Source organism: Symphalangus syndactylus, chromosome 7 (genome assembly GCF_028878055.3).
Source record: "Symphalangus syndactylus isolate Jambi chromosome 7, NHGRI_mSymSyn1-v2.1_pri, whole genome shotgun sequence".
In the NCBI taxonomy this organism is placed as follows: domain Eukaryota; kingdom Metazoa; phylum Chordata; class Mammalia; order Primates; family Hylobatidae; genus Symphalangus; species Symphalangus syndactylus.
In genome coordinates, this window is record NC_072429.2 from 56,219,093 (window position 1) to 56,795,808 (window position 576,716).

At 39.0% G+C, this 576,716-nt stretch overlaps 3 protein-coding genes, 2 long non-coding RNA genes and 1 pseudogene across 56 annotated transcripts; 3 read left to right on the top strand and 3 right to left on the bottom strand.

Annotated features, from left to right (window-relative positions):
- The first annotated feature begins 16,104 nt into the window (after positions 1-16,104).
- Positions 16,105-238,853, top strand: ASPH (aspartate beta-hydroxylase). Of its 50 annotated transcripts, XM_055286254.2 has the most exons (27): positions 16,110-16,488; positions 56,453-56,602; positions 58,147-58,191; positions 59,601-59,669; positions 86,731-86,823; positions 89,272-89,346; positions 93,549-93,671; positions 95,799-95,831; positions 96,438-96,494; positions 97,034-97,081; positions 97,547-97,579; positions 102,059-102,100; positions 102,419-102,475; positions 107,236-107,280; positions 122,120-122,161; positions 157,105-157,190; positions 162,438-162,524; positions 171,936-172,086; positions 176,376-176,512; positions 183,309-183,407; positions 186,242-186,331; positions 191,141-191,278; positions 213,070-213,205; positions 221,394-221,485; positions 221,856-221,989; positions 229,767-229,847; positions 236,581-238,853. In XM_055286254.2, exons 1-27 carry the CDS (start codon positions 16,374-16,376, stop codon positions 236,729-236,731), a joined length of 2,409 nt encoding a protein of 802 aa, XP_055142229.1. In that variant the 5' UTR covers positions 16,110-16,373; the 3' UTR covers positions 236,732-238,853. The 50 variants fall into 50 exon arrangements, with proteins under 50 accessions (XP_055142231.1, XP_063499349.1, XP_055142272.1 ...); XM_055286256.2 differs by lacking the exon at positions 229,767-229,847 and having other exon boundaries at positions 16,105-16,488; positions 102,062-102,100; XM_063643279.1 differs by lacking the exon at positions 58,147-58,191 and having other exon boundaries at positions 16,105-16,488; positions 102,062-102,100.
- LOC134737211 (uncharacterized) lies at positions 154,029-159,559 on the bottom strand. Its single transcript, XR_010121879.1, has 3 exons — positions 159,396-159,559; positions 158,148-158,323; positions 154,029-156,406 (listed from the first exon to the last, which is right to left on the bottom strand). It is a non-coding gene; the product is annotated as an uncharacterized lncRNA (long non-coding RNA).
- CLVS1 (clavesin 1) lies at positions 238,428-449,203 on the bottom strand. 3 transcript variants are annotated; one of them, XM_055286305.2, is made up of 6 exons: positions 449,032-449,203; positions 436,875-437,480; positions 361,600-361,774; positions 285,174-285,284; positions 280,528-280,763; positions 238,428-240,615 (listed from the first exon to the last, which is right to left on the bottom strand). In XM_055286305.2, exons 2-6 carry the CDS (start codon positions 437,327-437,329, stop codon positions 240,528-240,530), a joined length of 1,065 nt encoding a protein of 354 aa, XP_055142280.1. In that variant the 5' UTR covers positions 437,330-437,480; positions 449,032-449,203; the 3' UTR covers positions 238,428-240,527. The 3 variants fall into 3 exon arrangements, with proteins under 3 accessions (XP_055142280.1, XP_063499356.1, XP_063499357.1); XM_063643286.1 differs by lacking the exon at positions 449,032-449,203 and having other exon boundaries at positions 240,215-240,615; positions 437,294-437,380; XM_063643287.1 differs by lacking the exons at positions 436,875-437,480; positions 449,032-449,203 and adding an exon at positions 365,779-365,837 and having other exon boundaries at positions 240,215-240,615.
- LOC129486418 (uncharacterized) lies at positions 435,924-437,419 on the top strand. The gene is made up of 2 exons (XR_008658969.1): positions 435,924-436,336; positions 436,564-437,419. It is a non-coding gene; the product is annotated as an uncharacterized lncRNA (long non-coding RNA).
- A 40,273-nt stretch (positions 449,204-489,476) lies between the features above and the next one.
- LOC129486419 (dihydrolipoyllysine-residue acetyltransferase component of pyruvate dehydrogenase complex, mitochondrial-like) lies at positions 489,477-491,948 on the top strand (annotated as a pseudogene).
- A 36,441-nt stretch (positions 491,949-528,389) lies between these two features.
- Positions 528,390-529,434, bottom strand: LOC129486420 (nucleophosmin-like). The gene has a single exon (XM_055286307.2). It carries the CDS (start codon positions 529,360-529,362, stop codon positions 528,502-528,504), a length of 861 nt encoding a protein of 286 aa, XP_055142282.1. The 5' UTR covers positions 529,363-529,434; the 3' UTR covers positions 528,390-528,501.
- Positions 529,435-576,716: the final 47,282 nt, after the last annotated feature.

Sequence of the window (576,716 nt, forward strand, 5' to 3'; positions counted from 1 at the left end):
TTTCAGGAATATCAGCTTGCTTATTCCTGGAATATTCAACTGTATTTATTAATAAAATTTGAATTTAAGTTACAAACCAGGGAGTCTCACAAATGGTTGAAACCATTAATTTTAAATCATGAATGTCAATGACCTACTTTATGAATAGATCATATGCAGTTTTTGCTAGTTCATTTTTCATGCTTGAGGTTATTGATGAAATTATGCTGTCTGAAATGCCTCCTCTCTGCCCTATGGTAATTCAAAGCTTCCCTTACCTAATTCACAGATTTATGAAGCACCTCAGCATGGTTATAAATATCTTAGAGAGGCCAATTGTTCAAACAGAAACAGAAAGGCTTTGATTCAGATCCCATCTTCCATTTACAATCGGTGTGACTTCTGAAACGTTGCTCACCCTCTCTGAGCATGTTTCTCTATCTTCCAGTGGGGCTAGTGACACCTAGTGAGGTGTTTGAAAATAGCCCAGAGTAAGTGCCTGTGGTGGTCATGGGAGTGCACCCCTCAGATTGCCTTTCAAGGCTTCTTGCCTCAAGAAGCTAAGTTGGTCAATGACCCTGGCTGCCACGCCTTCAGATTTGTCTTACCATTTACACCAAAGGCCATTGCTCCCAGCCCAAGACCAAGTATGGTGGCAGTAACAGACCTCAGCCATTTCTGCCCAGTACAGGACAGAGCTCTAATGATCACACTTTGCCAGAGTTTCCCATTGGCCTAGCTGAGGTTTTCTGTGAGCTGCTATGAACCAGCTATGGCTCCTCCTATCCAGTCATCTTTCCTTTTCTTTCTCCTTTTACAAGAATCAGGCTGTGTGACAGGCCAAAGATTCCCTCCCCTACTCCTGCTCCCTGCCCTTTCAGCCTTCTCAGGTGTTTCTCTTAATATACCTCTTACATATCTGATTCTGTCTTGTCATCTGCCTCTCTCCCATCCTAACTGACATGCTGCCTTTAATGAAGACCAGTAAGACCTTGGGCAGGGTCTGGTCTCTGGAGGTAGGGTTCTTCCGCATTCTAGCATTTCTTCTCATTAGAACATAGAGCACATGTCCTCCCTCCAAGGTGTCACTTGTAAGTAGCCAGTTCAACATTAGGCATGTTTGCACATTGCTGTTCCCATAACAGCTCTTGACCCTTGACCTCTGGAGTACACCCCATCATCTTTCCAGTATGGATTTTCCTGTGCTTTTCAGAATTCTTAATCCCACCTTTGTGCAGGGTCCATCACCATCCCTCCGCACAGCCATTTCAGCTCCCTGAATTTTCCAAGCTCTTGGAAATACATTTACAGCTGACCTCAGGAACTGGGTCCTAAGTTCCCTATGTTAGCTCTCAGGAAAATAAGAGCTCAACTGTGCAAGCCCCTGCAAAGTCTCCAGGTTTGAGTAAGAATCATCAGGATCGTGCGGAGGGGAAAGCTTGTGGACTAGCACCAGACTGCCAGGGGACAGATCCTGAAGCTGCCACTTATCAGATGTGTGGCCTTGACTATTAGATGTGTGACTTTGAACATTTTTGGTGCCTCAGTTTACTTGTTCATCAAATTTAGATAACAGTCACATCTATTTCATAGGAGTGAGGTGAGGATTATGACAGTAAACTCATGTAAAGCAAGCACTAGCACCAGACACATAATAAATACTCATTGCTCATTAATGTCTATTATTTATTTATTTATTTGAGACAGGTTCTTGTTCTGTTGCTGAGGCTGGAGTGCAGTGGTGCAATCTCAGTTCACTGCAGCCTCTACCCCCTGGGCTCAAGTGATTCTCCCACCTAAGCCTTCTAAGTAGCTAAGACTACAGGCGCACACCATGACACTTGGCTAATTTTTGTTTATTTTTTGTAGAGGCAGCATCTCCCTATGTTGCCCAGGCTGGTCTCAAACACCCGGGCTCAAGTGATCCTCCCACATCGGCCTTCCAGAGTGCTGGTATTACAGGTGTGAGCCACTGTGCCCGGTGTCATTAATATCTATTTCCATCTATTTATATACATATGTAGATTATATACATATGTAGATGTATATTTATATACATATTTATATACATAAAATAGAGGAATGAGAGCGCAACTGCAAGCCCTTGGAATGAACTCCAACTGTACATATGTACATAAATAAATGGATAACTAATCATAAAAAGGTTTTTTTTCAGTAATAAGTAAAAAATGCAAGGCTAGGCATGGTGGCTCACTCCTGTAATCCCAGCACTTTGGGAGGCCAAGGCAGGAAGATCACCAGAGATCAGGAGCTCCAGACCAGCCTGGCCAACATGGAGAAATTCCATCTCTGCTAAAAATACAAAAATTAGTTGAGTGTTGTAGCATGTGCCTGTAGTCCCAGCTACTCAGGAGGCTGAGGCAGGAGAATCCTTAAACCCAGGGGGCGGAGGTTGCTCTGAGCTGCGATCACGCTGCTGCACTCCAGCCTGGGCAACAGAGCAAGACTCTGTCTAAAAAGCATACAAACATATAGTAAAACTGCCTTTATGCATTTGATTTTTAAATAAGAATTTCTTTTTTTAGATAAAAAAATAGAGTTGGGAGATTGTATTTCCTGTTTCACAAATTGTCACCCATATTAGAAAGCATAGTGCCTGAACATGAGTAATCCACTGAAAACAAATTAGCCCTTGTAATATCCTCTCATACCAGTCAGAATGGCTATTATTAAAAAGTCAGAAAATAACAGATGTTGGTGAGGATGTAAATTATTACTCTCACAATTGGTGAAAATGTAAATTATTACAACTTCTATGGAAAATAGTATAGAGATTTCTCAAATAAGTAAAAATAGAACTATTATGCAATTCAGCAATCTCACTCGGGGGTATCTAACCAAAGGAAAAGAAATCATTATTTCAAAAAAAAACAAAAACACCTGCACTCTTGTGTTTATCACAGCACTACTCACAATAGCAAAGATACTCAGTCAACCTAAGTGTTCATCAATGGATGACTGGATAAAATGTGGTATATATACATAATAGAATACTATTCGGCCATCAAAAAGAATGAAATCATGTATTTTGCAATGACATGAATGGAACTGGAGGCCATTGTTTTAAGTGGAACAACTCAGAAACAGAAAGTCAAACACCACATGTTCTCACTTATAAGTGGGAGCTAAATAATGTATACACATGGACATATAATGTGGAAAGATAGACACTGGAAACTTGGGAAGATAGAAGGGTTCTTCGGGTTGAGAAATTACCTAACGGGTTCAATGTACATTATTCAAGTGATGGATACACTAAAGGCTCAGACTTAAACAATATACAATATATCCATATAACAAGACTGTACTTGTACCCCTGACATTTACACAAATTAAAAATCAAAAAAACAAATTAGCCCTCCTAAAACTATAATGGTTGAATGGAAGGAAGAACAGATTAAAGAAAAAGAAAAGGAGAAAATAGGAAGAGGAGAGAAGAGAAAGCTAAACAATGAGTAAGATAATATTCAGGACCATGGAGTAAAGATGAGGTGTCACTATAGAAGGAACAGTGGCCTGGCTATGAGTTTCTCAAGCTTTTTTAAAATTAGTGCCCTACTCATCCCCACAAGAAGCCTTTCAGATGTTTATTTTTTTCATAATTGTCCTTCATCCCATGAAAATGTAATACTGTAGATATACTACATATCTGTTTTTGTACTATGGTTCTTTGGAGGTGCTATGGTTTGAACATTTTTGTCCTCTCCAAAAATAAGGTTGAAACAGAATTGTCAATGTGATAGTATTAAGACTTGGTGGCCGGGTGCAGTGACTCACTCCTGTAATCCCAGCACTTTGGGAGGCCGAGGTGGGTGGATCACGAGGTCAAGAGATCGATACCATCCTGGCCAACATGGTGAAACCCTGTCTCTACTAAAAATACAAAAATTAACTGGGTGTGGTGGAGTGTGCCTGTAATCCCAGCTATTCAGGAGGCTGAGGCAGGAGCATCAGTTGAACCTGGGAGCCAGAGGTTGCAGTGGGCCGAGATCACACCACTGCACTCCAGCCTGAGTGACAGAGCGAGGATCCATCTCAAAAAAAAAAAAAAAAAAAGACTTGTGGCCTTTAAGAACCAATTGAATTATATGGGTGGAGCCCTCATGGATGGGATTAAGGTCCTCACAAAAGGGCTTGAGAGAATTGGTTCACTGTCTTTGGTTCTTCCCCTCTGGAGGATGCAGCAACAAGGCACCATCTTGGAAGCAGCGAGCAGCCCTCACTAGACACCTAACCTGCTGGCTCCTTGATCTTGGAATTCCCAGCTTCAGGAACTGTGAGCAATAAATCTCTATTATTTATAAATTACCCAGTTTGTGTCATTTTGTTATAGCAGCATAAACAGACTGAGATAGGAGGTAACTATTGTAAACTTTAATTTTTTTCCCCCAAGAAACAATTTTTACCTTAATGAGGTAATATCTCCGTTGCTGAACATGCACACTGTAAGGTGACTTGAGTTCTAGTTCTGTGTTAACTGACTTCGCAACCTTTTGTAAGTCACTGCCACTCTTTGGGATTCAATTTTTTCATTTGTAAAATGAAAAGGTTTAACAACATGGTCTTGAAGACTCATTTACAACACTGGAGTCCTAGGACTTTTGTATGGTATGCATGGAGTCACTGTGGCTTACTCCTCCTGTACGCCCTGTTCCCTCGTCTATGCCACCTTTGCAGGCAGAGGCAGAAGGTAGCACTGTGTATTGAGATCATTAGTTTGCAAAACAACATAAACACTTGAGAACAAAGTTCACCGGCATTTGCTATAGTACCTGGCAGGAAGCTAACACTCAATCAGTGTTTGTAGAAGGCACTATACAGTATATTCACAGGTTGAACTAGATGAAATTTTCGGTGTTAGATCTTTTTGACAGCAATTGTATAGCCTAACTCACGTACCATGGAATTACATGGTACCTGCCCTGTACTATAGCTCTGGGGTCCCCAACTCCTGGGGCTGCAGACGGGTACTGGTCTGTGGTCTGTTAGGAACCGGGCTGCACAGCAGGAGGTAAACTGTGAGCAAACTGGCATTACCGCCTGAGCCCCATCTCCTGTCAGATGAGCACAGGCATTAGATTCTCACAGGAGCTCAAACCCTATTGTGAACTGCACATGTGAGGGATCTAGGTTGCGTGTTCCTTATGAGAATTTAATGCCTGATGATCTGAGGTGGAACAGTTTCATCCTGAAACAATCCCCTTGCACCCCCACCCCATTCCACGGAACTGGTCCCTGGTGCCAAAAAGGTTGGGGAATGCTGCTATAGTTCACAGGGTGCTGTCTGATATGTCAAGGGTCAAGAAATGTTTAAGGAAAGAAGGGAAGTTTAAAGTAAAGGAGAAGGAAATATCAGAGAAGGAGTACTGTTACTTTTTATGTTTCATCAAAAACTTCTGGTAACTCTAGCTGATTGTTTTCCCCTAGATCCAGCAGGATAGTTATTGAACTTGGTTAAAATTAAGTATGTAGTGACATTGCCATAGAAAAATTAATGTCTTTATGTATCATTTTAGGTCATAAAATTAAGAAATAAACAATTGGTTACATTTTGTAAAGCATGTTATAGTTTCCAATAAACTCTTCTTATTAATTATCACATTGCAGTCTCCAGGAAAGTTTCATATTGTGCAAAAGGCAGTCAAGCTGAGTAAATCCACCACATCAGTAATAGAATCATGGTGTTATTAACCTCATTTATATTTTATGTAGAGCTCTTGAGCATTCTCTTCACACTGTAGTTGATAGTTTTCAAAGTTTGCTTGGATACAAGACAACTCATTTGCCACCCTCAGCCACTAACCTTATGAATAGACTAAGAAAATGCAAGAGATCATTTCCAATAGCAGTTACCAAGACTTAATATCATGGAATGTGAGGGGCAGAAGAAACCTTATCTTCTGGTGTGGATATTCTTAACCTGGGGCACAAGAGTCTCTAAAATTGTCTAGGAAACTTTATGGCTATGATAATGTTTCTCATGATGGTCCATGCTTTCATCAGATTATTAAAGACATGGGATCCGTGATGACAAGCCACTATTAGCATATGAGACAAGTGACACAGGAGAAGCCAAGTGAGTTTCTTGGGGTTCCATAGTACAGCTAGTTAGAGGCAGAATCAGAATCGTGGCACTCTTAGTTAAATGCTATTTCTCTCTCTCTCGGATATTCAGAAGCCATGACTTTCTAACCCCAATCAGGGAATAATTACAACAATGTGTAACATAGAATATGAAAGAGTCTTGCACATGCCTGCCTAGTTTATACTGGGGACACAGCATTTAATTGGATCAATTATCACTGCTTTAATTATACCATCTCAGAAGTAAAATATACAGAAAATGAGTCATTTTACAAGCAGAAAATTTATTGTGCACTACAATTTGAATAGAGCTGGTAATGCTACATGATTACAGATAAACACAAATATTCAGTTTCCTTGAAAATGGTTAGGCAGAGGAAACTATTCACGAATTAAGAAATTGGGAGCAAATCTAATTTATAAACTGGAACAAACTTAAATCATTTATTTAAAATCAGCAGTTATGATACTGAAAACTTTGTCAGAATCAGGTAAGGGTCAATGGCAAAATTTTGAAAAAGCGACAGTGCTAAAGTTTTAAGTGGGAATATAGGAACTGTTAACAGAATTATGTGAGATAAAGTTTACTCATTTATGTATGTCGGAATTTTCCCAAATTATCTGAATAGCCCTTTCCTTCATGATAGTTGTCTTATCAGCAAGAATATAACCTAAGGATAAATAATTCATTAGATGGCTAATTGTTTAAAAATAGGGAAACAGTTGTAGCTGGTTTTAAAAAAGTAGATTTTACACCCTTCATTCTGGTTCCTTCCTTAACTCAGATCTTCAGATGCTCACATCAAAACTAGCTCCCAAGAAAAAGTTCATGATTCTAAAAGATAAGTCTCTGACACTATGGTCATGTCTATGTGGCAAACTGCCAAAATCTTAAAAACTGCAAGAAACACATATGTGTGCACGCACACACATGCTCATTACCCTATTAGTAAATAAGCAAATGTCCAAACATTTTCTAGCATTGCAAAGTTCTGAAAACAGGGTTAAACAGAGCACGGATCCAAAGGAAAGGAAGTACCAGCTTCAAATGAAGCAGGGGCGCAGTAGGTACATTTTTCTGTTGGTTCCTGAGCAGCCAACAAAGTTCCTCAAAGTGTTGTAGGAAGCACAACTCCCCATTCTTCCAAAGCCTTCCAGATTACCCCTAATATAGAGAGAAGGAGATGGAGAAAAGAGAGGCCTTGGACCCCAAGATTCCTGAGCATGGGGAGAGCTCATCAGGGGTGACAGAGGTTGAGTTGGAGTGAAAGTGCCATGTCCCTGTAGCTCTGCCCCCTGTCCCTTTAGAAGGAACGTATTGACAGTGGCAGTGGCCCCAAGGATGCATAGGATAAAGCGAGGAACTCTGGAATCCTTCTTGACAGTTCTAATTACATTTGGACATTTGAGGGGGATGAGTTGGCAATAAGGAAGTAAGAAAATGTGGAAGAAAGCCTAGGAAGAGTCAGGGACAGTGCGGGGAAGCCAGCTATCAGTCACTGCCATGAGACTATTACCTCATAAGTTGGGGAAATGGCACTTCCATCTTTTGGTTATTGTTCCAGCTTTTGGCCATTCAGAAAACAGTTGGAGAGTGTTCAGAGCAACCACAGAATCATGGCTTTGGAGACTGGTAATCTTTTCGGTGCAGGGAATATTGCAGAGAAGGTATCACAAAGGATCATTACATTACCCACCACTGGCCCAAGGACCAGCTGACAATGTGGTAGGCCCTGTAAGACTGGGAGGGGAACAGAAGGAGTAACATGAGGTTGTCATGCTGGCCCCCTATTAACTTCAGTAGAGAAGGCAGCAGGTTCAAAAGCCAAAGAAGGGAACTGGAGCTGGCAAACAAGACATAGGGTTTATTAAGAGGACTTAATACAAGGGGTCCACTGGCAGTGCGCTGGGCAGGAGAACCGCAACTGCTTATAAAAAAGCAAGCAGTTTATATAGCATTTTCACTTAGTACCCTGCCCCTAGCAACCTCTACTTGACAACCTTCATTTAACCCAAAACAAAGGGCCTCCAGCCCCTCTACGGTCTGCCTTCCACAGAATGGGCTAAGGGTTTAGATGTTGCTCATAGATAAGAAATGAATTTTCAGGTTGGCCACTCCCAGATTCCTTAGTTTGGAACTCTGAACACACATTCTTTTTAGATCATAGGGTCATTCTCAAGGTATGCTTAAGTTATGTTACTGCTGTCAGGTACATCTGCCATATAGCAATTCTCTCTGTAACTATCTTAAATTCTGATTACTACCTGCAGATGGTAGCAACTGCAAGAACCCCTTCTCCACTCCTGCTAGAATAACTGAGAAGAGGTATGCCCAGTCTGGAGTGAGGGCTTCTGAAATTGTTGCTGTGCTTGCTTTGCAGAAAACAGTGGGTCAGAGAGAGATGGAATTCTGTCAGTACTGCGTCCTTTGCAGGCCTTGGACTGTTGCCTATTGGTAATGTCACCCCACCCCCTACTCCCATTTGTAAATTCCTTTGGCCAGTATCTCTGGCTTGCTGCCTTATTTATTACAGAATTGTTATCCTGCAGGATCAGAGCCAGAGGCAGGCCAAATTTTTGCCAGTCATGCTGAACATGCCATTTTTCTACCCCAGCAACTTGCATTTTCCCTGGGAGTCCTGAGAGTGGGGACAGGAGGAAGGAGGATTTTCTATTGATCGGTGGGGATTCTTCTCAAGAATTACAGGACTTTTAACCTACCTTTTAGCCTCAACCAAGGAAAATGTTTTAATTATGAGTCCACAGTATCTCCCAGGCCTTCATTGATGACAGGTCAGAGAAAAGTGGCCAGAGGGTAAGAGACCTACAGGTGACTCTGAATTCTCTCCTTTTCTTTGTGCCCAACATGTGTCAAATGAGGTTTCCATCAAGGGCAGTTTGAAGGAGAAAAGCCATTAGAAAAGAGCAGAAGGGGCAGGGGGCAGAGGCATCCCACACACCTTTCCTTCCTGCTTGGCGGCAAAGGATGATGAGGCGTGAGGAGCACACAGTAGTGCTTAGTGATGACCGCTCCTGCCCTACGACCGCCTGTGTTATGAGTCAGCCTGCATGCACAAGCAGGAATTAGACTTGAGTAAGCATCATTCAGTGAGATTTGCTGTTTTTAATATCTGCTTTTTCTGAGTAAGCAGAACCTTGAATTTGAGTCTAATCTGAGTCTAACCTTGAATTTGAGCAGACCTGAATTTGAGCCCAATAAGTCCACTTGGAGATCTTTAATACTTGAAATGATCCTTTTAACTCGAGACTTAACTTCCTTTTTTTAAGGATTAGATGAAATATAAACTGACAGTGTACAACAACTTATGTGAAATTTACCAAGTTCTTATTGCTCATGCACACATGTCCAACCAACTACAAATAAGATTGACCGTAATTCTGGCATTAGATCCAACCTCTCCTAACTTGGAAATAGAAAAAAACAAAAAGACCCAGTCAAACTTAGCTAATGGAACAAATCTTTTTTTTTTTTTTCGCTGTCTCCCCTCCGAGTTTTATGTCATTCGTAGATGATCTTCTCTGTCTCATGCTGTTCTGATTTGAAGTCACATCGATTTTGTGAAGCAATCATAATTGCAGAGAGTTGGCAGCCTGTTTAAAATTGGTCAGGTTTCACATTTTAAGTAGGTATTCCTTAAATGTAGTTCTCTGTCTACTTCAAGCTACCATATTCCCTAAGTGATTACTGCACAGATCCATACAATGTTCATTTTCTTCCTATGCTTGCTTTTTGATTTCTTACTTCAGCTATTCATGGCTGCCTGCATTTGTATGATGGGATAAATGATAAATGGGCTATCTCTACCTATTTTTAAGAAAATAATCCTTTTCAGTCGAGTACTACTTGTAAAAAAGTACTACTTGTTACCCTTCTGTTAACAAGACATAGACTTTATATGTCTTCTTCCTTGTTACTGTCAAACATAAGCTCTCACCTGCAGCTGCCCAGTGTTTTAATGGCTAACCATTTCATAACAACACATACAGTTCTCACCAAAACTACTGCAGCTTGAGAGGCCCTGCAGGGCTGAAGGGCTAAACTAAGATGGTGACGAGTGAAGAGTTTGGCGGCCCTCTGCGAGAAAGCACACCCCGGGCTGAGGAATAACAAGCTCAAAGAGTCCAAGGTGAAAATGTTTACATAATCCACTCTAGACACTGTCCTGCTCACCAAGGATATGGAGTTGAGAATGTCAACAGTTCTTATGGTCTGTAGCCTGAACATAGTTTCCTTAATACTATTTGTAACTTAGTTTATTTTCACATAAGCCCAAGTGCTATATTGAGGTGTTCATATTTTATTTCTATTTTCTCAAATTTGGAAAAGAGAATTTTAAAAAATCGATCTCTTGGGATACATCTAATCAGCCAAACCTTCTACACTTAGGTTTTTAGACAATTGCTTTTATATGCATATCTTTTGGTAGCTGCATTACTCAATTCTTCTTTTGTATTGCAGTCAGAAAAAGTAAGTGTAATATGTGTAGCTTAAAAAGTAGAAAAAACAGAATTTTGTATAATTTGTGAGACAGCTGTTTAGAAACAATTTCCACTAAATTTTACTTGATCAGTATGCTTTCTGGGGCTAGGAGAAGTAGCTTTAGTAAACATCTAGGATATTGATGCCTGTCTCTAACTCAAACGGATTTGCCAAAAGAGAAATGACTTTGTTATTTGATGAAGTCAGTATTATAGCAGCTTCACCAAGAATGACAAAATATTCTAGACCACTTGTTTATTTGCCACAATATGTCGTGAAATAATTTTGTGAAGTAATGGATATTGTACTTCTTAAAGTAAAGAAATACTGTAGAATTTCAAATATATTAGTAGTGGTCTTTAGGTTAATAAATATTGTTGTGATGATACACGGAGATCCTCTCTGTTTTTTATGCTTGCAAGCTCTTTGGCAAAGTCTCTCAGGATTTTTTTTTTTTTTTTTTTGGCATGGGCTGGTAATATTTGTCATGTGGTTATGAAATTGCAGAATAGAGTCAAGTCAGAATGGTGACAGTGCAAAAAGGGCCGTGTTAATACTAATTTTATGTAGTGTATGTGTGATTTCCTGTCAACTGTCAAAAATTTAGGTTGACTAATTGATCCAGTTTTGCATATTGTAATAACACTATTCATTTTAAGGCAAACCCTTCTGATTTACATATTTAGATTTGATGACATCAGAGGATTCTAGAAGCTAGTTTCAGGATACTTTTCTTTAGATAAGGGACCTGTATCCAATGGAAGAGGCTGGTTATTTTCATTAAAGACAAACAAATAATTACTTAGACACACACACACGCACACACACACACACACACTCTCACACAATCCTTGAAACAAATACAGTTTAAGTAAAATTATTACCTTGCAAACAATTGAATTCTTGAGATTTCTCCACATTTTTTCCTTTTTTCCTCTTACTTTCTAACTACTCCTAAATCACATTAATATGTCCTTTATATACTATGGAATTGCCATGACTGTAATTTGTTGTTATTCTCTAATGTTTGGCTTTTTCTCCATGCTTTCTGGCATTAAGTTTGAGACTTATGAAGAGTCAGTTAATTCCATCATTTCCCTGTGCTAGAAAACTCAAGACCTGGCAATAGCACTTACTTAAATGCTATTTGCTGGAAAGGAACTTTGACTCTAAGAAGTACCAATCTTGATAGGAAACTTAAAGAATTGAAAGGAAAAAGGAAATGATAGGTTTCTTAACTAATGTGACTTCAGATCATTTTACCATATCATAACACAATAGTACTAACTCAAATCCATTTTTGACTGGATTTAAAATCGCTTCTGCTCATATAAATTTATTCTATTTATTTATGATGTAGATATTAGTCAGGCTTATTTTTTCTAGGTAATCTGAAGTCAAGCTGTTTGGTGAAAATGACAGTTCATTTACGTGTTGAGATATGACTCATATGAGGATAATTGCTTTGAAAACACTGAGTACGGAATGCCTTCAAAGTCCTCCTATACTTACCAATATCCTTTCGTTGCAACAAATTTCACTAATATAATATGAAAAACATATAAATGGATCGTGACCAGTTGAAATTTATTGTTTTCCACTATGGTCCAATTTACTATGGCAAATAAAGATGAGGAAATACTCAGTTTCAGTTTGCAATAATAAAACTTCACATTAGGAAGATTGCATAAAAATGAGAGGCATTTTCTAGGAAGCAGGTTAAAGTGGAATTTTTAAAACGATGCTATAGTAGGTATAAGTAAGTCCAGAAATATTAATTTGGAAGGAATTTGACTGGAGGTTGTAAAGGGTCATCAGAATGGAAAAAAAAAAAAAAAAGTAGGGCAAATGGTGTCCTCCAGGTCTCACTTGCAAATCCCAGTGAAGGCAGTGGAAGGTTTATGGAAATACCTGAAAGACACATTTGGCCTAGTTCAAAAGCTCTATTAAATTAGTATTTTAATAAATTGTCCTAGATAAGTCTTGTCTTTATGGTCCTTTTAACATTATTTCACCCAGGGTTCTTCATAATTTGCTTGAAAATTACAGAAAAGAGGAAAAGCTAACAAGGGACATTTGACTTCTCCTTTAATTTAAAAGATACTAAAAGATACTTTGTCTCCCTCGTCTTCACACCCATGCTGAGAAAAGTCCTTTGTAAAGAAATATATGAATCCTAGGTAAGCTTTGCGTTTTTTGATGCCCATAATATGGGAAGTACAGACAGATATAAAATGTATAGTTCTGACACTTAGCTTGAGGGAATTCAGTCCCTGAAATGCAACTGTGTCTAGAACTGATGGCATCTGATTTAAGTTTTATTCGATAATACTGAGTGCATAAATGTTATCATAGTTGTTTCCTCAGGATACAAGAAAGCGCTAGGTAGCCTCTTACTTTCTGTGATTCATATTTACAAAAACCTCTATTTTGGCCTGATATTGCCCAAGACACACAGCAATGTACCTTGTCAGGGGTACCAGATTTAGTTTCTGGAAATGCAGGAGCAAAGCATCACTTAATGGCATTTTGGAGTTAGCTATAAAACAAATTTGATTTCCTTAAAAAGACAGGCTTTGATAAGCACTTACCACTGGGTTTCAGACCTATCTTTGCAGGTAGGATCAAGGAGGCTTCCTGGAGACATCCATTAACTTAAAAGGGAGCCAGGTGAGACTTTCTCCACTCAAAACTACATCTTATCCAGGAGGAATAATTTGGACTATAGACTCTGGAGCCAGTCCAACCAAGTTCACGTCCCTCTTCTATCACTTACTACCTTTGTGACTGTCCCAGCCACTCCAGCTGTGGCTGAAAGGCTCCAACGTACAGCTCAGACTGTGGCTTCAGAAGGTGGAAGCTCCAAGCCTTGGCAGCTTCCACGTGGTGTTAAGCCTACAGGTGCATGGAAGTCAAGAATTGAGGTTTGGGAACCTCTGCCTAGATTTCAGAAGATGTATGGAAACGCCTGGATGCCCAGGCAAAAGTTTGCTGCAGGGACGGGGCCCTCATGGAGAACCTCTGCTAGGGCAGTGCAGAAGGGAAATGTGGGGTCAGAGCCCCCACACAGAGTCCATACTGGGGCACTGCCTAGTGGAGTTGTGAGAAGACAGCCACCATCCTCTAGACCCCAGAATGGTAGATCCACTGACAGCTTGCACTGTGCACCTGGAAAAACCGCAGACATTCAATGTCAGGCCATGAAAGCAGCTGGGAGGGAGGCTGTACCCTGCAAAGCCACAGGGATGCAGCTGCCCAAAACCATGGGAACCCACCTCTTGCATCAGAGTGACCTGGATGTGAGACCTGGAGTCAAAGGAGATAATTTTGGAGCTTTAAAATTTGACTGCCCCACTCGAATTCAGACTTGCACGGGCCCTGTAACCCCTTTGTTTTGGCCAATTTCTCCTATTTGAAATGGCTGTATTTACCCAATACCTGTACCCTCATTGTATTCAAGAAGTAACTAGCTTGCTTTTGATTTTGCAGGCTCATAGGTAGAAGGGACTTGCCTTGTCTCAGATGAGACTTTGGATTGTGGACTTTTGGGTTAATGCTGAAATGAGTTAAGGCTTTGGGGGACTGTTGGGAAAACATGATTGGTTCTGAAATGTGAGGGCATGAAATTTGAAGGGACTGGGGCAGAATGATATAGTTTGACTGTGATCCCATTCAAGTCTCAACATCGAATTGTATCTCTCAGAATTCCCATGTGTTTTGGGAAGAACCCAGAAGGAGGTAATTGAATCATGGGGGCCGGTCTTTCCCGTGCTATTCTCGTGATAGTGAATTAATTCTCATGAAACCTAATGGGTTTATTGGGGGTTTCTGCTTTTACTTCTTCCTCATTTTCTCTTGCCACCTCCAAGTAAGAAGTGCCTTTCACCTCCTGCCATGATTCTGAGGCCTCCCCAGCCATGTGGAACTGTAAGTCCAATTAAACCCCTTTTTCTTTCCAGTCTGGGATATGTCTTTATCTGCAGTGTGAAAACGGACTAATACAGTGACCTTACTTTGTTTTATCTCTCTGAGCTTCCAGTATCACATTTCTTTAAAAAATTGATATGACTACAGGGTTTTGTGAGAATTTAAGAGTAAAAATATCTTGGGTGGTGGGGGGGACTAGAGCATTGTGTTTTGAAGCTTAGCTCACATTTTTATTTTATATGAAGCACCATCACTCAGATTTATTTCTTAATCCAGTTCTCCACCTCCTTCATTGAAATAATATAATAGAGGGTTATAAGGGGGCCCTGAATGGGAGAAAGAATATATGGAGGCAGAAGGAGAGGCCACAAGATAAAAGCTGAGAGAGCTACTTCAATAAAAACTCTGTGAACTCTCCCCCCCCCCCGCCGTCTCTTGATAGTAGCCTAACACTATTTGACAAAAGGTAAAGGAAGGCATTCTCTTTATTCTGCAACATGACCTTTGGGGGGTTTCTGTGCATCATCAGGGCAGGGTCAAACAGCATCCAACCATCCACAGGTGAAAAGGCATGGGGCCGGGGGGAGGCGGGAGTGCTTCCGAAGGTGGGGGTGGGTGGGTTTGTGGGGCTGGAGAGGAGGAATGAAACCAGATGCCACACTGCAACTGCTCTCTCTGGTCCCTGAGCCCTCCTGAGACACTCCCAGGGGTTGCTACGAAACATGATCAACGGCTGTGGGTTCAGCAATTGACAGAAATGTATCAAATCACTAAGCATTTCTTGCTTGTCTACTACACATTGGGCATGGTGTTAGCAACGGTGACACAAAGATGATAAAGATGTCGCTGATCTCAAGTCCTTGTCTGGTTCAACCACGTGCCAAGACATTTTAATACTCTGTTGGAAATTCTCAGGCAGCACAGGCCCAGGCGTTAGCAAAGCAGGCAGGCATTTCAGACAGAGGGTGCCATCCAGGGTAAGAAAATGAACTTTTTGTGTCACATTTTCATTTTCATTCCTTAACTAAGAGTCTCTGAAAATACTGATGGCACAAACGAACTAAATTCCTGCTTCAGCACCAAATGGATGAACTACTATGGTTTAAGCATTGAACTAGTCCTAATATCACCATTCCAGAAATGTCTTAGTATTAATCAGGACAAGAAATAGGGATCTCTTTCGCAAGAAGCGAGACTGCACCCCTTCCTTTCCTTGTATAGGGAAAGGGGACAAAATCCATAGGGAAAGGGGACAAAATCCACAGTGAAAGGCCTAGAGGCGGCGCACTCCGCCCAGGGGCGGCCCACGTGTCCACCTACCCCGCACCGCGCCCTGTCCCATCCCTATGGAGCGGGGTCTGCCAACGCTCGCGAGAGCCCTCTCGGCTTCCACGTTTGCCACGTTCCAAAGGACCGAGACAGACTGGAAAGCCGAAAGAGGCTCGCGTTTACAGGCAGCTGCGTAGCGCCCGAACAGCCCTAAGTGAGCAGGGGCGGGGAGCGCGGCAGGGTACCGCCGCCTCGTAAGGGCCCTTGCGATTGGGTCCCAGGCGCCGTCACTCAGCCTTCTGGGGGCGGGGCGAGGCCGGGAAGGGGCGTGGCCGTCGGGCGGCGAGCCGCGCGCTCTCGCCTCCGCAGGGAGTCACAGGTTCGTACACGCGAGGCCCGGCGCGCGCAGCCGGCACGCGGGTGAAAAGTCTTCCGAGGTGCTGCAGGCGGTGCTGAGGCACAGGCTCTGCTGCAGGAGCAGCGGCCCGAACCCGCTCCAGCGCCCGCCGCCGCAAGCGGCTCCCGCGTCGCGTGTGTACCTCCGCGCACTGAGGAAGTCCACCAGCCCTCATTAGCCCCCGCGGAGCGTGCGATGGCCCAGCGTAAGAATGCCAAGAGCAGCGGCAACAGCAGCAGCAGCGGCTCCGGCAGCGGTAGCACGAGTGCGGGCAGCAGCGGGGGCAGCAGCAGCCCCGGGGCCCGGAGAGGTCAGAGGCCCTGCGGGGCGGGGATCTGGGGCCTCGCCTCGGGGTAGGGAGCCGGCTGGCGCGGCTGACGCTGCGGGTGCATCTCCCCAGGTCCCACCGCGCGCCGCCTCCATCCCCCGCGACGCTGCTTCTTTAGGCGCGCGCGGCGGAGGCCGCACTCGGCGGGCCTGGCGGGCGGGCGAGGGGCCAGGCGGACCAGGGTCCGAGCCCTCGGGATGGTAGTCTTGGGTAGCCCCTTCCCAGCAGTTCCTTCACCTGCAGGGCGCAGCCCAGACAGAGGTTGCTGAGTGACTGTTTCTTGGCTTTCCGTGGAATTGAACATGAGAGTAAGAGAACAATTTATCCTTTGCCTTGCATGTTTTGGGGAGTTGAAAATGAGCCAAAGTCAGGGAAAGTGGGTTCCTGCCTAACCAGCAGCGTTTCAGAGCAACTCAGAGGAGGTGAAAGTGGGGGCGCTGGGGGGCAGGGGGAGGGAAGAAGTCGGGAGTGATTTGAATGCTCTCGGAAATTATTTTAAATATTTTTGCTTGTATGTAGCTTAATATGCGCTGCAGTTGCCTTTAAAATATCTTAGAATGTCATGAAATACTGAATGAGCGTCTCTATTTTTACCACTTTTACTTAAAATAAAAATCAATTGGAGATTAACTTTTCTCCTCGTCCATGTGCATATCCAGCAGAGAGAACAGATTTTTAAATCTGTTTCGTCTCATATTTCAGTGGTTCTCGGTTTCTTTTATACTTCCTTTGACTCATATTTAGGATATTGAAACTGCAATACACATGTGTATGGAATGTGAGCTGTAAACTTCACTTGAAGTGATTTAGATTCTTTGTTTGCTGAGATCTTCAGATCATGCGTTCATAATATACCAAGAAAATGAATCAGCTATAGTCAAAGAAGTATTTTCTTTATAGCACTTGTCACTATCTGAACTTGTCTTATTACTTTCATGTGTGTTGTCTTTGGCTCATTCTCTCTGTATCCCCAGCTCCTAGAATGTTCCTTTCCCATAATAGGTGCTCAATAAATATTTGAGTAGTGAATGAATGAATGAATTTAAATGGGGGAAGTAGTGCATTAAATCCATTGCACAAATTTACATTCTAAGGACTAATATTTGTATTCTAAATGTAAAGATGTACACATAGTTTGAAGTTCAATTCAAGCATATTAATTCACCTTTGACATAAGTAAAAGTTTGTGTTCCTTTTTCACTTGTTCTTAAATGTCACTTAAACCTGCAGAGGGATAGATTAATTGCCTCAACCGACTGAGGCTACTCTTTTTAACATCCCTAAATGAGAAGAACCCATTGTGCCTCTAAGGGCACTAAGCAGAGAAAGCTGATGAACAAGACTTTAATGTTAGTTGTTTTCAAAAGGTTTCTGTAGCTATTTGCCAGAGAAACATATCTTCGTTCCATTTCATTTTTGTGTTTATAAGGAGAGGGCTGATTGCATCTGAGGCAAGTCACTTTATATGGCCTCTTATAGGTGAGAACGAATACTGGGAAATGTGTCTCACGTTTCTATACCTACCCCATAACTATTTGAAGCATTTTAACAGGCAAGAGATAGGTTTAGGAAATGCAGTAACTTAAATTAACTTCTCCTGACTTTCATACTCAGGCATTTTAGAGCAAACTCTGTCCATATTTGACGATCTACAGCCTTTTAAGCATTTTACACGTTGATTCTCTAATAGTCGTGAAACAGACATAGTATGTAAAAGAATATGTAAAAGGGAAGAATGCCCGTGATACAGAAACAAAAGTTCATATTGGAGCCCTGCATGTGACGTAATGAGTATTCTTTATCCGCATATCCGCATCCTTTTTTTTTTTTTTTTTTTTCTCCAGTAGATACTGAGTTCTGACTGTGTGCCAGATAGAAGGCACTGGGTATGAAAACCATTTCCTTCCATCATCCTAAACAGTTAAAGTACAGTGTCGTGTATAATAGGCTGTACTCGAAAGATAAAGCCGGCTTTTCTTTTAATGCTGTTTATCTGGTCATTAAAGTACGGACGTTGTGCGAACCATTCCCTTCTACTGGGAAAATCAAAGACTTTTTAGCAGAGTCATACTGTGAGACCCATTTAGTTTCCTGCTGAAATCATACAGATGAGGAAATTAATGCCCAGAAAAGTTGTCGAGTTCATTGAAGGTTGTTTAGTTCATGGAAACTCGACGAATTACTGGAAGAACCGAGACTAAGAACCCAGGTTTTCTGTTACTCATTTTGCCATGCTTGAATTTTAGGTTCTCTAATATGTAATTGGAGTTGAACTAGATTATCAAGTTTTCTTCTGGCTGTCTCCATGAGTACTACATTTAATTATTGGAGAAAACTAAGCTTTTGTCCTATCACCAATTACATTTCCCCTGACAAAAATTATATTTGAAACAGTATTTGAAATTTTAGTTTGAGAAGAAGTATATGTGTTCAAATAGTATGTTTTTTGAGATGTCTTACATTGAGAGTCAGAAAATGGCGGCATTGGTCACATTAAACATTATTATTTCTTAAGTTTTTGTGTAAAAATATGGGGAAAAAAGAACCCAGTCATTTGAAACATGCATTTTAGGCAAAAGGTGATTTTTTTTTTTTTTTTCCTGGCCAAACTTTGTCTTGGTGGTCATTTTGCTGAAAAGTGATGTTTGGAAGCTGGAATTTGGGGAATTTATATCACAGATTTTTAAAGCAAGTGTCTACTTTTTATTTTCTTCAGCTTAAGCTGAAAAATGATAAAATGGTTTTCTACAGAGATCAATTTTACTTTTTTTTCAGTTTTACTCTTTATAATATAAAAGAAACATGAATAAATTAGACTTCTTACCTTTATTTTGCATATAGAACTGGACTTGCATGGCCAGTTGGGCCCAGGGGAAGCCTTTTTCAAATTTATTGATTTGAAAATAGTTTGGCAAAGAAGGATCATGATGTCCTTTTGGGCTTATTTTGTAGACACTGGTATGTGTAATGTTCTCTGTTTGTTTGTTTAGTTTTTCCCTTTTGAGTATCACCCCTTAATTCCCTGTATCTCCTAGCAGCTTTCCATCTCCCTGTTTATTTTGTCTGGGTGTCCTGCTACTACATTACCTTCTACCACTAGGTGTCACTGTAGAATACATCCCCCTTTTAGTTTGAAGCTTGGGGTTACGTAACAGCAGGTTTTAATTATTATTATTATTTAATCCGTCTGCATATACTCAAAACTATTGATAGATAAGCACTTAAAAACTCTTAGCTACTTTTTAACTCTCTCAAGGTGTCTCAGTAGATTGAGCAACTTTTTTGTTTAGGCTTAATTAGAATGAAATACATTCATGAACTGCCTGTAAAACATTAACAGCTTCATTGGATGAGTATTTGTCATTTAGAAACACACTTCTGAGTTTAGTTTAGCTTCTTTTTTTCTTTCTACTTTGAGTGTCTCTTAGATTACTAAGTAACTGAGGGATACAATACACTGCTGATTGCATTGTGGAGCCCTTGAATGAAGAGGCCCTAGCAAAATTTTCTTTCTTTAGCCAAAGACCATCAGAGCCAATTGCTTAATCCTCCATTAGTCATTCTGAGATGAAAAGATAGGAAGACCATAATTCTTCCACTGTAAGAACCATCAGCTGTTTTGTGTTCAGTTCAACAGCATTTTGTCCATCCTGACCAGATCATATGAAACCAAGCACTAAATAATGTTCTGAGGGAGTTTATGAACATGTTTTCCAGAGACCAGTTAACCTCCAGTGGTCTGTGGAAGTGAAAGTTCTATATTTTGGACTATATTTTAGTCTTGCTTTAAAATAATCTGTCTCATAGAGATTATTAGAAAATGAATGTATGACATTTTCATTTTCAGCCAATTATCAACAGAGGAACTTGGAGAAAGGCTCATAGGGTCTATCCGTCTTGTTGTTAGTTAATATCAGATACTTAGCCCCTGAGCTCTCTGGTTCCAATAGAAAAACCCTTTTCTCCAGAAGGCTAGTGCAGTTTGGGAGAAAGAATATGGTGACCTGGATCATATCTGCGTAAGAATCAGAACCAAGAATCGCTAAAAATCTCTGCTCCTAGCCTCCTTAAATGTAAAGAATTATGATCTATTTTCTTTTCAGAGTTTTGATATCACTAATACTGATTTCATATGCCTTTGTGTTTCTCAGTTTCCGTTAAAGTACGTCTAATTGTAGGGGTGAGTGCAAAACTTTGGAGACTATAAAAGTGTAGATGTCATCAGGGCATTGCATACTTTGACTTTTTTGATGATTTATACTTATTTTTTTATTTATTTTTATGTTCCGTAGCATCTTTGTGTTAAGTAAAATGTATATTCTTGAGATAGAGTTTATACTATGCTTTGTGGAGTACTTGATACATTTCTCTCAGCTTCTGGAGGTGTAAGTATCCATTTGCACATCAACTTTCAAGTTGGTGATTTGCCCTTAATGGCTCAGAAATCTGTAACATTATTTTATCTTACCCAGGCTCAGATATATTTACTCTTTTGAGGTAATTCCAGCCACTGTTTTAATATCATGAAAATATGCAGCTTAGTTTGTGGCTTAAATACTTCCATATCACCTCTAAATGGCTTGACTTCATTCTGTACCAAGGTACAAAAATGTTTTTCAAATGAACTTCTCTTTAATAAACCCTGTATGTACATATAACCTATCTACACCCCACCTAAATCTCCGGGGAAAAGCCTCAGCCATCTATCAGGAAATGTGGAGGTGCAAGGGCTGCTTGCTTCATTATCTGCTGCCAGTGTCTGCTCTGCACTGCACACGTGGGTGTGATGAGTTTCTCTGGTTCGGTCCTGCAGCTCTGGCCATTTTTATTAGAGGACTAAGGATTCAGGATGTTCTTTTCTTCCCTGTGTACCACTGTGGGAGTATAGTCTGGAGGCCAGTGCTTTAACTTTTTTTTAATTGTACTTTCTTCTGGTACTGCTGGGAGCCAAGATGGTATTTTCTTGTTAGTCATTATTTTTAAAATTTTAGTATTTGATTCCCCTGATATGAGGGATGCTTCAGGCTTTTGTTCTGCATTTGATCTTTGTTTTTCAGGGATGTGTCTTGGTTACCTTTGGCTGATGTGGTTATCTTTTAATGGCAAATCACCAAAGTAATTTAGTTCCTATCAAATTGGCCACAGCTGAGGACAAATTTGGTCTAGATAACCTATTAGACTCAAAGGAAATGTTGAGCTCCCTTGGTGAATAACTCTTTTTAAAAAGAAAATCATCTTTTGAAGGATCTGGGCTATTCGGCCCCCTGTAAGATCCAGGTCACTTGCCTAGTCATGTGACTGTCATCGTAGATAGCATGTGTGCTCCAGAGCGGAGAGTGTTGGTGAATTGACTTGGTTGAGGGTTTGGGGGGTGGGGGTGGTTGCTGTCCAGTTATAGTAAGGTTTCCAAGGGCAACCACTATCTCTGTACTTGGAGAAATGCCAGCACTTCTCTCCTACATGTGTGCCCACACGTTGAACCCAGTGACTCATCCTGCACTTAAGACCCCAAGGATCTGTCTTAAATTTAAAATAGGAGAATATCCTTTGATAATTTTATTTCACAACCAGCATTGTTGTAACTGCCTTTTCTCATATTTTACATAGGTTTGACAGCTATTTCTACCATTCCATAGTGCAGAGTCACTATTATTTTGTTGTTCTATCCTGTCTGTAACTTCTTTTTCTTATTTATTATTATTCTAATACACAGTTTTTGTCCCTGTCTTTCACAGGCTGCTTTCATTTTCAGTTTTCTTGGTATACTGGAAAGACTCTTTTGGTCTTAGTTTCACTTGTAAATTTTATTTAGGACAGTTAATTTTTTAATTTACATAAACCTCAAAATCTGTGTTGTAAATGTTTGTTGAAAGAATATCTAGCATTTAACTTTACTTTTCCATTCTTTGAATCAAGTCAATTTGTATAAGATGCTTGTCACTGAGTTTTTGTAAGTTGTTTCATGGATTTTCTTTTTGGCAGAGAGCTAGTTCTCTAACCTTTATAATAAAAATATTTCTATGTATTGCTCTTTAAAATTGTATGTATTTGAAATAGTACATATTTAAGCCTATAAATAATTGTAGAGAGTAATGCAGTGGATACCCATCTACCGACCATATAGGCAAAGAAATGAAACATTATCAGATTCCTAGATTTTCCTCTCCTGTGGTATTCCTTCCTAACCATTGTTAAACATTTTATGGTAGTCATTATCATAAATACAGGTATATATGCACAAAATAATATATAACGTGTTGCACATACACATTATGTATCCACACATGTAAACTATATCTATTGTTAAATCAATGTATTTGAAAACTGCTCAGGAAGTATATCTATATCCCTATGTGTAGAAATACACCTATACACACACACACACATATATGTATATATACTGTATAGCATGTATTAAAAGTTTTGTGAACAGGCTTCTACTTGGCATACTATTTTGACACCATTTGTTTGAAATTCCTCCAAACTCCAGTTCTTTATTTTCACGTATGTAGTTCTACACCATATGAATATGCCTTGCTTTTCATTTAGCCATCCTATCACAGGCCACTTTTTTCTTTCAAATAATGCTGCCCTGAACATGTATGTGCCTATCTCTCCCCATGGGTACATGTCTGAGTGTTTTTCTAGGGCATAATCTGGAATTGGAATTGTGGGTCATAGAAAGTACACACATTAGACTTTACTGGATATTGCCATTTTTTAACCCGGAAGTGGTTGTATCAACTTACAGTTCTGCCCCTAATGAATAAGAGCTTGTTCTGTGCCATCATCACATTATCAACATTTGGTGAAGTTTGATATTTGCCAGTTGAGTGGGTGTGAAGTAGTACTTGAGGGTTGAAACTTGCATTTTTCTAATTACTAGTGAAATTACTGGTAAGAGTAGCCTTGTGTTTCCTCCTTTGAATTGCCTGTTAGTACATCTTGCCTATTTTTCTGTTTTTGTTTTGTATTTGTAGTATTGATAAGGTAGAATTTTTTTTATATCCTGAACCTTTTGATTATTTGTGATAAAGGACTTCTCCTAGTCTGTGATTACTCATATTTTCATTTTTTATGGTATACGTTGTTGAACAGAATTTTAAGATTTTAATATATTAATAGAATTTTTCTATTTTATACTTTATGGTTCACACCTTTATACTTTTTGTAAGACACATAACACAGATGTCATGAATTATTCTTGTATTTTCCTCTAAAAGATCTGAAACGTTGCTTTTTTACATTTAGATCTCTGAACTACCTGGTGTAGCATTTTATTGTATATTTTGTTATTAGGGATCTAATTCAGTATTTTTTTTTTTTTTAAAAGGGCCAATGAAAATGTCCTGTACTGTTAGTTGATTTGTCATCTTTTTATCGTAGTCTGCAGCATCACCTCTTGTGTATGAATACGTCAGGCTCTATTTTGTTCCAGGCATATAGAAGCAACACCAAACTGAGTTGCTCACTATAGCTTTGTAATGAGTCCACCTATCTGATAGGGCATGTCCTTCTACCCTGCCTTTTTCACTATTGTGTTTGCTGCTTTGGGACATTTTCCTCATCCGTTTCTCTAGATTTTAGAATCTGCTTATCAAATATGTTCATGAAAAATATTTGAGAATTTTTACTGGCATTGTATTGAATCTATAGAATAATTTGGGACAAATACGGGTGTTTATAATACTGAATTTTCTTATACATGCACCTGGCCGGCTGGCCTGCTTTCTCTTCTTTCTTCTTTCTTTTTTCTTCTTTCTTCTTTTTTTTTTTTTTTTTTTGAGACAGGGCCTCGCTCTTTCACCCAGGCTGCAGTGCTGTGGCAGCCTTGACTTCCCAGGCTCCAGTGATCCTCTGACTTCAGCCTCTCCGGTAGCTGGGCCTACAGGCATGCACCACCATGCCTGGCTAATTTTCATATTTCTTGTACAGATGGGGTTTTGCCATATTGGCTTGTCTGCTCTCAAACTCCTGGTCTCAAGTGGTCTGCTCATCTCAACCTCCCAAAGTGCTGGGATTACAGGTGTGAGCCCTGCGCCTGGCCTATAATTTCTTAAGTATTTAAGTCTGACAATTTTTATAATCTTATTTGAAAGTCATTTACAACTTTTATTAGATTAAGTCTGGGTACTTTATATTTTAAAAAACATTTTCAATAGTATTTTTAAATTAACATTTTTTAATGAAACTTTAAAAATATGTATCCAAGTTGAAAGAGTTCTGTAATGACTCCACCACATAGATGCTACAGCAGTTAACATTTTGATAGATTTGCTTTAATAGATTTGCTTTGTCATATCTACCAGTCAATCTTATTCTTTCATGCCTTTCAAAGTAAGTTGCAAATATTAGTATATTTCACTTTCGTAAACATTTACGTGTGCCTATAGCTAACTAGAGCTTAGCATTTGTTTGTTTGTTTTTTTCCCTGTGAGGTAAAATTTTCACATAGTGAATTGCACAAATTTTAGTGTCTGATCTGAGGAGTTTTTAGATCCATTTCTACTTTTGTAAAACAACAACCTAATAGGATAGAGAGTATTTTCATCACCCTGTAAAGTTCTCTCAGGCCCTTTTCTTGCCCCCACCTCTGCCATCAGAGGCAGCCATTGTACTACATGTTTTGATCATAGATTAGTGTTTTCTATTCTAGAACTTCTTTTGCAAGTACTTTTTTTTGTAAAGTCTTCTTTCACTCAGCATAATATTTTTGAGTTCATTTATGTTGTATACACAGTCACTTGTTCCTTTTTATTGTCAAATAGTATTCCAGTGTCTGACTATAGCACAATTTTTTAAGCTTTTATTTTAGGTTCAGGGGTACATATGCAGGTTTGTTATATGGGTAAATTGCATGTCACGGGGGTTTGGTGTACAGATAATTTTGTCACACAGGTAATAAGCTTAATACCTGCTGAGTAGTTTTTTTGATCTTCACCTTCCTCCCACCCTCTACCCTCAAGTAGGCCCCAGTGTCTGTTGTTCCCTTCTTTGTGTCCATAGGTGGTCAATGTTTTGCTCCCACTTATATTAATAAGAACATGGTTCTCTGTTCCTGTGTTAGTTTGCTTAGGATAGTGGCCTCCAGCTCCATTCATACTGTATAGCACACTTTTTTAACCCAATCTTTTAATGGTGGACACTTGGGCTATTCCTAGTTTTGGGTTATTATGAATAAAATTCTATGAATATTATAGAAGCCTTTTTTGACATATGTTTTTATTTCTTTTGAGCAAGAGAGGGATTACTGGGCTATAGGGTAGGTGTATGTTTAGTTTTATTAAGAAACTGTTAAACTCTTTTGCAGAGTAGTTGTACAATATATTTTATACTCCCACTGACAATGTGTGGAATTGGTTGTTCTACATATGTACCAACATTTGGTGGTGTCAGTCTTTTTAATTTTAGCCATTCTGGTGGGTGTGCCGTGGCTTCTTACTGTAGTTTACATTTGCAATTCCCTGATGAATAATGATGTCAAGCACTTTTTCTTGTGCTTATTGGCTATACTCATTATCTTTAGTGAAGTTTCTCTTTTGCCCATTTCTAATTTTATTGTTTTTTGTTGCTGAGCTGTAATTCTTTATGTATTCTGGATAGAAGTTCTTTTCAGATATATATAGCACATATTTCTCCCAGTCTATAACTTACATTTTTTTTTTATTTTTAATGCTGATATTTATTTTTTCTTTTCTGTTTTTGCTTTCTGTGTTCTAAGAAACTGCACGTTCTCAAGTCTCAAAGCTATCTTCTTTTATTTTCTTCTAGAAGTTTTATAGTTTTAGTTTTTATGTTTGTCTATGAGCATTTTCACATTAATTTTGAGTTAGATTTATATTTTTCTATATGGAATTTCAGTTCTAGCACCATGTGTTGAAAAGACTTTGCTTTCATTATTGGATTACTTTTGGTGCCTTTGTCAAAAAGCAAATGACAGTGTAAGTATAAATCTGTTCCTGAGCCCCTCTGTTTTTTTGTTATCTGTTTGTTCTTATGCCTTTATCACAGAATCTTGATTACTCTAGCTATACAGTAAGTATTAAAACTAGGTAGTGTAAATCCTCCTACTTTGTTGTTCCTTTTAAAATAGCTCTAAATAGTATAGATACTTTGTGTATCCATATACATTTTAGAATCACCTTGTCAATTTCCACAGAATAAAGCATGCTAGGGTTTATGATTAGGATTGTGTTGACTCTGTAGACCAACTTTGAGAGCATTAATCACAGTGATATTGCACATTCTAATTTATGATAGTGGTATATGTCTTCATTTGTTAGGTTTTTAGTTTCCTTCTGCCTGTTTTTTTTTGTAGATTTTGCTATGGAGATCTTTTTACGCATTTTTTTGTTAAACAGTTTTCTAAATATTTTGTATTTTGTGATGCTATTAGAAATCGTATTTTTAAAATTTCATTTTCCCATTATTTGCTGCTAGTATGTAGACATAGAACTGTTACACGCACCTTATATCATGTAGCTTTGCTAAATTCATTTATTCTAGTAGTTTTTTTTAAAGAAAATAGATTATTTGGGATTTTCTATGTAAATATCATGAAGCCCATTAATAGAAACAGTCTTACTTCTTTTCCAGTCTTTTCTTGCCTTACTGCACTAATTAAGATTTCCAGTATCATGTTGAATACCAGTGATGAGAGTAGACATCCTGGCTTTGTTTCTGATTTTAGTGGCAAAGTATTTAGTATTTTACCATTAAATAAGTAAAATATTAACTCAGGATGTTTTGTAGATCCTTTTAATTGGATTGGGGAAATTTGTATTTCTAGGTTGAGAATTTTGTCAAATACTTTTTCTCACTCAAAGTCCCACTTGGTTGATTTGAATTGTCCTTTTTATATACTGCTTTATTTGCTAATATTTTGTCAGCAATTTTGCATCTGTGTTTATGTTAGATGTGGGTCTGTAATTTCCTTCCTTTTTCCCTCTCCTCCTCTCCTCTCCTCTCCCCCTGCTTCTCCTTCCCCCCTTACTTCCTTAAGAATTATGATTAGTATGGAATATTTTCTCTGCACCTATTGATATTATATATTTGGTTTTTCTCCTTCCATACTTCAGATGGCAGATGATAACAATAGATGCCCTAATTTAAAACCATCCTTACATTTCTGGGAAGACTCCAGCATGGTGGTTTTATATATTTTCAGTATTATTGGATTAGTTAATAGATCCATGAGTAAAACTGACCCAACATTTTCTTTCCTGGTTTTGTTATCAAGGTCATATTCTAGTTGCATAAATGAATTTAGGAAGATTTCTTCTTTTTCTGTTCTTTGGCATAGTTTGTATAGAAGTAGTTATTTGGGGGCTGGGCGTGGTGGGTCATGCCTGTAATCCCAGCACTTTGGGAGGCCAAGGTTGGTGGATCACGAGGTCAGGAGATCCAGACCATCCTGGCTAACACGGTGAAACCCTGTCTCTACTAAAAATACAAAAAAAATTAGCCTGGTGTGGTGACGGGCTCCTGTAGTCCCAGCTACTCAGGAGGCTGAGGCAGGAGAATGGCGTAAACCCGGGAGGCGGAGCTTGCAGTGAGCCAAGATTGCACCACTGCACTCCAGGCTGGGAGACAGAGCGAGACTGTCAAAAAAAAAAAAAAAAAAAGAAGTAGCTATTAGGTAAAACTCATTCAAACCTTTTTGTCATTTTACCCCCACACTGGGTGAGGTGTGGGTAGACATGAGGGGAAACTGCTTTGCTTTTTAAATGTTTACAGGACTATTTAAAATTTCTGTGTCTTCTTGAGTTAGGGTTGCTATGTTATATTTTCTCTTGGTAGGTACATTTGAGTAAGTTATATTTTCTAAAAGTTTTCTGTCTTTGAAGTTTCAAACTTACTGGCAAAAAGTTGTATGTGGTTTTAGTGCTTCTCGTAAACAGAAGATAGCTATTGTATGTCTAGTATTACCTTGTAATAAAATTCCATTTAAAATGACTAAATACTAAGTTTCTGTAAATCGTAGCTATTTCAGATACTAAGAATGTTTTGCTAAGTTTATTAAAGTAAAAATTCTTTATAAAATACATGGGATAGTCTAACATCTGTGAAAAGGTAAGCCATTTAATACTGGTGATTTGGTTTAATTGACTTGATATGCTGCTCATTTTCCTCCTTAAATGGTAATAACTAGCAATAGGTACATTGGTTTGTTAAAAATTGAACTTTCTTCATGACTAAAATATAGTGCTTATTTTCTTGAATCTTAAGATTTATTTGATTATTTGGTGGTTTCTAGCTGGTCAATCTGTTTAGTTGTAACCAGTAAATATATCTGGAGACCTAGGGAGCCTGGCATGGATCCAAACATAGCCCAATGTTTCAATCACTTATTTGCTTTGTAACATTATAGTGGTAGAACATTTTTAAAATGAAATTAACTTATATGAAGGTGGAAAACTCTTAAGCCCCTTGTATTTATTTTATAGTTTTTTTCTAGAAGTAGTGCAGTATTTGTGTTAATAAGTACCCAAGCTAATTTTTAGAATTATCTTGTTATCAGTGAGACATTTAAGATGACTGGGTAGGATAGAGTCATGTTGAGTAAGAGCACAGTTCACTAGCTTAAGTACTTTTACTGATTTGGAGTAAACTTGAAATAAACTATGTATGTTCAAGACCTTCCTGCTCAGCTGGTCCTTCACCAATGCCTTGTGGTCTTAGTGTGCTTTTAGTTTATGCTTATTCATATTTTCAATGCCAGCTATTTCACATCTTCAACTTCAGCCAATATCTTACTATTTATCTTTCAATTGTGGCAGATGGCTCCCTGCCATTTTGCAGAGAAACCGGAGAACATTCTTTAAGAGCTCCCTCATTTGTTGGATGGTTGGTAGGGATTGGCCTTTGAGTTGCCTGACAATGGGGGCCTACTGAGGTGAGGCTGGTTACAGTTCCCTGGTATAAGATCCTGTGGGTAGACAGGATCTGAAGCCGGTGCAGTTGAGAATCTTGTAGAGGGATTGCTCCAATTTGGATGCAAAAGTATCCAACAACTGAGTTTTGGGGATACATCTTATCATAGTTTGGTAAAGCCTCTTTTCTTTCCTTATACTAGAAGGGTGATGGCTGAGTGGAGATAAGCCAGCATCACAGTTAGAACGTATTAATCTTGGCAGTCACAGCTATTAGGGACCTTTGGGTCTCCACCCACCTAAGGGAAAGGCGAAGACTGGGGCAGGAATGCTGGGCCTCTCTGAGGAACTCCTAGTGGACTGGGACACCATTTTCTCATACATCTTGAGCCATTACTTCTGAGAATTCTCCTTCTGAATTCCTTCCTTTTGTTTTTCTCATGTAAAGAAAAACAAAACAAAACCCACAAAAACCTCCTTTTACTCTGACTACTCTACCCAGCCAAATATTACAACTGAGTAGTGCGGGTCCCTTTTTTTCTTGTTTCTGTCCAAAGTCAGCAGACACTACCTTAGTAGTAAATCCACCGAACTCTTCTTGTTCCTTTGCTTTATCTATCCCTTAAAGGATAGTCTTCCCAGGATTTTTGCTTGAGCATCTTCTAATCCCATGCTGCATGCTCTTCATAACTTTAACTGCAATCTACTGATAACTCCCAATTCTGTAGCACTGCTGAGCTACAGACTGAAATAACAGTAATGATAGAGAAAAAACATAGCTACCACTGAGTGCTAGCTACACATCACACATTGTATATTTCTTTCTGTTTTAGCATTTTATTCTCACAGTAATTATCTCAATTCTTTTTTCTTTTGTAGGTGAAGGACTAGTAGGTTAATTTGTCAAAGATCATGGAGCTATTAAAAATTGAAGCTGGAGGTCTCAGTTCTGACTCTAAGGCTACTTTAGTTGAATATTTTAGGTTCTCGTTAGTTGTTACTTAAATTACTCATAACTTGTTTTATTTCATCCTTCTGTCACAGTCATCTTTATAAAGTGGAAATTAGATCCTGTCCACTTCCTTTTTTAAAAACCTCAAGTAGTGTCCTCAAAGTACTCAAGATGTAGTTCAAATGCCTAAGTATAGAGGAGGCTCTTCATGATCCTCTCTTACACTGTCTGCCTCCTCCTCTTTATATTAATGCTTCAGACATATTAAATCACTCTGTAGCCTCAGTATCTGCACGTCGCTAGTTCTTCTTCTAGGACAGCTCACCACCTTACCTTTCCCTGTCTGACTCCTATATTTCCTTCCAGATTTAGTTCCCTCATCATTTCTTCCCTATTCTCCCTTCTCCTCCCATAGACTGCATTTGGTAACCCCTCCTCCCCTCCCTGACCCTGTACCGTTGTAATCATATGATTCCTTCAACAGATGAAAATGTGAGCAAATCATGATATTAGACAACAAAGCAGCATCAGGCTGAATGAGACCCAAGTATTAGCTCTGCCGCTTACCAGTTTTTGACCTTGAGTAAGTCATCAGACCTAAGCTCCTTTGTATTTTTCTCCGTCTTTAAAATGAAGATGATGATACTTACATCATAGTTATGAGGATTCACTATAAAGTGACTTGTAAATACAGTTATTGAATGTGGTGGTGGTGATATTACCATGAACAAAACAAATACTTTGTTTTGTACTGTAAAGATCTGTTGTCTTTCATTCCTGCTTGATTAAGAGGGGACCATCTATGTTACTGATAGATATCAGACTCAAACTCACATAAATAATTAGGTAATTTATTTCATTTAAAAAGAAAACTAAATGTAGGGCTGGTTCCAGTTGTGGTATGATCTGTGGCTCAAATGTCTTCAAGGACTCACATTCCTCCAGCTTCTCACTCTCATTCTCAGCAAAGGTATCATCCCAAGGCTGATTCCCTTGTGGGTTCTAGATGGCAGCCCACTGGCTGGGATTGCATACTTCCTTGTTCACATTCAGCAGAAGGAAAGGGGCCTCTCTTTCTGTTTTGCTGAGAGCAGACTCCTTGCTCCTTCTTAGTATGTATGAGCTTAGTCCTGCCTGTATGATCCAGGCTGTGGAGGGATTACCATGATGGTTTGAACCAAGGATTGGCGCTGCTGGGCATATAGTCACTGTTGCAACTACTCAAGGGTTGACATTGTTGGCCAATCTTTGTTGCAGCCACTAAACTTGGCTGTTGTAGCATGAAAGCAACCATAGACAAGCAGATCAGTATGACCATTTCCCGATAAAACTGTATTTAAGGCCACTGAAATTTGAATTTCATAGAATTTTCCCATGAAATTTTCTTCTTTGATTTATTTTCAACTCTTTTTAAAAAGTGAAACCATTCTTAGCACCTGATCCATACAAAAAACATGAAATATGCTATAGTTTGCTTCCCTGGTTTAGAGGAATTGCTGGGCTAGAAGAGTTACTGCTAATGTTTGATATAGGTGAGAGATATATATATATATATATATATATATATATATATATATATATATATGTATTTTATATCTTTAATGCCTGAATGGCTTCCTGGACATAGTAGATTCTCAGTATTTAATAGTTTATGAGTAATGATTATCACAGTAGGTACTCAGTCCGCAAAATGATACTCAATAAATGTTGGAATTGACAAATACAAATAAAGTCATATTTCCCTCTACTAGACCAAAAGGACATTGGGGTAAGAGTAACTGTTTTTGTGTCCTCTACACTGCCTTGAATGTGTAAGTACTCAAAAATTATGTTTGGCATGGGTAGATTTTTTTAGGTTTATGTTATGGGCAAGAGCACAAACAAAAAACATCCTGTTGATGTTTATAAGAGTTGGAGCTAAGGAAACAACAAAGTGATAAGAGTGTGTATACTTCATTGTAATAGAAAATTGTTTCAGTGGGTCAAGGTCATTAAGTAACAGGTCCTGTTTAAGCACCATGCCAGTAGTTTCCACACAGTAAGCGTTTGGAATCCTACCAATAGGAAGCTGTTGTGCAGCCATGAGAGCCATTCCCAATGCTTTGTCATCCGTAATTCATTGTCACTGGGAAGCAGGTTGGGCAGAAGCAGGCATTTTATTTGTTCTGCCTTTTTGTGAAATTAGAAAATGCTGCTTATTTTGCAAAATTTCAACTTTTCTCTCACTTTATTTTTAAACATGACTCAAGGATAGACTTAAAATTATTCATGTGAATGCTGAAGTATGGAGTAATTTGCCAAATTTTTCTTCCATTTTTTTTTTGGTTTTGGCTTTAAAATTCTTTGTAAGAATTTTGACAATTTCCTCCTTGACATGAGGTTATAATTTGTCAATTTTGATTAAAAAATATAAACAATGAGTTGTGCAAGGCTAATGTTTGTAAAAAAAAAAAAAAAAAGTTTGGAACTGATTTATACTTTAGAATGCTGTATCTTTAAAATTCCAAGATTATGGTTCTCCCCAAATGACTATTTGCATGTATATTGTCCCATGTATCCTTTATCCTGATGTAATACTTACCAAAGGGAGTTTTAATTGCCTTTTAATTTTTCTCTTCCACTGGACTATAAGCTAAATGGCCTCTCTTGTTCATTGCTGTAGCACAAAGTAGGCATTTAAAGAGTATTTATTGAATGGTTGAATATCTGAGTGCTTGGAGAAAACCATGGAAGCCATTAAAAATTTACCATTCTGAGATTTTTGTGTCTTAAAACCCACATTGGCCCACAGGCTGAAAGAACCTTGTTTTGCTGATCTGAATTTTATGTTGGCCAGAAATGTTCTATTTAAAGCAATACTTTTATCCAGAAAGGTATTAAAACTATTTAACCATTGCTATGTGAGAGATACTCATGGCCTGTTCAGGACAGCACCTGCACAACATACCTTGCTTCTGCCCAAACATGGCTTACCTATAACTTGCATGGAACTTGAAGACCAGCCTTTGTAGCTCACCAGATCTTTTTGGGGCCTTACTCCTGTCAACCTCAAGCCTCAGACTAGGTTATTCCAGAACACAGCCAAGAGACCAGTGTTTGAAACAGTGTTTGATGCCTTCCAGCACAGATAGTGGGGTACTTGGTGATTTTTGTTCTGGGTAACCTCAGCCTGGGGAAAGTAGGGGGTGTATTTGATGAAGTTGGAGCTGAAAGAGGGATGTGGAGGGGGTTTAGAGCATAAGTCATTGAGAGTACAGTGAAGGGGTCAGCTCTGAGCATGGTAGTGACACTGGCCATCACTTTGGTTCTGAATTGCCGTGTGGGTGAGAGGAGAGACACAGACAGGCAGCCAAGTCAGGGATGAAGCTGACAGTGCCAGCTGCACCTGCCCTGGCCATTTCTATACCCAGAGTGACCTTTCTTCTGCTGTTCTGTGGTTTTCTTTTAAAAATACTCCATTTAGGTTAGATTTACTTTTTCATTGATACAGAACAAAAATAACTTGTGTTTATATTTTAGATTTTTGTGGGGATAAGTTGTAAACTCTCCAGTGAGATTAATGAGCTCTGCTCAGTAGGAAGGGGACACAAGAGTAAAATCTCATGCTGGCCTCTGGAAACTCACAGTAGGATGGGCTACAGAGAGTAAGTATGTGTTGAATTGTTGAATGAATGAGATGTGCGTGATCAAGGAGGAGGGAAAAGAAGACTAAGATGAAGGAAGAGGCTGAGGCTCGTCAGAAGTCTCAAAATTACAACCCCAACCAATGCTTTTTGTATATAACCTTTGGGGAATTAAGAAAATTAGAAGAGGTTGCAAAGACACTCAAGAGGCAAATGTCCCATTTTTATTAAAGGAAAGAAAAATAGATTCAGAGCAAGTATAAATGAATGTTTCATGGCAATCCTAGGCAAATTCTTGAATTAAAAATTATTCGTAAGTGCTCAAAAAAGAAAACTGTGAACGCTTGGAGACACTACAGGTTTACCATGGAGGTTGCTTTAGAAAAAATTAAGCATTCCTGTAGGCTTTGTAGACTGATTGATTGGTCAGAATACAATCTTGTAATTTTTCCTAACTTCACCAAGGCATTTAACGCCGTCTCTGAAAATCTCCCTGTGCCTAAGATGGTAAACATTGGCCAGGTACAGTTTGAACCTGCTGACTGCAGAACTGTATCCAAAGAACACTGATTTAATGAGTTGATGTTAACCTCAAGAGAGTGCTGATTTAATGGGTTGATGTTAACCGCAAGAGAAGCCATTCCAATTAATGCTTATTAGCTGTTGTTTGGCACAAAGCTGTGAGGGAAATCTAGTATCCAGAAGTAAAAATTCTATACAAAGGGATGACTGACCCTGAAAGCGGGCTTGAAAGGGTTAACTCAGTTTTTGCAAAGCAAATTCACTGTAGAGAATGAGCTGAAAGAAGTTAGAAGTGGTAGGTATTAATGGTTTTTAAAAAGGCCTAGATTTTTGTTGTTGTTGTTTTTAAATGCCTGCAGTCTCAGAGGGAGTTGCCTGCATAACGTGGCTGACCAGAAAAGCCCCTTTGGTAGTTAGTGTTATTACCAGAGTGAGGGGTGCACATCCGACTCTGTGATGGTCACACTGCATCTGGAACGTGGCTTGAGTTGGGGGGTTGCAGGTTAGGAGGGACAGTGATGGAGGTTGACAGAGGAGCCTCCTCCGGACAGGCCGTTGGGTAAGGGTGTGTTAGCTCACTGTGAGGGAGGAGTGAAAACCCTCTCCATGGCTGGCCTGGAGGGGAGCCCTCCTCAGGGGCGTCACTATCCCCAAGTGTCTCAAGCAGCGGTCCCAGACCTTCTTGGCACCAGGGACCAGTTTCATGGAAGACAATTTTTCCATGGATGAGGCGGGGAAGTGGGGAAGGGGCAGATGGTTTTGGGATGAAACTGTTCCACCTCAGGTTATCAGCCATTAGATTCTCATAAGGAGCGTGCAACCTAGATATCCCTCGCCTGCACACTTCACGGTAGGGTGTGTGCTCCTGTGAGAATCTAATGCCCCCGCTGAGCTGATAGGAGGCGGAGCTTGGGCGGCAATGCTTGCCTGCTGCTTACCTTCTGCTGTGCAGCGGGTTCCTCACAGGCCATGGTCCGGAATCATTCCATGGCCTAGGGGTTGGGGACCTCTGGTCTAAAGGTTTCCACGTGGCAGAGGAGTTAGATTTATTCTTCCATTGTAATTTGATGTGAAACTTGCAGAATCCAGTTGGGAATGTGCACCAAGCAGTTAGAGATGTAATCTTGAGCAGCGCAAGTTCAGAGATAACCAGGCCTGTGCATGTTTGTGTCTTTCCATGATGTCAGACTTTTACTGATGCTATTTCAATCACAAAAGCCAGGAGCTACATGGAGTTCTGAAAGAAGCAGTTCTCCTTAGTATTTCCAGTTCACTTGCTAGTCAGAGCCACAGGCACACAAACTCATGCCACTCAACAAGACAGTCAGTATTGCAAACCGTACATAATAGAATACTTAATCAATATGTAAATGTTCCGGATTAAACACTCCACAGCAAAGTAACATTTAACATCAAAAGAAAGAGAATAAGAAAGAGTTAACAAACCAGTCTGGGGAGAGCAACCTGGACAGAAAAATAGCCCAGTCTGGACCAGGTGGTTTGTAGGTCTTGCAAGGAAGAGTCTCTGCTGTGGGCAGAGTCTTCAGCATCAGAGGCCTGGTGGTTGTCACAGGCGATTGCAAGATGGTGTCTTTGAACACGGCTGTTTTGAGCTGCTGAAGTTGTACTGTTTTTATGGCCACAGAGTCCTCTGGTGAGGACTGATGGTGGAAGAGTGTGCTGGGTTATACCCTTATCTTGTTGGATACAGTCTTTACTGATTAGACAAAACATCTGGTCCCTGTTGGCAAGACATCTTTTAAAATGTAAGATGGAGTCTTTTTCTAAGATAGAGCTACTTGTATCAACAGTGCCTGACACAGATGTGTAAGCAGAACTTGTGTATATGAGACATCAAGTGGAGTAAATGTTCCCTTTGGTTTTTATTGTTTGAGGCTGAATGGTGTAATTTCAGGCCTGGTTTAAGAGACTGACCCTTGACTTCTCTTTTTTAAAACCCAGTTTGTTTGTTTGTTTGTTTGTTTGTTAGTTAATTATATTTCTTCAACTGTTTGTTTTGGACCTTTTAAGCCTATGTAACAGCAAAAAGATTAGTTCATGAGTCTCTTCTACTATTCACTGGATTTGCCTCTGTCTTTTTGGCTTTCCTGGTTTCTTCTCTGTGAAAGTAAGCTACAGTCATCCTGGCAGCGTAACTCACCTCACCCCTTAGCCACGTTTGTCCTAAGAACAAATACATTCCCACAGAACCACAAGAGTATTCTCAAACCCAGGAAGTTTAGCACCGAAGCCATATGACCATCGAAGTGCAATCCATATTCAGGTTTCTGTAGTTATCTCCAGAGCCATCCCTAAAACCTGAAGCTTGTTGTTTTGTTGTTGTTTTCTTTTTTACTTATCCAGAATCCATTCATGAGTGAACCTGAGAAGCTTTTAACATTTCAGATTCTTAGTCCTTAACTCTGGAGATTGATTTTTTAGGCCTGGAAATGTTCCCCCCGCCCCTGCCCAACTTTTTAATTTGAAAAAATCAACTTCAAGACAGTTATGAAGTACAGTGAGTACATCTGTTCATCATTTAGGTTTACCACCTGTTAACATTTTGATGTGTTTGCATTCTCTGTGTCTCTAGACACATTTATACACCTTATTTTTTATTTATTTATTTTTGCTGGTGGACTATTTCTAAGTTAAATCAAGATGCTTTATTGTAAGTTCTTCAGTTTGTTTTCTCTAAGAACACCGATATGCTCTTGTATAAGACTATTACCCAATATAAAGTCCATATACAAATTTTTCTGATTTTTTTCTAATAATGTTCTTTAAACTGATCCCCCATCCATTCTTGAACTCTTGATATCTCTCTTAGAAATTTTTAAAGTTTTTATTATAAAATGGATTTTTTTCACAAAATCTCACAAGTAGGCTATGTGCCTTCCTCTATAATACTGCTTTTGAAAAATTTTTCTTACGATTTTCTAAGATTGATAGAGTAAAACTCACAGGTAAGAGAAACTTTGATTTTTTCTTCTCATTGCAACTGTCTGGTGATTAGAGTCAAGATTTTGTGAGTTAGAATAATGAATTTTTAGAATTAGAAGAGACATAAGATAATATACTTCATTTATTCATTGTTTTTCATTTTACTGAAGCCCATGAAACAAGGAACTTACCTAAAATCTTGGGCTAATTCCTAGCTCACAGAATTTTCCACATAGATTCTAGTATATAAGAATGTTAGATGAGGAAAGAATTTTTATTTCTGAAGGAGAGAGGAACAAAGAAAATTATACACACACACACACAGACACACACACACACGCGCGCGTGCGCGCGCATACATGTAAAGAAAGCAAATGTAGCCAAATGTTAATAATTGGTCAGCTCAGGTGTAAGGTACACAAGGGCTTCATTATACTAATCTTTTTGTTATATGTAGTTTAAAAGTTTCAAAATGAAACATCAGGGAAGTATAAAAATAAAACACAAACCACAAAATTAAGTATAAAACTAAGTATACATTTTTTAAGTATAAAATTAAATATCAAAACAAAAAATTGTTATTGAAAGAAGTTAAAGGATTCATAAAATAGTTGAGTTTTAGTGACTAACTCAGAACTTTTTTGTGCCTCATCATAGCTAATGAAAAGATTTCTCAAAATTATCAAAATTCCCTTGCTTTTACTCTCTGATATTCACCACTAATAGACATTCAGTTGGTATATGGCCCTGTTTTTGAAAGCTTCCTTTACTCTGGCACAAGGTTTAAGCCAGTAACAGGACTTCTGTCAGTGATTGAACATCGCAGATTCAGTGATCGTACAGGGTAAGTCCTGAAATAGATGTCATGTTTCAGAGTGTGAAGCTATACATATGTGTATACACACACACACACACACACACACACACACACCCCTGAGGCATCATCAAAATTAAAACTTTTACCCATCAGTAGATGCTATTAAGAAAATAAGCAGGAAAGCCACAGACTGGGAGAACATTTTTACATCTGTTAAAGGACAGGTGTCCAGGAAATACAAAGAACTCATATAATTCAGTTTTTAAAAATAGGCAAATATGCAAAAGATTTGAACAGATAGTTCACAAAAGAAATAAATGGCCAAGAAGCATATGAAAAATGCTCGACATCATTGGTTCTCAAGGGAATACAAGTTAAAACCACATGGAGATACCTCTGCACCCTTACTAAAATGGTTAAATTAAAAAGACAGACAACACCAAATGTTGGTAAGCCTGTGGAGCAATAGAACTCAAATTCTTGGTGAATACATAAAATGTTGAACAATTTTGGGGAAAGATCTGGGAGTTTCATTTAATACTAAATGTATATACGTCCTGTGGCCCAGCAGTTCCACTTTTACATATTTATCTAAGAGAAATGTAGGCATGTGTTCATAGTTGTCTTGTACAAGAATATGTCTAGCAGCTTTATTCATAATAGGTCAAAATGGGAAACGCCTAGGTTTCTACCAGTAGGAGATTAGATACACTCTGCTGTGCTCTGTATATCACATACATAGTCATTTATATATACTCATATGTCCATCCAATGTACTACTACCCAGCCACAAAAAGAAATGAGCTGCCACTACAGATAACACACAAGACTCTCAGGAACATAAAGCCGAGGGAGAGGAGCCTTGCACACACAAGCTTGTGCTGCCATGTTTATGAAATTCCAAGAGCAGCAAACTACAGTGAGAAAAAAAGCAGAACAGTGGGCCACCTCTGAGGCTGGGGATGGGGTGCAATGGAAATGGCCATGAGGGAATTTAAGCAGAAATATTAATGTTCTAGATCTTGATAGGGATCTGGGTTACATGTTGTATACACTTGTTAAATCTCAGGGAATGTATACTTAAAATTTATGCATTTCATTTTGTTTAAATTTCACATTAAATAACTATGAAGAAATGTGTAACTATAGTTTATGATACTCATGCCGAATTATTTAGTTGTGTGCTGATGTCTACAGTTTACTTTGCAATGCATTATACAAACAAGGTGATGATAGATGTAAAGGGATGAATAGCTATGCTACAAACAATATAATACCATGTTAATATTGTAGCGGAATCTAAGTGTTACGAATCCTTTCAGCTTTGTTGTGTTTTGGAAATTTTCATAGTAAAACATAGGGGAAATTCTTACGTTGTTTGTTTCCTGTGAAGTAGCCATTTTTGTGGGTCAGAAACTGACAATTTCCTGTGGTTGAGCCCAACATATGGAAGCACATTTTGTAGCCATTTTATTGAGGCATCTTTATCTGCCTGGATACTAACAGGAAATAGCTTCATTTTTCTCCATTCATTGTGCACAGTTGGGATAGATTAATCTGTTTGCTGTTGGTAGCAGAGGATCTTGACCATCTCTGGGACAGACCTTAACACCTCAGTCACTCTTTTTAAAAGTCTGTCTGGATTAGAGCTGATCTCATTTTCGGTGCTTATGTTCTTGTCTCCCCTTTGCAGCAGGGCAGGAGGGGAAGGAGTGAGTGTGCTCTCCTGTGGTTTGCCTTTGGGGCTGTGCTGGGGAGGAAAAGGGGGTGAGGCCCCTCTCAGTCTCCTAAGTTGATAAGATTGACTGGCATGGTTATTCACAAGTGACAGGTGCTCAAACACTGCCCATGTGAGTTCTTTGAAAGGCCTGGTATGGACCCTCCCTGTGACACATGACTTGATCCACTGTCAATCCCCTGGGCCTCCATCCTGGCAGAATACTTCATCCCCCCTTGCTCTTGGGAGCCCATTGTGTGTCAGTCAGCCCTTTTGAGTGAGGTGCTGGCAAAATGGTACAAACCCCGGTACTTCTCTGCTGCCCTCTTGGACTTGTGCGAAGCTGACATTTTGCCTGGAGCTTGGGCGCCCTTGTAGCTGTCACCTTTCTCTGTAGCCGTCATTCCCCAGTTCTCTCTGCTGTTCAACTAGGCATAGGGTGGGCCGTGGAGTCCATTGCTTGAGTGGACATCCACTGGGGAATGAGAAGTCAATCTCCCTGCAGGCACCCTTGGTCTCTGACAGGCATTCTCCTGCAGAGAACTCTTGATATCTCTCTTAGAAATTTTTTAAGTTTTTATTATAAAATGGAATTTTTTTTTTACAAAGTCTTGCAAGTAAACTGTGTGCCTTCCTCTATAATACTGCTTTTTAAAAAATTTTCTTAGGATTTTCTAAGGTTGATAGAGTGAAACTCACAGTTAAGAAAAACTTTTTGATTTTTTTTTCTCATTGCAACTGTCTGGTGATTTAATTTAAAGAGTCAAGATTTTGTGAATTAGAATAATGAATTTTTAGAATTAGAAGAGACATGAGATAATATACTTCATTTATTCATTATTTTTCATTTTACTGAGGCCCATGAAACAAGGAACTTACCTTGCAGTACCTGCAGTACTCCTCTCTCATTTGTCTTATGGCGAGGGATTTTTGGAATTTATAAATAAATATTTGTGCCTTACCAAGTAGATTGAAATATGAGATTCACTATTCTACAGAAGTGTGGTTATTTAGCTTTTGGCAAAGTTGTGAAATTTTTACTGATCTATATGTAGGAAAAGTCAGACTTCGTGCTGTTAGAGTGAAGGCTGCTGTTAGTGCATCACCTGTTCAGTTGATCATGGTTTCTGCAAGAAGTTAGGCAAACCATGCAGTCTGAAGGAATAGTTCTCACAAGACTGCCCTCACTTCAGGCACCAGCTATAATTTTGGGGTCCGTAGGGTCCTCTGGAGATCACAACTGATATGGCATGTCCCAACGCCCACTTGGTTAGGCTGTCCAGTGGCCAAAGCCCCCAGGCAAAGACGCTGTTATCAGGCAGAACATTCCTGGGATCTAGAGACCCCACTGAAGCAACCAAGGGCAAAGACCAGACTTCTCTTTGGGTAAAGTTAATTGTTTATGCAATTTTTAGTTGCAGCCATTGTTGGTTTTTATTACTGTTACTCACTTTTATTATTAATTTATTTAGTACGTGCTTGTTGGCCATCTGTGATATTGTGAAATATATATTTGGTGGTCTTCTTGTTTCCTGACATATATCTCCTGAAACCCTCGTGGTCTCCCAGAGTCTTAAGAGTGTCTTTCGCTAATAATTGACTGGCGGCTGACAGCCCCTAGATAGCTTCAGGATGGGTGCTGGTCACAGGAAAGACAAAGGCATCATTAGATGATTGGAACTTTCAGCCCCACCCCCAACCTCTGGGAGGAGAGAGGGGCTAAAAGTTAACTTGATCACTAGTGACCATTGATGTAATCAATCATTCCTATGTAATGAAGTGTCCATAAAAAACTAAAAAGATGGTTCCTGGAGCTTCCAGATAGCTGACAGAGATTAGTAGAGGAGGCAGTGTGCCCAAAGAGGGCATGACATGTGTTTAAGTTTAGCCTGAAGCTGCCTTCTTGCCTATTTCAAGTTCAGCCTAAAGGCTTTTCCATATATAGTAAATTGTATTGTAACTAAATGAATAAACAGACTATAACCTACCCTTGTATCAGTCACAGAATTTTAGTCAATCACAGGTGGACAACTGTTCAAACTGTATTCAAATATGGCAAACACTGAGCTGTAGCCAATCCAGCTGTTTCTGTGCCTTTTTCTGTCCATAAGTATTACCTGACCTTGTGGCAGCCCTGGAGTCTCTTAACTGCTTCTGGGGCCTGCCCAATTCAACAATTGTTCTTTGCTAAATTAAACTCTGTAAATTTAATTTGTCAGCCAGGGGTGGTGGCTCACACCTGTAATCCTAGCACTTTGGGAAGTGGAGGTGGGAGGACTGCTTAAAGCCAGGAGTTCAAGACCAGCCTGGGCAACAAAGCAAGACTCTGTCTTTACAAGACTTTTTTTTTTTTTTTAATTAGCTGCACATGGTGGTGCATGCCTGTGGTCCCAGCTACTCAGGAAGCTGAGGTGGGAGGATTGCATTCAAGGCTAGGAGTTCAAGGCTACAGTGAACTGTGATTGTACTACTGCACTCCAGCCCGGGAAACAGAGTGAGACTCTGTCTAAATTAAAATCAAATAAAATAATTTTAATTTGGCCAAAGTTTTTCTTTAAACACATGGAAACTGGGCACTTCTTCCCACATACCTTGCCCTATGCATCTCTTCCATCTGGCTGTTCATCTGCATCCTTTGTAATATCCTTTATAATCAACTAGTAAATGTGTTTCTCTGAGTTCTGTGAACCCCTTTAGCACATTAATCAAACTGGAGGAGGGAGTGGTGGGAACCCCGATTTATAGCCAGTTGGTCTGAAGTATAGGTGACAACCTACTACTTGTGACTGGCCTCAGAAGTAGAGACAGTCTTGTGAGACTGAGCCCTCAACCTGTGGGATCTGACACTATCTGCAAGTAGATAGTGTTAGAATTGAATTGAATTAGAGGACAGCCAGCCGGTGTCTACTGCAGAATTGATCGGCTGCAGAATTGATTGCTTACTTGCTGGTGAGGAGAAATCCCCACATGTTTTAGTGACCAGGGGCTGCAGGAATATTCTGTGTTGACTGTGGGGTGAGAGTACAGAAGGAGAAAATATAGCGTTTTCCCAATATCCTTATACTATCCCCAAGATGTATTATAATTCATAATTGTATCAACTATTTTTTTGACCTATGATTTTCTACTAACTCCACTGTAAGACGTGTTTTATAATTTACAGGATTCTTCTGTGTATGCTGTGCTAATGAATTTTTGTAATCCCTCTCTTCCCTCCCCCATTTGCCTCTGTAGGGCACTTTATTTTAAATGCTGGATTCTTTTGCTCTAGAAAGTGGGAACTGGTGGGGAGGAGGGCCATGGATCTTTTGCTGTCAAAATAGGTTAAAGTCAAAGAGTCTTCATGGGCCCAGCTGTAAACCAGTGGTAGTTGTCCATATTGGCAGTGTGTCCTTGTCTCCTTGCCTTGAAATTAAGAGTTAAAGCAGGATTAAGCTTTTTTGTTTCTTAGTTTTGAAAAAATAACCTTTTTTGTTCATTGTAATAACTTTTCTTTCACCACCTCAGAGTTTCTCAGTGGACATAGCTCATCTTCCTTTACACCTTTTGTTTTTCTCAGGCCAGTGAGAGACTGTCTTATTTTGAACACCGTGCTAATAATTATCACCCACCCATGTGGACAATTGACTAGCCCAGAGGAGTGTTTTTTTCTTCTATGAGACCATCTTCTCTATTGAGTGCTCTGTAGGGAGAAATAATTACGTTTGCAGAACCGACTCATTAGGCCTGGCTTGAGGAACTAGCCTGTGAGGTTAGCTACTATTTATATTGTTTTTATCTTCTTATCAATGGTGTTTGGGTCCATCACAAATTCGTATGACAGGCATGGGTGGACCCATATTTTGATTCACATTCTCTGCTGCAGTGAATCGGTATTAGCACAGAGGTATGGGCTAGGGCAGTAGCTCCTCAGCTGGGTATAAAGGATAGTAAAGGTTCCAAAAATACCTGGAGGCTGATATAAATGGGCATTGCTGATATTTCACTTTCGTTTACTAATACTGATGAAAATGCAAGCAGCTTTCTCAATTTTGTTTTCCTAAGTTCTAAAACTCATGGCGCCCCTTGTCATTCTTCCAGCCATGGTGCCCTTCTACACAGGGGCAGTCAAGAGAGCAGCATCTGGTGTTTGCCAGGACAGGTGGAGGAGACTACAGTGCCTGTCCTACCTGGCCCCACTCATGTACAGCCCATGTGACAGTCATTCAAGATCAATCAGGGAGGAATTCACCTGAGACAGAACTGTGAAAACTTGGTGAAGGGACCAATTTGAGTCTGAAATCAGAGTCTAGAAACCACTGGGCTGCTTTCTGAATTTCTCTCTCTTAGCTATTTGTAGTCCTTTCCTCTAGTGAATTAATTTTAGGATCATTAAATTCATGGAGATGGGGAAACCTGAAGTGACTTGACAGCCCAAACAACTAAGCAATAAGTTGCTCCCTTATTTCTAAAGTGTTAGCAGAAGAAGTTTGATTACTCATATCATATGAAGGATTTGGGAAGGAATGTATCCACTTATTTCACAAGTGATTATTTTATTGAGTTCCTACCAGATAGATCCAAGGGAAATGTACAGTAATGAACGTGGCAGATTCAGTTCCTTGTTGCGTGAAACTTACATTCTAGAGGTGGAAAGAGATTAAGAAATCAGTTGTTGTATAGTTGTCTGATTAGCAGTGTAATAACGTAGTAAAGTAGTGCATATTGCTGTGAGAGTGAGGGAAGTGAGGAAGGCTTTCTTGAGGAGGTGGTTTGTAAGCAGAGTGAGCTGGCAATAGCTGAGGTGTGGGGGTTGTATGTGATGGTGCAGCTTTGACATAGCTTTGGGAAGAGGGAAAAGTCTGGGCTGAGAGCCCGAGACAGGAAAGACCATGGTCAGGTATTTTGGGCAGGAGTCTAGGCAGCTAGGGCGGTGACGCAACACTAAGGCTGGAGCCGTGGGCTGGGGCCCCATCACATGGAGCCTTGTAGGCCACATGGAAGATGTATTTTATCTCAAAAGCAGTATTAAGACATTAAAGAGTTTTTAACAGGTCAGTGTTATAATCAGATTTAAAAAATATTTTGGCTGCTGTATGGAGTAGAAAAGTGTATGCTAAGTTATTGAAATTACCTAGGAGATGATAATAACTTGGATTTTGATGATCACAGTTGAAAGAACGTTGGAACTTGAGACAGAGTTTCTCACTTTTTAATGTCGTGGCACACGCAAATACTTTTAAAAACTATGCTGTGGTAAATGGACAAGGGTGACCCAGGTGCTGAGGAGAATTCATATCTTGGCCTCGTTGTAATCACCCATTTGCAACAGCCAAATGACATTGAAATCACCCATTTGCAACAGCCAGATGATAAACTCTTAATTTTGAGAGGTGAGTGTTTGGGACAAGAGTCAAGGATGAATTCTGGGGTTTTTGTCTAAGCAACTGGCTTCACAGAAGTGCTTCTGAGATTTAGGACACTGAACAGGAAAGGGGAAAGACCATGGTTTATTGTGTATATGCTGAATTTGAGGTTTTTTAAGTCATTCAAATAGGATATTGAGTAGATACATGGTTGTGGAGCTCAAAGGAGAGAAAAAGGTAAGTCATGTAGATGATAGCTGAAGTGAACTAGAGAGGTGGCATAGGAACAAGTATTACAGAATTTTTACACTTAAAAATCAACTAGATGAGAGTGAGCTAGCAAAGGAGACTGAAAACTAGGAAGTTTAGAGAGGTGTTAGGAGTGCCACAAGATTCTGAAGTCATGAGAGTCGAAGGAAGAGTGTGTGGAAGGAGGAGGGAGAGTTCTGCTGAGAGGGTCAAGTCAGATGAGGATTGAAAGTTTTCCGTTGGGTTTAATGACATGGAAATCATTGATGTGACATTAGAGCCACTATGCTGGAGCCGTGTGCAGAAACCAGATGGAAGCCTACAGGTTGTAAGGAGTGAGTGGGAGGTTAGAAAATGAAAACAGAGAAACAGCGGCTCTGTGGAGAATTTCATCTGTGATGGGAAGAGCAAGATGACATGGGGGCTAGCAGCAGGGTGGAGGGAAACCTGGCAAAGGCAGTGAGGCTGGGGGAGAAGGGGCGTGAAGAGACAGTGCAGAGTGCGAGGTAGCTGAGGAGAAACTCGGAATGGATGCGGGCTAGGGCAGGTTTGTGTGCTGGGCATTGGGCACTCAGGATAGCTTCCTGCTGAGGGTTCTGTTTTCTCTGTGAAGTATGAGGCTATGGCAGTTTGAGTATGAGGAGGTAGGATACATTGGGGGCAGAGAAGTTTGACATAGTCATCATAAAGAATGGCGAGGTGAGTTTGTAGAGAATATGGGAGGGTGGCAGGCAGCACCAAGGCCCAGCTGAGGCTGGCTCTCCTGTGTTCAGTTCCTGATCTTGATTCCGTGAGCCCAGCTGCCCTTGCCTCCGTGACGGGGGATACTTATGTTCATCCAGGGAGGCAGTCACTGCAGTCCACGCAGTGAACTGATAGAGGAGCAACAAAAGCTCTTGAGTCGCTGGAGTGATGTAAATGGTCAACTGTGGAGTCTAAGATGGCCACTGATGGATATGAAGGCAGGAGGAGAAGAGGGGATACGCAGGAAGCAGAAATAAGAGAACTACAGGATCCAAAAAGAAAATGTTGAGGAAACAAAGTGGAGATATAGGAAGTTGTGATCAAAGAGTGAATGTTCCCATTCTGTGCATCGTGTGGTGAGAGAACCTAAACCCTTGCATGTGGAGGTGGCATTCCCCAGTGGTGGTGGCCGTGGGAGTCTGTCTAAGCAGGTTTGACTTGTGTCTGCAGAGTTGCATTTTGTTATTTGGTAATACTGGTTGTTTAATGTTAGGTCAAAAATGTTATAATTCTCTCCTGTTGACTTTGGGTACTATGTGTAGATGAAAAAAATTTTGTTTTTGTTTTAAAGAATCATATTTTCAGTATCTCATGACACTCTACAGTCATTATGATGGAGCCAAAAAAGCAGAGCTTTCTCAGCAGGGTTATGGAATCTGTTAGAATGGCCGGTTGTGCCATCCAACAAGAAAAAAGGTGTGAAGAGGAATGTGAATGTGGTTGCGTTTATGATGAGGTCCATGGTAAGAATGTAAGAATGAGTGTTGGATATAAAACGGAGGCGAACAAGGTCTCTGGGGATGAAGAAATGAAGCTAAAAGCACCTGTCTAGCTGGACACAGGGATAGACATTGAAATCACGTGGTTACAGCTGGACTGGAGGTGTAGAAGACTTCCCTGAGCATGGGGTGGGAGTGGGAAAGTCACTGGAGGTGGTGGATGACAGCGATGAGGCACAGTGGAGGGTCGGATAATTAGATGTCATAGACCACAGAGGAGCAGGGAGCAGGGTTTTGTTGTTGATGTCATCACTTTCTTTTTTTCTTTTTTTTTTCCTTCTAGTGGGTAAGGAAATGATGGTCTGGAAATTGGTAAAAGCAAGAACTACTTCTCTTCCTTGAGACCCTGAGAATTAGGGACTGCTGGTATAGTATTCTTTGTGTGTGGTCCCTAGACCAGCAACATCAGATCATCTGGGACTTAGAAATGCCAATTCCAGGGTCCCACTCCAGACCTACAAAATCAGAAAGTCTGGGGGTGAAGTCGGCATCATGTCTTAAAAAGCCCTGTTTGACTCTGATGTGCTCAGAGTTTGAGAACCATTGCTGTAATAGCTGATCCGTGGTGAGGGGAGGGAAGTATTCAGTGCTGACTCATGAGAAGGCCGATGGATTTTCACCTGGAAGGTTTTTGGAAGGAGGTAGAACCCTCCACTCAGTGGACATATATCCTGGCTCCCCTGGTTGCGAGTGGCATTAAGCTGATACTAATATTCTCAGAACACATGTTGGAAGTTTGGTCTTTGCTTAGAGTTGGAGTTGCTATTAGTACCAGTAGCTATTACAAGGAATAGTTAACTTAGTGTCATTTTAGTTGCGTTTGCTAAAGTTTTAAAAACATGATTTACTATATGCAAATTAAGTTTATTTTTAAACTTTTCATAAACATTCTCCATCATAAAATTGAATTGTCATTATAAGAGGCAGTTTTTCAGAATTCAGAATTTATTGTTCTTTAAAAAGTGTTGTGATAGATTAAATGATATTTCAGAGGGTTTTCTCCTAATCTCCGTATCTAAAATATCAGGTATGTCACTGTCATTATGAACTGAAGAGGAAAGACATTTTTATCAAAATAACTATTCAATTATTGCAAAAGACAAAAGAAGATTAACTAGAGGACTTGTGAAAGTGCTTGATAAAGATTTGTCAAGGAGGAATAATTGGAGCTGTGTTGAAGAAGTCTTGGGGTAAGGTATAACCACATTTTAATTGCTGTGATTCCTACAGTTTGACGTTTAGCCGTAGACATTCTGTAATTTGCAGTGGAGCTGATCTTGCACAGGCCGGTAAAGAGAGGAGAAGAAACCCTACCAGCTCCAGCAGTTGCAGGGGCAGATGGGATTGTGAAATGAGCTCTAAATTGGGGGTAAGGTTATTTGTGCACTAGTCACAATTGAATCGATGAAAGTTTGTTTCACTGATGACTCCAACAAATATTTGCATGCCTAGTTTGTGTGAAGACCCATTTTATAAGCAAGGAAATTCAGGCCTAGAAGTTTGATGACTTCCCCCAAATCAAATTTAATGGAGAAGCCGTGAAGCAAATCCAGGTGTCTAAGTATGAAAGCATACCAAGCTGCCTGCTGGATCAGTGTAGGGGTTTGGTTTCTAGTGGTTTCACCCATGGGGGTATCGTGTTGCTGTCATTCTCCCTCCAAAAACAACACAATGAAAGGAAGCTTCCAGAATATTTGTCTTAATAAATTTGTATGGTGACGAAATGGTGGGTCACCTTAACCCCTGTCAACAAGTGATTCATTATCATTTAACAATTTAGCAAGCACTAAGTTTAGTGGGACAGATCTTTGAAGAAAATAATGGGGGAAATGACGCTTGGCCAGAGGGCACCTGAGACCATTTTGTTTAGTTGGCCGTGATGCCTACCTGCTTCACTCTGTCCTAAACCTGGACCATCAAATGTTGGTACCATAGGTTGCAGACTATGGTACCAACCTCTTAAGGATTAGTCTTACCATGCATTCAATAGTTTCACTGGACAGGAACTGATCTTCCCTTTGAGATTAGACATACCGTATTTACAAAGTGACATATCAAGAGTATATTGTTTGCTTTTGATAAAAACTGCTCCTAAAAAAGGCATCTTAGGAAAGAATCCCTTCTATAATTTAGTGTTTTGTTCCTTTTTGGAACTAGTAAATATCAATAGTAATAAGGTTAATAATACTAGAATAACACCTCATTTATTTGTTATTATAAAAAGATAGATAAAATATTGCTAATAATTTAATATTCTAGTTAAGTAACATTTAGCTTTGAATATATATGTTTGAATGTATACACACACACACTCAGATGGATTTAGTTTTTATGGCCCCTTTTGAAAAATTGACCTAGTGGTGTATTTTTTTTAAAAATGTGCATATCCTTTTAACGAGAATTTCATTTTTTCTTCCACAAGAATATATTGGCAATATATTCTTGCCTTAAGCCACTGGAAATTACTAGTAGTATTCAAAGCTTTTAAATGTTTAATTTGCTTGTGAAGCTTTAAATTTGAGTGAAAAAATTAGTCTTATAAACAACTTAGAAAGGTTGCTGCCTGCTCTAGATACTATTTGTGCTAAATTAATTTAGTATACTAATCAGAACTCTAATGAATTCTGTGAACTGCTAATGTTAGATCAGTGAATAAATGGCTGATTTTATTTCCCAGAAGAGAATGTTTGGAGATGAGGTTGGGGAGAAGTCGAAAAAAAAAAATCAGAATGTGGTTGTGTAATCTTTTCCTAGTTCCCTTTCAAGATGATCTTTCCCAGGTCATTATTCTTACTCCTGAAGATTTCTTTCTTTCCCTCTCCTCACCTCCCAGCCTTCCTTCTATTTCTTTCCTTTCCACCAGTCCTCTCTCCCTCCTTTTCTAGTGAAACATTTTATGTTGGTGCTTTATTTTTGCTGTTGGAGGAATTATTCCTGGCATGGTGTCTGTGAATAAAAATTCTAGAGCATTAATTAATTTCTTACTATGTATGGTTTTGTTTCATTCAAACAATCTAATGGTCTTTCCTTGTAGCCATTTTATTAGATTCTGAAGGGCCAAATCAAGCTGTTTCTGGGCTTGGGGCCATATTTTATAGCAAGACTTGTTTGAGTTTTCAATGAATTGGTGCTTAAGCTAAAGCCATTAAAGCCTGCTTCCAAGAAAACAAAACTGGCAGCACAGTTTGTTCTATTTCTTTTTTTTTTTCAGCATGCTTGATTTTTTAGGGGTTGGAGTTAGCTAGGATCAACTGGGAAAAGAATCCTGTAAGTGGGAGAAAGGCTGTCATGTTGTTAGGGAGTGCACTTCAGCCTAAGTGGTGATTAGCAGCATTTAGCCTCTAAAAATAACTGGTGAGCAGGGTTTGTAGTCAGGTCCAATTTCAGTTCTAGAGGCCCTTACAGTGCAGGGATTGGCCAGTCTCAAGCTCTGGTAGGCAAGTGCATGCAGTGTGCCTAAAACCTGCCAGCAGTACTTTTGAGTTTTTTTGTTTTTTGTTTTACTTTAGCATTTATTATTCATGGATTGAAGAAATCAAAATGGCTGAAGATAAAGGTATATTTTTGTTATTTAGGCTAAAATGGCTTTAGATCTAGCTGACAACTTTTCACTTTATTTTCAGTGGTGCTCTGTTAAAATATTTTTGGCTAAGTGCTTTGACTGCACCGTCTACGTTTTCTATTTTGAACTCCCAGAGATACTGACTTTTCATAGTAGCTGAATATTTCATGGAATAATCTGTCTTTAATCCGAATGTTTTGGTGTCTTAATTTAGATGATCTTTTAGTATGTTGAACTACTGGAGGCTGCATTTTACAAACTTCAAAAAATGTACAAGCTCTCTTCTTATTCTTATGAGTTAATTACAATGAATTTAAGGAATCATTTGTATTTAGATTTTATATAAAATTGTAGGAGATATAAATTCAGTCTCATATTAATGAACAGACTTACCTGGTTCAAGCAAGGACTTACCATTTATGGAAAGTGACCTACTTTTATGTGAAGCAGACAATAAATGCAAAGAAAAAACACAAGGGTTTTATTTTGGTTTTAAATTGACTCTTTAACTTTGAAGTATTCTTTAACTACGTATTGAATTTAATGTTTTGTGTATATTTGCTTTTGCTTTACTTTGTAAATTAAGATAGTCGTTCCATTAATTGAAAGACTGCATTCACTCATGTTGAAGATTTATAAAAGAAAAGAATAGATGTATGAAAACTGCTTCTAACTCTCAGCTGTCTAATCAGCAACTGAAAGGATTCTTCGATTAGGATAGAGAATATAAGCATGTCCTATGTGAATACTGTTTGAATAATTGGTGAGAATGGGTCACTTGACTCGTCTGATATGTAGCCATGAAGAAGAATATGAGATATGTATCTGAATTTTAGTTCTTTTGGAAGACATTTCTCCCCTCTTGTGGATTAAGTAATCTATGTAGTTAGGAAAAATCAGCTGTTACATCTGACGCACTTTTAACAGTTTTTGATTCCCAAAGGGTGACATTTTATAGCATGGAAAAATAATCAGTTTGATGAGTTGCTTGACAGTTTTTGTGTTTTTCAAAAAACTTTAAATGTATAGAGTTTATGTGTAAATATGAAATTCCCAGCATAATGCTAACTAAAACTTATAAATGATCTATAATTCAGTTAGTAGTAGGCCAGTGAAGTAGCTGATGACTGTTCAAGTGCTGGCGTTCATCTTCTTGTCTTCCTTTCCTCGACCAAATAAATAAAACTACACGTTGCCCTTCCCCTGGCTTTTGTTTTGGAGAGTCTTCATTTTGGACTGTTGCTTGCCATAGTAATTTCTGTGTTTGGTGGTATGTGGGAACATTTTCTGATTTGGAGGTCATGTACTTTTGATGGAATAACATGGGAAAAAATGAATCGCATAGTTCTTGCGGTATTCTTAAACCCCAGTAAAAATCCATTTTGACTGATCCCAGAACTACAGGTTGAACATGAAGCCAGAAAATGAAATGAAAACTTAGATTTATTCTGATCTTAGAAAATAGGGACATCTACTAGATGTTCTTCCCAAATATCTTTGGAACAAGATACTGGTTTCAGATTTGCTTAGGGAGTTGTAAACCCTCTTAAGGGTTTGTCTTACCATGCGTTCATCAGTTTCATTGGACAGAAACTGATCTGCCCTTTGGGACTAGGCGCAGCATATTTACCAAATGACGTATCAAGAGTATATTGTTTGCTGTCGGTAAAAACTGCCCCTAAAAAAAGGTGTCTTAAAAAAGAATCCCTTCCATAACTTAGTATTTTGTTCCTTTGTGGAACTAGTAAATATCAACAGTAATAAGATTAATAATACTAGAGTAACAGCTCATTTATTTGATATTAAAAAGGGATATATAAAATATTGCTGATAATGTATTCTAGTTAAGAAACATTTAGCTTTTAAAGTGATAAATCTCTTTACTAAAAACTACTTTGAATGAAAATCTTCCTAAGATTTATTATACATTTCTTCTATGTTTTAATGGCAGAATCAGTGTGAAACCAGTTACTGTCTTATACTGAAGATTATTTGAAGGACTGTCAGGGATTCTGCCTGAAAGTTTCAATCATAAATGACTTCCCACCACTCAGCTTTTCTGAGTTCCTGGGCCTGCTCTTGCTGAGAGATCTGTGCACTCTATAGGCTTTTCCTCTGTCACCACTCTGTTGCTTTGACTCATCTGGGTTAGATTGTATCTGAAATCTATTCTAGAGTTTTGTGCAAATAGAGCTAGAAAACTTAATTGAAGTTGTTAGAATCACATCTAAAATAAAAATGTAAACAAATTCTAGGTAAAGGTGTATTTTTTACTGTGTTTGGCTGTCTCTTTCCCATCTCAATCCCTTGCTGTTTTGGTGCATGCATTCATTTCGTTTTTTAGAAAAAATATTTTGTCTACTTTTCCCTTATATTTAGTGTTACAGTCAATAACTTAGATGAGTATCACTGAGTTAACTTGGATAAATGATAATTTCCTTTTCAGAATCTCAGAAATTTTTCTCCTCCATTTCCCTTTAAGAGAGATAGAAATGGGCCGGGCGCGGTGGCTCACGCTTGTAATCCCAGCACTTTGGGAGGCCGAGGCGGGCGGATCACGAGGTCAGGAGATCGAGACCACGGTGAAACCCCGTCTCTACTAAAAATACAAAAAAATTAGCCGGGCGTAGTGGCGGGCGCCTGTAGTCCCAGCTACTCGGAGAGGCTGAGGCAGGAGAATGGCGTGAACCCGGGAGGCGGAGCTTGCAGTGAGCCGAGAGGGCGCCACTGCACTCCAGCCTGGGCGACAGAGCGAGACTCCGTCTCAAAAAAAAAAAAAAAAAGAGAGATAGAAATGGAGAAATGATTAAAATTTGAATTCAAGCTATTACTTTGTTTTATTAGCTATTTCATTATAGACTTTTTAATTTTTTTTTTAAGAAAGGGTCTTGCTTTGTTGCCCAGACTGGAGTATAATGGTTCAATCATAGCTCACTACAGTATAGGCTTATTTTAAATAGTATCATCTTGGGTATCTGTTTGGCCACATACTCATTATGAAAACTTAATTATTGGGTAAAATTATCTGATATTCATGTACTGAATAAAAGTGTTAGATGAATGAAAAGATGAACTATATTTGTTTAGCCTTGCTGTTTTCCAGTTAATGAGGAAAAATACAAGAGACTGGTATCAGCTACAGAATGTTCAAGAGGACATAAGACAAGAACCCAGTTTTACTGAAGTTTTAGCATTTCTTTTACAAAAAAAAATTCAATTTGATTCTTAGAGGCAATAAGTAGCAAAGGCAGGAAATTCTTAGTCATTAGCTACTATAATTCCATATTTGGAGTATGTGGATATTTTGGAAGGTAGTATTTTTGTTAAACTTAGTGTTGTACACAAATGGATTTGTATGCATATGTCTGTATGTTACATAGAAATAAGCGTTCTTTTTTGGATACAGTGTTAGAAAATAAGTCTTTCTGTTTATAAAAATGTAGTGAATTAGACATACAAAACTGTTACTGAATCTGTGGTGCTGCCTGACCTCACAGAAGCTTACTCGCTTTCATAAATCTTTTTTTCTTCAAATTTTAGTAGTGGTTTAATGTGTATTTTTCTTTTTATATGCTTACAACACATAAAAATTTTGAAAACCACCATTTCCCTCTACCAACATTGCAGACATTCTCACCCAATCTTCTCCTCCCATGGCTGTGTTTCAGGTAATGATACCTATTTGAAGTTGATTTAATCTGCAACTATGGGATCTATGCCCAGCAAGTATTTTTATTTAATACATAAATTATGTTTTTATATAGCCAGCTTTTATATAGATCACATTAGAAACAAAGTTGATGGCCATTTGTCATTTGGTAAGCATACTTTTATGAATTTACCATATTATTTACAACTCTGGTTCTGATGGATCCATTAATATTTAAAGAATGTCAGAAAAAGGAATTACTTGACGTTTTAAGAATTACCCAGCATTTTGAGAGGCCGAGGTGGGCGGATCACTTGAGGTCAGGAGTTCAAGACCAGCCTGGCCAATATGGTGAAACCCTGTCTCTACTAAAAATACAAAAATTAGCCGGGCATGGTGGCAGGTGCCTGTAATCCCAGTTACTCAAGAGGCTGAGGCAGGAGAATCCCTTGAACCTGGGAGGCGGAGGTTGCAGTGAGCCGAGATCATGCTAGTGCACTACAGCCTGGGTAACAGAGGGAGACTGTGTCTCAAAAAAAAAAAAATTAGTCTTATTTAGTCATCAGAACTCTATATAATTTGATGTAGGCATGTAGATAAATGTATGTATATGTTTGAGTGTACATATATATACTCAGATGGATTTAGTTTTTATGGCCCCTTTTGAAAAACTGATCTAGTGGTCTATTTTTAAAAAATGTGTATATCCTTTTAACACAAAGAATTTCAGTTTTTCTTCCAGAGGAATATATTGGCAATATATTCTTGACTTGAGCTGCTGAAAATTACTAATAGTGTTCTGTAATTATAACTGAATTTACAAGTCAAAGGGCAAGTTCTAGATTAGGGCTAGTGGGGTTTTTTGAAATCGTGTAATTTGGCCCACTGATTAGAGATTAAAGAATTCAGAGCTGTAGAGATGAGAGTATATTCTTAGTTCTACCCAACTTGTACTGGTGACTTTGGGAGAATCATTTCATGTTTCACTTATAAAACAGATAATTATTCCTGTCCTTATTCCTGTTGGTTCTCACCCAGGAACTGCCCCCAAAAGGAACATGTGGAAATGTCTGGGGGTGTTTTTTTTGTCATAAGCCTTGGCAGCTCCTTGCCTTTGAGTCCAGGGGAAACCAGGGATGCCAGAAATCTTGCAATGTGAGGAACAGGTGCACAGGATGAAACATTGTCCTGCATAAACATCCAGAAATGCCCTCTGTAGAAAGAGTGGCAGGACACTGTGAGGATCACCGGCAGCAATGCACATGAAAGCACTTTGATGGCGACTCCACCTGCTGCACAAATAGGAGACACCGCCCTGGCCTTCCATCATCTGTTTGATAAACTTTTCCTCTTCTCAGAAAGCATTTTGGGATATTATTTATCCTTTTTATTTATTAATATTGATATATGTATTCCTTTTTATGGCAAATTTGAATATTGTCTATCTTTTTAAGGGCAGTATTGACAATTTTCTGTTAATATCAAATGATTTTTGTTTATTTTTGGCTGTAAGAAGAATATTTACAAAAGAATATAAGGTATATTAAGCATATCAAATGCGATAAATGACACTTCAGGTGGACAGCAGTTTACAAAGCTGTTTCCTGCAGTGAGACCAATTGGGAATGAGCCTTTTCCTGTTTCCTTAGGCCTCAATGGATCTTGTAAAGGAGTAGGAACGGATTGTGCTGTTTCACCTTTCTGTCCTTTTCTCTCTGGCTAAGAATATGGAATGGTTTATGGGGAGATATTTTCTTCTGTGTGTTAACAGAGTTTTTAAGATTCTGCAGAAATGAAATGGGACAGAGAAAAGGATTTGGCTACATTTTTATGTGATTTCATTAAGTTGTTGATGTGCACTGCCTTTGGAAAGAGGTAATATTCAGGTCATTTTGATGAGTAACTTGGATGGAATATACATATTATACTAAATCTTTAAAAAAAATTCAGGAGTTTATTTCCCGCACTACTTCAAAGTTAGTGTTGCATCTAAACAATCTTTTCTGTTTTCAAAAATATTTTGTGTGATGTGTTTTGAGAATTTAACTGGAAACTATTTTTGAAATGATCTATCATTGCACATAATCCCAAATTATTGGAGAAATAATTGTGAGAAGAGGTGTTCAGTAAAGTGTTTTCTTCTTATGACATCTTACATTTATTTCTAAACAGAGACAAAGCATGGAGGACACAAGAATGGGAGGAAAGGAGGACTCTCGGGAACTTCATTCTTCACGTGGTTTATGGTGATTGCATTGCTGGGCGTCTGGACGTCTGTAGCTGTCGTTTGGTTTGATCTTGTTGACTATGAGGAAGTTCTAGGTAAGAATTTTGATATCCTTATGTGAATTTGTAAGGGAGTAAGTGACATCTCTTAGGAGTCTTGAATATTTGTTACCATCTTTTTGGTACTGGTAATTTCTATAGCCTTTCAGTGGTTCTCAATAGAGTGAGGCTGAAAGGGAATATGAAGAGGGTTACCTTGGAGTACTGTCTTTTGAACTTCTTTGAACATGACCTGTAGGTTTTTGAAAAAAGGCTTTATATTGTATGTCTGTCACACAGGGAGAAGTTTTATCCAACAGTACCTATTCTCACTATATGCAGTACTTTTTGATTTCTATTCAATTTTGTTATATTATAAATTTTAAAAATACTTGATCATGAGCCATTACATTTATTTAAGGACTTGCTAATGGATCATAACCACACAATATGCAAAACCCTTCCTTAGAGAGGGTTTTCAAAGTACACCCTTCTCTGTCTCTGTTGGGATGGGATGAGTTCATGTGCACACATATAGGTACTGGATGGGTGTGCTGAGATAGGCGTTTGTAGATATGATTGTGTGTGTGTAGGTGTGATTTGTGTGCTGTTCTGAGGAAGTTGCTGTGGTCCTTCTGATAGTGTCCTTTCTCCACCTTTTTCTTTTTCTGTAATCACTGAAGTTTTTCATGATTTTTTACATTAATGATTCTTTGTTATTTTTGGAGTCACATTCTCCTTCACTTCCCCAAAAATCTTTTTTTAGGCTGAAATAAAATTCAATATTATATATATTTGAATGTGTACAATTCAGTTTTTTTTTTTTTACTATATTCATCATTTTATATACCCATCAGCATTATCTAATTCCAGATTATTTTTGTTACCCCCTTCCCCTAAATACCCAAACTCTTCCTCTTTCCCTCTCCTGGGAAACACTAATCTACTTTCTGTGTCTGTGCTTTTGTTTATTCTGGACATTTCATGTAATGGAACCATACATTATATGGCCTTTTGTATCTGTCTTTTTGCACTTAGCATAATGTTTTTAAAGTTCAGTACTTCATTTTATGGCTGCATAATATTCCATCATATGGACACACCACATTTTGCTTATCTGTTTATCAGTGATGGACATTCAGGTTGTTTCCACTTTTTGGCTATTGTGAATAATGGCCGTCCTGTTTAGTAATCCAATGAAAAATGTGGACCTGTCACTGGAAAAAATGCACACTTGTGTCTATGTACAATGTTGCATGGGTGATCTCCCCTTGCATTGGACCTCCTGTGCTTCTGCTTTACTTGTCAAATTATAGACATCTTTTTGGGGAGAAAGGGCAAACAAATTTTTGGCTGTAGGAATAACAAAGTATGCTTATCTGTTATCTGTCTTTCACTGAAGTTTTTCATTTTCATTACTTTAAAAAAAGTGTCTCTGGATAGATTGACAGACCAACTGAGGGAGAATTTTAGTTTGTAGATCTATGCTTTGACTGACTTACAGTGATATGTTGTTAGGGAATGTATCTTAAAAGAGGACACTTTAAATATTTGTACCTTTAAGCACAAATAACAATTTTCATGTTTTTACATGCATGCAGCCAAAGCAAAGGACTTCCGTTATAACTTATCAGAGGTGCTTCAAGGTAGGCTATTGGAGTTGCATTTCAAGTCTACGTGTGTTAGTCTCTAATGGCTCATCCTTTTTCTACTAATTTAGTTATTATCTACATCAGAATATAAGTGATAGGACCAATTTCTTGTTGTGGGTTTGTCAGAAAGGATAGTATTTTCTATCTTTTACTGTTTCTTGAATTCTGTACTCTGCATAGCTTTGATTAGGACTTTTTGTTTTCTTAGCAGTTGAAATAACATCCTTATCTCTTCTTTCATCATTATCATTTTAAATGTGTATGTGTTTGCTAAGTCAGACTTCTATATAGCAAGTTAACCATTTTCCTAAGTAGAGCAAGGGCTCTGGGGAGATAAAGATTGAGCAGAGCTAATCTGAGCCAAAATTTCTGCCTGTTCTGTAATTTTTCAATGTACTTTGTGTTAAAGAAATGATAACGATTGCCAACTGTTTTTTTTTTTTTTTTTAGTACTAATGCTATATTTGAGAATGCTGTTTAAAAAATTGCTGTACATTAACATTATTATGTTTCTCCACAGTCATTGTCCAGTAATGAATTAGAATCATGCAGATTTTAGGATACCTTTTTAGGGAGTTGAATGTATTTGACTTTTTGAAATGCTAAACAAAATAACGGTGTTCCTTATGATAAAGCACTAAAGCCTAAAAACATTTTCTGTTCTTCAGGAGGAAAGGTTTTGGTAGTATTCTCTTCTCAGCATATCTGTTTTAAGCCCTTTTTTTCTTAGTATAGATGGCCTGTGCTAATTAAGTTAAGTAGAATAATCATAAGTTTTCTTTTATAATTTCTGAAGCCTCCAGTTTTATATACTTTATTTCCAGAATGGTCTTTTATTTTTAAAGATTAATTCATGATATTTCTGTTATAATTCATGATTGTAAAATATAAAATTAATGATTTTTTAAATTTTTAGTACTTAGATTCTATGTTAATCTTTTTACATTTGGTCTTTATTTGAGGCTTGGTTGTTTCTTTTGGTTCGGATATTGATAGTGTGATGAAATTTCATGCTTTAGAAACATTAAATTTCAAGTAACTTAGGAATGCATCAGTATTATTTCATATATGCTAAAAACTTTACCAAAAATATTTTTAGCAGTATAATAAAAATTATTCTGAACTAATTAGCTCAGGATGTTGTTCAATCTTTAAAGAAAATGCTATGTCAGTTTTATTTCATAGAATTTGTTAGCTGAACATTTCCTGACTCCCTTAACTGAATTGCTCACTATTTTTAGGTAAGATATTCATTTGACACTGCTTTGCAGGATTAAAAGAGCAAAGAATTGTATTAATTGGTAACATTTATGACTGAGTTGCAGGACTTCGCTAAGTTGTAATACCTTATTAAATTTCTTTTCTTTTTTGTTCCCATATCCATCATTTCTCCCCTGTTGTAGGAAAACTAGGAATCTATGATGCTGATGGTGATGGAGATTTTGATGTGGATGATGCCAAAGTTTTATTAGGCAAGTAAACATTTTATGTTTTTTGTTAGTGGTGATAAAATGCTGGAAACAAATATTTTTGCTTTAATAATATCTATCTCAATAGTATATATCTTACAGATTTTTCTCCCTTAAATCATATATTTCGTTACTGTTAAAATTTTTAAATGGCTTATTTTTCCACACTCTTTCATGTCAATTTACTTTTATCAATGAATAAGTATATATCTCTTACACATATATCTTTTGATAAGTATAATAATTTCATGTGTATTTTCAGATTTAAAGTACTTCTTATTCTGAACTTAGAATTTAAATACATAATATCCTAGTCTGTTTTTAGATACGGTAATTATAGCCATTTTTCATTAACATTACACATTCACTTCCATTTCAAAATGTAAATTTCTACAGGCTTACATAAATTAATTATGAAATAAAAGTGATAATAAGCATCTTAAAATGTCCCACGCATATTTTAATGGTAGCATTAAAATATGAACTCATGGTCTTTTGACCCAGTGTCTTTATTTTGGAAGTCTTGGACCCTTCTCTTTCATTATCAGAATTACTTGTCTTTATCAGAGATGTTTCTTGTAATAAATAACAATGTGGTATTCCCTTATTTGTTTTAAAGTGCTGTCTTGCTGGAAAGAATGGTGTTAATTTTAATATGCCAATTTTATATAATCTGGCCTGGTGAGACTTCCTTTGCTTTTATATGTAGCATAATATATGTTAAAACTTTTTATATCAGAGTCTTTAGAAAAATAATGGATATGGCATGATATTATACACTAAGCTGATAAAATAATGACCCAAATAAATTCTTCTTAGTTACACTGTTTTGTGTATATTTATTAGACACGAAAACATGGCAGGATGTCACATCTGTAACCAATGAAACTGCTTTTAGTAGATTAATACCATGTCCTTATGAAATAAAGTTCTAAATATGAAAATAGAGTTTTAGTTGTGATTAAAGGTAATAAACCTTCCTAATGTTGACCTTTGTTAGTGTTTTTTTTGTTTTGTTTTATTACTGCCCATTGGGAATTAGTGTTTGCTGCATAGAAACTTACTATGAAATTTCTTTTCTTGTCTTAACTTTAATGAAATTTTCAATGTAGTCCTGTCATCATGTATCTAAATTTGAGTTTCTCTAAATATATTAAATTCTCAGATGACTATAATCCTAGGCATGTAAAAGAAACAAAATTATATAGAACTTATCAGAATGATGTTAATTTGCTTGCCTATAAATGGTTTATTACTTCATTATATTACTTTAAATGACAAATTCTGAATAGCAAAGCTTCTTATTTTAAAGGTAAAATAAAATGTGGGCCAAGTTCCCTCATTTTTAGAAATAATATTACTCTCATCTACTGTATTTTATTGATTTTTGTTTGTTTTTGCTTAAAACCAGCTATGTGGTCTGTCAGGAAATGTCAACCATTAGAAATTAAAATGTGGTATTTCTTTGATAAAACACACTGATTTCTATAGCAAACTATTACCTTAACTTGATTTTTAGTGTATTTGAGATTTCAAAAGGTCATCCCCTTTAAGGTTTTCAACCTACCATTAAGAAGCTAATTAATTGTAACTGAATATTGCTGTTTGCACGTATAGTGTGAGGAACTCATAAATTGTGCCATTTATGAGAATTATACACTTGGAGGTGGAACTAAATTTGGTGAATATCAAGGTTTATTTTGGTAACTTTACTAATAAATGCATAAAGACAGATCAGATAAAGCTACATAAATACTTTTTTACTCTTCCTGTACTAGTTTGCAGTTGGCTTGTGGCTTCAGTACAGATGAAACAAACCAAAGGTGAAATGTTAGGCTTACTTATCACTTCTAATCTTATTTCATAGTGTTTGAGTTCTCTGCCTGAAATGCAACCTTAACTTGAATTGAGTTTTATGACTAAAGTTCTTTTCTGGTTTGTGAGATTATTGTAGTTTAATGGTGCCTCTGTTACTGGAAGGTTACTGCAAAGACAGCCTGGTGAAATTGTTGGTAGTACAGAGGCTTTAATCGGTTATTTGTGGTCAGGTAGAGGTTATGGGGGGAGCACTACAGTGAGCATATACCCAAAATGAAGCCAGACTTCCAAGGTACATTCTCACTGGAGAGGGAGCTTAACGATAAAGTTTAAACTTTAAGGGTTTAGGTTTTAGATTAAGGCCCAGGAAATCCAAGGGGAGGGAGGAAGTTAGGAAATCAGAGATTAGAGGAGCTGTTGGCATCGCAGGTATAGTAATAATTGAGATATGTTAAACTTTCATAGATTTTACATTTATTTCATAAGTTTTTTTTTCTAGATTCTTAAATCTGCATATATCGAAATCTTATAAATTTGGGGAATTGTACACATTTACATGGTACATTTCACTCAATTTTAGGATTTGGCTTTTCTTGTGAAATAGAATTAAATATATGTGAGTAAATCAAGACCCCTAACCATCATTAATTTTATTATTTGATTATTTCTGGCCAAGGCCCTTCTGATTCTTTGAAAGTGTACTAAGCCCATTTTTCTTCATTTACACAGCTTCTTATTTTTGTGGCCAAATTAACTAAAATATAGGTATCTTTGGTTGTAGTTCAGATTATTGAAAACTACCTTGTTTGAAAATATTTTCTTTAAAAACTTATTTTCCAAATAAAATAAACAGGAAAATGACCCGAGAACTAAATGACGCAAGGACTAAATCCTTAGAGTGACACCACCTAAGGATCATGTGGTTGTCCTTTTGTCCTATGGCTAGCACCGAGCTGGCATCCTATCAGGTATGGCTGGAAAGCAAAAGGGAAGCCAGTCAGCACTTGCTACCTCCTGGAAAAACATTTGTAGACTGATAGATGAATGAGTGAGCTGATGGGAGGAGAAGACCAGACCTTGCCAAGCCAAAGGCATTCCCTTTGGTTGAGCCCTGTTCTTAGAGGTTCAGAAGGAATCACATGCCGAGAATATACATTTTTCTCTTTGGACTAGTACTTTTGTCTTGAGAACCACAGGAAGGCTGCTTGGCTGGGTAAACAGTTTTGTTCAAATGCTTTTGCATATTTGTTGTGTATGTTCACCTGTCATACTGAAGGATGGAAAAAGTTTTATATCTTATATATAAAACTTGGAAGTACTTATAATATATTGGCAAATGGAGAAAAATAAAGATGTTTATACTAAATATGCAGCTATAGTGTTTTAAGGCAGGAAGAAGAAACAGTGTTATTCCCACAGGGACTTAGTTGGGATTATAGATCTTTGTTCACAGCATTTGTCTACTGCTAAATTCAGTGAAAACATTCTAGGCTTGTCAAAAAGTAATTTAAATACCAACTGCAATTTGCGTTTTTCCTACCAAAAACATGAACAATGACATAATATAGTTCTTTTGAGTAAAGCAGAGAAAATTCACTGTAATCTTTAAAACTTTTAAATTAGTTGTCGTCTTATCTTTTATCTGCCTATCTTGATTGCTGGTAGTTATACTACATGGAGAAATTGTGTGTTGCCAAAGCCTTAAATGACTGAATTAGGTGGTTACAACCAGAAAAGCTCAGTGGTCATGGATGTTCACATTTCTTACAGTCAGAACACCCCACCCTATTATTCCTCCTCAGAATTATGGGCTTGGTATACAGCTTGGTAGTACTGGCAGATTCTGATACCTACTGGAGCTAAGAAACCTTTGCTACCCAGAGCCAGTTCTTCACAGGAAAAAAACAAATGATGAAAACAATATATACTTTGATTTATTTCTATCCTAAGGGCCTGTTTGGGGTCCAATACTTAGTTGTAAGGGGTCTTAGCAATAGAAGCTAATTTCACAGGCCCATGGGGAGAAGAATTTGGAATGTTCCTATTGCAAGTGACCAGCTAAGGCCTTGATCACATTTCATATCGGTAGGCAAAGTGAATTATTATTAATAGCTGACTCTTGTCATTGGCCAGAATTACAGGACCATGAGTCAGTTGCCAGAGTTTTATAGAACTACCACATTTAATAGTGTTAAAATTTAAGTGTTAAAATTATCTGAGTTACATAATTTCGGTGTATTTTTGCCCATCCATGGATGCTATAAATGGTAATACTGCAAATTATATTAACTCCAGAATTTCCTAAGTTAACTCCAAGTCTTAAGTGGGGTGGTGGTGGGGGGAGGGGAGAAGTTTGAGGAAATAAGCCTTTCTAGTTTGAATGAACAAATGAATGAATGTGTGTATAATCAACTCTCGATAAAATCTGGTTGGTAAATGAGCAAATCTGGAGGTTGTCAGAGTATATATCTTTTTTTCCCTGATACTGCTTTTACTCACTTTTCCTTTTACTGTCAACTGATTTTCTATTACTGTCTATTGATTTTTGACGATAAAATTTTGTCTTTCAACTCAACACTTTAATGAGAGAAAGATAAACCTGGGTAGGGGATGGTAGGAGTGGTGAGGATTGGTCAAATTGTGGCCTTCTTTTGACATTTGATTGAGAGTTGATTGTAAGGTGTGCATTTTAATGGACTTCTTTATTTTCCAAATACCGTTTCTGTAAACCTCTCTGACCTTGATGCACGTCGCTTTTGAGATCACCCTTCCTCCACTTCTTTTTTCCACCTAACTGCTCTCCTTATTTTCTCTCTCTCTTCCTTTATTCTTATGTAGGCCTGACCAAAGATGGCAGTAATGAAAATATTGATTCTCTTGAGGAAGTCCTTAATATTTTAGCAGAGGAAAGTTCAGATTGGTTTTATGGTTTCCTCTCATTTCTCTATGATATAATGACTCCTTTTGAAATGCTAGAAGAAGAAGAAGAAGAAAGCGAAACCGCAGATGGTGTTGATGGTACGTCACAGAATGAAGGGGTTCAGGGAAAGACTTGTGTCATATTGGATTTACATAACCAGTAACCTTGATTCAGGGACTGAAGTCATTGGCTAATGAACACCTGAAGCAGCCTCCTTTTTCTTTTCTTTCCTTGGCTTATGCAGGGCTTAATGTGCAGTGGGGCGGTTGTGATCTTACCGTGCAAGTCAACCATGTGATCTTGCCCAGTACAGCTACTAGCTAGTCCCTTGCTCGCTCAGTTCCCCCAACTTCTATTGAAGAAAATGGTACTCCTCATTCTTGTAGTCAACTGCAAAGTACACTGAAAATGATGTTCTTGGTGGTATAATTGGTTTCTGTATCGTTTAGTTTCAACTCATGTATTCACTGAGCTAAATTTGAACACTTAACAGCAAATTGTGTTGTGGTTAACCCTTGATGCTTGTCTTTCTAACACACTATTAATTATGATGATTCTAATGGATTTCATTATAAAAATATTTCTGGCATGATTTTTAAGTTAAGTGCTTCTCTGTTCTTTAACATGACTGATGTATAAAATGATGGTTCTTTACTAAGCTGATATTTTTTATTGTAATTTGTTTAGGTTTGTCAGATAGGTTCATACAAATTTCTATGTAAAATTCTGTGTTAATGGTGCTTTTAAAATAATTTAAAAATAACTCCATGTTTTTGCCTTAGAGTAAGTTAACTTACTGTTTTCAGATAGTAGCATGACATATTTCTGTCTATGAAAGCAAAATTTATTTTAAATTTTATTTCCAAATATACATCCAGAGAAAGTAATTTGTATTTTTTTTAAAGTAGGCATATTACACAAGAGGGAACATGTGAATATGTATCTTAATGTTGTACATATTAAAATTATTCATTCTAAATAAGTCTTTTTCCATTTTTTCCTTCATTAACTTATTAATTGGATATTGATTTTGGCTTAGATATAATGTGATTTTTAGAATTATAAACTTATTGAAGTGGTAATTCCATTTAGGGCAGTAAACTTTTCCCATTAGAAAACCTTAAAAACATATTTGAATCAATTTCTTTAAAAATGAGTTTGCTTCAATAGTAACAAAAACAGTTGTAGCAGCTATATACAAAATGCATTTCTTAAAATGAGATTTCATCAGTTTCCCCTCAAGCAAAGCTCTTCTAGGGATAAGGAAGATAAGGAAAGGGATGTTACTTTTTGAAGGAGTGATGTTCCATGGTTTTAAATCTCCTCCAGCTTCTCTAAGATTTTGCTTAGTGTTAGTCAGAGAGCTAAAAATTTGAAAATGCTTGCACTTCTTCACATTTTATTTAACTATAATTTCTACTTTTCAAATATTTCTTGTCTTCTATATCTAATCAAATTACTTTCAATAAGTGTATCATTCATCCATTTATTCTGAGGGGACTATGAAAAATTTAAATTGTTAGAAATTACTCTTGTAGGCTGTCATAATAGCCTGAAAGTAGCAGCCTCAAGTCAGCACGGGACATCCATCCCCTCTGCCCACTATTTACCTGTGTCAGCGAATACTGTCCAATTTGCTAATCTTATTAAAAAGCAAACATTCTGTAGCTACTTTTGGATGTGGATATACACACTGGACAATAATGTCTTAAAGTTTAAGTGACTATTAAAGTTCTAGTTTGTCTTGCCCACACTAATGGGCAAATATATTTTATTCTGTTAATGCAGAAGATAGTCTGTTAAAGCTTCTGTTTTCAAATATTGAAGGACTTCAGTTAAGCTGTCACTTAGTAGTATGTTCTGCAACAAATGAGTATCATTCAGTAATGTTCCTTCTGAAAATTTATTCAGTCTTTGTATTTATTGTGTCTTCTGCTTTTATACTTGGGTACTATGAAATATCAAAGTTTATTAGGTTTAAATTCTAAAGGAATCTTCAGCCCCACTCAATGAAATTCACCCAGCCAAATTTCCGGGATATACTTTTTAAAGCAATTTTATTTGTTAACGTGTCGTTATTACTAACACTAGAAGATATTCGATTAATTGATAAGAAGTAAATAATTAAATTTTGTGTTAAAAATGTTTGAAATTATTAATTTTTTATCAGGCTTTATTTGCCATACTAATGCATATTTTATGTACAGAAATTAATTATGCTTTATTTTTGTAAGTGAAAAACAAGAATGTGGGATAAAAATTTGCTACTTATTTTGTACCACCTCTCATTAGTTCCTCTGAAAGCCTCTGATGAAGGTGACACCCAGGTAGCTGACGAACCCCTGACTTCTGTGACTTCCGTCAACTTGTGCCTAAGGCTTGTGTGTGTGTGTGAGATAAAATAAAGGTATTTGCAGAACTGCGCTATAAAGTATCTCGAAGCTGATCAAAATTACTTCACCTTAGTTTGATTTATTATGTATTGTTAAAATTCTTAATTTTCTAAGCGTGTATTTTCTAACTTTGTTTCATAATATAAGTCTTTTCCTACCTCATGTCTTTTAAACTTAAGAACTAAATTAAGGCAAAATCGTATCCTGTTAATTTGAATATTTATATAGTTATGGAATTTTAAGTTATACTCTATTTACTTTACCTTTTCAGTTTTGAGCAACCAAAGAAACTCTGTGGAACAGGCTCCGTGTTGAGATATAGTGTTGTCTCCTCAGAGTCACTGTTCTGGCTTCTTCGGATGCGCTGACATTTGTCCGATTGCAAAGGTGCTGGGTTCTCCGGAGTTTGGCACGAAAACAAGACAGCAGCACTCTGGGGATTCTTTTCAGTCCTTTAGCTTCCTTCAGCCTGCCTTGCTTTGAGACATGAGTGGTGGGTATAAGTCAGTTGGGGAAGTGTCTTCTGGGTGCCAATTTTACCCAGTCCTGAGGCCTGGCTGTCAGCCTGCTGCCCTGGGGATCCTGCAGACGCCTCGGTGCTGAGGACATATGGAATAGTGGGCTGTCATGCTTTTTCATCTTGTCCTTGATTCTTTCTTTATTCTAGAAATTACCTCCCTGTCTTATAGAGCTGTATCCAGAGATAAAAGAAGGACTATTTTCTGTTTGAATTGTTTTTATTTAGTTAGATAGAACAGATTGTTTGTCTACCCTGATGTTTGTGACTTCGGAGAATTATCAAAAAATTAGATCTAGCACAGCCAGTTATTCTTAATTTGGTCACCTGGCAGTTTACTTTTTGGGAATTGATGCTCCATGACCCTTTCTAAATAATCCGCTGGGCTAGCTCCTTAAGTCTATAAAACATGCAAGAAATTTTCTGTGATTTGGCTGTGGAATCTTTGATCACAATGCATATTTGGAATACAAAGAAACTCAGTGACCCAGACTTTATTTTCATAAGTTAAATGATGGAACCAGTATGCAGAATTCACTGCCTTTGTTACTTGTTGAGATGACCCTGTAATACTTAGGAGTTAGATATTAAGTAGTTTGTGGACCCCTTGAAACTAGGAACCAGATCTTCGGTTTTATTTGAATTCCCCTTCAATGCTAAGCCCTGCATGTGATATTCATTAATATCATATGAATAATGTCATATGCTGGTGTGGGTCCTGATGGGTGAGGAGTTACTCCTTGCATAATAAAATACTGAGTTTTTTTTTTAAAAAAAAAACTGGTTTAAATAAGTGGTAAAATTATTGGACATATTTTTTGCAATAGAAATGACATTTTGAGTTTCTATAACAAACTAACCTATGCTAACAAAAGTCTTCAGGTAACCTTTCCAATCTCCAATTTGTATTTGAATCTGCATTTTACCTTTTTTTCTCTGTCTCTGGATGTAATCCCTTTCTGCTTAGTTAGTCTTTCAGTTTTCTTATGTTCTGATCCTCCGTTCCCCACTTATTGTAGAGGGTCGGTGGGTTTGTAGCTTTTTCTTCTTCTTTTTTTAATCTGTACTGTATTATTATATCTATTTAAAAATAAAAAAGAAATTGGTGTAGTGTCCTGACATGCATTTTACCAAGAGTAGACATCCATTCTAGAGGAACAGTCTGCCTCGCTAACAGGATGGTTACTCAGACATTTAGGGCCTCTTTTTGCTATATGTAGTCAACGTTGAAATGATTATGATGTTCCAGTATGGGACAGAGGAAGATGAGAAGGCTCAAAGTAACTCACAGGTCTCACCAGAAATGGTGAGAGTGGCTGAAATGACCTGAGTATGAAGTGATATCCAGACAAATTCTAGAGCTGTCTGAAAGTCTGAAGTAGCTGCTTGTGTATCGGTAATGCAGCCAGTCTTCTAAAATCACGTCTGTTGCATGTGGTGTAACCACAGATCTATCCATTGGCTTAATGGTTCAAACACTTTAATTTCATAGAGAACATTTGATTTTGAAAATGTGGAATAGTGGCCTGAGGCAGTTGCCAAAATAGCATAAATTTCCTTTAGGAACTCTCTTATGTTCTAAGGGAAGAATGTAAGACCTTTTTTCTAATTTCTGTATAAGAATTCCGAATTAGTTGCCAGAGCTATTAACTATCATCACTTTAAATACTTACATCAAAGGAAGTATAAAAGGACGAAAAGAAAGTAAATAGCATGGCAGTTGTTTTTCAGCATGTATTTTAAGCACATCCTAATGCTGCTTTGATTATTTCTTAAATTAGAATATATTCTATTAATTAAAAACAACTTTTGTCTGAATGGATTAAGAAATACCGAGATGTTTCCATTTTTGCTCGAATTGATAGAATTTTCTTCATATTACTTGGAAACTGTTTTTGAAGAGCCTTTGTGTTGTCATGAATTTTATTGATTAGTGGAATGTTCCCTTTTATTCCCCAGACATTAGCTATGGTAGTAAAGACAGAAAAGGAGAAAAGTAGGGCATGCTTGTGGCATTTTGGCACTGTAGGGAGAATCTACATCAACCATAGTTACAAATGATAAGAATTTAATTCTGTCAAGAATTAGGAAGAATAGAAGGGTGGGCCTTTCATACCTGCCTTGTGGTTTTCCCTTAAGTCCACTTCTCTAATGCCCACAAACTAATATTTTTTCCCCTCTACGTGCTGTCACTAATCTTGGATTACCACTCACCCCTTTCTCCGTTACTGTATTTCCCATTGTTGCTGGGGAAAAAAAAAATCGGCTATAAAGTTACCTGTACTGAGCCTCTGTCGGGGGCATGCTGCTCCAGCAGTTTCCCTTGTTAGCAGTCATTCTAAACTTTTCCACAACCTTCCTTCTTCCAGGGTGATTTTATTCCTCTGTAGAGATGATTTTGCTTTCTGCTTTCCTAAGATAATCTAGTGTGGCTTCATTCCATTATTTTCTTCTCTCTTCCCTTTACAACATTACTATCTCAGGATTTTTTTGAGCTATTGTTTCTTCTCTCCTTCACTCATCGTTTTTTCAGACACTGCGTCCTCTGGTTTCCAAAGCTAGCCCTTTCCCTTGAGCCTGTACCTCCTCCTGACCTCATCACCTCTCTCCTGTTATGAACTTAGCTTCTTTTTCTTACAGACGTGCCTGCGCTTCCTCGACCTTCAAAACAAAACCCGGATAAAATTCTTCAAACTTTTTCCTTTTCTGTCCCCCTCAGAATCTAGGGAAATTCCATATATGATCAGTTTTCTTCTAAGGAAATGAGGAAGGCTGATGTGAGCACCGTAGATTTTTGGTCACCTTTCCTTCCACCTATGTTTTCTCATCATTGTGGCATGACTGCCTTCTCTACTGCTTGTAAAACTGTATTCTGAAGAACCTTAGAGGATATTTAGTAACTAACATAATAAAATAGTGCCCTCATCCTAAACCTTTGTTCATGCATTCCTTCCTAACACTGATCATTTCACTTTAAAAAAAACAACAACAGATTTCCTTTTTTAAAAAATTTAATTTCATTTTATTTTAAGTTCCGGGATACAAAAAAAAAAATTTTTTTTTCTTTACTCTCCTTTTGTTTCATTGTTACTTAGGGACTCCTTTGTTAACTGTTTTTGGTGGTATACTTTTTTCATGTCTATATGCTTTTCTTCAGAAACAGAATGTAATAATTGTTTAAATTATTAGCTTGGTCCTTGTTATGTCAAAAATATTGAAAAATTATTGGCTATATTTTTAAGTTCAGAAAAGCATAAGATGATCCTTTGGAGTTTTATATCGTGCATTGCACTTTGTTCATGTGTTCATTTGTATCACTGTAAGGATTTATACCCAAACCAAAAAAGTTCAAAATAAAGCACAGCACTGTTTATTTTTATATGTTTCACTAATCTGATGCTAATCTAATATTTTGATTTATTCATGACAAAAGTTAACTCTAGTCTTTTCATCCATATAGCTCTTTTTATGTAGATCATAACAGTGGGGGTAGGGAGAGGGCAGTCTGGGTTTCCTCACTCTACTTTTTAATAGGAAAATCTGGATCTGCTGTGGGAGAACATGCAGGAGTCAGGAGGGGAACACAGTGGTACTAGAAGTATATTTTAATGTTTTATGCTAATGTGTTTTACACGTTAGATACTACTCATTTAAAAGTGGGTATTACAAGAATAGTTTTGATATTTTATTCTGAAATAAACTTTAGTGGAGAGTGACTGGAAATAGCACTCATTATTACTGGGTGATACACTGTTTTGACAGAGGTTAGGAAAGAAGTTTTGTCTGGGAAAAATAATTTTTAAACATATGGGAATAAGTACTGGTTATGGTTATCTATGTATTTCATGTAAGTGGACAAATATAACCACAGTCACTTGTTTCCATTTTTACGTTGTCAATGGTAAGAGATACTAATACATTTTTGAAGAATATTGGTATTTCAATGAAAATAAATTACCATTCTCAAATGGATGACCTCAATTGATAGATACAAATTGCTATCAATAGTGAAAGGGGAGGTTTGAACAATATAATAGTACAAACATCTCATACTGAAAGTAGAAGTTTTGAGAAACATACAAAGTGGGTTTTACAATTTACAGCTGGAAAAATGTCAGATGGCTTTGGGGACTTTCTTGTGACCACACCTTAGACCTTCGTTCTTTAGTGACAGGCTAAAGGCCACTCTTCCTGAGGAGATGAACACTAAACATTGCACCTCCAACCCTAATGTGCCTAAGAAATGGATTGGCAACTTGGAATGGAACTTTACAGTTTGCCAATACATAGCATAAACCAGCCTTTATGTGACTGAGAGAGAGAATTGGGAAGATCAGTTCATTGGGATGCTAAGTACAGCCTGGTTGGAATAAGAGAGGTATATTGTTAGACACTCAAAAATAAATCTATTATTAGAACTTTCATTTGCCAAGAGAGGAAATAGAAAGCTATTGCAAAGTTTTTAGAGTGAAAATGTAAAACGTATGTACATAATACTGTCATTCTTACTTGCTCGTATAATTTGTTAAAAGACATGCGAACTGGTGGAAGAGCAGTGATTGTTCAAACAGTAAAGATGAACTCTATCAAAATATGCTATCCTTTTTTTGGATGGCAAATGTGATTGAGTAGTGAAGTAAGGTCCTTGGTCCTTCACTCTAGTACTTTTAATTGATCATCTGTGACCCAAGTGGAAGTCTACCACTGAGAAGAAAATGCCATTTCCAGTGGCAATTAAGTATTTCTAATGCCAACAATTCTTAAAGATCTAAGCCAAATTGTGAAGTTGGCTAAATCATAAGCCGATTATAATACATTTATCTGTTAAAGACAGTGAAAGGAAAGCTTTAAAGTGACAAATAAGAGAGATATTGGAGTATTTTTTAATGATGAATTTAAGTAACAACATGTTTTATAGTGGCATTGATTTTACCTATTTAATAGACACTTATTTTTGAATTCCCTTAAATTTTCTGTTTATAACCTATTTTCATCTTATAAATATCAACAGAAGGACCCAGTGGGTTATCCAAGAGAAAAACTAAGGCTAAAGGTATTTTCATTTTTTCAGATTAGCCTTGAGTGAATCAAGTTTAATGTTTGAAAATGCATGACATTTTCTGGGAATGTTAATATTGCTACTAATGCTAAACATTATGGCTTTTGGGTCTTGCTTGGGTGCAACTTAGGTTATAAGTAGTTTTATCAAGATTTCATCAAAGAATTTTCTGCTTCAAGCCTATAATTTTAAGTCATTATCTTTTCATGTTATCAAAGCTTTGTAACAGTACTTAAATTAAGAATGTATATATTATACAAATATCATGTAATATTTGTTATGATGTATATATTAAATTTACATGTACACATCTTACCTTGTTCCCTAAAACCTTTCTTACTTTGATTTTTTTGAATTACTTTTGGGAAAAAAAGAGGAAGTCTTCAGTAATTGTTTTTATTTCTCCAAAAGCTCTCATGACACTCTGTCTTAGAGCACAGTGAAAGCTAGTGTGATTCAAATGTGTAGTTTTCAGTAAAATGAAAACTTAGATGTATAATGTAGAACTCTACATTACATTGACATAGAATTTGCTGTGTTTGATATTTTAATTCATTAAAAATTATTGGCTGGGCGCGGTGGCTCACCCCTGTAATCCCAGCACTTTGGGAAGCCGAGGCGGGTGGATCACGAGGTCAGGAATTCGAGACCAGCCTGACCAATATGGTGAAACCCCGTCTCAACTGAAAATGCAAAAATTGGCTGGACTTGGTGGCGGGCACCTGTAATCCCAGCTACTCAGGAGGCTGAGGCAGGAGAATCGCTTGAACCCGGGAGGCAGAGGTTGCAGTGAGCTGAGATTGCACCCTTGCACTCCAGCCTGGGCAACTGAGTGAGACTCTGTCTCAAAAAATAATAATAATAAATAAGTTATTAAACCTGTCAGCCATTTGTAGACTAACAGCTTAATATTACAGCCTGACTTTATATGCCAGTGGTTATTCTTGTTCATATGTTAGTAGTCATATTCTTTGTGGGTAGAGGCATGGGGGATTTGCATGTTTTTCTTTATAAGCCTGTGATATTCTTGTGATCATTTCACGGGCTTGGCATATTGTTTGTAGTTTGTTTTTTTGGTGAAATATGAACAGATGAGATTTACTATGTGATTCACAGGGTTTTGTGATTTATATTTTAAGATCAGGAACTTTTAATGGTTTAACCTCCTATTCCTTCTGAATAATTTCTGGGGATGAAAACAATTTTCACCATCTTATTTTTATATAAATGATGAAACAAATGGACAATAAAATATTTTACTTCTTGATCTAGAGAAGCAAATTAAGCATTAAAGACTGAATTTTTTAAAAGCAGTTTTCAGCATAAGACATGATAGCATTGCACATGCATTTTACACTTTTGCAATGCCAGTATCTATGTTACTATCCAAACAGCATTGAAGTAGAATGAAGACTCAGCATGATCCTGAATGAATGCTATTCTGTATTCTTAAAAGACTTTAATAAGGTTTTTAAGGAAGAACTGAAGAATCTCCTGGTTGATCACCAGGAAATTCAATTAATGGAGAAACCCTATGTGGTGTTTTTGTTTGTTAATCAAGATGTTATTAGACAGCCTAGAAAGATACAGTACTTTTAGTGAGCACTGCAAATCTAATGCTCATTTGGAATACCATTTGTGCTATGTAAGTTTTACGTGATTTTGATGGGCAAAAACATCTTTCACATTTTATTATATTAAAGAAATATTTCACTTTCTTTGTTTCTGCTTAAATGTGGCATTGTTTCTGCTTAAATGTGGCATTGTAAACACCTTACCTTTTGACTTCCTCATGAGAGTACAAACAGATGAAATTCAGAGCTTTTGCTAACTGCTTTATTACCACGTAAAGCAAGTTGAAAGCAATACCTTCCATGAGATTTGGAATTAGCTGCGTGTTTCATTTAATTGCACTCTCAACCCTATGAACTAGAAGACGTGTGTTAGCTTGAGTGGCTCTACATGAATTAACAGGGAAGCATACTTAAAGGAATACTGATTTCATGATGAATATAAGCAGAAAGGGAATTCTAATTTTTCCTTTTAAATACTACAGATAATGATTTTAAAATGTCATGTACGTGACAATTTTTTGCCTAGTTAACTAAGAAAGTGAAATCATATTTAATGTTATTTACATATATTTGTCTTCAAAGAAGGATGTGTATTTTAAGGACATGTTTTTTGTTTGGGCGAAACATTTTAAATTATCTTTGTATATATTCTTACAAATTACGAAAAATTTGTTCTTACGTTGCCAGTGTTCCTTTAATTATAGTTACGAAGTGTGAGTTAATACTTTGTGTAAAGTACTGCCTTCGTGGTGCACTCAATTTTATAATATTGCATGTTAATGTTTTAAGACAAGTCATACCATATTTCAAGATGGAAAATATGACAAGCTTCTAGCATTTTTTAATAGTTGATATTTTATAGAGATTTGCATCTATTTTTAGCCACCATAAAGACTAGTGAATTAAAGTAACTTTCTGAGTGTGCATTTCCTGTGTGTGGAGAGATAAAAAGAGAATACCTTTTCACTAACTTCCTGTTCTGTGATTAAGAGATCCTGTCAATAAACATTTTTTCCTTTAATTGGAAAATCTGAAAGTTAAAGAACTCACTAAAGAAGAGCTCAAGAAGGAGAAAGAGAAACCTGAGTCAAGGAAGGAGAGTAAGAATGAAGAGAGAAAAAAGGGGAAGAAAGAGGATGTCCGAAAGGATAAGAAAATTGCTGATGCAGATCTGTCCAGGAAGGAGTCTCCTAAGGGTAAAAAGGAAAGAGAAAAAGAGAAAGTGGACATAGAAAAAAGTGCTAAAACCAAAGAAAATAGGAAAAAATCAACAAATATAAAGGATGTTTCTAGTAAAATGGCATCCAGAGACAAAGATGACAGAAAGGAAAGTAGGAGTTCTACCAGATATGCACACTTAACAAAGGGAAATACACAGAAAAGAAACTAAAGCTCTGGCATCATCATCCCAGAACACGGTCGTGTTCCAGATTGCAATTTGTGACAAAAAAGCATGGAAAATGTAATGTAGCTCTGATTGGTGAGGGTATGTAAATTAGCCATTGAATGGATCATTGGCGCTCAGCAAGTAAATTACCTGAAATTTAAATATACCGTCTCATGCTTCTAAATGTAACAACATTTTAAAAATGTCATAGAATATGATGTAATAACTTCTATGTATTGATCATGTATTCAGACAAATGTATATGTATTGTGAATTTTTATGGATTAGTATATCGAATACTTTCATTGATGTTAAATAAGAATATTAAGATTTTAAATGTTATTTCTATGCATAATGCCTTGTAACTTTTTCAAGTGTGCTAAATACTCAGGGAGATGGATTTGCTCGTTGTTTTCTTCCCTCCTTCCCCTTCCTGCTTCCCTGTTTTTCTCTTTCTTGGGCACCTCCCCAGGCTCATGTGCCACCACCTTCCCTCCTCTCCAGCCCTCCCAGCCCTCCCGCAACCTTTCAGGGGGCTGTTCCTCAGGCTTTTCATGGGTTCTCCTTCCCCTTTTCCCTCTTATCTCCCCTTTTTTAGTCTCCCTCCCCAAGTCTTATACTCTCTCCTTTCCTTCACTCCTCACCTCACTGCTGCCCCTCACTCCTGCATGCTTCTCACTCGTGACCTCCCTACAACAACCCCAGCCTTCTCCCATCATCCAGCACATACTTAATGCTTACCATGTGCCACATACACTGCTTGGAGAACTCTGGCCATAGCCATGAATAAAGGGGAGAATTGTATTTAGAAGAACAATTTCAGAACACTTTTATTTATGATACCTTTATAGTCTTAGAATAACTATAGAAAGGTTTTAATTATTTCAGATTAGGATGTACTTTCATTTTATATCACACTTTTTTTCCATTGTTTTGGTTGAATGGCATACATTTTTCATATTTGATTGTGTCATTATTGTTTACCATTTCTAAGGAATTGCAAATATAATCTCTTAACTAGAGATCAGAATTTAGCACCTCAGAAAACATTTAATAAAGTGAAGTTTTAGTGAGAAATTAATTTTACAAGTGGTTTGTACTATTCTGTGCCTCAAATATGAAATATCTAATCGTGACTACTGTGAAATGCAGTTGACAATGATAAAATCTCTGTGGTAGCATTTTTGATTCTCTTAATGTTAACCTTATTAACAACAGAATCAAAAATGCTACCACAAAGATTTTATTTTCAAATAAGGTTGTTAATAACAGAATCAAAAATGCTACCACAAAGATTTCATTTTTAAAACATATTTATTTACTTTTTTATGAAGATCTTAAAAACGAGATTTTTGACCTAAAGATATTTCAACTCAGAATTGAGTATGTTTAAGTGTAAATATTTCTAAATGTATTGTGCACCTTTTTCTTAGGTTAACGCCTTTTACTGTTTAAAGTTATACTTTACGACATTTAGTTGACAGAAATTTCAACTTAATAGAATTATACAACAGAGAACTCCTAGAGAATATCTGATATCTTAATATAATCCTGTTATTTTATTGCTTAAAAATTAAGTCTTGAAGATATTGTAATGTGATAACTTGGAGTTTTATGTTTTGATTAGTCAGGATTTTGCCATTTTTATACATTACAAGAACATAGTAAACCAAAAAGGGAATTTTACGGCTGCTTTGTTTGGCAGATACAGGGCACTAACTTCAGATGACTAGATCCCAAGTCTAGACCTGGAATCAGAGTTCTTTTTCCTCTTAGCTCACTTCCTAAGTCTTAACTGTGCTGGTTTCTGCCTGACTTACTCTATTTGGAGATGCTACCACTTGATAACCAAGATGGCCCTCAGCAGGTTCCAGACCAGTCTTTCTAGTTTACCAACCCCAGTGCAGATGGCTCTGGGAGAGAGAATTCCAGTTGGCCTAATTAGGCCTGGTGAACATCTGGGACCATTTTTGTAGTTGAGGATGGTGATTCTTCCCAGGCGCAAACCTGTGCACAAAGCTTTGGAATGAGAGTTGAGTGGGTCCCACTCAAACTTCATCAAACGTAGGGCTACTGGGACAAGAAAGTGAGGCTTTGAGAACTGGACAAAACAAGAAGCAGAACATGTCCCCCAGGCATATGAAAGTTACACGATTCTCAAACCATATCCCCGTGTTAGATCTTTTCTCCTGAGATAAATGGAATGTTTTTTTTAAAACTTACGTACAATATTTTAAGTGCTGTCTTCGCTAAAGATTTTTTGTTCTCTCTGGAAGAAGGGCAAACAATTATAAATGAATTTGTTGAGAGCATTCTGGTAATTTTTACCTTAGTTTTTAAGTTCAATGGCTATGGGGCAGAAAATACATAAATACTAAATTCTAAACAAATGAGTGAAAATATTTTGGAATAACCTAATCATCAAAAGCACATAAGAATTGTCTATTGCTATTTAGTAAAGTACTTTGAAATGTTTTGGCTATCTCATTGATTTTTCCTTTGACTGTTAGCTCAAGAATTGAAACACCTCAACTAAAACATTTAAAGATCCTTTTAAAAGCACTTGTAGACTAGAACTTGATTTTTTCCCTTCTCTCTTCTTTTCCCCTTTTCTTCTCTTTTCTTTCTTTTTGTAAATGTTTCAACTAACTTTTATTGAAGTTGAAGTCACACTTTATCCAACTGCATTAACATTTAACCTTCAACTAAAAACAAGCTTTCAGTCATGATTAGTGGATTAAAATCATGCATTGCTCTCAGTTTTACACTTTTTATTCAGTAGGTTGTTATTTCTGTATTGTTTGCTTCATATTGTTTTCTGAGTATAATTAAAACCAGAAAGATTACCTTTTTAAATAAGCCAGCTACAACAGGGACAAAAAATTCACAATACTAAGTAGTTGGGAGTCAGAAGCTGTTTTCGGGAAGACCTGAAAAGGGAAAATTAAGTACTAAAAATGTAAGTTTATTTTCCCATATCCCTAACAACATTTGATTTAAATTATATTGTGACATGATACTTACAAATCTTTTAAATGACATTATTGGCATATTTTTCTTAAACTTTGTAAGAAAAAGATAACATTTCACATTTTAGTAGCACAATCATTGTTAAGCGATAACAATCATTGTTAAGAGATAGTCAATTTTGTGAAAATATTTGAGTGCCAATCAGTTTTTCCAGGATGATCTTCTATCCTTTAATATTTAGATACTTCCTTTTGAAGCACTTACATCGTCATCGAATTTTTTGTCATTTGTTGTGTCATCTAATTTCTGTTTCATTTTCTAATGGTTTTGTATGTGAATGAATTTGAGTTATTCCTAACATCATTGGTAGTCACTGTTTTGAATTTTTTTTTTTAAACAAGACTTTCAATTTTACTTTATAGGTAATTTGCACTGTATATAGATGATCCTCTCAAAATTTCACAGTGAGAGACTGATGAAGAAATTGATATAAATCAATCAGTATGAACACCGAATTAATCCAGAGGACTACTTAAGTAAATTCTGTAGGTGGTTGCTTTATTGAGAATGTTTTGTATTACGACCTGCTTAGCTATGCAAGTTTGTAACTTCAGAGGTCCTCATAATGATACTTGGATAATAAAGATTCCCCATAGACACTTCCATTGAAAAAGAAAGGAAGTAAACAAGTATCATTTTTAATTTGAAATGTTTTAAGTTAACTGTAATGTTATTGTCCATGAAATGGATCTGGTGACTTAGGCTCTATCTCCTGACATTGATTTCTTTCTCCCGTGTCCTCAATTTCTTCTCCTGTTAATGCCCACTGGTAATAATTCTCAAAATCGATTGCTCAGAATATTCCATTGTAAAATGCATCTTGGAAATGGTTGTTTTCCTCATTTGTAAATTGAAGACAATGCCTGTTCCTCAAGGTGGTTGTGAGAACCAGTCAGTGTTGCGTATGTGTAAACAGTCAGCACATGGTTGGGCGTTCAGTTTCTCTGTATCATTGGTAGAATAAGAATAGTAATACTCGACCAAAACGTCTCAGTCAGGGGTTAAAAACTTGGCAGCACTGAAACTGTGCTTCCTATTCCTACTTTGGTCAACAGATTGCAAAACAAATATTTAAGTCCTTTATCCTTTGTAATGAATGTGTCTTTGTGAAATGAGTATAGTGGAGCCTGATTTATTCTACTGATATCATTGAGGGGGCAAATGCAAATAATTATAAATGTTGCACATGAGTGAAGCCGTAAGAATGCTTAATTTTTAAAAGAATATTGTGACAACATGCAAATGCAAGATATAAAGGCTAGAAAAAAGTTACAAAATAAACTATAGCCTTAAGTATATGGTACAATCGAGAAGCCCAATAACCAGCCCAATTGTGAAAAACTTATGTTTGTTTTGTATTCAGAGCACATTTTTCCATAGATGAGATTTTATGGTCTTTAGATTTTTTTTTTACTCTGGTCCACAAAAATTGATTTAATTCTAATATCCAGTTCTGCAACTCTCATTGTAACTATGTTTCTATGGAAAATGCATTTATCATTCTGCCTTGGGATATTAGGAATACATTTAGTTTTACTTCTGAATGTTCTCCGGAATTTCTTTGGTTACATCCATGGTGTTAAATTCATTCAGATACCTTACATGGACAAAAATCATGGATTGGCTCACATAATTGTAAAGCCCAGGAGTAGTTTTGGCTTTTTTCTTTTGTTATGCTGGATCTAGGTGCTCGAACAATGTTCTCAACCTCCATCTGTCTATGGACCCTCAGGAATGTTGGCTTTCTTCTCAGGCAGAGTCTCGTGTGCTCATCTTCAACCCTACTCCTTATGGGGTGGGAGATAAGAAAGCTGTGATTGGTGACACCCTGGGATATGTGAGTGCCCACTTTTAAACTGTTGGGTAAAGAAAAATTGGATTCCCCTAAGAAAGTTAGTGTGTTTTTACCAGAAGGAGGAGGAATTGGTGCGCTGAAAGCAGGAAGATGATGGAGTTTGTTTCCCCTTTTTCTACCCATCCCATTCCTACTTCTCCCCCTGCCCAAATACAGAGAGGTGAATGGGATGGGCCAAAATAGGTATTTCAAAATTAGAAGCTGTGGAGCTAAACATTGGGTACTCATGGGCATAAAGATGGAAACAGGAGACACTAGAACTTCTAGAGAGGGGAGAGAGGGAGGGAGACAAGGGTTGAAAAACTAACTGTTGGATACTATGCTCATTACCTGAGTGATGGAATCATTCATATTCTAAATTTCAATATCACACAATATACCCATGCAGCAAACTTGCGCGTGCTCCTTGAATCTAAATAGAAGTTGAAGTTATATTTAAAAATTAAAAAAAAAAACGCTAGGGAGAAGAGAGAGATCTCATTCCAAACAATTATTGGTCAACAATAGTTTTAGACCATTGAAACAATATAAGAGAATGTTGACCTGATAATAAATATTGCCATTTAGATGTCAGGTGATAAAGTTTATTTTGTTGTTAAGCTCTCTCCATTTTGCCCTATTCAGCTTAAAAGGAAAGTTTTTGTGTTTAGGAAACTAAAGGATGGGTGATATGTAGCAGACCCATAAGGTTATTTTCATGAAAAACCTAGCTTGGGCTAATCTGGAAGATTCCTCAATAACAGTCTTTAGTGTCTTATCCTTTCTTCTCCATTTGCCTAAGAATATAATTGTATAAGCTAGATGTTTATTCCTTGGCTATCATTTTTACCTAGGAATCAATTTCTGCAAGAGCTCTGTAAGCCCTACAAAGCAGAAAGTCATCCATTTCTTTTTTCTTTGTTCTCATTTATTGCCTTATTTGATTTTACTTTGTGTATCTATTTATTGCTCCATGTTAAGTCAGGTATGCATACATCATAGAAGTCTGCCTCTCGTTTCCATCTTCTTTGCCTTATGTATCACTTCTCTTGTGTCCTATTAGAGGAAGATGATCTATGCTTAAAGCTGTTGGGTTATTTTTGATAATTATGTAGCACCAACATGCTGGGTCTATAGTTCCCATTTATTGATTCAGCTAATCTTTCTGAGTATCTACAGCATGCTGGGGAGTGGGCAAGGCATGGGGGATACAAGAGATTGAGGTGGCTGCAATCCCTCCAGTGAAATGCTCTAAAATAAGCAAGGGGCTGAGAGAGAAAGTAAGGAGACTGGAACGATTGTCAGTACAGCCCACTAGTCCCCTCCGCCTAGAATGTGCTCCTGAACGTGCCCCTGCCCTGTGTGGTGGGCTGCCTTTGTCTCTCTCACGGGACCCAGCCCAGTCATCACCTCTGCACTCAGACATCCCTGACCCTCCCAAGTGGCTGCACCCCGCACACTCCAGTTATCGCACTCATCACCTTGCCTCATTCCTGGACTTTGCTGCCAGACTACGATTCATCTCAAGCACCTATCCTAGTAACTGACATTAATAGGCATTCAGTGTTTGTTTATTGAATGGTGAATATACAAAACAAATTATCTAAAAATATTTCGGTGTATATATACCATCAAAGAATATTAGGAAGAAGAAAACTGTGTGTGTGTTTTTAAAGAACCCAAAAGATTGTTCCGTAATTGCAGTGTTTTAACTACCTTGGAAGTTGCCTGTGACTGGCAGGGAGGAGGTATAAAGATTTTTTTAGAGAATTAAATGAAATGGTACATTTTTGGAAAAATACTTATTTAAATTATCTCATTTAATTCTTAAAGCCCTTCTTAGGGGTCCTGTTTTGTCCCCTTTTTGCGTTTGTGGAAACCAAAAAGTGTAGCTGTGGTTAACACAGATAGAATTCAAATGGAATTCAAAGGCATCCTCTTGTCCCAGGTGCCTGAACTTACACACCATCCTGAGTTGCATGTCCTTGAACTGTATTTTTCATGATGTTAAAGTGAGTCCACTCTCACCAGTCTTTGTTGAGTCCCTTCATTGGTGCTGTAACCAGGCTCTTGGGAACCTTATTGGCAGTGTTTAATTCTTTTGTAATTTATGTCTGTTTGAAATCTGTCTGTCCAGCTTGGGTTACATGAAGATGCTTTGAATCTGGAATGGCTCTTACTGCATATCATGGGGCATCTTTGAATACCTGGTAGTCTCAGAATTTTGATAAATTCCGAGACTGCTGTTGGTATACTGAGGAAGATCTGTATTCACTGATTATACAAGCCAGGAGCAACAGCGAGGATTAGCATGGTTACCTAGTATGCATGCCTTTCTGGTGTATTGATTTTCCAGAATATTTCTCAAATTTAATATACCTATGAGCCTTAATCTTGGGATAAATTGATTTATACTGCTAGGCTCCTTGCAATTGAAGCAGTACCACTTCTGAGCACTCACCCTGAGCACAGATAACCATAGCTGGAGTAAACTGGATTAGTAAGGACACGTTTTCTTTCATCTATGCACCTTTGAATTAGTAAACCAAAGATTAAAACACTAATTTTAACAAACTTTTTAACTTTTTAATGGGTTAGGTATATGAAATTCTATGAAACAAAATAAGTTTATAATTGTTTCCCAGGTTTTGTTGAGGGAGTGGCTTGCTTATAACTCTTAGGAGAAGTAAATCCTTTGTGTTCCCTCAAGTCACAATTTGTGTTACAGTTGTCTACAGTATTCGGTACAGTACGTGCTGTACAGTTTTGTAGCCTGGGAACAATAGGATATTGCATACAGTCTAGGTGTGTGGCAGGCTATACCTTCTAAGTTTGCCTGGGCACGCTGCAGTGTTCCCACAGTGGTAAAATTTCCTAATGGCACATTTCAAAATGTATTTCCACATGTTCCTCAGAATGTATCGCTGTTGTTAAGCAACACATGACTGAACTTGCAGTTCCCTACCCGAAACACATGTGTAACTTACATAGCCACATCCCTGATTCCCTTCAGGTCTGTTCACATGTTATCAGTGAGTCCTTTTGCCAAAGTAGTATGAATAGTCCCCACCCCTACTTTTCCCTAATGTGCTCCCTGTTCCTGTCTTCCCCGTACCATCTGTCCCCATCCAATATACTCTAAATAGTTCATGTTTCTAATTTTTTAAATTGCTCTCTCCCCCGGAAGGTAGGTGTATTGTTTTCATTTACTATAGAATAATGCCTTGAATTAATAGGTGCTAAGTATTTGTTGAACGATTGAATGCAACATTACAACTACTACATATTTATGGAAAGAAATGTATTGATTCTTTCTCATTATGGGCAGCAATGAATAAAGTAAGCTAATCCTGGGTTTGGGTATTTGTGTCATTTATCATATTTGCTATGAGTGGTTGATTTAAAATGCTGATTTGCTTTTCTAGCTTCATCTAATTTTAATTAAAATTGGAGGGGCAATTATATAGTGATTCAATGCAAATGTTTTTTAATTTCCATATTTATCTGATGAACCTAAAGAACTAAAACCAAGGTACGTTTTAAGGGAATTAATGTGTTTTCCAAATCATGTTGTGGCCATTGCTGTGGACTGGCAGTATCTGTTCACCACACGTAATGACTGGAAGGCAGCTGTGGACGCCCTGTTCCTTTTGCCAGCACAGGAATGGAAGTGGGTCCCAGTCCTGATGATTAACACTGAAAAGGAAGACTGCTGGCAGCTTCTGGAAAAGATTTCCTCAAGCCTGAGAAAGAAGCAGAGCAAGAGATGCTCCTTTTGCTTCTGGACATCGGCTTGTCTGAAAAAGAAGCTTGCAGCTGGGGAGCTCTGATTGCCAGCCTGAGGGTGAAGCTTGACCTGCGATGCAGTCAGCCGCCTCCGCACTTCTTGTTTAGTTAGATGATAAATTTCCTTCCTGCTCAACCATTGTAAGCTGGCAGTTTGGTAACTGCAGCCCCAGGAACATCAAAACCGACACAGCTCATGTCATAACCTAATTTTGAATATTTATTTCCTTGCTACATCGTTGCCACTTGTACCTCATAATAAATCCATTTTGAAAACCTTTCCTATGACTGAATTGAGCTTATATGCATTTACTTTTCTTGATTCATTTTCTCTTGCTTTTTCCCTCCAATTTTAGAACTAAAATGAGTTTGGGTGGCAAAAAGTTTTTTGGAAACACTGAAATAAAATCTTGTAGGGCAAATTCTTCCATATGGGTTGTTAAAGCAATTATAGTCTAGAATGTGTTTTTGTTAAGTTTCAAAAAGTTTATAGAGGTCTAGAGGAGGAGATATAGTAATATGATCTCAGCTTCTTTGAAGTTTACAATTTTTTTTGGTACTGATTTCATCTCTGGAAATAGCTATGACCAGGTATTAACGATTTTATAATACACCTTCCACTTTGGACAGGGTAAAAAAATCAATATTTTTTTGCTCTGTGCTTTTGCTTTCTCTTGTTTTTCCTATGTTTTGCAATTTCAATTTTAGAGACAAATAAGTTCAAGTTGGTTAGAGAAAGCTGACCCTCAGGGGCATTGTATGTCGGAATGTTGGTATACTAGTAGTATTCGAACACGTAGCATTATGATTTTTTTTTTTCAAATGAAACTTCAAAACTCATTAAGAATGGGGTTTTCAGGCAGTTTAAATCTTTATCGTTTGGTGAGAAAACATTTCATTGCTTATATAACACATGGAACACAGTTTGAGAGCCTTCTAAAGTGGGGTCAGTGAAGGATGACCCTGTAGTTTTTCATTCAGATAGTTTTGAGAGTGAAATAATTTCAGGACAGCAGACATAAACTGGGAGTGTCTCAGGGAAACTAGACTCATGGCACTGAAATGGTGGATGCTGGAGCAGAAATACGGATCTCTGGTACATAGGAGTAGAGAAGTACTAATGTGAGTCCCCTTCCCTCTTCTACTCAGCTACTGGAGTGCACCTAAGAAGCCCTGGCCCTGCAGGGAATCCCCACAGCCATTTAGACTTAGCAGAATAGTCACACCACTGGGTGTATTCAGCCCTTCAGCAAGTGTTCATTGAGCAACTGCTATGTGCCAAGTGTTAGCTGAGGTGCTGAGAGTGCAAAGATAAATTACTTGATTCTTGAGATTCTTAAGCTTTTTCCCATTCATTCAGCAGAACTTGGCAATGAATCATTCCATACCTGTTACATTAACAGTTGAGGGATGTAAAAATGATTATTTAAATGGTAAAAGGGAGGGCGGCCCTAAATTTGATTTTGAAATGTGATGTCTTTTACTAGGCGTTCATCTCTACCCCCTCCTCCCTGAACTTGAACTACAGTTAGGACCTGTGCATAATCCCTTTGCAGTCTGTCTTACAGTTAGAGGTAACTTATGTATAGAACACAACTGTATGTGTTGGTGTCAGGTGTACTAGTGGTGAGTTTTGTGTGGAAATAGTGTTGCAAATGGTAACTAGAGGAAATGTAAGTGATGTGGCAGGGTCCTGTGTATCTGTCTCTGTTTCTTTTAAGATTTGGGAAGAGGAATGTGGGAGTATGTTTTTGTCAATAAAAGAAACATGAAGAGACATAGGAAAAATAATAAGAAGAATAATACATTGAAATGAGAATTTTCCAGACCACATTAGTGTGCATACATGACTGCACAGAGCTGCTTAAGATTAGAACACTGCCCTTCACATCACCTTGACCTTCCTGCCGCAGGCTGTCCATGCACAGTGACTACTCTTGGTAGGAGATTCTTAATGAGGTCAGGAGGACTCCAGGATCAGCAAACAGAATCTTTGAACTCTTGAATTTAGCTGTTTTCTAAATACTTGGATTTAATTGAGGACCTATTTTAATGTTCCACATACAAAATATCAAATAACTTCAAATAACTAACTTAATATAGTAGATTTTAGACTGGCCTTGACTTTAAAATCAGTTTCATGTTAACATACCCTGCTGTCTTATTTTTCTTAGGACTTGTAAAAGGGAGAAGAACTTTTAAATTTTCATGTATTTTAGCTGTTATAGAATAATATGATTGATTACTTGTAGGGGTTTCCTTTAGAAGATAATAGTTATGTATGATTTCTTTTTCTTTTTAACTGTTTTTCAGGTAGAATAAATAATTATATAAGTGAAAACATTGAGTGTACCTGAATAACAGAAAGTTCAAGTGCATCTTAGTTGCCTCATTGCTGAATTCAAACTGCAGGGCTTAGGAATTAATCGCTTATGAACACAAAAAGAGCTTGAACTCATATTGAACTTTTGGCAGGTTTAGACATGACCATTTTAGAGATTCATGAACATTTAAACGATGATTTTGTTTTAATTTGAAGTGAAAAGTTAACTAAGACAGAAATATATTCAAGGCTCATGTGAAGTTGAAGAGCAAACTATTTTCCTACCTCACTTTTTAGGCATACAATTTTAGAAACTATTAATTACCTGCACTATTAACTGTTTGAAAATATTATTTTTCCTGATTTAATGTGACAGAAAACCCCACAAAAACTCAAGTTAACTTTGTGAATAAAAAAATGCAGGACTTAAAGAGAGATCTACTTCAGAGCCAGCAGTCCCGCCAGAAGAGGCTGAGCCACACGCTGAGCCCGAGGAGCTGGTTCCTGTGGAGGCAGGTAAGCTTGTCCTCATCCTCGAGTCTCGCCCAGGTGTGCCAGAGCCTGACAGGTATCCCCATTTACAGAATCAGATTTTACCTGGAATTTGTTTCACATCCTTTACAGAATGATTAACTACTTTTTTTCTCTTCTGAAATTATGTAGTATTTTTCTAGTAGAAATTGGCACAGGATAATATTAATTTTTAAGATCAGCTCTAAGGCAGACAGTTGTTCTTTGTCCAAAACCACACATTTAGGAACATCATGAACTGCATGTTGTTTCTTGATTCCAATTCCAGCACTACTGTACTATATTACCTTGAAAGTAAAAATACACACAATTCTACACTAGTGTTATCATTTGTCACGTGATTTAATAGAGTAGATCTAGTGGTTTCTCAGTCTTTTTTGTATGAGGGTCTCCTGTTTATTTTAAAAGACTTCCCACACCTCCCTGTGGTCATCTATGGAGCCTGTTTTGTGTCTACATGGGTTCATAAATCAAGCATCTCTGTAGTTATCCCAAAGCCTATGACTATAGGCAGGAAAATCGTGAAATTTTTTAATAAGTTAGTAAATTTAATACAGTCTCTAAGTCTCTGGTTTTCTTATGCCACCTATTGGAAATTAAAGGAATGACACTACATATTTACTGAAAACTTAAGGACTGAATCCAAATGGTACTTTGGCTGATTTTTTAACTGTGTGCTGAGGAATAATATTTGATATTTTTTTCCTTTAAGGCCAACATGTTGCTCTGAATTTTGTTATTTGTTGAATTTTTAATCCTAGGACAATGTATTCTCTCTCATTCCTGTAGAATTGCTATGATCATACCATAGCTCCAGAACAGACAATAACTTTTAAAAAGTTTTATAGTGTGTGTTTGGATTTAACACCTCAAATTTTACTTTGTACTGAAATAAAACCGCTCTTGACCCCCACATTTCTTTTTTCTGCCACCTAATCCCTCTCCCCTCTACAATAGCCACGATTTTGAAAGAAGAATCCACAATTACTTTTTTACCTTATTTTTCATGCTTTTTTTTAACCCATTACACTCCGGCTACTGCATCTTCCAATCCCCTCCAGCGGAGAGGAGGAGTATTTGCAAAATTATGGAAAGCTGAAATGGTATGGAGTCCTCACTAAGTTCAAAGCCAGTGCTGGTAGCAGATGATTCTGGAGCAGTGTGTGAGGACTCAGTTGTGGAGGTATTATATTCTGCTCCTAGGAACTGAGACTTTCACCAGTTTGGGCAAAGATAGCCATTAAAAAGTGAGCAGAGTGCACCACCCTCCACTTCTAGTAACTCAAATTATGTTCTCTTTGGATGGTGATTTCAGCAGTTATGAAGCTGGGAATCCAGTTAGGAAGCTGTATTAGGCTTTGTGAGAGAGGATGGCGATTGGCAGACTGTATAATAGCACAAGACTACATATATAAATTGCTTGTGAAATATAAACATTTATTAAAAATAGGCATTTTTATGCTTTGGAAATGATTTTGTAGTGTGATTGGCATAGTAGATATTACGTTTAAACTCTTTTTCTTCCTGAAGTCTAAATTAACTTACTCTGTTTTTTGTCATGGAAGATTAGCTCTTTGACACAACTGATGTCACTGCCATTATCTCACATGACAGCATTTATGATACTAAGTGTAGTGCTACTTTTATTCACTGAACATAGATTATATTTATTAGAGAACTTATAACAGTATCAATATAGTTATAGCTTCTTGTACATTGTGTGATGTTGCAGTTAAATCTGATAATCTGATAAGCACCACAGTGTTTTTGGAATGTCATCATTTATGTTCACTTTTGTAATTCAATTTATTTGAATTTATGGATCTCAATGTCAGATGTGGTTCTCCAAAGCTGAAAGGATTGTCAGTTACAATGTAAGGTTTTCTACTGACACTTCCTGACAAACCTGAGTGAGAGCAGTCAGCTACCTCTGAGTACTCAGTCCTCCCACCTGCAGGAGTGCCCTTTCTCCTCTCAGGGAAGATAGGTAATGGTTGACCAGATACTTCAATCCGTATTGACCTTGTCTTCCACATTTCTGTCTTTATTTCCACCTATTTCCCTTTATGAAAGCTTTATTCTTCCCACTTTATTTTATCATTATTGTGAATTTTATTAATTAGAAACAAGTCATTTTGCTTTTAATAAGGTTCTTTTTTAAAATACAGATCTGAGCCTGAGTTTTCTTTCTTTAAAAATCTTACTGAAAGTCTTTTAATGCTTAAGTCTGTTGACAGAATAAAACAAATTTTACATATCTACCATGTTTGCCAACACAGAACAAAAAAATATAAGCTGACAGAGAAGGAATGCATAGTTGCTTAGTCAAATATGTTCATTTTAATGTGTATGCACCAATGTCATATTTGAGTGTTAGGAGTCCATGTTAATGTTTGAGCTTTTCTACTTAGCTATGTTTTGCGATTATTTTAGACCCCCAGAATATCGAAGATGAAGCAAAAGAACAAATTCAGTCCCTTCTCCATGAAATGGTACACGCAGAACATGGTATGAATTAAAATCTGCTCTTTGTTTTGAGTTACTAAAATAACAGTTATGTAAAATGACTTGGACATTTGTTTTAAAATTTAAAGGTTAATTGGGTGTTTGTGTTTTTTAAAAAGTTTTTGAATTCAAACTTAGAGAACAGATGTTATTTTTGAAATAGCACTAAACTTACTTTATTCCACTTCACCGTGGAGGAACTCACTGCATACATCTAAGAGAGAACTGGTGGGAATAAATGAGAATGAACAGATTGAAAACAGTGATCCATCAGGAACAGAAGGGGAGGGCGGAGAGGAGGAAAGTGGAACACAGGCCCACGGTCGGGCTCATCCAGGTGTTGTCCTCCACCTCGATTTTGCTTCATGGTTGGCTGGTCACCACAACAAAAACGAAGACACTTTTAATTACATAGGTTGCACTAAGCAGACAGAAAAAAAAAGTGAGAATAGAAAACATTTTCCCAGTACTTAAATTTAAAAATTTTTCATGGGGAGCTCTGTGTAGAGGATACTAAGTAATAATCCAGGAACTAACGTTTTAAGGTTTTATAAGGCTGCTTCTTGAGGCATCCCTTGATAAAAACAGAGATCGTGATCTCAAAACGTTAACTCATGAAGGGATTGTGGAGTGGGCAGGATGCTCTGGAATCCTGATTCTCCTGATGATTTGGTGTGATCCAAGGGTGGCCTAAAGCAAAATAAAATTACGTTTCTTAAAAACAAACAATGCCCTATAGTTTAAACTGTTTTTTGCCAGTGGATACTAGGGGTGTAGAAGCCTGTACGCTTTTATTTCTAGCTTCTTTGCAGCCTAGAAAGCCACTCATTGGCCGGTATGAGCAAGTGCAGGCTTCCCCTTCCTCAAGCCTTCCTTCCCCACTGCACCCCAACTTTAACAGAAGGAAAATCCAGTCTAAATGAATAAGTGACTTAAATATAATGGTGTAAGTGCTGTCATGGTAATAAAACACGGGATGCTCTTTAGGTCTTACTCAGAAGGGGGATCAGAAGAGGCTGGTGTAGACCTTCGCCAGGCCAGTGCTGGTGATGAGTGTTTTAAGCAGAAGGCATATCCCAGAGACAGGAGAGGACCTGAAAGTAGTTCAGAATGGCTGGCACATGGAATATGTAGGTGGAGAGTCATGAGAAAAAGGGTATTTTTTACTTGATTCTAAGAGTAACTGAAGTCGTTGGGGAAGGTATTTAGGAGTGTTGTGCCTTCTGTCTGTAGCATGAAAAATGCATGGGGGGGATGCAAGAGTGCAGCTGGGAGATGAGATGGAGGTTGTGCAGGTAACAGTGATTCAGGATGGTAGCAAACTTGCCTCAGCCAAAGGAGGGGGTGGAGAGAAATAGACCCCTAAGATGTTTAGGCGGTGGGGGGTGGGCAGGCAGCCAAAAGAGGGAAGTAGTCAAGTCTAGCACCGTGTCCTGGCCACAGCCTCCTTCTTGGACTTGTTCTTTTCTTTAATAACATTTAGAAAATCACATTTATGGCCCATGGCTATAAATATTCTTTGTATGTTGATGACTTTTAAATACATAGCTGCAGCCCTGATTGCTCATCTAAACTCCAGGTTTACCTAACTGCATGCTTGGCATCTCCATTTGGATGTCTTATGGGTGTTTCAGACTTAAAGCATGCCTGCCACAGAACTGATGATTCTTCCCACACCCCATAGCCCCTCCTCACCCCAGTTCTCCCCAGATTGCTTATGCTAGTCTTTTATATTTTAGTTAATGGTCCTCCTACCCTCTTAGTTGCTTAACTTGAAAACTCGAGAGTTTTCTTTGATTTTTCTTCTTCCCTCACATCTAATCCATCAGCAAATCCTGTCAGCATTGCCCCAGCACTGATTTTGGCTCTCTAGGGCCTCAGTGTGACCGTGGCTTCTTGCCATGACGGTTGCAGTAGCACAGTAGCATCCAGCTGGGTCTCCCTGTTTCCATACTTGCTCCTCTATAACCTGTGCTTAATGTGGCCCAGCCAGTTGTGCCTTGTCTGATCCCAGCCTCTTTTTCCCCTTCAGTGACTTTTCTCTAGCCCAGCTGACCTCTCTTTTCCTTGTAATTGCCAAGCCTATCACTGCTTTGGCACCCCTGCACTTGGTATATCTTTTGCTGCGGTGTGTTGCCCAGCCCTACCCAATCATGTCTCTCAGACTGAACATAACCTCCCTGCCCTCATCATGGTGCATTCACAACTGGATTCAGGTCCTGCATCTGCCATTGATTAGCCATGTGGCTTTAGCACAGTTTTTCAAGTTCTTCATCTTTCAAAGTAGGATACCAGTACCTACCTCACAGGGAGGATATAACAGCTGCAGAGGGCTTGGCCACTCCTAGAGTCTCATGACCCCTTAGGAAATTTTTCATGATAGGCTGTCACTGAGCAGTGGAGACTCAAAGATAGTGTTCAATGTTAGACTGGTTTCGCTACAGAAAACAGGAATACTTCCACTGAACAACCGCATATGAAAGCTAAATCCTGCTAGTGTAAAAATCATCAGATTTCACTGGATAGAATGAAAGCAGAATAAAGAAAGAGGAATATGATAAAAATAAAAAGAGAAGTAAAATTTGTAACAGAAATTCAAATTGGTGATTTGTTGAATAGCAGAAAATCTGAAATGAGGAAAAACAGTATTGCAAGCTATGAGGAGAAGACAGAAAACAAATAGCATCAACATAAATAGGCCTGCCTGATTCACTAACACCCGAGGGTATTGCCTTGCCACACTAAAGGGAGAGTAACTAAGGAAGGCTTCTTGCAGTCTGGGCTGGGGTTGTGGGGCAGGGGGATTCAGTAGCAGTACAAATGACAATGTTGTTATTACTGTAATAATGATGATAACGACACCTAAATACTTAGAGCCAGGCATTTTTCTAAGTGTTTTAATCTTCACAACAATGTTACAAATAGATATTATTCCCATTTTATGGGAGGGAAATCTGTGGCACAGGGTAGTTAAGTAATTTGCCCACAGTCACCCAGCTGGTATGGAAGAGGCTGAATCTACAGCCATGCATTCCAGACCCCATACTCCTCCTAATCCCTGAGCTGCACTGCAAAGCCAAGTCCTGCCCATTCACTTTCTTTAGAGTATTATACACAGGAGATACTCTGCTGGAAGCCAGGTCAAGTTACATTGGGATGCAATACCCAGTCTTAACCATGTTGCAGTGGAATAATGTAACATGTCCAACCTCTACACAAAAGAAGCAGAGCAGTTCAATATATCATAGAAGTTAATCACAGAAGAGAAAGTGGGCATCTTTGCATAACTTAAAGCCTAATAGGAACATTTGAATGCATAGTGTGATTCGGGTAAACCTGTGACCTAGCATATAATTTATTTTTATTTATTTTTTATTTTATTTAATTAATTAATTAATTAATTTATTTTGAGACAGAGTCTCACTGTGTCACCCAGGCTGAAGTGCAGTGGCACCATCTTGGCTAACTGCAACTTCTGCCTCTCAGGTTCAAGCGATTCTCCTGCCTCAGCCTCCCAAGTAGCTGGGACTATAGGCACGTGCCACCATGCCTGACTAATTTTCGTATTTTTAGTAGAGATGGGGTTTTACCATGTTGGCCAGGCTGGTCTTGAACTCCTGACCTCAAGTGATCTGCCTGCCTCAGCCTCCCAAAGTGCTGGAATTACAGGTGTGAGCTGCCATGCCCGGCCCTAGCATATAATTTAGATAGGTGGCTAGTCACTCTTTGCTATAGAATATTTGAATAGTCATTTAAAGTTGTTACCTGGAATTCTGTGTCAATTCCGAGGAAAAGGCCATAGAAGCCTTTTCTCTGACCTGAGGATAATTGAAGAGGCAAATATATTAGTAATAATTATGAATTCATTTATTCATTCATCAAATATTTATTGAGTGCTTCCTATAGCTAGACATGGCCCTAGGTGACTGAGAATATATAATGAATAAAATATATAAGCTTCCTGTCCTGATGTACAACATCCTAATGAGAGGAAACCTGTCCCCCACCACATATACTTAGGCAGATTAGCACTTGGCCAGAGGAAGAAAATAGCTGTGGAGTGGACAATGGTGTCTTCAGCGGCCGAAAGGAGGGGCAAGGGAAGCCCCAGCAGCAGGAGCAGGTGTGTGGCGGCCCTTCACAAGGGGCTTTCGTGTCTCAGTTGTATGTTGCCAGTCTCACTTTGTTCATTGTCATAATTAAAGGAGAAGACTTGCAACAAGAAGATGGACCCACAGGAGAACCACAACAAGAGGATGATGAGTTTCTTATGGCGACTGATGTAGATGATAGATTTGAGACCCTGGAACCTGAAGTATCTCATGAAGGTAGAACACTTTTTTTTTTTTAAGTTTCAGGATAAAATATAATCAATGACTTATAATTACTGAAGTTTTTCTTAAACCCCTTTAAAACTAATATTTAACTTTTGCTTAGATTTTTAAAAGTTGAAGCTTAAAGCTTCAATTAAAGTGAATTTTGTCTTAAAATAGATATCTTGATTTTGGTTCAAAGCACTTTTCAAGGAAACTGAGAATATACAAATTTCTTATAAATAGTAAGTCAAATACTTCAGGAAACTAGTTTTACTATATTCTTCTGCTTAGGGTGCTATTTGTTAAATAAAATTCAAACAACCAATGAAATATTGGACTTGATAATCTATCACAGGCTCATGTTCTTACATGAACTCTGTAATTACAGTGAGGAAAACACAATTCTTAGCTTCTCTACCAGGCGTTAGCAAACATTTTTTTATAAATAGCCAGAGAGTAAATATTTCAGGTTTCCCAGATCATACAGACTCTGTTCAGCTACTCAACTCTGCCATCAGAGCATAAAAGCAGCCTTCGATAGTTCTTAAGTGGGTCAGTGTGGCTGTTTTTTATACAACTTATTTATAAAACCCTACCCAACATGGCTGGTAAGTGCAGCGGCTTGAACACAGTTCACTCCAGCCTTGACCTCCCAGGCTCAAGCAATCCTCTCACCTCAGCCTCTCAAGTAGCTGGACCCACAGGCATATGCTACCATGCCCTGCCAATTTTTAAATTTTTTATAGTGGCAAGGTCTCCTTACATTGCCCAAGCTGGTCTCAAACTCCTGGCCTCAAGCAATTTTCCTGCCTCAGCTTCCCAAAGTGTTGGGATTACAGGCATGAGCCATTGTGTGTCCAGTTAGTAAACATTTTTTAAAAGCATAAAAATAATGAAAAGTAGTTTATCTACTTTTCACAATACTAAATATTGGAAAATTACTTTAGAAGCAGGTAGCTTCTACTTTATGAGTACATGTATTTCCAAAAACATACCCATGCCTATTGTTTAGAATAGGAAATGTACTTTCCCATAAAAATATGGGATGGTTTGGTTTTCAAAAGAATTGTATATAATGCATAATTTTCTGTGAAAAATACAAGCACACCATCCTTTTGAACATCTATATGATTGATTTTTGCTGCATTACACATTGAAAATAGGCACTTATAGACTAGCTTCAGAACTTTATGCCTTTAGTAATCATTTATGTCATGATTTCTTTGGGACAGTGTTTCTAATTTCTGGGTAGGGATACTGATAAAATGATTTCCACATATCCTGGTTGCTTCTTCTCTCCAGTCTTAGGCCTAAATGGCTCAGTAAGATTGACAGTTGCTCAGAATTTTTCTATTTACATGCCGCTTATACAACAAATTTCAGTTAAGATGTTCAAATAAACAGAAGCATGAGGAATTTGATATTCTTAAAGTTAGGAGTCACAGATTGGGAGTAGGAAGAAACACTTCTAAGAAGTTCACAAATTGCAGAAACCTTACTTTCTGATCTAATCTTTAATTAGGACATAGATGCAGTTTGAACTTAAAAGTTGGTTGTTAAAAGTCTTCAGAAAATAAAAATATTTATTCTTTATATATGCATTAAATAAAATTAACAAGGTCATAAGTGTGGTGACACGATGGCAGCTCTTTTGCTATCTGGGGTGTATGGGTTAAGTATTCAACACATTTACCCTTCAGCTCCCTAAGGGTATAAAGCCTCTTCCACTGTTTTTCTGTGTTGCCATCCATAGTTGCTGTACTTTCGCTCTAGGAAATGGTAGGACAGGTCCAGGAAATAGCACATCTAGTGGGTTGTGAAGTGGATTAGAAATGAACAGCTTTCCTGGTCTGGCCTGTGTCACTGTGTCACTCTAAGTTGTCTTCTGTCTTTAGTCCAGGGGGTGGTGGTTGTCAGCCTTGTGGGGATGAGTGGATTGAGAAGGACAATGTGGGAGACATCCCACAGTGTAGTTCTAGTGAAATATAAAGGTGTTAAGCAGACTTTTAATTGATAGTCCCATTTTTTAATTTTTTAAATAAAATTAATGATAAGCATAGTTTCAGAGTACATATACAGGATATATACATACCATTTTATAAAAGCAGCAAATATCAATCTAATATATATTTTTTTCAGAAACCGAGGATAGTTACCATGTGGAAGAGACAGGTGAGATTTTAATTTAATTCTGTTCTTTCTTAATTAGAGTGAGTCTTCCTTTAAAAGGGCATTATAAAGTACATAATATCTATTATTAATGATATATTTAAATTAATATATGCAAGATATGCAATTAATAATTTTATATCTTATAATTTATGATATTTCTTTGTGAATATACTTTTTTGTGTTTTGATGCCTATTTCCTGAGGATAAATTATCAGTAGGATTACTAGTTCAAAAGATACAATTGAATTGCATGTTTTGTACCTTTCAATTACAAAGTCAACGAAAGGTCTAAATCATGTTTTGTCACATGCCAGCACCCTTAAAGGGCATGGCCACAGGAGGCGGACGCATCATCTGTCAGCACTTCACTGTTTTGCGGTTTGAGTGTGAACCAATTGATGGCAGGCCCCCCTTATTCATCTTTGCATTTGGCATTTAACACACTTAATACCTATTTGTTTCAGGAGTGAACATGTTTGAATATCATTATGACTTGATTTTGCATTTCTATCATAACTAGAAATAGTGTCTTTCTGTTTTCGAATATTACATGTATTCCTTATTTGAGACGTAGTTGTAATTTCCTAATTATTCCCTACTTTACAGTTTCACCAGACTATAATCAGGATATGGAAGAGATGACGTCTGAGCAGGAAAATCCAGGTTTGTAAATGTTAAAGTTATTGATACGTGTTTTCTGATTGAGGCAGTGGCCAAGGCATTTTATTCCAGGGTTAACAATTGTGATTCAACACAGAGGTCCCTGTGTGGTATTTATAATCACTTTCGATTGGTCAGATATTTATAGAAGTGTCTGAATATAGTTTAATACTACATGGAGGGATGAGTGAAAAAGGAGACATATGGAGGGGTGAGAGAAAAAGGAGACGTATTTTTCAAACCATCTTTGAGACTTTGGTCTTTGTAGGTAGGGTGCTGGAAACAATATTTGAAAATTGAAGGGGGCAGTATGATGTAATATAAAGTCAGGCTGGCTATAAATCCCAGTTCTTCTCTTTCCTATCTTTGTGACTTAGGCATCAAATTGTGGAACGTTATTCAGCTTAAATTTTATTAAATGATAATGAAAACATCTATCTGGCAAAGTTGTGAAGATAATTAATTTATGAATCTCCTAGAATGCTGTCTGGCAACGTGTTTGGTTTTTTCCTGTTTGGCAAAGGTGTGTTTTTGTTTTTTAGATTCCAGTGAACCAGTAGTAGAAGATGAAAGATTGCACCATGATACAGGTATTAGATGAGCATTTTCGTTAGATTTAACATATCACCATAGATTTTTCAATCACATGCTGTGTTTACATGGTGATTTTTCTTTTAAAGGCATCAAAGAAGTAATTTTGACATCTAATGCATGACATTTTGTTTTATAACAAAGTTAGACTGTTATAAGAATATCAGGCTTTCATATTTCACCTCATCGACTAACTGTTCCATAACAAAACAGGATGTCAAATTTTAATACCGTTTTTGTGTATCAAATTCCTCTGTGCCAATTTGAGAAATTTTAATGAAAATAATTTACATGCCTTTTAATTGCTTTTGGGCAGAGGCATTTATTATTGACTGTGCAGACATTAATATTTGAAGGAGTAGAGTTCTGTGTTTATGATTAAGTAGTTTTTTGTTTTAACTGAACAATTTTATAGAATGACTCAGTTAATACTTATTTTGCTTTTATTCTCTTTTTTTTTTCAGATGACGTAACATACCAAGTCTATGAGGAGCAAGGTTTGCAAATACTTTCTTTTTTTTTTGAGATGGGAGTTTCGCTCTTATTGCCCAGGCTGCAGTGCAGTGGCACAATTTTGGCCCACTACAACCTCTGCCTCCTGGGTTCAAGTGATTCTCCTGCCTCAGCCTCCTGAGTAGCTGGGATTACAGGCATGTGCCACCACGCCCAGCTAATTTTGTATTTTTAGTATTTTAGGGCTTATCTCGAACTCCTGACCTCAGGTGATCCTCCCGCCTTGGCCTCCCAAAGTGCTAGGATTACAGGCATGAGTCACCGTGCCAGGCCTGCAAATGCTTTCTTACCTTAAGCCACCTACTTGTTTTAAAATATACCTATAGTTTGACTATAAGATGTGGAACATTATGCTTTAAACTATAAACATTGCAACTTAAAACATCCAGCTGAATGGTAGTGTTCAAAGAATTCACTTGGGGAGACTGTTTACCCATTCCACTGCTTCTGCCATTGCCTAAATAATTTCTTAAACTCTTTACAAGTTGCCTTAGGAGGCAGTTATAGTCATTCAAGAAAACCCATCTCAGTACTTTATAGTTGTCTCTCTTTTGACTAAAATATGCATGAACAACTACTTTAGCCAGAGTTAAATTGCTCTAGCTGCTTCTACAGATGAATCCCACTCTCAAAGATGACTGATTTGTCACCCTGGGGAAGGTTAAGAAGCACTGCGTTCCAGGCTGAAAGGCAGTATGGAGAGAACAGTTGTGGCAAATTGGCGACATCAGCAGCATCTGATTCAGTTGAGGCCTGTACCTCCCTCCTCTTGTGTCCAAGCATTGCATGAACTATTGTGTTGAACTCCATGAAGTAGATTTTATTTTCCCTGCTTCCCAGAGGAAAGAAATAAGGTTCTGACATTATAAATAAGCTGCCCAAGAATGTATGACTAAGAAGTAATAGAACCAGTAATATATCCTTTTTATTCCATTATCCTCAAAGATGATTAAGTAGAAAGAGAGAAGTCAGTTGGGTATAACTTTATGTGTAAAGAAAGAAAGATGAAGAAATACATCATAATTGGGTTGGTGGATATGGAGGACTTTCTATGTTCTAGATGGTTTTAGGGCTTGGAATTCAAATATGAGTAACATAGGGTCCCTACTTTCAAGGAGTTTACAGTGTCATGATAGTGAATCACAATTGAAGAAAATTAGGAGTGTTTATAAGTATGAGTCATATTTATATGATGATTTAAGATTTGAGACCCTACCAAGTTCATCATCTATAGTGGCTATTTCTGATGGGAGATGAATGACACCATGGGAAAAATCCTAGGTTGTGTCTTTAAGATACTGATAATTTTTATGAAAAGTTAAAGAATTTGGACCTGATGTGTTCACAGGAAGATTTGGGGCCGAGGGAAGGTTGGGGAATAATTTGGTCTTGAGATTGCACTTAGATTTTCTTTCCAATCTTGAATTTGAAGGAGAAAATAGGAATTTATAAATACAAGTTGCATGTAATGATGGGATTTGAGATATTTTCCTCATTTCTACTGATCATTATAATGTTTTAAAAATATAAAGAACATGTTTGGAATGCAATTTGAAGACTAAATCTAGAGGAATTTAAAATCAAACTCGTAAGAAGTATAAAATTAGATACCACGCAAAAAGAATGTTACATGTTTTCATAGGGCAGAGTATCATAATAAATGTAATTTAAAATGTTAACCAGGGCAGTAAATATAACCCAAGGGATTGACATGATTTGATAAGCTACTTTGGATTTCTTTGCTATATAGAACATAAACTGTTTCAAACAAATAGATCTAATTGAACAGAGTATTATTCACTATATGCTAAAACAATACCTTTGTGAAAATTCAGGAGTCAGAGTAGAGAAACCAAGTAACTAACATGTAAGTGAAGCTGTAGGTAGGGTGAAAACAAAACCACATTTCAATGGGAGAATAGAATATATTCTGTATGAAACTCCCAAACCGCAGATCATACACTTTGAAAGAACTATAGCAGGAACCAGCTTCTACATCAAAGATAACCTAGAAATCATCATGCCTACATTGGACAAACCTGGGAAGTGACAGTATGGCCTTGCCATGTAATTGTCTTATTTATTCATACACTGTTTAGTGTCTTCTATCCGAAACATAGGACACTGGAGCAGTTCTAGTGAAGAACACACATGGTTCCTGTTCTCATGGATCTTATATTTTAGCAGGGGAGTAGAAATTAAACAAGCAATTTCAATGTAGTTTTCATTTCCAGTTGTGATAAGTGCTGGAAGAACAAGTACAGTGGTAACAGAATATATAATAAAGAGACCTTACCTAGTTTGTGGATGAGGCAGGGCCTTCCTGAAGTTTGAGCTGAAGGTGAGAACAATTGACAAGGCAAGGGGAAGGTGACTGGAGAGTCATATGAGGTATCTGACATGAACTTGCAAGAGTAAGGCTGAGGTGGTGAAATAGGCTGGGTTCAGAGGATGCCTGTGAACAAGGTCAAGGACATTCATCTTCGCCTTTGAGCACTGCCAAGTCAGATCTGCATTTTGAAAAGATTGATCAGTCTGGCATGCAACAAACTGGAGAGACAAGAGTCAACACAGGGAGAACAGTTAAGTTAGCTGTAATCATCCAAATTGGGTCTTTCCCTGCATCACATCTCTCTCTGTCTGAAGGAACCAAAGGAGATGAGTTTCAAGAAAGGGATGTTCAGTGGTGCCCTGTGCTACTGAGAACCATGTGAGATAAGTGCTGAAAACCTGCCCTGATCTGGCGCTGCAGTGGCCTCAATGAGTGGCTTTAGCTGGAACTGTTTCAGTGGATGGATAGGACAGAGATGATAATTTAAACCAGGGTGGTGGTGCCAATGATGGAGGAGGGAAGTGGGCAAAGTTGAGAAATGCTTAGAAGGTAAAATTGGCAGGTCTTGATGCATGGGTGTAGCTGGGGAGAGACAACAAGGTGCCAAGAGCCATATACACGCTTCTGCTTCTGCAGCCTGGTGACAGGGGGTGCTCTTTTCCTAACGTGGGAGAGACTGGAGACAAGGACGGGGCAGGGGCTTGTGAGTCCAGTTCTTTACGTGGTGATAGTGAGATTTCTTTGAGGCATCCAGGAGGAGGGATCAAATGAGCCGTTTGGTGGTGTTTGACTCTCAGAAGAGAAGTCTACTTCATGATTGTGAGTGTGGGAACCATCAGAGTAGTTATGTGGTCATCAGGACCAAGCTCTGAGATCCGTTAAGGAGAGCAGATTGAGGGAGACATGAGGTGGTTCTACGTCTGGACTTTGAAGAAAACCAGCATTTAAGTACGGCTAAGAAAGAGATGAAGTGAAAAAGAAGATTGAGAGGGAGAAACTAAAGACCAAAGGGGAGAGTATGGTCACCCTGAAGTCCAGGGGCAATGGTGTTTGGAGAAGAATGGTGTCGCTAAAAATATAACGAGGGCTGGTGAGTGTCCATCAGATCAAATGAGGCACTGGAGGGGGTCTCAGCAGGAGCCTCTTCAGGGATGGGGTCAGGGTCTGAAGACAGGTGGGAGTGAGTTGAGGGGAGAGGAGGAGATGAGCCATGAGATGTAAATGACTCTGAAGAAATTAGATTGTTGAATGGAAGAAAGAGAGGGTGATGAGAAGCAAGCTTAAGAAAGAGTGGTATTGCTTTTTTAAGTCCTTAGAAGCTTGAGCATGTTTAAATGCTGACACTGCTCAGGGCAACAGGATAAGCACACATTCACTGCTCCTTCATCTTTCACATGCCCCAAAAGGACAAAACGACCTATTAAACATTGTTCCCTGCTGTACCCCAATATTGAGAATGTCTGAAAGATAGTAGGTGCTCAATAATTTTTCTTTATTAAATGAATAAGAAAGAATAAACTTACAACCATGCTGGGAAAAAGAAGGATGTTTTCTTGTAGTGTGCCAGAAAGTTGGAGGTGTTTTGGAAGATCAGGTTGACGGAGGAAGCTATGAGCCACTGCGCCCTGGAGAGGCCTGTGTGGAGATGAGACTTCCTTGCAGCAGAGCAGAGAAGAAGCACTGAGCCTCGTGCCAGCAAATGAGGGAGGCAAGGGCAGCACGCCCTGATTAGGGTAGAGAACCCTTCATTCTCAGGGGCTGGCGGCAGAGGCGTTTGGCCCCAGGTTAGAGGTCTGAGAATTGTTTCCTAAACAAAGCAGGGAATCCGCCCATGAACACCAGGATTCAGTTGATTCCCAGGGTACAGCTTTGGCTAATTCAAAACCTCCAGCACAGACATGAAGAAAATTTTAAAGAGGTAGTAAGTGGCTGCCCTGGAATTAGAATCCAGGCCTGTTTTACCCTAGACCAAACTCTTCACCCTACTCTCTAGTCGGCTGTTTCTGAGTGGCTGAACCTTGCAGGTTCAAAGATGCATAAGGCATTGTCTCCGCCCTTGAAGCATGTTGTCAGTTTTTGTGTTACAATGAAAGTTACGGGATTTTGTTTCTTTTTTTTTTTTTTTTTTCAGCAGTATATGAACCTCCAGAAAATGAAGGGATAGAAATCACAGGTAAGTTTTTTCTGTAAGCGGATGTTTTCTGCAGGTCAGCTTTCCCTGTATTTTGTTAAAACTTTTACTTGTGGAACAAAGAATCAGTGTAGAAAAAATGCAAGACGTTTTCAAGTCAGTAAGAAAATAATTGAGTATCAAAATTAAAGTTAATATTCTAGTATAAATACTCTCCAGAAGACCCAGTTTAAAAAGAGTCAAATTTAGCAATCTGAGTGGACGCAAGTTAATTTAGGAATCTGAGTGAAGGCGAGTGAATGTAAGATGTGTCGCTGGTCAGCAACATTTAATGGATTCTGATTTTATTATTTATTTTAGAAGTAACTGCTCCCCCTGAGGATAATCCTGTAGAAGATTCACAGGTAATTGTAGAAGGTAAGTTAAATTTACAGAAGTGGTTTTACCTTCCGTATGAGAATTATGTTTGTTTATTCAATTATTTATTGACTATTTCCTACTTGCTGCCTATACAGTGCTTAGGAGCTAGGAGTACAAGAGCGAAGAAAAGAGAGAGTCCTCTTTTCACTGGGGCTGGCATTCCAGTGGCCAAACAGATAATAAATAAAGGAATGAAGCTGATGAGAAGTACAATGATAGTGATAAAAATAGGCTACTGTAACAGCAAACAATTGATGAGGGCGTGGAGGGCTACCCTGAGTAGCAGCAGGTTACCACCCCTGAGGGGTGATCTGGTGATAAGGGCATAGCTATGGGCAGAGACGGGTTGAAAGATGGGGCTTTATGTCGTGACTCACCTGGGAAAACAAAACAATTTTTTTTTTTTTTTTCTGGTGTCGGAGAACTGAAGGGATGGTTTCTGAAAAACAAAAATAATTGCATGTATTAAACAGTGGCACTTCAATAGAACTTAGATTTCTGGGGACAGTTGTGGGGTGGGGAGGGGGGGAGGGATAGCATTAGGAGATATACCTAATGCTAAATGACGAGTTAATGGGTGCAGCACACCAACATGGCACATGGATACATATGTAACAAACCTGCACATTGTGCACATGTACCCTAAAACTTAAAGTATAATAATAATAAAATAAAAATAAAATTTTAAAAAAATCTAAAAAAAGAACTTAGATTTAAATATAGTTCTTAGTTAGCAGTTTACAGAGTTGTTTCACATATATTATTTCAGTTGCTCCTCGTAGTAGACACTGAGAAACAGGGAGCGCAGAGATCTTTGTACTTATTTTGCAAATGAAGACCTGAAGCTGGAGTGAGGTCAGGTGACTGGCTAGCCCTAGGTTTCATAGCTGTAAGTGACCAAGGAGATATTCGACCCAGGACTAGGATCTGTGGGTGACTCTGTGTGGGGGTGTGAAGGTGTGAGGGAATAGGGGTGTCTGCTTTAACAACCATAAGTTGCCAGGGGGAGCATGTAACAGGGAGAATTTTGCTCTTACAATTACTCTTTTTTGTTTTGTTTTGTTTTTTTGAGACGGAGTCTCGCTCTGTCGCCCAGGCTGGAGTACAGTGGCGCAATTTCGGCTCACTGCAAGCTCCGCCTCCCGGGTTCACGCCATTCTCCTGCCTCAGCCTCTCCGAGTAGCTGGGACTACAGGCGCCCGCCACAACGCCTGGCTAATTTTTTGTATCTTTAGTAGAGACGGGGTTTCACCGTGGTCTCGATTCCTGACCTCGTGATCTGCCCGCCTCGGCCTCCCAAAGTGCTGGGATAACAAGCGTGAGCCACCGCGCCCGGCCAATTACTCTTAAAATTTATTTAGGAGTAGCTAATTGTTAACCTTTCAGTTAAATGTTACTGCTTTTGAGCTTGGTTAGGCAGAATGGAAAATGGAATGGTGCAGTTGACTGAAATGGGGGGAGATAGGTATAAGGGAATGGGGGAGGCTAAAATTGCTCTCTGTGTCCGCTTAGCTGCGGCAAGAGACCTCTGTACAGGCACTGTGGGCCCTTGTGTAAAGGTAGGATCCATCTCTGTGTGGCAAGGCTGGATTGAGTTGGGATTTTTTCCCACCTTGTGTTACTCAGTTCTCTGTGAGGGATATTAATGTTCTGAAGAATATTACTGAGTCTGTATGTTTATTTGGTGAGAATCAGAAGATAGAAACCCATAGTCTCTGGGCAGAACTTTCTCCAACCTACCCCACATACTGTTTATAGAAAAGAACTACACAATTTCATCCTACCTTTCTTGGTTTAGAAGTAGTTTTTTCCTAAGACTTTTCAGTATTTTGATATGTCGATAGAGGACGTAGCAGAGGCTGCTAAGGGAGTTTCCTGTCCTGGGCAGTGAGGCACCCGGCTATGCACCTGCCGCCCATCCTGCAGCTTCTGTGCTGCGCTCCTGTAGTGCCTGAGTGGACAGTGAGGGGAGCTCATCTCTCGCAGCAACCAACCTCATTTTCCCTGTCTCCTCTTGTCTTGGCCATTTGTATCAATATATGCTTGGATTCCCAGACCAGAAACATGGAACTCGTTTTTGAGTCCTCTCTCCCTCTGTCTCTATAACTAATCCCAAGACCTGTTAATAGACTCCCTAAACATTTCTCAAATCCATTTTTTTCTCCATAGCTCTTGTACAGCCCCTTGTCTGGCTTAGCCCTTTCTCATCTTCCTAGATAATAGCAGTAGTCTGCTAGCTAGACATCTTGACTCTGTTCTTGTCCCCTTCAAATCCATCTTTCACATGCTGTTAGGATGATCTGTCCAAAAGTATAGCTCTCATTGTATCAGCCCTGTGTTTAAACCCTTCTGTTATTCTCCATCTGTCTCAGTAAAGTTACTTTCAGTTGCAGATAATGGAAAATGAAACTCAAACTGGCTTAAGCAATAAAGAGATAGGTACAGATCAGTCAGGGCCTTGCAAGGCCTACTAAGGCTTTTTGGATTATATTCTAGGCACGGTGTGAATTACGAAAATTCTTAAACAAGATATAGCATAATCTGATTTCTGTTTTAGATGTGAAAGTGAATTACTTTCACTAGATTGAATGGAGCAAGAATGGAAGCAGAGCAAAACACCCTGTTAGGAAAATATTGTGTACTAATCCAGGGAAGTGATCGTGGTAGCCTAAAATAAGATCATGGCAGTGGGAATGGAGGGGAAAGTGTTGAACTTGAGATATGTTTTAGAATTAAAATTAATTGACCTTCCTGATGGTTGTGAAGCAAAGATGAGGAATAAAGGGGGCTTTGTTTTGGTTTCAGTAACTATTAGATGATGGGGCCATTTATAGAGAAGAAAACTATTAATAGAATGTATTAGGTTGGTGCAAAAGTAATAGCAAAACCCACAATTACTTTTGCACCAACCTTATAGAAGAAACTGGTTTAGGGGAGAAAATAAAAGGCCCCAGATCAGACATTTTAACCCTGGGAGTTATGTGAGCTATCCAAGTGAAAGTATCAAGTGGGGGGTTGGATATGCCAACCTGAGCTAGTTGGGTGAGTTTTAAGATGAATATAAACATTTGGGAGCCATTGTCGTGGAGATGGTATTAAATCCCTGGAAACTGATGTGATCATTTTGGAAGCAAATGGAGAGACGATAGAGAGGCATGCCCAGAACTGAGCTCTAAGAATCCAATATTGTGAGGCTGGGTGGAAGGTGAACAGCCATTGTGTGAGGAGGAAAGCCAGTGGAGAAGAGAAGTAGAGAAGGGAAAATGGGAATATGTTGCATGTTGTTGTTGAGTGGCCCAGGAATTTCAGGACTGAGAAGTATCAGTTGCATTTGGCCACATAGAGATTGTGAGTGATCTTACCAAAAGCCATATGAGTAAATGAGGGGAAGAGAAAGCCATGCAGAAGGAAGTGGGTTCAAAAAGACCTGGAATAAGGAAAAGTAGGCTATAAAATATGTAACCCAGATGTAACCCAGATTGTGCTGATAGAATTAATTCACTGTTTACCTTTTAGAAATCATGTTATTACATCATATACCAGAAGAAATTTCATATAAGTTTGTTGAATGTATATTTTTTGTAATAAATTTAGATGAAAATTTAACTTGCAATAATAAGGCTTTCTTAGTATAACATCAGTGATGGAAATAACGAAAGCAGCAACTAATACTTTATGATGTATAATATTTTGACCCTAGAATAACAAAAGTAAAAGAAATTCTGAGAAAAATATTGGCAAAGTTGATAAAGTGTTAATATGTCTCCAAATAATTAAGAACAAAATAAACAGGCAAACCTATTAAAAGCCAGTCACAACATAGCTATTCAATAGTCACTTTACTGCTGTTATAAGAAGAAAATATTGCCAGACACTAACAGTGGTTAGTGGGAACGGGTGTGATTTTCGTTGCCGTTTTCAATTACTTTTATGTGAAATATTTCCAAATATTCTGTTTTGAGCATGTATCATTTTTATAATTAGAAGCAAATTAATGCAAGAAGAAAAATTATTAAAATAGCTTCATAAATGTTTTGTGTTTTAGAAAATGCTGTTAAAAAAATATTTCTTTTGGCCAAAGATTGTTAACAATTCTTAAGGACCAAAAAGAATGTTGATATAATCTTATCTCTAGGTCAAGGTAACGTTAAATAGGTTGCTAGGTTTGAAGATACTAATATGCGATGTAATTTCATACAGCAAATCAGATCACTATGTCTTTAAATCTCTGGGTGGGGACATCTACCATCTCCTTAATTGTAACTGGGTTGAAGCAACCAAGGAAAAAGACAGAATATTAAACATTCACATCCACATCTTTGACTAGTCTTAGAATATATTATCTGGAATATTAGTTTTCTAAAACAACTTCATGAAGGACAGTGTTTGATGTTAAAGAAGAAACAAGATACTTTAAGTGTCTTTCCACAGCTCTTTTATCAAATCTGTTGCAAAATTGTGGTGAAAGCATAGGTTTTAGTACATAGCTCCTTGGCTAGGCAGTGGAGTTTGAGGTTAGTCAGGCAGGTACTATAAAACCTACTGTGCTGAACCGTTGAGAAATACACAACATTTTGCTAAGTTGTAGCTGATCGTTCTTTGTTGTGAGGGTATAAAAGCCTAGTGTTTTTATTATAATTTCAATTGAATTTTTTCAAAGTCTATGAAAAGTATCATCATTACTTAAATCTGGCAATGCATATTTTAAACACTGATCAGCAGTATGTAACAGATTATAACTTTATTATTTATTTTAGAAGTAAGCATTTTTCCTGTGGAAGAACAACAGGAAGTACCACCAGGTATGACATTTTGTATGTTGTATTTTCCTCTTTTGTTATTCTTATAAATCCTGTTAATATTACCAATGGCTTTATAATGAATCTATGAAGGATAAAAATTTTGAGAGAGATTAACTGTACCTGAATTTAAAATTTTTCTATGGTTTGATCAGTTCAAAGTAATGGAAAATACACGTCAGATTCAGTGCAGTACATATCTGCTGAGCTAGAATTTGAGGAGCATTAATGATCATATGATTTTGCCATTAGAGTGGAAGTTAGAGTTTTTTTGTTTTCCTCTTTGATTGACAGGCTATTTGATGGAGGATGTGGAATCAGAATTGCCTTAGGATGAAAGTTGAATAGTGTATAAATTGTGACATTACTCCTCTTCCTCCCCATTCACCATCTCTCCTGAGAGCATCTTTAGTGCTTTGTAACAGTCCAGGCTGCCCAGTGCTTGTCAGTGCCCCAGGGTGTTTCCTTTTAGTTCACTGCATTACACACTTTTCCCTGTTTTTTCCTACTTTCCTCCACCTGACCCCTCTTGTCACCAGTTAATATAAAGAATGGGAACAGCATTTCCACCAAAGCCCGTGCTTTCAAATGCATTTTAGAGATGACATAAACTATATCTGCAACCAGAAGTGAATTTATAAACCTCCTGTTCTCATAGTGGGAAAGAATGTTCTATCAGAGAGGATTTGGAAGATCCTACCTCTTTCCCAAGTGTATTTCTTCTCATTTCTGCATTTTATTTTTGTGTCATATTTATTTGTTCAACCTTTACTTATATTTTCTACATTTTAACATGAATTTTGTAGCAGTGATGGGCATTCCTATTACTGATTTTGGTAGAAATAATTGTGCCTGCCAAAATTTATTAAATACTAAATTTCAATTTTCTTTCTTTAATAATAAAAAAAGGATAAAATAATCAAAGAATATATTTAGTTATATATGGGATGCCTTAGGTTTTGATAGTTGTCCTGCCATGTACATTAATAATAATTATCTGCAGAAACAAGTATTTGATTAGGAGAATGGAATTGTTGGTATTATAATATGAATGAGAAAAGCAGTCCATGGAGAGAAATTGACCTTTTACATGATGACTACCAGGCAGTGTGTATTTGTGTTTAAAATACTTGGACAGGGCAAGGGCAGCTGATATTTATGTCCTTCTGCTGGTTTCCTTTTCATTTTTGAATAATGCTTCACATAGTACCCTGTTTCTATCAAAGAGGCAGGACCAGTTACAGAATTAGCATTTTGATGACTATTCCATGCCTTAACAGAAAATTATTTTATATTCCTAAAAATACTGTTTCTATAACATTAATATATTTCTAGTTATAGTTCATATTTTTAAATATTGATCTAATTTTTGTGAAGATAATATTTTTCAGACCAAAAATTTCTATACTTTTAACATTTTATGACTCAACCCAATAGTTTATTTGGAATGTAAATATGAAACACCAAGTGTCTGAGGTGATGGAATAAGGTGATTTTTTTAGATTTTTAAGAACCAAGGCACATACAAATGAAGATTTGATTAATATGCATAATTCCCGACCTATAATAAGCTCCCAATAAGTGGTGGCTATGACTATCATTTAGTAATTAATTAGCCTGATCTTAGAGGTAGATCAAGATATACCTCTGTGATGGATGTGAGGGCCATCTGGCTGTGACATCTGTCACCCCATTGATCGCCAGGATTGATTCAACTGATCTGGCTGGCCAGGCAGGTGTCCCCTTCCTCCCTCTCCACTCCATGCACATCCCTCCCAAAGCTGCATGCTCAGTTGAAGAGGTCGACCATCCCTGATAGAGGAGGACCGGTCTTCGGTCAAGGGTATATGAGTAGCTGTGCTCCCCTGCTGGAACCTCCAAACAAGATCAAGAAAAGCTACATTCTGGCCGGGCGCGGTGGCTCACGCTTGTAATCCAGCACTTTGGGAGGCGGGCAGATCACGAGGTCAGGAGATCGAGACCACGGTGAAACCCCGTCTCTACTAAAAATACAAAAAATTAGCCGGGCGTGTTGGCGGGCGCCTGTAGTCCCAGCTACTTGGAGAGGCTGAGGCAGGAGAATGGCGTGAACCCGGGAGGCGGAGCTTGATTTTTCTGATATTACAGAACCGAGATTGCGCCACTGCACTCCAGCCTGGGCGACAGAGCAAGACTCCATCTCAAAAAAAAAAAAAAAAAAAAGAAAAGCTACATTCTGAAAGACCTCATGGAGAAGTTGTAACCTGTAACTTGGTATCATAAAAATTTGAATGATCCACTGCATTGTTGTAGTTTGACCCTGTCAGAAGAGGATGTAAGGCTGAGAGTCAGCAGTACAGTCATGTGTCACTTAATGACAGGGATACAGACTGAGAATGTGTCAGGTGATTTTGTCCACGTATGAACATCATAGAGTAGCCTACTACATATCTAGGCTATATGGTACAGCATATTGCTTCTAGACTACAAACCTGTACAGCAAATTACTGTACTGAATACTGTAGGCAGTTATAGTGCAAGGGTAAATATTCGTGTATGAAAACATACCTAAACATAGACAAAGTATGGTAAAAATATGGTATACAAGATTAAATAAAAAGATATACCTGTATAAGGTACTTCATGAGTAGAGCTTACAGGACTGGAATTTGCTCTAAGTGAATCAGCAAGTGAGTGGTGAGTGAATGTGAAAGCCTAGGACATTACTGTACCCTACTGTAGATTTTATAAACACTGTACACTTGGGCTACACTAAATTTATTAAAAGTTTTCTTTAATAATTAACCTTGGTTTACTGTAATTTTTTTAAATTTGTAAACCTAATTTTTAAAAACGTTTTGATGATTTTGTAATAAAAATTAGTTTAAAACACAAACATATCATATAGCCATACAAAAATATTTTTATATCCTTATTTTATAAGCATTTTTATTTTCAATTTTTTTAACTTTTTAAACTTTTTTGTAAAAAACTAAGACACAGACATGTTAGCTTAGGCCTGCAGGATCATCAGTATCACTGTCTTCCACTGCCACGTCTTGTCCCACTGAAAGGTCTTCATGTGTAATAACAGGCATAGAGTTGTCATCTCCTATGATAACAATGACTTCTTCTGGATACCTCCTGAAGGACCTGCCTGAGGCTGTTTTACAGTTAGCTTTTTTTTTAACAAGTAAGAATATAGTCTAAAAGAACCATAAAAGTATAGGAGTGTAAAACCATTAACAGTCCTTTATTATCATTGTCATATATTATGTATTGTGCATAATTGTGTGTGCTGTGCTTTAATACAGCTGGCAGTGCAGTAGATTTGTTTACACCAGCATCACCACACACATGAGTAATGTGTTGTGCTGGGACGTTATGAAAGCTAAGATGCATCTAGACAATAGAATTTTCATTATCAAATGGGACCACCATCATATATTTGATCTATCCAAAACATTGCTACGTGACACGTGACTGTATTTTTAACCATTGCACTTGGTTTTCGTATTTTCTATAAGTCTTAAGTCTTACTCTTAGTCCTACTGCATATTACAATTTTTTTATTATTCACTTGTGCAATCTTCATAAATCTATATTTGTGGTATTTTTGCACAGTCTAATTTTGCATCTGATTGCAGGAACACTAATTATAGGGTCTACCTCCTTGCCATTTTTCAATCTTTAAAATTCTTTTATTCAGTGGAAGACTCAAACTGAGGACTTCTGCAAAGTGCTGGATATTAGTTCACTTTTTCTTTTCCCTTGGAACCTAATTGATGATTGATTTACCTTCCCTGATTATCCTAATACTAAGTTATACAGTCTTAATATAGCTTATCAAAATTCATAATAATGTAGCTATCAATGTGCTAATCCCAAGGGGCATTATCACCATTGCCTCCATCTAAAGTAGGGAACAGTGAATTTCATGTTTATTAAGCATTATGTTGGTGCTCTTCTAAGCACGTTCTGTGGATTGACCTTTAATAGTTCTAAGACCCCAAGAGATAGATATGCCATTATCTCCATTTACAGATGAGAACACTGAGGCACAGCAAGGCCAAGTAACCTTCCCCAGGTCACAGAGCTGACAAGTGGTAGAAATAGGATTGATCCTTGCATTCTGGCTCCAGAGCCCACACTGTCAGCTGCCATTTTTCAAAGGATTTTAAATAAATGAAGACCTGACAGCTGAGAGATTTGAGAGCTGTTTTGGTGTGGTAAAATCAGATGTGTTACATATTCTTCAGCATCTTTCTCTTAATCTGCATTAGTTCATCACATAGGCCTCAGGAATGTTGAAGGTTGAGTTATGATGTATAGTAGAAAAGTAAGTTGTCCAATAGTTTGCATTCTGCCTTCTTTCTTGCATATTTATAAATTTATAAGTGCTGTGCAGGTGGATTCTTGGCGATCATGTGGAAGCTTAAGCTTAAGATTTGATTTTTCTGATATTACAGGCCAATCACTTTGGATATTAGATTTTTAAGATTGATTTTGGAATTTCTCATCCATTAGCAGGTTTTCACTTTTCTCCTTAAACTCATATTTTTACTTGAAATCATACAGCATATTTGTAGCAATATGACAGCATAAATATACACAACACAAATGGAATGACTTATGAAGGAATTACTCGTGAAAGCTCTTTGGAGTAAAATTACCTCTCAAACAATACTTTAGGTCATATGACTGAGTCTTTTAACTATTTTTCTGTTATACCCTGCCAGAACAGAATTTTAAAAGTTAGTTTATGTTTTGTGTAATCATGTTCTTCAGAATGGAGGTACGTGAGCATCATGGTTTCTGGGTAATTCTGCTGCTCATCTCTTTGAAAATGGAGATACCACTTGCAGCTTATCCCACTGCTCAGTAGTCTAGCACTGGTAATGGTTTCACTCCATTGCATCCATCCAGAACTTTCACTCAGGCCTCCCCATTACCCAGCATTTTTTAACATTGATCAATAAGGCCTATAACCAGTTTTAGGCTAGCAACACCAGAGGTCTGGGGCAAGGGTGGAAATTGACTTTATATTCTTAGTAGCTAATATTCCGTGAGTGCTTTATATATATATATTGTTGTTATTGATCATCTATTCAAAAAATATATATTGAGCAACTGTTGTGGTATAGGCTCTGTGCTGGCCAGTGAAGATACATGATTGACAATGTTGTGCTGGCTTGGTTCACAGTGCTGTGGGTACATGGTGGAGTAAAATAAGTACAATTAATTTCTCAGAGCTGTGCACAGCAACACACAGAAGGAGAGATAACTCACCCAGCTTCAGAGGGGTGGGACAGAGAATGAGGTTAGCCTCCCAGATGTCCTTGTGCTAGTTTTAGCTGTTTTGAGGTGTTGATAAAAGCTCCAGGAGCTGGCAGGAGGAGAGCAGAGGAAGCTAGAGCTTACAAAGCACAAAGGCCATGATAGCATGCCAGACGGGTGAAAGAGGACAAGGGAAATGTAAGCAAGTGTCTCTTCTCAGAGGATCTTATATACTATGTTTAAAAGTGTTGTTCTGCTGGGCACAGTGGTTCACGCCTGTAATGTCAGTACTTTGGGGTACCAAGGTGGGAGGATTGCTTGAGCTCAGGAGTTTGAGACCAGCCTGGGCAACACAGTGAGACCCCATCTCTAAAAAAAAAAAAAAAAATAGCCAGGCTTGGTGTCACGTGCCTGTAGTCCCAGCTACTCAGAAGGCTGAGGTAGAAGGATTCCTTGAGTCCAGGAGGTCAAAGCTGCAGTAGGCTATGATTGCACCACTGCACTCTAGCCTGGGTGACAGAGTGAGACCCTGTCTCAAAAAAAAAAAAAAAAAAAAGTTTGGCTCTTTGCCTAAAAATGACAAGAAGCCACTGAAAAAATCCAAGCAGAGGAGTCACATGATTGAATCTCAATTTGAAAAGTTAATCCAGCAAGGAGGTAGAGACTAGTAAGAAGCAGCTACCATAGGCTAAGCCAAAAATGGTGGGAGCTTGGCTGCAGTAGAATGAATGGAAAGGTGCCTGATTTCATGGAAACTGGAGCTGGAAATAATTTGATGGGAGAGGGAGAGGAGTCCAGGTTCCTACATTTCTGGCTTGAGTCCTTGTGAATGAATGGCAGAATGTTAATGGAGATAGAGAAGGCAGGAGGAAATGGAGAGTAGCAGAAGAGATGATGGTCCTGGTTTTGGAGATGTTGGATTTGCACCATAACCACTTCTGAATGGGGTCTTCAGACATTTATTGGAATTGTTCAAAATTGCAGTAGAACTTTTAGTTTATTTGCCTTTTTATAAATACTCATTGTTATACTTTGAACAACTTTCCATTTTCCCAAGGTACTTCTGAAGTGTATCTTCCTCTCAAATCAAAGTCCAGAAAATTGTTGAATGCCAAGAGAATTTAAAACTCATTTAAAAAAACTTTTTCTGTCGGAGTATAATTTATACATGTGGAAGTGCTCAAATGTTGAATTTTTCCATGCATATATACTCATACCCATTACTCAGATCAAGATAAAAAGATGTAAAGCTTTTAGCACTCCAGAAATGTCTCCCTCTTCCTACCTCAGTCATACCCCAATCAGAGGTAACCACTCTTGTGAACTGCATCATCGTAGATTAGTTTTGTCTGCTCTTGAATTTAAGATCCATAAACACACACATTTGTTTTTGCAGCTTGTTTCTGTTCTACATCTTGTCTGTGGTTTCATCCACCTTGTTAAGTGTAGTCATTTGCTCTTATTCATAACTATTTCCTACAGTTTTTAATCCATCCTACTGTTAATGGACACAGTAAGTTTTTTTTTTTTTTTCTCAATCGTTGACTATGAAGAAAGCTGCTATGAATATTTTTGTAATGTCTTTTTGAGGAAATAGAAGCATTCATTTATATTGGGTATATAAAGGTATATACAAAATGTCTAGTTGTTCCCAAACGATTCCACTTACATAAAAAGTTTTGGTTGCACATGTGTAGATAGATAGATAGATAGAAATTGTTAGGAAAGGAGGAAGGAAGAAAGGAAATACTGGGGATCCAGCTTTAAAAATTATATCAAGATTTTGTAGGGCCTTTCTGTGCACCACCTTCTTTTCTAGTTTAATTATAACACAAATCCAATGCTGTGATAGTAACACAAATCCAATGCTGTGATAGTAACACAAATCAGATACTAAAGTTAAGAATGAAAAAAATTGTAAAAAGTTGGATAGGAATGAATTTTACTTCTTTTAAAATACATACTTTTATTGTCAACCATTTATGTTATCCATATGTTTTAAATTTATTTTAATTTTTAAAGCAATATATTTTAAATGCAGCTTATAGTGTCCAGTTGATCCTTGAAACTGCTTCTTGTGTTTATTTTTCAAATACCATACTAGATTTCTGTTTCTTTTTAATAGAGTGAAAATATTGAAGAAAGAAATTTAATGCTGTGTTTCTTAAAAGGTTGAGATTGTTCAGTTCAGTTTTAATTCTCAAGTGCTCTAAAGAACCTGAGATTTTCATCAGCAGCTTTGCAAGTCATCCCCAGGGGCTTATTTCGGTAGTTGATTATTCTGTTACCAAGTTGTCCTTAAAAACAAACACCAAAAAAAAAAAAAAATTACCTTGTTGGTGTGTTTTTTAAAAAGCAGAATGAAAATGAAGCAGTTTCACAGTCTGTGTCTGGTTGGTCCTTTAATTTAGATTTCCCCTTATTTTTGCAGATACTTAAAGCTTCAAAAAGACTGCCCCTACCACCACAGGAGGACCAGCCTAACCATACGCTCCAAAAGATGGCTGTGATAGATCTTGTGAAGCAATTACTGAGCAGATCAAGATCTTTGGGAAGGAACACTAAAGATGTTTTGAATGAATCATAATCCACTGGCATTTTAGTGTATTTTTTTTTTCTTTTTAGAAACACATGTTTCTAAAAATGTCATGTTAACATTCCTGCATGTCCCTTTTGATAGCATTAGTGGATCCGTTGGATTTCTTTTTTCTTTTTGTGAGACAGCTTTTAGTCTTACCTGAATTTATGTGTGTTTCTCAGACAGTGGTTAATAATTATATTGGTGATGTAGCAGCAATTGTGTTGGCAGGGTTTTCATATATTATTAGTAATTAGCACTAACTGTTGGACTGACTTGTGTAAACTGTGTTAAACATGATTTAAAAGCTATTAAGAGTACTTTTTGTTAGCACTCTTAAAAACGCTGACAGAGATCATCAGCATTAGCTGTGAAGATTTGAGTTGTATATACCCGCACTGATATTCTTATCAAAAATTCCTACATTGGCTTCAAGTGTTCAGATTAACACTTTTGACATTTTTGTAGCTTTTAGCTGATTAATTAGAAAAAATTTAATATTTCAGTGAAAGTTTTAAATTATCATTTATTTATTTTTTTAAATGAGAGGGGAAAGCTGAAATTCCTTGTTAAGACACAAGGAAAAAGAATGGCCCTACTATTATCATGCAAAAATGCTTTGTTGGCACCTCAGATTAATCATATAATAGCGATAGTCTCTTCAGCATTTGTTTAAATTTTAGAAAACCTGTATAAATTACTAGTGCATAACTTAAAGATTATTCTGCCTTTGGCTAATTGAGTAATTCCCCTGCAGCACTAGAGACCCCTCAGTGCTCTTACTAGATGAACTCAGTAACGCCTTGAGCTGGGTTGATTGAGGATGTGTGAAAAGCTCACGGAGCCCGATGCCTGCTGCTATTTCACAGCAATGAGCCTTTTTCTTTCTACACTGAAGATTTTCTTCTTTATTTAATGTGGTTTATTTTGGGCTCAGAAATAATTGCTGTATTGAAAATAATCCTTTGTCAGAAAAGAAGGTAGCTACCACATCATTTTGAAAGGACCATGAGCAATTATAAGCAAAGCCATAAGAAGTGGTTTGATCGATATATTAGGGGTAGCTCTTGATTTTGTTAACATTAAGATAAGGTGACTTTTTCCCCCTGCTTTTAGGGTTAAAATCAAAGAGATTTCTATATTTTTATCACTATAGATCATAGTTATTATGCAATGTAGTGAGTCCTGCATGGGTACTCAATGTGTAATGAAACCTGAAATAATAAGATAATAAGAAAAGCAATAATTTTCTAAAGCTGTGATATCGGTGATATAGAGGTGATACTTAAATTACAATAAAGCTCTTCATTTTGTGAATTATAGAATGCTACTTTTTATAAAGCCATATTTTTTTAGGGAAACTAAGGAGTGACATAGAACTGATGAATTGAGTAAAATAAGTTTTACTGGATTTTTGTAGAACTCTGGACATTGAGGATTCATTATGCTGTGGTTAACTTTAAATATTTTTGAATTCCAAATATCTGAATTAATGAGCCTTGTCTTTACAAATATGTGCCATTGTGCAACATCAGTGGATTTTCTAAAAATAATGTAAATGTCTTCTATTAAATGTTGAGTGCAATAAAATACAGAAGAATTCTCTATATTGTCATTATTTTTGAAGTATAAGGTATTTTTAATTTGTTACGTAATAAAATCAGTTCATTTTATCCTTACTAGTATTTTAGAAGATTATAGCATTTTTGATAACTAAAATCACAAAGGAATACCTTCAGCCAGTTAACGTATTTCTAACAGATAATGCTTATTTTACATTTACTATCATGCTACATTGCCAGGAAGCAAGATTAAAATTAAATAGCCCCTGCATCCATCCTTTGTAGATTTTGTCCTGCACCTGGAAGTTTTGATTATTCCCTGGACCGCTTGCTTCACCTTTTTTCCCCAAATTTTTAATTTTTATGAGTATATAGAAGATGTATAAATTTGACTATATATTTCGATACAGACATAGAAAATGTACAATAAATTATTGTTGGCTCTAGTAACCCTGTTGTGCTATCAAATACTAGATCTTATTCATTGTATATAACTATATTTTTGTACCCATTAACCATCTTCACCTCCTGCTCCCCTCTCCCCCCACTACCCTTCCCAGCTTCTGGTAACCATCCTTCTACCCTCTACCTCCGTGAGTTCGATTGTTTTAATTTTTAGCACCCACAAATTAGTGAGAACCTGTGATGTTTGTCTTTCTGTGCCTGGCTTATTTCACCTAACATAATGACCTCCAGTTCCATCCATGTTGTTTCAAATGACAGGATCTCATTCTTTTTTATGGCTGAATAGTACCGCATTATATATGTACCACATTTTCTTCATTCATCCGTTGACAGACCCTTAAGTTGATTCCAAAGCTTAGCTATTGTAAATAGTGCTGCATTGAACATGGGAGTGCGGACATTTCTTCAATATACTAATTTCTTTTCTTTTGGATATATACCTAACAGTGGGATTGCTGAGAGAAAACAATGGGAAAATTGTCCAGGACATTGGTCTAGGCAATGATTTCTTGAGTAATACCCCAAAAGCACAGGCAACCAAAGCAAAAATGGAAAAATGGGATCACATTAAGTTACAAAGCTTCTGCACAGCAAAGGAAACAACAAAGTGAAGTGATAACCCACAGAATGCATCAAAATATTTGCAAACTACCAATCTGTCAAGGGATTAATAACGAGAATATATAAGGAGCTCAGACAACTCCATAGGGAAAAATCTAATAACCTGATTTTTAAAATGGGCAAGAGATCTGAATTCCCAAAAGAAGACATAAAAATGGCAAAACAGGTATACGAAAAGGTGCTCAACATCCTTGGATCATCAGAAATGCAAATCAAAACTACACTGAGATATTATCTTACCTGAATTAAAATGACTTTTATCAAAAGACGGCAGTAATGAATGCTGGTGAGCATGTGGAGAAAGTGGAACCCTCATGCAGTGTTAGTGGAGTGTAAATTAGTACAACCACTAGGAGGTTCCTCAAAAGACTGAAAATAGAACTACTGCCCCACCTTATACATCACTGCTTAATGGGAGGATATTAATTTCATCGTGAGTGGATGGAAGGGCAGAAATGGATATGGAAAGTTCTCTTTTCTCTTGCATTTCCAGTCTTCATTCTCTGGACAGAAAAGGAGAACTAAATAAGGAAGAAGCCCCTGGGCTTCTAGAACAGGTTGTTTTCAGCTCCAGCATGTACAGAAGAAACAAAAATAAACACTAATGATAAGCGGACCCACTTTTATCGAATGTACCCACTCTGCTGAGTACTGTGCGCACATGTCAGGGAACTGAGTTTTCTCAGCAGATAAGTATACTTCCGCCTGCAAGTGAGCAAAGCCAAGGTCAGAGAGGTGGGGTGCCTGCTGGCCCGAGGTGACACACCAGTATCCAGAGCAACTCTCGGGCAGCTGGTGCGAGGTGGAAGCCATTGGAGGGAGGCCAAAGAGCGGGCAGGAAGATGGTTGGGCAACTAACTAGTAATAGGTGATGGTGATACAGCATGAGCTAAGGAAGTGCTAGTAGAGAAGGAGACTGGAAAGCTGTGACGTGAGGACTGGTCAGTCTGGGCGCTCAGAGAGAGAGCAGTCTCGTCCTGGTGCAGGGAGAGAACAGATGCCAGTGTGGTAATGCACTCACAGGGATGAACAGGCCTAGGTGGAAATTCACTTTGAATGTATGTTGAGTCCAGCAAGAACTGCTCAGCTGGGAGGTTAGCGCAGTGGCTGGAACACAAGTACAGTATATCTGTTTTTTGTTTGTTTGTTTATTTTTGAGACGGAATCTCAGAGTCTCGCTCTGTCGCCAGGCTGGAGTGCAGTGGTGTGATCTCTGCTCACTGCAAGCTCTGCCTCCTGGATTCAAGCAATTCTCCTGCCTCAGCCTCCCGAGTAGCTGGGACTACAGGCACATGCCACCACACCCAACTAATTTTTGTATTTTTAGTAGAGACAGAGTTTCACCGTGTTGGCCAGGATGGTCTCGATCTCTTGATCTTGTGATCTGCCCGCCTCGGCCTCTCAAACTGCAGGGATTACAGGCATGAGCCACTGTGCCTGGCCAAGTACAGTATATCTGAATTCACCAAAGTGATTTGCTTTAGCAGTTGCATGGCAATATTTAAAGATCAATATCCCATTCTTTTTAGTAAGGTGTTTATTGTTCTGACAAAATATTTAAAGGAGAAAAAAGTAACGTTAAGACAGGTAAAGAGTAGTGTAACATCTTTTTTTTCTGAATACGAATATTTAAACACTATGAGTTACATGTGAGCTTGTACTTTTGTAATTTTCAAGGATGGGCTGAGCATATAGCTCCCTTTAGTTAATGAATTCCCCATTAGTGGGATATAGAGTGTGATTAAACTAGTATTTTATGGAATATAGTCTCTGAAATTGGTTTTGTTTGTTTTGTAACCCTAGACAAGATTCCTTAGCCTCTCTATGCCTCATTTGCCTTATTTGTAAAATTATAACTACCTCCTATGAATGATGAGAAGTTTAAATGGGATAGTCTGTGTTAAGTGCTTAGAACAATGCCTGTATATAATACGTGCTCAAGTCATTTTCCTCTTTGGCACAGTGAGGTTCATATGAGGTCTCCCAGAGAAGCATAGGTACAGAGAATAAAGCAAAGTAGCACTTCATTATTATCTTTGCAGAATGCTAGTGGGGTAAGCTGAATCTCACAGAAAGCTCCTTTACCTAAGCTAAATTTAAGCAATAAAACTCGTAGAGCCTGTATTTTCTCCATATCCGAAATGAGTCTCAGAACTCAGCTTCTTGATGTGAGGTGAAGGACAGAAGAGGACAAGAATGAGAATAAGAGAGCTTTTGGCCTGGGGCCTGGAATGATCTGGTCCAGGCTTTAGGTCAGACTGCCAGCCCCCTTTTAGATACGGCATGGGAAGTTGAAGAAGGATGGTGGCCCTTGTTTCTGGGCATATGTCCAACCACACTCACCCTCCACGTTCCTGGGAGGATGTGAGTCCAAAGGACATGGAGAGACCTGGCCAGGGCCCTCCCTCATTGGGATCAGCGCCTTCCACTTCTATTTGGAATGTGACCAGTTCAAACCACTCCTCCTTCCTTATTTCCCTCCCAAGAGTGGGAAGATCTGTGGAGAGCCCTAAACTCCCCTTCATGACCAGCACCCACCTGTTCTATCTAGTCCAGTTAGAAACTTGCATTTTACGCTTGATTTTTCTATTCACATTAGCCTTATGCAATGACTGGGGGATGTGGAGGGTTGCAGTGTTCCTGCAGGTACTGGTGATCCCACTAGAAAAGCTCCTTCAGGACTGGAATTTTTTATGCTTTTCTTTATTGCTGTATCTCCGATGACTACAAGGGTACCAGGCAGACATTAGTAGGTGCTCAGTTAATATTTGCTGAATGAATGGTATTGAATAGTCTTGTTCAGCTACCTAACTTTATAATAAGGAGGCTATAATTAAAAAGATTGGAAATTCTAGAACATTCTACCAAGACCTACAAGTCCTTAAAAAAAAAAAAAAAGTCCTGCATTATTCTTGCAGCACTGCACAGGAGGTATGTGCTGTCAACCCTATAAAATCAACTCTTTGCAAAAGTCAAGACTGGCACTTCTCTTTGAAGAAAGGTACACAGTGGTTCAGTGGAAAAAAAAACGTATGCTTTGGAATTATGTAAACTGCTGGCCTTGATAGCTTTGGGGACTCTAATTTCTCAGCCATCTCTTTTCTCCTATGCACAAAGAGGGAGGTAAGACCTTCTCCACAGGGTGTGAGAAGACAAGAGAATTCATAAATTATGTGCTTAGCACTTAGCCTGGCACACTAGATTTCAAAGTTAGTTCCCCTTTCTTCCTCTTATGTAGAGTCTCAAAGGAGCAAGAACACTTGACTTATAAAAATCCCTTCCCTGCATTAAAACCAGCCTCAGATTTACTTTTCATCTCCCCAAATTGAAATGTTTTATATGAATGAATGTGGGAAACTCCAGACCAACAAATTGAGTGATCCGTGTCAGTCTTCACTTGACCGCATCCCTGATCTCACCGACATCCTCTTGTAGCTTCTGTGGGAGAGGACAGAGTCTGGTTTTTTATCAATCTCCCAGACTCTGCCTTGTTCCCACTCCAACCCATGTGCATACACCTGTGTTCCTAGAAATACACAAAGAACAGATAAGTTCCTACTAGGGCTGTAATCAAGTGATTACCTTGAAAATTAACTAGATCCTAATTTACCTTACACAGTAGTCCTGATGTGGAGTTACAGGTGCAGAAATGAGGTTAAAAACACATGGTCAGCTTATATGCTGTTGTTTTCCATGTGAGGGGTGGATGTTCTCTGGCTAGTCTAGGCTCTTGGTGGGTGTCACTGTCCTAGGTAATTCTATTGGTGGGAGAGACACTGACTGTGATTTACTTAGTGCATCTGACACAGGTGGGGTCTTGGGTTCATCTCTGGCTTCTCACCTGGGCTTCAGCACAAGCTCCCCCAGTGGATCATCTATGTATATGGAAGTCCTTAGAGTAGCAGACTAATATTCCAAGCAGTGTGACCTGCTGCATTCCTTTAAAGCACATGATGTCAATTATTCAAGTAGTTTTCCGGTTTTAAGAGACAATAACAATATTGAACAAGGTTTAATGATGGCTTCTCCCCACCCACATGTCTTTGTACCTTAGAGACACTTGGAGTTGATGTACACCACCCACTCCAACTCTCTTATCTTATAGACAAGGAGTACTTAGCCTGGTGCCTAGTCAGTGCTTGGTGACTTTTAGTATAAGTAATTGAAATATGCCCAAATCTTGATCTTTTCTAATGAACTTCATGTGTAATGAATTCAGGATTTAGGAAAATTGAATCGTATGCTTAGATATATTTTTCTTTGATTATACTTATTGAATTCATTTAAAAATTGTCCTATATTTTGAGATACTGAATGATGACTTGCATAGTACTTACTATGTTTTGTCTTTAATTTTCAGAAACAAATAGAAAAGCAGACGATCCAGAACAAAAAGCAAAAGGTGAGATTGTCAAATAAACAGCCTTTAAAATATACATGGGGAAAAGAATAACATGATTTTATTTTCCATCCAAGAATAACATGATTTTATTTTATGTCACTAATTAAAAGAATTTGCTCCTGGGCTTGTTATTTCAATGATTTTATCAACGAACCCTTATTAATATTTTACATAAACATTAAGAGCCAAAGCACAGAAAGAGATTGCCCAGCTTCTAATTCTAGTTTTGACATTTGCACTCATGCGTCCTTGGGAAAAATACTTAACTTTTGTGCCTCAGTTTTTTCTTCTGTAATGTAGGAATAGTAAGAGTACCAACTTCTGAAGGCTGTGTTTCCATGATAGTAATAAAATTAAAATATACGTAAAGTGCTTAAAGCAATAGCTAACAGAGAAAGCACTTAGGATATATTAAATATCATTTATTGTTGATATGTCAACAACTGTACTAGGTATAGGAATCCAGAGATTCCTGGAACATGATATCTTTTTCAAAGAACTCTGAATTGTTGGAAAGACATGCAGAGTTATAGCTATGCAGAAAGAATTATTGCTGCCTGCCAAAAGTTTATTACAAAATTTATTACAAAGAGTTAAAAAATTATATGGATGATCATAGAATAGTGGCTATTTTTAGTATCAGTTGAATGATATGATCTTTAATAATTGAATATTATTACAATTTCAGGAATGCTTTTAATTTAATTTGTAGTGATGAAAGCAGTATGTACATATGTATCTTGTACATACAGTGCATAAGATCTTACTTAGTGTGCAAATGATACTTGGTGAGCATGTGGAGTTGCTGGCCTCCGGCTGTAATTTCACAGCCCACAAGTTGAGAAGTAGACCTCTAATTCATGAAAACTTTTTTCTAACTAGTTGTTTTTAATTTTTGTCAAAGTAGTACAAGGATATAGTTTAAAAAGTTGAGGTTTATAATGAATAGCAGCAGTTCTCTTCCCTACTACTTCATATCCCCAAGTCTCACTCCTAACTTTCTTTTAGCTGTTTCTTTCTTTCTTTTTTTTTTTTTTTTTTTTTGAGATGGCATCTCACTCTGTCACCCAGGCTGGAGTGCAGTCGCATGATCTCTCCTCACTGCAACCTCCTCCTCCCCGGTTCAAGCAATTCTCCTGCCTCAGCCTCCCAAGTAGCTGGGATTACAGATGCACACCACCACGCCAACTAATTTTTGTATTTTTTTAGCAGAAACAGGGTTTCACCATGTTGGCCAGGCTGGTCTCAAACTCCTGACCTTGTAATCCTCCCGCCTCGGCCTCCCAAAGTGCTGGGATTACAGGCATGAACCACCGCACCTGGCCTTAGCTGTTTCTTTCTAGTACTTAGTTATGCGTTTCTAAATAATTTGTATAATTCTGCAGTTTTCTCCTTAATATCAGAAACTGTTTTATAGATCACTGAGATTAGCTCGATCCTCATACTCTCACAAGCTCTCCGCTGCCTTACTTCCTGGATCTTCCAGTATATTTAGGACATAACTATAATAGACAGCAATACCTGCTATTGAGAAAACACAAGGAAACAAGGGGCAAATCAGCAGCTTTTGATAGAGTTGATCACTTCCTGTCCTTCAAACACTCCCTTCACATGGCTTGCTGGGTATGACATTCTCTTGGTCTTTCTCTTGCTCTCTACTGTTTGCTTTTCTCAGGCTCTTTGGATGGATGTTTCTCGTCTCCTTAACCATTAATCACTGGAGTGCCCCAGACTTAGTCCTCGGAGCATTTCCCCATATACACGCACTCCCTTAATGATCTCATCCAATCTCATGCCTTTAAATGCCTCTGTATGCCACAGATTGCCAAATTGATCCACAGCCTGGGTCTTTTGCCTGCACTCTAGACTGGTGTGTCCAGCTGTCTACATGGTGTCTGCCTGATAACTTCAATGTGTTGGATGAATAATAATCACTTCAAACTTAACAAGTCTAAAACCGACTCCTGATCTTTCCCCCTCAAAACACACTTCATCCCCTTAAATATTTGTGTGCCAACTACATGCCAGGAATTGTTCTAGACAAGTGGTTGCAGGTGAGAGCAAGACAGACGAGGTTCCTGTTTCCCGGAGCTCACATCCCAGTAGGGAGACCAGCAGTACACACACAGACTGAAATTGCGGTAAGAGGTCTGAGGAAACAAAGCAGGAGAGCATGCCGTAGGCAGAAGGGGTGGTGAGTCAAGGAAGAAGGTGTCCCAGGAGGTTAGGGAATCCTAAGCACTCTGAGCAGAGGAACAGTTTGTACAAAAGTCCTGACACAGGAGAGAAGGGCCCAAGAAGCTGGAGCACTTGAACAAGCCTAGAGTGTATAAGATACAGTTAGAGAAAGTCAAAGACTAGACCACGGTGGGAGTCTGGACATTTTCTTCATGCTGTGGACACCGTACCCAGCCCATGCATATCTCTGTACCAAACAGAGCCCTTTCTCATTTACACGTTGACTGGTTTGCTTCTGGGAGGTCCACTGTAATGCATTCTTACAAAGGGAGGGACAGGGAGTCCGAATGGTGGGCATGGCTTGTTGCAGATAAACAGGAACACTTGCAAACCAGCCCCAAATCCGCTGCTCACAGGGTGCTTGCAATTGTGAGCTCCTCACATCTCTGCCCCTCATGCTCCAGACCTCCCATTCCAGCCTTAGCAGCCTGTACCTTCCCCTGCACTGCTGGGTATCCTCGGTGCACAGGTCTGACCTCCAGGGACTCTGATCCTAAAGGGGGTTTGCCAGGGGAATGTAGGGGCTGGGACCTTTGGAACCTGCAAAGAAAATCATTGCAACAGCTTCTGTTAACTGGTTTGTCACTCTCCCCCCATTTAAAATTAGCACTTTAGATCAGTACCAACCAAAATATGCTTGTAACTAAAGTATTTTATTAAGGAGGAAATGCAGGAATAGACAGAGTTAAAAGAAATAATGAATCAGTATTATCACAGATTTATTAAAAATCCATTGGAGCAAATTGTGAGCTGTGGAAATTCCATGTATTTTTTACTTGAATCGATTCATATGATACTGTTATCTGATAGGGAAAAGGGAAAGGGAAACATTACGTAAACATTACATATCCGGAATATGTAATAAAAAAATGGAATGGCCTTCACTCATCAGACGTTAGTTTCATAATAACAGAAAATGAAATTTTTTAAGGCAAAATAGGCCCTCATTTGCAGACATCTGTTACTTGAGTCAAATCAGATTATTTTTATGTTTTAGATAAAATTGCGATATCAGTTTCTCCCCACTGGATGTCATCTTTTCCCACATATTCCATAGCCCACGGTCACAAAATGTGTGAACTACAAAATAATCCAATACAAAAATGACTTGTTAAATGTCAAATTCAAACAGTCATTTGTGTTCATCCATTTATTGAGTACATAGTGAGTACTTATGATGTCCAGGCTCTGTTTTAGGCACTGGGCCCAAAACAGTCAATAAAACAGTTGCAGCTCTCATTGTACTTGCATTTTAGTGTGTATAGGGCAGAGAGTGGGGCTGGATATGTAGTTTTAAAAAATTAAAACATAACAGGCAGTGTGAAGTGTAACAAGGAATATAAGACAGGAAAGGAAAACAGAATGAGCAGGAGGTATTGCTGTGTAATAGGCCTCTTGGATGGTGACATTTAAGCAGAGATTTGAAGAGGCAAGGGCATGAGCTGCACCGCCGTCTGGGAGAAGAGTTCCGAGAATTGGGGAGCATTCTCATAGTCCTTAGGGCATGTGTGCTTAGCATGTTTGAGGCTTAACAAGGAGGCGATTGCTGGTAAAGAATGTATGAGAGGAGAGTGTAGGAGTGCATGAGACCAGAGTGGTCAAGGGTTCAAATCACATAGGCTTTTGAAGACAAAAGTAAGAACTTGTGTATTACCTCCAGTGCGATGGCCATTGGGAGATTCTGGGCAGAAGATGGATATGATTGCATTATGTTTTCAAAGGCTCATTCTGGCCATAGGAGCGCAAGACTGGAAGCAGGGAAACCAATTAGGAGACTATTGCAGTGGTCCAGGCAAGACATGATGATGACCAGGATTACGATGTAGAGTAGAAGTGGTGAGTGCTGGTTAGATTCTACATATATTTGGATATAAAGTTAGTAGGGTTTGATAATGGGTGGAATAATGGAGTGAGAGAGGTCAACTATGGATCTGTGGCCAGGCACAGTGGCTAATGCCTATAATCTCAGCACTTTGGAAGGCCAAGGGGGAGGATCACTTGAGGCCAAGAGTTTGAGACCAGCCTGGGCCACATAGTGAGATACTGTCTCAACAAACAACAGCAACAAAAACCCAACACTTAGCCAGGCATGGTAGCATGCGCCTGTAGTCCCAGCTACTCGGGAGTCTGAGGTAGGAGGATCAATGCTGCAGTGAGCTATGATCATGCCACTGCACTCCAGTCTGGGCAACAGAGCAAGATCCCAACTCAAGGGAAAAGAATTCACTCTAACTTTTAAAAGCTGTACTTTGACAAATTCACTGAACACAAAAGTGTGCAATATGTTCTTGATTTAGTATATTATCAAAGGTCAGTTATCAGTTGGGATTTGTGAGCCTTTAAAGAAATTTGAAGAGCAAAGGAAATGTGTTTTTGCTTGTGTGTATCCATGTGTGCACGTGGGTGAGTGCGTGTTAGATAAAACTATTTGTATTGTGGACTTTTCCTGAATTTTTTTATTTAGACTTATACTTAATATCTTATTAAATTATTCATTACAATTAAGAATATGTTTAAACAGTATTTACATGTCTTTAAAACACTTAAAGATTTCCTGGGTATTATTTGTTATTTTTTTTTAAAGTCATAATCAGTGCCCTAACAAAACACCAGATGGCGCTAGAAAACAAATCACATTTACACTAACAGAAATCACATCTGCACAGCAAATTAAAGGTGGAGATGGCTGTATTACAACCAGTAAATCAGCTTGGTGCAACTAGTACTTCATATGGATAGTTCTTAGTTTTCTGTGATCATAAAGAAAATATAACAGACATAGCTGATAATCAAGTGTCATTCAGTTTTCTTATTTAAAAAATCTTCAATGAAGTTTTCCTTGTGATTCTTATAACTGTATATAACATATTTGAACAAAGTTCTCTATTGCTTTGATGATAAAAAATAAACTTCTTAGTGCAGCACATGACGCATCTCAGGATATAGCCCCTACTTATGGCCTCCCTGTGTTCAAAATGCTTTTCCTAATCACTCCACTTCCCTTTTATCACTCCCATTTCTTAAAACTGAGCTTAGATGTTCTGTCTTTCAGGAAGCCTTCTCTGACTGCACTCCCATCTCCTACCCCAGACCAGAAAGTGTGTTTCTCTTTTTGTTCCCAAGATGCCTTGTGCTTACAGATTTTTTATCAGCACATATTTTGAATTTTCCTTTTAATTTCTAGACAAAAAGCTTATTAAGAGGAGGAACCATGACCAACCCTTATCCCCTTATATTAATCAGAGTTTACAGAGTTCTCCAGAGAAACAAAACCAATAGGATGTGTGTATGTGTATAGATATAGAAATAGATAGAAATAGAGATTTATTTTAAGGAATTGGCTCACGTGATTGTAGAGACTGGCAAGTCCAAAATCCGCAGAGAAGAGTTGATGTTGCAGCTTGAGTCTGGAGGCAGAATTTTCCTTGGAAGGAGATAAGACTTTTTCTTAAGGCCTTCATCTGATTGGATCAGGCCTACTCACATTATGGAGAGTAATCTGCTTTACTCAAAGTCTACTGATTTAAATGTTAATCTCACCAAAAATACCTTCTCAGCAACATCCAGACATGTTCGACCAAATATCTGGGTACCGTGGCTTAGCCAAGTTGACAAATATAATTAACCATCACACTATTCTAGTGGCGCTTAACCATAGATAGTAGGTGCTGAATAAATAGTTGTGGTATGAAGAAAATGTGACTAACCCCCTTCCCTTTCATTCTTGCCCCTTCATCTGATAGTGATATTATAAGATGCAAATAGCCTGAATGGTGGGCAGGAAGAGTTATAAACAGAAAAGTCAAACTATGAATTAACTTTAAGTGTCTACAAATATACTTGCTACGTTTCAAGTTATTTTCAGATGGGTTCTTGTTTAAGCCTTACCCATCAATCTTATGAGTTAAGCATTTTTCAGCTACCATTTCTTCTTTTTTTTATCTTCTTTCTCACTCCCCTACTTCTGTGACTATAATTAAATGTATATTGGACTGCTTGAAAATGTCCCACAGGTCTATGAAACTTTGTTTATTTTTAGTCTGGGCATGATGGCTCATGCCTGTTATCCCAGCAATTTGGGAGGCCGAAGTGGGTGGATTACCTGAGGTCAGGAGTTCAAGACCAGCCTGGCCAACATGGTGAAACCCCTTCTCTACTAAAAATACAAAAATTAGCCAGGTGGTGGTGTGTGCCTGTTATCCCAGCTACTTGGGAGGCTGAGGTGGGAGGATCACTTGAGCCCCAAAGGCAGAGGTTGCCATGAGCTGAAATCACACCACTGCCCTCAAGCCTCGGTGACAGAGCAAGACTTCGGCTCAAAAAAAATAAACTTTGTTTATTTCTTAATCATTTTTCCCCATTGGATTGTGTACTTTCTATTATTCTATCTTCAAGTTCAGTGATTCTTTCTTCTGCCATTTCAAAACTGTGTTGAGCTCATCTAGTAAAGTTTTCATTTTAGCTACTGTTCTTTCCAACTCTAGATCTCAAACTGCTTCTTTTTTGTAGTTTCCATTTCACTTTTAAGATTCCATGTCTGTTTACTCATTAATACTATGTTTTTCTTTAATTCTTTGTACTTATTTATAATCGACAATTTGAAGTATTTTTCTAATAAACCCAATATTTGGGCACAATGGCAGGCAGCTGCAGTTGGCTCCTTTTTTTTTTTCTGAGACTGGGTCAGGTGATTCCTATTTTTTTTTTTTTTTTGCATATCTAGTAGTTTTTGATTGAAAACTGGATTGTGTATATAATTTGTTATATCAACTTTGGAATTTGTTTTGTTCTTTCTGAGGACTGTTGGTGTGTGGTAGACAGTTAACTGAGCTGGACTCAAATTGAAAAATCTGACTCTCCAACAGTGTAAAGCAGCTAATATCTCTGCTCAGGATTTTTGGCTTTTAATTGCTGTGTTTAAAGTCTGGTCAGAAAGGGTGGCGGTGTCTTGTGCCTTCAGAGTTTACTTGTTTGCCAAAGATTTGAGTAGAATTCATACTCAGATTTTGAGACTTGCTTCTGGAATTTCCCCTTGCTTCTGGGATTCACTATCTAAATTTCAGTTGCCTGGCCAACCCCAAGTTCTGCCCTCTTACACCTCAAGCCAGTAGGACTTTTATCTCCTGTATTGGGAAACGCACTCAAGCAAAACATAACGACTTGTACATTTCATCAGAAGCTGCTCTTTCCAGGGGTAGATTTTTATAGTAGTCAGCCTCGAAGGCAGCCCCCAGTGATTCTTGCCTCCTGGTATTCATGCTTTTGTGTAGTTCTCTGTCTATTGAATAAAGCTGACCTGTGTGGCCAAAAGAATATTGCAGAAATGACAGAGTGTGACTTCCAAGGCTAACTCATAAAAGATATTGCAGTTTTTACCAAAATCCCTTTTAATCGCTCACTCTGGAGGAAACGAGCTCCTACATTATGAGAGTATACAAGAAGTTGTGTCCATATAGCAAAAAACTTGTGAAATACAATAAATGTTTATGGCTGTTGCAAGGTGCTGAAGTTGGGTATGATTTGTTTTTGAAGTCATTATAGCTAATCCATCCCCCTCAAATTTCTGCTAGCTTTTTCACCAGACTCCCTGGGGATACCCATGAAGGTGGAAAGTAAGTCAGTCAGGGATGCTTTGGCTTGTGAGCTTGAGAAGTATGAAGTGTGGTCCTTTCCTCTAAAAATTTATCCACTCATCTTATTGAGATGAGAACTGTAGTGCCTGGCTGCAAAGACACCTGTCATGAAGTTGCAATCGTTCAGTCTCTGAGGGTCTATTCCACTGATGCACATGGGCTTGATCAAGCCATCACTGCCTTGAACTTAATTACTGCATGGTTAGCCTGGTTAGATCTGTCTTTGTCTTTTTGCTGCCCACTGGAGATGCTTTAGCCTTGTCTTTAGCAGTCCTGAAACACTAGGTATTTTTCGTTGACAACAGCCTGCCTAGATATTGCAGCACAGGCTGGTGGTTCAGTTCCACCTAACCACTATGCCTAGTAATTTTTCCATGTTGTAGAAGAGCCATGTAGCAATAGCACAATTAAACCAACTCAAGGAAAAGTTTTGAAAAAACTGTCTCCTGTCCACCCTTGCAGCTGTGAAAAGAGATTATGAGATAACTGCTCTTAAAGATTTATTATAGTCATTACATTCAACAGCTACAGTAGTTTTAGTGGTTCTTAAAATACACCAGCAGTTATTGTCTGATTACTTCCACAGATAAGTTAATTATAACAAGATTTCTGATTCTCATGCAAGCCTGATTTAGAGAGAAGTTTAATTATGGCAATTTTAGTGATTGAAATAAGCTCAGCATATATCACCAGTCTTAGCAAGTATAGTAGAGGTTTTTAGCTGTGTTGAAATACACATTCTGTTTGTTTTTATTTTTCATTTCATGATTTCTAACCATAGTGTAGTACATGTGATAATTTAGGACACCTGTACTAAATTCAGAGTGCATCTTCAGTCAAACACACCACAGGACAACAATAGCAAATTCTTCATTATCATTAAAATCCCATTCTAATGCTGCCCATGGAGCACTCCACATTTTACAAAGCTAATTTGTGTAATGATTGTGACAATGTGAGCAGGAAAGTAAAATACGTTTCCTAGGAAAAAAAAAAAATCAGGTATTGGTATGTTTTAAAATGATTGTTAAGATTGTAATTTTTTTAATGATGGAAGATGTGACACTCCTTCGAATCAGGCAATCCACTCCATTGTTTATGAACACATTGTCTATTTGTATACTGAGGCAAATTAAAGATTAACTTTAACCACATATGCCTAAATTAACTTGAAATAAAGCTTTCAAAAAATGTGCCATAAAAGGACAGTGCTGTGAGTAGTTGAATATATTCATTTATTTAAACAAGACTTCAAATTGGTGAGTACTTTGGTCTGAAAAATGCATTACTGAAAATTACCTTAGTCTGAGCGCTGTAGACCTCTTCCCCATAGCACTTTTCATTCTGCTAATATAATGTTAGGTCCAGTGGCATTTGGAACAGTAGTTCCTGCCATATTTTTATATTTTTCACTTAAAAATCAAATACATATTGACAATAGGAAAATATTAGTAATGGTGAAAATAAATCAAATTCTGTTTTAATTTGAGTGATTTTATTACATCCTGCCTGGGAAGCCAGTCTACTGCCTTTCCTTAACACTATGAATGTCAGTCATGCCTTTCCTCTTTGCTGCAGTGTTCTTTCTTCTTCCTCTTTATCCAGTGGGATCCATCCCACAGTCCTTTGCTGCTACCATGCCTGGTCAGCAGTGACAGAGAGGTGGGTGAGCGTGGAACGAAGATTAGGCATCTCCCACAGGCAGTGTCTGGAGGCCACGCAGGAGGCAGCAGGCAAATCTATCTCAGAAATATGGAGAAACCCAGCCTCACAGGGATTCTGGAACAGACCACAAGTAAAGCTGCCAGCAGAGGATGTTTGTTGACAGAAAGCAGGATTTCCACGTGGAGGGGTAGCATTGGATCCTCAGAAGTACTGGGATAGCACAGAAAGCCCCGTCGCTAGCCCTGCCACGTCATTATGAGCTGGTCCACGATGAAGGTAGCAGGGCATGAGCTCCGTGCCAGGAGAGCAGCCGCACTGGTGCTGTATCACCTGCCATAATGCTTTTATCTAACCTTCCCCTTTCCTCCTCGCCCTCCATCTAGAACACCTGAAGCTAATATATGGATAATTAACTGCTATTGAAACCAGTGATGCACCCAGACAAAACTAGGTTCTCCTTAGGCACCACTGTGTACTGTAGCATTTCCCACCCCCACCTGCCTTCTAGTCTCACCCAGCTCTGTGTCACTGCTGGACAGGCACAGTGAGAGCAAAGGACTGCAGAATGGATCCCAGTGGATGGAGACGAAGAAGAAAGTGCGGTAGAATCACATGGGGGAGAGTTCAGACAGTGCCCTGGGTCCCACCCTCAACTATTCTGATTTCATCACTCTAGGTGCAATAATTCTCATGTGTAGTCATGGTTGAGAAGTGTTAGTTAAGATACGCCACTGACCTAGTCAGTCTGGTCTGTGTATCAGGCCCATCTTAACTAAAAATTTTTATTGGTATCATCTGATTCAGAAATCATTTTTTGACAGTATTTGAATCCCATTTGAAGGGGTTTTTAAATAAAATATAAAGCCAACAAAAGGATTGTTTGAGAAAAGCTGAACCTGTAGTATGAAAAAAATATTGTTAAGTTTATTAAACAGCTATTTTAAAGATAACCGTATGAGCCACAAATGGTAAGCAAACCTAGCTGTACTGAGGAGCTGAGGAAACCTTGCAGTGCTTCCTTCCCATGGTGTGGACAGAATACTGAGCTTGGTAGTCGAGGCAGCTGTTACTGCCTGAATCTTTGCGGAGACCCTTTTCATCTCATGACCCATGTTCTGTCTCATCGGCAGACTCTCACCTCACTCAGCTCCATTCCTTTAGCAAACCTGAAAATTTTAATCAGGACTAAAAGACTAATTTTAACAAATTCTCAGTTGCCCTCTATACATACTCAAACTTCAGATATGAAAGAACAAGATTTTTATCAATGATATTTTCAAAGGTCTGGCTTTTTCTGATGCCATCAGTTCCCACTGCATTGATGCCAGCAAGTGCTAGAAGAAAGGTGAGCCTTTCCCATTGCTGCAAATGTGTTGCCTGAGAAAGACAGCAACTGCCTCTGGCCTAGGACTGGAGAGACCCACTTGACCATTGGCTCAAGTCCCCCATCCTCCTCCCTGCTCCTGCTGTCCTCATTCTCCACCCTAATTTCAGCAGCTGAGGGTAGACACTATCCTCTTTGAGATTTTTGCTGCTTAACTATTTGAGGCAACTAATTAAATCCTCATCATGTATGTGGGGACATGTCATTTACTGAACAAATATTGCTGCATAGGATGAAGATGTTTGAGGAAAAACATAACCCTAATAATAAATGGCAGATGCATTCCACTTCATTGGTTCACTTTCTGCAAAGGGACTTAGCTGTGCTTTGTACTCAGAAGGTACTCAGCATTTCCTGGGTCATTGCCATAGACTGATTCACGGGTCTCTCATGCCAGAAAGAGTGTTTTTTTTTTTTTTTTCTTTAACTCTTATTATTAAAGTAATAAGAAAACATTACTGAGGGCATAACAGTACTTCTTTCATGGTTCCCCTCCTAAATTATTTACTACTAGATATGTTAACCACTTAAGGTGAATATATAGCAATTTATGTTGTGAATTCTAAACTCATTTCAAATTATAAATACATTTGTTGAGTTGGTCATGGTAGAATAAGAGAACACTGATTTTTGCCTGAGTTCATTTTTAAAAGTCAGCATGTATGGATGAACGGAGTAGGAGAAAGAATTATATATATTCCGAAACACTTTCATTTACAGAGGACTCATTTGCGTCTGGTGAAAGCCAGGCGGCTTGCACCATGTCCTAGGACTTCAGCCATCCCTTGACGTGTTGACCCTTCTTAAAGAATGGAAGGGAGAACTGAATAAAGAAGATAACAGCTTCTAGCTAAGAGGGATGATGCATTAATTTGCCAAATATATAGGCTCCTTTTGTGTGCTGTGCTCTGCGGAGCACTCTGAAAACAAAGCAAGTAACTACAATGTAAAGAGGTAGAGACTATGAACAAAATGCTGTGGGAACACCAAGGAGGAAATGACACACTACTGGCAGGAGATGGAAAGCAACTGGAGTCTTCATGGAGCGATGACTTTTGAGCTGGTCCTCAAGTAGTGGGTGAGGGTTACATCCATGCAAGAGCCCTGTGAACTCAGATATTGAAGTATGTCTAATGACAAGGATGATAAGTTGATATGGAAAAAATATCACAGGTGTTCTGCTCATAACAAGCCCAGCAGTACTCCAAGAGCAGTACTTACTTGGGGATCATGGGCTATGCTCTCTATACAGAAGATTAGATTAGAGTCTTGTCTTAAAAACCCTTGATACCACAACTTTTTGGGAAAATTATCATAATTCATTTTTTTCTAATATCCCATGACTTTTACTCTTTTGCTACTTTGATTCATCAGTACGTTGATGATATCTTCTCCTCTTTGTCCCATTCCTGCTTCATGACAATTTAATGAAATTAAAGTAATGGATTTAATTAGCACCTACATCTATGATTATATGCATATATTATTTATCTGAAGCCTTTGTGGTGGGCCAGCTACCACAATTAAAATATCAACTTGATTCAAGTTGTGTGAAGCACACTTTAAACTTGAAATAAAAGTGAATAAAATCTATTTATACAGTGTGATGCCTTTAATTGATACCCTTTACATAAAAGCCAAGGTTTGATAAAGTTGTGTTTCAGGTAATAACCTTGATTTTTATGCTTCATTGAAATTTGGCTCCTCTCCCTCAAGGATCACTGACTTCCTTGTGCATTTATATCATCATATTAGTGATGTTATTACTAATGTCATTCAGCTAGTCATAGGGTGGAAGTGGCATTAATTGCAAATTATAGCTTCAACATAAAACCAATGAACTTGGGTGAGCATTTAATTTCTGGGCCTTGTCACTTTGATTCATACTGCGTCTTTGCTTTTTAACTGCTGCTGTGAGCATACATGTGCATTCTCTGCAGTATATTTTTTCATGGCACTTCCAGACAGTCCTAAGAGTCAAGCAGTATAGGACCCAGCAGGGTATGTGTTGTTGCGCCATTAATTGCATACCTCTGCGCCTTCTGAGGAGGCCAGAGGCAGATTGTCTTTACCCCCTGAGAAGTACGATAATAGCTTGACAATGCTCTTACTGGAGTATTTCTCTGTGATTATGAAATACAAGTGAAGAGACTTGTTAGAAAGAAAGAAAAATGAGGAATATTTTTAAATTGCCTTTTAGATTAATAGTATCAAACACACTTGGTACATTGGTACTAGCGTCATAGAAATACCCAAGAGGTTTCCATTCTTGGTCAGTATGAGTTTGGGGTTTGATCTGGTTTGTTTTAAGATTAAAGTGTGTGGCTGAATGTGGCATTGGAGGTCAAGGCTCTTATGAGCCCTGTTCTTTTGCCTGCTTCGGCTTTTGAGTAGCCATTACTGTCATTTTATCAGTGAGCATTTTCCTTATAGGCATATGAATTCCTCTTACTAGTGTGAAATCACTTATTTAATTCTAGAAAATTCTTTCAGTACGGTAAAAAGGGTTCTTGACTAGGAGTTTTAATCAGCTTTACCAATTCTTATTTGCTATTTCATCTTGAACGAGTCTCCTGGCCTCTGAGCCTTTTTTCCCATGTGTAAAACATGGAGATAATTCTACCTGCACTCCTGCATTTTTCGTGCAGGTCAGATGGCCATTTGGCTTTGTCGCTGGTGTCATGCTATACAGATATGAGCAACTGTTATCATTACCTTCCCTCCAATCATTACTTTGTATAAAATGCATGTTATCCCTAAGTCTAAAGGCAATAGAAGAGTAATCTGATATTGCTTGTGCATGTTCCTTTTCTAAGAGGCTCTTAATGACTGTGATAAACTTTATCCACATGACATTCCAATGTCTTTAAGTGCAAGAGAAGGGTGGTTATTCTTCAGGGATGTTTTTCTAGGAAGTGTGTATATGTGAAAATGAACATCTACAAGTTGAATAAGGTATGAGAATATTGGAAAGCTATTTGAGGAATGCTTTTAGTGGCATCTCATTAAAGAGTAAGTTATGCTTTCCTTCTACCTTGGGTGTTACAGCTTTATTAACACTGAGTTTGAAAACAGCTAACAAAAAAAGCTAAATGCTTAAGGGATTTATTATAAAATTCAATAGTGCCATTAATTTCCATGTATGCTTTAAATTGCTGGGAAAAAAATAATATATTCAGCAAAGAAGCAAGTTCTTGCTTCCTCCCCTGAGTCTGCTTGATTATGCAATTGGTCTCTCATTCTTTAATTAAACTTGTCCAAAGATAGGATCCGCTAAAGTGTTTACTGTATAAATAGTTTTCATTCCCAGGGTGCAAGTTTAAAACCATGGTAAAAAGAGTTTGCCATCTGTTAACAACCAAAACATGTGGTGTGCTGTTGCATAAAAATAAACTGCACATTATTCATAAAAGGGATCAAGACATGTATCACATCTTTGGGGCTGACCATAATCTGTGATGTTTTGGAATGTCACCTCCTTCTAAGTGACAGTATGCTCAGTAGTGCATTATGTTAAAAAACATGACCATCTATAAATGTAATAAAAATAATTCATGTATTTTTATTCAAGTGAAATTGATTTATCTGAATGTCAGTGTTACTGATAAGAAATTATAATTTTTAATTTTTTCTTTGATATTTTCAAATCTAAATTTTCCTGAGTTTTATTTCCAAGTCTTTTTTTCCTCCCTAAAATTTAACCATTTAATTTAGCCAGGAATTTAACCATTTCTCTCTCTTTCTGTACTACCATTGCCTCGGCCCTGTGACATCTCAGGCTTGTATATCACATCCAGGGAGTCTTCTTGCCTCTAGTTTTTGCCCTTCTGCGTATATGTACCTACCACAAGAGAAAGTTCTTGAACGACAGGATTCATACACTCACTCATTGAAGCCATCAGAAATACCACATTGTCTGTGGAGCAAAGTCAAAATTCATCAGAATTTTGTTCAAGGCACCCCATAATCTGGCTGTAAGCCACCTGTTTAGCCTTGGCCCTAACTATCCATGTCCCTGTACTTTATAGAATTCCACAATATTTTTCACAAATCCCCGAACATACCTTTTTCACATTTATACATACATACTTTCCCCTTTCTTTGAAATATTTTTCGCTGTCTACCTCATTCCAAATTAGATCTGTGCCTCAAGAGTCAGTTCTAATGTTCCGTCATTCCTTAATTCTTTCCTTGTTTTTCCAATTAGTGGTAATCCTTTGCTTCTTTCTGTTCCCAGAGCATTTTCTAATTCTTACTTTGCATGATCATTTTCAGTCTTTTATTCTAGTCATTAATTTACTTCCCCCCCTACCACTTTCTAATGTGTGAAGTACTTGGGGATAAGGATTGTCTTGTTTATCTTTGTGTCCCCACACTAGTTAGCATAATACCTGTGAGGCATTCAATAAATACATGTCAAAATGGTTTGAAAATGGTCACACATCGTGTTCTGGAGAATCCAATAAGCAAACTAATGCAATGGAAAAATTTAGACAAACAGGTCAGAGCAGACTGTCATATTCCAGATAGGAATTTTTTTTCTATGTAGCAGTAGTTATGGATGTCCTAAAATGATTTTGGCCCTTTTCTATTCAGTATTTCTTAATGGACAAGAGTGGACATTAATAGACATTAATATCTCACAAGATTCTGCAGGAAGTTCTGATTTGTTTCACACAAAACGAATTACTGTCTTTGGACCTTGTTTAGGTCCCATTTCAAATTAACAAAATGTATAAATTTTTAAGACAATCAGGGAAATGTAAACACTGATTATTCAGTGAAAGTATCCAACTATGATATTCAGAAATTATTGTGAATTTCTTTTGTCTTTTTTTTTTTTTTTTTTGAGACGAGTCTCACTCAGTCACCCAAGCTGGAGTACAGTGGTGCGATCTCGGCTCACTGCAATCTCCACCTCTGAGGCTCACGCGATTCTCCTGCCTCAGCCTCCCAAGCAGCTGGGATTATAGGCACCGACCACCACACCTGGCTAATTTTTGCATTTTCAGTAGAGATGGGGTTTCACCACGTTGGCCAGACTGGTCTCAAAATCCTGACCCCAAGTGATCTGCCCGCCTTTGCCTCCCAAAGTGCTGGGATTACAGGCATGAGCCACTGCACCCAGCCGTGAATTTCTTTTTAGATATGGTAACAGTATTGTGGTTATGTTTTTGTATGTTTATTATAACAATTTCACTGGAGTATAGTTAATATACAATAGACTTCACCTAAAGCATACAGTTTGATAAATTTTGACATGTATGAAACTGTAAAACCCTCACCACAATCAAGATAATGACCATATCCAGTGCTCCCAAGTTTCCTGGTGCTGCTCTGTGACTTCTCCTGGATGTTCTTTCTCTGTGCCCCTCCCCAACCCCCGGCAGCCACTGATCCGCTTAAGGTCCCTACGCATTAGTTTACATTTCCCAGATTCAGTGGCTGGAACCTCCAGTAAAACGCCGAGAAGTTATGCATGGACATCTTTGTCTTTTTCTTGATCTTGGGGGCAGGAGAGGGTAGTTCAGTCTGTTACCATTTAGTATTGTTAGCTTTAGATTTTTCATAGATGCTCATTATCAGATTGAGAAAGTTTCCTTCTGTGTCTACACTGCTTAAAGTTTTTTTTCAGGAATTGGTTTTAGAGTTAGTCAAAGGCTGTTTTATTGTCTAAGGAAATGATCATTTTTTTTTCATTTTTGTGTATAATATAAATTGCACTGACTGATTCTATATGTTAAAACAACTATACACTAATACATTTCTGAGGTAAAACTCATCATGCATTATTCCTTATATATCTCGTTGGATTTGATTTGCTAACATTTTGATGAGAAGTTTTTTACATCTGTGTTCATGAGGGATACCAGTTAGTAGTTTTCTTTTCATGTAGTATCTTTTTCTGATTTTGGTTTCATAATAATGCAGACCCCACAGAAGGAGTTGGGAAACAACCCCTTCTCTTTAAGAATTTATGTATTATTTCTTTGTTACATATTTGGTAGAATTCACTAGTGAAGATGACTGGGCCTAGTATTTTGTGTTTGGAAAGTTTTTAACTATAAGCTTTATTTATTTGACTGATACAAGATATTCAGTTTATTTGTTTATTCTTGAGTAACCTTGGGTAGTTTGTGTCTTTCAAGAATTGGGTTCATTTCATCTAATTTTTTGAGTTAATTGACATAACATTGTTTATAATATTTATTATTTGTTTAATAATTATAGAATCTGTAATGATATCACCTGACTCATTCGTGGTGTTGGCTATTTATGTTTATTTGTGTCTTCTCTCTCTTTTTCTTGATCGGTCTGGTGGAGTATCAATTTTAGTTATCTTCTCTCAAAATCAGCTTTATTTTTATTATCTTCCTCTGGTATTTTCTTGCTTTCTAAGTTATCAATATGTACCTTGATCTTTATTATTTCCTTTCTTCCACTTATTTTAGGCTTAATTTGCTATTCCTTTTTGAGGTCTTTTTTTTTTCTCTCTCTCTCTCTCTCTCTTTTTGAGATGGAGTCTCACTCTGTTGCCCAGGCTGGAGTGCACTGGCGCAATATTGGCTCACTGCAACCTCCATCTCCCAGGTTCAAGCAATTCTCTGCTTCAGCCTCCTGAGTAGCTGGGATTACAGGCACCCGCCACCACACCTGGCTAATTTTTGTATTTTTAGTAGAGACGAGGTTTCACCATGTTGGCCAGGCTGGTCTTGAACTCCTGACCTCGTGATCCACCTGCCTCAGCCTCCCACTTGCAAAGGTGTGTATTTTGCTATTGTTGCAGGGAGTCTAGAAATGTCATTTAGGTCAAGTTGCTTCATACCACTGTTCAAATCTTCTATATCCTTGCTGATGTTCTCTCTACTTGTCCTATTAATTACTGAGGGAGGGCTACCAAAGCCTCCGATGGAATTGTGGATTTTTCTATTCTCTTTAAAGTTCTGTCAGGTTTTGTTTCATGGATTTTAAAGTTCTGTAACTAGGGGAATAAACATTTAGATTATTATGTTCTCTTAATGAATTGACTTCTTTATCATTGTGAAATAATCCCCTTTATCATTGAGAATATTCTTTGGTCTGAAATCTGCTTTGATATTCACACAGGCAGACACTTCAGCTCTTTTTTATTGTCCTTTTTATTATAATGATATGCCATTTTCTACTCATTTGCTTTTAACATATTTGTGTCTTTATATTTGAAGTGTATTTATTGAAGTTACCACATAGCTGGCTCTTACTTTTTTATCCAAGCTGAAATTCTTTGGCATTTAATTGGGAGTATTTATATTTAATGCGATTATTGCTATGATTAGATTTAGATCTATCATCTTGCTGTATGTTTTCTATTTTTCATATTTCTTCTTTGTTCCAATTTTTCTCTTTCACCTTCTTGGCTAAATTTATTCTTAGGTTTTTTTTGTAGCTATTGTAAACAGGATTACTTTCTTGATTTCTTTCCAGCTTGTTTGCTGTGGTGTATAGAAATGCTACTGATTTTTGCATATTGATTTTGTATCCTGTAACTTTACTGAATTTGTTTATCAAGTCTAAAAGTTTTCTGGTAGAGTCTTTAGATTTTTTTCTATATAAGATCATGTTATCTGCAAACAGGACAATTTGACTTCCTCTTTTCCAATTTGGGTGCCTTTAATTCTTTTTCTTGCCCTTTTGCTCTGGCTTGGACCTCCAATACTATGTTAAACAAGAGCAGTGAAAGTAAACACCTTTTTCTTATTTCAGTTCCTAGAGGAAAGGCTGTCTGCTTTTCCCCACTCACTGTGATGTTAGCTGTGGGTTTGTCATACATGGACTTTATTATGTTGAGGTATGTTTCTTTTATGCCTAATTTGTTCAGAAGGGCGTTGTATTTTATCAGATGCCTTTTCTGCAGCTATTGAGATGATCATATGGTTTTTGTCCTATCGATGTATTTTTTTTTATTTTCATATGTTGAACCATCCTTGCATCCATGGGATAAATCACACTTGATCATGGCCTGTTATTTTTTAGATGTGTTATTGGATTCACTTTGCTAATATTTTATTAGGGATTTTCATATCAGGAATATCAGCATGTATTTTTTTGTTGTTCTTATTGTTGTTGTGTCTTGTTTGACTTTAGTATCAGGGTAATGCTGTCCCAGAAGAATGAGCTAGGAAGAATTCCCTCCTCTTCAATTTTTTGGAATAGTTTAAGAATTGGTGTTAGTTCTTTAAAAGTTTGATGAAATTCAACAGTAATTCTATCTGGTCCTAGGCTTTTCTTTGTTGGGAGATTTCTGATTCAGTCTCATTACTTGTTATTGGTCTGTTCAGGGTTTCTATTTCTTCCTAGTTCAATCTTGGTGGTTGTATGTGTTTAGGAATTTATCCATTTCCTCTAGGCTTTTCAATTTGTTAGTGTATGATTGTTCATAATAGTCTCTGATAATCCTTCACAGTTCTGTGGCATCAGTTAAAATGTCTCATTTTTATTTCTGATTTTATTTATTTGGGTCTTCTCTCCTTTTTTTCTTAGTCATTCTAGCTAGTAGTTTATCAGTTTTGTTTCTCTTTTCTTTTTTTTGACTTTTTTTTGATACACTTTAAGTTCTAGGTTACATGTGCACAACGTGCAGATTTGTTACATATGTATACATGTGCCATGTTGCTGTGCTGCACCCATTAACTCGTCATTTACATTAGGTATATTTCCTAATGCTATCCCTCCTCACTCCCCCCACCCCACAACAGGCCCCAGTGTGTGATGTTCCCCTTCCTGTGTCCATGTGTTCTCATTGTTCAATTCCCATCTATGAGTGAGAACATGCGGTGTTTGGTTTTTTGTCCTTGAAAAACCAACTTTTCATTTCGTTGATCTTTTGTAATTTTTTTTAGTCCCTATTTTGTTTAGTTTTTCTCTTATCTTTATTGTTTGTTTCTTTCTGCTAGTTTTAGGTTTTGCTTTTTCTTGATTTTCTACTTCTTTGAGGTGTGTCATTAGGTTGTTTATTTGAAATCTTTCTACGTTTTTGTTGTAGGTGTTTAGTGCTATAAACTTCCTTCTTAGCACTACTGTATCTCATGGGTTTTGGTATGTCATGTTTCTATTTCATTTGCTTCGAGTAGTTTTTTTAAAAATTTCCTTCTTAATTTTTTCATTGCCTCAGTGGTCATTCAGGAGCATGTTGTTTAATTTTCATATATTTGTAAAATTTCCAAAGTTTCTCTCCTTACTGCATTTTTAGTTTTATTTCATTGTGTTCTGGAAGATACCTGATATGATTTCAATTTTTTAAAATTTGTCAAGACATATTCTGTGGCCTAACATATGGTCTACCTGGAGAATGTTCCACATGCTGACAAGAAGAGTGTGTACTCCGTAGCTGTTGAATATCATGCTGTGTAAATGTCTGTTAAGTCCATTTGGTCTAAAAGTGCAGTTTAAATCCAGTGTTTATTTTGTTGGTTTTCTGTCTAGCCGATCTGTCCAATACTCAGAGTGGGGTGTTGAACTTGCCAGCTATTATTGTATTAGAGTCTGTCTCTTCCTTTAGAGATAATAATATTTGCTTTATATATCTGGATGCATATATATGTGGAATTATGTCCTCTTGAAGAATTGATCCCTTTATCATTATATAATGACCTTCTTTGTCTCTTTTTTTATAGTTTTTCATGTGAAGTTTGTTTTATCTGATAATAAAATAGCTACTCCTGCTCACTTTTGGTTTCTATTTGCCTGCATATCTTTTTCTGTCTTTCCATTTGCCTGCATATCTTTTTCTGTCTTTTTACTTTAAGTTTATATGTGTTTCAGGTGAAATGAGTTTCTTGTAGGCAGCATATAGTTGTGGTATGTGTTTTTGTCAGTTTATCCAGATTATATCTTTTAAGTAAGAATTTAATTGGTTTACATTCAAGGTTACTATTGATAGGTGAGAACTTATTCCTGTCATTTTGTTAACTGCTTTCTTTTCTTTTTGTTGTTGTTGTTGTTGTATATCTTTTGCTCCTTTATCCTCTATTGTTTATCATGCAGTTTGGTAGTTTTCTGTGGTGGTAACATTCGACTCTTGTTTTCTCATTTGTCTGTCTGCTCTACTAGTGAGTTTTATACTTTGTTTATACTTTGGTGTGTTTTCATGATGGCAGATATTGTCCTTTTCCTTCCAGATATAGGACCCTCTTAGCATTTCTTGTAGGGCTGGCTTGGTGGTGATGAATTCTGTCAGTTTTTGCTTAAGGGAGACTTTATTTCTCCTTCATTTTTGAAGGGTAGCTTTGCTGGATCTGGTGTCTTAGCTGGCAATTTTTTTTTCTTTCAGCTCTTTGAAAATGTCATTTTATTCTCTTCTGGCCTGAAAGGTTTCTGCTGAGAAATATGCTGTTATTCTAATGGGAATTCCGTTTTAGATAACTTGATTCTTTTGCTGTTTTTATAATTTTCTCTTTGTCTTTCGCTTTTGACAGTTTTACTATAATGTAACTTGGAGAAGATCATTTTGTTTGAATTTATTTGGGGATCTTTGAGCTTCCCATATTTGGATGTCTGTATTTCTTGCAAGCTTTGAGAAGTTTGAAAGCTATTATTTCATTAAATAAGTTTTCTTTGCCTTTGTTCATATCCATAAATTAGGACATTTGGTTATTTGGTTGATTTATGGTGTCACATATATTATGTAATCTTTTCTTTTCATTCCTTTCTTTTCTTGAGACAGGGTCTTGCCATGTTGCCCACACTGATCTTGAACTCCTGAGCTCAAGCGATGCATATGCCTCAGCCTCCCAAAGGGCTGGGATTACAGATAGCCACCATGCCTGGCCCCTTCATTCTTTTTTTTTTTTTTCTTGACTGGATTATTTCAAGTGATCTATCCTCTGGTTCTGAAATTTTTCCTTCTGTTCAATCTAGTCTATTGTTGAGGGTGATGGTCTTGATTTTATTTTTGATTTCACTCATTGAATTCTTTAGTTCCAGGTTGAGTTCTTTTAAATGATATCTATCTATTGAATTTTTCTTTCAGATCATAAATTATTTTCTTAATTTTTTTATATTATTTATCTCTGTTCTCTTATATCTCACTGAGTTTCTTTAGTATTATTATTCTGATTCTTTTTCTGATATTTCATAATTTCCTTTTCATCAGAAGCTGTTGCTGGAAAATTGTTTTCCCTTGGAAGTGTCATGTCTTCTTCCTTTTTTTATCTCCATTTGTCCTTACTTTTGATATCTGTGCATTTGGTATAACAGTCACTTCTTCCAATTTTATGAATTGTCTTTCATAGGAAAGACTTTTTTCCTGTAGAAGTATCTATAATGCTGGTTGTGTAGGGCACTTTGTCTTTGATTCTGGGCTGGTGCAGCAGTGTAGTCTCAGTATGATTTCCTTGGCTGTGTTCAGCATCAGTGGTGTCTGTGATTTCCTCAGTGGTCTAGGCTGTGAATTTTAGTGGAGGCTGTGGTGAGGCTCTGCTGGGGACTGGGATGCCAGGTGGGCTGGTCCTTGGGCATGCTGGTCTGTGGGCCCCTAGGCAGTGTACATGGGCACTGATGGTAGTGGGTCCAGGAGAGCAGACCTTTGGGCCTTCAGAAGGCTTACTTGGCTGCCAGCAGTGGCTGCAGTGGGCAGGCAGGTCCTCAGGCACCTAGGCAGCATGTGTGGTATTGGCTGTGGCAGTAGCAGTGGCAGGCCAACCCTCAGGCTCTCAAGTGACATGTGCAGGTACCTAGGTCCCCAGGTATGGTGTACAAGTGGTTGCTTGCAGTGGAGGTGGCAGGCTGGCTGGGCCCATCCTCAGGCCCCTGGAAGGCATGCACAGGTGCCAGCGGTGGCAGATGGGGTGGGTCAATCCCTAGGCCCCTGGAACATGTGTGTAAGCATTGGTGGTGGCAGGCCAGGTGAACCATCTCCAGGTTCCCAGACAACATGCACAGGGAGTAGCAGGAGTGGTGCCAGGTAGGACAGGCTTGTTCTCACACTGCCTGACAGTGCACATGAGTGCAGGCTGCATTGAGGGGTGGGGCAGGGGGCAATCCTTACACATCCAGATGGCACACTGGGGCATCAGTGACAGTGGGGGTGGGTGGGGTGGATCTATCTTCAGACCCGCAGATAGAATGCATGGGTGCCTGCAGTGACAGGCTGAGTGGGCCGATTCCCAGGCTTCCAGATGATATGCTTAGGTGCCAACAGCTATAGCAGTAAACCAGGTGGCCCTGTTTTTAGGCCCCTGAATGGCAGGTGCCAGTGGCAGCGGATGGGGCAGGCTTATTACTGGGCTTCCTGATGGTGCATCCAGGCCATTCTTATTTTTATTTCCCTATGTGTGACATGTCTATTCTCTCTGTCTGCTTTTATGATCCTTATTTTATCACTGGTTTGAGAAATGTGATCCCTATCTCTTAGAGATCACTGACCTTTATTACCTGATATACAGTTTCTTGCAAGCCATCGTTTCATAGATAATATGGAAATATTTAGAAATTTTACCAAGTTCACTCTCAACCTTAGTATTTGAAGATAATGTCCTCTTTATTGTTATTTTTCACTACCTCTGTTTCAGAAAGGCAATGGCTTTGTTTTTCAATATATCAAATAATAGATTTACGGCTCTGTTACTGATCTATAATCTCATTTGTCTGTAATGAGAAACCTCCCATTGAAATGTGTATTTTCTCTGTCGGGTAATACATCAGAAATAGTTTGTCACTTCATCATCCTGCTATTGCTCAAGTAAACTTAACTATTTCTTACTCCCCAGAAACCAGGATCCTCACAGTTGAGTTATTTGTTGAAAGTTTGTGGTCATCCTGTCATGCCTACCACCTCTACCATAAAGCAAGATTAATCAATTTTGTAATGTAAGGTTTTCATTCTCATAGCACATGGAGAAACTCTAAAGATACTCTTGGGGTTTCTCTCATTGTGATTTTCAAGTTGTATTTAAAGATATCCACTCTGTTTTGGTGAAATCTCAGATGATATCTAAAAAATATGAATTCCATGTAATTTATTTCTTAAAAGTTACAATAATGAAAACCAGTCAATATCAGTGCTGAACAAACATCGGTCAAACATATAGATCCTGTTGACATCTAAACAATCAAATGAAAAATAGGATAGTATCAGACATAGGCTTAAAAATACTGAAATTATTCATTCCTATAATATATACAATAATACCCCCTTGTTCATACGGGATACATTCCAAGACTCCTTGGTGGATGCCTAAAACTATGAATAGTACCAAACCTATATATACTATATTTTTTCCTATACATACATACTATGACAAAACTTAATCTATAAATTAGTCACAGTAGGAGATTAACAACAATTGCTGATAATAAAATAGAAACATTATAACAATATACTGTAATAAAAGTTATGTGAATGTGGTCTCCCTCTCAAAATACCTTATTGTATTCTATTGTATTCAGCTATTTTGGGACTATTGCAGACCGTGTGTAACTGACACTGTGAAAAGCAAAACCGTGGATAAAAGGGGATTCCTGTACTAATCTTTACATATAGCTGAGATGTTGCAGAGCAAAATCACCTGTGGCAATTTTTTTGGTATTGGGGTTTGGGAACATCTGTTTTGTATCAGGTCCTTCAGGAGACACTGATGCAAGCTGGGCTTAGAAATTATTATTTCATTTGACATCACTGGGAAATGAGTATTTCATAGACACAATTATTTAAAGATGATGTTAGAAAACTTTAAGCATCATTTAAGCAAAATTAATAAATTCGGGTGATATTTTCTAAAGTACTTTTAAATCATTTCCCCATTTAAAAAATGTGTTGTGCAAATAATTTAACATTCCCTGGTGACTGGAGACTATAATTCTGATTTTAATGAACATCAGTTACTATATCATGCAGTGATGCTTTTGGGGGCTATTGAAGTGTTTGGCACCATTTATGTCTACACAGTTTAACCCATGTTGCAGTGCTATTTGAGCTGGGTTTATTTCAGGTTTATTTCTGGTTTCTGACTTTCTTACTTTCAGTCTGTCAGCTTGTATCTGCTGCTGAGTATATACCTGCTTCAAACAACCCTCACTCCATCTTGTTAGTTTGTTACCTATAATAATTTAAGGGCTAGAGAAACAGAACACCAAGATTATTAGAATTTTATCTAAAATAACATTTGAGGAAGGTGGCTATTCTCTCATGGAACAGTGTGTGTGAGGATAAAATTCAGTGTCTGGCACTGCTGTTGGTGAGGCTGTGGACTGCTTTGGCACTGAAGGGTTTTCTGTTATGTCTAGAAAACACATCACTTAGCATCTCTAAAATTTCTAATTTAACATATGGGGTCACATCTGTTAAAGGATTATTACTCTAGAAGGAGAGTGATGTATAATTTATAAAAATAACCCTATGGGAAGACAGCCAACTACATGTAATAAACCGGAATACTTGCTGTCTCCATTGAATGCTCCCGGCAGAATCTCACGTTATTTCAGTAGAGGGAGCAGATGAAAACAATTGCCCTTTATATACTATTTACTGGGTTGTATAAGTTAGCATCTCTCAGTGAAAAATATTTGTTAACTGTTTGGTTTAAGCTTTGAATATTGATCTCCTGCTGGTATATAGTTGATATTTAATTCTGAAAAAAATAGAAGTCCATTATTCTTAGCTGTAGGAGGCAAGAAAGGGTGTGCCATCCTTGGTAAGAGTGTCTTTCAGGAGTTGCCCAAATTTACTTCTTCTTCTGGTAATACCTATAGAGTAGATAGTGTTAGAGAAAAAAGCCTCAGAAGGGGCCATTTTGGGATGAAACACATTAGCTTTTCTTTCTCACATGGTGATAATACAAACAAAGGCTCCTGCCAGAAGCACCTCCATGGCTGTCTGCATATTGGGTTTCTCAACAGCAAATAGCATGTCTCTCTCTCAATATGAGAGCAGATTTATTTCAGACCCCAGTGTGAGGCATCACAGTAGGGAATACCTTGCACAATTCCCACTTTTAAATGAAAGAGAAAATAACTGAGGGCTCCTACCCACGTCCCCCGCCTGTAGGAACACTCATGGATTCAGGTTTGCTTTTCCTATGATTAGCAGATAATGTTTCATCAAAAATCCTAACATGGGATTCTTGAATTCTTGAATGTTTTCTTCTTTTTTACCCTTTGCCTTAATGTATAGATTTACCTCACTGTCAGACAAATGTAGAGTGATGTTTCTTTTATTGAAATCTATCAGTGATTTTAAAAAGAAAAGCAGAATTAACTTCCAATCCTAATAAAGGAAGATTAAAATAAGCAGGGGTCCTATCTTGGGTTGACTGTTAATTGCTATGAATAATATTGCAGTAAGGTTGCTTTATATGATAACTTTGAAGCTTCACACCACATCTCAAGTCAGATACAGAGCACCTTTTTCTTTAATATCTTATTTTGGTCTTACTTTTCCTTCCCTTAAATTGTTTTGCTTTTTAGATTATTTTTCATCAAATTCTACCTTTGGATAACCATAGCCAAAAGCAGTATTTAATATTTTATGTGATTCTGCTTAAAAACACATACTAGAGTTTGGGAAGCAGGGGAAGTTTAGCATGACCTCAAAGCTCTTTAATCCTTTGTTGACTCGAAATCCAAACTGAATACAGGTATAGTGTGATAAAGTTATTAGTTGCCCAAAATCTCTGCCAGGGAAGTGTTTGATCATAGAGAAAATCTGATCGTTTTAAAAAAATTAACTGCTTAAACATTTATTAAAAAGAGTCAGGCACATTTCCCATTTAATTAAGAACAGAATTTTAAAGTAACTAAAAATAAGAGACTGTAGATGAAAGTCATAATTAACATTTATATGATGTTTTATGCGCCATGACTTTCCTTTACAGTAGTAGGAAGGAGGTCAGATATTCTCCCCATTTCGTGGATGAAAAAGCAAAGGCTCAACGAAATTAAGCCAGCTGCCTCAGAAGTAGCGGAACTGAGGCTCACAGACTGGCCTTCAAGCTTGTGCTTTGTGGTCCTTCTACCAAGCCAGGATGTGTCTGTGTAATGTCTAAATGCTACGTCTTGAGACACAAAATGAAGGAAAATTACTATGGTTATTTAACTGCCTTTATCCTTACAGACAAGTAATACAAAGTTCAACTACTTCTTTTACACAAATAATACTTCTACTAATACTTAATTCCACTGTGTCATCACCCTTAAAACTCTTAGGAACACCCTAGTTTCTTGACTTCTGGGCCAGATGCCAAAGATATAGCAAAATGGTTAAGAATACAGACATTGGAGTCTACTGGATACAACCCCAAGCTTCAGTCTCGGTGCCTACTGTTTACAATTTGTGCAGCTTGGGTGAGTCACACATGTCTAGAAGGCTTAAGTGCTCAATAAATGTCAGCTATTATTATCAGCACAGAATTGGCTAAGGCATTAAGCAGTGACTCAGAACATAACAGCAAGTTGCTTTGGGAAGTTTTTGTTATTCTAAAATTAGCGGGATCTTGCAATCCAAGAATTTACTGTTAGTAGTGCCTTGTATTCTGCCATGTGTGTCCCCATTTGCTCAATATACTGAAAAACCTACCTGGAATAAGATGTGGAATAAATGTTAGTGTTCCCTACAAGATCTTCAATGGGGATTATGGTGCAAGTATCTTGCTGGTTTTTTTGTTTTTTTGTTTTTTTGTCTTTCTCTTCGGGCCCCTCCATTATTGTCCATTATAACTTTTTGGATTTGAACTCTTTATAAAGCAAGCAACTCTCAGGTAATTTTCTGTATTGGTTGCCTATAATTTTCTCATTTTTTAAAAGACAGCTCATATGCCCAATTACAAATTCACATAGCCATATCCCCTTCTAGAATGTCTTGCTTCGTTCATGCCTGCATGCATTCATGCCTTTAGAAACATGAAAATTTGTTGAGGATTTCCTATAAGACAGGCCATGTGCCAAATGCTGTTTGTAAATTATAAGTAACACAGTTCAGAAATTAACAATCCAGCAAGGGAGGAAGGTGGGAGTGAGGGGGGAGAGTTTGAGCAAGCACTGTGTATATACCGCCAGCATGAACACAGCCTGAAGAGTTTACTATTTCTAGAAATAGTAATGAATATAGTAGTAATAGTAATAGAATGTTATATGACCATAGGAGAGATTATTTTCCACCTGAAGATGCCCTAGACTTGATAGAAGAAATGACATTTAAACTAGGTCTCAAAAGTTAAAATATAGAATATTCTCTGGTAGAAATAAAGGAAAGGGTTTTCCAGGAAGATAAAACACCATGAGAAAAACCACAAAAGTGTCAATGTTCATGCCATATTCGAGAGTCTATATAAAGGACATTAATAGAAGAGGAAAATGGAGATTGGGACCAATTTGTGAAAGGCAAAAGCTGGTTCAAGGAAATGCAACTGTGCAAGAGCTCAAGATGCACATTATTTTCCTTGAATAAGTATAGCATTTCAGATGGGCTAGGGGGATAAATTCGTACACACACACACACACACACACACAGTTAAATTAAGGTCCGTATCTAATCAGCCATACAAAATTGTATCAGAAGCAAAATGGCAGCCCAGGGCAGGAGCAGATGCTACGTCCATTTGCATGGCTTCCCTGGCCATCTAGAGTCCTTCACTGGTGCAGATGGGAGCCACAGTTTTCCACTCTCTGTCTTGCATGTTTTCAAAAGCCCAGTTCTTGCTATGCCACTGCCCTTTTGTAGTCAGTGTGTATACCCTCTCTCGAAAAAACTATACTCCCAGAGCACGCACTCTGGACTCTACTGGCTCTTGAAGCAGGCTCAGCATCAATAAAGTTCCTTCCTCAGATGTGTGGAGAAAGCAAGTCAGTGTCTGGGATCCCTGAGCAATATCTACACCTTCAACTTTCCAAAATTCTAGAAAGCTCAGATTCTTATTATAAGAAAATTTATATGTTATGGCACCAAACCTTAGCATCCAAGCAGGAGAGGAATTTTAGCCTTTCACATTAAAAACAAAACAAACAAAAAAACAACCTAATAATAAAGGTTCAAGTTCCTGATTGTGACTGAGTTACAAAATAAATACTCTTTCCTCTGCCCAGAATGCTACCTCTCCCTGGGTATACAGAAGTTTTTAGTTTCTCCAAGAATGCTCACCTCCCAAATAGGTTAGTACCACTCCTCAGTCATCCTTATAATTGCACACATTCCTCTAACTACTAATTATTCATTTATGTCTTCCCCAAAAGACTATAACCTCCTTAAGAAAGATCCTGTTGAATTCTGAGAACCTTACACAATTTTTGGAAAACGGGCACTTTAACAAATTCTTGAGTGAATAAACAAGCTGGTGAACAAGATGGGCCCTAATCCACAGTCCTAGGTCTCCCTCCACTGTGGGCAGAGTGACATGCTGAGGAACGGCCAGTGTTTTGATGTAGTTCAAGAGTAGGGTGCTTGGAAGGCTGGTGGCTGGTAAGAAAGAGGGCAGTCTGGAGTAGAAAAGGTAGCTGGGATGTTAAATACAAAAAATATTCCAGTGTCATCGAGGGCCTAGCTAGGTCTAGATTCGCATGTTGGGTTTTTTCCTTTTATTGTGCAGGTAAGTGTGTCTTAAAACATGGGTGAGTGAATTACCTCCCAACAGATTTTTGGAGAGTTTAAAACTAAATTTAATTTCATTTTTGAAAAGGATGCTGATTTTATTCCCAAGTGTTTCTCATACTATTATACCTACACAGTAAGAGTCTTCACTGAGAATCATGGAGCTTATCTTTGCCTTGTAACTTTTTTTGTTAAAAGTCAGGTTCATTAAGACGGAATTTACATACAGTAAAATTTGCCTTTTATAGTGTGCATTCTATGAATTTTGGCTTATGCATATACATCTACGTACAGTTTATCCACCACAACTAACATATAGAACTTTGCAACCCCCAAAATTATTTTGTGCGCTTATAGTCATCCCCTTTTCCCACCACAGCCTCTGAAGCCACTTACCTGTTTTCTGTCACTACAGTTTTCAGCTTTCCAGAATGCTATCTAAATGGAATTAGTCAGTAGCCTTTTGGACTAGGCCACTTTCACTTAACATAATGCATTTAAAATTCATCCATATTGTTGCAGGTACTGGTGTTATTGCTGAGTAGTATTTCATTGTATGGACATACCACAGATTGTTTTCATTCACCAGTTGATGGACACTGGATTTTCTCTACTTTGGGGCTGTTGTTAAAAACCCCGTGGTGAATATTTGCATACAAGTCTTTGTGTATGTCTTCATGATTTATGTTTTCATTTTTCTTGGGTCCGTAATTAGGAGCAGGATTGCTAGGAGGGCATCCCAGTGAATTTAATTTCTATTTTTTATGTTCTGGGGATCTATGGGTGTATTTTCAGCAATGTAATGACATGAATAAACAGTGTTTCAAAAAGAACCTGAGAACAAGGTGGAACACGGGAACAGACTGGAGTCAGGGAGATCAGTTAGGAAATTGTTGCTTTTCAAAATATACCTTGTAGCAGAAATTGCTGTTTTCTTCACTGTCTTCAATGAAATGGGTATAGGACATAGAGTAATATGAAGAGTCGGTGTCTGTTTTTATTGATGATCAACTTCTCCCCATGGACTGTAGTATAAAAACATCTTCCACGAACTAAGTGGAAATGAAAAGGAATCAATGTAATTTTTATAATCTACAAATGCATTACTAGTGTTTTCCTCCTTCAGCTATCCTTTTATTTTCCTTCTTTTCCATTTTATTTGCTTTTAATATTTCAACCACAGCATGGCAAGGGAAGTAAGGATTTGAAATGTAAGTGCTCCTTTTTCTTTTCTTCTTTGTGCTTTTGAAAAAGGGCCAAACACTTGTAATGGCAGTGATTTAAAAACAAAACAAAACAAAACTTTAATTTATATATAGCATCGATAGCTTTCTCCGAAACCATTTCGAAAGATCCAAATTCAACAAAATTAGTAATTCTTTCTAGTACCTTATAGGTGTACTTTAAAAGACTATGAACATAATTTAAATACTGAAAATTAGAAGCACAGGCCTTTTGAGTTCGAAGAGACCTTAAGAGAAGCAGCCCACGTCACCCATTTGTAGGTGAGAAAGCTGAGGCCCAGAGTGCTGGAGAGTTCACTAGGGTCCCGTCACCAACCTGAATGAGGACTCATTTTTTCTACAGGTAGAACATGTGCCTCCCCAGAATGAGAAGAAACAGTGAGTCTGTGGTTTTTAGCAGTTGGGAAAATTGCCTCAGGCTTTCTGTATACTTAAAAATAAAAATAGGATAAAATTTGAATTTCAAAGACAGGTACAATAGTTGGAAGCTATCAAATATGAAGATGTATGAAAAGATATAACATGGTGACATGCTGTGAGATTTTTAACATTTTGTCTATTTTAGTGCTGTTTTTGAAATATTGTAACACTAAGATACAGCATTGCTCATTAACAAGCATATAATTTTGCTGTTGACTGTTTTAGATGTCCTAAACTGCCAATTTTTAGTTTCTTTTAAATAAATATTATTTTAACTTGAATGTTATAACACAAGAGACATGTTGGGGAAAATCAGTGATGCCCACAGTGAAACTGTCTACTCAGGTGCACACCAGGCTTTCCTGGAGGTCTCACTGTCGTTCTGTTGATAGACACTTCTACAAAAGCAAAATGGACAATTGGGAGACATAAGTCTGTGCTGAGATGACAAGGCATGAGCTCCTACCACCATCAATCTGTGTCACAGAGAAATGTCTATTCATTTTCCATATCAGCATATATGGTAACATATAATGGCATGCAGTTTAAAGCTCATTATTCACTATTTTTTCAGTCTCTGCCTTAGACACATATAGCTTTCAACATTATAGGATTAGGGTTTCTGGGAGGAGAGAGAAGGAAAGCCGAATAAATATAATAGAAGATCATAGCAAACAAATGCATAAGTAATTAAAAGGTGATCAGAGTGTCAGCTTTATTACTTGATGAAAGTTGAAAGATGGGGTTTGGATAATCAGGAATAACAGATTTCTTAACACTGAGCCCCAGAATTGGACATACCCACTGCTCCAGACAGCATGGAACAGCTTTAGTTCTTCCACGTGAGAGCCTCTCTCGCAGTTCCGCTCAGCACGAATGTTCTCAGAAGGTCAGCTCAGCTCAGCTCAGTGTGCATGCTCTTGAGAGGTAGGGAAGGAGTGAAACTGAACTTCAAGTTCATTCTACCAACTCACCAAGTGGATTAAGGCATACCACCTCCCCTGTAGGGAGAGGTAGGAGACAAAGGGTTTTGGAGAATCTTCCCTCTTCTTGGGGAACAAGAAATAAGTATCCCCTTCTTTCCATGTGGGTGAGAGAGGGGAGGGGTCAAGGTAACTAACCCTTTTGGAACCTCAGTGGTCTTCTCCATGTAGTTAAATTCCCTGTATTCAGGAAGTTGAGAAAATAAAAGGTATCTATGTATAGTGCGTGGCCCGGCGACTGGCGCAGAGTGAGTGCTAAAAAGACAGTAGTGATTCCATTCCATCTTCCTTAGGATGATTCCAGGTGCTTCTCTTTGCCCTTATTTTGGTTGCCTTTTATAACCAAGTTTCTGATTTGGACAATTAGGTGTCGTTCTCTGCAATAAAGTCAATATGAAAAAGAATAGATGTGTGAGGAATAGCAAATTCTATTTTTTATTTACTGAGTTTGAGGTATGTGTCAATAGGTGCTTGGATTTATAATTTTTGTGATGCAGGAGAAAATGAACTAGTTGGTTTGTAGTTCAGCTGGAAATTAAGTAGTTAAAGCTGCTAAAGAGACTGAAGACTGACCCTGAAGAATAGAACATCCCAAGGAGCAGCAGGGAGAAGGAGTTACAGAGGCAATAAAGAGAAATTCAAGAGGCTAGAGAATGAGGAAGAACACTGGGAGAGTGGGCTACATAAAAGTCACGGAAAGGGATCATCTAGGAAGGAGGAGGGCATCATCTGTGTCAAATGCTGCCAAAGGGCCAGGTAAAATAGGAAGAAACAGAACAGATAGATTTGCAGAAAGCCATAGCCATTATTATAATAGCTCTCAGGTACTGAGCACTTACTGTATGCCAAGCACTGTGTTAAATGCTTCATATACTATCTTGATTTAACCCTCAAAAGCACCCCTAATATTATAGAGGAGGTAAGTGAAACCCAGAAAAGTTTAGTGCCAGCTTGGCTTAGGTCACAGAGCTTGGAGGTGACAGAGCTGGGACTCAGACCCCTGCCATTGATGCTTAACCACGCAGCCCTCCCTCCTCTGGAAGACTTGCTTCTGCCCATGTGGTGGGTGAGGAAGCCAAAGTGCTGACAGGAAAGGTGACAAAGAGGTGACCCCCAGGGGAGAGGAGGGAGTGTGCCAAGTAGAGGAGGGTAGGCTGAGGTTTGTCTTGGTTTGTTTGTTTGCTGTAAGATGGCAGAAACTTTGGTATTATTTAACGCACTATTAAATTCCCATCAGGGGGCACACGAGAGATCCTGAGAGGAGACATTCAGAAGGCACAGGACAGGTGTGTGTGTTGGCGGGGAGGGGACCTTAGAAAGAAGAGCCCCTTTTCCTTTGTGACAAGATAGGGAAGAAGCTATTAACGTCTGTAGGTTTATTGTCAGAAAATTGATGAAGTTCTCTTCTGATTGTTTTAATTCCTCTCTATCCCTCCCGCTTTGCCCCCTTCCCTGCCACCACTCCTCTTCTCCAGAACATTCTGCTTACCCTTCAAGCTTCCACTCTTGTCACTTGGGGCTTCCGAGAAGTGCTCTGCATCCATCCATTCTGGAGGCACTGCCAGTTGTGCACCAGCAGGACTGGCCCTCTCACCTGCTGGGTGTGCCTTGCCTTCGGGAGGAGGGCTCCTGTTTGCTGGGTGCTGGGGTTGTGCACAGAGCCAAAAACTGTTTGCTAAGTAAGCAATGGATTCATGCTTACATAAATAGATTCAGCCTGCATTTAAGACATGGTACCACCCTGCAAGAGTTAGGACTAAGATAAGTGCATGAAGGATTATAACAAAACCCCTAGTGGGGAAGGACCACAAAACAGAGATATGCAGGGTGGAGTGGACTTAAAGAGGCACACAGTGGAGCAGGGAACTGAGTACTGTGTGGGTGATTTCAGGAGAAACTTTATAAGGAGCATGGTTTTGAACTTATTGTTGAAGGGTAGGCACATTTTTCACAGAAGAAGATAAAGAACAGGCTTTTTATTTAAATGAGGTAGCATAAGAAATGGCACAGATTAGGCACAGTGGCTCATGCCTATAACCCCAGCACCTTGGGAGGCCAAGGCAGGAGGATCGCTTGAGGCCAGGAGCTCAAGACCAGCCTGGGTGACATAGTGAGACTGTTTCTACAGAAAAAAAAAAAAAAGAAAGAAAAAAAGAAAGAAAGTAAGAGAAAGAAAGAAAAAAGAAAAAGAAAGATAAAGAAAGAAAAAGAAAAGAGAAAGATTGATTTAAGAAAGAAAGAAAGAAGGAGAAGAAATGGCACAAAAAGCTTATTTGGGGAACATGGGGCAGTCTGTTTTGGCTGAAGTATGGAACATAGCTGGGGTGGTCAGTCCAGGATGCTCTGGAAGGGCCTTGAATGCTAAACAAAGAAATTCTGTTTTATTTGACTTCCTTGAGAGGAGCGTTCCATTTTCATCTTTATCTGTATCAGAAAAAGTTGTGGACATATTCAAAAAAACTATTTTAAACAATCTTTTGGACATAGCTAAGAAGTAGATTATGAGAGTTTAGAAGTCATACCCACCATTTACATCCCAGAAACCAAGCCAGTATCCTGGAGAGTTTCAGTATGCCATCCACCCACTCTCCCAAGAACACATTGTAGCAGATAGGTAAGGGCTGCATTGCCTTCCTTGGCAGTCACTGGCTTCATCACACCATCTAGGGGAGGAAATGGAAGGCGAGCCTGCAGTGTGCCTTCTCCTGCAGGTCTTTCGTGGAGACCAACATCAGGTTTCCTACTACTTGTAAATTGTTATGCTTAATAACTATTTCTAGCCAAAAAAAGTTAAAAATAAAAATCTCTTTTTTCTTTCAGTTAAGAAAAAGAAGCCTAAACTTTTAAATAAATTTGATAAGACTATTAAGGCTGAACTTGATGCTGCAGAAAAACTCCGTAAAAGGGTAGGTTGATATTTTTTGTGCAATGGTTTTGTTGTTAAATAAACTCAGGCATTACTCTTGATTTGTTAAAAAAAATAGGAAGTGTAAAAGAAACAACAGTTGAATAGAGTGGATTTTCCCCCAGGCACATGAACATTCCGCATGAAATGAATCAGATGGAAGAGAATTGCTACCACATGGCCAAAGAGAAATAGAACTTTCCTTCAGGCCAGCTGATGTGAGTGTCAGCCTACCTCCATCACATTCTAGTTACGTAGCTTTGGGGAAATCACTTGGCTATTCTGGGCGTTAGTTTTCTTACAGACATGATAATGATAAATATTCTTTCTACCTCCGAATTGAGGTTTTTTAAAGATCAATTTAAAGATCAAATGAGAATTTTTTTTTTTTTTTTTTTTGGACAGAGCCTCTGCCCAGGCTGAAGTGCAGTGGCACAGTCTCGGCTAACTGGAACCTCTGCTTCCTGAGTTTAAGCAGTTCTCCTCCTGAGTAGCTGGGATTACAGGTGCTCACCACCATGCCTGGCTAATTTTTGTATTTTTAGTAGAGACAGGGTTTCACCATGTTGCCCAGGCTGGTCTTGAACTCTTGACCTCAAGTGATCCACCCATCTCAACCTCCAAAAGTGCTGGGATTACACGTATGAGCCATAAATGAGATTAAAATAATAATAATAATAATAACACTGTCAAGTATCATAGAAGTGGAAGTTTTTAATTTTATAGCTCCTTGATGCAAAAGGAAAAACTAGGTCAGTCCATTACTCAGAATAGTAACTGGTAGATGAAATGACATTCTTCTTACTTAGGGTTAACCTCAGGCACCTGCAGTTTTCAGGGTAATTTATTTATGTTTTAATTTATCAATATATTTGAAATAGTACTTGCATTTCTTTATAGATATTACAATTTTGAAAACAATAAATTGAAACTGGATTTAAGTTATTTGTTCCCTTACCTTGGTCATATCATCTAATTATCAGGTGCAAAAATATTTATTATAATGTATTTAATGATATCTTCAATTAATCATCTCCTTGTCTTTGGCGGAAATTATTTCTCTGCACTTGAATGTAGACTGTAATGTTCATTAGTTTTCCTGTTATTACAGGCTTTTTAATCAGTAGACATTGGCTGCAATAAAAAAGGAACAAGTGGACTTTAAGTAAACAAACAACAATAAAAACACTCGTTAGGAACTAAAATGGGACAAGAATGTATGTCCGCATGTTTATTGAAAGTGTACCAACAAGCATAAAGGCTTTTGGAACTGGCGTTAGGTGAGGCTTCAAAGCCAAGTTTTGCCAATAAAAACATAGTAACTCCAAAGAATATTGCAGCAAAGTCATCGTTCACTTCCCTTAAATCTAACCACGTGGAATGATTCCTACTTTCTGATGGTAAACAAGAAAGTTAACTGTCTTGTTAAACTTTATGAAGTGAAGCCATCTACTGTTTGTGGTCAGTTTGTATTTCTTAATAGAACTGAAGCAATCATCTTTTTCTGCCACCTCCTTCGGCAACCTCCACTTTCTCTGTACTAAATGTCGTATATAAAAATGGGAGTGCCTATTGCACAGGTGACTTTCAGTGTAAAAAACATATGAGCAGCTTTAGAGAAAGATTTTAATGTAATTATATGCATGATAAAGGAGGGCTCAGTTATGGGGTATTCTGCAGTGTTGCTCCTTTGGAGAAGTTATATTTTTCTCAAGGAGCATCTTGAATTTATACCAGGGAAATAAAAGAGGAAGAAGTAGCCCCACATACAGTTCTTGCTTCTGAAACAACAGGAAGCTATGTTATTGACTGACTCATCAACATAACTCAGTCTTTTAGGGTTGTTTTTATGGCTAATATTTTCAGAGGATGCACCTTAGTGCACTGGACCAGCCAAGTCCAACTAACACCCACTCCACACAGAGCCAGTGCAGCCTCAGTGCATGCCTTAGGCTCAAGGACTATGTTACATGAAAGTATGTGTTCGCTTTTTATCCCCCCAGAAAAGTATAGATCAGATTATATTCCAATCCTCTATTTTAAAAAATAATAAAATTTATTATTTAAAATGCTTTCCTACCTCTGGAAAAAGGGTTTGAAATGATATACTGAAATATATTTGCTTACTTGTTGGAATCATTTATTACAGCATTGTAAGTGATTTTTAAAGAGGTGGGGAGGGAGTAAAGAAAATGTAATCAAATACCTGAAAGTTCACACCACCGGCTCTAAACCATGCTAGGAACGAAGTTAACAATTCCTCGAGGAACAACATGGAAAACAGAATCAGAAGATAAGATTAATATTGTTCATCAGAAGAGCTGTTCTGCTCCAAGTCCAGAGAGAAACATTTGGCTGTAGATCTTCATAAAAGGTATACTGATGGATGCAAAACTTCCTACTTCCCCCCTGACATATACCATTGGATTATTCTACCATGCAGCTGCAGGAATGTATCTTATTATCCTTCCGCACAGCCCATTGGCCTCATGTCAACACAGTGTGGACTACATGCATGTCTCTCCCATGAACTGTCTTGGTCCTAGGACAACGTTATAAGCTATGTTGAGGAACAGATCATTTTCAGCAGTTCTTCAAACACTGTGTGTCTTGCAGCTGAGTTTTTAAATAAGAATTGAGCAATAGTGTTAGGAGCTATACAAGAACTCAGGGAAGGGAAATTCTTTCAGACTAAAAGCAAACACATTTACTTTGCCAGCCAACTGAAGTGAAAGCAAGACTGATGGCCCCTCAGGAAAGTCACAGAGCCTCTGTCTTGCAGGGATTCAAAGGATGCTGCAGACAGAGCCAAAATATCCCATTATTTTAACAGCTTGACAGTGTCAAGCAGGAATATCACACCTTATCAAATTTGTTATGAACATTGTTATTCTTATGTTTTAAGTCTGATATTAGTACATTTAGCACAATTATCATTGAAATAGCTTTGACATTTGCAATTTAAGTTGCATGGGGTGCCTACTAGGCTGAAAATAGACCCCCAAAAGATATGTGTCTGGAACCTGTAAATGTTATGTTATTTGGGAAAAGGATCTTTGCAGATGTGATTAAGGACATTGAGATAGAGAGATTATCCTGGATTATCCAGTTGGGCCTTAAATGCAATCATGTTTCCTCATAAGAGAGGGACAGAGAGAAATTTGATGCAGACAAAATAAAAAGTAACACACACAGAGGAGAAAGAAAGCAGTATGAAGACAGAATTGGATATTGGAGTGATCCATCCACAAATCAAGAAATACTGGGAATAGACAAGGACAAATATTCCAGTAAAACCTCTGGAGAGAGCACAGCCCTGCCACCATCTTGATTTCATCCCAGAGAAACTAATTCTGGAAATCTGTTCTGCAAAACTGCAAGAGAGCAAAGTTCTCTTGTTTTAAGCCATCAAGTTTGTGTTAGTTTGTTACAGATGCCATCGAAGAGTAACACAGATTTCAATACTGGGCCTGCAGGTACACAGAAGTCAAGAATTGAGGTTTGGGAACCTCTGCCTAGATTTCAGAGGATGTGTATTGAATTGCCTGGATGTCCAAGCAAAAGTTTGCTGTACGGGTCGAGCCCTCATGGAGAACCTCTGCTAGGGCAGTGTAGAAGGGAAATGTGGGGTTGGATCCCCCACATAGAGTCCCCACTGGGGCACTGCCTAGTGGAGTTGTGAGAAGAGGGCCACCATCCTGCAGGCCCCAGAATGGTAGATCCACCAACAGCTTGTACTGTGTGCCTGTAAAAGCCACAGATACCTAAGACAGGCCCATGAAAGCAGCTGGGAGGGGGACTGTACCCTGCAAAGCCACAGGGGTGGAGCTGCCCAAGACCATGAGAGCCCACCACTTGTATCAGCGTGACCCGGATGTGAGACATGAAGTCAAAGGAGATGATTTCAGAGCTTTAAAATTTAATGACTGCCACACTGGATTTCAGACTTGCATGGAACTTGAAGCCCCTTTGTTTTGGCCAATTTCTCCCATTTTGAATGGGAGCATTTATCCAAAACCTGTACCCCCATTGTATCTTAGAAGTAACTGATTTGCTTTTGATTTTACAGGCTTCTAAGTGAATGGGACTTGCCTTGTCTCAGATGAGACTTTGGACTTTGACTTTGGGTTTATGCTGGAATGAGTTAAGCTTTTGGGGGACTGTTGTAAAGGCATGGTTGTGTTTTGAAATGTGAGGACATGAGAATTGGGAGGGATCGGGGTGGAATGATATGGTTTCACTGTGTCTCCACCCAAATCCCATCTCAAATTGTAATCCCCATGTGCCTAGAGAGAGACCTGGTGGAAGGTGATTGGATCAAGGGGGCAGTTTCCCCTATGCTGTTCTCATGATAGTGAGTAAGTTCTCATGAGATCTGATGGTTTTATAACGGGCTCTACCCCCTTCGCTCCTCACTCTTCTCTCTCTTGCCACCATGTGAGGAAGGTCCTTGATTCCTCTTTGCCTTCTGCCACGATCGCAAGTTTCCTCAGGCCTCCCCAGCCATGTGGAACTGTGATTCAATTAAACCTCTTTCCTTTATAAATTATCCAGTCTCAGGTATTTTTTATAGCAGTGTGAAAACAGACTAATACAATATTTTAGAACATAGATAGAACCTGTACTTATATTGAAGGAAAATTCAATTTCTTTAGCAAAACCACATATTACATCATTTATCAGGTGTCTGTCTTTTTTTGTGTGTGTGTGAGATTGGGCATCCTTGCCATTTTCTTTTTTTTGTCATTTTATTTATTTATTTATGTTTTTATTATTATACTTTATGTTCTATGGTACGTGTGCACAATGTACAGGTTTGTTACATATGTATACAGTATACATGTGCCATGTTGGTGTGGTGCACCCGTTAACTCATCATTTACATTAGGTATATCTCCTAATGCTAGCCCTCCCCCCTGCCCCCACCCCACAACAGGCCCCGGTGTGTGATGTTCCCCACCCTGTGTCCAAGTGTTCTCATTGTTCAGTTCCCACCTATGAGTGAGAACATGTGGTGTTTGGTTTTCTGTCCTTCAGTCTTTTTAAAAATTAAGTAAATATGTGTTCATTACTAGTTTTCTGTTTGCCTTAATATAGCTGTTTTTAAAATCTTAGATAAAACGATCTTTACACTCAGGATGGAATCTAGGAAATTCTGACAAAACCACTTGCTGAATATTAAAATAACAATATTGATTGATTATGCATTTTAATTTATTTTATTTTTGTAATTTTGTCTTTCTAACAGGGAAAAATTGAGGAAGCAGTGAATGCATTTAAAGAACTAGTACGCAAATACCCTCAGAGTCCACGAGCAAGATATGGGAAGGCACAGGTATTCTGAGACCCTTCTCCTTAGGACACTTTTTTGATGTTCATGTGTTTTGTGTAATTGAATTTTTTACTCCTCACTATTTTCCCTTTCTAATGTCTATACAGAATCAGTTTCTCATGTATATGCATAAGCAAGAAATACAATTATCACTATTGCATACTGCTGAATTTAGTAACATTTTTTTTTCTGCTCCCCCTCCATATGACTTCTCTCTGGCTTTGAAAAGAAAATAAAGAGTAACATTTTTGTCATTGATTTACCATCCCTTCATGTCCCATTCCATCTAATCCCACCATACAATGTTCACTTGAGGCTCCTCAGAGCTTTCAGACTCTCAGTTTTATAACTGGAGGTTGCAAGTATGCTTAGGAAAGACCTTTCTAAAATATGAAGTGGAACATTCTTCGATGTCTCTATAGTTTTTTCCAACAGACTCATTTCTTAGCAGCTACCTTTATCCTCATCTCCCACCATCTCCTTTCTTATCTGGCTTTCTGTAGTTTCCAACTTATTTCATGAAGCATGTCCCCATTCACCTGTAACTGCATAAACACACTGTATGTCAGTGTTTTAGGCCCTGGGAATGTCTGTTTTGTATTCTTTTATGAGATGGTTAGTCAGGTGCAGGTACAAGAGGTCTCACAGGACAGGATTAGGAAAAAGCAAAGTTTATTATGCTCACAAGTCCTAGAGACAGGAGGCCCAGCATGCCACACAGGGCTACATGGGAAAGACTCAAGGTGATCAGGGGATGGTACGCAAGAGCGAGGGGAAGGTTTGGCCGTAGCCTTTATTGAGGTTTCCATGGAAAAGGCAAAGTAGGGCAGGGTGAACAGTTTAGGACTGGCTGGTTTGAATAATTTCAGCCTACAGGGGTGGTACCTGGCCCTGAGATGATTAAAGTAGAGGAGGCGTGGCTCTGGATTGGTTAGTTTGCATATCAAAAGCTTTCTCCTGGCTGAGCACTGGCCATCTCAGAATTGTCTAGCTCAGGGCAGTCTCTCCCCAGCCAGAGAAGTTTTTTAAGATGTCAAAACATCATAATATACAGATAATTTAAAAATAATTACAATACAATACAATGAACATTCTTGTGGATTCCAGTGGAAGATTTTTTTACTTATTAACGAATATTTGGTGAAAGCCCACTGTGTGCTAGGCCCTGTTCTAAGCATTAGAGATACAGCCATCAGTAGAACATTTTTTAAAAGCCCTGGTGCTTACAGAGTTTCCATTGTAAAGGGGAAGACAATGCATAAGACAAGTAAGTCCAATGTGTATGCTTTCTAGGGCTAAGTGCTAAGCAGAGGATAAAGAAAACAGAGAACAGCCAATAGACATGTGAGGGGGTTGACGTGGTATGAAAGGTGGCAGGGAAAGGTCTCATCAAGGAGGTGACATTTGAGCAATGCCCTGAAAGTCTTTATAAATAAATATGTACTTAAAGAACGTTATACAGTATTAAGAATAAATATGTTAGATCATCTTACCTAATAAGACATGCTGTAAAGAAAATAAGAAAATGTAATGGAATAAAGAGCATACCTATTAAGATATTTTTGGCTGCAGGTAACATGACTGAAAGAACGGGGCAGACAGCGCTTTGGACAAGTTGGGCAGGAAAGGTCTCTCTAGGGAGGCAACATGTGGCTGAGATGTGAGGAGGTTACATTACTAGAAGGAGCTATCCAGGCAAGAGAAAGCAGCAAGTCAAAGGCTTTGAGGCAGGAAAACAATCTTGGGATAAGCCTGAGGAAAGAAAGAAGGGCATGCTGGGGGCAGGGAAGCAAGGATCAAGGAGGCTGCGGCCTTGCAGATTTTATTCTACATGTTCTGAGAAGCCATGGGAGGGTTTGTTTGTTTTTTAGGGTTTTGTTTATTTGTTTGTTTTTATACTTTAAGTTCTGGGATACATGTGCAGAACATGGAGGTTTGTTACATAGGTATACACATGCCATGGTGGTTTGCTGCACCCATCAACCCATCACCTATATTAGCTATTTCTCCTAATGCTATCCCTCCCCTAGCCCCCCACCCCTGACAGGCAGGCCCCGTGTGTGATGTTGCCCTCCCTGTGTCCATGTGTTCTCATTGTTCAACTCCCACTTATGAGTGAGAACATGTGGTATTTGGTTTTCTGTTCCTGTGTTAGTTTGCTGAGAATGATGGTTTCCAGCTTCATCCATGTCCCTGCAAAAGACATGAACTCATCCTTTTTTATGGCTGCATAGTATTCCATGGTGTATATATGCCACATTTTCTTTATCCAGGCTATCATTGGTGGGCATTTGGGTTGGTTACAAGTCTTTGCTATTGTAAATAGTGCCACAATAAACATACATGTGCATGTGTCTTTATAGTAGAATGATTTATAATCCTTTGGGTATATACCCAGTAATGGGATTGCTGGGTCAAATAGTATTTCTGGTTCTAGATCCTTGAGGAATTACCACACTGTCTTCCACAGTGGTCGAACTAATTTACACTCCCACCAACAGTGTAAAAGCATTCCTATTTTTCCACATCCTCTCTATAATCTGTTGTTTCCTGACTTTTTAATGATTGCCATTCTAACTGGTGTGAGATGGTATCTCATTTTGGTTTTGATTTGCATTTCTCTAATGACCAGTGATGATGAGCTTTATTTCATGTTTGTTGGCCACATAAATGTCTTCTTTTGAGAAGTGTCTGTTCATATCCTTCACCCACTTTTTGATGGGGTTGTTTGTTTTTTTCTTGTAAATTTGTTTGAGTTCATTGTAGATTCTGGATATTAGCTCTTTCTCAGAGAGGGAGATTGCAAAAATTTTCTTCCATTCTGTAGGTTGCCTGTTCACTTTGATGATAGTTTCTTTTGCTGTGCAGAAGTTCTTTAGTTTAATTCGATCCTATTTGTCAATTTTGGCTTTTGTTACCATTGCTTTTGGTGTCTTAGTCATGAAGTCTTTGCCCATGCCTATGTCCTGAATGGTATTGCCTAGGTTTTCTTCTCGGGTTTTTATGGTTTTAGGTCTTACATTTAAGTCTTTAATTTTTGTATAAGGTATAAGGAAAGGGCCCAGTTTCAGTTTTCTGCATATGGCTAGCCAGTTTTCCCAACACCATTTATTAAATAGAGAATCCTTTCCCCATTGCTTGTTTTTGTCAGGTTTGTTAAAGATCAGATGGTTGTAGATGTGTGGTGTTATTTCTGAGGCCTCTGTTCTGTTCCATTGGTCTATATATCTGTTTTGGTACCAGTACAATGTTGTTTTGGTTACTGTAGCCTTGTAGTATAGTTTGAAGTCAGGTAGTGTGATGCCTCCAAGCTTTGTTCTTTTTGCTTAGGATTGTCTTGGCTATATGGCTCTTGTTTGGTTCCACATGAAATTTAAAGTAGTTTTTTTCTAATGCTGTGAAGAAAGTCAATTGTAGCTTGATGGGGATAGCATTTAATCTATAAATTACTTTGGGCAGTATGGCCATTTTCACGATATTGATTCTTCCTATCCAGGAGCATGGAATGTTTTTCCATTTGTTTGTGTCCTCTCTTATTTCCTTGAGCAGTGGTTTGTAGTTCTCCTTGAAGAGGTCCTTCACATCCCTTGTAAGTTGTATTCCTAGGTGTTTAATTCTCTTTGTAGCAATTGTGAATGGGAGTTCACTCATGATTTGGCTCTCTGTTTGTCTATTATTGGTGTATAGCAATGCTTGTGATTTTTGCACATTGATTTTGTATCCTGAGACTTTGCTGAAGTTGCTTATCAGCTTAAGGAGTTTTAGGGGTGAGATGATGGGGTTCTCTAAATATACAATCATGTCATCTGCAAACAGAGACAATTTGACTTCCTTTCTTTCTATTCGAATACGCTTTATTTCTTTCTCTTGCCTGATTACCCTGGCCAGAACTTCCAATACTATGTCGAATAGGAGTGGTGAGAGAGGGCATCCTTGTGTCAACAGTCTGGTTGTTTTTTGTAAAGTTTGCTTTGATTACTGAGTGGAAAATGGATTATGGAGGCAAAAGTAGATACAAAAAGAATAGAAGGCTATTGCAAGTGTACACAAGAGATGCTGGTGGCTTGGACTGCGGTCACGGCCATGGAGATGAGGGAAGTGGGCAGGTGGTGGAGCTGAAAGGACTTGAGGAGGGATTAGATGTAAAAATGTCAGAGGCAGAGGACTCAAGGCTGACCCCTGAGTTTTTGGTTCAGCCAGCTGAGTAGAGGATAATACCAGTTACTGACCAGGAAGAGCAAGTCTGCAGTGATGCAGAAATCAAGAGTTCAAGAGTTTGCTGTTGGTCTTATTAAGTGTGTGATGCCTATGAGACATTCAGGTGGACAAGTCAAGTAGACCATTGGATTCACAGAGCCTGGAACTTGGAGGAAAAGACAGGGCAGGATATCAAAATGTGCCAGGAGGTAAAGCTCCAAGAGCTCTGCCTAGAGGTCAAGATTGTCAACCCTGCTGGGAAATGGTAGATTCAGAGTGCAGAAATTTTCCAGACAGAGGAGATGCTGAGAGCACCCCTCTGGAGAAGGTCCATGCAGACATTTGTGCAGGACACACACAGGAACTCACTCAGCTGTAGATAAAACAAGTGAATTTTGTTCTGAACTGAAGGTGGTGATCACTTGAGATCCAGATGCTCAGTATCTTCTTATATCTCCATTAAAAAGTAATCAATATATTTTTTATTAATTTGATTTTAATTAAATTTGTGAAAAATTGATTCAAATAAGTTCCTCTTGTCCATGGTACAGACCAACTTTAGCAGACAGCAACTGTATGATTTTTATAAATTAATTTGGTCAGTAATTCTCTAAAATTGCTAAATCATTTTGCTATTAAGAGTGTGTTTGTTACCAAAAAGATCATGCCTATTCAAATAAGTAGTGTTTTTTGTCACTAGTATTAAGTCGTTTCATTAAGAGAAGCATATGAACTAGAGAGAAAAATGGTTTATGCAAATGCTAATTTAATTATGGCAAAAATGTTTTATACTTTAGAAGTTTTCCTCATATGTAATATTAATTGTGAGTACCAAAGTCTAAGTAAATGAAGTGCTCTTGAAACAGTGTGATTGTTATATTTACAGTCAGCCCTCCGAATCCTCGTGTTCCATATCCGTGGATTCAACCAACCACAGATTGAAAATATTCAGAAAAAAAAATAACAATGCAACGATTAAAATAATACAAATAAAAATGATACAATATAACAACTATTTACATAGAAGTTACATTGTATTGGGTATAATAAGTAATCTAGTGATGATTTAAATTATACAGGAGGATACGCATAGGTAATATGCAAATACTATACCATTTTATATCAGGAACCTGAGCATCTGCAGACTGAGCTATTGCAGTGCGGCAGTGATGGCGGTGGTCTTGGAACTAATCTCCAGTATTTAACTAAGGATGACTGTATATCCTTATTTCACAGTAGAAAATTGAGATTTTGGCTTCAAGCAATATCTTTTATCTCTAAGCTATTATGCTTCAATGTGTTATTGCTATTAATATTAATGTGGCATACAGCAAAATTTAGGCATGGTAAATTAAATTTTAATAGAGTAATTTAAAGGAAACTTCAAATTCATAGTAGTTTTAAAAATAAAAATTCAACAGAAGATGGGTTTTATAGGAAGAAATTATGACTTTTTCATTCTTTGTTAGCAGATTAAACAATTACTTTGGAATATTCCAACAAATTTTTAAAATTTAGCAACATTAAGTCATATATAAACTATAGTATCTCTCATTTCTAAAGTAGCACTGATATTGTCTTTTTCTTCATATCACCAAAATTAATTTTGATCAAGTTCCCTGAACATTGGACACAAAATATTAAAATATAAACTCAATTCACTTTATTATCTTTCACAAACCATTAATGCCTTTGAGGCAAAAAATGACACCTCATAGGAAGATTGGTTGGGTGAATTAGTTAGAGTCAACAAAAGTCTTTGAGATGTTAAAATCCTGTAACAAATATTCAGTTTCAGCTTAGCTTGTTTTATCTACAGATGCTAAACTGATAAAAATCAATCTGTAGACTTTTCAGTGCAAGTGCCTATCAGTTTTATTCAAGAGATTATAAAGAATTATGTGCCATTTTAGTAGTGATATTTTTCTAATTCTGCATGTTGTAAATGTTAATACTTCATTAAAACAAAGGGCCCTGGGGCACCAGAGAGGGGACAAGGCATACAGATTAAACTATCTCTCTCCCTTTTCAGATTGAGTTTAAAGATGTTTATTCCAATCTCAATAAAGAAAGGACTGTCTTGGTAGGCGTTTGTCCTCCCACTAATGCTACAGAGACCTCCAGTTCCGGGATCTTTTTGGGCACTCTGTAGGTTCAAAATGAAGAGAGTGAACCACAGATGGTTTACAATTTACAATGGTTTTTCTTAACAATTTTCCAACTTTGTAATGGTGTGAAAGTGATACACATTGAGTAGAAACTGTACTTCAGTATAGTATCCAATAAATTACATGAGATATTCAACATTTTATTATAAAATAGGCTGTATGCTAGGTAATTTTGCACAAATGTAGGCTGAGTAAGTTTTCTGAGCACATTTAATGTAGGCTCTGCTAAGCTGTGATGTTCAGCAGGTTATCTGTATTAAATACATTTTTGACTTACAACGTTTTCAGCTTACGATGAGGTGTAACCCCATCGAAAGTCAGTGAACATCTGTAGACGGTTTTGAAAGGACTCTCAGGTCTGGAACTCTGTGTTTCTGCAAAGTTGTCTATCAACATTCATATTCTGGGGAGTTAACTCACTATAACAAAACTCACAAGGAGCTGATACCTATACAGAAGAGCCAGTATATGAATATATGATAGAAGGCCATGCCAGCATCATGATCAGTGTGGGTCATTGACACTGGACTTTGTCTCCTGGTAGGTAAGACTATTCTGGAGACCATTTACAGACTTCCAAAGATAGTGAATGGTCTGGAGCATATCTCCATTTAGCAAGGGTGAATTTCCTTTTCTAATCTAGAGATTTTTATCCTGCCAAGTTTTCTTTCTCATAAATCTGTCCACTTCTATCACTACTGCTTTAATTCTAGTTCTCATCATCTTGGGTAACTTATCCTAATCAGTTCATATTATCAAGTTATTTCATTGATGTGTTATTTTGTGAAAAAGAATCCCATAGTTGTCTTATTTTGTCAATTTGTGCTGATTCTTAGGTTTGTTTGTTTGTTTTTTACTTTGGGATATGGGAGGGATGGGTCATTTTCTTACTGTGCCCTCAAATTATGGAGCGATATTTTATTTTGGTTCTGCATAGATCTATATATTAACTACAGCACACATTTTAACAACATAAACATGTTTAAATATTCTGAGAAAAAAATATATATGCTACTTTTAGCGTCTAGCCAGAATCATTTTTCCTCAAATAATCGTCTTCAGATTGTAGCCTCCTAAATCTGATGAGATATTGATGACATTTTACACATTCTCCTCTCTCTTCCTGCCTCCAGTATTTTACTCCCCATTCTCAGTTTCCAGCTAAGAATGTTGATTCTTATTTCATTAAGAAAATAGAAATATCCAGACAATTTCCACATGATGCTGCTACTATGCTAACAGCCATCCTCTACCTGCGCCCATATGCTCTGCCTTCCCTCCTGTTAGCACAGATGGACTATTCTGGTCCCTGTTCCTCTCTCACCTGCTGAAGGACATCCCTGTAATTTTTGTGTCTCCTTCCGTATCATCAGATTTTCCCTCTCTACTGAGTCTCCTGCATCTCCTTGGAAACATGCTGTACTATTTCCCATCCTTAAAGAACCCCCCTTATCTGCACATTACCCTCTGCCACCTGGCTCATTTTTCTGCTCTCCTTTACAGTGAAACTCTTCGAAAGAGTTATCTCCACCTCCTTCCATCTCATGTTCTCTTGAACCTGCCGTACTCTGGTGCTCCCTCCTTTTTGCTGCTCCTCCCTTGTTATCCTGATCTCTAATGACCTTTCAACATTGGAGTTCTTTAGGATTCAGTTCTTGGACTGCTTCTTTTCTCTGTCTACACTCTCAAATGCTTCTAGCTTCCTAGCTTTACATACCGTCTTCATCCTTGATGATTCCCACACTTAACGTCTCTTACTCTGACCTCCCTCCTGAACTTCAGACTCATATATGTCCCTTCTTGGTCAATAACTCCATTTGGATATCTTATAGGCATTTTAGGTTTAATATATCCAAAACAGATCTCCTGATTCTATACTGCCCCCAAACCTGCTTCTGCCCTTTCTTGCCATTCTCAAGGAATGACAGTTCATCCAGTAATCACTGAAGCCCAAACCTTGTTCATTCTTGGTTTTTCTCTCTCCCCTTTTCTCACACCCTACATTTAGACCATCAGCAAATCTGTTGGCTCTGACTTTCAAAATGTATCTATAATCTGACCACTTATTACCACTTCCATTACTGCTACCTTAGTCCAAGCCATAACAATCCCACACCTGGATTCCTGCTGGATTGTTCTGCCTCTCCCAGCTTCTCAGTCTGTTCTCCATACAGCTGCCACCATGATCCCTTCAACACATACATCAGATCATTTCAAAAGCCCCTATTGTCTTCCCATCTCACTTCATGTACTAGAATTGTCAGTATCTTGCCAGGCCCTACTTTACCTGATGGCCTCCATTGGTCTTCCCTTTCCTCCCTTCCACTGCACTGGCCTTTCCTCAATTCCTCACTCCTACCTCCAAGCCTTTGCTCTTGCTCTTTTCCCTGCCTAGAATGCTACTCCCCAAGGTATCTTCATAATTTGCTCCTTCTCTTCTTTCAGGCCCTCCCCAATCATCCTGATTAAATTAGCAACTTCTTACCATTCCCACCCAGCACTCCTAAGCCTGCCTTGTTTTTATCCACAGCACTTATGGCTGCTAGACATATGGTACCTTTATTTGTTTATTATATTTGCCACCTTTCCAAAATGGATGCAAAGTGGAAGCAAAAAGGGCTTTGTCTGTTTTGTTCAATATGCCTGCCACATTTGTAGAAGAGTGCCTCTTTCCCAGAAAACAGTTGTTAAATGAATGAATGCACACACGAATAAATTAATGAAAGAACGGGAACTTGGGCTGGAGACCTGCCTATATAATGTTAGTGTGAAATAGGATGTACATCTCCATCAGCCCCAGCACGTATTAGTCCTGCCTTTATGACATTCTTTCTTGTCTTTAGTAACAAACTTTTCTTTGTATTATTAAAATAGTGTGTTGATTTTCTATCTTTTGTTAGTTTTTTTTATGTCTTGATAAGGAGAAAAGGCTAATGTGTCTTACATTTCTTTTAAAGCGTGTCCAAAAGTTAACTTTTTATGAATATTTTGGGTAATTACAAACACAGCTAGTCATGGGACATTTATCCAGTCTGGGGACTTCTTCTAGTGTGAGGATGATTTGGCTGAGAAGAGGAGAAGCAATGAGGTGCTACGTGGAGCCATCAAGACCTACCAAGAGGTGGCCAGCCTACCTGACGTCCCTGCAGACCTGCTGAAGCTGAGTTTGAAGCGTCGCTCAGACAGGCAACAATTTCTAGGTAAGATGCAATCAAAGGTAATTCAGTAGGAAATGGCATACTTTTTGTCTTGAAGAAGCTGAAGACTGTATTCTTCTCTTAGAAGAATTACGTGGGAGGAAACCTGAGTTTTACAACTGATTTCAAGTAATATATCTGTCCTAGGCTCACCATCTCTAAACTGAAATTGTAATCCCAACCTTAATAGAGGCATGCCTCACAGATACTGTGCATTTGGTTCCAGACCATCAGAATAAAGAGAGCTACACAAATTTTTTGATTTCCCAGGGTATCTAAAAGTTGTATTTATACTATGTCTTAGTGTCTTAAGTGTGAAATAACATTATGGCTTAAAAAACGATGTCCAAACCCTAATTTAAAAATATGTTATTGCTAAAAAATGCTAATGATAATCTGAGCCTTTAGTGAGTTATAATCCTTTTGCTGAAGGAGGGTCTTGTCTCAATGTTAATAGCCAGTGACTGATCAGGGTGGTAGTTGCTGAAGGTTGGGGTGACTAGGCAATTTCTTAAAATAAGGCAACAATGAAGTTTGCTGCATTGATTGACTCTTCCTTTCAGGAAAGATTTATCTGTAGTTTGCAATGCTGTTTGACAGTATTTGGCCCACAGAACTTTTTTTCAAAATTGAAGTCAGTCCTCTCAAACCCTGCCACTGCTTTATCAACAAAGTTTATGGAATATTCTAAATCCTTTGTTGCCATTTCAACAATGTTCACTGCATCTTCACCAGGAGTACATTCCATCTCAAGAAACCACTTTCTTTGCTCATCTGTAACAAGCAACTACTCATCTATTAAAGTTTGATCATGAGATTGCAGCAAATCAGTCACATCTTCAGGATCCACTTCTAATTCTAGTTATCTTGCTATTTCCACATCTGTAGTTACTTCCTCCACTGAAGTCTTGAACCCCTCAAAGTCATTAATGAGGGTTGGAAGCAACTTCCTCCCCAAACTCCTGTTAGTTTTTATATTTTGACATTTAAATAAAATGTATTTATTAAAGAATAGAACTTAAAAGTCTAAATTACTCCTTGATCCATGAAATGCAGAATGGATGTTGTGTTAGCAAGCATGAGAACACCATTCACCTCCTTATACATCTCCATCAGAGTTCTTGGTGACTAGGTGCTTATCAGTGAGCAGTAATATTTTGAAAGGAATCTTTTTTTTTAAGGACTCAGCAGTGGGCTTAAAATATTCAACAAACCATGCTAGATGTCCTATCATCCAGACTTTGTTTTTCCATTTATAGAGCACAAGTAGAGTAGATTTAGCATAATTTTTAAGAGCCCCAGGTTTTTCAAAATCGTTAAGTGAGCACTGGCTTCAACTTAAAGTCTCCAGCTGCATTAGCTCCTAACAACACAGTAGGTGTATCCTCAAAACTTTGAAAGCAGGCATTGACTTCTCCTCTCTCACTGTGAAAGTCCTAGATGACACCTTCTTCCAATAGACAGTGATTTTGTCTACATAGAAAATCTGCTTTTTAGTGTAGATCACTTCATCAGTGATCTTAGCTGTTTAGTGTAGATCACTTCATCAATGATCTTAGCTAGATCTTTTGGAAACTTGCTACAGCTTCTACATTAGCACTTGCTACTTCATCTTACACTTTCATCTTATAGAGATGTTTTCTTCCCTTAAATTTCATGAACAAATCTCTGCTAGCTCTCTTCTCCCTCTTTCTTCCCATTTTATGATAGCTTATATAATTTGCCTAAGGAATCATAGCTAATAGATTAATAGGTCTGGAATAAAAAACTCTTCCTGTGATACCAAATTATTTTCTCCCTTAACTATAGCAAAATGATTCATGGAGGTTGAAATTATCTGTGGAAATTTTGTATAAATGAATAATAGCTGTTTCTGGTACTCTAAAAAGAATTTTACTGGTAAGATTTGACCCTATATAAAGGAAAATGCTAGAAAAAAATCATGAAGTAAATTTGCAAATACTTTGAAAAGAACATCATATCATATATCATCAGATTTAGGAGGCTACAATCTAAAGAGTATCATTTGAGGAAAACTGATACCAGCTAGATGCTAAAAGTAGCATACCTAATATAGAACATCATATACCATCCTCTGGACTGACCCAGGTTCCCAGTACCGAAGGCAGGTAAGACTAGCTGTTAGCTAACTTCACGATAACTAGGCTTACGATTCTCTCCCCATAACAGATCATTAGTCAACATGGAGGGAAGGAGCTAAGCCATGAGTCACTGCCAAGGGAGGTGCTCAGCTGGCCAGATAGTTACATGGACAGATTATTAATGTCACTTAGGGGAGGCTCCTATAGATTAGAGTCAAGGCCCAATGGACCCTCCTATCAGTTTTGTGAGGATTAGAATGAAGAGGAGTTGTATCACTTTTGTAGATGAACAAAATAGGACTAAAGTCCATGTGATGATTAAAAATGACAAGAAATGGTCAGTTAGGCTAATATTCATAGGGACCAGTGCAGCAGAAGAAAAACATGCAGCACAAATTCAGCACAGAAAAGACAGGGCCGGGACTCCATAGAGGCAATGCGGGCACTCACCAGGGACGCAGAATCAGCACTACTGGCCGGGCGCAGTGGCTCACGCCTGTAATCCCAACACTTTGGGAATCTGAGACGGGCAGATCACCTGAGGTCAGGAGTTCCAGACCTGCCTGGCCAACATGGTGAAACCCGGTCTCTACTGAAAATACAAAAATTAGCCGGGCATAGTGGCGGGCACCTGTAATCCCAGCTACTTAGGAGGCTGAGTCAGGAGAATCACTTGAACCCAGAAGGCAGAGTTTGCACTGAGCTGAGATCGTGCCACTGCACTCCAGCCTGGGTGACAGAGCCAAGACTCCATCTCAAAGAAAAAAAAAAAAAGAATCAGCATTACTGAGTTTTCCTCTCGCCTCAGTCTCCACTATGGCTCTGCTTAGCACTGTTTAGTGATTCTGTCACTAAAGTGTTAACATTTTCTTCATCATGAATGTTTTACATTAATATTGATTTTTTAAAAGGATGCATTAAACTAGCCTTCACATCAAAATTATAAACTTTTTTGGCATCCTCTGAAACCTAACTCTGAGTGCCTCTCTGGCCTCACCCTGTCCTCAGCCCTGGGAAGGTGACTGACTCTTCCACAGCAATCCATCAGCATTTGAATGTAGTCCTCTCAGAATGTCCTTGAGAATGAAGCAAGTTCACTCGAGGAGGCTCTGAGGCAAATGGAGACAGAAGATTTTAGTGAAAATGACAAGGTGGTGAAGTTGGTCACAACACAACAGGGTTCCCAGATGCAGAGTGGAAGGGACAGGGAGCAGATGGCTGCAGGAGGTGTTTGTGTCCATGCTTTTGTTGTGGATAATAGGAGAATTCTGGAAGAAAGTGTGAGCCTAGGTGGGCAGATAGGGGGAAGGAAAGGTATAGAAAAGGAAGCCCAGATTTGTTAGTGAAGAAATAACTAGGGTTCTGGTTGGAATATGACTGGCTGGTAATGGGGCATAGGCCGTCGGATGAGTTGGTGATGCTTTATGGCAGATGGTTTAGTAGTGGAATATACAGCTGCTTTAGCGTACTGACACTCCTATCACTCTCCTAGATTGTGGGCAACTAAGCCCTTTAGGTAATTCATGGCTTTTTTCATTGATGCTAGTCCTCTTTTTGCACATGTTCTTTTATATAGATAATTGAAGCTGGGTTTTTTCACGATTCATGCATGCAAAGTACGCCTTTGTCCACGAGAGGGCCCCATAATACTGGATGATGTATCATTTGCTCCATGACTGGGTCATTACCTAGAGATGAGTACACTTGTCATTCACAGGGGATGTGTCAGCAGTTAGGTACCATCCTACGTACTTTGGTGCCTTTTCAAATTTCATACAGGGTGCTAGACCCTGAAGTTAGTTAAGACTTTTTATTGCTTATCCCCTATTTATAAAGTTAATAAACCAAAAAGATTTCAGCAGAACTTTTTTTTAAATGAGGAATTGTTAACTAAGTTTTTCTTGAGAAGGAATTTAACATAAAATGGTAAACATTGCTGAATTTAAAAAATGAAAATGTCTTTAGAATGTTTATAATCAATACCATATTCAGTATCTACTTATGGCAGTTATTAATGCCATTGAAACTACTTTATGAAATCCTACTAGGTACTTAGTAAACCACTAACAAAGCCAGATTTGAGCTGGTTCTCAGGCTCTGGTGAATAGTCTCTCATGACTTACATTCTCAATACAAAAGTGTACATAATCTGTTTTTATTTCTATTTTTTTTTAATTCCCACCTACTCAGGTCATATGAGAGGTTCCCTGCTTACCCTGCAGAGATTAGTTCAACTATTTCCCAATGATACTTCCTTAAAAAATGACCTTGGCGTGGGATACCTCTTGATAGGAGATAATGACAATGCAAAGAAAGTTTACGAAGAGGTAAGCATCAATCTTGTATTAACTACATCAAATTAATTCTAAGGCTATTTGCAAATTACATTTATTATACCCAGTCTCTCTTTATTTTAAATTAAGTTAAAAAGCATGTAAGTATTATTATAGTTAACATATTCTAAACTATGTTTTAACATTGCTTTTTTTCCTAGATCAGAAGATTTGTAAATCTTAGTTAACACTTAGTACCTTAAAGCCTTCAACTTATAATTGTGATTCTTTTAAAACTTCATATTTATCTTTCCATACATAGTCTTTCTAAAATTGTTCTTCATGACAGGAAGAAGAATTTGAGTTCCTGTGAATGTTACACACACACACACACACACACATACACTCTTTCCTTTTTTTTTTTTTTTTTTTGTCAGAAGTATGGTCTAGAGAGAGGCTATAGAACAGGGACCTTTCAAGCATGTGACATAAATTACTCACTTTTCAGCAGGGCATTGACTCTTCAAATCTTCTGGCAAGGATGCCTTTCAAAGGATTTCTACTTCATAACAGATGTTGATAGATAACCTCTAAGTCACAAGTAACTAGAAAATCTAGAGAAATGTGACTTCTTTAGGCAGTGGAGGAATTCATTTAGTACAGAATGAACAGGATGCCCAATGAATTTTGAAGATGGAGAAAGTTAATCCCTCTGTAAAAGAAAGATGAACATGTTTACTTGTTATTCTTTAATTTAGGCCCTTTGATCAATGGTTTTCAAGCTGGTGAAGTCTACATCAAGATGCTACCACTCAGTGATAGTCAGTATGATTTCTGCTACAGTTTTGTTTTGTTTTTGTTTTTGACACGCAGTCTCACTCTGTTGCCTGGCTGGAGTGTAATGACATGATCATAGCTCACCTCAGCATCCATGTCCTGGACTCAAGCAATCCTCTTGCTTCAGCCTCTTAAGTAGCTGGGACTACAAGCACATGCCACCATGCCCAGCTAAATTTTAAAAAATTCTTAAGTGATGGTGAGGTCTTCCTTTGTTACCCAGGCTGGACTCAAATTCCTGGCCACAAGTGATCCTCCTGCCTCAGGCCTCCCAGATAGCTGGGATTACAGGCACAAGTCATCTCACTCTACTCCTTTTACAGTATTTTTTAAATGCCGTCAAGAAGATCAATTTCATACTCTGGCAGGGACTGGGTCTATTCTCAGAGCGGTACCATCCTCTGTGTATTGCTATTATTGTGTAATGAAAATCATTGAATTTTGAAGCAGTTGTCTTTTTACCTTTCTCATAATTTTTATATTTTCTGAGAGAGCAGAAATAAGACCTTTGCTTTTATAACATCACTAATAGCTACACAGGGTGGATTGGACCTTTAATGTTGACAGTGTGTGCCATTTACTAAAGACCTATTCCAGGTCATAAATTAATTCCATGTGGAACATTGCATTTGTTAATGGCCAACACATAACACTCAATGCCCTGTCTTACAGAGTATGGTTAAGAGAAGCATCATATACCTCAGTGAATCAGGGTCTGTGAATGTAAGAATTGTGAAGCTATAACAAACACATCCATTATTTTGTCACTGTCAGAGGCCACAAAAATTGAACTTGTAGAAATCCTTCCTTCCTTCCTTCCTTCCTTCCTTCCTTCCTTCCTTCCTTCCTTCCTTCCTTCCTTCCCTCCCTCCCTCCCTCCCTCCCTCTTTCCTTCCCTCCCTCCCTCTTTCCCTCCCTCCCTCCCTCCTTCCCTCCCTCCCTCTCTCCCTTCCTTCCTTCCTTTGTTCCTTCCTTCTTCCCTTCCTTCTCTTACTCCTCATTACCTTCCTTCCTTGTAGAATTCTTCCCTATTTTCTTCCTTCTGTCCCTCTACCCCTCCCTCTCTCGCTTCCTACCTTCCTGCACCCCTTTCTCCTTCTTTCTTTCCATCTAAAAAACATTCTCAAGTGTTGACTGGGTGCAAGCACGTTTGAGGTTAGGGCAGAATCTGACAGCACACTGGTTTCTCTAATACACTGTGGATTTGTCCTTCCTCACCTTTTTAAAACCTCCCTTCAGGATATTCATCCCTTTACCTGACGCTAAATCTCAGATATGTAAAACATTTTACTTCATCCCGAAAAATAAAATTTACCTGCTGTTGTTTATACATTTTATATCATAATCTCATCTGAATATGCATAATAGGATGCAGAAAGTCCAAAATGTAAGGATATTATACAGTTGAGTGAGTTTTTTTTTTCTAAAGCATGAATAGACTGAAAATATGTGTGGGGGTTGCCTTTTTTCCGGTCCTCTCACTTTTAAGTTAATAAGCTATTATCTAATGGAGTCTCTTTCATTAACCAAGGTTTTTCTTGATATGTTTATGTTAAAGGTCATTTTTAGAAAACAGACATTGTAATTTTATATTTTTCTTCATGTTAATTTTTACTTTTGAGTACATTTATAAAAATCATTGATATTTTTATTTTTCCAGTTTTTTGCTGCTTTTAGTTGCAACAAAGAAACTGGCTTTAAAATGGTGTGACATCATTTGCTCCAGTCTGTAGCTTTTTGCAGCCCCTCCTGGGATTCTCTTGCAAGTTGACAACATTAGCAGCTGCCCAGGCGCTACAGTGGGGAGTTTCATGCCACTCCTGACTCACCCACCACTGCTCACGTATACCCATTCACTCAGTCAACACACATCTATTAAAACCCATACACACTAGTTAGAGAAACAGTAGTTCATGAAACACATGCAGAATGTGCCCGCATGAAGTTTATAATCTGGTACCAAATCACGAATTTGTGTTCATTTTAACTTCTGATTAACTTTCAAATCCCTTCCCTTTGTAACCAAAGCACCTGTCATCTCTTGCCTGAGCAGGGACAGGTTTATCCCGTCCTGGCTTGCTCTCCCCTGACCTTCACCAACACTAAAACACAACACTAATCATCTCCCTCGGCTTTAAATCTTCTGTGGTTCTCATTTCCTGCAGGAGTGGTCTTCAAACATGCTTGATGGTGGCCCTTCCAGACAAAAATGTTCAAGCAAATGCCTGAGATATGTTTATGTACTTATATGTTATGTGTACATGTGTGTACCCACATGTTATGTATATATATATGCACTAATACACATGTGCATTACAAAAGGTACATACCACCAAAACAGTTTTTAAGATGATGTCAAATATAAAATTCTATTTAACTGCCAGAAAATCTTTTAACTCTTGCTGAAAAATTAATATTTATGATTTTATGATTATATAACTTTTTAAAATCCCAGGAATGTATCATGCAAAGAGTTTGTACTAGGGATAGAAATGTCAGCTGTATGAGGTTGTGGTTGTTTTTGTCTGTGCTTTGTGTTTGTGTATGGATGTGTGTGTTTTATAGAGAGAGAAAGAAAGAGAGAGACAATCTCTCTAATATTACAGTTGGCCCTTGAACAACACAGGGGTTAGGGATGCTAACCTCCTGGGCAGTTGAAAATCCGTGTGTACATTTTGACTCCCCAAAAACTTAACTACTAATAGTCTACTGTTGACCAGAAGCCACCGGGTAGCATAAACAGTCAATTAATGCATATTTTGTATATGTACTATATGTTATATTCTTATAATGAGGTAAGCTAGAGAAAAGAACATGTTATTTTAAAAAGCATAAGGAAACTAAAAGAATATAATTGGATTATTTGTAACACAAAGGATAAATGTCTGAGGGGCTGGATACCCCATCTCCCATGATGTAATTAGTATGCATAGCATGCCTGTATCAAAACATGTCTTGTACCCCATAAATACATACACCTAGTATGTACCTACAAAAAGTAAAAAATTAGAAAAAGAAACTTTAAAAACCATAAGGAAGAGAAAATATATTTGCTATCCATTAAGAGGAAGTGGATGATTAAAGTTTGCATCCTCACTACTTTCACGTTAACTATGCCGAGGAAGAGGAGGAGGATGAGGGGGAGTTGGTCTTGTCTCAGGGGCAGCAGAGGCGGAAGATAATCCATGCAGTTCAAACCCATGTTGTTCAAAGGGCAACTGTAGCCTCAATCTGGGTTTTTTAGAAATCTCATAAAACCACTTGTCATTTTCTGAGGGTTTGTTGATTACAACTAGATAATACAACCTGCATGTCCATTACACATCCGCATATAAGCTGCAGTGAGCATGGTGCCTAAGTACAAAGAAGCAAGCAGGGAGGGCAGCACTGTCAGCTGCCCCGGGGCCTCAGCCTGGACCCTCGCCTCCTGACAGTGTTTTTCCTGAATGAGACACATGGCTGTCCACCATGCAGATCACAGTAGAGCCACAGAGCTTGTTTCACACTATTTGAGAGACAGATACAAGTAGAAGTGTATGCAATTTTTTTCTACTCCGCAGGAGATTACCTTGCACTTGATACTAAACAGGACCCTTTGTGATTTAATTTGACTTCTGCCTTTTCTCCAATCTCTTCTCCTGTCACCTTTTGTTCATAATTTAACAACATTCTCTTTTGCTCTTCCTGGCCCACTATCCCTTTCTACTCACTTTCTAATATACCTTGAATGCATTTTCCTCCACCATCCCACACTTCCTTTTCCTGGTGAACTCCTATTTATCCCTAAATACCTTTCAGACCTTGGCCCATCCACACTCACCCTAGAGTGAGCCAGGTGCCCCTCTTGTATAACCGCTGCATGCTTTGTGCCTATCTATAGCTACATTTACCATCTTGCATTGTCTACTTCTAAATCTGTCTACTTCTAAATCTGTCTCCCTCACTTGAGTGACAGCCCCCTGAGAAAAGAGTATATCTCATTTATCTTTCTATGCCCAGGGCCTGTAAGAGTTCTGTGTGTTCTAAGATGTCTAGTAAATCAATGAATTTGTTAATTACTTGAGATAATGGCTGTGTGCCGGCAGTAGGCAGAAATGTCATCTGTGTAGCTGCAATAATTATAATAATCCCTCTATGGTTATGCTGGCAGAATCATCATCTGTGTCAATTTAGTTCAATGCCAGAGGTATTTATTGAGCTCCTGCTCAATGTCTAGCTTGGGAACAGTACTGTGGACGCTGCAGAGAAGCAGGATCTGGGCTTTCGGAGGTCTAGTTAGGGAGGAAAGCCCGCATGTACTCATCTGAGCATTTAGTACAGGTTTCTCAGGCACCTGAATGCTATGCTATGCATAGCAGGCAGTGGGGATGAGCAATGAGCAAAACAGACAAAATCCCTGTAGAGCTGGCATCTTAGTGGGAGAAATAAAAGTATACTAGATCAGATGGTGATAAGTGCTATGAAGAAAAGTGAGTCAAGGTAAAGAAGTTGGAGAGTGACTAGGGATGGAGGGGGTTCTGTTTTAGTAATGGGGGTGATGGTCAGGGGTAGGCTTCATGGAGGTAAGGGAGCTTGCTGTGGGGATGTCTGGTGGAAGAGTCTGAGCCAGAGGGGTACTGTGAATGCAAAGACCCTGAGGCAGGGGTATCTTTGGCGTGCTATGGAGCAGCAGGAAGTCCGACATGCCTCAGAGGCTTGGCTGGGAGGGGCAGGGGCAGGAGAGGAGGCCAGAGCAATGGAGAGGCCCAGCCAAGGGAGGCCTTGGGGGTGGTTCCAGGAACTCTATCTTGCACTCACTCTGAGTGCGATGCGGCATAGGAGGGTTGAGATCTGACCTAGGATTTAGCAAGCGGAGAATGGACTACACAGGGGCAGGGCCAGGCGTGCAGAGGATCTGCAGTGAGGAGGCTCCTGTGAGAAGATACAGAGAGATGATGAGACACCTCTCTTGGGTCAGGGTAGCAGTGGTGAAGGAAGTGACACATGGTATGTTTCTGAATATATTTTGAAGGTAATGTTGGCCAGATTTGCTAATCGATGAGGTGCAGGACAAGATGCAAGCTGAAAATGCTACAGCATCTGCAGTGTGTGTTGTGTGGGCCCCCTGAGGGCCTGGTGTCCCCTGCGTGTACACTTGATCCTTCTGTGTAACCCCATTGTAGCCCTACTGTAGCTGTGACTTCCCTTTTTCTACTCAGGCTCAAGGATGGAGAGAAGAGATGGGAGATGCATCTTTCCCTACATGCACCAACTCAAATCTTCTCCATCCTTCTCTTTTGTTCCATAAATTAGTTTGTCTAAGTAGCTTTTCAAGTTGAATGTTGTTGTTCTGGCTTCTCACTATTAATATTTAATTTAGAGGCACTTTGCATAATTTATCTTTAAATCATAATGAATGCATATAATAATAAACAAAGATGTGATTTATATGAAATATTTACCTGGGTTTTATCACGGAATATTGGATTTGCTCACCACTTTATCTTCAGGGCTTAAAATGGTCTGGGCACTCAAGAAGTTTTCTGTTGAATGAACGGATTGTGATGTATTACAAATGCAAATCTAAATTTTCTCTTAATTAAGGCAATGTATAAAGCTTGTATATGAAGTGATGTCTAAAACCATTCAGAATTGTCTTCAAGTATAGCAAATTTAAAGCCATTTTCCCTTGATCACTAAAAAATATTGAAGTCATATCAATTGGGAGATATTTTGCTGATTTGCGTTGTTAAAGTGATGCTTTAACGGTTATTGCCTTTTCATTCATTTCTTCATTCTTGAAGAACCATTGTGTAAATGTGAAAAGCATATTGAGTTGAGAGGAAATGGAGCCATTTAAGCTTAATGATATTGCCATGAGACAAAGTACTGTGGTGTTTTCAGCTGTAACATCATAATCCAATCCAAGTACAACAAAGCTAATTAAAACTGGTTTTGACAGTCATTTGTAGAATCTTTTAAGCAATCACCTATATTTTCTTTGAGTTATGTTCTCTGTTTTTTTTGAGTTTAGGTGCTGAGTGTGACACCTAATGATGGCTTTGCTAAAGTCCATTATGGCTTCATCCTGAAGGCACAGAACAAAATTGCTGAGAGCATCCCATATTTAAAGGTAATGCTCACTGCTTCTCCTCTCCTTTCATCTTTTGAGTCCTTCGAGTTATTGGGACACACTTGCTTATTCCTTGTAGATTGATTGCATGTACTGCTGAGTATTTTCATCCTCAGGATGTCCACCCTCAGACCATGACATTCATAAGCAGCGTGGGCCTCTTCTGTAACCAACAGTGTCAGATGTCAGAATACCAACCACTTGAGCAGAGATGATTTGGAAAATATTTTATTTAAAAATTTATAAAACTGAAGTTGTTATTAGTTTTTAAATAAATGGCAAAGGCAGACAAAATTAGTGATACTTTAAATATTTTTAAATACAGACAATGGGCCAGGTGTGGTGACTCATGCCTGTAATCCCAGCACTTTGGGTGGCCAAGGTGGGTGAGTCACCTGAGGTCAGGAGTTTGAGACCAGCCTGGCCAACATGGTGAATCCCTGTCTCTACTAAAAATACAAAAATGAGCCTGGTGTGGTGGTGTGCACCTGTAATCCCAGCTACTCGGGAGGCTGAGGCATGAGAATCACTTGAACCCAGGAGACGTTGGAGAAGTCTGGAGAACCCAGGAGAACCCTGGAGAAGTTGCACTCCAGCCTGGGCAACAGAGTGAAACTGTGTCTCAAAAAAAAAAAAAAAAAAATATATATATATATATATATATATATATATATATGTATATGTATATGTATATACACACATATATTAAATATAGATAATGCATTATATGTTCCTTTTACAAGTTAATTATATATTTATTGTACTCAGAATAGTACTCTTAACTACCCACACAAAGTGAGGTAACAAATACCAGCTGAAAAGGTCATTGCTCAAAATATTCAAATTAAAATATGCCTTTTTTCTCGTATCTAATTAAATCCTCATCAATTCAGCAGAATCACAGGTGGTGTAGACCAGGGCTGCCCAGTAGAATTTTCTGCTGTGGGCCAGGTGCAGTGGCTCCCACCTGTAAGCCCAACACTTTTGGAGGCCAAGGTGGGAGAATCACTTGAAGATAAGAGTTTGAGACCAGCTTAGGCAACCTAGTGAGATCCCATCTCTACAGAAAATTCTAAAAATTAACCAGATGTGGTGGCACGTGCCTGTGGTCCCAGCTACTCAGGCCCAGGAGGTCGAGGCTGCATTGAGCGGTGAATGCATTACTGCCCTCCAGCCTGAGCGACAGAGTGAGACCCTGTCTCTAAAAAATATATATAATATTAAAAAAAAAAAACAAAGCAAGACCCTGTCTCTATTAAAAGAAAAGAATTTTCTACTGTGATGGAAATGTTTTTTATCTGTGTTCTCCAGTATGATGGCCACTGGCCACATGTGGCCATTGAGCACCTGAAATGTGGCCACTGGGACTGAGGAAGTGAATTTTTCATTTTATTTTATTTTAGCAGTAATGTGTGGCTAGCAGCTACCATATTGGACATAGCTGATTAGATAGCTGTAGGCTTTTTTTTTTAAGTAGCAATATATTCCACTTTTATGATCTCTTTCTTTCACATGACTTAAATCAGAGATCCCAAATAGTAACCCACTGATTGCAAATAACTTGCATGTTTTATTTGGCTGGCATAGTTCTATTAAAAACCATTTTAATTGCTTGCCTTATTTGAGAATCTGAGCATTTTTATATAATTATGCAAACTTCTAGTTTCTCTTGAAACATCATATCTGGCTCACTTCCCTGCACACAGACAAGCAGTGTTCCCCCCTTGGGATGGGGCTGTCCCTGGACCCCTGTCAAGCACTTCACATTTCCTGCCAGGGCCCTGTGGGCATGTGGGTTTCTGTGATTTAAAGTGTCTCCTTACACTTCCTTTGACATAGGATGGCTTACTGGTACTCTGCCTGCTTCAGAGATGGGGAAAACAAGAGCTGGGCTGGTCAGTTATCAAGCAAGGACACTTGAGTGTTGGTCAATTAGAAGCCCCCGCCACAGCTCCCTTCCTGTCCTGAGTGATGCCTTTCCCATTCTGTCATGCAGCTTGCTCATTTCCAACATTATGTAAATACAGTTTCTTCCAGTGAAAGATAATAAGCTTCTTGTGAAGAGGCCTCAAGGATGCAGATTTTTAGAAAGAAGTCCTTGACATTTAGATATTTTTAACTTTTGTCCTTCTGCTTTTCTAAACGCTTTCTGTTGCTTTAATATTTTCTCTTTTCTCTTTGTGGGGAGGGGAATGGGGTTCATCAATCTCAATTTCAGTCTTTATGTGAGAAATCAGAGAATTAGGTAAATGTTTTAGAATAGGGATTTGTTTAATAAAAATTACATTTTTAAAGATTCAAATTGGCTTCAATTCTCCTGTATGTTTTGTAAAAAAAAAAAAAAAAAAAAAAATCATTAAAAGGTAAAGACACATTTGTTTTGAATGGAAAGAAATAATACTTGCAGTTGGACTGCCATCACTTCAAACATGAGCAGTTAAACATTTTGGTTCAGGAATAAAAAGCCTCTGGATGACATATGGTCAGATTTGGAGAGCAAAATAAATGTAAGAGCTATCCAGCCAGAGAAATTCTTCAAAATAGTGAAATATGATTGCTCCCACACAGAAGGTACACAAAATATCATACTAATTTTGTGGGCCATTCCACTATGAATTAATGATGAATGCATTGTTAAATTTAGCTTTATAACCTCCTTTTGTTTTGGCATTGCAAATGTTGACCACTAACCTCATTCCCAAATTTTAATATGGAGATGTATTTTTCTGGTTTTTAGGTTTTCTTACGATGTGCCATAAGAAAAGCTACGTAAATCAATTAATGGAATCTGGTATTTAATTATTTTACCCATACTAACACTGTCCTTTCTACAGGAAGGAATAGAATCCGGAGATCCTGGCACTGATGATGGGAGATTTTATTTCCACCTGGGGGATGCCATGCAGAGGGTTGGGAACAAAGAGGTAATGGGTGTGTGAATTTCTGATTCTCTCTAACAGAGGATGGAGTTGGAAGAATAATTATTTCTAGGAAAAGTTAGAATTCAAAAAATATTTTGAGTGTGAACTTTCGAAAGCAGTGATATAAACTATTTAGTTACTTAAACTATCTTTGGAACAACCCAACAACTCCAGCTTAACCCTTTAAAGAATTTTTGGGATTTGGCTTTTATAGTTTCTTTCAAGAAATCAGCTAAGTAATCACAAAAGCAATCTCTAAGTTGGTACATGTCTGTGTATGTTTTTGTCTGTGTGTATCTGTGTGTGTATGTCTGTGTGTGTACAAAGAGATAGAAATTGCCTTGGAAAAGTACTTTTTAAATTTTGAAATGAAGGAATGTCACTGAAATAATTTAAATTTTTAGAAATATTTTAACAGTTTGACTAGATTCATTTCTGTTTTATTTTGGAATTTTAAAAGTAGTTCTTTTTAGAATGAGGTCTTTATCAGCTGATTCCAAATCACACAGATCCTAATGGTTAGTTGTGTAACTTATCCTCTGAAATATTTAATATCAAGTTTAAGACAAACATTGTGGTGATAGTAATGATAGGGATTGACACAAAAAATGTAGTAGCTAAACAAGTTCCATGTTTCCTTTGTAATGGTTATCTTTTTCTGAGTACAGTGTCTGCGTCTATAACCATAACATTGTCTCATTAATCATGACATCGCATACTATACATTTCAAAACTCTGTCACAGTCTACCATGATTTACGATTTATGCAGCCCTGCTGGATGGCAAAGCCCTCCTTTCCTGTCCTGCTTCATTGCAGGGGTGAGAGCTGGGCTGTCCTTAGAGTCAGTGGATAAAAGGGTAAAGTGAGACACTGAATCTTTGTAACCATTGCATTCCATGTATGTAATAAAGTGACATCTAAGGATAATACAGCTTCAGGTTTCTAAAATTAATAAGAACATAGAATCATCTGGGGAACTGAGGGTTCAGAGAAGTGAAGGGGTTTCTGATAACGTAATTGTCTGCTAGGAACATGAACCAATCTGGAGGTACTAGAAGTTCAGATAATTGACACTTTTTAATTTATACATGTCTATTTATCTGTACCTTTCCCCCTCTAACCTACCAGTTACATACCTGAAATGGAATGAGATATTAGAATTAAAGAGAAAGATGGGAGAAGAAATTGCTGATTAGTAATCCTTTTTGCATCCCATTTTTCTTTTAGATGTAATCACTCAGAACTCCTTTGAATGAGAGGGATAAGAAAAATTTTGCTGCAACATCTAACACTGGATTAATGTTCATGTCTGACTACTGTAAATGTAATCATCACTAATTAATTTATCTTTGAACATTTCAGAGTCCAGGGCAAAGACAGATAAAAGAAGCCTATGATTTATCTCACATCTTAGATGAAAACAGCCGTTACTTCAAGGGCAAAAAGTTCATTACTATACACTTGTTAAGGGCTTGGGATTTCAACGTATGGGACTGTTCTACCAACTTAATTATCATGAATATGCAAAGAACAGCACAGTTCTTGAACTTAAAAAGTTCACAAGGATTCATTCTTACAGGAGAACAGAAACAAACCTGTAGAAACTCCATGTTAGCATATTCCCAATATTAGGTGTTGAGTCTGACTTGGCTGTCATGCTCTGAGTTTGCATATCAGGAAGTAAACACCTTTCACGTTTTTATGCCTAGAGCACTGCTCCAACTCTGAAAGAGGATGGATCTGTGAAAAGCAAAGCCACAGCCTCTGCGCTGCAGAGATCGACAAGAAAATGGGTTGTGAGGAAAATCTTTCTAACTGGTCCGTTTAGTATGGTCGGGAAGATGGGGGACAAACCATGAGAGTGCAGCAATTCAGATAGCAGTTCTCGGTATACCCATAACTTCCAAATCCACGTTCTAGCTAGGTTTAGTCTCCTTCTCCAAGTCCCCATTCTCATGTCTACTGCCTGCTCAGTGTCCCACACGATGGCACAGAGACAACTTACTTGTCTTTCTCTAAACCGTTTTTCCTCCTGGGTTCCTTCTCTCATTCGATGACATTCCCATCTTCCCAGGATCAAGATTTGAGTGAGCTTGAGCTCCTCCCTCTCTTCCTCACTGCAGTCTAGTCAGGGCCAGCTGTGGAGATCTGGCTTTCTCGTGTTTTTGGCATCCCCCTCACCCTCCCTCTTGCTCAGTCAGTGCTAACTCCAGTCTTTGTCACCTGCCTCCTCAATGATAGCTATAAGAACCCGGATGTTGTTTCTTACTTTGGTCTCAGTTTCTTTCAAGCCACCCTATGCTCAAAAAGCCTACCATGCAAAATAACATAACGTTCTGTTTGCACGCGATAGCATTTACAATCCTTAGGCAAGTTGCAGCCAGCTCGTCTCACCGGAAGTGTGTCTCTTAGCCTCACTGGACAGCGGGCTCCAGGCAGAACATACCCCAGCTGGGGCCACTTATGACAGCCCATTCCACAGATGTGACCTGGGCTTTTCTGGGATCCAGTCATCTGACATACTTTTTCTTTCTGTCTCTCTCTCTCTCTCTTTCTCTCGTGTGTGTTTGTGTGTGTGTGCACGTACATGTGCATAAAAACCATACATAGCAATGATTGGAAGAAAGTAGAGACAACATTGATATAAAACACATTTAACTTCTTAAATGTGGCCCAGGGGCTCTTACTGCCCCTGTGTCCCAGGGCCTCCTACTGTCTATTTTAATATTCCTAATTACATATGTAAAATTGCTGATTAGACAGGAAATAGTAGAGAAATTTTCAGAGGATTCTAACTTGATCTTTGATTTGATAGCAATTTTTATTGTGAAGTAGTTCAGATGTTTTTTTAAAAAGCAATCTAGCTAATTCATTGGGTCCCCTGTGTCACATATGATTAAAGGTGATTTTTAAAAATTGCTAATATATCACTTTCACAATTTTGTTTCTCCTGAAATTTAAATGACAGGAGAGCGAAAAATTAAGAGTCCTACTTGATGCAGGATTACTTACTTTGAGTGTCAGAAAAGACCTTATAGATACTTTAAACATGCTATTGTAACTTGCCCAGACATCTAGCATGTTGAGGGCTAATTAAAGGCCAGGACTAAAATCTAAGACTTCCAACTCTTGAACTACAGCTATAATGTTTGCTGTTTTTATTTTTCTACAATAACTTCTTTTCTCACTATTCGAGCAATACACTTAATCCTTAAAATGAATTGTGATGACTCAAAAATGGACTGTCAGATTTTTGAAAAAACAATCTGTTGTCCTTAATATTATTGTTCACTTTTGCCCTGAAAAGCATAGGAAATAAAATCCTAAATTTAAGTTGGACAAAAATAACCACAATAGTCAAATTAATTTCAAAGATACATGCTATTTTTTTAAAAAGATTAGATAACAATTAGCCATTTTAACTTTCTGGTTTTTAAAGGAATTCTGGCTACAACTTACATGTATTGTAAGGAAAATATTTAAGAATGATTTGTATATGCATTCTTAATTTCAGATATTAATAAAAAGATAACTAAATAAGAAAATCATTTTTCATTGTGTTTGCTAAATGATATAAACAGGAGGAGAGTAGAATAAGTTGCCAGGAGCCCCAAATGCTAGTTCAGAAGATTTAGCCTTTATAGACCATAGTTTCAACATTTGTAAAATGGAGATATTTGAGGTTATTGGAAAAATCAAATGAGATAACACATTCAAAGAAAGTAGTCAATGTAAAGTGTTACTGAAAATATGAGGTGGTATTGCTATCCCCCTTCAGTCTCCTAATGAGGGGAAATTTGAAAAGTTAACATTTTTTACATCTAAAGTGTATCTGGTGATTTACAAAGAAGATACTCAAGTTACTATGAAATGCTTATTTTTATTTATCAAAAATACATTTGAATTATCTCTGTAAAAGTAATCATTAGATCAGGTTTGCAATAGTGGAGGGGATCATATTAAGTGTACCATTAGAAAGCCTTCCATTCAAAATACAATGGAACATGCATGATGCAGGGACTGGACAGGGCTCCTTGGAGAGCATATGGTGAGGACATCATTTAAAGGAGCCATAAAGAGCATCATACTCCGTAGCCAGCTGTCCCTGAAAAGGCTAGTCTTGGAGGCAAGTAGTATCATGTTGCAGCCAGCCTAAAGCCACACATGTTATCCCTTATGGCAGAAAAATATATATATTATGGACAAAAATTCCTTCTTTAAATATCTAAAATGGACTATCACTGTATTTATTGCCCACTCAGAATAATTTTTCCCTTCTGTCTACTTAATTTAAAGGAAGGTTTACACTCTGACGCCTTGGGGTGACCTTCTTAGATGTGGACATGGAAAGCATATTTGAAAAGAAGCTGCTTTTTATTTTAGCATTCTGATTCAGTAAATGCAAATATCTTTGAAGACATTATTAAAATCATAATCTTTTTCTAATGGAAATAGAAAACAGAAAAGGCCCTTTGGTGTCTTATTTATGGATTCAACAAATAAGTGCTAGACTCCCTGCTAGACACTTGAGGGAGACCAAAATGTGTAGGGCATGAATCCACTATCCAGAGAGACTGCAGCCTAAGGGGGAAAAGAAAATGTACATGTTTATTATACAAATAGGTAATAATCAGAAACCCAGTGAAATAACAATATTTTCACCAGATTTCAACAGACTTGGGTATCTAGCAGCAAGCTCTTTATTTAAATGTGTCAAAGTAATACCTTATTTTTAATGTCTTCAATTTTAAAATTAATAAAAATGCTCTGTTGAAGGAACAGTTTGGAGCACACTCTTTCTGTTCCTTCAGGCATATAAGTGGTATGAGCTTGGGCACAAGAGAGGACACTTTGCATCTGTCTGGCAACGCTCACTCTACAATGTGAATGGACTGAAAGCACAGCCTTGGTGGACCCCAAAAGAAACGGGCTACACGGAGTTAGTAAAGGTGAGTGTAACGTAGACATCATCTTCACCAGATCTTTGTCTATTTCCTACTCAAAATCGGAGAATGTTTATCATAAAAAGGAATGTCAGGGAAGAGATAGATTTTATTTCTAGTGACATTTGTAAAATATAATGGGAAAAGAATTGTCATCTCATTAACCAAAAGTTTCATTTAGATGATAAAGGGAATTTGTGCGGAACTTAGGAGTTCTCAACCTTTTTGGCCTTAGGACCCTCTTATACTCTTAAAAATTATTGACTACGCCAAGGAAGGTGGTTTACATCTACCAATATAATCATTAGACATTAAAAGTGAAGGAAAATTGTATATATATTTATGAATTATTTAAAAATAATAATCTGTCGGTATATAATAACCTGTCGGTATATAATAATATACATGTGGGTATAAATAACTTTTTAAAAAATAATTATATTTTCAAAACAGAAAATATAGTGAGAAGATTGGAATTGTTTTGTATTTTTACAAATCTTTTTAGGGTCTGGATTAATAGACAACAGGAGAATCTTCACATGTACTTCACACATGTACCTATTAGAGCTGTCATGTCCTACCTCATGTAGCTTCTGGAAAACTCTACCGTATGCCCAGAAAAGAATGAAAAGAGCACATAATATCTTTGTGTTATTAAGAAAGTAGTTTTGATCTTGCAGACCCCCTCAAAGGGTCTAGGGAACTCTCAGATGTCTTTGGACCACACTCTGAGAACCACTGGCCCTGTAGCTATGGAGAGAAAACGCAGTTATAAATATTTTTAGAAAATGCTGTGGCAGAAAATGTTGTGGCATTTGGAGAAACTAAGTGATTCTAAATAGCTATAAAAATAATTGGAAGGTTTTATATTAGTAGGTTAATCCTGAACTTTAACACTCTCTACTTGGTGACTTTGGTAGGGGCTGGTCAGAAGTTTAGTGTTGCTTTGGTAAGCTGCTTCTTCTTAGACACAGTCATACAATGGGACTTACAGTTAATTAACTCATAGTTTCAATCACGTTGTTTTTTACTCACAACGTAAAAACTTCACGTATCTTACAGTTTAGGTGGCTTCAGGGTTTTGACCTCAGACTCTAATTGCTATTTGTACATGGTTTATATAAGAAAATATATTCTGATGTTCAAACAATTTATTCTACACGTGCAAGAAGCAGGGAGGAAGAGCAAGAGTGACAAAATATTGTTAATGTTGGAATCTGGCTGATGGATATATGGAGGTTTGTCACACTGTTCTTTCTTCCTCTAGGTATATGTTTAAATTTTTCATAATTTTTCCTTTAAGTAACATCTAAAATAAACTGTATCTATAAGACTTACAAGACTTCGTGGATTAATTTGGTCTACTTGGGGAAAAGAGGTTTTCATGTACTTAGATTATGTCTTACTTGACTGTGTTTATTCTGTATGCCATTATAAAAGCACACTTTATAATCTTCATAATCCAATTGTAAAATAGGCTGCCATTGGTTAGCCTTTGAATATTTTATAGCTCAGGGAACCATGGCATGGTGACAATTAATACTGATTGATTTTTTAAAGTTCCATATCCAGATTAGAAATAGCACAGGAACAACATCTTCCTTGATAGGTCGGCTACGTTTAACACTGTGGGGTTTTTTTGTTTTGTTTTGTTTTGTTTCTGTCAAATTTCACCCTCCCTCAGATTGGATCCCATCGAACTCTTCTGATTCTGCTTTACTGTCTTTTTTTCATGGTCTCTTTGTGACTTCATTTCTCTACTATACCTTTTGGGATCCTTTCAAGTTCAAGACACGGAAATGAAATTCAGATATGGCTTAAACAACAAGAAATGTTATTGATTGACATAGCTGGAAGCCTAGCAGTAGGGCAGACTTCGGGGCGGTATAATCAAGGGAAGATGTTCTTGGCTCTGCACTTCCTCCTTGGTCAGCTTTGTCCTTGTGCTGGCTGACTGCAGGATGGCTGCCAGCAGCCACTGGAAGAGAGGGGGAAAGAGTGACATTGCTGAGCTACCACCCCAGCCATAAATGGCCTTCTGGAAACCTCCTGGCAGACCCTTTTCTATTGGTGGGAACCATGTCTCATGGGCACTCACAGTTACAAGGGAGTCTGAAACACCAGGTGGCTGGCAACAGACTGAGGCAGCCAGCTTCCAGGAAGAGAGAGGGTTTAGCTCTCTATCATCTAAGGACCAGTAATCTTTCCTTTTAGTCTTATTGAGCCAATTTAAGTCAGATTTCCACTCTAGATGAATTACTGGAAGGGGGCTATTAGATTATTCTCAAACCAACAGATCAACCCCTAGAGCCAGGAAAGGGTTAATTTCCTCTAAATCAAATAAATGGTTCATCTGGAGGAAGGTGGATGCTTAAAGTCAGGGTTTTGTTAAGAAGAAAGAAGCGTGATTGATGGTTTGAAGGCAGTCTACTATGGGCTGATATGGACCCAAACATTGTTCTTTGCTCTCTTTTCTCTTTTTCTTGACATTCATTTTCTAAGAAATCTCCTCCACTGTGGTTTAACTGCTGTGAAAATTCTACCAAAGCTATGTTCCCCAAATGGACTTCTCACTCTTTCTATTCTATGTTCAGCTCTATTAAAACATTAATATTCGATGTGAACATTAACTCGCCCCTTGGTTAATATTCTTCTCCAGCTTTCCAGTTTTGGTCAGTGTCTTAGTCCATTTAGGCTGCTGTAATAAAATGCCATAAACTCAGTGGCTTATAAACAATAGAAATTTACTTTGAGGAAGTCCAAGACCAAGGTGTTAGCAGATCACTGTCTGGTGAAGGCCTGCTTCCTGGTTTGTAGATGGTGCTTTCTTGCTCTGTCTTCACATGATGGAAAAGAGAAGGCAGCTCTCTGAGGCTTTTTTATAAGGACAATAATCTTACTCGCCTAAATCACCTCCCAAAGGCCCCACTTCCTAACACCATCACATTAGTGGTTAGATTTCAACATATGAATTTGGGTGACACAAACATTCAGACCACAGCAGTCAGTGATTCAGCCTTTATCTGTTACCACTGCCCTTTACCATCCTCATTTCAGCCAAAATTCTTCCAACAGACCTTCCCGTATGGTAGCCCTCTTTCCTGGAGGACTCCTTCTTTACCTCTTTCTGTTTTCCTTCTCTCCTATATCCTTCACAGCCAATTCCTTTTTATCCTTCAGATGTTAGAGAAATTGTCACTTCTTCTAGGAATATCAGTCCTTTGCATAAAGCCAAAAGCACTTTATACTTTCTTTTTAAATAGCACACTATGTTCTAAAGTCTCTTAGTTCTCTGAGATTGTGTCTTCTAAGACGACAGGGACCATGTCTCTAATACATGATGGGTTCTCAAAAATTAGGTTCATTGTATGACCTTCTATAAGCTTTCTTTTCTCTAGTTTTTTCATAAATATGTTAGAAGCCCCAGGGATATAAAAATCTTACTACTAAGCATTTCTTACATATAATAAGCTGCAACAATTGGTATCCTTGGTTTTTCCTGAATGTGAGGAAAATTCTCCCTTACTGCACTGCACCAGGAGAGGAAGGCCTAGAGAGAAAGGAAATTATCTCTACCTGCTATTTTAGGAGCAGGGGAAAAAGGTATTCATTTTCTTGAAATTGTTACTGCTTAAGAGAGAAGGATATTTAGAATGTTCTCAGTTCCTGATGAAACCTCAAGCATTTAATTGCTTATAAAACATTGTGTAATGAGGCAGAACATCAGAATGGCAGAGGGAATGTCTTCATAAATCTACCCCTCCACAAAAGCACCGAGAAAAATTGTTAAAATCAACTTCTTTAGAACTCTGTACATTGGCAAAGACATAAAACAATTAGAGGAATATTTCTTGAAGGAAAAACTGCTGAACCTCAATAAGAATAGCAGGGTTTGTGGGGTAGTAACTTTAACTGCTCCCAACCATTCTTCCCCAGTTCCAGAGTAGCCTTGAAAACTGGCAATCTCACAACACTGGAGCAGTAAAAACCACGGCTTTCCAGGCACTAGTGGGGCCACATCATGTTTTTAGTACCTCACATATTTCCATATGCAGAGCATTGTCACTATTTTAAACCACTCTCTTGCTACCTGGAAAGCTGCATTCTCAGGACATTGTTGTTATTTGTCCTCACTTGTAATAAAAGCTCTATTCCCAGGCTATTAGTCAAAACAATTATTGGCAGGTATTTTTTTTTAACATTACAAGTGCCCAGAGCAACTACAGGTAAGGCTACAGGCAATAGAGATTTTACAAAATTAATCCAGAAAGTCAGTAAACAAACAAATAGCAACAATGATAACAAAAATGAACAACAACAAATTCTATGAGAAGGACCGAACTGATTTCCAGAATTGCCACATTATATTATTTAAAAACTGTCCAGTTTCAACAAAAATTATATGACACACAAAGAAATAGGAAAGTATATACATGCACAGAAAAGCATGCAGTCAACAGAAACTGCCTGTGAAGGGCCCTGATGCTGAACTTACTAAACAAAGGCTTCAAGTCAGCTATCGTCAGTATATTTTAATAACTAAAGAAAACTATGTCTAAAGACTTAAAAGAAATTATTACAATGACGTCTCACCAAATAGATAATTCCAATGAAGATACAGAAATTATAAAAAAAGAACTAAATGGATAATCTGGAGTCACAAAGTACTTAAGTTAAAAAACTCACTAGAGGGGCTCAACACCAGATTTAAGCTGGTAAAAGAAATAATCAACAAATTTGGAAATAGGTTCTTTAAGATTATCCATGCTGAGGAACAGAAGAAAAAGAGAATGAAAAAAAAACCTATGGAGCATGATCAAGTGTACCAGCATACGCACAACGGAATCCTCCGGAGAAGAAAAAGAGGTAGCAGAAGGACTATTTGAAAAAATAATGGCCAGAAATCTCCCAGATTAGATAAAAAGCATCAATCTACACATCTGAGAAGCTCAATGAATTATAAGGAGGATAAACTCAGAAACATACCTAGACAATCTCAAATTGACAATCAAATAAAATGAGATTCTTGAAAGCACACAGAGAAAGAGGACTTATTGCATAAAAGGAACCTTCCTTTTAAGATGAACAGCCAACTTGTCATCAGAAACCATAGAGGAGAGAAGGCAATGAATGACATTCAAATACTGAAAGGAAAAGACTGCCAACCAAGAATTCTACATCTAGCAAAATTAAGACATTTCCAGACATATAAAAACTGGGAGAATTTAATGCTAGACAATATTTCTTGCTCTACAATAAATATTAAAGGCAGTTTTTTAGATTGACATAAAAAGACACCAGATGGTAATACAAATCCACATGAAGAAAAAAAAAAGAGCATCACTAAAGATAACTACATGGGTAAACATAAAAGAAATAATATATGTATTTTTATTAGTTTTTTCTTCTATCTTATTCCAAAGCCAATGCATAAAGCAATAAATGTAATATGTATTGTTTGTGGACTTATAACATAGAAAGATGTAATTTGTATGATAATGGCGCAAAGGAGGAAGGGGAAAAGATTTATGTTGGAGCAAAATTTCTGTATGCCCTTGAAATTATGTTAGCAATAAACTGAAATAGGTTGTTTTAATTAAAGGTATTAATTCTAGTGCCCAGGGCAACCACTAAGAAAATAACTCCAAAAAGTAGGGTAAAATTAACAACAAGTAATTAAATGGCACACTAGTAAATATCTATTTGTTGTAAAGGAAGGCAGTAATGGAGGAACAGAGGAACAACAACAACGACAAAAAGGAAAAGACATTAAAAATGAATAACAAGATGGCAGACTTTATCCGCAATTACATTAAATGTAAGGACATGGAATACTCCAATCAAAAAGTACAGATTAACAAAATACATTTTTAAAAAGTGATCCAATTCAGGTGCACATGAAACATTAACCAGGACAGACTATATGCTAGGCCATAAAACAAGCCCCAACAAATTTAAAAGCACAGACATCATACAAAGCATGTTCACTGACCACAAAGGAATGAAATTAGGAACCATAACTAAAAGCTCTCCTTGTCCTCAAAATCTGTTTGCTTGCCAGTACCCCACTACTGTCCTCAAAGTTACTGACTTCTGCTTATATATCTTGTCTCCTTCTCCTTTTTGATATCAAGTATTTTATTAAAATTCTTATTTCCTTGGGCTTTTTTCCCTCAGCCCTGCCTGTCTTAAACTCTGCTTTATTTAAGAAGAAAAGCAAGATCAGAGTATGAATCATAGAGTTCTCAGTGCATGGAATCTCAGTATGTGTGGCATCTCATGGTTACATCTCCATGCTGTGTGACTGTACTTTGAGAACTATCTTTATTTGCAGGAATGTTAATTTATGACTTAAAAAAAAAGTAATGTCAAGATGACCACTTGACAATAATGGCTGTGACATTCAGAGAGTTGCTGTGTGCAGAAACCCAGAGTTCATTGACCGTTTAGTTGACAGACTCTGGAACATCAAGATAGTCCTCTATTGTAATTTTTCAAATTACAGAATTGAATATTATGGGTCATGGAACATCACCCAAGTATTGACATCTTAAAGTGGAAACCCTCTAGATCTGGTAGCTGCAACATTGGGCCAAAATACTTTTAGAATAATTACCCAGATTCTGGCCCTTGAGTGACTGTTAACTACCATGAATAGGGCATTTCCCTTTTTTTTTAGACGGAGTCTCACTCTGTTGCCCAGGCTGGAGTGCAGTGGCACAATCTCAGCTCACTGCAAGCTCCACCTCACGGGTTCACACCATTCTCCTGCTTTAGCCTCCCAAGTAGCTGGGACTACAGGTGCCCACCAGCACGCCCTGATAATTTTTTGTATTTTTTAGTAGAGACGGGTTTCACCTTGTTAACCAGGATGGTCTCGATCTCCTGACCTTGTGATCCTCCCGCCCCGGCCTCCCAAAGTGCTGGGATTACAGGCATGAGCCACCACGCCTGGCCTCACATCTCCCTTTCTTAATTTTTTTTTCAATTCTTATTTTTAAAATTATAAAGATGGGGTTTCACCATGATGCCCAGGCTGGTTTAGAACTCCTGAGCTCAAGCAATCCACCCACCTCCGCCTCCCAAAGTGCTGGGATTACCGGCATGAGCCACTGCGCCTGGCCTGATAGCACATTTTCATTCAGCTTACTTCTTGCTCTATATTACAGTGAGAGGTAGCGTGCAGTTTTCCTGAAGGCAGGGGACAGTGTTCAGTAAAATGCATCATGTGTGTTTTCCCCTTTGGTTGAATTTCTGTATGCCCTTGAAATTACGTTAGCATTAAACTGAAATAGTCCGTTCTTGCATTGCTATAAAGCAATACCTGAGACTGGTATTAGTCCATTCTTGCATTGCTATAAAGAAATACCTGAGCCTGGGTAGTTTATAAAGAAAAAAGGTTTAATTGGCTCACAGTTCTGCAGGCTGTATAGGAAGCATGGTGGCATCTGCTTCTGGGGAGGCCACAGGAAACTTTCAATCACAGGAAGGTTACATGGCAGCAGAAGCAGGAGCAAGAGAGCTGGGGCTGGTGAGGTGTTACACACATGTAAACAACCAGATCTCCAAGAACTCATTCACTATCACGAGGACAGTACCAAGAGTGATGGTGCTGAACCGTTCATGAGAAATCGCCCCCATGGTCAAATCTCCTCCCACCAGGCCCCACCTCTAACACTCAGGATTACAACTGAACATGAGATTATGAGATTTGGATGGGGACACACATCCAAACAATATCACCCCTCGTTGTGTAAATATAAGTTGGCAGCTCTAGCACTAGGAGTGTGGAGAGGCTATTCAACTCAAGGAAAACATTAGTGAAAAATATTCCAGTAGAGCTTTCTCTTTTCAGCTTATTTTCCTTAAAATTGAGTAGGTTGTTGCCCAAATCACAACTATCAAAGCGCCAAGTGCCTTGGGCTTATTCAACGTAGAAATTGAAACAAAAATGGATTAAGGTCTTTGCTAGGGTAAAAATAGAAAAGATCTCCTACAGTTAGAGAAAAGCCATTAAAGCTTAAGAGTTTTGCTCCTCCCTTTTCGGGATTAACTATTTGATCCACACTAATTTAGATGTAAACACACATTCATAGAAAACACTATAGTAACAGTGAAAATAAACAACCAATAGCAACTGAAAACTGTTAGAGTAGGTAGCTCGTCAGGCATAAGCAGCACAGGAGAGGGACGGACACACACACACACACACACACACACACACACACACACCCCAGAAGTATGAGGTGACCATCACATGGTCAGGCGACTGTTAACTTTTCTCTAAAGTAATAATTGGTCACAGCTGGCACCAGGGAAATGCAGTCTCCTAATAGACAGAAAACACCTGAAACTGATCAGCAGCTTCCCAGTAAAGTCTCAGGAGTGGGGAGAAGTAACACAAGATCCTGGAAGTATAACCCCAAGCCGAGAGGTCAAACAGGGCATTTGATCTCTCAGCCTGCTTGGCCCTCATACAGTTGTGATTTCCTTCCTTCCTTCCTTTCTTTACTGCTCTAAAGCTTTTTACAAACTTTCGCTCCTGCTCTGAAACTTGCCTCAGTCTCTCCTGTTTTATGCCCCTCAGTCGAATTCTTTCTTCTGAGGAGGAAAGAATTGAGGTTGCTGCAGACCCGTACAGACAACTACCACTGATAAAAACTATAATTTTAAATATATATGTTTTGAAATGGAGTCTCACTCTGTCGCCCAGTCTGGGGTGCAGTGGCATGATCTTGGTTCACTGCAACCTCTGCCCTCCGGGTTCAAGCGATTCTCATGCCTCGACCTCCCAAGTGGCTGGAATTACAGGCGCCTGCCACCATGCCTGGCTAATTTTTGTATTTTTAGTAGAGACGGGTTTCACCATGTTGGCCAAGGTGGTCTCAAACTCCCGACCTCAGGTGATCCATCTACCTTGTCCTCCTAAAGTGCTGGAATTACAGGCATGAGCCACCACACCTGGCCTAAAATATATTTTTTGTATTTGTTTCTCCTGCTATCTAACTCTGCATTCATCACTGAGAAAAAGGAAAGCTCCTGCATTCTTTTCCCTGTTTTTCGGCGCAGCTGCTTGGATATAAACACATCCAAACAGCATCACAAATAAGTTTTGTGATCCAAAACAGCATCATATATAAGTTTGCCTTTCTTCATATCGCAGTTTTATTACAGTTGGAACAGTGCCCAGTAATACCTTGCCAGTGATGTGACATAGTGTATTGGAATGACTGATTAGAATAGCACTCTGTCACTTTCCTTCAGACTGTGGCTTTTATTAAGAAATCTATTGTGTATGAATGACTTCGCCTAGACAAAAATAAGACTTACACAGCACTAAATTAGTGGTTCAGCATTTCTTTCTTTGTAATTAAATATTTGAATGTTTTCACTGGACTGCTTTTGAAGTGAAATAATTTGAGAAAGAAGCAAAAATATCAGATTTATAGTGGAATTAAGCTGTAAATTAAGAGGATTAATAATTTATATAATTTACTTTTATGTAAAAGAATATAGTATCAAGAAGTACTGAAAGCAATTTCTTAAGATTAACATAATAGCTTAGTCTTATCTTTCTAAGTCAAACTTTAAACTGTTTGGGTTTCGATGACACTTTCACTGAAGATGTCAACAAAGCAACAATTGGGGTGTGGAGTTTGATAATTACATGATTTAAAGGTAAACTTTTTAAAAGGGCTCCATAATTAGAAACAGATTTGTTTTGCTGTCAGCTCTGACACTTTGGGCAAGTCCTTTTACTCATCTGAGCCTGTTTTTTTTGTTTGTTTTTTTTGTTTTTTTATCTCTAAATTCAAAATAATTACCTCAGCTCCTCTTCTCCCATGAGGTTTTGGTAAGGCTTAAAACACAAAACAAAATGAAGCCTTCCAACGTGGATGTTCCTGTGTGCATTTAGATGTGAGCCCTTAATAAGAGTCCACACAGCTGAGGCTATAGGGTGGCCTATGATGCCAATTATGGCAGCAGAGCAAAGGAACACAGTGTTTTATATTCTTTGAGTTATTTCATACAAAGAGGCTTTTTTTTCTGAAAGCAAAATCAGTGAGTTTTTATTATTTGTCAATGTGGGAGAAAAAAAAAAGAGACCTACAAATTGGCTTTCTCTCTGACCCTCTTTGGGAGCTCACAGCACAGCGTCTGATATTTCAGAATAATTGCAAACTATACCTCTAGGTTGGTACTCCATTTGGGGTTCTAAAATGTTTAATTCAGTAGGTCATGATTTGTCTCAATATGCCACACAGATAGATGTCTTAAATATGCATATGCCCTTTGGGAAGCTGAGGCAGGAGGGTCACTTGAGGCCAGAAGTTAGAACCAGCCTGGGCAACATAGAAAGACCTGTTGCTACAAAATAATAATAATAATAATAATAATAATAAATTATCCAGACATGGTGGTGTGCACCTGTAGTCCCAACTACTTGGGGTGCTGAAGCAGGAAGATCGCTTGAGCCCAGAGGTTCGAAGCTGGAGTGAATTATGATTGTGCCACTGCACTCCAGCCTGGGTAACAGATCAAGACCCTGTCTCTTAGAAAAAATGTGCATATGCACATACACATTATAGGCAATTTGTGTATCTCTTTGTCAAGCAATTTGTTGCTTAGGTACACATGAAGTTTCAGCTGTCTGAGATTAGCGACTATGGGGCTGCTACTCTAGCATCACCCACTCAGGGTATCCCTTGGTGCACTGTTTCCAGCTGGTAGGTGGGACATGAGGTCAGCTCCCCATCTTCCCTTTACCTTCTCTGACTGATAGGGCGGACTAGCCTCCCTGCCTCTCTGCGCCAATATATGAGGAATACGGGTCTCCTCTGCCGTCTGAGTCCTTGAAGCCCTCAGGCTGGTTGTTTGTCCTGGCAACCTGGATTATCTTTTCTCCTTCCTCTCAGGTGAAGCAATCCTTTTTCTCTCACTCACTAGAACGAGCAAAAGTCATTTCTCCAAGACTCTCATGTCGCCCCAGTGCTAGCTAGGTGCCTCATGTTATCCTTTTCCTTCAGCAAGGATGATGAGAGACTGAATTCACAGTCAGTAGCCAGACTATATGTAAAAATAGAATTTTGACCCACAGCCTGCAGTCACCTGCCCAGGAAACCAATCCCTTATCTATGATAAACAGCCCAGGAAACCAGCATGCTATAAATCAGACTTGCAGGAAGCCAGACTTCTGTATCTGGTAACAATCCAGGGAGCTACACAATCAATTCTGTAACAATCAGAATAGCCCCAAATAGCCAGGATTTGATTAATAACTAAAGGCTTCCCTGAATTTTGTCTACGGTTCCAACTTAAGACCAACCAGAGAGAGCCAAATATGCACCCTCCTCCAATCACATAGGATGTCCTGCTTCTAGTTAGCCACCTCTAGCTTCCTTAGGCCAACAGCCCCCACTCAGAGCATGCCTGAAGCCTTCTCTTCCTATTATAAAGCTTTCCTACTCCTCTGCCTGCCTTTAGAGTGTCTGCCAAAACACAAGTGACAGTGGCTGACTCCCTTGCTGTAGCAAGCTTAGAATAAATAGCCTTTGCGTTTCTCACTTCATTGGCTTTTATTTCCACAATAAGAAATGTCACCTGTTGTCTGGGCATGGTGGCTCATGCCTGTAGTCACAGCACTTTGGGAGGCCGAGGCAGGCAGATCATGAGGTCAGGTGATCGAGACCATCCTGTCTAACATGGTGAAACCCCGTCTCTACTAAAAATACAAAAAATTAGCCAGGCATGGTGGCACGCACCTGTAATCCCAGCTCCTTGGGAGGCTGAGGCAGGAGAATCGCTTGAATCTGGGAGGCAGAGGTTGCAGCGAGCCAAGATCATGCCACTACACTCCAGCCTGGGTGACAGAGTGAGATTCTGTCTCAAAAAGAAAAAAAAAAAAGTCACCTGTTTTCTTTTATCTGTATATTCAAACTTGAAAAACAAGGAGATCTAATCAAAATGCATTAGGACCAGTGAGAGATTACACTTTAATGCTACTAATTTCCTTAGTGGTGTTGTTAGAAGTATTGCAAAGAGAATTTGCTGCAATAGCATTACAGTCCCATGGTGTTTGATGTAATAACCTCATCTCAGCACCCAAGGGCATCCCCACCATCCTGGGATATTGTTTCTAAGGCAGATTACACTGCTACTCGTCTTGTCATGTTTAGAGTATAGGCATGTTTTGGCTAAAATTTAAGCAAGCTGATTTTATCTCTTAAAACTAAGATACATAATTCCTCAAATAATAACTAATGACAAGCATATTCTTAACCAATTAGATAAAATTTAGTACACAGTATACTAATGCACCATTGTTATCAATTCATTCTAAGTCCAATTTAATACACAGACTTTGCCAAGAATAGCCTTTCACAGCATCCCTTTTCTCAATTTAGAGTCAGAAACTTTCAAGGAATGTATAAAACTCTGAGACTTTTCTCAATTTCCAGTGTCTGTTTTCTCGATGCCTCTTTTTCTTAACAGCTAGTCACAAACAGTTACTTACCTAATCTTGCTTATGTTACACTGAACCCTAAGAGTTGTTTTGTTCACATGTTAAAAACAGCTCTTCCTGCGTTTCCTCAAAAGTATGTTTTATTTTGCTCATGTGAATTTATCTTTTCCTATATTGATGTGAATATATTCTTGATCCCCTTTCATCTGCTGTTTGCTTTTGTAGCTAGAGTGTTTTCAAACTTGAATCTACATAAGGGCTATGGGCTGAATGAACTGTTGCTCCCCACAATTCCTACTCTGAAATTCTACTCCCCATGACCTCAGAATGTGACTGTATTAAGAGACTGTGTTTGGGCCTTTAAAGAGATAGTGAAGTTAAAAAGAGGCCATTAGAGTGGACCCTAGTCCAATTTGATTGGTGTCCTTATAAGAAGAGGAACTTTGGAAACAGAGACACCCAGGATGCATGCCCACCAAGAAAATGCCACATGTGGACAGTGAGAAGTTGGCCTTCTGTAAGGCCAGGAGAGAGGCCTTGAAAGAAACCAAACTTGCTGACCTTGATCTTGAACTTCTAGCCTCTAGAACTGTGAGAACAGAAATTTCTGTTGTTTAAACCACCCAGTGGTACTTTGTTATGGCTGCCCTTGCAAATTACCATTAGTGACTTTCCTTTGTAAATCCCCTTACTGAAATGTGTACTAACTGCCTCAGCAAAAACATTTCTCAGAATGGTCCTATTTTCCCACAAAGAAGAAAATATGTAAAGCTCAAACCAATTATGATTGATTAGAACAAAATTAAAATGGTTTAGGTCAAGCTTCAAGTATCACTTGTATCATCATCTGAGCGTGTCATGGGATTGAGGATATACTAACCAAGTGATGCAAGGAAAGTGTATAGGCCAAGAGGCAAAAAGAAATTAGGTCAACAAGAAATCAATATATGGATTAGCAGAGTTTGATTCAAAATATAAAATATGCTGATAATTTTTTTTTACTTTCTATTGCATATCTCTAGCATGTGGAATATCGTTACTTTGAGTTTGATGATCTCTTAAAAATGAATTTGAAAGACTAGTAAAGGGTTTTGCTGGCTAACAGGATTTTCTTTCTAAGCATCACTAGATGGTTGGATTACATATTACAAGATTTGACTAGTCTAGGAGAAAAGGAGATAAAAGTAAAAAAAAAAATTCAATTATTAGAGATATATAGAAAATATGAGTGGGCTGGGCATGGTGGCCCATGCCTGTAATCCCAGCACTTTGGGAGGCCAAGGCGGGCTGATCACCTGAGGTTGGGAGTTCAAGACCAGCCTGACCAATATGGAGAAACCCCATCTCTATTAAAAATACAAAATTAGCTGGACGTGGTGGCGCATGCCTGTAATCCCAGCTACTCGGGAGGCTGAGGCAGGAGAATTGCTTGAACCCGGGAGGCAGAGGTTGTGGTGAGCCGAGATCACGCCATTGCACTCTAGCCTGGGCAACAAGAGCAAAACTCTGTCTCAAAAAAATAAAATAAAAGAGTCAAGAAGGATTAAGCAAACTGAGCACATGCATTTAATAGCACCCCCCACCTGAAACCTCACTTAAATGACAATACAAGAATAAAATGGCACAAATGGTATTTTTTAAAGGAAGACAGTAGCAGATGAACAGTGTCAGCATGTAATTTTGAAAGTGGAAAACAAAAGTAGATGATTTGGTGGATCTAAGACAGCAGAAACTGTAGTAATTACAGAGAAGCTTCCAAAGAAGAAATTCAAGGCACCTGGTACTACAGCAACTCAAGAAACGGCATGGCCTCAAAGAATAGACTTATCTATGCTGACATTTTAGGGTCCCCAATTAAGCAAACAAACTGGCTTGACAATGCACCCAACATGGAGGCCTGTCAGACATAGGCCCTGCCCTTTCACAAGATGTCCAATTGTTCTCTCAATTTTATAGGACTTACAGCCAAGGATCACCAAACATTAAGGAGATTTTTAACATGAAAGATGAACAAAACAAAAAGAATGATGTAGCTTGGGGGAAATCGAGAAAATGTAGGGAACAAAATAAAAACAAAATAATATCTCTAATATACTCAGAGCAATAAGAGAAGATGTGTGTCTGTAAAATAAGTATGGGATACTATAAAAAGGAACAATTGAAGACCCAGAAAGGGCTCTCAGAAATTAAAAAGTGTGATTTGCAGAAATAAGAATTTAAAGCAATATTAGAAGCTAAGTTAAGGAAATCTCCCAGAAGGAAAAACAAAAAGGCAAAGATGGAAGATAGAAAACATAGGATGATTAGAGGCTCAATTTAACATAGTTGACATTCAGCTAAAAAGAGTTCCAGGGAGAATAGGCAAAAAAAAAAAAAAGAGAAGAAATGAATAATATTAGAAGATAGTTCACAATAGAAAAAATGTGAGTTTTCAGGTTGAAGGGTGCCACTGAGTATCCTGACTTTACATTAAGGCATATTGCCATGAAATTTCAAGAAACAGGAAAGAAAGAGAAGGTCTTAAAATCCTCCTCATCATCATAGCTATACTTGCATATAGTGCAAGCACTTTTCACGCATTTAATTCTCAAAGGGACTCTTGAAAAAAGCTTTATAAACTAAGGCACAGAGATAAGTAATTTGCCCCAAATCACACGGCAAATAAGTGGCAGAGTCAGATCTCCAAACATGCAGTCCAGCTCCAAATTTTATACCCCTAAACACTATGCTATCCTGACTCTTATAAAGCTTCTAGAGAAGGAAGGATAGGAAGAGGGAGAATCTAAAAGTCATCAGGTTTCCAACAGCAACACTAAAAGTTATAATGTAATGGACTAATCCTTTCAAAATTATAAAAAGACATTCCTCTTGGCAATAATTTTGTGGATATGACATGAAAAGCACAGACAACAAAAGCAAAAATAAACAAGTGGGACTACAGCAAACTAAAAAGTTTCTGCACAGCAAAAAAAACAACAAAATGAAAAGCAATCTATGAACAGGAGAAAGTATTTGCAAACCATGTATCTGATAAGGGGTTAATAACCAAAATATGTAAGGAACTAATGCAACTCAATAGCAAAATAACTGAATAACCCAATTTAAAAATTGGCAAAGGACCTAAGTAGACATTTTTTCAAAGACCTACAAATGGCCAACAGGTATATGAAAATGTGCTCAACATCACTATTCATCAGAGAAATGCGAATCAAAAGGACAATGAGATATCACCTGTTAGGATGGCTATTATGAAAAAAATGAGGTAACAAATGTTGATGAGGATGCAGAGAAAAGGGAGCACATGTACACTGTTGGTGGAAATGCAAATTGGTGCCATAATGGAAAACCATGTGGAGGTTCCTCAAAAAATTAAAAATAGAATTATTATACAATTCAGCAGTCCTACTCTAATTATATATCTAATGGAAGTAAAATCAGTAATTCAAAGAGGTATCTGCACCCCCGTGTTTATTACAGCATTATTTACTATAGCTAAGATAGGGAAACAACCTAAATGTCTATCAACAGGCAAATGAAGAAAAACTGTAGTATATAAACACAATGGGATATTATTCAGCCTTTAAAAAGAAGGATATCCTGCCACATGCAACAACATGAATGAATGTGGAGGACATTATGCTAAGTGAAGTAAGCCAGATATAGAAAGACAAACACTGTGTGATATCACTTATATGTGGCATCTAAAAAAGTCAAACTCATAGAAGCAGAGAATAGAGCAGTGGTTGCCTGGGGGTGGGGAGTGGGAGAAATGGGGACATGCTGGTCAAAGGGTACAAACTTTCAGTTATAAGATGTATATCAATTCATTGATATACATTGCCCTTTGCCTTGTTCGCTTTGAATATATTCAATCTCTGTCTACTATATGTTTTTAAAATAAAAATAGTATCACACTAGATAACAAGGAAAAATTTATAAAACAAAATTATTTACTAACTAAATTTACAACCTAAATACCTAACTATACATACTCAAACCTTCAATCAGGTATAAGAGCTTGAGACACTTTCAGAATTCAATTTTACCTGTGGTGTGTCCTTCCTCAGGAACAACTAGAATCAGTAATTATGGAGCACAGTACCAGGCAGAGGCCAAGGGGAGTTCCATGGCCATCATTGTCTAGCAAATTCAGACAGTAACTGATCCAGATCAGAGCATGGCAAATGGCTGTGGGAGGGTTATCTTCAGAAAAAGAGAAAAAGCAAGAAAGTAATCAATTTATAATGTTTTTGGCAAAAGGTTGAATAAAAGCATCAAGGGATTTAATAGCACTCTTTCAGAGTTAGTGAAGAAATAGTATGAAGTGCATTACAAAATAAAGCCAATGAAAAGGGGACAGAAAAAAATGCTGCATGTGACATGAAGTGTAATCATTACAACTCAAGTCAAGTATGAATGATACCTGATTGTCATAATATTATAAAACCTGAATGTGAATTTGCACTGATATGAAAAATTCGTGAAATTAACTGTATTTCAAGGATGGAGAAGGAAGACATTAAATTGTTTAATTGTTAACCTTCTATAATAGATGAGTGATAATGCCTCAAATTAATAAATCAAGAATAGCAATATAACATGCTATTTAGATATAAGCAGGTTAACAACAGAAGAAATATTTTAAATAATTAGCCAGGAGTTAGACTGAGGATTGGGGAAGAGTTGGAGAAGAGACTGCAATTCTCATTATAAGACCTGTAATAATATTTGACTTTAAAAAATGTGTATTTTTTAATTGAACAAAAACATTAGTAAGAAAAATAGTTAAATAAAAATGAGTTAGGCTTTAGTTTGCTTCTCAAGAGAAAGACTTTCTGCAGGAAGTCAATTTTAAGAGAAGATTTTACAAATAGGACTTAATTTGATGTTACAGAGAAAAGTACAGCATCCAGGTGGCATGAGCAGGCTGTCTGGAGAGATGAGGAAACTGCTCCTAACTGGATGCAGGTCTGGGATTCAGGAAAGCTGGGGCATGATGTGGGATTCATGAGGTCAGAACTGGGAAGTCCATTTATAGATGCCTAGAGTGAAAAATATAGCTAAGGTGTAACTCGTGAGGCACATGCTGAGATGGCTTTATGAAGCCATGTGCCACTGTAGAAAGAATCAAACCTGTACTTTCTAAAGTCTCTTTTGCCACAAGAAGAAATGGGAATTAGAAACAGGTGTCTTTCAGGCAACCAAGTGAAATACCAATGCGATTAGTTTCTCTTTCAGTTTTATGAAATAGATGAGTTTAGAGTCAAGGAAGTAATATTTCAGAAGAGGCTTTTAAAAATGTAGGCATTGCCTGCTGTTTGTGAGCCTTCAAGTTTTCTGTTGGAATTTCCTAAAAACTGAATTATTTGCCATTGAAGACAAGTGGGTGGTATTAGTGTAGAGAAAATTCATATTCTCTCTCCCTCTCCCTCTCTCCTGCACACTCATACAGTGATATGATCTGAATGTTTGTGTCCCCCCCAAATTCATCTATTGAAATTTAACTCCCAAGGTGATAGTATTAAGAGGTAGGGCTTTGGGTGATGATTACACCTTAAGGGCAAAGCCTTCATGAATGAGATTAGTGCCCTTATAAAAGAGTCCCCAGAGAGTTTGTTTGTCCCATCCACCATTTGTTGAGGCAGCTAGAAGGTACCATCTATGAACCAGAAAGCGGCCCTCACCAGAATTGAATCTGCCAACATCTTGAGTTTGGACTTCTCATACTCCAGAACTGTGGGAAATAAATTTCTGTTATTTATAATCTACCCAGTTTATGGTATTTTTTTTGTCCTGAACAGACACACACACATGCCAAGTGTAATTAGGTTTGATCTTTAATTTCCTCTAACCATGTGAATATTATATTACGTGATTCCTTGGTTTGTGCTTAAAAACAGCATTCTTAGGTCCCATCCCAGATTTCCCCCCAGTGCTCCTAAAAGACCCTGGTTTTTCTTTCCAAAGTTGGAAAACACCTTCAAGCACATGTCATCAGGTTTAACTGGTGGAATCTTTTGGTTCCCTCGGTTTTCCCTACTTGTCAAAGATGTTGAACTGTCTTGGAGGCATGCCCTTTGCAGGGCACTCACCGGGGAGCATATTGATCTCTAAGCACCTTGCAAGTGCTCCTGACCAGCACCCACAGTCACAGGTACCCAGTAAATCTCTGAGACTGGGAGGCTGAGGTACCTCACAACTGCTCTTTTGCTCGAGGGGAGCAGGGCCTCTTGAGTCCACTGCAGCCTGAAATCGCTGTGCCTAAATGTGACCTTCTCTAATAATTGAGGAGGAGATAGTACAGAGGGGTTTTGGCACCACCTGTGCTGACCACCAGACTGTGGGATTTAGGCTCATTAACCACACAAGGAGTCATTTCATCTTTCCTAAACTGAAGAAATTTCAGCTAGATTAACAGTATGGTTCCTTCCCAATGTAAAATTCTGTAAGAAAGTATTGAACTCAAAAGAGAAAATAAGTGACTGTTTTATAATCAAAATAGACTAGATAGTACTGAGTTAGTAGTACTAGTTAGGACTGAGCATGTCTGGTGGCATATTAGGGCATGTGTTCAGAGAGACCCTTCTGCAACCAGTTTGCCCCTTTTGAGCACGAGTCTGTCATCCAGCACATGTATGCCACATATAACAAGGAAAAGCCAAAACATTTTTAAAAAAATTATTACTATTCACAAAAAGTACCTTGGCAACACTTCCCAGGGGAGGCTGTGGGTGAAGGGGCAGGAAGGGCAACGTTTCATATATAAAAGATAGTCTATTCTTAAGTAAAAAATGTTAAATTATATTGAGTGATGCAATCACTTTAACATTTTTCCCTAGGGCTTTGTGCCCTATTTTAGTAACAAAAGATCAGCTGTTTCCAACCAAGCCCCTAAATCAGCTTTAAAGAAATAAAAGAATCTTTTAAAATACCAGGAGAGAATAAAGGAATAGGTTGTCCTTATAAGGCACCAATAACCTCATTTGAAAAGTAATTTTATGTGTTAGAGGAGCAATTCTCCCCTTGTCTGTGTGACAATTTAACAAGAATCTAACAGATTTATCTAGCAACTTGAACAAGTGACAATATCCAGAGTGAGTGTTGGCAATTGAGGTGCATTTGGGAAGATATGAACATACAGCGAAATCCTAGGGTGCATTTTTTTCTTTTCCATGGTCTTGGGGTTTTTTACAAAATGATTGTATGCTCTGGATCTGTGGATCTGACGAAGTAAGGGCTTTTGAATGTTTCTTTATTGAAATGCGATCTTTGCCCTGTTCTTCATGAACTGCCCACTTGGGATGAAGTAATACGGAACCTAGTTGGTGGACAGAGCCCCAAACATGGATAAATGACCAGGACCACGCCAAGCTGGGCAGTGGCAGTAGCAGGCGTAGATGTGGTCAAACTATGCCCCCAGTTGGCAAACAAGATGAACTCCCTTTGGCTCAAAAGTTAAAAGCAGAACCAAGAGGCCATGCCAAGGTGAGGAGGCAGTCACGCTCACTGTGTCCTTGGAAAGTGTTTCAGAATCTGTTTTTCGGCAACCAAGTCAAAGAACAGTTTTTGAAAACGACTACAACTGGAAATTCCTCCATCTGACCACCAACAAGACCACCTAGCACCAACCAGCCAACCAACCACCTGGAATCAGCCAATTAACCACCAGAGGCTGGTGATCTGGGGCTTAAAGGCCATCCAGCCAACATTCTTCCTTGCTCCCAACACTCCTCACCTGCCCTGCCCTGCAGTTTTGGCCTTTATCATCTCCTTCTCCCCGACCCTTCCTGGGAGTGCGCTTTCCAAAGTGGCATCTCCCCAGTCTGCAGATTGCTTTTGAAAAATAAAGTTCTCCTTTGGCCTCCACACATCTCATTGGTCTTCCGTGAACAATATTAACACAAATTAATTCATACACGTCATAAAAGTATAAAATCAACCAAAATCTCTTTGTTGCCCTAGAATATTTTAATAACTAGTGTTTTCACATGATATAAAAAGTATTCCCTTGTTTGGCTGGGGCTGGCACCATGTTTCCACACAAATCTCTGTCTATATCACAGCCCTCTGGCTCTGCACCATCCTGATTCTACATCGCCTTCTTATGTGGAATCATGAGTTTATAAAGCAGGACTTGGTAAAAAGACACTCTACACATTATCTCGTGCTTTGCTGTAACAAATAATTAATCATTTTGCTTGACCAATTCAAAAGAGAGAACGATGATTTACAAAGAAACTCAATCCATCTTCAGAATATGCTACTGGTTTTCCATTTTTCTATCAAAATCTGTTTTTTGGTTTGTAACTTATTAGTTCTAGTCCCATGCTCTTGAGTCACTGAAAATAGATCTGCCCCTGATTCTTGTTGGAATCAGCTAACATGTTCCTCCCTGTCCATGAATCCTTATACTCAACTATTTCATCCATTTCTCATAGAACATAGAAATGATTGAAATTATTAACATTTCAAAATTCTGATGTATCTGTACAGCTTTGTCTCTGTCCTGAAGTAGGAAAGCTGTTTTTATGCTTGTCTCCTGATGGAAATCCATCTTCGTTTGCTGCTCAGATCCTCACCTTTGCCTTCTCCCCTACCCACCCTACCGTCCCCCACCTCCACTCCTAATCAACACCCAGTGTGATGGTGCAGACTGCCCAGAGGATCTTCCACAGGCTCTACCGTCACCTGCCCCGCCACTCCTCATCTCTACTGGTCATAAGCTCCCTTTCTGGCAGGGGCTAAGGCTCCCTCATAAATGAGAAGTCAAGGAAATATTTTTGTTTGGCTGAATTCTAAACACTAGTGCATTTATTTGTTTTAGTTTGCTGTTAATTTTATATATCAAATCCTCCAATGGATACTTTTCTGGTACTGTTGAATGTTTAACTAATATTGACCGTCTTTAATGGCATCTTTGTAAGGAACTCTGTTGAAAGGTGAAATTAAGTCTGTGATTTCTGTTCCAGTTTAGAGGCTGGAGTGTCACATGGAACTTACTACAGTGTACTGATGTAATCTGATCAACAAGATCAGCGCTCTTCTTAGGTTGTGGTTTCAAAAAAAAGTCTTTAGGCAAAACTTAAATTGTGGAGAGGGTTATTCTCTGAAGTTTCTAGGAATTATTGAAATTGTTATGTTGCAAAACATAATCATGAGATTTGGGGGTTTTATACCTGTGACAAGAAGTACCAGAGGAAATTGAAATATAAGCAGTCTAGATAAGGCAAAAAATTAGTTCCTTTCTGAAACAAACCTCGAAAAAACAAGAGTCATTTTGAGGTGCTCCACCAAGCCCGTTTTCAGTCCAGTAAAGCCAGAATCTTCTCTCTAGTCCTTAGAAAGAAACTGGAAGTTAATCCGAGATGAAGGCCTTGCAGTGATGGATAAAGCCAAAGGTCTCTTCCTGCCTGAGGATGAAAACCTGAGGGAAAAAGGGGACTGGAGCCAGTTCACGCTGTGGCAGCAAGGTGAGTTTCTGACTTCTAGGTGGTTCTCTGAAGCCCAAACCTGATGGGAAGTGGGTACTGACAAGAGTCTTCTGGTGATACTTCCCAGAGCTGGGATTCCCAGGCTTAAACGAGGGGCCCAAAAAAACCTAGATTTTTGAAATCCATTCATTGTTTTTGAAAACTGCATCTGAGCCCTTATTTTTATGTGTCCAGGTATATTGCTGTGTGTATATATCCACGTGTGTATTTGGATAAATATTTATGAATAGTGTTCTGATTTTTCCAGTCTTTCCTGTTGAATGATGTGTTACTGACAATAACCCTACTGTGTAGGCATAACTGAAAAGTCTAGCAGGTGTTATCAGTGTATCAGGAAGTTATGTCCCTGAGCATCATTTGCTCCTATAAAATGGAGGTGACGTTGCATGGCAAAATGATATCAACACGGATGATGGTAAAAATGGTAACACACCAACTGGTAAAAATGGTAACACACCAGAGTGACAAGACAATAATAACTGCTGTCTCAGCTCTTCAGGAATAGGAAGTGGTTCATATTGAACTTCATATTTTTTTAGCTTAACCCAGGTACAGACACACATGTGGAGCTCCAGCGTGTGTGTGTGTGTGTGTGTGTGTGTGTGTTTTCAGTGGATTGATATATTCATCTATCTTTAAAATGAGGAGCATTTAAGACCAATTTTCTCCTTGAGAAGTGGAGTTAGCCTGGGTTAACAATAACTATACGAAAGTAAATTTATTTTGAAGACTAAACAGCACGTGCTGCATATCTTCAGCTACAGAAAACAAATTCAGATTGTAATATGCATCTAATTTACACTACAGCACAAATAAGGACAGTGGAGTGGTTTATCTCAATTATGCTTTCAGAATGGTTTCTATGTAAGAATAAGAGGAACTACTTTAGTAATGTTTTCAGGGATACTTCCATCAAAAGAGAGAGAACCATGAAAAATAGTGACTATCCACTTTTTGCCAAGAAGATTTTTTTAAATGGAGCTATACAATCCATATGTGGGCAATATGCTAATTTACCTCTGACATGTCACTAAGATGAGTCCGTTCTATTGGCACTTATGTGTTCACCTCGTACTTTGATTCCATTAACATCCTTATGCATCATAGAACCTACTGGGCCTCCTAGAGCAATGCTTCAGAATAGCAGGCATCCTAGCACTAATTTCTAGAAACTGTAGTTTCTGCCAAAAAAAAAAAAAAGGATTTGATAAAATTAATATTCAAAGTATTATAGGACATAAAAAGCATTAAGCAAGAAAGAAAATAAATTATGGAGTCAATAATTTTGTTGGAGGTAACATTTTGTCTTCTACATTTTCACATAGGTGGAATATACCTGATTTTCCGTGAACTACTCAACTTCTTAGAATGTATTTTACTTTCTTAGTATCTTTGTTAAATTCTTATTCCCATCGAATGGAATTTACATGTTCTTTCTTTCTCTTTCTTACATGTGATAGAGTTGTATCTACCCTGTTGTTTAAAAAGCTCGTAAAATTATTTCTCACTTATATGATTATGATCATATTTTCTAATTCCTGAATTTATATTTTCTCTTCCTTCTCCTGTTTTTTTTGTTTTGTTTTATTTTTCTTTTAAATATTTTGATTGGAATTCCTTAGTAAATTTATTTTCGTTCTTTTTTATTAATAATAGCATTTAAAGCTATGCACTGACCTACAGTTACAGGTTTGGATGTATTCCCTACGCTGTAATATATGGTATTTTTACCTGAGTTATTTTCAAAAAAAGACTGCATTTCTGTGCTGTTTTCCACATTGACTTAAAATGATCTATATGTATATATGTCTGTGTGTGATTGAGCATGTGTTTTCCAATCTGTTGTAGTTGCTTCAACATTGATTGATTGATTGACGGGATCTTTTCTTCTTGCCCAGGTTGGCATGCAATGGTGCAATCTTGGCTCACTACAGCTCCAACTCCTGGGCTCAAGCAATTCTCCTCCCAAGTAACTAGGACTACATGTGTGCATCTACATACTCGGCTAATTTTTAAATGTTTTTATAGAGATAGGGTCTCACTATATTGCCCAGGCTGGTCTTGAACTCCTTGGCTTCAAGTGACCCTCTTACCTTGGCCTCCCAAAATGCTGAGATTACAGGTGTAAGCCACTGCACTCAGCCTGCTTCAAATTTTAAAACTGAATTTCTAGTTTTATTTTATTGTCATAAAGGGATAAAATTCACATAATTTCCCTTTTAGGAAGATTTTTTAAAGTTCTTTATGGTCTTTGGTTTGTGATTCCATGCTTCTAGTGGGGGAATCCAGTAACTATTTTCTGGAAACAAATTCATAGTACAAAGAATAAGTTTGGGGCTTGGTGTGCTGGCTCATGCCTGTAATCCCAGCACTTTGGGAGGCCAAGGCAGGCAGATCATTTGAGGTCAGGAGTTCAAGACCAGCTTGACCAACATGGTGAAACCCCTTCTCTACCAAAAAGACAAAAAATTAGCTGGGCATGGTGGCACATGCCTGTAATTCCAGCTACTCGGGAGGCTGAGGTAGGAGAATCACTTGAACCCAGGAGGCAGAGATTGCAGTGAGCCGAGATCATGCCACTGCACTCCAGCCTAGGCAACAGAGCAAGACTGTCAAAAAAAAAAAAGAAAGAAAGAAAAAGAAAATAATAAGTTTGATGGCAAGTACTATCGTAGCTTATGCAGAAGCAGGATGGCATCCATCTCAGGTGCTGTGGTTCAGAAATAGAAGAGAGGAATTCTGGAGTGGAAGGGACAGGGGTGGACATGGTAGAGAAGGAGGTGAGAGACCAGTTTGCTTAGTGACACTGAGAGCTCAGATTCAGAAAAAGGTGATGAATATCTGGCTCAGTAAAGACTTAGCTGTTTTCTAGTTAGCAAATCATGCTGCTGGGTAGTGGAATGCCTAAGGCTGAGGCTGGAAGTTTTTGTGAAGTAAAATTATGGTAGGTCTCTACTATCGACTGAACTGTGACCCCCGCAAAATTCATATGTTGAAGCCCTAACCCCCAGTGTGACTGTATTTGGTGATAGTGCCTTTACGGAGATAGTTAAGATTAAATGAGGTCATAAGGATGAGGTCCTGACCCAATATAACTGATGCCCTGATAAGAAGCAGAAGAGACACTACATGTGTTAGTCTGTTCTCACACTACTATGAAGAAACACTAGGTAATTTATATCAAAAAGAGGTTTAATTGACACGCAGTTCCACGTGACTGGGGAGGCCTCAGGAAACTTACACTCATGGTGGAAGGCACCTCTTCACAGGACAGCAGGAGAGAGAATGAGTACCAAGTGAAGGGGGAAGCCTCTTATAAAACCATCAGATCTCGTGAAAACTAACTCACTATCATGAGAACAGGATGGGGTAAACCACCCCCATGGTTCAGTTATCTCCACCTGGTCCCTCCTATGACACCTGGGGGTTATGGGAACTGTAATTCAAGATGAGATTTGGGTGGGGACGCAGCCAAACCATATCACTAGGGATGAGAAAAGGATGTGTGAGGACACAAGAAGAAGGTGGCCACCAAAGGCCGGGCGCGGTGGCTCACGCTTGTAATCCCAGCACGTTGGGAGGCCGAGGCGGGCGGATCACGAGGTCAGGAGATCGAGACCACGGTGAAACCCCGTCTCTACTAAAAATACAAAAAAATTAGCCGGGCGTGGTGGCGGGCGCCTGTAGTCCCAGCTACTTGGAGAGGCTGAGGCAGGAGAATGGCGTGAACCCGGGAGGCGGAGCTTGCAGTGAGCCGAGATTGCGCCACTGCACTCCAGCCTGGGCGACAGAGCGAGACTCCATCTCAAAAAAAAAAAAAAAAAAAAAAAAAAAAAAAAAGAAGGTGGCCACCTAAGAGCCAAGAAGAGAGGCCTCAGGAGAAGCCAAACCTGGCCACACCTTAATTTTGGACTTTCAGCCTCCAGAACTGTGAGAAAATACACTTCTGTTGTTTAAGCCTCTCAGTCTGTGGTATTTGCTTGCGGCAGCCCTAGCGAACTGATACAGTCTCCAAGTAGTTTCGTTAGGACTCAACTATGTTCCTTTTTAAAGAACTGGCTTTTTAGAGTTGAAGGAAAAAAAACAGAATCAGTAAATATAAATAATGATTTTGTTCCCCAAAAATATGTTTTTAAATTGTTATGTGAATATTATGGAACATCTATTTTGCTCATATTTTAATAAGTGCCACCAACAGTGATTAAAATATGCCACACATGGGCAGTCATTTTTTTCTTCCAGAGCCCATGGGAAAGGTGCTAACTGACCCCAACGGCCTTTCTGAATAAGCTGAGGCTGAACCTCTAAGTCCTTCTCAACATGGTGTTCTAGGTGGCTGCTAGCAACTGATCAGAATTGTCATTGCAAGATGGAACCTGTTGTTGCCCCAGAAGTAGAGCCTTGAAATTTATAAAAGATACAACCCAGGATACCAGCTCCATGAATAGCCCTCACAAAGTGTATTCATGTATAAAAAGTGATATATTTAAATGATTCTTTCAGATTTGCATTGGCTGTTGGATCTCTTTCTAGAGCTATTTTCCCAAAGAGATAAAGTTTATTACTTCTTGAGAGTTACTTTAACGTTGGTGAGAAATAATCAAACAACAACAAAGCCGCAGTGAGTTGCAGATGCTGGGCATTCCTCTTCAGGCTGAGTTAACTGGTTTGCTCCTGCACAGCTGCCTTCCAACTTACAATGCAACGAAATGAGAAATTATGCTTTAAGGAATAGGCTTTGGAAACCAACAATCCTAAGTTAGAGTCCTGGATGCACTGCTTGTTAGCTGTGTGATGTGTGCATGTCCCTGAATCTCTGAGCGTCAAATCCCTCATCTGAAAAATGGCAAATAGTGCCTCAAGTATGGGGTTGTTACTAGGATCAGTGAGCACTAGATGAAAAACTTGGCACAGTTATCCAATATATGATAGTAATATTATATTTTTATGGTCTAACAATAGCACATGATGTAGTAACATTAATGGAGAGGTGGTCTCTGGTCTGGTTAAGAGCATGATCACTGGGTCCAGTCTGGCTGAATTGAAATTCCTGCTCTGCTGTTTACTATGTGACCCCTCTGTGGCTCAATTGCCTTTCTATAAAATACAACACTAATCGAGCCTCTATTATGGCATGTTGTAGACATCAAATTAGGCACTCTCATCGTGCAGAGTGGTTCCTGGCCTGTGATGAGCATCAAGGAACTGTTGTTGCATTCCTTAGACCCTCATGATCAGGTGTGAATAGTTAAAATGACCAGTGACAGTGCATGAATGCCCAGAGTCTACTGCACAGAGAATCTGCGTTTACAGACCAGAAAGATAAATGTGTCTAAAGAGCTAGAGGTGTTCTCTAATCCCTTGAAAATCTCAGGGACACAACCCATTTGGTTACCCATTCATCACCTGTCATTTAGGTAAGGCACGTCTGTTCTCCAGGTAGCACATGCTCAGCCACCTGGTGCTTGTGAGAACTCCAGGCCACCTCTGGTTGCTCCCCAAGCCACCAGTTTCACTTATCTGCTGCCTGGATGGCACAGAGCTCAGAATCGGGGACTCCTGCCAAGCAGCCCCAGGCCCTGCATACCAGAAGCCTTGGAAAGCCTGGGCTTAAAAATGCTTTACGATGACTCATAGGTTTATGTAATATTCACCCAAACTGACATTTATTGTTCATTTGGGGAACTCCATTAATAACTAAAAATAGCAATTAACATTTTATTCAATTAAGAGCCAAAAAGGTTACTTAGAAAAAGCTAAGTTGTTTTCTAAAACATTGAGCTACATTTGATTGGGGTGAATACCTTTTAGTTGCATTTTTTGTAACTCTTATTTTATTCTCAGTGTATGATTGTCTTAGGACGCAATTAACATTAATTAAATAAAATTAAACTCAGCTTTAGATGTAGCAGTCTCTTTTAGGAATCTTGAATAGGGAATTAAAATATCTCTGACTTTTAAAAATCCCATTGTTTTACTCCCCCGTGAGAGCAGATGATACTGTGTACATTCTGAGCACATCTTCCCTAATAAGCAGGAGCTTTATAGAGTGTAAAGAAATTTGCATAGTTCAGGATACTTAAATGACATGTCCCAGAATCTGTGCTCTTGACAGTCATGCGTAGAATATGTCCCCTCTCAAAGACGCCTTCTTCATTTAAATCCTATTCTTTATCATCATATAAAGGATGATCTGGATATTGAAAAAGACATTAAATTCCAATAAAAATAGTGTTTTGGCAACTAATATAGTCCTAGAAATGCATTTCTAGGTTAGAAATATAATATAAGCTATTTTCCTTCTTTAGGGGCTGTATTAGTTTCCTGTGGCTGGTGTAACAAATTACCACAAAACTTACTAGCTTAAAACACAGACACATTTATTATCTTATGGTTCTAGAGGTCAGAAGTCTACAATAGATCACACTGGGCTAAAATACAAGTGTCACCAGGGTTGTATTCCCTCTGGAGGCTCCAGCTCCTAGAGGCTGCCCACATTCCCTGGCTTGTGGCCCCCTTCCATCTTCAGAGCCAGCAGTGGCCAGTCAGGTCTTTCTCATGCTGTGTCACTCTGACACTTACTCATCTGCCTCCTCCTCCCACATTTAAGGATGCTATGATTACCTTGGGCCCATCCGGGTAATCTTGGATAATCTCCCTATTTTAAGGTGAGCTGATAAGAAATCTCAGTGCCACTTACAGCCTTAATTCCCCCTTGCATGAAAGGTAACATACTCACAGGTTATGGGATGAGGGTATGGACATCTTTTGGGAAGTGACTATTATTTTGCCTGTCACAGGGGATAAAATAAGTACAGTTGGCCTTTGAACAACATGAGTTTGAACTTCATGAGTCCACTTATGTAAGAATTTTTGTCAATATATTGGAAAATTTTTTGAAATTTGCGACAATTTGAAAAAAACTTGCAGATGAACCTTATAGCCTGGAAATATTTTTAAAAATTTAGAAAAATTGGGTATGTCATGAATGCATGAAATATATATAGGTACTAATCTATTTTATCATTTACTATATATATACACAAATCTATTATGAAGAAATAAAATTTATCAACATATGCATGGAAGCACTTACAGACCATGCATAGGACCATTCATAGTCAAGAGAAATGTAAACAAACATGAAGATGAAGTGTTAAATCATAAATCCATTAAATTCACTGTAGTACAGATTATACTACTGTAATAATTTCATAGCCACCTCCTGTTGCTATTCGGCAAGCTCAAGTGTTTTGAGTATCCACTTAAAATGCCATGTGATACTGTCATCTCCATGTGAACAGTTCCTGTCTCTGGTAAATTGCATATCACGGTAAAAAGTGGTCTCTTACGGTTCTTGGGTATTTTTCCTTGTGTTTAATGCAATGCTGCAAACCTCGAATAGCACCATGGGACCTATACAAAGAGCAACTAGTGATGCTGGAAATGCTGCCAAGAAGCAGAGAAAAGTCATGACCCTACAAGAAAAAGTTGAATTGCTTGATATGTACTGTAGATTAAGGTCTGTACCTGGAGTTGCAGGCCATTTCAGACATTCAATTCATCTTGTAAACAGATGATGTAAACTTATGGTATCGATAAAATATAGTACAGTACTGTAAAAGTATTTTCTCTTCCTTATTATTTTTTAATACCATTTTCTTTTTTTCATCTTACTTTATTGTAAGACTATAGTATATAATACATATAACATACAAAATATGTTAATCAACTGTTTGTGATATAGAGTAAGGCTTCCAGTCAACAGTAGGCTATTAGTTGTTAGGTTTTTGGGGAGTCAAAAGTTATATACAGATTTTCGGCTGCATGGAGGATCAAAGCCGCTAACCCCTGTGTTGTTTAAGGTCAACTGCCTTTAACCTGCGTCGTGTTCGTTAGACATTCTTAGTCAAATAGTCCAACACCGAGTGGAGAATTTGGATCCCTGCTCTGCCAGTCACCACCTATTGGAGCAAGACACGTCTTCTGTATTGGTTAATTTTTATTTTTTTCCAATAAGCCTTTTGCATTCCTACTTCATCTTCTCATGTTTACTCAATCTTCTGATTCCTGCAATGAGGATGACATATAGCTCCCACCTCATCTAAATGGGATAAGTTTAAGCTTTACTGTGATTTGTTTCCAACAATTATGTTATTTGTTCTAGGAAGAAGAAATGAAAATGCCTGCAAGGGAGCTCCTAAAACCTGTACCTTACTAGAAAAGTTCCCCGAGACAACAGGATGCAGAAGAGGACAGGTACCAAGAGTGTCGTGCTGGAGAGAATACAATTAATTGTTAGGAATAAGGGCGTGTTGACCTTTACAAAGAAATGGCTGTTTCCTTTGGCCCAATGAATGCCTCTTTTTACATGCGCTTTTTACTGAAACATAATTTTATGTGGTTGACGTCAGAATTGAGGGTGGAAAATGTTCAGTGTTTATCGCTTTGTGGAAAATGTGAGTGCTTATTTTTAGTTCCTTCACAAAGAAATAAGACTTGAATATAAATATTAAATCTTACAAAGGCTCTAATCCAAATTGACAGTAATTTTGTACTGTCACCTTAACTTAGCAGTTCCTCCTCACCCTGATAAACAGCTGAACGGAGTGTCATGTTTTCTATGCAGATCAAATATTCCATCATGCATCCAGGGACTCACGTGTGGCCGCACACAGGGCCTACAAACTGCAGGCTCCGAATGCACCTGGGCTTGGTGATTCCCAAGGAAGGCTGCAAGATTCGATGTGCCAACGAGACCAAGTATGTGTCCTCTGTTATCCGTCATATCCGTCACCTCTGAGGATGAGAGTTTGTTACAACAGAGCTGTGTTCCTTTGGATTACTTACCTTCTTTTGTAGCTGAAGTAGACTGGAGCAAAGTGATATTAATCCAAACTCTTGAGTCTATATCCCTTCTTGGTGCTTTCTATTAGCCTGGAGACATTGCCCAGCTCTAGGGCTGCCCTCCTCCATTATTTCTCGGCAGAGTATTTATCTAGTTGAGGAGCTGCCTTGTTTCTCTCTCCGGGTAGACAGATGTGCATTCAGAGTCAGCCAACATGCATTGAGCTCTGCAGATGTTATGCATTGTGCTTCCTGCTTTGCAACTTGACTTATTCATAAATACAAGAAGTCCCCCTAACTGAAGAACTCACCCCATGATATTTATACGTTTTGATCTCGAGGAGATGGTATGGTGCAATGGAAGCTGGCTGCCTTTTTCAAATCCCAGCTCTGCCACCTAACCTGTGTAACCTTGGCTAGTTACTTAATCCCTTCAAACATCAGCCTTCTTGCTTATAAAACTGGCAGTGATAACATCTACTTTGCAGGGTTGTTGTATGGATTAACTGGAATAATGCCTACAAGGTGCTCAGTCCGTGTTCTGGTATCAGTAGGGACGTGATGAATGTTAGATCTCCTCTCCCTCCCTTGCATGTTACTTTCCTAATCACGACAGGTTTATTCATGATCTTTTGAACAAACCATACTTGCTCTGGCTTCTGTACCTATGATGCTGATAATCCCTGTCCCTAGAATGCCCATCTTTTCACCTGTCCAAAATAAACCTATTACTGAGATCCAATTTAGTTTTATAAAAATAGAACCTCTCAGAGTATATATCCTCAGTAATCCTGTTCCCTATCTTCTATTACTCTTTATTCATTAATATATGTTACCTTTATCTCCATAGCAAGCTGTATGTAAGCTCCTGGAGATCAGAAACCAAGTTATTGTTGTCTTACACATTTCTTATTGTCCTTAGTAGAGATCTGAGTGGAGGATGAGTGTTCAGGGGTCTGCAGAATTGTCTATTTGGTTATTGGCAGATAACTGCCCTGGGCAGCCCATGGTGCTGTGGGAAATTCAGAGATGACTCAGAAGGGGCCGTCCTCTGCTGGGTGTGTCTGCTCAGGAAGATAACACAAGACTGAAGGCCATAGGGGTCATAAAAGAGGTACTACAGATGGCCTCTCCACAGATAAGCTAAAAATACGGCTCCATGAGTAGGAGCCCCACCTGCTCACAGACACTCAACTTGCAGAGTGGCAGTTTTTAAAGACAAGAAGCATTCGGACATTGAAAGCTAAAGAGGGGTATTCTGGAACAGTATCCATTAAAGGCACAGAGGCCAAAAATCATGGCCACATATGAAGAATATTGAATAATAGTTCAGCAGCCAGCAGTGTATGGTACATGAAGAATAAGGTTGCAAAGTAAAAGAGTCTTTTAGAAACTAAATCATAGGAGGCTCTGAATCCCAAACTAATGGGATCAGACCTTTGTTAGGAAGTTACTGTGGAACCCACGGGTGAATCCTGTGGGGACAGTGGGAAGAACAATTGGCAGGCTGTCACAGCGGCCCACCCAAAAGATAAACAGAGCTGGAATTGGGATGCTGGAAAGAAATGGAGACTAGAGAGCAGATGCAAGAGCTATCAGGTGACTCTTGAATGTGTGGTACAGGAATGGGGCATCCAAGATGCTGCTGCAATTACAGTCTTTGGACAGTGGAGGGTGGCAATGCTTGAGCAAACCTTGGGAATTTGGGAGGCATGAGACAAGTTCAAGGAAAGGAAAATGAATTTATTGCTTGTACGTATTTTATTTAGTTGCTATTGGAACACACTTGTAGAACCATCCAGGAGGTGGCTGGAAATAGAGACCTGGCACTCAGGGGAGAAGGTAAGTCTAGAGATAAAGATTTGAGAGTCAGACTTAGCAGGAACTTCTAGAGGAACTTGAGACAATCGAAGGATGACAGAAATGGAAAGGTTCCATGAAAACATCTGTATTTAGAAGACAGAAGGAGGAAGGGGAACCAAGAAGGAAATGGGGCAAGAAAGGCAAAATCGGGTAGACCAGGAGGAGGAATCAGGGATCACTGGACAGGTGGGAGTTTCTTCAGGCATGGAATGAATCTTGTCTTACCTTGGGAACTCGGTTTGGGTCTTCAGGGTCTCTCTGCCAAAGTGAAAAGGAGCAGGGACACATTGCGGGATGCAAGGAATTCAGAGAGGAGGTGGGAGAATGCTGGAGCAGGCAGAGATTGACAAGGTAACTCCTTGGAGATCGCATGAGAGCATGTGGCAGGGAGATGGAGAAGGGCACCCAGCCTCAGGCCTCAGTGCTCCTTAGGCTTTTATGGCTTATTTGTTCTCTCACCAGCTCACTCGCTCTCTTCCTCACCTCCTACCTCCTATTTTATCTCTCTCCCTCCCTCCCTCCTTTCCTTCCTCCTCCCTCCCTTCTTTCCTTTCTGCCTGCCTGCCTGCCTGCCTCCCTCTCTCCCTTCCTCCTTCCCTCCCTGTCCTCCCGCCTCCTGCCTCCCTGCCTCCCTGCCTTCCTGCCTTCCTGCCTTCCTCCTTCTCTTCTGTATTCTGCTTGTAGATACTTGGAACTAAATCACTAGAGAAAAATCCACTTAGGGCCAGGCAAGGTGGTTCAGGCCTATAATCCCAGAACTTTGGGAGCCCAAGGCAGGAGGATTGCTTGAGGCCGGGAGTTCAAGACCAGCCTGAGCAACACTGTAAGACCCTGTCTCCACAAAAACAAGTTTTTTTGTTTTTTGTTTTGTTTTGTTTTGTTTTGTTTTTGTTTTTGAGACAGAGTCTTGCTCTGTTGCCCAGGCTGGAGTATAATGGGGCGATCTCAGCTCACTGCAAGCTCTGCCTCCTGGGTTCATGCTATTCTCCTGCCTCAGCCTCCTGAGTAGCTGGGACTACAGGCGCCTGCCACCACACCTGGCTAATTTTTTGTATTTTTAGTAGAGACGGGTTTCACCATGTTAGCCAGATGGTCTCGATCTCCTGACCTTGTGATCTGCCTGCCTGGGCCTCCCCACATCCTGGGATTACAGGCGTGAGCCACCATGCCCAGCCACAAAAACAACTTTTTAAAAAATTGCCCAGGAGTTCAAGGCTGCAGTAAGCTGTGATTATACCACTGCACTCTAGCCCAGGTGACAGAGCAAGACCCTGTCTAAAATTAAAAAAAAAAAAAAAATCTACTTAGGCGTAGGCAGGGAGAGGAAGAGAGATGGAAATAAGCCTAGTCTTCAGTGGCCTGAGGCAGAAAGAGAAAGCCAAGATTGGAAGAATGGGTGTGGCAGTCAAGAATGGGAGCAGGTGGATGGTGCTAGGAGGCTTAGCACAAAGTCACAGAGGTCTCAAGATGCATGTTGGGCATGGTGGCATGGACCTATAGTCACAGCCACTCCAGTGGCTGAGGCAAGAGGATCACTAGAGCCCAGGAGTTTGAGGCTGCAGTGAGCCATGACTGCGCCACTGCACTCCAGCAAACATAGTGAGACCTCATCTCTTTAAAAAAACAAAAAAACAAATGCAGGAGTGATGCTGGGAGACCTGCCCCAGGAGCACATTTGTAGGTGCATTCCCCACCCCAGGCTCCCAGCAAACACCTTGTGTCCATACTTGATAAAGAAAACACCCGCCAACCCCTCCCCTGAAGCTTAAAACATTATTAGGTTAACCATCTTCACCTAGCAGAGGCAGAGGAGGGTTGGTGAGGGAGGCTCACCAGCTCACTCGCTCTCTCCCTCACCTCCTACCTCCTATTTTATCTCTCTCCCTCCCTCCCTCCCTTCTTTCCTTCCTCCTCCCTCCCTTCTTTCCTTTCTGCCTGCCTGCCTGCCTGCCTCCCACTCTCCCTCCCTCCTTCCCTCCCTGTCCTCCCGCCTCCTGCCTCCCTGCCCCATTGTACTCCAGCCTGGGCAACAGAGCGAGACTCTGTCTCAAAAACAAAAACAAAACAAAACAAAACAAAACAAAAAACAAAAAAACTTGTTTTTGTGGAGACAGGGTCTTACAGTGTTGCTCAGGCTGGTCTTGAACTCCTGGCCTCAAGCAATCCTCCTGCCTTGGGCTCCCAAAGTTCTGGGATTATAGGCCTGAACCACCTTGCCTGGCCCTAAGTGGATTTTTCTCTAGTGATTTAGTTCCAAGTATCTACAAGCAGAATACAGAAGAGAAGGAGGAAGGCAGGAAGGCAGGAAGGCAGGGAGGCAGGGAGGCAGGGAACTCTCTTCACCTAGCAGAGAGTTGCTGAGCACAGGGGCCCTTCTGCCTCATCATGACTGCTGGTCAGCAGCCCTTCTCCACGTTCTTTCTGTACCAGCTTTACGTTCTGTTACATTCTCATCCTTAATATTTCTTAACTCAAGGGTGGTTGAGTTGGGCATAGCACTTCATTACAAAATAGTGCTTTTCATAAGAGAAATGGGTCAATTAAAGTGCTGTGCAATGCTTCCAGTGAAAAGAGCTAGAAATCTGATAGTACACAGTTTATAAACTCTGAGGACAGAAAGAGTCTAGTGTGAAATCTGGAAGTTCTGTGCTATGATTGTAGAAATACTTTTGGCATGGAAAGAAAAACACACACACCAAGAAATCAGCTTTCTTGTGCTAGCCAAAGGCAGCAATTTTTCAGAATGTCTCAACTTCTAAAAGAGGAGATTACCTGTAGCAATTTGTACATTGTTGTTCTCAGGTATTAATAATCAATTGAGATTTCCGCCAGTGTGTATACTGTTTAAATATTCCATCCCTGCAAAGCATAGCGTAGCTCTCTGAGGATGAACTGGCAGGTATGCAGCCCTTACCACTGTAAATGAAGCGATCATTTCAAATTAATAAATGCCTTCTGATTAGAAAACTGATACACGTTCCTCACGCATAATTTGTATAACACAGAGAAGCTCAATAAAAAATGTATTGTTTTATCCCAATACCCAGAGCTATTGCCGGGTGCTTCTCAATGTCTATATATGTGTATTGATGATAATGATGATAGTAATAATATATGTTTTTCCAAAATTATATCTGTGTCAAACGCAGTTCTAAGCACTCTACATACATTAACTCATTCATGCTTATGGCAATCGTGTATAATTAGGATTATTAAAATTCCTGTTTTACAGTGGAGGAAACTGAGGTATAAAGATAAGTAACTTGCCTGAGGTTGACATTTATATATGTTTCCTAAGGCTGCCATAACAAATTATCACAAACTGAATGACTTACAACAGAAATGTATTCTTTCGTGGTTCTGGAGGCCAAAGTATAAGATTAGGGTGTTGGCAGGGTTGTTACTTCTGGAGGCTGTAAGGGAGAATCTGTTCCCCTGTCCTAGCTTCTGGCTGCTGGCAGCCCTTGGTGTTCTTTGGTTTATAGACACATCACTTCAGTCCCTGCCTCTGTGTTCACATTGCTTTCTCCCTGAGTCTTCTCCTCTTTTCTTTTATAAGAACGTTTATCATTGGATTTAGGGCCTACCCTAATCCAGGTTGATCTCATCTCAAAATCCTTAACTTAATTCAATCTGCAAAGATCTTTTTTCCAAATCAGGTGATAGTCACAGGTTCCCGATGGATCTATCTTTTTTAGTGGGGAAGGGGGGCGGGGCAGCTTATGGGGACATTCAGCCCACTGCAATATTGGTAGTGGGTTCAGTCCCAGGCATTCTGGCTTGAAAGTTTGTGTTCTAGACATGATCCCATAGCCTTGCTTGGGCTTTTTGGATTTTGTTGTAGTTTATAAAATTAGGATCATGCTGTACTTATAAGATGATCACTTCAAATGCTGGTTTTTGTTTCCAGACAAGTAGAGAAAGCAGCTGGGAGTTTCGCTTTCTGGGCCTTCTGTTCATGTCACCTCAGGGGGACCATGCTTTGTGGTCTGTAAAATAAGCTGGTTAGAGCCAGGTGTGGTGGCTCACGCCTGTAATCCCAGTACTTTGGGAGGCCGAGGCAGGCGGATCACTTGAGGTCAGGAGTTCAAGACCAGCCTGACCAACATGGTGAAACCCAGTCTCTACTAAAAATACAAAAAACTAGCCGGGCGTGGTGGCTAATGCCTGTAATCCCAGCTACTCAGGAGGCTGAGGCAGGAGAATCACTTGAATCATGGAGGCAGAGGTTGCAGTGAGCTGAGATCACACCATTGAATTCCAGCCTGGATGACAAGAGTGAAACTTCGTCTCAAAAAAAAAGATAAGCTCATTAGCAATTTTGATCCAGAGCTGAGTAAACTTGAGTCAGGGGATAAACGTGTCCCCACCGAGTGGGAATTAATTGTTATACTCAGGAAGTGGCTGAGTTGTGTGAGCTTTGAATGATCCCAGAGAGAAATTCCTTCTTCTGAATCTCCAAGGGCATTCCACAATGTGCTGGAACTGTGCTAAGAGAAGGAACCATAACCTTGGAGCTCTCCTGCAGATTCAGCATTATTGCCTGCAAATTACTAGCCTGAAATGTTGAACAAGATTGATAGGTTGTCAGGAAAGCACACATCTACATTAACATCACTTAGCGAGACTGAAAAAATGAATTGGCAATCAGTCATTTAATCCTATATAATTCTATATTGCTGTAAAAATAATGGCCTTCCTCTATAGACCTCAAGTATTTTATAACATATATTTTCATTCATTTCTCAAGGTTCCAATTAGGAAGATTGTGTGAAAGTCATGTTAAAATATTAACAGTAAGAGAGACAATTTTTTTAATGCATCATGAATTCCTCATAGACAATATTTGTTTAGTTTTCATAAAGTGTCCAAGGAGATAATTTTAAGACTTACTGTCTTAACATTTTTGAATCACATGTGGAAGCTGCAATTTACCAAATCATTTAGAGCCAAATATTTTCATCCCTCCTTTCTCCTTTTTTTACTGTTCTCCCTGAAATCATAAATCTTCTGTTCCACAAGATATTCTCCCATCTTCATCTGCATTGCAGTGTGACCTTATCCACAGGTCATTGCTGAAGCCTGCCCATCTAGGATAAAAAGGACAGTTTTTAGCCAGTTAGGATGTTTTATTATTGAATAGTAACATTTTTTCCTCTTCTTTCATTTGAGCAACTTGGTGAGTTAAACACATCCATACCATGTCTTGACCCCTGCTCTGTGACCCAGTGGTGTGTCTGTGGCTGTTCCTACACATGAGTACATAGAAAGTGCACACATACATTTCTCTATCTCCACAGGGAATGGCAGTTCCGATATGGAAATTGGATTATGTTCCAAACATTTGTTTGTTGAACTGATTGGTGAAAAGTTGGGATCCATTTTTCTCTGGCAATAGTAAATGATGTGTGGCAGTTTCTAGGTCAGCTCCCAGAAGCTTTTTAACTAATAATCTTTATTATTAGGGTTCTAGAACCAGTGAGTATTTATAGTAATGTTTCTGTAGGAAAAAATGCATCCTGAGCTTTTATTTCAGATTTTAGTGTTATGTATCTTCATAAAAACATATTAAGAACGTTGAAGTCACATGACTTGGGTTCAAATCCTGGCTTTCCCTCTTGTAAAGAGTAACTCTATACAACTTGCATAACCTCATAAAGCCTCAATATCCCCATCTGCATATTAGGAAGAGTAAAAGTATGTCTTTGTATGGTTTTGAGTATTAAAGCAATCCATATGAATGCACTCAGAACTGTATTTACAAAGTGTTGTGTGGTAAATGTACTCAGTATATTTGAACTTTTATTATCCTCCTGTCTGATTGCTGCAGAAATGGAGACTTCCGTCCTTACATTCCAGGGAGTGAGATCAAGCACTCTCATAACACTGGAGGTGGTGCTTACAGCCTGGAGTGAGTACTCTGACAGCGATGGGGGAAGGAACTTTAAGGAGTTAGGAAGGAGGAGTGAAACAGGAGCTGGTCATGTGGGCCAGGGCAGGTGAAGGAATGGTACAGATAGGGGCGTGATTTGATAGGCCTGGAGCTGGGAGGGACCCTGGGGAAGGGAGGTGTGACAAGAAAGCAGCAGAGACCCTCCCCCCTACTCACATCTCCCCTTTTTCTCTCTGTGCCCCTACCCTGGAACTGGAGAGGTAGGGGAAAGGAGGAAGGCATCCCATCTCTACAGCCCTGTTGTCAGAGGCTTTGAACCAGAGCAACTCCATCTTGAATAGGGGCTGGGTAAGATGAGGCTGAGACCTACTGGGCTGCATTCCCAGATGGTTAAGGCACTCTAAGTCACAGGATGAGATAGGAGGTCAGCAAAAGATACAGGTCATACAGACCTTGCTGATACAACAGGTTGCAGTAAAGAAGCCAGCTAAACCCCATCAAAACCAAAGATGACCACGAGAGTGACCTCTGGTCGTCCTCACTGCTACACTCCCACCAGCGCCTGGACAGTTTACAGATGCCATGGCAATGTCAGGAAGTTATCCTATGTGGTCTAAAAATGGGAGGCATGAATAATCCATTCTTTGTTTAGCAGATAATCAAGAAATAACCATAAAAATGGACAACCAGCAGCCTATGGAGTAGCCATTGGAGTATCCATTCTTTTATTCCTTTACATTCTTAATAAACTTGCTTTCACTTTATTCCATGGACTCGCCCTGAATTCTTTCTTGTTCGAGATCCGAGAACCCTCTTTTGGACTCTGGATCAGGACCCCTTTCCGGTAACACTATGACTTTTTCTTTCTCTTTTCCCCTTCTTTTTCCTCCTCCTTCATTGCCTTCATCTGAGTTACCCTTAAATACTGGTGACCTGGAACTAAGAGGTGGAAGGCAGAAGTTGTTTGTGTGTGTTAGAACGGGAGAGAGAGAAGAGGAAGGGTGACAATGCAGTTTTACGTTTTGCTTCCAGTGTGTGCCATGCCAGGGCTTTCAATGGAGTCTGAACTGGGGAATTTCAGTAGATCAGAATGAGTAAGATCTATGTCAAATATCCTTATTCCTGAGCTCTTTGACCCTTTTCTGTTTTCAACTCTGCCTGTTTCATGCCTTGCAGGCCACCTCAATATATCATCTACAGACACTAAGAATGTCTCTTAGGACCATGGTCTTAAGTTAATGTGTTCGGCTGTAATGACTTTCTGCTTCTGCCATAGAATCACAGTGTCACTGCAGACATCTGAAACTGTTGCCATGTGATTCCTTTGTGTGAAAATCACAGTCATGTCCTTTGCCTATCTCAGAACATTTTAGCAAAGATAGCTAAGATATTATCTATAAAATTTGTAGGTAGAAGACTCTATAAGCACATAGTATCATTACTTGGCCTTATTAATATCAATGGTAATTCTGTGACCAAATTGTAGTTACCAAATATGCACTGCCACCATTTTATCATTATCATGATTTATAATTATAATAATTTGAGAAGTTGACAGATTATGGAATACTGTTTTATCTTGGGACGAGATATTCTTATATCTTTTGACAACCTGGAGAGAGGCTTTCTTTTCTTAGTGGTAAGAAATTCTAACAGAAGGCCAGGAGCAGTGGCTCATGCCTGTAATCCCAACTCTTTGAGAGGCCAAGGCAGGAGAATTGTTTGAGCCCAGGAGTTGGAGAGCAGCCTGGGCAACATGGGGAAACCGCATCTCTACAAAAAAATCCAAAAATTGGCCAGGCGCGGTGGCTCACGCCTGTAATCCCAGCACTTTGGGAGGCCGAGGCGGGCGGATCACGAGGTCAGGAGATCGAGACTACGGTGAAACCCCGTCTCTACTAAAAATACAAAAAATTAGGTGGGCGTGGTGGCGGGCGCCTGTAGTCCCAGCTACTCGGGAGGCTGAGGCAGGAGAATGGCGTGAACCTGGGAAGCGGAGCTTGCAGTGAGCCGAGATCGTGCCACTGCACTCCAGCCTGGGCGACAGAGCAAGACTCCGTCTCAAAAAAAAAAAAAAAAAAAATCCAAAAATTAGCTGGATGTGGTGGCACACACCTGTAGTCCTAGGTACCCGAGAGGCTGACGTGGGAAGATCACCTGAGCCTGGGAGGCAGAGGCTGCAGTGAGCTGTGATGGTGCCACCACACTTCAGCCTGGGTGATGGAGCAAATCCTGTCTTGAAAAAAATAAAGGGTTAGGTGAGTGGAGAGAAAGAGAGAGAGGAAAGGAAGGAGGAAGTTCCAACAGTGAGCCAAGCTTCCAGGGATGGAGAGCAGTGCCCACCCCCAATGCTGCTTCTCTGGGTCCTTAGACAAGGGCTGTAGCAGTACTTCCAGGCAGGCCTCTGTCACAGGCCACTCTGAAGATTGTTTCTCCAAGGGGCTGATTCTATGTTGTAATTCGAGTGTAACTTAATCTTATTTGATGGAGCTTTGCTCACGAAGCAAGTGGCCTGAAAACTAGTTCTTTGCATTCTAATGAGAGTCTTTGGTTTTCATTCAGAAGTGATTTGACATCTTTATGCTCCTCTCCCTTTGTTGTGGAAAAAAAAAACATTCATCCTTTCCCAAGCATGTGATACATCTGGAATTTAACCTGGAGTCACTTAAGTCTGGACATGGCTTGTAGGAGGTTTTATTGTTTTTCCATTTTCCCCTTTTAGGTGAATCGTGTCTGCAGTTTTAGTCATTCTATCTCTAATAACTGATTGAAAGACACCATTTTTTTAAGAATTCAGAAGAAATCTACATTAAAAAATCTATATTATGGTATCAACTATCTTTGATATTTTCTGGGGAAATGTATGAAAGAAAGTGGAAGGGCAAATAAGTCCAACGGCACTCACTTTCCTCATAGAGTTTTATGACCCTAAAATAGGCCAATTACAAGCCCTTTGGCATACCTCCCCAAATTTCTCATTTATAAAATTGGTTAATTAATGGTTTACACTAATCTGTATTGTACTTAATGTATCTGGAAAGCTGCAAGCCTGTGGTTCTTAAGTTCTACTTTTATATGCACTGATGTTCCATGAGTGACCAGCGTGTTCTGGTGCTAATAACTTTTCCCAGTTCTCAGGGAATTTAATTTAATGAATGGAATGCTTAAAGCCTTTTTCCCAGAAAACAATTCTAGATCTTTGGCTTTGTTATACCTATCATAATCTAGTGAAAGATGTCATTTTGTGTGGGCTAGAATTTTCTATTCAGTTATTTTAATTACTTCTAGTGTTTTAAGTAGTTTCCAGGTTCTCTGCCACCCAAAAAACTTTGAAAATCACTTGTCATTGCTGTACAAAGTACATTTCACAGATGCTCTGAAGATGTTTTTATATCTCATCTCCCTTGGAAGTTTTTAGTTGTCTCAAAGGAAGGCAGATTTCATAAAGTGTGATACCAAGGTCATTTTTGGTAACATACCACTTCCCAACATTTCACCTCTGTCTTTTATCTTTTCCCTATTTTTCTTTATATTTTCATTTTTGTGTCATTAATTGAATATCTACTATGTGCCAATCATATGCTAATCCTCACATCAATTATGCTGAGGAAGATACAAAGAATCAATTATGCTAAGTAGCTCACCTTAGGTCCCATAAGTGATAAATGCCAAGGTCAAGAGGCTTCCCCTCAAAGACCATAAATTTCCATCTTGCTGTATTGCTTCTCTCTTTCTCCTCTACCACGTGTTCTCCTTTGCCTTTCCCTTTTTTCTCTATTTAATTGTAGTAAAATACACAGAACAAAATTTACCATATTATCCATTTTTAGGTGTGCAGTTTAGTGACATTAAGTACTTCTATATTGTATAACCATCAACACGATCTATCCTCAGAACTCTTTCTAACTTGCAAAACTGAAACTATACCCATTAAATAACTCCCATTCCCCTCTTCCCACCGGCCACTGGCAACCACTCTTCTCCTTTCTCTCTCTATGAATTTAACTACTAGTCTAGGACCTCAGATGTGTAGAATCAGCTAGTAATTATCTTTTTGTGTCTGGCTTATTTTACTTGACATAATGTCCTCAGAGTTCATACATGTTGTAGCATGTGTCAAAATTTCCTTCCCTTTTAAGGCTGAATTAATATTCCATTGTATGTGTATACTACATTTTGTTTGTCTGTTCATTCACTGATAGACACATGGGTGGCTCTCACCTTCTAGCTGTTGTGCTGTGAACAAAGGTGCACTGCCTTTCATTTTGAGTACACTTCCTCCCTCATCTTCTACATAAATTATAGGCTTGTTTGCGGTACCCACTGACGTTGCTTAATCCCGGTGACAACACTTGAGACTTAGAAAATGCCCGCCTAACTGTGGAAGCTATGGACTGTTTCACTGATTTTTCTTGTCAGTGTATTTCCCCCCCTTGGTTTTGCCTTTCTTCTCAAGTTGGGTTTTGCATGGTAATGAATGCATGTTCTGTCATTTTCTCCTAAGTCCATGGATTTCTGTCTTTTGCTACCCTTGATGGAACTCCAATGGAACTCTAAAAACTTTCAGAGGAGTTGTAAAGGAGCCAATCAACATGTGTGTGTTGAATGCAAGAGATGAGGCAAGGTGTATTAGTCTGTTTTCATGCAGCTGATAAAGACATACCTGAGACTGAGAAGAAAAAGAAGTTTAATTGCACTTACAGTTCCACATGGCCGGGGAGGACTCAGAATCATGGTGGGAGGCAAAGGCACTTCTTTTTTTTTTTGAGATGGAGTCTTGCTCTGTCACTCAATCTGGAGCACAGTGGCATGATCTCAGCTCACTGCAACCTCTGCCTCCCGGGTTCAAGCAATTTCCTGCCTCAGCCTCCTGAGTAGCTGGGATTACAGGCATGCGCTACCACACCTGGCTAATTTTTGTATTTTTAGTAGAGATGGGGGTTTCACCATGTTGGCCAGGCTGGCCTCGAACTCCTGACCTTGTGATCCACCCTCCTCAGCCTCCCAAAGTGCTGAGATTACAGGCGTGAGCCACCATGTCCAGCTGAAAGGCACTTCTTACATGGTGGCGGCAAGAGAAAATAAGGAAGATGCAAAAGCGGAAACCCCTGATGAAACCATCAGATCTCATGATACTTCTTCACTGTGATGAGGACAGTATGGGAGAAGCTGCCCCCATGATTCAAATTATCTCTCATCGGGTCCTTCTCACAACACATGGGAATTATGGGAGTAAAATTCAAGATGAGATTTGGGTGGGGACACATCCAAACCATATCACAAAGTGTGTGAGATAGCACACTGGGTGGAGGTGGGAGGGTGGATAGTAGAAGTAGAGGTTCACTTCCCAACTTCAGTGAACTTTCAATCTGCAGATACTCAGTACTTTATCTATTAGTTTACGTGACTTGGAAATTTTATTATCAGACTTATTCAGTATGTCAGTTATTTTCCACTGGAATGATTTCTGCACCTGCTCCCACCCTGGACATTTGGCAATGACTAGAGACGTTTCTGGTTGTCACAACTATGGCAAAAACTGCAATTACTTTTGCACCAACCTAATAGTATAGGGAATGCTACTGCCATACAGTGGGTGGAGGTCAGGGATGCTGCTAAATATCTTATAGTGCATGGAACAGCCCCTACTACAGAGAATGATCTGGCCTAGATGTCAGTAGTACCAAGGTTGTGAAGCCCTGCAATATATGTCATATTGCTCAGTTTATATTAGTTAATCACCTGATATGGAACATAAAAATTCACCACTAGTTTTCCCACAGAAAACCTCTTTATGATAATATAGTAACTTGAAATCAAGCTAGCATTTCCCATGCTATAATTGTCATTATTTGCTAACCCAGGATGTAAAATTTTGAAGGCTTAAGTGGCATTTTAGTATCTAAGGAAAAATTTCTAGCAAAAATTTTATTTTAAAAACATAACTTGGTATTTAACATATTGGCAGTTAATATCTATTTTTAAAATAAGGAACCACCGGTGTCCCTCATAAACTCTCTTTGGATTTGAAAAGCATTGTGTTACTGCCTCCTGTATGTTTCTCTCTTAATAGACTAACACTATATTTAGATCTTAGTCCCTATACAGATATCTTACGAGGTAATGTTGGAAGCTCTATAGAGTGTTTTGCAGCATTGATTTAAAATATTCCATGGATAACCCACTTGCATAGAAGATGATACTAAAAATATAAACAAAATTTATTCCCAATCTGCCCATTTTCTTCAGCCGGAATACTAGCTAGGAAACTCCTGATTTAGTTTTCTGCTTTATGGGTACTGTGTTTAAGTAGATTCCTTTCTTCCATAAAATGAAACTTGAACAAGTGGAGTGAGCTGAAAAGACAATTGATTGGAAGTGTCTTGAGAGGCATAGAGATGCCTGAGACCCAGTCACTGCCCGTATGTCTAAACCAGAATAATTGCAAGACATGTAATAATATACAGAATAATTGCAAGGCATGTAATGAGACCAATATGTCTTCATCACAAATCCTCTGTTGTTTGTACATCTCCAGCGCTGAGCAATGAAAACTGATGTTCATAGCAAGATTTCTGAAATTCTTTCCTAATCATCAAGGGAAGAATAAACTTGGGCTTGATGTTCTAGTTATTTGGTTATGTCCCAAAGGTTGTTACCAAAGGTAGTTCTCGCACATGGACAGGAATTGATCCTCAGTCATCTGAACCACACAGAACTATATTCAGGAATCCTTGTCTTTCTGTTGCAGGACCTGGGAGGAAGGCAAGGTGCTCATCTTTGATGACTCCTTTGAGCACGAGGTATGGCAGGATGCCTCATCTTTCCGGCTGATATTCATCGTGGATGTGTGGCATCCGGAACTGACACCACAGCAGAGACGCAGCCTTCCAGCAATTTAGCATGAATTCCTGCAAGCTTGGGAAACTCTGGAGAGAGGCTGCCTTTCTGGTTCCATCTCCTTGGGTGTGAAGATAGAATTTCGAACACCAAGACTCAATTCCCTTGACTTGCAGCCTGAGTAATTCTAAGCCTCCTCCTAGGGTTGGAAGACACTAAAGGGAATATTTGCCTCGCTGCAATTCATTTAGGAAACACCCTGCTGTGTGTCATCTCATGACAGCACTGGTCTTCTGCCAGTATTTAAGGTGAACATTTGATAGCTTCTACCTTACCAGCCAAAGATATTTTTTCCACATAGAATAGGTCTAATTCAATGTATAATGAGAACATATGTAGAAACTGTGAATGGATTGCTTTAGTTTGTAATTTTTCTATGCAGTTATATTTTTCTAGTGTAGCTAGACTATTTTGTCATCATGCACCACTACATTTTTGTTGATTTTAATGACAAGCTGTATAAATGCTTTACTTCTAGCTATTTAATGGTAGCATTACTGGGGAACTCAGACTTCCCTCTTAATTCTTCTTAGTAAAAGACACTCATGAAAAAAGCAGTTTTATTTTCCTAACACAAAAAAAGAAAGAGGTCATTATGTCAGTGTCTATGAACTGTACCCATCCCAACTCTCGAGTCATTTGGTTTCTTTATCTTGATTGAGATCCTCTTCTCACTATGCTAGTTGTGGAGATATTGACAAAATCCTATTTCTTTCAAAGAGGAACTTTTCACACTGAAAAAAGAGCATGGAATTATTTTATATTGTTATAAAAATCCCAGATGCAAATTCTTTAATGCCAATTATTAGAGTTTCTGGGGAAAAAGTATCGTTCATGGAAATAAAAATATGTTCTTTCAGGGTTAGGTGGGTAGGTGGCTGCTAGGGTGTCTGGCTCCTGGCTGCTTTGCCATCCATGAGGCAAGGGCTGGGAACACAGTGTCTTTGCCTATGGTAGATCCATGTGAATGTCAGGAAGCCAGCTTTGCAGTCTTGGAGATGATTTCTGCTACAATTCTGTAGAAATATTAAGGATGGCAGAGTAAAAGGTTACGAAGAATGCCAGGATCTTTTTCTTGGGTGTAGGAGGTCCAGATTGCTTTCCTTTTTGATGAAAGAGTTTGGAAGACTGTCCCATCTCTCTGGCTTGAGAAATCTCTGCCATTTTAAACATCACTGTGAAATAGCAATTATTATCACCTACATTTAGTTTTAACATTACCCACAACATAGAAATAACAGGTAAAAATCGTCCCAAAGATGATCAAGTCATTAATCTAGTAAAGTATTCATGCATCAGATTTTCTATGTTTTGAATCAAAGCTAACTGAAATATTAGATATAAGAATGTAATGATATTCATGCACTGAATTCTAAGCCAATATGAACAAAAATGCTGCATGAATGGCACATAGGTCACCAAAGTTCATTCACAGGTAGAAAAAACTTGTGCTTTCTTTTCCATCTAAAAACAAAAGGAGACTTTCTTTATCTCATTTAACGAACAGCTCTTTGAAATTGAAATTGACCCTTTTTGCTTGACCTTAAGGACATTAGCTTCCAGTAGATGAGTTTGCAAAATACTTTTCCTATTCTTTTGTTTTGCTGGTATTGAAAACATCCCACTAAATCAGATGAAGAGGCATGGGAGGAAAAATATCCAAATTAATTACTAAAATCGAGAAGAGAAGGCAAACTCTTCAAAAGTAAAAAGGTATTTGTGTCCTTCAGTATTTATTGAACAGAGGAAATAACTGACAAGGGCAATACAATTCAATGCTCATGTAGTAACATTTGTGTCACTTGTTGAATTTGGTTCTCACATGTATATTGCATACACATAAATTCGAACTATAAGTCGTCATTGTTGAGCCATCATCTTACATTCAGGTAATGAAATTATGGAAGAGAGTAAAAACTAGCTCTTAACTTAGTGAATATAATATGGTATTTAAAATCAGGTCACTACAGTAGGGTTGCCATATACAGTAGTATTGCCAATTGAAAAGCTAGAAATGGTATTACTGTTGCAAAGTGTTATCAATAATTGACTCCAATAGCATTGTAAATACTTGTATCCCACAACTATTTTAAGCCCCAGCAATAAAATGGATTTTCTAATTCACTTTAATTCTTTATTTCTCTTACCTATGTCTTCGTACATAAGAAAAGTGTTTCCATCACTGCATTGGTAGAATTATTTCAATGTTATTATTTTTGTGATTTCAAATGTCTACACAAAAATGAATTAGTTTAATTTACATTGTGATACAGTTGTTTGAGAAATATTTTTAATTCTGTTTCAACTTTATTTCTCCAAGGGTATAATATAAAAATTACTTCTATTATTGTTCTCTACCAATCGGGAAAAAAATTAAAACATTAGATCCATTGAGAAAGAGATGTAATAAATAATTAAGATTAGTAATAATATTATGAGGGGTGATTAAGGCCAGTTGAATAATCTCTTTCCCTTGAATTATTTAGCTAACAAATTAACTCTCCCAAATATTTAAAATGTAAAATCATATTTTACTGCCCATTATTAACTAAAATATTTTTGTTTGACTTTGAACACCAACTGGTAATACTAATAAATACCCATGTCATGCAGATGGCTGGGCAAATAAGAGATATCTAAAAATATGCACTGGTCTTGGAAAACATGGCACGAGTAAGGATATCATATCGTATGATGTCCGTTTACTTTATATCTGATTTCTTTTGAATGAGTAGTTGGGGACTCCATTTCTAAGGAGAATAGGTAAATAAAATGACCTTTCACATTTCATCCTGCATTTCTAGTCTTCTCTTATTTCAATACTTGCATATTTAGCCATCCATGTCGGTCATGCTCCATGATTGAATATTTACCCTCTCAGCAACGACCATGTTCTTTCTCCACATCTTAATGGTTGCAGGAGGGTTGGAGGGGCAAGGGGTAAATGGTTTGACAGCACTTTTCTTTGCTGTAGTGACCCAGTTGAGGCAACTGGAATGGATTCATTAATCACTGACATGTGTTTTCATGAGACATCTCCTCTCCAGACACACGCTGCACTAATGGGCTTTTGAGCTGCCTGTGGGAACTCACATTGCTCAGATGAAATAATTGTATTTCATGTGCATTTGTCTTCCTTTAAAGTCAGCTCATAACAGTCAGCTAGTGGCCTAACAAGAGATGTGACATCAAAATAATTTTTTGCAGGATATCAAAATAAGCAAACTGCAAATACCCAGACCTATGAGAACATGCTCTTAGGCTGAACAATTCGATGCTGGTGATGAGGTCAAAGGAAATAATTCAGTAAGAATGGAAATTACTGGAGATACTATTGTCTCAGGGCTTTGTACTACATGAAACTTGACAGTGGTGTCTGCACAGTTTATCTCCGATATATTTACTTCGAAATGCACTTAATTTTCAAAAACTGGAGAGGGTCCCTGTGTGATACCTCAGAAAAATTCTTGTCCTAATGCAGTGTGTGCATCAAATTTAGTCTTTATTTTTTCAATTTACTACCATAAATATGAAAGGAGGGAGAATCTTTTTTACATAAACGCCTTGCATCATCCTCCAGTCCCCTCACTGGGGGAAAAAAAAAAGCCTCTGTCAAGTCTTTGTCCAACTTTGGCTGCTCAAACCGATGGCTGGTGACAGTCACTGCAGGGGTTCAGGAGTGGAGGACCTTGTGTCAAGCAGAACACACGTGTCTGTGTGGGTCAGTTGTGCATGTGCTTCCTGGGTGGCTGATACCACTGAAGGCCAGAGTGCAGGAGCATTGGGGTGACTCAGGGTTCAGTCCAGAGCCAGGAGTGGCTGAGTGTTCTCATTCTCTCCCTTCTCCTCATGTTTCAGGGTCCCAGCTTCTACCACAGACTGAGATCTAACAAGAGGGGAGGGAAAAAGACAGAATTACAGACAATTCATGGTGACAATTTTGGAACCTTTGAAGACATCCGGATTTTATATTTCTCTTTTTAATAGACACTCAAAAATTAAGTAGGTGCAGTGGCACATGCCAGTAGTCCCAGCTACTCAGGAGGCTGAGGTGGGAGGATCACTTGAGCCCAGGAGTTTGAGGCTGCAGTGAGCCATATTGTGCCACTGCACTCCAGCCTGGGTGACAGAGGTAGACCCTGTCTCCAAAATAAAAATAAGAAAGAAAGACACTTAAAGTAACTACACAATGTATTCCCGCTCGTATCTCTGTTTTTCTTACTTTTGCTTGCTAAACCATATTTTTATGGCAAAAAAAAGCATTTTGGAGTGTTGGAATATTCTTTGCAGTGATCACTTCTCTTGGTAAAAGGGACATATGTATTCTAGCCACACTCTGCCCCAGCATCTAAATATCCTGTGTACCTTGAGATATATAAAGTTTGTTGAATTTTTAATGTTTTAGTGTACCTTTAAAACCTTTTGTCTCGCAGAGTCATTGCAAACTACCACGCATGATGTTAAGATGATGAATCAGATGGTAAAGTTAGACTCTGTCCGTTACTGGCTGGGAAGCTTGGGGGAGTTCCTGAAACTCTCTGGACCTTGATTCTCTCACCAGTGTACTAGAAGTATTACCTGCTTCCCACAGTTGTTGATAAAGACTACAACTAATAAGATGCATAGAGCATTTGGCATGAAATTATAGTTAAAACTTATGAAGCACTCTTATGACCCACCACTATTGCAATACTAGTAATGATCATTAGTTTTTGATGTGTCCTTTTATATTGGAGTAATAATGATGTTTTTCTAAGTTTATAATATGAATTAAACCAAATTATTTTCCAGCTTACAGAGAAAATGTTATAAAAAGAGCTATGCAGTAGATATTTAATAAATGCTCACAACTAAAAACAAATTATTATGAAAATGGTTAAATTGTTCAAATAAGTAAAACTTACATATATGTGCAGTAAACTGTTAACTTGGTAGACCTGGGGTGCCCAAACCCTACATATTACAAGTTTTCAAGGCTGACCTTTGGCTCCTCTGAGCCCTTAGAATAGCCTACCTGATAAGAAGATCTTTGTATATCTGAGACCATAGTTCATGCCAACAGTGTGATTTATAGTGCATGCTTGCTTTTGTTTGTCTGGGCTTTATGTCACACTGTATCAGTTCGACCCTTTTAAGGCAGTAAGAGTGTCAGAGGTGTTTGAACCAGAGCAACTCTATCTTAAACAGGGGCTGGGTAAAATAAGGCTAAGACCTGCTGAGATGCATTCCCAGAAGGTTAAGGCATTTTTAGTCAGAGAATGAGATAGGAGGTTAGCAAAAGATACAGATCATAAAGGACTTGCTGCCAAAACAGGTTGTAGTAAAAAAGCCAGATAAAACCCACCAAAACCAAGATGGTGATGAGCGTGATTTCCAGTCATCTTCACTGCTACACTCCCACCAGCACCATGACAGTTTACAGATGCCATAGCAACATTAGGAAGTTAACCTATATGGTCTAAAAAGGAGAGGCATGAATAATCCACCCCTTGCTTAACATATAATCAAGAAATAACCATAAGAATGGGCAACCAGCAGCCCTCAGGCTGCTCTTTCTATGGTGTAGCCATTCTTTTATTCCTTTACTTTCTTAATAAACTTGTTTTCACTTTACTCTATGGACTTGCCCTGAATTCTTTCTTGTGTGAGATCCAAGAAACCTCTCTTGGGGTCTGAATTGGGACCACTTTCCGGTAACATCTTTCTGATGAACCATGAAGGGACGATACTGAGGAAACCCCTGACCCAAAGAGTAACTTTGGGTAAGTAAGTGGTGGGGTCTGGTAATAAGAAGGAATGGGGGAAAGCTGAGGACTGAGCAGTTAAGGTCAGTCACAAAGGTACTGCATGCCCATGAGACTGACCACCCCCCCAATTAGAAACCTGGACACCAGGGCACAGATGAACCTCCTTGGTTGACAACACTTTGCAGATGTTGTCACACATCATTGCTAAGAGAATTAAGTTCTGTTCATGTGATTTTACTGCAAGGACAACTGGAAGCTTACAGCTGGTCCTTCCTGGACTCCTGCCTATGCATGGCTTTCCATTCCTGATTGCAACCTCTATCCTTTTCTGTAACAAACCACAACTGTCAGTCTAACAACCTTTCTGTGTCCTGTGGGTCTTTCTAGTAAGTTAGGAAGACATTATCAAAATTATCAAATACAGAAAAGGGTGGTCTTGAGGACCCCCTCAACACAACATACTAAAATACTATGTTTGTGTATGGTATTGTGCTAAGAAGTTCTTGACCTATATTAGCTTATTTCATTTTCACAACCCATAGTTGTATATTAACATGTATTTACATTGACATATATTAACATTTCATTTTCACAACCCTTAGTTTTTATAGACGGAAAAAACTAAGGGACTGAAAAGTCAAATGATCTATAAAAGGCAACACAAATAGAAAGTGGAGACGTTGACAGGTTTATTACCAACACACAGCTCCCGGGTATACCAAAGGCCACAGAGGTGTTTAGCTAAAACATCAAGTGTTCCTTCCACCTCACCATAAAAATCACTATTGTTTTGCCTAAGATTCCTGTCTCCTTTCAAGATATGTATGTACTTTAGAAAGGATAAAATTAAGAAATCAAGAAGCAAATCGGTACAAGTGTCTCAAAAAAATTTATTTCTACTGTAACTATCAATCCATTCAAATAGTCCAACCTTATATACCAGGCTGAACCTTTGAAAGTGAAATGGACTCGTGGACTCATTTACTGCTGGAATGGGGCAGAGAAAGGAAGACCTAGGTTGTAGTTTAGCCCCAGTCCCCTAACATATTTCTAGTGCATTTTTCTCTTTGTTTTACTTTAATTCCCAGTGTGCATGTGGGGAAGAGAGAAGTGTAGGTTTGTACGAGGAACAGGAAAGCAGAAGATCCAGAGGCGTTAAAACAAACAGCAAGCATGAAGACAACCAGGGGAGCACAACCAGAGACACAGGCCAACCTCCCTCCAGCACCTTGGACAGCTACCTGCCTGCTTTGACCTATGGACCCTGTGGAAATGGAGAATATTGATGGCCATCTACTTTCACAGACCTTAAGCTCCATTTACCTTCTGTCATATGACTTAACTTTATTTCACAACATGGCATGTGAACCACAGCCACAGAGTTAGAAGGAAACAGTGACTCATCTAGACCAACCTGATAGGAAATCTTCAGTAAGGAGTTGTGCAGCCTCTTCTTGAACATAACTAACTTGAGAAACCTGCTCCTCCATGCCCCTAAAGAGCCAACTCAGCTAGAAAATTCTTCCTTACATTGAACTCAGATCTGCCCTTTCTAAACTTCTATGTACAATTTCTGGTTCTTTCTCCTGGAGCCACCAGAGTAGACGCAAGTACCTTTTAGCCCTCCCACACCCGCCCAGCCAAGGCTAGTCAGATTCCTCTTGTGTCAAGGTTTCTAAAACTGGCCACCTTAGCACTCTCTGTATCTCTTCATCAACTGGCTGGGTTGCCCACATACTCTTGGTGTGACCTCAGAATAAAATAATTGCTTCACTTTCTTGATTTTTGGTTTGTTTTTTGCTCTGTTTGCTTCTGTTGAGGTAATTTAGAATTGCATTAGCCTTTCTGGCACTGATACAACACAACCGAAGGGAAATCTGGCTGTATTTACACATGCTGCCATGCTGCTATTAACAATTTCTCTCCCATCTCAAAGGTACATGGTTGGGTATTAAATTTCATTTTCTTGAATTTGCCTCATGTTTCCAATCTATCTCCATCCTTTTGGATCTTGAAATTTGTTACCCATCCAAATGATTATCTGGGATTTTTGTGTTTTGGATCTGTTTCAAAACTTTCCCTTTCCCTGTTTTGGAAGCCACTATGAAAAGAAAATCAAATTCTCAAATAATGAGTTTTTAAAGAATCACTTATTCACACACTCATGCTAAGAAATATTTGTGAACATCTGCCGTATGCAATGGACTATGAGCAATGTGCCAAAACCTTTATTCTTTTGTGGAAACACTGCTTCAGTTATCCAGCCATAGACCCACAAACAGACTTAAAATCACTGTGACAGGCACCCCCATTACCCAGTCAGAGGAGAGGCAGTTTTGGGGAGGGAAGGTGTTAGACATGAAAGGAAAGGAATGAAGAAAAAAATTATCTTTCACACATTATTCATAGTTCTTGTTCAGGTAGCCAACTTTCACTTCCCCCTCCACATGAGTCAAACTGGGATCTACATGATTTCTTCTAATAGATGTACTGGCAGCACAGACCCAGAGTGCAGGCTCTCTTACCTCTGCCAATAAACTGTGTGCCATGGTTGAATGGTGAGTAGCAATAGGACAACTCTGAGATAGTGAGGCTGAGGAACCAAACATAACTTTTTATTTTCCTGGTTTACATTTTCTCTGAGTGAGAAGATGACCATATAGTCTTTTTACTTTCAGCATGACATAATTCTAGTTACCTGGTCACACAATAAACATTTGATATAAGTAGCACACTATGTTATGAAGTATTTTAAATTCACTGGAAAAAAATAGAAAGTAAATGTTGCTTTCCAAAACCTCTAGAAAAAAAGAAATAAAGCCAAGAGATACAACCTTTTAATCTTGCCCTCAGTACATTCAGCTGATTCAAAATGCTCTCAGGGAAGACCAATCAACTGCTCACTGACAAACATGTCTCCACCACTTCTGAACAGAGTGCTTAGGAATTCTGCACTGAGTATATTAACTATCGAGAAGCCACTTGCTCTGAGGCTTTGTTGTCCAGATCACGCTTGGTGGTAATCTCTTCATTCAGTGGCTTTGTCTTCTCACAAGAAGCTTAACATGTCTGCTAAAACAAACATTTCTCTTGGGTTCTCTTTCCAGCACTGAAAGCCAGCTTAACCCCAAGGGCAGGCAGAGGAGTGATTTGAGTTATTTCAGCCACCATTATCTCAGTGGTGTAGTAGGCAACTCTAACAAGGCTTCATTCTAGCCTAGATAGCCACTTTTTGTTTCCCTGCTATTCTCTCTCTCTCTCTCTCTCTCTCTCTATCTCCACCCTCTTTTACTCTACCCTCCCTTACTTCACCATCTCCCCTTCTCTCTTTCCCCTTTCTTCCTCAAAATTGGAACTTTCCCCACTTCATTAAGGATCTATGGCTGTGGTTTAATTGTTTACTGATTCTAGTGGTGATCAATGCTCATGAAGAACGAGATGAAAATGGAAAATGTTGGCCATGATTCAGTCCATTCTGCACAGACCTACAACTGGACTGAGAGTTCTGCCCTCAGGTCTACTTTTATGTTCAAAAATTTACTTAGCTACCTTATCTCAGTAGCTAACACTCACCTTTTCTTCTTCTTACTGATGCCCTGTGTTGCCTTCTTGAGCTATGTGGACTCCAACAAAGGGACAGGAATGCTGCTCTCCAACTCCAGGCATTCACCAAGAGTCACAGAGCACCCCAGCTGCAAGGAACCTCAGGAGTGATTCAGTCAAACCTGCATTTGAATCAGGTTCTACCCATCTGTTTTCCAGGACCAACATCATCATTCCATAAGGAACTATTACACAGTACCAGCTTTCTTTCTTAAAGTCAACAAAAAACTTGGTTTTATGGAATAACACAGAATTGCCTAATATCTTAGCCTATGTAAAGACTTCTAAACAGGAAGAAATAAGTTTTTAAAAAGGTATCTTCAAATAATTCTAAGTAATTCTGCTCAGTTTTTTCCCCCAAATAACTTTAAGTATCAAGGAAATTCCCCTGAGAAGCTCCAGCCAGGGCTTGAAGAATGATAGCTCCATCACTTGCTTTGTGATCTTGGGTGAATTCGGCCTCCTCATGTGTAAAAATGAAGATAGGGATAGTGGCCACATCATGGGTGCTGGGGATGATGAGGATTAGATAAATTAAGGTGTGGAAAGTGTTTAGTTCAGTGTCAGCTTGGTATACACATTTGTTCTTTTTAGCTCTTATTATTCTTCCCTATTTGCAGATAAGAAAATTGAGGTCCAGGAATACGGATTGATATTCATTTACAAATTTAGCCACAAAGCATGAGTTGAACTCAAAATTTCCATGGCCCCACTAAAAGACTCACAAGAGAGAATTGTGTGTACTGACACATTATGTAATGTGATTAATAAATGAAAAACTAACATTTCAAAATGGATGAAGTCTAGTATTTTAAAAAATCAAAATAATTGATTAAATAATTTCACATAAAAGCTAACCTCATTACCTTACTTAATATCTTTAAATTTTTAGAAGTAACGCAGGAATTTCCATCTGCTTAACAATTATTTATGTAGCTTCAGTGCAATATAGTTATGGTTGTTTTCAGCTGTGTAAAGCTACGACGTTTCTTTCCACTATAATGCATTCAATAGTGACCTTGATAAGGAGTCTTAAGGAATATTTGTAGGACATGTATTCTTCTGTTCAGCTACCAACCTCTTCATAATCAGAATCATCCTAGCAGGCAAAATGATTGTGCTCACTGGGAACAATTAATGTTTACTGAACCCGATAAATAATTTATTTAAGAGAAGCCTGAGCAGCAAATCTTTTCCCTGTCAGAGCAAACAAAATAATAAATAAACCTCTCTCTGCTTTGACAATGCAATTTTCTACAATTTACTGAACTGGAAATATAAGAAAACCAGTCCAAAAAAATAAATACTCTATTACTTTTGAAGCAAACTATTTTTAGAGTGAGCCAAACATTCAATTCCCAGCTCTTGCCCATATGTACTATAACTCATGTATCATGTATTTCTACTGAAATGTGGTGGGCTTGGACATTGACTGCCCATCTTGTAACAAAGAAGAAAGAGCCCCCCAAAAAAACAGGTGCACCTTCAGAAAGGATGGAAGTGGGTGGCTTTCATGAAGAGCTGCACTGTCCAGTACAGAGCCCTGACCACAAGAGGCTACTGAGGACTTGAACTTGGGCAAGGTTGAATGGAGATGGACTTAAAAGGTAATGTACACACCACATTTTAATGACTTAGTACCAAAAAATGTAAACTATCTCATTAATATTTATTTAACTCACACAGTGAAATTATAATATTTTGGATACATTAGGTTAAAGAAGACATTAAAATTAATTTCACCTGTTTCTCTGTATTTTTGTAACATGTCTATTAGACAACTCAAAATTACATATGTGGCTCACGTTTTTCCATTGGATAGCATTGGTCTGGAGCTTCATTTATTCCATTATCCTTTTGGCTGAACCTAGAATAATCTAGTAATCCTTACTTAGAAATCTATAGTCATGTTAAAGAGTTTTGGTGACAACATCAGTGTCTGTCATCACTAGCACTTGCTGTTCTAAACTCTTTCCATATATTAGCTCATTTAGTTCTCAAACTGACCTCACAAAGCCTTCCTCCTGCCCCCATGATAGGAGAGCCATGTCCTTAGTATCACTGTTGTTATTTAAATTCTAACTGGAAAGAAACTTTAGGTTAGACTCCATTCATCTGTTATCATTTAGATAAAAGTGAAATTGTACTTGTAATTTTATCTCAAAATAAATTAATATGAATAAAGCTCAAGGAAGTAACAATCGTCTGTGCTTTTTCCATTTGTATGTGTTCATGCTATTTTGTTTAGCCGAAATATTATTTCTCCTGCTTTTTTGATAAGGCTAACTCCGCCTAGTTTTAAGGACACCTGAAGAACAGTTAGCATTCTTAGCCCTTTAATATTAGTTTCCCTCTTCTGTGAGGTTACAGCATCCAGGGAAATTGCTATTGCAACATGTAGTGTAATATAAAGTTCGCATTTAATCTCTCTTAATAAATTATGCATTTTTTATTAGAAAAGCTTCAGGAAGTAATATAAACTACTTAAAAATAAGTTCATTTTGAAGATGTTATAGCAAAATTAACATTAACTTTATGACTACAGATGATTGTGGCTGCTCATGATGAGGGTCCTCTGAGAGGTAGATAAACTAAGAGCGCTGGGCTATGGTTTGGCACCTCTTCTTGTCACTCATGTCACTAACTTGCTGTGCCACTATGAAGCAGCTCACACAGCTACTCTGATCCCATGTAAAACAATGATCTTGAACAAGATCACATTTTTTAGCCACAAGTTTCTGTGCATACTACTAGAGTGGACTACAATCAGCAATTATTCTTGAAAATAATTAGATTTTATTTTTCAAAATTCTATAATTCACACTTTAAGTTAATTTGTTCAAATAGTCTAAGCACTTCTCTACCTCAACATTTGCTTTAATTTCGTTCTAGAAAAGCCTAGAAAGTCTAAAAATTACAGAAGTTTGGCCTTTCCTAAAGTTAGGATGTGCGCAATACATTTAGGCTTCATGAGTCAAAATGATTTCTTTCTGTTTTTTTTTTTTTTTTTTGGAGATGGAGTCTGATTCTGTCGCCCAGGCTGGAGTGCAGTGGTGCAATCTTGGCTCACTGCAACCTCTGCCTTCCGGGTTCAAGAGATTCTCCTGCTTCAGCCTCAAGTATAGTAGCTGGAATTACAGGCACCCGCCACCACGCCCGGCTAATTTTGTATTTTTAGTAGAGACGGGGTTTCACCATGTTGGCCAGGCTGGTCCTGAACTCCTGACCTCAAGTGATCCACCCACCTCAGCCTCCCAAAGTGATGAGATTCCAGGCGTGAGCCACAGAGCCTGGCCCGATTTACCTTTTATAAATGTTTTTCACTTCCATAAATTTCTTTCTTTCTTCTTTCTTTCTTCTTTCTTTCTTTCTTTCTTTCTTTCTTTCTTTCTTTCTTTCTTTCTTTCTTTCTTTCTTCTTTTCTTTCTTTCTTTCTTTCTTCTTTCTTTCTTTCTTTCTTTCTTTCTCTTCTTTCTTTCTTTCTTTCTTTCTTTCTTTCTTTCTCTCTTCTTTCTTTCTTCTTTCTTTCTTTCTTCTTTCTTTCTTTCTTTCTTTCTTTCTTTCTTTCTTTCTTTCTTTTCTTTTTGAGACGGAGTTTTGCTTTTGTTGCCCAGGATGGAGGGCAATGGCACAATCTTGGCTCACTGCAACCTCTGCCTCTCAGGTTCAAAGCATCAAAGCATTCTCCTGCCTCAGCCAACTGAATAGCTGGGACTACAGGAGCACACCACCACATCCAGGTAATTTTTTATTTTTAGTAGAGACGGGGTTTCACCATGTTAGCCAGGCTAGTCTTGAACTCTCGATCTCAACTGATCCACCCACCTTGGCCTCCCAAAGTGCTGGGATTACAGGTGTAAGTCACTGTGCCCAGCCTGACTTCCATAAATTTCTAAACGTTAAATTGAGAGCTGCCAGGTGCTACTTAATAGTTATTTGCCTGTGTCCTTGTTAAAAACGTTTTAGTTTCTTTAAAGTATTGTATTGCTACAAGTAGTCTGCCCTCAGGTTGCAATTTCCTGCTGCAGAGAGTAGCTCCCACCAAGCTCTTTTAAGTGTGAATTGTAATCACCAAGCATATTCCAGATGTGCACCACAATTCTAAGCAGCACTCAGTAACTCTTGTTTGACATATCTGAAATCAGTCTGATACCATTTTGGAGAAGACGATTTCAATATACACTTTATTTGAATATTTTAAGAAATATCTACAGGAGTGTTGCATATCTCCACAGCTGTTCTTCATCATCATCACCAACAACCACTTGTTGAACACTTACTACATGCCAGGTTCTGCACTAAGTATTTAGCCTGCATTATCTTTATTTAATCTTCACAACAATCTTCATCTGTCATGGTTGTAGTGTAAAAAATAAAAACAAACAAATAAATAAATAAATAAATAAACTTCACAATAATCTAAGCTGGGTATTGTTAATTCCATTTTGCAGATCAGGAAACTAAGCCTCCAAGAAGGTAATGAATATGTGCACGATTCCACAGTAAGTTGTGGAACTAGAACGGGAACCCAAATCTGATTCTACAGTCCACATTCTTAAGCGCTATCTCTTGTGCTATACTGTACAAAAAATATCTATAACTCGGTAACAAACCAAAGGACATGAACATGCATATTCATATTAGTAAATGTTGATATTGAAGTTCTCATAGAACCATTTCTGTCATTGATGTTAATGAATCCAATAGTTTACATTAATCGGCTGTTAATTTATAAAAAGTTTGTATTAGGCGCAGCAAATGAAATAAAAAATAGGTCATTACTGAGAAAATAGTGTTCTAAGAATGTATAGGTTATAGAATCATACTTTATCCCTAATCATCAGCAGGGTATTATTTAATAGTACTTCAAGATCCTGTCTTCTAAATGTACTGCATTCACCCAAATATCTGGCAGCATCCATAAAGAACTGCAATCCATCAACACTGAACATTGATGAGAGTAGAGAAAGGGAGTGGATTAGACTTAACTGAGAACACAGTTCAGCTGCCAGAAGACACACCCATCCTGGAACTTGCAGATGGGGAGGAAGGAATGGGAGAAGGGAGCCAGGCAAGGCCACCATGGAAACTGGCAGCCGCAGCTGGACACTCTGCTTAATTTACCTACAAAAGGGCTTATTGCTCTTTATGAAACTATGCATTCCCGCCATATTAGCTCACTCCTCTCCGTTTTTCATCTGTAAAATGAAGATAAATGATTGCCATATTCTCCACAGGGCTATGAAAGATAAAAGATACAATAAAGTGCTTGGAGCTCTTTGAAGGAGAAATTATTTAAATCAGAAGTGTTTATCATTTTATAACACTTCCTAGAGTATGATATTTCTGAGCATAAACTACTGATACTCTGCCATATCTGATAACAGAGATAGCCATATTTACCCACTTGAAGAAAATCAAGGAAAAGACAAAAGACTGAGAAAATAGATATGGAGCAGTGGATTATTAACATTATAAAGTTATTCTTAATTTTACTGAGCAATTCAACAAAAAAAATTCCATTAAACAGAGTCGCTCTCATAGCTTGAAGTGTGAGAGCATTCAAGGTCGTAACTAGTGTGTGTTGTGCCCAAATCCTTCATAGGAACCCCAGGTATCAGCATGAGATGTATTGAAGCCTTAGAGATTCAAAATTCGATGCATATAGGTTTATTGACTTTTGAGGAGTGGAATGCGCTACTGCATACATTTTTGGTGTGGGTTCAGGTGTTCTGAGATGGTCAGAAGGAGTGTTAAATCAATGCATTTCAATCATGTGGATATATCTGGAAGGTTTTTTTCTGCTACCAATCATAACAGAAAATGACTACAAGTTCTTACACCACCTGCTTTGAACAGTCATCTTCCATTAGAATTAGACTGGCACAAAGAGCTGCCAGTCAGTTTCATAGCATCCCTAATTATCATACTCCCTCTGAAACTGGGGTGCACACGCTCAGTGCAGTTACTTTAGTAGAACAAAATATGGTGTTCTGAAGCAGGTAGAGAAATGCCAGAAGTTGTCAATGGCTGACGAAATGTTGATGACTCATTCCCTCTGCAGGATGAGTTTGAAAAGGATGGCTAGTGTTACTGGTAAAAAGTAGGTTTCATAGTTACGTTTTTTGAGTCAAATGACAGTGTATTAGTGGATCTTCTTCGGCATTACCAGAGTAGCCTAAATATAAATTTTCTTCTTGAATATCTGTATCCTCCCCACTAGGGATGGGGTTTGGGAAACAGTGCAGTGCACGAAAATTGTGATGGAGGAACTTGCTTTTCAACTGTCTTAAAGACAGGATGGAATTTGGGCTGCCAGGAATGAGAACATATATCCAAAATAGTAGTTTAAGCAAAAGTAAATCCCCAAAAAAGATTATAAACCACTGAAGAATGAATGAGTGAATACACAAATAGTGTGAGAACACGATGTAGGAGACAGCATTTTACTTAGAATAAAAATAACTGAATTTAAAATATTTTGCCACCTACTAGCTCTGTGATCTGAGGTAAGTTATTTAGCTGCTCTGTGCCTCAGCCACTTCATCTATAAAATGCGGATGATAACCTATCTATTCTTATTAGTTTAAATATATTTTTTAAATCTATATTTTTTATTTAAATTCTCAAAACTTGAATGGCTCCGTTTTCAAGAACCCTCAGAACAAGTCCAGGGAACATCCATAATGCAGTCTGACATGTGGGAAACAACTACACTCTAGGGCCTTGCCACTCAAACTGTGGTCCCTGGGCCCTCAGCATGGGCAGAGCCTGGGAGCTGGTTAGAAATGCAGATTCTCAGACCCAGCCCAGACCTACTAAATCAGAATCTGTATTTTAACAAGATCTTGGTGCTTTGTATGCTCATTAAAATTTTCAAAGCTTTCCTCTAGAGCTAGCAACAACTCACACAGAGGGAGGAAACAGTCCAAGTGAATTGGAATAGTATCTTAATCAAATCAACAAATATTTCTCAATCCCTTATTAGCACCAGGCATTAGTTTAGGTGCTGGGCCACAGGACTGCACTAATCAGATAAGCCTCAGCATACACAGTTGATGGGGGCTGATAGAGACAATGAACACATAGGCAAATGGGAAATTTTGGGAAGGGTAAGTGCAAATGAATCAGGGTGGCAGGGAAAGGGGTCATGATACTTTAGTGAGGATGCATCTCCACCAAAAGGAGTCTCCAGCAATGTGATGCACCTGTAGCAGGACCAGCTATTCCTCCTCATTCTTTCACCTGGAGCAAGAATTCAATGCTTCCTTTCTACTGTTGATCCACAGTTACCTCCTGAATTCCTCCATTTTCAACACTACAATTCATTATTCAACTGCAAAGATGTATTCTATCTACAGTTTAAGGTACGTGAAGGATTATTGAAATTCAGCTTGAATCATTGTTTTACATTCGTTCAAATTAAAGGTTAATTTCAAAATAACGTAAAAGTCAGATTTTACAGTAATACATCCAGGTCAGTAGCCTGAACTATGATTTTAGTCAAACACCAAATACTAACTAGATGAGTTCTTGTAAGAATAATTCTACTAACATTGTCCCTCTTTGCTCATTAATTCCTTGGTTTATTCTTCATTCGTAGAATCTGTACTGGACATTTATTTTTGGCCTGCCTCTGAGCAAGGCATGAGAAAAAAAACTAAGCAAAAAGCTAACATGCTACCTGCCCCATTGAGTACCTCTTTCAAAGCTGAGCTCCTTGTCTGTGTTCTTGTTCCCATTCCCTCTGACCCCATTGGAGGCATCGATCCCCCATTTACTTTATTTATTTATTTATTTTAATTATACTTTAAGTTGTAGGGTACATGTGCACAACGTGCAGGTTTGTTACATATGTATACATGTGCCATGTTGGTGTGCTGCACCCGTTAACTCGTCATTTACATTAGGTATACCTCCTAATGCTATCCCTCCCCTCTGCCCCCACCCTATGACAGGCCCCGGTGTGTGATGTTCCCCACCCTGTGTCCAAGTGTTCTCATTGTTCAATTCCCACCTATAAGTGAGAACATGTGGTGTTTGGCTTTCTGTCCTTGCGATAGTTTGCTCAGAATGATGGTTTCTAGCTTCATCCATGTCCCTACAAAGGACATGAACTCATCCTTTTTTACGGCTGCATAGTATTCCATGGTGTATATGTGCCACATTTTCTTAATCCAATCTATTATTGGTGGACATTTGAATTGGTTCTAAGTCTTTGTTATTGTGAATTGTGCTGCAATAAATATATGTGTGCATGTGTCTTTATAGCAGCATGATTTATAATACTTTGGGTATATGCCCAGTAAGGGATGGCTGGGTCAAATGGTATTTCTAGTTCTAGATCATCAAAGAATTGCCACACTATCTTCCACAATGGTTGAACTAGTTCACAGTCCCACCAACAGTGTAAAAGCGTTCCTATTTCTCCACATCCTTTCCAGCACCTGTTGTTTCCTGACTTTTTAATGATCACCATTCTAACTGGTGTGAGATGGTATCTCACTGTGGTTTTGATTTGCGTTTCTCTGATGGCCAGTGATGACGAGCATTTTTTCATGTGTCTGTTGACTGCATAAATGTCTTCTTTTGAGAAGTGTCTGTTCACATCCTTTGCCCACTTTTTGATGGGTTTTCTTTTATTTTTTCTTGTAAATTTGTTTAAGTTCTTTGTAGATTCTGGATATTAGCCCTTTGTCAGATGGGTAGATTGAAAACATTTTCTCCCATTCTGTAGGTTGCCTGTTCACTCTGATGGTAGTTTCTTTTGCTGTGCAGAAGCTCTTCAGTTTAATTAGATCCCATTTATCAATTTTGGCTTTTGTTGCCATTGCTTTTGGTGTTTTAGTCATGAAGTCCTTGCCCATGCCTGTGGCCTGAAGGGCATTGCTTAGCTTTTCTTCTAGGGTTTTTATCGTTTTAGGTCTAACATTTAAGTCTTTAATCCATCTTGAATTAATTTTTGTGTAAGGTGTAAGGAAGGGATCCAGTTTCAGCTTTCTACTTATGGCTAGCCAGTTTTCCCAGCACCATTTATTAAATAGGGAATCCTTTCCCCATTGCTTGTTTTTGCCAGGTTTGTCAAAGATCAGGTGGTTGTAGATGTGTGGTATTATTTCCAAGGGCTATGTTCTGTTCCATTGGTCTATATCTCTGTTTTGGTACCAGTACCATGCTGCTTTGGTTACTGTAGCCTTGTAGTATAGTTTGAAGTCAGGTAGCGTGATGCCTCCAGCTTTGTTCTTTTGGCTTAGGATTGACTTGGCAATGCAGGCTCTTTCTTGGTTCAATATGAACTTTAAAGTAGTTTTTTCCAATTCTGTGAAGAAAGTCATTGGTAGCTTGATGGGGATGGCATTGAATCTATAAATTACCTTGGGCAGTATGGCCATTTTCTTTTTTTTTTTTTTTTTTTGACACTTTACCAAAAAAGATTTACTTTGTTAAATAAGCAATGAAAAGATGATCATCAACACCACTGTCATAATACAATGCAAATTTAAAAAGCACAATAGCATACTGTTATATACCTATTAGAACAATTACATTAAAAAAATGGACCATACTAGTTTTAGGCAAAGATATGGAGCAACTGGAACTCTCAAAGACTGCTGGTGGGAATGTAAAATGGTACAATTTTGGAAAATAGTTTAGCAGTTTCTTAAAGAGCTGAACATACTCCTATCATATGACCCAGCCATTCCAACCTTGGATATTTACCCAAGATCAAAGAAAGCACATATCCATAAAAGACTTGTAAATAAATGTTCATAGAAGCTTGATTTGTAACAGTTCAACCAGAAAACAACCTAAATGTCCAGTAACAAATAAATGGATGAATAAACTGTGGTCGATCCATTCAACAAAATATTAATAATAAAAAGGAATGAATTATTGATACAACGCAACATGGATGGATCTCAAATGACTTATACTGAATGAAATAAGCCAGACCAAAAGAGTACATTTATATAAAATTCCAGAAAATACAATCTATAGTGACAGAAGGCTAGTTAGTCAGTGGTTGCCTGGTATGATAGTTTGCTAGGGCTGCTCTAAGAAAGTACCACAGACTGATGGTTTAAACAATAGATATTTTCTCTCAGTTTCAGAGGCTAGAAGTCTGAAATCAGGTGTTGGCGGGTTGATTTCATTCTGAGATTTCTTTCGTTGGCTTGCAGATGGCTGCCTTCTCTTTGTACGTCACGCGATCTTCTCTATGTGTAAATATACCCTGGTATCTCTTTGTGTGTCTTAATTTTCTTTTCTTATAGGAACACCAGTCAGATCAGATTAGGGTTCATCCTAACAGCCTTGTTGTAGCTTAATCACCTCTTTGAAGGCCTATCTCCAAACACAGTCATGTTTTGAGGTGCTAGGGATTAGGACTTCAACATATAAAATGGGAGGGGAGGGGATGCGCAGTGCACAATTTAGCCCATACCACCTAGTGATGGCAGGTAGGGAGAGGGATTACATAGGGACAGAAGAAAATTTAGGGGACTGATGGAGATGTTGATTTTCTTGGTTGTAGATGATAAATTCCTAGGGGCATAGATATGCCAAAAATACTGAAATTGTACATATTAAAATGCATGCAGTTTTTTAATGTGTAAATTATATCTCAATAAAGCTGTCAAAACATGTTAGAAGAGCTGTGGATTGAGTTCTTATAAAATCCCTGCAATAGGACAACTATAAATCATATCAGTACCATTTTAGAGTAACAGGATATATTTCAAGCCACATTCCAGATAACAGCTGTTTTTCAGTAACTTTTGTGGACAAATGTTTGCTAGTAGAAAATATAAAAATGCTCTTCTGTAATTAGAGATCTCATAATCTGATTGTGAAGACATTGCATGATGTATATTAAAGAGAAATGAACTGTTTTGTTATAACTGGTTCAAAATACTTATTTTTTGTCCAATCAGTAAAACCAATCCCTAGAGCAATTTTCGGAAGAGACACATTCATAGGACAGGGCTCTGGCACCCACGGCTCTGAGGTATAATGTCCAAACATGCAGGAAACGCCATTTAAATTTGAATTAAATTCCAAAAACATATAGCTTCCTAAAGCAGCTCACTCAGTCCAATCTGGGCACATGTTAAATTTTCACAACAGACAGACCGAGATGGGGTCACTTTAGATGGTATGGTCTTCATGGAGAGAGAACTTGCTAGACAGAACATGCAAAGATAGTTCCACATGGCTGAGGAGGCCTCACAATCACGGCGGAAGGTGGAAGAGCAGCAAAGTTACCTCTTATGTGGCAGCAGGCAAGAGGGCCATTTTCATGATATTGATTCTTCCTACCCATGAGCATGGAATGTTCTTCCATTTGTCTGTGTCTTCTTTTATTTCATTGAGCAGTGGTTTGTAGTTCTCCTTGAAGAGGTCTTCACATCCCTTGTAAGTTGGATTCTTAGGTATTTTATTCTCTTTTAAGCAATTGTGAATGGGAGTTCACTCATGATTTGGCTCTCTGTTTGTCTGTTATTGGTGTATAAGAATTCTTGTGATTTTTGCATGTTGACTTTGTATCCTGAGACTTGCTGAAGTTGCTTATCAGCTTAAGGAGATTTTGGGCTGAGACGATGGGGTTTTCTAAATATACAATCATGTCATGTGCAAACAGGGACAATTTGACTTCCTGTTTTCCCAATTGAATACCCTCTATTTCTTTCTCTTGCCTGATTGCTCTGGCCAGAACTTCCAACACTATGTTGAATGGGAGTGGTGAGAGAGGGCATCCCTGTCTTGTGCCAGTTTTCAAAGGGAATGCTTTCAGTTTTTGCCCATTCAGTATGATATTGGCTGTGGGTTTGTCATGAATACCTCTTATTTTGAGATACGTCCCATCAATACCAAATTTATTGAGAGTTTTTAGCATGAAGGGCTGTTGAATTTTGTCAAAGACCTTTTCTGCATCTATTGAGATAATCATATGGTTTTTGTCTCTGGTTCTGTTTATATGATGGATTATGTTTATTGATTTGCATGTGTTGAACCAGCCTTGCATCCCAGGGATGAAGCCCTCTTAATCATGGTGGCTACGATTTTAATGTGTTGATGGATTCGGTTTGCCAGTATTTTATTGAGGATTTTTGCATCAATGTTCATCAAAGATATTGGTCTAAAATTCTCATTTTTTGTTGTGTCTCTGCCAGGCTTTGGTATCAGGATGATGTTGGCCTCATAAAATGAGTAGGGAGGATTCCCTCTTTTTCTATTGATTGGAATAGTTTCAGAAGGAATGGTACCAGCTCCTCTTTGTACCTCTGGTAGAATTCGGCTGTGAATCCATCTGGTCCTGGACTATTTTTGGTTGGTAGGCTATTAATTATTGCATCAATTTCAGAACTTATTATTGGTCTATTCAGGGATTCAACTTCTTCCTGGTTTAGTCTTGGGAGGGTGTATGTGTCCAGAAATTTATCCATTTCTTATAGATTTTCTAGTTTAATTGTGTAGAGGTGTTTATAGTATTCTCTGATGGTAATTTGTATTTCTGTGGGATTGGTGGTGATATCCCCTTTATCATTTTTTATTGTGTCTTTTTGATTCTTCTCTCTTTTCTTCTTTATTAGTGTTGCTAGCGGTCTATCAATTTTGTTGATCTTTTCAAAAAACCAGCTCCTGGATTCACTGATTTTTTGAAGGGTCTTTTGTGTCTGTATTTCCTTCAGTTCTGCTCTGATCTTAGTTATTTCTTGCCTTCTGCTAGCTTTTGAATGTGTTTGCTCTTGCTTCTCTAGTTCTTTTAATTGTGATGTTAGGGTGTCAATTTTAAATCTTTCCTCCTTTCTCTTGTGGGCATTTAGTGCTATAAATTTCCCTCTACACACTGCTTTGAATGTGTCCCAGTGATTCTGGTATGTTGTGTCTTTGTTCTCATTGGTTTCAAAGAACATGTTTATTTCTGCCTTCATTTCATTATATACCCAGTAGTCAATCAGGAGCAGGTTGTTCAGTTTCCATGTAGTTGAGCGGTTTTGAGTGAGTTTCTTAATCTTGAGTTCTAGTTTGATTGCACTGTGGTCTGAGAGACAGTTTGTTATAATTTCTGTTATTTTACATTTGCTGAGGAGTGCTTTACTTCCAACTATGTGGTCAATTTTGGAATAAGTGTGACGTGGTGCTAAGAAGAATGTATATTCTGTTGATTTGAGGTGCAGAGTTCTGTAGATGTCTATTAGGTCTGCTTGGTGCAGAGGTGAGTTCAATTCCTGTATATCCTTGTTAACTTTCTGTCTTGTTGATCTGTCTAATGTTGACAGTGGGGTGTTAAAATCTCCCATTATTATTCTGTGGAAGTCTGAGTCTCTTTGTAGGTCTCTAAGGACTTGCTTTATGAATCTGGGTGCTCCTGTATTGGGTGCATATATATTTAGGATGGTTAGCTCTTGTTGAATTGATCCCTTCACCATTATGTAATGGCCTTCTTTGTCTCTTTTGATCTTTGTTGGTTTAAAGTCTGTTTTATCTGAGACTAGGATTGCAACCCCTGCCTTTTTTTGTTTTCCATTTGCTTGGTAGATCTTCCTCCATCCCTTTATTTTGAGCCTTTGTGTGTCTCTGCACGTGAGATGGGTTTCCTGAATACAGCACACTGATGGGTCTTGACCCTTTATCCAATTTGCCAGTCTGTGTCTTTTAATTGGAGCATTTAGCCCATTTACATTTAAGGTTAATATTGTTATGTGTGAATTTGATCCTGTCATTATGATGTCAGCTGGTTATTTTGCTCGTTAGTTGATGCAGTTTCTTCCTGGCATCGATGGTCTTTACAATTTGGCATGTTTTTGCAGTGGCTGGTGCCGGTTGTTCCTTTCCATGTTTAGTGCTTCCTTCAGGAGCTCTTATAAGGCAGGCCTGGTGGTGACAAAATCTCTCAGCATTTGTTTGTCTGTAAAGGATTTTATTTCTCCTTCACTTATGAAGCTTAGTTTGGCTGGATATGAAATTCTGGGTTGAAAACTCTTTTCTTTAAGAATGTTGAATATTGGCCCCCACTCTCTTCTGGCTTGTAGAGTTTCTGCCGAGAGATCCGCTGTTAGTCTGATGGGCTTCCCTTTGTGGGTAACCCAACCTTTCTCTCTGGCTGCCCTTAACATTTTTTCCTTCATTTCAACTTTGGTGAATCTGACAATTATGTGTCTTGGAGTTGCTCTTCTCGAGGAGTATCTTTGTCGTGTTCTCTGTATTTCCTGAATTTGAATGTTGGCCTGCTTTGCTAGATTGGGGAAAACCACCCCATCAAAAAGTGGGCAAAGGATATGAACAAACACCTCTCAAAAGAAAACATTTATGCAGCCAAAAAACACATGAAAAAATGCTCATCATCACTGGCCATCAGAGAAATGCAAATCAAAACCACAATGAGATACCATCTCACACCAGTTAGAATGGCGATAATTAAAAAGTCAGGAAACAACAGGTGCTGGAGAGGATGTGGAGAAATAGGAACACTTTTACACTGTTGGTGGGACTGTAAACTAGTTCAACCATTGTGGAAGTTGGTGTGGCGATTCCTCAGGGATCTAGAACTAGAAATACCATTTGACCCAGCAGTCTCATTACTGGGTATATACCCAAAGGATTATAAATAATGCTGCTGTAAAGACACATGCACACATATGTTTATTGCGGCACTATTCACAATAGCAAAGACTTGGAACCAACCCAAATGTCCAACAATGATAGACTGGATTAAGAAAATGTGGCACATATACACCATGGAGTGCTATGCAGCCATAAAAAATGATGAGTTCATGTCCTTTGTAGGGACATGGATGAAACTGGAAACCATCATTCTCAGTAAACTATCGCAAGGACAAAAAACCAAACACCACATGTTCTCACTCATAGATGGGAACTGAACAATGAGAACACATGGACACAGGAAGGGGAACATCACACACCGGGGACTGTTGTGGGGTGGGGGGAGAGGGGAGGGACAGCATTAGGAGATATACCTAATGCTAAATGACGAGTTAATGGGTGCAGCACACCAACATGGCGCATGTATATATATGTAACAAACCTGCACATTATGCACATGTAAGATAAAACTTAAAGTATAATAATAATAAAATAAAAAAAGACTTGCCCTGCTTCACTGGGAAAATAGAATCCTTGGGAACTTCTCAGCTTTGGGGTGCCACATGCACAGGTGCCTGATTACTGTAAAGAGAGCTTCTTGCTCTTAGAAAAGCAACAACTTCCTCCACTCAGGCTCGGGGTCCTAACCCATCTCACCTGCTTGGTGTTACTAATTGTTCCCTCTCCTACACCTTCCAATTCTCCCTCTTTACTGGATCTTTGCTATCAGCATTGAAATATCCTAGTGTTCCCATTTTCAATAAAAGAAGAAGAAGACGAAGAGGAAGACAAAGTCAGAAAATAGAAGAAAATAGAAGAACAACAAAAAAGCCTTCTGGATCCTCACATGCCTCTCCAGATACAAATATCTTCCCCATCTTCACAGCCAAACCTCACAAGATAATTGCTTATAGTCTCTCTCCCTCTGCTCACATCCTACCTACTTCTGAGCCCGCTGCATCTTCATAACCACCCATGTGACCCCAACACAGCTCTTGTGAAGGCTTCCTATGACTTTCAAGTCATTATGTCCAATGGATACCTTTAAATCTTTGCCTTACTTGGCTTCTCAGAAGCAGTAAATAGAGTTGATTAATCCACCTTTCCTGAAATCCTCTCTGTTCCTTTGGCTTCTGCAACACCACATCTAGTTTACTTCCTACCATTCTCCATGTTGGAGAATGGTGTCTTGCACTGTATGACATTCAAATACCGAACTTCCTCTCATCTCAAACCTAGGCACTCATTCTTCTTTTCTTTCTACAAGCTCTTTCTGAGAGTTCTCCTCCATTCCCATGGCTTGCATTTGCTTCTTTATGCCTTTGAGTTCCTAATTTTTCCCATTCCAGAATTTTCTCCTGAGCTTTAGAAGCAGGTATCCAACAGCCTACAAGACTACTCTAACCAGATACCACAAAAGCCCTCTCACTAATCATGTCCAACACTGAATTCACAATCATCTCCCCAGTCAGCACCGCTTCCGGAGTTCTTTATCTTGGGAAAAGGGTCTGCTTTCCATTCAGCAGCATCTCATCTTTTACGTATGCAAAAGACCTCTGGTCATTCCTGAAGCATCTTACCTTCATCCCAATATCCACTTGATCATCAGATTTTGTTTATTCTATTCACTAAACATTTTTTAGTCCATCTTCTTCTCTGTGCCTCCATGCTCAGCACTCCAATCCAGGCTACAATGATCTCCTACATGCACCATTACTGTAGCCTCATACAGCCTTCTTTTACTATTCTTTCCACCTCCAATTTGTTCTCACAACAGAGTGAAAATTTTAATAAACTTATCTATTCATTGCACTCATCTGCAAAAACTTTTCTGGAACTGTCCATTGCTTACAGGACAAAGTCCAATATTCATATCTGCCCTATGCAGCTCTGCACGGTGGGCCCCTGTGCCTCACCCTGGTCATTTTCCCCCTCGCTTTCTGCTCTCCAATGTTTCTGGTCTTTTTTTTTTTTTTTTTTAAATTCCGTGAACTTCAGATGTCATCAATTGTAGGACATGTCCTCATTTCAGGGATTTTTAGTGTGATGAAAAATGCATCTTATAATTAATTGGTAAAACACAGTAGTTCCTGACACTGGCCCTTCGAAATGCAGGGTGTTTGCTCCCAATCCCACTCCCACGCCTCCCTTTATGCTTGGGGTACTTTTCTCATATTACAGTTTTCAGCTTCTATGTGACTTCCTCAGGAAAGTGCTTCCAGAATCCCACCCAAGACTAGGTTAGGATCCTCCTTACACACCTGTATCCTCATGGCACACTTTAACTTTTCAAAGCACTTATGGTGACCATGAAACAGCTGTTTGTATGGGTTATGTGTTTAAAGTCTGTCCCCCTTCATAGACCACAGACTCAGAGACATGCCAGGGGCAGTGTCCGCCGGGTTAACCACTCTATCTTCAGCAGATAACACCTGCACTGACTTCCTTTAATCCTCACAGCACAATAATCAGGTAGATCTATTATTATCTCCTTTATAGAGGGGAAAAGTAGGTCACAGAAAGGTAGCTACTCAGGTCACACAGCTATTAATTTGAATGCAAAAAATCTGATTACTGATTCTGTTCTCTTAACTGCCCTCTATCCTACTTGTGTATAATGTATACTTAATGATTATTGAATGAATGAATAAAATTTTCAAAAAGTATTTTTAATGTTAATTGTTAATGGAAATTCAAAAACTGGGAGAAATAATGAGACTAAGGAGTTGGTTATTGATAACCTTAGAGACAATTTCAAATTCTAATGAAACATTGATTACAAAGACCACGTCTTATTCCTTTATGGATGGTTGACGATATCTTCCTCATTACTCTACAAAATAGTGTTCCTCGCAGCATTTACTGTTACGCGATTTTTCCTTTCTTTCTTCTCTCTTTCCTTTGTTGTTTCCCTCCTCTCTCTTTTTTGTTTCCCTCCTTCTCCCCCCATGTCTTTTTTACCTTCTTTCCTTCCCTCCCCTCTCCAGAAACTATGTCATGAGCACTATTATATACTAGGGAATAAGTGAGGCACAGTGGTAAATAAAACAGCATCATCCCCACCCTTGGAAAACATATGATCTTCAGAAAGGAGATATAATACATAGGTAAACCAATAAACACATAATTATAGAATTGTGGTCCCTATTAAGACAGAAACAGAATTCAGTGATAGAGACTAGCAGATGGGAAGAGAGGGACATGGGGAGGGGGATGAGCTCCCTTGAGAGGAGTGGAGGTATAAACTGCACCCAATGAATGAGGAGCTAGCTTGAGCAAGGAGAGGAGCAGGCTGGCGCAGGGCTGTCCTGGAGCAAGCACAAGCCCTGGGATGCAGAAGGAGTGGATGGAAGCCAGTGTGATGGGGGCTGTGTGTGCCCAGGAGGGGCCCGTGGGAGGCCAGGGGAAGGCTTTGGAGGGAGTTAGGTGGAGGAGAAGCATCATTATGATTTCAAAAATTACACTCAAGACCACAGGGATAACAGTTTAGATTTGAGGGCTGGAGCAAAAGGAGTAACACTAATAAAGACCCAACAAAAATGTAATTGTCCTCCAGGCCAGGGGGCAGGCTCAGACTGGGAGGGGACTGGCAAGTGGGGAATGAAGGGTTCCTGTAACCGCAAAGCCCTCTTGGCAGACCAGGAGGAAGGGAGGCGGGGTGCTGTGCTGCTAATTCCTCCCTCTTCTTGGCTTTGCTTTCTGTGCCCCGCTCCCAAGGTGCCTGGCCACGCTCTGGGTGCAGGGCTCCAAGTGTACAAAGCCTTGTATTGACCCTATGCAAAAACTAAGGCAAAGAAGAGGGAAAGAGGCAGTATAAGTGTGACTTCTAATCAGGAACTCAAGGCCCCTCCTTTCAAGCCACCATGCATAATCATTGCTTCTCTGCTAGGGAGTTTGGATTTTTCATTTTTAGTGAGAAAACTTTTATTTGGAAAGAAATCAAAACCGTGACAAAATGGCAAGCCTTCTACACAACCCTGGGAAGGAAGGAAAGGTAATAGCCATCACGCTGTTTTTCTGTGGTGCTCTGCAGTTGACTTTCTCACTCTGCTGCCTTCTGACCCTAACAGCAAGCCCGGAGCTCTTGCACATGTTACATCCACTCTGTAGTCAAGGAAGTTGAGACTCAGCAAGGTTACATGACCTGCCCAAGGTATTATAAATAAAATAACCAGTGTAAGAAAATGACCAGATAGGAAAATGAAGACACACAGAAAGGAAAAGACCAGTGTAATCATGGCCTCAAAGTCACAAGGCTGAAACAAGCCAGCAAGATCAGGATGCTAGGCTGTGTACGTGGAGCCCTGGAGGCCTATCATGAACAGCCGCAGAGCACAGTGAGGGCGCTTGCTGGTGCTGATCACCATGACAACAGGAACCCTGAGAGGTGCGTTCTAAGTGGGGCTATGAAGGAGTTTCCAATGAAATGCTCGAAGCTCCACAATGCTCATTTATGGGCTTGACATAAAACTCTAATACCACCATTTGAACATCTTAAGCTCAGCTGATGCCTACAACAAAGTTTGCCTAAACCTAAAAAGAACTTCAACCACGGTATGCAAGCTGCACAGTGTTTTTAAGAAAATATTGCACAGAGACTTCTACCATATATTATATGTCAAACATTTGTTTTCATTCATATGATCATTACGGCTCCTAAGAGAGATTCATTGCTGGCTAGATGTTAGGCACAAACAGCATCAGCTTAATTGGAATTGGGCAGAATGGTTGTTTACCAACAGCAATATGTCACAAGAAATAAATACTCCTTGTCATTCTTGCCTAGGCTATATGTTCCTTTCCAAGTAATTGCATCTGAGCATGGTGCTTCAGCAAACAGGCCTGTTTTTCAGAACATAACACAGTGAGTAATCAAACAGTTCATTTCTGAAACCACACCAGGCAGTTTGCTCACATCCGTTCATTTCCCTCTAATTCAACTCTATTTCTTTTGTTTGCCAGTAGCTTAGAGCTCTTTATCTAATAATTTTTCACATCATTCTTTAAGAGAAAACATGCCCCTGTACACATTTTAACTAGCCCCATTCATTCTCTTATTAACTAAATTCATTATACAGATTTTCTTTCACTCCAGTGTTACATAGCTGTATAGGACGTACTTGTAAGGAGATGGTCCTTTCATTTATGCCACAGAAAAGAAAGCTGTATGTAAGCAGGACACCCATCTCGAACAGATGTACAAGTAACGATGAGGCTATGCGGCTATTTTTCTTCATTCTTTAAGAAATGTTAACAAATTCCTATTGGCATCTGTGGAACACTCCAGTATCCAATAACTAGCATAAAACACTGGGAATTTATGGCTTACCTTAGAAGTATTTGCTTCTAGAAGTGATGATACATCTCAGGCATTAGCTGCTTGAGTAGCAGTGAGACCCCAAAACTAAGAAGTTCAATCACATTTAAGTTGGACATCAGACAAAGGCAATTTAGAGGACAGTGGAGACTGCGGATCATTCATTAAGAAATGATGCATTATATAGTGTTGTTGAATGGAACAGCCATATGGAACATCTGTTCCTGAGCCACACAGTAAAATGGACCCCTTGCCCTGGCTGCTCAGAAGACAACGGCCCTCCTGTTCCCACACTGCCACCCTTTATTCTTTTCACGTGGATGGTATTTCATGATGATGTATTACCTCTGCCGGAAATGAGTAGTTATCCAGCAAATGCACAAATTCACCCTATAGAAAGAGGACTACATGCTCAAAGATCACCAAGGGCACAGCTAATTCTATTGACAGCTGAAAACAGTTAAGCCAGCTTTTACCACCCAGGCAGGGGCCAAGTGGGGAAACATGGCCTAAAATTTCCTTCTGGCTCAGAAATTTGAATTTAATCCGGGCATTCTCAGCCTGCCACCCACCCCCAAAATCAGATGGCTCACCATGTCATTATGACATCTCACTTCTTCCATGCGGGATCTAGGAGGGGTATTTACAGAACATACGGATGAAGGTATTTGGCCATAAGAATCAGAAGTAGGTCTTCTATGGCATATGTCATGCCAATTTAGGAAGTCAGTGCAGAATTAATAACTAAAATGTTATGTTTGTGATCTGCGCGGATGGTGTAATATTGTCACTTTTTGCATGGAGGTGCTTTGCTGACACTGGTCTTTTGATTCCATGAAACACAGGAGCCTGTGATCTCAGCCCAGAGAAAACGCTCAGTAAATATTTGTTGAGTGGACATGGCCAGGGTAGGCTGGCCATTGCTCTCTCCTGGGATTCTGCCCACATTAGAAGACCTCTGCATGATTCTTCCAGGTCGCTCTACCTCTGCTTTTCCTCAGACTGTTTGGCCTGGGTGGCTGTGCTGCTGTGTCACAGGCAGAGGGCAGCACCTCGTGGGGTGGTGTTATCGCTCCATTCAGCTCACTGGCCACAAAAGGGAAGCTAAAATGTACTTTTCTGCCCCTGGTAGTTTCTGGAATTCCAAGAAGCGGTGGCTCCACTGTCATCAGACTGTGAGTTTCTCTTTCAGTGCTGAGACATAAATGTTTATTTGGTAAGTCCATGAGCTGAATGAGGTGGAAATAGCACATAGTAACTACCTTTTTTTTTTTTTTTTTAGTCCTTTTACTTATATGGCTGGGATATCAGACTGAGCTCAGTTTGAAATGCAGATGATTCTGCAAACACTAGGGAGGGGCCTCCAGGATAAAAATTGTCAGTCAAGATTCATCTTAGTTAGGTTTCCATGAACTTAAATTGCTCCTAACTTTCCATTTCAATCACTGGAGTAGCATTTTCTATACTCTAGTCTCTGAGACACAAGTGTGCAGCGAGATGCTAACAGCTGTTCTACCCAGAAAGAATCCTAGGACAAGATAGGTTTGGCGATGCAGCTTTTTTCCTTGTAGACCTTCTCAGTACCTTAGCTATGATAATGAGAGAAAACAAACAAACAAACAAACAAACATTTTTTAAAATCTTAGTACCTTAGCTATGATAATGAGAGAAAAAAAACTAACAACATTTTTTTAAATCTTAGTGCCACCGTGAAAAGGACACATCTATGCACCATATGTTTATATTTTTTAAACTAAAATATTAACTATGTAAGGAACATCTGCTACGTGCAAGACACTATGCTTTTGGAAAAGCAAACAGCACAGAAAAATCCCCAAGACTCAAAGTTCGGGGCCTTGAGCTTTCATCCCAGCCATTTCACATAAACAGTAATGAGCAAAAGGTTTGTTTTACATTGTTGTTAATATTCCAAAGAACTTTATAGAAATTTCACATTTACCCTCTCTGAGACTAAAATTTAAATTAAATCTAAAATATGTTTGTGTTTATTAAAATTCAGTATCTGAGGATAATTCTGTGAATTAACACTGATTACACTGAATTTGTGATTATTTAACAAATGCAATGTTTTTGGTAGCCAGCATCTTTCACTGCACACACATTCCCTGTGGGGGACAGAAGAGGTCCTTAGTGGTGGAAAGTCTGACGATCCCTAGATGACATCTAAACTTTCAAAAGCCGCTAATAAGAAGAATAATAAAATGTATTTTATATAAAGTTTTTGTGGAGAATGTTTACCCTGCAAACAGAGGCTTCTGCAGTGTGGTACAGCCAAGATGAACCCATTCAAGCTTAATGAGAGGACAGCCTAAAATCCCCACTTTCTCCCCCTGCTGGCCGTGGCAGGAACTACCTGCCTTTCCTGTATGGTGGGGATATAGTTTCGATACGGTCCATACCTCTTCTTCGGGAAACCACTGCCCCTTCCTATAATAATCCTGTTTCGTCCAGGGTTTGTACCCGTGCCTGTCCACCAGAACGAGCACACTTCTCATTCCTGGAAATCAAACGCACCCTCTCCCTGGCCGTGGTGATGGGTTCAGAGGCAGCACAAAGCCTGGCTTTTCAGAGTCCCCCCTTTTATTTTTGCCAAGAAATACCAGGAAAGATGCTCTTTGTTTCCTTGAGATCATTAAGTCCATTGTTAATAGCCGCTGTCAGGACTGGCTAAGAATAAATGAAACAAATGAAAGGACGTGTCTGAGAGCAATTGTGATCTCTAACCTGCTGCAAGGGCACCCATCATCACTTATCCTTCTGCGTGTTGCATCTAATGAGCACTGTCCCCAGAACTCTCTACCTTTGGATCAATCTGCATTTAGATGGATTTAATTTCAGGGAATGGCTCAAGTTTCTTACCCTCAATCAAAATCACAGGACAAAATGTACATGAGGTTTATCACCAGTAATCTTTTAAAAATTATATATATATGTACATGTATATCTGTGTGTATACATACAGATACATATATTTGAAGACCTCTCAAAATGGCTCACCCTTCACCAGTAGTTACATCAAGATAATGTTTCTGTGTGTGCACACGTGCCTTTTAAATAATATCTATAGGCCAGGTGCGGTGGCTCACACCTGTAATCCCAGCAGTTTAGGAGGCCAAGGCGGGTGGATCACCTGAGATCAGGAGTTCGAGACCAGCTTGGCCAACATGGTGAAACTCCATCTCTACTAAAAATACAAAAAATTAGCTGGGCGTGGTGGTGGGCACCTGTAATCCCAGCTACTCGGGAGGCTGAGGCAGCAGAATCACTTGAACCTGGGAGGTGGAGGTTGCAGTGAGCCGAGATCGTGCCACTGCACTCCAGCCTGGGCAACAAGAGCAAAGCTCCATCTCAAAAAAATAATAATAAAATAACAATAATATCTATAGCCATTTTAATTACTTTATCAGCAATAAGGGCAAGAACCAGAAAGTAATTGCTTTATATGGCCTAACAATTAAAGGTCACAAACTCTACATGCTGATTAAAAAATAATGCAGAAATTTCCTGGCAGAAATTTACAGACTACGCCCCTGAATAAGCCTGTGTGTAGCAGGACTGTTGGTTTCCAACCCTAAGCCATTCTTTCTTCCTTTTTCTCCAACAAAAGCTCCTTTCATTTAGGCATTGTGATCTCCTGTGAGAGTCAGAAATCAGCCCCTGACTGAGCAGTCTCCAGTTGCGCTGGACACAGTGGAGAGAACCTGGTTCTTGTGGCCATTACTGAGCCCCTAGAATAACACTCCTGCAGTCACCTGTCTTCAAGATGTCTCCTGTGAAATAATGCATTTTCCTCATTGTTTAAAGCAGTTCATTTGGGTTTTCTTCTTTCTTGCAGTGAAAATAATCATAACTAATACAAAGTTTATTTACTATTCTTTGTTGGACAGTTTTAATGTTGAGTTACCTATTCTCCAAGCCTAAAACATATTCAAGGAGTAAATTAGATAGGAGAAAATGAGGTGCTTCACACATACACTCCTAAGAACAGAAAACAGCTGATGATGTGGGAGCAAAGAAGTGGACTTCTGAAAAATAAAGTAAGAAACAGGAATAAGGCCAGGCATGGTGGCTCACGCCTGTAATCCCAGCACTTTGGGAGACTGTGGCAGGTGGATCACAAGAGTCAAGAGATCAAGACCATCCTGGCCAACATGGTGAAACCCTGTCTCTATTAAAAATACAAAAAAATTAGCTGGGCATGGTGGTGCATGCCTGTAGTCCCAGCTACTTGGGAGGCTGAGGCAGGAGGATCAGTTGAACCCGGGAGGCAGAGATTGCAGTGAGCCGAGATCATACCACTGCACTCCAGCCTGGCAACAGAGTGAGACTCTGTCTCAAAGAACAATAACAACAACAAGAAAAAACAGGAATAAAAAGTTAAAAATACAGAACTCAGGGTCATTTGGTACCAGAGCAGAGAATGTCACACACCTCAAAAGCCCACCATGGCATTATTGTATTAAATAGCAGAATAATATTGAAATAATTCATTTAGAGGAATTTCCAGCTAAACCAATCATTATTTTGTTTTCTCTACATAAGGGTTGAGCTACAATTATCCAAAGGAAAAAAACAAGAGCTCATTAGAACCACTCGTTCACTGAGAGTCCCGGGAGTCTTGGCTTTTACTCTACATGGATACCAGAAAGCATGGGTCGAGAGAGCTTTGGAACACAGTGGCCATCTGTGCCCAAAAGCCACATTACAGAAAGTGATTGGGTCCCAAGGTCGGTGCACAAAGCCCACTTGAATCCAAATGGACCTGAAGCATGTAGGGAACTACAGGGGTCGAGTAACGGGGTTACGAAAATAGATGATGTGAACCTACTGGAGATTACAGTGCTGTTCAGAGGGCAGACCTATGTCATCTCACTCAGAATAAGGAGGTGCTTTCTAACAAGGCCACACCACAGGGAACACGCTGCCCAGAAAGCTGCCTGCCTGTCTCTGGACAGTGCAAGCGGAGGCCGGCTGGTGGTCTGTGCTGGAGAACAGACCTCTCTATCAGGTGAGAGACTGGAAGAGATGACCTGTAAGGTCTCTTCCAATTCTGTTCCCAATTTTCCCACATCCATGTGGGTTCTGAGGGGTCAAAAAGACAATGAATAGTGGCTGCTCTGTTCCTCATCAGTGAGGTGCCTGACACGAGATACACGCCAACAGCAGGGCTGATCCCTCCTCTCCAGTCTCTGTCCATCCCGCCACTGCCTGAAATCTCCAGGCAAGAGTTCAAGGAAGTCATCACAAAGGGCAGCAGCAGTGGGCAGGACATCCTTGTGGCCATGGTGGGGAAAATGAAATGTGTGCACACTTGCCAGCTTCTCCTGCTAGCTAGTCTTGAATTTTGGCTCCCATATGTAATGAAATGCAGTACTCCTCCAAACCCTGGGTCAGCCAAACCTTCCACATGGAGGCTTCTCTGAGAGTCTTCCTGGGCAAAATTAGTGATTCTTCCTCAGAACGCTGTAGCAGCCTCTTGCTCCTCCTTTGTAATTCTACATTATAGTTATTTGGGGGCACGTTTTCTCTTTCCTACCAGGATGTAAGATTCTACAAGCAGGAACCATGAGAGCCTTGTTAGCCTTGTTAAAGACAGGGGGAGAGGGGAGGAATTGGCTCTTTCTATCTGAGAGCCAACTAATCAGTTTTGAAGCAATTAGACAAGTGTACCAAGGATGGGTTTTGGAGATAATATTCATTCAACATTAATATTAATTCATTCACATATAGACATACTTTGTTTTACTGTGCTTCACTTTATTGCCTTTTGCAGATATTGTACTTTGTACACCTTGAAGGCTTGTGGTAATGTTGCATTCAGCAAGTCTATTGGCACCATTTTTCCAACAACATGACTCACTTTGTGTCTCTGTGTTACATTTTGGTTATTCTCACAATATTTCAAACTTTTTTTTTTTGGAGACAGAGTCTCGCTTTGTTGCCCAGGCTGGGGTGCAGTCAGTGGCGCGATCTTGACTCATTGCTACAACCTCCACCTCCCAGGTTTAAGCGATTCTCCTACCTCAGCCTCCTGAGTAGCTAGGACTATAGGCACCCACCGCAACACCTGGCTAATTCTTTTTTTTGTATTTTTTTAGTAGAGACGGGGTTTCACCATGTTGCCCAGGATGATCTTGAAGTCCTGAGCTCAGACAATTCTCCTGCCTTGGTCTCCCAAAGTGGTAGGATTACAGGCCTGAGCCACTGCACCCAGCCCAAACTTATTATTATTATTATATCTGCTATGGTGATCTGTGATAAAAAAAATGTGTGATGTTACTATTGTAATTGTTTTGGGGGTACCGTGAAACGTGCTCATATAAGACAATACACTTAATTGATAAATGGTGTGTGTTTTCTGACTGCTTCACAGATAAAATGTTCTCTCATTTCTCTCCTTCTCCTTGGGCCTCACTATTCCTTGAGACACAGCAGTATTGCAACTAGGTTAATTAATAACCTTACAATGGCTTCTAAGTGTTTAAGTGAAAGGAAGAGTTGCACGTCTCTCATTTTAAACCAAAAGCTAGACATGATTAAGCTTGGGGAGGAAGGCACACTGAAAGCTCAGAAAGTCTGAAAGCTAGGCCTCTTGCATGAAACAGTTAACCCAGCTGTGAATGCAAAGGAGCATTAAAAGTGCTACTTCAGTGAACACACAAATGCTAAGAAAGTGCAACAACCTTATTGCTGATATGGAGAAAGTTTTAGAGGTCTGAATAGATGATCAAACCAGCCGCAACATTCCCTTAAGCCAAAGCCTGATTCAGAGCAAGATCCTAACTCTCTTCAATTTCATGAAGGTTGAGAGAGGTGAGGAAGCTGTAGAAGAAAAACTGGAAGCTGGCAGAGGTTGATTCACGAGGCTTAAGGAAAGAAACTGTCTCCACAACATAAAAGTGCAAAGTAAGGCAGCAAGTGATGATACAGAAGCTGAAGCAAGCTATCCAGAAGATCTAGGAAAGATCATTGATGAAGGTGGTACACTAAACAACAGACTTTCAATGACAAAACAGCCTTCTATTGGAAAAATAGACTTCTTCCATCTAGGACTTTCATAGCTAGAAAGGAGAGTCAAAGCCTGGATTCAAAGCCTCAAAGGACAGGCTGACTTTCTTGTTAGGGGCTAATGCAGCTGGTGACTTTAGGTTGAAGCCAATGCTCATTTACCATTCTAAACATCCTAGGACCCTTAAGAATTATGTTAAATCTACTCTCCCTGTGCACTATAAATAGAACAATGAAGCTTGAATGACAGTATATCTGTTTATAGCACGGTTTACAGAGTATGTTAAGTCTACTGACGAGACTTACTGCTCAGAAAAAAAGATCCCTTTCAAAATATTAGTGCTTATTGAGAGTGCTCTTGGTTACCCAAGAGCTCTGGTGGATATGTACAAGGAGATGAAGGTTGTTTTCATGTCCAGCACAACATCCATTCTGCAGTCCATGACTTTCACATCTTATTACTTAAGAAATACATTTCAGCTCAGGAGGCTGAGGCATGAGAATTGCTTGAACATGTGAGGCAGAGGTTGCAGTGAGATGAGATCATGCCATTGCGCTCCAGCCTGGGTGACAGAGCAAGACTCCAGTCTCAAAAATAAATAAATAAATAAACAAACAAAAAGAACATTTCATAAGACTATAGCTACTGTAGATAGTGATTTGTCTGATGGATCTGGACAAAGTAAATTGAAAACTTCCTGGAAAGGATTCACCATTCTGGATGCCATTCTAGAACATTCAAGATTCATGGGAGGAGGTCGAAATATCCACATTAACAGGACTTTGGAAGAAGTTGAGCCCAACCCTCATGAATGTTACTCCTCCTTTCCCATAGCCAAACAACTATAGGATAGAGCCAGTTTTCCTCTGATTTGGCATTAGTTCTGGCTCTCATCTTCCCAACTAAGTCTCTGCATCAGCCTTCTAGTGGCTTTTAGTTTCTGATGCACAAGCCATTTCCTTGCTAATCCCATGATCCTTATAAAACCCAGATCTTATTATGTCATTTCTCTGCTTAACTATGCATGTTGAGGAAATAAAGATAAAAACAAAATGACATAGCGTTTTCCCATCACGGGATTATCATTAAAATTAAAGTCTGCTCATATCAAGCATTTTTCCAGGGTATGGAGAAGAAGGTTCTCATACACAGCTGGGAGTATCAATTGGTGTCATTTGGAGGTCTTTTAAACAGTGTGAACTAAAACTTTAAAGGCACATACCCACCAACTACAGGGTTCTGAGTCTACTCAGAGGAACCTTCCTAAGAAAATGAAGGAGGTATACCAAAGACATTTACTGAACCTTATTTAGAAAAGGAAAACCTCAAAAACCCAAATGCAAAGCAATGAGGAGATGGCTAAACTGGTATATCCATGTTCTAAAGTAGCACGCAGTATTAAACACATGGTCTATGAGGGGTCTTCACAAAGTTCATGGAAAATGTATATTATAAAAAATTACACATGGAGTTCAAAAAATTTTTGTACCAAAATAAACTTGTGCTAACTTGTTATAGCATGTCTGAACAGAATCTAGTTTGAGGCACTAAGAAGATAAGACATCAGAAACATTAGGTTTGACAAGAACCTCTATCAGAGCAACATGAGTTCTGCTAAAATTGAAGCAAGAACAAACATCAAATTTATGGTGAAGGTTGAGTAAAAACATTGTGACATCACTGATGCTTTACAAAAAGCTAATGGGGACAATACCCCAAAGAGATCAGCAGTTTGCAATTGGATAACTCATTTTAAGAAGGGACAAGACAATGTCGATGGTGAAGCCCTCAGTTGTAGACATCAATTCATGTCAATTTTACATCAATTTGCCAGGAAAAAATCTGTCTTGTTCATGCCCTAATTTATCTTGTTCATGGACCAACCACTAACAGCACGAACAATAGCCGACACCACAGACACCTCAACTGGTTCAGCTTACACAATTCTGACTGAAAAATTAAAGTTGAGCAAACTTTCCACGTGGGTGCCAAAACCGTTGCGCTCAAATCAGGAACAGACAAGAGCAGAGCTTTCAATGGAAATTTTAAACACGTGGGATCAAGATTCTGAAGCATTTCTTTGAAGAATTGTAATAGAAGATGAAACGGTTTTACCAGTGCAATCCTGAAATCAAAGCACAGGCAAAGCAATGATTACCAAGAGGTAGCAGTGCTCTAATCAAAGCAAAAGTGGGCCAATCAAGAGCACAGATCTTGGCAACAGTTTTTTGGGCTGGTCCAAGCATTTTGCTTGTTGACTTTCTGAAGGGCTAAAGAACAACAATATCTGCTTATCATGACAGTGTTTTGAGAAAGTTAACCAAAGCTTCAGCTGAAAAATTCCTGGGAAATCTTTCCCAGAGAGTCCTTCTGCACCATGACAATGTTCCTGCTCGTTTCTCTCATCAAACATGGGCAATTTTATGAGAGTTTCAATAGGAAATTATTAGGCAACTACCTTTCAGTCCTGATTTGGCTCCTTCTGACTTCTTTCTGTTTTCTAATCTTAGTAATATTTCAAGGGTATCCATTTTTATTCATCTCATGTAGAAAAGACCACATTGACATGGCTAAGTTCCTAGGACTCTCAGTTATTTAGGGATAAACTAAATGGTTGGTATTATCACTCACAAAAATGTCTTGAACTTGATGGAACTTAGGCTGAAAATTAAGGTGTTTGTGTATATACTTTATATATATACACATATATGAACTGATGTTCTTGAGCCATATGTTTATATTTTGAATTATCTTTTAATCTTATTTTTCCACAAATATTTGCAAGTCTCTTCATATGTCTAAATATACTGACGTGGAAAAACGTTTTATAACAATATACTATGGGCTGAAGTCTTCCTCATCCCCAAGTTCATATGTTGAAGTACCTCAGAATATGACTATATTTGGATATAGGACTTTTAAAGAAGCAATTAAGGTAAAACGAGGTTCTATGGGTGGGCCATAATTCAATACAACTGGTGTCCTTATAAGATAAGGAGGTTAGGACAGAGGCAGACACACACAGAAGGAAAACCATGTAAGGACGCATGGAGAAGGCAGCCATGTGCAAGCCACAGAGAGAGGCCTCAGGAGAAACCAACCTTGCCAACACCTTGATCTTGCCCTTCCAACCTCCAGAATTGTAAGAAAATAAATTTCTGTTGTTTAAACCACCCAATCTGTAGTAATTTATTACAGCAGCCCTAGAAATTACACAATATTAGATGTTTTTTATGGGTGTGTATAGATGCATGTGATGTATGGAAAACAGAATTATAAGGGCCCATCTCTACAGTGGTTACCATTAGGGAGGAAATGGGATTGAGACTGAGATTGCGAATAGTGGCTGAAGGGGATTTTAGTCTTAAAAATCAGGTTTCACATCGTATGTTCTCACCGATATGTGAGCTAAGCTATGAGGATGCAAAGGTATAAGAATACAATGGACTTTGGGGACTTGGGGGGAAGAGTAGGAGGGGGGCGAGGGATAAAAGACAACATATATGGTGCAGTGTATACTGCTTGGGTGATGTGTGCACCAGGATCTCACAAATCACCACTAAAGAGCTCACCCATGTAACTGAATGCCACCTGTACCCCAATAATTTATGGAAAAATAAAATAAAATTTTAAAAATCAGGTTTTAATTTTTATAATGAGAAAATACTCACTTATCAATTTTTTAATCCCTCTTTTATGGCACTTCATTGACTATAGTATGCAATGGTCTTCACTACCTGGATCCAACTGTTTTTGGAGCTTTATTTCATGTCCAATCCCATCTCCCACCCTTGCACGCCTTTTTACCACACCAGATTATTCCATCACTCTAATGCCTACATGCCTCAGTCTGTCCCCTCTGCTTGGATTGCTATATGCCATTTCTTCTCTGGAGGCCTGGAGCCGGTCTCCAGAGCTCAGACTGAATGTCACCTGCTTTATAAATATGCTGCAGAAGTCTTACTTGGAAGATTCCCTGAGGCATACTTCTCTGTTCTTTTGACATCTTATTCTCATTTGTACCTCTTGTCCCTAATCAGCGCTGCAGCCAAGTAAATGCTCAATAAATGGCTCCAAATAAATGAATGATAGGAACATTTTCTAGCAGGTTGTTTTTCCATCTAGTGTATCTCAAAGGTCCAACATTGTATTCTGTGTGTATTAACAAACTCCCTAAAGACCAGGGCTATAAATGTGGCATGAGTGAGGCCCTAACCTTTAACTATTCCTTTGATACAATGGGGACAACTATAGTCCTGGGCCAGCCAAGCCCCATTTGTTTTCAGTTTTAGTGAAATCAGCTGAGAATGCATTGCAATTTATTTTATTCAAGTTGTGGGCCCATAAAGGCCGTTAATTAATAATTCACAATAGGTCCAAATAAGAGCGAACACATTCAAAAGCTAGCAGAAGGCAAGAAATAACTAAAATCAGAGCAGAACTGAAGGAAATAGAGACACAAAAAACCCTTCAAAAAATTAATGAATCCAGGAGGTGGTTTTTTGAAAAGATCAACAAAATTGATAGACCGCTAGCAAGACTAATAAAGAAGAAAAGAGAGACGAATCAAATAGATACAATAAAAAATGATAAAGGGGATATCACCACCGATCCCACAGAAATACAATCTACCATCAGAGAATACTACAAACACCTCTACGCAAATAAACCAGAAAATCTAGAAGAAATGGATAAATTCCTCGACAAATACACCCTCCCAAGGCTAGACCAGGAAGAAGTTGAATCTCTGAATAGACCAATAACAGGCTCTGAAATTGTGGCAATAATCAACGGCTTACCAACCAAAAAGAGTCCAGGACCTGATGGATTCACAGCCGAATTCTACCAGAGGTACAAGGAGGAACTGGTACCATTCCTTCTGAAACTATTCCAATTGATAGAAAAAGAGGGACTCCTCCCTAACACATTTTATGAGGCCAGCATCATCCTGATACCAAAGCCCGGCAGAGACACAACCAAAAAAGAGAATTTCAGACCAATATCCTTGATGAACATTGATGCAAAAATCTCAATAAAATACTGGCAAACCGAATCCAGCAGCACATCAAAAAGCTTATCCACCATGATCAAGTGGGCTTCATCCCTGGGATGCAAGGCTGGTTCAACATATGCAAATCAATAAATGTAATCCAGCATATAAACAGAACCAAAGACAAAAACCACATGATTATCTCAATAGATGCAGAAAAGGCCTTTGACAAAATTCAACAACACTTCATGCTGAAAACTCTCAATAAATTAGGTATTGATGGGACGTATCTCAAAATCATAAGAGCTATCTATGACAAACCCACAGCCAATATCATACTGAATGGGCAAAAACTGAAAGCATTCCCTTTGAAAACTGGCACAAGACAGGGATGCCCTCTCTCGCCACTCCTATTCAACATAGTGCTGGAAGTTCTGGCCAGGGCAATCAGGCAGAAGAAGGAAATAAAGGGTATTCAATTAGGAAAAGAGGAAGTCAAATTGTCCCTGTTTGCAGATGATATGATTGTATATCTAGAAAACCCCATTGTCTCAGCCCAAAATCTCCTTAAGCTGATAAGCAACTTCAGCAAAGTCTCAGGATACAAAATCAATGTACAAAAATCACAAGCATTCCTGTACACCAATAGCAGACAAACAGAGAGCCAAATCATGAGTGAACTCCCATTCACAATTGCTTCAAAGAGAATAAAATACCTAGGAATCCAACTTACAAGGGATGTGAAGGACCTCTTCAAGGAGAACTACAAACCACCGCTCAATGAAATAAAAGAGGATACAAACAAATGGAAGAACATTCCATGCTCATGGGTTGGAAGAATCAATATCGTGAAAATGGCCATACTGCCCAAGGTAATTTATAGATTCAATGCCATCCCCATCAAGCTACCAATGACTTTCTTCACAGAATTGGAAAAAACTACTTTAAAGTTCATATTGAGCCAAAAAAGAGCCCGCATTGCCAAGTCAATCCTCAGCCAAAAGAACAAAGCTGGAGGCATCACGCTACCTGACTTCAAACTATACTACAAGGCTACAGTAACCAAAACAGCATGGTACTGGTACCACAACAGAGACATAGATCAATGGATCAGAACAGAGCCCTCAGAAATAATGCTGCATATCTACAACTATCTGATCTCTAACAAAAACCTGACAAAAACAAGCAACGGGAAAAGGATTCCCTATTTAATAAATGGTGCTGGGAAAACAGGCTAGCCATATGTAGAAAGCTGAAATTGGATCCCTTCCTTACACCTTATACAAAAATTAATTCAAGATGGATTAAAGACTTAAATGTTAGACCTAAAACCATAAAAACCCTAGAAGAAAACCTAGGCAATACCATTCAGGACATAGGGATGGGCAAGGACTTCGTGTCTAAAACACCAAAAGCAATGGCAACAAAAGCCAAAATTGACAAATGGGATCTAATTAAACTAAAGAGCTTCTGCACAGCAAAAGAAACTACCATCAGAGTGAACAGGCAACCTACAAAATGGGAAAAATTTTCACAACCTACTCATCTGACAAAGGGCTAATATCCAGAATCTACAATGAACTCAGACAAATTTACAAGAAAAAAACAAACAACCCCATCAAAAAGTGGGCAAAGGACATGAACAGACACTTCTCAAAAGAAGATATTTATGCAGCCAAAAAACACAAGAAAAAAATGCTCTTCATCACTGGCCATCAGAGAAATGCAAATCAAAACCACAATGCGATACCATTTCACACCAGTTAGAATGGCCATCATTAAAAAGTCAGGAAACAACAGGTGCTGGAGAGGATGTGGAGAAATAGGAACACTTTGACACTGTTGGTGGGACTGTAAACTAGTTCAACCATTGTGGAAGTCAGTGTGGCGATTCCTCCGGGTTCTAGAACTAGAAATACCATTTGACCCAGCCATCCCATTACTGGGTATATACTCAAAGGAATATAAATCATGCTGCTATAAAGACACATGCACACGTATGTTTATTGCGGCACTATTCACAATAGCAAAGAGTTGGAACCAACCCAAATGTCCAACAACGATAGACTGGATTAAGAAAATGTGGCACATATACACCATGGAATACTATGCAGCCATAAAAAATGATGAGTTCATGTCCTTTGTAGGGACATGGATGAAACTGGAAACCATCATTCTCAGTAAACTATTGCAAGGACAAAAAACCAAACACTGCATGTTCTCACTCATAGGTGGGAATTGAACAATGAGAACACATGGACACAGGAAGGGGAACATCACACTCCGGGGACTGTTGTGGGGTGGGGGAAGGGGAGAGGGACAGCATTAGGAGATATATCTAATGTAAATGACGAGTTAATGGGTGCAGCACACCAACGTGGCACATGGATACATATGTAATAAACCTGCACATTGTGCACATGTACCCTAAAACTTAAAAGTATAATAAAAAAAAAAATTCCATTGACCTCTGACTGGGGGGACTCTGATAACCCAGGCCTTACCTTTTCATCAGCTTGGGTGAGCATTCTCTCTCCAGATTCGAGGACGTATGCTTCACGTGCATTGCATTATAGGATGTGTGAGTATAGTCATTTTCATCGCTGTAGTCAGGACCGAGTAACGTCCGGGCCCAAGTTCCCATGTCATAAGGAGGAAGAGTTCCTCCAAATTCGGAGGGCAAAAATTCAGGGTGTATTAGCTGGTGAAGGCTGTTTAAATTGTTTCCATGCAGGAAAATCTGTAAAGAGAAAAAAAAAGTAATTAGCAATACAAAATCCAAAACATACCACCAAGGATTTCATCTGATACACAATTTAGCAATGACAAATTGGATGCACTGCTGGTGATCACAGTGTTTAAAGAGGCATTGATTTTGTGACTGTAGCTTAGTCTTCATGAAATGTTAATTTATTGCTTAGAAAAGGGGCTGAATTAATAGTCGTTAAAAATGAAGTTTATGAACAGATTGAGCATTACTTAGCTGTGGGCCAAATTTACACATACAGTCAGCTCCGAATTATCGCTGCTGGTAAAAGGAGTGATGGTGTAGACCACCTGAAACCCCAGCTATTGCTGGATCTCCAGACTGCTCTCCTCTCCCATCTGTGTGCTCTCACCCAGTCCTCCAGATCCTTCCCCCATTCCCTGGCCTAGACAAAGTTACAGCTTCTTCCTAATTCGTCCCGGTGATAACTGCCTATTCTGCTTCTTTCCAACCACCCTCCAATTAATTCTTCAGTATCTGCTGACTGCTGACTTCTGTTTTTTTGTTTGTTTGTTTGTTTGTTTGTTTTTCTGATATGTTCATTTACGTCTTGTTTCCCCACAGGGGGAAAATATCTAGAGAAAAAGTTGGTGTTTTCTTACTCCTTTAAAATGCTTCTTAGCTCCTAGGGTGATGTGGGCACAAGGTAGAAGAAAATCAATTCTTATTTAATGGAATCAAAAACCACAGCCTGAGAAGTTACCGTGAGATATTTTTGCTGCAATTTTCCATTTTTGTGTGGATTGGGGACTAAAGTCCAAACAAGTTTGCATCTTCTGAACACACAATACATAGTGACAAAAATTGGTCAAGCAGGAGAGAAGGCACACCTCCAAGTTACAATTATTTCCAGGCAAGTCCACAAAGTGGATGAGCCATGAATAGATAATTAGTGTTGACTGCAATTTCGGAGTTGACTATGAAAGGTGACTTACAGTGCATCCATGTACTGATGTCAGTTCCCACACTTCTTCATGTTGCAGGCATGAAGTAATTATGTGTAACACATAAGGTGCACCCAAGTATAAGATCATCAGGTATACACACATGCATGCACATATACATACAGTATAACTATGATGAAATATAAATGTGGGCCAGGTGCAGTGGCTCGTGCCTGTAATCGCACCACTTTGAGAGGCAGAGGCGGGCAGATCACCTGTCAGGAGTTCGAGACCAGCCTGGCCAACATGTTGAAACCCTGTCTCTACTAAAAATACAAAATTAGCTGGGCATGGTGGCCCACGCCTGTAATCCCAGCTCAGGAGGCTGGAGAAGGAGAACTGCTTGAACCCAGGAGGCGGAGGTTGCAGTGAGCTGAGATCACGCCACCGCACTCCAGCCTGGACAACAGAACAAGACTCCATCTCGGGAAAAAAGAAAAAAAAAAAAAAATATATATATATATATATATATATATTCTGTCGCCCAGGCTGGAGTGCAGTGGCGCAATCTCGGCTCACTGCAAGCTCTGCCTCCCGGGTTCATACCATTCTCCTGTGTCAGCCTCCTCAGTAGCTGGGATTACAGGCGCCCGCCACCACACCCAGCTAATTTTTTTGTATTTTTTTTTTTTTTTTTTTTTTTTTTTTTTTAAGACGGAGTCTCATTCTGTCGCCCAGGCTGGAGTGCAGTGGCACAATCTCGGCTCACTGCAAGCTCCGCCTCCCGGGTTCATGCTATTCTCCTGCCTCAGCCTCTCCGAGTAGCTGGGACTACAGGCGCCTGCCACCACGCCCAGCTAATTTTTTGTATTTTTAGTAGAGACAGGGTTTCACCGTGGTCTCGATCTCCTGACTTCGTGATCCGCCTGCCTCGGCCTCCCAAAGTGCTGGGATTACAAGCGTGAGCCACCGCTCCCGGCCATTTTTTTGTATTTTTTAGTACAGACGGGGTTTCACCATGTTAGCCAGGATGGTCTCGATCTCCTGACCTCGTGATCCACATGCCTCAGCCTCCCAAAGTGCTGGGATTACAGGCGTGAGCCACCACACCCGGCCTATATGTGATTTTTAAAATACGTACACAGAAGACCTCAATAATAAACACTTGCTACCTTGTTCTATTGTATTGATTTTAACTCATGATGTAATGACATCATTTAAAGATGAAGGGGACAAGAAGTGCTAATTCTTCAGAAGACTACTGGAGAACTTCAGAAAGTATATCAAAATATCGAAATTTCTGATATTGCAGTTGAATATGACTGAATTTTAATAAGAATTATTTCTTTTGAAGAAAGTCACTTTTCTGGCTTTTATAAAACTTTTCAGAGGGTGCTGTATATGAAACATGCTGGAGCGAAATATCAGCCCTGGTGTTTAGAGAAAACATTTGTACCCCTCCACCCAACGTGGCCAGTTTTTGAAGGACAAAGAGTGCTATTAAAGGTGACCTTCCCTTCTGGGGGTCTTGTGGAATGGAGGAATGCAGAAGGAGGAGGCTGGCCCCTCTACCTGTTAGAATCTATCCTGTGCCCAAAGCTCCAAAAATGCCCGCCTATGGCATGGCAGCAAGTGTCCACTATGAGAGGAATTCTCTCTGGCTCCAACCTGAATAGAAGAATAAGTTGCTGGAAAGCCTGAAGCCGTGTTGAGAACAGTCCTGGAACACTTCTCTGTTCTTAGCACTGTCCTGAGCCCCAGATGGGTTTTAAAACATTTCTGCCTCCTGATCCCAGTGAGTTCTAATTCCTGGTTTCAAACTTGTTTGAGAACAGGGAAATTACCCCTGCCCTACCCCATTGCAATGCTCTCTAAAGGACCTGGAAGCATCTGAGATCTAGGAGTTAGAAACCCTGCAGAGTGTGGGAGGTGGCGGGGAATCCCTCACATTATCAGTCCCTCCTGAATACTCAGAGCTCTTCCCTAGTGTCAGGTACCCTGGGTGTCAGGAGAAGGTGTTGTAGGATTACCCTAGCCAGGTTCCCATGAGGAGTGGTGTTCCTGACCCAGGAGGTAGCTGAAAATAGAAAGTCTCAAAGATAAGACTGTAGCATTATTCATAATAGCCAAGATATGGATACAACCTAAGTGTCCATTAACAGATAAATGGATATATACCCAGTGGAATACTATGCAGCCTTAGAGGAGAATGAAATCCTGTCATTCAACAACGTGGATGAACCTAAAGAACATTATGTTAACAAAAATAAGCCAGACACAGAAAAACAAATACTGTATGATCACACTTATATGTGGAATCTAAATGAATTGAAATCATAGAAGTATAGAATAGAAGGGTGGTTGCCAGGAGCTGAGAGTAGGGGAAATGGAGAGATGTTGGACAAAGAGGACAAAGTTTCACTTATATAGGATGAGAATAGATTTTGGAGACCTAATGTACAGTATGGACACTGTAATAAGTAATAATATTGTATTGTTTATTTGATATTGGCTGAGAGAGTAGATCTTAAGTGTTCTCACCACACACACACACACACACACACACACACAAATCGTAACTATAGGAGGTAATAGATGTGTTAATAGCTTGATTGTGGCAATCATTTCACAATGCATAGGTATATAAAAACATCACACTGAACACCTTAAATATACCCAATATTTTGTTGTCAATTATACCTTAATAACATTGGGAAAAAAAGAAAAGAGAGCTAAATGGTAAAGATAAATAGAAGTCACCAAGTCTCATGATTTACCAACTGCATAATGATGCATGTTTTCGTTAGCTGTCTCATTAGATTTCCCCAACAACTCTGTGATGTGGGTGTTAGTTTCCCCAATTTATAAATGAGAAAATTGAGATTCAGAGTGGTTAAGGAATGTTCAGTTACTCAGCTCATCAAAATGCCATGAAAAAGCCCAACTCTGATTGATGGAAAAAGCTGGCTTCCCAAGTGTTATCAATAGATATAATTAAGACTGTAAAAGCCTTCCTCATAAGAGCAGTGTTATTTCCAAAGAAGAATGCTTTTCCAGCTTTACACATGATGGAGTTAGCAGTTATCACCCAAAACTATGGGAGGGAAGAAAAATTGTAATCATTCTTCATAGCACTAACACATTTGCAGAACAAAATGCTAGCTACTAAAATATTTTATGAACAGGAAAGCTGCTGGACCCAGTATCTCCCATAAGAATTTACAGTAACATGAGCATCTGGTATTTGCATGCCTTCAAAGTTTCTTTTGGTTTGTCACTGGGACTCCGAAAATAACCCAGTTCTACTGAATTATTAATTAAACCCAGGCCATTTGCAAACTCCAGCTGAGGCTCAAATGCTTAGGGGCTGTGGAAAAACCACAGTGAAAGATAAAGAGAGAAAGAGAGAAAAAGGGGGGAAAGGAGAGAGGAGGGGAGAGAGAAAAGAGAAGCACCATAACTGTTCCAGGAATTTACATGATGCGTTTGTTTTCATTACCCGTTTCCTGGTCTTGTCTTTAAGAAATGGCTTGATGAGTGTGTAGAGGGCATGAATGTACCAGGGCTGGTTGACAAAGTGGACTCCTCCAAAGCGAGCAGGAAAGCTGTCCTGGGGCAGAAAGAGAGAAATGCACACCAATTAGTAAGCACGCCTTGTTAGACTGGACCAGCAGGACCAATGCCCCAAAGAACAACCTGTTTTTCCTGCCTGGTAGAAGCTCTAGCTTCAGGATGAGGAGAGGAAGAAAACACACTCACTTCCTAGTTGTTAAGGATGTCTCTATTCCCCTTGTCTCCCTTCTCTCCCTTTGATTCCATGCATAACTTTAAAATTGTGCATGGGTTCCAGGCCTGTCTTTTTCAAATCACAATTACATGACCTTCTACTTGGCACAGAAGCTCATGCAGCCTGGGGAGTGAGGGGAATCTGAACTCTTCATTGCATTAGGTAACGAAGGCTTCCAGGCTCTCAGCACAAGATCTCTCTCTTTATCCTCATTTCCACTCTCCCGCTCCCACCCTCTCCACCGGCTTAATCATGACAGTAACTGAACTTTCTGGGTGAGTGAGTGCTGGCTGTGTAGGAAGTAGTTGCAAAACGATTTCGAAGGCTCTTAGGAGATGGAGCTCTGTGGAATCAACCAAATTCTAACAAGGTTATAACAACTTTTTCACAGATTGCAGTACTAGCTCCAGTGCACCCTGGGGCACATAGTAGATCCCAGGGAAAAATACTTGTTGATTAATGGGCTAGCTGATTCCCCTAGTTGAGGGAATATGAGCACCCTTTTCTGCAGATAAACCTATTTTGTAAATAATAGGAAGTAAGAGCATTTAAGAAAAATGATTCCAAATTTAGAATCCAGATCAGGGCATCAGAATCCAGATCAGCTTATGTTTTAGATGCTAGGAAGCTGCTCTCAGTGCTAATTAGATCTACCGAACAAGGGACCATGGCCAGAAAGTCTGACCTAGTCTTATAAGACCAGGTCCTGAGCTCTCCCAATGAATGGCTTCAGCAGATTGGGTTCATCTCAGTTAATAGAGTTAAAAAAGAAGGAACATCTAAATGCCGTATGAATTGTCAAGTTTGCTATCAATTTCATTGCCACAAACATCTTTGTAAAATGTTAGCAAGATGAGATGAAAGCCGAGGGAGTCTGGCTGGCGGAGGAAACGGTTCAGCAGCTAGCTGCTCCCTGCGGATGTATGAGATGCCTCACCTGGGTCTTTTTTAGTAACAAGGAAAAAAGGTTATTAACTTTTTTTCAGGACCCTTTGAGTCTACAGGATCCCCAGATATCTTCCATGCCAAGACCTAGTTTCCAGTGTGAGTGCATGGAACTGCTCTTAAGGGTTGACATTTGAAAAACTTTAAAAATAATTTTTTCCTCTACCTAGACATTTTAGAGTAGAAAGGCATTAAATATTTTGAAGGCTAAACTGGACAATATCAGTAAAAGGCGTTTGCTTTCAGAATATGTATATATGTTTTGTTTCTTTTATTTTCAAAAACTTAACAGAACAAGTGTAGGGCTAGAGAGATCATTTATACTAACTTGCTATTCCAAAACTAATTGGAGAAATGTAAAGGTTCTTAATAAAGTTATCTTTTTTCCTCCAGGTATAGTTTAGGATCTAAAAGTTTTTTGGTTCCTTAAAAAAAGAGACCATTCCCGAAAGTGTTTCTTTTATAATAAGTGCTATTCACTATCATCACTTCTTTTGGCTCCTTTGAACTTCTTAATTAGAAGTAGAATTCATTATTTCACATACTAAATGTGGTTCTGAGGGGTGATAGAAGAAGAATAAGAATCAAGCATTTATTTATAAAACCAGGGCTTCACTATCTTTTTTGGTGGGACCAATAAGAGGTTTATTTCTATTGATGGTGTGTTATATAGTTCTAGGTTACTAAAGTGGAACTCTAAATAATACTTGACTGTAGGCAAAGTTGCAAAATATTAACCTTTTAAAATATCTAGACATTCTTAGTTTTAGTTTATGAAGCCTCAATAATCAAAGACATCAAAAAATATCTTCTGATTGTGTCAGGGGAGGTTGAAAGAAAAATTATAGTGCTGAGACTCTGTAATTACTCTCTATATTATCCCTGGTTGATGATTCTGCCAGATTGAAGGCATGGGCTTTTATTGACCTGACTCAAGTCATCCAGTGAATATGTGCAGACAAACACATGTGAACCCTGTGTCTAGAAGTTCTGAGCTTGCACCAGAATAGAAACAGAATCACTTTTTTTCAGGTACCTCCTATACAATTCACACGAAAGGCCCTCCTGTCTGATAAAGGCAATGTGTAGATGTTCTGGGTCTTCTTGAATGAGCCCAGCCATTCTATTCTCTGTTCTTTCTCGCTCCCTCTCTCTCTCTCTCTCTCTCTGTGTGTGTGTGTGTGTGTGTGTGTGTGTGTGTGTGTGTGTGTTTTGTACAGAGGGGAAGGTGAGGGAAAGGAAAATCAGCAAACACACCCCTCTCATGGTCAACACATCATTATTGGTTGCCTCTTGCCTGATCCACCAACTGCAGACAAAAGGGAAGTTGTCAGTCACACAAAAGTCTCCCAGAACCCCAAGAGGCCTACCACCCTCCTGGAAGAGCATTTCTTAAGGGCTAGAGCAGATGTATGTCAAGATCATAGGCCTTGGTTTAATGACAGTGTAACACTTTGTCTTTCAGTGTTCTTGGAGACTAAAGAGCATGCACCAACATACTCTAAGTTCAAGAAAATGGCATTAATCCTGTACGTTTATACATTTGTCAATAAAATATAACATCATTTCAAATTTTAAACATATTCGAATCATAAAAATGTCTCTGCCCCCCTGTTTAAGTTAATTTTGTTTCCTTATTATAAACTATACACATTCTACAAAAGTAAAAAATTGATAAAAACATTATTTGAAAAATTACAAAATATGAGAAGATAAGAGAAAAGAAAAGAAAAAGCCCCTATAATCTTACTGCCAAAGACACACTCTTACTATTTTCTATTATTCAAGATGGGTTATGTAATGTTATAGTAACAACCCCTGCTTTTTTTTTTTATCATTTTAAACAGTAAAGATTGATTCTTTGTTCACATTAAATGTCTTGCTTGATTTTTGTCTTTCCTGATTAATTTCCTGCTCACACTAAATGTCCTGCCCTGCTTGATTTGCCTGCAGCCAGAGATGCAGCCTCCTCCATCTGGAACAGTGCTGCTTGACACAGCCCAGGGAAACCACATGGAAGAATCATACCTTAGCTCTTAAAGCTGGCTCCTAAAGTGACATTCTTCATCTGCCACATTTTAAAGGTCAAACTCATGCCCGACTTCCAGGGGATCAGAAAGTAAAATCTACCATGATTCCAGTAAGAAAAGGACCAAAAGTATTGGTGAATAGCAGTAATAATTATCCAAACTCTGCCAAACCTTCACTTCTCTTTTTTTTTCTGTCCTTTTTAAATGTGATCGTTTTTTAATTGAATGTAATAAATATTTTTGATGGCCTATAGTATGTCTCACTTAATGCATTGAAAAATACAAATATAGAGTCTTCAGGGCAGTGGGGACAACTGAAAACAGCAATTATATAATGATATGCTTAGTGTATTCAATTCTTGCCTTAACAATTAGTTCATGTCTTGCACCTGTTCAATTCAGCACATATTTATGAGTGTCTACTACATGACAAACAGTGGGCATATTCTTTAAAGTGTACTTTAGTGACCAGGGCCCTCTGTGATTTTTATCCCCTTTCTTGCCTTCTCTAACCAGCTCTACTCACATCCTACACTGCTGAGGTTAGTAGCTTTCATTTTATGGCGGTATCATTTTATAGTGATTTCATTTTATGTAAAGTTGCAACCTCTCAAAAAAATGAAGGCTGTAAACCTTAGATAAGCATAAGCTTTTTTTGCTTTTTTAAAACTTATTATTTGATTCAAAGTTCCATTTAATTCATAGTCTCAAATGCCACAGCAAAGGAAGAGTTGTGGTAAGTTTATCCTCAATTAAGTGGTGCAGCCCAACTTTACTCAATTTTTAGACTCCATTTAAGGCTGCTTCATTCTCTTCTTCTAATGTTTTATGTTTTTAAATTTAAAATACATCACTCTCCCTGTACAGCCTCTGAGATGAGAGCATGATGCCATGGTCTAGCAAAAACGTGTCCTCTTGAGGGGTCTCACAGGCACTCTTATGCTGTAACAATGGAGTTCTGCATGTACAGTGGTAACTGAAGGTCCCAAATGTATTTCAAGATTTTCTCATAAAATATGATTATTAATTTCCTCCTTGTGCAAAGATGAAGTAGTCATACATTCCCCTATTTCTTTGGCTAAGTACAGCTAAGACCTGGATAGTGTGTATAAAATAAACATATGAAGACTTCAAAGGTGGAGAGAAGAAGACAAATCAGCTAGGGACTCTGAGATCAAGGAAGGACACAATAGAGAGTTCCCCAGAATTCCTTTTATTTAGCTCTATATATCAAAGACTTGGGACAGAAGAAGGCAGTATCTGGAAAAACCAACTGGTGCAGACAACAAATAAATAAATAAAAAGCAACTAAAAAAAGGCTGCTCTTTAATGAAATGACTAGGTAACAGGCAGTCTAGCAAAATAGATAATATTTAGATAATAGCTGCTCTATGGCAGTCAAACATCACAGGAAAAAACTGTTGTCCCTTCCTAACCATGCTAGCAAAGTCTGAGTGGGCAGCCTGATCTTCACCCTAGCAAGGCTGTAACAAGATGCATAACATCCCTGCCAGAATAATGTTATAGAAGGCCAAGTAGAGAGCCAGAAATTTTATTCTTCCTAGCCAATAATGAGACTCTATTTCACACTGGCAGTGTCAGTGGAGACCATGTGGGTAAACTAGACTTCCTCCCCCACCTGTCAGTAATGAGAATCCCTTCCCTTTCTCCACTGATGGTGTTGGAAGGGTACTAATAGACAGTCAAAGCTTTAATCATTGTCCAGTGTTAATGAAGCCACTACCACCACAGTGTCAGTAGAGACCATGTGGGGAGCCAGAACTCCCACTCCTGCCCAGCAGTAATGAGGAGGCCCTCCCTACGTGGGTGTCAACAGAGGCTGAGTGAGGAACATGGACTTCTACCTCTACTTGGTAATGATGAGGCAGCACACCCCACTTTCACTGCCAGAGTGGTGTCAAAAAAAAAAGCCAGCTAAAACAAAAGGTTTACATTAGATCCAGAGTTTCAGGACATAATACAGAAATGTCCAGATTTTAAAAAAATAACTCTTTATACCAAGAATCAGAAAGATCTCAAACTAAATAAAAAATGACAGTCAATAGAGGACAACACCAGATGGCAGGGGTGTTAGCATTGTCTGACAAAGATTTTAATTTAGCCATCACGAACAATGTTTCAACAGCAATTATGAACATGCATGATGCAGATGAAAAAGTAGTTTCAGAAAAGAAATAGAAATTGATAGCAAATAAATATAAAATAGAAAAAAGAACCTTATGGATTTTTTTTGAGAGAGAGAGGGTCTCACTATGTTGCCCAGGCTGGTCTCAGACTCCTGGCCTCAAGTGATCCTTTTACCTCAGCCTCCCAAAGTCCTGGGATTACAGGCATGAGCCACTGTGCCTGGCTCATTTGGAAATTTCAAACTGAAAAATAACCAAAAGAGTCTAATAAAAAGCTTAGCAGATGGGCTGAACATCAGAAAAGAAGTGACAGAAGAAAGAATCAGTGAACTGAAAGATAGAAACTGGTAAAATTAAAAATAGAAAAATAATAAAATCAATGAAACAAAGAGCTGATTCATTGAAAAGATCAATAAAATAAACAAACCATTAGAAAGTTTGACAAGGGAACAAAAAAAGATGTCACAAATTACCAACATTAGGAATGAAATAGGGCATACTACTATAGACCCTGCAGACACCAAAAGGATATGCAGGGAATACTATAAAGAACTCTACATGCGTATATTTAACAACTTAGAGGAAACAGATCAATTTCTCATAAAATATAAACTACTTCTCCAATATGAAAGGTAGTTTGAATAGCCCTACAACTGTTAAGAAAATTAAATGTGTGATTTGTAAAGCTACCAAGAATAAATGTTCCGGCTCAAATGATTTAATAGGAGATTCTACTGAACTTTTACAGAAGAATTAACACTAATTTTACAGAGTCTCTTTCAGAAAATAGAAGTGAAGGTAACACTTTCCAGTTGGTTTATGAAGCTAGTATTACCTTTGTCTTAGTCTGTTTTGCTAGAAATACCTGAGATCAAACAAATTATAAAAAAAAAAGGAGGTTTATTTAGCTGATGGTTCTGCAAGCTACATAATAAACATAGTGCCAGCATCTGCTTCTAGTGAGGGCTTCAGGGAGCTTCCACTCATGGCTGAAGGTGAAGGGGAACAGGTGTGTAGAGATCACATGGCAGGAAGTGAGAGTGAGAGAGGAGGGAGGTGCCAGGCTCTTTATAAAAATCAGATCTCCCAGGAACTAGAGTGAGAAGTCATTACCGTGAGGACCAAGCAGTTCATGAAGGATCCACCCCCATGACCCACTAGGCTCTGCCTCCAACAATTTGGAGTGGACAAATTTCCAAACTATATCAATCCTTATGTACCCAAACAAGATAAAAACAGAATGAAACAATAAAATTATACATCAATATCATTCATGAATACAGATGTAAGAACTCTTAATGAAATATTAGCATGTAGAATTCAGCAATATATAAAAAGAATTATACACTATGATCAAATTGAGTTTATTCCAGAGATGCAAGCCTAGCTTATAGTATAGAAATCAATGTAATTGTATTAATCATGTTTTCTAGTTTCTATTTTAATACTTTGACATCCGAGGTCTTCTGGACCAGGGAGGAGCTGCCCCAACTAGTTGATTCCTAGAGATAACAAATGACTAGCCTGGGAGCTCCCCTTTCTTATGCAAACTGACCAATCTAGCACCCATACTTCCAACCACCTCCTTTGGGCTCCTATCCTCTGGGCTGATATTGCCTTACCCTAATCACCCCAGGGTCAGTTGCTAGACAACTGGCAACAACATCTACCCCCAAGAGTCCACCAAAATGATTCAGACTAGCCAGTCAATCCTAAACTTGCTAAGACTTCATTCCCAGCCTTACCCATTCTTTCCTATGAAAATCACAATAAAGGCTCTTGCCCAAGTTCTCTACTCACTCCGCTGCCTCCTAACTAACCTCGGGGCTTTCCCATGTGACTCCATTCTGTAGTATGGAATGCTCCCTGTTTCTAGGGATCTGTGAGTGTAACAAACTTATCATAGCAGTCACTCCATGTCTGCCTGTCTTACTGTATCTGATTAAAACAAATCCCTGGTACTTTCACAATAGTAATTCACCATATTAAGAAGCCTAAGAAGAAAAATCACGTGATCATATCTACTGATACATAAAAAGACTTTGGCAAAATTCAACACTGATTCATGTTAAAAATGCTCAGAAAAATAGAATAGGAGAGGAACTTTCTAAACATGATTTTAAAACATCTGCCAAAAACCTGTATCTAAGGTTATACTTTATGGTGAAAAACTGAATGTTTTTCCCCTAACAACAGGAACAAGACAAAGTATCTGATCTCATCGTTCTTATTCAACATATGCTGGAAGTTCCAGCTACAGCAATAAGACAAGAAAAGAAACCAAAATGCTTACAGATTAAAAAGGAAAAAATATAGCTGCTTGATTTACAGATAGCATGATTGTCTATATTAAAAAATCCCAAGGAATCTATAAAAGTACCTTTCCTATAGCTAATTAATGAGTTTATCAATGTTGCAGGATTTAAGATAAATATTAAAAAATTATATTTCTCTATATCAACAATAAATATGAAGACACCAAAATTAAAAATACATTACTATATATAATTGCTCAAAATATTAAACACTTAAGTGTAAATCTAACAAAACATATTTAGAATTTGTATGCTGAAAATTACACATTTCTGATGAAAGAAGTAAAAAAGGTCTACCTAAATGGAAGACATATGTTTGTAGATTTTAAGATAATATATATGTTAATTCCCCTCAAATTGGTAAACAGGTTTAATGCAACATCCATCAAAATCCAAGTAAGAATTTTATTTTTGCAGATATTGATAAAATTATTTAAAAATTTTTATGGAAAAGCATAGGCCCTGGAATAGTTAAAATAATTTTGAAAAAGAATAAAGTGGAAGGAATTATTCTACCAAATTTCAAGATTTATCATGTAGTTATAGTAATCAAGACTGGGTGGTAATTGTGGAGGAAAAGGTAAGGGAACAGAATAGAGAACCAAAGAATAGAACCACACAAATGCTCAAGTGGTTTTTGACTAAGGTATAAAAGCATTCCAGTGGCGTAAAGATAGCTTTTCAACAAATGGTGCTGGAGCAATAGGACATCTATACAGAAAACAAAAAACAAACAAGCAAAAAAATACCTGACTTAACCTTCACACCTCATACAAAATTGATTCAAAAATTAACTCATGAATTTAAATGTAATAAAACCATAAAACTTTTAGAAAGAAAGAAACATAGGAAATAATCTTCAAGATCTAGGACTGGCAAGAGGTTCTTAGACTTGCCTCCAAAAGCATGATCCATAAAACAAGTAAAAAGACAATAAGTTGGTTACTGCAAAAATTAAAAACTTGCTCTGTGAAAGCTCATGTGAAGTAGATGAAAGCAGAAACTGTAGACTGAGATAACAAATTTGCAAATTACATTCCAACAAAGGACAAGTATCTAGAATATATAATAAGCTCTCAAATATAACATTATTGAAACAAGAAATCCAATATGAGCAAAAGCATGCCAGAAAATTTTACCAAAGAAAATGGAAGATGTCAAATAAGTACATGAGAAGATATTTCACATCATTAACCATTAGTGAAAGGCAAGTTAAAACCACAATGAGATATCACACTACAAATCCATCAGAATGGCTTAAAAAAATAGTGACACCTCTGGCCGGGCACAGTGGCTTATGCCTTATAATCCTAGCACTTTGGGAGGCCAAGGTGGATGGATCACGATGTCAGGAGTTCAAGACCAGCCTGGCCAATATGGTGAAACCCCATCTGTATTAAAAATACAAAAACTACTCAGAGGTGGTGGCGCACACCTGTAATCCCCGCTACTCAGGAGGCTGAGGCGGGAGAATCACTTGAACCCGGGAGGCGGAGGTTGTGGTGAGCCAAGATCGTGCCACTGCACTCCAGCCTGGACGACAGAGCAAGACTCTGTCTCAAAAAAAAGTGACACCTCCAAATGCTGGTAAGGATGTGGACAAGCTGGATTGCTCATACAATGATGGAAGTGTAATATGGTATAGCCACTCTGGAAGACAATATGGCAGTTTTCTAAAAAACAAAACATGCAATGACCATATGACCCAGCAATTGTACTCCTGCGCATTTATTTCAGAGAAATAAAAACCTATGTTTACACAAAAACTGGTACAAAGATGTTCACAGCAGCTCTATTTGTAATAAAAAGTGGAAACAACTCACATGTCCTTCAGTAAAAGAATGGTTAAGCAAACTGGTACAGACAGATCATAGAACACTGCTCGGCAATAAAAAAGAACAAACTCTTGATATCTACAAAAACCTGAGTGAATCTCTGGAGAATTTTGCTGAGTGAAAAGGGAAATCCCCCCAAAATTACATATTCTATGATTCCATTTATATGACACTATTGAAATGATGAAATCATTATTGAAATGATGAAATTATAGAAACATAACAGATTAGTGATTGCCAGGGGCTGAGTAGGGGGGGTTGAGGGAAGTGAGTGTGGCTATAAAAGGGTAACGTGGGCCATCCTTGCGGTGATGGAATTCTCTGTACCTTGATATACAAAAGAAGGATGGTCTTTTCTGCCTTTCATGGGATGTTAAAAGAGAAACCAAAAAGTGCCATGATAAATTGCAAGGCACAAGATACATTTCAGTACATTCTGTCTCAGAATCTCTTGATTTTCTTTAGGAGTCTCAGTGTTAAGTGATTCTTGCAATTCATTAGAAATGCACTTCATTTTTTAATGGGCACTTCGTTTGACCTTCATTTTCACACTGGCACTATGCAAGCATCACTCACCTGTCTTATTTTGTGTTCAATCAGAATTTAGGAGCAACATAATATAGGCAAAAATATTCCCTCTCTCTCTTCAACAATCAGATACAGATGTCACCAGTGGCTGTTGGCTCAGTTTCTGCTGGATAATGAAGGACTTACTAGTGCCATTTTCTAAGATTTGTAATGCTTGCAAGCTAACATACCTCACAACAAGGTTCAAAACATACCTGAACTAAATATCACCTTGCCTTGGGAAGCTTCTTTCACACTGGCTGCCCTTTATAACTCTCATCTGTCCTTATCTCTTCTTATTGCTCTTATGTGAAAACTAAAATGAGACCCCTCCAAGTTGCAAATACAACGAACTCCCTCCATCTATTAAGATTCCTCTGAAAAACAAATGTGGAGAAGAAAAGGGGAGAAGATGATACAGGAGCTGACTTTGAAATCTTCTGTCTCCTTCCCTTTAGTGTAAGGGAGGACCGTCTTTCAGGGCTTGAGCAGAGGCAGTCCTTCAGTCACATACCTGCATGCATGCAGATCTGCAGGTGGTATAAGCACACAGCATGAAGTTAGGCTTTATCTATTCAGTTCATGCATGTCCTACCAATGACATCCATTTCCCACATCGAAGCAGACAGGTTAAAAACATTTTCAGCGGCATAAGTGGGTTTCATTGATGCGAAAGAGTCTTCTAAGAATGCTATATTTTATGGTGATGGGTTTCTCTTATATCATGTGACAGTCATTAGTGAGGAAGTCACATATCCACCTATTTGCAAGAAAATGGAGAGCTCATGCAATAGCAGTTACACACCAAATGCTCCTTTTGTCATATTAACACAAGAGAGCAAACATAAGAGAGAAGAGAATGCGCTCATTAGAAAAGAAACTGGGCAACCACTCCATATCTTAATAGGCAATGGATTTTCTTAGAATATATGTTCCTAGAAGGCACTGTTGATGTCCAAGAAGCTGTACCAACCCAGTGTTCCCTTGAGGTTAGGAGGGGTCTAGGTTTTTTCTGCAGGTCCGTATCAGAGCATACTAGAAGATAAAGTTTTCTAAGCAGATCTTAGAACATTTCTAACTCTCTGGCAATTGTCCTAACCATATTAAGCAAAACTGGCATCTGCAAAACTAGCCCAGATCAGCAGATCAAGCACAGAAGCTTTCCTAGCTGCAACCTAAACAATATTCCCTAATTGTCCCTTTTATATTCAACAATTCAAATAAGATCATGGTGTCTCTTGGAGAAGCAAGAATGATGGAAGGAACATGGAAGTCATTCGAAGCAAACATCTTTGGCAAATGGTAAATTTGAACCACACAAATATCTTTAGTCTGTAAGGAAGTTTGCAATAAACAAGTATAATAATATTTTAAAGTCTTAACAGATATAACTTAAGAGAAAACCTTAAAGGCAGTTTAGATAATTTAATAGCTAAGAATTACTGGACACTTAGCATACATCAGGAACTGTGCTAAGCACTTTTATATGTGTTGTCTCATGTAACGCTCTTGATAATATTATAGAGGTTCTATTATTATATTAGCTATATTCAATAATTCAACAAGCAGTTATTGAGCTCTTGTTTTGAGTAAAATGCAGGAGGTGCAGGGATATACAAGACACATTCCTTGTCTTCAATTAGTTCATCTGCCAGTGAGAGAGATGGAGAAAGACAATGCTTTATTTGAGGGAAAGAGAAGATGCAGAGTTTAGATTCTGTTATTTATGGTAGTTCCTTAGGGAAGAGCTAATAAATTGCTTAGGTAACCAGACGTGAAGACAAAGGGAAGGCTGAATGTCCTGCAGAGGGCAGATAAAAAAGCCTTATGTGAAAGAGCTAGCAAAAGATCGGTGGTGAAGAAATATATCTGACTATGTTTGAGAGTCTTTAAGAGTTGGTCTGCTACCGGGAGTCCCTACATTTTTCTTAGTCCCATTTTTTTCTAATCATAAATTTATAGATAATCTCTATTAAAAAAACACAAAAGAAGGGAGGGGTGAAAGGAGAAAGGGAAGTGATAGATGAAAAATTATCTCATGGTACAAACCTGTCAAATTTCTGCCAAGGCAACAGACAATGTGACTACATATTTAAAGAACATACTGATTACAGTTATCTGTCTCATTCCTGGTAGGAAATCCTTTAGCATGAAGAAACTAAGATAATCTCAATTGCTTCTTTTACTTTCTGCTTAATAGAGCTCAAGTGGGAGAATTTTATCCTTTCCTTGTTTTGGCAATCCTATTGCTGCCCAGGTGAGATGAGTGAGGAGGTAAACCACTACTAGAGCTGGGAGGAGAGAAGGTGTGAAATGCAAATCCACCCAGCCTGCATTCTCAGTCAGCAGAACTGAGTTCAAGCAATGGAAACTTAATTCCATAAAAATCACTTCCAGCTTCTCTAACCACAGTGACCTTAAAAAGGGTTTATGTTTGACTATTAAATACCAAATACATTATGGTTAGTACAAAATACTTCATCTTCATTCAAGTTTCCCTGAGGCCCCTTAAGTGGTTAACAGATGATGATTACCCATTATTTAAAAGCCAGTTCATGGAGAAACTCAGATCACTTGAATCACTGATTTGCAGAGGAAATCGATGCCAGAAGTGACAGTATGCTTCATATGATGCAACCTGCCAGTTAGTGCTTACACTCATAAGATCATGGTGTCTCTTGGAGAAGGAAGCATGATGGAAGGAACACGGAAGTCATTCAAAGCAACACCTTTGGCAAGTGGTAAATTTGAACCGCACAAATATCTTTAGTGTGTAACGAAGTTTGCAATAAGCAAGTATAAAACATTTTAAAGTCTTAACAGATACAATTTAAGAGAAAACCTTAAAAGCAGTATAGATAATTTAATAGCTAAGAATTACTGGTCACTTAGTATGCATCAGGAACTATGTTAAGCACTTTTATACGTATTTTCTCATGCAACACTCTTGACAATATTATAAAGGTTGCAATATTATATTATCTATATTATCCCCATTTTACAGATGAGGAAACATAACGTTACTTAGAATGATTAAAAACTTATCCAAATACCATGTCATGTCAGTCAGAATGGCAATTATTAAAAATTCAAGAAACAGCAGATGCTGGCAAGGTTGTAGAGAAATAGGAACGCTTTTACCCGGTTGGTGGGAATGTAAATTAGTTCAACCATTGTGGAAAACAGTGTGGCGATTTCTCAAAGATTTAGAACCAGAAATATCATTTGACTCAGTAATCCCATTACTGGGTATATACCCAAAGGAATATATATATCATTCCATTATAAAGATACATGCACATGTATGTTCACTGCAGCACTATTCACAATAGCAAAGACATGGAATCAACCCAAATGCCCATCAATGATAGAATGGATAAAGAAAATGTGGTACATATACACAATGAATATTATGCAGCCCTAGAAAGGAATGAGATCATGTCCTTTGCAGGGACATGGATGGAGGTGGAAGTCATTATCCTCAACAAACTAAGCCAGGAATGGGAAACCAAACACCACATGTTCTCACTTATAAGTGGGAGCTGAACAATGAGAACACATAGACGCAGGGAGGGAACCAACATACACTGATGCCTGTTGGGGGAGGTTGGGGGTGCGAGCAGAGAGCATCAGGAAAAATAGCTAATGCATGCTGGGCTTAATAACTAGGTGATGGGTTGATAGGTGCAGCAAACCACTATGGCACACATGTACCCATGTAACAAACCTGCACATCATGCACATGTAATGTACCCCAGAACTTAAAATTAAACAAAATTAAATTAAATTTAAAACTTGTCCAAGTTCACACATCAATTCAGAGGCCGAGTGGAATTTGAATCCAGGCCTGTCAGATCTTACAGTTCAAGGTCTTATTGCCTTTACTATATTTCTGTACTATTGGCTTATTTAAATTCTACACATCAGTAACATTTGAACTGTTGACCATCTTCATGTGGGACTTTAAGGATGCATATGCTTACTAATTCAAACAAAGCAATAAATGTTTCATAAACTCACATCTCAAATCCAATTTAAAATCCCTATTCTTGTTTCAGCTGCACGTGTTTGAGTTGACTTTGACAAGAGAACGATGATTTGAAAATGTTGTAATTTAAAGAAAGTTAAAGTTGTTATTGGAACAGAATGAACAAGTATTCTTGGTAAGCACTCTGAAACTATAAAAAATGAACTCGCATATCTCCATATTGGTCCTGCCTTATTAGGAAGCATTGTACTTATTATAAATTGCCTTATTCTGTAGGAGATTTTAGTCAGCTATAAATTTTCTTCTATTTTCATACATTTCCTCCCCTAATTGCTAAGTATACATTGCTTCTTCATACTAAATACTATCAATAACCTATCTGCAAAATAAACAGTAGGGAGGATTCTTTTAAGACAGAGTTAGACAACATCATTAAATTTGTTTGTGGTTTCTTCTGAAGGTAGCTTCAAGAGATTACCTGAAAACTTTATTTGTGTAATAAAATAACCCTTGTTCACAGTACAGTTCCACCCCTCACCTTTCCAGTGACTTTTTCATCCCATTCAATTTCCTAAGAGAATCATTTACAAATGAAGGGCTTACAAGTTGTCACCACACCCAGATAGCTTAGCCATGCTCCTGGGAAGAGCGAACAAGTGTTGGTGAATTGCATGACCTTATAGCAAAGGAAAAGGAGCAGTACCACAAAGGAATTTAATGATTTTGTCTAAACTTAGCTTGATAGACTCCTCCCTACTGTTTATTTATAAACTATTGTCTGTTCTTTGGGCTCATTCATTTCCCCTGAAAATCATTTACTACCCCTACATTTTCCTTACCTCCCTTCCCCTTGTGAAGAGGGTATTTAAACCTCAAGCATCTGGCCTTTCTTTGAGTCTCATATTTTATATGGCCCCTGTGCTTACGCATGTTAGTAAATTTGTATGCCTTTTCTCCTATTAATCTATCTATTGTCAGTTCATTCCAGCCAACCTTTAAAGAGGGCAGAAGGGAAGCTTTTCATGCACCCCTACAGGAGTTATCAGCTTGTAGATGATATATAATGCCCTAAGTTTGGTAATGTCTCCCAGGAAATTAGTGGAGATAGAGAAGAAAGGAGATCTGAGGACTGAGCCCTTGGTCTTGCCAGTGTTTTAAGGGCAGAAATATGAGAAGAATCCAGGACAGATGCCTGAGGGGTGGTGACTGATGGAGGAACAAATGTGGTGTACTAGAGGCCAAGAAAAGGGAGCATTTTCAGAGTATCTCAGGATTTTTGCAATGGACATGGTGATCAATGGTGTCGAATGCTCCTGAGAGGCTGAATAAGATGCAGGCTGAGAAGTGTCCTTAGAATATGGCCATGTGATGGTCGTTGGCATTGACAAGAGCAGTTGCAGTGATGTAGTTGGAGCAAAAGCCTGACCAGAATGTGCTAAAGAGAGAATACAAGATGGCAAGTGCAGCTAAATATTTTGAGAACTTTTACACTGAAAGGGAAGGTAGAAACTCAAGAGGCATGTGGTGTTCAGAGAGAAGTGGTTCTTGTTTTGTTTTGCTTTAAGATGAGATACATTGCAGTGCATTTGTGAGCTGGTGGGAATGACCCAGTAGAGAGGAAATAAATGATTATGCAAGTGAGAGGGCTGACTTTTTTCAAGGATAAGGTCCTTGAATAAGGAAGTGGACTGGGCTCTAGTACAGGCTATTTTGTAGGCTGTTTAAATTATGAGCTGACATTATATGAGAAAGCAGGCTGCAAAATGTGTAGATAATTACACACTTGTGAAAACGTAAAAATATTTGAAACCTTGAAAATACACTAAAATATTAATAGTGTTTATTTGTGGGAGTTACAAATAGGGTGACTTTATATTCTAATTTTTTTTCTACAGTTGACAATTGTTTCTCTTACAATCCGGGGAAAAATGAATTCAAGAATTTATGAAACTTGCCAATCCTGAGTAATTATTAGTGGTTTTGATCTCCTTCTTAAAAATTGACTGTAAAATGACAATAATAAAAATAAAATTTCTGCCTTTATTTTATATTCCTTACATCTTTATCTGTACAAGACAGTAGTCCTCAGTTATTTCACAGTGTTGCTCTGAATTGCAAATGATAAACGCTTTATGGTGGTGCATCAGAAAGTACATGCACATGTGAAGCATTTTTTTTTTACTATCACAATCATTTCACTATTAACAAATGTGCTACCCCTTTTAAGCCACCTAAATCTTAGGACCATTAAAATGAACTTAATAGAAGAGTCATGCTCTAGTAACTGCCTACCTTGTAATAGAAGTTCAAATGTTTACGGAATTGAATTGAATTGTGCCTAAGAATGAAAATATTCAAGAAATCACACTGACTATGGCCTTAAGGAGATTTTTTAAAGACAAAATTCTAACTCACTACAAATGGCTAAAATCTTTTAAGAATGCAAGTCTCCAAAGAGGAGGAAACATAAGTGCTTCCTAAAATTAAAGTAAAAAAAAATAGCTCCTGAGGGCTGACTCCTTATTTTCTGCTGCTTTTGATTGTTTTTCCCTTTCAGGGCCTGGGGCCTCACTCTGCTGCACAATTGCTAAACCTAGGATCCATATTTCAAGTCTCTGTCTCTTCTGCTTCCCACCAACCTTCTCATGGGGGTATTTCATATTAATTAATTTTTTTTTTTTTTTGAGACAGAATCTCGCTCTTTTGCCCAGGCCGGAGTGCAGTGGCGCTATCTTGGCTCACTGCAAGCTCCGCCTCCCAGGTTCATGCCATTTTCCTGCCTCAGCCTCCCAAGTAGCTGGGACTATAGGTGCCCGCCACCGCGCCTGGCTAATTTTTTGTATTTTTTTAGTAGAGACGGGGTTTCACCGTGTTAGCCAGGATGGTCTCGATCTCCTGAACTCGTGATCCGCCCGCCTTGGCCTCCCAAAGTGCTGGGATTACAGGTGTGAGCCACCGTGCCCGGCCGGTGTTTCGTATTAAGGCATGAGCTCTGATTTTTTTATCTTGCCCAAATTCCTACCTAAGGGGTCTAGGGTGTCATGCCCTACAAACCATACATTCTCATCAGATAGGTTTTATTTGACCCTATATATTATGACTTACTTTTCAGTCTGACTCTGGCATAACATTGTGACACAAGGAAAAAATATTTAGACTCAAAATATATTTCCTTGCCATATCTTGATATTGCCCTGCAAAGTCTCCTGAGGGAAAAATCCACATTCTATAGAGAATCCCCTCTTTGTTTTCCTTCCTTTCTCTCTAGACCCAGGAGATAATCAACTAAGAGCCAGGCACCATTTACAACCTGTGCTCTCTGTGAAGTCTGCTATCTGAGAGATTCTTCTGCATAATAAAACTTGGTCCCCACAATCCTTTATCTTAGCCTGAACATTCTTTCCATTAATCCCAGGTCTTCAGATAAACTCAACCAACTGCCAACCAGAAAATGTTCAAATTTATTTATAGCCTGGAAGCCCGCCTCTTTGAGTTGTCTCGCTTTTCTGAGCCAAATCAATGTATTTCTTAAATGTATTTGATTGATGTCTCATGCCTCCTACCTAAACCATAGAAAACCAAGCTATATCCCGACCACCTTGGGTACATGTTCTTAGGACCTCCTGAGGGTTGTGTCACAGGCTATGGCCACTCATATTTGGCTCAGAATAAATCTCTTCAAATATTTTACAGAGTTTGACTCTGCGTTGACAGTTGATGCTCACTGTTTATTCTCAAGCCATGCTCATTCCCTTTACTATCTTTTAAATGCTTTTTCTTTACATGCAACTTTAGATGTGGCCTTCTAAATTCTGTGTCTGAATTTCGATACCAGTTTCATTACTGGTTTCTTTATCTCCCTGTACTTCCCAAGAAATGTTGCTAAAATTTGGGTCTGGGGACCTTGATGAAAACCCTCCAGTGACTTCCCATCACTTTAAGTAAAACTTGTAATTCCCTGGAAGAGACTAAAACCCTGATAATCTGACTTCTGTTGACCTCAGCTTCGTGTCCTGCAGCCACACAGTAGCCCTCCAGGATCCTACCAGACTTCTCCCAATTCTGACTGCTTCGTGCCTCTCACTTTGCCTGTAAGCCCCCTCTTCTAGCCCATCTACAACTTTTTTTTTTTAAATGAATGATATGTTTTATTTATTTTTTGAGACAGTGTCTTGCTCTGTCACCTAGGCTGGAGTGCAGTGGCACAATCTTGGCTCACAGCAACCTCCACCTCCTGGGTTCAAGCAATTCTTCTGCCTCGGCCTCCCAAGTAGCCAGGACTACAGGTGCCAGCCACCACACCTGGCTAATTTTTGTATTTTGGGTAGAGATGGGATTTCACTATGTGGGCCAGGCTCATCCCATTTCCAACTTCTACTTGCCCTTCAAACCTGGTCAGGGGCCACATCCTCCCAGCTTGCCCACCTGACTCGAAGCCCATGGAGTCAGATGCTCCTGGTATGCTTGCTCCAGGGCACCGTGTAAGCATCTCCATTAGAGGAGTTATTGAAGATAATTATAATTATCTATTTAGTTCTCTTGAGAAAGAAATAAACAGAATCTCAGGACTCCCAAACTCACCATGCCAAAGGGAAAGTTAAGCTGGGGCACTGAGTCATGCAAACAAACAACAACAAAAACTGACTTCCTTTTGTTCACAAACAGGTAGCTGTAATTTCACGTTTACTTTATTGTATGTAAAATGTAGATTTACTGAGAGCCTGAGAAAATGTATAATTGACTTCTCCACCTACTCTTTTCATGTGTAAAATACAAATTCACTGAACACTAATAACAACCCTTACAAGAATGCAACCACTGGTCTGGCCCAATGGCTCAAGCCTGTAATCCCAGCACTTTGGGAGACCAAAGTGGGTGGATCACTTGGACCCAGGAGTTTGAGACCAGCCTGGGCAACATGGTGAAACACCTTCTCTACAAAAAATACAAAAATTAGCCAGGTGTGGTGGCGGATGCCTATAGTCGTAGTTACTCAAGAGGCTGAAGTGAGAGGATCACCTGAACCTGGGAGGTTGAGGCTGTGGGGAACTGTGATTGTGCCACTGCACTCCAGCCTGGGTGACAGAGTGAGCACTGGCCTAATTGCCTACCCTCCTCCCCATTTTTCTTTTCCTCCTTCCCCTCCTACTCGCTCTTTACTCTTTAAATTTTGAAGTCCTCAAAACTCTCTTTGGAAAAAGCACAGGACACAGATCCTACTGTGGCTTGTGTTTCTTTTTCCTCAACCTACATCCTCAACCTGGGCAGAATAAACCCCTGAATTGATTGAGATCTGCCTCAGTCACTTTTTGGTTTATACTCTGTTGTCTCAAACTACTGAGTCAAGAATAAGATTTTTGTTATATCTATTTATATAACAGATATTTATATTAGTTTGCTGGCGTTATCGTAAGAAAGTACCACAGACTCGATGGTTTAAACAAGGGAAATTTCTCTTTCCACAGTTGTGGAGGCTGGAAGTTCAAGACCAAGGCAGAGGCAGGGCCGGTTTCTTCCGAGGCCTCTCTCCTTTGCTTGCAGATGGCCATCTGTTTCCAGCATCTTCACATGAACTTCCCTCTGTACATGTCTGTGGCCTAATCTCCTCTTGTTATAAGGACACCAATCATGTTGAAGTAGGGTCCATCCTAATGACTTCGTTTTACTTTAATTACGTCTTTAAAGACCCTATCTCCACATACAGTCACATTCTAAGGTACTGAAGGTTAGGGCTTCAACAAGTGAATTTGGGGAGTAACAATTCATCCCATAACAGTGTTAAGTGAATGATGATTTCATGGGATCCAGCAAAGATTTTACCCTTTGATACTAGGTGAGGTCTAGTCCAAGAATTTAGTTCTAATGCTAATTCAAATCATTTGAAAGAGATCTCACACGTCCTCATTCTAATTTGGTTGTCTCATACTTTATATAGCTGTTTTCATCCATTCTAAGTCATATTTTTTTATAACATAGATGAGCATTGTGCATTGAAAACAAAACCTACAAGGCTCAGCTGAAAGATATGCATTGGCCAAACCCAGAGCTGAAAGCACAGTGGAAACCAAATACTTGTCTTTGAAGATAGACAGCATGTGACAAAAAGATATTGGTGAAACATTTTCTACATTTCACTAAAAAGGATGTCCTGGCAATGAATACAGAACCTGGCACACAGTAGGTACTCAATAATTATTTAAGTGAAGAAACAAATTAACCATGTGGGAAAACACAGAAATTTTCTGGCATGGATAGTTTGAATTTACCGTCACTTTATGTAACATATATATTGAGTGCCTGCTCTAGCCAGGTAGACTCCTAAAATTTCAGGACCTGGGGATACATCAAAGAACAAAAAAGATTAAAAAGTCCCTGCCTTCATGGAGCTTATACTCTAGTTTGAAGAGAGAGATAATAAACAAATTTAAAAGTAGAATAAAAAAGAATGAAAGAAAAAAAGAAAATGCCAGAACACGCTACCCTGGAAAATGAACAAGGTAGAAGGCTAGAGGTTGGGGAAGGGATTTGAATTTTAAAAGCTGGCTAGGTAGCAGGTAGCTATGTGAGAAGTCAGCCATGCCGCCATGATTGAAGAAAGAAGAGACTAAACTAGTACTTCCCATAGTAAGTGCTGCACAGTATTGATGCTGAAGGGTTTCCACATACAAAAAATAATTCCAGGTTAAACACTTCATACACGGCCTCCTCTTGGGAGACAAAGGGATATGTCTGTATACTTAATTAATGCCTTTGAGAAAGTCTCTTACACAAGAAATCTGTTGAACGTTGTTTAATACATTGTTTCCCAAATGTTCCCCACCATGAGACCCGTTTTTGGAAGGTTATCTATTAGCCAAAAAGAAAGAAAGAAAAAAAAGTTCTAGAAACTCCACATGAGGAAGTTTTGGACTTACTGACTTCTCTACATAAGTGAGAAAAGAATGTATTTCAGGTATCAGATCTATCAGAATTGAGATGGTGATGCGACAGTTTAAATATTGTTGAATACTATTTTAAGCAAATCTATTATGAAAGTCATACAGTTCTAGGGAGCAAGCATACGAGTTTAGTAGTTATTTTGTCTCCTTTTTAAAATTAGAACTGCATTTTAGTCATTTGAAATCTCTATTATTCATATTTCACCCAGCTTGCCATCATCTTCATGTCCTGAAAGAGAAGCCCACTGATTTCTTGCTAGAAGAAAATAAGAACAGAAGAACTGAACCTCCTGAGGAGTCAGTCTGTATTCCACTCAAAGTGTCCTTGATCTGAGATCCTGCAAAACAAGTGCACTGTCCATTAGAGTTTCAATGGCACCCATATTTGTCTGAGATTAGGGCAGAGCATAATACATTGGCACACACTGAGCCCTAATTTGATATTGTCCTGAGAGCAGGACCTGGCAGTAGCAGAGCACATAAAGACAGCTTGTAAATCACTGGAACCTGGGACCCCAGAGAAGAGCCAGCCTGGGTTCCTCTGATCCTAAGCAAGGCCTCTCATGGAGTTGGGAGTCATTTCACACGTGCAGAAAATATTGCTTTTCACTGCCTAGATTTGAGTTTGCTGATTTGCTGGAAGGGAAAAGATGCCTTGGACATGGAAGACAAGTAAGTGCCCTTGGGGGGAATTTTATTTCCCTCTCCTTTCTGAAAAATTATCTCATATACCTCTTTCTGCTCCATTGTCCTCCATGCTGGATGGGCCCAGAGTGCTTTGTAACCACTTACTCCACTATCTAAAGAAAATGCTTGCTAAATCATACAACTACCACACGGTTCCATAAAATTTAAACTTTGGCTTAAGCAACTCTAGAGAACTGATGCATCTGTAATCTATGATTCATAAAGGTGTCTGCAAAAGATTTTTGATAGGTATGTAGACTTTGCAACAGTCTTGACACACTTATTTGTGTATTTCATTACTCTGAGTGTTGTTTTAAGGGCACAACTTAAAAAAGCGCATTGGCTTCCTAGTAAATGTAAATCAGTACAAGTATTTGAGTAATTTTTGTTATGAAAAGGGAAGCTTACATTGATAGTTAAAAACAAAGGAAAGCAAATAGGATAGAAATGGTTCCAGAGAAAACAATAGCTCATGCTAAAATTCTACTGTTTGTGCTTTTAACTTAGCTACAAGAAGCTTTGGGAATTTAAGGGCCAAAAGAGAGAAAATTATTACTAATCAAATCAGATATTTTTGACTAAAGAAAATTTGCCACCGTTATTATATTACACCTTAGGAAAAGTGGCTTTCCTGCTTTTTATTAGTAACACAAATTCTTACAAGTATTTTATATCACCAAAAGCCACTATATTTGTTGAGAATTATACCATTAAGCTATTCTATTTCAGATTAGAGGCTTTAAGTATTAGCTATGATCTTTAAGACATGCTTTTGGATATAATGATTCCAAACATACACATGGCTATGGTTTGAATGTGTCTCCCAAAGTTCATGTGTTAGAAACTTAATCCCCAATACAATGACATCAAGAGGTGAGAACTTTAAGAGGTGATTAGATCTGGAGGACTCTGCCATCATGAATGAATTAATGCCAATATTGCAGGAGTGGGCTCATGATAAAAAGATAAATTTTACAATTTTAACCCTTTCCTTTCTCTTGCAGGCATTTTTTTTTTTTTTTTTTTTAAAGGAGTCTCGCTCTGTTACCTAGGCTAGAGTGCAGTGGCACAATCTCAGCTCACAGCAACTTCTACCTCCCAGGTTCAAGCGATTCTCCTGCCTCAGCCTCCCATGTAGCTGAGATTACAGGCATGAGCCACCATGCCCAGCTAATTTTTGTATCTTTAGTAGAGACAGGGTTTCACATGTTGGCCAGGCTGGTCTCGAACTCCTGACCTCGTGATCCACCTACCTCAGCCTCCCAAAGTGCTGGGATTACAGGCATGAGCCGTGCACCCAGCTGCAGGCAGGCTTTTTGCCCTTCCACCATGGAATGACACATCAAGAAGATCCTTGCCAGATGCCAGCACCCTTATATTGGACTTCTCAACCTCTGGAAATGTAAACCAAATAAATTTCTATTGTGTATAAATTACCCAGTCTGAGGTATTCTGCTATAACAACACAAACTAAGCCACACATACACATACTTACATGTGTATATACTTAATATATGTATGTATGTGTGTGTGAGTGACCCTTGAACAACACGGGTTTTAATTGTGGGGTTCTTTTATACACAGATTCTTTTTAACTAGTTGTGGATCAATATCTGTGGGATGCAAAACCCGCTTATGGGGAAGGCCAACTTTTCTTGTACAAAGGTTCTGCAGGGCCCACTGTGGGATTTGAGTATGCACAGATTTAGGTATATGTGGAGGTCCTGGAACCAATCCCTGGCATATAATGGGGGCTGACTATATTTCTCTGCAGGATAACATCACCTGGGAGCACTTCAATCTGCTATAAGGGGAGGAATGTGCCTTTTTCTATCAGCACAATTCAAATCTGCTATCCTAACCACATGCCCTCCATGAAGCACTTTCTTAAGAAATGAGAAATCCAATACTTAAAGGGAACAGTTCTCAGAAGGTACACATTTCCTAGGCTCTTATTCTGGAGGTTGTAATGCCATCATCCTTTCTTACTTAGTTTCGTGTTATCATTTTATTATTAGCTGTTGTATTGTGATTGAATATTTGCTCAAGATAAAAGTTTTATTTTGCTCTTTCTCTCCTTTCTTTACACACACACTCACACACAAACATTTCACAGACTTCAGCACACAATTGACACATGTCAATATTTTTTATATTTTCCTTCTTAGTTATCAATGGGCATCCTAAATTAGGCTAAATGCATTCAAATTTACAAAAGAAAATAATGCAAAAGCAGCCTTCTAAGCAGTGCACTCAGTTGTGACTTATGGGGTGTTATCTTAGGGATGACTACAAATCTCCACCTCTTCTGAAACTGGCAAATGCATCATGAAACGTTCATCCCTTTGCCATACAGCTTTATCTCCTGTTAAAATAAAGACAGCACTATCAGGGTAACACTCCAATTGTTTTAATTTAATTACTTCCTAGGAGCAGATTTGGAGTGTGTTTTGGGTTTTGTGTTATTGGTGCATATTGTGTGTGTGTGTGTCTGTGTGCCAGGGGTGGAGGAAGGAACATTGATGAATGTTTGTAGGGCTCTCCTGAGAAGGAGGCCTGCAATGGAAGGCACAAAGGTGCCAACTGCTAGTTTTTCCTGCTTCACAATTTCAACTAGCTCCATCCTAACAGTGTTACCAAAAAGGGTATATTTATGGAAATCTTTGAGAATGTGACATCACATTGCAGGCACAAACATTTTTGTTGCTACTTATAAGTGGTTTGGGGCAAATAACTTGACCTCTCTGAGCCCAGTTTCCTCCTGGTAGGATTCTGCAGGTGACTGTGAGGATTCAGTGGATGAATGTATAAAATCCACAGCACCCCCAAAATGGAGAGCAAGACTCCTTACCAGCCCTGGCAGAGTCTCCCCACTTCCCAATCTTATTGCATTTGTCATAAGGACAAATATTCATATTCCAATACTGCAATATTGATCATCTTTCCCTATACAACTTCTGTTTACTCTTTCCCCTCCCCATCCTCTCATTTTCTAAAGGGGAGAGAGTCTCTTGCTTATCGGGTTGGGTCCAGGCTTATTTTGCTGCACAGACTTGGGATAATGACTGAATGAGGGAATAAAGGAAGCCAGCAAGGCTAACTCAGTCTGCCACCGAGAAAAAGGGAAGGGGGAGATACCTGGAAAGCAGGCACTGGAGGGTATGGGGAGAGATATGGGAACTGGAGAGTGATAGGCTGCAAAGTGGAAAGGGGTATAAGAAGTTGAGAGGACAAAGATGATTGATTTTATGACGTGTTGCTGTTGAGTGAGTTACATATCCTTTAAAGTTCTTTAAGAGATGCAAACAAAACTCTAATCGACTTTTAAATGAGTTTTAGTGGTAGGATTGTACTTGAAATGTTTTGTGAACACCGTACTCCATGGGTACCTAAAGTGTATTTGCATTATGAGTTGTCTGGTTTACATAATTAGCAGTTTAAATGATACTATTTTGCTCTCTCATTGTTTCAAATGTATGTGTGCTGCCTTTTTAGCTAGTCAAAAAGCTGCTAACGACTGCCTTTTAATTTATGTATTCACATGACAAATACTAAGGGCCTGTGTACCAGGCTCTGTGTAAAACTCTATCCTGCCCATGAGGAGCTCACAGCCTATGGAAAAAAGGCAGCAAACTCAACATCCTTCACCCCATGTCGTCAATGTAGTGATAAAAATGAAGACACAGGATAAGCACAGAAGAGGGTTTCTGTCTTCAAACACCTAGCACAGAGCCCGGCATATGACACGTCCTCAAACACCAGGCAAATCCAGTAGTAGATGGTACTAGGACTGCAGACCAAAAGCAGGGATTCAGCAATACCAGTTGGCAGGGGCCCAATCCTCCACTGAATACTGTCAGAAAATGGGGGTCAGGAGAAAAGGTGATTCAACCTATGGCTTTCTACTGACAACTAAACCAACTCCCATCAATTGTCATACATAAATGGCATGAGGACACACTATGAGGTGACAGTGCTGGGATGGGGCAGAGACACAGAAACATCTGACACAAGCTATCTATTTGGGAAAATAAGACAAATACAGGATGCACTTAGCAAATATTATAAGCCCATATGCATTGATGCACACAATCGTGAGCTAGAAGTAACAAGGTACTGCAGGAATTGTCTGTTAGGTAAGCCTTTCCCACATCAAAGAATTTGTGCAACAGAAGTAAATACTCAAAATAATGACTTGAGTATATTAAGGTAAAGCTATGGACCACCCAGTGGAAGGCACATGAGCACAGGAATGAGGAATTGGTGCTCACTGGCCACATCTGGTCAGTTTCCCCTGAAAGGGATTAGAATAGGGGTGGAGTGTGAGATGGAAGCATGCCAGGCTTCTTCACTTATATTCCTTGTGGTCTCTTCTGATTGGAGCCAGGTTCTAACTCTGGATAAACTTGTAGGCCACAGGCATAATCTCCATCCCTGTAAGAGTGTAATCACAGCTCTAAAGGGTGAGATACATCAGATGATGGTATTCTAGTCTTAATACTCTAACTTTATGCAAAATGGTGCTGTATCTGATCTTACAGCAATCAAGCACAGAAATGAGACATAGTCCCTGTAGTCTGAGCTTTCTTCAAGAAAGAACAGCATGTGACATGTGGAACTGTCTACTCTCCCTCACTTTTATGCCCCAGACACTATTCAGTCAATATTTGTAGAGCTAATGAATAAGTGAGTGGCATAAGAGTGATAAACGACCACACCAGAAAAGTCCACTGCTTATTCTAATTACAAAAACTGTTAAACTAAGCCTTTAAGATAATTTTCCCAATTGGGATATAGCTAAATGGGGCTAGGGGAGGGGAGTACTGGGGGTGACTGCTAATGGTCACAGGGTTTCTTACTGGGTTGGTGAAACATTCTGGAATTAGACAGTGGTAATGGTTGCAATACTCTGTGAATACACTAAAAGCCATTGAATTGTGCACTTTAAATGGGTGAATTTTGTGGTATGTGAATTATGTCTTAATAAAACTTATTTTTTTTTTAAATCACTGTTGAGATACATATCGATGAGATACATTAGAACTTGAGAATCCAAAATACACGTCCTTGTGCATAGTATAATGAATTAGTTTTATTCTTGAAAATAAGGGGATTAATATCCTACCCAATGAAAATAATAATCTTAGAATAGAGAAAAACATTATTCTTTTGAAATGCAAAGTACCTAAAACAGAAGACCTGAATGCAAATGAGCATGGGCTTATTAACCTAGAGCTTAAAATATTTTGTTTGTGTATCAGAGGATTGGTAGATGGGCTACTAGTTCATTTGGTCTTTCATCCAACATTTATTGATAAATTTGAGTAGTAGTACAGGTTGAGTATTCCTTAGCCAAAATGCTTGGGACCAGAAGTGTTGCAGACTTCAAATCTTTTCAAATTTTGTAATATTTACATTACATACTGGTTCAGCATTCCTAATCTGGAAATCCAAAATCCTAAATGCTCCAATGAGCATATACTTTGAGCATCATGTCAGTGCTCTCTTCTTAATATCTATGTGGATAAAGAACTCATAGCAAGGAGAAAGAGATAATTTTATTTGCATTGCATAAAAGGTAGGGATGTAATCTTCAAGATTCATTATTATAATCTTCTATGTACATTTCCTTTTTGTGAATAGTCCCAACTTCAGAAAACCCATATTTTGACAGAATAACTAGAATGCACATCAAGTTCTTAGCTACCTTTATCTAATAAGACCCATTGTACCTGGGAATATTGGAGATAAAAAGACAGAGTAACTGTGTAGTCTCCGTTGAGCAGGATACAATTTGGTGGGGGAAAGACATCAGAAAAAAAGAACTAAAGCACTGTTATACATGCTCTGTGATATTTGTGTACTAGTAAATTTAGAAGAAAAGTATAAGTTTATAAGTAATAAAGGCAAGTCTGCATATACCACTTAGTTAATAAAGCTTCTACTGTTATATGGCAATAAATTATCTGCAAATTATAACTTATTTATAGAAGTTAGTCTAAGCTAGTTTGACATCTATGTGTTTGTGTTTATGGTTCTTTGCTGCTGAACATGTAGAACAAAGTAGGAATTAGTCTTTCATTGTAGTGCTCTGTGCTGAAGAGTAGCCATTTATCAAGGAAAATTCTATGCTTTTCTCACAACCCTCAGCACCCTGAAGGCTTTGCTCCATGAAAAGTGTAAGACCTTTGTGAAATCCAAGCATTCACTGAGAGGCATTAATGAAGCAAACAATGGCAGACAACTTGAGAACACAGATGAATGATTATAGTGGACAACTTTGGGAAAAAATACAGGAGCTAATGAGTGAACTTGCTAATGAGTCTTCCTCATTACAGTAGAGTTCAACAGGTTTATCTGTGTATTGTGCAATGTCACAGGTGGCCCTGTACTGTATGTGTGTGTGCATGTTTGTGTGCGTGTGCAAGGGAGGAGAGATGAGGATAGAGGTTATAAATTGTGTTCTGAAGCCTTAAATAATAATATCATAAAATGTTGATATATATTTCCATGTCTCTGCAAATTACTATTTCTAAATTAGATACCTTTGCCACATACAGAAAATTATTATTCCCATATTTGTAAATTAACCATTTTCATCCTTTAGTATTGCTCAAGTTACATTTCCACCTTAGTTCAGTCAATTCATACCTGAGAGACACTAGGGTGTATGTGTGTGTGCATTGGTGGCCAATAAGTAGACTTTATAATATACCAAGAATCTGCATAAAATCTATGTGGGCAGTACCCATATGCCCATTTTGTAGAATTTGGAGCACAGATATAACATTTTCAATTTTTCCATACAGGTTTATACTTGTACACTTATTTTTTGACACATCCTTGGTGAGATTTAGGGCGCTCTTCATTACCAGGCATTCTCTTATTGAATAAACGTTTTTAAGCACAATTATATAACACTGCCAAGATTACACTTTGAAAGATATTTTATAACTAGGTGAGAAAAGGAAAGCAGGTGTCCCCTGTAGAAAGAAATCCCTATATAATATTTCTATGCTTGGCCTGTCCTAGAAAAGAGGTGAAAGTCATACTGATTTGTTTTGAGTAAGCTAATGAGCATCATTAGTTGGAAGTGTTCTGTAAATTAAATAATTCTCTACATGGCCTGGCTTAAGGAATGCTTTAATTTTTAGTGCCACTAAACTCTGCTAATGTTAAAGCAGTGGGAACTTCATATGAATATCAGGATTACGTGAGGCATTAAAGAAATAAGTACCTAGTTCTGATGCCACAGACTGGGAAAGAGCCCGGGGTTGAGGTGGGGGCAGTTGACTAGTAGGGAAGTGACCTCCGCAGGAAGAGTCAGAGGAGGAGGGGTGGGACAGTGCAAGGTGCATTGGGCTCATTCTGACAATGCTTTGAGATGCACTTTGATCCTTGCAGCTTCCCATTAAGAACAATCAGTGGACCCTGAAGGCTGATAGCAGTCTATTCATCTTCCAAAAGACTCCCTCCTGGTCACTCAGCTCTCTGTAGGAGGGATTTCCCACCCAGAGCACAGTCCACCAGGGATGGGGCTATCTCTCTTCTCCTTTTCTAGGTGCCTGCTGTTGTTTCACTAACTCAAGAGGGTAGACCAAGGAACACAGCTGATCAGCAGGTTTCCCCTGCTTTTACTCTTTCGGTTAGTCTTCCAGAGCACAGACAGATGATCCTGGGGTTTAAAGAGTTTGTTCAGTTAAGAAGTTTCCCTATATGATTATTTCAGGTAGTACTTTTATTTCATCACTTGTTTTCCTCCGTATTCTAGGTAACCCTGTTCAAATACTATATGGTTCCTCACTGGAACTTCTACGGTTTGTGTTTTCAGGTGGAAAGCTAAGCACTAGGTATACATTAGGCCTTAAAAGAAAACAGTTGAAGCGATTGGACAAAATGATGGAGACTAATAGGAGGAAAGCTTAATTAAGGATAATTCTTTATCAAGGCAAATAACATTGATTCGCTTTCTCTTCTTCGTGCACGGACTATGATCTTTAATTATTTATTTGTTTGTCCCGTTTTCCTCTCCTCTGGATCCCATTCCCCATGATGGAGACATCACACATGCTTCATGTGCTGCAGACCCAGCACTCAACTCAATATCAGGAACTAGAGGGGACTTGGTAAATAGTCACTAAATGACTGAGTTCACGTTACGTTAGCAGATGTGTCATCTCCAATTTCACACATGTATGTATATGTCCATTGACATTGGGTCAGACTATTCAGAGATCCTTTAAGTTTTTTTTCTTGCTTCTAATTAGAAAGTTGAATGTAATCCACCCTACTTTTGAGGGCCTTTAAAGCTGGCGAAAAAATATTCTTCAAAAAAAAAAAAATCAACCTGGCAAAAGGAATCACACTCAGAACTGAGGTAGAATCATCCAGTTCATACTATTTCCCAAGGAAGAAAATCCTCTTTGATTATTTGAACACAGTTTCCTGACTAAAGCCCAATATTTTCAGATGTGGGTCTGATGTTTCAATTCATGTGTTCACAGCAGGAAGTAGTGCTGTAAGATTCTCATGCCATGAAGGAGTCTGCTTTAGCTGGATCTTTCCGTTTCACTCCAGAATGAAGGTTCCTAGCATGACCACAGAGGGATGAAGTAGCAATTGGCTCTCTCTTCACATTTCACTACAAACATTGGTTTCCAACATGAAAAGGCAGCAACAGCATGTCATTGTTTTGTTTCCAGAGAAGGAGACGGAAATTGATTGAGGGGCTGTGAAGTTGGTCCTTTAACGAAGTGGAACACATACAGCAACCTGTTCGGCTGGACACCACATCCAGCAGAGTTGAGCCTGCCTGCTGTGCACTTAGGAATGGTATAGCTGGGTTAATCATAAGTTGAAAGAGGTTAGTCCCTTTCATAGTGTTAAGGCATTATAGTTAGCTTAGATTGGAAACACCCTGAGTTCAGCTCAGGAGTGATAGGGATTGCTTTCATCAGAATCAGCCAGCTATGTGCTACCCCGTAGGTGGAGGATGGCTCTATTGCTGGAGAAACACCCAACACATGTACCACCCTCTGAGAGGACCTGAGTGGACTTATAGCTCTAGTGTATCATTGCTTTATTTTTGTCTTTATTCAGCAGAGCATTGCTTTATATACTCCTCACCAGGCCCACTTTGCTGCACCATGGCAATCATCGTTTGCTGAGTGACGCTTGTGGTGGTACAGCTGTGCATTTACAGCCCCTCAGTCCATGGTCTGAGCAGTGGCATCCAGCTGGAGTACTCTGAGGGGTTCGGTTCTAGGCATCTACTTTCAATGTTTCAAAGAGTCTGCCTCAGAATGGAACTTCTATCCCAACCAAAGCACCAACCACCTCCAATGCACCTCAAAAGCAAAAACAACCCTACATTTGATGCTAGTTTTAAATGTCTGTTTCTCTCAACTTGCATACTCTGTTGCATATTTTTTTGTTGTTTTTGATTTTTGTTTGTTTCTTTGTTTGTTTTTTGAGATGGAGTTTCATTCTTGTTGCCCAGGCTGGAATGCAGTGGCGCGATCTCGGCTCACTGCAACCTCTGCCTCCTGGGTTCAAGTGATTCTCCTGCCTCAGCCTCCCGAGGGTAGCTGGGATTACAGGTGCCTGCCACCATACCTGGCTAATTGTTGTATTTTCAGTAGAGATGGGGTTTCACCATGTTGGCCAGGCTGGTCTCAAACTCCTGACTTCAGGTGATCCGCCCGCCTCAGCCTACCAAAGTGCTGGAATTACAGGGGTGACCACCGTGCCTGGCTGCATATATTTTTGAGTATTCAATATAAACATAAATTAATGATTAATAGACATCATTCCTAAAATAATGACTTTTTTTCTATTTTTGAGATGGAATCTTGCTCTGTTGCCCAGGCTGAAGTGCAGTGGTGCAATCTCGGCTCACTGCAACCTCTGCTTCCCAGGTTCAAGCGATTCTTCTGCCTCAGCCTCCCGAGTAGCTTGGACTACAGGCAGGAGCAAGTATGCCTGGCTAACTTTTGTATTTTTGGTACAGACGGGGTTTCACCATATTGGCCAGGCAGTCTGGTCTCGAACTCCTGACCTCATGATCTGCCTGCCTCAGCCTCCCAAAGTGCTGGGATTACAGGCGTGAGCCACTGCACCCGGCTGACAGTGTTTTTTTAAAAGCTTGTTTTTCAACCTTTATTGGGTATTTACCATATGTCAGACCCTCTGTCACATGCTTTTTGTAGCAACCCTATGAAAGGCAATATATTATCAGTTCTGTTGTATGAGTGAGAAAATTGAGTCACAGAGAGGTTAACTAACTTACCCTAAGACCTACAACCTTTGGAGTCAGAATCTGAATGCAGGCAGTCTGACTCAGGAATTCCTATGTTGAGTATGAGTTCCATGAAATAAAAGGGAGGAAAGTTATTGAAAGATATTAGATAATAATAATCAGTTTTAAAGGTTCCAGACTTGTATAAATAACAGGTAGGTTACTTGCTCTTTTCCATCAAGCCAGTATTCACAAGCTTATTTAATAATGCTAATAGGTGAACAGCAAATATCAAGGGGTTAGGAAATTATTCTTAGAAACTCTAGTTTAGAAGTCAGTCTTGGACCCTTTGGATATCATGTCTTTGACAGGCAGTTTGCAGACATGCAGTTAAGTTTAACAGGAGCAGTGCAGAAGCATCTGGAATCAGGACGCTATGCCAGGAAAGCCTGAGAGCCTACAGAGACCTAAAGACAGAAAAAGAGAATAACTAAGGCATTGAGCTCCTAGAGTCAGCTGCTTTCAGAGGCAGGTTTCCCTGAGGAGGTTTCCAAAGCATTATGTTAAACTGTATTAACGTAAAAAGGTAAAGGAGAAGACTGGTTTCCAGTTCAGCTCTGGAGTTCCCTTGGCTGGTGAAACAAGTACAGGTCCCCTGCCATCAGCCTTCAGCATGTCAGCAGTTTTTTGCATTGCTTATTCAAATGCATCTTCAACTCTCTTGGAAAAAATTCCCCGTTTTCCCTCATTATTTTCTTTCTTATTTTCACCACAACACCTTTTAAATAATTTTTTTTTTTTTTTTTTTTTTTTTTTTTTTTTTTTTTTGTGAGACGGAGTCTTGCTCTGTCACCCAGGCTGGAGTGCAGTGGCGTGATCTCGGCTCACTGCAACCTTCACCTCCTGGGTTCAAGTGATTGATTCTCTTGTCTCAGCCTCCTGAGTAGCTGGGATTACAGGCACCTGCCACCATGCCTGGCTAATTTTTGTATTTTTAGTAGAGGTGGGGTTTCACCATGTTGGTCAGGCTGGTCTTGAATTCCTGACCTCATGATCCATTCGCCTCCGCCTCCTACAGTGCTGGGATTACAGGCATGAGCCACCATGCCCAGCCAATAAATGATTTTTATTTGTGGCCTTGTTTGTGCCTTCATTTGTTCCTTTTAAAGTTCACTGATTTATTCATTAATTCATCCAACACCTCTCCTATCTCATCCCATATTTATTGGCCACTCTGTACCAGACAGTGTACTTGGTTCTAAGGCCAAACATGGACAATGTGTTCCTGGCATGCTTCTTCCCCAGCCCTTGGGTCCTTACACTGTTGGCACTGATGCAGCCTCCATCCAGGGCAGGCATATGTGGCATTCTCTGCAATAGCATTACTTACTTGTGTTCAATCAACTCTCACTCATTCCTTCACTCAGCTGCTCTCTTGTTGATGTTAGGGAGAGTAAGTTGAGTGACCTAATCCCAAGCTACCTGATCATCTTGTAAGCTTCAAAGAGTGGTGACTACAATTTATCAAGCTTTTTCATGAGTCTCATTTCATTTGCTCCTCAAAACAACAATATATTGAGTGGGAAAAAAATCTAATTTCAGAATAATGTATATATTGCGGATATTATTTGGTAAAAATGAAATTCCACCATATTTATTTATCTATGTTTGTATGAGTATGGAGAAAGGGTAGAAGAATATACATTAGTAATAGAATGTGTATTGCCTATAGCAGAAGAGTGGTAATGGACGGGGTAAGGGAGAAAATTGTCTTTGCTTTTATTCAGCTTTGTCAGGTAACAGGTGTTAGCACCTGATTCACTGGGTAAAATAAGCATGCATTATTTCTGCAATTTAAGTAATAACAAATAGTTGGGTTTTTTTGAGTTGGGGTCTCATTATGTTGCCCAGGCTGGTCACAAACTCCTGGGCTCAAGTGATCCTCCTGCCTCAGCCTCCTCAGCAAGGATTACAATTGCACACCAACATGCCTGGCTCCAATATAAATTTTACATTAAAAAATTAATAATCCCATGAGGTTGAGACCAGCAATTCCTCATTTTTATGGTTGAAGAAATTGAGCCTGGGGGAAAGCCAGGATCTGCTCAGGTGACAGGGGCAGTAGCAGGCAGAGCCGGGCTCCCTTCCAGATCTTCGGGTTGAGAGCGAGATTTCTGCCCCTGGCAGCTGTATCCTTTCTGTAGAACAAGCACATTGCAACTTGTTAGGATTTAGGGCAGTGTACCAAAGCAACATGAAACGCTCTAGTACCAGGGGATAAGACATTTTGACTAAAAGGACTGACTGTAGACCAGTTGGCTCTGAGAGTGATGACAGCCACCAGGTGGAAGACACCAAGGTCTTTATAACCCTTTCAAGGTTTCTCCTTCTGAATCCAGATCCCCTGAGAGCTCTTGGCTATCATCAGATGGCTCTCAGGCCATAGCACCCAGCTCTGGCACAAGGAAGTAGGTTAAGGGTGACTCTTATTTGTAGGTATGGATAATTTTGCGTTGTGAGTACCTAGTTGGGAGATGCCATAAGATATTTTCTGACCTGATTCTCTGTTTTGAATAGCTTTTTATATTTTATGCTAGTAAAAATTAATTTATATACTGAGGGGTCTTTACTTCCTCTGTGGAAGGCTCTTTGAAAAGAGGAGTGATTTCATAGTGGTGACATCCCACAGTGGTCAAAGAAATTCAGTGCACCCGTAGTTGGGCAGGTAAGCAGCCAGAAAACTTTGGCACTTGAAGCAGTCCTGCCAGAACACCAGAAAGTCCAACAGGTGGAGCAAAATTAAACTTTTACGTGGTTCAATTTCTGCTTTGTATCACATTCAAAGAAACAAACGTCTGGGAGAAAAAATATAGCATAGATTCAGATGTATTCCGTGTTTCTCAAATACAGTGCTGTATTTAGTGCTTTTCACAAGTGGCCCGAGTGGAGGATGCAGATGCTTTGTTAATGTTAAGCTGAATTTCTGAATTTTACGTTTAGAGATCACTGTCTTTCTCCTCCTCATTCCATGCCCTGCAGCAACTCCCCAACAAGGTTTCTCTTCTCTCTCCAGCCCATGGTCTCCCCTTGACACTCATCCTGCCTGTCTTGCCCATCTCTTTTGTCATTCTCTGTCTCCTTATGCCAAGTATGCCCTCAGATCATTTTCTCCTTCTCCATCCCTCTGTCACCACTGCTGTCAATTACCTCCCTTGCTACACAGTGAGAAGTGGCTTCCACTGGGCTTGCTATTCTCTTAAGAATCAGCCTCACGCTGCCTTGGCCAAATCCCCCTTCTACCCTCTCAAACTCTCTAGAATTCTGGCTGATGGAACTTTTCATCTCACAAAACTAAATTTCATCTTTAAAGCCCAAGGTATAGAACCATAATCTGGTAGATTACAGTAAATAATCAAAGAAAAGTGGAACTGCTTCAGCTGGCAACTGCATCAAGGAAGGTTTCCATGGTTGCTCAAGTTACCCATTTTCTATTCTTGCATCACTAGGCGGAAGCTCTGTCCATTGATTGCACATGTTTTGTCCAAGCAGGCCTGGGGGAAGCTACTTGCCTGAGGGGTCAGTGAAGGTTTGTTCCTGCATAGATGGGCTCATAATCCTATTAACTCTCAGCACCTCCTGGGTGTTTCTCTTGCTCTTTTTGATGGAGCTAATGCCCATTATGCAGAGATGTGAGACTCAATAGGGTGTTTTACATCAATGTTTCATATTTTGCAAGATAGCAAAAATAGAGAAGAATGAAGGCCTTGAACACAGTGACAGATCATCTTGGGATGAACCTATACAAAATTCATTATTTTCCCCACCTGTTTCTAGTATTTATTCTAGGCATGGGAATATGTATGTATGTCTATATTTATGTATGTATGTAAGTAGGTATGTATGTATGTATGTATCTATCTATCTATCTTGTTCAACTAATGCTTTTTAGGAAACCATTGTTGAAATCTAGGGAAAAAATGGTAATAGAAAAAATCACTACTGCAAATACATGTATAATTCTCAAATTCCATAAATTAAGCAAAACAGGAAGATTGTTATTTATTTTCTTCTTTTACAAGTCCCATAACCTTGTCATGCAAGCACATGTCTCCACATCTGCAGGTGGCTAAGATTCCTCTTAGCTCTAATCCAAGTGTTGTCTGGGAACCCCCAGGCAGCCCACACACAGCAGGAGAGCATCAATGCACGTATGCTTTGGATGAGTGTTACAGAGGATTCACCAGGTTTTGTTTTGTGCTGGTCAGGTTCTAGTGAAGGGGTCTCCAAACTTTTTGGTAGTGTGTATTCATGCATAAATTAATGGATGGATAAAAATCAATGAAGATAGGAAATAAAATTTTTCTTCCTATCCATCAGTGGATCATCTTGTGCACCACTTGAGATCACTAGTCTGCTCCCTTGTTAATTACACACGTGTAATTAACTTCATCTCTTCAATGAAGAGGGTGGGTGGCCAATCACTGGAAACATTGTACATGTCTGAAAGCAAACAGCATGGAGTATTTACTGGCACCTGTGGAAGATGCTGCTCTAAGGCCCCTGGAATACTATGGTTCTGCTAACATTCTGGAAGCTCTGTGATCCCATGAGCAGTTGCCCAGGCATTTTTGATGATGAGGAGGGGAGAATCTACGGAACAGTTGATTATTTTGATGTGTTTGAATAAAGTTTTTTACCTTAAGATGGCTTAGCCATAACCATTTGAAAGACAATTGAGAATGTCCTTGTGTCATTTTTTCTTCCTACAGATTTTACCCCATTTTACTAGATAATATCCCACCACAAATTGATTACTGCAAAATTAAGACATTGGGATGGTGATAGCAGTGTAGCCCTAGATGCTGTGACCTCCAGGGCGGGTGCCCCAGCTTCTAGCATGGGGCTATGCTGGGTGACCACCTGGGCCACCACTCAGAGGCTGCACCCTTTGCTCCTGCCCTCAGGAAAGTGTTAGGCAGAAATGAAAAACAAAAAGTGGGTCCAATGTGAAGTAACAAAGCCTGTGAGAGTAGAGAAGAACAGAGAGAAGTGTTTTGAGGGGAAAAGGTCTCAGAATACAGATGAGGCAAGAGCCAGTGAGCATAATTAAGCCAAAAGCCTTGGGCTTTCACCCAGAGCAGCATTTGCAATTGCTCAGTTTTTTGGACTGCAAAACCTCGGTTAACTATTCCCATTTCCCAACCCCAAATGGCTCCTAACTACTGCCTCTCTGTGGCTTACAATGAAGTAAGGAGAATAAGTTAAACTTTATGAATCTATAAAATATGTTAATAAATTGCCTGATAAGTAGGCGGATTGTCCCTGGCTGGAAAACCTAGAGCAGAGGCAGGTGCTGTGAGGATGAGAAGCACATTTGACATCTCATCTGTCCAAACAGGCCTGGGGGAAGCTACCTGACTGGGAGGATCAGGGAGGGTCTGTGCCTGCACAGATGGGCTCATTTTAGTCATATTAACTCTCAACACCTTGAGGGTATTTCTCTTTCTCTTCATCTGTGGACTTCAGCTTTCCTCAGGTGATTATAGGTTGGTAACAGTAAAGACAAAAGTAAGAAGAGCTGGTCCCTTATACCAGTCTGGGAGACTGGTCTACTCGCAGTCCCAGCCAAAACAGAGGGCATTTCTCAGACTCTTGGAGAAACAACTCAGAGACCTGGCAGGTCACAATACATCTTTGCTTATCAAAGATACCTCATTCTGTCCCCACTTCGTGCCATTAAAAAATCTCAGCTCAATGTAAGTAGAAAAAAAGAATGGAAAATATGAAAAAAAAACATTTTTGGAAAATTTCAAGTGAAGCTGCAGTGCCCTTTTTTTGTCTTTTTCATCTTTAATAACCTATTTATTGTTGAAAATCACCTGGCATATCCAACCTCAGCCACGGAGCCTTTCTTAATTCTAGTCACACCAACTCTCACATTATGCATTCCATTCTCAGAGTTTCATAGCAACTTGGGAATGCCTTTATTATCATATGCTCAGTTTTCTTTGTAATTATTTTTTCATATATCTATCTTTCTTAAAAGGGTGTGAGCCACTTTGGGGCAGGAAGCCAGATTTATTTTTCCCTGCCCTCATTTAATTTTATTTCATGTTGTTTTTATTACCATTGGTGGGCACACACCACACTCACATCACAATGTCTGTTGATTGTCTAGGTCCTCCAGGCTAATTTATTAATCGGTTGTCTGAAACTAGAAATGAAGTCCCCTGTAAGTTCAGTGCCCAGAATAGTAATCACTTTTCTGGAATCATCAGTAACTCCCTGCAAATGTATATTTGGGATTAAGGAGGCACCTTGTGCATTAGCCATTGTAGGGTAAACGCCTCTGGTAGTACCTTGATTATAGGTTGAACATATCCTTAGAATGTACCTTGAACACATCCTTAGAACGGCTCTGCATGGCAGACACACCTGAATGTTAGTCCGAGCTAGAGAATCTGGGAGTAGACAACCCACAGATTTGTTCCTTGTCTATGAGGAACACCTGAGCCCCCAGTCCATCCCATGAAACACAAGCCATACACGGGATTGAAGGCTTGAGTTTTGGGTTACATGAAGGTTGCCAGATGGAGGTTGTTAAGGGGAGGGTGTTAAGGGAAAATGCTATATAAACTGCATGCTGTTTGTAATCAGTTGCAGTTTTTCTGCCCGGCCTGCCACCACTGGACTGTAGGTAAGGGGATGATCGCGTCCATCCCACTGCCGCTGGATCATTTCTGTAATTAATGCGATTCTCCTGTCCAGCCCGCCATCTCTGGACTCTTTCCCCTGTATGTAAGCCTTGAATAAAACCCCATGTCTCATTAGCTGGCTCTGGGTCTCTTCTTTGGCCTCTTGAATCTGGTACCTTTCCTGCTGAAGTTAATAGGGGTTCAGGACAACAGCCATGAATAACCAAAAACAACTGTATTGCAATACTAATGGAATATAATATATCCTTTGTATTTTGTGAATATTACTGTAGCATATGAGTTGCCCATAAAATAAATCTTCTACCAGGGCTTTCAAACAGAACTCAAATGGGATTGGGATATAGATCTTGGGCTGGGCTCCACCCTCTCAGTACTAAGTGAAATGCTACTTCTCCAGACTTGCTCATTTCAAAGGCCTCAACAAAATAACAAGTTGTTTACCACAGCACTTAGGGATCATTCATACATAGATTAACTCAAAATATTAAATCCAAAAATGCACCAAAGCTTCTAAACATAAGTCAGGAAGGCAAAAATTGAAGAGGAAATAAGCATACGTTATTAGTGTGGGGGAAAAACTAGTATAATCAAAGGAGAACAAAGATTTGCAATTTAGTGACCTCTATGGTGATTCTGATAGGAAGGTTTAGGAAAAGCTAACGAATTTAGAGCTTCTTAATACCAATTCTTGACTCATTAGCTGACATTCAAGGCCCTCTAAAAAAGTAACTCAAACCCAGGTCTTAGCCTAATTTCTCACTACCTCCCCTTATGTGTAGTTTAGTCTTAGCTAAACTGGCTCCTGTTGTTCCTGGAACACGTGTGTCTGCTGGGACTGTTGTTACATCACCAGTGGAGGTGCAATGGCAGAGGAGCGGGAGGCTGCCCCATCTCTGGTTGTTGCAAGATGAACTGCCAGCATACCTGAGAGCACGTGGGCTGCGCACAAGTAAGGAATATTCATGAATACCATGGAATGCCTCCCAGCCCCATGCCTACCAGTAATCCCTTCTTATAGCCACAGTAGATACCTATACAGAGCTTCTGTCATAATTCAACCTATTTTCTGAGGTCTGAGGGAAAGCCTGAGTCAAATCCTCCTCCTCCCAAAGTCTCCACTGAGACCCCCACAGCATGTGGTCATTTGTTATTTTCAAACCTTCACAGTATTTTGTTTTTGTCTTTTCTTTGATTTGGTCCTGTCCCTGTGTTTCTGTGGTTGTCAGTACATATCTCATAGTATGTGTGCTCTTTTTTAACATGTAACATTTTTATTAGAAATAATGAAAAACGTTATGTCTTAATTACTGGTATATATATTCACATCCTCCACCAAATCATCACTTTCTGTAAGGATGGAACTTTGCCTTTCCCATCACTTTATCCCCGGGACCTAGTGTGGTGTGAATGCTGAGGAAGTATTTGCTACTGGGTGTTAAGATGATCACTGCTAGGAAGAGGCCAGGCCTCCATCCACTGGCCAGCCCTGGCCTTCACCCTGTCTCGGTGAAGACTTCCCTGCCCCTTGGGCGTTTTTCCTGGTTTCCAGCACGGAGTACTTGGCCCACCTCCACGCTCACAGTATGTTATAGGAAGGGATGAGGGTGACCCTCAGATACCCAAAATGCCCAAGGTGGGTTGTGGTGGGCATTGGATTTGTGTCTTCTGATCCAAATGCCCAGGCCACTCCCAGACTCTGAAGCACCACATGGGGCGACGTCTCTGCTGCATGACAGCCCTGAACTAGGGACCGAAAAGAGAAGGAAGGTGCCCCACCATGGGAGGGCTCAGGATGAAAGGCCAGCGCCCATCCAGTAAAGGAGGTTTGCCAGGGCTCCCACTCCTGTGACCTGTGACCACAAATGTGACAGGGCTATCCCTCTTTAGAAGTACCCACAGAGGAAATGCTATCAGTGCCTGAGGTAAAAATGACTACAATATTACTAGTCCTGGAGAGCTGCTGCCTCGGCATAGGGTTTTTGAAGTTTTCTTCCTGTGTGTTTAATTTCTTTCTCTATCTTATCCCCCTTCTCTCTCTCTGCCCCTGCAGTCTTTTCTCTATCTTCTCTCTCTCCTTCTCTCTATCCCACCCACCCTCTGTCTCCATTGCTCAGAAAGGGGAGGAGACATAGAGCCTTGCTTCTGTGTGAATTTCTCTAGCTCTCAGGGGCTTACCTGTCACTTCACAGCACAGGGGCGGGGTGGGCGGAGGCTGCCTTGCAGACAGGAGGAATTCAGTGCTTTTCTCAAAGCCAAGCAACAACCTCTGGAACCTGAAAAACAACTTTTTTATTTTTTCTTTTTCCTTATGTCCTTTATGTTTATTTCTCCTACACACATTCTTGGAAGCATATATTTCTATAGTTAATCTACAAAAACTTAATGATTATTTGCTCTCCAGAACGACTTGTAGGATTTGGATCCAACAGCCTAGAATGCAGATATAGATCCCCCACATGTGGAAGCTTTAAAAAGCACTACATTTGTCCATCTGACAAATAGGAGGAGAGCACAAGGGCAGGAGGAGAACAAGGTTCTCGGTGCCCACAAATGTCAGTTTTAATAATGAAATCTGGCTGGATGTGGTGGCTCACACCTGTAATCCCAGCACTTTGGGAGGCCGAGGCAGGCAGATCACTTGAGGTCGGGGGTTCGAGACCAGCCTGGCCAACATGGTGAAATCCCCTAGTACTAAAAATACAAAAATTAGCTGGGTGTGGTGGTGCATGCCTGTAGTCCCAGCTACACGGGAGGCTGAGGCAGGAGAATTGCTTGAATCCAGGAGGCGGAGGCTGCAGTGAGCCAAGATTACGCTACTGCACTCCAGATGGGGCGACAGAGCAAGACTCTGTCTCAAAAAAAAAAAGGAAAAAGAAAAAGAAAGAAAGAAAGCAATCTATGGAGTGGAGAGTGGGGCGGGTATGCAGAGAATAGAAGTAGAGCGAAGAAGGCTGTTCTGATGGAGGCCAAATGGCTTCTGACGCAAGAAATTGCATAATGGGCTTCGGATAATCAACTCTATTTCTATTCACAGCAGATGAATTTGTATTATGTAGAATTATGCAAAGAAGGTGGATCTACTGGATGTTACAACTTATTTTTAAACCTCAATAGTTAAAGCAGTGTGGTATCTCTACATGAATAGACACAAGTATATATGGCATATGATGGAGATGGAAAGTATAATCAGAAGGGGGAAAATAAATGTTTCCATAAATTGTGTTGGAACAACTAGGCAGTCTTCTAGGAAAAAAATAACAAAAACAAAGACAAAACACCTCACACTGTACAGTATGATAAACTGCAAATGGATAAAGAATTTAAGTGTAAAATGAAGCTATATAATTTTATGAGAAAATACAGAAGCTATATAAGACTGATAAATACTACAACAAAATATCCTTTTACCGAGCGAAACAAAGCAAAAAAAAAAAAAAAAAGAAAACCCAAGAAACAAAAAAAAAACCTCTGCAAGTAAAGCCAAGACAAATGAAAGAAAATTGAGAAACATTTGCAATTCATAGCACAAAAAGTGAATCTCCTTAATATAAATTAAGAGAAACATAATAAAAAGATGGGAAGGGATATTAGTAAAAAATTAGCAAAACAAAAAATATAAATTCCACTTAAACATGAAAAATGATCCATCTCAATCATAATTAGAGAAATGCAAAATAAAATTTCACTGTGACATTTTTCATCTATCAGGTTGTCAAAAATCTAAGAGTGTAAGGAAACATTCTATTGGGTAAGTAGACATTCTCATACATGATTGGCAGTAGTCGATACTTTAGAGCACCCCCCCCATGGACTTACCCAAATTGCAAATGGATAATTTTAATTTACACAAAAATCCCTCTTCTGGGAACTTATCCTGTAGATAATTGTACATGTGCAAAATGATGTTATGAACAAACGTTCATTGCTGCATTGGTTGTAGTAGCAAAAGAGTGGAATTAGACTAAATATCCATTTATAAAGGACTGTGTTTAACAAACTGTGATGCATTTATTTAATGGGATACTATGCACATGCAAAAGAAATAAGGAGGGAGTTCTCTATGGGCTGATAGGGAAAGATTTCCATTCTCTGAAATACTATGCTGAAATCCTTAGGACATACTGTTGTTTAAATAATAAGGCAAAGTGTACAGCACTATATATAATATGAAATCTTGTATAAAAAAGAGGAGAAATAACAATATATACTTCTGTTTATGTAACACAAAAAAACAAAGACAAAGAAACTAATAAAAAGTTACCCTCGTGGAAAAGAAGGATGGAAATGAAGTAGAAACATTTTGCTGACTACCTCTTTATATCGTTCTGATTTATATGCCTTGTGAATGGATTACCTATTCAAAAATGTTTATATATTATATCTGTCAGTCATATTGAAATATGCCTGATTTTAATAGTCTCACCAAATTGTCCTTTTTAAGACAATCAAAACAAAACTCAAAATGGTATTTTATAAATTACCCTGTCTCTTTTTTTTTTCTGTTCCCTTTAGGGCTTTTAAGTCTGATATATTTCTTCCTTTGACTTGGAGAAGAAGATTAATAACCATGATGATGAGTGGCCTGAGGATTTGGGGTGTTCTGTCAACAATATGGAGACCATCATTTCCCCATAAACTCTGGGTATCTATCTTTGAGATGCCAACTTTTCTTAATGCACTGAATGTTTTACTCTATGGATCACTGTTCTCAACCTGCTAACAACACTCAAGTAGATCAACAGCTGTCGTGTTTCAGCTCAAGAGTGACTGAAGGTAAAAGGTAATGTGTCTCCCCAAGATGAATAGCTTGGGGAGTTCCAGGTATTTTAACCCTGGCCTTGACTATAAATTGCTCTTACAGGCTAGAGCTTACTTTCTTCACTTTAAACAGTGGTTTATAAATTGTTTGATTTAATACTGCTTCCATGTAAAATATAAAAACTCCTAAATACAACTAAGTAGATAAAATCAAGTCTAATTTGCTAGAGGCACACAAAACCTAGTGCCCTGGCCTGGTGGGTTGATTTCCAGGTCTGGAGAAAAGAAGTAGATCAGATTCTAATATCATGTAGTAAAGACTTGGGGCAGGTGAGGTGGGCAGCTGGGGGAAGGAGGAAGCTTCCACTTGCCTGTCTTTTCAATCGAATCTCTTTTAACTGTTTTTCTAAAGGCTTTTGCACTTGCTGTTTCCCCTGTCTTGAAGTTCCATCCTGGTTCTTTGCATGTCTGCCTTCCTCATGTCATTTAGGGCTAAGCTCAAATTTTACCTCTTGAGATGTACTTCTATTGCTCCCTTACATCCTCTTGTTTTGTCTTCTTGCTAGCACTAATCTCTGAAATGGTCTCATTCATTCATTTGCTTACTTGTTTATCATTTATTGTCCCTTTTCTCCCTACCGCCCAATGGACCATAAACTCCAGAAGAGCAGGGCCCTGTCTGTCCTGCCCCCCACCTGTTTGAAGTGCCTGGACCACTGTCTGACTTTTGTAAATACTAGTAAGACCTTTGTAAATACTAGTATAAATAAGTGGAAGATTAGGGCTCAGATCTGATGGGTTTTGTACACAAAACTTAGCAAATGAAAAACACTTAACAAATCCTCATCCAGTGAATAAGTACATTTAAGTCGTCTCTCCATTGGACATGAACATTGTCTTTTGAAACACTTGAACTGGCAAAGAAAAGGCTCTGGCTTGGCTCTTACTTCTTGATGATCACCCTTTTCTACCACACTTAATACAATTATTGAGATCCCTGAAATTCAGAATTAAAAAAGAATTCTCTCATATATATAGTACTTGTTTAAAAGCTTCAATATGCATTATAAGGCATATTTAACTTAAAAGGCTTATTTAATTACCAGATGACTTATTTATTGAACATTCAATTTCTTTCTTGGGAATCAATGGAACTTGTACTAAACTGAATCTATTTTTCCTCCAATAATTGATTCAAAAATCAATTGCACAAAATTTGTTGTCATCCACAATGAAATGTTTCTTTACGTGCTTTATTCTAATTTCAAATGTCATTTTTATAAGTGTGAAAATAGGTTTTATAATTGTATAAACAACTAGAGTTTATTGATGTGTTTATTTAGCAAATCCTAACCACAAGATTACATTTACAATATTAATAGTCTGTTAGGCATAATTACATTTGAAAATACTAATATCTGTGCTTTTTAATGAGGCTTAACATCCCTTTTTAGAAATAACATTTTCTTTCTTGAACACATGTCCTCTTCTGATGAGGCGAAATTACAGATGATGGACCAGGCTTTGAAAGGATGAATAAATATCTACTGTGTGTTTAGGTATGTTCTAGCCATGGTGCTGAGTATTCTTACATATGTTAGGCATCAACCAAATGTTCTCTGCCCAGCACTCAGCCTATGAGGAATTCCCCTTGTGGGATTATTATGTGCAATGCAATGTACATCATGAGATGGTCTCTTAGGTAGCTAAATCCCTTTGATCTGTGTCTAAGATAAATGTTATCCTATTAAAATGATCACTAATTACAATGAAGTTCAGTATACCTAGTAAAATCCTTAAAACTACAGAATCTTGTCCTTCAGAGAATTTTTGATTAGACAATTTTACCTAGAAAGAATTTTATGTTGGCTGGGCACAGTGACTCACACCTGTAATCCCGGCGCTTTGGGAGGCTGAGGTTGGCGGATTGCCTGAGCCCAGGAGTTTGAGACCAGCCTGGGCAACAAGGTGAAACCCCATCTCTACTAAAAATACAAAAAATTAGCCGGGAGAGGTGGCGTGCACCTGTAGTCCCAGCTACTCGGGAGGCTGAGGCAGGAGAATTGCTTGAACCCTGGAGGAGGAGGTTGCAGTGAGCCAAGACTGTGCCACTGCACTCCAGCCTGGGTGACAGAACAAGACTCCGTCTCCAAAAATAAATAAATAAATAAATAAATAAATAAATAAATAAATAAAAATAAAAATAAAAATAATTTTATGTCAAACCTCCTGGGATCACGTGAATTAATCAGAAATTAGCTTACATTTTCTTCCTTCCATTCCTAGGATTATACATTAAATATTTTTGCCTTGGAATTTTATGATAATGATTATAGCTTAAAAATCACTTTTTAGATTAAAGGAACTGGAACACAACTGATTGCTAGCCTATGTAGTGAATTAGTTTAAAAAGAAGAGCTTTCTTGAAGCACAGAGGAAGGAAAGTAATGGGCCATGAACTTATTTTTATCACTATTTCTTTTCTTCTCTAAATTCACTGATCTGTTGTGACAGGCATTGTTTTGTAGAATGGTTTGGAGTTTATGTGAGGAATGTATTGAATGGTTGAAATATCTAAACTGGGAGAAGTAATGGAAATTGAAGAGAAATTACTGCTTTTAGCTCAGACGCAACTGAGCAATGAGTTACAATTTGGCCTCCATCTTACTTACAAACAGGACATAGTTAGGAGTTTAATGCTGTAGAGTGTTTGGCTGATAAAATGGACTCTCATACATTGCAGAGGGAAGTGTGAATTATTTAGGTGGACCTTATCTGCAAGGCAATTTGTTAATACATGTCAGGCACCTTAAAGTATTTTTATAGACTTTGACTCAAGAATTTGAAGTACACAAAAATTAGTATATGCAAAGAAATTCCTATATAGCAGTCATTCTTAAATTGTGGTCTGCCATCTGCAGAGATCCCTGAGACCACTTTAGGGGTACCACAAGGTCAAAACTATCTTCATAATGATATTGAGTTATTTGCCATTTTCACTGTGTGGTCATTTGCACCAGTGGTGCAATATAAATTAAGACAGTAGCATCTGACTATGCTAGAACTCATGTTCCACAGTGCCGTGCCCCAGGAGAAAAAAAAAAAAAAAAAATTAGTTCCACTTATCAGTGTACTTGATAGAGTAGTAAAAAACAGTAACATTATTAAATTTTGACCCTTGACTACACATCTTTATTTATTATGTTTTGTAGAGGGGCCCTATTATGTTACTTAGGCAGGTCTCGAACTTCTGAGCTCAAGTGATCCTCCTGCCTTGGCCTCTCAAAGTGCTGAGATTACAGGTGTGAGCTGCTGCACCTGGCCAGAATACACATATTTTTAATATTCTGTTGAAGAAATGGGAAGTACACATGAAGCACTTCTCCTCTACACTAAGTATGAATGTTGTCTTGCGGAAATGCTGTTGTGTAATTGCTTGAGTTGGGAGCTGAACTAGCTGCTTTTTACACTTAAACACCATTTCAATGTGAAAGAATGACTAAATGGCAAACTAAGGATAATCAGACTTGGGTTTGTGGCAGATGTTTTCTCCAATGAACAAACTGACCCTGTTACTTTAAGAAAAACAAGTAATGGAGTTTTTAAATGAGCTAATGGACATACGACTCTATGAATCAGAGGAGTTAGGACTAGAGACAAGACTAGAATAGTGCCTAACAGAATTATTTTAAATGAATTAGTGCGTATATTCACTACCCCCCAGAGAGTTCTTCATAACATTCAAACATACCCAGCAGTTCATTGTTGGTGACTCAAGCAGCAGTTATTTCCCCTGAGCCCACACTGAGCAGAGCCACAGTTGGTTCTGGTGGCCAGCCCTCAGTCAGTGGTAACTGGTTGCTGTCAGCCACTCAGTCCCTCCCATCCTCTTTGCCAGATCTGGGGATTGAGCTTGACATTGAATCTCCTCCTCTGTAAACCATGGTTTTCATCTTGAGGCTCTTGTGGAACGCTGAGCCCAGCATTTTCTGACAGGTCTCTGAAGGGATGAGCACCAAATTCCCGAACTTCTCATACCTAAGGTGCAGTAAGCGCTTTCACTCTTCCATCCTCATACAATATGCAACTGGCCTGGACAAATTCCCTCCCTGCAAATCCACCAGCCATTTCCCTGTCTTTAATTTATTCCTAAAAACCTGGTCTTTTATCTACCTTCAAGTTTCCAATGTTTCCTCCTTGGCAGCTTTAAGGGGCTTTGCCTCTTGTCACTCGGTAGTCACTGTTTTGAAAAACTGTTTTCTACAATCTTTCCAGCAATGTTAGCTCTTACAATGTGAGATAATTGTACTGGATCTTTCACTTATTCATTATAGACAAAGATTTTTCTTTTGAAAAAAATTTCCCATGGGTATTGAAATGAAAATATGATCAAGAGGTGTGTGTGTCAAATATAATTTATTCTTTGAACAAACATTTATTCAGCTTTCACTAATGAATCTTTGGGGTAGATAAAAATAAAAACATAAGGTCTTTGCCCTCAAGAAACATACAATCCCATGAGGCTGCGAGAAAAGTAAATGAATAGACTCACAGAATACTCTGGATGGTGTTGAGATGGAAATGTGAACTCTGGCTGCAGAGGGCTTGGAAAGAAGCTCCAAGCTGACCAATTGGCAAGGGATGCTTTTCTAGAGGAGCCTGACCTTCAAGGTCCCCCAAAATATGGCCCTAAGTCACCCATCCATGTTTATCCACCAGCAGCTCCATAAGAATCCCCACTCCAGGCAGGGTTCTGCTCACACTTACAAACTCACTCTGCTTATTCCCATTCTATGGGTCTTGCTTTGATTATTCTCTATGTCTGGAATTCTCTCCAACACCCTCTGTAGCCAAATAGCTCCTACTGTTCAATGCCCACTTCATTTCCTGAAGCCTTCTTGACCACACAGCCAACTCTTCTGCTTTCTCGAAGCAGCGTTTCCCATTTGCTTGGGAAGCATTAGGTAGAAATCCTTTGTACATGTTTTCGTGGAATCCTGTGCCAAGCTCTGTTTTAGTACTTACAAATCCAACGCTGAAGTCTTCCACTTGGAATATTTAATGTTTACAATGTGCAAAACTGAACTTCTGATCTCCCTGGGTCCATCCCAGTCATTTTTACCTGAAGTCTTCACTCTTGTCCCCATCCTTTTCCGGTCTCCTAAGTAGTAGCCCCACTAAAATTCTAAATGCATCTTCAGCTCCTCTCGTTTTCAAACATCACACATCCAGTTCCAGTGGCTCAAATTTTAAATATATCCAGAATTTGTTGTCTTCCCACCACTTTCACTGTTTCCATCCCAATCTCAGCCACTAGAATAATCTCAAAACTAGCTCATTGCAATGGTTTCCTAACTGGTTTCCCTGCATCTCCTCTTGTACCTCAGACTATTCTTCACAAGCAGCCAGAGTAATCTGTTTAAAACATAAATTGGATTGCATCACCCTTCTGCCCAGAGCCCTCCAACTGTTTCCACTTTACTAAAACTGAATTCTTCCCAAGGCTGACAGGGCCTCCCACTCTCTGACCCATCCCATACCACTATTCCCAGTCACTTAACTTTAGAACTAGAGATTCGTTGCTATTCTGTGAATACTCTATGCATGATTCCATCCCAAGGCATTGCCCTGACTGTTTCTTCTATCTGGAACATTTTTCCCTCAATAGCTGTGTGGCCAACAACCTCCCGTCTTCCAAGTCTTGACTCCAGTGTCACCTCAATAAGGCCAACCACAATGACCCTACTTTAAATTGCAACCCACTGTTATTCACACCCTAGTAGTTTCAATTACCCTAACCTGTTTTTTAATAGTACTTATCATGTTTTAGCATCATATATGCACATGCCTGCACGCACACACGTGTGCACACACACTCAAACTACATTGTTTTTTTGTCTGCCTCTCCCCAATGTATGTATGCACAATGTATGCTTTATCTAGGCAGATATTTTGGTCTTTTTTATTCATAGCTGTATTCATAGCACTGCTAGGATAGATTCTGTGATAGTTTTCAACAAGAATTTGCTGAATAAATAATAAGTTATAGATTAAGTTGCATCACTCCCTTAGTAGACTACAAATTCCTTGAGCACATGGATTCTGAATAATTCAACATTATATACTCACCATCTAGCCCAGTACCTGGAATATTGTTAGCACACAATAATTGTTAACAAATGAGTCACTCTATCCACTGAACTAATGTCTATAACATTCATTTTAATATTTAATTATCTGTTTTTAATATCTCATTGAATCATGTGTGTACGTTAACCAGTTGGTGAAACTTGGTTTATTGTGATCACGGGCCACAGCTCTCACTTGTTTTGTATGTGAACTTGGTTGATTACTTAACATATGTCCTGCCATATTTTCTGAGTTGAATAGAATATACAATAACTGGTATTGGGGATTGTGGGTGAGGGGTATAAGGATCCCTAGGAGGATATGCCATAGAGCATTATTTCCAGGAATAGAGACAAACAAGTTCTGTGAGAACTCTAGCTTCCAACATCTTTTTTTTGTTTTTTTTTTGTTTTGCTTGACATGCCTTTTTATTTGCCAATAATTTTTCCCCCAATTTATATTCCAGAGGCCCTAGAACAACTCCATTTGCCCTTAGGGTCTCTTGCTTTTTATGGCTGCTAAGAATTTTAGAATTGTGTCAGTATTTTTATTAATTTATGTATGCTTAATTAAAACATGGCATAAATCTCAACATACATACATCTTATAGGCCCTTGCCTATAAGAAATTTACTCTACTTGAAGAGGCAGAAACTTAAATCAACAATGCAGAGCAGTAAGTTGAATTCTAGCATGAAAATATGTACATTATGTTATGAGAATATATAAGAGGGGAGCTTAAGCCAGATCTAGTGTATTTACATATTTTTTGAAATTACCAGCACTTGAACTGTGTCTTGAAGTACAATTAGGAGGTGAAAAGTAGGGATAAAACAGAAGGAGCTTCCAGCTTTGTTCTTTTTGCTTAGGATTGTTGTGGTTGGCTATTTGGGTTCTCTTTTGGTTCCACATGAATTTTAAAATAGGGTTGTTTTTTTTTATTTTTGCAACCTACTCATCTGACAAAGGGCTAATATCCAGAATCTACAATGAACTCAAACAAATTTACAAGAAAAAAACAAACAACCCCATCAAAAAGTGGGTGAAGGACATGAACAGATACTTCTCAAAAGAAGACATTTATGCAGCCAAAAAACACATGAAAAAGTGCTCATCATCACTGGCCATCAGAGAAATGCAAATCAAAACCACAATGAGATACCATCTCACACCAGTTAGAATGGCCATCATTAAAAAGTCAGGAAACAACAGGTGCTGGAGAGGATGTGGAGAAATAGGAACACTTTGACACTGTTGGTGGGACTGTAAACTAGTTCAACCATTGTGGAAGTCAGTGTGGTGATTCCTCAGGGATCTAGAACTAGAAATACCATTTGACCCAGCCATCCCATCACTGGGTATATACCCAAAGGACTATAAATCATGCTGCTATAAAGACACATGCACACGTATGTTTATTGTGGCACTATTCACAATAGCAAAGACTTGGAACCAACCCAAATGTCCAACAATGATAGACTGGATTAAGAAAATGTGGCACATATACACCATGGAATACTATGCAGCCATAAAAATGATGAGTTCATGTCCTTTGTAGGGACATGGATGAAACTGGAAAACATCATTCTCAGCAAACTATCGCAAGGACAAAAAACCAAACACCGCATGTTCTCACTCATAGGTGGGAATCGAACAATGAGAACTCATGGACACAGGAAGGGGAACATCACACTCCGGGGACTGTTGTGGGGTGGGGGGAGGAGGGAGGGACAGCATTAGGAGATATGCCTAATGCTAAATGACAGGTTAATGGGTGCAGCAAACCAACATGGCACACAGATACATATGCAGCAAACCAACATGGCACACAGATACATATGTAACAAACCTGCACATTGTGCACATGTACCCTAAAACCTAAAGTATAATAAAAAAAAATAAAAAATAAAATAAATAAAAATAAAAATAAAAAAGTGTAATAAAAAAATACATATACACATACAAAAATGTTTTCTTATAATTAAAGAAACGTAAGTTAAAAAAATAAAAAATAAAATAAAATAAAATAGTTTTTTCTAAATCTGTGAAGAATGGCAATGGTCGTTTCATGGGAATAGTATTGAATCCATAAATTGCCTTGGGCACTATGGCCATTTTCACAATATTGATTCTTTCTATCCATAAGCATGGAAGGTTTTTCCATTTGTTTGTGTCGCTTCTGATTTCTTTGTGCAGTGGTTTGTAGTTCACTTTGAAGAAGTCCTTCATTTCCCTATTTAAAGATTTTAAAATAAGGTGGTGGTGATTAACTGAACAAATGTGGAATAGAAGGAAACTTCTTCAAAATGATACAGGACATCTATGAAAAACCCACAACTAACCTCACACTTAATTATGAAAGACTGAAGGCTTTTTACATAAAATCAGGAGCAAGACAAGAATGTCTATTCTCACTAGCTCTATTCAACATTGTTCTAGCCAGGGCATTTAAGCAAGAAAAAATAAACAAGTAAAATGTATCCAGATTGGAAAAGAAAAAGTAAAATTATTTGTTTTCAGTTGACACAATCTAGTATGTATAAAATCCTCAGGAATCCAATTTTAAAAATGATTAGTACTAATAAGTCAGTTCAGCAAGGTTTCAGGATATAAAAATCAAGTGTATTTCAATACACTAGCAATGAAGAATCCAAAAATAAAATTAACAAATTGATTTTATCTAAAATATCAAAAAGATACCAAAACCTGGCAGAGAGAAAACAAAAAAAGAAAACTTCAGGCCAATATCCTTGATAAATATCATTGCAAAAATCCTCAACAAAATACTGGCAAACTGAATCCCACAGCCCATCAAAAAGCTTATCTACCACAATCAAGTAGGCTTCATCCCTGGATGGAAGATTGGTTCAACATATGCAAATCAATAAATGTGATTCATCACATAAACAGAACTAAAGACAAAAACCACATGATTATCTCAATCGACGCAGAAAAGGCCTATGATAAAATTCAACATCGTTTCATGTTAACAACTCTCAATAAACTAGGTATTGAAGAAACATCCCTCAAAATAATAAGAGCCATATATGACAAAGCCACAGCCAGTATCATACTGAATGGGCAAAAGCTGGAAGCATACCCCTTAAAAGTCGGCACAAGACAAGGATGCACTCTCTCATCACTCGTCGTCAACATTGAATTGAAAGGTCAGGGCAGGGTAATCAGGCAAGAGAAAGAAATAAAGCATATTCAAATAGGAGGAGAAGTAGCCAAACTATCTTTGTTTGAAGATGACATAATCCTGTATGTAGAAAACCCCATCATCTCAGTCCAGAAGCTTCTTCAGCTGATAAGCAACTTCACCAAAATCTCGGGATACAAAATCAGTGTGCAAAAATCACTAACATTCCTATACACCAACAACAGGCAAGCTGAGAGCCACATCATGAATGAACTCCATTCACAATTGCCACAAAAAGAATGAAATGCGAAGAATACAGCTAACAAGGGAAGTGAAGGACCTCTTCAAGGGCACGTACAAATCACTGCTCAAAGAAATCTGAGTTTACTCAAACAAATGGAAAAACGTTCCATGCTCATGGATAGAAAGAATTAATATTGTGAAAATGGCCATACTGCCCAAAGCAATTTATAGATTCAATACTATACCCATGAAACTACCATTGACATTCTTCACAGAATTAGAAAAAATTATTTTAAAATTCATATAGAAGCAAAAAGGGCCCAAATAGCCAAGACAATCCTAAGCAAAAAGAGCAAAGCTGGAGGCATCATGCCACCCAACTTCAAACTATACTGCAAGGCTGCAGTAACTAAAACAACATTGTAATGGTACAAGAACAGAGAAACATAGAGCAATGGAACAGAATAGACATCCCAGAAATATGACTGCACACCTACAACCATCTGATCTTTGAAAAACTTGACAAAGACAAGCAATGGGGAAAGGATTCCCTATTTAATAAATGGTGCTGGGAGAACTGGCTAGCCATGTACAGAAAATGGAAACTGAACCTGTTCCTTACACTATATACAAAAATCAACTCAAGATGCACTGAAGACTTAAATGTAAAACCGAAAACTGTAAAAACCCTAGAAGAAAATATAGGCAATACCATTCAGGACAAAAGCACAGGCAAAGATTTCATGATGAAAACGCCAGATGCAATTGCAACAAAAGCAAAAGTTGACAAATGGGATCTAATTAAAAAGCTTCTGCACAGTAAAAGAAATTATCATCCGAGTAAACAGACAACCTACAGAATGGGATAAAATTTTTGTAATCTATCCATCTGACAAAGGTCCAGCATTTACAAGGAACTTAAACAAATTTGTAAGAAAAAAGAAAACAACCCCATTAAAAAGTCAGCAAAGGACACGCACAGAGACTTCTCAAAAGAAGACAAACATGTGGTCAACAAACACATGAAAAACAGCTTAACATCACTGATCATTAGAGAAGTGCAAATCAAAACCACAATGAGATACCAGAATGGCTATTATTAAAAAGTCAAGAAACAACAGAAGCTGGCAAGGTTGTGGAGAAAAAGGAACACTTTTACACGGTTAGTGGGAGTGTAAATTAGTTCAACCATTGTGGAAGAGAGTTTAGAGATTCCTCAAAGACCTACAGGCAGAAACACCATTTGATCCAGTAATTCTTTTACTGGGTATATACCCAAAGGAATGTAAATCATTGTATTATAAAGATACATTCATGTGCATGTTCACTACAGCACTATTCACAATAGCAAAGACATGGAATCAACCTAAATGCCCACCAACGATAGACTGGATAAAGAAAATGTAGTACATATGCACCACGGAATATTATGCAGCCATAAAAGGGAATGAGATCATGTCCTTCACAGGGACATGGATGGAGCTGGAAGCCATTATCCTCAGCAAACTAACACAAGAACAGAAAACAATATACCACATGTTCTCATTTTTAGGTGGGAGCTGAATAATGAGAACATATGAATACAAGGGGGGAACAACACACTGGGGCCTGCTGGAGGGTTAGTTAGGGGAGGAGAGAGAGCATTTGGAAGAATAGTTAATAGATGCTGGGTTTAATACCCAGGTGATGAGATGATCTGTGCAGCAAACCAACATGGCCCACGTTTCTCTATGTAACAAGTCTACACATCCTGCACATGTACCCCTGAACTAAAAATAAAAGTTGAAAATAAAAAATCAAAAACAATAAAATATCTACAAATAAATTTAACAAAAGAAATGCAAGACTTAGGCTGGGCGTGGTGGCTCATGTCTGCAATCCCAGCACTTTGGGAGGCTGAGGCAGGTGGATCACATGAGTTCAGGAGTTAACGACCAGCCTGAGCAATATGGTGAAACCCTGTCTCTACCAAAAATACAAAAATTTACCAGGCATTGTGGTGCACACCTGTGGTTACAGCTACTTGGGAGGCTGAGGTGGAAGGATTGCTGGAACCTGGGAAGTCAAGGCTGCAGTGAGCCATGATCACACCACTACACTCCACCCTGGGTGACAAAGCAAGACTCTGTCTCAGAAAAAAAAAAGTAAGACTTATAAAATAAACAGTATAAAACATTATTAAATGAAATTAAAGATCTAAATAAATGGAAAGACTTAATATTAAGATGGCAGTACTCCCCAAGTAGGTCTAGAGAGTCAATGCAGTCTCTATCAAAATCCAAGCTCCTTTTTTGTGCAAAAAATTGACAAGCTAATCCTTAAATTCATATGAAAATGCAAGGGGCTGGAGAGCCCAAACCATCTTGAAATATAAAAATAAAGCTGGGTGACTCACATTTTCTGATTTGAAACTTATTGCAAAGCTATAATAATCAAGACAGTGTTGTACTAACACACAACAGACATACAGACTGATGGGATAGAATTGAGGGACCAGAAATAAACATTTATGGTCGATTGATTTCCAACAAAGGAAACAATACTATTCAATGAGAAATGAATAGTCTTCAAAAAATGATGACAGGAGAAGTGGATATCTTCATGCAAAAGAATAAAGTTGGAGCCCTACTTTACACCATACACAAAAGTCAACTCAAAATAGATTATAGATCTAAATGTAAAACTCTTAGAAAAAACAAAGGAGTCAATCATCTTGACTTTGGGGTAGGCAATGGTTTCTTGGATATGACACCAATAAGCACTAGCAACAACAAAATAGATAAATTGAACTTCATCAAAATCAAAACCTTTATGCCTTAAGAGATTCTGTTAATAAAGTAAAAAGACAACTACAGAATGAGAGAAAATATTTTATCTTACCAGGTAATTATATGTAGACATGTTTCTCTTATAACTCCCAAATTAAAAAAATTAAAAGTTGGCACAAGATTTGAACAAATGATTCTCCAAAAAAGATATTAAAATGGCCAAGAAGCACATGAAAAGATCTTCAATATCATTAGTCATTAGGAAAGTGCAAAGCAAAACCACAATGAGATACTGTTTCATATCAACAAATATGGCTGTAATTTAAAAACACAACAAGAACAAAAATGGACAATAATCAGGGCTGGCAAAGATGTAGAGAAATTGGAGCTCTCACACATTGTTGGTGGAAATATAAAATGGCACAGTCACTTTGGAAAATGGTTTGACAGTTTCTCAAAACGTTAAATATAGAGTTATCATATGATCCAGCAATTTTATTCCTAGATATATAACCAAGTGAAATGAAAACAAATATCTATACAAAAATATGTACAGGGATGTACATAACAGGATTATTCATGATAGCCTGCAGTGGAAACAACCAAAATAGCCATTAGCTGACAAGTGAATAAAAAAGTTTGGTATAGATACGCAATGAAATATTCGGCAATGAAAAGGAATGGTGTTGTGGCACATGCTATAACTTGGAATCACCTCGAAAACATTACGCTGAGAGAAAGAAGCCAGTTACAAAGGACTGCATATTGTATGATTCCATTTATGTGAAATGTCCAGAATCAGCATATCTATGGAAACAGAGAGTAGACTAGTGGTTGCCTGTATCTCTGTAAAAGTGGAGAGTAATAAATAGAGAATGATTGTTAGTGGGTACGAGGTGTTTTTGGGGGTAACGAAAATGTTCTAAATTAAATTGTGATAATGGTTACACAACTCTGAATATATCAAAAAGCACTAACTATGCACTTTACATGAGTGTCTTATACAGCGTATGAATGATATCTCAATAAAGTTGTTTAATCCAAAGTAAATTAAATTTTAAAAATAAAACCTTGTGACCAACAGAAAGATGAAAGTAAAATACACCAAAAGATGAACTATGGTTCTCTCTGTGCTGAGGAATTATGGTTGATTTTTATTTTTTTCTTCATACTTTTTGGAATTTTGCAAAATGCTGCAACAATTTTTTATTACTTTTTATTTTTTAAACTTACAATTTAAAATATTTATTCAAATTACAGTAAAAGGAAATGGTATATATTAAAGGACAGATTTGATTTTTAGAAAGAGGAATATGAAAACTCGTGAATGAATTAAAGCAAACCTAGTCAAGGCAGAAAGAAAAGTTAGGAAACTGTTTTGTCCTCTGGGAAACAACTAATGAAGTCCCAAATCAAAGCAGTGGCTCTAGGGATAAAGTGAAAAGGATGGATATTTTTAAAATATTAAGTAAAATCACCAATTATGTACATAAAAAAGAATAAATTCATGAATTCAGTCAGAGTTTCCATTTGGGATAAGTGGGTGAACAGTGGAACCTATCAATACCTTAGAAATAACTGACAAGTGTGGGAAAATATATATATTACTTCTAAATCAATTTTTATTTAAGGAGACAACAGTCTTTAAGCACAGGTTGAGAGTCAAAGTATCTTACCTTCACAACCCACTCCTGAAGTTTGTGATGATGTTTCTAGTTGTGTCACTAACTAGCTTTGTAATGTTGGGCAAAACACTTTGATTCTTCACTGAGAATCTGTATAAGAAGGTGCTCTAAAACAGTGAGTGTAAAAGAGTAGTCCCTGGGCCAACCACATCAGCATCATCACATGGGAATTTGATAAAATTGCAGATTCTTAGACACCACCCCAACACTACAGAATCAGAAACTCTGTGTGTGGGCCCAGCAATCTTTTTCTTTTAATATTTATTTTTTATTCATTTGTTATGAATTGACAATAATTGTGTATATTTATGGGGTATGATGTTATTTTTGATCTATGTATAAATTATAGAAAGATTCAATCAAGCTAATTAACATATCCATTACCTCAATGATTTATCATTTTTTTGTGTGTGTGATGAGAATGTTAAAAGCCTATTAACAATTTTGAAATATACGATACATTATTGTTAACTGTGGTCACCACGCAGCGCAAGAGATCACTAAAACTTATTCCTCCAGTCTAGCTGAAACTTTGTACCCTTTGGTCAACATTTCCCCTTTCTCCATTCCTCCCCCTCTCCCCTAGCCTCTGGTAACCACCTTTCTAGTTTCTGCATCTATGAAATTGCGTTTTTGAGTTTCCACATGTGACTTCATACGATATTTATCTTTCTGTCCCTGGCTTATTTCCTTTAGATAATGTCCTTCAGTTCCATCCATGTTGTCATTAATGACATTTCTTTCTTTTTAAAGGCTGCATAGTATTCCATTTGTGTCTATATACCAAATTTATCAGAGGCTAGGATCTAAAATATATAAGGAACTCAAGCAACTCCATAGCAAGAAAACAATTGGTAAAAAATGGGGCAAAGGATTTAACAGACATTTCTCAAAAGAAGAGATATGAATGGCCAACAGATATATGACAAAGTGCTCAACAACTCTATTCATTAGGAAAATGCAAATTAAAACCAGAATGAGATATTACCTCATACCTGTTAGAATGTCTATTATCAAAATGATGAATGATAAGTGTTGGTGAGGACGTGGAGAAAAGGAAACACTTGTACATTGTTGGTGGGAATGTAAATTGGTACAGCCATTATGGAAAAGAGTATGACAGTTCCTCAAAAAAACTAAAAAGAGAGCCCTGCATACTAGCTGCCTGGACATAAACTCAGTGCTGCTGGCAAGGCATGGCAGGAGTGAAACTGACCTTGCTGGCTGCATGGGAGCTGGGTGAGGCCTGTCACCGCTGGCTTTCCCCACCTTCCCTGATGACCTGTATGACGCAGTAGAGGCAGCCATAATTTTCCCTGGGACATAACTCTGATAACCTGAGAACCCCCGTCAATCCCCCACAGTGGCTGCAGCAAGCCCCACTCCAGGAGAGTCTGAGTTCAGACCCACCTAACCCTGCCCTGACCTGATGGTTTTTCTCTACCTGCTCTGGTAGCCAAAGATAAAAGACATAAACTCAGGAGCTCTATGGCCCAGCCTATCACCTAAGAAACCTGAATACTTATCCTGGCCAACATAAGGCAAGCTTACATCCCCCTTCTACTACCACAACTGGTGCTCTCTTGAAATTGCCACCTCCTGGGCCAACCAACTCAAGCAACTGATAACAGAACAATCCTGCTCCAAAAAGGGAGAAAACAACCACCAATTCCATTGCCTGCAACATCCTGGCTAACCAGAGGTTCTGAGTCTGAGCAGGTGACAACTTCCCTGCTAGCATAACCATCATTTGAGAAAACCAGTGCACTAAACAAAACTATAACCAAGGACTTCCACAGAGTCCACTGCACTCCCCTGCCACCTCCACTGGAGCAGGTGCTGGTATTCATGGCTGGGAGTCCTGAAGATGGATCACATCACAAGACTCTTTGCAGACATTCTCCAGCACCAGTCCAGACTCTAGTAGCCCCAGTTGGTGGCTAGACCCAGAAGGGAAATAACAATGATTGTGGTCTGGCTCTCAGGAAGCCCCATCCCTAGGGGAAATGGAAGAGCACAACATCAAGGGATCACCCCATGGGAAAAAAAGAATATGGACAGCAGCCCTTGAGTTCCAGATCTTTTCACTGAAACAGTCTACCCAAATGAGAAGGAACCAGAAAAGTAATTCTGGTAATATTACACAACAAGGTTCAATAACACTACCAAAATACCAGACTAGCTCTCCGGCAGTGTTTACAAACCAAGAAGAAATCTTTTAATTTCCAGGTAAAGAATTCAGAAGGTTGATTATTAAGCTACTCAAGAAGGTACCAGAGAAAGGTGAAAACCAACTTAAAGAGATTTTTTAAAAATACAGGATATGAATGAAAAAATCTTCAAAGAAATATATATCATAAAGAAAAGACAATCACAACTTCTAGAAATGAAAGACATACTTAGAGAAATACAAAATACACCTGAAAGTTTCAACAATAGAATTCGGCCGGGTGTGGTGGCTCACGCCTGTAATCCCAGCACTTTGGGAGGCCAAGGTGGGCAGATCACCTGAGGCCAGGAGTTGGAGATCAGCCTGACCAACATGGAGAAACCTGTCTCCACTAAATATACAAAATTAGCCAGGTGTGGTGGCACCTGCCTGTAATCCCAGCTACTCAGGAGGCTGAGGCAGGAGAATCGCTTGAACTCGGGAGGTGGAGGTTGCAGTGAGCCGAGATAGCACCATTGCACTCCAGCCTGGGCAACAAGAGCAAAACTCTTTCTCAAAAAATAAAAATAAAAGAAAAAGAATTAAACAATGATTTAAAATATATCTTTTTTTTTTTTTGACACAGAGTCTTGCTCTGCCCAGGCTGGAGTGCAGTGGTGCAATCTCGTCTCTCAGGTTCAAGCCATTCTCCTGCCTCAGGCTCCTGAGTAGCTGGGATTACAGGCGTGTGGCACCAAGCCCAGCTAGTTTTCTTGTATTTTTAGAGGAGATGGGATTTCACCATGTTGGCAAGGCTGGTCTCGAACTCCTGACCTCTAGTGATCCACCTACCTCAGCTTCCCAAAGTGCTGGGATTACAGGCTTGAGCCACCGTGCCAGGCTATCATTCTAATTATAAGTGAGGGATAAGATTTTAAGAGGTAAAAGGGTAGGGGGATTGGCAATACTACAGGCTGAGGTACCAGTGGGAATGCAGAAATGGGACTTTGTAATTTTATAATTTATAGCTGATTTGTAATCAGAAAATCAGATAACTGGAGCAGGGAAGAGGGCACCATTAGTCAGCACTGACCAGCAAACTTAGATGAGTAGAGTAGGCCAACTTAGAATTTTTTTTTTTTTTTTCTGAAATGGGGTCTCACTTTCTCAGCCAGGCTGGAGTGCAGTGGTGCAATCATAGCTCACTGCAGCCTCTAACTCCTTGTCTCAGGAGATCCTCCTGCTTCAGCCTCTTGAGTAGCTGGGACTATAGACCTGCACCACCATGCCCAACTAATTTTTAAAATTTTTTATGTAAAGATGGAGTCTCGCCATCTTGCCCAGGCTAGGACAGCTCTCAAATACTGAATATTAGATTTATGCTCAAAGTTGATTATTTTCCCTATGTATGTATTATACTTGGGTTAATGGAGTTATTATATAAACTTAAAGAAATGCAAGCATTATAGAACAAAACCACAAGAACAATCAAGAAATTGAACTTTGTACCAAAGTACTCAATGATAACATGCTCTGACCCAAGAAAAGAATTGCAGAATGTTTCATGTTTTAGCTCTATCAAGATGTCATTTCTTTTATAGCTTCTGAGCTATAAAACTGGGCCTTCTCTAGAGATTCTCTTTTAGAACAAACTTTCCCCTTCCAAAGTCTTGAAATCCACTTTAATGCTGCCCTATACTCTTTTTATTAAAGGAATATCTTAATTAAATCCTCATTCAGTTAGTGAAAAAACTCATTCATAATTTCTTCCAAATCCTTAATGAGTCTACAGATTAGGGCATTAAGGATTACTCCTCTCAACAAATGACATTTCAGTTGAGCTGGCATTAGCTTAATCTTCCTGGTTATTTCACATTGTTAATACTATCCATTAAACATCTTTAAATTACTAAAATCCAGTCTATTATTAAAGTAGAAAAAAATCATTTTTATGACTATGTACTTTAGAATTCTCAGTAGTGAAGGTATTTTCCAAACCCTTCAGTCCAGCTTTTGAGCCCTGCAACAACTACCCCTGTGTCTGGCTTACCCATCTTATTTTTCCTTTTCTTCCAGGTGGTCCCAAGGAAACATCAAGTTAATCTTCATCCTGTCCTGGGAGTACAACCAGCTGGTTCCTCCACCTATACTGCTAAAAATTCTGCCACGTGGTAAGCTGAACAAATAGTTGCTGAATTGAAGTAAGTCTCATCTTTCTATCCTCTGCAAATTCACATTACTCATACTTATCAAAGATTGGCTGACATTTCTCTCAGAATGAGTTCAATGAATAACTAACTCTGGCATCACTGTCCTTCTTAATAGGTCCTCAGCATTGATTTTATCCATCTTCTAAAGTGCATTTCAGGATGCATTATCCAATAACCAGTATTAGGACAAATCAAAATATATAGAGAAATAGTTAACTTAGATTTCTTCCTCACATCTCTTCAAATATAAATTCCAGATAGACTAAAATGTTAAAATACAAAAAAAACTAAGTCTAGAAGAAAACACTAGTGAGTTTTATATAACATTTGGGATAAAGACTTGCTATAGCAAAGGCAGTTTAACAGACTTAAAGCTTAACAGACTTAAAGCTTAACTGCTTTAAAAAAGAACAGCAAAAATAAACACTTGTAAATTTAAGTTATGAAAAATATTTGTGACGAGATAAAATGTTAATTTCCTTGAGTAACAAAAATATCTTACAAATTAGTAACAGAACAAGAGTTTTAAAACCCCAGTCAAAAAATGGCTAAAGTACATTAACAGGCAATACACAGAAAAGAGGATACAAACGTTTAATAGACATATGGCAAATTGTCCCACCTCACTAGTAATCAAAGTAAACTGAAACAAAAAGATGCTATGCAGTATAGGCATTGTGGAGAGGTTACAAGTAACAAAAACTTGTGTTTGGTACCCAGTGTTGGTTTGGGTTCAGGAAGCAGACTCTCTCATACATTGCTGGTGAATATTAAAAAGCCATTCTGCAGAGCATTTTCAAGACGTTCTTCACCTCTGGAAGTTTATCCTAAGGAGTTAATTCCTGTGGCCAAAAATTTAGCTAAAGAATTATTCATGTCATCATTTCACACAATACTGAAAGCACTGGGAACAATCTAAACATTCAACGGTTGGGAATTGGTTAATACTTGATCATATAACTAAACAATGTTGTAGTCGTAAACAATGAAGTAAAATATTTAAAGGGCTAGAAAGGTGTTCACTGTAAAGTGAAAAGAGCAGATGCCCAGGTTTAAAATGTTTATTTCTGAGTAGGATTGGGTATAATTTGCACTTTCTCATTTTTATTTATCAGAATTAGCAATATTTAAAGGAAAAAGTATTTTTACAGTGAGCATGTGTAAGGAACTCCTAAGAGTAGGACTTTTGGAGCTGAAGTTGAGTTTAGACAATATTATGGATTTCAACCTCTAGGCATTTACAGCATGTATTATTCTTCCATTTTGGGAAATCTAAAAGGCAAACCTTCAAAGGGCTCTTTCTTGGTCACATGGAAACTATTTTTATTATAAAACGACTTTTCTACTCTGATAAACCCTCAAAAATTAGTATTAATAATTTCTGGAGCTTCCAAGATATACAAATGACCAAAGGTTTATCTCTTAAGCTGTACATTTTTATACCATATTATAGCTATTTTAGTTTAACATCTCTCTAATATTTTATGCACTTCCATGACGGCTTCAGTAATGCTTGTTGAATATGACTGAGACTCTTCCAGCTAGCTCAAGATCATGGCTGTGCATGTCATATCTGATTCTGTGATACGCCAGTGCTCTCAGGGCTACTAAGATACGTGACTGTAAATGGCCTCCGTCATAGTGCTTTCTAGCTTCAATTGTAAAATTTTATGTTATTTGTGTTTCTTCCCTGGCTGTCAGCTGTTATTTCTCTCTTTTTTTTTTTTTTTTTTCTTTTTTGAGATGGAGTCGCCCAGGCTGGAGTGCGGGGGCGTGATCTCTGCTCACTGCAACCTCCACCTTCTAGGTTCAAGCAAGAGCCTCCTGCCTCAGCCTCCCGAGTAGCTGGGACTACAGGCATGTGCCACCACATCCAGCTAATTTTTTTTGTATTTTTAGAAGAGACTAGATTTCACCGTGTTAGCCAGGATGGTCTCCATCTCCTGACCTTGTGACCCACCCGCCTTGGCCTCCCAAAGTGCTGGGATTACAGGCGTGAGCCACCGCGCTTTGCCCTGTTATTTCTTGATATTGTCTATATGCTAATGTGGGTTAGCCTCTCAACCCAAATTCTTCATTGAGACTTTAGTATGTGGTGAGGTTGGAAACTACATGACCAAATCAACAAGAATTATGTGTAAAATTAGAATAAACAGTCTCTAAGGGAAGTTTGAGGGGTTTTCTTAAGAATAAAGTGTGTACATTATGTTAAGTGCCAGGCACAGAAAATAAAACACCGTATGTTCTCACTCATATGCAGAAGCTTAAAATATTGATCTTGTGGCACTATTCACAATAGCAAAGACTTGGAACCAACCCAAATGTCCATCAATGATAGACTGGATTAAGAAAATGTGGCACATATACACCATGGAATACTATGCAGCCATTTAAAAGGATGAGTTCATGTACTTTGTAGGGACATGGATGAAGCTGGAAACCATCATTCTCAGCAAACTATCGCAAAGACAAAAAACCAAACACCGCACGTTCTCACTCATAGGTGCGAATTGAACAATGAGAACACTTGCACGCAGGAAGGGGAACATCACACACCAGGGCCTGTTGTGGGGTGGGGGGAGGGGGGAGGGACAGCATTAGGAGATTTACCTAATGTAAATGACGAGTTAACGGATGCAGTACACCAACATGGCACATGTATACATATGTAACAAACCTGCATGTTGTGCAAATGTACCCTAGAACTTAAAGTATAATAAAATTTTTTTTTTTAATGTTGATCTCATAGAAGGAAAAAGTAGAACAGAGGATATCAGAGGCTGGGAAGGGTTAGAGGGAAACAGGGGAATGGGAGAAATTTGTTCAAGGGTACAAAATTTATTGCCAGATAGGAGGAATAAGTTCTAGTGTTCTATAGCACTGTTAAGATCACTATAGCTAACAATAATATATATTTTCAAATAGCTGGAAGAGAGGATATTGAATGTTCCCAACACAAAGAAATGACAAATGTTTGAGATAATGATACGCTAATTAGCCTGATCTCATCTCTGTACATTGTACGGATTGAGACATCACTATGTACCCCATAAATATTTATAATTACTATGTGTCAAGTTAAAAAATAAATAATAAAAAGGATATAACAAAAAAAGAATGAAGTGTGCAGGCTTAATGCAGCCATTTTGTGACACTTATTTGATGCTGCATATCCTATATTTTAGGAGATACAATTGCTGTATAATTAAGTTCCACAAAGACAATGTGCTACTGCATTTCTTAGGCTCAAAATTTTCAAGAATAATTTATTTAATAAATTCCAAATATAGACATTAAGAGTTTCAGATCTTTTATAAAAATGTTACAAACAGATATGATACCAAGGCGTTGTCATACTGACCACTTATGTCACGGTGTTCCTGTCTGAATCAACCAAAAAAAAATGATTGATTCAGATAAGAACACCATGACATAACTGGTCAGTCACTTCTTTTTGCATAAACTAGACTGCAGCAAAGCTGATCTATGGTTTTGAAGGTCAAGATAGTGACTACCATTGGGGTCAATCACTGGTATATAGTATCCCTGGGTCACAGTTACTATTTTTGCTTGATCTGCATTTGGTTTACTAGATGCTTTTACTTTCTGAAAAGTCACTGAGCTACACACTTATGATTTGGGTAGTTCTCTCAATGTACCTTACTCATCAAAGGAGTCTTTATAGAAAAATTAAGTCCTTTGAAATATAAAAATCCAGCAATCCCCCTCCTTGGTATCTACCCACAGGAAAAGAAGTCATTATACAGAAAAGATACTTACACATTCATGTTTATAGCAGCACAATTTGCAATTGCAAAAATATGGAATCAGCCCAAATGTCCTTCAGTCAACAAGTGGGTAAAGAAAATATGTATACCATGGAATACTCAACCATAGAAAGGAACAAACTAATGGCATTAGCAGCAACCTGGATAGAATTAAAGACCATTATTCTAAGTGAACTAACTCAGGAATGGAAAACCAAACATCGTATGCTCTCACTCATAAGTGTGAGCTAAGCTATCAGGATGCAAAGGTGTAAGAATGATACAGTGAAATTTGGGGACTCAGGGGGAAGGTTAGGAGGGGGTTGTATGATAAAAGACTACACATTGGGTACAGTGTACACTGCTCGGGTGATGGGTGCAGCAAAATCTCAGAAATCACCACTAAAGAACTTATTCATGTAACCAAACACCACTTGTTCCCCAAAAACCTATTGAAATTAAAAAAAAAAAAAAAAGGAACTGTAGAGTGGAATTTTGTCTTTGGACTATAAAGGGTCAACAAATCTTGTTTTTTTGTTTTTGTTTTTGTTTTTGAGATGGAGTCTTGCTCAGCTGCCCAGCCTGGAGTGCAGTGGCATGATCTTGGCTCACTGCAACCACCATCTCCTGGGTTCAAGCAATTCTCCCATCTCAGCTTCCAGAGTACCTGGGATTACAGGCACCCTCCATCATGCCCGGCTAATTTTTGTATTTTAGTAGAGATGGAGTTTCACCATGTCGGCCAGGCTGATCTTGAACTCCTGACCTCAGGTGATCTGCCCACTTCGGCCTCTGAAAGTGCTAGGATTATAGGCATGAGCCACCGCGCCCGGTCTTATTAGTTTCTTAGCAACAAATGTTCTTCTTTGGTGAATTTGGACTATATGTTACCACTTATTTATTCAAACAAAGTACACTTTCTCCCATGGTGGAACACAACAAAAAGTCCAAGGTCTTTAGTTGGCCTCAAAGGTAATTAAAATTTTATTGGAAATTGATGTTTGATTGTTTCAATCAATCTTTTTCATATTCTTATTTTGAAGTGATGATTTGTTGCTCTCCTGCTCCACTTAATGGAAGGGATGTAGGGAGGATCAAATAAAATAATGTTTGTGAAAGTATTTTAAGTGCCAGACTAATAGGTACCATCACTGCTATCATCATCGTGATCATCATTACCATCATCAGCAGCAACCTTGTATTTACCCTAGACTAGAAAAAATGAGCTTGAGATATTTGTCATTCCCTATGGTTATTTTGCTTATTTCTTATATCTGAACACTAGACTTACATCATGAACACTAGACTGCCTCCTGAGCTAGAAATTCCCACATCAGAGAGGGCCAATATGTGGCAGGATTGCCTGAGTACCATCCACACTGAAGGAAAATCATGAATCAATCACAGTACTCTTTTTTAGCTGAGCATGGCATTTGCGTCATAATTCTTCTCAATACTGCATTTTAATTGTTTAAATTTGATATGTGAGAGCCAACCTATTTCCCATCCTGACCTAGGCTCTAAGGCTATTTCTGTAGAGGTAAAATTACAGATTCACAGCATTAGAAGATGAGAAGGGTTGTAAAGATTTATGAAGTCCAGCCAGGTGCAGTGGCTCACGCCTGTAATCCCAGCACTTTGGGAGGCTGAGGCAGGTGGATCACGAGGTCAGGAGATCGAGACCATCCTGGCTAACACAGTGAAACCCTGACTCTACTAAAAATACAAAAAATTAGCCGGGCGTGGTGGCAGGTGCCTGTAGTCCCAGCTACTCAGGAGGCTGAGGCAGGAGAATGGCGTGAACCCGGGAGGCGGAGCTTGCAGTGAGCTGAGATCGCGCCACTGCACTCCAGCCTGGGCGACAGAGCAAGACTCCATCTCAAAACAACAACAACAACAACAACAACAACAACAACAAGATTTATGAAGTCCAGGGTTTATCAAGTGTGGTCCTTCAGCCACCTGCAGCATCATCTGGGAATTTGTTGAAAATGCAAATTCTTACCCTCACACCTCAAACTACTGAATCAGACACTCCAGAGTTAGTATTCTAGAATCAAGATTTTAACAAGTTCTCCAGTGATTCTGGAAGTTATAAAGTATGAGAACCTCTGCTGCAGTCCAATCCCCTCAGTTCTTGCTCATAAAGAATCTCAGGTCTCCAGGTGTCAAGCAATTTTACCAAGCCTATCCATGGAATTAGTTGCCTCACAGAAACAATAACCAACTTTCCAATTCCCGGGTGATGTATGGACAGTAAGTTAAAAAATGCAAGAAAAAAGTCCCTCAAATTTCTACCTCCTTAAGTTTCTAATTGCAAATGCTTGTCATTGCCTGGCATCTTTTGGGGACTACCCCCCAACATTTTAGTCTTTATAGTTCAGGTGTAGAACCTTGGGTGGGCTCAAGATCTCATTTAGCCAGAGCACCCCTCAATCCCCTCACTCCTGCCAAGAACGCAGACAACACAGACACTAGAAGTCACGTATACCTGAAACTTTCAGTCTTCACTGTTAACTTATGAAAAAATCCTGACTGAAAATAAAGTCAGTACAGAGAAAAGTGAGACTGAGAGATGGACAGAAAAAAGTGATAGTTTTCATGACGTTGTCTCAACTTCAACTCTGGTCTAGCTCAGCCTGGAAGATACAGTGAATTGTTCTGTTATGTAAATGCCCTCCTCTCCTCTTTGTTTTCACTAATTCTTTTGCAAGGGCATTATTTTTAACACCTGTAGTTTAATCACCAGAGAGTGTGTGCTGTGGAGGGCAAGGTTCTCCACAGAGTTTCTTTCCAACAAGGTCCCTTCAAGAACACCAAATGCTGCTTTAACTCTGATGCTAGCTCCCCTAGAACACTGACAGGACTAGAAACTTGTAATAGTCTCTATTTCTGCTAATATATTACATAGTGTATTCAGAACAGAGTCCCTGGACAGCCATACCACACTTCATTTTATAATAATGAGAGGCAGAGATCTCTTCTTTGGTGCACTAAGAAATATTAACCTGGAACTAAACAATTCACAGAGGCCAGTCCTTTGTCAAGATAAATCTCCCCCAGCTGTTTGAAGACCTTAATATATTCTTCTCGTGAAAATCTTGCCCGATGGAAAGTATGATGGAATACTTCTTCCACCACCATGCTCCTCCTCCCTCTCCTCCGGTTTCCTCCATGCCCCCACCACCTGTGGTTTGTGGACACATTTCTTAGCAGAGTTATCTTCCTTTCTCCACCTCCCCTCAACCAAGAGCTCTCTAGATGACACCCCCACCGCTGCACTGCCATGGTTTCTCTCCAAAGCCCCAGTTCCTTAGTTTCTGTCCTGATTCTTCTCACAGCTTCCTGTCCCGATCTCCCCATTCTCCTGCTTCTCATCTAACTTGTTGCTCCTTGCCTGGTGCTTGTGCATTCCAGAAAAATTAAATTAATTCTATTTCTCTCTCCTACTGAGCTGTCTGTCTTTGTCCATGTTCTCCCCACTGTCTGTAAGCACTTCTTGTATCTTCACTTACTATTCCACGCTCACCTGCTAAGTATCAGCTGAGGCCTGGCCTTGCCCAGGATGCCATTCCTAGCTCCACATGGCTAGACTAGATTCCTCCTCTGAGATTTTATTAGCTTAGTACATATCTCTTTTTCCAAATATTTCAAAGAAATCATTTCTTTGTAAGTCCACCTCTGCTTTGAACTATGACCTTCCTGAGAAGAGGAACTGCATCTGTTTATCTTTGTGACTGGCTGGAAGTAACAGCTTAGTGACTGCTTCCTAAATGGATGAATCAGAGGGCTGGTGAGGTTTATAATGCATGGGAGTCTGAAAACACCATTTATCAAAAGTACACCAAAGATAAACTCATTTAAATGGAACTATTTAAAATGGGCCATACTGAGCCTGCCATCAGAATCACCAGAGTGTCATTAGCCCTAATTATCTTCCTGAGTTTAATTGATACTTAATAAGGTAGAGCATTAGAGGAGATATTTATTCCTCTAATATTCATATCATAACATAATGCACTCTTGCAAATTGAAGATTACAGTTTTGTGACCTGAGGAGGTAAAACATAGTTTGCCTAGAGGAAAAGTGTCCTTCAAGGCATCATCAGAGTGTTTAGAAAACATGAATTAAAAAATTTCTTGACAAAATGCAAATATCCTTTTCCTTCCATCTGTTCTATCTAATATCTTTAATACACGAAAACTGTAAAAATTAATAAAAGATGCTATAAATGTTACTGCTGAAGAGAGTCCTACAGGATGAAAGAGGTGCATTTCAGCCTCATTAATCACCACACTGCAAAGGCATTGGGAAAGGATTCATCCCTCAATTGTCAGGTGATAATTAAAATGATCACACCACATGAACAGAAAAAAAAAGTGCCTCAAGGGTCACTGCGTGGGCAGGTGACACCAATCTCGCCCTAAGTCGTTACCTATAGTGAGCAGAAATAAGGAACTCTCTTGTTTAGGGCCAGTGAACAGGCTGGTAAGGTCTAATTTTCAGAGATCCAAATTACAGCGCTGGGGCAATGGAGAGTGATTTCATTTAAATGAGTGCACTAGTGCCACATGGGCCCACAGACAATGGCTGGCCTCTTCATTCTTTCAACAACACTCTAACATTGAGTAGCCACTGGCTGTCTGCCAGGCACGTTGCATGTACTATTTGATTTTCACCATAAACCTCTGAGGAGGGTACTGACACCACATTTCACAAATGAGAAAACTGAGACCCAGAAAGTGAATGATTTGCCTGAGGTCTTTGAGGGGCAGAGCCAAGACTGAAGCCCAGACAGTGGGCTCTACTCTCACCCACACCAAAATGTGGTTTGTACCAGCAACATCAGCATCTCCTGGAAGTGTGTGTGAAGTGTAAATTCTTGGACTCTGCTCTAGATCTATGGAATCAGAAACTCTGGGAGTGGGGTCAGCACTTTGGGTTGTAACTAACCCTCCAGGGGTGTCTGCGGTGCTTAAAGTTGATATCCTTCACATTCTACTGTAATACCATGTTTTAGGGCAGGGCTTCTCAAACTTTAACATGCATGCAAATCACCTGAAGGACTTGTTGAAGTACAGCTCTGATTCAGTAGGTCTGGGGCAGGGCCTGAGAATCTGCATTTCTAACCAGCTCTCAGTTCTGCTGGTAGTGCTGATTTGTGGACTACACCCAGAGAAGTAAGGCCCTAGACTGACTGTAAGCACCTGGAAGCCAGGTTGGCTTTTTTCCCTGTTGTACTCCTGTTTAGAAGACTAGCTGACCCGTATTTTATGTTCTTGCTCATACATTTTATGTTGGATGAATACACCACAAGTCAGGATGTCTGCATATCTGACGTATGGACTGCAGAATTGGTGTGAATATATTAATATTGCTAACTTGAAATGCATCTGCCCAACCTGACTGTCAAAATTACTAATCACAATATGATCCATCATTGATACTCATGACTACCATTGCCCACTGATGTGACAGACTTTTCATCGTTCTAATCTTTTGAGTGAATATGGCACTTTGGATTTGCCAAAGGGAGGTCAACATATCACGTTTTGGAAAACGGGGCAGGCTGTGGGAAGGAAGCCAGAGAGAATAAACCAAGGTTTGAGGAGTATTGAAAAAGAGATGCCAAAGAGCTAAAAACAGAATTACCATTCAACCCAGCAATCTCATTACTGGGTAAATACCCAAAAGAATATAAATCATTCTACCACAAAGGCACATGCATGCATATGTTAATCACAGCCCTATCACAATAGCAAAGACATGGAATCAACCTAGATGTTCATCAACAGTGGACTGGGTGAAAAAAATGTGATAAATATACACTATGGAATAGTATGCAACTGTAAAAAAAGAATGAAATCATGTTCTTTGCAGCAACATGGATGCAAATGGAGGCCATAATTTTAAGCAAACTAACGTAGGAACAAAAAATCAATTACCTCATGTTCTCACTTATAAGAAGGAGCTAAACACTGAGTACACATAGACACAAAGAAGGGAATAATAGACACTAGGACCTACTTCAGGTTGGAGGGTGGAAGGAGGCCGAGGAACAAAAAACTCCATATTGAGTATTATTCCTACTACCTGGGTAATGAAATAATCTGTACACCAAAACTCAGCAACATACAGTTTACCCATGTAACAAAACTGCACATGTACCCCTGAGCCTAAAATAAAAGTTGAAAGGAAAAAAACGTAATTCTCATAACACACACAAAAAATTAAATAAATAAAGGACACTAGGGAGATAGGTGATTTGCAGTTGGCTAAGGCTCTGAGCATTGCTCCATGTTCCATCCTACCTGGACTAAAAGTTAGAAAGTCATCATTTATGGTCAAAAAAAGAAAAGAGTTGGAAAAGCAACGGACCTCCTTTTCTACTAAAGTGGCTCAAAACTGTTGGAAGAAGTTGAATCAAAGTTGATATAAATGTTATAAAAAACATCTTTAACAGAAAAAAAAAGGTCACACAATAAACCTTGAACAAAGAGTTAATGAACAGATAAAGTGTTCAGAATGGCTAGACCATGATGACATGAGCATGAAAATGAGAAAAAAACAAAAAATAGATCGCTTTCTGGATCTCTTCCAGAAAGTGAAAAACACACTTCTCTAAATCCGTAGGAAAGATCTGGGTCCTTCAAGGAATCTAATATTTTTAAATAGCCTACAGGACACAAGACTGTAACTCTTCCTAAGTGAAACACTTGAGGAAGGTAGCTCTTGAAGTATTTGGGTTGGCTGAACATTGATAAACACAGTACATTGATTGTAATCACTGGGCTGCAGTGATTTATAAAACATAATTCCAAAAATTGATTTTGGACACATCACAAAGCTCAAGAGCAGGACTTCAGCATGTTTCTCATTCTGCCAGAAATCCCCAGCAGAACTGAGAATAACGCTGAGCTGTATTAAAATGGTAGCATAAATATTACTTTGTTTGATTAAAATTTAAACAAATTGTAATGAACAGATACAACAGCTCTTTTAGACTTTATATTGACCACATTTAAAGATCAAACAGCCCAGCCAGGAGTACATGACTTTCAAGCACTCTGAAAATTAGTATTTTGACTAAGATTTTTTGAACTAATATTTATAGAAAATTTATGTAACTGGGGCAACTTAATATTCTAAACAATGAGAATTCTTCAAAGCATTGCTCTAAAAGGAGGAATTTATAATACATACACTATTAGCATTTCATGACTGGCTGATACAAGATAAATTTTGATGTAAAAATCTGATGATCCCTAAAGAGAGGCCTTCAATATGATTATTATAATGACTCATTAACAAGCCTATGAAGGGCATAACCAAGCTCCATTCACATGCCATTTTTTTAATGATTATGGTCAGAAGCAGTATTAATTACTTTTTAAAGCACAGAAATACAACTGGTAGACCAAAATAGAAGACTGTCCCCTGCTTGCTAGCCCAGTGCCCATCACCTCTATAATACCTAGAATCACATCCACTTTGGGGTCTATTGGGAATGTGAGTAATCCAGAAAACACAGGTATATATCCTGATTCAGAATAATAGAAGCTCCTTGATGTTACATTGCAATGGCTTTTCCAAAAGATATTCCAAACATCTTTTGCTTATTACAGATGCTCTGATATGCTGCCCAGCCACTGAGAGGGCTGCCAGAAAGTCTTCAGGTAACAGCTCCCTTTGGAACCTCTGGCTGAAGAGAACCAGTTTGCCCAAGTTTACTACCTTTTCCTAGGACAGCCAGCACACAGTGACTGAGCGCTGTGTGCATATAAAGGCTCTGACTGTTAAGTCCAACTGCAAATGCTCATTCTGGCTTCAGAATGTCTGAGGTTTCACTGGAGATAACTGAATCCCAGCTTAATTTCTCCTACTGTCCAACTTTCTTCTGTAGTAGCTTCCCCAACAGGTGTTGACCCAAAGAGCACTCCCTAATAAATCTTTGGCATATTAGTCACATCATAGTCTGCTCCCCAGAGAACTCAAAGTGTAACAATTAGTAATCAAAGAACCCAACGTGTAGCAATTACTAATCAAAGTTCTCCTTCAACAACTGTCTTTATGGAGAACTAGGAACCATGGTAATAGGACTAAAGCTCCAGGTTCTGGAACCATGCTGTGATGCAAAGTGCAGGATTGACCCAGAATGACCTTAAATTCTCACTGCCTAAAGATTGAGCTGTCTTGGGTAGGCCCAATCACCTTGTCCCTGTGGGAGGTATTGTATTACCTACTTGGTGGTGGAGATGGGGGAGGGTGGGGAAGGGGGGAGTGTTTCATACCCCAAGGCCCAAAATTCTCCAGAGGTTGAGAAGCAGGTAATCCTAGACAAATGCTGTAAACAAACAGCTGAAATCCCAAACCAGATGGCCTAGCACCAAACTGGACTGCTTATTTCCCCTGACAAGGCCACTTTCTCACACCTACCCTAGAGAAGGCAGGATGACAGAGAGAGCAAGTTCTTTGCACTGGAACACAGGATTTCCCTCCCTCAAAACTTCCCACATGTCCAAAGGATGCCTGGCTTCTTCAGGTCTCTCTGAGGGTGCATGGAAGGAAGGAAGCATGTGGCTTTTCTTCTCTCATTGATGCTGGCTGCATGTGGCTTTTCCTTTCCCTATTAAAGTCTGCCAGTGGTGTTGGAATTTATCTTGAATTTTTGTGGCTAATAAATGGACACCTGTATTGGGCCCTCCTTGCACAATACTGCTGACCACAAAGGAATGAACTCTGCTTAGTACCACTTATGGCTTTTTAAAGACATCAGAGGGATTAATGGCTACCTGAAATAAGTTGCTAGGAGAGCCAGTGATAGATTGACCAGGGCATCTGAATATCCCAAAACCAGAGAGCAGATAGCCTGAAGTGAGAAGTTTTAAGTAGCTGGGCAGAGTTGACCATCCACTGTGGGCAAGAGCAGAATTGTTTTCAGTAGCCCTGAGTGCTTTCTCAGCATGGCCAAGTCAACAAGCTAAAAGCATGGGATGGTGGAGCCCCTATCCTTGATAAAGGAACTGTACCCCAGCTCAGATCCGCGGGGACCATGGGCTTCCTGCCCATGACAGGCGGGCTATTCCTTAACCAAAGCCATAGGACATTATGAAATTCATCTTGGACCCTGGCGTATGACAACTGAAGGCCCAAATGGGACCCAAGTTGCCCCTCTAAAGGTCCTCTAGTATTTCCCACAAGAATAGCTTTGATTTATGCATAGCATTGCCTTTTAAAACACATTCACATGGATTAATTCAGTAAGATCTCAGTAGGTTCACATCAACCTACTGAACTTTTCAAGGGACATATTAAGTAATCCATACATTTTCAGGAAGAAAAATTGGAACATAGGGTTGGATAAAGGACATTTTTCTTACTGATTTAAGAAAAAAAATTTATAAAGGGCTAGAATTTGAATCACAGCTACTTGCACATGTAATAAATTATCTTTTTTAAAAAAGATAAGATTACATGCAGCTTATACAGAAATTCCTGGAAATATGGTAAGCATAATTTAAGCACATGATATAAGCCCTGAAGCTTACTTTAAAACTTCCTTTGATAAAAGCTTTAAAGAGAGAGAGATCAGATGTTCAGAGGCTTAGGTGAGAGGAGGTTGGAGAAAAGGAGTTAGAGCTAAGAGGAAGTGACTGATGGAAAAGAACACAGAAGTCTATGATTAGGCAAGGCAGGATGTTCCACGTAGTCTGTACATTCAAAAGCAATTTTACAAATGTCCCCCAAATACACTATATGATGTAGCCACCCAGGACAATGTGGCATCCCTGGAACAATGTGGACTTGCTGTTTCTTTTCTGAAATGCCTGGTCTACTTCTCCTCCTCTGGGAAATAGGATACGTTTCAATAAAATAAGATCCATTTAATAAATACACGCTTGTCAGAGGCCCACTAGGTGCCAGATATTTGCTGGGGGCCAAATAGGAAGAAGCCATAATGTAAGAAACAGACCCACCAATTATTGCAATGGAGTGTAATGGATGATTGAAATGGATCCTAGTCTTGCACTTTGAAGAGCATGAGTAATGACTACTTGATCTGAGAATGTCATATTTTGCTGTATACATAGCTGCCTATAACTGCCATCTATGGGGGGAGAGTCACTCCATAGAGTTAATCTGCCCATGAAATTAAGAAGGGACATGAGTTTTATCTATTCTGATTCGAAATGTCTCCAAACTATGCCCTTAATTTGTTATAGTAATAGTAATTTGTAATAATGTGTCACCAGAAAGCTAAGCAGCATTGCCTTTCTGAGTTACTTCTCATAGAATCCCAAATCCTTAGAAAGTAGAAAGACCCCTAAAGACTAACCATTCTACCCTCTATGTAGCCCAAAAACCTCTTCTCCAAAATCCTCATAACTGGTCATACAAACAGGAGGTAGTTTCATCTGCTTGCTTTGTTTGCACCGAAGTGATCCAATTAAGCGCAAGCTTGGTAGCACATTACACTCTTGGAAGTAGTGATCTGCAGAGTGCATCTCTGGGGCACAAAAATGCTTCTGAAAGCCCCATGCTACCCCTGTATATGACATGCTCATAAAGCAGATGTTTCCTAGTTTTAATTTTTGTGAATTCTCTGATGGATTAAACCGAACATCTTGGAGCTTTATTCATTATTGCTACAGTGGATAATTTGTGCCTGGGGTAACAGTAATTTGGAGTTATTAATGAAAATGAAAGTTAATTTTAAAAAGCATCTGAAACTCTGGCTAAGGCAAAAACATGGAGTACTCAGATGAATTTAATCCAAGTTTCCTTTTTCCACTCCAAAGGATAAATATTACTTTGGTTGCAACAATTTTTTTAAAAGCATGTTGCCACACATGGTCTTGTATCGTGCATTCATTGAACATACCTGCAACCCTTCAATGGCCAGTTTAAGAATTGAAGGTGTCAGTTTGGAGGCTTGTTTGAAGGAAAAATTACTCCAGTCTATAATTAAAATGAAGCCATTTATCTGAAGCTCCGGATCTTCGATTAGGACTTCCAATGACAGCAGGATGGCACGAAGGATGTCTGTGAAGGAGTTCCTGCAGCCAGAGCAGAAAGGAGAGCTGTGTGTGAATATAAGCAGGTGATAGCATGTTGCGTGCAACAGTGCTGGCCTCCGCATGCCACTGCTCCATGAACCCAGCCTGCAGGGTCACATTGGCATCCTGTACTCAAAGGGACTGAAAATACATTTGCTAAACTTCACAGCAATAATGCTTCAAGACTTGCAGGTTGGACACCTCCCTTGGATCTGCAACCCAAACTTAATGAGATGTCCCTCTTCTGTGTTCCTATGGCTTTCCATACTCTGCTTCTTCCACAGCCCCAATTGCATTTTGTTGAAATACATCCCTTACCCATCTCTCTCCCTCACAGAGCTCTGATGTCCTTGAGGGTAGGGACTGGGCCATAATCATAGTTGTTTCCCCAGTACAATGAATCATTGCTGAACAAATGAGGTGAGACCTCAATCAGAGGTGTTTATTTTGATGGAAGCTCTTTTATTTCCTTTGTATTTAAAAAATCCTGCTAAGAGTGTAAAAACATTCATGCCATTGATGCTATTTTTTATCTTCAATTCTTGGATAGAGAAAAATAAAACAGGAAGTATGGCTTATTTTCAGTGAAGGTCTACAGAGTGTGATTTGGGAGGGAATTCGCTTTGAGTACATGAGTAACTATGACAACAGGCAGACCTGAATACAAACTAGAATGACAGCTCTCCAGTGTTGTGTGTATTCCTCCACATCATATATGCCCATTCACCACATGATTTTTGTTTTAAATAATTTTCAGACATGAAGAATGATGGCAAATTCACTCGATTTCACTCAGTAAATTATCTGAGCTATAAATCTAAGATCTTAAAGGATCTCTAGATTCAGTGTTTTTCTTTGGTGAGCAGGAAAATATGAGCTTGGATGGCAAGTGATGCAAAATCTGCTACTCCCTTCAAGTTTTCCTTAAAATCAGAAGCCAAGTCCTCTTGTGAAGTCAGTGTGAAACAATCAGATTCTTGAGCATTCCAATCTGCTTCAAATGCCAATGACTCCAGATTAGAAATCAGGAAATCTGTGATTAAAATGTAAGCCAGGGCGGGCGTGATGGCTCATGCCTGTAATCCCAGCACTTTTGGAGGCCAAAGCAGGCAGATCACCTGAGGTCAGGAGATCGAGACCAGCCTGGCCAACATGGTGAAACCTCATCTCTACTAAAAGTATAAACATTAGCTGGGCATGGTGGCGGGTGCCTGTAATCCCAGCTACTTGGGAGGCTGAGGCAGTAGAATCACTTGAACCCAGGAGGTGGAGGTTGCAGTGAGCTGAGATCGCGCCATTGCACTCCAGCCTGGGAGTTGCAGCGAGACTCTGTCTCAAAAAAAAAAAAAAAACAAAAAAAAATGTAAGCCAGTAAGAATATACTGAATGCCTGGTATAAACTCAGTGTTATGCTTCATGCTTAAAGTTATAAACTAGAATGTCCTAGTTCTACTTTCAAAGGACTCTTAATTTAGTTGGGGTGGGGTGGTAGATTAGCAACATGAAAGGAATCAATACAATTTGAGTAGTCAGAGAAGAGTTTATGGAGGGATGAAGGCTCAGGATAATCTTGAAGAATGAATAGGAATTTTGTGGATAATTGGGAAAAGGGAGAGCAAGACTTTTTCAGGAGAGAGAAGTGACACAGATAAAAAAATAAAGATATTAGCCCATTCCGTTTCTTTATAGTTCATACTAAAAATCATTTCCTTATATTAAGCCAAAATTTTCCTCCTTCAAATCCACCCAGTGAGGGTAGTTCTGCTATATAGAAAAAAACCTCAAATCTCCCCATACCACGCACTTTCAAATATCTAAGCATGATGGTCATGATACCCTACATAATCTGTAGATTAAAAAAAAAATTTAACTTTAACCATTTCTCATAGAAAATGGTTCTTAATACTCTTTTTGTCATTATGGTTTCCTTTCAGATATATTCCCTTTTCATTTTTAGATATGTCCTATTCCTGTTGTTGTAGAATAGGTTTTCATTGGGACTTTGTATGCTTTTGTTTTTCCTTTCACATCAAAACAATTATCCAAATACCCAAGTCTTTTTCAGAGATACAGCTTTGTATTGGAAGCAAACATTGATTTAAGAGGAGCAAGGGAGCAAAGGTATTTTTTCTTTTAGAAGGAATAAAAGGCAGCCTCTTAGTCAATTCTGAAATCATAAGACATATTCCTATACTAATTTTTTTGTGCTGTGGCAAGAAGTCTATAACAGACAACCCACAAAGTGGGAGAAAATATTTGCAAACTATGCAACTGACAAAGGACTAATATCCAGAATCTACAAGGAACTCCAACAAATAATCAAGAAAAAGACAAATAATTCCATCAAAATGTGGACTAAGGACATGAATAGACACTTCTCAAAAGAAGATATACAAAGGGCCAACAAACATATGAAAAAATGCTCAACAATTTTTTTAGGCAATTCCAAATGGAAGTGCCCAGTTGGTAAACTGAAAGTGATCATTAGGGCATCAGGGAGTCTGAGCCGAGATAAGCTTTCTTAGGAAGAGCATAAACACAGAGAAAGTCAGAATGGAAAGGTTAAGCCTAAGGTAAACCCTACATAAAGTACCGAGGTTGAGGGAAGAAGAATTAAATAATAAAAGGGGAGAGGATCAATGTTGTGTTAAAAAGAAAAAAGAAGAAGATAATGTTTCAAGAAGCAATGGTATGACAGATTGCATTACTGTGTTACTGACACCAATTCTTCACTTATCCCTGCATCCACACACTAGCTATGACCTCATTGAGGATACAGTGTATTTTTTGTCTCTTGTTCATGTGACTTGATTTGACAGTAAACATTATCAGTGATTTTAACCACTGGCATCATGACAGGATGCCAATTCCAAGCCTAGCTCTTAAGAGACTTCAGATGGCCGGGCGCGGTGGCTCACGCTTGTAATCCCAGCACTTTGGGAGGCCGAGGCAGGCGGATCACGAGGTCAGGAGATCGAGACCACGGTGAAACCCCGTCTCTACTAAAAATACAAAATATTAGCCGGGCGTGGTGGCGGGCGCCTGTAGTCCCAGCTACTCGGAGAGGCTGAGGCAGGAGAATGGCGTGAATGCGGGAGGCGGAGCTTGCAGTGAGCCGAGATTGCGCCACTGCACTCCAGCCTGGGCGACAGAGCGAGACTCTGTCTCAAAAAAAAAAAAAAAAAAAAGAGACTTCAGATGTTACCACTGTTCTCTTGCCCTTCTGCCATTCCTATAGTAAAAAATATGCCACAGCCAGCTTGCTGAACTGTGAACAAGGGTGAAAGATACACAGACCAGTGACTCCCCAGCCAACTAGCAGGTTTTCATTAGAAGTAGTGCCACCTAGGTGAACCCAGCCTAGATAAACTGCAGCTACCCACAGGTGCATAAGCAGTAATAAATGATTGCTTTCTTAAGCCACAGAGTTTTGAGATGGTTTGTTACATAGCAATAGCTATCCAATACCAAAAGGTAGTTAACAAAGTCAAATGCAAAAGAAAGATCAAGGAGAATAGGAAGGAGAAAGGACCATTGAATTTGACAACAAATACTCTTTGGGGGGTTGTGGGAGAGCACTTTTAGTTGAATGGTGAAGATAGAATTAATTAATTTTGAAGATCTTAAGCAAATTACTTAATCTCTATCTCATTTTACTCCTTTAACTACAAGCTGGCACGTCTTTTCAACACATATCCACACTTATCCACTCCAAGAGAAAATACTGAGCTCTGCCTGGAAACCATTCTGTGCATTTTGGAGACCACAGCCTTTACCACAAGACGGGCACTGGCAGTGAAGGAAATGTTATGTTCCTGGGATGATCCCAGGAGAAAAGTAAAAGGTTTATGGACTTCATTACAGTTTCCAAATGTTTGAATGCATTACTTTTCCAGAGAAATTGGGCAGGCAGGACAGAGTTGCATGGACTGTGTCTCGAGTCATGAAGCTTTGCCAGTGTGGAGGAGTGTGAGCCTGCCTCTTACCTTAGCTGCAGTCATTACCCTGATTTCCTTAGTTCTTGGCTTCCTTGTATGAATTTCCTCATTGTTTTCCTCTTCACTTTTTACAACGTCCTTTGACTTCTGGACTCCTAGCTTTTTAAAATTTAAAATGGCTATCAGACCAAATAATTTATGTAGATACTCCACCCTTAAAAACATGCAGCATAACTCCCCACTCCATAAGTGAGCTGAGCATTGTGGCTTCCTTCAAAGAGTACAGTATAGAAAGAGGAAGAAGAGTTACTGTACAGTGGAGAAACGCTACCTCAGCCAGGTGATCCAGCTCAACCTAGCCAATGATATATCATGTTGACTGTATTTATTCTTCCTAAGGTGATGAAAATGGCACTTGACCTCTATGATCTTCCTCCCAAATAAATATAACCCAAGAGTAATCATGAGAAAAACATTAGACAAATTCCAATTGAGGGACATTCTACAAAATACCTGACTGGTACTGCTCAAAATTGTCAAGTTTATCAAAAAACAATGAAAGTCTGAGAAACTGTCACAGCCAAGAGGAGCCTAAAGAAACATAAAGACTAAAGGTAATGTAGGATCTTGGATGGGATCCTGGGACAAAAAAGGACATTAAGTAAAAACTAAAAAAAAATCCAAATACATATGGACATTAATGAATAACGTATTAATGATTGTTCATTAGTCATAATAGTAACACTGTATTAATATAAGCTGAAAATAATAGAGGAAATTAGAAGGCAGGACATAGGGGAAGTCTCTGTACTGCCTTCACAGTAATTGTGTAAATCTAACATTGTTGTAAATAAAAAGTTTATTTTTAAAAAATAAATGCCTTCTAGAGTTTATAATCTGCCAGAATAAATCTTCGTAAATATTCTAACAAGGATTCTAAGCAAACCAAAATGGTCATAAGCAGTTCAGCTACTTTATGCAAATTGCAGAAATGAAAACAGAAGACATTTCTAGAGTTTCTTCATTCTACCAAATCGTTTACATTTATATATGGTTTAACTCCAAAAACTCAGGGGGAAAATTTTTTTGATTTATTTTATTGCCTGCAATCACAATTCTATCAGAGTATTTTAGCACTTGTATCAAAATGAACTAACATGACAAATGGATATTTACATTTCTTCCACCCCTTTCTATAATTTGCATAGCATTTATACAGTCAGTTATGGATATTAGTTTTGAATTAATTATAAGTTCAGATGTGGTAATGTATGTGAGAGGACTATGTGAACTGCAAATTGCCAGTGAAATGTAGAGAACTCTATTAGCAGAAAATAGAAAACTTAAATTTTTTCCCCATAAAGGATTTTATACAAATTAGGACTTAGTAAATATTTATCTACAGGGGTTTCATCATTATACTGTGAGCAGTTAGAGATTATGAATAGTGACTCATTTTTAGGTTCTACTGTTGTATCTATGAGTTAAGCACCTGAAGCTTTAAAACCTAAGTCAATAGCACAATACAAACAAAATATAAAATAGTGGAAATTAGTAAGTTCTTACCAATGAGAAAATATTCAAGTTTCAAGACATGGCCCATTTGTGCTTTGAGTTTTTAGTGGAGATTCCAGAACTTGATCCCAGTGCTAGACTCATAAGAAAACTAAGGCTATAAGTGATCAGATAACCGTGTAAAGACATGATGGAATTGAAGGCGACATTTTTTTTTAGAAGGAATAAGAGGCAGCCTCTTAGTCAATTCTGAAATCACAGGGCATATTCCTATACTAATTTTTTGTGCTGCAGCAAGACGTCTATTACAGACAACCCACAAAGTGGGAGAAAATATTTGCAAACTATGCAACTGACAAAGGACTAATATCCAGAATCTACAAGGAACTCCAACAAATAAGCAAGAAAAAGACAAATAATTCCATCAAAATGTGGGCTAAGGACATGAATAGACACTTCTCAAAAGAAGATATACAAAGGGCCAACAAACATATGAAAAGATGCTCAACATCACCAATTATCAGGGAAAGGCAAATCAAAACCACAGTGCAATACCTAACCATACTCCTGCAAGAATGGCCATAACCAAAAAAATAAAAAAATAATAGTTGTTGGCATGGATGTGGTGAAAAGGGAACACTTTTACACTGCTGGTGGGAATGTAAACTAGTTCAACCACTATGGAAAACAGCATGAAGTTTCCTTAAAGAAATAAAAGTAGATCTACCATTTGATCCAGCAATCCCACTGAGTATCTACTCAGAGGAAAAGAAGTGATTATAAGAAAAAGACACTTGCTTGTGCATGTTTATAGCAGCATAATTTGCAATTGCAAAAATATGGAATCAGCCCAAATGCCCATCAATCAACAAGTAAATAAAGGAAATGTGGTACACCATAGAATACTATTCAAGCATAAAAAGGAATGAAATAATGGCATTCACAGCAACCTGAATGGAGTTGGAGACCATTACTCTAAGTGAAGTAACAGGGGAATAGAAAACCAAACATCATATCTTCTCACTTAAAAGTGGGAGCTGAGCTATGAGCATGCAAAGGCATAAGAATGATAACAATGGCCAGGCACGTGGCTCACGCCTGTAATCCCAGCACTTTGGGAAGCCGAGTGGGGGGGATCACGAGGTCAGGAGATTGAGACCATCCTGGCTAACACGGTGAAACCCCGTCTGTACTAAAAATACAAAAAATTAGCCTGGCGTGGTGGCAGGGGCCTGTAATGACAGCTACTCAGGAGGCTAAGACAGGAGAACGGCGTGGACCCGTGAGCCGAGATCACGCCACTGCACTCCAGCCTGGGCGACAGAGTGAGAGTCCGTCTCAAAAAAAAAAAAAAAAAAAAAGAAGAAGAATGATACAATGGGCTTGGAGACTTGGGGGGAAGGATAGGAGGGGAATGAGAAATAAAAGAGTACACATTGGGTACAGCGTATACTGCTCAGGTGACGGGTGCACCAAAATCTACTAAAGAACTTATCCGTATAACCAAACACCACCTGTTCCCCCAAAACTCTATTGAAATAAAAACAAAAAATACAAATTTTTTATAAAAAAAACTCTTTGGCCAGTTCTGTCTTTAAACCTCTTGACATCACACTTAATATGATGATTTGCTTTTGGAAATTTCTTAAGGTCCACCACAAACCACAAAGTGGTTTTGCAGATGATTTTCACCAAATATCTATGTCTTGGTTATAGGTGCAAAAACATTGCATCCCACCACATTCTTCCTCTCTTCATCCCATTTGAAACTTCCTTCAAAATTACTTACTAAAATAACTATGATATGGTTCTTACAGAGTGTGCTTTGCCTTTCCTCTGATAGTGATGTCTAAGCCAAGGCGGAGAGGCAAATGTGCCCCTTCTGTACATCTGCTGATGCATTTTGGCCTCTAGACTGGGGAAAAATCCTCCTTCAGTAAACTGGCAAAAGGGCCTGCACTTGTGAAAGGTGTTTGGGCTTAACACTGTGGATCTGCCACTCACCAAACATGCAACCATCCATACAAGACTGAAGTTCAGCAATGGACAATTTCCTGTTCCTTACACTTGTAGGGTTATTGCTAGCACTATCCAAAATAACATGTGTGAAGGAGCCTCCTATCCCAACAGGAGGCAGTATTTGTATTTACATGAATTATAGAGATATCCCTCTTAGTCACTGTTTTCATGATGATGATGGTAACAGGACAATAGGGAGTGTGCAAATTTTAATTGTCTTGTTTCCAGGTGAGTTTATTTTCTCCTCTTCTAGGCCTGTGGGTCTTCGAAAAACTGACTAAAATGGGAATTCATGTGAGACACTTTCTTAAATGGTTTGTAATAATTCTTACATAATTCAGGTTTTAGCTGAATGTGTGCCATCACGCTCCTAAGCAAATAAATCCTTGTTTCTCAGTGAGGTAATCAAGGAGAAAGAAAAAAAATTGTGTTCTGAAAATATGAGATTCAAGAAGTGTGCTAACGAAAAATGTTTGGCTTTGCTCTAGTAGAATTAATATTAGCAAAAGGTTGTATTAAATTTACTACCCTGAATCTTAGCTGGAAACTTAAATTAGACAATCACTTTTCTCAGCAAAGTTGGTCACAAAGAGAACAGAAGCCTGGATTTAACTCCGTCTCACATAATTTGATGAGACTCACATTCTCAAGAAGAAAAAGGAAGGATGGAAGAGAAGAGAAAAGCAAAAAGGAAGAAAGAAGGGGAGAGAAAGAAGAGGGGAGGGAGGGAGAGGGAAAAGAAAAGAACGAAAGGAAAGGAAAAGAAAGAAAAAAATCCTGCAAGCAAATTTTCATCTCTTTGAATTTTATCTTATTTCAATCAGTACTGGAAACTTTTGGAATTATGTTAGCATAAGAATATAATTCTCTGAAATACCAGAACAATGAGTTGTCTAACTTATTATTAATTGTAATTCAAGAATACTTGGCCTTCAAGGCCTCAGCATCAGATTTTTAAAAATAATGTATTGAATACTATTATATTCAAACATCTGATAACACACAGGTGGAGTTTTAGATAGGGAGCCAGCTACATTATTTCATCTGCTTCTGAATTTTTGGTTCAGTTCAGTTCACAGATGCTTGTCTAAGAATAGTGTTTATTTTATAAAAACAGCTAGAGTCATTGCAAATGTGTATCTCTCTACCAAGTATGGCAACAATATATGGAGAGAGTTTGGGGACATTCATCCTCTGCCCCAGTCCACCCCTATCTGACCATTGCTACTGAGGACAAAACATAAAGGGTAATGTTCTTGCTCAAGAACAAGGCCCTGGTTTTGAAATAGTATAGAGAATATTGTGATTAAAAACAGTGAAGACAATATTCTCTCAAGTACAGCATGGGAATAAGAGCCTGTGTTTCTCTAGACCACTCCTGGCAGGCCTATCCGTCTCTGGATACAGACACCAGAGTGCAAAGCATTCTTATTCACCACTTAAAATGACACTTGAAACTAAAGCTTTTAAATTCCAATCTGCTAGGATATTTTTTCATTTGTGTGTTTCTGCGGAGAAATAGAGTATGTATCACCGTTTGTGTGCATGTGCAATAACTCACCATTTACAGTTGATTTCCCTAGATGTTGTCTTCCCTCTAGTTCTTTGGTTTAAATAAAGCAGTGCTTCTAATAAATAAAAACCAACATTTTATCACATTTGGTCCAGGTGCTTCTATATTCTCTCAAGAATTGAAGAGAATGAAATTAGCATCAAATGCATCTATTTCTTCACTTCAAAATTGAATGCAATTTCTTACTATTCAATGTCTTCTTTTAAAACTGTTGAAGTACCTGCAACTGCAATAAGGAGATAGGAGGCATTTGTTCAAAGATTTAATGATTCTGTACACTGTGGAAGACACAAAGAGAAAAAGTAATTTTACTTTCCTGCCAGTAGATGGAAATCAGTAGGAAACAGTAAAATATATGTACATGGGAGGCAATGAGGGTTTAGAGTTCGGCAGAGTCTGATTTAAATCCCAGCTGTCCTATGTAAGCTTAGCAAGTAACAATCTGTGTGTGGTTTCATTCCCTCATCTGTAGAAGGAGGATCACAGCACCTACACCTCACTGGTAATGATGAAGTGCACAGTGCACATAAAGCCTTAGCAGCTCATGGTAATGCACAGAAAGTGCTGATGGTCATGGTAGTCTTCATTATTACCTGAGTAAATATGACATGAAGGAGAAAGTAACAGGGGTTGCAAAGTGCTTGGAAATTACAAGAAGGAGAGATCACTTATGATTGGGGAGTTTTGGAAAGTCTTCCACTGGGTCATGAGAAATGGGGAGGTTTGGACACTGGACATAGAAGGGAAAGGGCAGAAGGAGCCACATAAACAACAGTAAGAGCTTAGCATGTAGATACCACGTATTGAAGGAATGCAAAGTTTTCCTGTGCCATGGGGCAAATGAAAAGGAGGGTAAAAATAAGATCAGAAATGTGATTGTGATTCATCTCATTCTGCTTGATGGGAGAACTGCTGACTGTTATGCTGATGAAGGAAATGATGGCTTCTGTGCCTCAGGGAGATTTGGGCTGGCAGCAGGAACTATGTGCATCAAAGGCAGGGAACTGGAGTTGAGCAGCTCAGTTAGAGGGAAGTGATGCAATACACTGGGTGAGAGCTGGATGGAAATAATAGAGATGTGGGAGGAACCTTGAAGGATAGTAGTCAGGACTTAGGTACGAATGAGATATGGATGTGAAGAGAGGAAGGACCAAAAGAACTATGTCAAGTAGGAGGTGAGTCAGAAGTGCTGTAGTTCTGACTAGTTCTTACACAGTAAGAATCAGCACCCAGCACGGTATCACACAATATTAATATTAACATTACTTGATATCAGGGCAGTCAAGGGTTACTCAGAAGTATATGGGCTGGTGGAGTCTACCAAATGTGATAAAATACCACCATAAGCCCGTACCATGTCTGCAGGAGAGAATATTTCCTGTCCTATTTATAACAAAGGAATGCTTGCCCTGCTAGTCCAGACCATCAGCTCCATCCAAGCTGGGGGTGTGATGCATTTGCCTTTGAATCCCTGGCAATCACCAGTACCTATACATAGTAGATGCTCAGCAAATGTTTCTAAGCAAAAGAAGGAAGGTAGGCATGGTGCCAACTTGCCTTGACCAACACTAAGATCACTAGTGGTTGAATTTCCTTACTCTTCAAAGTTTCTCATGCTCACTGCTGAAGTCTGATGTGTGTCCTTAAGTACTTTTTCTATTATGACTCATGCTTATAGAGAACAATGTATTACTGAGCACCTTGGGTCCAAGAGGAGGAAAGGAAACAGATTTGATTCTGGTTTAGGAGAGGGCCATGCCTGCATTCACATAAGGTTAATGTAGTGTGAATGCAGTCAGTGATAAAATGCAGTCAAGAACAGATAATAATAAATGCTAGATTGATGCTTACAAACAGGAAGGCTTGTATACCATAAGACTCTTAGCCATTGGGAAAGATCTGGTCCTCAAACACCACTTGAAGACAGCCCAAAATATAAATGGGGAAGGGTTTATTTCATGTAGCTCTCTGGATAGAGATTGCACCAGGGCCCGTAGAGAGCAGCAGCAGAAGAAATTAAAAACAAAACAAAAAACCATCCCAATGGAAATGAGCTATGATCTTCCCATCTATTACTAAACAAGTATAAAAAATTAATTTCATGCTTGTCTATTCTAGTAAATCCCTTGGCTGAGGATCTGCAGAAAAGTAAAAACTAGGAAGAGTTTCAAGAATGCAAATAAGCGCTTAATACAGCTAAATTAGCATTCGTTTAACCACTTCCGTTTTGGCCATTCTATTTTCAGTAGAGGTTTACACCAGGGTTTTTCTATACCCATAAGCCAAAAGCAGGCAGTAGGTCACCAGATGTCTCAGCCTTCCTGCCTAACAACATAGAGTGATTTCACAATTCATAATGGACAACACACACACACACACACACACACACACCCTGTAAACTGGCATCTTCTAAAATCACAAACATATGACTTCGGAGATTATTCTTTAACTATTCCATGAAGATTTCTTGAGCACTAGGCATGGAGCTAGGATCATATCAGCCTACTCAGAGCCATAAACAGCAAAATCTCCCCCTGACATTAGTGAATTAAGTAAAATGGTCATGTTACTCCTACTTCCAATGAAATTCAATTGACACTTATAGATTTTTCTTTTTTTTTGAGATGGAGTTTCACTCCTGTCACCCAGGCTGGAGTGCAGTGGTGTGATCCCAGCTCGCTTCAACCTCTGCCCCCGGGGTTCAAGCTATTCTCCTGCCTCAGCCTCCCGAGTAGCTGGGATTACAGGCACCCGCCACCATACCCAGCTAATTTTTATATTTTTGGTAGAGACAGGGTTTCACCATGTTGGCCAGGCTGATCTCGAACTCCTGACCCAGGTAATACGCCTGCCTCGGCCTCCCAAAGTACTGGGATTACAGGTGTGAGCCACTGCGCCTGGCCAACATTTATAGATCTTGCATTGGGTTCATGGAAATGTGCTAGTCACTACCTGAAATAGAATATTCTTTCTCCTGAACCTGACTCTTATAACCATAAAATCACTTTTGGGATAAGAAATTGGATAATATGATGAGGCTTTTTTAAAGAAAAATATCTATCCTGTGGTACTACATAGCTTTGAATGATTTTACACTCCTGAGCTCCTTCCCTCTCAATGATATTCTTCAATCACTCTTGCAATCAAGAGGTACCTTTCTGAAATCATAAACTCTGATAACGGTGTGCAAGGCAACTTGAATTGAATAGTGAATTAGCAAAGCAACTCTGTAGGTATTGCTTTTCATGGGAAGCACACCTGTAACTTGAGTTAGAAGTATACAGCATCTCATAATTTTAATTAACTCAGGAAATTGCCTACTCCAATGAAAACGCCAAACCTCTGTATTTAGTAAAGAGATCAATACATTCTAAAAGGATAACAAGCTTTTACAACCAAGGGAAGCCTCAAGGCTCTAAAATTAGTTGCCTATAATGAGCAATCTGAACCCTGAAAAATATGGGTAATTCACATCTAATAGAAATGGATTGAACTTAGAGAGTCTGTAGTCTGATTCAAGTTTTCAAAGTTGATTTATCTTTTCTCATTTTACAAATTCTATCCTTCTTAATCATAAGAAACTTAAACAGAGGCAGGCAATCAAATTCATGAAAGATTAGAAGGAATGAGCTGTAGGAAATTATTATGTAACTGAAAGGAAAGTCTTATCTTCATAGGTAATACATTCAAGGCAGCTTTGATAGAAATGCAACTTGTTGGCTGTTTTGCAGGCTGGTATTCCTCTACGTGGGTATCATCCTTCAACTGTTTATCTTCCTCAAGACACATCATGGTTATTAGATTCTTGGAGCTAGCAGAATATAAGGCTGCTGTGACTTCCACAGCTCTGAGGTGTAGGAACACCCTGACCACTGACGACACTATTTCTGAGTTTTGGCACCAATAAGGCAAGGCTGATGGAAAGAACTCTTGGTCTTGACCAACTCCTGTAATGCCTAGTGGTGGCTAACAAGTAACAATAATGATAGGTGGCTTGATCATCCTTCAAAACCAGGTTAAATATATTCCTATGGCCCTGACGGGAAAAAATTTCTGCAAATGCTACCTACACTTCTTCTAGAACTGAGTATGTGCTTAACTTGGGCAGAAAAGTCCCCTTTGGAGGTTTCCAAAGTCATTTGGAGCCTAGAGTGCTGTAAATATGAGAGTTAATTGGCAGAACTAGACGTGTCAGGATAGAGATGTGGGAGTTCTTAGGATTTTTCTAGAGAAGGGCCCACAGACACACCTATGGCACCCCAGCCTAGCCCAGATCAAGCAGGTCACAGAGACTAAAGAGTGGCCTCACCCTCTCCCTGCACTCTCTTCATAAACCAGTGGGCTGAGAGCTCTATTGGACCTACTTTTGTTCCCTAGTCAGAACATAGGCTCCAGCCTAATTCTAAGAATCAGAAACAAACAAAAGATAGCATTTAATAAGTTTACAAAAGAACAAACATAGGAACATGGGGTCAACATAGTTCATTTAGCAACAATAACAACAAAACCCAATGAACGGGTTGACTTTTCCTATCCAAAGTGCTGTGTGTTTGGAGAGTTAATTTTGCTCTACCAGGTAACATTACTCACAGAAGCTCTGATGCCTCACTGGGAAATTATTTTATGAAAGTGGTGAAAGAAAACATTGGTTTCTTTTCCTTAATTACATCACAAATTATCACTTGGCAATTCTCTAAGCAATCAGAGCCAGTGGTTATTATTTATCACTGCCACTTAACAGTAGCTACACCGCAGGAGATACTGTAAAACATCAGTGTACATTCCCTTCAAAGTGGGTCCAAAATATCCTACACTCTGAATAGCAAGCAGAATTTGGAAAATGCGTTAAATATGTATATAGACACAATTTACATATTTTAAATTCTCACACAAGGAGAAAATACAACATTTTAGGATTTGGGATTTTGCTGGAGAAGGATGTCAGTGCCTATATTTATCTTAACAAAATCTCAGGGATTGTTCTCAGTAGAGAAACCCTTGAGGAGACTGCTTAGAAAGATCAGCAGTTTAATTTCCAAAGGGGAAAAGAGGAAAAAATGTGAATGCTCAGCTTCTGGAAAGTTCTATCTGAAATTTTACCTCCTGCTTTAATCCTTGCCTGCTACAAGTTGATGACCCATTACCTATCCTTTTTCCATTAACTAAGTTACAAGGAGCGTTTACCTAGTTCTGGCTCATATAGAACCTTCCCAGAGAAAACAGCTGTCTCTTTCACCCACATTCAGAAATCAGGAGTCGTACTTACTCACCTACATAATTCTTTGAACCCTGAGGCAACATATAAATATTGTAAGTAATTGCTGACTGCAGCAAGCTGAAGTATCAGGGAAGCTTGGAGAGAGAGTGAATTAAGATGGAGGCTGGTTCTTCCAGATGGATTTACAATTCAGATAGAATCAGGCAACTGAGAGCTAACAGGAATCTTTGTAATTACATAGTGATCTTCAACTGGAGGAAAATTCACCTCCTTCCCAATTGGGGGACCTCTGATAATGTGTATAAGTGGGACGTCATTACTGGTTTTCAGAATATTTACAGAATACTACCAGCATTTATTGGGCAGAGGGCAGTAATTATAAATATCCTGCAATGTGCAATATAACCCCCAGAATAATATCCCATCCAAATGGTAGTAACCTCTTTCTGTTATATAATGAAACTCAGATCTGGAAGGGCTCAGTGAAACCAGATGAGCAGTTATGTGTACAGTGGGTACAAGGTTCCTGACTCCTAGGTCCAGTGTGCTTGACATGTCTGTGAGACTTACAGAACATTCAAAGAAAGAAATGACTGTAAGGGGAGACTGACCAATGTATGAAATGAGGAATATTCTTTCCTCTTCTTCCCCACCAAGAACATTCTTTCCCTTCTCTTCACTGGGCTGACTCTCATCTTTCAGGTCTTGGCCAAATGTCCCATTCTTAGGGAGACCTTCCTACCCCAGGAAGTCACAGAGTATTGACAATGACTCCCATCTTGACCAAACTCTGAGCCTTTTTCCTGATTAGGCCTCATGCTTGGCCCGTGTTCTCAGCCTTCAAAGCCCAGTTTTAGCAAAGAATTCTGCTAAGCCAATTGGTTGAGAATCCCATTACCCTTGATATTAATCAAGTTCCTCTTTTTCCTCACTCTGTCCTTGACACCTGACTACGTTCCTCCTAGTAATTTTTCAACAGCCTCACTCTGCCTGTGGCTATAAATTCTCATTTGTTCCTGTTATATCTGGAGTTGTGTTCAATCTCTGTACCTTATTACAGTAGCCTTTACTTCCTATTGCAATACACTTGAGCAAAGTCTTTTTTGTCATTTTAAGGTGTCCAGTGTTTACCATTTCTTTTACAATATTAATAAATGAATATATATCACATGCAGATATTCCAAACATGAGCTATCTGGATAGCTGTTTCCACATGGGAAAGTTGGCATGAAAGCAGGGATAGAAACATGGTGGATGAGATAAAGGAACTCCTAATAAGGTGAATGCAATCGAGACTGGGTTGTTCCTTCTATAATAAGACCCTGAAGAACTCTCTCTGTACAGCCAGAGACGGGCTGTGGGGAAGACTTATTGCATCCATTTGTCCTAATGAGCTTTCTCTGCAGCCAAGGCAGACAGTTGTGTCAACCTACGAGACAGGGAAAAGTAAGTCTCTAAAAGGCTTGGAGAATGTCCTTTGAGGTATTTAATTTACAAAGGAGACAACCTAGCATCTTGGGATTATGTAGACAAAATGAAAGCTGGGATACTATTGAATAGGGCAGACTCAGTTATTATCCCATGCTTACTGGACACATTCATTTCTACTAATCGGTGCGTTCTTCCCTGACACATTAGTCGTCATTGAAAGCTTGAAGACATCTGATATGATTTGGATCTGTGTCCCCACCAAATCTCATGTTGAATTGTAATCCCCAGTGTTGGAGGTGGGGCCTGGTGGGAGGTGATTGTATCATGGGGGCAGAGTTCTCATTAGTGGGTTAGCACCATCCCCTTGGTGGTGTCCTGGTGATAAAGAGTAAGTGAATTATAGTGAGATCTGGTTGTTTAAAAGTGTGTAGCACCTCCTCCCCCTTTTCTCTCTTCCTTCTGCCCCTGCCATGTAAAATGTGCCTGCTTCCCCTTCACCTTCCGCCATGATTGTAAGTTTCCTGAGGCCTCTGGAGAAGGAGCAGCCACTGTTTCCTGTACAGCCTGCGGAACTATGAACCAATTCAACCTCTTTTTTTAAAATAAATTATCTAGTATCAGATATTTCTTTATAGAAGTGCAAGGATGGACTAATACAACATCTCTTAAAGAAAATCAACTATAACATTTATTGCTTATTATTTAAGCAAGTCGTCACAAATTCTTCAAGAATCAGTGAAAGAGCTTGTGTTTATTATTCCACAACAGTGCTATAAAATGGCATCTCACATATTCTTTCTTATGCCTAATGCAAAGTTGTCAAGAAGAAAATATTATACTTCAAAAACAAAAACAAAAACTTCAGACTAATCTTGAAATCAAACAAAACAGAAACTTCTTCTCAATTTATATAGCTCCAGTAAGTTGGACAAAGCCATCTCAGAAGAGCACAGAGCTTATTCATTTACAAGCCAAAAGACAGTTTGTTTCAGCTAAATTTTACTTGGGCTGGCATCTCTTAGAAGAAGGTAATATTTGCGTTTTTCATTGATTGATTGATTGATTGGCAATTCTGTTTTAAATGCATGCATACAAAATGTTTGTTCAACCAGATTTTTATCACTGACTATGGGAGGCTTTCCACAGTCAGAGGATTTCTGGGTTGGAAATGGAGAAAGGGGACTTCTAGAATCATCTAGGTCCCAAATAAAACCCTGCTTAGTTTTTCTTGGGTTTTTTAAAGGTGATTAGAAAGCATTTTCTTGCCAGTCACCCACGGCAAATCCTGGTCTCTGGGAAGACCAGGAAGGCCTGTTAATGCAGTGGGAAAAGTGTGTTCTTCTAAATGAAGATCCTAAGTGGTCTCTTAAGAGTTTTTTCCTCCAGATCTCAATGCACAGAGTACTACCCACTTCCACTCAAGTCTGCCCTTTCCCAAACTCCCTCCAGGCCTGGCTATAATGGCTCTGTAGAGTTGCAAGTTGCTTCAGAGGCTGGAATGTGTGTTATCCCTGTTCAGTGCAGGGCCATGCCGATAGCAGGTGCTAGGTAATCCCAAAGAGCTCCAGATACGGGATTCAGCAGCTGGCAACTCAAATGCCTAGGAACGCCAAGCAGGACATGTGAGTCAATGAAGCAGGCCAGGGGGACACAGGCCCACCAGTTTGTTATCACTCACCTACAAAAAAATATCTAATTGGGGAAAAGGAAACCAGGTTTTTCCATAGGTTAATTATATACACTTAAACATTATATAACTTCTTCATGATCCCAGTTGACTATTAGTAAAATGCAGTCATATTTATACTAGGTTCAGAGTTCTTACATCTAAATTGACTTTAACAGTCTTTTCTGGCTGGGCACGGTGGCTCACACCTATAATCCCAGAACTTTGGGAGGCCAAGGCGGGCGGATCACCTGAGGCCAGGAGTTCAAGACCAGCCTGGCCAACATGGTGAAACCCCATCTCTACTAAAAATGCAAAAGTTAGCCAGGCATGATGGCGCTTGCCTATCACCCCAGCTACTCAGGAGGCTGAGGCAGGAGAATCACTTGAACCTGGGTAGCAGAGGTTTCGGTGAGCCAAGATCTCGCCATTGCACTCCAGCCTGGGGGTCGCAGCAAGACTCTGTCACAAAAAAACAAAAAAAGAGTCTTTTCTAGCATCATTAAACAGAGACACACCTTTATATTTACACTTTAGAAATGAGCAATTTCTCTCTCCTCCAATTCTTTAGCAGATACCAACTTAGAAAGGTCTAAAAACTTAATCATACATGGTGGACATAATCCAGTTACAGGAACCTAACTCTTTGAGCCAGTGTGGTTGGTAACTTAGTTCTTTGAATGATGAGGGCTTAATTTGTAAATAATAGTCATAATAAACCATAATCAGCAAATGAAAACATTTCTCAAGGCAAAATTTACAACCATTTCTTTTGTATCAACAAGATAATTTCAGGAAACAGAAATCTATAAAAGAAATATGCCTACAAAAAAGAATATAACTCAGAGTGGATTAAACTTTAAATTATAATAATACAAATTTATTTTGTATTATTGTATTATGTGGAATAATAAGGCAGCATGAAAATATACTGAGATAGCTGAGTATGCTTCCATAACTTAGAAAAAAAACAGAAAAAATATACACTTAAATATACTTAAATAAGAACAAGTACAAAAAGAAAAGGTTTCATAAGGCCTTCTATACATTTGGGTGGACAACTTAAATCTATGTGCCTGATGTATCCAACACCCAGCCTCATAGCGTCTTGATCACTTGTGTTATATTCTAACATTCTATTGCTCTTTCTCTAATACTCTGTTTGGGTGGCCTCTCTTCTGGGCATACTCAGACCTCAATAGTGAAGATGGGTTCTAAATCCTCTGTTCCCAAAGCTGTTTTTTATTTGTTTGTTTGTTTGTTTGTTTTAATTTAGTGTGAGCATATGTGTTGGCCCAAATCTTTATAATCATGCTCATCACCTGTACCTTGGAAAAGAATGATGATGCTATGCCTGGAATTCTGATCAAATGTGGGACTTACCCTTGGATAAGATATACTGGTTGGGCAGTTCAGAGAGATAGAATAAAATTGACTAAGCCTGAGCAGATAGACTTTGGAAAGATACAGAGGAAAGTCATATATAACTAAATATGCATAATGGGAAAACTAACAAGTCTTGCACACAGTGCGTGTGTTTGCACACAGTGTACAATATAATTATATGTTGATTTTACTTGCTGGAAATGACTAACATAGGAAAGGAGGTAGGTGAGGGTCAAACAAATAATATTTTACAAACATTTAAAGAAGTCAGTACTTTATCTTCTTCCTTCCTACTTTATTGGGTCCAGAAGATGAAGAGTCTTTAAATTACTGTTTGAAATGTCCAAATTGGAAGAAAAATGTGCTGGCATGGACGGTTCTTCATCATGTCCGTAGGTTACTGAAAGATTGTGAATCAATTCTACGGTGACTTTAAGAAACAGGATTTTAGAGCTGTTCCAAATCCTTCATCTTTATACATAAGAAAAACTGAGACTGAGAGGACACAGCTAATAAATATCAGAGCCAAGATTTGAACTTCGTATCTGAATATCACGGTGGGAAGGGATCTGCAAGATCATCAATCCCAGTCTGACAGCAGAATCTGTTTCCACCAACTTTTTATTAAGAAAATGTCCCGGTGGCCGGGCTCAGTGGCTCACGCCAGTAATCCCAGCACTTTGGGAGGCCAGGGATGGTGGATCACCTGAGGTCAGGAGTTGAAGACCACCTTGGCCAACATGCTGAAACCCTGTCTCTACTAAAAATACAAAAAATTAGCCAGACATGGTGGCAGGCACCTGTAATCCCAGCTACTCGGGAGGCTGAGGCATGAGAATCTCTTGAAACTAGGAGGGGAAGGTTGCAGTGAGCCAAGATCGCGCCATTGCTCTCCAGCTTGGGCAACAAGAGCAAAACTCCAACTCAAAAAAAAAAAAAAAAAAAGAAAAGAAAAAGAAGGAAAAAAAATGTCCTGGCAAACAGAAAAGTTGAAACAATACCGCAGTGATATACTTACCATTTGATTCCACAATTGTCAACATTTTGCATGATTGTTTTATCTATCCTCTATGCATATGTATGCATCAGTATAGGTACAGTTAAAAGTAAGCTGAAAGAAAGTTCCACAGATCATGACTTTAAAAAAATGATTTCCATGCCACGTGCCCTGCAGAATGTCTTGAATTCTGGCTTAGCCTATTGTTTTCTCTTAATGCCATTTAACTTCTTCCTCTTAAACTGGAGTGAGGTACACAAGCTTGGTTGGATTCAGGCTAAATATTTCTGGAAGATTATTTTCTAGATGATGTGCCAATAGAGTTGAATTCAGTACCAATTCTTACCAATTGATTGTTGCTGCAAGAGCTCTAGCTGAGAAAGTCAAGTGCCATATCAAAGCTCAGCAGAAAGAGGTGACAAGACAAATTTGTTTTGGGGGTAGGTGGGAGTGGAACCTACTTCATAGTTATGAGAAACAGGGAAGAACAGAATACTTTTTAAATTGAGGTAATTGTAGATTCAGACGCAGTTGTAATAACTTGTTTGTATGTGTGCATGTGTATATGTTTATTTAGTTCTATACAATTTTATCTGATGTACCTTGGTGTATTCACCAAGCCAGTCAGGATACTAAACAGATCCACCCCAATAAAGACCCTACATGTTGCCCTTTTATAACTCTCTCCTCCCATTCCTTAAAACTTGTAATCACTGATCTGTTCTTCATTTCTAAAATTTTGTCATTTCAAAAATGTTATAGAAATTGAACGTTATATAATGTTTAGGGATTAGCATTTTTAGTCAACGTAATTACATGGATTCATCAAAGTTGTTAAATATATAAATAGTTTATTCCTTTTATTGTTGAGTAGTAATCAACGGTATGGATGTACCAGTTTTTTTAGCCATTTTACCTGTTGCTAGACATCTGTGCTGATTTTGGGCTTTGGCTATTACAAACAAAGGTGCTGTGAACATTTGTGTATAGGCTTTTGTGTGAATATAGGTTTTTATTTATCTGAGATAAATGCCCAAGAGTGTAATTTCTGGGCTGTATGGTAATCACATGTACAGTTTTTTTTTTCAGTTTTTTAAAGAAGCCACCAAATTGCTTTCCAGAAAGATGACACTATTTTACATTTTCACTGGCAATCTTGATGAGTAATCCAGTTTCCTTATATCCTCAACAACAGTTGGTGTTCCTGCTATTATAATTTTTGTTTTAGATATTCTGATAGGCATGTATCTCATTGTGGTCTTGATTGGCATTTCCCTAATAACTAGTGATATTGAATAGGCTTCATCAAGTGAGTTAGAAGAGAACATGCAACCTTGTCGTTAATTCTTCTTAAAATATTTGTAAAATTCTCCAGTGGAAGAACATGGGCCCAGAAGTTTCTTTTTCAAGAGTTTTAAATTTATGAATTCAATGAATTTGAAGGCTATAGGGCTAGTCAGATTATCTATTTCACCTTGATTGAGTTTTCACATTGTGTAGTTTTTGAGGCATTGCTTCATATTTTCTACGTTATTGACTTTACGAGGATAAAGTTGTTCATAATATTCCTTCATTTTCCTTTTCATGGCTGTAGGATCTGTAGTGATATCACCTACTTCATTTCCAATATTGCTAATTTGTGTTTTCTCTCTTTTTATTATTGTCAGTCTAGCTAGAGGTTTATCAATTTTGTTGATTTTTTTTAAAGGACCAACTTTTTGCATGGATTTTCTATTTGTTTTTCTAATTTCACTTTCATGGATTTTTGTTCTTTATTTTTTTTTATTCTGCTTGCTTTGGGTTTATTTTGTTTTATTCTTCCTTAGTTTCTTGAAGTAGAAACGGATTTTTGATTTGAGATCTTTCCTCATTCCTAATACCAGCATCTCATATTGTTTCCCTCTCAGCACTGTCTTATCTGCATCTCATATATGTGGATATGCTGCATTTTCATTTTCATTTAGTTGGAAATAATTTTTAAATGTTCATTGGACACTTCTTTTTTGATCTATAAATTATTTAGCAGTAAATTTTCCTTTGAGGCTTCTTCTTTCATCTATAGATTATTTAGAAGTGTATTGTTTAATTTCCATGTCTCCTGAGATTTTTGTGTTTTCTTTGTGTTATTGATTATAGTTTGATTCCATTATGGTCAGACAAAACACTTAATATGATTTCATTTATTTTAATTTGTTAAGGTTTACTTTATGACCTCAGGTACAGTCTATCTTGATGAATGTTCCACAAGCACTTTACAAAATGTGTACCTTGCTATTGTTGTGTGGTGTGTTCTATAAACGTCAATTAGATCCTGTTGGTTGATTGTGTTGTTCAAATCTTCTGTCTAGTAGTTCTATCAGTTGCTGAGGGTGGGGAGGTTGAGGTCCCCAACTATAATTGCAGTTTTATCTATTCCTCTTTTAAGCACTATCAGTTTTTGCTGTATGTATTGTGAGACTTTTTATGTACGCACACATTTAAGATACAGTCATCTCTCAATATCCACAGGAAAGTGGTTCCAGGATTACTGAGGATATCAGAATCTGTGGCTGCTCAAGTCTCTTATACAAAACAGTATAGTATTTGCATATAACCTACTTCTTATATACTTTAAATCATTTCTAGATTACTTATACTACTTAATGCAACGTAAATGCTATGTGAATGTTATGCTGTGTTGGTGTTTTTATTTGTATTATTTTTTATTGTTGTATTGTTATTTTTTATTGCTTTTTTGTTCGAATATTTTTGATCCACCATTTGTTGAATCTGTGGATGCAGAACCCATGGAGGGCTGACTTATTTATGTCTTCTTAATGGATTGATCCATTTATCATTATGCAATTTCCCTCATTATCTATGGTAGTTTCCTTTCCTCTGAAGACTACCTTTTCCGAATACAGCCATGTCTGTTTTTTTAAATCCATCTTTCCATGATATATCTTTTTACTTTCAGTCTATGTTAATGAATTTCAACTGATTTTCTTGTAAAATATTGTTGAAGCTTGATTTCTTAATCCACTGCTAATCTCTGTCTATTGATTGATGTATTTAGACTACTGGCATTTGGCATAATTATTTTTGTTATTGCTTAAGTCCACCATTTTATTAATTCTTTTCTATTTATTTCCTCTGATTATCATTCCTCTGTTTCTGTTTTCTTCTGAGATGTTTCTGTTTTCTTTCTTTCCTTTGAGTTACTTAAACATCTTAGGATTCTGTCTTGATTTATTTAGAGTGTTTTTGGGTATACCTCTTTACATGATATTCATAGTGATTGCTCTAGGCATTACAGTATACATATGAGACATAATAGGTACAGTATCAACATTTTACCATTTCCAATGAAGTATAAAAGCTTCATTACCGTTAAAGTCCCTGTACTTTTCCCTCTTTTAAATATCACTGTCTTGAATAGCAGATGGTGTTAGAATTTGTGTTTCAATCATCAAATACGATTTATAAAACTCATGAGATAAAAAATAGTTTATTATATGCACATGTTTCTACTCTTCCTCTTTTTCCTTCTTCCTGATATTTCAAGATTCTTTCTTCTATCTTTTACCTTCCGTTTAAAGAAATTTCTTTAGCCAATTTTTAAGGGTAGGTCTGCTAGGAACAAATTCTTTAGTTTTTTCTTGTCTAAGAATGTCTTTATTTCTTCTTTATTTCTGAAGAATAATCTCACCAGATATAGAAGTCACAGTTGGCAGCTATTTTCTTTAAGCTGTTGAAAAATGTTGTACCTCCTCCTTCTGCTTCCATGGTTTCAGACGAAACTTCAGTGTCACTTGAATTGGTGTTCCTCTGCATGTGATGTGTTCTTTCTCTCTGACTGCCTTCTAGATATTTCCTTTGTCTTTTGTTTATAAGTGTGTGATTATGATGTGTGTTCATTTGTTTTATCCTGTTTGGGATTTGTTCAACTTTTGGGATCTGTTTGTATTTTTTTTTTTTTTTTTACCGAATTTGGGAAGTTTTCAGCCATTATTTATTCAAATACTCTTTCATTCCACTCCCTCTTTTCCCTCTGGAACGCTGATCCTATGAATATTGGATCTTATGATGTTGTCCCACAGGAGCCTGAGTCTCTATTCAGTTATTTTTCCAGTATATTTTCTCTCTGTTCATATTGGGTAAATTCTATTGATCTGTCCTTAAACCTGCTGGCTTTATCCTTTTTTGTCTCCACTCTATTATTGAACCTATCATTTCAAGTTTAAAACAACACTTTAAAATTTTTATTTTGTTATATTTGTTCAGTTCCATAATTTCCACTTGGTTCTTTTTTATAACCTCTATTCCTTTACTGAGATTTTCTAATTTTTTATTTGTTTCCAGAGAATTTGTAATCAATTGCTGAAGCATTTATATGGTCCTATTTAGAACATCCTGGGATGCTCCTACTATGTGGGATCTTTTGGAGAAAAAAATCCATACCTGAGCAAGTGGAGAGAAGGGACCAGATTCAGAGGATACCCATAAAATGGTCTGCAAGGGAAAACCAGTTTCTGACCAAGCATGGTTACAACCACATCTTCCTGGGACAAATGAGGACATGTATCAATGCCTAAACAACCTTCCATACACCCCAGACCTACCTAGGAACTGCCTTCAGCCCACCATGTCTACCAGAGTGGCAGTATATAATCACTATTCAACTCCACAGCCAGAGAGAGGTGCAGAAGCCATCACAGGAAATGACCAGATGCCCCCGAGCTCTCTGTTGCTGCTGCCGTGTGGGTGACTGGGAATCACATAGTTAACTAAAAGCTTTTACTCAGCTTAATTTCCTCCACTCTACATGATAATTGCTCTGTTCATTTTTTCTTTACCTTTGAATTCAGTGCACATGCACAAAGACATAATGGTGTAAGAGTGGAAAAGAGAAGATGTATTTCCTAAGCCGCCTGCAGTCTGACAATTGTTTGAATGTGTGTGTACATTTAACAAGATGGTAGATTACAGCATTACCTTATCTTCAGAGTAAAACTGCCATTCAGGATCCAAAAATCTCCTAATGGTTTATTGAAATGGTTCCCTCTTGCAATGCATTATCACAGTAGTTTATGATAAGGAGAAAAGTATGTTCTGATAAAAATCAAATAATGCCAAATACAAAGAGTTGTAAGAGAAATAGCTCACTTGGGAAACAGCAAGAAGTGAAGAAAATGTATTGGGTGAGAGACGCTAACTAGACCTCTGGAAAGAGAAGTAAGCAATGACCCAAATGGGATACTTGATTCTCTTCAGTGGTCAAAAACCCTCAGAAGGATAAATAGGTATTTATTATTTGGTATAGGACATGATATTTTGAAATATCTACATATTATGTAAAGGCTAAATTGAGCTAATAAAATAAACATGTATAAACATCTAACAAACATGTACAGCGTGTTGTATAACAGATATCTTGAACTTATCACTTTTATCTAACTGAAATTCTATATCCTTTGACCAACATATATTAATGCAATGGTTTAATGCTTTTTAGTTAATTTAATACTATATACATGTATTAGTCTATCCAAGAGATGAAATTAAACCTTCCTGAAAAAAATTCTTACATGGCAAAGACAGCATGTGCCTCGGTGATGCAGTTCAGGGGTTATTTGCATGGAACTTAAAAGATGCAACCTGGTAGTGCACACTTACTCTGTGTTTGGGGAGTGCTAGAGAGCCAGGAGGCAATCCTTTACCAACCAGTGATCCCTTCTGGGTGAAACTTCCATTTATGAAGACTTATTCTGGATTTCTATTTTTGACTTTTGGCGTTTCCAAACCAGGGGAGTATGGGAGTTTGGGATCAAGAAGATTAGCATTGCAAAGTAATTCAGATTGTTTCTTATTGATTCCCAACAGAAAATTAAGAAGGTTCTGAACATTAAGATGGAAGATCAAATAGAAAAATGAAAAAATAAAACCTAAAAAACAAAAACAAAAAAACCTTCCTGGTATGTGTCCCGTACCATCTGCCCACCCAAACCTGGTCCTCTCACTGTTCCCCACCTCAGGGGATGGCACCACCCCAAGCACAGATTTTCATGCAGAAATCTGAGAGGTGTCCTTGACCCTCTTTTCCCTCCTCCTCCTCTCACCCATATCCAATCAGTGGCCCAACTCTCTTGGTTTTATCTCCTGATAGCTTTTCATTTTTTTCCTTTTGAAAAATTATTGTTTTTAATTGACAACTACAAATTATAGTGGAAAAGCTCCATGACATGAGTCTGGGCAACTAATTTTTTAAATGAAATTCCAAAAGCACAAGCAAGAAAAGGGAAAATAGACAAGTGCTATTATCTCAAACTAAAAAGCTTCTGCACAGCCAAGGAGACAATGAACAGAGTGAAAAGACAACTTACAGAATGGGAGAAAATACTTGCAAACCATACATCTAACAAAGGGTGAAAATCCAAAATATATAAGGAACTCAAACAACTTAATAGCAAGAAAACAACCCAATTAAACAGGCAAAGGACCTGAATAAACATTTCTCAAAAGGAGACAGATAGAAATGGCCGACAGATACATGAAAAGGTGCTCAACATCACTAATCATCAGGGAAATAAAAATTAAAACCACAATGTAATATCACTTCATACATGTTAGGACAAGTATTATCAAAAATACGAAAAATGACAAGTGTTATCAAGGATATGGAGAAAAGGGAACCCTTGTACACTGTTGGTGGGAATGTACATTAGTACAATCATTATGAAAAACAGTAAACAGTACAAAAGTTCCTCAAAAAGTTAAAAATGGGACTACCACACGATCCAGCAATCCCACCTCTGGGTATATAGTCAAAGGGCATGAAATCAGTATGTCGAAGAGCTACCTGCACTCCCACGTTCATTGAGGCAATATTCGCAATAGCCAAAATATGAAATCAACCTAAGTGTCCATCAGCAAATAAATTGATAAAGAAAATGAGGCATATATACACAAGGAAATACTATTCCGCCATAAAAAGAAGGAAATCCTGTCATTTGCAATAATATGAATGAACCTGAAGGACATTATGCTAAGTTATTATTATTATTTTTTTTTATTATACTTTAAGTTCTAGGGTACATGTGCACAACATGAAGGTTTGTTACATATGTATACATGTGCCATGTTGGTGTGCTGCACCCATTAACTCATCATTTACATTAGGTGTATCTCCTAATGCTATCCCTCCCCCCTCCCCCCACCCCATGACAGGCCCCAGTGTGTGATGTTCCCTTTCCTGTGTTCAAGTGTTCTCATTGTTCAATTCCCACCTATGATTGAGAACATTATGCTAAGTTAAATAAGCAGACACAGAAAGACAAATATTGCATGATATCACTTATATGTAGAACATAAAAAAGCCAAACTCATAGAAGCAGAGAGTAATATCGTGGAAACCAGGGATTTGGGGACAATGGTTGCGTTTGGGGAGATGTTGGTTAAAGAATTCAAATTTTCAGTTACATAGGAATAATAAAGTCAGGAATCTATTATACAACATGGTGACTACAGTTAATAACAATGTATTGTACACTTGAAAATTGCTGAGAGTCGATTTTGTGTTCTAATCACAAAAAGACAAGTAGGTGAGGCAATGCATATGTTAATGGAAAGAATATGGAGAAAAGGCAACCCTTGTACATTGCTGGTGGGAATGTAAATTGGTACAGCCATTATGGAAAACAATATGTAGGGTCCTTAAAAAATTAAAAATAGAACTATCATATGATTCAGCAATCCCACCTCTGAGTATGTAGCCAAAGGATATGAAATCAGTATGTCAAAGAAATACTTGCACTACCAGGTCCCATGTTAATTAGCTCAGTTTGGCCATTCCACAATGTATACTTCAGGACATATATATATTACGGAATGGCCAAATTGAGCTAATAAAATAAACACGTATAAACATCTAACAAACATGTACAACATGTTGTATAACAGATATCTTGAACTTATCCCTTTTATCTAGCTGAAATTCTATATCCTTTGACCAACATATATTAATATCCCCAACCCCCCATGCCAACCCCTGGTAACCATCACTCTACTCTCTGCTCCTTTGAGTACAATTTCTTAGAATTCACAGATAAGTGAGATTGTGCAGTAATAGCTTTCAATGTGTCAGGTCTCATTTCCACCACCACCTCTCTAATTCAGTCATCTTCATCTCTGCAGGAAGTACCGTCAAGACTGGTCTCTCCTGAACTCAGGTTTGCAATCCTCCATTCCTGGCAGTCTGACAAGCAGAGAGAATTTCTTCAGAGACAAAACTGCTGAGCTGCTCCTTGGCTGAAAGCCTCCATGGCCTGCTACTGCTCTTTCTTAGGATGACCTATAAGGCTCAGCATGTCTGTGCCTTCATCTCAGGCAACTAGGGGTCCCCTCTTGGTGCTGCCAAAGCCCTCTCTTGTGATTCATGCTCCTTAGAGTTAGTTGTACAACATGGGGGATTATTCTCTACCCAAGCTCTTGTTTTTCAGCTTCGTTACCCTTCTTAAACTCTCTTAATATATGATGTCTTTTACCACTTGCGGTCATCTGCACAGACTGTTTTCTCTTGGTCCAGAATAACCCTTGCTCTTTTAGATGGAGATCTTAACTATCTGCCTCAAAGCAGACCTGCAACAATTGCTTTCCTTTCATTGGCACCCTGTTCTCTCTGAACACCGATCACATTTGTGCTTACACAGTTAGATGAGACATTATTTGTGTGACTGTCTCTGCCATTAGATGGAAACCCATGATTGCAGGACTATGATCTGCCATGCTCCTGGCACCATGCCTTACACAGGACGGGGCTCAGTGTTTGTCAAATGAATACTTTATCTGGGGGAAAAAGTCAAAACTAGTTTACAAGGAGACATCAGGGGAGGATAATATTGATGGTTTCCTAGTGAGAAGGGATAACAAAGAGAAATTAATTGTGTGCTGCCTTTTAATTAGAGACATGTAAAAGGTTATCATTAGGACTGGCTGAGAGTCTTTATTATTATATTGTAGTGAGAACAACATATCTATAAGGCTTTAAGGGTCCCCAAAAGATTCCCATCCCTGTTATTTTCTCACCCTATTTAGTTTCCTCATCTGTGACCTCTGCTTCTCTGTGTGAAGTCTCCTTGCTCTTTCAGACCAAGGAGACTTTCAGACCAGGAGAACAGTCTGTGCAAATGTCTGGAGCAGTGCTTCTCAGGCCTGGCTTCACCTCTGGGGAGTTTTTCCAAGACACTAATGCCCCTTACTTTACCCCCTGAGATTCTGATGTAATCATTTACAGTGAGTCGCAGGCACCCTGGGTTAAGAAACACTGACTGACATTCCATACCATGTGTGAATAACTCTTCAGGGAAATGCCCAATGCAGGGAAATTGGAAGTTTATTTATTTATTTATTTTTAGGAATGGATGGACAAAGATTTACTTTTAGTTCATTAGGCCAATATACTTCTTAAAGTAACTCAGAAGAGAGATAAATGCACTCTCTCAAATAAACAATTAAAATAATTAAAAATCATATATAAATTTGGTGCAGCAGCATCACTCTTGAGCTGGCTGAGTTCCCTGAAATATCTGTCCCCACAAGTCAAGCTAAGCCTTCTCCTGAGCCTCACCCCAAGGGACCCTGCCAGCCACAAGATCTCATTTCTCTGACACCTGCTGCCACCATCTACAGCCCTCCCCAGGTAGGAATAGAAGCTGTTCAGTCACCATTCCTCTTCTCTACCTCTTTCTTTCCCCCATCTCTTCCCTTTTCAAAGACTATTCTTTCCCTGAAACAACTAAGTAATAGCAACATATGTTGTCAAACCAAACACACACACACACACACACACACACACACCCCTAGAGGCACCAATCAAGGAAGAAAGAAAAGAGCAGGCACCATATTCGAGGGAACATCAAGTCATCCAAATGTAATTAAGAGTTTCTTTCTCAGCCAGGACTTTTAATTGTTGCTTCTGCTCCTGAGCACCCATCTGCTTTTAGAAAAGGGCGTCCTCTGCATCCGTGAGCTTTCCAAATGCCCTTCAGCCTATCAGAGCGTCCTACCACATTGCACTTGTTGTATCGGGATTCTAGAATATCCAAAATGTCAGCCCAGCCTTCGCTTTGAGAATGAAAATAAAAATGCAAATGTGATTTTATAAGGAGTTTTCATAAGAGTTATTGTCAATAATGGGAAAATATTGTCCCAAAGATTATAATAAAGGAAAATGAGTAGCAAGTGTATGGGGCCTACTGCCTTGAGAAACCAAGTGGAATCTTGCCTCATCTTGGCTCTTGTGGATAGGCAATCAGGGGCCATTGCTCCTCAGTAGAAATGCACTCTCAAATGTAGGTTAACAGAGGATTTGTTTTTATTAAAACCTTGAACATAAAGATAGTTTAGAAAATTGCCACCAAAGAGGCATCGAGAAGGAGGTCTAGCAGCAGATGAGCAAATCCAATCCAACAAAATACACATTTGCCTTTTGGTAAATATAATTTTCCATTTTATCCAGTCCATGTGGTACTTTTCCACTTTCTTTGGAATTGCCCTTTTTTTGTTTGTTTGTTTTTCTGGCCAGTCCCCAAATAGTATGCTTTCTGCAAAATTTCAATTTAAAATGGTTTTAATATTACTACTTACCAAAGAAGCAAGTCCCGTGGCTAAAGTTAACGCAAGTATGGGAACCAAGAAAAACAATAAAGTTAGCTCCTTCAACAAGGGAAAAAGGATGATCTCAGTTCCTAGTTGGATATTCATTTATTCATGTATTTACGAAGTACCCCATTATATGTGGGTCCTCTGCTCCATGCTTGGACAGCTGAGATTAGGAACAGCTGCACAAACTCCAGTCTATACAGACACATGCCAGAATTGAGGGCTGAGCAGATTGCTAAATGGTCATGGAAGAGGCAGAGGTTATCCGGTAGAACCAGATTGCTCCATTCCCTGGAGCTGTCTAACCCTACCATTTTGAGCTAAGCCTCTTGCCCTGCCTGGTCCTACTGAATTAAAGAGGTATTAATCTTGCATTGTTCTCTCGACAGTCCTTGAGATGTGTGGGAGCTCTAGAGCCAGACAGTGGAATCTGGATGTTGGGTCTGAATTTATCAGCTCTAGGCTGAGTGCGGTGGCTCATGCCTGTAATCTCAGCACTTTGGGAGACTGAGGTGGGTGGATCACCTGAGGTCAGGGGTTCAAGACCACCCTGACTAACATGGAAAAGGTAAAATGAATGTATTAGCTCTGATTTGGTCAAGTTTTCTTTTTTCTTTTTTTAATTTCTCTGTGTCTCAAGTTCCTCATCTGTATGATTGAAATGATGGTGCCAAGTCCATATAATTTTTGTGAAAAAATTGATGCCTTCAAGAGAACTCAGAACAGGGCCTACCATTAAGTGCCCAATAAATATTAGCAATTATTGTTGCACATATTGGTCCTTTGGCATATGACCGTATTCTATTTTAGATTAAGAGTGTGTGTATATGTATGTAGGTATATCATGTCCGACAAACCCCTTCAAGACAGAAAATGGATTTTATTTTTCTTCATACACTTAGCCTAGCATTAAGATTTAAAGTGGATTAAGGATGGTGACAGCAGAAATGTTTTACTTTATACAGCATTTTCTTTTTAGGATGTTATCAGGGTATTGATATTTCCTCAAACATATCACCAAAATGATAAATTTTGTCTCTAAGAGGTGTCCCCCGAGGATTTCACTTCGGAGAATCAGAGGAACGTGGCGAGAACTTCCATATTCAGCATTAATTTTGCAACTGGCTCCAAGACCCGGTCCTGAGCCCTCGTTGCCCAGACTGTTGACTTTAGGCTAACATTTCTGTGTCTTAGGTTTCTAATCCTCCTCTTTGTTTTTGGATGCTTCTCTTCATTACTCAGATTTGCTTAAAAGAGCATGACACCAAATTATGTAGTACAAGTACATTGTCTTTAGCTCTGGAGATGCCATCCTGAAAATTCCTGGGAACTCTCAGCAGTAACTGAATCAGACTATCACAGACCATTGCAGCAACATCCCACTGGTTTTTAAATGACTGATCTTTCAACATACTATTATCTCATCTATATTCTTTAGACTTGCTCTAAAGGTGGATCTACCTCACCTCTAGCCACCTACAACCATAATAAAATTTGCATTCTAATACTTAGCTAGAACTTCAGCCAATAAACATCCCCATACATTTTTATCATTTGAAAAACAAACATTTTGCTATAAATCCAAAGATAACCAGAAAATCAGAATAGGCAAGGGCTGGGCAATTTGAAGAAAGTGCTTTTATGTAATTTAACAGAATCATGCTGTACCTGCTAGTGCTAAATAAAATATACCCAAAGTTACTTTGAGGTCACATTTGTTTTGTTAAATTCAGTGGAACAGTGAGGTCTCCATCGAGTGTAGAGATCCGAAAATCACTCCAATGTTAATACCCGAAAACAGGTGGCATTTAAAAAATTTCAGACTTTTTAAATGTTGTGTCCATATTTCTCTCTCTACTTTTCATTCTTCTCCCAGCTGTGATTTCCTTTGATCATTTTGGTGCCCAACAAATCTCCTCTTTTGGATATTGTTCTATCCTTTCAAAGTTAAATTATAACACATTGTAATTACATTATGGCTTGAAAAGTCTGTTCAGAACACAATTGATCTCCTAAAGGCCTCAGAATGTCCTCCTTCCAAATTTGCTGCTCTAGGATGCCAGAGTTCTTTTCTAAATGGCTGCATGTGATGTGCACAGCAGCCTTTCCAAACCGCCACATAAATGATATTTGTTATAATTGAGGTTTGAAAAGGGGCAATAAATATCTCTCATGTTTTTGGCCAAAGGTTAACTGGATTCCGTATGCCAATCGCTGTGCCAGATGCAGGCCCAGCACAAGCACGGAGAGCACAGCTGCTGCTTTCAAGCTCACCACTGGGGAGATCAAGAAGAAAACCAAGGACACGTAGTGCGAAAAGCAGAATGGCATGCAAGATGGAGAGCAAGGCAGGCGGATGGGCTCTTCCCAGGGAGCTCTGTGTAGAGCGGATATAGGCAACAAGTGTCAGAATTCCATTTCTTTGCTTTAGCCATCGAGGAGCTCAGAGACCTCTCCTCCTTCCATTACCATCCCCCCTTTTCAGGGCTCTGCTGTACTCTGCTCTCGTTTCTCTCTATCCTCCCACCAGGCCAAAGATGCAATAAAAAGGAGCCTAAGCCGGCTCTGGTTGGGGAGATGTTTCTCATCCCCTAAAGGAGGCTGAATGGAGTCACGGTGAGGCTGAGCAGGAGGAGGGTCTCGAAAAGCAGATCCCCACTAGGACACTTCAAAGAAGAGAGAAGAGCAAGTGTCACCCGCTTTACCACATGTGCACCTACCAGAGAGATTTGGGCAAACTTCCTAGGGTTTTCCTTGTGAACACCACTCAAGAATTTGTGATGTTCAGAGGTGGCTAGCTAAAGTTCAGAAATTCTATTACTTTCCATTGGAAAGCCAAGTAACACGTTTTCATGACTTTTTGAACCTGCCGCTCTTAAAATGCTCAGCACTAAATGCCCCTGGAGGAAATGGCAGTGAATTCAGCATCCATTCAAAAGAAGACAGCAGCTGTTTTTATTCAGGGGCGCTCACACCTTCAGCCTTGCAAAATTCCCTTAAAAGCCATCAGTTAGATTCCAGTAGCTCTATCCCAATCTGTTAGTACAACCCTGGCTTTCACCTCCACCTTTAAAAGATAGAAAATACTGTGAGACTGTCTCCTACATGTATCTTTTTTGTCTGAAACAAAATCCTCAACCCCAGGGGAAATGTCCATCTTAGCGACTGCTCAAAACAAATCAGCTTGGATTGCCGTTCACGGAGGTGTGCCTTCCCGGCAAGACAGGGCCCACCAGAATGAGGAAACCGGACGGATGGTGTCGAGCTGATTAGGGTTCTCTGATGTTTAAGGAAGTGGAAATGGACGTGAGTTCCTGGCCCTTAAGCTGTGCCTATGATTTGGGACATGCACATTCACAGGTGTCCCCAAAAAAATGAACAGCCAGCTGTGAACACATTGTACGTGTGGAAAATGGACCGCAGAGGACAATGAGCGCTCTTCTGCAGGCCAGAGAACGGCTCCATTCATTTGTGGATTTTAACACGGGTCTATTATCTTTAACAGCTTCATGCTGCCATCCAATTTCAGTCCCAGTGCAATTTTCAGACCCAGTTCCCTCCAGACAGAATGATGGACTTACCAACATGTGAAACAGGATTCATTTTGTTGTGGTGGCTGGAAATGACAAACACTGAAATGATCATGAAGCCAAAAAGGAGGTATTTTCTATTGTTTCTCTATGAGGCATAATTTATTCTTTTCAGTGCATTAAAGGTATGTTTTTATCGACAATACTTTTAAGAGAAAGCTATTATCTTCAGTGCTTGTATCCTGCCTGTGATGTTTGCACTGAGCTGACAGCGTGGATACTGAGTTATAAAACAAAACAAAGCAAAAACCAGGAAATACAAATTGTCTTCACATACCGAAAACTGCCAATCTGAAAACATTCCACCCACTCCAGGGGTTAAAAATTATTGAACCAATTAAAAAGAGAGAGGAATTAATCAGAACCAAAATTTCCTTTTGCTTTCAAACAATATAATATTGAAATTCATTCAAATTAGAAATGTATCTAACACTGGTACAGCCATCACGGAAAACAATATGGAGGGTCCTCAAAAAAATTAAAAATAGAACTACCACATGACCCAGACATCCTATTACTGGGCATATAGCCAAAGACATGCAATCAGTATGTTGAAATGGTATCTGCATTCTGTGTTCATTGCACCATTATTCACAATAGCCAAGACATGGAATCAACTTGCATCCATCAATGGATGAATGAATTTTTTAAATGTGGTATATATATATATATATGAATACTATTCAGCCTTAAAAAGAAGGAAATCCTGTCATATGCAACAACATAGATGAACCTGGAAGACATTGTGTTAAGTGAAATAAGCAGACACAGAAAGACAAATGCCACATGATCTCACTTATATGTGAAACCTAAAGAAGTGGAACTCACAGAAGCAGAGAGCAAGAAGGGCAGCTACCAGGGGCTGGAGGACTGGGGAGATGTTGGTCAAAGGACACAAAATTTCAGTTAGGCAGGATGAGTAAGTTCAAGAGATCTACTGTGCATCATGGTGACTATAGTCAATAACAATGTACTGTATACTTGAAAATTGCCCAGAAAGCAGATTTTAAGAGTTCTCACCATAAAAACTACGTGTGTGAGGTAATGTTTATGTTAACTTTCTCCTCTAGTAACTTTCTGGCAATGCACAGTTCTTTCCCTTTCTCTTTCTTTCTTTCTTTCTTTCTGTCTGTCTTTTTTTTCTTTTTTCTCTTACTTCTTTTTTCTTTCCTTCCTTTTTTCTTTCTTTTCCTTTCTTTCTTTTTTCATCCTCTTTCTTTCATTTTCTCTTTTTCACTTTCTTTCTCTTTCTTTCTTTCCCTCACTCCCTTTCCCCCTCTTTCTTTTATCTTTCTTTCACTCTCTTTCTTTCCCCCTTTCTTTTATCTTTCTTTCACTCTCTTTCTTTCCCTCCCTCCCTTTCTCCCTCCCTCCTTCTCTTTATTTCTTTTTTCTATTTCTTTTTCTTCCTTCCTTCCTTTCTTTCTCTCTCTTTCTTTCCCTCCTTTCCTTCCTCTCTCTTTTTTCTCTTTCTTGTTTTCTTTCCTTCCCCCTCTTTCTCCCTCCCTCCTTCTTTCTCTCTCTCTCTCTTTCTTTCCTTTTCTCAGTTCATCAGCTTGCCTGAGGGTTACTCTCCTGCATATCTGCTTGCTGATGAGATATAGGCCAAACATTTCAATTTGGTAGAGTACCTCTCAATTATGTCCAGGGGTCCCCTTGGGCACAGGTGAATAATTGGTTCTGTCAGTGCCCCATAAGGGACATGGGTGACCTTCAAGGACACAAGACAAGTCACAGACCAGGCTTTGGGCTGGGCCACTTGCGTGCCTTTCACAGCTGCTAAATGCCCATAGGTAGTCAAGCTCCACTTGGTTCTTAATTGCTTGAATATAAAGATCTCTCCCACCTTAAGCAAAATTCCAAGTGTATTAAAACCTGACTCCTAGACCTCTGCCTTGAGGCTCTGTCCATGTGGCCCTGCCCACCATTCAAGGGACTGGGATTGCAGGGGAATGGGGGATGGGACGGGGCAGGTGAGAGGTCTGATATGTGTTCTCACTCAACCACCATGCTTCTCCTGTTTCCTCTTACAGAGGATGAGGGAAGGGCAGAGGAGCCCCACAATAGCAGCTCATGCTGGCCTCTCCTGACACTACCAGAGGCTGCAGGCACGATGTCCTGGCCCACCAGTCTTTATGAGTCATCTCCCATCTTCCCCTCTCCAACCTCAAAGCATCCTCAGCCTCCTCAAAAGCAGCACACACACCCACACATGCGCACACACACACATGCGCGCACACACACATGCGCACACACACATGCACACACACACACAAACACACACACACACACAGTGTTCCCTTTGGTGGCCAAGCCTATTGACCTGAGAGAGCCAGGAAGGGAGGGGCTGTAAATTAGTCCATGCATTGCCACTGGGCCTGAGCTCCCCTGCAAGCAAGGAAGGGCCTCCCCAGGGCAGAGGCTGAGAGGAAGAGCCCCCCTGGGCAGAGATACGAGAGCTGAGCCAGGGCCGGGGGGCAGGGGAAGGTGGGGGGTCCCTCGGTGTGTTTGCCAGCCCTGACCTCAGTGCAGGAGAACTGTGTGTGGCTCCCACACCAGAAAGGAGAGAGACACCGGGCCAGCTGCTCCTTTGAGAATCTGCTGCATATGGAGGAGCATGATTTTTGGAATGAGCACATGGTTTTGGAACCCGAAAATGTGTGCTGCGATCCTGATACTCTTATTGCGTAAGTAGACTATTGTCTGTGCTAGTGAGCCTCAAAGTGTGGTCTCTTGATCATGGCAGCATTAGCATCACCTGGGAATTTATTAGAAATGCAGGTTCTTAGACTCCACCCTGTGTCTACAGAGTCAGAAACTCTGGGAGTGAGGCCCAGAAATGTTTGGTTTTAAGGAGGTTTTCAGGTAACTGTGGTCTACCTTTAAGTTTAAGAGATTACTGGTCAATTTAAAAGTGCCTATTACAATATCTGAAATGGTAAATGCTTGGCAAATGACAGCCTCTTTTTTTTCCATTTTCCTATTCTGAAATAAAGAAGCATAGAGTTTTAAAAAATTGCTCAAACCTATAACAATTCAGTTTAATTGAAATATTTGCATAAATGGACGCTCTGTATCTGGCATTGTAGGGACACAAAATGAAGTGAGAGAAGATGGATCGCGCTGGGCTCCGAGTGTGACATTGAGGGTCCAGACCTTTTCCTGAGGAAATAAAGACTGAAAATTGTTGAAACTCCTCCCTATTAGGGTGCCAAGTCTCAAGGTCTTCTGCAGGTTATCTGTCTGGAAGCGAGGAGATCATGTGGAAGTGAGGAGATCATTTAAAAGTCACTTTTTCCACTAAGCATTGGTATAGTCTTAGGCAAACCGCTTTCTGTAATCTTTGTTTTCTTTATTGTCATTTTAGAATGAAGTCTATAAAGGAGATGTTTTCTAGTCCTCTGCATGATGTGGTAGAATAAGTCAGTTCCTGATGTCACCCAAATCAGGATCTAGACCCCCGCCCTGACACACTCCCTTAGCTGTTTGACCTTGGGTGAATTACTTCATGATTCTGGTGTTCAGTTTCCTCCTTTTGAAAATAAAAATCATGATAGCCACCCTCACACATTTGTTTTGCAGATTAAATAAACAGCCCACATCACAAATTGCAATTGGTTGGATCTGGTGGGGCTGATCTGGAAGGCAGAACACAGCAGAGGAAATCTCTCAAACTTGGCAGGTGTCTCGGTTGTGCTTTTGGAAGGATGGAAATCCTGGAGGGGGAGTCACTTTAAAGCAAGCCATTCAGCTGCCATGCAAGTCAAGGAGAGGGACTGTCCAGTGCTGGGCAGGGGGAGAGCCTTAGCCAGGAACCAGGAACCAAGAACCAGGCTCCAAGTTCATTGCGCAATTATAGGGTAAATATGAACTGAAAGTATACAGAGAACCCGGAGGCTAAGAGGGCAAAAACAAGGCCCTTGGACCTACCTCACAGGAAAATTATTTCGTAACTCACCCACTTGTGGCAGGAGATACGTGAAATATCAGCAGACTTGCTCGGGACTGCCCGAAAACATAGGTAGGGCTGAACCTGCCCTTAAAAGTGTTTACTACTTTGGTCTAAAAAAGAATTGGTGTAGACAGAGAGTAGGAGCTTGGTTTCCCTGATCTTGTAGTCAATGTGGAAATCTGGGTAATGCAATTGATCATCTTTGTCAGTTACTGTAGTCAAGCATTCAGTCTGAGAAACGAAAGCTGAGAAAGCCCCAAAATTTTTACCCTGGAACAATGAATTTCCCACAAAAGCCAGTACTGAATTTATCTTATGGTTCCCAATTGGCTTTTTGCCATACCCTATTCCCTCTGTAGTTTTGGATACAGAAGAGGTTTTTTTGTTTGTTTGTTTGCTTGTTTTATTTTTTCCTGTTTATTTATTACTGGCAGATGACACTCATTTGTTGCCCTTTTTTAGATACCTATATTTGGACCACTTACCTTAGTCAAACTTTATATATTTTCACATGCATAGGCTTTTTCTACCTTTACCTTACTTTTTTCTAGGCTATTCTTTATTTTTAAGGTATTTGGCTCCTTTTCTTTCCCATTCTGTTGGATTATTATTGTTATTGTTGTTGTTGACTAACTTCTGTAAGTCTCCTCTTTCTGCTTTGGCCTCTTTCCTCCTTTTATGCACACCTTTCCTCTCACAGAGACCTCTGTGGATCCCATAACAGATGCCTCCCAGTACCAGGGAGGGTTCTGCTCACTTCTATTGCACCACCTGGGGTGCCGGGCTGAGATTTCTCTGGTGATGAGGACCCTTTGTGCAAGAAGAGGCATGATGCCAAACTCGAAGCCACTGAAACACTGCCAGGCTGCAGTCTGGCTCTGCATTTAGGACATGTTGTGTTTTACTATCCTCTATATTTAGAAGAAGACATTTGCTTCCCTCTTGTTACAAGTGCTATAGCGTTTTAGAAGTTAAAATAAAAGCCACAATGATCAAGAAGTAAAAAAGCAGACCCCCATGACCCCTGAGAAGGAAATATGAGTCTCGAATTAGGTTAAGTCCTGCATGTTCTCAAGGAGGATATACGGTGAGACTGTATCTTGAAGGAAATTTGAATGGCGTCATAGCAACTCCTAAGAGTTGCTGTGGGTCCTGAAGTTCCCTGACCCAGGTTAGCAGTGTAGAGTGGGAATGAGGGTTCAGCAGAGACCTGTCATCTTGCTTTTCTCAGTGAATCCTATTCGCCCAGAGGTTGTGCCTTTACCCTCAGGCAGCCATTCCTCTATTCCCTGACTCTTGTCTCCCAACCTATGAGCCTCCAAAAGTGTCCCTTACCCACCATATTTTATGTCACTGCTGATTAAATTCTGATGAACAAGTAGGTTTTCCTCCAGCAAGGAACTCAGGCCTAAACACAAAGTGCAGGGAACACGTGCCCCATCTGGGATGCTTTGATGTCTGCTCCCCTAGCTTTTATACTCTGTTTGCAGTGCAAGAGAAAAAATTGGTTTTGCAGTGGTCTGCTTCTCAGAAAGAATAAAGCAGGAGTTTGACACTTTTTGATGCTAGAAGACAATATACGCCTTAAATTGGAAAATACACTCTAGATAAATTCTTATATGTTATCCAGATTTTTACTAGATGTTTACTAATAGACTGCTACTCTGAAGAAAATTGTCACAACAGCCCTAATTAGGAAGGAGGAAAATCTCTCATCAGAAAAAGCTGTTTCTCCCTCATCCACTTGTGCATAAGCTTGGGTACACAATGCTTACAGAGCACCTTGGTTTTGATGACCTTCGGTGATATTTTCTGGTTTTGAAACTACCTTTGCAAAATTATGACAGACAGTGAAAGAGATCTAACTTAACCGACTCCATCTTGCTTCTAACCTCCAAGCTGTCCTTGTTCATTCCTGGGTGTAGGCTAAACTAACTTTGGGAGAAACTTAGTTTATACTTTAAACAAAGAAGGTAACAGCCCTTTCCCAAAGCAGTCCTCCTACTTGCCTGAGGACTAGATTGCCTTTGTAGAACTAACATTCACCACAAGATTAGAAATTATGGTTTGGGAGTCATGCAGGTGGAGGCTACAAGATTCTGACTCTCCCTAAACTACTCCTAAAATCAGTGCTTCCCATATTTTGCAGACTCTGCACTTGATGGATCAACTGGCATCATCCAGATCAATAAACTGGCTCATTTGATCTTGGCCCCCAACCCAGGAACTGACTCAGTGCAAGAAGACAGCTCCAACTCCCTATGATTTCATCTCTGACCAATCGGCACTCCTGGCTCACTGGTTTCCCCCTATCTACCAAATTATTCTTAAAAACTCTGCTCCCCTTCCGAATGCTCAGAGAGACTGATTTGAATAATAATAAAACTCTGGTCTCCTGCACAGCCAGCTCTGCTTGAATTACTCTTTCTCTATTGCAATTCCCCTGTCTTGATGAATCGGCTCTGTCTAGGCAGCGGGCAAGGTGAACCCCTTGGGCAGTTACGGTTTGGCCCAAATGGTGTGTTCCCACCTGGACAGATCCTAGCCATCCATTAAGACCCAGCTCAGCTGCCCACCCCTCCCCTCAGTGGAAAGTGCCTCTCCTCTGTATCACCATGGCAACCTGTATATTTATTTGTCCCAGCACTTACTACATTGTAGGGAAATACTTCACTAGTTTTCTCTCACATGAGCCTCTTTGCTTTCCTGGGATAGCTGTCTTGCTTATTCATATAGACAGTGTTAAATTTACCTGATTCCTATGATCCTGAAAACAGCAAAGGCGGAGAAATCCCTTGCCCTTTGTGTTCCAGGAACCAGCTGACTACAAAGAATCCCTCTTCCCATAGGACTTAGAGAAGACACAGAGGCCCTCTTGCTTGTCTAGGACAAGGCCAGACACAGACCCTCCAAATTTCCATTCTTTGCCTCATAAATGGTTAGCTAAACTTCTCGTCCCCATTGATGAATACCCACTGATCAGTCAGAATGAAATGCTTGTTAACCAAATTTGTTTAAGTGTCTCTCCTTCCTCCCGGCCCCTGAACTTAGGCCCCTACTCAGCTGCTTGCTGGCATCAGAGCTACTATCCAATCATGCCTCTCTCTCATCCCACTTCTCACACCTGGTTCTTCTAACCTCATTGATTCCTCCCTATAAGAAAATCTGAATCAACCTAAATGCCCATCAGTGATAGACTGCATAAAGAAAATGTGGTACATATACACTATGGAATACTATGCAGACATAAAAAAAACAAGATCATGTCTTTTGCAGGGACATGGATGGAGCTGGAGGACATTATCCCCAGCAAACTAACACAAACAGAAAACCAAATAGAACATGTTCTCACTTCTACATGGGAGCTAAATGATGAGAACACATGGACACATGGAGGAGAACAGCACACACTGGGGTCTATTGGAGGAGGGAGAGGATCAGAAAAAAAATAACAAATGGATACTAGGCTTAATACCTGGGTGATGAAATAATCTGACAACCCCATGACACAAGTTTACCTAGGCAACAAACCTACACATGTAGCCCTGAACTTAAAATAAAAGTTAAAAATAAAAGCAAACCCTTTTTGCCTAATCCTTGAGAGTTTACAGATCTTGTGTTCCCAGAGTTCTCCCCATTGCGACATTTCCTGTCCTCTACTTGCTCTAATCCTTTTGAATGGTCTCTCCTTACTAATCCAGATTGGTTTTTAGTTGACGGTATATTTATTCTCACGTAGCAATAAGCACTTGGTACAAATTTGAAACTGTGCTTAGTTTTGTCATTTTTGAAACTCAATGATTCTAATTTCCCAGACTTTTCTTCTGTTTTATTTTTCCTGCAGGCTGCAGTTGTTCTTGTACTAGTCACATCCTCTACTATTCTTGAAATCTTTATAGGACACTATAAACATCTATGGCCTGTAAAGATTTGTCACCTGTCACAATTCAATGACTGGGCTTTGATACGTAAAGGAGTTTTCTGGTTGTAAGTACTTCTTACTATGGTGTTTACCTATTTGCCACTGGGTATGTAAAAACTTTATTAAACTTTCAAATTTCTCCATAGTTTTGCTTATTCTTACCCTAACTGAAAGGATATTTTTGAACGTTTTTGCTTCCTAAGCAATGTAATAAAAACAAAATCAGTAAATGCATATGAAAAGAAATGGAAAAAACTTTGATGGCATTAAAGATAATTCATATAGATATTTTAAATGCTAACTCACATTGTCAAGAACAGAATCATGGGAAAATGCAAACAAAATATATGAACAAAACTAAATAACGGTTGTTAGAGATTCTCTTTATACATGAAGATGGAAGATGAAGCTTGGGAGTTTAGGTCAGGCACGGTGGCTCAAGCCTGTAATCCTAGCACTTTGGCAGGCCAAGGCGGGTGGATTACCTGAGGTCAGGAGTTCAAGACCAGCCTGGCCAACATGGTGAAACACCGTCTTTACTAAAAACCTACCTGGGCATGGTGGTGCACGCCTGTAATCCCAGCTACTCACTTGGGAGGCTGAGGCAGGAGAATAGCTTGAACCCAGGAGGCAGAGGTTGCAGTGAGCCAAGATCGCACCACTGCACTCCAGCCTGGGCAACACAGAGAGACTCTGTCTCAAAAAAATTAAAAAAGAAACTTGTGAGTTTATCTCTTCTTCATTTAAAACTCCATTTACATAAGAGTAAAGGAATGTTTTAATGCATAAACTTAGGGAACAAAGAGAAATATGATATGATAGCAGATTAGAAGTATCAACAAATTTTGGAAGTTGGCAAGCTGATAGACAAATTGTCACTGTTGTAACAGTCCAGAGAAAGTAAGCCAGCAAAAAGCAAGTCAATTTGCACCACAAACTGCTAGAAATGCCCAGGAGGTAGAGTCCCTCTGAAGGTAGAGACAAGCAACTAACACAAGGGGAGTCCATGGAAGGGTTTAAAGGAGCAGCTCAACACCGAGATCCCACCCAGCAGAAGAGGAAGAATCTACTGTCTGAGGGGCCTGGAAAAGAGAGGCTTCAGGTTGCCAAGAACAGCAAAGGTCAAGGCTAAGGAGCCAAATTGGACTAAATGAAAGTCTACATCCCAAACTGAGAAACCACCTGCTCCCTTCCCTCACTCAGCCCCCAGAAAGCTGGCAGCCACCTTTTCCCTCAGTTAAGAGATTGGGGGAACTTTTCTCAGAGGATGAAGACCTACAGATACTAACACTTGGAGGCACTCCAATGCAAAGCTAGCGTGCTGCCCTGCCATCCCACCACGAACCGCAAGAGTCGGCAGATCCCTTGCATGCGGGCAGAACTTACACACGGAATGTTAGTCACCCCATCCAAGGGATGATTTGTCAGCAAGGAATCAGTGACACATGAGGAAACTTTCCAACCTAGAGAGAACAAACCAGTTTATAGGAAAAAAGGAAGAAGAAGAAGGAGAAGGAGAAGGAGAAGGAGAAGAGGAAGAGGAGGAAGAGGAAGAGGAAGAAGAAGAAGAAGAAGAAAGAAGAAGAAGAAGAAGAAGAAGAAGAAGAAGAAGAAGAAGAAGAAGAAGAAGAAGAAGAAGAAGAAGAAGAAGAAGGAGGAGGAGGAGGAGGAGGAGGAGGAGGGGAGGAGGAGGAGGAGGAAAAGGGAGAGGAAGAGAAAGAAGAAGAAAAGAAGAAGAAAGAGAAGCAGCAGCAGCTGGAGGAAATGAGAAAACGTAGAAAAAGGAATTACAATTAAAATCCTCAGAGATATAATAAAAGACACTGCATCTGTGGGGGAAAAGCAGGATAGGATGTTATTGACAACTATAGCCAAAAGAGTACACTTAGAGAGGAAGTGTTATGCCCTATGTGAAAAGCGCAGAGAAGGACAGGACAATCATGTTGAGGAAATCTCCTGAAAATAGAACAAAAAGACAAACCAAAATTGGTAAGAAAATAGTTTTTTTTTAATTGGGAAGGCAATTCCAGGAAATCAAACATTCAAATAACAAAAGTTAAAAATAATAATAATAATAAAGCCCAGGGAAAATGGAGGAGGGAATTTAACAAAGAAATAAAGTAAGAAAATCCTCTGGATGGAGGAACATGATTTTTCAGACTGAATGAGCTCATAGAGTGCTCAACTGAGTAGATAAGAAAGACCCAGACCAAACACAGCAATATGAATTACAGAACACCAGGAAACGTTTCCTGGGAAAGGCTCCAGAAAAAGACAGATTCACATTCCATTTGAAGGACCAAGGATTAAAATATCACTGGACTTAATGACAATATTGGAAGCTTAACAAAAATGAGAAATGCCTCCAAAATTCTGAAGGAAAGCAATTTCCAACCTACAAATTTGATATCAAGCTTAGTGTGAGGACACCATACAATGTTTTTCTTTTTCTTTTTTTGAGACAGGATCTTGTTCTGGATCCTGGCTGGAGTGCAGTGGCATAAGTATATCTCACTGCAGCCTCCAACTCCTGGGCTCAAGTGACCCTCCCACTTCAACCTCTTGAGTAGCTACAGGAACATGCCACCATACCTAGCTAATTTTTTTTTATTTTTGAGATGGGGCCTTGGTATGTTGCCCAGGCTGGTCTTGAACTCCTAGGCTGGTCTTGAACTCCTGACTCAGCCCCCCACAGTGCTGGAATTGCAGGCATGAGACACCCTGCAGTCCAGCACCATACAATGTTTTTCAACCTGCAGTGTATCTCAAGACAAATCAAGAAAGAAGATCCCGTGGGATCCAGAAAATAGCAGAGACAACACAGAGGAGAAACAAACCAAAAGGGATTCCAAAATGGATGAAGAGAAGTGATGTACATCTGTACAGCAGGGCTGGTGGATTTGGATGACTGTAAAAGGAGAGACTTCTCTAACTAAAGATATTAGTCAATGCGTTTGAACAAACTGAGGGGAGATTTAGTCCCAACACTGCTGAAGGTAAATTAATCTTAAGAGCACACACACTGGTGCCTTACATTGGAAGGCCGGGTAAAGGGTAAGAAGACCTCCAGCCTGCAGCCCATGCTATCCAAATGGGGCATGTATTTTCTAATGTCCACCATTAGAATACAACAATAATTCCTTTCTCTTCTTTTCTTTTACCTGGGTCCCACACTCTTATTTGGAGTTCTTTCTAAGTTTTCTGCCATGTGTCCCTTTCCAACTATTTCCTGGACTTGCATGAGAACCCTCATGGTAAAGCTCCTTTCTTTACCGTGAGGGTTCTTGCACAAGTCCATGGACACTGTAGCAACAGCTGCTCCTTGGTTAGTCCACGGCCTTGGCGTCCTCAGCCTTGGAGATGGTACACACAGAAGTACCATCTAGCTTTGCAAGAAGGGACTGGGAAGGGGAATTGGGATCATCTGGGCAGGGAATTCTGGGGTCCTGGGTTTCGTAAGCAATGTCTAGAAAGGTAGAGTGGTACAAGCTGCAGGTGGGCACGTCTCCCTCCCTCCCCACCATGGGTCTCTTGCTGCATGGAGAAAGCTGAGGCTAGGGGAAAGCTAAAGGGAACCCTCTAAACTTTAGAGTCTAAAGTTCATGGCAAGGACAAGGGGCCCCTGTCCCTCAGGTCAATAGGCAGTACTGGATGCATAGAACAGTCAAGAAATTCTTGTTAAAGCAATTACTAACTGAAGGGAGGGCAAAATGTTATATAGGGAAGGGAATGTCATCATAGGTTTTTACTTAAAAGAACGTTTAAATGTAATGAGTGTTTTAATGTGACTCAACTATAAATAATATTTATATAGTGATCATAATATAAATAACAAATATTGATTTAGCTTCAAATTGTGATTTAACTATTTGTTTTTGTTTCTTTTATTGATACATAATAGATGTACTTTTTTAGGTACAAGTGCTAATTTGATACATTCATATAATAAAATCAAGGTAATTGGGGCATCCATCACCTTAAATATCTCTCTTTGCTTTATGCCAGGAAGATTTGAATTATTATCTTCCAGCTATTTTGAAATGTCCAGTTGATTAACACTAGCTGTAGTCACCCTGCTGATCTATTGAATACCAGGTTGACTTAACTCTTTGGAAAGGCTGGAAAGAGGGGAAATTTATGTTCAAGGTGGGATCAAACTTTCATAGTAGGATTACTAAATAATAGCTAAAACTAAAATAATCAACAAATAGCAGTATGTGCATGCTATTTCAAAATATGCAAGTAAATGCTGGAAGATACAGTTAGGCTATTGAAAATTATTTGCCCGTGAGCAAGGAGATGAGAGAGAGAGAGAGATGAGGAGGGGTAGGAAGATGCTGCCTACTCTCCAAAGGTTTTTATTATTTGACTTTCAAAATGACTTACATTATTATCTTGATAAAAATTAAATTAAAAGAAAGAAGATTATTAGGGAAAGTGAGAAAAAACAGAAAATATAGAAATGTTAAAGAGAGGAAGAAACTATTTAAATGCAAATAAAGACAAGATAAAAGTACAAGAATGCAGAGGTCTAACTTGCAGATACAATAATAAAAATTCCATGTTAGACATGGTATGCCATTCGGCAAAGCTTCTGTGGGTTGTCATTCATAATTTTATTGACTTAATTTATTCCCCACAACATCCCTCTGAGTTAGTCTGTTGGTAACATTTTTCAACTGTCCAGTGTAAATAGAGTGCAGGATAAGGATAGAGGGGAGTTAATAACAAAAGACAAATCTTTGCTTCCAGGGGACTTCCCTCCTGCTGAGAGACAACCAACGTAAGTGGGAAGACATGAAAACACAGATGAGAGAAATCTATCCAAGGCAGAGGAGAAATGAACATGCATGCTAGAGAGCTTCTGAGGCATCTGGGAATTTTCTGTCTGGGGCAGGCTTTATGGAAGTAATAGATTTGTGTGATGCTTTAAATGAAGAAAGAAATGACAGTTCTTTGATGAAGATAAGGGAAGTGATTTAAAAAAAAAAAAAGACTGGCCAAGGCAAGGTGAAAGGGGACAGCTGGCAATGTATGCTAAGGGGCTAGGGCAGCCTGCCCACCTTGACCCAGCTGTAGCTGGCCCATGTAAATCCTGCCCATCCTGTGTGTCCAAGTTGACCCTCACCTTTCAATTCAAGCTCAAGCTTCAACTAAGCCACAAAACATACCCCATTAGAAAATACGAAAATAACTCCTCTCCCCTCTTTTCCTTTAGCTGGGATCCCACACTCTTATTTTGGGTTCTTTCTAAATTTTCTGCCATGTGTCCCTATCCAGATATTCCCTGGATCAGAAGGCAGCAAAAGCATGGCCTGTGACACTGAATTTGAGTTGGAATCCCTGCTTCACCCATTTACTACAGTTATGGTCTCAGGCAAGTTCATGAAACTCCCAGAGCCTATTCCCCTACCCACGAATTGGGCATAACAATTGCCTAACTTACAGTGTGCTTGGATGAAAGGAAGATAACATGTAAAATGCACTTGGCAAAGAGTAGGCATGCAAAAACATGGTAGCTGCTGTGATTACAAATATTATTATTTATGTGAATATTTCTTTAATTAAACAATGCATGTCTTTAGAGTAGGGACTTTTACTTTTTCCCTCCTTAGTGTCCTAATGCCAGGCACATGGTGGATATTATTGAATCCATATAGATTGATCAACCAGAGAAGGCCACTGCACAGTCTGTTGCATAGAGAAGGAGAAATCCATGCTACTAATAATGTGAGGGGTCCTAAATGTTGATAGGTGGGGGTAAGCCACTGAGTCTAGTCCTGACACAGGTACAAGGACACTTAGGTGTAGAGTCAGTGGCCTTGCAACACCTCTTGAAATGAGGAAGAGAAAAATGCATTTGAACACATCTGAAAAACATTTACTTTCAATGTGCACACAGGAATCAAATCATATGAAAAAGTTGAAACTTTTGAGTCATAGCTGAAATTTGAACTTGAATCTCCGTTTGATTTAATTCAGCAAATACTGAGGGCCAACTAAATGTAGTGATCTGAGCTACTGATGGGAAAGTAGATAATATGTAGACTTTGCCTTTAAAGCACCTGTTTAGAAGAGAAAATATTTATATTCAAGTAATAGTACTAAAAGTAATTTGAAATTTCTTATTCACTGTTTTATCCATAATAAGTAGAAATATCAAATGAGATTCTGTAAACAATAGAGCATTATCATGACAATTAGAACACTAATATGTCAATATCTATAGGTATTTATGCTCAACACCAAAGATACTTTAAATTGTTAGAATTTAAAATCATTTAGATTACTTCAAGAAATAATGTATTGCAATATATATGTAAATAATACTTTTTTTTCACTAAAGAGAAAAAATTGGCCCTATTCCTAAAGGATTCACTTTGAATTCTCTCATGCTGTCTACATTCCTTAATGGTTTCATGTATGCAGACACATATGGCCAGATGTATTCATATGTGTGAATTTTCCAGCATAAAGAGATCTACTTTAGCTCACCCTTAATGATAGCCCTGAATATTGTATTCATGAGAGTTGTCAAATCGAAAATCCTTTAGCTGAACTGAACCATGTTTTTACGGTTTTCAAGAATTAAAAGATAAAATCAGCATTTTTCTGGCTACATTTATAATGTGGAGTGAAATCCTCCTACATCATCAGAAGAAAATGCCTTTGAAAGTATTTGAATGTTAAGTCTATTTCATATAGAACATCAGATTTGGAATTATTGACCTCAATTATTCTTTTGTTCTCCTTCACTTCAATAAACATCGATTATAGTACTTATTTATGTTAGATGATCTGCTTCATGCCATAAAGAATACAAAAACTAAGAGGATTTGGTTTCTGTGGTACATTGTTTAATGGTCACAAATTCCTCCCATCTCAGGTGACATCTTCCTCTGCACTGTGGTTATGCTGCACCTCCTACCCAGAGGTAGAGGCTTCTTGCACCTCTTTAAACCAGGCTGATTATGCAGCTTTCTTTGACAAATAGAATGTGGTACAAGGAGTCTGTGGGTTCCAGAGTCCACTTCAAGAGACCTCACAACTTTTGCCCTTTCTCTCTTGGAACTCTGTGGCCACTATGCTGTATAGAAGTCCAAGATCAAAAGACTACCTGAAGCTCTCCATGTCTTGCAGCTAAGCTCAACTAACAGCTGACCCTACACCTGAATGCAATTGAATGAGTGAACCCACCAAAAATCAGGAAAGAACCAGGCACTCAAGTCACATAATCATGAGAAATAATAAACCACTGTTATTTTAAGCCACTAAGTTTTGATGTAGCTTGCTATTCAAAAGTACGCAACAGACCCAAATTGGTACCTTTGTTGTAACAAAGACTTAAAACATATGACATTGGTTTTAGTTCTGTGTTGAAAATGAAGGCTGAAAAGCAGTGAAAAGACTATTAGTAAAAGCTGGAAGAGCAGTACAGAAATCTCTATGGGCTGGGGAAATCTCTAAGGTGGGGGAAAGGCAACTCATGTTATGAAGTGGTGGTACATTTGCAAGAGTGTTTTATGAGATAATGTAGAGCATGGAAAGTGCATCTAATAAACTTGTGGATCAGCAGAAAGTGGAAAGCATTATTTGGCACATTTTTCTATGTATGATAAATTATGTCAGGGTGAGATGAACTATAAATAGGAAACTCTTCAGTTTGTTAGTATACTTTAGAGGAGAGGTATAAGGCCAGGATTTGTTGGGTTGGAAAATAAAACTCTTTCATATAGTCATTTTCTCCTGCTAGCAAACAATTATCGACGTATGAGATGGTCTTAACACAAACATTAAATCACAGCTATGGTTGCTGGACTTTGTTAAAACTTCAGAAAGGTTTTAGATGGTGCCCAGTAGATGCTATCATCTAGATAAAAGAACATCTGAGAAACTCAAGGTGTTGTCACACAGCAGCTATTCACCTAAAACACAGAGAATTCTATCTCAAAACAAGAATAGATGTGGCTTATGGTGAATGGCATGAACAATGAGAAGACTCATAGGAAACTCACAATGTTTTTAAGAGTGTCATAATGATAAAAACACTAATAGTTTAGACCAAAATAGACTGCTAGTCCAAAATGCAAAGAGCCCTGTGGGCCTTCAGTGTTCTATAGACCACTGCTCAGCTGCAAACATAGGTTATTTCTCTTAAAGCTTATTGAGGTATAATTGACAAATAAAGTTGTACCTATTAAAGGTATACAGATGATAATTTTATATACATATACATTGTGAAATGATTACCACAATCAAGTTACCTAACACGTTCACATCCTCACATAGTTACTGTGTGTGTGTGTGTGTGTGTGTACACATAGGTTATTTCTTAAAGAAAAGATGTCTCAGAGGGGAGAACCAGGAGCCCAGAGGGCAGAGCAAATTGCCAAGGAGAATAAGAAACCAGGAAACCACTTCAAAAATGCAGAAACAAGCTCCTATCAAAGAACATTTTCTGTCCCTAAAGTAGGCAATATGGCCCAGCTGGACTTCAAAATCGTTGAGAGCTAGGAGCTGCTGTGTGCTTCCTGTTCTTCCTTATTTTGAGCAGAAATGCCTATTGCAATTATCCATGCCATGGCATGTTGGGTGTATGGGCAGATGGCTTGAAATTTTAGTCCACAGATCTCTAGATCAAGATTTACTGTTCTCTGCTTATACACTGTTGGTAAGAGTGTAAATTAATTCATCTATTGTGGAAGACAGTGTGGCAATTTCTCAAAGACCTAAAGGCAGAAATACCATTCAACCCAGCAATACCCATTCCTCATCTCTATCTGAGACCGCCTCAGCCTGGAACTTATTGTTCATATCACTATCAACATTTTTGTCAAAGCCATTCAATAAATCTCTAGGAGGTTCCAAACTTTCCCACATTTTCCTGTCGTCTTCTGAGCCCTCCAAACTGTTCCAATCTCTGCCTGTTACTCAGTTCCAAAGTCACTTCCACATTTTTTGGTATCTTTTTAGCAACACCCCACTCCTGGTACCAATTTACTGTATTAGTTCATTTTCATGCTGCTGATAAAGACATACCCAAGACTGGGAAGAAAAGGAGGTTTAATTGGACTTACAGTTCCATATGTCTGGGGAGGCCTCAGAATCATGGTGGAAGGTGAAAGGCAGTTCTTCCAGAGTGGCAGCAAGAGAAAATGAGAAGGATGCAAAAGCAGTAACCCCTGATAAAACCATCCAATTTCATGAGACTTATTCACTACCATGAGAAAAGTATAGGGGAAACTGCCCCCATGATTCAAATTATCTCCCACCAGGCCCCTCCCATAATACATGGGAATTATGGGAGCACAATTCAAGTAAAGATTTGGGTGGGGACACAGTGCCAAACCACATTAATACCCAAAGGAATATAAATCATTATATTATAAAGAAACATGCACATGTATGTTCATTGCAGCACTATTCAGAATAACAAAGAAATAGAATCAACCTAAATGCCAATCAATGATAGACTGGATGAAGAAAATGTAGTACATTTACACTGTGGAATACTATGCATCCATAAAAAAGAATGAGATCATGTCCTTTGCAGGGACACAGATAGAGCTGGAGGTCATTATCCCTGGCAAACTAACATAAGGACAGAAAACAAAATACTGCATGTTCTGACTTATAAGTGGGCGCTTATAGACACATAGAAGGAATAACACACACTAGGGCCTGTTGGAGAGTGGAGCACAGGAGGAGAGAGAGGGCCAGAAAAATGACTAATGGGTACTAGGCTTAATACCTGGGTGATGAAATAATCTGTACAACAAACCCCCATGACACAAGTTTACCTATGTAACAAAGCTACACTTGTAACCCTGAACTTAAAATAAAAGTTGAAAAAAAAAAAAAGAGTTACTGCTCTCATGACACTGCACCAGAGAAGCCTTGTCCACTTCTGGATCTGATGCAAAACATGGCCTTTGAGCTTGACACCGAAAATTGAGGTGAGACTTTTGGTGGAATGTGACTATATTTTGCATATGAGAGAAGTGTGAATTATTTTGGGCACAGGATAGATCTTGAAACAATAAAAGACTCAACAATTTCTTCCAACCTACATGTTCCTCTGCAATGTTACTTTGCAATTCCTCCCTCAAGAGGTGGAATGGACTTCCTTACCCCTTGTATCTGGACAAGTCTTGTGATGGGCTTTGGTCAACAAGATGGAGTAGGAGTGATGCTGCAGGAGCTGTGACCTCAAGAGGCCTCAAAGCTTCTGCTTTTGCTCTCTTGAAGAACTGCCCTGAGAATCCCAACCCTAAAGAAACCTGGGCTGAAAGAGAAGCCTGGCCATCCCACCCATTCCAGCTGAGCTCAGTACTTAAATGACACTCTCCTGCTCCCAAATAAATGCATCACATGAGTGGGCTTCCAGAAAAAGCCACCTACTCAACACACAGAATCATAAGAAATAGGAAAGGCAAGCAATAATATGTAGCAATGCATAGCTGAGACAGTTTGTGTTCCTTAGGTGCCTATAAAGTATTAGGAGAGAGAAAACACACACACTTTCTTAAGGATACATTTAAGGATGATTTTGCGGAGTACCACAAGAGACATAGCAGTAAAATTTGGGAGGTTCAAAGTAAGGGAGAGTCAATTTTGTTTGGAAAGACTGGTAAATATCTATATTTAAGATAATTTTTAAACTGAATCTTGAAAAGTGTTTTAGTTAAAGGAAGAAGAAGCAGAAATCTTCAGTTTTCTTGGAGTAACTTATTAATTAACTGATTAATTGAGATGAGTACTGCTTCCAAAAAGAGCAAGAGTAGGCTGAGGAAGATGGGAAGAATCATTCTAACCTATGAATAGTCCATTCCTGTTTCCAGAAAGTAAGAGCTGCCCTATCTTTCCATTTCAGTTAACAACAAACTTCTCTACATTTATTACTTAAAAAGAGAAAGTGAGTAAAACCCTCTTTGGGTGAGCTGCTAGAATTTTGACACCACCGATGGCACTGGAAATCCCTAAGGTTTACTACTTAAGCAAACTCTAGGCACCCAGAGCAAACACACAGGGGCAGTTGGGCAGGAGAGAGATGAGATTCTAGTTACTTGTCATTCCATCTCTCATCCCTCATGTGAGGCTCAGAATCTTTGTAAGGATGACACCAATTTATAGTCAATGTGCACTTTTCCTTTCTTACGTCTATCAGGACTTTAAAGAGCTTGCCAAGAATCCACATCAGTCTCCAAAGGGATCTACCATATTTCCATTCTACATGCCTGTAATGAATATTCGAGAAGAACACATCTGTTTCTGTAAATATAGGCAAACAGAAAATAAATCCCTGGATATTTACTCACATTGAAGAATTTAGTCATTCATCCAATACATATTTAATGAGCACCTACTCTGTGTCAGGGGATGTTTAGGGTACTTGGATATATCAGGAAACAGAACATACAAAGATCTCTATTCACCTTCTGGGAATTTATATTCTAGTGGAACTAGGGTACAGGTGAAATAAAGACAACCATAAAAAAATAGGTTAAACAAACAACTAAATATACAATGTTTTAGAAACTGATAGATGTATGGAAAAGAAAAAATAGAATCAGGGAAATCTGGAGTACAAGTAGGAAGAGGGATTGCAATGCTAACTTGAGTGGTCAATGTAAGTCTCATTGAGAATATGACAGCAGAGCAAAGACTTGAAGGAGAGAGGATTGAAGATATTTCTCCCTCTAAAGTAGATTTCTTATAAGAAACAAGAGAAAATATTTGAAAATAAAATAAAATTTTCTAATTTGTCATTTTAAAAATAATCCCAGAGGATATGGCGTCTCTGGAACTTTAAGAAGCTGATGTGAAGAGGGTCACCCTGGTGGGAGGAACTGCACAGACCTGTATAGCACTACTGCTGAACAAGAGTAACAAGAGAGTCATCAGCCGAAGCAATATGGGAAATGTTGCCTGAAAGAAAGAAATGCTCTAGGTAGAGAATGTAGAGTTTGCATTATGTTCCAAGAAAACAAAATGTCAGAATAACAACCATTCACACACATATGCAGTGGGAATTTTTCAGGATCTGAAAAGAAAACGAGGAAGAAGAAGAGTAGGAGACAATCTTATAGGCATCCAGAAGAAAAAAAAAATCAGGTCACCCAGAAAAAAAAATCCACATCAAAATCAGGTTGTTCTCAGACTCCTCAGCAAGTGAAAGTGCTGGGAGGCAAGCTAGCAAACCACCACAGAACTTCTGTGGATAAAGCCTGAGAGCCTGTGCCCCATCAGCTCACCCTTCACGTGGGAAAACAACACAAACAGGTCCTCAGCTACTGAAGCACGCAGAATTCTCCTGCCAAGGCAATCTTCCTGAATAAGCCACTGAAAAATCTATACTGGGACAATGAAAAACACATCAAACATTTCCAGAATGGGAAAACCTTGGTGGAAAAACAGACATTGAGCAGAAAAATGAATAAGTTGCAGAGATAGGTTTAAATGTTTGTTTTAAGCATGTTTTAAATGGTTATAAAATTGATTACAATAGTTTTTTTTAAGTGAATGAAAAGATCACTTTTATTTTTAAGTTAATAGAAAACAAAAGATGGCATCCATAACACAGAGTAAGTAAAGGAAAAACTAGTATAAAGGGAAAGAGTATCACACTTCTTATCTTCCACAAGAGATCGTCTGAGGTTTGTGTTCCCCAATCCCCAAATTCAAAAGTTGAAATTCTAACCCCCAAGGTGATGGAATTAGAAGGTGGAGGCTTTGGAAAGAGATTAGCTCATGAGGGCTCTAGGGCAATCAGTGCCCTTATAAAAGAGGCCCTAGAGAGCTTGTTTTCTCCTACTACCATGTAAGGACACAGTTAGAAGGTACCATCTATGAACCAGGAGACAGGCCCTCACCAGACACTGAATCTGTTAGTGCCTTGATCTTGGACTTCCCAGCCTCCAGAACTGTGAGAAATACATTTCTGTTGTTTAGATGCTAGTTTATGGTATTTTGTAATAGAAACCCAAATGAACTAAGGCAAATGGTTTTAAAACTACTAATTTTGTATTTACTGTAAGAGTTAATTTAGTACAGATCTAGGATTGTCTTTGAAAAATCTAAGTTAACCAGTATTGTCATTGAAAGCACAAAACTTATCTTTTTTTTAAAAAAATTATCTTTTAGAATATTGCCAGAAAAATAGCAAATAAAAATAAAATGTATACAGCAAAAATGAACAAACAAAAAGCACATAAATAGCAAAAAGAAAAAATCTTTAAACAGTAACATCATCCACAACAATTATAACTTATAAGAAACGTGTATAAAACAAAATACAGAAAAGCTTGAAACAATTAAGGTGATCAAAGGCAGAGCAGATAACTCTACAAAAAAGAGCTGTATGTAGAGACAGAATGTTAATATCTGATAAGTCAGAATCATTAGAAGGATAAATGGCATAATTTTATATGGATAGAAACTATAATAAATGCTGGATACATAAAAGAATAGTATAGTACTTAAGGAAGCAAACCTACAGAGAGATTGATAAAAATGGAATTACATTAGAAGAATTTGACACACTGTTATCAGCTTATGACAGACTATATGCAAAAATAATTAAAGGCATAACTTTTTTATTAAGATAGAGAACAAATTTATCAACCTTTCAGATGATATGATTGTATCTTTGAGACTCAAGAAAATGAGAGAAATAAGGTGAATAAATATAAGGTAAATATGCAAAAGTACATTTATTTTTCTATATTAGAAATCCTGCTTAAGGTAGCAGCATAAGCTAATGCCATAAAGCATTAACCTTTCCCCAACCAAACAGAAAATGTGGAATAAATATACATTTAAAAGTGTTAATTTATAACTGGAGTCAAAACTAAGAAATCTCCAGGAGTCACAAATAAGCAGGACTCATCAGAGGAATGAGGGTCTTGAAGCCTTATGGAGCAAATTAACTAGATCTACCTCTCAGGAGTTAGGGCTTTAACACTTCCATAGTGATGAGATGGAAGTCAAGCCCTCGGGACTGAAACTAAAACTGGTCTCCCCACATAAAATAAGCATCTGGAAGCGAGGAACCCTAGTTGTAACAGGAGTGAAGAGAACATTGCCTTCCTGTCTTTGGGCATGACACAGAATGGGGCTTTCATTGAGGTCCATGGGGAGAAATAATGAGCCAAAACTAAAAATTAATCCTTAACCTCCCCTAATTGGTGCAATACCCAATATCCGGTATAGAAATCCTTGCATAAGGAAGCAATATAAAAATGGGTACAGAATTAGTGAGGCCACAGAAAGGTAATAGGGCTGCTCTAACAGCAGAAGACTCACTTAGAGACTCTGTAGAAGATCATTTCCACCACAATGAGCACATGACAAAAACCACAAACAACATGACAAAATTCAATGCCATGGTACAGTCAACAACCAAAAGAGATAGAGAAATTACATCCAGGACTATAGCTAATTGAATAATCTGGAAGAAAATTTAAAATATGTATGTTTAAAATATTCAAAGATAAAAAATAGAATATTTTAGATAAAAATAGAGCATTATGAAAAAATAGATTTAAAATATTCAAATAGAAATTATAAGAATAAAAACTATAGACATTGAATTAAAAATAGATGAGACTTAGGTCAGGTACAGGTACTCATGCCTGTAATTCCAACTCTTTAGGAGGCCAAAGCAGAAGGCTCTTCAGAGCCCGGGGCTTCAAGACCAGCCTAAGCAACATAGCAAGACCCCCATCATCTCTTCAAACAAACAAACAAAAAGGACCAGATGTGGCTTAAAAGAAAATTAGGGAACTGGAGTGCAGAACTAGGAGCGAATGAAGAGGAGATGTAGAGGTTTTCCCAAATGCTGTACAGGAAGACAAAAACTTAGAAAATATGAAAGAAAAGTTAAAAGTCTTGAAAATAGAATGAGAAGTTCTGGCAACAGACAAATGGGAATTTCATATGAAGATAATAAAAATAATACAAGGGAGGCAATAAAGAGATAAAAGATAATTTTCTAGAACTACAGAAATGCATGAGTCCTGAGATTGAAAATCTGAGCATATGACTATAAACTCTTCCATGAGTACTTCAGGTCCTTGAAAACAGAACTTCTTCCTTGTTCAGCTCTGTATTCCTGGTATCTAGGAAACATCTGGCATGCAGTATGTGTTCAACAAATATTTGTTGAAAGAATAAATAAAATGAGTGAAACAAAGTATATCAAGTGTCAGGCAGGATTAAAAAACAATGATATTAAAAACATCTTAACACAACTACAGAACACCACAAAGTGAAAAATTTAAAGCCACCAGAGAGAAAAACCAGATTACTATGAAGAAACAGCAATTAGACTGACAACACAATTTTTAAAGCAACCAGAATGCAATTAATTAACATCTTCAGAGAGTTCAAGGAAAATAATTTTAATTTATAACTAAATACACGCTGACATAATTTAAGCAAAAAAGAGAAATGACATTTTCAAGCATACACAGGTTGTTAAGAGACTTTACTAGCTACTGTCCCTTACTTCAGTAGGAAGGGAAATGAACCCACAAAGGGGAGTCGGGTGCAAGGCTTCATAGTGAGCAGACATTGGTGAAACACCTTGACAAATTTGCACAGGCTTTGATTGCAAGTAATAACAAACAATAATAGTAACCATGGTGTTGAATACATGATACAACGGTAACAATAGACAGCAGGCAGTGATTTCAAAGATAGAAGAGTTCAGAGTCGAGCTGAAGCATTTTTATTCTGGATGAGAATAGAGAAATTGACTGATTTTGGACATTTTAAGCAAAATATACTGCTAAGCAACTATATTAACATTTTGGAAATAACATGTAAAATATAGAAATAGATAACTTCTAAACCAGAAGGGAAAGTGGAGAAGTGAAGAAAAAAATAAAACTTGTTCAGACCAACAGCAGTGCTAAGGAGAAATGGGTGCTCTCATAGACTGCTGGTGGAAATAGAGATGGAACAACATTTCTGTAAAACTGCATGGACCAAGAGCCCTAAACATTTTTACTGCTCATTAATTCCACTTCTCGGAATTAATCCTAGGGGATAAAAATTCAAGATGTGGGAGAATATTCATATATAAGGACATTTATATTGGTGAAAAATTGGAAATAGCCTTATGTCCAGGACTGAATTTTAAACTATCATGAGGATTCCTCCCCTCAGGAAAGGGAGTAAGGTCATTGTAAAAGTGGCTTCCCCCAGCATTCGACTCACTTGCCTATCTGCTTTCTGCCATGTGAGGACACAACATTCCTGCCCTCTGGAAGCAGCAGCAACAAGACGCCATCTTGGAAGCAGGGAATAACCCTCACCAGACAACGTAACTTGTCAGCCCCTTGATCTTAGGCTTCCCAGGCTCCAGAACTCTGAGAAATAAATTTCTGTTGTTTATAAATTACCCAGCCCCAGGTATTTTGTTATAGTAGCACACAAGTGAACTAAGACAATATTTAGTAACCTAATAAAGTGACCACGATATAATTTTAAGTGAAAAAGAGCGGAATAATAAAAATAGTTGACCTTTATTGAGTGCTAATGAGGGGCCAGACATTTTTATGGACTTTTACTTGTTTTAGTTCCTTTAATTCTCAATATAACCCTTAGAGGTAGATACTATTATCTTTATTTTATAGGTGAGAAAATTGACGCACAGAGTGTTTAAATTAACTTGTCTAGGCTCAGGCAATGGGAAAGTGATGGAGCCCTGACTCACACCCAGACAATGTAGCCACAGCGCCTGAGCTCTCATCACAGTGCTGTCCCATCTAGATTCAGAAAGCTATACACAGCGGATGCTCAATTGTATGTGTATGTGTGAGAGAGCAAAATATATCTTAATTCTCAGTGTAAACTGTGGTTCTAAGTGATGAGATAATTTTTAATGTCCTTACACTTTCTTTATTTTCATTATTTTCTTCTATGAGAATGCTTAGTCTTACAATCATGCAACGCTTCATAGTTAGGATAGAGCAATCAATTCATTTGAAGGTCATTCTGTAATACTATCCCAATAGGATATTTGCCTCCCCAGTACACCACAGAATTATACTCTTGAGTTAACAAGTAGAAGGAGAATATAATATGGTGATTCTTAAATTTATTTGGGTTGTGAAGCTCTTAAGAATCTGATAGAAGCTGGATATCTTCTCCTCCACCAAATACATGTGTCTACATTTCAAAAGATTCATGTATTCACAGTAGCCAATAGTAGAGCAAAGGTCAGTATCCTCGGGTTAAGAAATAAACCAGGTGTTTGGGTTGGTTCCCAATTTTTGCTGTTGTGAATACTGCTGCAATAAACATACGTGTGCATATGTCTTTATAGTAGAATGATTTATAATCCTTTGGGTATATACCCAATAATGGGATTGCTGGGTGGAATGGATAGACTGGATAAAGAAAATGTGGCACATAGACACCATAGAATACTATGCAGCCATAAAAAAGGATGAGTTCATGCCCTTTGGAGGGACATGAATGAAGCTGGAAACCATCATTCTTAGCAAACTAACACAGGAACAGAAAACCAAACATGCATGTTCTCACCCATAAGTGGGTGTTGAACAATGAGAACTCATGGACACAGGGAGGGGACCATCACACACCAGGGCCTGTCAGGGAGTTGGGGACTAGGGGAGGGATAGCATTAGCAGAAATACCTAATGTAGATGATGGGTTGATGGGTGCAGCAAACCACCATGGCACATATATACCTATGTAACAAATCTGCACTTTATGCACATGTATCCCAGAACTTAAAGTATATGTATAAAAGAAGAATAAACCAGGTTAAGGGGTGCCACTTATTCAACAGCTTCAACCACGCAGACCACTGCAGAGTTGAGGGAAGAAAGTACGACCCATGTTTCCCTCCCCCACTATGATGTTGTAGAGCTGGTGGCCCTTGTCAATGTCCCTGCCCTTGTCCCTATCTGTATCTGGGTACTGGAGGGACCAAAGCAGTATAAGTGTAAATCTATAAATACGAAAACTGTGGCCATGGTAGCAGGATCACAGTCATGTATATCACGATGACCACCCTGAAAATAAGCAGGAGGTAGCTCAGATGAGGGCACCAAAGGGAATGGGCCCGGTGGCAACGCTATTTGGATTTTCACTGCCTTAGAGTAAGTATGGAAGGAAGACAAGGAAGATACTAAAAGATAAACAGAAAGATAGGCTACTTTATCTCTCCCCCTCCCCAATACATCCTTGCTCAAAGACAAAGCCTTATCTTTAATAGCTCGAAAAGTCTACAATGAAAATACAAAGGACAGACACCACTTTGGTAAAAATGGGTTTTAGTTCAAGTTCAAATGAAGATACAAGTTGCTTTCTGTTAGGTTAGGGAGAATATTAGAGAGAAGAAAAGTACAAATATCAGAGATGGACATAGTACATGAATCCAAGGTTGGAGAAACCTTGGAAGAAAAACTGCCTATGTTTTCCATTTTGTACAGCTGCAAACAGATGTTGCAGTGGAAGATACTTCATGCTTGCCTGCTGGTCCATCGGGCAGAACTACGTTTCCAAGCATACCAATGAGATGTTATAAAATTCATACACTGCTACAGATCATTTACTTTATTTATTGGGATTCCCCATAGGTTCTCACCTATAACACATAATTCAACAAGCTCAGTTTTCTGGCTTTCTAATCTACAGAAAATTAGAAAGAGATGAGTTTTCAAAGTGGGCTCATTAACAGCAACTTGAATTGACAGCTAAAAGGAGAAAGAAGTAACAACAACAACAACAAAGATATTAGAAAGACTTATAAAACATGGCAGTATGGGTCATGTAGCTGGGAACAGAGCTCTTCATAATTCTCTAAGAATCTTCATCAGGATGGTTGGTTCACAGCCCGGGGTATAATCATTTAAATTCACTGTAGTCATCAGGTGTCAAGAAAGTATTAATTTAACAAGGGAAGAGAGTACAGAATACATTCCAAGATTAGCTTCCTCTTTTTTATTTTATTTTATTTTTGCTTTTTCAAGTTCTTAAGTTCCTTTGCATGCTTATGTGTTTTGAACCAGCCCTAAATAAAATAAAATTTTAAAACTGGCCTTTAAAATGTAGACCTCAACTACTTGGAAATTTAATTTCTCTGGAATGCCCTCTTCTCTTACAAAGATATAAAGTAAACGAGGCATTACAGTACTATTTCAGAAAACTTTAGAGATTAAATATCAAACTGAAATACTCTACCCATGGTGGTGCGATATACTAATCAAGATGCATGCTATAAAATTATAGGACGGACTAACTCCTCAGAAACTCTTGAGATTCACCAGAATCTACACGAACCTGTCAGGGAAAGGAGGCACTGAGTACAAAAAAGCCATTCACAAAGCTTCCCTTCCCCAAGCTCTCCATGGAAAGCAACATCCTGAACAGTGGAGATTTCTGTAACGTTGAAGCCTTTCTTAACTCCATCTTGTGCACAATGGCACACAAAGAATATAAAATTTGTGAGTTGAGAGAAAGTGATGAGTCATCTGCTTGCACATCCTTACTAACAGAAGAGGAAGTTGGCACCCAGAGCTCAAGTCACATAGCGGACACAGCCCCTGCAGAGCCCATGACTCCCAGGTGGTGCCCTCGCTCCCACTGCTGCCTCGACGACGTGCTCTCTCTCTCCATTAGGCCATGCTGTGAATCAGTAGGCAAGGGCTAGGCAAGAGCATCCTAGTCTCTTCCTCCCTCATTCTCAAGTTCAATTGCACACAACTCCAGTCAACTCAGCAGGAATGCTGTTGTTGGGAAGAGTCTAGAAAGAGTCTCCCTGGTTTGGACTTTTCATTGTTTCAGATTTCTCCCCACAAGTCAGGCAGCCAACAGGACACCACTACCCCCTGCACTGTACTCATGGATACCAAGGAGAAAAGACACAGTTCCCTGTCTCCAGGAGCTTCCAGGAAGCATGAGAAAGTGTAAGGTAAAGAGGAACATCCCTTGCCATGGCTGAGGCAGCATTGATCCCTCCTGTGTTCTTTCCTAAATGACTGACATGCTCATATTTATTCCAATCCTTTGTGTGAATATGAGCTTGGAAAGATGAGCAGAACTTGATTTGTCCTTAGGATAAAGCCCAAATTCCTCCATTCCCAGCCTCAGCCCACCTCCTCAGCCTCAACTGTCACCATGTGGGCCCTTATTTTCTGTGCTCACTGGAACCAACTGAGGTTTCCCCAGCTTGACAAGCTCTTTCTTCCAAGACCCTTACATGGTGTGCCCTTTTGTCTCAAGCAGCCTCCCTCACACTTCCTTCCATTCACCTGCTCACTCTTACTTCTCCTTAAAGCTAGAGAATACCTGCAGGATGATTCCTCTGAGGTCCCAGCTTCCCCGCTGGGTTTGAGGCCTCTTCTCATGTAGGGCCATATTCACCACATTATAAGAATGAAGACTGAATGGGAGGAACTGTATACGCGAAGGTGGGAAGAGCTGTGATGCAGGAGGAGCAGGAGGGGGAGTGGGGAGAATCATTTGACTCAAGTGGAAGATGTCCTTTGGATAAGAAAAGTAATGCTGAATGATTAAGGTTTTATGTGCCAAAATGTATGGCAAAGAAACTGAACCAATTTTATTAGGAAGCCATAAAGATTCTTTAGTAAGAACTTTGCAACAAATTGTGAGTCATCAGAGATTAAGTGGCACAATCCCTGACAGCAGGCCCCAAACATAATTAGGCAACATGAAGAAGGAGAGAGAGATCAAAGCACTAACGAGCTTTGCGATTTTGTCAAGATTAAGTACCCTCTATTTAAAATGAAAATAACAACATCTCCTTCATAAATTGTTGTGAGGATTAAATGAAACCACGTGCTCAGGGAGGTGCTCAATGCCTGGAAGCATTATTAACATTAACACTCTGTAATCCAGAAAGGCACTGCTGTTATTTATGGGAATGCCATATTTCAAATTAGATTTGGAGATACTTATCAGGGAATATTGGAGATAGGGAAGAAATACAAGCAAAGAGAAGAGAAAAATGGTGAGAAACAAAGAATGTGGAAAGAAAAAAACAACACATCACTTTAAAACCTTCACAACAAAATTTACCCTATCTTTATTTTCTTGTCTGACGTTATATCTTGCAGCACAGTGGCAATAACTTCTACTGCCTTATAGAACACTCACAATAAATGGCTTTGGAACTTGATTTACAACTGGAGCGAAGCATGGGCACTTAATCATTCCCAGTGGCTGTTTTAGGTTCTGTATATCACTGTTCTGAGTGATTGTCTGGGAACCATATCGAAAGGGCAGGGGAGCTGGCAGGTGGTTATAAAGGTGAGGCTCTGGGCACAGGAATTGGGGGTTGGAGTTTGGGCTTGTGCCAGGGGCTTTCCTTCTTGGCTCTACAGTATCTTCTTTATGAAGGGGACAAAACTTGCTTTCCTGGCTTGTTGAGAAATGGAGGAAGCAATGAATAGCCCAGAAGAGCTTCAGTGCAGGAAAAGGCCTCATAACTTGCAATGCATTCATTCAGGAAGCCAGCTATGCTTATTAGAAAATCCAACAATGAATGTAGCATACAGGCAACATCGTGTTTTTAAAACGCCCTTTCTACATGCCCTCTTTTACTGACACTGACCTTTGGAAGAGCAAACACAGGTCATGCTCCCAGATTGCAGCACAATTTCAAATCAACTAATCGAGTGAGCTTAGCATTGGCTGCCTTCACTGGTACTTGCTCTGAGAAGGAGGAAGTTATTCTTAGGCCCTTGGATTTCTAGCCATCAGAGGAGATCTTTTTTGTCTATTTGCTAATGAATGTTATGTCTTTTTAACTTCTGAGTTTATAAGTGAGAATTTCAGAGGAGCAGCTGGCCTGGAAAGATATGCTGTCAATAAAACCTTGTTCTCCAGGTCAGTACAGCCCCCTCCCTGCAAGCCCACCCTGCCTTTGTAACGACATTGTCGGAGCCCTGTAATGGCTGACATCTTCCTGGTGGGCAGCCACCCAGGCACACAGGGATGTACACTGTTGTGTTATCTCTGAGCCGAGACCCCACTGCTCTCCCATCCAATCTGTGGGAAAGATGGCTTCTAACAGACAAGTTTGTAAGGTCCTGAGTGTAATTGTAAGGGCACGTTGATGGTGGGCAGAAAGTAGCTGAGCCCTGGATGAAGTGGAATTAGAGAGTGAGTGGTGGAGTATATCTGACAAGGAGATTGTTAGAGGGAGAAAGGAGAATAAAAGAAATATTCAAAGAACTATTTGGCTGACACACATGGCACACCATACACACATGCAGTGGGTTGAGGAAGCCGGAATCAAGGCACATTATAAAATCTCCTAACTTCATCCCTCATCAATCAACAGCTTTTTAGAAGCACACAGCAGAGATGTATTGTATTTTATCAGCTCTTTACACTGAATGAGAAATCATATCTTGAGCATTTTAGGCTCTGGATTAGGTCAAAATAGGAAAACCACCTCACTTATGGAAAAAAGGAAATGACTATCCGCCTGTCTGACCTCTTCTTCTCTAGTACCTCATTTCATCCTCACAGTTCTACAGAATACATATTATTACCAAACAAAGGAGAAAAACAAGGGTAAAAGGAGTACAAATCTTGCCAAGGTCACAACACTGGTAGCAGCTGAGCTCGGATTCTGTTTGCCAACAGAAAGTCTCTATATGAACACTCATTTCAACGCAAGGCAGAAATGATGCCTTCAATCACTATCTTAAATCAGGCTTAGATTAGGACCAAATTCTGTAAAACATTTCAAGCAATATCCAGTGTCCTTTGCTGGGCTGGAATTAAAAGAAAAATCAAAGTTGTTTTTGTCATCACTGTTCCTATTGTCAAATAATTAGGGCAGATATTGGGTAAGGATTTTGAACATTTGGTTGGCTAGGTTTCTGTGAGATTGAAGTATGTGGCAACAGGATTTGTCTTTTGGGCTATGAGGTCCTTTCAAAGTATTTTGAGACCTCAAGTGACAGGTGAAGGCTCGCTTACTGATAGCTCATGGAGACTTGTCATTAATGTCTGATTTTGCAGCCCCCAAATTTGGTGAATGAGTTCCAGTGATAAGTGATAAGCTGTGCAGCATAGTGTTTTAACTGAGAAATTAGGTCTGAGATCTTGCCAGGTTTAGCCACTTGCCAGCTGTGTGACCTTGGACTGATCACCTAACCTCTCTGAGCCTCAATTTCATCATCTGCAAAATATGGCTATTAGTAGTGCTTACGTAAGAGCATTACTGCCTTAGTAAGCACTCAATATTGTTGCTTTTATGGTGGTAATAACTGTCCTCTTCAGTTTATGTTTACTCATTCTCAAACTCAAAAGAAAAGTTGATCATCACCAGAAGGATTCAGGAAATGTTTTGGTGGAAAGGGCAGACAGTTAAACCTTTTCTTGCATTTCTCTTAATAGGCTTTGGGGGCAGGGTTACCTCATGACCCTGGTAAGAAGCCTAACATCTCCCTGGCTTGCCTCCTCCCTTCTTTCCTTACCAATATTCACCATGGATACATTAGAAATCTTCCCCTTTCATGCTACAAGTTCTTATAACTGAGCACAATCAAAATGAATGAGGCACAGACCTCCTGCTACTTGTAAAAAGCTCTTTAACACTCTTGCAAAAGCCAAAGGCAAACCTCAATCAGTGGGCTTATTTATAGTTTGAAGAGTTATATCCCACCTACGGCCTCAGGGTTTTAATCAGAAGAAGGAACCTGCTTAATGCTCATCTCCCACTGCCAAATCACACCACAGAGCTGTGGGGGCTTTTGCAATGTTAGCCCTTTAGAGACTACCACAGGTCAGCAGTGACTGGTGACATTTGAAGAAGCTGCTATCTTCAGCGTATCCATCAAATAAATTACTGCAAGGTGTGAGGGGACAAGAAACAGCTGAACACCTTCCCAGAAACAAGGACAAGTGGAAAAGCACCTGTCCTCTAAGAACAGACAGATTTGGGGTGTTTTTCTACATTAGAAAGTAAATATGACAGTGTCTTCCTGTTCACAATTGTGAAGGAAAGAAGGTCAAATATCCTAGTAACATTCATTTTTTCCATCATTTAATGCCTGAGGGGTTTGGAGGTGAGAGAACTGCTGTGAGATGTCATTCTGAGATCATGAGTTCAGAACAGGAATGCAACCTTGGAACCTTCAGGAAACGCACAAGGCCAGATGACTGTAACCATTTAGTATATGTATTATAGAGTGCATGAAGGAATGAAGGAGACTTGGATTCATTCCATTAAAGCTTAACAAGCCTTGGCAATTGGTCAGCACCCCTTTCACTTTCAAACTGAACCAACAAGTCCCTGTCCACTTTCTTTCTTCCCACTCACATCGAGGACTGAATAGACCCTGGATGTTGAGCCTTCAGAATCATCTCAACTTCTGGTGCACCCAACTTCTAATGCACCCAACTTCTAATGCACATGCCTCACTGCCTGAGTCCCATTCGAATATACACAGAATGGCTTCGTTGTTTACATTGAGCCACCCTCTATCTCTTGGCTGGGAGAGGGAGTTGAAGAAAGAATGTAGAAACAAACAAACTTGAATTTGGACCTTGGGGCTACCTTGCCGCTTAACAGCATACCAATGATTCAGCTTTTGATTGAAAGAGACTTTGGAAACTGAGTGCAGGGTTGGAATGAGATCATTAGTAGGACTTAGTGGGAAACCATAGTCCTTATGTGCAGACAGACTAGGGAATAATTCCATCACTGATACATAGTACCCACGTACAAACATAGATCCTTGTGGGACTGACTACGGCAGGCCTTAGAAATAGCGTATACAAAACACTTGGCACAAAAGCACCTAACAACTGGTAGTTATTGATGCTGATATTAAGATGTTTCTAGACAGTCCCCATCGGGGGCTCTCCAGGTGGGCCCCAGCTCCCCTAAGGGTGCTGGAAATATGGAGGTCTTCTGGGTTATCACAATGCCCGGGAGAGGGGATGCTAAGCATTTCATGGTGCTTAATACAGTTCTACCGGATAACATTGAGCAGCTTCCCCTGCTGACTGTGCTCTTTCTAAGAAGCACTACGCCCAGACCGCGGATCCCCTCCACTGTGACTCATGGCACGCATGCACATGCTTATTCTCCGCCAAGAAACCCACTTGCAGTCTTTCAGAAGCTCCATGGATATTTTGAAACATCTAACCACTCAGGGGCTGAGTGACTGGCTTCAGATGCCTTTGGGATGAGCTTGGAATTGGAAGCTCTGAGTCTGAGCCAAGTTTTCCCATTGATGAGTCATATTGCTTCTTGACTAGAAAGTGTCTTCTCCTCCTGAAACTATTTTTATGTCATTAGTAACTTAGTGATACTGAAACTGCCAAATGGTTATGAGCATTAAATAAGAAAACGTACATGGAAATGCTTGAGAACCATAAAAACTATGCAGCTGAAGAGTCTATATATGTGCAGTACTATGTACTGTACTATAATTGACCAGCAGCTAACTTAAGGTTCTTCCCCTGAGAAATCTGATTGGTCTGAACAGTGCTGCTCTGAGCCAAGTTGGAGCCTGAAGCCAAAGGGAAATCAATAATACTGATCCTGCCTTCTTTAAAAATTGGTTATTTTAGAAACAGAAAGTCAAATATTACATGATCTCTCTTATAAATGGGAGCTAAATAATATATACACATGGACATAGAATGTGGAATAATAGACATTGGAGACTCCATAAGGTGGGAGGCTGGGAGGGAGAGGAGAGGCAAGAAATTACCTATTGGGTGCAATGTACACCATTCAAAGGGTGGTTACACTAAAAGCCCAGAATCCACTACTAAACGATATAACCATGTAACAAAACTGCACTTGTACCACCTAAATCTATCAAAATAAAAAAAACTAGCAATAAAAGGCAAATGTAAGCATGCTTTCTTTACAAAGTAAATAAATAAAATTTGGATATTTTGTTCATCAAGAATTTTTTTGCATTGCGAGTTTTTAAAATATTTTATTACAATATTATTTATTTAATTAGTGAGTTTCTTGGTGCCCCCTTAAATTTTGCCCTATTCCACACCTTTACAACCCTGAGTCTGAGGTCCTGGCTCATACTTCTTCATCTTCAATCCAACCTTTTGGCCCTTGCTCTGTATTCTGGGGAGAAAGAACTTCCTGGATCATTGGCCTTCTTACAATGACTCTAATCAAATTGTTTATCAACTTTCTTTCCTCTCTAGTAAATTACCCTAACTTAACTCATCCTTAAAGTGCCTCTTCTTCCTTAAGGAACCAATTTTTCATCTAGTTTTCAACCTGGTTGCTGATTTCTGAGCTTTTGATTATGAGAAACAAACAATACACTGACAAAAGAATCTTCAGTGTAATTTTGTATATTATGACTTGCAATGCATTTCCAACTGTTTTTTCCCCATCAAGGTACTTGGGGATCATAGCTGGTCTACACAACACTAATGGATAATATTATAGTGTATTCTGGGACTTTTATTATCTGGATTTACCACCAACCCCCCATTCATTTCTTATATCTTGAGAATATAATAAACATAATAGGATCACTAAGACAAGTGACTTCTCAGAGCTTCTCAGCCACAACTGAACTATTGCAGAGGTCTTTGCAGAGGACCGTCTGCACTTATGGGTAGCTAAGGGTTCTCCGCTGTATTTTTGTATACTTTTCTAGGTGGAGGAAACCTGGTAATGGCCTCAAATGCTGCAGCCCTTAGAGGGTACATCTTGTAGATGCTGACAAAGATGTGGAGAAAGGGGAACCCTCAAACATTGTTGGAGGGGATGTAAATTAGTACAGCTGCTATGGAGAATGGTATGGAGGTTCCTCAACAAACACAAACTAGAATGTTCACATGATCTAGTAATTTCACTACTGAGTATATAGCCAAAAGAAATTAATCAGTATATTAAAGAGATATCTACACTCCCATGTTTATGGCAACGCTATTAACAATAGCCACCATATGGAATTAACCTGAGTGCCCATCGTCAGATGAAAGGGTAAAGAAAATGTGGTATACAGCAAAAGAAACTATCAACAGAGTAAACAGACAGCATACAGAATGAGAGAAAATTCTTGCATATAATGCATCCCACAACGGTCTAATATCCATCATCTGTAAGGAGCTTAAACAAATTTACAAGGAGAAAACAAACAACCCCATAGAAAAGTGGGCAAGGACATGAACAGACACCTCTCAAAAGAAGACATTTATGTGGCCAATAATCATATGAAAAATGGCTCAACATCACAGATCATTAGAGAAATGCAAATCAAAACCACAGTGAGGTACCATCTCATACCAGTCAGAATGGCTATTATTAAAATAAAAAAATAACAGATGGTGGTGAAGTTGTGGAAAGAAAAGAATGCTTATACACTGTTGGTGAAAGTGTAAATTAGTTCAAATATTGTGGAAAACAGTGTCACAGTTCCTCAAAGACCTGAAGACAGAAATACCACTTGACCCAGTAATCCTATTACTGGATATATACCCGAAGGAATATAAATCATTCTATTAAAGACACATGCACGCGTATGTTCATTGCAGCACTATTCACAATAGTAAAGACATGGAATCAACCTAGATGCCCATCAGTGATAGACTGGATATACCATGAAATACTATGCAGCCATAAAAAAGAGTGAGATAATGACATTTGCAGGGACATGGATGGAGCTGGAAGCCATTATCCTTAGCAAACTAATACAAGAACAGAAAACCAAATACCACATTTCCTCACTTGTAAGTGAGAGCTAAATGTTGAGAATGCATGGACACATAAAGGGGAACAATAAACACTGGGGCCTTTCAGAGGGTAGAGAGTGGGGAGGAGGGAGGACCAAGAAAACTAACTAATGAGTACTAGGTTTAATACCTGGGTGATGAAATAATCTACACAAAAAAAAACCCATGACATAAGTTTACCTGTGTAACAAACCTGCACATGTACCCTGAATTTAAAAGTTAAAAAACAGAAAATAGAGTATATATACATACAACAAAATATTATTCAGCCATAAAAAGAATGAATTCTGTCCTTTGTAGCAACATGGATGGAACTGAAGGCCATTATCTTACGTGAAATAATCCAGTCACAGAAAGACAAATATTTCATGTTCTCACTCACATGCAGGAGGTAAAAATGTGAATCTCATGAAGATAGAGAGTAGATTGGTGGTTACCAGAGAGGGGAAGGGGAGCGGGGAGGGAGGATGAAGGGGGAACAAAGAATATAATTGTGTGTACTGCCACTGAACTGTACACTAAAAAATGGAAAAGATGTTAAATTATATATATATATATATATATATATATATATATGTTTTACCTCAATAACAAATTATTACAAAAGACAGTACATCTTTTGACCCAGTATCCTAGGTATTTGCCTGATTTGATTTTGTTTCTTAAGAAACAACTCCCATTTACTGAGCACCAACTAGTACTCACCTATGATCCTCGTCACCCCTACTTTACAGGTGAGAAACTGAGGGTAATAAGGATTTAAGCAACTTGCTCAAGACCCCACGTCAGGTTAGGAGGAGCTGGGATTGGAAGCTGGCCATCAGGTTTCAGAGTTTGTGCACTTAATCACTTTTCTATTTGGCCTCTGGACACCACCAAAAAGGGCAATTGTGATTAATTCTTGCAACAGCCCCATATGCCAGATATCTTATCGTTTCCACTTGATACAATTGAGACCTTAGAAAGTAAAATAACTTGACCAATTTTAACCTTTTTTTCTTTTTAACTGCGTGAAATCCAGAAAAAAAAAGATGTGCCCTTTATGCTCAGATTTTCTTCTCCAGCACTGGGGCATTCATGGCAAAATGGGCTTATGACCAAGTGCAAGTCTGCAGCTTAGAAAGAAGCAAGAAATGAATTTATTTTTCATCAGATCTTAAAGGGGCAAATGGTGAATTATTGCCAATGTCTATATAAGTTTAGGTGGGAAAAATCAGAGGGCTCATCGACCAACAGTGTTACCTAGGTCTCCGTTACATACCAAGCTGGGGAGCTGGGATACAAACTCTGCTCACTCTAGGAGGGCCAAGTTCATTTTTTGAATAAATACATGGGAGCTGATTGAATCCATCTGGTTTCCGTTCAGCCTGGCAGCCTCAAAAAATGAAGAAGTCAGTTAGCTCTCTGCTGAGGTCCAATGTCTGGGCAAGGCCAGTTTATGCTCAGGTCGCCCAGGCACTGCCTATGCCTCGGTTGCCATGTTGAACCCAAGCAGGCAGAGCCTGGCATGAGCCCTCATGGGATAGTTTCCCATCGCTCACTGTTCTGAGCTTTTGTCCATGTGTCTGGGTCCAGATGAATGAGATTTACACTGTCTTAATAAATATTCTTAACCATTTTAATCTTAGTAAACCCTTCACATGAGATATTCAAATGACTTCCCAGTCATCTCAGGCCCCTGGTGAGAATGAAGTCATTTCCTTGCAAAGCTGTATCACCCTTTCCAGGCCTTTTGGTTCCCACAGGGCTGGGTCTGTGTGAAAGGAAACACATTTGGGGAGAAAGCAAACAGGTGCTTAGGATGGGCATGCCGTAGTTCACATTCATTGCCCCATTCCCATTTTCAAATATTGTAGCCCAGCCCAGGGTTGCAATTCATTTTACCATCTGTCCTCTATTACTTTTTACATGGAGTCTTTTATAGTATTAGTGATAATACTAGAAGCTAATGTCTAGAGTGCTTACAGTGTATCAAACAATAAGCTGTGTTTTTTCAGTGCGTTATGTCATTCAATCCTCCCAACCATACTGTTAGATAGACATCACTCTCATTCCCAACTTACAGATGAGAAAACTGAGTCTCAGGGAGGTTGCTTGTCGAAAGTTATATAACCAGTAAACAACATGACAATATCTAAATTCAAACTGAGGCTTGTTTGCATCAAATATTTGGCTGCCAATGGAATAGTCTTGCCATTACCACCTTTTTATTTAAATGATAATGATCTGGGACAAATAATATTGCACAGTTTGAAAAATGTGGAGTGGGAGAGTGCAAAGAGAGATTACTTTAAAAAGTCTAGTGAATTAGGAGACCATAAAGTGAATTTTTAAGTCCCTTCCCATCCATAGGATCAGGCTGAATAAGCTTCACATTCATGAGCCATTAGAGCTGGCAGGTATCTCAGGAATTACATAGTTCAAACTTCTTATTTTACACGAGAGAGAATTGAGGAACAGAGAGGTGAAGTAATTTGTTTGAGGTTATCATAATCATAAACATTTGGATTATTTACTAAGAGATTTGTTTCTTCTTCTTAACAACACATTTTGGGATATACATGGACCAAATCCTAACACAAAATAAAATATTTTACTATGACTCATTTCTTTATGTGTCTGTCCCCATTTACTGGTGTTCTCTGCCTAATCTGTCTTAGCAGATGGAAGTTCTAGAACACTGAAAACAACTAAGCATAAATGAAGTCAGCACAATTATTGATATGGTTTGGCTCCATGTGCCTAACCAAATCTCATGTTGAGTTGTAATCTTCAGTGTTGGAGGTGGGGCCTTGTGGGAAGTGATTGGATCATGGGGGTGGTTTCTAATGGTTAAGCACCATCACCCTAGTGCTGTCTGGTGACAGAATTCTCATGAGGTCTGATTGTTTAAAAGTGTGTGGCACCTTTCCCTCACTCTCTCCCTCCTGCTCCACTATATGAAGATGTGCCTGCCTCCCCTTCACCTTCTGCCACGATTATAAGTTTCCTGAGGCCTCCCTTGCAATGCTTTCTATACAGCCTGCAGAACTGTGAGTCAATTAAACCTCTTTCCTTCATAAATTACCCAGTCTCAGGTAGTTCCTTATAGCAATGCAAGAATGGACTAATACAATTATTCTCCAGAATTATCAATACTTTCCTATTTCAAAATCCAAAATGTTGATGTGCCATTTTTGGGAGGACGGCTGTTGCCTCTAGTTTACACTGATGTTCTGCACCAATGAGTTGTGTGTCTCAGAAAGAATTATTCTATTGCAGTTGGAGTGAGCCATCTATATGTTTGCACCATTGCTAAGCATCTGGCTGAACCATGGGGTCCTCACTGGCGGGGACTGTGTGTTCTCATCGCTGTCCTCAGTTCCCCAAGACAAGCTCTGGCACAAAGTCTATACTCACTGAATGTTTGTTGAGTGAATGATAAAGATGGATGACTCTTAAGCCTAAAAATCTGTCTCATCAGTGAAGCAATGTAGTGAGAGACTCATCATTAATTATATTAATTATGATATGATATATGATGTTATTCCATATCATTACAGAATAACAGAGTAGAAACATGGAAAGATAGCCCAGGCCCAGGTGGAGTCCTGACCAAATTCTAGACTGATAGTGTTAAAATATGCAAATACCTTTCCAAGATTAGATGGCCCCACCCCAACTTATCAACCACAAAACAGCCAGTGGTCACCAAAGTGCCCTACACTGTTATCATCTTGAAGAGGAAGAGTAGTGACATGAGGCAGTGAAGAGGCACTTTAGAAATTCCTTTTAATGGTTATAGGGGTTGATATATTTTTAGGTTAAACCTATGTCTCCCCCTGAAACATAAGAATGTTAATGATTATATCTCTGTGAAAGCTCAATTCATAGGTGATGTTTTGGAAATTGATTCATTATTCTTTCTCATTCAACATTCATTAGATATTGCGCCATGCACCAAAGACATAAACATGAGAAAGACATGATCCCCTGCCCTCAAGGAACCTGCAGTCTTGGGAGGAGGGATAAGAATACACAAAGTATACACACAATTACAATGAAATCGGATTAAGACAACTGGCTCTCACACCCAACTCCCACTCCGTATTCACTAGTTGTGTAGCATGAGTCAGTTCCTTAACTTCTAAAAGCCTTATGTCATCAAAGGCAAAAGAGGGGTCATAGTACTAATATCTATCAGGCAAAGTTCTCAGGTGGGTTAAATGAGGTAATATATATTAATGCTTAGCAGAGCTTGTCATTAGTATTCAAAATGTTAGCTATGATAATGGTAGCTGTTACACTTCCATGTAACTGCATTAATAGAAATACAAACAGAGGTAGGACACCTGAGAAAAACAGGATTGGGAGGGAAGTAGAAGAAAACTACCTTCCTCAAGGACCATAAAGATGCATCAGTAGGCAAATTGTGTTGTTGGAGTTGGATGATTGGAGTTGGGATAGGGGATGGCTGTCTCTCCTTTGGGTGTCTGACAGGTCAAGTCCAAAGGGTTGGAGGCATTTAAAAACCTCAACTGTTCAAGGCAAGGCTTATAGTCCCAACCAGCTGGACCAGAGGATGTGAAGAAGGGCAGAAGATGAAGCAGAGCAGGAAATGCAGAAGGTGGATCATAAGAACCTTACTTAATTTCGATAGCTTTGCAGGTCACTGAAGAACTTTAATCAGGGAATTGATGTAACAGAATTTTGGAAAGGTCACCCTGGTTACGGTGTAACCTGGAATGACTCAGAAGAGATAAGACTAGAGGCAGGGATACTAGCTAAGAAGCTGTTACAGTAATGAAAGAAGAAATGATGAGAACCTAAACTAAGGCAATAGTAACGGAAGCAAAGATAAGTGAAGAGATTTCACAGGTTTATAAGAAGAAAGTGGTAGGACTTGACAATTAATTGGATGTAAAGACCAAAGCAAGCGGCAGTCAAGGATGGCTCCTGGATTTCTGGCTTGAGAGACTAGGTGGATGAAAGAGCAGGTAGAGTGAAAGAGATGATGCTTTCAGTTTGGGATATGTAAAGTTTGGGGTCCCTTATAGGTCTTTCAGGGAGAAATGTCTAGCAGGGATTTGGACAGAAATGTCTGGCACTCGGGAGAAATAGAGGTAATTCAAGTCATGGAGCAGATCCAAGAAATTATTTTATGCATTGAAAATACTTGATATTAAGCCATCTACTAACTCCATTTTTGTTTTTGTTATTAAAGATGAGAACACCAAAGACAGAATATATGGTTCTTCTAGAAGATCTGCTTTCAATTTTACTAAAGTGAATGACCCACTTTGATGAAAAGAACAATGACTTCTCAGGTCTCTTACAACTCTAATGTTACAATTCTATTGTTCATCTGGAATTGTGTTTTGAAGACAGCACACCTGTGGCCTTAAAGCTTCCTTGGTGAACATGTGAAATATTTTTTAATGAAAATCCATTACATGTAAAGCCATACAACCCCAAACATGCAGTGATGATGCTTACAGCAAAGAAAAACCAAGTAAAGACACTATCTACATTTACCTACTCTGATCCCAATTGGCTGCAAACAGCAAAAGAATCTTCCTGCCGTAATGGTCTCGGTTTTCCAGCACCCCGGGGAACCCATCGATCAGAGCCCTCTTAATGCCGGGATCATCTGCCTTGAAGTTTTTGAACATGTCCAGGTTTAGCTGGCGGTACTGGAAATACTGAGCCAGGAGTCTAAAGGCATCCGCTTGGTGAAACTTCCTGGCTCGGAGAAATCTCAGGATGAAGGCATCATCTGTACGTAAAAATCCAATGTCAGGCCTGGTGATGATCATGTCCCTGACTTGCTGAATATCCTGATGTAAAACATCTGGGTTTTCATTCAGTTCCAGGCGAGCTTTCTCTATAGTCTCTGGACTGAGTCCAGCCTGTAAATGGGTCATCTTGGCCAAATCTCCGTTCCAAGTGCTTACCTTCTGATATTTTGGAAGAAGAGAGACTGGTCCCATTCACCTGATGGTCTGCTGAAACTGTGGCCCATTCAACAGTGTTTTACTACCAGGCAGCCCCGGAATAGACAAATAGAGGGTCTTCTTTCACATTCGGGCCCTATGTGGTGGTGTTCATCCAAAAGAGAAGCAAAACTGAGGCCATTGCTTACTGAAAAACAAATACACACAAAAGAAACAGAAGAGAGATGATACAAAAAAAGTCTGGGCAAATTAATTGGAGCTTAGATAGAAAAACAGTATATTAGGCTGTGGGTTTGATTAGATTAGGTGTCCAAAGAACAAATGATAAATTATCCTTAAAATGGGGTATTGAGCATAAGTTGATTATAGGCAGCTTGAATATCTAATATGCAAATATTTGAAATATATTTGGGAACGTTTTATTTCCATTGACTAGTTAACGTAGTAGTGCTTGACCAGATTAGCAATAGCATGCACTTTTATTAATTACTTTAAGAAACAGTGAGAGGAGAGAAGGATACTTCTCTGTGACAGCATGCTTTATGGGACCACTCACAGGCCTGGATACGGCAGAGAAATTATAGCTATGGTACAATTTATTGCTTCCCATTGGCCTCTTTTCTCAAACAGAAGTATCTTTCACAGAAATACCCTTTCCCCCATTTTCTTAAAGCCAGCCATTTGCACCTTAACTATAAAAAACTTCCCCTATTTTAACCCCACCAGTGTTCGTGACTCACAGGAGTCCTCCACCAGTATGTGTGAAGAGTGGGGGTGGGGACAGGCTTATGGCTGGAAACCTGACCTCTAATAATCAAATTCAACAATGGGCAAGCAGGCTCACGGGGACATTTGCAAATGGCTTTATTATTTGCATTTGCCATTCTTTTACTAGGAAAGCAGAGGGACTTGAGACTCTTGGTTGGCTCTCTACCCAACCCAATGTCCATATGGGCTTAAAAATCCTTCCATTGTATATAACCTGCCTGTTTTCCTAAGATGCTGTTTTACTTATGATAATGATATTTTAATCCCCTCAGATACATCCCTTATGATTTCTCCACCAAAATGGTATACAGAGGAACACCCATACTGTTTCTATCTTATTTTAAACATAAATGCTTGAACTCTTGCAGACATCTGTTTGGTCTAACCTGGAAGTTTCCAAAATCAGAAGACACACTAAATATAAATAAACTTAGAGGCATTTATTTTTCCTAGCTTTCTTAAGTCAATCTTATCTGCAATAAGAGGCCGACTATTTACTCCCTATCTAATCATTATTGGTAATGCTTTATCATACAAAATTACTTAAATGATTATTTTTCTGCTTAATTTAGGACTAACAGTAATTTCTTAAGAGAGACAATCAGCTCATATATTTCTACTTTATATGTCTTTGGATATGGAGGAGACAAAAAAAGTAACTGGTATTCATTTTCAAGACAATAGAATAATAAAAATAATTTTATTTATAAAATATTGGCTTTGTAAAATAACTTGTAAGAAAATAGCATTTAGCTCTGTGATGTTCTCTAAGAAACAGAAGAGTCTTACTTCTCACTAATTTTGAGGACTCATAACAGTAAAGGAAAATAGTATTACAAACTCTTCCCAGAATTGTAAGAAGTTTCAAAATCTATCTAGTTCAATGCCCACCTGATGTTAAAATTCCTTCTCCAAAAGCCCTTTCAGAAAGCGGCCTCACCCAATGTCTTCCTTCTCCAGTTCTTCCCTACATTCATTGCAATCTATCTTTGACATGCTGCTGAAACTATTCACACTGATCAATGACACGGATGATGATTTAACTAATTATCCAAACTTACGCACTACAGGGTGTTAATAATAATGATGCTAGAACAACAGGTTCCAAGCAAACTCAGACAGATGGTCACTCTACTAATGGATGTCATTTTTGTTACTACATCCAATAAACAAACTTCAGCACCTACTGTAGGTGAGCTTTCTCAATATTTGATGTTGACTGCATCATCCTTCTTAGACCTCCTTCTCCCATTTTACCATTCTTTTCTGTAACTCCATTTACCCTTGATTTGTCACTTAGCTCTTTATCCCTCTCTACTCCATCTTCTCCTTCTGTGCTCACATCGTCAATGCTAGTGTTTTCCAAGATCCTGCCTCCATGACCTGCCATCTACAACATCAGTCCGTAGCTCCCTTCACATCTTCAGAGTGCACATTCTACAGCCTACTGAACATCTCCACTTATTTGACTCACAGACAACACAAACTCGATCTGTTCAAAACTAAACGAATCATAGTTCCTTATCCTGAATTTGCTCCTCCGCCTTTGTCTTTTAGTGAATGACATCATCTTCCATGCAGTTTCCCACGCTAGAAACCTGGGAGTCAACTATGATTCCACTCTCTCTCTTATCGCCCACTATCAGGCAATCACTTCTATAACATTTTTCAAACTTGCCCAGTTATTTCCATCCCCATGATCAGTGTCTTCGTTTAGACTGCATCACTACTCATCTGTTTAGTCCTGTGACATTCTCCCTATTGATACGCTTGCTGCCAGTCCATTCTCTGCATTTCAGCCCATTCTCTGTATCGCAGTTGAAATATACTCATGTCACTCCTTGATTAATATCCATCATTAGCATCCAGTTGTCCTAGGATAAGGTATAAAACTATGTAACATGATTTCAAGACCTTTCATATTCTGGTCTCTTTACTCTCCAGATTTCTTGTCTGGCCATGCAGCCATCGGCAGCTTCTTCTCACCTTTGTGTGCCTTGGTAAAAGCTGCAATCTCTCTGCCTAGAATAACCACTGATTGACTCCTCTTTACCCTTCAGAAGTAAACTTGAAACTCATTTCCCCAGGAAACCCTTCCTGGCCTTCAGAGGTCAAAGTAGTCCCACACCCCTGACCACACCACATTCTACTGCCATTTTCCTTTCTCTCTCTTTATCCAGAACACTTTACAGAGAAGGCCTGGATTTAATTCATCTGTGTATCCCTGATACACGGTGTGGCCAAAAGAGGGTCAGCTCCATGAGCAGAGCGACTTCATTGCATTCACCACCACATCCTCAGTGCCTAGCACAGTGCCTGCCATGAAGTAGATGCTCAGTAAATAGACCTAGAATACATGAATAAAGAAAGTAGTCAAAATGTTTGAATGAGTGAATAAGTGTTTCAGTACCTCCAGGACAGTTTATCCTTAAATGAGATGTCGTGGCTGATTAATTAATGTCTTTCCTCATCTACAAAGTATTTTTTTTTCCTGGAGAATTTAGCCTAAGCACATCGTGCTTCAGATTCTCACCTCCCTAAAGCAAGCATGCCAGGTAATGTTCACAGTTCCATGCCGTGGAGCACAGTGCTTAAAGCACAAGGCACAGCCATGACTTATTCCCTACAGAAGATTTAAAGCTTGGGGCAAGTTACTTACCTTACAGTTCAGGGAACTCAACAATGTTTCTGAGATAAATTACTATGGGTTCAAAAGGAAAGTTGAGGTTGCATTTTTCATGGCCTGCTTCCATATACAGCTATGCCTCCAATCTATAATATCTGAAGTAAATTTGCTTCAATCTATATCTTTATTCTGTGATCAGCATACAGTAGAAGCTTCTGGGGAGAATGCTTAAGCCAGGGTCACTGGGTTTCATAACTTAGGATAACATAGATATTTTCTGTTAAAGGCAAATTCTTCATACCAGAAGTCTGAATAGACTGCTACTTAAATAACAACTTCAGTTGATAATATTTAAGGCACTAGAAAGGCTGTATGAAGAATGTTCACCAGGACTTAGCATTTTCATTTGACTATAATCTTTTATTCACATAAAGGACTTGGTTCTCATTTAAGTTTTCCGAATTATAAATGGATACATTGAACTTGTATCACATGAAGAAGTGGAAATGGTTTTCTGTGCTGGTAGTATTAATAATAATAATACTTATTATGTATTATAGCTATTTATTATGTTCTAGGCATTTGCAGATTCTCTTTTTATAGACTATAGTATTTAATCCTCAGAACAACTGTATGAAATGAGTATATTATTGTCCTCATTTTTCAAATGAGGAAACTAAGGCACAGAGAGGTTAAATGATTGCCCCAAATTACACAGACACTAAGAGGCAGAAACTGGATTCAGCCAAAACTAATCTTTCTCTGAACCCACGCTCTTTACTGTTATGCTGCCCTGTCTCTTATGTGTAGCAGAGAGATTTTATTCTTTATGATTTAAGACCTATGTGACCATCTGCAAGTTTCAGAACCTCACTCTGGTTCCCTAAAATTCCTTTCAAACTTACCATTCTATCAGCCTAAATATTCCAATGGATTAATAGATTTTCTTGGGTGGCTTAATACTCTGCCTTACAGACGTCCAGTTGCCATCTTTTCCTCCTTCCTTCATTGGAAGATGACTGGTGCTGTTCAAAATCTAGCTGTCTCTGCCTTTTCTAGCAATCACTAATTTTTGCTCTTCCTTTAGGTATTTTCCTTTGGCAAAAATGACAGATCAAAGATAACAGATCTCGTCATTCTGTTTGAAGGATTGATTGCCATGCCTAGCAGAATGCCAAGCATGGTGTCAGCATTGAAATGTGCTTGATGATCAAACAGGCCACTTTAGGCAGATTCATGTAAGCCTCAGAGGCCATCTCCCCGCAATGTGGCTTAGTCCCAAATGATTCTGTATTTAGACACCATTTCAAATGCATGGAGAGTAATTCACAAACATCCTCCGGGAAGGCCAAGGTGGAGGATACCTCCTTTCACTCCAATCCACACCTTTTCCAGTGAACTAGAAAATTAGGTAATGGTATTTTTGTATGAGAGGGAGAAAAGAAGAGTATCCATACTATGATATTTAAAATAATGTTATCTGTAGATTCTAGTTTTATATTTCATCTTGAGTTTACATTAGAAAAAAATCTTTTTGTATTTCCTCATACAGAATTTAGTATTAAGAAAGTACATCTACAAACATACACCGTATTCTTTATGAATCAAAGAGTTTAAACATAAAAATATTTTCAGAAAACTATAATTCAAATGAAATCAATTTGGTAATTTTATGATCTATTATTCTCATTTATTTTATTATAATCTTCAGAAACACACATACAATACATCAGGAAAAGTCAGAATTATATTAGCAATGTCTTATCTAAAAATATGTATATGTATGTGTGTATGCAGTATTTCAAAGCATTTTATATCCATTATCTTTTTTCTTTGTTACAATGATCCTGCAACAGACAGAAGAAAGATAATTCCCTGGGAAGTGCTGAGGTAAAATTCTGTGAAATAATGTTGGTAAAAGTGCTTGAGAAAGGAAAAGATCTACTTTACTTTAACTGTAAATTCTTGTTGATATTATAATTATGCTGTATCCAGGTAAATATTCGGGGCACATAACAGCTAAGTCAGATAATGAGCTTGTCTTAAAGTTGGAAAACCAACAAATATTCATGGAGTACTTATCAGGTGTCAAGGTCTTTGATATTATATAGTCTAATTTCCACAGCAATCCTTAAAGGTAGGTTATTACTATTAGATGAAAAGATGAATCTGAGATTTAGATATGGCTGAAAGAACAAAGATTTGCACTCAAACCTACTCTACCCACATTTTGTCCAAGACTCTGCTCTCCAAGTAGGTGCCTTGTTTAACATCACTCTGAGTACCAGTGCCCTCACACTCAAGTACACTCACATAATAGACACACATCCACACCCTGTCAGTCCCAAAGGACATCATTTAAGGGATGTTGTAAAATTGCCCAAATTTGGGGAGGAAATAAAATATTGTTGTCACGATCAGAAAGATAAAATCTGTAAAGCCTAAATATTATTTGAAATATAAGAACATCAATAACTGCTGAACAACACCTCCAATTTGCATGGCTTCTGGGTGTTCTTAGTAATACAAAGAACAATTTTTAAGTACACATAAATTTAAATTAATACAAATATAAAATAAGAAACAATAGCCATATTTGTTTTGTGGGTTTCTTTTACAAGAAAAGGATGAAAAATTAATACCTGTGACAACACTTTGTACATGAAAGTCTAACCAACTACCTCATCCATTGGTATGTGTGAATTTATGTTTCCAAATTTTTAATATATATTGAATTGGGTTAACCCTTGTAGCTCTTTACCTTGCTATAAACTTACTTCAAATTTTTAAATTGAATAAGAATTTTTACCTAGGAATACCAAAAGGAATTTTTATACTGAATGAAATAAAAATAGATGCTGCTGATATATCTAAGCCAAAATTGAAAATCATAGTGAACAAAAATATTTCTTTTTAAGTGTAACTCTATCTGAAATCTTTCTTGAAAGATAGTACACTCCCTTACAGCCTATTTAGCCTATATTTAAATCTCAGAGGCTGGTTGATTACATGTTCCATGGTGCTGACCAGAAGGAGTCTTTTTTCTGATGGATTAATTTTCAGATTGGCCATTATGGTTTGTAGGACTTCTGCATGAGTGCTGGCTAAGGAACATCAGACCTGTGGATAAAAAGTGACCCCGAATTCATTGGCTTTCTTTAAATGTTAGCCAACTTACAGATAAAAACTATCTGTACTAGGGGCAGGGAGAGTAGTCTACAAGGATAGAGAGGAGACTGAATTATCTGAAAGCGTGGTGTGACCAGAATTTAGCCCAAGCTACACAGTCCACCTTTCACCACCTTTAGCTTAGTCCTAGCCTAGGACTAACTCTTGCCACATAAATACTCATTGTGTAGACTCCCTTGGCTCCCTTTAAAACAGCAAAGAAGCACACAATCATTTGCTCCTATTTGCTCCTGCTCTCAAGAAATGTTAAAAGTAGATTGGAATGAGCTCCATCAGAGTAGAGACACTGAAAACTTTTGTAACCAAAATAGATGCCAGGTCAGAATTAGAATAGACTCCAACTCAGGGAAGAAGGACTTATGTGACAGAGGATTCTAGAATCATTTTGCAGTTTTCTTTGGGGCAAATAATGCAAGGAGTTGAGGGGAAAGCCAACTTATAGGGAAAGTATGAGATTTTTGTTCCTCCTCACTGTGTTTGGTAGAAAAAGTCTTTAATTGAAGTAGCATTTACCTTACACCTCAATGTGTCTTAAACAAAGATAATATATAGGGAAATAATTGTTGAGTCATAGAATATTAGACTGGAATGTTTCGTAGGCTATTCAACTATCCCCATAAGAAGTCATTGGCAGTTGATATCCCAATTTTTAAAACAGATTAGTTGTGCTTCCTAGGGGTATCAATGGGAAGAGAAAGGAAAACAAACAAACAAACAAAAACCTTGACCCTTCTGTCTTCAGAGGGAAAGAGTATTTCTCTAAGAATAGACTCTCTTTTTTAAGGAAGAAGACCTAAAGGAAGACAAAAAAGGTAGGACTCACCCAAAAACGGCCATTAACTCTATTTGCCCCCTTTTCCACTAAATGTTTTCCCAGCAGATCCATGTAACTGTGACCCTTCTTCTGGATGTGATTGCACAGACAATGGTAGCAGTAGGAATCACAGCTAAGAAAACTGCCTGGGAAAAGTAAAACACAGCAGCATGCTTAAGGGTGAGGTGGGAGGAAAGAAGCTATTTTTATAACTTTCTCCTCAATTAGAAATAGAATTTCTGAGCTCTTATTTCTTCAGAACATGGAGTGGTTTTTGTTTTGTTTTAGAATGAGTGTTATTATTTAATAGTCAGAAGTAAAAGTGAGAATATTAAAAAAGAAAACTTTTCTTTGCCCTTGCTTCTCAAAGGGTGGTCCATGCATCAGCACTGGCAGCAGAACCCAGGAGCTTGTTAGTGACACAGCATGTCAGGACTTACTTAGACCTACTGAACAGGTAACAGAATCCCCAGGCAATTTGTATGCAAATTAATGATTGAGAAAAGCTGGTCTAGAGGATTTATAATGACCCAGAGGTGTTGAGAGGTAGGTTAATTGCCTCTGAGGCCAGAACTCACGCTGTCTGTGGACAGCCCTAATGCACTGTCCAAGAGGAACATAAAAGTACCCACAATGTGTTCTTTACCTATGGGAGCACTGGCACTCATAATAGTTTATCAGATCACCCTGTTACGTACTCTCACTATGTTTGCATGCTCTATATATCAACCACAAAAGAAGGAAGAGAGGAAGGCAGGGAAATTTAGAGAGAGGGAGGGACAGGAGGAGGGAAGAAGAGAAAAAAGGAAAGAAAGAAAGATCTCACGGGTTTTGTTTATTTTGTTTTAATTTGACCACACATTAAGAAGTTTTTATGTATAGATCCTGTAATTTAACACGCCCCGCTGCAACATGCTATTCCCAGGCCCATAACTTCCCTCCTACTTTCTCCAAAACTATAAAATAATGAACATTGAATAAGCTATGTAAGTGACACACATAAATATATGGAACTTTGTCTAAGACCTTTGATACTATTTTAAGGAGCATAGATAGAAAAGGAGTCATCAGTGGTCTGCACAATATTTAGGAACAGGAGATTTGGCTAAAAGCATCCTGGAAACAAGAGCAGATCATCTCAAACACACGTGGAGAAATTTCTGCTGGCTCAGAAACTAGGAAGCACAAAAGCTCACAGGAAATTAGCCTACCACACAGGAAACTTTCTCTGATACTCCCTGTCACAGAACAGGTGCATAAAGGGACAGAGCCTAGGGCAACCTGACCTGAGAAGGTATAATAAAGGGCTGTGGGAGGCATCAGAGGTAGGGAAGAAAAATGAACTTACTATGTCAATAAATGGATGCTTTTTATGGGGCAGGAGATGTTTGGCCAGTTCATTTTCAATCCATAAAGAATCAAGCAAAAGAATATAAACTTCCCTTAAACTGGGAAAGACTTAGATTGGTAATTAAGCATGAGTTTCAATAAAGAGACACACATCAGTTAGAGGTTGCAGACTTGTCAAAATTCACACTGTGGACCTTCTTTTGAAACAACTTTATTCCAGTGATATCTGGATAAAATTAACAATAATCAAAACAAGCAATATTTGGGAGAAGGTTGAAAAGAAGTTCTCTCTTGGCAATGTTGAGGACATATTTCTGGACTGATTGCATATAGTCAAGCTTCATATTTTGTATACTCATTCTGCTGTGCTGCCTCCTCTGTCTGAGTCACTGTGTAACAGGGACAGTACAGAAGATCAAAGTCAGCCTGGATCCATTTACTAAGGATGGAAGGCTCTGCTATCAGGGAGTACGTAAAGTTGTGAATAGACTTCTTAGGGATAATAAAGTGCTTCTCTTTGTAAAACCTTCAGAAGTGAGCAGACACTACCAATTCTAAAAAGTTCAAGATTTTGCCTTTTGGGAAATGAAAGACCTTCCAGCTGTCTACTCCATGATTCTAAAATAAGGCACTCTTCTATGAGCATGTCTACAAAAATTTATGATGACACTCTGCTGGAAAACATTTTCTCTCACCTTTAAATGCATTATAAAAATGAGTAATTTCTGTTATTGAGAATATTTTTTAAAGGCGAAATAGCTCTCAGTAGAAAAGATTTAAGCGAGGAAGCCAGGATACTGTCATTCTATAAAAATTAATAAGCTCAGCATAACATTTCAGTCAAGAAAAGTCATTGCTTACAGACAGATGCCTGTAAATCTCACTGAAGCAGCATTGTTTTAAAATTTCCCCAGCCCCAGGAGATTGTATTAAGCAGAGGAAGACAAGCTCTAGAGGCACTGGATTCCTGGCCTGCGTTTCTGGTGTGAAGCAGCTAGAATTGGCAATATGTACACTTTTAAAAATTGTCTGAGCTGAACCATTCTTTACAGACAGAAAAGGGAGTTTTAAGAATCTCCTTTCTCAGGGACTTTTAAGAGGTCTTGGTTACTGTGGATATTACCAAACAAAGGACATTATGTGGATGAACAAATTTTCTTCTATAAAATCCATTTCACCACATATTTTACTAGTTTTCTTGCTTGGGATCCAAAACTGAATGAATTTTAGAGGCAGGTGGAATTACGTCTATATAATTAGTGGCAGTAATTAACTTTCGACACAATGCTACTCTTTCTCATTCTCAAAGAGAATTAAGTATGAATTTTCCTCAGAACTTCTTCCAGAAGATACATATTTATGACTGTCTTTATTTTCGACGATGCCTCTAATGGTGAGCAAGCTGGTTTAGATGAAACTTGTTACACTGTCTTTAAGAGGCAGAATAAATAGACAACTCTATTTTTAAATCAAGCAATTTTAAAATCAAGCTTTTCTGTGCTCTGGTTTAAACTTTCTTGTCACATGTGACCTATTATTCCCATTTAAATAATCTCATTTTTAATTAAGATGTTAATTTCATAAGAAAATAACTCGTCAGAAAATCCCAATGCTTTACTGTTCAGTAAAAATCAATTAAATGAGCACCCAGCAAAATATTTTTATTTATGACAGGCTCAGGCACTTATTTTCGGGTGCTTCTTAGCTCTTATAAAACAGATGACCCTGGCTAAATCAAATAGGGACTATGACTTGGGCTTAGACTTTCAGGTTCAAATTAATCAGACATTTGAAAGATGTTCCAAATTCCCTTCAGCCAAGATAGAAAATGATAGCACTCTAAAAGCAGAGCCTGGCAGAATGGAGTTACATAAAATGCCTTTTCAATTTTTGCACTCTATTACCCTTTACTGTTATAGGAAAATGGTGTTATCACCTGATTACTGAGAAAGCACACAAAAATCTCGCCTTCCAAATCTGAGCCAGTCCTTGACTGGTGATGAACAAAGCAAGGCCATCTGGTCTGAATATCATTACTACTTTTGCCATTTGGGCAAAGGATCTGTCTTCTTTGCTTCAAAGAGAGGTTTAAGATTGGAAAATAGAAATGAAATAAGTAGACAGGAAGAAACATCGGAACAAATAGTTCATTCGAATGAGAGCCCCCTTTCTTAAGTTATAATCATTACCATCATTTTTATTTTTATTTTGGCCAGAGTTAAGCTTTGAGGTCCCTATTTTACAAAACATTTTAGTAAAAAAAGAAGAGAAAACTTAATTCTGGAGTTTCTGCATTAAACACCTAGGAAAGGAAACGGACGTGTGGGTGAATATGAGTCATCAGTCACCCCCACCCTGCTTCCTGGTGATTCTCCATTGGAAAACCAGAAACACAGGTTGAGCTTACATTTCTATTTTTCTGGAATCACATTATGCCCTAGGCCATGTTAATTTCCTCAACTAAACAGACCCTAATCTGCTGAAAGGCAGCTGGCTATCTGCTGGTGTCTGGCAAGTGCCCCATCTGTCCCCGTGCCTGGGGTCTCTCCCTCCTGCCTTCACTTTCCCTTTCTCGCAAACAGGCGTCTCTCTTTGTTTTCAGGGGTTTGTTCACCTGAACTTTCCTTCCTATGCCTGTCAACTTGAGCTCTTTCCCTCTACCCTGCAGACCTCGGGCTTTGTCTAAGTGGCAAGACACAGTTGTGTGACTATAGTTACCGCGCTGGTGATGGTGGCTATGATGACGGTGATGGTGGAGATGGGGGTGCTGATGTGTAAGGGGGCGCAGGCTGAGCGGGCGCCGGGAGGAGGATGGACCGCGGAGGCGGCGGGGAGCGGGGTGCGGTGCGAAGGGATGGAGTGCAGAGGGATTGCAGATGGGAGCTGTCCACATACCGAAGTGCTGAAACGCCGCAGCCATGGCATCGCAAGAGCGGGGGAAAGGCGGGGAGGCTCTGCAAATACAGAGGGGAGAAAAAAGGTAACAAATACCTTCACACGGCCGCCCAGCCTTGCTTTGGGAATGTATTTCTGCAGGTGTCCTCGCTGCTGAACTGGGTGGGTGAAATCCCCTATTCTGGCAGGTTCGGGCTCAGATTTCTCTAGAAAGCTGTGAATGAGAGCTCGGGCTCCACACGGGGCTGTGATTTTGGTAGGAGGCGTGTGCGCCCGATTCTCTGTCCTTCTATACGGAGCCTAGCTTTCCCCTGGGTCCTAAATGCCTCCGTACCACAACCCTCCCCGGTTCCGTTTAGACGTACCAATAATTATTTGTATTTTTGTTAACATCTGGGACAAAAAGTACCGGCGCCATCACTCCCCACACAACATTAAAAACAAAATATTTCAAACGGATTAATGAAAACGCAAAAGCAGCTGTGTGTGTCTGTGTGTGTGTTTGTGTGTGTGTGTAAATTTGACAGATAAGAAAGTATCACAAACCTATGGGAAAAAAGGAAGAGTTATTTTACTAACAAATGGTATTAAGAAAATAAACTATTTGAAGAGACTCAGATCAAAGTCTTATTTCACCAAAATAAATTACACATAGATGTTTTTATCAAAAACATAAAATTTAAAAATATAACTAGAAGGACAGAAATATTTTACTGATCTCAGGATAGGGAAGGTTTTCTAAGCACAAGAGGAATAGAAGACATAAAAAAGAAAAAGATCGGTAAGTTTGAGTGCATAAAAACACTCCTGAATGTCAAAATATAAAAAAAAGTAAATACAAATTACCACTTTAAAAAACTGCAGCAAGTAGATGTTTCATACACAAAGTATCACATAATAGAGAAACACTAACAGCCTTTTAGAAAAAAAGAGGAGGAATGTTAAATGACAAATAATTTACAGAAGAAATGGGGATGCATAATAAACACATTTTTTTAATATCAACTTCGCCAGTAAATGGAAATATGCTGTTTAATATGACAGTTTGGGCTGAAGTTTTAAATATGCATATCTTATATTGTTGGAATAATAGTGAGAAATCATAACATTTTAACAAATCTATTTCATAAAGTATATCCAGTGTCATAAATATACATGGCATTTAGATCCAGTAATTTCACTTCTAGTACCTTATGCTAGGGATATATTCAGACATGCAAAGATTTATGTGTATAAATTTCATTTATGATCATAGAAGTTGTCAAAAAATAAAAAAGCATTAATTTTTATATAGCCTGTAATGTTTATACCTATTAAAAAGTATTTTTGAAAACTGTTTAAGGCCGAAAAAGAAGTACTTGTGAAGTGTTAAGTGAAGGAAAGCAAGATATCAAATACAACATTCCCATTTTTCCCCAGTTTTCAAATTAGTTAGATCACTATGGGTAAATTTTCTTTTTGCCAAGATAACTTGATTTTCTTACTTGTATTTGCTTAAAGTTTTCACATTTACTAAAAAGTTAGAAAACTTATGAAATATTTTAAAGTGATCTTTCTATCATATATTTCAAAGACTTTAAAGTCATCAGAATTCTTCCAACTCTGACATACTATTATATATTTAGTTATTTGTTTAGTCATTCTCTCTGATGGAATTTAAGTACCATGTGGCAGATAATTCGTGTGTTTGTTCACTACTGCTTCCCAAGCACTTACAAGTATGCCTGGAACAACACAGTTCTTAGTTTATACATTCCCAGAATGAGATAATCCACATCTGGATGTGATGTAGTGATAAGAAAACTATCTACAACTTAGAGACTCAAAATTGAGAAATGGTTGCAGCAAGTGAAGGAATTTTTGGAGATGGGTTGGGTGTGATCTACGGGTGGTAAGCTCTGTGTTCTATGGCTCCATGGGGGCTAAGATATTTTTGGTAACCACTAGAGCAGATTATTGCAGAAATACTGGCTGATCATCTAATATCCTGATGCTTGCCCACACTTCCAAGCCCTATTACATATGGGCAGGGCCATCAGCTTACTCTGGCCATGGGCTATGACAATTCCTTACTTAGTCCCCAGGTGACTAAGTAGAACATGGTCTCACCTAGCCCCTCTTCATTTCAAATTTCCATTCCCACTGTGAACAAAGAAGAAGCCATTGTTATGGGAAGTCACTGGGGCTGCAGAGTTAATTTGTTCTTCCAGCATTACCTAGCCTATGTTGACTAATTCAAACTCAAACTTAAAAAATGGCCTGCACATTAGATAACAGAAATATTAATGACAGTGTCTTACGTGCTAAAAAAAAATACTACAGGGAAAACAAAATATGATCCAGTTAACTAGAATATTCTTACTTCTACAATTTGACCTTACTCCTCACACATTTTCTTGGCTCTTAAACATCCATGCTAGTCACATGTTCAACAACGTGCTGTTTCACCATTGTAAAATCATCCTGACATCTCCTTCATAATTATTGGTATTTCTCTGGGTAGTAAGCCCATTATTCCTGGACTCTCAACTTCAGTGAACCGTCGTCATGTGGATACAGCCTTTACCTGTCACTGGTCAACACACAGAAGGCACTCTCCCTGTACTCAAACCTAGATCACAGCAAACCCAACATTAACAGTGCCCTTTAAAGGAGTACAGAAATGAGTACTGAGTTGGGTGTGCCAGGAGCAAGGTCAGGCAGCATAAAAGATGCTTATAAGCAGGCTGGGCCTTCACCCTTGTCATTGACTGTTTATGCACAAAGGGGTCCATGGGGGAATCCTGGTAAATATGTAGGCAGCTTCCATGCTGAAATGGAGGTTGAGCAGAGTGTGCAAAACATCAGCACAATGTCAATCAGGGTAAGTGAAGGAAAGGAACTTACTGAATGATTATATTCTAATCTCTTCCGTGCAAGGGACCTATATGCTTATCAAAGTAGCCCAGTTTCCTTTGGAATTACATTAAAAAGTGTAAAATCAAATTAAGTTCACATCTAGCCAATTTCCCAAGTAAGGCAACTGCAAATAAGTGTTTACAAATAGGATGAGGCATTCTTTACAATATTTCAAAACACATCCCTGGGGGATGTGCTAGTTTTGGGCCTACTTTCTTTCCATAGATGATTGGAAGTCCAAGGCTTATTTTAATTCTCTAAGGCTCCACAAACTTTTTTTTAGTCCAGTCTCATAGTTTCCTTGGAAGTATAACTGCCTGAAGACCCTAGAGGAGCAACTTCCATCTGACTTAATCAATTCCCTATTTCAGTAGCCACACCATAGGTCTTTGGAGGCACAGAGCTTAGATCTGCTATATTTATTTGCTGTTTCACCTCTATATCTTTCATAATGTATGTGAGTCTCTCTGGAGTAGTAAGTAGTAAGGCCAGATCATTTACCTGATCTCTTCCTTGAGAGATTCTAAACCACTGAGAGATTTTAAGTAGACATGAATGTCACACCCTTAATCTGATTCTTGGCGAAAATATTTAGTCTTAACAGACTTTGCCTCAAATGCTTACTTAATTTTACCTCTTTCTTTTGGAAGCAAAAATGGATTGGCTTTTCCAACATGGCAAGACCTTGGAAGTATGGACGTATTTATTCTTCTTTATTTCCACTTTAATAACCAGGCTTTTCTTTGGTTATTATCTTGCAGAAGCAGCAAGTAATAACCAAGACACACTACTGACACTTTGGTCTTTACCCACTTCTCACTAAAAATGTGAATTCTTTAAGTACACAATCTTTTTGTATGATTGACACATAATAAGTGTATACATTTATGGGGTACAATATGATGTTTTGATATACATATTCATTGTGTAACGACAAAATTAGGGTAATTAGTATATTTAGCACCTTAAATATTTACTTTTTCTTTTGTGATGAGAACATTCAGTAACTAGCTATTTTGAAATATACAGTACATTATTGTTAACCCTAGTCATTCTGCTATAGCAGCGGAACACCAGAACTTATTCCTCCTCTGTAACTGTAATGTTGTATCTGTGGCCAGTATCTCATTACCCTCCCTCTGTCCTGCCCTCTCCATCCTGTGGTAACCACTATTCTACTTTCTACTTCTGTGACAATTCTTTAGATTCCACAGATGACTGAGACCGTGAGATATTTTTCTTTCTGTATCTGACTTATTTTACTTAACATAATGTCCTTCAGGTTTATCTATGTTGCCACAAATGTCAGGATTTCATTCTTTGTTACAGCTAAATAGTATTCCATTTTGTATATATACTACTTTTAAAAAATCCATTCATTTGTTGATGGACACTTAGGCTGATTCCATATATTGGAATATATGGAATATATATTGGAATATATTGGAATAACTTACTTCTAAGTTATTGCAGGTGAGCATTTTACCAAATGTTTTACAACTGCACAACACAAATTGCTGTTTCCCACCTTTGATATCAGTTTCCTAACAATGTGTTGCCAACCACCAAGTCAACACTACACAATTTATTTTTTAATTCAGCACTTCACTTTCAGGACATGATAGGCTATGCTTCAATAATAAATAAACCCAAAGATCTCAGAGGCTTGATACAACAAAGTTTAATTTCTCAGGCTGGAGGTTCGATGCTATGTTGGCAGGGAGATGAGGTGTAGGGCAACAGAAGATCTCTACTCCACAAACTCAGACTCGGGAAAGTTCTACCATTTTGAAAGCTATCATAGTGGGGGAAATGTATACATGAGAACCCTCACTCACTCCTAGAAGTGGTGTACGTCATTCTACTCATAGCCCATTAACCAGTATAGGAAATTTGGTCCTACTTGACCACGTGGAGCCGGAAAAGGTGGCAGTATTTGATGTGTAGTAGACTTTCAAGAGGAAGTACAAACTCAAGCATATTTCTGCAAGACTTGAGAGACTAAAAGCAAACATCTAATGCTGCATCACTGTATACTGATACTTATCCCAGAGGACCATTGCACAGCATCAAACAGCAGAAAGTGCTCAAGGTTGGAAATTCTTGACAGAAAGGAAGAGTAAAGTAATTCAACCTGTAATGAATGTCTACAGTGAATCAAATAGGGTGGCATAACCACTGTTATCAAAATGATCAGTTCTATAACTTAAAACAAAAGAGCTCAGTAACCGATATCAGAATGGCTGAGGAAGGAGCATGGAAGTTGGAGAGAGAATACTTTCATTCCAATCTTATTTAGCTGTGGGATCTCAGATGAATTGCTACGGTAAAGACATGTTTTCTGTCTGACCAGTACTCGTCTGGAGGAATTCTCCTTCCCGTTATCCAATATTCCTGTCTAGACCATATCATGGAAGGCACTTGACATTTTGATCACTCATTGCTGCACAGCATCACTGGGTAGGAGGGAATGAAGCCAGGGAGTGTTTGGAGACCTATAAAAACAGAGTACTATAGTTTCTATTTCCTATCCCAAGTTTTTTGTTCCTGCAACTTTTCATTCAATTATCTGAGCCACACTATGTGTTAGTCCCTTTCAGTTTGCAGGAAATAGATCTATACTTCATTTACTTTATCAGATGGGGACTTATTATAAGGATACACAATTTATAGTAATAATAATAGCTAAAACTTATTAATCTTTCCCCATATATAAGCATTATAGCAAGAACTTTTCAAGCAATATGGCATTGAATCCTTACAGCAATAACATGGGGGAGTACTTATATGTCCCCATTTTTCCAGGAAAACTGACTCATAAAGAAGTTAAGTAACATTCCTGAATTATTTCAGCAGCTGGGATTGTAATCCATGTTTGCTTGTTCTCAAGGTCAATGCTCCGAACCACTGTTCTGCTATATTATCTGCATACCAGAAGGATTAGGCTATCAGGCTTCTTGGAGAACTAAAAGTTGTCATATCTCAGTGCCGGCTCCTGTGATCTTGTAAACAGGTTCTTTTGTGGCATCTCCCACCATTTCCCCTGCTTCCACCAGCTGCTTCTTTTTCTCTTCTTCCCTCTACCTCATGATATCTCCTTAATTATGGCCTTTGCTACTCAAGCTTTCCGCCTACTGCCACTTCTCTGTGCAACTTTCCTCATTCTGTCCTCTACTTACTGGGATTCTTTTTGTATGTTGCATTCAAACTTTCTTAGAACCACAATCTGTTTGGTTTGTTTAGTCATTATCAGGCGAGGAGTAGTCCGCTCAGTTAAGATGCTTTCATAGGCTGCATAATAGGCCTCCCATTGCTAGTAGCCTTTTGCTCAGCACCAACCTTTGTTCTAATTAGTTGTGGCTTGGGTGACAGTGGAGGTGACATGATTGTAATGAAACACCCATGGGCACTTTTCTCAAAAGGCATTGCAAAAGGTGTTCAGAGCTTCATGGCATGTTAGTTATTTGTTGCTATATGAAGATCTTTGCAGTTTTTAAGAGTAAAATTGGCAAGCCAGTCACTTGGAAATGCTCCTAGGATTTGATATGTAGGAGTGGTATATTTATGTGGCTGGAGTGTCCAAAACGATCTCGAGTCAGAAGGGCAGGTTGGGATACAGGAGATAAGGGGATGCCCTGAAGATGCAGAGTACAGCAAGAGGGCCTTGGATATCTAGTGGGATGGGGTAGGAAATGCGGCAGAAACACAGAAAGAGATGAACCAGTAAATGGAAAGGCACTCTCTGTATCAGTGTGTTAGGGCTGCCACAACAAAATACCCCACATTTGGTGACTTAAACAACATAAATTTATTTTCTAACAATTCTGGAGGTTAGAAGCCTCAGATCAGGGTGCTAGCAGGATTGGTTTCTGATGAGGGCTCTCTCCTTGTTTTGCAGATGGCTACCTTCTTACTGTGTCCTCACATGGTCTTTTCTCTGTGTATGCACATTCCTAATGTCTCTTTCTCTTCTTATGAGGATATCAGTCCTATTACATTAGGGTTCCACCCTTATGACCTCATTTAACCTTAATTACTTCCTTAGAGGCCCCATTTCCAAGTACCATCACATTGAGGGTTAGAGCTTCAGCATATGAATTTGGGGGACATAATTAAGTCCATAATACCCCCAAATGCATTTCCCTACCCTTTAGGTGATGAACAGCCCTGTACTCATCCTTCTCACACAGCTTAACAATTGATGTAGCCTTTCAATATATCTCATTTCAGGAATGAAGGAAAAATTACATTTCTTTGAAGTTTTCTGGAGATTTTTGTAATGATGCTGTTGATTCTGCTCAAAGGAGAACTATGTAGAGTGAACGTAGCAAATTCAAGTTTCCGAGTATAGATTTGGGGAGGATTGTCTCCAACACTGCAAAGTACATGCATTTCTCAGATGAGATGTGATGCCATTTGGGGAAAAAGACTATGAAGATGTGTATGTGCACATTAATAAGTTAATGATCATCAAGCTCAGTGGCTCAGGTCTGCAGTCTGAGCACTTTGGGAGGCCTAGGTGGGTGGATTGCTTGAGCCCAGGAGTTCAAGACCATGTGACGCAACATAGTGAGACCTCATCTCTACAAAAAATACACACAAAAAATTAATGATCACTTATGAGGGCTAAAGTGTTTTGAAGAATATGAGAATAACCCAAGACTTTCTCTTTTTTTGAGCTATTACATTCGCAAATAAGGGACTTTGTTGCCACAAATGAGTCAAAGGCCCAGGGAAATGTATATCTAGTTTCTTTACAAAAACACTTTATTGACATATGTTAATGTAGATATTTAATGGTTTAACTATTTTAATTATTTTCCTTTTCAACTTCAATATAAATTCATAAAGAGTTTAAGTAACATGCCTGAATTATTTGAGCAGCTGGGATTGAAACCCACATCTGCCTGTTCCCAAGGTCAATTCTCTGAACCACTATTCTATTATACAACGTGAATCCCGGAAGGACTGGGCTATCAGGCCTTTTGGAGCAGTAAAAGTTGTCATATTTCAATGTCACCTCCTGCGATGTTGTAATCAGGTTCTATCATGGCATCTCCCACCATTTCCCCTGCTAATACCAGTTGCTTCTTTTTCTCTTCTTCTCATAAAACTTACCATAAACTTCTAATAACATTTATAAAACTTATGATAAAATAACTCATCAATGCCAAATGTCGGTAGCCTGATTTTTTAATGGATTCAGCAGAAATTTGACATCATTTTGAATTCCAAAAGGACAAGTTTATCTAATGTAGAAGATAAACAGTAGCAAGTGAGTATTTAATTAGGCTTGTTACTTACTATCCATTTAGTTTTAAAATTTACCCTTTTACCCCTATGCTTTGAATAATATGAATAACAATGTGTACAGAAAATACTTGTTATGCTGGTTTTTTATCTTATTTAAAATAAGATATTTAAAATTCACACTCTTTTATTCATGTAATTTTATACCTCCATGACAAATACTATCGTATTAGATGAGGCCTCATTTCTCCTAATGACAATTAATCAATTTCAAAGTTAGTATTATTTCTGAATTCACATTAACCTTACCAAAAATTTTATACAGTCTCTGAAACTGGATAAAATATTTACTAGGTTTTAAAATCATGTTTAACATATTTATTACATAGATGTATTCATAAATAAATATTAAACCAATCAAACACCCAACTTACACGTATATCCTATAACACTGATATCTCAAATTACATTCCTGTGATGTAGTTCAAGTTTACATCCTTCTGGCCTCCCAAAGCTTTCAGTGGATATCTTAATAGGGCATCAGAGGGGAGTTATGGTTTGGCAAAAGAATGTTACAAATCATCTCTAAATGCATTCCAGCTGCTATGAGTTCCTCTTTCTGCAAAATTTGAATGCAGTTATTCAAATTTTGTGGAATTATTACTGCACGTCTTTTTAGCTACTACAAGAGTTTGGTTTTAACATTTGTAACTTGCAAGTCAGTACTCTGAGAGATCATTAGAAAAAGAGAGAATTGGTCTTTGGGAATAGGAAAAAATATATAAAGCAACAGGCAGAGAGGGGCAGAGTTCTTTCATGAAGACTTGGGAGAGATGAGAAAACTAAGGCACCTCTGGCCAAGAATGGCCTTCGCCTCACTGCCTGATGGGAAGCTGAAGCTGGGATGCAAAATAAGAGCCAGCTCTGAGTAGGTGCTTGTCATGACATCACCAAGCACAGCTGTGTTGTAAGGAGGAGGAAAGCTGGGGCAGGGATATACACTTCCGGTGTTTTTACACCCCAGACTTTTCCATTCATACCTCAAAAGCTAAGGCCCTGGCTCCCACACCCTAGAAGCTAGAGCTGCAGTTTGATTGGCCCACTATGGCCAATGACTCTCTCAGCCATATGCCATCTCTGGTAACCTGGTTCTATGCAGGTGGTGCCAGCCTGTCAGTGAGGATGCCTGATCTGTTGCTGCGGCCTCTGTCCCAAGCTTGTGCTGTCAATGCACCAGTGCTCACCACCAGCTCGACCCAGAGGCTCCAGGAGCATGGGAGTAGGAAGGCAACAACTATCCTCATGTCCTGAGGCAAAGCCACCCTCAGTGATTCCAAGATAACCACCTTTTCTGAGGGAGACCCACTGAGTCATTCTAAAGGGCACAGCCCTAAACTGGAGGGTGTGCTTTGGAGGAAAGAAGTTACCTTCAATTATTTCAAGGCTCCTGTTTCACTAATGAAGAAAAATATATTTTATCTATATCTATATCTACATCTATACACACACGCATTAATCCCTGATGACATTCACTAACACATATAACCAAATTAGTTTGTGTTATTAACACTAGCAGAGATCTTGGAAAGTTATGTCCAACACCTCCGAGTTATGACATCAGAAAAATTTTGAATATCTGCTTTGAAAACAGGACATAGGAGGAAAATGCTCAAAAAAAGAAAACACATCTATAGAAGGATCCTTTTAAAATTGTAGAGGAAGATGGGCCTAAACATTTTCTAGCAATCCAAGACTGGTAAACGAAATTAGTGTTACAGTAAACTTATGCTATTTAAAGAGATGTTCAATGGCATAGTGTTTCCTTAGCTTACTGGAGTATTTTTATATCTTTATTCAGTGGATGTAAAAAGTTTCCAAAACAGCATGGTACTGGTACCACAACAGAGACATAGATCAATGGAACAGAACAGAGCCCTCAGAAATGATGCCGCATATGTACAACTATCTGATCTTTGACAAACCTGACAAAAACAAGAAATGGGGAAAGGATTCCCTATTTAATAAATGGTGCTGGGAAAACTGGCTAGCCATATGTAGAAAGCTGAAACTGGATCCCTTCCTTACACCTTATACAAAAATTAATTCAAGATGGACTAAAGACTTAGATGTTAGACCTAAAACCATTAAAATTCTACAAGAAAACCTAGGCAATACCATTCAGGCCATAGGCATGGGCAAGGACTTCATGTCTAAAACACCAAAAGCAATGGCAACAAAAGCCAAAATTGACAAATGGGATCTAATTAAACTGAAGAGCTTCTGCACAGCAAAAGAAACTACCATCAGAGTGAATAGGCAACCTACAGAATGGGAGAAAATTTTTGCAACCTACTCATCTGACAAAGGGCTAGTATCTAGAATCTACAATGAACTCAAACAAATTTACAAGAAAAAAACAAACAACCCCATCAAAAAGTGGGCAAAGGACATGAACAGACACTTCTCAAAAGAAGTCATTTATGCAGCCAAAAAACACATGAAAAAATGCTCATCATCACTGGCCATCAAAGAAATGCAAATCAAAACCACAGTGAGATACCATCTCATACCAGTTACAATGGCCATCATTAAAAAGTCAGGAAATAACAGGTGCTGGAGAGGATGTGGAGAAATAGGAACACTTTTACACTGTTGGTGGGACTGTAAACTAGTTCAACCATTGTGGAAGTCAGTGTGGCAATTCCTCAGGGATCTAGAACTAGAAATACCATTTGACTCAGCCATCCCATTACTGGGTATATACCCAAAGGACTATAAATCATGCTGCTATAAAGACACATGCACACATATGTTTATTGTGGCACTATTCACAATAGCAAAGAGTTGGAACCAACCCAAATGTCCAACAACGATAGACTGGATTAAGAAAGTGTGGCACATATACACCATGGAATACTATGCAGCCATAAAAAATGATGAGTTCATGTCCTTTGTAGGGACATGGATGAAACTGGAAAACATCATTCTCAGTAAACTATCGCAAGGACAAAAAACCAAACACCACATGTTCTCACTCATAGGTGGGAATTGAACAATGAGAACTCATGGACACAGGAAGGGGAACATCACACTCCGGGGACTGTTGTGGGGTGGGGGGAGGGGGGAGGGACAGCATTAGGAGATATACCTAATGCTAAATGACTAGTTAATGGGTGCAGCAAAACAACATGGCACATGGATACATATGTAACAAACCTGCACATTGTGCACATGTACCCTAAAACCTAAAGTATAATAATTTAAAAAAAAAGAAAAAGAAAAAAAAAAGTTTCAAGAGAGAAGAGGCCTTCTGTTTTTGCTCACCACTATGTTTATTGTGGGAGATCAGAATATACCTTCCTGAAATATGAAGGATTGTTGAGCTGAAGACAATTAAAAAGAAGCAGATGCAGGAATGCTCTCGGCCCCCACCATTTGCCTAAAATTAGGGCAGAGATTTACAGAGACATTAGGTATCTACACCCCACTCACCTGCCAAGCCACCACTAGAAAGAACAAAGGTTAACCACTGAGGACAGCTTTAGACCCTTCTAGGACTGGACATGATACCAGAGGAATCTACATTGACAAGCTTTACTAACTAACTTTTACCTGCTAGTTATTTGCCTTCCCACTAGTTGCTGCACATAGAGACTCAAAGTCCTTTTTTTTTTCTCTTGTCACTTCTCTAAAGTACTGTTCTTTGTTGAAGACGATATATAAGCTGGAATTCAAATACATGCTAATAAACTTCTGTTTCTCTCTCATTAATCTGTCTTTTGTGTCAGGGGTTAATTCCAATTGGGAATCTATGGACATTATTATCAACAAATATTTGTTGAAAGGATGAGTTTACTTGAGACTTCAGTAATTCCCTGTAATCTTGTTTTCCCCATAAGAACTTTATTTCTTCCCTACCCCCCACCATGTATTTGTTGGGAAGAACAAATGAGGCCATATATATAAAGCACCTAGCAGGCCTAGCTTTAACATTTATGGGAGCTGAAAGTAGTAACAGAGTAAAAAGAGAGCCTCCCTCATACTCACCCATAGACCATCTCTTATGTCTTCACCTGTGTCCTTGTCCTACATCATTGGGGGCTTCAGATCTGTGTGCAGGCAGCATACACAACAAAGCTCATCTGACCTGGCCCCGAACCAGTAGCTCAGGCACCCTCAGGAAGCAGGACCTTATGCAGAGGTCCACATTAGCCCTGAATGCAGGTTTGGGGGCAATTTGTGCAGAAGATCCTTGCATCCTGGTCCTCGGAACATGGGTGTGTGGTACAGACTCCAGGTATCCATGAGCTGTGCACCATGAGCTCCTCATCCTAGGGAAATGGTATGCACAGGGTGAGGGCAAAAGCTTCATTCTTCAGCCTAAAGGGAGTGTTTGGTGCTTAGAACATGCCTGGTATATTAAGTGCTATATCAGTGGAGAGAAAGAGAGAATGTGGCTCCTGAGTCAGCAAGACTTGACTCCAATCAGAGTGAGTAGGTCAACAGCTATAAAATAAAAAGGTATTGATAAAGAATTTACCAGTAGGAGCAACAGCTCTCTGAAACATCAAGAGGTGTTAAAAGGGTAAGGAACAAGACATCAAAGGAAGAATTTGACAGAGAGAACAATAGTAGCCACTGTGCTCGGATCTATTTGGGACATTGGACTGAAGCCAGCTTCCCTTCCTTTGAGGGCACCATCCCATACATAACTTGTCCTCCCTGACCCTCCCAGTTCAACCATTAAGTCACTTTTCTGTTCTTACATAATAACTAACGTTTGAATCTTTAAAAACAAAAAAATAAGACTTTTCATAAACACCTATTATCTCGTACCATTTTATTCATTTTTTTCTTTCAGTAATAGAACGCTTTCCATGTTAAGTGCTAGGAATGCAAACCTGGTTAAGACAATCATTTGTCATTGAGGTGCATAGAGCCAAAGGAAGGAGCTGAATATGTGAGCAAATAATTATAGTGCAATCTGATAAGTGCTTACTATGGAAAAATGCTGTGGAGCACTGAAGAGGTTTAAAAACTGAGTCTAGTTTAATTAAGATCTAAAAACAAACAAGAGAATATTGCCAGAAGTACAACTTTACTGGTGCAAGAATGCAAGTGTTTCTTGAGCAATCTTTCTAACTCATATATGCCTCCCACTGGGACTGTTTGGGATTATCCCTAGAAGAGAGAAACCAGAACAAGCAAAGGGGAAAAGAAAAATATAGTCCAAGTTCATTGACCACACAGGGAATAAGAAATAAGAAGGGAAGGGAAGAAATTGAAGATAGAGTGTAAACTAATGTGGGTGGATATTGATGGCAACTGGTTGGACCAAGAATGACGGGAAAGTGTTTTCTAATTACCAATCTGGATTTTGTCCTTCATTTTGTGAACACCTTCCCTGCTGATTGCTAATGGCTTAATCCAAGTATCTTAGAAAATCCCAAGCATAGTTTTCTTAATGGGTGTTCAGCTCTGAGTCAGAAAGTGCAAGAAATCCAGAATTTCACAAACTAAACCTTTTTTTCACCTTTAATGCTTAGATGGTGTAGCAGTGACTCTCGATTAACCATATTAATGGCAACTTAAATTAAGAAATACCACTGCCTCTTATGCAAAACAATATGACCTTCTTAAAATGAAGTCCTGTTGACATAAAGAAATATTGCACGAGCAACATGATGACTAAGAGAGAATAATTTCTAAACCTGTCATAGGGTTTTATTTATTTGAATTCAGTGGTTTGTTCTTTTGAGAGATCAATGGCATTGTAAAGGTAAGACCTTTGAGAGACTAACTTTAAGCTTATAGAAAGAAATGCTATAATCAAATTGGTTTTTATTGGTTGTTTTCTTCATTGTGCAAAATGAGCAATAAGTTTAGCCTGTGTGGGGGATTGAACTCAAGATCAAAACTCAGCTTTTTCCCTTAGCTTGGTCAAATTCTTCAACCTCTTGAACTAAGCTTCCTTTTTACTACTCCTTCCAACATACTTTTGTTGTTTCACAAATATATGAAATGTTATATTAACAACCTAAATTTTTAGTCGGTTCTGACTTTAATCTCTCCAATAAATACAACCATATATGCAGTGGAAAGGATGCAAGATGGGTAATCAGGATATTTGGGAGGTAAACTGTGTGTGAACCATATTGCTAACCAGTAACCTTGAATAAATTACCTAACTCACAGTTTTCTCATTTCCTTATCGATAAAAACTGGGCCACAGATTTAAATGCATCTAGGTGCCAGGCAGGTAGCATAAATTCATAAATGGGGTCAGGAATAAGGCAGCAGTAATGGTGGGGAATATGGTAGACTGAAGATTCGTTTGCATTTATTAAAGGCATTCAAAATAAAAACTAAACAAAAAAAATAAAAGCAATCTGTAGGCCAGGCCAAGCCTAGAGGTCTCCTGTTTGCAATCTCTGCATTCGATAATATTTTCCTTCCACTCCAATTATAATAATTTATAGCCTTTTGTCTTTCTTTCTTATTTTAATTTTTGGCTTGAAGTCAAAATTTCCCAGCATCTGCGTAATTTACGTTCGTGATTGCAAATTGGGCACCTTTAAAAACTTCATTAATTCTTTGCATCACCAGAGAGCCATTCCATAAATTATTTATTCAGTTGGACTCTTTATGTATTACTCAATGATTGCAGTCTTTAAAGCTGTCTGACAACCCTATTTGTACTTGGAGACATGGACAGAGTTGTAATATGAATTATGAAGACATAAGAAACTACAAGTGTTAATCAATTTAAGAAAGTAGCACCAAATTTCAAGTAACTCCATCTAAACAAAATGGATGTGTTTTAAATCAGTTTTAAGCTACTCAAATTTAAAAATAGCCAGTGATTGTGTGCTCCTTTGCCATGATGTATCCTCAAAATAAAGATGAATTTTGGGGACCTGAAAATCAATCTCTGTGTGATGAAAGAGAGAAGTAGCAATTTTCCTGATTCGATGAAAACATCTCAGATTTGCTCCATGTTTAAAGACTTAAGGTAAAAATGGTAATTAACTCACTAATCAGAATTTGGTTAAGATGCAGGGGGAGAAGAAACCAACAAGATAAAAGTTCAAAGGAATTAAGTATGTCGTTGGTTAAGTGATTCACCGGGGTAGAGAAATGGCCTTATCAATAACTATCAAGAAGATTTAAGCTCAGGGAAATAGAGCTAATTTCCACTAGAATAAGTGAGTACATTCAGCATCAATGCAGGAAATATAAAAAGTCAAAGAATATTTAATCTAGTCCAAGCAGATGGCAACAAAATGAAATAGATTCCCTAAAATAGCACTGAAAGAATGAATATTACAGCATCTTTTAATCACCCAATGGCTCACAGCACAACGCTGGGCACAGTGATGGTGTTCAATAAATTACTGTTGATTGCCTAATACCATATGAAACATTTAAAATATTCTGAATGTTATTTTTAAGAATTTTTAGCCAGAATAATTAGCCATTTCTGATACTTACATATTCAGAATGACTCTCTTACCCCAAACAGCTGGCATCAAGACTTTTATATTGTGTTGAGTAACCAGCAGGGCCCATGAATGGCAAAGTCTCCTCCTCTGATCATCCGTCAATAAAGAGTTAATTAATGGCCTTTTTCATGCTCGACTTTGAAAAACATTTCTTAATAGCAGTGAGCTGAATTTTCTTAAATAAATTAACTCAAAATGACAATATAGTTACAATAAATTAAAGCATATTTTATGAGTCTTGAAACATAATGATGCTAACTTTGAAAGCTTACATTTGTTATATATATAAACAGGCAATAAACCCAAATTAGCTATGTACCTCAGTCGTGGTTATCATTTAATATATTTGCAGTTGAGAAGGATGCTTAGATTAGTAACAAGAAGAGGAAAATCTAAACTGGTATGGAAAGTTGTTTGCTTTTTAAATCACAGCTGTTTAAGCAGGATATGGGAAGTATGAGTGGGTCTATCTTTCAAGGCTGAAGATAATTTTTCCTATAAAATTATAGTCAGCTAAATACTCCATGCTCAAAAAACAGAGGCTAAATGTGACTGATCTAAAACAAAGAAAACTTTGAAAATAGTGGATGGATATAGATGTGTGTATGTATTGGAGATGGAGAATGGATTTATGGCTTATTTTATCCTATTATATTTTGTTTCTGTGGGTCTTAATTTTTAAATACAACCAGGAACACAACGCAAATTTAGATACAAGATTTATAAAATTATAAATACATAATTGAAAAATGAAAAACTTAAAAAATAATAATAATAATACCCTTTGATTACATGGATAGTTAGTCTCCATAAATACAAAGACATGCCCCCACACTACTCTTATCTTTCTCGCTGGTGGTATGCTATGAAGGACTGAGTGGGCAACAAGGAAACTGAAATCTCCAGATGATCAGAAAATGCATTTCTTTCTGCAAGTGAATAAAATGAAATGAGACAATAGGTTAATGGCAATTTTATTTCTACCATCAGGTACCCATTCTGGGCTTGAATGCCTTGTCTCTCCTGAGATTCTGTCTCTGCATCCTGCAGCCAGTTCAAAGTGAAACTGCCTCTGTGTGGCTCCACAGTGTCGGGATTTCATCAATGAGCACTGGGACTCACCAGGCATATGGGATGACAAAAAAGAGCTATAATATTTTGGCTAGAATCCCAAATAGCAATCTATTTTTAGTCCATAACAAATATCCATTAGATATCTATCATGAGCCAGGCACCTTTTACACACTGGGGACTGTCAAATAAAAAAACAAATCTGGATTTATTAAGAGAGACTTTATTTAAAAAGATTATTGCAAGAGGGGAAAAGAACTATTGCATAGGGTGAGGGAAGCTATTGCCATAGGGACAACACTGATCTGTAATCATCTCAAGGGTTATGCAAAAAAGGCTTTTCTTTTATAGGAAGGACCAAAGAGGCTAGGAAAAACATGTGTAGAGAAATAGGATGAAAGAGGATTTCAATAGGATCCAAATAGATGTGGAGAAATAGGATGAAAGGGTGGCATGATTGGATGGTAGGTCCGAGAATGTTTTACCCTGAGGCCAACCTAGTCTCTGGGGCTGTCTGCTGGCTCAAGCAGAATGTGAGCCAAAGTTCTTTGGCCTAGGGGAAGAAAAGGATATTAACCAAATCTGGTTAACAAGCATTTTGTTCCAATTGATCAGCGGGGATTGGCCAGTGGGGAAAAGCAGTTCAGCTATGCATTTATGAGGCAGAAAAGAAAAAAATAAAAGAAAAAGAAAATTTGGAGGGTTTGTGTCTGGCATTGTCACAAGTAAACAAGGGAGTTCATCTGTTAATCTTATCAAAGATAAGGATGGTGAAGGATGGTTCTTTTAAAGTAAGCTGTTTCCCAGGACACAAAGGGTAAAGGGATTTCTCAACTTCTGCTGTCTTTCAGGATCATAGCTAAAGTTTAACATTGTCAGGACACAGCAACAAAACAGACAGGCTCTCATCTGACATTTCATGGGGAGATGAACAGGAAGCCTTAGACCTGTCCATTGCTAGAACTCATATCTTGCTAAGAGCTAGGAATAAACCCAGATGGAATGACAATGGCAGACAATGGCTGGTGAGGGGGCTTCTCTGTGGAGACACAGGAAGATCTCTTGGAAGGGATGGCAACTGAGTCGAGAAATAATTGGTGCACAAGAGCAATCGTGGCATGCTAGCTCATTCTGAATGAGGTAGAGAGAAGCCATGAGATGGGAAAGGAGGCAGGACCTGAGTGGCTGTGGCCCAACAGGCCTGGTGAGGGACCCAGATGCTGGCTGCTCTGTAGTAAGAGGGAAAGTGGGGCAGGCAACAAGTTAGGAAGTATCCAGGACTTCAACAGAGAAGGAATTACAGTCTGGACAGGGTCTGTGATAATGGAATAGTAAGAAGTGGTCAAATTTAGGGTATGTTTTGGAAGCAGAATTGACAACATTTGCTAGTGAAATTTAGGTGGCGTGGGAAAATCATAACAATAGCAACAAACCTCTTCACAGAATTTATGATGTGTTAGGCACTAAATTGAGTGCTTTACATTTAAACTTCATAAAATTTCAAAGAAATAGGTACTATTATTATCCTCATTTTACAGATTAAAAATGGAGACATAGATTATGCCCATTTATAGTTAAGCAAACTGAAGTAAAGAAAGATTAAGTAACTGATCCAAAGTCACCGAGCTAATAAGCAGCAGACCTGGGATTTGAACACTTGGCAGACTTCCATGCAGAGTCCAGCATGAATGTTTCTAATGATTTGGGCCTGAAGCAGTGAGTGAATGGTAATGCCATCTGTTGAGATAAATAAGGCTTGATGGGAAGTAGATTTGAGGAGCAGATAGTAGCTCAGTGTAGGCCATGTTAATTTTTTAATGCCTATCATACATCCATGTGATAATGTTGAAAATTTAATTGGATGTACGTTTGGAGCTCATGAGAAGGAGCCAGGACTATCCCTTATGGGCCTGTGGGACTCCAGGCATGGAAATAAAGGAAAATCTTGAGTTCCTTCAAGGGAAACTCCAGGCATCTGGCTAGCTCTGAGAATTAAATGAACAACTTGATAAGCAAGAAAGTAATAGTAGCTTAAAACAATAGCCAATGAAGCTAGAATCACAGGATAGCTGGTTTCCTGTAGAAACTAAAGATAATCCCACAACGTATGTCTCTGAGTTGTTTTTCAGAAACCCCAATTCCCACCAACCTCAGATCTCCATTCCTACCAACTTCAGCTCTGCTGGTATGTGGACATCAGAGAAGGGGGAACTGGAAACTGAACTCTGACCACCATTCTGTATTGTAAATGTCTTCCTGAGGGGCCTGGAGAAAGTTACACTCACAAGCCAGAGCTAACATTCTTTTCTGCTGACTCCAAATTTTAAAATAAAGCTTCTCTTCCTTAACCAATTGCAGTTCAGAAAATCTTTGAATCTGACTATGGTCTGTAAACCTCCACTTCAAGATGTCTTTCCCTTTTAGGCCAAAACCAATGTGTAAGCTTGATGTATTGATTTACAATTTTGCCTGTAACTTCTGCTTTTAAAAGACCCTTACCTGTAAGCTACTGGGGAGGTCAAGATTAAGCATTAGCTGCTTGATCCTCCTTGCTTGGCACACTGAAAATAAATGCCTTCCATTTCTCCCACTGCAACCTTTAGTGTGGATATCTGGTATTACTGCACCAGATGAGCAGACACCATTTCATATCATTAAACTCAGAGAAAGTTCCAATTTGGAGCTAGAACTTTCAGCATCTTCAATCATATAAACAGCATTTAACATCGTGGGACTGAATGAGATCACCCGGAGAGACACAGAGGGAAGAAAAAGACAAGGTCTGCAACCAGCTAATGTCAGTGGCTCAGCGGTGACCCTGCCAGCTTGAGCCTCTATTACAAGTTCTCTTCATTTTGGCATGAGGGTATGTTCTGATACCTCCTTTTCACACTGTTTCAGCTTGAAGAGAAATTTTTGAAAGTCCACTGAAAGTTCATTTGCAATTATTTCAGGTAGTCTCTCTCTTTGTAAACAGAAACTCTCACACTCAGTCTCTGTGACAATTACCACTTTCTCAACCCAAGATGCTTGTTTAGTGCCAGAGCCCTAGACTGCTTGAAAGGAACACGTTGCAGTTTACTAAATGCTTTCATATCTACCATCTCATTTGATCTTCATAACCATCCCATGGGATAAGCAGGGTACTGGCAATGATAACCCTTAATGGGGAAGGTCTAATGCTTAGAGAGACTAAATAGCTTGCCTAAGGCTCTATTGTTAAGTAGCAGGACTCAAACCCATATCTTGTGACACCAATTCCTATGATCTTTCTGCAATGCCATGCCTGCTCAGGACACCCAGTATGCTGCATTATAGTGTTTGCAACTTTCATTCACTTCATCAAAAAAAGAAAAAGTAGAAATGCAAACATTTAACTTTCTCCTACTAGCCAAAATGTCTAAAGGTTGATACTGTTGAATCTCAGTCCATCATGGATTATAGATAAGAGCCGATGAAAGGAGTTAGACAGGAACTGAGCAGCCTTCCAACACTCGCTGAAGGAGAGCTACCCAGTGGGGCTTCATTATTTTGCTAAACATGAATTCTCAAAGCATGAAACACATTTTCATACGTAAATACAAAACTATATTCAAAAGTCAACTGAAAATAAACTGCATTTTTAAACCACAATTGTATATTTGTGTTATTACAAATAATTGATAATTTATATTCAAAGAAAAGCATGGGGGTAAAAAATAGCAATATACAAAACCCAGACCCCATCCTCTGTTTGCTGGGGAAATGGCAGGGAGTTTTAGCAGAAATGTTAAGTAAATTATTGTAAATATGAAGAGGTTTTCAGTACCTTGTGCCAATCAAGCTGAATACTTAGCCGAGGACATCTGTGGGTCATTTTTCATCTATCGAGTTTCCCAGGGAGGTGACTCTTTCTGGTCCTCCTCTTTCGAATGCCAGCTGATTCAATCGCTAAAAATTACATTCATCTTCCTGCCCTGAGACAACGTGGCACAGCAGGTTTAACTAAATTGCCCATAAGATCATCTTAAATCACAGGCAGCTTCCCCCAACAACCCTCAGTTCCAGTGTCTTCACCAGGAGCAGATGTGTGGTGCCTCAGGCTCCTAGAGCAACGAGTGCTCTTTGCTGCTGTAGTTCTGAATCTCCCGGCAGGCTCCAGGCAAGAAAGGGCAAGTCAACCATAAAGAACAGGGAGGGTGGGAGCATCCTGAACGCCTGCCACTCTGTCACCGCGCACTCTGCCTGCAACCTGGGAGGCAGGAAGTGAAGTGTCAAGGGAAAACTCATCCAAATATGAGATGGGTGTTGGTCAGCAGAAGGAGGATGCCTAATCTCTATCTTTCCAGGTGCTGAAGTCAAAGACAAGTTTGGCACATGTGCTTTCCTTGAAGTGGTACAATTCCTCCTTTCAGAATAAGGAACAAAAAACCTTCTCAATTCTTATCAGACGTGCCTGGAGACTCTATTTTTTTTTTTTGAGATAACGTCTCACTATGTTGCCCAGGCTAGTCTTGAACTTCTCAGCTCAAGCAATCCTCCTACTTCTGCCTGCTGAGTATCTGAGATTATAGACACTGTGCCTGGAAGGACTCTACGTTTGATGAGTGGACTCTGTTCTTCTGGAGAGACAAGCAGCATCCTATGACATGTTTTAAAAATACAAGACAGCCAAGCACAATCACTCACATCTGTAATCCCCCCTAGTCCAGAGGTTGAGGCAGGAGGATCACTGGAGCTCAGAAGTTCAAGAGCAGCCTGGGTAACACAGTGAGACCCCATCTCAAAAAAATTGTTTTTTAATTAGCCAGGCATGGTGGCCATGTGCCTGTACTGTCCACTACATGAGAGACTGAAATGAGAAGAGATCACTTCAGATCATTTAAGGCTACAGTGAGCTATCATTGCAATATTGCATTCCAACCTAAGCAACAGAGGAAGACCCTGTCTCCAACAAATACACACACACACACACACACACACACACGGCAATGACAATTGCTGCCAAATGGTAGAAGAAAGAAAAGAAGCAGTGATTCAATGCAAGAAGAGTGGGTCCCTTGCCTGAAGAACATGCAGCATGGAGTCCTCACTCTCTTAATGCTTTCAGGCTTCTGTAGAAGAATACCATAGACTCAGTGGCTTATCAACAATACAAATTTATTTCTCACAGTTTTCAAGGCTACAAAGTCCAAGATCAAGACATCAGCAGATTCAGGTTCTTAAGAAGGCCCCTTCCTGGTTCACAGATGGCTCCTTCTAACTGGTTTCTAACATGAGAAGGGACCAGGGACTGGTTTCTAACATGAGAAGGGACCAGGTACTGGTTTCTAACATGAGAAGGGACCAGGGTCTCTTTTATAAGATCACTAATCACATTCCTGAGGGCTCTACCCTCCTGATATAATCACCTCCCAAAAGCTCCACCTCCTAATACTACCACATTGAGAGTTAGGACTTCAACCTATAAATGTGGGGTGGGGTGGGAGGACAAAAACATTCCATCTCTGGCACTCACACTCAGTCTCCAGGACTTTGTGTCTTTCTGAATTTGTAGAGTGGGTGGCAAATGGCAATGTCCAACAGGGGCCAGTCTTGAACTCAACACTATCCCTGAACTATATCTTTTCTTCACTCTTGTTAGTTCTGAAATTAACTTTGTTAGTCAAAGGATAGTAAACCCATTTGAGATTATGAAATAGTGTTGCTTAACCAGTGTTTCACAACTGCTTTCACATGAAGACACTCAGAACAAATGATAGCATTTATAAGGCACAGCAAGGTAAAGGGATGGGGTTGGTCAAGGGTCATCCCTCTGGACCAGGGCTCCCTAACCACTTATGGGAAGCAGTATTGGAACACACATCAATTGGAAGCTCTGCCCTAGATCACAGAACTCAAGCCACAGATGCTTGATTCTTTGATGACAGGTAAAGATATAAAACTAACTTTTCCAATATTATCAGGTGTCTCTTTAAAATGTAGATTCTGAGGTCTAACACTCGCACCCAAACCTACTGAATCCAAATTTCAAAGGGTTAGGGAAACCCAGGAATTTGAATTGAAACAAGCTCTTTGTGTCATTCTCAAGCACACCAAGCTTGCAAACCTTTGTGTTTCTGTGTCTGCATTCTGAGCACCATTACGACTTCCTCAGTATGGTTATCTACTCCCCCTTGACTCACTTTCTGGATCGGGGTGCTTCATTGCTTCCTCTGGGGAGCTGGCCCTTATCAAGTTAGGGTAATAGAAAATGGAAACCGGATGAAAGATTCAGCACAGGACTTGGGCCCTAGGAGCCTGTCCATATGTTCAGGCCGGACCAGGCAGGACCACTTTTCTTTATCTCCTCCATTTATAAGCAAGACCTGAAGGCCCTGAAGATCAGATGCCCCTCCCTGATGCCCACTCCAGGTCCTATTAACCAATATTTTGTCCAGAGTGTTAGAAGAAGAAATGATGGAGCCCTGGTATGGAGGGGTGGAGAGGAGACGGAGAGAGAGGTAAATGTACTTCTTCCTATTCAGTGGCTGTGTAGGAAGAAGAGGGAGAACAGATGTCTGCTAGCAGCCTACGGAAAAATGTTTTGTTCCTTCCTTTGGACTATGCGTTTGCTGTTTGCTTTATCACTAGTCATCAGTTTTATTTACAAACAAATGGTCTTTCAGAAGTCCCTGCACTTTCAGATGTTGTAGACATAGTTAAGGGCACCCACTATTAATTTAAATAAACAAGCTCAAGCACTTTCTCTAACTCTCTGGCCATTAATATTCCTGTTTAAAAAAGGAAGAGACTGGACTGAATGGCATGCAAATAAGCAAAATACAGCATGTAAGTGCTCTGAAGAGAACCAAGAAGGAACCAGAATAGAGTAATAAAGACAGGTAACTGCCATCCTACTTTACATGGGGGAGGGGGATGGCAAGGAAGGAGGTGACACTTCAACTGAAAGCAAAGGGGGAGAAATCAGATATGGGCGTTATGCATTCTAGGCAGAGGCAACACGTGTGAAGGGAGCAATCAGCGGGCTCTGGAGTTACTGCAGCGCTAAGCCACATGACTGGGTAAAGGAGGAAATATAAGGTGGTGCTGCAGACTCTCCTGCAAGCCTGGTGCTACAGTAGGGGGAGCTGGGGCCTGAGTACCCTCTGCATGCAAGGATATACCCACAGCTGCAGCCGAGGCAGCCTGCCACACTGCCAATATCCTGCTCCGCATCTGCTCTTAACCATAAATACCATGAAATTCTTCACAATGTTCAGTGCTTCAGAGAGCCCAACCAGCACCAGTTTTCAAAGTCTGAGCTAGAAAGTGGCTTTGAATGCACAGATGCTGCTGCATGTGCCGTGCTATTGAAATCTCTCTTTGTGATGCATATGAGCAGCATGCTGCCTACATCATCTCGTTCTTTTATTACCAGATCTTTGATTTTGCCCTAAAAGCCTTGGCTGCAGTTACTGCCATAGTTAATCAAACTCCACACAGGACTGCATATGATAGATGCCTTGCAATAATTTCCCTGCAAGGAAAATATCATGTTAGTGATTCCTGCCTAGATAGCATTGTCTGGGCATTTAAGGATTACCTGACCTGCTGTGTTTTGGGAATTTCTACTGATATGTCAAGGTCAGGAACTCATCTGACATCTCAGCTTATATACGAGTGAATGTACAATGGTTCAATAATTGTCATAAAATAGGAGCTCTGTGAATGGAGCTAGGAGGAAACCCCTATCACCTTTCATGTCAGCCCTCAGCCAAATGGAAAACCCACCCAGGAAAAACCACTTGACGTTCCAAGTATCTAAGCCCTAGCTATTGTATTTCATTTTTCAGATGTGCTCGCTGGAGTTACTTGCTAATGATATGCCTCAGTTTCTAAATAGAGATGATAAATCACTTTGTGGGTGATTTTTAACACACGTTCCTGCTACAATACTGTGGTAGTTTGACCACAGAATTCTTTCCTAAGCTTTACTTATGAATCTGTAATAATACAATTTTTTAGACATTGGAACTTTTTAATGTTTTGTACCTATTAGGATACAGTTAGGGAACATGTATCACCCTCCTCCTCTCTGTTTACTCTATACCTTTGGTATATATAAAATAAAACCAAAGTCAGGCACTGTTTTTCCCTAAAACATTCTGTTGTGCAGAATATGCACTTATAGGAACAAGAATGTTAATTATGTAATCATTGTACTAGACAAGGAGATGGAAGTTCTAATCTAAGTATACAGAAATTCACTTACAATTGCCTTTTATGACATAAACTCAGTGGCAATTTTGAATTCACTCACAAAGGATGTTCTCCGTGGTTTAGGTGAAAGCCATTCAGCAGCCCTGGGAAAAGAAAGCAATAAATAACCTATTCTGGAGTCTCGGGTAAGATGCCAGGGTCACAGAGGTGAGAACTGATTCTGCTGGTGCAACTAACTTGCACTTTGTTAGAAGCCCTCCCTCCTCTGGGCTACCTTTATCAGTACTTGACTCAAGCCTGATTCAGAAAGGTCCTCCTGATATGCATTTGCTCAATGATATGAAATAACATTTTCTTCTCCTCTCCTCAAAAGGTGTATGGCACTGCTTTGCACTCTCTGGGACATAGAATAAAAAATAATCTTTTAAAATATAAAATAGTCAATCTTCTGGAAAACTGAGGGGGTCTGCTTTCTTGCTGAATGCTATTATCTTGACTACTTGGATGCCAAGGAACTTTTACACATGCAGTAGCTCAAAAATCTGCAGATATACTTCTTGTTCATTATCAAAATCACTGTCAGTAAAGGCTTTCGCTATTAAAATGAGATTTGCCTCCATCTAAAGAAAAAAGGCAAGAGCATTTGTGCAACAGAGATACGGCCCATGGGAGCAGAGAAGAGAAGATTGGCTGGGTCTGCCCTATTAGGAGGTTTCACTGATGGCTTTCCTTCATGCATTTCTTTCTTCCTTTTGTCTTGCCTTTCCCCCTGCTCCTGGCTCTCTCAGTGGTAGTAGTCACTACCACCACCACCATCATCATCACCACCACCACTGACATTAATAGCCACCAATACATATTTTATAAACTAGCAATGCATAGCAAGTCTCCCATTCTAGAGAAACAAGACACATAAATGAAATACATATGGTAATTCAGGGCAGCATGAGCCAATGAGTGGCACAGAGGCATATTTATTTTCTCAACTCTAAATTTGGATTAATATATCTCTTTATAAACATATCAATGAAGCCCAGCCTACTTATTTTTTTAAATTAGGTCCTGGGTTCCTTTTCCCATTTTCTTCCTCTTAATTATTTAGCTTTCTCTAGCTAAGTCTCCCAACCCTCATCCCTTTAACTTTGGAAAAATACTCAGTAAGCCCACTGTAATGTGGTTACAGAACTTACTGGTTTTGCAGCCTTTGCTCTGCAATGGTACATACAAAATCTTACCACTTCAACTTTACAAGCAGACAGGAGCATTTCCAAAGTTAATTTTAGAGGACAGAGAATTGAAGGCATTGAAAATCATTCACCTAGCCTTTTCAAGTATGCTTGAATCATATATAATTTAAGTGTTTCTGGTCTTGAGTTAAAACATATTTAAAACTTAATAAAATCTTAAAAGTCAAGATTTTTAAATGTATAGCTTTGCTGAATATAGATCAAATTTGTAGGAAGTCAAGGCCTGAACGTCATCAATTTAGTAGGTAACAGAACAGCAAAAGGGATTTTATCAGTATTTGGTTGCTGCAAAAGAAAAGTCTGTCTACTCAATTAGCACTGGGACAGAAAATGAAAGTGTGCCGCTAACGCATTTGTTAGCATTATCCTCACAATCTGGGTTTTGTTTAAGTCAAATGGTGCAGCTATAATTGATTTTAGCCCATTATAAAATGTATGTGTTATGATCAATCAAAGCCATCTTTTTGGTGTTGTTTCAGGAGAAAAATAATGTTGAGCATTAGGAAAATTGTTTCATTTGCATGAGAAATATCACCACAAAAACTATACAGTATAGTCTTATAAGACTACAGGTCTTATAAACTTATACCTCCAGTAAGGAAATCAATAACAATAATGTATAAGTAATTAAAAAGCTCTGGATTCTAAAACTTGCCTTCTTTAAGCCAATAGAAGCTCTGTATGACATGGCAAGCCTCTGGTGATTTATTTGGTTTGAAATTTTCTAAAATTTCCTCCTTCACTTGTCACCTCACAATTCAAATAAGCAAAATGCATAAAAACCACAATTAATAACAATGGTCAGAACAAAGTTACCTGTGCTAGTAATTTGCCATTTGATTCCTATAAAGAATAGGTTAGTTTTTAAAATAATATTTTAAAACATTGTATGTTGCACATACCTGAGGTAACTTGAGTAGTCAAATTCGTAGAGAAAGAAAGTAAAATGGTGGTTGCCAGGGGCTAGAAGGATGGGGGGAACTGGGAGTTATTGTTTTATAGGAACAGGGTTTCAGTTTGTGATAATGAAAAGTTCTGGAGACAGATGGTAGTGATGATTGTGCAACAACATAAATGTACTGAATGCCACTGAACTATACACTTAAAATGATTACAATTGTAAATCTTATGTTATATATATTTTTATCATATAAAAAGTAAAACTCAAACAATATTTTTGTTATTCAAAGCACTAATATGTAATTCATGTGAAAGAAAATTGAATTTCACATTCCTTAAGCCAAAGATGATACTTTGATTTCAAAAGTATGCATCTTCTCCTTGTTCAGTGGGGCCTACTTCTTATAGTAAGGTCAAGTTTCAGGGTTTTTTAAAATTATGGCAAATCTTTTGGTTATTTTGACAGATAGTACAAAATGTGCTGCCCTAGAGATTTGACCTCTCTTCGTCCTCTATTGTCTTACTTGAAAAGATGTGCCTTGGAACCAAATACAAGACTTTTTGTGCTTAGAAATCTACTTGCAGGACAGCAATGATGATAAGGAGAAGCTCACAAAGGGAATAGAATATTGATGGCTGAAATTATGTTATACCTTTGCTTACTGGTTTATTTTCTTTCGTTCACCTCTCCACACACACATTCAGACAAGAATTCAACTTCTGCTGGCACTGAGGTTTTGTCTGTAGTGTTTCCTGCTATAACCTCAGCACTTAGCAGGTTTCTTAGATGATTAGTAAACGTTTGCTGAATGAATGAATAACAGAAGAAGTTTAAAGAGAAGTCTGGTAATGTGAAGGTACCAGAATTCTCTCAAAAGATCAGATGTTTAGTGTCTCCTTTAGCATTACCGTTAATTCAGTCAGGCCACCTCAAGCACTCTCCTCAACACTTCTGGAAATCAATATTCTTGTTTTAAAAGGAATTCCAAGTTTCTTCCCGCTGAAATATTCTGTGATCTCATCCTGTCTTCCCTACAGCTTTATAATTATAGTTTTAGAAGGTAGTGTCATCTCATTGAATTCCCAGAATGTTACAACCCTACCTAAAAAAAATACAAAAAAAAACAAATATTTGCAGCAAAATATTCATTAGATAAGTAAATTCCAAACAAATGTATTAAAACGGTAAATGATCATTTTACATTGATTAAAGTATAACACAATAATGATGACTTTACAATAATAATAAGATTATGTGTTCAATACTACAGCTTAGAACTATATAAAGTGAAAAAAATTAAAACTCAAAGAAAAATGAACACAATTGTATGGGAGACACAAGGCATTAGCAGTTTATGACTGATCAGGTGGTCAAAAATAAAGATAATTTTAAAACCAATAATAAATGTAAGTTCTCTTTCTCTCTCTCAATCTCTCTCTCTGTCACTCTCTCTCCCTTTCTCAGCTTCACAGGATTATAAGAAAAGCTCATACTGTAGCAAGAAAAACACATACCAGTATCTGAAATGGTATTATATACTTGTTTACTTGTTACTACATATTTCCATTCACACACACACAATTAAACTCAGTGGTGTTGAGGCTTTGTCTGCAGTATCCATGGCTATATTCTAAAACCTAATACTCATAATACTTAGCCCAATCTGAAATATGTATAACTTTTTTCTGTCTTCTTTATTATATGTTCCACCTCTATTAGAATGCAAACTTCATAAAGGCGGGAGCCTAGTCGTTATTCAATGTGTTGTATCCTCAGAACCTGTAAAAGTGCCTTACACATGGTAAAAATCCAAAATAACATTAGCAAGTCATGCTCAAGAGTATATTAAAATCACTAGAACTTCAGCTCTAGTAACGGCCTACTATATAACTTGGGACTCATTCTCCTTAGAGCAAATTAAAATTCTGGCCAGAAAAAAATGGTTAATTGACTTGAAGGCAGTGCAGATTTATGGGGCCAAATTCAGAAAAGAAGAAAACTGAGAGAGATGATCTGGAGGAGGTAGCTAAGAAGCCAAGCAGAGCTTGTGATAGTTTCATAAAATCAGACAAGTAGATATACCAATGAGATTAGGTCTGCCACGGGGTTGACCCAGTCAGTATTAAGCTTTAGCTTGGGACCCAGTCAGGTCAAAGCCTAGGAATATGAGTGAACCCACAGTTAGAATGACCCCCTTAACTTAGGCCTTGACCATTTCTATATTTTATATGTAATATATGATAACTAATCTTATGACAAGAAATATGACTGTAAAAATCAAAGAAACAACATAAAAGAGAGGATTTCTATCATGAAAACTTTGGACAGTCACTTTTAAATGACCATAATTAATTTGTAAATGTAAACAAAAATTACAAATTTTGATAGAGAAACTGAAACAAAATACAAAAAGACTTTTTAAAAAATTTTAAGCTGACATATGCAATGTTAAGATGTCACTGAAAGTCAGGCAAATAAAAACAGCTGAAAAAAGAATTGATGAATGGGAACAAAGGCAAAAGCAAATATTTAGAAGAAAGTATAGAGAAACAAAACACTAGAAAATAAAGAAGAGAAAATAAGAAACATAAGACATATACTCAAAAAGTTTAATATAACTGTATTCCCAGAAGAAAAAAGAATAAGAGACAGAAGTGATATTTTAAGTTAATAATCTTCCCAAACCAGCCAGGCGTGGTGGCTCATGCCTGTAATCCCAGCACTTTGGGAGGCCAAGACGGGCAGATCACGAGGTCAGAAGATCAAGACCATCCTGGCTAACACAGGAAACCCCGTCTCCACTAAAAATACAAAAAAAATTAGCCGGGCATGGTGGTGGGCATTTGTAGTCCCAGCTACATGGGAGGCTGAGGCAGGAAAATGGCATGGACCCAGGAGGTGGAGCTTGCAGTGAGCTAAGATCGTGCCACTGCATTCCAACTTGGGTGACAGAGCAAGACTCTGTCTCAAAAAAAAAAAAAAAAAAAAAAAACTTCTGAAACCAATTTACCAAACCAAACAACATCAAATCACAGATACAAACGAACAAACAAAAAAGCCTGTTAACCTAAAGTAGAATAATGGCAAAGAAAATCACTCTCAGGTTTATAATAATAAAATTACTGTACACCAAAGACCAAGATAAAATCTTAAAAGCAACCCCAAGGTGCAGCAGAGGCGAATAAAGTTTACTTTCAAATGTGGAACAATGAGTTGACAGTTGACTTGAAGATAGGAAATAATGAAATGATGTTTTTAAAGTGGCAAAAGAAAATAACTACCAAGCTAGAGAGAAAAAAATATGTATTTATATATTTAATTATATAGCTATGTACTTACATGTATATATTTACTTATATATATGTGTATATATTTACTATACATATCATAAATGAAAGAAAAATGAAAACACAAAAACTGGAAGCATTCTCAATCCAACTTTTTTATTAAGAATCTTTAACCAAGGATTGCTGGCAAGATGGCCGAATAGGAACAGCTCCGATCTGCAGCTCCCAGCGAGATTGACACAGAAGGTGGGTGATTTCTGCATTTCCAACTGAGGTACCTGGTTCATCTTATTGGGACTGGTTGGACAATGGGTGCAGCCCAAGGAGGGTGAGCTTCAAGATGCTAATGTCCTGCCTTGTCTTGGAAGAGATAAATTACTCATTTATCTTAAAACATATAATACAGTGCTGGGTGCAGTAGCTCACACCTGTAATACCAACACTTTGGGAGGCCAAGACAGGAGGATCATATGACATCAGGAGTTCAAGACCAGTCTGCGCAACAGAGTGAACTCAGTCTCCATAAAAAAAATAATTTTAAAAAATTAACTGGGTTTGGTGGTACATATCTGTAGTCCCAGCTACTTGGAGACTGAGAAGGGAGGATCCCTTGAGCCCAGGAGGTCAAGGCATCAATGACCGATGATCACAACACTGCCCTCCTGCCCTTCAGCCATCCCTAAGATAATAATAAAATGGTGTATAGCTACCAAGCTAATAATGAGGAAAGAAATAAAATTTTTAAAGTAATGAACTTAAAAAAAGCCAAAAGGTATAATTTTTATATATATATATATATATATATATATAGCCATTCATATATATAATGAAACAGGATAGAGGGTAAATAGTAAGATATAAGATGTTGATGATATAAGATGTTTGCCCCAGTGTGTCAGTAATTATATATAATATAAGTGGACAAAAGACAATTATAAAATAAAAAAGATGTCAGATTTAATGTTAAAATAATACAACTATATGCTTCTTATGAAAGACAGATCTGGCCGGGTGCGGTGGTTCACACCTGTAATCCCAGCACTTTGGGAGGCCCAGGTGGGCAGATCACAGGGTCAGGAGATCGAGGCCATCCTGGCCAACATGGTGAAACCCCATCTCTACTAAAATACACACAAAAAAATTACCCGGGCATGGTGGCGCATGCCTGTATTCCCAGCTACTCAGGAGACTGAGGCAGGGGAATTGCTTGAACCCAGGAGGCAGAGGTTGCAGTGAGCAGCTGAGATTGCCTACCAACAGAGCAAGACTCTGTCAAAAAAAAAAAACAAAAAAAACAAAAAGACAGCTCTAATATGTAAAGAGACTTCAAAGTTGAAAGTGGAAGGATGAAAAACAATACACCATAAAAATGCTAATCAAAAGGAAGCCAGTATAACTGTATTAATATATGCCAGCAGGATAAATATTGTTAAAAGTAAAAAGTGACATTTCATATGAGAAAAGTCTGGATATACCAGAAACATATAAAAATTCTGATTATTTATGCATTTAATTACATAACCTAAGATATATATAAAGAAATTCTTGACAGGATTGTAGAAAAAAGTGAATAAATACACAATCATATGGAAAATTTAAAAAATCAATAGGCTTTTTGCAGTTTTGTTACAAGTGTAGTAAAAAAACTTTTAATGAATAAATAAAAAATTTAAAAAGATTAAAATTAATAGATTTTTGAGAGCAGTTTTAGGTTTACAGAAAAATTGAGCAGAAAGTACAGAGTTCCCCTATACCCCCATACACACATGCCACATACAAAGTAACCGCTATTATTAATGTCTTGCATTCATGTGGCTCATTTTTTATAGTTAATGAGCCAATATGGCATTATCACTAATTAAAGTGCATAGTTTATATTGGGGTTCCTTCTTGATGTTGTACATTCTGTAAGTTTTCATTATCGACATTTTAAAAAATCTCTCTCAGCAACTAATAAAACAAGGCATGCAAAATATTAGTACAGCTACAGAAGAATTGAACAACATTAAAACTTGACTTAACTGTCATATGTAGATCATTGCAGCCAACAACTTCAGAAACAACTTAGTTTTGAATGTACAGGAAACATTTACAAAAATTAATCACACATTAGGCCATAAAACAAGACAACTTTCCAATAATTTTTTTATGGAGAGTATGCTTTCTGTCCAAAGTGCAATTAAGAAATAAATCAGTAACAAAATCTTTTTATTAATCCCATATAGTTGGGAATTAAGAAATATATTTAAATAACTCATGGATCAGAGAAAAATAAAAAAGAAAATTTAAAAATATTTTGAACCAAAGGATTTTTTAAAAAAATACAGTGCACTATACTGCACTGCCACCTACTGTCTCCATCCTCTGGTCATCTCTGCATGGAAAGCTGAAACAAGCAGTCACTTGGTTCAGCCTCAGCTGGGAATGTTTGCACTGGGTGACAAATTTTTCACCACTCTGTGCATTCTATGAATGACCACAAAAGCATAACAAGTACTGATTTGGGGATACAAATAAATTTTGGTGAATTTGAAAATATGGAAACCACAAATAATGAGGATCAACTACATTAGAAAAGATCTTAAAAATGTATGAGTAAATTATCCATCTCAAAAAGCTGAAGAAGAAACAGTAAATTAAACCCAAAGAAAACACAAGGAAGCTAACAGTGAAAGAGCGGATATTAATGAAACAGATAAACCATACAGGAGAGATAAATAGCTAATAATTGGTTTCTTAAAAGGCTAAAATAATTGATAACCCATTAGTGAGACTGCTTGACAGGGAGAAGCCTTAAATAATATCAAGAACAGAAAAAGGAACATCACTACAGATCCCACAGACATTAAAAAATCACCAGAATATAATGTGAATACATTTATGCCAACAAATTTATCACCTTGGATGAAATAGATAAATCAGAAAAACTAACAAGTTACTCATGTTTCTGGCTTTTTGTGAGGGCAGTCACAGTCAGGGTGACAGTGACAGACAACTAAAGCCCCAATAGAAAAACCTGCATATTTCGGGCTGGAAATATATTTCCACTATAGTAACCATCTTACTGTATATATGCATCTTATAACATCATGTCAAATATGTACAACATTTTTTTAAAGAAAGAAGAGCAGTCTCATCTTAGATCTGAACCACCCACTGCTGGCATGAGAAAATTTGCCATGTGACTCTATCCAAATTAATTTCCCGAATAAATTAAATGAATACTCTTCTGAGCAATATGACAGAACCCAGAACAGTAAGACAAAATGAAAAACAACATTCACAAGATCCAGATACAATTCACAGTTTCTCCACATAAGAAAAGCAAGGAAAATGAAGCCTATTGTTAAAGGAAAAGACAACAAATCATAACTCTGAGATGAACTAAACTAGTGTTACCAGTCTAAGGATTTTAATGCACCCATTATTACTATGCTCAATGAGGTCAATTTTAATATGTTCACAATGAAAGAGAGGAAAGATTAGTAGAGAAATAGAAAATACATTTTATTTTGTTTTATTTTTGTCTATTTATTTTTTTGAGGCAGGGTCCTGCTGTGTTTCCCAGGCTGGAGTTCAAAGACACAGTCACAGCTCACTGCAGCTCACTCAATGCCCCAGGCTCAAGCAATCCTCCTGCCTCAGCCAGAATGAGTATCTGGGACTACAGGCATGTGTCACCATGTCTAGTTAATTTATTATTTTTTGTAGAGACAGGGTTTTGCCATATTGCCCTGGCTGGTCTTGAACTTCTGAACTCAAGTGATCCTCCCACCTCGGCCTTCCAGAGTGCTAGAATTACAAGCATCAGCCACCATGCCTGGCTGCAGAAAATATATTTTAAACATGGAAATTCGAAAAGTAAAAAGGAGAATACCTGAAAATTTAAAATTCATGAGATACTCAAAGAGCAGGAAAGAGATGAAACAAGAATCAGAGAACATGAAGGTAAATGTACAGAAACAATTCAAGCTGAAAATGAAGGAGAAAAAAATTGGAAAAATACACAGAGACTCAGGAATATGTGGAGTAATTTTTTAAAATCTACCATGAATAACTGAAGTCTCAAAATGAGAAGAGAGAAAGAATGGGGCCAGAAGAAATTTGAAGAAATAATAACTGAAAATATCTAAAATTTAATGAAAGATAAGAATTTACAGGTTCAAGAAGCTCAGCAAGCCTTAGACAGGATTATATCTGAAGAAAACCGTGCCTGATCATATCATAGCTAAACTGTTAAAAACTCGAGATAGGTAGAAAATCTTTAAAGAAACTAGAACAAAAAAAAAAGTATTATATACAGGGAAATAACAATTCAACAATGACTGCATGTTTCTTATTAGAAAAAATAGAGACCACAGAGACTGTAAAAATATGTTTAAAGTACTGGAGAAATAAAACAACAACTGTGAAGCCAGAAATCTATATCCAGTGAAAATATCCTTCAGGAATGAAGGCCAACTAAATCAGACTAAAAGGAGTCATCACCAGCAGATGCGCTACAAGAAATGTGAAAGAAATTTCTTCTGGAAGAACTGAAATAATTCACAGAGGAAACTCAGATCTTAGAAGTGAAAAGACTCAGAAATGGTAAATATTTGCATAATCATAAATATTGGTTTTCTTCTTTTGTATGATAATATGCTCATTTTAAAGCAAAAATTTCAACACAGTCTTGCAAGGTTCCTAATGTATGTAGATGTAGTACAAATGAAAATTGTACCATAAAAAATGGTGGAGTGAGGGTAAATAAACCTGTAAGCCTGCTTTTATCTTTGTATTTTGCATTTTTTTAATTTTTATACTTTTTACATGAAGTGGTACAATCTTTAACCCTAAGTGGACTGTGAAAAGTTAAGATTGTATATTGGAATATATATTCTCCTCAAAGCAATCATTAAAAAAATGGTAGCAAACTGAATTCAACAGCGTTTAGTAAAGATAATATATTATGATAAACTTGACTTATCTCAGAAATGCAAGGATGGTTGAAAATTTGAAAATCTGTCTAATTCATCTCATAAATTAAAAACATCAAATAATCATCTTAATTGTTGCAGAAAAAGCATTGGCTACCATTCAAATTCATTCATAATAATGCATAATAACCTATGAATAGAACATGTCTTTAAATCTAATAAAGGTTATTGCTATAGACTAAATGTTTGTATACCTCCAAAATTCATGTGGTAAATCCTGACGCCCAGTGTGATGGTGACAGAAAGTGGGGCTTTTGCTAGGTGACTGCCACGTAAGGATGACTGTCTGTGAACAAGGGAGCAGCCCTCACAATACACCGAATCTTCCAGTGTCTTGATCTTAGACTTCCCAGCCTCCAGAACTGTGAGAAATAAATTTCTGTTTATGAGCCACTCAGTCTATGGTAGTTTGTTATAGCAGCTTGTATGGATGAAGATAGTTCTCTATTTAAAAACAAAAAACAAAAAAAAAAACCTATAGCAAACATCATTCATTTTAGAATTCTGAGAGTTTTACCTGTGAGATCAAGGCCAAGGCAAAAAAAGCCCACTGTTGCCACTTCTGTTTAATGTTGCACTGTAGATTTTAGCCAGTGCAGTAAGAGTGGGGTGGGAGCATACAGGTGAAAAAAATAATAATAAAAGTCTTAGTATTTGCAGATAACATACTACAGTGCATACAAATCAAAAACAAACCAACACATTTACCATTGGAATCAATATGTGAAACTAGCAAAGTAGCCAATTAAGGTGAATGTAGGCGCTGGGAGCACAACTGTGAATAAAATAGACAAAGATCTTGCCTTTACTGCAGCATAAATTTTTGTTGCTAAACAAATAGACACTTACAAATAAATCAGCGTGTTTCACATAGAAATTGTTTGACAAAATGGACTCAAAGTGATGTACAGAGGGTGACCAATTGCTGGGCAGGGGGCTACTGTGGAGTCACAGGAAGGAAGAAGCCCTGGGAAGTTCTGTGTGAAGGGCAGTCCAGGCACAGGCACTAGATGAGGCCCTAAGTCAGGAATGAACTCCGCCTGTTGAAGACACAGGAAAATGGTCAATGAGAGTTGAGCACAGAGAGCACGGGGGAGAACGGAGGTGGGAGAAGAAAAGGCCAGGTCTAGTGATGCATGCAGGGAGTTTGCTTTTATTCTAATGGTGGTGGGAAGTTGTGGAGAGTTTAAGCAGAAAAAAAGCAGCGCTGTAACCTCTCCATTGTAATCTCATCTCTATTTCTCATTGTTTGTTGATCTTGTTTTCTTCTACTGAAGATGGATTTTCCATATATGGTGGAAAGAATTGGCTAGTTTAAAAACAAATCCCAGTTGTATAAGGAGTGAGTTCGCCTATGTGGCTTACTGGGGAAAAGCACTGTGCTTGACGGAAGGGGTGTGAACTAAGAATATGGCTCTGCAGCCTCCTGGGTTTGTACCCAAGGCATGGTACCCACCCCTCTGAGTCTCACAGCCTTTATTTTCCAAACAAGGAGATAACAAGGGTCTCAATCTCACAGGACTGATATACATGTTAAAAAATACGTATTGCATGAAAGCTTATCATAAAAACTGGCTCAGAGGAAGCACTTTCAAAAATGAGTTTTTGTATTGAAAAAATAATTACTTTTTGAGACAGGGTCTCCCTCTGTTGCCCGGGCTGCAGTGCAGTGGTGTAATCTTGGCTCACTTGCAGCCTCAACCTCTCAGCCTCAGGCAATCCTCTCACCCCAGCCTCCCAAGTAGCTGGGACTCCAGGCACAAGCCACCACGCCCAGCTAATTTTTAAATTTTTTTGTAGATACAGGGGTCTTACCATGTTGCCCAGGTGGGGTCTTGAATTCTTGGGCTCAAGAAATCCTGCCAGCTCGGCCTCCCATAGTGCTAGGATTACAGGCGTGAGCCACCACACCTGGCTAAAAAAATAATACATTAAAAGACTAAAAAAATACTTATATTAGAACATAATTATCTCCAGATAAGGCATGATTTTCTAAGCACAATAACAATAAAAGAAATCACAAAAGAAATATGCAGAAATTCTACATGTGATTCTACCAATGTTTAGCGCTGCCTCTGCAGGGTTGATATGTCCAGTTGTATAGGTCCTACAATGTACAACCCTAGTGGGGCAACAGTACATTTGTGTAAAATGGTAACAAATAAAATTACAGAGGGGATTAAACAAATTAAACAAAGAAATTAAACAAAGCAGTTAATAGCATGCTATTTAAAGAATTATTTAAAAAGGTATAGTTTTTTGTTTTGAAACAAAAATTAGATACCATTTTTCAACTGTCCAAGTGGCAAAGGTAAAATGCTGAAGTGGCAGAGATGGACACTCTTATATTCTGCTGGCAGTGCTGGAGTGTGAATTGGTTTGCTTCTTCCTGATAGAAACTTGGCAGAATGTATCAAGACCACTAACACATATGTATCTTTAAACAAGAGAATTTTCCTTCTCAGCATGTAGGAGTTTACTTTACAGAAATAGTCCTGGGTATGGACCAAGATTGATGTTTAAAGAAATCCATTAGAGTGAAAAATTAGAAACTATCTCAATAGCTCCAATAGCAGATTGATTAAATAAATTATCTTCATTTGATGGAATCTTCTTAAAGAATATTTAATAGCATGAAAAATTGCACACAGTAAAATATTAAGCAAAGTATAAAAAAATTTTGTTCAAACCAAGGGTGGTATGATGCCAATTGGCAGAGTGTAATTGTTGGAAGCAGAAAGAGCTTGCAAGTGTGGGTGGGCCCTCTACCTGTCACTTGAATTGAGAAGCAGAGAAAACCCATCCATCTGGAGAACAGAATGAAGCTGTTCGCCAAGAGAAGCAGAGCAGAGATTCCCTGGTTTACCATCAGCTCAGGCCCAGAACAGCCATCCTCTTTGCTTCAGGAGTCACACCACAGCCTTCTAATAACATATCTCTTTGTGGAGGGAAAAGAAAACGAGGGAAGGAAGGCAGGAGGGGAGGAGAGGGACAGTCAGAGGAAAGAAAGGTGAACAGTGGAGGGTAGTAAGGGGAGGAAGGAAAGAGAGGGAAGGGGAGGCAAGGAAAAGGGAAGGAAGAGGAAAAATGGACAGAAGGAAGGCTAGAGGGAGGAAAGGAAGGAAGGGACAAAAACTGTAGCCGAAGGTCCTTTCTGAGTGTTAGAATTATAGGTAATTTTTGTTTCTCTTTTTAAAATATTTACAGCATAGTCTCAAATGATCTCATAGCTTCTTTATTTCTTAAATAAGAAAGTAGATCTATAGGACCCCCTGGTCTGTCAGGAAGAGGTATGGGGCAGGGTAGGAGGAACCCTACAAATTAGGCCTTCTTAGAACAAATCAGACTCTCAGACCAAACCAGTAATTAAACTGTCTCTTTAGCTAATTCAGCCTCTGCTTGGATGCCTCAGTATTGCAGAGTTCTGCTCTTTCCCAGGATCCTCTCATGGAAGCACCTGGATGGATACAAAATTGTGGCTTATGTGACCCTAGGGCAGCAGAAAGCCCACCGCACAGCCTCTGGACTCCCTGTGTCTCTGAACCCCCGTGACTTTGGAGAGAACAAAAGGGCCCATCCTTTCTTTGTCTGACCATCTCCACATGTTGCAGATTCATAGGTAGGACCACAGGCCTTTGCTTATCTGTGGGCCCTCCTCACACCTCTCCAGCCTCTGTAGCATCCCATCAAACCCCTGCCTTCTGGAGAGTCTGCTGTGCCATGACCTATCCCAAGGTCCTAGAATTTTTGTCGGATTTGGAGGATAATTCACTTTACCTCTCTAGACCACAATATGCTCAGCTCTTAGGTTAGTAATTGAGGAATTTTGGAGAAAAAACCTCTGAGGTCCCTTTCAGCTCAGTGGCTTCACGATTCTCAAAGTAGAGAAGAACTTTTCTTCATGAACCTCCTCCTCTTATTTTTCCTCTTTGTCCAGTCTTGCTCTATCACCTTGGCTGGGGTGCAACGGCGCAATCATAGCTCACTGCCACCTCAAACTCCTGGGCTCATGAGATCCTCCTGCCTCAGCCTCCTGGGTAGCTGGGACTACAGGTATGTACCACCATGCCTGGCATGGTGGTACATACCTTTTTTTTTTCTTTTCCTATTTTGCCCTTGCAGGAACTACCAACAACCTTCTTGAAAAGGACTCTATCACAGTGGCCAGTGGCTTGCTACCTTGGCCAGCTATGCTGAAAATAGGAGTCATCCTGTGGTTTGACTTTAGTTCACTGGACTTCTCTTGGGTTTGGCAACAAAGGTCCAGCTAATTTAAAAAATCCCCCTTTGTCTTACTGATCATCCTCCCCTGGTTATATTTCTCTTTGGGAGTTCACATAAAGAATCAATCAATTTATCCTGAAGACAGGATTTAAGTGTTTCTGAGCCAAATTGTTCGTGAAGCCATATGAATAACACAACTTTGTTCATTAATGAATTGCACTCTATTCTGCCATCCACCAGCATTGTAGGCAGTCAGAGGTGCAGGTGTTGGCTCCCTGACCTCTCGCATCCCAAGTGCGGCTCTTCCATTGGAGCTAATTGCCTGCGCCAGCTCTATGACCTAGGGAAGCGACTCAGCTCTCTTGACCACCATTTCCTTATTTGTAAAACGAGGTCGGTGAACTCCACGATCTCTACAGTCTTTTCCATTTAGAAACCTGTAATCCTTCTTGTTTGTGTAAATGAAGGCCAGCTGAATCTAGGCCCTGGGGAGCTATTAAAGAGCCTAGCAGGTGTTGAGCACGGTGGGGAGAGATGGGATTTCACAAAAAGAAAAAGGCTGCCCACCCAGGAACAGTGCTGCTGCCGCTGCCGCTGCTGCTACTGCTTTTGTAAAATTTTACTCTCAACTCCAGAGCTCTGTTTTTCGTTAGACTTCTGGGTCCCAGAGGGACGTCTGAGCAAGCGAGCAGCAGACTGTCTCAGGAATGTCAGAAGGCCCCACTGCAGGCTTCATCTTGGAAGGAGTCCTTTTCAGGGCTTGCTGCCACTGCAAATTAACATCTAGCAGGTAAGTTTCACTCCAGACCCCATGATGTACGAGCTGAACACATTCGTCTTTAATTGGCGCTGTCACCACATCTACTGCCTCTCTGAGCCACTGTGTAAATATCGGTCTCGGCTCTTGGAGAGGTCACTCCGGAGACGGCGTTGGTTTTGGGGTGTGGGGGGTTGGTGGCACTATGTGGCACGTCTGTGCGCGACGGGCCCAGAATGTAGCCCCATGGGCGGGACTCGAGGCTCAGTGGACGGCCTTGCAGGAGGTACCCAGAACTCCACGAGTGACCTCGTGATCTGGCCCGGCACCGGCTCGTCGCAACAGCGTGACTACAGGGTATGGCGGGGTCCGGGCACTGTGCGGCTGGACCCCCAGTTCTGGGGCCACGCCACGGAACCGCTTACTGCTGCAGCTTTTGGTGTCGCCAGGCCGCCGCTGTTAGTCTTGCCCCGCATCAGAAGATTCCATTGCCTTCTCTTTCCCCCACAATGCAGGCAGGCACCATAGCCCTTTGGGAAAAAAAAGAGGGGGACAAAATCAATGAAGGTGACCTAATTGCAGAGGTTGAAACTGATAGAGCCACTGTTGGATTTGAGAGCTGGAGGAGTGTTATATGGCAAAGATACTTGTTGCTGAAGGTACCAGGGATGTTCCCATCGGAGCGATCATCTGTATCACAGTTGGCAAGCCTGAGGATATTGAGGCCTTTAAAAATCGTACATTGGATTCCTCGGCAGCACCTACCCCGCAAGCGGCCCCAGCACCAACCCCTGCTGCCACTGCTTCGCCACCTACACCTTCTGCTCAGGCTCCTGGTAGCTCATATCCCCCTCACATGCAGGTACTTCTTCTTGCCCTCTCTCCCACCATGACCATGGGCACAGTTCAGAGATGGGAAAAAAAAGTGGGTGAGAAGCTAAGTGAAGGAGACTTACTGGCAGAGATAGAGACTGACAAAGCCACTATAGGTTTTGAAGTACAGGAAGAAGGTTATCTGGCAAAAATCCTGGTCCCTGAAGGCACAAGAGATGTCCCTCTAGGAACCCCACTCTGTATCATTGTAGAAAAAGAGGCAGATATATCAGCATTTGCTGACTATGGGCCAACCGAAGTAACAGATTTAAAACCACAAGCACCACCACCTACCCCACCACCTGTGGCCGCTGTTCCTCCAACTCCCCAGCCTTTAGCTCCTACACCTTCAGCACCCTGCCCAGCTACTCCTGCTGGACCAAAGGGAAGGGTGTTTGTTAGCCCTGTCTTGCAAAGAAGTTGGCAGTAGAGAAAGGCATTGATCTTACACAAGTAAAAGGGACAGGACCAGATAGTAGAATCACCAAGAAAGATATCGACTCTTTTGTGCCTAGTAAAGCTGCTCCTGCTCCAGCAGCTGTTGTGCCTCCCACAGGTCCTGGAACGGCACCAGTTCCTACAGGTGTCTTCACAGATATCCCAATCAGCAACATTTGTCAGGTTATTGCACAGCGATTAATGTAATCAAAGCAAACCATACCTCATTATTACCTTTCTATCGATGTAAATATGGGAGAAGTTTTGTTGGTACAGAAAGAACTTAATAAGATTTTAGAAGGGAGAAGCAAAATTTCTGTCAATGACTTCATCATAAAAGCTTCAGCTTTGGCATGTTTAAAAGTTCCCCAAAGCAAATTCTTCTTGGATGGACACAGTTAATAAGACAAAATCATGTTGTTGATGTCAGTGTTGCGGTCAGTACTCCCGCAGGACTCATCACACCTATTGTGTTTAATGCACATATAAAAGGACTGGAAACCATTGCTAATGATGTTGTTTCTTTAGCAACCAAAGCAAGAGAGGGTAAACTACAGCCACATGAATTCCAGGGCGGCACCTTTACGATCTCCAATTTAGGAATGTTTGGACTTAAGAATTTCTCTGCTATTATTAACCCACCTCAAGCATGTATTTTGGCAATTGGTGCTTCAGAGGATAAATTGGTCCCTGCAGATAATGAAAAAGGGTTTGATGTGGCTAGCATGATGTCTGTTACACTCAGTTGTGATCACCGGGTGGTGGATGGAGCAGTTGCAGCCCAGTGGCTTGCTGAGTTTAGAAAGTACCTTGAAAAACCTATCGCTATGTTGTTGTAACTAACTCAAGAATTTCTAAACTCTCCCGGGTCACACATTCATTCTTATCAAGATATTTATATGTTATTAAACAGGTGGTTCTTTTTATTTTAACCAGTCATTTTTGTTACTGAGTCTGTCCAGATAAGGTATTTATAATGGGCGTTACTGAATTTTTAAAATGCCGATTACACCCAATTATTGTGCACATTTAATAATCAGACACCAGATTTTTAGCTCTGTACTCCTGATTAAGGGACATGTATGTGGCCTTGCCTAGCCCTTTGGTGATAAGTACTTCCCCTAGGAAATGTATGATAGGTAGAATTGTGGTTCCCTAAAGACGAGTACATAAAGGTAACCCTGATGAAACCTTGAAGTTCTGAAATTTAACTGCCTAAAATGTTCTCCTTAGATGTGAGAGAAAGAGAAATCAGGAAAGTTAATTCTCTTGGGGGAAGGGCTTGAATTGAAGCTTTACTTTAGAATTTAACCCTGGTTTGAAATTTTCCACTACATGATCTTGGTTTATCATCGATGGGAAGGGTAGAAAACTTCAAGGAAAATAAGTGAAATTTTAAAAGTCAGCATTTCTTTTTTTTTTTTTTTTTTTTTGAGACGGAGTCTCGCTCTGTCGCCCAGGCTGGAGTGCAGTGGCGTGATCTCGGCTCACTGCAAGCTCCGCCTCCCGGGTTCACGCCATTCTCCTGCCTCAGCCTCTCCGAGTAGCTGGGACTACAGGCGCCCGCCACCACACCCGGCTAATTTTTTGTATTTTTTAGTAGAGACGGGGCTTCACCATGGTCTCGATCTCCTGACCTCGTGATCCGCCCACCTCAGCCTCCCAAAGTGCTGGGATTACAAGCGTGAGCCACCGCGCCTGGCCAGCATTTTCTTAGACCTCTTCAGCTGATTGTTTATTTTTCTATGAATCTCTCCACATGGTTGTTCCCCCCGCCACCTTGAGATAATCTAAATATAAACCAGCTACTTGATGTAAAAAATAAAACAAAATTAAAAAAATATATATCGGTCTCATACCCTTTGTGACTCTCATTCACCCCTTCTCTGGCTTCAGGTGTTGTGCCCATGTCTCATGCCCTTAGCCAATGTACTGTTCTTTCTCTACCCTTGGCCCTGGCAGTGCCTTGCCTCATTTTAGCATCAAATCAGCATAGCCAAGATGAATGCAAGAAAGCTCGCCTGGGAATCTACAGCACAGCCAACTCATTACTGGCAGTCTTTGCCTTCTCACCAAGGGCGGAAAGCAGTCCAGGAGAGTCACAAAGGATCCTCACAGCGACAGCAACTCTCAACAAATTGGACCCCAGCCTCCAATTTCATGGGTCTGAAACCTGACAGCCCAGTAGTGTCAGGTCATCTGACCATGTGCCAGATGATACATGGCTCTTGTCCACAGGGCTCCCAGCTTGGAGACGGGGACTAATAACACAGAAGTAAAGTCTCAAATGATCTTGGCCCTAATGATCTCTATCTCTAGCAACAAGAAGTGGCTTGTACATTCTGTCTTAACCTCAGAACAGAGGGTGTGCTGGGGAACAAGGCATTCATATATTAACCTTCCACTCAAATCACCTGATGTTTGTGAGTTCCAGCCTCCTTATAAATGCAGACTTCCCTCCTTGATACATCAGGCAAGGAAAAGGATTGTGTACAGACAAACAGAAAACTCTCCTTTCCCCTACTAGTCTCTACTTTCTAGACAATCTTGCCTTCAAAATGTTTAATTGTTTTAGTTGAAAGACATGTTCAGAAGCTTTAAGAAAATGAAGTGGCAAGTTGGGCTAAATTTGAATAAAACAAAAAACTATTCTACAAAATGTGACCTCTCAAGTTCCATTTTCTTGAGCTTTAATTGTAGTTATTTGTAGTTATTGATAATAGCACAGTACTAGGTAAGTGCATCTGTGATTTTTGAGATGGAGTCTCACTGTCGCCCAGGCTGGAGTGCAGTGGCACGATCTCGGCTCACTGCAGGCTCTGCCCCCTGGGATTCATGCCATTCTCCTGCCTCAGCCTCCAGTGTAGCTGGGATTACAAGCGCCCGCCACCTCGCCCGGCTAATTTTTTGTATTTTTTTTTAGTAGAAACGGGGTTTCACTGTGTTAGCCAGGATGGTCTCGATCTCCTGACCTCATGATCCGCCCGCCTCGTAAAGCATTTCCATGTAGCTCACTGGAATCCTCTGCAATTTGCCAGAGCATTGCTGTGGAATCACTCTCAGGCATGGGCACTTTCTCTGGTCACTTTTGGGACAATCACAGCTCCTCAGGCAGCTGGGACAGTTTCGTATTCTGCTCACATGCTTGTGTTTTGACCTTTGAAGTCTTTACTCCACAATCTAACCAGCAATTGCTTGAAGGAAAGAGGAGTCATTGAGATGCTGTCTCCACAAATTCTGCTAGTGCCTTCAGCTATGCCCAGTTCCCTAGACTGCCTATTTAAGTGGCTGCTAGGTTCATCTGTGAGCTGCAATTAGACCAGTCAGAAAAAGCATCACTCATCTCACTTTGTTTGGGATGACAATGATCATTCCGAAGTTGCCTAGAACTGTATGTCCCATACAAAGAAGACAGCCTGCTCCATAGAGATGCAGGGTAGAAGCTAACCATAGCAGCCATTCTGTCCACTCTATTTTTTTTAAAGACCTAACTATGAAAACCAGCATAATTACAGCAGTTATGCTGAGGGCTGTGAGCTCTGAGCATCCCCACTTTTCTGTGGAGATCCATATCTGCTAGGCTGGGAAAGACTTAGTGCCACATAAAGGATAGTGGTTAATGTCAACACCAGTGGCTGGGGACTGAATCTGGGCTCTGCCGTTGTCCACCTGTGTGATCTTGGGCAAGTTATGCACACACCTAAGCTTCAGGTTTCTCAGATAAAAATTGGATAATCCAATTCCCTCATCTCCTAGTGAGGATGCAATGGGATAGTGTGTAGAAAGCCCAAAAAGTCTCAACATGTGCCTCATCTTCATTGGATCTCCCTGGCTCATTGTGACTGGATATACACACTTCTAGTTGTCCTCAACGTGAGAAAAGGGACATGTCTTTCTGTGCTGTGTACCCTGAACTTCTGTCACAGAATCTGGCATATAGAAAGCACTCCGGAAATGTTAGCTATTGTGATTCATGAGAAATGTATCAAGGGGATATAGGCTCCTGTGCCATGCTGACACAGCAGAACAAGTGATGTCAGGCACTGGTCTAACAAGGCTGTTTCTCTCGCCAGAATGCATATGCACGCAGTCTAGCCACGCCAAGGACAGGATCCAGTCCACCCTCATTCTCTACCCCCTGGCCAGAGCAGACTTCTGCCCCTGGGCTGGTACCCCCTAATGCTGGTGGTCTGTGGTGGGCCTCCAGGATTTACCAGGAAGCTGGCCTGCCTACCCTCCTACCCTTGCCACTGCCACCTCAGCCCCTCCCATGTAGGGCAGGGAAGGAAGAAAAGAGTATCACTTCCTCCAGGGCAAAGACTCACCATCCAATCATTTCCTCTCTCTTTGAGGGATTCCTCACCAAAAGAAAGGGAGAGAGAGCGAGTCTCCAAGAAAACCAAGCCAAACACTGGACGTGCGGAGACAAGAGGCTGGGTTCCCATTCCCTGGGATGAGGTCAGCCTGGGGCAGCCTCATGCAGCCCACATGCTGATTCACCCACCGGGCAGAGAATAGAGTGTGTGGCAACCCCCAGCCCGTGCATCAAGGATGTACGCTTGTCTCCTTGGGCTCCACGGACACTGTGCCTGTCACAGGCCCTTTTCCCAGCCAGGAGGGCAGGCTGCCAGGAGAGGAGACCTGGCAGTGAGAGGAAAGGGGGCACCCAGCCTGGAGACATGGCTTTGGAGGCAGAATGGGAAGGAGTCTGGTTCTAGGAGTAGGGAATTAAGCCAGAAGCAGTTTGAAATCTTAAACTAGACCTGACTGACTTGGACTTTTTTTTTTTTCCTTTTTCTTTCTTTCTTTCTTTTTTTTTTTTTTTTTTTGATACAGAATCTGTCTTTTAAGTAACCAAATGTTACAAAAAGCTATGAGTTCTTTCTGAGACTTCACTAAAGAAGAGACAAGAGAAAGAGTTGATAGAGAATGGCTGACAACAATGGTGAAGAGAAACAAATCCATTCCCTGTTTGTACCTCACCGAATATCATACACTAAAATAACCATTATCCTCCAGTTCCGAGGTCCTCAGAAGGCAAGGGTGTTCAGAACGTGTCGACGCCCTGAAAATTCTCATTTATCTATTGGAACACAAAATTACAAACTCTTGCTTAACTTGTCTGCTAGATAAACATTTATTTCCTAATACTTTTCAATTATTACTGAGGGAGAAGGATGGGTACAATTTCCTCTTAAGTGATTTCCTTTTGAAGGTTCAAACTGTCAGATGTTCATATGCCTGTTAAGGTGTTTGTCATTTGATTAATAAATAATGAGTTTTTGAAAAGTATTAACACAATTACTATCTTCTTCAGATATGCTTAAAAAAACATATTTTACCCTCTACTAAATTTTATATGGTTATATGGGTTTTAGGTATTGTTTTATTTTCCAAAGATTCTAGGAAACAGATGAAAAGTGAAGAAAATTCCAAACATCAATGAGGAGTTAAAGAGATGATCAAATGTGGTTAATTTTAATGCAAAATGTTGAGATAAATCATAATTAATACTGTTGCCCTTTGTCCAACTAGTCCCACCTATCCTAGGGCAGATAGAATGACATTGTCAGACAGTTGCCGAGAACTGCATGATGCTGGGTCAAAAAGTCCAAGGCAGAGGATATTCAAATATGGAAATGGGGGTGTGGGAGTCATTCAGTAAGTTTCTAGATTTATGAATATCCACATATTAAGAAGACTATAGAATATTTTATGGCAGCCTCTTTCTCACACCACCACATGCAGATCGGATCAGTTTCTATTTACTAAAATATTTTATGGAGATGAATCTCTCAAAGGAAGGAAACTAGTTTGGAGATTTGGGGAGTTACATAAGATTTTATTTTGAGCCTGGTTTCTTATTCAAAAAGATCCACAAACTTTCCATATTCACAAAAGTCCCGAATGTGGCCTCCCAAATAAGAAACAGGCCTCTTGCATATAGCTAACTGGAGGTCTCCAGTGCAAACTGTACCTTAACACTATCCTAAAACTTTCCTCAGGGCTCCTTCTTTGGCTGCTCCTTTGAGCACTAGGATCTAAGCATCCAATGTTACTTCAGCAAAATACATGCATAGAGGATATTGTGCCCACCTCCCTAACATCCACCTTTGCCCCCTACTCCTGCATTGTGTAGCTCGGGTAAGGTTCGACTGAAAGTGATCCCAACTTCATTGCTAGGGATGGGTCCCTACTGGTCTACACCAAACTTCAGTGTACGCTGGCGTTACCCAGACAATTTATTCAGGCAATTTCCTGTCCTTCCCCATTCCCAGTTTCAGCTTCAGTTGTCTGGGACAGAGCCTGAAGATTCGTATTTCCAGCAAGTTTCCAGGTGATCCTGTTTCTACCGGGATTTCTGTTATTTGCCATCCATAATATCTTAAATAATACAATAGGTGAATTCCAAAAATGTTCTGTTATACTCAGGAGGTGAAACTCTTCTTGTGCCAGGGAGGTGGGTAGGAGGCAGGGACAAGGGGAGTGGATTTGCTTTAGAGCAGTGGGTCTCAACCTTGACTGCACATCAGAATCACCTAGAGATCTTTAAAAAAGTACAGAGACCTACCCTGACACTCAGAAAATTCTGGTTTCATAGATTTATTCATTCAACTGAAATTCTATTACAACTCCCCACATGATTCTAATGGGTATCCAGAGCTGAAAATCACTGCTCTGTAAAATAAGAGATGTTTCCTAATATTGGAGTGTGTGTGTGTGTGCAAGCACACGTGCCTATATGCATGGATTTTGCAGGAAGAGACTGGAGGGTGGTTAACCTAAACTTTTGCTGCTTTTATAACGGCAGCACACTCTCTCATGGGTATTGGCCTGGCTGGCTCATGGATTCAAACAGCTTTTAGGAAAGTCAGCCTCCCTGAGTCATGCATCCCCAAATAGACAACATTGTCCAGTTTTGCATACTACTATAAACTAAATATTTGTGTGCCTCTAAGATACACATGTTGAAACCTAATGGCCCTAACCTGAGGGCCAGTAAGCAGGCCCTCACCAGACACCAAATCTGCCAGTGTCTTGATCTTGGACTTCCCAGCCTTTGAAACTGTGAGAAATAAATTTCTGTTGTTTGTAAGCCACCTAGTTTATGGTATTTTTGTTATAGCAGCCCAAATGGAATAAGACACATGCTAAGCCAAGGGGCTAATCCTGCTCAGCTCAAGTAGGAAGCTTGAGTGATGAGCAGGAAAGGGGGAAGTAAAGAAAAAACAGCAAATTATAAAGTACACAATTAAGATTAATTTAAATGAAAGCAATATTGGCCTTAAATATAAGATCAATACACTTTAGACTTGAATAATAATAGCTAATAAGATACTTCTTGTGCTCCAGGCACAATGCTTATTGCCATTTTTAGTGCTTATGTCTATTACCTAATTAATTCCTCTTAATAAGCTTTAAAAATATGCTACTTTTATCATTATCATTTTATAGATGAGATCACTGAAGCTCAGAGAGGTTAGTCATGGGCCCAATACCTCACGGCCAAGAGTGGGAGAGCTAGGATGTAGAACTGGGCAGTCCAGGGTCTGTGAGATCAACCACTGTGCTACATGCTGTCCCTCTGTTCATATTAACATTTAAGATATTTAACTTATTGGCCCTCACAAAGAAAAGCAGAAACAGGCTACATGGTAATTTCCATCGGGGATCAGCAAAACAGCCTTGAAGAACTTCATCTGTGACCACTCCCCTCAACCTTAGTTTATTCCTCCCTCTCACTTATCTTCCCTTTTAGTCTAACACTCCTTCCCCGACCCTGAGGCCCCTCTCCATAGTGTAACAGAGAGCTTCTCAGATCTTAGAGAGAAAGGTCCCTTTCAGATAGCTCAGCATTTTCTCCTAGCTGATGTGAACCTCAAATAAGAGGACTCTAGGTGAAGGCTGTTAGAAATGTGCCTGGCTCAGCTGGGTGTGGTGACTCAGGCCTGTAATCCCAGCTCTTTGGGAGGCCAAGGTGGGCAGATCACTTGAGGTTAGGAGTTTGAGACCAGCCTGGTCAACAAGGCGAAAACTTGTCTCTACCAAAATACAAAAATTAACCAGGTATGGTGGCAGACACCTGTAATCCCAGCTACTTGGAAGACCGAGGCAGGAAAATCACTTCAACCCAGAAGGCAGAGGTTGCAGTGAGCCAAGATTCCGCCACTGCACCCAGCCTGGGTGACAGAGTGACACTCTGTCTCAGAAAAAAGAAATGTACCTTGCACGAGGTGAATGCCCCATGACTCAGGCATTTCTTGAATCCAGGGCTTTTACTCAAGGATGAGAGAACTCTCCCTCTGTCAGTGTGGCGCAGTGTCATGCACGGGAGCTTTTGTTTCAGACTCACAGTGGCTTAAATCCCACCTTCTGCCTTCAGCAAGCTACTTTGTCTCTCCAAGCCTCCAATTCCCTGTCTAGAAAGTGGGGCTAGCAACAGGTTTCAGGAATTAGTCATGAGGAATGAATGGGAACACAGGTAAAGCATTTGGCATGAGGCAAATGGTCAGTAAGGGCAAGGGACATTGTTTTGAATGTAAATCTCACAAGAGGAGGAACACTGTTTTGTTCTCTATTTCCATTGACAGTGCCTGGCGTGGAAGAGGTACTCAATAAAGATTTTTGAAAGAATTAATGAGTGAGTAGATGAGACAAACCACTTAGCTGTGGAGCTTTAACTTACTCATTGAAATTCAGGGAAACTTGACCTAAATAGACATTTCTCAAGAGGTACATGAAAAGTGCTCAGCATCATCAATCATCAAAAACGATGTAAGGTAAGTGTTGGGAGGATGTGCAGAAAAGGGAACCTTTGCACACTGTTGGTGGAAATGTAAATTACTATAGCTATTATGGAAAACAGCATGGCAGGTCCTTTAAAAATAGAACTACCACATGACTCAGCAATCCCACTGCTGGATATATATCTGAAAGAAATGAAATCAGTATGTTGAAGAAATGTCTGCACTCTCATGCTATTGTTGCAGCATTATTCACAATAGCCAAGATAAGGACTCAAACTGAGTGTCTACCAATGAATAAATGCATTAAAAATGTGGTACATGTACACAGTGGAATACTATTCAGCCTTAAAAAAGGAAGTTCTATTACTTGCAAAAACACAGATGAACCTAGAGGACATTATATTAAGTGAAATAAGCCACGCACAGAAAGACAAATACGGTGTGATCTCATTTACATGTGGAGTGTAAAAAAGTAGAACTCATAAAAACAAAGATTACGTGAAATACTCTATATGATAAAATAGGCTTTGTGATAGATGATTTAGCCCAGCTATAGGCTGCCGTATAAGTGTTCTCAGCATGTTTACGGTAAGCTAGGCTAAGCTATGATGTTTGGTAGGTTAGGTATATTAAATGCATTTCCACCTTATATATTCAGTTTATGAGGGGTTTATCTGAATCTAACCCCATCATAAGTTGAAGAGCATCTGTATATGGCATACTTGAAAATTGCTAAGAGAGTAGATTTTAAGTGTTCTCAACACACACAAAAATGATAAGTACTTTAGGTGATGCATGTGTTAAATAGCTTGATTTAGCAATTCCATGATGTATCCATATTTCAAAACATATTGTCTCCTATAAATATATATTTTTTACTTGTCAATTGAAAAATTTTTAAATAAAATCAAATTTTAAAATGGATCATAAAAAATTACTAGAAAAATGAAACAAAAACGAAGACATACCAAAAATTCAGGAAACCTAAAAACAGGCTTTCTCGGAAAAGTCACTTCTCTTTGGAACTTAACACAGAATCCCACAGACTCCACTTTCTAAGGGCACTCGTTTTTCGTCTTCACATCACTTCTGGTATTGTATTCTGTGTACTTTATTTTCAAACAGGAAACGCTTCCTCTTCCTACCAGGCTTGCCTCGCTTTCTCCTTACTGCTCCATTGTTCAACTAATCACTTGATTGACTAACAGTATTTTTTGGTCTGGGCCTTCACAGTTTTAGCATTGAAAGTCCTGTGCCCAGGAAAACCCCTCACATCACCCTACTGGGCACCCAGACATCTTTGACTGTAAAAACTTAACTTTTGGGTATCAATTATTCCAATATAAAGTATCTCCAAATGACACTCCTTCTTTTGCAACTGACCTTTGACAGAGAGCGACATGAGCCTTCTCTCTCACTGTCTCCGTTTAAATATGATCATAACACCAAAAAGGTAAACATGAGAATAACTATGTCATATTTATGGGAAATAACTACTAATTTACTGGAAGATTTAAAACAAGAATTGTATGAAAACGGTGACTCATGTCCCTTCAAGGTATTTCTTTTTAAGTTGGATTATTTAAACAGGAGAGAATGTGACAAAATGCTTATAATGAGGCAAATAGCAGCAAGTTCTCATGAAAATGTAATGGTGTGGTTTCAGCTCAGGGTACATCAAAGGACTGCTGGAAATGTGATTATATAGCTTCCCAGAATCAGATTTTACAGCTGTGTACCTGATCAGAAATATTATAAGACCTCAACATATTAAAAAAAAAAAGCATTTCTCACCTAATCCTGGAAGGGCTAATTCCTCACATCCAAAAGGACTTCATTCTTAACGAGATTAATTCAAAATAGCACTGCTGATCTATGGTAGAATCAATCTACTTTGCTCATTTATTAGGACACATCTACACTGCTAAGGACACATGCAAACATTGTCCACCTATTGACAATACAGCTTTGTCTTGTAGCGTGCCTTCCAACTACTCGGATATTATCAGTTAGAATCAGTCCTTGATATAATGTTGAACTATTTCTGAAAAGCTAAACTTAACACTGAAGCTGAACAAGAAAAAAGCATGTTTTTGTAACATAGCAGGTGTTCTTCATATAATTCTGAAACCCTGGATCATCAGAAAGGAACTCTTATTCATTCAAATTACATTCTAAAGGGAAACTGTCATTACTGCAGCTGCACCATCCTCTTTAGATCCCATTGCCTTCTGATGTCCTTGCTGGATGGATGTGAGTTATCACTGCTGACACCAAATAGCAACCAGTTATCTTTCGCCCCAGTTTGACCCTCTACCCTCCCCAGCCTCAGTGTTAAAATGAAGAGTTGATGTTACAGGACAGCTTACATGATTGCCAGTGAACGCAAGATGATTTTGATCTTAAAAGTCATTATAAGGAAGACTCCAGGATTATTTTTCATTCACTCTAAATTTTATTGATTTCAAGGGCAAATAGTTCAGTCACAAATGCTGCTCCAAGAAAACATCAAGATACAAAGTGGAGGATTTAATACTTCTTCACCACTCAGGTTCCACAAAGTCAGCTATGTGCAAAATTAAAGTGCTCATGTGAGAAAAATACCGTCTAGTTTTAAGGGCCAAGGCTGAAGTTGGAAAACTTTTAGTGTTTGAAAAGTTTGTTTTAATTTTTTTTTTAATTTCATTAGTGTCTTGCAAGGCAAGAACACAGTCAATTTTCTGAAACAATTTTTAATAATACCTTTGAACAATAAATTGTGGGCTGACTTTCCTTTAAAAAGTGACATTTATTATTCACTAATTAATTCAGCGATCTTGAAAAGAGCCAGTAGGTTTTATAAAAATAATTATATGACCGGCTTGTGCTTTTTTGTTTCTGGAGCATATTAATTTTACTTTAGTATGCATCTCTGCTCCATCTGCAACACTTCTAATACTGAAACAAGCATAATGATTATGTTCACTGTAGTCAAAGTTAGGTGGTATCATCCAAGCATCTCAAACTGGAAATTCAGAATTCGTTTTTTTCTCCTTAAAAAGCTTATATAAAATGTCTTGACAAATAAGCAAAGATGACTTTGCCGTGGTAACATTAGAAACCCAACGGTTACACCATCTTTCCTGGTATAATTGGAAGTAGTGGACATACTTTGTTCAGTGCACTACATTTAGCAATTACTACCCAGGAGTAAGCACTACCATGAAAGGCAGATGCACCCTGGGGATTAATGACAGCACAAGAGTTGCCAATAAACTGAGTTGAAGCCCAAATTCTACTAATGCCAACTAATCATTTTCCCTGGGTGGTACTGTCCAGGTATGTGGCTCAGACCATTGTACATTGTGCAAATTGCCTGAAACACACATGCTGGCTTATAGAATGCATTTTCTTTCCACCATTTGAATTGTGCATTCTGCACAGGAAAAAATAAAGTAGGATTTTTTTCTTCTTATTTAAGTAACATACTAATAGTTCATTTCCTATAAAACCAGTAAAGGTAACTATGATATGAATTTAGAAAAATCCCTTTGGAGCTGAAACTGCTCAGATTTGAGAATCCAGTGGGAAAATCTCATTTTCAAATCTTAACAAGTTCAGAGCATTGTAATAAGACTGCAAATAATTACACTTAAAAATAACAATGTGTGATTTTTAAAGCTTGTTTTTCAGGATTTCATAAGTATAAAATGTGATTGACCATAATTAATAATAACCACCTACTATGCGTAATGAAACTTTTACATTTTTTTCTTATTATTTTATTTTATTTTTTGAGACAGAGTCTCACTCAGTTGCCCAGGCTGTAGTATAATGGTACTATCTCAGCTCACTGCAACCTCCACGTCTAGGGTTCAAGTGATTCTCCTGCCTCAGCCTCCCAAGTAGCTGGGACTACAGGCATATGACATCACACCCAGGCTAATTTTTGTATTTTTAGTAGAGATGGGGTTTCACCATGTTGGTTGGGCTGGTCTCAAACTCCTGAACTCAAGCGATCCACCCGCCTCAGCCTCCCAAAGAACTGGGATTACAGGCATGAGCCACCATGCCTGGCCACATTTATATTTTTAAATTTCCATTTTCCAAACTATAAAATTACTTTGGTAAAACACAGATATATCATTCATTTCTATTTCTCTAAAAGCTACAAAAGAGAATTCATGGTGCACTTAGAGGGTTAGAAATTCTCCCACTATTATTGTGAGAGAGTCTGAGTCTCTTTTTTTTTTTTTTATCTTTGTTGGTTTAAAGTCTGTTTTGTCAAAGACCTGCTTTTTTTTTTTTCCTTTCCATTTCCTTGGCAAGTTTTCCTCAATTCCTTTAATTTGAGCCTGTGTGTGTCTTTGCACATAAGATGGGCCTCCTGAATAGAGCACACTGATAGGTCTTGACTCCTTATCCAATTTGCCAGTCTGTGTCTTTTAATTGGAGAATTTAGCCCATTTACATTTAAGGTTGTATTGTTATGTATGAATTTGATCCTGTCATCAAGATGCTATTTGGTTATTTTGCACACTAGTTGGTGCTGTTTCTTCATAGTGTCATTGGTCTTTATATTTTGGTGTGTTTTTGCAGTGTCTGGTACCAGTTTTTCTTTTCTACATTTAGTGCTTCTTTCAGGAGTTCTTGCGGGGCAGGCCTGGTGGTGATGAAATCTCTCAGTATTTGCTTGTCTGGAAATGATTTTATTTCCCCTTCAGTTATGAAGCCTAGTTTGGCTGGATATGAAATTCTGGGTTGAAAATTATTTTCTTTACGAATGTCAAATATTGGCCCTCACTCTCTTCTGGCTTGTAGGGTTTCTGTTGAGAGATCCGCTGTTACTCTGATGGGCTTTCCTTTGTAGGTGACCTGGCCTTTCTTTCTGGCTGCTCTTAACATTTTTTCCTTCATTTCAACCTTGGAGAATCTGATGATTATGTGTCTTGAGGTTGATCTTCTCATGGAGTATCTTAATGGTGTTCTCTGTATTTCCTGAATTTGCATGTTGGCCTGTCTTGCTAAGTTGGGGAAGTTCTCCTGGATAATATCGTGAAGTGTGTTTTCCATCTTGTTTCCATTCTCTTCATCTCTTTCAATCAATTGTTGGTTTGGTCTGTTTACATAGTCCCATATTTCTCGGAGGCTTTGCTCATTCCTTTAGATTCTTTTTTCTCTATTCTTGTCTGCATGTCTTATTTCAGTGAGGTGGTCTTCAAACTCTTATACCCTTTGTTCTGCTTGGTTGATTTGGTTAATACTTATGTATGCTTCATGAAGTTCTCTTGCTGTGTTTTTCAGCTCCATTAGGTCATTTATGTTCCTCTTTAAACTGGTTATTCTGGTTAGCAATTCCTCTAACCTTTTATCAAGGTTCTTAGCTTCTTTGCCTTGTGTTAGACCATGTGCCTTTAGCTCAGCATAGATTTTTATTAACCATCTTCTAAAGCCTACTTCTGCTAATTCATCCATCTCCTCCTATGTCCAGTTCTGCCCCCTTAATGGAGAGATGTTGTGATCATTTGGAGGAAAGAGGCACTCTGGCCTTTTGGGTTTTCAGCATTTTTTCATTGATTCTTTCTCATCTTCGTGAGTTTGTCTAGTTTCGGTCTTTGAGACTGCTGACTCTTGGATGGGGTTTTTGTGAGGGCCTTTTGTTGTTGTTCATGCTGTTGTTGTCATTTTCCGCTTGTTTGTTTTTCTTTCAATAGTCAGGCCTCTCTTCTGTGGGGCTGCTGCAGTTTGCTGGGGGTTCACTTCAGGCCCTATTCATCTGATTCACTCCTGTGTCTGGAGATGTCACTCAAGAAGGCTAGAGAACAGCAAAGATGGGTGACTCCTCCTTCTTCTGGGACCTCTGACTTCGAGGGGCACCAACCTGATGCCAGTAGGATCGCTCCTGTATAGGGTGTCTGACAACCCCTGTTGGAGAGTCTCACCCTCTTGGGTGGCATAGGGAGCAGGACCCATTTAACAAAGCACTTTGATTGCAATCCTAGTCTCTGACAAAACAGACTTTAAACCAACAAAGATCAAAAAGACAAACAAGGGCACTACATAATGGTAAAGGAATCAATTCAACAAAAAGAGCTAACTATCCTAAATATAGATGCACCCAATACAGGAGCACCGAGATTCATAAGGCAAGTTCTTAGAGACCTACAAAGAGACTTACACTCCCCCACCATAATAGTGGGAGACTTTTAACACCCCACTGTCAGTATTAGTCAGATGAACAAGACAAAACTAACAAGGATATTCAGGACTTGAACTCAGCTCTGGGTCAAGTGGACCTAGTAGATGTCTACAGAACTCTCTACCCCAAATCAACAGAATATACATTCTTCTCCATGCCACATGGCCCTTACTCTAAAATCGACCACATAATTGGAAGTAAAACATACCTCAGCTCACGTAAAAGAACTGAGATCATAACAAGCAGTCTCTCAGACCACAGTGCAATCAAATTAGAAGTCAGGATTAAGAAACTCACTCATAGAACCTCATGGAAATTGAACAACCTGCTCCTGAATAAAATGATTCCTGGGTAAATAATTAAGGCAGAAATCAAGAAATTCTTTGCAATCCATGAGAAAAAAGAGACAAAATACCAGAATCTCTGGGACACAGCTAAGGCAGTATTAAGAGAAAAATTTATAACACTAAATGCCCACATCAGAAAGCCAGAAAAATCTCAAATCGACACCCTAACATCACAATTTAAAAAACTAGAGAGGCAAGAGCAAACAAATCCAAAAGGTAGCAAAAGACAAGAAATAACTAAGATCAGAGAAGAATTGAAGGACATAGAAACAGAAAAAAATTGCTCCAAAAAAATCAATGAACCAGAAGCTGGTTTTTAAAGAAAAATAACAAAATAGATCATTAGCTAGACTAATAAAGAAGAAAAGAGAGAAAAATCAAATAAACACAATAAAAAATCATAAAGGGGATATCACCACTGACAAAGAAATATAAACTACCATCAGAGAATACTATAAACACCTCTGTGCAAATAAACTAGAAAACCTAGAAGAAATGGATAAATTCCTAGATACAAACATACTACCAAGACTAAATCAGGAGGAAGTCAAATCTCTGAATAGACCAATAACAAGCTCTGAAATTGAGGCAATAATTAATAACCTACCAACCAAAAAAGCCCAGGATTAGATGGATTCACAGCTGAATTCTACCAGAGGCACAAAGACAAGCTGTTATCATTGGTTCTGAAACTATTCCAAACAATTGAAAAGGAGGGACTCCTCCATCACTCATTTTATGAAGCCAGCATCATCCTTATACCAAAACTGGGAAGAGACACAACAAAAAGGGGACGTTTTAGGCCAGTATCCTTGATGAACATCAATGCAAAAATCCTCAATAAAATATTGGCAGACTGAATCCAGCAGCACATCAAAAATCTTACCCACTGTGATCGAGTCAGCTTCATCCCTGGGATCAAGGCTGACGCAACATACACAAATCAATAAATGTAACCATCACATAAACAGAACCAAAGACAAAAACTACATGATTTCTCAATAGATGCAGAAAAGGCCTCTGATAAAATTCAACATCCCTTCATGTTAAAAACTCTCAATGGACTAGGTATTGATGGAATATATCTCAAAATAATAGGAGCTATTTATGACAAACCCACAGCCAATATCATACTGAATGGGCAAAAGCTGGAAGCATTCCCTTTGCAAACCAGCACAAGAGAAGGATGCCCTCTCTCACCACTCCTATTCAACATAGAATTGGAAGTTCTGGCCAGGGCAATCAGGCAAGAGAAAGAAATAAAGTGTACTCAAATCGGAAGAGAGGAAGTCAAGTTGTCTCTGTTTCCAGATAACATGATTTTATATTTAGAAAACCCCATCATCTCAGCCCAAAAACTTCTTGCACTGATAAGAAACTTCAGCAAAGTCTCAGGATACAAAATCAATGTGTAAAAATCACAAGCATTCCTTTACACCAATAATAGGCAAGCAGAGAGCTAAATCATGAATGAATTCCCATTCACAAGCACTACACTAGAGAATAAAATAAGCACTACAAAGAGAATAAAATACCTAGGAATACAGCTAACAAGGGACGTGAATAACTTCTTCAAGGAGAACTACAAGTCAATGCTCAAGGAAATAAGAGAGGACAGAAACAAATGGAAAAACATTCCATGATCATGGATAGGAAGAATCAATATCATGAAAATGGCCATACTGCCCAAAGCAATTTACAGATCCAATTCTATTTCCGTCAAACTACCACCGACATTCTTCACAGAATTAGAAAAAACTGTTTTAAATTTCACTAAAATTTAAAAAAAACCCTGTATAGCCAAGACATTCCTAAGCAAAAAGAACCAAGCTGAAGGCATGATGCTACCTGACTTCAAACTGTATTACAAGGCTACAGTAATCAAAACAGCATGGTACTGGTACCAAAACAGACATATAAACCAATGGAGCAGAACAGAGACCTCAGAAATAACACCACTCATCTACAACTATCTGATCTTCAACAAACCTGACAAAAACAAGCAATTGGAAAAGAATCTCCTATTCAGTAAATGGTGCTGGGAAAATTGGCTAGCTATATGAAGAAAACTGAAATTGGACCCTTTCCTTACACCTTATACAAAAATTAACTCAAGATGGATTAGAGACTTAAATGTAAAACTCAAAGCCATAAAAACCCTGGAAGAAAACTTAGGCAATACCATTTAGGACGTAGGCATGGGCAAAGACTTCATGACAAAAACACCAAAAGCAACTGCAACAAAAGCCAAGATTGACGAATGGGATCTAATTAAACTAAGAGCTTCTGCACGGCAAAAGAAATTATAATCAGAGTAAGCAGGCAATCTACAGAATGGGAGAAATGCAATGGGAGATTTTGCAATTTACCCATCTGACAAAGGTCTAATATCCAGAATTTACAAGGAATTTAAACATATTTACAAGAAAAAAACAACCCCATCAAAAAGTGGGCAAACGATATGAACAAACTCTTCTCAAAAGAAGACATTTACACGGCCAACAAACATATGAAAAAAAGCTCAACATCACTGATCATCAGAGAAATGCAAATCAAAACCACAATGAGATACCATCTCACGTGAGTCAGAATGACAATTATTAAAAAGTCAGGAAACAATAGATCCTGGCAAGGCTGTGGAGGAATAGGAACACCTTTACACTGTTGGTGGTACTGTGAATTAGTTCAACCATTGTGGAAGACAGTATGACAATTCCTCAAGGATCTAGAACCAGAAATACCATTTGACCCAGCAATCCCATTACTGGGTATATACCCAAAGGAATATAAATCACTCTACTATAAAGACACATACATACATATGTTTATTGCAGCACTACTTAAAATAGCAAAGCCATGGAAACAAATCAAATGCCCATCAATGATAGACTGGATAAGAAAAATGTGGTACATATTCACCATGGAATACTATGCAGCCATAAAAGGGAATGAGATCATGTCCTTTGCAGGGATATGGATGAAGCTGGAAGCCATCATCCTCAGCAAACTAACACAGGAACAGAAAACCAAACACCACATGTTCTCACTCATAAGTGGGAATTGAACAATGAGAACTCATGGACACAGAGACGGGAACAACACATACCAAGGCCTGTTGGTGGGGGGAAGTGAGGGAAGGGAACTTAGAGGACAGGTCAATAGATGCAGCAAACTATCATAGTACATGTATACCTTTGTAACAAACCTGCATGTTCTGCACATGTATTCCATTTTTTCTAAAAGAAGAAATAAAGAAATAAAGAAAAAAGAAAAAGAATTAATAAGACCTACTAAAAAAATAAAAAATAAATGACTGCAGCCATTAGCTAAGCTTCCCACTACTCTGTCTTTCAGTGACCTCAGAGATCCTATGAACACCTCTGTCTGAGCATTAGCCACATTCTAGTGAGGTTCTTTGTCTACCTTCATCTCCCCCCAACAATTGTGAGTACCTTGAGCTCAGTTGTTGCCTCTTGTTTTGTTTTATTTGAGACGAAGTTTCACTCTTGTTGCCCAGGCTGGAGTGCAATGGCATGATCTCGGCTCACTACAGCCTCCACCTCCCGGGTTCAAGCGGTTATCCTGCCTCAGTCTCCCTAGTAGCTGGGATTACAGGTTCCCCTGACTACTCCCAGCTATGTTTTTTGTATTTTTACTAGAGATGGAGTTTCACCATGTTAGCCAGGCTGGTCTCGAACTCCTGACCTCAAGCAATCCACCCGCCTCAGCCTCCCAAAGTGCTGAGACTACAGGTGTGAGCCACTGTGCCTGGCCTTGTTTTTTTATTATTATTATTGACATATAATAATTATACATATTCATGGAGTACATAGTGATGTTTCAATACATATAATGTGTGGTAATCAGATCAGGGTAATTTCATATCCTTTAATTTCTCCCTATTCCTCTCTCCTTTCCTCCTATCCTTCCCAGCCTCTAGTATATTCTGTTCTACTTTTTACTTCTATGAGATCAATTTCTTTTTGCTTCCACGTATGAGTGAGAACATGTGGTGTTTAACTTTCTCTTCCTGGCTTACTTCACTTAACATAATCTCCTCCATTCCTTCCATGTTAATGTGAATAACAGGATTTCATTCTTTTTTATGGCTCAGTAGTATTCTATGGTGTACATACACCACATGTTCTTTAACCATTCATCTGTTTTTGGACACCCAGGTTGACTCCATATTGTGACTATTTTTGAATACTGCTACAATAAACATGGAGGTGCAGATGTCTCTTTGATATTATGATTTCCTTTCTTTTGGACAAATTTCCTTTAGTGGTATTGCTGGATCATCTGGTATTTCTATCGGTAGTTTTTTCAGAAACATCTATACTGTTCTCCATAGTGGCTGTTCTAGTTTACGTTCCCACCAACAATGTACGAGTCCCCGTTTCTCCATATTATCACCAGCATTTGCTATTTTTTGTCTTTTTGATAATAGCCATCCTAACTGGGATGAAATGGTACTTCACTGTGGTTTTGATTTGCATTTCCCTGATGATTAATTATGTCAAGTGTTTCTTCATATATTCGTTAGCCATTTGTATGTCTTCTTTTGAGAAACGTTCATTCATATCATTTGTCCATTTTTTAAATTGGGGTTTTTTGCTGTTGAGATGTTTGAGTTCCTTGTATATTCTGGATATTAATCCCCTGCTCTATAAGTAGTTTACAAATATTTTCTCCCACTCTGTGGGTTGTCTATTCACTCTGTTGATTGTTTCCTTTTGCTGTGCAGAAGTTTTTTAGTTTGGTATAATCAACTACTTTGATTACTTTTGCTTTTGTTGCCTGTGCTTTTGAGGTCTTAATCATGAAATCTTTTCCTAGGCCGGTTTTTATGAAGTCTAGTATCAAGCCCACAGTTTAGAACATAATACATGTTTAATTGAAGTGTGTTGAACTGAACCATGAATATATTCAATATTCTAAAGGAGGAGCTAAATGGCGAGTTGAGACATACCTTTGATCCAAAATAAAATATTCATAGCATTGACATTTAGAAGAGCTTGAACATTTGTTGGAGGCTACTTTCCCTCCTCCTTCTCCCCTTAAAGTTGGCTAGTCTGTTAAATAAAAAGTCACAATCAGCACTATAGCCCCTTTCATTTGGCCCCTCCCATTCTCTTCTTGTGGTTCATGGTGTTTACTATCTCAGTGAATGAGGAATATCTGCAACTCCAACTTTCTATTCTGTAAGTATAAGAGATCTTTTATAAATCAAAACCAAATCCACCTATAGTTATGAGATACTATATATCTCAACACTTGGAAAATTGAAGGAAAATCATGAAAAAGTCTCAGAAAGGGTAATGAAAAATTTTAGAGGAGCTGAGATTTCAATAAATTTTGGTTCATTAAAATTGTATTTTAGGAAAGATAAGGCGGAAAATTTAGACCTAGATGAGTGACAAGCAAACTTTTCATGTGTCATGGAGAACTTAGAAGTACTAAAAATGCTTAAATCTGTGCATTTGTTTCACCCTTCAGAAGGAAAATATATGTATAATGGCCCAGGAATTGAATGATATTTTTTCAAAGACTGTATATTGACATAAATAAAGAACACCAGTAAGAAATCTGCCCAAATTTCACACGGTCAGAAACTATCTGCTAGGCTATCAGGATCCAAACTAAGGTTTAGCTCTGAGACAGAGGTCCAAACTAAGGTTTAGCTCTGAGGCAGAGGCTGAACTCTGCTCCCCTGTCTCCTTGCTTTGCACAGGTTGAGGGGCCAGATCATAATGGAAACAGAAAACTGTGGGTTCAAATCCTTGTTATATCTACAATATTTTTTCACTGACTTGGATAAAATACTATTACTAAACCGTCATCGTATAATCCTGCTTCCAAGGTAATGAAATCAATCTGGTTCCTCCATCTTCCTCCTCTCAGATAAGCCCCTCTTCTCTGTTCAAAGGCACAGACACATTGGAGTGCCTATGATGCTAAGCTTAGCCACTGAAACAGCATCTTCATCTTTCTGAGGAAGCAGAAAGACAAATACTAGCAAGGTCTGCTAAACTCCTTCCTTCAGACAAACTAGAGGGTGGATGGAGCTCAACAGATATATCTCAAGAGCACTCTGTGGCTCCCAGAGCATGTTTTTGGCTAGCAAGGCTTTGGGGATCTTCCATCCTATTCTTAAGGATTCTAGTCTCTCAATCACATTCCCTCAGCATCCAGTTTTTGCCATGTGACAGTGAGTTCTTAATGATTTCGAGAGTAAGGAGCCTGTGCCAATATTTCATCTATTATCCTGTAAGAGAAGCCAGTGTACAATTCATATGGTGACACTCTTTATTAAGAGAACTCTAAATTCACGATGACCGTAAAGAAATCTCAATCCCCAAGGCAGTCTAGGAGAGGAGAAGGTGAAGGCCAAGGGGATATTTTCTCCCCTTTCTCCTCCCATCCTGCCTGTTGATTAATCTGCCCTTTATAAGATAACTCCTTTCACAAACCAGGATTGGGTTTCCACTGCTCAGTTGCTGTGTTCACACCTTGAAAAGGATCCAAGAAATGGAGTGAACAAGGGGTGGAATGACTCAGGGGCAGTAGGAGATGGGAATCCATTTACCCAAGATCAGCTTCCTGAGTAGCAACAGCACTCAGTCTGGAAAACAACAAAGCTCTCCTATTGTCAATTAAATTCCACCTCCCTTGGCAGTGACTTTGAAACCTTAACATGGATGAATAAGATGGCACACAGAAAACACACACACACACACACACACACTTTCAATTTCAGGGCCATAATTCCGAGTTCAACACCATTGAATACAAAGGAGGAAATACGAGGCTTCAAATTTCTAGCTGGTAAGATCCTGTTTATAGATTAATGAAAATTCAAGTGCAAACTTGATTTTTCTCCATAATCATAGTAAAAAAAAAGACATCCATTAAACTTTACCTTCAATCATTGGAAAACAAGCTAGCTCATGAGATTGACCCAATATAATAAGCAGCTTGAATTCATAGGCTGTCAAGCTCAGGTACACAGTGACTTTAGTACAATTACTCACCTCTTGAGATATTTTTATGTACATTCCCACTGACCATGTGCCATGTGGCCAGAGCAGTAAATTTAATGCTACTTTTATATAGCCCATTATAAAAGTATAATTATACTTTTATATAGCCCATTTAAAGTGACTGCTAGGATATTTAATACAGCTTAAAAATAAACTACTAAAGTTTAAGGCTGACTTTTCTGACTAAGTTCTTTGAATACCTGACATCCTCATCCTGTGCCAAAACATTATCCCATCCCTCCATCCCATCTTTGACCATAAAACTTCAGAAGATAAGTGGTTAGGGTTGGATGGGGCTATCCGCTATACAAATTTCTTTAAAAAAAGAAATAAAAGGCACTTGTAAAAGCTAAATATTTACTTTGTGTTACACAATAGGAATTACAGCCAAAACATTTTCAGTGTGAAAATGGTTCTTCAGGTCCAGGAGCTCAATTTTGCCAGCACACACAAGTATGAGAGGTATTCAAAATGAGCCACCCTACGCATGCTCATAAGACAGATGCATTAACCAGAATGCCAGTTAAACTCAAATTGGGAAACAAAGCTTCCACGTGGGCCAGAATTCTCATGATATATGGTCAATGCATTCTTTGCCCATAAGGACAGCGACATGGATCAAATTACAACCATAAAGTTACCCCAGGCATCTGAAATCAGGTGCAAAAAGTTGGACGGATGCACGAGTTTGCTAATGCTGCCATAACAAATCACCACAAACTGGGCAGCTTAAGCAAGAAAAATTATTTTCTCACAGTTCTGGAGGTAAGATGTCAAAGATCAAGATGTCAACAGGTTTGTTTCTTCTGAGGCCTCTCTTCATGGACTTTAGATGGCTGCCTTCTCCCTGTGTCTTCACATGATCTTCCCTGTGTACATATCTATGTCCTAATTTCTTCTTCTTAAAAGCACACTAGGCTGGGTGCAGTGGCTCATGCCTGTAACCCCAGCACTTTGGGAGGCCGAGGCGGGGATCACCTGAGGTCAGGAGTTCAAGTCTAGCCTGGTCAATATGGTGAAACCCTGTCTCTAATAAAAATACAAAAAAAAATAGCCAGGCATCATGGCACATGCCTGTAATCCCAGCTACTCAGGAAGCAGGGTCAGGAAAATCGCTTGAACCCAGGAGACAGAGGTTGCAGTGAGCCTGGGCGACAGAGTGAGACTCTGTCTTAAAAAAAAAAAAAAGACACTAGTCTTATTGGATTACAGCCTACCCTAATGACCTCGTTTTACCTTAATTACCTCTTTAAAGACTCTATTTCCAAATACAGTCATTTTTGGAGGTACTGGGGGTTAGGACTTCAACATATGTTTTGGAGGAACACAATTCATTCCTTAACAATGAATGACCTTCAAGACTGGTTCACCAATGTTTTTGTCACTTGCTGAGCCTATCCTCTTGGTAAGGTGAACCTGCCAAGAAGATATGCACTTGTGGGGTTTCTTCAGGGCACACTCTCCCAGCAGCTCTGAAAACCACTCTTGTTCCATGGGATTGCCATACTGAGCTCAGCGATGACAGTCTTACCTGTGTTGCAGTGTTTCTTGAGATATTGTTCAAGAGATCAGATCTAAACTTTCTAAGCTAGGGTTTTATTTCAGTCCTGCCACTCTCTAACAGCAGTTTTTTATTTGGGGCGTTCCTAGCTTTTACACATTTCTGCCTCCCTTAGGCTTCTTCCACAGGTGACCAACCCATTCACAGTGGATGTCATGAGTTTGACTCACAGAAAGCAATTGTATTTAAAGATTCTTCATTATACTTTTTGATTGCCACTAGACCACTGAGTAAAGAAATGGGAATTAGAATATAGCTAAAAGAATATTGTTCATCTGTTCACCACACTCCTGACACTAAATGTGTGGGTTTTCTCCACCGATCAATTCTCCAATTCTCTGCAGACACCACCTGGTTGTCCCACAATTTAATTCAATTCTGACATTACCCAGAGTTAATACAGACCCCACAGCTAAAGGGCTCAGTCTCATAAGACTCCCTCACCCACTTTAGATGCCAATTGTGAGTAGTAGGTCCCAGGATTACTCACACTTCTGCCCAGCTTGGCTACAAATTGGGGGTTTCTACCACCACCTCCTCGGGTTTCAGAGTTTGCTGTACCAACTCACAGAACTCAGGAAGGCACTTTACTTATATTTACTTGTCTGTTATAAAAGATTTTATAAGCACACAGATGAAGAGGTACATAGTGTGTAGTCCAGAAATGTCCCAAGCACACCAGCCACTGGCCTTGTGTAGTCAGGTGCACCACCCTCCAAGCCCATGGATACATTCACCATCCTAGAAGCTCTCCAAACCTTATCATTAGGCTTTTTACAAAGGTTCCATTATGTAGGCATGATTGACTAATTGGCCATTGATGATTAACTCAAACTTGAGGTCAGGAGTGGGGCTGAAAGTCTCAACCTTCTAATCATGCCTTGGTCTTTCTAGTGACCAGGCTCCATCCTGAAGCTATTTAAGGGCCCCCAGCCACCAGCCATCTCGTTAGCTACAAAATACACTCATAACTCTGGAGATTTCAAGTGTCTTTGAGGTTCTCATGTCAGGAGCCACAGACTAAGACCAAATAATTTAACAAAAGATGCTTCTATCACCACTATCACTCAGAAAATTACAAGAGTATCAAGAGCTCTGTGCTGGGAATCAGGGATGAAGACCAAGTATGTATTTCTAATCATATCAATTATATCACAATAGCTATAACTACTTCTTGTAAAGATGCTGTTGTCACTGTAAGTTTTTCTCTTTGTTTTTTGTTTGTTTGTTTTTGTTTTTGTTTTAAGATGGAGTTGTGCTCTGTTGCCCAGGCTGGAGTGCAATGGCACCATCTCGGCTCACTGCAACCTCTGCCTCCCAGGCTCAAGCGATTCTCCTGCTTAGCCTCCTTGGTAGCTGGGATTACAGGCATGCGCCAGCATGCTCGGGTAATTTTTTTTTTTTTTTTTTTTTTTTTTTTTGTATTTAGTAAAGATGAGATTTCACCGTGTTGGTCAGGCTGGTCTCAAACTTCTGACCTCAGGTGATCCACCCACATTGGCCTCCCAAAGTGCCGGGATTACAGGCATGAGCCACCACACCCAGCCTCTCTCTCTGTTTTAAGCACATCAATGATTATCTCATGCTCTTTCTTCTCCCTCTCTCTCTCTCTCACTTTATTTGAATAGCCTAATTGCACTTAAAAACAAAAGATACAATACGTGGACCAGAAATAAGCACAGCTCTAAATGAAACTAAAGCTGCAGAAAAATGAGGCGGAAGAACAGGGCAGACTGGTCCCGCGCCAAAGTGCCCACTGGATTGATGACTAGATCTGCACTGTTCGAAACATTTCCATGGAAGTCAAGCTGCCAACAAATGAGCTGCTTCTGGACACACAGGAGACCAGATGAAGGCAATTTTAGATACACCAGACAGAGAGGAGAAAACAAGGAGAGGGAAAGCTTTGAAAATAACCTATTTTTAATGCAACTGCAAACTATCATTTAAAATCACATGAGAAAAATTAGCACTAAGAAAGATAGCCAACAAAGCACAATGAAGAAATGACTTAACTCCCCACTAGGGAGGTGGTGTAGTATAGAACCTTTCTCAAATTTCATGTGCCTCACAATCACCAGGGGAGTTGTTAAAATTACAGATCACAGAGCTTCAAAGTTGCCAGAGCAAGCACAGAATTACTGGATACAACGCAGGACAATGAAACTTTTGTAGCATAAGTACGTCTCTAATATGCATGGAACATAGTTACACTAAATGCTGAGGCATTAGAATCATCCGAGGAGACATTTAAACTGTAGTCTAGGTCATACCTCTTAGCAATCAAATCAGAGTCTCTGAGGATTGGACCACAGGTTTGCGTGACCCTTCACCCTTAGGGGAAAGGAAGTATGTGTATGTGGAGTCTTAAAAAAAGAGAGACAGTAGAATGGTGGTGACCAGGGGTTGAGGGGCGAAGGAAATGGAGAGAAGTCAGTCAAAGGATACAAAGTTTTAAACAAAGGAAATAAGTTCTGGAGATCTATTGTACAGCACAGTGACTGTAGTCAACAATAATGTATTGTATATTTGAAATTTGCTAAGAGGCTGTATCTTTTTTCTTTCTTTCTTTTTTTGGGGGGGCGGGTGTGGAGAGCATCCCACTCTGTCACCCAGGCTGGAGTGCAGTGGCACAATCTCAGCTCACTGCAACCTCCACCTCCCCGGTTCAAGTGATTCTCCTGCCTCAGCCTCCAGAGTAGCTGGGATTACAGGCATGCCGCCAGGTCTGGCTAATTTTTGTATTTTTAGCAGAGATGAAGTTTCACCATGTTGGCCAGGCTTGTCTTGAATTCCTGACCTCAAGGGATCTGCCCACATCGGACCCTCAAAGAGCTGGAATCACAGGTGTGAGCCACTGCACCCGGTCCTAAGAGACTGTATCTTAAGTATTCTCACCACAAAAAGAGAAGGTAACTATGTGAGGTGATTAATATGTCAATTAGCTTGGTTGTGGTAATCATTTCACAATACATATGTATATGAAAACATCCCATTGTTCCCCTTAAATATATACAAAATTTTGTCACTTATAGCTAAATAAAGCTGAAGAGAAAAAGAAAGTTTTTTAAATGTTGATGTAATTAAATATGAAAATTAAGATACTACATGAGAGAAAAAGAACAGAACAAAGCCCACATCAAAGATTTTTTTTTTATTTCCTTTACAACAAAAGACGGACTTAACATGAAAACACAGTGCCTGTAACACCAATTTCCAGTGCATCCTTGCAGATATACAGCTGAGATTGTATATGCTGAATTCCTAACCCCCATGCCTCAGAATGTGGCTGGATTTGGTGATGGAGTCTTTAAAGTTAAAATGGGGTCCTTAGGTTGGGCTCTAATCCTGTTTGACTGAGGTATTCATAAAAAGAGAAATTAGGAGACAGAGACAGAAGGGGGACTACGTGAGGACACAGTCTGAAGATGGCCATCAACAAGCCAAGCAGAGAGTGCTCAGGGGAAACCAGCCTGCCGACCCCTTGCTCTTGGGCTTCTGGCTTCCAGAACTGAGACAACACATTTCTATTGTCTAAACCACCAAGTCTGTGGTATTTGATTGCCGTAGCTCTGGCAAACGAATGCAGTAAGTTACTTGGCCAGTGTTACACACTGCCAGTAAATCTGCCACCAAGATCAGTGCCTATATACAAATTATTTATGCCATTAAAATTAGCTCCTACCTCCCTGTTGAGAGGGAGAACTGTTCCCTCCGTGTACACAGAGTGATCGGCTATCCTGGAAAAGGGACCCCTCCTAACCCCAAAGACTCTTTAATGGTTTGCACTATCAATAGGAGGGGTGCCTGTGTGGCTAAAATCTCTTTTCTTCCTCCCACAGACAGAAAGCTAGGTCCCAGGGTGTTTACAGCCCTGCAAGCTGCTGGGAGTGCTGGAAAGCCAAACCAGTCCTTTCCAGAGACTAGCAGCAGTCAAAGATCAGAGGCTCCCTGGAAGGAATGCTTAGAACATGAGAACAGAGCTGGAAGCTGGGAGTGAAGCAAGTGGGCACATTTCAGTAACCGGGAACCTAAACTGAACCTTGAATATCCCCAAGGGGTGACACTAAACCAAGAAGCTTAGAGCAGGTAAGAGCCTCCTTTTCCCCGGTCCAGATGCCCCCGGGGATGGGAGAAGGTACAACCTACTCCCAAATATTAAATGCTACCTGGGAGTGGGGAGGGATAGTGGGACCGAAATGTAGGTCTAGGATGAGCTGGAAGAAGCCACGAACCTAACCCTTGGGCTTGGTCAGATCCTTAATTAATCTCTTAAGCAGGTGTTTCCAAGCTTCACCTGTCCCCAACACCGGCACTGCCAGAGGATGATGGAGGGCACTAGGGAAGCAGGCAGTGAGGCACCACTACATACACCTCCTGGTCCCCTGAGGTTTACTTCCTGCCCCACCCGCTTCATCTCCAAGGTGCCTCCCTGCTAGCAGCAGCCCGGCTAAGGAGTGTCCACTCAGCAACCCATCTTCTCTCTTCCCTAGAACTTCACCTTGTTCACACCCACTCTGTGGCCTTAAGGAATTTTAGCTCTGTCTTTTCTCTCCACTGACACCACCACCTTAGCTCCTATCACTGTGACAACCACGTGACTGGACTTCCTGCTTCCAGCTTTCCAATCCCTTCCTCCCTTTTCCTCCAAAATCATTTCCCCAACATCCACACCTTACTATGTGTATTCCCCCACACAAGCCTTTCGATGGTTCCTCTGTGTCGTCAGGATCTCTTGGGGCCAGCTGGGCAGCGCCAGCCTCAGTACCCTGGGCTGCCCACTCCAAGCTCTGGAGTCCAGCCCCTGCTGCACCTGCTGAGGCGTCTGGGGTTGCTCCTGCACACTCCTGACCCTAGGTTTTGTCCCTGATGCTCCTTCTCTGAAATGTCCCCCGCCACCTCACTGCCTACCTCTGTCGCCGTTTGACCCCCACTCTTCCTTCTGAACCCTGTTCAGACACTACCTCCCTGGGAAAGCTTTCCAGGAGTTCCTCCCCAGATGCTGCAGCCCTGGTGGTTCTCAAGGAGAGCATGGAACTGGAGGGCGGAGAGGCTGCTTCTGCCATCAGCCTCTGTATGAGTTTCTTATGGCTACTGCGACAAACTGCAAGCTCAGTGACTTGAAACAACACGAATTTATTATCTCCTGTTCTGGAGGTGGGAAGTCTGATACAAGTTTCACCGAGCCAAAATTAAGGTGTCAGCACAACCATACTCCCCGCAGAGGATTGAGGGCCAAATCTGTCACTTGCCTTTTCCAGCTTCCAGAGGCCACCTGCCTTCCTTCACTTGTGGCCCCTTCCTTCCCTTTCAAAGCCAGCCGCAGAGCCTCTGCATCTCCCTCTGATGCCACCTCCGTCTGCTTCAAAGCTCTTTTATCTGACTCTGACCTTTTTGCTTCCCTCCTATAATAAGAACCCCTATATTGGGCCCACCCATGTATTCTAGGATAGCCTCCCTGTCTCAAGATCCATAATTGAATCACATCTGCAAAGTAACAGGAAACATAGCCAGTCTCAGCTTAAGATGCAGATGTCTTTGGAGGGCCATTATTCTGCCTACCACAGCTGCCTTCAAAGCAAGAAGCAGATTTGTACTCGCAGCCATTGCCTAGCACACAGTGAGTGGCAAATCATGAACAACTCATGAGAAGTTAAGCTCAAAGACTTGCCCTCCGGTGAATCTTCTCCTTCATCCCACAAACATTTCAGAACTATCTCATTCTGAAGGAAGAGGAGGAGGAGATGGGGAGGCAGAGGAAAAGAAGAAGAGGAGAAGCAGGAAGGACAGGAGGAGAAGGAAGGGTAGGGGGAGAAGGAGGAGGTAAAGGGGGAAGGAAGAAAAGGGAAAGAAGGAGAAGCAGGGGGGAGAGAAGAAGGAGGGAGAGGAAGGAAAGGGAAAGAGAAGGAGGAGGGAGAAGGAGGGGAGGAGGGACAGGGAAGGAAGAAGAGAAGGAGAGAAGGGAGGAGGAGCAAAATACAAAAGACTCCTCACTGGATTCTCGAAATCTCTAGGGACTATCTATTTTTTCACTTAGTGTTTTGACCTTCACTCCTCAGCCCATTTTATGTGACCCCCACATTTCTTGCCACCACCCCTGACTGAAACTGTTCAGAAGGTCCCCCACGATTCCTACGTTGGCCACATTTTGGTCTTCACTTCCTGGATCTCTTCGCTGCATTGCACATGGTTGACCACTTGGCGTTTCTTTAAGCCCTACATCCCTCTGGCTTTCCTCTACCTTACTCTCCCCTTGCTCTCTTCATCCCTTCCTGATGGCATCTTCCAGATTCCTTTTTCTTTTTTTTTTTTTTTTTTTTTGTTTTTTTGGTAGCAAGTCTCCCTCTCTTCCCTAAAATGTAGGTGTTCCTCCAGGCTTTTTCTTTGACACACTGATTCTCCTACTCTACAGGCTGTCCTTGGGTGATAGCATTTATTTCTCTGTGTCATGGAATCCCCAATCTATACACCCAGTCCTAGTGCTACCTGCAGTAGTTTTCTATGCTGTGAACAAATATAGCAGCATACGTTTATTATCTCACAGTGTCCATAGTTCAGGAGTCCAGGCAGGACTTATTTCTCCTCGGGTGCAAGTCTAGATATTACATAAGCTATATTCCCTTCCACAGCCCAGAGTTATCTTCCAAGCTCACAAGGTTGTTTGTAGAATTTAGCTCCTTTCAGCTGTAGCACTCAGGTCCATGACTTCTTGCTAATTGTCAACTACGTTAGCAGCTGGAAGCTCTCAGTAGCTGGAAGCTCCACAGTTTCCCTGCCATGTGGCCCTCTCACAGGCCCTCTCATGACATGGCAGCTCATTTCTTTAAAGGCAGCAGGGAAGTCATCTCAGTCTGCCTCTACTGCCATAACAGAACACCTGAGACTGGGTAATTTATCAATGACAGAAATTTATTTCTCCCAGTTCTGGAGCGTGGGGGTCCAAGACCAAGACATCGGCAGTTTCAGTGTCTGGTGAGGGCTGTTCCTCAATACAGTCCCCTCTTATGTGTCCTTACATGGCAGGAAAGTGAGAGAAACAGGAGAGTGCTCCTTTCTACCTCTTCCATAAGAGCACTAATCCGGTCATTAGGGCAAGCCCTTAATTACTTCCCAAAAGATTCCACCTGTTAATACTATCACCTTGACGTTTAGTTCCAACATGGGAATTTTAGAGTGACAAACACATTCAAACATAACAGGAGTGTCTCACTTTGAGTGTTTACTTTCAGGGAAGACCTGATCCTGCTTTAAAGATCTTACCCAATTAGGGCAGGCCCACCCATGATAATCTTTCTTTTGATGAAGTCGGAGTCAACTGATTAGAGAATTTACTGTAATTACATTTGCAAAATTCCTATAACTTCAGTGTAATCAAATCATGGGAGTTAAATCTCACCACTTTTGCCATAGTCTATTGGTTAGAAGCAAGTTATGAGTTACTCCCCCAATCCCCACCACAAAACACACTCAAAAGAAGACTGTACAAGGATATTGGTGGCATCTTTGAATTTTGCCTACCACACTGACCTTGAAATTCATCTGTTTAATTGGCTATCTGAGACATCACAGGCATTGACAAACCATGTCCAAAACTAAGCCAATCACCTTTTCCTTAAATCTTCTCTTTCTTCCTCTCTTCAGCGGCTCAGTTAACTTTAACCCAGTTGCTCAAGTCAAAAAACATGGCCATCATCATGGACTCATTTCTTCTCACCACTCATTGAGACAACACAAAGTTGAATTGGTCTCTTCTTCCATCTCTAGTGCCTCTGCCTTAATCAGGCAATGGTCATCTTTTACCCTGGACAGCTATAGTATATAGTCTTCAAGCAGGTCCCCATGCTTATGGTCTTGCCTGCCCAACTCCACACTATAGCCAATGTTCTATCATAGTTCAGTTTATCTCTTTTTGTAATTGTGCAAAATGTAAAAATGTGACAGTGAGCATTTTCTATGAGAATGAAATAAAACTCTCTAAGTTGGAGGCAATTCAGCCTGGGCAGCCAACACTGCAGCCTCCAAACCAAGAGAACAAGCTTAACCCCACGGCTAGGGGCCTAAAGATTGGCCCCTGAGCCTGCCTTACACACCCATGATTCAGTCTATCCATTTTGCATCTTCCTTAAAGTTCTACTTTTTTTTACTTTGAAAATATGGTCAATGTTTGTACAGAAAGGTTGTTGATATTTTAGCAATGGAGAAATTTATTAAAATAGCTTCTAAATTTAGGTAAACTGGCTTTCCTAGTAGGGACTTACTTTCCAGTGTGAGGACTTACACTGCCCTATCAACTGGCTAGTTTTTCTGAAATCACTTTGCATCTTTTACACTATTTTTAATGGGGCCCACAGCTGTGTCTTAGGAATCCAAGAGGATTTATGAGGAAGCAACTCCAATCCTGTTAGAAAAGGCCGGGTGTGGTGGCTCACGCCTGTAATCCCAGTGCTTTGGAAGGCCAAGGTGGGAAGATCACAAGCTCAAGAGATCGAGATCATCCTGGCCAACGTGGTGAAACCCTATCTGTACTAAAAATACAAAAATTAGCTGGGCGTGATGGCGCGTGCCTGTAGTCCCAGCTACTCGGGAGGCTGAGGCAGGAGAATCACTTGAACCCGGGAGGCAGAGGTTACAGTGAGCTGAGATCGTGCCACTGTACTCTAGCCTGGTGACAGAGTGAGACTCCGTCTCAAAAAGAAAAACAACAAAAAAATATGGGGTGCAGTCAATATAGTAAATTATTTTTCTTATCCAGCAGATATGTTCTGATAATTTTTATAATTTGTTGAATTTCGCATTCAAACATTGCAAAATATTTTAGTACCTAAAATGTGAAATCTACCTCAGCTTTGCAATTTTTTAAAGCTAATTTCTTAAACTATTGCAGCTCTTGCCAGGAAAGAGTAAGAATGTAATATTTTTCTGATTTATCTGCTATTTTGTCAGTGCCCTTTCTTCAAAATTAATAATCTGGATACCTTGCTCCAAAGTCTATGAAAGATAGGGTCTTTAAGGAATTCTGCCATACAGCTGAAACGAAATCAGCACGTGTGCCTGGAAAAAAATCTATCATTTTGTGAAACTAATAAATAACCTCCCTTAGCAAGTGTTCTGGTGATGGATCACAGAGAAAAATTACTTCATCTATCAGTGTGCAATAAAATATTTGAAGGCATTTCTGTTTTCTGACTTTGCATTTTCACTTCCATTGTAAGACCAAGACTCGTTGAGAAAAGATGATGAGAATAGAGCTAAATTTCCTGAATTTCCTGCTGGCTGTGGCCACTAAGCCCACCATTTGCTCCTCGCTTTTATCTACCTGTGATAATAAGGATGTGTCCATTCCCATGGCTAACACAGCTTCTTGAAATATCAGTCAGAAATCTTTCCAAGGACTTCCAGTGTCTGAAAAACCAGGTAAACTGGGCTGCCTGGGAAGCCTGAGTGATTTTTCAATCGTCACCTGCCCTCCCTGTGAATAAATTAGAGCTGAAAATCGTGGTTGAAAAACTTAAACCTTTCCCTGAGATGTACTGTGCGGCCAGAAACCACGTGAAATTACCAACCAACTACATTATAATCGTTTCCTCCTTACCAAAACCCAATATGCAAATAGGAAACTGAGGCTTAGAGTGGAATATCTGCGGCCACACACCTGGAATATTTTCAGCCACAGAAAACCATAAGACTTTTCTGTAAAATGGTGGTACAATGTTGAGCTCTATCTGCAGGCAATGAAACTGCATATATATTGGTCACAAGAATGTAAAAATTGTGCATGCACACAGCAGAGACTGAAGGAGGACTTAGAAAGATAAAAAGAGTCTATGAGTTAGGATGCTGGGGTCACCTCTGCACTTTACTTGAGCCCAGGAACCTCTGCACTTCACTTGAGCCCATGCACCTCTGCATATCCCTGGAGCCCATGCACCTCTGCACATCACTGGAGTCCGTGCACCTCTGAACTTCACTGGAGTCCGTGCACCTCTGAACTTCACTTAAGCCCATGCACCTCTGAACTTCACTTAAGCCCATGCACCTCTGAACTTCACTTAAGCCCATATACAGCATGGCTCAGAAGCAACTTCACTGTTGAGTCTTCAGATTCCCTCTCTCTGCAGTTAGAATTACTTTTTCCTTCTCTTTGCTTCTACAGTGGTTTGTTTATATTAATATTTGCGATGCTAAGGCATTTTGTATCTCCCCTATTAGACTGCAGACTCCCTCAGGACAAAGATGCTTCATGAGCTCTTTCATTCATTCATCAAATGTCTCCTGACTGACAGATATGGGCCAGGCCTTGTGTTAGAACAGGAGAAAGATGTGAAGAAAGCACATACAGCTGTTCCATCATCGACCTCAGAATCTACTAGGAAGAAAATTATTCAATAATTAACGAAAATTAGGATAGGGGTCAGGCGCGGTGGCTCATGCCTGTAATCCCAGCACTTTGGGAGGCCGAGGTGGGCGGATCACAAGGTCAGAAGATCAAGACCATCCTGGCTAACAAGGTGAAACCCTGTCTCTACTAAAAATACCAAAATCATCCGGGCGTGGTGGCGGGCGCCTGTAGTCCCAGCTACTCAGGAGGCTGAGGCAGAAGAATGGCGTGAACCTGGGAGGCGGAGATTGCAGTGAGCCGAGATCGTGCCACTGAACTCCAGCCTGGGCAACAGAGCGAGACTCCGTCTCAAAAAAAAAAAAAAAAAAAAAAAAAGAAAAGAAAAGAAAATTAGGATAAATGCTGCAAGGCAGTTCATAACAAGGGAGTCTAATCTAGCTTAGAGAGTTAAAGAAGGCTTCCCAGTGGAAGTGATATTTATTTAAGCCCTCAATGCTGAGTAAAGTATTAATTAGTAGGGACTGGAGATTTCTCCAGACAGAAAAAAACTGATATCCCTGTATTTTTAGTCATTCTATTCATTACCATACACACCACCTCCTGCTCCAAACCTACTGCACGCTTCCTTGCATATACACCGTCCTGAATATATACACATTGGATTAATGAAGTTAGTGGGGATATTACTCTGCCAAATTTCCTTAAGTTCTGATGGTATCGGTTAGGGTTTTAACAAAGATAGCCAGTGTTAAGAAAGACAACATCTGAGCAAAGATATTTAACAGTATTCTCAGGATACTGTTAAATACTATTTGGTAAATAGTAGGTGATCATTCAAGTTTGCTGAATAGAATGAAAATGAACTAGAGAAGTACTGACCTGGGAATTTATTAATTCCGCTACTTATACACTCGACAGACACTTACTTTATTGAGCACTTATTATATGTTGGAAAATTTTATTATATGCTGGAAAATTTTGCTAACTAGACATATTCTACACTCTTTTGAGCTTACAGGCTAATGAGAGAGACAGAGCTAGTCAAATAACAATATCAAAAAAGTATAAAATTACATCTAAAAATATAAACAATTAAGTAGAGATCAGTGAGTTTAAAGAACTTTAGCAAATAAAAAAAATTGTTAAGTTAGTGTTAAGAACATTCTTCTCTCACACCCAAGAGGATGAATATTATTTTTAAAAAATAATTACATGTGTTGATGAGGAGGTAGAGGAATGAGAACCTTTGTGCATTGCTGGTGGGAGTGTAAAATAATATAGTCATTTTGAAAACTAGATGGTTGTTCCTCAAAAAATTAAACATAGAATTACCACATGATTCAGCAAATCCGCTTCCGGAAATATGCCCAAAGGCAGGATACATAGAAAGCATGGACTCCAAAAGATACTGCACATCATGTTCATAGCAGCATTATCTGCATAGACAATAGATAAAAGCAACCCAAGTATCCACTGATGAGTCAATAGATAAACAAAATGTAACATACATGTACGAAGGAATATTTATTTAAAAGAAAGGAAATTCTGACACATGCCGCAACATTCATGAACCCTGAAGTCTTTATGCAACACGAAAGGACAAATACTGTATGATTCCATTGATGTGAGACAGAAAGTAGAGTGGTGGTTGCCAAGAGTGAGGAGGAGGGGGAATAGGGAGTAGGGAGTTCTTGTTTAATGTACAGAATGTCAATTTGGAAAGATGAAAAACTTGTGGAGATGAACGGTGGTGATCATTGCACAAAAATGGGAACAGACTTAATGCCACAGAACTGTAAACTTAATGGTTAACATGGTACATTTTATGTTGTATATTTAACCATAATTTTTAAATATTTTTTTAAAATTTTTAAATAGCATTCTCATAATTAGGTTTACGAATTCCCTTGTTATGTATGAATTCTTGAAACCTGGCAGATTTTTCCATTCTTTCCACTGATGAAACAATTTTATCCATCTCTAAAATTTCTTTTGTAAGCAATTATTCTTTATGAAAAGTTCAACCATTTCTAATGGCTTAAACAGCAGATTTTGAAACACATACATCCTCAAATTGTAGTTTACAAATTTGACACCCACAAACCACTCCAATTTTGCTTTTTGGTGGGGGGATGGGTATGGTTTTTGCCTATTTTTAGTGACAAAAAGCTCTTGAAGAAAGCAAAGGAATTACACTAAGTACTGTTGGTGATCTATTAGTGGAATAACCTGACCTATGAGAGCTTAATGAAGCTGGATTCCCATTTATAGTGGAATCTGCTTTAATAGAAAAGTAGCTATACAAAGCAATTTGTAGCACTTACATTTATTTTGTTCTATGAAATTCTTTTATTTTTAATGAGGAAATAATGACTTAATGTCATTTACAGAATGTTTAGGAAGCCTCATTATGCTTTTCCTACATTTAACATTTTCAGGCAGAAACAGTCAAGTTCTATAGGCATGCTAAAACGTCCTTAGCATTAAGTACATTTTTAATAGTGTAAACAATTTGCATTTACAGCCCCTGAAAATTCTGCTTGGATATTTATCTAGCAGAAAACAATCACAAATTCAATAATTTGCTTCCTGAAAACCCATCAATTTTCGCTTCAATGCAAAAGCAGTCTCTCTGTACTTTATTTTGCTTTTTAAAATCAATCTTTGCCCAAGAACATAGGCACCATGTGGTTTGGTTAGCAAGAACCAACAAAATAATTATGATACTCTTTTCTTGTTGTCTGTCAGTAAGTTCTTCAGTTATTATAGGTCTCTGTGCAAAGCTCTTCCACCTATGATCAGGTTATGCTGAGCAAATCCAGCAGGAACATGGGTCTGTGAAAAGAGCACCAGCTTTGATACCAAGAAACCAGAATTCAAATCCCAGCCCCACTGAGAGTGGAATCTTGAGAAATTAATTGACTCTTCTTGACCTCATTCCTGTCATCTGAAAAATGGGCCAATATCTTCCACATGGCAGGATGATTTTAAGAGTTTAATATCTCACATGAAGGTAACTACCACCTAGCAGTTGCTTCATAAATGTTGGTTGAATCTTTCTGTAGAGCTGTTTAAGTCATCATTAGATCATGCACATTGCATTTACAATAAGCCCTACTGTGTGCCTTGCTTTGCACTGGGGATTAAACTTCTGATATGGGATGCTAGCAATCTGTGTAAGGGGCAAGTAGGAATAACATCCAAGGGTGTTCAGAAAGCAAGAGAAGCTGTAAGATAATCAATTGGAAGTTGAGTGGGACAGGCTCCAAATGTCAAACAGTTCCATATGAGTTTGACCCTCATGGGACATGTAAAAAATAAAGGTTCCTCTTCAAAGACTTTCCTTCCCATTTGATTAGAAATAAATAGTAACTTATCTTACAAGCAACATTTATTGAAAGACCTGTGCTAACATTCTTTTTTTTTACTTTATTAAAATACCAAGTTTTATTTCACATGTATATTTTTGTCTCCCCACCATTTCCATGTCTGACCACTGCTACTACTATGTCCTATCATAATATTCCATACGTACTTAAAACCAAGCAAAGAGTAGAGTTCCATCTTTAAAAACTAAACAGGCATTTTGGACAGCACATTCTTGGCAATAGGACCTGGACAACATCTATCAAACATGGTAGGGAAAGTTCTCACTCTGCATTATAAAAAGGACAGCGAGATATCAACTGTTACAGAAATGAAATGAGATAGAAAATTTTTAACAAATTGTTTAAACTATTTTCTTAAAGAGACTTCCTCCACTGCCAGAGATCTTGAATAGCTTTTTGGTCAGTCATCCGGAAGCAATTCTTCACATAATTGATGAACTTGGCTTCCACTTTGGGAAGAGAACCACCTTTTTCTATACTTGCTTGCATTTTTGCTTTAATGTCTTCTACAGAACTAGGTCCTTTTGGTGTTTTAGAAGTTTTTCCCTGTTTTTTGAAGGATTCTTGTCCTTTTGATCTTGGTGTTGATGATGGTTTTGAGTCTTTTCTATTCTGATTTGACTTTTGTGCATTTTTGGCTGGTGTATCTTGTATAGATTTCTTCACTGGTGCTTTTTCTTCAGCTTCCTCGTCATCAAAATCATCATCATCATCATCTTCATCATTATCATCTTCATCATCATCAGCAGCAGCAAGTTTTACTTTTTTCTGTGGAACCTTGCTACCACCTCCAGGGGCAGACCGCTTTCCAGATATACTTAAGAGTTTCACATCCTCCTCCTCTTCATCTTCTGACTCTGCATCTTCCTCCACAGCTACTAAGTGCTGTCCACTAATATGCACTGGCCCTGAACCACACTTCAACCTTAAGACCACTGGTGGTGTTATTTCAAAGCCCCCAAGGGAAGCTGTTGGCTGTACAGACATTTTCAAAGTTGCCAGTGTTACTTTAATTGGACTGCCTTCGTAATTCATTGCCTCTGCTTCAACAATGTGCAATTCATCCTTTGCACCAGCCCCTAAACTGACCGTTCTTAAAGATAACTGGTGCTCATTTTCATCATTATCCACCTTAAAGTGATAATCTTTGTCGGCCTTTAGTTCACAACTGAAAAGATAGTTCTGGGGCCTCAGGGGGCTCATGTCCAAGTCCATCAAATCTTCCACTGGGTGGTGGCATGCACTTAGGTAGGAGGGAAGGTGGACGGAGATAAACGAACGCTGCTCCAGAGAACAGCCGTGCAGGACGGAATCACACCAGTGGACATTCTTAAATATCTGCTAGCCGTGATAAAGAAATCAATGTACTTTATGTTCTTAGCTCCTACAACTTAGCCTAAATATTTGCCCTGGCATGCTTATAATGGCCCAAGCAAGCATTAGGACATAACCTGTTCCTCTTCCTTATTTAAAGGTGTTTTTATCTTTCTCAGCATTCCACAAGTTACTTCCTCCTTTCTTTGTTCTCCTCTACCTTTGCCTCTTTTAAAAAGTTCTAAGTTGCTAGCCAATCAGGACAAATACAGAATGTGAGATCGCGTTCCAGCCAATGGAAACTGGACACAGCAGTAGGATGGATCTGTCAGGTTATAAATGACCCTGTCTCCTTTGTTTGGTGTGTTCTCATGGCAAAACTGCTGGCTAGTGTACCCTTTCTGCAGAAAGTATAAAAATGGCCTTGCTGAGTAAATTAAATTTATGTTCAAGTGCTATTTCTTTATGCCAGTAGGGAACAAGCATTTCAAACAGACACTTGTTACAGGAAGAAGAACTTAGGATGCACCAACCTTCTAGAACAACCGGGATTCGAATTGTCAGGAAACAGAATAGGTTTAACATTTGAGTCTTTAATCCATCTCGAATTAATTTTTGTATAAGGTGTAAGGAAGGGATCCAGTTTCAGCTTTCTACATATAGCTAACCAGTTTCCCCAGCAACATTTGTTTAATAGGGAATCCTTTCCCATTTCTTGTTTTTGTCCGGCTTGTCAAAGATCAGATAGTTGTATACGTGTGATATTATTTCTGAGGGCTCTGTTCTGTTCCATTGGTCTAGATCTCTATTTTGGTACCAGTACCATGCTGTTTTGGTTACTGTAGCCTTGTAGTATAGTTTGAAGTTAGGTAGCATGATCCCTCCAGCTTTGTTCTTTTGGCTTAGGATTGTCTTGGCAATGCGGTTTCTTTTTTGGTTCCATATGAACTTTAAAGTAGTTTTTTCCAGTTCTGTGAAGAAAGTCATTGGTAGCTTGATGGGGATGGCATTAAATCTGTAAATTACCTTGGGCGGTATGGCCATTTTCACGATATTGATTCTTCCTATCCATGAGCATGGAATGTTCTTCCATTTGTTTGTGTCCTCTTTTATTTCCTTGAGCAGTGGTTTGTAGTTCTCCTTGAAGATGTCCTTCACATCCCCTGTAAGTTGGATTCCTAGGTATTTTATTCTCTTTGAAGCAATTGTGAATGGGAGTTCACTCATGATTTGGCTCTCTGTTTGTCAGTTATTTGTGTATATAAGAATGCTTGTGATTTTTGCACATTGATTTTTTATCCTGAGACTTTGCCGAAGTTGCCTATCAGCTTAAGGAGACTTTGGGCTGAGATGTTGGGGTTTTCTGAATATACAATCATGTCATCTGCAAACAGGGACAATTTGACTTCCTCTTTTCCTAACTGAATATTCTTTGTTTCTTTCTCCTTCCTGATTGCCCTGGCCAGAACTTCCAACACTATGTTGTACAGGAGTTGTGAGAGAGGACATCCCTGGCTTGTGCCAGTTTTCAAAGGGAATGCTTCCAGTTTTTGCCCATTCAGTATATTGACTGTGGGTTTGTCATAAACAGCTCTTATTATTTTGAGATACATCCCATCAATACCTAATTTATTGAGAGTTTTTAGCATGAAGGGCTGTTGAATTTTGTCAAAGGCCTTTTCTGCATCTATTGAGATGATCATGTGGTTTTTGTCTTTGGTTCTGCTTATATGCTGGATTACATTTATTGATTTGTGTATGTAGAACCAGCCTTGCATCCCAGGGATGAAGCCCACTTGATCATGGTGGATAAGTTTTTGATGTGCTGCTGGATTCGGTTTGCCAGTATTTTGTTGAGGATTTTTGCATCGATGTTCATCAGGGGTATTGGTCTAAAATTCTCTTTTTTTGTTATGTCTCTGCCAGGCTTTGGTATCAGGATGATGCTGGCCTCATAAAATGAGTTAGGGATGATTCCCTCTTTTTCTATTGATTGGAATAGTTTCAGAGGGAATGGTACCAGCTCCTCCTTGTACCTCTGGTAGAATTCAGCTGTGAATCTGTCTGGTCCTAGACTTTTTTTGGTTGGTAAGCTATTAATTATTGCCTCAATTTCAGAGCCTGTTATTGGTCTATTCAGAGATTCAACTTCTTCCTGGTTTAGTCTTGGGAGGGTGTATGTGTCCAGGAATTTATGCATTTCTTCTAGATTTTCTAGTTTATTTTCATAGAGGTGTTTATAGTATTATCTGATGGTAGTTTGTATTTCTGTGAGATCAGTGGTGATATCCCCTTTATCATTTTTTATTGTGTCTATTTGATTCTTCTCTCTTTTCTTCTTTATTAATCTTGCTAGTGGTCTATCAATTTTGTTAATCTTTTCAAAAAACCAGCTCCTGGATTCATTGATTTTTTGAAGGAATTTTTGTGTCTCCATCTCCTTCAGTTCTGCTCCGATCTTAGTTATTTCTTGCCTTCTGCTAGCTTTTGAATGTGTTTGCTCTTGCTTCTCTAGTTCTTTCAATTGTGATGTTAGGGTGTCAATTTTAGATCTTCCCTGCTTTCTCTTGTGGGCATTTAGTGCTATAAATTTCCCTCTACAAACTGCTTTAAATGTGTCCCAGAGATTCTGGTATGTTGTGTGTTTGTTCTCATTGGTTTCAAAGAACATCTTTATTTCTGCATTCATTTCGTTATATACCCAGTTGTCATTCAGGAGCAGGTTGTTCAGTTTCCATGAACCACCATGGTTTTTAGTGAGTTTCTTCATCCTGAGTTCTAGTTTGATTGCACTGTGATCTGAGAGACAGTTTGTTATAATTTCTCTTCTTTTATATTTGCTGGGGAGTGCATTACTTCCAACTATGTGGTCAATTTTGGAATAAGTGTGATGTGGTGCTGAGAAGAATGTATATTCTGTTGATTTGGGGTGGAGAGTTCTGTAGATGTCTATTAGGTCCACTTGGTGCAGAGCTGAGTTCAATTCCTGGATATCCTTGTTAACTTTCTGTCTCGTTGATCTGTCTAATGTTGACAGTGGGGTGTTAAAATCTCCCATTATTATTGTTGGGGGTCTAAGTCTCTTTCTAGGTCTCTAAGGACTTGCTTTATGAATCTGGGTGCTCCTGTATTGGGTGCATATATATTTAGGATAGTTAGCTCTTCTTGTTGAATTGATCCCTTTACCATTATGTAATGGCCTTCTTTGTCTCTTTTGATCTTTGTTGGTTTAAAGTCTGTTTTATCAGAGACTTGGATTGCAACCCTTGCCTTTTTTTGTTTTCCATTTGCTTGGTATATCTTCCTCCATCCCTTTATTTTGAGCCTGTGTGTCTCTGCATGTGAAATGAGTCTCCTGAATACAGCACACTGATGGTTCTTGACTCTTTATCCAATTTGCTGGGCTGTGTCTTTTAATTGGAGCATTTAGCCCATTTACATTTAAGGTTAATATTGTTATGTGTGAATTTGATCCTGCCATTATGATGTTAGCTGGTTATTTTGCTCGTTAGTTGATGCAGTTTCTTCCTAGCATCTATGGTCTTTACAATTTGGCCTATTTTTTGCAGTGGCTGGTACTGGTTGTTCCTTTCCATGTTGTAGTGCTTCCTTCAGGAGCTCTTGTAGGGCAGGCCTGGTGGTGACAAAATCTCTCAGCATTTGCTTGTCTGTAAAGGATTTTATTTCTCCTTTACTTATGAAGCTTAGTTTGGCTGGATATGAAATTCTGGGTTGAAAATTCTTTTCTTTAAGAATGTTGAATATTGGCCCCCACTCTCTTCTGGCTTGTAGAGTTTCTGCCAAGAGATCCGCTGTTAGTCTGATGGGCTTCCCTTTGTGGGTAACCCAACCTTTCTCTCTGTCTGCCCTGAACATTTTTTCCTTCATTTCAACTTTGGTGAATCTGACAACTCTGTGTCTTGGAGTTGCTCTTCTGGAGGAGTATCTTTCTTTGTCTCTACTTCTCTATAGTTTTGCTACAATATATCTAAATGTATAGTTCTTTTAATTTATCCTGCTTATGATTTCTTGGTATTCTGCAAATGTAATTTATCATCATTCATCTGCTTTGAGTAGTCTTAATAATTATTTTTTAAATATTACCTATATCTCATTCCTTTTCTTCTTAAAGGGAAATTCTAAAGCATTCTAAGGAATTACAGAGCATTTCTGTTAAATACAAATTATTCTTCTGTATTGAATGCTCCATAACTTACCTTCTTTCATATTTTTCCTCTTTTTATTCCTCCATGCTATGCTACATACATGAAATTTTCTTCTGATCAGTCTTCCAGTTCATTAATATTCTCTTTAGCTATGCCTATTGTTTAACATGTTATAAAGTTTCTAATTTTAGCAATTTTAATTTTTATATTGATTTCCCTTTTAACATTACCTGTATCCTGCAGATGGCTTTCAAATTCTTCTCTAATTTGTTTAAGAATAATACTAGTTTCAAGTTTTTCTCTAATTTATTTAAGCATAATCTGTTTTTGATAATTTTAGTTAGTAAGGTCTTTTTCTGTATCTTTCTATTGTCTGTTATTAGGTTGTCTCTAATGTGTTCTGATTTTTTTGTATGCCTGGCTATCTTTGTGGTCATTATGCCTTAAAAGTTATTTGTATGAATACTCTGTGGTCTAGAATGAATGTTCTTTCTCCAAAGAGAACTTGTTTGCTTCTGCCCCATGCCTGCTGAACTAATATTATCAGGAACAACTTAATTTAAATTCAAGATTTGCAGTTTTATTCAAGCCTGGATGATTTGACTTGGGCTTCAATGCCATGAGAGGTTTAGTCTACATCCAATTCACCATCATAATGAGAGTAGAGTTTTTCAGTTCTCAGCTAATTTTTCAGCTACATTACCTGTCTTAATGCTGGTCTGGTTTTACTTCTGTCCCCACATCTCATAAAGCCATCAAAACAAAAGTTCAAATTTGTCAGTCTCAGCGAATTATCTCAGGACTAGCTTCCAGATGCTCATGCCATTTTTCTGAGTTGCTGTTCTCTTGCAATGTTAACCTAGTACTTTCTCAGCTCTTTAATATATCTATGAAGATGTGAATATATTGTATTTTATATTCTAAAGAATAAATATTAATAAATAAATATTACATATGTGTGTACATGTATATATACATGTAATCAATTATATATAATCTATGCATAAGATTTTATATATAGATCTTATCTTATATATAATTATTTTATAAGTTTAAAAAATAGATTATCATATATTTAATATATTCATTTTAGCTGTTTTTACTGAGACAGCTGGTCCAAGCAACCAAGCCTGACATTACTGGAAATAGAATATATCTGGCAAAGTCTAAAGAAGGAGAGAAGTAGGGTTCAAAATCCTGGCCTTCTGGGCAAACTGTCAAACTTGTCTGCACTTTGGTTACTAAATAAGTTTGTTGTAAAGACTGAGTGAGATGAGTAATGTACTATATACATCACAATGACTGGCACAGAACAGTTGCCTTTTTCCTTTTATTATCACATTAAATGGCTTGATTTGAAGGCTTTTTAATGGGGGAAGGTCAGCACATGTTTTGTGAGAGCAAATGTTGCGTAAAAGGAAAGGTTTGAGGTGGTAAGCTGTGTGAAAATCAAAGACAATAAGGAAATGAGGTTGCTGAAAACAAATCTTTTATTACTTTGAGCTATAATAAATATGGGATATCTAGCATGCTTAAATGAATCGTAATTTTATTTCCTTTTGTCTGCCTGTATAATTAATTTCTGTCTTTATGACCCAGTTCTAATACCACCTCGAAGCCAAAATGCTCACTGAATGGATGAGACCCTTTTCTGTGGGGAAAAAAATACTGCAATGCCTTGGAAAGTGTTTGGAAACACTCATCGCTGTATAATTTCCCTCAATTTTATACTTTAGGCTTCCATTTCATGTTGCCAGCTATAAAAGAAATAAGTTTAGCTGTGTAGTACAACATAGCAGGATCTGAGTAAACCAAGATTGGTCTTGAAATTTTCTCACTCTCAGACATACCCACATTTAGCATTCCAGAGCAGTGAGGCTATTTTTAAATATCTCAGGGAAGGTGCTACAATTTTTCTCAGTCCAACTGCCCTTTCTGTCCAAAATCCTTCCTCACATTTCAGTTAAATCCTTTTGGAAACTACAGAGGTAGATGAAACACGTTTGGAGTTTTATATATTTAAAAGTCCAATTGCCAGACTATCAAGGTTATTTTAAGGCATCTGTTGTACTTATTTTCAATTAGAGTCTCTTTTTCTCTCTCCTTCTCTCCCTCCCTTCCTCTCTCCCTCCCTTCTTTTGTCTTCTCTTTCTCTCCTTCTTCAAATAGTTGTAGTGCCCATTCTTCAATGTTCTCATATATACTTTCCACCTAGCAAAACCACAAGGGTGGGGCATGGGAGGAAAGGCAGTTCGATTGGCCTTGATTCCAAAAGAGCATTTATCTGTCACTTTCTTCCCTCTCTCATCCTTTCAAGTTCACACATCCCAATGCATCCTGAGACACTTGGCCTCACCTGTCTTTCCTTCTCAACGTTTGCAGTGCTTCAGGTATGCAGAGAAGGAATAAAAATTGTACCTTCTCTTGAGGGGGGGATGCAATTGCATTACATTTTTATTTCATTATGTGCCCCTGACCAGCTACAGAGATATGACTTCAATTTATTCAGCTGAATGTTTTAATCTTACAGAAAGTAAATGCCAGCTGCAGACAGCGCCTTTTTCCCATTTGCCCTTACTTGATTTTCTTCTTCAATTCCAAGCACATTTATGGTAATAAGTTAACCTGGCTGCATACTCTCTGTGACCCTTTTCCCCACAGGCCATGCAGTGTTGGCGTGAGATGTCAGAGAGACATAAATTCTTGTTACAGAGATTTCTAGTGGGAGGTAGGAAGTGTCCTCCCCTACCCATTAGCCCTGAAGAACAGCCTTGCTTACTCTGTCGGTATCTCCATGGCGTATACAGAACCGGGTTATGGCTGTCATATTTCAAGTGGCAACTTGGGAGGAAACAAGATTTGGAAACATGGCGGTAATACCAACAACTAACATTTGTATAGGCTTTACACCTTGCAAAGGGCTTTTGTATTTGCCCATTAAATTATCATGGTCCTTCTGGAAGCTAGGCGTTTTTATTTTGATTGTCATTTTACAAATGAAGAAACTGAGCCCTGAAAAGATATTATTAATAGCCTAAGACTATACCACAAGTAAATGAAGGTCTGGTTGCCAAAACCAAGATTTCTGGCTCCAGAACCCACAGTCTTAGTATTTAAATACTAAAATATGTACATATGCTTTGTTCTAACGTGTAGAATTCCTAATAATTTACTATTTTAAAAAGTCAGAAATACACATAAAGTTTATTTACAGAAATTTTCAGTACAATGTGGAAATGTGATATAGTTACAAGCTAACTAACATTTAAAAATAGAGGATAACGTAAAAAAATATTAGGCTGCATTCATAAGATGTGATACAGTACAGCCATTAAAACTGTATTCTTAGCTGGGAGTGGTGGTTCATGCCTATAATTCCAGGACTTTCGGAGGCCGACGTGGGAGGATAGCTTGAAGCCAGGAGTTGAAGACCAGCCTGGGCAACATGGAAAAACCCAACTGTACAAAAAAATGCAAAAAAAAAAAAAAAAATTAGCCAGACATGGTGGTGTGTGCTTATAATCCTAGCTGCTTGGGAGGTTGAGGTAGGAGGATCCCTTGAGCCCAGGGGTCAACGCTGCAGTCAGCATGATGCTGCCACTGCACTCTAGCCTGGCTGATGGAGCAAGATCTTGTCTCAAAAAAAAAAAAATGCTCTCTAATGGCATTTAATCATAATTGTTATATAATATTAAATAAAAATTAAAATAGATTACAAATCTATACATAGTATGATTCCAATTTTGGAAAATACGTGTCTAGAAAAACCTAAAACCATTATATACACACATGTAAACATATATATACACACATACATTCATGAAAATATTGTAGGTAGTATTCTCTTCTTCTGTGAACTTTAAAAATTATATGTTATGAATGTATATTAATTTTATCAGCAAAGAAAAAGAATAAAAGGATTTTTCAAATGTTTATCAGATAATACCATTCTTTCTGAGTACTTCCTTACTCCTCTAGGGATCTATTTATTCTGATGGTCTGCTATCACTTGCATTTGTGGATATTTTGTATACCCCAGCTGTGCAAAATCCTCCCCACTTCTCTCTCACCCAGGTATGTTCCTGGCATCTTTTGTTTGGCAGTGGGATGGTGGGGTGCAGGGAAAGATAATGAGGAAATTCAGTTTCCGTTTTGCTGGCTCTCCAGCCTACCATTTTCTCTCTGGGCAGCTGATCCCCAGTGAAGACACTGTCTAGTGACCCCCAGGGAGGGCTGAGGCTCCCACCACTGCTTCTCTGCTACAGCCTTCCCTCAACCCCTTGCACACCAAACAAAACGAACTGAAGGTTACTTCTGTGCCATTTCAGAGGATCTACTGTGCCTCCAGCGCCTGGTAGAAGCAGTGCTGTGAGTGAGGCCCGGTCTTTATCTTGTACATATATTCCCTCAACCTCACTGCAGAGGAAGAAAGCCCTCAGACAGGATTAAACCTTTGGAAAGTTGATGTCTGCACAAATGCTCACTTTCTCCTCTCCTCGACGTCCGTCCTCTTACCCTTGACTCCTACTTCCAATGCGTTGGTTGGGTGTCCTGGCTCCCGCCTTTCCATGTGAGGAAGAGGTTTCATCCTCTCCTTGATCCTTCTTCCTGTTTTCTACAAACTAAAGTTTCTCAAGTTTGGGATGGAGGCTAATGAAAATTTTCCTTTGTTTAGTTGAAAGGGGTCAAGTAGGTTCTGGCATTATTAAGGGGTCAGGAGTGGGTTGTCAGTGCTCCTCATTCCAGTTCAATCTCCCCGCCTGGAAGCTGTAGCTGATTTCCTTGGAAGTTGCCTAGGAAGCTGGCACACTTCCCTACAGCAAACATTACTTTTTCCAAAACAACACGTTATATTCTTATAGGAGGAAAACACATCTTCCCATTAGCATGTCTTTTATTATACCCTAACGTTGCTCTGCTAAGGGTCATCTGATTTTGTCCTGAGCTTGTCATATGCATCAAGAATGACAACTGTGAGTGGCTTTTACTTACTCATTTGGGGTGGGGGAATATTAGATTCAATTAGGTTTTCTCTAATATTCAAATCTCTTCCCTAATAGAGTGAGAAATAGGAGTTGCAAATGCCAAGAGGAAGAAAACATCCTTAAAAAATATCTTTCTTCTGAAGGTCTGATTCTGCCTGAGGCTTCTTCCCTCGGGGCTATTACTGTGGCTTCCCTGTGGGATCTGCCAACCCTTCTCTATCAGGTAGCACTTGCTGCATAATAAACAACCCCAAAATTTAGCTGCATATAACAACACCATTTATTCACCTCAGCTCTCAGGATGCAGAAAAGCGATAAAAAAAAGTTAATTGTTCTGACAAAGAGTTGGTTGAGTTAACAGATATGATAGGAAACTCAGGACAAATTTACCATGTCATCTGATCATCATTAAAAGCCAATAGTGAAAATTCAGAGGATATACTTACAGTTACATAATCTTTAATTAATAGAAGATTCTTTCTTTTTTTAATTTTTATTTTACTTTAAGTTCTGGGATACATGTGCAGAACATGCAGGTTTGTTACACAGGTAAACGTGTGCTATTGTGGTTTGCTGCACCTACCAACACATCATCTAAGTTTTAAGCCCCTCATGTATTAGCTATTTGTCCTGATGTTCTCCCTCCACTTGCACTCTCCCCACCCCCCACACAGGCCCTGGTGTGTGTTGTTCCCCTCCCTGTGCCCAAGTGTTCTCATTGTTCAACTCCCACTTATGAGTGAGAACACACAGTGTTTGGTTTTCTGTTCCTGTGTTAGTTTGCCGAGGATGATGGCTTCCAGCTTCATCCATGTCCCTGCAAAGGACATGATCTCATTCCTTTTTATGGCTGCATTGTATTTCATGGTGTGTATGTACCACTTTTTTTTATCCAGTCTATCATTGCTGGGCATTAGTGTTGGTTCCATGTCATTGCTATTGTAAATAGTGCTGCAATAAACATACATGTGCATGTATCTTTATAGTAGAATAATTTATAATCCTGTGGGTATATACTCGGTAATGGGATTGCTGGGTCAAATGATATTTCCAGTTCAAGATCCTTGAGGAATCGCCACACTGTCTTCCACAATGATTGAACTAATTTACATTCCACAGCTTCATCACCATCTGTTGTTTCTTGACTTTTTAATAATCGTCATTCTGACTGGCATGAGATGGTATCTCATTGGGGTTTTGATTTGCATTTCTCTAATTATCAGTGATGTTGAGCTTTTTTTCATATGTTTATTAACCACATAAGTGTCTTCTTTGAGAAGAGTCTGTTTGTATTCTTTGCCCACTTTTGGATGGGGTTGTTTGTTTTTTTCTCATAAATTTGTTTAAGGTCCTTATAGATTCTGGATATTAGACCTTTGTCAGATGGGTAGATTGCAAAAATTTTCTCCCATTCTGTAGGTTGCCTGTTCGCTCTGATGATAGTTTCTTTTGCTGTGCAGAAGCTCTTTAATTTAATTAGATCACGTTTGTCAATTTTAGCTTTTGTTGCAGTTAGGAAACTGCGTTTTTGTCATGAAATCTTTGCCCATGCCCATGTCCTGAATGGTATTGCCTAGGTTTTCTTCTAGGGTTTTTTTGGTTTTGGGTTTTGCATTTAAGTCTTTAATCCATCTTGAGTTAATTTTTGCATAAGGTCTAAGGAAGGGGTCCAGTTTTCATTTTCTTCATATGGCTAGCCAGTTTTCCCAGCACTATTTATTAAAAAAGGGAATCAATTCCCCCAGCAATATTTATTAAATAGAGAATCCTTTCCCTATTACTTGCTTTTGTCAGATTTGTCAAAGATCAGATGGTCGTAGATGTGTGGTGCAATTTCTGGGGTCTCTGTTCTGTCCATTGGTCTATATGCCTGTTTGGTACCAGTACCATGCTGTTTTGGTTACTGTAGCCTTCTAGTATAGTTTGAAGACAGGTAGCATGGTGCCTTCAGTTTTCTTCTTTTTGCTTAGGATTGTCTTGGCTATACAGGTTCTTTTTTGGTTTTATATAAAATTTAAAATAGTTCTTTCTAATTCTGTGAAGAACATCAAAGATAGTCTGATGGGAATAGCATTGAATTGATAAATTACTTTGGGCAATATGGCCATTTCAATGATACTGATTCTTTCTATCCATGAGGATGGAATGTTTTTCCATTTGTTTGTGTTCTCTCTTATTTCCTTGAGCAGTGGTTTGCAGTTCTCCTTGAAGAGGTCCTTTACGTCCCTTGTGAGCTGTATTCCTAGGTATTTTATTTTCTTTGTAGCAATTGTAGATGGGAGATCACTCATGATTTGGCTATCTGCTTGTCTACTGTTGGTGTAAAGGAATGCATCTGATTTCTGCACATTGATTTTGTATCCTGAGACTTTGCTGAAGTTGCTTATCAACTTAAGGAGTATTTGGCCTGAGTTTTCCCAATATAGAATCATGTCATCTGCAAACAGAGATAATTTGATTTCCTCTCTTCCTATTTGAATACCTTTATTTCTCTCTCTTGCCTTATTGCCCTAGCCAGAATTTCCAATACTATGTTGAATAGGAGTGGTGAGAGGGGGCACACTTGTCCCATGCTGGTTTTCAAAGGGAATGCTTCTAGCTTTTGCCCATTCAGTATGATATTGGCTGTTGGTTTGCCTAAATGGTTCTTATTATTTTGAGATATGTTCCACCAATATGTAGTTTATTGAGAGTTTTTAATATGAAGGGATGTTGAATTTTATCAAAGGTCTTTTTTGCATCTATTGAGATAATCATATGGTTTCTGTCTTTGGTTCTGTTTATGTGATGGATTACGTTTATTGATTTGCATACGTTGAACCAGCCTTGCATCGAAGGGATGAAACTGTCTTGATCATGGTGAATAAGCTTTTTGAAGTACTTCTGGATTAGGTTTGCCAGTATTTTATTGAGGATTTTTGCATTGATGTTCATCAAGGATATTGGCCTGAAGTTTTCTTTTTTTGTTGTCTCTTTGCCAGGTTTTGGTATCAGGATGATGCTGGCTTCATAAAATTAGTGATAGAGAAGTCCCTCCTTTTCAATTGTTTGCAATAGTCAGAAGGAATGGTACCCACTCCTCTTTGTATCTCCAGTAGAATTTGGCTGTGAATCCACCTGGTCCTGGGCTCTTTTAGTGGGTAGGCTATTAATTACTGCCTCAATTTCAGAATTTGTTATTAGTCTGTTCAGGGATTCGACGTCTTCCTAGCTTAGTCTTGGGAGGGTGTGTGTGTCCAGGATTTTATCCATTTCTTCTAAATTTTCTAGTTTACTTGTGTAGAGGTGTTTATAGTATTCTCTGATGGCAGTTTGTATTTCTCTGGGGTCAGTGGTGATATCCCCTTTATCATTTTTTATTGTGTCTATTTGATTCTTCTCTCTCTTCTTCTTTATTAGTCTACCTAGCAGTCTATCTATTTTGTTAATTTTTTCAAAAAATCAGCTCCTGGTTTTACTGATTTTTTGGAGGGTTTCTTGTGTCTCTAGCTCCTTCATTTCCGCTCTGATCTTAGTTATTTGTTGTGTTCTGCTAGCTTTTGGATTTGTTTGCTCTTGCCTCTCCAGTTCTTTTTTTTTTTTTTTTTTTTTTTTTTTTGAGACAGAGTCTCGCTCTGTCGCCCGGGCTGGAGTGCAGTGGCGCAATCTCGGCTTACTGCAAGCTCCGCCTCCCGGGTTCACGCCATTCTCCTGCCTCAGCCTCCGAGTAGCTGGGACTACAGGCGCCCGCCACCGCGCCCGGCTAATTTTTGTATTTTTTTTAGTAGAGACGGGATTTCACCGTGGTCTTGATCTCCTGACCTCGTGATCCGCCCGCCTCGGCCTCCCAAAGTGCTGGGATTACAAGCGTGAGCCACCGCGCCCGGCCTACCTCTCCAGTTCTTTTAATTGTGATGATATGGTGTCAATTTGAGATTTTTCTAGCTTTCTGATGTGGGCATTTAGTGTTATAAATTTCCCTCTTAACCCTGCTTTATCTATGTCTCAGAGATTCTGGTGTATTGCCTCTTTGTTCTCATTGGTTTCCAAGAAATTTTTGATTTCTGACTTAATTTCATTATTCACCCAGGAGTCCTTCAGAAGCAGGTTGTTCAATTTCCATGTAGTTGTGTGGTTTTGAGCAAGTTTCTTAATCCTGAGTTCTAATTTGATTGCACTGTGGTCTGAGACACTGTTTGTTATTATTTCAGTTCTTTTGCATTTGCTGAGAAGTGTTTTACTTCCAATTATGTGGCTGATTTTAGAATAAGTTCCATGTGGCACAGAGAAGAATGTATATTCTCTTGATTTGGGGTGGAGAGTTCTGTAGATATCTATTAAGTTGGCTTTATCCAGAGCTGAATTCAAGTCCTGAATAACCTTGTTAATTTTCTGTCTTGTTGATCTGCCTAATATTGACAGTGGGGTGTTAAATTCTCCCACTATTATGATGGGGGAGTCTAAGTCTCTCTGTAGGTCTCTAAGAACTCGTTTTATGAATCTTGGTTCTCCTGTATTGAGTGCATATATATTTAGGGTAGCTCTTCTTGTTGAATTGATTCCTTTACCATTATGTAAGGTCCTTCTTTGTCTTTTTTGATCTTTGTTGGTTTAAAGTCTGTTTTTCCAGAAAATGGATTGCAACCCCTGCTTTTTGTTTTCTTTCCATTTGCTTGCTAAATTTTCCTCTATCCCTTTATTTTGAGCCTATTTGTGTCTTTGCATGTGAGATGGGTTTCTAAAATACATCACACCAATGGGTCTTGACCCTTTATCCAATTTGCCAGTCTTTGTCTTTTAATTGGGGCATTTAGCCTATTTACATTTAGATTAGTATTCTTTTGTGTGAATTTGATCCTGTCATCATGATGCTAGCTGGTTAATTTGCACATTAGTTGATGTGATTTATTCATAATGTCATTGGTTTTTATATTTTGGTGTGTTTTTGCAGTGGTTGATACTGGTTTTTCCTTTCCATATTTAGTGCTTTTTTTCAGGAACTCTTGCAAGCCAGACTTGGTGGTGATGAAATCCCTCAGCATTTGCTTGTCTGGAAAGGATTTTATTTCTCTTTGGCTTATGAAGCTTAGTTTGGCCTGATATGAAATTCTGTATTGAAAATTTTTTTCTTTAAGAGTGTTGAATATTGGCCCTCACTCTCTTCTGGCTTGTAGGGTTTCTCCTGAGAGATCTGCTGTTACTCTGATGGGCTTCCCTTTGTAGGTGCCCTGGCCTTTCTCTCTGTCTGCCCTTAACATTTTTTCCTTCATTTCAACCCTGGAGAATCTGATGATTATGTGTGTTGGGGTTGATCTTCTCAGGGAGTATCTTAGTGTTGTTCTCTGTATTCCCTGAATTTGAATGTTGTCCTGTCTGACTAGGTTGGGGAATTTCTCCTGGATAATATCCTGAAGTGTGTTTTCCAGCTTGGTTCTATTCTTCCCATCTCTTTCAGGTACTCCAATCAATCATAGGTTTGGTTTTTTTACATAGTCCCATATTTCTTGGTGGTTTTATTCATTCATTTTTATTCTTTTTCTCTAATCTTGTCTACCTGCTTTATTTCAGCAAGATAGTCTTCAATCTCTGATATTCTTTCTTCTGCTTAATCGATTCGGCTATTGATACTTGTGTATGCTTCAGGAAGTTCTTGTGCTGTGTTTTTCAGCTCCATCAGGTCATTTATGTTCCTCTCTAAACTGATTATTCTAGCTAGCAGCTCCTGTAACCTTTTATCAAAGTTCTTAGCTTCTTTGCAATGAGGTAGGGCATGATCCTTTACCTTGGCAGAATTTTTTTATTACCCACCTTCTGAAGCCTACTTCTGTCAATTCGTCCATCTCATCCTCCATACAGTTCTGCACACTTGCTCAAGAAGTGTAGTGATTATTTGGAGGGGAAGAGGCATTCTGGCCTTTTGGATTTTCAGCATTTTTTCATTGATTCTTTCTCATTTTCATGAGTTTGTCTAGTTGATCTTTGAGGCTGCTGACCCTTGGATGAGGTTTTTGTAGGGACTTTTTTTTGATGCTGTTGTTGTTTCTTTCCATTGTGTATGTTTTTCTTTCAATAATCAGGTCCCTCTTCTGTAGGGCTGTGCAGTTTGCTAGGGGTTCCCTTGAGTCCCTATTCTTCTGATTCACTCCTATGCCTGGAGATGTCACTTGAAGAGGCTGGAGAACAGCAAAAATGGGTGCCTGCTCCTTCCTCTGGGATCTCTCACCTTGAGGGCACCAACCTGATGCCAGTAGGAAAGCTCTTACATAGGGTGTCTGACAACCCCTGTTGGAGGCTCTCACCCAGTTGGGTGGCATAGGAAGCAGGACCCATTTAACAAAGCACTTTGATTGTCCCTTGGTGGAGAGGGTGTGCTGCACTGGGAGGAAACTTATGCGTCTGGACTACTGGATTCCTCAGAGCTAGGAAGAGGAAAGACTAATTCTGCTGGTCCATGGAGACTATGGCCACCCCTCCTCCTAGTGGCTAAGGCCCAGTGAGATCAGAGTTCTGACCCTGAGCACCTGGCTGGAGTTGTTGAAGTTCCTGCAGGGAGGCCCTGCCCAGTGAGGAGAAATGGGCCAGTGTCCGGCCTGAAGAGGCACTCTTGCTGCAATCTGCCACAGCCGGTGTGTTGGGCTGTGGGGAATACCTCTTGGGACCAAAAGGTCCATTCTCCTTGGCTCTAGCAGGGGAAATGTGTTGCCTGGAGCTATAGAGATGGCTGCTGCCATTCCTTTGCCCCCCACCTCACCACTCTGGGAGCTTAGTGTGTTAGGCAGCTAGCAGCCCCAGTGTTGGCTGCCACCCCTCCCACAAGGAACTCAGATGGCTTAGACAGCAGGCAACTGCAGCTGTGATGCTGACCACCCCTCCCCCTGGGAACTCTGCAGACTTAGGCAGATTCTAGTCAAGTGGCTGTTCTGAATCTGCGTGGCTTCGTGATTGGGATCCTAGGCTCCAATGGTGTGGGCTCATGAGTAGGATCTTTCAATCTGTGGATTGCACAGTTCCATGGAAAAAGCACGGTTTCCAAGGCTGGGCAGCAAGCTCACTCATCACCTCCCTTGGCTGGGGGGTGAGGGCTCCCCTGCTCCGTGTGGCTCTCAGGTGGGCTGCCGCACCACACTGCTCTTCCTTCCTCTCCATGGGTCATTCCAGCCGCCTAGTCAGTCCTGATGACAGAATCTGGATACTTGGTTGCCAGTGCAGGATTCGCACACTCTTTTGATTCTTTTCAGTGTGAGCCTCTGATCACCACTGCTTCTAGTCGGCCATCTTGGCCCTGCCCCCTCTTCTTTTAAAATTAAAAAAAAAAATCATAATCATACTTGATAGTAGCTATACTTTTAATACCTACTTATTAACAAAATTCGCAAGAGTAACTTGGACTGGCCTCAGCTGGGCAGCAATTCTGGTCTTGGGTGGGCCTTGTCAATTGGCTGGGCTTGTTTATGAGTCCGGTGTTAATGTGCGAGCCAGCTGGAGCTGACTGGCTTATGAAAGCCTCAAGTGGAATGACTGGGATGTCTCTCATTCTCCAGCAGCCTCTCCCAGGTGGGTTCACATAGCAGTAAGGTCTGAGAGCAATAAGAGGGCAACCCCAGATGTTCAAACACATCCTACATCTCTGCTTGAATTGTATTTGCTACAGTCCCACTGACCAGACAAAAACAAAACAGCATCACAGGTCCAAACCCAGTATCAGAGAGCACTTTCAAAGGGAATGAATACAGAGAGACATTAAAATTGAGGTTATTCCTGCAATTGCCTTTAACTCTGTAAAGGAAATATATGTCTCTCCATCTAGAGTGTGTTTGGTCTGGAGAAAGTTGGCAAGTCAGGAAGTACTCTAGAAGGGGATGGCAACCACTTCTTGCCACCTTACAAGTTTGGGTCATGGGCACTGATTAGGCAGACGTTGAGCTAAGATGGCAATGTTTCCTACAGTATCAGTTTCCTAAAGCTGCTATAACAAATCACAAATGGGAAAGCTTACAACAGAGATTTTTTGTCTCACAATTTGAAGGCTAGAAGTCTGAGAATGTCAGCAGGGCCACACTCCCTCTTAGGGTCTAGGGGATCATTCTTTCTCACTTCTCCTAGCTTCTGGTGGTCGCTGGCGATCCTTGGCATTCCTTGGCTTAAGGCAGCACAGCTCCAACTTCTGCCTCTGTCTACCCATGGCCTTCTTCCCTGTGTTTCCTCTGTGCCTTTAAATCTCTCTCTCCTTATAAGGACACTAGTCACCCACTTTAATCCAGGGTGACATCATCTTAACTTGATAATATCTGCAAAACCCTATTTCCAAATAAGATCACATTTAAGGTATCTTAGTCCATTCAGACTTCTATAACAAAATATCATTAACTGGATGGCCTATAAACAACAAACATTTATTTCTTACAGTTCTGGAGGCTGGGCAGTCCAAGGTCAAGGTGCCAACAGATTCAGGGTCTGATGAGGTCTTGTTGCTTGGTTCATAGATGGTGCCTTCTCATTGTGTCCTCACATGATAGAAGCACAAGTCAGCTCTCTGGGGCTTCTTTTGTAAGGGCACTAATCACATTCATGAGGGCTCTATTCTCATGACCTCATCACTTCCCAAAGGCTTCATTTTCTAACACATCACATTGAGATTAGGTTTTAACATATGAATTTTGGGGGCCAGAAATATTCAGACCATAGCAAATAAATACTTGAGTTAAAACCTCAATATGTCTCTTCTGGAGAAACACAGTTCAACTCACAACACCTATCTATGACTTACTAAGTAGAGTCACTATTAGACCTCAACAGCCTAGGACTTGAAAGCCAGAAGCAACCTAAAAAATTCAAACATAAGATAGTAAAACTGAATTTCTTGAGTCCTAAGTCTCCACTCTTAGGACTCTTGAGTCCTAAGTCTCCACTCCACTATAAACACCTCTTATAGATAGAAAATAGAAGACCTTTTGACTCTCAAAACTCTACCCTTATGAACAGAGTAACGATAAGGGAAGCTGATGGTGGGATAAAAATGTCAATACATTTCACCACGTCATTTTGCATTTACTCTCTTCCTACCTTCATGAGGGTTCAGTCTTTCCAATTAAATTGTAAGTTCTTGAAGCCAGGTACAATTTTCCACTTGTAAATATAAATGAACCCTTAATCATTGAGGAATTAACATTCATGACTTTATTCTCAATCAAGCCCTAAAATTCATGATGCACAGTAATTTATAATGGTCAAGAAATCATTTTGAATTCCAACAAAAAATACTGGTTGGGGAACAATTTACTTAGCTAGAGAGTTCTAGCTGGTCACACAGTGTGTTTTTAACTTTGCACATTATCATTTTTTCCTTAGAAGTTGAATTTGGGTCTTCAAAATATATGGTGTTTGTTTGTTGTTTGTTTGTTTGTCATTTGTTTGTTTTTTGAGACTAAGTCTCACTCTGTTGCCCAGGCTGGAGTGCAACGGCATGATCTTAGCTCACTGCAACCTCTGCCTCCCAGATTCAAGCAAAACTCCTTCCTCTTAAGACTTAACTTTTTGAATACACAGAATACAGTTTTAGTGTCCTTGACTGCTAATTATAACATCTGTGTGGTTTGCAGCCAGTTTTAATTGATTTGATCTTATAGGTTGTATTTTCCTGCTTTTTTGTTTGCCTGGAAATTTTAGGGAGGTGCTAAACATTGTGAATATTACCATGTTGAGTGATATTTTTTGTTTTATTCTAAATATTCTTGAGCTCTTTTCTAGACTGAAATTAAGTTACTTGAAAACTATTTTATTGTTTCAGATCTTGCTTTTGATATTTGTCAGACAGGACTAGAGCAGTATTCATTCTCCAGCTAATTATCCCATTACAGATGCAAGAACCTGCCAATCAGCACTCTAACCAATGCCCCATGAATCTTGTCATTTTCCAGTTTGACTGGCAAAAATAACCCATATTTTCAGTTGTGTATAAATATCAGACACTATTACCTCTAATCCTTTCAGTTGGTTCTATCCCCAGACTCAGGTAGTTTCCTCACAAGCATGTGCTGATCAATACTCGGCTGAATACTTGAGGGGACCCTCTGAACATATCCAAAGTTTCCTCTATACACAATTCTGTTTCTTCCAGTACACTGGCCTGCAAACTCCAATCACCTTAGTTTCATTTGACATAGGCTGAGCTCCCCTTTTCTCTTAGCCTGGAAACTCTCTAGGCAATATGCTATGATAATCATAGGGTCTCCTTCCTCCTGAATGATCTTTGGGTCAACAATAAAATCAAGATGGAAATTTAAAAATTCTTTGAACTAAACAACAACAGTGACATAACCAACCAATACCACTGGGATACAACAAAAGTGGTGCTAAGAGGAAAGTTCACAGCATTAGATGCCTACATCAAAAAGTCTGAAAGAGCACAAATAGACGATCTAAGTTCACACCTCAAGAAACTAGAGAAACAAGAACAAACCAAACCCAAACCAAGACCACATTGATCTCCACACATTTCTAAAATTAATATTTAATGTAATGATTGATATGCACTAAAAAATAAAAGAGGTGATTTCATTCAGTCAGAACAAATCATTTCAATCTAACCTCATTTTCTTTAACACAGCATTACTAGGTTGCAAAACGTGTAATGCACATGTATTGTTTTAAAAGTAGAAAAATTAAATTATAAATAACATGAACAATTAAAGAGTTTTAAAAATTAATATTACTCATGAGATTTTATTTTGATCCGATTACTTTATAAAAATTTGAACAGCAAAATGCTGTTCTTATATCTCTGTTCTTATATGCTTTCTTGTATCTCTGAATTTCTTATATCTCTGAATTGCACCAAGGCCACTAATACCCTATCTACTTGTGTGTGTGGATACGAAAATGTTAACCAGATAATAATTAAAGAAGGAACTGAAAAGATGCCACTCAGATGCCATTGTAGAGGGAAAGCACTAAATGCACACTTGACATGTGAGGCAGAATTTTCCTAGTTTGCCACAAAACCTGTTCACTATTCTTACTGGACCCAGCTAGAATATAATTCCCAGCCTCCATTGAAGATAACCCCCGTGTAACTTAGTTCTAGCCAGTGGAACATGAGAAGAAGTGATTTGTGCCACTTCCAAGTCTGGAGCAAAGAAATGCCCCATGGAAAAATCCTCCATGATCTTTATTTTTCCATCAGCCGAAAAAGACAAGGATAGCAACCACAGAAGGCACACACTAAAGATGGGAGAGCCACAGATGGAAAGTACTAGGTCCCTGACTCTCCTTTGGGGGAACCTGCTCAATAGTTAGGAACATTTCATGTGCCTACATGAAAAAAGGAAAGTTTTCTTTTCTTTTTTCTTTTTTATTTTTTGAGACAGAGTCTTGCTCTGTTGCCCAGGCTGGAGTGCAGTGGCGCAATCTCGACTCACCACAAGCTCCGCCTCCCAGGTTCACACCATTCTCCTGCCTCCGCCTCCTGAGTAGCTGGGACTACAGAAGCCCGCCACCATGCCCCACTAATTTTTCGTGTTTTTAGTAGAGACGGGGTTTCACTGTGTTAGCCAGGATGGTCTGGATCTCCTGACCTCGTGATCCACCCACCTCAACCTCCCAAAGTGCTGGGATTACAGGCGTGAGCCACCGTGCCTGGCCGAAAAAAGGAAAAATTTTCATTGTGTTGAGACATTGCACATTTTAAAGATTGTTATGGCAGCAGTTGAAGATACCCTCTGTAATGAAGGCTGTAAATTTGGTGCTTTGCTGTTCACATTTTTATAAAGTAATTGGATCAAAATAAAATCTCATGAGTAATATTAATTTTTAAAACTCTTTAATTGTTCATGTTATTTATAATTTAATTTTTCTACTTTTAAAACAATACATGTGCATTATATATTTTGCAAAATTGCTGCTTCTTGCAAAGAGAAAGAAAAGTGAGAAAGAGAAAATAACAATCTTCTGTCATAAAACACTCAATGATAACTATAGTTAATTCCACAAGTTGTCTCAAAGTCACTTTAAACTCGATTTATTCAACACCAAACTAAGGATCTTTCCCCCAAATAAAGTCTTCTTTTGATGTTTCCTACTTGGCTGAATAACAATATCCTCCCTCCAACAGCATGAGCCAAAAACCTCTAAGTGCCCTCCTCAAATGCCTTTTATGTAACCTGGAAAAATACCTAATATAGACAAAAGATGCAGTGGTTAATGAAACAACAGTATATTGATATGTTGAAGTGATGGATGAAGTCTAATAATCCTATCTCAAGACAGTTTGGGATTGGGAAGAGTCACAGTACAGATGGACTAGGCAGAGGAAAATGTGATCAGAAAGAGTTTGGAGGTGAATTTGACCTTTCATTCTCTGAGGTTTTGCTTTTGTCATTCTCCACAGTCTTCCTGATAAAATCCAACCCCAAGTCCAGCTCAGAATCTACCTCTTGCACCAAGTCTGCTTGATTTCCACGCTTGCTTGACTTCCACACTACAGTAACCTGACTTTAGCTCAAAGTAATTTCTTTCTTGCAAAAGTATTTCTCATCCATATCATTCATGCGGTGCCTGTTTTCAGCCATACACTATTTTTTTTATTTTTTAATGTGGATAACTTAACTGTCCTAGCTAAAATTAAAGATGTATAGCTCTTAAGGGATAAGGAATGTGGCTTTTATCCCCTTGTGCACTCAGCATCTAATACATTGCCTGCTTCTTAGCATGCTTATTTTAAAAAGAGGAAAGAACAAATCCTGTTGACTTATTTCACTTTATATTGCCCTCTGCTACTGTCGGCGAAGCCATATGGAGAGTTGGGGTGAACAAAGAGACCCTTTGTGAAACTTCCCACCTCCTTATTGAACAGAAGGCAAATGGCCAGGTTTCCAAAGTAGATTATTTATATTCTGATCACTTCCTGAAATGTCTGTAAGACCAAGATTTACAAGATGCAATTTCAGTTACATTCTAAAGATATGAATAACCCCTGCTGCGATTATTTCTCATTTAAAAGAAAAGAAAATCCACTTAAATTGGCCCTCCTCCAACACACTTTTTATACTGATTAATTTCTCTCCAGTATTGACCTGCTGATCTCTTAAACATTCAAATTCACTATCTATTTCAATGACAATCTATTAACTTGATTTTTGTATTGACCACAGGACCTGGAAAATGTTTTTGAATTTGCTGATCTGCTCAAAGATGATTGTGCATATATACTGAAATTTGAGCCATGGAATTTAAAACCAACAAAATGAGGACTAACAGAAAGCTGTGAAACTCATTTTTGGCCTGACACCTGGGCAGTTAAATGGAAACTTGTGAAAAAAAAAAAAAAGAAAGAAAGAAAGAAAACTTACTAATATCTAAAGAGTCATATATTTTACTCAAAAATCTTTTGCTAAAAATAAACATATAAAGACAGAAAGTAAGCAAGATGCTAACCATTTCCAATTTTCTCTACTCCTTTCCAAAAACACTGTATTTCCTGTTTTTTCAGTGTTATACAATATGGTAAATCAAGACGTGCTCTTGTGTGTATACTTATTTACCAGTTATTTAGAAAGAACTCTATTCTTTAAGCGGGAAAATCATGCTATGATGCTTTTAATAATCATAGTTTTGGAATACTTGCTATTATCAAATATGGTGCTAAGTAGATTATGCAATGAGGTTCTCACAGCAGTTCTAAAATAGGCGTTATTCTCCTTTTTCCAGTAAGGATGTCAAGGCTCAGAGAGGATGCTTGGATCACCCAGGGTTATTCAGGAAATATGAGAACTAGGGTTCAAACCTGGGTCAGCCTAATTGCAAGGTCAAAATTTTAAGGCCCACATTGCCTCAAATATGGCACCATATAAGGAATTCTTCAGAGTGATTTGTCATACATGTTGGTTGTAATTGGCATTTCTGGTTATCATTGTTACTGGCTTACAAAGACAGTGTTGAGAATCTAAATATATATCCTTTAACTCAGAGTGAGTGCCCGATATTAGAGGCAGAGAGACAGAGGCAGAGAGAGAGGCAGAGTGGAGAAGGGAAAGAGAGGGGGAGAAAGTGACAGAGAGGGACAGAGACAGACAGACACAAGCTGATGCTGTGGGAAGAGAGATGGTTCTAAAATCTAACTGACACAGCTTCAGGTCCTGGCTTACCACATAGTAGCCAGTGTAATGCCCAACAAATGAAATCAACTATCTTATCAGTAAAATGGCTTGAATAATAATAGCTTCTATTGGGGGATAATGGTATGCTCATTATCTTGATTGTGGGATGATTTCACTTGTGTGTGTATATGTATGTGTGTATATATATATGTCAAAATTTACAAATGTACACTTTAAATGTGTGCAGCTTATTATATATTAATTATATTTCAATAAAAGCATCACAATAATAATAATTAGCTTCCACATCATTAGGAAGCATGAAGAGTAAATATATACTTAGGTGCCCACATAAAAGTGAAGATAATTTTTCCTCCCCCTTTGAAGATTTGAGTCTGTTAAACAAACTGACAATAGACAAATTAACAGGAGAAAAGGCATACAAACTTACTCATGTGTACATAGCCATGGGAGTCTCACAAATATGAGACTGACAGAAAGCCCAGATGGTTGAGGCTTAAACACCATCTTTATAGGGGAGAGGGAAATGTGGGGTGTAAGCAATTTTGAGAGGTAGTAAATGATTTTAGGGGAATTAACTGAGCCCAAATAACAGACAATGGCCTGGGACAAAATATTTCTGAGTTCTTCGGGGCAGTGGTAAGGAAGAGTGGGATGGAACTTTGCTGTGAACAAAGGTTGTCTTATTATGTAGATAAAGTCTCTCAGGTCATTTTTTGGAGTTGTCCTTAGAAGAATAAATGAACAGGCTGTCTGAGCATAGATGATGACCTTTGATCTTTTTTTTTCCTGGCAGTTGATTATTTTCTGGCTATTTGATAAGATTTCTATGGAGGGGCTTTTAAGACAGCTGTATTTTTTTGGGAAATAATTGTTCTTCAGTTAAGTAAAGGAACTTTTAGAAAGAGCCTCCCCCTGTGCTTGGTGGGGACAAAAAGGGAAGGTTAAAAAGTCTTTGGTTCTGAGGCAGCGTCTATGGTCTTCCAATTTCTTTTAACTGAAAGCATGCCAAAGCACTATACTTTGCGGTGTCCGTCCCTGTGCCCTGCCATACCCCTGTCTGAAACTTCCCTAGAAGTTTCGCACACACTAAAAGCTGAACTGGTGGCTGGAGAGACAGAATTTGAGTTACAAGCTAAGTGGCAAAGGAGGCCACTAAACCATCTCCCAGTCCTGGCCAATCCAATTAAACAGTTGTAGCTCATTTAAGGAGACAGCAGGACTTCCATCAAGGCTAGGTCTCAATACGGTGCAAGTATGCAGGTATTTAATAAGAGACTTGTCTATGGAAGCAAAAGAAAATTAAAAGTTGATGTCTGGAGCAGTATATAATCTAGTCTGCAACTGGAGGGCAGTCAGCTGAGAATATTTTTAAATCTGGTCTGAGGCATCTTTAGTTGGAGCAGGGTATGCAGTAGCAATCTGACAGAGTATCCTGGTGTGCAGGTTAAATGTCATAAAGGCTGTCAATATACAAGCCATCACAGTGATTTCTCTGGCGTTTATTTATTAGGTTCAGCTTGCAGAGCTTCAGGAAAAACACAGTTTTAATTTTTTGTGATTCCAAGTCAGAGGAATGAGAGAAAATTTGGAAACATTAGTTTGGAAATTTGCAGCCAGATGTTGGAAGAAACAAAAGTAATTTAGTATTTAGTCCAGATTGTACATAAATAATAAAATCTCAAAAACAATGAACTAGGATCTAATAACAGGTATACTATAGTTTTTTCTAAAATATAGTTATTTTCTCTACTTAGCTACCAAAGATAAATCATAGCAAGTTTAATTTACTTGTAAAATTAGTTTTGTTATACTTGGTCTGACCATTTACATAAGTCTAGCAAGACTAGTGACTGATTAGGCTCTTTTTAAGTCTGCTTTGTTGGAATTTTTAATAAATAATGTTAGATTATTCTTTTAAAAGCCTGTTAAGGCTAGAAAGCCAGGGCAAGGAGTCACCCTTGAATTATGGCTGTAATACATATAGACTTGGCTCAGCGAAGAAGAAAGAAGACCCCAAAAAGACAACTAGTGGCACCTTTTCTGTGTTTCTTAGGGGATCTCAGGGTTGTCAAAAGTCTCCTTTAGATCTCTTTATGTGGTAGTCATGTTACAGGAAGCGGTCCCGATCCAGACCCCAAGAGAGTTCTCGGATCTCTCACAAGAAGGAATTCAGGGTGACTCCATGGAGTAAGGTGAAAGCAAGTTTTCTAGGAAAGCAAAGGAATAAAGAATGGCTGCTCCACAGACAGAGCAGGGGGCCGCTGGTTGCCTGTTTTTATGGATATTTCTTGATGAAATGTTAAACGAGGGGTGGATTATTCATGCCTCCCCTTTTTAGACTATATAGGGTAACTTTCTGATGTTGCCACGGCATTTGTAAACTGTCAAGGCGCTGGTGGGAGTGTAGCAGTGAGGACAACCAGAGGTCACTCTCGTGGTCACCTTGGTTTTCATGGGTTTTAGCCAGCTTCTTTACTGCGACCTGTTTTTATCAGCAAGGTCTTTATGGCCTGTGACTTTTTGCTGACCTCCTATCTCATCCTGTGACTTAAAATACCTTAACCATCTGGGATTGCAGCCCAGTAAGTTTCAGCCTCATTTTACCCAGCTCCTGTTCAAGATAGAGTTGCCGTGGTTCAAGCGCCTCTGACAGCCAGAACTCTGATGTTTCCTCACAGTAATTTTTATCCACTGACACCAGAGAAGGTAGAGGCTTGAAGGGTACAAGTTAAAAATTAATGGAAGCTGGGCCGGGCACAGTGGCTCACGCCTGTAATCCCAGCACTTTGGGAGACCGAGGCGGGTGGATCAGCTGAAGTTAGGATTTCGAGACCAGCCTGACCAACCAACATGGAGAAACCCCGTCTCTACTAAAAATATAAAAAAAATTATCCGAGCCTGGTGGCACCTACTCTGGAGGCTGAGGTAGGAGAATGGCTTGAACCCAGGAGGCGGAGAGCCGAGATTGTGCCATTGCACTCCAGCCTGGGCAACAAGAGTGAAACTCTGTCTCAAAAAAAAAAAAAAAAAAATTAAAGGAAGCTGGATGGAAGATTGAAGGTAAAAAGGAGACAGAAGGAGCAGAAGCAAATAAAAGAACAAGACTCAGGGGAACCAGATTGAGAAGATCTTCAGTTTCCCAAAAGTCTAATAAAATTTTACATTATCTTTGGCAAAATTCATGTCATCAAGAAAGGGAGCAAATATATTTAAATTTATTTATTAAATTAAAATAAATTAAAAAATTTATTAATTTAAAAAATTAAAAAATTTATTAATTTAAAAAGGTGTTTCAGTTGACTAAGAAAAAAGTTATGGAAAAAACAGGATCCAAAGAATAAAGTTCTTAAAAAAAAAAAAAAAAAAAAAAACTATGACCTAAGCATTACCTTTTAATTAGGCTGACTTTTGACCATAGAACTTTTTAAATTTTTTTAAATATTTTATTACTAGGTTTTAGCTGGGCAAACAGTAGAAATTCCTGTTTCCCGGCTCTTTTGTCCCTGAAATTTGCATTTTAAAGGGGGTAGTTTCTTAGGTAAGCTTTAGAGTTTACACCTCAAAAGGCACAGAGGAATAATACAAGTGGTTAGTGGCTTAGGGTAATTACTAATCAAACAAATTTTTTTTAGTATAAAGTTCCCTTTTACCTCAGAGAAGGGAGAAAGTAAACAAACAATTGAAACAAAAAAAAAGCTGATTGTGCTCCAAATATAAACAGAAATTTAAAATTTTAAATTTATGGCTCAAATGACATAGGCTGAAACAAATAAGCACACGAAACCAAAATAAATAAGGGCTTTCACATAGGGCGCGGTGGCTCACACCTGTAATCCCAGCACTTTGGGAGGCCAAGGCAGGAGGATCACCTGAGGTTAGAAATTTGAGACTAACAAAATGGTGGGCAACATGGTGAAATCCCGTCTCTATTAAAAATATAAAAACTACCTGGGCATGATGGCAGGTGCCTGTAATCCCAGGTACTTGGGAGGCTGAGGCAGGAGAATCACTTGAACCCAGGAGGCAGAGGTTGCAGTGAGCCAAGATCAAGCCACTGCACTCCAGCCTGGGTGACAATGCAAGACTCTGTCTCAAAAAAAAAATAAAATAAAATAAATAAGGGCTTTTAAGCAAGGCCTTATAAAGAGGGAGAAATGATGCAGCCCTTTCAAAACTTGTAGCATGTCCAAAGGCAGGCAAAAAAAAAAAAAAAAAAACGGCTTAGATGCTTAGCCACAAAAATATGTAACCCACATTCTTGCCTTGCTATATTTTGGGAGCTCCAAACTTTTGGTTGGCCACTTGCACGCAAAAGGCTGATAACGTGTATGTTTCCATGGATGGAAAATCAAAAGAGACAAGTAGTCCCTTTGAAAAATAGAAAATCAAAAGCTATTGTCAACAAAAAGAGTCAAACTCTGTAAGTTATTTGAAGAGATTTATTCTGAGCCAAATATGAGTGACCATGGCTGGTGACACAGCCCTCAGGAGGTCCTGAGAACATGTGCCCAAGGTGGTCAGGGTGCAAGTTAGTTTTATACATTTTAGCATTTTAGGGAAGCATGAGACATCAATCAAATACATTTAAGAAATATAAAGGCAGTGATATGGCTCCAATGACTGGAGGAATATCAGGGTTCTTGATCTCGGTTTGGGTAAAACGACATGGACACACGTGAAGTGGTTTTAAAGTGTGAAAAGTTTAGTAGGCAAGAAAGAAGGAAGAAGAAAACAGCTCCTCCACACAGACACGAAAGGAGGGGGGATTCTAACAAAGAGAAAATCTCGTTGGGGGGCAGGGCGGGGATGTGGCTGCTTATATGAGGAGGTTGGAGGAGGTGGTGTCTGATTTGCATAGTGCTCAGGGGATTGGTTTGACCAGGCATGTCATTCATGTAGCCTGCGGAAAAAACTGGCCTTTTAATATGCAAATTCAGGGCGCCATGATGTTCTACACACATGGGGATATGTGGGGGCGGCCATGTTGTCAGACACATGTTGGGGCAAGGGCAAGAAGACAGTGGGAATGGCAATGTTTGGGTGGACCCAGTTTTTAATGGCCTGTATTTGCATATCAAATCTTGCCCGCCTAGCTCTAAGAGCCAGGGCTTTCCTGCTAGACAAGAAACATTTCTGGAGCTGCTTTAAAAGAAAAAAAACTTCCCAAGGACCCTTTTCCTCCCTATCTGTGTAAAATATTTTCTTAATAACTCCTATAATAGCAGTGAGAGACAGGACTAGTTGGATTTCCTGGGCTGACTAAGAATTCCTAAACCTAGCTGGGGAAGGTGACCGCACCAATCTTTAAACACAGGCCTTTAACTCAGCTCACACCTGACTAATCAGGTAGTAAAGAGGGCTCACCCAAATACCAATTAGGCTAAAAACAGGAGGTAAAGAAATAATCAAATCATCTATTACCTGAGAGCACAGGGGGAGGGACAATGATTCGGATATAAACCCCAGGCATTCGAGCTGGGAGTGGGCAACCCCCTTTGGGTCCCCTCCCATTGTATGGGAGCTCTGTTGTCACTCTCTTAAATCTTGCAGCTGCACACTCTTCTGGTCCGTGTTTGTTCCAGCTCGAGCTTAGCTTTCCCTCCACTGTTTGCCACCATGGCAGACACGCCATTGACTTCCACCCCTCCAGATCCCTGTCTGCTGCGTTTCTGATCCAGCAAGGTGCCCATTGCTACTCCCCAACGGCCTAAAGGCTCGCTATTGTTCCTGCACTGCTAAGTGCCTGGGTTCATCCTAATCAAGCTGAACCCTAGTTGCTGGGTTCCACGGTTCTCTTCCATGACCCACGGCTTCTAATAGAGCTATAATACACACTGCATGGCCCAAGGTTCCATTCCTTGGAATCTGTGAGGCCAAATACCCCAGGTCATAGAGCAAAAGGCTTGCCGCCATCTTGAGAGCAGCCCACCACCATCTTGGGAGCTCTAAGAACAAAGACTCACCCGTAACAAATACACATAAGGCAACGGCTTGGAGGGAGAGCTTTCTGAGATCGTTTTTTTACGTATAGAGTCTTTCTAAGTCAAAAGATCCATTATCTGGCATTGACAATTAGGGTCCCCAATGGTGTACTTATTTTAGCAGTGGCATAATCTAATAAACCTCTTCAAGGAAAGACTAGGAGATAATTTTTTTAAGTTTAGAATAAAATTTTTCATCAAGGTAAGAGGCATTCCCAAAGAAGGTGTGGAAGAGGCAGCTCCCATGATACCCAAAAATTCACTCCCAGAAATAGACTAAAGAAGCCAAAAGATCCTGTTGACACAGATGGTTAAGGCTGATGTCTGTGCAAACAGTGTCTCTGGTCTCCTTACGAACATGTGGACAGATGGACACATGGGGGTGCCTTCAGTCACAGACTCACCAACCTGTGAGTCCAGGCAGGGTATTCTGGGGTTGGACTTTCCTAGGACTAACAAGGCAACAAAGGCTGAAATGACAGAAACCCCCATAGATGAGACTTCTTATTAAGACAAATGCCCCTGTGAGTTTGGCACTTTGGAAAAGAGAGTATTACTTAGTAATTTTACGTGTCATGGGTTCCCAGGCCTTTCAGACTGGCCACCTGACGTGACCTAATAACCATGCCCCCAGCTGGCAGACAAGCAGAGAGAGTGTTTTCATTTGGCCCCAAAAGCCAGACTCTCGAGATATAAAACAAGACAAAAGGCTAGCTCAAACAACAGGTTTATAAGGGTCTTAGGCCCATGTTGTACCCAATAGTTTTCTTCTTTGTGACAAACAACACAGAAAGATAGAGACAAAGGAAAACAAAGGCCATTGCTGGAAGGAAAAGGATCAGACAAGATGAGTGCTCATACCAAAAATACACTGGAGTTGCTATACCCAAGGACCAGTCCATACAAATGTTTTTCCCCTATTAATCTAAATTTTGAAAGGAAAGGGAGAAAAGAGTGTGTTTTGCCATTCATTCAACTGGAGTTCATAGACAGAGAACCAGGAGACTGACTGCTAAGAAATTCTTCCCATTTTTGCTGGCTTTTCAGTCCTAGGTTCTCTCAACTGCAGATTCCAAAGAAGCAGAGTGGTTTTGGTATTGCCAGCTATGCCAAATCTATGAGGCCAAGACAATTATCCCTCACTCCCCGAAGGTTCATGTCTGCTACACAAACTGACAATAAACAGATTAACAGGAGAAAAAGCATACAAATTTATTAACACACAAGTGTCTACAGGAGTCCTGCAAATATGGGATTCAAAGAAAGTCCACTTGGTTGTGGCTAAACTATCTTCTTCACAGGGAAGAAGAAAATGAGGGGAATATAGGCAATTTTGAAGGGTAGTGAACAATTCTGAGTGAATGAATGAGCTTAAAGACCATACAATGGCCTGGGACAAAGATTCTCCAAGCTCTGGGAGAGATGGCAAGAAGGTAAGGGAGTGATCTTTCAAACACAGCTCTTGCTATTATCCAAAGATTTGCATATTATCTTCATCAACACTACTTTTTTTTTGTCAAAAAGTAGTTGTGACTATAGAATTATATTTCTTTGCAGTTTTTCTCAGCTTTATTTAGGTATGATTGCCAGGTAAAAATTGTATACATTTAAGGCGTACAATGTGGTGTTTTGATATACATACACAGTTTAAAAATGCTTATCAAGCTAATTAACATAGCCATCACCTCATATTTTTTTTTTTTTGTGGTAAGAACATTTAAAACCTATTCTGTTAGTGATTGTCAAGTATAAATGTAGTACTATTGACAGTAGTCATGATGCTGTGCATTAGATCTCTAGAACTTATTCATTCTGCATAACTAAAATTGTGTACCCTTTGACCAACATCTTCTTTTCTTCCCTAACCCCAGCCCTGTGAAACACCATTCTCCTTTCTGCTTCGATGAATTCCACTTTTTTAGACTCCACATATGAGTGAGGTCCTGTAGTATTTGTCTTTCTATGTCTGGCTCATTTTACTTAGCATAAAGTCCTAGATGTTCATCCATGTTTTCAAAAATAACAGAATTTTCTTCTTTTTTAAGGCTGAATAGTATTCAACATTGGCCTCATACATTCATCCCTTGATGAACACTTAGGTCAAACCCATGTTGTCACTATTGTAAATAATGCTGCAATGAACATGGGAGTGCAGATGTCTCTTTATATACTGATTTCAATTTTTTTAGGATATACCCAGAAGTAAAATTGTTGAGTTATATGGTAATTTCTAGTTTTTCTGTGGTGCCTCCATACTGTTTTCCATAATAAGTGTACAAATTTACATACTTACCAACAGTGTACAAGGGTTCACTTCTCTCTACATCCTCACCAACACTTGTTATATTTTGTCTTTTTGGTAACCCTTCTAACAGGTGTGTGTTGATACTTCATTGTGACTTTGCTTTGCATTTTCCTGCTCATTAGTGATGTTCAGCATTTTTCATATACCTGTTGGCCATTTATCTATTTTCCTTGGAGAAATGTCTATTCCGTTCCTTGGTCTATTTTTTAATATGGTTATTTATTTTCTTACAATTGGGTTATTTGGGTCGCTTATATATCTTGGATATTAAAAACTTATGAGACATATGGTTTGCAAATATTTTCTCCTCTTCTAGGAGAGTATTCTTGCTAACTGACAGCAGGATTTTTGCTAAGACTGGGTTATGCAGACCTGGCTAGAACAGGGGCAAGGTTGAGGCCTACTCAAGAAAAAGACTCAGAGAAGCCTGGATAAAGTTTGGTCAAGGAGAGGGTGTTTGTCAATTCCATCCTCTAAATATTTAACTGGACTCAACAAATCCCTGCTGAAAAGTAAATGCCCACCAAAAAAAGTCATTTATTTCTGTCATTTATACCTGGTTACTAATTAATCTCAGGGAAAAAAAAAATCTCTTAACAGGCAGAGGTAATTTAGAAATTTAGAAGCACAATCTTTGGAAAAGGGTGGGTGGGGATACTCTAAGGCCCTGAGGGTAGAGATGGAAGCAAGTCTTCTCTCCTTTTTCCATTTTCCTTCTGCTCCTGTAATCATGACTGCAAGTTCCCCTGGGCTGCCAGAGTTGGCAGGCATTAGGAAGGCCCTGGTAGAATTATTTTTGTTTTGGGAGGATGCTTGTTTTGTTTTGCTTAGTAAATATAGATTCCTTCACATAGTAAGGAATCATAATGGGTACAAAAAAGCTAAACAAGCAAATGTTCCTCATAAATGATACTGATTTCAGTCAGTTTTAATGGCTTACTGACTTAATATTGGTAAAGATTTCGAACATTGTACAATTAATTTCTACTATCAATATGTATGTAAAAATTTAAGGTTAGAATTCAGCTAAATCTTATAAGTTGTATAAATAGGGCTCTTCCATCCTCATCTGAAGACCTAATCTGTCCTCTGTTTCTTCAGCAGAGAAGCTCAGGCCAGAGAAGAAATGGAAATGCACCAGCCCTCAGCTCCACTTACAGTGAGCAGCAAGATCAAAAGTTTATCCTCAAGAAGTGTCAGCCACTTCTATCTGCAAAAGTCTAAGCCTGGGTGGAAAGGAACTATAAATACTTCTGAAGGCCTCCCACAAATTGTTGAAGAATGCAGGGGAAAATCAAGGTGATTCTAACCACTCTGAATTCCTTTCCTGGGTGTAGACAATGGTTTGATGTCTCCTTGCTCTTGCACCCTCTGTGTTTTGTTCAGGACATAGCTCACTTTCTTTCTGTTACACACATAACAAAGCTCCAGAGAGAAGTCACACCAGCCATTCTCTCTCCTGACAATAAATTAAAGGCATGAAGGTTTGACTTTCTCTAATTGATTTAGGTCCCTCACTTGACTCATGACATTTCATATTCTCAGTGAGTTATTTCATTCATGATAAATGATTTGAGTGCCTGAAAAAGAGCCACCCCAGTAGGATGGACTAGATAGCTCAGGAGGCTGAGGAAATAAAAGTGCTTTTCTCTGTTTCAAATCCAATTTGATTAATGGAGACAAAAGGCTGTTATTTAAAAGCTGCTCACCAGGATGGAAGGAGTGCATCTCCCCCATATCCAGCAGTTTTTGCAAAGTTTTTCCTTTGGTACAATCCACTTCAGCATCCTTTATCAGCATTATCTTCTTGAGCATGCCTTTGCAGCTCGTCCTAAATCATGCCAGCCCCAGGAGTAGCTAGCAAAAGTAGGAAGAGAAGTTTAAGGTAGATGGGGTAGGTTAAGGTAGAAAAGAAAGCCCCTCCAGAAGAACATGCTTTCAACAAGCATTTACTTAGCATCTCCTAAACATGTGGTTCTGCCCAACAATGTCAGTTGTAAGCACAGCCAAGAAACATAAAGAAATCCATTTTCAGCCATTGCATGGCTCATCCCTGTAATCAATCCCAGCACTTTGGGAGGCTGAGGCAGGAGAATCACTTGAGCCCAGGAGTTTGAGATCAGCCTGGGCAATAAAGTGAAACCGCCATCTCTACCAGAAAAAAATGTTTGTAATTATAGCATGGTGGCTAATGCCTGTAGTCCCAGCTATAATTAGCAGAGCATAGTGGTGCATGCCTGTAGTCCCAGCTACTCTGGAGGCTGAAGTGGGAGGATCACTTGTGCCCAGGAGGTTGAGGCAGCAGTGAACCACTGTACTGAAACCTGGGCAATATAGCAAGACCCTGTCTTTAAAAAAATTAAAAATTTAAAAGACCTACATTTTAAAAAGAAAAGAGATTTATTTTATTACTATATATCATGTCCACATGCTATTGCAAAATTTTTTTATTATTCTTACCATTATCATTTAGTCTTTCAGAATCCATTTCAAGTGAGATCTTTCCTTAGTCTGCTTTCTTTTCTACTCTTGGCCCCACCCTCACTCCTAGTCTCATTTTGCTGCTGTCCCTTCTGGTTAGGCCTGTGAGAGCTGCTTTATCCTAGTAACCTAGACCACCTGAGCCCCTTCATTATGCACTGCTCTATCTTCTGCTGGGACCACTTGCAAGACAATCAAAGCTACCAATTTCACTACCAATGATCACTTGGCATTCTTCTGGCTGTGATTTTTATTTTGCCTTTCTTTTCTTTAAATTGAGGTTTAATTTGTACACACTGAGTGCTCAGATCTTAAATGTACTGTCCAATCAGTCTTAACACATACACATCAAATGGTGAGCACTTCCATTGCCCTGGAGAGTGTCTCCACCCCTTCCCAGTCTATTCCTCCAGAAATAGCCACTGATCTGATTTTCATCACCATGGAACATAGTTTTGCCCCATTTGGAATCTTATATGAGTAGAATCACACATTATGTAGTTTAGGGATGGGGGATCTGGCTTCTTTCACTCAGCATAATGTTTTTGAAATTCATCTATATTCTTGCCTACATCAATAGTTTATTCCTTTTTATTTCTGGGTAATATTCCATCACCTGAATAGATAGTTTATCCATTCCATTGATAGGCATGCAGGATGTCTCCAGTTTGGGGCTATTGTGTATAATAAGGCTGCTATAAACATCTTTCACATGTTGTTTTCATTCTTCTTGGATAAATACATAGGTCATAGGCTGGATGTATGTTTAACTTTTTTAAATTGCTAAACATGGTATACCATTTTACACTATCAGTGGTAATGTATGGAAGTTCTGATTGGCTCATATTCTTTCTCATTTTAGCCATTGTAGTGGGTGTGTAGTTGCATCTCATTATGGTTTTAATTTGCATTTCTTAAATGATATTATTTGCTTTTTCATGTGTTTACTGCCATTTGTATATCATTTTTTGAGAAGTGTTTGGGTCCATTACCCATTTTTTATTTTGTTGTCTTTTTTATTATTGAGTTGTAGGAGTTCTTTATATACTAGATAAAAGCCATTTGTCATATATATGTATTGTGAATTATTTTTCCCAGTCTGTGAATTGACTATCAATTTCTTGATGCTTTTTATTAATGCACAGAGATTTTTTTTAATTGTGATAGCCTAAACAATTAATGTTTGTTCTTTTTAATAATTTATGGGTTTGGGTTCTCTCTAGGAAATTTGTACAGATATATAGGGTTAGCTTCAAAGTTATGAAGCTAACCCTGTATTTTATTCCAGTAGCTTTATCATTTTAGCTTTTTTATTTAGTTCTGTGATTCATCTTTCAGTTGATTCTTGTGTATGGCTAGATAAGTCAAACATCTTGATTTTTCTATATGAATATTCAGTTATCTGAGCACAATTGGTGGAAGAGATTTTCCTTTCCCTGTTAAATTATTTTAGTGCGTCTGTTAAAAATCATTTAATTGCCTATGTGTGGACTTAGCCTTACTTTTGTGTTTTATGCAAAAAAAGAGACTACTCTTAGCAGGGGTCAGAATCCAGAGTTCAGCCTAGGGAGGTAACTGACACAAGCTAGAATGTCTTTATACCTGAGGTCTGATTTCTATACCAGTTTTTCAGGCTCTCATAGGTTTAGGAAAACCTAAGGAAATACATTCAAAAGAGTTTTTGGCATTGATGAAGTGTGAAGTCAAAATTCATTGTTTTCCTTCTGCAATCAAAAAAGAATTGCCCAAGGTGCTTCATAGATCTCTGCAATGTGGGACCCCCTTGATTATAAATGCAGAGTCATTGACTCCCATCTCTAGAAAATTGCTTGGAAGCCATCAGTGCTACAGCACTGGACAGATATATTGAGAGTTTTTTATGCTGCCCTAAATCAAAATTAAGGAGTAAGTGGCCTGACCAATTTTTATTTTCCTATTTCCCCTTCATAAACTCTACAGTGATTTTTATCACAGGTAAGTTGACATTTTGGGAATAATATTTTTTAAAACCCATGGGAGATATACCTTTTTGAAGGTTTGTTTAAAAATTTTCCTTCCAATTATTATTGTTATTTATCAAAATCATAATGTAGCAATCTTTTAAATATATATTGAGTGCTTGGTAATAGAAAAGAAACTCAAAAAGAAACAAAACAAAACACACAGACACACATCCTCTGTAAATTGTATTGACTTTTGAGAATTTTCTTGTATAGGAAAGTTCAGACTTTCCCTGTGAAAATTTAAGTCTCAGTCTATTGAAATAAACTGACAAAAGACAGACTAATAGAAAAAAAAAAGGTATACAAATTTATTAACATGCACATGGACACAGGAGCCATATCCTAAGTATGAATCTCACAGGAGGGACCAGATAGTTGAGGTTTTTATATTATCCTGAGGTTACAGAATGAATAGGGGCTTAGAGCTTCTCAGGGGAGGTGGAGACACAGGTGATGGGAGAGTGAGGGTAGGAAAGCCAGCAAAGGCTTTTTCTTTTTTTTTGAGACGGAATCTGTAGCCCAGGCTGTAGTGCAATGGTGCCATTTTGACTCACTGCAACCTCCACCTTCCAGGTTCAAGCAATTCTCCTGCCTCAGCCTACTGAGTAGCTAGGATTACAAGCACCCACCACCACGCCCAGCTAATTTTTGTATTTTTAGTAGAGACGGAGTTTCACCATTTTGGCCAGGCTGGTCTCGAACTCCTGAACCTCAGGTGATCCACCTACCTCAGCCTCCCAAAATGCTGAGATTACAGGTGTGAGCCATTATGGGCCAGGCCCACAACAGGCTACCTTGTTTACAGATGACATCCCTCAGGGAGGAGCTCTCAGAAAGAACAGATGAGTGCCTGGGGTAACAGATTTTCTGTGGGAACTTTAAGGTGTCAGGCTTTTAGTCTCCTTTTCTTGTGAGTTCATCTTTCCTAGATCTGGATAAGGGAAGCCTCAGAGAAAGCCTGGCTATTTATTTTACCCATGTGGATTTTCTCTACAGATGCAAATCTCCCCAACAAAAGAAAATTTTTTCATAGCTATTCTTGTGGTTTGCAGCCCATCTAAATAGGCTTATCAAAATATGCCAAAGATGTATAGTTTGGGGGTAAGTACTGTGGTTTCCTTCACTCAAAAGTCTTATTCTGAAATTTAAAAAAAAATTGATCCTACTGGCATGAAATAAGTTAAGGTTTAGAGAACATTTGAATAATCACCATTAAAAGGCTAATCAGAGCTTTATTCCAAAGCATAAGAGGATTTCAGTGATTGAAGCACAGATTCCTGGTGTTACCTTCATAAGGAGATATTGTAGTACTAATTAATAGTTGCCATCCTTTTGGCAGACTCAGGATAGAGGAAGGCAATGTAGGCAAGCAGGGGCATTTTCTTATGGGTTGTTTGTCAAACAGTGCAGAGAATCCTGCAGTGGGGAAACAGTCCTTGTAGATACTTGCAAGCAATCAAGACAATGTAGAGGTGCTATGCGTATCTAAGAGATCCTGGAGGGTTTTCCAAATATATGACACCCAACACACTCACAACCCACAATACGCACTTAGCCTTCATGTACTTAACATGCAGTTTGTTCGAAATTTTGTATTTCCTGTTTCTGACAGCATCTGTGTGGGCCTGCTCAGCCCAAAGCTCCAGAGCCTGAGACTCTCCTTCACCTTCTAGGCACCTGTGAAACCACGCACACACAAACACACGCACACACGCACACACACCTACTCACATGGGCCTGCTGAGTCCTTTTAATGAATGTGAGAATAATTAGCATCAGCTGGCCTGGACAGCTCATGCTTTCTCTGTTTTTCACATTCTTTTTCTTCCCTCCACAGCTGAATTTACAAGGAAATGATCAATAACAATAGCTAAGATTTGTTGAACATTGAGTCTATGCTATGAATAATGAACTTCACACTTAAGTTATTTACAGTTCTCAAGGAGATAGATCTGCTCAAATTACCACAGCCATCCTCTAAGGAAGGTTTTATTATTATTATCTTACAGATAAAGAAACTGAGGCTCAGTGTCCACATTCAATAGCTTGCCCATGGCTACAGAGCTAATTAACCCTGAACTTGAACAAAGGATTGTCAGACTTCACTGTTGGCTCCTAACTAAGATGCATTCTCAAGTCCATGGCAAACTCTTTGATGTTGCTTTCGGTTTTGTTTATTTTATTTTGTTTTCTTTTTTGTTATATCGAACCATACGTTAAAACAGAACATTTTTTCTCCCCACTCCCTATCAAAAAATGGTATACTGCTTTCATAAGCTTGGTAGCTACCATTTATGTCATGATTGTTTCTGATTTTTGAATTGAAATGTTTTGCAGAGAAAAGATGTTACCTCCACTGCATTTGATTTTGTAGCTGAATAGAGCCACTTTCATTCAGAGCTTCATTCAGAGCAGACAAAAATCAATGTCTACCTGCCTAAAACATAAAATGACGTGCTCCACCAGGAAAAAACAAACAAACAAACAAAAAAACAAAAAAAGCATCTTGAGTTTCATGTTAATAGTGTGAACAGTGGAGGATAGCAAAACGAAAGCAAGACCAAACTACAGAAAAGAAGCAACAAAAGCAGGAACAGTGCTGAGCCTCTTGTAATTGCCGCCTTGGGTTTCCTTTTGCCGTTCTCTTCTTTGTGGGGAAGAAGAAAGTGGTGTCTGATTTATAGGATTTTTTGTCCACCTCCCAGATATTCACTCTTAAAAACCTAGGGATGTAGCTAAAAATGGATTCTGAAGGACTTAGAAAGGACAAGTTATTTTTTCCACATCTAAACCTCATCCAATTGTATTGGTGCAATTTTGCTTGAAAATGCCCCCAGGACACCAGTTTCAGGCCGGCCAGGTGGCCTAAGTTCATCCCTTCCTCCAATATCCCTGAGACTACCTGAGACCCAGGACAAGCACTGGAACCATCATTTTGCAGGGACAGATGGCAGCGAACACTGTAAGCAGGGCAGAGAGTTTCTAGGCAACCCCCATCTCCTTTCCCAGCCCTGAGACCACAAGGCACCTTCCCTTGGGCTGACTCAGAGCCCTGAATGTGGGCTGTGCTGGGTCCCAGTCTCTCAGCTCCCCGACTGTGGCGCAAACCTGCTCTCCTGCTTTCCTTTATTCTTATTATTGGAGGATTTTGTTTTCCTGCTTACCTTGCCAGCTGCCAAAAACAAAACAAAGCAGCACTTCTTATTTTCTTCACACCCTTGACCCTGGAGAAATCCCTTGCCCACAGCCACCATCTGGGAGAGCCATTTCTTTCTTCTAACCTGTAAACATTTTCACAAAGCATCCAAATGCAAGCATTTGGCACACCATCGTGACTGCTTTCCTGCAGACCTTGAGATTTCAAATTTTAATTGCAGCTTCTTGATTAGGCATCAAAAGTCCATATTTGAGCATTTGAACTGGCAATTCTAAAATGCCAATCTGTCCATTTCAAGTTCTTATTTACGATGATTCAAATACTGAATTCATTATTACTCATTTTGAAAATCTGCTTGTGCTCTGCATAGAGAAAATAATTTGGTGGTTACTACTATTTATCCCTGGTCTTCTTTTTTTCTTTTTTATTTTTTTGAGACAGGGTCTCGCTCTGTTACCCAGGCTGGAGTGCAGCCCACCTCAGCCTCCGGAGTGGCTGGGACTACAGGTGTGTGCCACCATGCCCGGCTAATTTTTTGTGTGTATTTTGTAGAGACCGACTTTCACCATGTTGCCCAGGGCTGGCTGCAAATTCCTGATCTCAGGTTATCAGCCCACCTCAGCTTCTGAAAGAGTTGGGATTACAGATGTGAGGCACTGTACCTGGCCTATTCCTAATCTACCACTCACCATTTTCAGATACGTATAGTGTTATGCATGTGACTCTCCAAAATTCGTATGTTGAACCTCTACTCCCCAGTGTGATGGTACTTGGAGGCAGGCAGCGTCTTTAGGAGATGCTGGGGATTGAATGTTTATATCCCCTCCAAAATTTAGTTAAAACGTAATCCCCAATGCAACAGTACTGAGAAGTGGGTCCTTTGAGGGGTGCTACGCCCTGAGAGCCCCACCCTCATGGATAGGATCTGTGCCTTATGGAAGGACTGAAGGGGCCTAGCTAAATGCTTTTGCCCTTCAGCCTACCACCATGTGAAGACACAACATTGACCCTTCCTGCCTTGTAAGGATGTGGTGATAAGGCGCCATCTTGGAAGAAGAAAGCAGCTTCCTCCAGACAAATGAACCTGCTGGGGACTTGATCTTGGACTTTCCAGCCTCCAGAACTGTGAGAAATAAATATCTATTATTTAGGAATTCCCCATGCCGTGGTATTTAGTTATAGTAATACAAAGGGGCTGAGAAAGGAGGTAGTTAGCTTCAGATGAGGGCCTGAGGGTGGGGCCCACATGATGGGATCTGTGCTTTTACAAGAAGAGATACAAAAGCGATCTTGTGCTCTCCCTCTGCCATGTGAAGACATAGCAAGAAGGCAGCCATCTGCAAACCAGGAAGTGAGCCCTCATTGCACCCCAAATCTGCTGGCACCTTTATCTTGGCATCCTGGGCTCCAGAATTGTGAGAAATAAATGTTTGTTGTTTAAGCCACCCAGCCTATGGTAATTTGTTGTAGCAGCCTGAGCTAAGACATATAGATAGACAATCTTAACCCACACCAGCCAATAGAAGAAGAAGAAATAGAAAAGAAAGTCGGGGGCGGGGGGGCAAAATATCCTCTTCCATGGCATGCCCAGCAGGTGGAGAGAAGAGCAGAGATTGGGATGTTTATCTGATGTCTGCCTTCGTCTAAAGCTCTCCAACTCATTACTTCAACTTTCATAAACTAGGACCCTAAAGACCTCAGATCAGAAATTCAGCAAGGAAGGGGACTTATAATTGACTGGATCACCCCTAGCAAGGGAAAAAGACATGAATTAGAAACTACTGCTTTCAGGAAATATTTGTGAGCCACTTGTTAGATGCCAGGCACTGTGCAAGGCCCTGGGTGAACCAGCAGGGGCCCTCTTGAACTCTGCACATCCAAAGTTGGACTCATCACTTCTCCCCTGCCTCCATGAAAGGCATGCCCAGGGCCCGGGTGCTCCCATCCCTCACTGCCTCCTACTGTCCCCTGCTTTGATATCCTGTCTTTCACAAAAACACACAGCTCTCCTTAGGGCCCTATTCTCACTTTAAGAAGTCTTTGTGGGTACTAGAAACAGAAATAAAGCTGATCCAAACTCCATAAAACTGCCTCTTTCTAGGCATGGGGTCTTGAAAGAGTAATTTAACCCCACTAAGCCTTAGTGTTCTCATGACTAAAATGGGGAAAATATATACTTCATAGGATTATTGTGAATATTAACAAGATAGTGTAATTAAGAATAGAGCTCAAGGGCCAATAAATAAATATTTTAATATTCAGTAAATATTAGTTTAACCATTTGGACCTTTTTCCATTTTGTTTATTGCAATATCTTCTGAACAGCCCCCTTGACTTCAGTACCTCCCTTTCAAATTCCACCAAGCTGCTAAACTGTTATCTCAGAAGCCTGGCTCTCACCTCTCTTCCCCTCTCATTGCCTTTCTGTTGCCTATAAGTAGATACAAGAGTTTGTGCCTATCTCGCCACTGGTAGCTCATGCATTCATTGAAATTCTTTTTCTTGCAAGTGACAAATCTAAACTGCTCAAACATTGTCTGGGGGTGGACTGGCTCCCACAACTGGCTTATCCAGGCCCCCAGAATGTCCCTGGCTCTCTCTGGTTCCATTTGAGGTTGTGCTTTGGTTTGTGGCCAACTCACCTGCTGCAAGTAGCTTTTTGCTTGTGGCCAGGAACAATGACTTTCAGGCGTCTACATGCTCATCCTCCGAGCATAGCAACCTCTGTGAAAAGCGGACTCATCACTTGCAATGTCTGCATAGCAAGTCCATGAACCAGCCCAGACTGGGCCAGTTCGAGCCACAGCTTCAAGTGAAACCACAGAAAAGAGGGAGTGGCCATGATGTACCAAAGGGTGGATGCTACCTAGGCAAGCAACACACACACACACACCAGCTGGGATTCCTTGGCACAGCTACTGCTGTCTCACCCCTGAAGCAGTAGAGGAAGCTCTGCTGGACTGCAGATCTGCATTGTGGGCTGGGGGGCCAAGCTCCCAACATGGTCTGGATGGGAGGGGAGGAGGGCCGGGGCTGGAATCAAAGCCAGGCTTCCCAAACGCCCCCGACACCCATAGAAACTGGATGTGGGGGTGAGGGGTGGAGAATGAGACAAAGGCCAGTCTCCTCTAGCATCTGGTCTCAGGAGACTAAGCTTAGAGGAATGTGGAAAGGAATAGATAAGTCACCAAAAGCTGCCCAAGCGCCTGCTCAACCGTGGGAAGTCCTAAGCGCCATGCCCCTGGCTCTCTGTGTAGCTTTCCTTTGGCAAGCTCAGTGCCTTCCCCTGCTGGACCAGAAGTGAGGCATTCCTGGGCTTGGAGAAGAGCAAAACTGGAATGTGGGAAACTAAGTCATGTCTTTCAAGGGTTCCCATCCCACTGACAAAGGATTTCCTGGCCTGCACCAGGTCGAGTCCATGCCTTTGCAGGAGAGTCACACACACACACACACACACACACGTTTCTCAAATGAGAAAACTGAAACAAAAGTTAAAATTGACTTTCCCAAAGCTACTCAGAAGTGGGATTTTCAGCCTTGTGATAGTCACAGATTCTGAGCACAGTCACATTCTCACCTCTTCCCCTCACCCGCAGCTATGTGCTTCCTTAATAGGCAGAATCCACATGGCTTACACTGATAAGGCTTGGTTGATGTTATAGAATGCTGAATTCCTAAAAAGGATGGCAAATTTTAAGTATAAAATATATTTTTAGCTTAATCTCAAGGTCAGAATAAATTGTAGGGGTCATTGAATCTATTTCTTCTTCTAGTTTTGGGCTACAATATTCTCTTTGAACATATCCAGTTAGAGGGACTGTCTCCACAAAAAGCTGGCTCAAACGCCAGATGCAATTATTAGAACATCCTACCTCATGTTAAGTTCAGATGAGTCCCCCACAACTCTATCCACTGCTTTTACTTTTCTGCATTGGAATTCACTGATACTCTCTTTTTTTCTTTTTTCTTTTTTTTTTTTTTTTTTTTTTTGAGGTAGAGTCTCGTTCTGTCACCCAGGCTGGAGTACAGTTTCGTGATATTGGCCCACTGCAACCTCCACCTTCCGGGTTCAAGTGATTCCCTTGCCTCAGCCTCCCAAGTAGCTGGGATTACAGACAGGCACCACGACGCCTGGTTAATTTTTATATTTTTAGTAGAGACGGGGTTTTGCCATGTTGGCCAGGCTGGTCTCAAACTCCTGACCTCAGGTGATCCACCCGCCTCAGCCTCCCAAAGTGCCGGGATTACAGGCATGAGCCATTGCACCTGGCTGATTCTATCTCTTTCTTTGTTTCCTTCCTTTCTTCTTCCTCTCTTCCCTTTCTTTCAACTATTTTTTTAGTAAGTAACTACTGTGTGCAATGTATTGGCTTGGGCACCTGGGATACAGCATCGAACAAGAAAGACAAGGCCCTTGCTTCATGGAGATTATATTTTAGTGGATTTTTTTTTTAATAAGAAAACAACCAAACAAAAATTTCAACTTATGCTAAGTGTTTACAGCAGAAATTAAATGACAGTGTGCCTGGGAGGGGCTGCTTTCTATGGGGGCCATAAATGGGTCCTCTGAGCCTCTGAGAAAGTGAGATTTGAGCTGCAATTGGAATGTTCCTGGAATCACACAACGTATTTCCAGTCCTCTTTCCGCAAGTGACTCTTGATACGTTGGAACCCAGATATCATGACACACATACACATGTGTGGGCACACACACATCAGACTTCTTTTCTCTTGGTTGAACATCTATATTCTTCAGTCATTTCAATCATATACACCTGTTTAGCAATGTCTCTCTAAAAATGCACTGTTCAAAGTGGGATAGAGCAGTCTAGATTTGGTCTGGCTGTCACAGGAGAGATGGGCCCATCAGAGAGCTCCCTTGCTCTGGACTCCACACTGGCATCAACTGTGCTTCTAAATCAAATTCCAAAGCTGCAGAAGCCTGGAGAAACCTGTATCTTGTTACCTCTCCATTATTAATCTCTCAGCCAACTAAAAATGGTATCTATCCATCACATGCTACCGCGAAACCTCATCACGAGTAGGCTCTCACTGTGTCAATGAGAGTGGGGAGGGGCAGGCAAGGGTAGGAGCCTGGTGTCGACTTTTTTCTATTGAGGCCATCTGGCCACCTGTTTAATATTGTTCTTTTGTACTGTGGATGTTGTCATTTAGGATTTTAACTGTCCTTCCATATGTCACCACAGATTTAATAAGCATGCCACCCACCTCCACATCTGTGTTGTGATAAAAGCATCTCCCAGGCTGGGACAGAGAAAGAATATGAGTATTCAAGCAGTTACTGATCCAGCTAACAATATTATGAGCCAGTCCACATAAGTGAGAAATATGCAAGACACGTTGCTGAAATTCAAGTATACCATATACATTCATTCAGGACCCAAAGAATAAAGAAAGGTTGTCAATGTGACAGGACATCCTTAAGAACCAATGCTGAATCTGAGAGATCACTGCTCCTGACTTGGAGTACTCAAAATCTCCTGTTTAAAACTGTGTTCTAAATATGTGTTCTAAAATATTGCCTAAACTATATATGACTCACCAGTTAAGAATACACAGTTTTGCTTTTTCTCATTTGAAAATTCTGTCTTTACTATAAGGCCCCTGGATCATGCTCCAAGACCCCTCAGGGGTTCCTGACAGTGTCATAGAAGTTGAATATATAAGTTTTTTTTCTCACTTTCCTATGATAAAACCCATTTTGGCCAGAGACTTAAAAATGTATAAACCATAACAGACTTGCTTTTATAAGCATTGATCTAATGTTGAGTCCCTTTTATGGTAGTCAGTCCTACCATTTCTAATAAAATTCTTATCCCTGAGAAATATTTAAATGGAAAACAGGAATTAATCAAGTTCCATTTGTTTTTGCTATTTCCTCTGTTACTTTTGTTTTTCATACTTTTTATTTGAGGATATGGAGACACTTCCAGAGGGTAAAACAGAAAGTGACAGAAAAGAAACCCACACAAGAATTAAATAGAGTTACGCCTATCTATTTAGGATATTTTGAAAACTGAATTTCTAAATGCATAGGTGCCCAGTATAACTACTATGCCCAGAAATGTCTTTATGGCTCAGATGACATTCTCTTTTACACCTGGGTTTTTTCAATTACTATGTATTCCCCTAGTTGATCTGAACTAGTTCCACAGTTGCAATATCCACCTCTCCTAACTTCCGAGAAATAGAACTGCCATCAAAACAAGTGAAAAATCTCTCAGATGTTCTGTTTCATTGAGTGAGGCTTCAAGCTGAGGTCTGGATATTTAAAGCCCTTGCTCATGACTAGGTCTTTCCCTAAGCCAGCTTGAGGTTTGCACTGGAAACACATGATTCCCTTCCTCCCTCAGGCTGAAGGATCAACAAGGTCTTTCAATATCTTGTCTGTTCACCTGCTCTGAAAAGCTCTCCATCTTATAAAGGGGACACCCCCAGTAGAAGGAGGTCCTATTGCAGCTGCTCTCTGGCAAGGGTTGCTATTGCCCTGACCTGCTCAATTTGGCCACCAGGAGAGTCATCTCACATGCAGGTTGAGCATACATACCTAATTCAGATATGTCACCTAAACAATACCTAAAGGGTGTCTTTAACTAAAGACTTTATGAAGACCCCACCATCATGTCGATCATAAGAATTCACATCACACCATGCCATGACATAAATACTGTATACAAGTCACAGTGTGAACATTTATTTACATGTGTATGGATGCAGACAGATAGAGCAAACTACAGATAAAGTTAAGTGAGGCAGCTGGTGAAGCTCAGCCAGCATGGCTGGGGGCACCCCCAATCCAATGATGCTCCTCACCATTTGTCCTGTTCTTCCTTGTTGATTCTGTGCCATATATTATTAGGCCAAGAACACCTGTCTCTACTAAACCCTGTCTCTACTAAAAATACCAAAAATTAGCTGGGTGTGGCAGTGGGCACCTGTAATCCCAGCTACTGGGGAGGCTGGGACAGAAGAATCACCTGAACCCAGGAAGCGGAGGTTGCAGTGAGCTGAGATTGCACCATTGCACTCCAGCCTGGGCAACAAGAGCAAGACTCCATCTCAAAAAAAAAAAAAATTGCTAATCATTACTGGTCATTAGAGAAATGCAAATCAAAACCACAATGAGATACCATCTCATGCCAGTTAGAACAGCGATCATTAAAATTCAGGAAACAACAGATGCTGAAGAGGATGTGGAGATATAGGAATGCTTTTACACTGTTGCTGTGAGTGTAAATTAGTTCAACCATTGTGGAAGACAGTGTGGCGATTCCTCAAGGATCTAGAACCAGAAATATCATTTGACCCAGAAATCCCATTACTGGGTATATACCCAAAGGATTATAAATCATTCTACTATAAAGACACATGCACACATATGTTTATTGCAGTGCTATTCACAATAGCAAAGACCTGGAACCAACCAAAATGCCCATCAATGATAAACTGGATAAAGAAAATGTGGCACATATACACCATGGAATACTATACAGCCATGAAAAAGGATGAGTTAATGTCCTTTGCAGGCACATGGATGAAGCTGGAAACCATCATTCTCAGCAAACTAACATAAGAACAGAAAACCAAACATCGCATGTTCTTACTCATAAAGTGGGAGTCGAACAGTGAGAACAAACGGACACAGGGAGGATAACATCACACACCCGGGCCTGTCGGGGGCTGGAGGTCTAGGAGGGGGATAGCATTAGGAGAAATACCTAAGGTAGGTGATGGGTTGATGGGTGCAGCAAACCACCATGGGATGTGTATACCTGTGTAACAAACCTGCACGTTCTGCACATGTATCTCAGAACTTAAAGTATATACATGTATATATATATAACAAAGCAAAGTTGAGAATGGATATTATCAATAGCTGAAGAGAAAACAATTTAACTCATCTAGTTTAGGTAATTCAAACAAGAATGCTATTAATTTGCTTCCTTCAATAGGATGTTTCATCTCTCCGTCTTAATTTGCTTGGGTGGTTAATCCCATGTTTCTCATTTTAATATAAGAATATTATGTGTATATATAATATATACATATTATATATATGA

Bases quoted from the DNA above. Each gene is read 5' to 3' on its own strand.
- LOC129486420 (XM_055286307.2), bottom strand. From the start codon at position 529,362: ATGGACTTGGACATGAGCCCCCTGAGGCCCCAGAACTATCTTTTCAGT.
- CLVS1 (XM_055286305.2), bottom strand. From the start codon at position 437,329: ATGGGACCAGTCTCTCTTCTTCCAAAATATCAGAAGGTAAGCACTTGG. The intron at 361,775-436,874 runs GTAAATGTAGAT...CTCTGGCTGCAG, and splicing joins GCCAATTGGGATCAGAGTAG to GAACTCCTTCACAGACATCC. The intron at 280,764-285,173 runs GTAATGAAAACA...TTCTCTTTACAG, and splicing joins AAGACAAGACCAGGAAACGG to ATTTTCCTGCATGGAAACAA.
- ASPH (XM_055286254.2), top strand. From the start codon at position 16,374: ATGGCCCAGCGTAAGAATGCCAAGAGCAGCGGCAACAGCAGCAGCAGC. The intron at 95,832-96,437 runs GTGAGATTTTAA...CCTACTTTACAG, and splicing joins TTACCATGTGGAAGAGACAG to TTTCACCAGACTATAATCAG. The intron at 229,848-236,580 runs GTGAGTACTCTG...TTTCTGTTGCAG, and splicing joins GGTGGTGCTTACAGCCTGGA to GACCTGGGAGGAAGGCAAGG.